The 576,716-nt window shown below is 41.5% G+C and overlaps 3 protein-coding genes and 1 long non-coding RNA gene across 4 annotated transcripts; 3 read left to right on the top strand and 1 right to left on the bottom strand.

Annotated features, from left to right (window-relative positions):
• Positions 1 to 1,222: 1,222 nt before the first annotated feature.
• LOC132230574 (large ribosomal subunit protein eL39) lies at positions 1,223 to 1,642 on the bottom strand. Its single transcript, XM_059688221.1, has one exon. It carries the CDS (start codon positions 1,598 to 1,600, stop codon positions 1,445 to 1,447), a length of 156 nt encoding a protein of 51 aa, XP_059544204.1. The 5' UTR covers positions 1,601 to 1,642; the 3' UTR covers positions 1,223 to 1,444.
• Positions 1,643 to 48,564: 46,922 nt separating this feature from the next.
• Positions 48,565 to 416,546, top strand: SLC9A9 (solute carrier family 9 member A9). Its single transcript, XM_059686208.1, is given in 12 exon segments — positions 48,565 to 48,642; positions 50,540 to 50,620; positions 52,783 to 52,842; positions 53,914 to 53,921; positions 129,502 to 129,640; positions 134,843 to 134,948; positions 144,556 to 144,644; positions 232,152 to 232,265; positions 233,746 to 233,857; positions 281,702 to 281,855; positions 390,918 to 390,969; positions 416,403 to 416,546. Coding segments are annotated over 12 exon segments (1,137 nt in total).
• A 53,412-nt stretch (positions 416,547 to 469,958) lies between these two features.
• Positions 469,959 to 471,713, top strand: LOC132230576 (transmembrane protein 241-like). The gene is given in 2 exon segments (XM_059688222.1): positions 469,959 to 470,423; positions 470,425 to 471,713. Coding segments are annotated over 2 exon segments (900 nt in total). The 5' UTR covers positions 469,959 to 470,027; the 3' UTR covers positions 470,929 to 471,713.
• A 132-nt stretch (positions 471,714 to 471,845) lies between these two features.
• Positions 471,846 to 472,655, top strand: LOC132230577 (uncharacterized). Its single transcript, XR_009451890.1, has 2 exons — positions 471,846 to 472,329; positions 472,361 to 472,655. It is a non-coding gene; the product is annotated as an uncharacterized LOC132230577 (long non-coding RNA).
• Positions 472,656 to 576,716: the final 104,061 nt, after the last annotated feature.

Here is a 576,716-nt window from a genome sequence, read left to right on the forward strand (position 1 = left end):
GCATCGTGCCCCTCCCCCGCCCTCATATGGTTGGGGGTGCCTCTGGCTAGGGGTACTAGCCTCTGGAGAAAACAGGAAAGGCATGGGCTGTGGGGACTTGGGCATTTCGTCTTTGGCGTGTTATTTTGGTAAAGGCATCTTAAGTTTTCCTGAGTGGACACGCAAAATTGAAAGCCTTAAGACACCGTATTAAAGGGACAGTAGGAGGCACAGGGAACTCTCCTGCCCTGGTGTCCACGTGAGTCCTACCCGGCTGTGGAGAAGCCGGGATGAGCTATTGCAGGTTTGCTTTGCTCCTGGTCTGCTTTCCCAGACTGGCCCTGAAGCCATTTCCTACTGGGCGCAGAGACCGCCCTGGAGCCGCCCCTCCGGTCCCTGAGGAGCAGGAGGGAGGGCACCCCACGTGGTTCCCGCAGGCGGGGACTTGCTGTGGCGGTAACCATGGGGACAAGGGACTGGGGGGGGGGGGGGGGCGGGGGGGCTCCTGGTACTCTGCGCGGGCTGGTTGCCTCTAGTTGACGCCAGCACTGCAAAAATAACTCGGGAATGAACTACAGCGCCTTGTTTTGGTATAAATTTTAGAGGACCAGGACTCTACCAGTAGCTGTGAATGATAATGATTTTCAATTTTAGCGTTAGAATGAGGAGTTGTTAGTCTGAAGGATAGGTGGTTTCTGATACGGTATTAAATACCTGGGTCTTAATTGAGTTAATTTTAGAGATTGAACAATTATTTTTAGGAGGCCCTAGTAATTGGCATGTATAGACCAGCTCTACAGGGGCCTAATGAGAAACACTGTCAACTTCACTTTTCTCTACAGCTGTTTGTAAATGAGCCATTGTCATGAGAAGTCCTGTTGAAGTTAATATTTTGTCCTTCATGATATAAGAACTCAAACTTTGAAAGAAAGCTTTGGACAATTTAATATATTCAATATAGAAGTGATTTTTAAATGCTATTGCATTAAATACAGACAAATTGGAAGATTTAGTTGTCAAAATGACTTAAATAAATTTCGCTGTTACAACTAAGGACGTCCACCTTTGGCAGTAATTTGGTTTCTTGCCTTCAAGCATCCCAAAACTCCATACAATGTAAAGTTCTGAGCAGAATCTCAAATGAGAATTTTTAGAACAATAGAGTTTATTTAATATGATTGGTCTGGAAATGTCAGGGCTGATGCTGTTGAAAGGTTGGCAAGTTTATTACTAAACAGTAGACTTCTTATCTTTATTTATTTTATTTTTTTAAAGATCTCACATTTATTACTGAATCAACCTTCTATTTCAGGAGGAAAAAATCAACAGAGCAAAGTCACAAGTTCATTAATCTTCCAATTAAAATGCCCCAACTGTCCAGACAGTAGCATCTTTTCAATCATTTAAGGGTGTAGGCAACCTGGATACAGCATAAATATGTGAGTCATCTCTCATGTGTGATTTCTCATAGGCCCAGTTTGGTTCTTCTCCAATGTCTCCTCTTCGAGTTGTACCTGATTTTATTACCAGTTTTCATCCGAATCCATTGGGGAATGGGCCGATTCTGCTTTTGTTTCTTGGCCAGGAACCTCTTGATCCTGAAAGTCTTGTGGGAAGACATGGTGAGGCAGAGGCAAACGCACGCACCTCGATGGCGGAGAAAGAACGACTTCTTATCTTTAGCATCTTTTGTACCTGTCCTATAGATGTGTCCAATTAATATGAGATAATTTATATAGAAATGCTTTAAAACAATAAAAGCACTACATACATTTTTATATTTATAGTTAGAATGATTGGCCCATTAGCATACTTGCCAATAAACTGATTAAGCTGCGATAATTGGGACATACATAGTGAGGGGCTATTTAGATTGTTAGTAGCAGGATTAAGGGTGGCACTATTTCTGTGTATGGAAAAAGTCTTTGGAGTTCTTAAACTATTCTCAACTTCCAAATCCTTGCAATTGTATAGGCATCATTTGAAAAATGGAAGTAAAAAAGGTTATTAGCCTATACATACTGAGTTTTGAAAAACATTTGATTTTTTTATCTAAATATTTTACATTTATATAAAAGCCCTGATATTCTTTTCAGTTAGATTTTCTAAACTTATCAAGAAAGATAATCTTCAGGAGCTTAATGCATTCCTAAGTGGGGTGGGGGGTAGACATAGAGCTATATGAGATAAACTCAGATTTGCTGCATCCATTTATGGCTAGTGTTCAGGATCTGAAGAAGGGGCTGCACACAAATGAAAACAGTAGACAAATATGGATTTAGAAGGCATGGGGGCCCAGGTGGAAACCTCTCTCTAGTGGAGAAGCTCACTGAAACCCTGGACCTGTCAGCTTTTATTCACTTGAATACACATTTGCCCTTTAGGAATGCATACAGGCATATCAAAGGTAAAGTTTGGTTAATGGTAAAAGGATTATCAGGTTAGGGAATTGCCTTCAGCCACTGAGCCCACTGCAGGGCAATATTATGCTGATTTTCAGCCCTGCTGAATATCAAAGTCCATTGGCCTTCCAATGGGTCTTTTTGCATAATATGCTAATTACTGTTGGTTTTAGCCTCTGGCAAGATTATTCTAAAGTACTTTATTAGGGTTTGGAAAGTTAATGTTAATGTACACTACCCACCTATCCTATAAACTACAGAATAGTTTTGGCTATTGGCTAGTAGATTATAAACTAACATCCAAATTTGTTTCCCAAAAAGTTTAAATTAAAGGCGAATAATGTAGTTTCCAGTACATCATAAAATGTCATTTTACAATATCTATCACTCTTAAATGTTGAATGGAATTAAATATTATAGTATTTTGATACCTGTCATCTATTTTTTAAAAAGTGACCTAGCTCTTTGATAGTCAAAGTTTCACATTGTATTGCTATTCTATCCCCTGTAGCAGTAGTTCCCAGTTAGGGACTGTTGCCTCCTGGTTGACATTTGGCAATATCTGTAGTAATTTTGGTCTTAACAAGGGTGTGGGGTATGGGCTACTGGCATCTAGTGGTAAGAGTCCAGGGATATTGCAAAACAACAATAATTAACCAGCCTAAAATGTCAACATTGCTGCACTATTGAGAAACCCTGACACAGAATTCTGCTCTTATGTAGTATGGTTTTAAGCATGAAAGCCGTATTGGTTATCATTCTTTCCCACAGCAGTGTGTATATTTAAATTTATTGCATATCTTGTGATCATAATATTCTAAAAGTTAAGCCAATTCAGCTGATCAAAATATAAATATCACAATTTTCATTTATTATAAGATGTAGTATTTTATTGAAATGTATTTCTTAATGAGATTGGGCTTTTTATCACTTTTCTTTAGTTGGCATGGATGGATATTTTTTATTGCTAGAATTTGACAGAATTTAACTTTGCTGGAGGCAAAGACCAACAAGTAGTTAACATATAAATGCGAGAAGTCCATCAGAAAGCTGATGGACTTTGATATTCAGCAAGGGCTGAGAATCAGCATTGTATTACCTTGCTGCTGGCTGAATGGCTGAAGGCAATCCCCTAACCCTGATAATCCTTTATTGTTTACCAAACCTTACCATTTATGTCTGTTTGCTTTACTAAAGGGCAAATGTGTATTCTAGTAAATAAAAAGCTATGGGTCCAGACATTCAGGGAGCCACTCCACTAGAGAGTAGGTCTCCACCTGGTTCCCCCATGCCTTCTAAATATATATTTCTTGTCTAGTATATCCATTTGTGCATGGCCCCTTCTCCAGATCCTGAATCATCACTGCAAAAGGTTGCAGCAAACTTCAATTCTTTTTCTCTCTTTTTTTTTAGATATGTAAAAGCCAAAATATTTTGTTCACTTAAGTTGGAAATAAAAAGAATGTTAATATAGCAATGTGGTTCAATTTTTTTTATTCCTTCTGAGTTATATGCTAAAAACATTTACTGACAGTGATCTATCAGAATATTCCTAATGACATTAAGTTCTCCAGTTTAGTTTGGTTTAGAAGCACAGCATTAAAATCCCAACTTGAAAAATAATTTCTTAACTGGTCATTAATTTTCTCAGTATAGACTGTTTAGTACATTTGCAGTTATGTCTAGAATATGCACCATATTAATATTCAGGATAGGTAAGAGGTAGTCTTTTTCTAAAGGCCAGAAGGGCAAATATCAGTGTTTGTAAGTATTCAAAACAGTGTTTGATTTAAGTGGTTGTTTATTAGTAATTGTTGGATGGGTGAATGGATGAACAGTTGAAAGAATGGACACTTTAGAATCTATACTAATAAAAGGGTAATATGCTAATTAGACTGGGACACCTTCTGGGAGACTTTCTGGACAAAGCCGTGGTGGTGGGGCCAAGGCAGAGGCAGTTAGGGCTGGGGGGGGGCAGTTAGGGGTGAGCAGGCCAGTGGGGGGGGCATTTGGGGGTGAGCAGGCCAGCAGGGGAAGGCAGTTAGGGGTGATCAGGCTGGGAAGGGGGCCAGTTGGGGTTGATCAGGCAGGCAGCAGAGTGGTTAGGGGCAAACAGGCAGGCAGGCAGGTGAGCAGTTAGGAGCCAGTGGTCCTGGATTGCAAAAAGGATGTTCAACTGCCAGTTTAGGCCCGATCGCACACACACAGGGATCAGGCCTAAACCAGCAGTCAGACATCCCCTCAGGGGTCCCAGATTGGAGAGGGTGCAGGCCAGGCTGAGGGGCATCCCCCCCATGCATGAATTTCATGCACCAGGCCACTAGGTCTATATAATAAAAGGCTAATATGCAAATCGACCAAAGAGCAGAATGACCAGTCGCTATGACGCACACTGACCACCAGGGGCCAGATGCTCAACACAGGAGATGGCCCCTGGTGATCAGTGAGCTCCCACAGGGGGAGTGCTGCTCAGCCAGAAGCCAGGCTCAGGGCTGGTGAGCACAGTGGTGGTGGCAGGAGCCTCTCCTCCCTCCACGGCAGCATTAAGGATGTCCGACTGCTGTCCTAGGCCCAACATCCCCCTGGGGCTCTAAGACTTTGTGAGGGTGCAGACTGGGCTGAGGCTCCCCCCTTCCCCCCAGTGGACGAATTTCATGCACCGGGTCTCTAGTGTTATAATAATCCAAGCTAGAAATGACAGGTGATAGCAGGGAAGCTGGTGAGAAATGGTGCATTCTGGCTATATTCTGAAGACATACCTAACTGAATTTACTCAAAATTCAGATGTGAAGAAGGGGAAGCATCATCTGTCATTGCATGGTTTTTGTCCTAAACTACTAAAGAGATACTGTTTACTGAGATGGGGGTCAGATTAGTGCAAATTAAATGTAACTACAACTTTATAATCCATGATTTATATTAACTCAGGTTAACATTGCAATGTTACATAGAGTTTTTCACCTTGGCTATGTTAATCAAAGGAGGCACATTTTTCTCTTAGTAAATTTTTAAAACTTTTGGGATTTTTTCCAATTTGTTTCTGCAGGCAAAATAATATATGCAAAGACAAAAAATTAACACCATTTCAATGAGGATATACAAAGTTAATCCAAAATCTGTGCACCTGTGTATAGTAACATTATTAGCTACTTTATGGGTTGGCATATATACTGATAGTGCCTCTTATTCAGTTCTACCCAAGTATAAAATTTTGAGGGTGTGGGTTCAGAGTCCAGTGGCGGAAACAGATATGTATATATCAACTTTATTACATGTTTGTGATAAATATTGAGATATAAGCAAATATTAAAGGAAAATAAACAAGGAAGAAATTCCTGTTTCTTCCAACATTACCTTTGTATTGAAAGCACTTGTCTCAGGAGAATAAATTGTGTGCGCTAGGGCAAATTTTGCTTCTTTCTCCCTTGACAGCCTATTTTCTTCTTAAGCTTCACATTCCTATGTCTCCTACTTCTACAAATCTACTGTTTTGTGCACATGGTGTTCCTGCCACCTCTGCTGGATAGTGGCAGCTGCAGCACACTGCTGCTCTATTCTCAGAGAACTGCAGCTGCCCCTTTTGGAGAAAAAGCATTCCTCTGGGTAACTAAAGCTCAGACTTCTTTCTCAGTAAGGTATCTTTACCAGGATCCTTTCATGGACAACACACATATATGTAAAAGAGTGGCCACTGTCTTTAGCCTAATGGCTGTGCCAGTTATAAAGGTTAGCCACAACTGAGGAAGGTCATGCTGTTTTGTACTTAGTATATAATATGTGTATATAACACAAAATATATTCTATAACACATAATATATATTTAGTGTATAAAATTATATGGCTGAGCTATATTGATTTGTTTTTTCTTACAAAAGGGCTTATAAACCTATAGGTAAATAAATAATAATTACCATTTGGGGGAACTAAAGATTCCAACATGGGGGGGTGCATGTGCAGGAGAGGGTTCCCTACACCCACAGGGAATTCTTTGACACCAGCTGTATATCCTACAATTTAACTCAATTCTGACACCACTACCCAAAGATAGCATCAGGTTCCACAGGTTAAGGGTTCAGTCCCACAACACAGCCTTTCATTTCAGAGGCCATTCACAGCCCTGGTTCCTGTACTTCTGGCCAACCAAATATAGATCAGGTTCACATGACCCCCTCCTCAAGCAGGTTAAGGGGTGGGTCCTATAAGTCTGCACCCCCACCACCTTCAGAAGCCAATCAAAAGCACAGGTTATCATCTATTTGTCTCACAGACCCCTCCTTATGTTTGGTTAATTTTCTAGAGCAGCTCATAGAACTCAGAGAAACATTTCACTTATTAGATTACTTTAATCACTAATTGTAAAGGATATGACTCAGGAACAGCCAGATAGAAGAGATGCTTAGGGCAAGGTATGAGAAAAGGATTTAGAGCTTTCCTGTTGCTCCTGAGCATGCTGCTCTCCCCCACACTCCACCAACCCAGAAGCCTCTGACCCCCATCTATTTGGGTTTTATGAAGGCTTCATTACATAGGCATGATCGATTAAATTATTGGCATTTGGTGATTGATTCCACCTCCATCCCATCACCATTCTCTTCCCCTCTCCCTTCATCAAGGAGTAGGACTGAAAGTTTAGACCCTCTATTCAAGTTTGGTTCCCCTGGAAATCAGCCCCCATCCTTAAGTGCTTTCCAAAAGTCGCCTTGTTAACATAAACCCAGTTGTGGTGAAAGGGGCATGTTATATGACTGGACACCTACTTCACCTTTATGACCCTGAAGCCATTTCAGGAACTGAGGACAAGAGACCAAAATATTATAGCAAAAGATGCTCCCATTGCTTTTATTGGACATAAAATTGCAAGGGTTCTGGGAGCTGAGAGCCAGGAACCTGTGGATGAAGACCAAATTTTCTTATCACAGGAACTAACTATAGAAATGTCTTATCATCCAATGTAATCTAATTAGGGTGTCTGACCAGAACTATGGGTTCATGATAGGGATTCCCTGTGTTTGAGATACAACCAACTTACTTGTCTGTCTGAACTGACAGATTATTTACTATTTTCTCTCATTGTGCTGCCCTATACTTTCTTTAGAAAGTAATTGTTTAGCAGGGATTTTTCCTTTTTTTCAGGAAATATAATGCTCTAGTTATTTTTTGAGAAGTCAGGAAATTAAAATTTAAAATCACATCAAGTGAAATAGAAATATTACTCATTCCTTTATTATAATAAAGCTTCCTTGAACATTTGCTTGCTACTTAGAAAATAGAACTTAATTATAGTGTCAACCTAAGAAACATAAAACGTGTAGAAAAATTTTAGGAGTTTATTTGAGCCAAATTGACTATTGCCAGGAAGCAAAATCTCAACAGATTGAAAAAATGCTCTAGAGAATGGCAGTTTTGTACCTTGTTATATATATTAGAATCAAAGGAGAAGATGTAAGGGGGTTAAATAAAATCCATTGGTGGTAGATTAGGAAGGTAGGAGAAAGCATAGTTGAGAAATCTCTGGGATTGTGTAAAAGGTAAAACAGAGACATATACTTCTTTTTACATTGGTGGGTATAGGATAGTTAACACTCAACATTTATAGCACATAGAGATGGTATGCAGGAGAACAAGATAATGAGGGGTTCTGTGGTCTCCTGTTCTGGTGCGAGATTATGCTCTGAGGTGTCTGGAAAAAGGGATCACTCTGACATTCGAAGGTATGTTACCATAGATGCAAACAGACAATAATAGACAGTCTCTGTTAGGTAAAGATTGACCTTTGCCAGGGCAGATACCAGCCTAGGACATGACTACTCATTATGACTCACTTTTAGTTAGGAAGTATTAATTTCAGAACAACCTGTGTAGTTATTGTAGGTCTCTCACTTTGTAAGGCCTGCCATGGAGGTCTCCCCTGAGCTTGTCAGGTATAGTATGTGGTCCCTTTTTCATACACAATAGATAAGTAAAATATATTGTGTGCTGATCTAATCACAAGACAATAAAACCAGTAGAACTTGTTGACAAACTAAAGCTAGCAAATCAGGGGATTAAACTGGAATGTTAGAATTATCTATATATATAATCTAATATGCAAATAGACCAAACTGCGGAACAACCGAACAACTGGTCACTATGACATGCGCTGACCACCAGGGGGTGCACGTGGAACATGGTGTTGGCAGCAGATGGCAGAGCACAGAACATGGCAGGCATTGGCAGTGGCGGGATGTAGAGCAAGTGAGCAGGGACACCAGACGAAGGTGGGGCGCCTGTTGCTGTCATTGCGGCAAGCCTCTAGTAGTTACTGAAAATTCTTTGCTCCCACATGCCGCAGTCCCGCAGTCCCGCTGGGTGCTTGCACCTGCTGCCGGCGCCCACACCTGCTGCTGGCCCTGGCCCTACTCACATCTGCTGCTGGCACTGGAGCCGCCACTCACACGCGCTGCCGGCGCCTGTCGCCAGCCCCAGTCGCTCAGCGCCATCAACGGATGCAAGCGGAGCTGCCAGCCCCAATTGCCCCTCAGGGCTTCTCCATCTCCCCCTGCTCCTGAGGAGTGATCAGGGCCGACAGCCACCTCTCGTAGCCGCTGCCAGCGAAAGCCCTGCTCACACCTGCTGTCAGTGGCAGAGCTGCTGCTTTCACCCGCTGCTGGTGCCCGACACCGGTCCCGATTGCTCAGCACCATCAGCAGGTGCAAGTGGTGGCTGCCAACCCCAACCCCTATGATTGGGGCAGCAGCCTCTGCTCGCAGCTGCTGATGGCGCTGGCCTGCTCACACCCATTAGCTGGTATGAGCCGGGCCAGTGCCATCAGCATGTGGCAATGGTGGCGGCGGGAGTGGGGCTGCCAGCAGACAGGGGACAAAGGGCCACAGCAGGAGGGGCCAGGTGGGGGCCCGAAGGATGGGCCCACACCTGCCCCTGTGCCCATTGAAGCCTCACCCACAGTTCCTTTCAAGGTAGATACATTCATGCACTGGGCCCCTAGTTATTATATAAATGTTGTATCATCTAGATACAGTAGCCTCTAATTGCAGTTATCAGTTTGCTGACTTAGTAGTAAATATGGTCATTGAAGTTCTAGAATTACTTTTAAAAAGTTTTAAGCTTTTTATAAGGGCATATAATTTTTTTTTGGATTAGGTTTTGATTTAAATTTTTTAAGACATTACTACTTAATATTGAACTATAGATAGTGAAAGACAATTATAAGCTTCAATATCAAGAGAGGAAAAAAATTAGTTTTAAAATCTCAAATACGAAAGAGTAAGTAGTAAAAACCTTTCCTATAAAAATCACTAAACTATAATATGTATGTTTATTTATATTTTGAATGTATGTTTCTACTAAAATGACTACCAATGAGTTACAGTTTTTACATTGTTTTCTTTCTTAAAACTGGAAATAATTCCAAAGGAAATATCAGGGAAAATACTAACAAATTATTTGAAAAATTACTTTCTAGTTTCACAGATCTGTTTAAAAGTTATATTTAAGAGAAATATTTTTCTAATAAAACATTATTAGCCTATCTTTTTATACTTTGTTTTCTACTTATTGCTGGTTTATAGAAATAAAATTATTTTTGTATATTGCCTTCACCTCAGCAACAATGCTACTTTTTGTTTTGTTTTGTTAATCCTCACCCAAGGATATTTTTTCCATTGCTTTTTAGAGAGAGTAAAAGAGAGGAAGGGAGGGGGAGAAAGAGAGAGACACAGAAAGGAAAACATTGATGTGAGAGAGACACACCGATTGATTGGCAATGCTACATTTTTTATTCTAACAGTTTGAAAATTACATAAATCAAATGAGTATCATTGTTAAAAGTTTAAATACCAAAAACAATGTAAATACTAAAGAGCCACAAATAACCAAGTTAGTCTTCAAAAGTAAGAAAGCTGGAGAATTTAAACCAATGGTCAAAACAGATACACAGGTGATCAGATGATTTATTTTTACAGAATTTACCAGGCGACCGAAAAATACGCAGGAGTACCGGAGGCACAGGAAAACCCCATTTATTTTCAGATATTTCACATGTACTAGCACAGGACTCAGAGGAGACTGTTTCTCTCCAAATTCTGAGCAAGCCAATATGGAGGAAGCTTTCCCTTTATACCCTTTGATTTCTTTGTTCCCCAAATATGGGATGGGACTTCCAGACCTTTTGTGGGCTTTGCAAAAAGCCCCATGTGTTGAGATGAGGGCTGTGAGACCACACCTAAAGGCCTGGCCTGGCGCCAGTGCTGATAACTCCGTCCGGGGGTTGTGTATTGTTCATGGTTTATGGCCTCTCTAAAATGGGAGTAGTACTTAGGTAAACAAGTCTTGCAAGACCAGATAATTAAAGAAGGGGCAGACTATAGGCCAGTGATGGCGAACCTTTTGAGCTCGGTGTGTCAGCATTTTGAAAAACCCTGACTTAACTCTGGTGCTGTGTCACATATAGAAATTTTTTGATATTTGCAACCATAGTAAAACAAAGACTTATATTTTTGATATTTATATTATATATGTAACAAAGAAAAATCAACCAAAAAAATGAGTTCGCATGTCACCTCTGACACGCGTGTCATAGGTTCGCCATCACTGCTATAGGTTAACAAGAATGTGCATTAGGTTACTGGCACAGATTCAGATTGCTAGCCTCCCCCCCCCCAAATGTCTCATTTTCCCCATAATTATGACAAAAGGAATTAGGCCGTGTAATTCCAAACATGATTGTTTCAATAACTGGTGCAAGGTCAAGTGAATAAATGGAATAAATATGTATATATCTTGACCTGTACTTTACACACAATGGACCAAAATCATTTCTAAAGGTATTGAAAACCAAAATATGGATGATAAACTAATAAAGCTTTAAAAATGAAAGGTAGGAAAACATCTGTATGACCTTTGCTAGGCTATGATTCAGGAAATACCCAAGACCACCCTCAGGTTTAGAAGAACAAAATATAGCAAAGCTGTTATAGTTACAGTTTACTACAGTGAAAGAATACAGATTAACATAGCAACAGGAAAAGGGGCATCAGGTGAAATATAGGAAAGCCCTAGTACAGGTAACTTATAGTATCCTCTCCCAGTGGAGTTATATGAACAGTGCTTTCTTCACCCAGAAAAGACATGTGGTAATGCACACAGAGTATTGTCAACCAGGGAGAGAGTCACACAGAACGGACTCCCATGTAGGCAGGGGTAAAGAGTCCCACCGACTTCCTGTTTCCATGGTTTATAAAGGCTGCAGTTCCTGTGTCCTGATATCCCCCCTGGTCAATATTCCCTTTTGAATTGGTTACTATAATGACACCTGAGGCCCTCCTCCCTCATTGTCCTCCTATTCCAGTGGTTCTGAACCTTCCTAATGCTGCGACCCTTTAATACAGTTCCTCATGTTGTGGTGACCCCAACCATAAAATTATTTTCGTTGCTACTTCATAACTGTAATTTTGCTGCTGTTATGAATCGTAATGTAAACATCTAATATGCAGGATATATTTAGGCGACCCCTGTAAAAGGGTCGTTTAACCCCCAAAGAGGTCATGACCCATAGGTTGAGAACCACTGTCTGGGCTTTCTTTCTTCTTTATTTTGTAAATATGGACCTTTTTTGGCTACTTCAAGTTCCCTTGTCTTATGGAAATATACCTGTTGCTGCTCCCTTGTCTTATGGAAATGTAACTGCTCCTAGCTTCCTTGTGTTATGGAAATGTACCTTTTCCCAATCTGTAGCTCTATGTTTTTTCCATGGACCCAAATTCTAAAAATTCCCTAACCTGCCTGTATTCCCCTAAAATTCCTGTTTCACTTAGGCAAAGACATAGTGGCTGGACTCCACAGGACTTCTGTGTGCTAATAAGAGTTCTGCTTCTTACCTACGTACTCGTTATGCAGATTTTTTCTTTCATTGGTTAAGTTTACACTTATGATATAATATTAGAAGCATCAGGCTCTATTAGGACCAGTAAGAGGAGAAGTGACTTTGTGTGCAGCTTTGGGTCCCCTGTAAACTTTAATGGGACCTATATGGGCTGGGAGTCTGTAGTCATGGGTTCTAGATGCAGTGAGGAAGCCAGATTACAAGATAAAAGCATTTCTATAAAACATGTCTGGTTAAATTGCATGAAAAGATATCTTGAAGAAAGGGACCTGAATTACTAATCCTTTAGTAATTTGTTGTATTCTCATTCTAAAAAATACTCACTTTGTGCCCAATTTTGTATTTATTTTTGTTCTTTTTTCTTTTTTTTATTGCTTAAAGTATTACAAAGGGTATTACATATGTGTCCATTTTTTCCCCCCGCCCTAGACAGTCCCCTAGCCTCCCCTATCCCCCAGTGTCTTATGGCCATTGGTTATGCTTATATGCATGCATACAAGTCCTTTGGTTGATCTCTTACCCCCCTGCCTCCTGCCCCCCAACCCTCCCGGGCCTTCCCGCTGCAGTTTGGCAATCTGTTTGAGGAAGCTCTGCCTCTGTATCTATTATTGTTCAAAAGTTTATAATGGTCTCTATTATCCATGAATGAGTGAGATCATGTGGTATTTTTCCTTCATTGACTGGCTTATTTCACTTAGCATAATGCTCTCCAGTTCCATCCATGCCGTTGCAAATGGTAGGAGTTCCTTCCTTTTTAGAGCAGCATAGTATTCCATCATGTAGATGTACCACAGTTTTCTAATCCATTCATCTACTGATGGGCACTTAGGCTGTTTCCAGATCTTAGCTATGGTGAATTGTGCTGCTATGAACATAGGGGTGCATATATCCTTTCTGATTGGTGTTTCTGATTTCTTGGGATATATTCCTAGACTAGAAGTGGGATCACTGGGTCAAATGGGAGTTCCATTTTCAGTTTTTTGAGGAAACTCCATACTGTCTTCCATAGTGGCTGCACCAGTCTGCATTCCCACCAGCAGTGCACAAGTGTTCCTTTTTCTCCACATCCTCTCCAGCACTTGTCATTTGTTGATTTGTTGATGATAGCCAGTCTGACAGGTGTGAGATGGTACCTCATTGTTGTTTTGATTTGCATTTCTCGGATGATTAGTGACTTTGAGCATGTTTTCATATGTCTCTTGGCTTTCTGAATGTCCTCCTTTGAAAGGTGTCTATTTAGGTCCTTTGCCCATTTTTTGATTGGATTGTTTATTTTCCTTTTGTTAAGTTGTATGAGTTCCCTATAAATTTTGGAGATTAGGCCCTTATCAGATATGACATTGGCAAATATGTTTTCCCACACAGTGGGTTTTCTCATTGTTTTGTTGATGGTTTCTTTTGCTGTGCAGAAGCTTTTTATTTTGATGTAGTCCCATTTGTTCATTTTCTCTTTAGTATCAAGTGCCCTAGGAGCTGTATCAGTGAAGAAATTGTCTGAGATTTTGTTGCCTTTGGATTCTTCTAGAGTTTTTATGGTTTCCTGTCGTACATTTAAGTCCTTTATCCATTTTCAGTTTATTTTTGTGTATGGTGTAAATTGGTGGTCTAGTTTCATTTTCTTGCATATATCTGTCCAATTTTCCCAACACCATTTATTGAAGAGACTATCTTGGCTCCATTGTATGTTCTTGACTCCTTTGTCAAATATTAATTGAACATATTGGTTCGGGGCAATTTCTGGTCTCTCTATTCTATTCCATTGATCTATATGCCTATTCTTGTGCCAGTACCAGGCAGTTTTGAGAACAGTGGCTTTGTAATACATCTTGATATCTGGTATTGAGATCCCACCTACTTTGTTCTTTTTCAGGATTGCTGCAGCTTTTCGGGTTCTTTTTTTATTCCAGATGAATTTTTGGAGAGTTCGTTCTAGATCTGTGAAGTATGCTGTTGGTATTTTAATGGGAAGTGCGTTGAATTTATAGATTGCTTTGGGTAGTATGGACATTTTAATGATGTTGATTCTACCAATCCAGGAACACGGTATGTTCTTCCATCTGTTTATGTCTTCCTCTATATCTTTTTTCAACGTCCTGTAGTTTTCTGAGTAGAGGTCTTTTACCTCTTTAGTTAAGTTTATTCCTAGGTAGCTTAATTTTTTTGGTGCGATGGTAAACGGGATTGTTCTTATAATCTCTCTTTCTGAAAGTTCACTATTGGTGTATAGAAATGCCTCAGATTTCTTGGAGTTAATTTTGTATCCTGCTACATTGCCAAATTCATGTATTAAGTCTAGTAGCTTTTGGATGGAGTCTCTAGGGTTTTGTATGTATAATATCATGTCGTCTGCAAATAAGGACAGTTTTACTTCCTCTTTTCTAATTTGGATGCCTTTTATTTCTTCTTTTTGCCTGATTGCAATGGCTAACACTTCCAGTACTATGTTGAACAGGAGTGGTGAGAGGGGGCATCCCTGTCTTGATCCTGTTCTTAGGGGAAATGGTGTTAGTTTTCGTCCATTGAGTATGATGCTGGCTGTGGGCCTGTCATATATGGCTTTTATTATGTTGAGGTATGATCCTTCTACTCCCACCTTGCTGAGAGTTTTTATCAAAAATGGGTGTTGAATTTTGTCAAATGCTTTTTCTGCATCAATTGATATGACCATGTGGTTTTTTTCTTTCAATTTGTTTATGTGATGTATCACGTTTATTGATTTGTGGATATTGTACCATCCTTGCATCCCTGGGATAAATCCTACTTGGCCATGGTGTATGATCTTTCTGATGTACTGCTGGATCCGATTTGCTAAGATTTTGTTGAGGATTTTGGCATCTATGTTCATGAGGGATATTGGCCTGTAATTCTCTTTCATTGTGTTGTCTTTACCAGGTTTTGGTATTAGGGTGATGCTGGCTTCATAGAATGAGCTTGGAAGTGTTCCTTCCTCTTGAATTTTTTGTAGTAGTCTGAGGAGGATAGGTTTTAGTTCTTCCTTGAATGTTTGGTAAAACTCCCCTGTGAAGCCGCCTGGCCCTGGGCTTTTGTTTGCTGGAAGCTTTTTGATGACTGCTTCAATTTCTTCCATAGTTATTGGCCTGTTGAGATTTTTAGATTCTTCCTGATTGAGTTTTGGAATGTTGTATTTTTCTAGGAATTTGTCCATTTCCTCCAGGTTGTCTAGTTTGTTGGAGTAGAGCTGTCCATAGTATTTTTTTAACAATCATTTGTAATTTCTGTGGGGTCTGTTGTTATTTCGCCTCTATCGTTTCTGATTTTGTTTATTTGGGTCCTCTCTCTTTGCTTCTTGGTGAGTCTGGCTAGAGGTTTGTCAATTTTGTTTATCTTTTCAAAGAACCAGCTCTTGGTTTCATTCATTTTCTGTATTGTTTTCTTGGTCTCTATGTCATTTATTTCTGCTCTAATCTTTATTATCTCCTTCCTTCTGCTCACTCTGGGGTTTTCTTGTTGCTCTCTTTTTAAATCTTTGAGTTGTAGAGTTAGATGTTTTACTACCATTTTTTCTTGTTTTTTGAGATAGGCCTGTAGAGCTATAAACTTCCCTCTCAGGACTGTTTTCATTGTGTCCCATAGGTTTTGGATTGTTGTGTTTTCATTGTCATTAGTTTCCAGGATGTTTTTAATTTCTTCTTTGATCTCATTGGTAACCCAATCAATATTTAATAGCATGCTATTTAGCTTCCAGGTGTTTGAGAATTTTGGTTTGTTTTTATTGTAGTTTATTTCTACTATTATGCCATCGTGGTCTGCGAAGACGCTTTTTATGATTTCAATCTTCTTGAATTTGGGGATACTTTGCTTGTGACCCAATATATGGTCTATTTTTGAATATGTCTTATGAGCACTTGAGTAGAATGTATATTCCGTGGCATTGGGGTGAAGTGTTCTGAAGATGTGTATTAAGTCCATCTGATCTAGTGAGTCATTTAGGATTGCTGTATCTTTGCTGATTGTTTGTCTAGAGGACTTATCCAGTGCTGTCAGTGGTGTATTAAAGTCCCCTACTATGATTGTATTGTTGTCGATCTCTCCTTTGATATCTTCCAGGAGATTTTTTATGAATTTGGGTGCTCCTCCATTGGGTGCATATATGTTTACCAGGGTTATATCTTCTTGTTGTATTGATCCCTTTAGTATTATGAAGTGGCCTTCTTTATTTCTTGTTATGGCCTTCACTTTGAGGTCTATTTTGTCCAATATAAGTATTGCTACCCCAGCTTTCTTTTCCTTTCCATTTGCCTGAAAGATATTTTTCCATCCTTTCACTTTCAGTCTGTGTGAGTCCCTTCTAATGAGGTGGGTTTCTTGTAGACAGCAGATGTATGGGTCATGTTTTTTTATCCATTCAGCCACTCGATGTCTTTTGGTTGGAGCATTTAGTCCGTTTACGTTTAAAGTTATTATTGAAAGGTACTTGTTTGTAGCCATTTCTTTTTTTGTGTGGCTGTTTTCTTTCTGAGCTTTTTATTTCTTCTTTTTATACCTGTCCCTTTAGCATTCCTTGCAATGCTGGCTTGGGGGTGATAAACTCCCTTAGCCTTTTTTTGTCTGTGAAGCTTCTTATTTCCCCTTCAAGCTTGAATGATAGCCTTGCTGGATAGAGTATTCTTGGATTCAGTCCTTTGCTTTGCATCACTCTGTAAATTTCAGTCCATTCTTTTCTGGCCTGATGTGTTTCTGTTGAGAAATCATTTGACAATCTAATGGGAGATCCCTTGTATGTAACTTTCCGTCTCTCTCTTGCAGCCTGTAAGATTCTCTCTTTGTCCTGAACATTTGCCATGGTAATTATGATGTGCCTTGGTGTGGGTCTTTTCGGGTTCACCTTGTTTGGGACTCTCTGGGCTTGTGTGACTTTTTTCTTCCCCACCTCAGGAAAGTTTTCTGATATTATTTCTTCGAGTAGGTTTTCTAATCCTTGTTCATCCTTCTGTTGTTCTGGTACCCCTATTATTCGTATGTTGTTTCGTTTCATGTTGTCCCAAAGCTCCCTTAGGCTCTCCTCCTGTGTTATAAATTTTTTCTCCAATTGCAGTACATTTTGGGTGTGTTTTGCTTCCTTGTCTTCTAATTCACTAATTCGGTCCTCCGCTTCTCCTAGTCTACTGTTGATACTTTCAATGGAGTTTTTCATTGCAGCTATATCACTCTTCATTTCTTCTTGGGTCTTACTTAAGTTGTTGATTTTTTCATCTGTTTCTTTTAGCTTCTCCCATATGTTATTGATTTTTTCATCTGTTTCTTCTTGCTTCTTGCAGAGGTTGTCGATTTTTTTCTCCATCCGGTTTATGCACTCTAGGACCCTTATTCTGAATATTTTTTCTGTCATGTTGCATGCCTGTGTATTACTTAGCTGCTTTTCTGGAGAGTCCTCCTTCTCTTTCCTTTGGGGATTTCTTTGTCTACCCATGTTTGATCTCACTGACATATCTAGATGTTGAGTCGTTCAGTGGTTGCTCCCTTGGTGGCAGTGACTCCTTGGTCTGTGGTTGCTCTTCGGGCGGTTGCGGTAGCAGCTGCTCTTCAGTTGGCAGCAGCTCCTCTGGTGGGTGCTGTTCACAGCTGTTGTGGCTCTTCTGGCTGGTGGGGCGAGGTTTCACGTACAGCTGCTGTTCCTCAGCAGAGGGTGTGGTGCTCAGGAGGTTGCTGTTGCTTGGATCTGCTGCGTTGATTTAAAGGCACAAAATACAACACAACAAGGCACCACGTACCAGGCACTATACAGAAATATATTCACGATAGTAATAACCCCAAATAAAGGTGACCACCCGAATTAAGAGAATTAGGGGATAAGGAAGAAGGAAGAGAAAAAGATAAAAGAGAAAAAAGAAAAGAAAAGTAGGGACCAAAAAAAGGAGTTCAAAAATGAAATTGGGATAAAGGAGGGGGGAAAATAGAAGCGAGAAAAGAAAAGAAAAGAAAAAAAAAAGAGCGAAAAGAGAGAATGAAGTGGAAGAGGGGAAGAGACTTTTTATATGAGGAGAATACTCCTATAGAACAGCCACTAATCCCAACAAATTCCAGCAACAGCTCCCTGGAGATGAATGCAAACTAGAAACAACCAATAATATAACGATGAAAATAGAATGGAGAACACTAATCCCAAAATAAAATAAAGAGAAAATAAAATGGCACTTTAAAAAATGGTAAAATGATAGCAGTAATAATACTGGTTAAATATAAGAAGGTAGTAATTAAAATGGTAAAATCAGGTGATGGAAAAAGAAGAAAAGAAAAAAAGAAGAAGAAGAAAAAAAAAATAAAAACAAATTGGTTTCTTAGTTAAAAGGTGAAAAAAGAAAAAAAAAATTGCAGTAGTGAAGGTCCTTTGGTTCTTCTATTCTTCAGTGTGGCTCGCCTTAGACCTGCCAGGTATTCGGGAGAGTGTTGAGTTTCCCTGCGATACACTGTTCCTCTGTGTTGTAAACCACAGTTCTTATTTTAAAGCAGGCCACTTTTGTTTCCCAGACTGCCTTATTTTGTGTTTAGCAAAGAGTCAGTTTGTGGGTCAGCCTCTGGGTGACAGTGTTCTGGGGTTGGCCTCTGAGGCTATAGGGCCTCTCTGTCCAGTGGAAGTTCACTGCCCAGAGCTGGCTGGGTAATAGTTAGTTACCGGTGCTGTGTTGTTGCTGGGATTGAAAATCCCTCTATAGGCCAGACCCTGTTAACTCCCAGGGACTGATCAGGTTATTTTAATCCTTGATCTCTGATCTCGTACAGGGTGGAATCTGGGTGTGGCTGTGCTCCTTGCCTGGGGGCTGGGGGGAGGAGTCTCACACTCTGGAGAGAATGGCTGCCCCAGTCCTGGGCTCAGGGGTGTCTCAGCACTCAATTCGCTGCCACCTCTCACGGCCCCCCTTCTCTCCTCAGTCTCTCCGTGGTCACAGAACCCAGTTCTCAAATCCCCTGGCAGCACCAGGAATCCCACAGATCTCCTTTCCCCCGTCAGGGGCTGTGCCTGTCCCAAGGGACACGGCTGTCTGCCACGGGGTCTCCCTCTGACTCTCTGGGCTCAGAGGTCTGGCAAACTTTCCTGCCCAAATCCCTGTGTTTTTTTTTACCTTTCCAGGGGAGTTCTGCTCTTCCCAGCTGCAAACCGTCTCACCAGATGAGCAATTTCGCCAATTCGGTGTGGGTGTTATTAGTTTCAGCTGCTGACTCCATTTGCTCCAGGACACGACCTGGGACACGTCTGCCTATATTGCTGCCATCTTCCGTCTCCCTGTCCAGTTCTTAGAGCTGATTATTTAGTAAATACCTAGGAATTTTGCAAGGCAGTTGTTAAACTGTTGGCAGATTGAAGTGGACATGGTAGAAGGAAGCATTTACACCACAGAAATTGTCAAGTGGTGCAAATCAGGGCTTGTGCCCCCCATTTCCCTCAAGAAAGGTAGATTACCCCTGAAAATATGCCCATATATTGCATTTTTAGAAGAATTGGAAATATCCAAACACCTAATTTTTCACCTTACCAAAAAGTCCTTTCCCTCATGATGATTATCTTAAAATTCCACTGTTCGAGCTTTGTATCTTCAGCTTAAACTCTGATGACCTCTAAGGTGATATAGGGAAGTACATAATGTTTATCTTACCTTATTTAGGGAGCTATAACAAAAATACCATAGCCTGGGTGACTTAAACAGCCAATGTTCATATCTTCCAGTTCTAGAGGTTGGAAGCCTAGGATCAAGGCACCAGCATATTTGGTGTCTGTTGAGAGCAAGCTTCCTGGTATGTATGTAGATGGCTGTCTTCCTACTGTGTTCTTAATGGTGGAAAGAATGAGAGTGCTCTCAGGTGTCCTTCATAGGGTACTAATACCATTCTTGAGGGCTCTATCCTCATGAACTAATCACCTCCTAAAGGCCCCCCTCCTAATACCAGCACTTTGGGGGGAGGGTGGATTTCAACATATAAATTTTGAGACAACCCAAATATTCAGTCCATTGAAGCTTTGCAGTTGAACGTATGGCTGAATCTTATCTCTGCCACTTCTAACATTGAGACCTTGGACAAGTTAACCCAGTGGTTCTCAACCTTTGCTGCACATTAGAATCACCTGGGAATCTTTTTAAAATCCTGATTTCTGGGCCTCATACTCCAGAAATTCTGTTCCTTTGTTACTAATGTTGTGGCCCCATCCCATAACAAAGAAACAGAATTTCCGGAGGATGAGGCCCAGAAATCAGGATTTTAAAAATATTCCCAGGTGATTCTAATGTGCGGCCAAGGTTGAGAACCACTGAGTGTTAACCTCTCCAATTTTTCTTTATCTTTAAAACAGGAAATAGTGGTGCCCACTTTAAAGGATTGCTTTTCAGAATAAATGAGAAAAAAGTTATGCTTAGTGTTAGATGTGCTGTAATATTACTCTGTTTCTGTAACATCTGCCGTGGACAGGCACAGTTTCCCCTTGGGAAGAAATTTGAGGTGGGATGATAAAGAAAGTCTTTAATGCACTATTTTACCAGTTAATAATGCGGATTTTGTAATCAAAGAAAACCCGATAATTTCAAGAGAAACATCAAAAATGCTTTATTCAAAGTAATGTCCTTCGCTAGCTACACGTTTCCCCCATCTTTCAGGTAATTGGTGGATATTGTCCCAGTAGAGCTTTTCTTGTTTTGAGGCAAACCATTCAGAGACCCAATTTTCCACTTTTTCGTACGTTTTGAAGTGCTGCTCAGAAAGTGTGTGTGCCATCGATCAGAACAACTGGTAATCTGAAGGAGCAAGGTCTGGTGAATACAACGGCAAGACCTTTTAACGTATCTTTAACTGGTTTTGAAGTGTGTGATGGTGTGTTATCCTGAAGTAAAATTACTTTAGCCTTGCAGTTGATGGTGATGGTTGACTTGGATCAACCCATGATTCTGTGCTTTGGGGATTTTCAAAATAAATCCACTTTTCATCGCCAGTCACAATTCCATGCTAAAAAGACTTTCTTTTGTGCCGTTGAAGGAACATTTTACTGATGACTTTTCGGTTTTCCATTTGTCTTTCGTTCAGTTGATGTGGCACCCATTTTACTTCCTTTAAAATCTTTCCCATTGCTTGTAAACCATCAGAAATTGTTTGTTAAGCAACATTTAATCTTTCTGCAAGTTGTTTCTGAGTTTGACACGCATCTTCATCCAATAAAGCTTGTAATTGTTGGTCTTCAAACTTTTTCGGTTGACCTGGAAGTTCTTTGTCTTTCACATTGAAATCATCACTTTTAAAACATTTAAACCAGTGTTCACAAGTATCTTGAGATGGAGCATGTTCACCATAAGCTTCCCGAAGTATTCAGCAGCACTTTTCTTCAAAATAATGTATTAAAACTTCCCGCAAATGCTCTTTTTTGGCACAAAATTTGACATTTTTAAGCGTAAAAATATCTATGATGTTAACACCTTCAGCAAATTTGACAAGTTTTGAAGCTTGCTGTCAATAAAACAAAATAGCATACATATCAAATCGCATATATATCAACATATGTGTAACTCCATCTATTGAAAAAAATCCACATTATTAACCGGTACACCTAGTAAAGATGAATGCACCATTTGAAAACACATAATTTTAATTTTAAATAAGACTGTTTAGCATCTACTTTTTCCTGATTCCAGCACCTCCTCTCCATTCCCCAGTCCCCTCAAGCTTGTCTGCTGTGACTGTGGTCCTTGTTGACTTAGCCCTTTCCATTCAGCTTCCCCAGCCTGGGTGGTCCCCATCAGGTCTTATGATGTGGAAGCTGCAAGCACACTTCAAAGTTAAGACCCTAAAGAAGAAACTGTGGTGCCGAAATACTCCCCAAAATTCTGAGGGTTAGAAAGCAGTTTCTTTTGTCTTTAATTTAGAGATTGAGTGAGATTAAGATAGATTCCAGATTGGAGGAGTTCACTGTTGATGCATAGGTTTTAGTTGTGTTGGATGCTTTTCCTTTTGCAATTCTCACCTAGTACTGAAGACTGAAAACCCTGCGTGAGATGGGGGACCAGGCCCTTCTGTTATCCACTTGTTATTTTATATTCCTTGATATATGAGTCAGCCTTAGAATGGAGTCCCACTGCCATGCCAGTACCACAGCTAGTGGGGGGAGGTACACAGTCCACACAACAAAGGGCAGTCCCACAAGGGATCAGCAGCCAAACCGAGTTATGTGTAGTGGCTTAAAAGGCTTGGAAACTGGGGGTCTAAGGTTAGGAGTAGGAAACCATATCATTTGTCTTTTAATAGTGCATTACCTGAAACTATTCTTACTTGTCATAACTGCATGCTGCCAAGTCAAATCAGCATGCACTGTTACGTTAGTAAGGATTCATAAAGGTAATGAAGTAAGTTCATGCATGAAGAATCTTATGCAGAAGCACAGGACACCTCTGGCCATCAGTGACTGGGTGCTGTGGCAATTACCTGAAAAACCCAGGTGGATTTTATGAATTTGCAGCTAATGAGGACATATCCAGCAGTGGAGTGGGTTACCTGAGCCTGCAGGTGGATGGCAGATGGGATATTGTAGTTAGGAAGGCACCCTTGGAGCATATTACTTGGTGCAAATGCCACTTATCAGCTGTGTGGTGTTGGGTGAGATAACTAACCTCCCTAAGCTTCAGTTTCCCTATTTGTAAGATGGAGTATTCCCTACCCATGTTGTAGGGTCTTTGTAAGCTGCAAATGAGAAAATACATGTAAAGCACTTAGAATAGTGTCTGGCTCATCATCAGTCCTCAAAATATATTAACTGTTAGTTTTGTTACCATTATTGTTATCAATAAGTTGGTGGACTCACCATTAGACTCTAGGGTTTAGGTTGAAGTTTGCTACTTACAAGGTATGTGATTTTGGGCCAATCATTAATTCTCAGAGCCTTGGTTCCACCTCTGCAAAAATAGAATGTTCGCCTCAGAGGGTTATTTTGAAGACTAAAATGAGAGATTATTGTGAAGGCTCTTTCAGTAACAGCCCTATGGGAATGTCACATTGTTATTTTTAAATTGTTACCTTAAAATTTATTTTAATTAATTGATAAGTGGTAGCTGTACCAGTCTGTGAGGAAAACAGACCCTTAACTTCAGATCTGCCTAAATTATAATGACTGTTCATTCCCTTTTCCAAAGTAATTGGTTATTTATAAAGGCTTCCCTTATTGCATTGTCCATTTCAAAGTTGCCATTATTCCATGAGGTGAACAGATAGGGCCCCACCATGTCTCAGGAAACTGAAGCTCTGAAAGCTTAGGTGATTTTGTTGTGATTGATCTGGGGCAGAGCTAGTTGTAGGACCAGGTCTTTTGACTCTGAGGTCAAAGTTCTTCTCACAGCTCCATGCTGCCAAATTAAATATTTAGAATTATGTAAATGTTTTGTTCTCAATTTTCCACTTAATTTTGCTTGGAATTGTAGACACTATCTACCTCCAATGAAATATGTGATTATATCTGTTAATTTTACACATATAATGTTTGCAATCATGTATTTCTAACTTCTGGAATTTAGTTACTTGAAAAGTAATCATAATTTTTGTATACTATTCTCACAATTTCTCAGTGATAATGTATGCTTATTAAATTTTTCTCTACATTATTCTCTTGCTGTTTCTAGAATTGCTTCTACAAACTTCAATGCAAAATGTATATATTTCTGAGATCCACTGTTTTTAACCATTGACATTCATAATACTAAATGTTCTATTTGGGAAAACTATCCTCAATCTTCCAGAAATTTTTGAAAAGAATGAAAACAACTCAATACATTTGGACATGGCATGGGTTAACCATTTAACAAACACTATTAGACTCTGCTAGACTCTGTATCAGGCCCTTTAATATTTGATCAAACTGAAAAATTGTAACAAATCAAGGTCCTCAATTCTTAACTTTCCATCATATATTATTTATAACCTTTTACCCTTAACTTTTTAAGAAGTTCCATTCTTTTTTAGATGTCCATAGTCCTTTGTCACTTTAAGAATAGGTATTTTTTTATTAGTGATTTTATTCCACTTGTGATGTAACTCCCTAAATGATCACTTTTCTTTTTTTTTTTTAATTAAATCTTTATTGTTCAGATTATTACATTTGTTCCTTTCCCCCCCCCCCCATAACTCCCCTCCTCCCAGTTCCCGCCCCACCCTCCGCCCTCACTCCCCACCCACTGTCCTCATCCATAGGTGCACGATTTTTGTCCAATCTCTTCCCTCACCCCACACCCCTTTCCCCCCCAAGAATAGTCAGTCCATTCCCTTTCTATGTCCCTGATTCTATTATAATCAACAGTTCATTCTGTTCATCAGATTATTTATTCACTTGATTCTTAGATTCACTTGTTGATAGATGCATATTTGTTGTTCATAATGTGTATCTTTACCTTTTTCTTCCTCTTCCTCTTCTTAAAGGATACCTTTCAGCATTTCATATAATCCTGGTTTGGTGGTGATGAACTCCTTTAGCTTTTCCTTATCTGTGAAGCTCTTTATCTGACCTTCAATTCTGAATGATAGCTTTGCTGGATAAAGTAATCTTGGTTGTAGGTTCTTGGTATTCATCACTTTGAATATTTCTTGCCACTCCCTTCTGGCCTGAAAAGTTTCTGTTGAGAAATCAGCTGACAGTCGTATGGGTATTCCCTTGTAGGTAACTGAGTTTCTTTCTCTTGCTGTTTTTAAGATTCTCTCTTTATCTTTTGCTCTTGGCATTTTAATTATGATGTGTCTTGGTGTGGTCCTCTTTGGATTCCTTTTGTTTGGGGTTCTCCGCGCTTCTTGGACCTGTAAGTCCATTTCTTTCACCAGGTGGGGGAAGTTTTCTGTCATTATTTCTTCAAATAGGTTTTCAATATCTTGCTCTCTCTCATCTTCTGGCACCCCTATAATTCTGATGTTGGTACGCTTGAAGCTGTCCCAGAGGCTCCTTACACTATCCTCGCATTTTTGGATTCTTTTTTCATTTTGCTTTTCCGGTTGGATGTTTTTTGCTTCCTCGCATTTCAAATCATTGACTTGATTCTTGCGCTCCTCTGGTCTGCTGTCGGGCGTCTGTATAATATTCGTTATTTCAGTCCGTGTGTGCTTAATTTCTAGTTGGTTCCCCAATATAAGATCGAGGGTCTTGTTAGTTTTCGTGTAGATCTCATTAAGTTTATCGGCAGCTTCTAAACAGTTCTTGAGAGACCTTAAAAGTGTGGTTCTGAACTCTATATCTTCCATTGACAATTTTGTCCTGTTTCTTTGTCTCCGCATTTTGTTATGCTTCCTTGGTGCACCCCCTAGTGGTCTTTGTTCACAGTCTTATAGATAAATCTTGATTGTTGTAGCTAATTCCAGGGAGGGTTTGACCTCCAGGCCAAGTGGCTATGAGAATCAGCTGTGTCAGCGGTGAGAGAACTTCTGTCCTCTAGGGAGGTGCTAATCTAGCCTTTGCCTGAGGCTATCCGGCAAATGCCTCTGTGCAGGGCTTGGGCGGGGCGGGTCGCACAGGATCAACAGGGTGGGCCGGAGAGAGCAGTTATGGCGGCTCTCAGTCCTGTCCCCAGGGGCTCTGCCTCTCTGAGTCCCAGCACCCGCTGCAAAGCTCGGAGAGAAAGCTGCACTCGCTCTGACGGAAGCCAGACAGTCCCGCTTCTCCCGCCCGAGTCTGGGTCCCTAAAGACTCGCCCGTATCTGGAGCTCAGAGTCTGCGACTCCCTCCCGATTGAAAACAACAACCGCGCCCTCCGCCGCCAGCCCGCTCCGCGCACTCCGCACCTCAGAATTTGACTTCAGCACTGCGCCTCCTCTGAGTGTCCGTATGCGTTTCTCTTTCCTCCTAGTTGTAGGACTTCCACTCAGCCAGCGTTCCTGGGGTTCTGGGTGATGTCCGTTCCGTGTTTTAGTTTCACTTTTTAAGTAGTTGTTCAAAGCAGCAAACTCCGGCGTTAACCTATGCCGCCATCTTGGTTCTCCTCCCCTAAATGATCACTTTTCAAGATATTCATTTGAGGACAGGAAAGTTTCTTTTTTTTTTAAAGGAAGAATTCAAATAATCCCACAACATTATGTAGACACTGTAAATCGTCCTAAATTTTCACTCAGTTTTTCTATATATATTTTTTCTATGTAGTTTTAATCAAATGGTCTCTAAGACATTTTAACTTGCTTTATTAATTTTTCATCATACCCTAAGTCTTTCCTCTGCCTTTGAAAGTGCAGGGTGATGGGTGTAAATGTGCTTAACTTTTAGTTGTTTTAAAGGTCACTACTATAAATAATGCTTCGGTGAACACAGGCCTTCATAAAGTTTTTCCCATATTTAGATACATTCAATAGGCTAGCTATTTGATAATAGATATCAAATGTTTATTAGACTAAATGTTTTATGGATCTTTGACAAAAACACTGGACAGGAACAAAAGAGCTAATGGAAGTCAGTGGGAAAGAGTTAAACTACCAAACATTATGAATATTTCCAGGGCATCCATGTGGAAGAAGAAAGAAGTGGTTAGATTCCTATTTCACATCATATAACAAATAAAATTGTGATGCATTAAAGACTTAACTGTAAATAACCAATAAAATAAAACTTTTGGAGAAAATATATTTATGGCATCAGAACAGGGAGAGCTTTTTTAAAGAAGTTACCAAAAACTGAATGCATAAGGTAAAAATAGAATAAATTGTTTTACATTAAAATAAAAACTTTTGCATGAAAAAGATACCAGTAACAGTGAAAAGGCAAGTTAAACAGTTTAAAGAAGTGAGAGAATAGAAGAATATACTTGAAATGTAAATAAACACATCAGAATAGTAATCCGATTTTATGAAGAACTACTTAAAGAGAAAATGTTACATTGGGCAAAAGACATGATACAAATACTCACTAAAGAAATATTACAAGAGGCCGATAAACAAAGAAAATATGCTCATTTCATTAGTAATGGGAAATGCATTTATTGATAAGATCATATGATTTTTACACATTCTTTTGTTAATGTGGTGTATTACATTGATTGATTTACATATATTGAACCATCCTTGGGTCCCTGGAATGAATCCCACTTAATCGTGATATATTATTTTTTGGATGTACTACTGTATTTGATTAGCTTATACTTTGTTTAGAATGTTTGCATCTTATTTATCAGCGATATTGGTCTGTAGTTTTCTTTCTTTCCATTAGCTTTGGCAGCTTTTGGTATCAGGGTTAAATTGGCCTCATAAAACGTGTTAAGGTTATATTGGCCTCGTTTTTAATTTTTTGGAAGAGTTTGAAAAGGATAGGTTTTAAATCTTTTTTGAAAGTATGGTAGAATTCACAGGTGAAACCATCTGGTCCTGGACTTTTGTTTTGGGGGATGGTTTTGATGGTTCTTTCAATTTCCTCACTGCTGATAGTTCTATATAGATTTTCCAATTCTTCCTGATTTAGTCTAGGAAAGTTATATATATTTTTTTCTTTCTTTTTTTTTTTTGAGTGGCCAGATTATTATGACCACTTGATGTTTGTAGGCAAATTAGCTATAATTTTCCCCTGAAGTTGCTAGAGGGCCAGATCATTATAAATGTCTGAATAGCGCAACATACCTAAATATCATTGCTGGTCAAGTTCATCCTATCATGTTGATTGCATATCCCAATGGAGATGGCTTCTTCCAACAAGACAATGCACCATGCCACGGTGCTCCTATTGTGAAGGAGTGGTTTCAAGAACATGAGGGAGACTTTACCTTGCTTAGGTGGCCCCCACAATCACCAGATCTCAATCCAATGGAGCATTTGTGGGATGAAGTTAAAAGAGTCATCAGGTAGCTGGTTCCACAACCATCAAATCTCACAGAACTGGACAGGTTTATTCATCAGGTATGGTGTCAGATTCCTCGCATCACTTTCAACATCTCGTGGAGTCAATGCCAAGAAGAATCGCCGCAGTATTGAAGGCAAAAGGTGGCCCAACGAAGTACTGATGGATGGGGTGGTCATAATAATCTGGCCGGTCATAATAATCTGGCCACTCAGTGTGTGTGTGTCTGTGTGTGTATTTCTAGGCATTTATCAATTTCTACTAAGTTATTCAATTTTATGGCATATAGTCTTTCACAATATTCTAGTATGATCCTTTGTATATCTATGATGTCAGTGGTGACTTCTCTCTCATTTCTGATTTTGTTTATATGGGTTTTTTCCTTTTTTTTCTTAGTGACCCTAGCAAGGGGTTTGTTAATTTTATTAGCTTTTCAAAGAACCATATCTTTGTTTTATTAATTTTTTATAGTCTTTTTATTTTCTATTTCATTCAATTCTGCTATAATTTTTATTATCTCATTTCTTCTGCTGACTTTAGGTTACTTTTGGTCTTCTTTCTCAATCTTTAAGATGTGATATTAGGTTGTTTACTTGGGATAGGCCTGTAATTATATCAACTTCCCTCTTGTCACTATTTTCATTGCATCCCAAAAGTTTTGATATATTGTATTATCATTCGAATTTGTCTATACACATCTTTTGATCTTATCTTTTATTTTTTCTTTGATTTGGTCATTTTTTAGGAGTGTGTTGTTTAACTTCCATGTATTTTGGGGGTTCTTTACTTCCTTTTTGCAGTTGATTTCTTTCCTTTTTTTTTTTTAGTATTGATGTTTTTATTTTTATTTATTTATTTATTTTTGATATTTTTTAATTGCTTAAAATATTACAATGAGTAGTACATTTGTCTCCTTTTTTTATCCCCTAGACTTTCCCCCAGCCTCCCCTATGGCCTAGTGTCTTGTGTCCATTGTTATGCTTATATGCATACATACAAGTCCTTTGGTTGATCTCTTACCTCCTCAACCCTCTCCAGCCTTCCTACTGTAATTTGACAGTCTGTTTAATGCTGCTCTGCCTCTGTATCTATTTTTGTTCATCAGTTTATAATGGTCTTTATTATCCATAAATGAGTGAGATCATGTGGTGTTTTTCTTTCACTGACTGGCTTATTACACTTAGCATAATGCTCTCCAGTTCCATCCATGCTGCTGCAAATGGTAAGCATTCCTTCTTTTTTACAGCAGCATAGTATTCCATTGTGTAGATGTACCACAGTTTTCTAACACATTCATCCCTTAATGGGCACTTAGGTTGTTTCCAAATCTTAGCTATGGTAAATTGTGCTGCTATGAACATAGGGATGCATATATCCTTTCTGATTGGTGTTTCTTGTTTCTTGATGGGTGTAAATGTGGGATCCCTGAGACAAATGAGTTCCATTTTTAACTTTTTGAGGAAACTCCATACTATCTTCCATAGTGGCTGCACCAGTCTGCATTCCCACCAGCAGTGCACGAGGGTTCCTTTTTCTCCGCATCCTCCCCAGCACTTGTTGTTTTTTGATTTGTTGATGATAGCCATTCTAACAGTTGTGATATGGTAGCTCATTGTTGTTTTGATTTGCATGTCTCGGATGACTAGTGACTTTGAGCATGTTTTCATATATCTCTTGGCTTTCTGAATGTCCTCTTTTTCCCATTTTTTTTGATTTGATTGTTTATCTTCCTTTTGTTAAGTTGTATGAGTTCCCTATAAATGTTGGAGATTAAACCCTTATCAGTGATAACATTGGCAAATATTTTCTCCCATGCAGTGGGCCTTCTTGTTGTTTTGTTGATGGTTTCTTTTGCTGTTCAGAAACTTTTTATTTTGATGTAGTCCCATTTGTTTATTTTATCTTTAGTTTCCAATGCCCTAGGGCAGTGATAGTGAACCTATGACACCCGTGTCAGAGGTGACATGCGAACTCATTTTTTTGGTCGATTTTTCTTTGTTAAATGGCATTTAAATATATAAAATAAATATCAAAAATATAAGTCACTGTTTTACTGTGGTTGCTAATATCAAAAAAATTTTTATATGTGACACGGCACCAGAGTTAAGTTAGGGTTTTTCAAAATGCTGGCATGCCGAGCTCAAAAGGTTCGCCATCACTGCCCTAGGGGATGTATTGGTGAAGAAATTGCTTCGGCATATGTCTAAGGTTCTGTTGCCTTTGGATTCCTCTAGAATTTTTATGGTTTCTTGTCTTACATTTCAGTCCTTTCTCCATTTTGAGTTTATTTTTACGTGTGGTGTAAGTTGGTGGTCTAGTTTCATTTTTTTGCATGTATCTGTCCAATTTCCCCAACACCATTTATTGAAGAGATTGTCTTGACTCCATCTTATGTTCTTGCCTCCTTTGTCAAATATTAATTCAGCACATTGGTTCGGGTCGATTTCTGGGCTCTCTATTCTATTCCATTGACCTATATGTCTGTTCTTGTGCCAGTACCAGGAAGTTTTGAGAACAGTGACTTTGTAATACAGCTTGATATCTGGTATTGAGATCCCACCTACTTTGTTCTTCTTTATCAGGATTGCTGCAGCTATTAGGGGTCTTTTTTTATTCCAGATGAATTTTTGGAGAGTTCATTCTAGGTCTGTGAAATATGTCATTGGCATTTTAATGGGGAGTCCGTTGAATTTATAGATTGCTTTGGATAGTATGGACATTTTAATGATGTTGATTCTATCAATCCATGAACATGGTGTGGTCTTCCATCTGTTTATGTCTTCCTGTATCTCTTTTTTCAATGTCCTATAGTTTTCTGAATAGAGGTCTTTTACCTCTTTAGTTAAGTTTATTCCTAGGTATATTAATTTTTTGGTGTGATGGTAAATGGGATTGCTTTCTTAGTTTCTCTTTCTGTAAGTTCATTATTAGTGTATAGAAATGCCATAGATTTCTTGGCATTAATTTTGTATCCTGCTACATTCCTGAATTCATTTATTAAGTCTAATAGTTTTTTGATGGAGTCCTTAGGGTTTTTTTTATGTGCAATATCATGTCATCTGCAAAAAAAGGACAGTTTTACTTCTTCATTTCCTATTTGGATGCCTTTTATTTCTTCTTCTTGTCTAATCGCAATGGCTAACACTTCCAGTACTATGTAGAACCGGAGCAGTGTGAGTGGGCATCCCTGTCTTGTTCCTGTTCTTAGGGGAAATGGTTTTAGATTTTTTCCATTGAGTATGATGTTGGCTGTGGGTTTGTCTTAAATAGCTTTTATTATGTTGAGGTATGATCCTTCTATTCCCACTTTGCTGAGAGTTTTTATCAAAAATGGGTGTTGAATTTTGTCAAATGCTTTTTCTGCCTCAATTGATATGACTATGTGGGTTTTATCTCTCAATTTGTTTATGTGATGTATTACATTTGTCGATTTGCGGATATTGTATCATCCTTGCATCCCTGGGATAAATCCTACTTGGTCATGGTGTATGAGCTTTATGATGTACTGCTGGATCCGATTTGCTAAGATTTTGTTGAGGATTTTGGCATCTATGTTCATGAGGGATATTGGCCTGTAATTCTCTTTTATTGTGTTGTCTTTATCTGGTTTTGTTATTAGGGTGATGCTGGCTTCATAGAATGAGCTTGGAATTGTTCCTTCCTCTTGAATTTTTTGTAGTAGTCTGAGGAGGATAGGTTTTAGTTCTTCCTTGAATGTTTGGTAAAACTCCCCTGTGAAGCCGTCTGGTCCTGGGCTTTTGTTTGCTGGAAGCTTTTTGATGACTGCTTCAATCTCTTCCATACTTATTGGCTTATTGAGAGTTTTAGATACTTCCTGATTAAGTTTTAGAAGGTTGTAGTTTTTCTAGGAATATGTCCATTTCCTCCAGGTTGTCTGGTTTGTTGGAGTAGAGTTGTTCATAATATGTTTTAACAATCATTTCTATTTCTGTCAGGTCTGTTGTTATTTCTCCTCTTTCATTTCTGATTTTGTTTATTTGGGCCCTCACTCTTTGTTTCTTGGTGAGCCTGGCTAGAGATTCATCAATCTTGTTTATCCTTTCAAAGAACCAGCTCTTGGTTTTGTTTTTTTTTTGGTATTGTTTTTTTGGTCTGTATGTCATTTATCTCTGCTCTGATCTTTATTATTTCCTTCCTTCTGCTTAAACTGGGCTTTTTTTGTTGCTCTCTTTCTAACTATTTGAGTTGTAGGGTTAGGTAATTTATTATCATTGTTTCTTGTTTTTTGCAGTAGGCTTATAGAGATATGAATTTCCCTCTCAAGACTGCTTTTGCTGTCTCCCATAGGTTTTGAATTGTTGTGTTTTCACTGTCGTTTGTTGCCATGATGTTTTCTATTTCTTCTTTGATCTCTCTGGTAACCCAGTCATTGTTTAATAGCATGCTATTTAGCCTCCAGGTGTTTGATTTTTTTGGATTGTTTTTATTGTAGTTGATTTCCAGTTTTATGCCATTGTGATCTGAGAAGATGCTTGATATGATTTCTATCTTCTTGAATTTGAAGAGACTTTGCCTGTGACCCAATATAAGGTCTATTTTTGAAAATGACCCATGTGCACTTGAGAAGAATGTATATTTTGTGGCTTTGGGGTAAAATGTTCTGAAGAGGTCAATTAATTTTTTCTGATCTAGTGAGTCATTTTGGATTGATGTTTCTTTGCTGATTTTTTGTTTAGTGGATTTTTTCAGTGGTGATAGTGGTGTATTAAAGTCCCCCACTATAATTGTATTGCTGTCAATCTCTCCCTTGATCTCCTCCAGAAGTTTTCTTATGTATTTGGGTGCTCCTATATTGGGTGCGTATATGTTTACCAGAGTTATTTCTTCTTGTTTGATTGCTCCCTTTAGTATTATGAAGTGGCCTTCCTTATCTCTTTTTATGTCCTTCACTTTGAGATCTAATTTGTCAGATATAAGTATTGCTACCCCAGCTTTTTTTTCATTTCCATTTGCCTGAATAACCTTTTTCCATCCCTTCACCATCAGTCTGTGTGGGTCTTTTTTTCTGAGGTGGGATTCCTGTAGACAGCAGATATATGGGTCATATTTTCTTATCCACTCAGTTACCCTATGTCTTTTGATTGGCGCATTTTATCCATTTACGTTTAAAGTTATTATATTGATAAAGTTAGTACTTGTTTGTTGCCATTTTTCTTCTTTACCGCTGTGTTCCTTCTTCATTTCCTATTTTTTTTTTTATAGTAGACCCTTTAGCATTTCTTGCATTGCTTGTTTGGTGGTAAGAAACTCCTGTAGTCTTGTTTTGTTTGTGAAGCTCCTGAATTCACCCTCAATTTTGATTGATAGCCTTGCTGGGTACAGTATTCTTGGATTCAGACCCTTCCTTTGCAAGACTTTATATTTCATTCCATTCCCTTCTTGCCTGATGTATTTCTGTTTAAAAGTCAGTCGCTAGTCTGATGGGGGATGCTTTGTAGGTAACTTTCTGTCTCTCTCTGGCCAGTTTTAAGATTCTTGCTTTGTCGTTGGTGTTTGTTAATTTAATTATAATGTGCCTTGACATCGGTCTTTTGGGGTTCATTTTGTTTGGGACTCTGAGCTTCTTGTATTTGTGTGAGTTTTTTCTTCCCTGTATCAGGGAAGTTTTCTGTAACTATTTTTTCAAACAGGTTTTCTATTTCTTGCTCAGTTTCCTCTCCTTCTGTTACCCCTATTATTCGGATGTTGTTTCATTTTGTGTTGTCCCAAAGTTCTCTTAGGCCCTCCTCCTGCTTTTTATTTTTTTTTTTCTAGAAGCTGCTCTGCTTGGGTATTTTTTCCTACCTTGTCTTCTAGCTCACTATGTGGTCCTCTGCTTCTTCTAGTCTACTGTTGATGCTTTCTATTGAGTTCTTTATAGCAGTGATGTCATTTTTCATTTCTTCTTGGTTCTTCTTCATTTTTCTTGGTTCTTACAGATATTGTTGAATTTGTTTTCCATTCTTTTCATCCACCTTATGACTTTTTCTCTGAATTCTTTCTCTGACAGGTTGCTTGCCTCCATTGCCTCCATTTTGTTTACTTCCTTTTCTGGTGATGCCTGTTTTTCTTTCATATGTGGGCTGTTTCTTTGTTTCCCCATGATATCTCTTCTCCAGGTGTTTGGTTATGTAGTTCTCTCTCTGCTGAATTATTTAAAGGCACAAAATACAACACAACAAGGCACAACACAGAAGGCACTTGACACAAATGTATTCACGATGCTAATAACCCCAAATAAAGGTGACCACCAGAGCAAAGAGAATTAGGGGATAAGGAAGAAAGAAGAGAAAAAGAAAAAATAGAATAAGAAAAAAAGGAGTGCAAAAATGAAATTGGGAAAAGGAAAATAAAGTAAGAGAGAAAAAAAGAGAATGAAATAGAAAAGGGGGAGAAACTATTTATATGGGGAGAAAACTCCAATAAAACAGCCACTAATCCCAACAAATTCCAGCAACAGATCCCTAGAGATGAATGCAAACTATAAACAACAACTAATATTAAGCAAGGCGAGGGAAAACAGAAGCAAAAAAATAACTGAAAACAAAAACCACAACATAATCATAAAAAGAAAAAGCAAAACAATCTCTCAAACAAGCAAAAAAAACCTCCAATATACTCAACAATCAAGCAAAAAAAAAACAAACAACCCAAAAACGACAGAGAGAAAAAAACTTATAGGGTGAATAAAGAGAAGAGAGAGATGTATATGGATTTAGAGCAGGGGATTGGAAATTAGATATATAAGTAGGGTGAAATTTTAACAGGAGGTAAAAAGAAGGAATAGGGAAAATCTAAAGCAGGAATAGGGTAAAAGAAGCAGGACAACAAAAGGGGAAAAGTGAGGAAGAGAGTTTTCGCATAAAGGTAAAGTTGAGGTAGAGTAAAATGATGCTAAAGGAAAGATGAAAATAGAATGTAGAACACAAATCCCAAAATAAAATAAAGAGAAAATAAAATGACACTTTAAAAAAAGGTAAAATGGTAGTAGTAATAATACTGGTTAAAAATAAAAATGTAGTAATTAAAAAGGTAAAATCAGGTGATGAAAAAAGAAAAAAATTAGTTTCTTAAGTAAAAGGTGAAAAAAAAAATAATGTGCAGTAGTGAAGGTCCTTCAGTTACTCTACTCTTCTGTTTGGCACGCCTTAGTCCTGTCAGGTATTCAGGAGAGTATTGAAGTTCCCTGCGATACACTGTTCCTCTGTGTGGTAAACCACAGTCCTGATTTTAAAGCAGGCAGTATTTGTTTCCCAGAATGCCTTTATTTGTATTTACAGAAGAGTCAGTTTGTGGTTCAGCCCCTGGGTGGCAGTGTTTCTGGATTGACCTCTGAGGCTATAAGCCCTCTCTAGCCAGTAGTTAGGTTTTGTTTTCCCTATTGAACTTAATACTGGTTTGGGAGAGTCGACTGCCCCAGAGCTGGTTCTTTGGTCGTTACGCCCTGCTCTGATTCCCAGGTTCCACAAAAACAACTTTCCCCTGCAGTCTCTGTGGGTGACCCCAATTGGGCGATCCTATGTATTGGGTTTAATAATCAAACGCAAAGATTTAAGGGGGAGAAAATAAAAAGAGCCTGAGAAGGTGCATGAATCCACAACCTTCCACTGTCCAGCTCTTTGCGCAGTCTCTCCCACATGCCCTCTCTCCCCTGGCACTAAGCAGCTGGCACACTGGCAAAATCCAAGGCTGCCTTTTTGCATCCAGTCCAGCTATGGGCTTATATTTTGAGTTCCCTTCTGCCAGCAGCCCTGCAGGACCCCTTACACACTCGCTGATCACGCTGGCCCCAACGGCCACCAACTTTGTGGGGCGCAGACTTCCCCCACGAGTGTTCCTCTCTCCAACCTGAATTGCAAATCACACCTTTATCTAGGCGAAATCTGACCTTTCTGTGAGGAGGAGCAGGGCTTGTCTGAGTCCACGTATTCGCGCTGCTTGAGATCTGGTGTTCTTGGGTTAGTAGCTGATCCCTGGATGCCATGGTTGCAAGGTTTCTGGATGTATACACTTCCGATATCAGCCACTCAAGATGGCGCGGTCTCCGCTGCTGAGCTGGCCGCTCCATGAGAGATTTCAGCAGCAGTGGAGGCTGCCCGGTTAGGGGAGGCTGATCTGGCAGTCTCCAGCAGTCCCCTTTCTCCTGGAGTCCTCTGCCTTTCCCGGCTGCAAACTGTCTCCCAGCTGAATCTCCTCTGCCAATTTGGGCTATGTTACTCGTTTCAGCTGCTCACCCTATCTGCTCTCGGACAAGGCACGGGACACGTCCGTCTATACTGCTGCCATTTTGTCGACAATCTGCAGTTGATTTCTAATTTCAAAGCATCATGGTCAGAGAATATGCTAGGTATACTTTCAGTCTTCTTGAATGTGTTGATGCTAATTTTGTGACCCAACATGTGGTCTGGCCTTGAGAAGGTTCCATGTGCACTGGAGAAGAATGTATAATGTGATGCTTTGGGTTGAAAGATTTTGTAAATGTCAATTATGTCCATTTGGTCTAGTGTTTCATTTAAAGCTCATATTTCCTTATTGATTTTTTGTTTGGTTGATCTGTCTAGAGCTGTCAATGGAGTATTAAGATACCCAACTATGATTGCGTTTTGATCTGTTTCTCCCTTTAGTTCTGTGAGTAGTTGTTTTATACATTTTGATGCTCCCTGGTTAGGTGCATATATATTAAGAAGTGTTATGTTTTCTTGATGGAGTGTTCCTTTTATCATTATAAAGTGTCCATCTTTGTCTCTTGTTATCTTGAAACCTATTTTGTCAGATATAAGTATGGTTATACCTGCTTTTCTGTGGATGTGTGGATGTTATTTACTTGGAGAATCATTTTCCACCCTTGTACTTTGAATCTACCTTTGTCTTTGGAGCCTAAATCTGACTCTTGTAGGTAGCATATAGTTGAGTTTTATTTTTTTGGTCCGTTCTGCTACTTTGTGCATTATTGGTGAATTCAGACTATTTATATTTAGGGTAATTATTAATGTATGATGATTTCCTATAGCCATTTTATCTTTTGTTTTCTGGTAGCTCTGTGCCTCCGCTGGTTCTTTTCCTTTGTGCTTCTGTCTGTTGTTTTTGTTTGGTAGTATTCCATTCTTTGTTTCTCTGTTTCCTCTTTTTTTAAAGCTATGTGTCTTGGTTTGGGGATTTTTATGTGTGGTTACCATTAGGTTTATAAAAATAAAGTTGCATATATACCATAGCTTCCCCCGCCCCCCCTTTGAGTGCATCTGACCTCCTTTGCCAGTTCAGACCTTAACCCTCTACCCTTTTATGATTTTTTTGGTCACAAATTATCTCTGTTTATGCTGTAAGCTTTTTGGTGGTCTTATTCATATTGTTGTGACCTTATGTTCTTTGTTTCATGTAGGATAATTCCCTTGAGCATTTCCTGCAATGGAGGTTTTTTGGTGATAAATTCCCTCAGCTTCTGTATGTCTGGGAATGTCTTTATTTCTCCTTCATATTTAAAGGGTAATTTTGCTGGATATATTATTTATGAATGGTAATTTCTCTCTTTCAGACATTTGAATATTTGGTTCTACTCTCCTTTGGCTTGTGCAGTTTCTGCTAAGAATTTGGATGCAATTCTTCTCTGATCAGTTTTTCTTTGTAGGTAACTTCTTCCTTTTCCCTCACTGCTTTGAGAATTTTTTTATTTTTTATTAATTTTTGACAGTTTTAATACCTAGCACCTTGGAGAGGGCCTCTGTGGATTGAGGTAACTAGGTATTCTGTTTTGCTTCTTGGATTCGAGGATCTAGTACTTCTCATAGATTTGGGAAGTTCTCATTCATTATTTGTTTGAATAAAGTCTCCATCCCATGTTCCTTCTCTTCCTCCTCCACAATGCCTATAATTCTAATATCGATTTTTCTGATGGAGTTAGAAAGGTCTCATAGAGCTCCTTCATTTTTATTTATGCTCAGGTATCTCTCTTCTTCCCTCTGCATCATTTCTTGATTCATATCTTTGATTTCACTAATTCTTTCCTCCATCTGGTTGGCTCTGTTTTCTATGCTCATTAGTTCAATCTTAATCTCCTTAATTTCATGCTTCATTTCCAGGATGTATGATTGGTTCTTTTTAAAATTCTCAATCTTTTTCGTAAAGTACTCATTTTGTTCATTGATTTGTTTTCTGAATTGCCTGTCTGTATTTTCTTACATCTCGCTGAGTATTTTCAGAACGGCAATCTTGAAATCTCTGTCATTCACATCACATATTTCCATGTGTTCCAGCTTGCTCTCTGGGTATTCTTCACTTTCTTTCTTATCATCCTCATACCATGGTTAGTCATGGTATTTGCTATTCTCCATTGCCTATGCATTTATCTCTGAAGAAGTCTTTCTATTATTTTCCAGTACATGGTGCTGAATTGCAAGATTCTTATCAATGTGATCTCCCAATCTTGACTTCCACATTCCATGCTTCCATAAGATGCTACAGCCATGCTGCTTGGAGGTGGGGTTGGCATTAGAAACCGCTGGCCGGCCTCTATGGAGTCCTACCCCAAGTACCCCTTGTGGGGATCAGTCACAGAGAGAATTGGCAGTTCTACTGCAACAGCTCTTGTTTTACAGATAATGTGCTCCTGAACTCGACTCCAAGGGCAATGGGAGGTGAGTTTGGGGAGTCATAGTAGTGGCAGGGCTCTGTGGTTCCATTTCTTTCTCTGACACACCACCACCCAGCCCAAAAGTGGAGAGCAGCAAGACAGAACCTCATGCTCTGTCAGGGATCTGCTAACTCAGACACTGTTTGCTCTCTCACTGCCTCCCCTGCTGGGCTGTTCCCCACAGCTCTTTGTTCCTCTTGGCTGAAGGAAGCACCTGCTACTGCCAGCTTCCTTTCTCTCTTGGCCAAGCTGTGAGCTCCCCACTGCAGGGCTCTGTCTGTATGCCATCTGAGCTTTCCTCCCTTCTTGTCTCCCTGCTTATTTTTGGTTGTCCACCTTTAGATGTTTCAATATTTATGTCTCTCAGGCATGTGTCTGTCTTGAGCAGGGATTTCTTTGTTGAATTATAAATGGTTTACTTGTTGAAATTTCAAGGGCTGAGGACAAGGTGCACTGTTATGCTGCCATTCCTCTGACATCACTCTGTAAAATTTAAAATACACAAATAATACTAATTACTAGTATTGCTTATGGATGTATATATATATATATATATATATATATATATATATATATATATATATATGAAGTACAGGAATACAGTTATGGAAAGAACACTTGCTAACTTCAGGGTATTGCTTACTTCTGACAAGGAGCAGAGGGAGAGACTTTAACTCTGACACATTATTTAAAACAAAATTCAGAACATAAATATAATAAAATAGAAACAGTTCTTGTTTAGGATTTTTAACAGTGGTGGCTGTGAGTGGCCTGGTGACCTTTCACATGTCCCTTGACATTTCTGGGGGATGGTATTAGGTTAGGGTTGCAAACATGTTTTAGCATAGGATCCCTTTGTTCAAATAAAATCTGAAACTGGTGACATCAAAGCTGCTCAGGCAGAAATTGGAGGGCAGAGCTCTCTGGCGCCCCCACTTTCTGTTGCCACCACCTCCTCCACAGAGCCTGGGCTTTGGCAGAAATCAGTTTTCAAACCCCTGGATGGCTGACTGCTGAGGCATCCTCCCTCTCTGACAGTCTGTGTGACTGTGACATGGTGTTTCTTACACATCAACCTGCATAAGGTAAGGTCTATTTCCTGAGAAGGCCTACCAAGTACCAGGGCTATGTAGGAAACATTTGGAATGAAGGGAAGAATGCTTCTGACTTTGAATACCCATCTCTTTACCTGGTCATTCCACAGATTTCAATTATGAGAGTAGGATTTCTCCCCACTCTCAAAAAATGTTAACTCATTATCTTTTTGTTGCTCATATTCCTTCCTTGCCTCCCTAGACTTCTCCCCTCACATTTTCTGTTTTCATTTGCTCTGTGGCCTCCTCCTTCTGTGGCCCCTGGCCTTGATTCCTGCTCCTTCACCCCTTACCCTCATGGAACAACCATTGGCCAGGCTCCTGACAGAGCCTGCCACTCTGCTCCTGGCGGGTCCAGAGCCCGCTGCTGCTGTTGTTCACCTTCCCTTACCCCTGGGCACCTACTTCTTGTTGGAAATCAATTGAAAAGAATCACCAACCACTCCCTAATTATGAAATCCATAGGATTTCTTTAAATTTTTTCTCTTTTCTTTTATTGATTTTAGAGAGGAAAGGAGAGATAGAGAGAAATAGAAACACCAATGGTGAGAGAATTATTGATTGGCTGCCTCCTGCACACCCTCTAATAGGGATCAAACCCACAACCCTGGCATGTGCCTGAGTAGGAATTGAACTATGATCTCCTGGTTCATAGGTTGATGCTCAACCACTGAGCCATACCAGCTAGGCACATCCAGAGGGTTTCTGTTGCATGCTCAAACTTTTTTCCTCAGTCATTGACATCAAGGAAGGTAGATAGAGTCAGTTGTTCCTGGGTCATCCCCAGCCAGCAAGGTCCATACATATGCTCACTTGTTTTTATTCTTGGCGAGCATTCTCTCTTTATGAAATTTCAGATAAATAATGAATAATTGGAAGAGAGTATGTCCCAAAAGCAGTACTAGGAAATTATCCTGGAAAAGTGTTGTTTATCTGAGGTTGCAGTGTAACTGGGTGTACTGAGAGTCTGAAGGAAGGAGCAGCCCCTCTCTTGTACTCTTTACTTCCTGGGGCTCTCTGTGACCCCCAACTTCAGCCTCCTCCCTGCTCTGACTGTTCCTTCATTGTCTCCATGGTGGTACCACTTCCTCCCTGTCTCAGGATTTTGTCCCAGTCCTCTTCTCTTCTCTATGGCACTCATGCCTTTTGAGAGCCTATCTCTACTCATCAGATCATTTCTTCTGTGCTGACGATTCCGGATCATTTCTCTTTGGCCCTGATCTTTCCACCCAGCACATATTTCAAAGTCTCTTGCACTCAGTATCTGAGGCCTCATTTAGCCCTCAGTTTTCTTCACCCTTCTTACCTCTGCCAAGTCAGATCCTTCCCAAGCATATGTGCTCTGTCCTTCACCCAGATGCAGGAACATAGGTACCGCCCTAGCTGGTTTGGCTTGGTGGATAGAGTGTTGGCCTGTGGACTGAAGGGTCCCAGGTTTGATTCTGGTCAAGGGCATGTACCTTGGTTGCAGGTACATCCCCAGTAGGGGGTGTGCAGGAGGCAGCTGATCTATGTTTCTCTCTCATCAATGTTTCTAACTCTCTATCTCTCTCTCTTCCTCTCTGTAAAAAATCAATAAAATATATATTTTTAAAAAGAACATAGGTACCTTCTGGGGCTTTTCATTTTTGCCTTTCCATTTCATCTGCAAGCCCTGCCAAACCTCCTTGCCTCATGCCTGGGTTGTTCTAAGTTAAGATTTGCTGAATGAATAAATATCTTCTGGGTTTGCTCCTTTCTTTCCATTCTGTTACAGTCACCTGCATTCACATTGCCATTACCATGTGCTCACTTTAACTGAAGCCTGATAGTGGCTTCCCTTCCTCTAGGCCAGTGGTTCTCAACCTTGGCTGCACATTAGAATCACCTGGGAATCTTTTTAAAATCCTGATTTCTGGACCTCATCCTCTGGAAATTCTGTTTCTTTGTTATGGGGTGGGGCCACAACATTAGTAACAGAGAAACAGAATTTCTGGAGGATGAGGCCCAGAAATAAGGATTTTAAAAAGATTCCCAGGTGATTCTAATGTGCAGCCAAGGTTGAGAACCACTGCTCTAGGCCCGTGGTCGGCAAACTGCGGTTCTCGAGCCTACGGCTCTTTGCCCCTTGAGTGTGGCTTTTCATAAGCCTTGGGAGTACCCTAATTAAGTTAATAACAATGTACTTACCTATATAGTTTAAGTTTTAAAAATTTGGCTCTCAAAAGAAATTTCAATCGTTGTACTGTTGATATTTGGCTCTGTTGACTAATGAGTTTGCCGACCACTACGTCTAGGCCAATCTTAAGGCCCCTTCAAATTAATTTATCCAAGACATCTCTCTCTCTGTCTCTTTTAATTATTTTTTTTAGTAGATAATACCTTCATGTGGCTCAAGGTTCCAAAGGCACAGAAGGGTTGGTTGGAATCTTGAAGGGGTCATTCAGTATGTCTTTGCCCACTTGATTTTGTAACTGGTTGAGACATAGATACACTAGTGAGAAAGATGGAGGAAAAAAGCTGGGTAATATAAGGAGGCTTTTTTGGTGAGTGGCTTGTGCATCTTTCACTCCAGAATTAGCAAGGCTTACCCATGCAGCCACAGACCCAGCTGGATAGCAGAGGCCTTTCTGTTGGGCTCTGCTCTTATATAAGCTTAGGGCTGCTGGAGCCAGACGCATCCCCTTCCAGCAAACAGGCTGATCCTAACATGGCCCAGGTGGGGGTTAGGGTGAAAGGATAAGCTGCAAGCTTTCACTTTATTTTCTCTAACTCACTAATCAGATTAGTCACTCTGTTTCCTGGGGTGGGTAAGGGAAATGTGCACAGTGCTCCCCAGCTGGTGTGCTGATGGGTTGCAGTTGCACCATGAGGTACCAATCCGTTTGTTCTTAGCCCCAGGATGGTCAGAGCCCTAGTCTTACCCTTTTAGCCCCAAGTAGTCTCATACATTTCCTAATTTCCCCCACTGACTCAGTGTGATCATTTTCTGTGTGTGTCACAATGGCACAGATGCTGGGGTGCACTGTGCACCTTTCCCTCTGAGCTATGGTTCCTCTGTAGCTGTAGATATGAAGCCAGGACAGAGAAAGTCACTCTCAGTAAGTGCACACAGAAAATCCTCTTCCATTCCCATCCACTGCCTGCCACCATATTCTCCTCCTTAACCTCCCAGGAGACAGCCAATAATATGTATACATACATTTATGTGTGCACAAGTATATGAGAGACTCCCCTGATTTTATACAACTCATGAAATAAGCTGAATGCTTTAACAAACTACCCCCAAATCTCAATGATGTAACAATAAAGGTTTATTTCTTGCTCATGTCAAAATCCAGAGTGACAGGAGCACTACAGTCTTCTCCAGGAGTCATTGATTGTCACAGTGTCCTTTAATCTGGTGGCTTTGCCAGTCCCGGGGACTTGGGGCCTCTGCCAGATGTCTTTCTATGAGCCAACAAAGACAGGAAGACAGAACATGATGATCGAGAGGGTTAGGGGGGCAGGCTTGGGAATGGTTTGCAATTGGCCAGACCTTTGTCATATGGATGCATGTGACTGCAGGAAGAGTAGTCTGGGTGTCTGACTAGGACACAGAGGAAATGGGGTGTGGTGAGCCCATAGTAGTTTTTGTTACACATACCAGAATGCTGTCCTACATCTTGCTCTTTATACTTGACAACAAATTTTGACAACTTCTATAGCCTTTCTAACAGTTGCATAGGATTCAGTTTTACAGATTGCACCATAATTTATGTAACTATTCCAAGCCTCAAGCATCTGCAGTGCTTTCTTCTTTTCCATTCTTTTATCTGCAGTGCTATTCTTGTCCTTATGTCATCCCACTCGTGTGTAAGCATATCTGTAGGACAGATTTTTCAGATGACATGTTGTTGAATCAAACACTATGGACATCTGACATTACCTAATGATTAGCCCTAAAAAATTATACAGATATATACTCCCACTAAGCCATTTCTTGTTTAATCCTGCTTATGTTAAATGTCTCTACTATTGTCCACGTTTGAATGAATACAGTTTAAATCCATCTCCATTGGGTCAGAGGGAGATTCCTTGTCTGGGTAGCATTCATATGCCAGGGCTTAACCTCCTCCTCCATACCTCAGGAGCCCTATGTGTCTATCCATGTTTTCCAAATATACCTGCCCTCCACCCATTGCTTCGACAGTTTCCCTCATTTAGATTCAGCTACACCGAACACTACTGGAGAAACAACCAGGGCGGGTGGAAAGTAGAACCCTTAACACCTGTCTTTATATTTAATCCACAAAGGCAACTCTAGGAAGTAGGCCTTTGCATGCCCATGTTGCAGATGAAGAAACTGGGGTTCAGAGATGTTAAATAGGTCATCTAATTAGTGTCTGCTATATTTTCATCAGATACACTGAATCTATTTTTCTCCCATCTGGTGCTTCTCATCCCAAAGCATGAAGTGGGCATAGGGAAGGAAATGCCTACCTTTGAGCTGTCTCCGCATCCCAAAGCTGCTGCCAGGAGTATCTCTCTGAAGTATCCAATTTGTGTTCAAAATATATACACATTTTGAATATCACTTTTTAATATAGCTGCATTTATTTTAATATTTCAAATTGATTGCTATCAAGTAGAACTGCAACTCCAGGAAGCTGTGTTTCCTCTGTGGCTTGGTGAATCCTGGCCCACTGCCCTCAGGGCAGACAAAGGAGCAGGGTTCTTTTTTTTTTAAATGTTTTTATTGATTTTTGAGCGACAGAGAGAAAGAGAGAGGAAGGGAGAGGGAATAGAGATAGAAACTTCAATGAGAGAGAAACATCATCGATTGGCTGCCTCCTGCATGCTCCCCCCAGCCCCCACAGGGGACTGAGTCCTCAATTGGGCATGAGCCCTGACCGGGAATTGAACCAGCAGCCTCATGGTTCCTGAGCCGAAGCTCAACAACTGAGCTACACCAGTCAGGCAGAGAGCAGGGTTCTGCATGTTGATGCCCTACAGATAGGCTCCTAACCATCCTTCAAAACCCAGCTCATATGCTGTTTCAACACCAAGCCTGTCTGTAGGGTCAGCAAGTCCAGACTGCTCTCTGTCATAGAGAACTATTATCGTTTAGCTCCCTGCCTCGTACTGAAATTTCAGTCTTTTCTTCCTTGACTGTGACCTTCATGAATTCTGTCTACCCATCAACTTTGCAGCAGAGAAGAGAGTTATTAAATGTTTAACAAATAAAGCATTGGAGATTATCAAAAACATTATTGATTTAACCACTTTTACTTTTCTAAAGGAATTGGGAATTGCTGAAATTGGGGCTACTCTGAGTCCCAAATTCTCTTAAACACTCTTAAATCTTGCTTTAAGCAGTTATGTTAGAACACGTTTAGCTTGCCCATGCATATGCACCCAATGCCCTGTGATGTCCCTGTCACACCGATGGGCAGTGTGCATTTCTGCTCCTGTCTCTGGAAATGGGGATCATTGCATTTTCCAGCTGCCACTCAAGAATATTGTCAGAGTTGGTGAAATAATGTTTTTGAAGTGCTCTTTGGAAGTAGCATGCCACATAAATCACAGTCCTCTATTAAGATGGTATTTCTTCTCAGATAAGTCATATTAAGTTGTCAGATACTTTAATACTCAGGCCCAAATGGAATTTTGTATCTATTACTGTCTAATGAACTTGGAAATTTAACTGGGTACATTTCCTTTCTATTCTTGAAAGTTTTCAAGTTGATTATCTCTGTGAACATATGACTAGGCCATTTCTAGCCCAATACTGGTGCATATCTACACTAATAAAAGACAAAAATGCTAATTGACTGTACCTTTGCTACACCAACCAGCCAATCAGAAGAGTATGCAAATTAACCCAACAAAGATGGTGGTTAATTTGCATACACAGGTGCCCAGTGAAGACTGAAGACAGTGTAGAAGGAAGCCAAGCACTGCAGAAGGGAGCCAAGTGGCTTAGAAGGGAACAGATCAGAGGTAGCAGAGATGGGAGCAGAGCTGAGGCCGCGGACATGGGAGGAAGTGAAGTGGCGGGGAAGGGAGGGAACTGAGGCGGCAAGGAAGGGAGGGAGCCAAGGTGGTGAGGAAGGGAGGGAGCCGAGGCAGCGGAGAAGGGAGGGAGTGAAGTGGTGGAGGAGGAAGAGAGCTGAGGCAGCAGAGAAGGGAGGGAGCCGAGGCGGCGGAGATGGGAGCAAAGCCTGCCTCGGTGGGCTTCGTTCCCTTCTTTGCTTCGCTCCCGTCTCAGGAAGACCTATTCTTACAGGAATAGGCCCGAGGAAGCCCTATTTTGCAGGAATCTCCCTGCAACGGGCCTCTAGTCCTATATAATAAAAGGTTAATATACAAATTATCCCCTCGACTGGGAGTTCAACCGGGAGTTCAACTGGGAGTTCAACCAGGGGGCAGGGCTAGCCTGTCAACTGCCCGTGGCCCCTCCCCCCTGCCAGCACTGCCCCCGATTGGCCCCCACATTGGGGGGGGGAGCCAGCCTGCCAGCTGCCCATGGCCCCTCTCCCTGGCCAGCCTGGCCCAATCAGCCCTGATTGAGGCAGGCTGGCCAGACCCAACCCGTGCATTAATTTGTGTACCAGGCCTCTAGTATGAGATAATAGAGAACACTATTGCATCCTGGTGAACATATTGATATTTTTGTGTCCCCCATGCCATCTGATATTTTAAGAATTAATTCCCAATAACTGAAAATCTTACTGCTTTCGTGAAGAATCCATAATTCTTCCATATAGTTTCAGGTATATTGCTCCAAATTTTCCATACCTTGTATAGGATGATAGATTGTTTAAACACTGAATGATAAGATTTTTAAATTCTAGTAACTGTCTATAAATGTGTTCTCCAATAGCAGCTAGACACAGATGCACTTCCTCAGTTGTACTAGTTTACATTCCCTTGCTCAATAACTTGCATGGCTAGTGGCTACCACACTGTGCAGTCCAGTTACAGAAATTTCCATTGTCACAGAAAGTGGTAGTGGATGTGCTGGTCTCAATATTTGTATCTTAAATACCTAGTGTCTTTAGCTGAAATATTTTTATCTTTCTACTCTTCCCTTTCACCCCTATCTTAGATATTCCCCCTTATAATTAGAGGCCCAGCACACAAAATTCGTGCATGAGTAGGGTCCCTCGGCCTGGCCTGCGATCAAGGCCATCTTCTCCAGCTGCCCACAGCCAGCCCTGCCCCCCACCACCACTCACCCCCCAGCTCCCCATTCATCATCAGGTGATCAGTGCCTGACAGCCAGGGAAAAGGACCAAGAGGTGGTCAGTGTGCCTCATAGTGACTGGTCCAGCGGTCGTTCTGCTGTTAGGGTCAATTTGCATATTACCCTTTTATTAGAGAGGATAGAGGCCTGGTGCATGGGTGGGGCTGGCTGGCCTGCCCTGAAGGGGGCCCCATATCAGGGTTGGGGGACCCACTGGGGAGTGGAGCCAGCTGGGGTGAGGGGCCATGGGGTTTGCAGGCTGGCCAAGTGCCCGATTGGGGTGGGGGTCCCTGCTGGGGGGTGGGGCTGGCCTGGGTGAGGGACCGCTGAGGGTTTGCAGGCTGGCCATGCCTCCAATCAGGGTGGGGGTCCTCAGTGGGGGGCAGGGCCGGCCTGGGCTAGGGGCCACGGGAAGTTTGCAGGTCAACCACTCCCCCAGCTTTGTCAGGAAGGATGTCTGGAATGATGTCTGTGAGACATTTGGTCTATCTGGTCTAATTAGCATATTACACTTTTATTAGTATAGATAAGAGATTTTAATTGTTTTTGCCTTAAAAGCAGACCCATCTCCAAGGCTATGGTTTGAACATGCAGAAATGGCACATGGGATCCCCATCTGGAAGTTGGTGCAGTGCAGATCCAGCCATTCCTGAGAAACTGTCTAGGTTTGGAGTTACTCCCAGAACTCTGATGTAGCAGTTTCTGTGTTTATAGCAAGTCTGAGAGCAACACAAATCTGCTTTGTATACACAAATAAACATGAGCATGCTGCATGCCATTCTCAGCCTGCCAGTTTCCTCTGGCTGCGCTAGGAAATGTAGCTCAAAAGGCACTAGTTAACTTCCATGCAGGGAATGGCGCACTCTGATTTTTGAAATGTTCTGGTTGAGTGGGAAAGAAGAGGATGAGTCTAAGGAATGTTTTAAAGATTAAATATTTTCATTTTCAAACAAATTGCAGATACTGAATTCAAAAATTTCTGCATCTCATCTTATGGGACTTCACACCAAGTAAAGTTTTTATGGCCAAGTTTAACTTAACATTGAAATAAAAGCCAATAAACGCTGTGGCTCAGTGGTTGAATGTCAACCCATGAACAAAGAGGTCACTGGTTCAATTCCTGGTCAGGGCACATGCCTGGGTTTCAGACTTGATCCTCAGTAAAGGGCATGCAGGAGCCAGCCAATAGATGACATTTCTCATCCATGTTTCTATCTCTCTATCCCTCTCTTTTCCTCTCTGTCTCAAAATCAATAATTTTCACAATATTTTTATTCAACCACATATACTCAAAACATTTAAAAACTAAGCAAAATAAGAGGGAAAAGTTTTCTTTGCCCAGCAGAGTTTCACTGGGATGTGTTGCTGTTGGCTCTAGAAAATACACATTAAATGTTACCTTATAGTTATATTGCACTGACAAATGTCTAAGTTCACATTTTCTCTTATTTTTATTTCTGCCAATATGATAGGCTCTTTATGTGCCTCATACAACCTTAGAGAAGGTGATATAATTGTATTTTTAAAACACAGTTTTAGTGACCCAAAGGAGCATCTTCCTAACTGCAGTTTCATTTTTATTTTATTTTTTTGGCAGATGACATTTGACCCAGAAATCTTTTTCAATGTCCTACTGCCACCAATTATATTTCATGCAGGATATAGCCTGAAGAAGGTAAGTTTATGGTGACTATTTTCCTTATCATCAAGGAAAATAGCACTACTGAAAAAACAGTTATTTTATGGGTTTACCTATTTGGTAAAAATATCATTATCTTAGATTATTTTATATAGGTTAAAATCTGACATGCTTGGAATTCTTCTGAACTTGCTCTGGCCAACACACCGACCTTTAGCCACATGCAGCAACTAAGCCCTTGAAGTGTGCTAGTCGGAATGAAGATGTGCTTTAAGTGTAAAACATGCATTGGATTTCTCAGACCTAGTATTAAGAAAGAATGTAAAATATCTCAATAATGTTGTATATTTGATTTCATGTAGAAATGATGTTTGGGGTATATGGGGTTGAATAAAAATATTGTGAAAATTAATTTTGCTTTTTTTAAAACATATTTTAATGTAACTACTAGAAAAATTTAAATGATATACATGGTCCACATTATATTTCTTTCTTTTTTTTTTTAAATTGCAAGTTTATTATAAAGAATACAATCAAGGATACAGATGAAGAACCGGGTAAAGAGGTACATAGGGCGAGATCCAGAAGTATCCTGAGCATAGGACTCCTGTCCCTGAGAAATTGGGTTGCTCTGCCCTCCTGATCCAAGGAGTTGTCAACCTGAAAGCTCTATAAGCCCCTACTTTAGGAATTTTTATGGAGGCTTTATCAAAAAGGCACGATAGATTATTATCTCAATCTCTGGCCCCTTTCCCCTCCCTGGAGGTTGAGGAGTGGGGTCTGAAAGTTCCAACCCTCACATGGTGACTTAGTCTTTCTGGGACTGGCCACCATCCTGCTGCTCTAGGAGCCACCAGTCACCTCATTAGCATACAAAAGACACTTCACTCCAGGGATTCTAAGGGTCTTAGCTCTTGTGTTAGGAATAGGGGTCAGAGACCAAATATACATTACTATTGGACATTGATATTCTGTGGGTGTAATCAAGAGTAGGCAGTGAACTAGCATGGAGTTAGCCCGCAGAGTGAGAGCTCAGGAAAGCTGTGCTTATGCTCTGCCCTTGGTGCTCCTAGAGTGGAGGCCCAGCCTCACAGCTGCAAGCACCTCTGCCATTACTCAGATGCAGCCTGTTGTGCAGGGCTGGCGGGGCAATGACCCATCCCAGAGTGAGGCTCTGGCCTCAGTTTGAGTGGCAGAGGCTATGAGGCTGCTGTTCTGCTGCCCTCCTGCCCAGATTCCTGGGCAGTGCCTGTGGGTCTGTGGGTTCCTATGCCAGATGCTGGGCTGCTTGCTCAGTGCAGACCTGTTTTTCTTGTGGACTCTGGGCTCCCTCTTGCTGTCAGTTCTGGTTACTCAGGCCCCACTTACAGAACTGGAGGAGAGTTTTCCCAAGCAAGCCCTTGAAAAGATTTAGGAGGCTGATTTATTCAGGTCATTCTTCTTCACACAGCCCCAATACTAGGGTGCCATTTTGTATGTCTTCAAAATAAATTTTTGTAGGTGATTAAAGTTTGTTTCATAACATGTAAGTCAGAGATCTAATAATAAAAGTAAAAAGGCAACCGACTTAAATATTTTAGAATGGCATTTTTAAATGCTAAGTGGTTCCAGTGACAGCAAGCTTCCTAGAGCCCTGCATGGACATTGCCCAGTCCCTTCCTTTCTCTTCACCTGCCAGGCCTGGGACTTGTTTCTGTCATCTCTACCCCATCACCTTCCAGATGTTTCCCCTACTTCTTTGAGAAACCTCTGTCCTTGCAGTGTAGAATAAGTAAGTCTTATTGTACAAGAAGGCCAGGAACTGGGGCTCCAACAACAAAACTTGCCTAAGCAGTGAGGAAAGGAGGAGGCAGTAAAATGCATGTGATTTTTATTTCCTGTTACACTAAGAAAAATGCTGACAGACAATAAAAATATATTTTTTTCTCCCCAGAGACACTTTTTTCAAAACTTAGGATCTATTTTAACATATGCTTTCCTGGGAACTGCCATCTCCTGTATTGTCATAGGGTAAGTGACATTCAGGACTTAAATTCCATGAGACTGGTGGGCAGCTGATGTCTGGGAGGAATATCACACTTCCTGGGCTCACAATGACTGGGTGAATTGTCTATTTTTTTTTCAGTATATGACATTTTTGCAAATTTTATGATTCAGTTCCAAGACTTTCACATCTTCTGACTAACACAAGGCTTCAAAATCAAAGCAAACTAAAATTGGGTTACTGGATTTTCTCTGTGAGCTATGGACTTCTGACTCAGGGACTATGGATAACTTAGCTTGAATTGTGTGAAGCACATTGCTTCTTTCTTTTTTGCTTAGATGACACAGATAAGCACACTACATTATTTTCACCTTTTTTACATTGGCAGGGATACAATAGTAACTGTATGTCAGAGCAGAGGCTTTCTTTCTAAAAAGTTTACCAGAGAGCAGTTTGAGACAGACATCCTCAAATAGTAGCAGAGCTGTTAATGCTGGGATGGTTCTTTGTTGATGCACTGTAGCATGCAAACCTGTTTCTTTCTCATGATATGTTATTGGTTATATGTCTAAATCCCAAGTCTGTATAGACTCTGGCTTGCTGCTCATCATAAAGCAAAATGTGATACAAAATGGTAAAGCCAATATGATTCACTTATACCTCTATCGAATATATTAAAGGTCCACTGCAGAAAACACAGCCAGCTGTGGTGACTGTGGTGTGAACGCCTTTCATTGTCTATACAGCCAATGCGGCTCTTGAGTTTTACTGTGTACCCCTGTTATATCCTAACACAACAAACTGGGGCTAAGCACACATGGGCCACTTGTCCAGCTCTTCCCTTGTGGATTGTTAGTGTGTGTCACTGGAAGGCTATATATTTATCACTGCTTGTATCTGAAAGCAGGGGGCGGGGCAGGGGTTGAATTCTCTGTTAAATTTTTATTGATTCAAGCCTAAAAAGAATCTGGCTACATTGTATGAAAATGTCCAGCATGGTTAAAGCAGTGAGGAGCTAAAGATTTTAGCACCTGAAGGTGGAGGCTTGCAGGAGTGTGTGTTGGGAGCCTCATCCAGTCTGGGCACCTTAGTGCTTTTACACTATTTTTTACTGAAAGGCACCATGGATTTAGTCCCCCTCAAAGCATGTTCAGGGGAAGGCTTTTTGTTCTCTGGTGGACATTTAATGGAGAGTGATGAGGCAGTTGGGTTTTCCATGCCATCAGGTGCATTAGTGCTTGTGGGCGTGGTGAGCACTGTGCCAGGCTCCAGGGGAGGGGGTCTCACAGGGCAGTGTAAGGGGCTGTGGGAACTGCAGTGCAGCAGTCAGTTGAAAGAGCTGTGAAGCTCAGCCTCTGAAACTCATGCGAATGTGAAGGCCATGAAGGGTGATGTGAATCATGAATAAAAAGAGCTAGTGTTCCATGGTCTTCTGCAGGTAAAGACTGTCTCTATTCACACTACAAGCTGGTTTTAAAAGTGACTCAAATGCTCACAGGGGCTGAGATCGTTGGGTCCATTTAAATGAAAGAGTGCCTAATTAATTTTTGTTAACCTTATTTCATTTCATTATCACTGAAAAGCTCCCCTACAAATCCTTCATTTTAGTTACATTTATTTATCCATTTCAACAATTTTGAGATTTTAAAGCCAATTATTATTATCCAAGGCATTTACTTTAGCAAATTCTGTAACAGAGATAACTTACTGACTTTTAGTGGCCTTAAGGTTAACCTTGGAATGCAGTTCATTATTATTCAAAAATGACCCTTTATTATGGAAACACTAATCTTGTTGCCCAAACCTAGCCTGTAATTTTTTTCTTTGAGTCATTTTTGCCATTGAAAGGGCAAGGGCTATGCCCTCCATCTTGCTCCGTACCCTCCATGTTGGGGCAGCCACCATGTGCTCAGGAGAGTACCTTCTTCCCGGAAGCCCAGGCCCCTGCTGGCCACGCCCGGGATTTCTTTAAACTAACCAATGACAATCAAGGGATGTGCGCGCCATAGAGATGACCACATCCTGTGTAAGAAGACCCGACTGGCGCCTGGCCAATCGGCAGGGCCCACAGTCAGCTCCCCTCCCCTCACTCCACCCCCTATTAAAACCCTGTTTCTCTCATGGCGGTTTCACTCTGCTTCTGGTTGCTGTGTAGGCCAGGAGGCGGAGTCGAGTTAGCTAGCTCAATAAAGGACCCTCTGCTTTTGCATCGGACTGGCTGGCTCCCTGGTATGGTTTTCTTGGGGATCTTGAAATCTGGGCACAACATTTGGGGGCTCGCCGGGATCCCCAACACCATCGAGGGACCCCCAGTCTGGAGGGCCTGACTGACCGCAGTAGGTGTTTGTATCGTTGTGTGTTTTGTATCTGTCCTGTGTGAGCTCACTTCTGAAATCTGTAATTGTAATTGCCCGCATGATCTAAAGTGGACGCACAGGGGGATCAAGGGTGGGAGGAGTCAGGGGACGCCTCGATCCTCCATCTGAAGGGGTGTAGCTTTGCTCCCGCGGAGTCGGAAGGTCTGTAGAAACCCCCTCAATCTGAGACAGGCGGGTCGCACCCGCTGGTTGGCATGCAGCCATCATCTAGCTTTTCGGTTTTTGCTTCCATGGAGTTGGAAGGCTGTACTTTTTTGGGGGGCCCTTTAGTTGTTTGTGTTTCCGTTTTATTTTGTGGACTTGCTGGATGGACATTATGATGGACTCAGCCTGCTCCTTTGGGTATTGTGATAGATCATTTCAAGAAGCTTGGGGGAGGCTGTAGAGCTCCCTCAGGAGTTGGGAATTTGTTATTGTTTAAACTCTGAATGAATGTCTGGTGAAAGTGTGTGAATGTGGAGGGAGGGGGCCTGCCTTCTCCCCTCCTTTGTGTGGCTATCTGAATATGCCTAGTATGAAGTCTAGATGATAGAAGTTAATCTATTAATTGAAAATGCCTTATATTTTATTTGAAATGTATCCTTAAATGTAAAAGTATTGATTTGAAAAATGCTAAGTATTTATTTGCTACCTAATATTTAAAGCTCTGAAAGTTTAAGGTCTTTTTTCTTGCCGTTAAAAAGTTTAAAGCTACATTTTTTTTAGTGGAGGGAGGGGTAGACATGCCCTTCCCCTAGCAGGCAGGTAAGCCAATTCCCGCCAGCAGCCATCTTAGGAATGATAGTTTGCATTTAAATGGCTACACCTTTTGCTAGCTGACCTTCCCAGAAAAGGTCAAGCGGCCAAAAGGTGGCTCCTTTGAAATCAGCTTTCCACCAGTAGTCCCTAGGCAGAAAAAACATGGTTTAAAGTTCTGCAATATAATGTTGTCCATCTGTCTTTTAGGGATTTTGGTTTGCTCTTCCCTTGTTTATTGTGAGAATGAGGAAATCATCTTTTCTGTCAGAGAACAGTTTAGACAGCCACAATGTTGAGCTGCCTGACTTGGCAGCCGCCATGTTGGCCGCATGGCATGCTGTGCCCCTGGGGGCCGCCATCTTGGAACAACAAAGGCCCCTCCCTCTGACTTAGGCAATCACAAAAGGAATGTCTGCTCACTGAGGCAGGATGGGATTTCAGGGGTGGAGTTTTAAGGCAGAGTTTTTACTAAGGAAATGCAGATGGGGCAGAAAATGTGCCTGCCTCTCAGATTTATTTAATACTATTTTTAAGAAGATATCTTTAATGCTTAATAAATTAGCAATCACGGTCTTAATATAATTTTAGTGATATGATAAACCAATGTTTTGAGCAGTGGCTTTATAAAGGCCGACAATAGAGCTCATATTTCTTAAAAGGCTTATAGATAAAGAATTGAAAAGCTTTTACAAATTCATAAATGCATCTGGGATTTCTGTGCACATGTAAAGGGAGAAGGCCAGTTTAAAAACGAGTGCGCATAGTTTTAAGCTGAACTTGACATTTTGCTGTGTACAGAATAAAAACCCGAGACTGTTTTGGCCTTTAAAATGGCGGAGATGAACCTGACAAAGAAATAAAGTCTGGTTTCCCAAGGCGACTTAAAGTAGCTCTTTTGAAATTTCCCGCCCTGAGGCAAGTCCCACCAGGAAGTTGATAGTCAAGTTTACTTGTGAATAGCTACAGATTTGCTTCTTGAATTCCCCAGCAGGAAAATTGTGACCATTTTGAAATTTAGCAGCTATGCCAGGATAGCAGTAATCCAATTTATAAAGTAAAGTACAATTATTTCAGGTAGAAACTGGTTTCATACTGATCTTAGAGGGCTCCAGTTCAGTGTTCTGGAGACCCAGGACATGCCTAAGTATAACCTATGTTACCCAAAGCTGTGGTTTAAATTTTATGATGTCTCTGCTTCTGTAAATTGATCTGTCCTTGTTGCTTAAATATATATCTTTGTTGTTTAAAATTGTTTAGTGAAATTTCTATGTCTCTTAAAAAATTATTGAATATATTGCTAATCACCTAAAAATTAAGGCTAAGAATTCTAGCTACCTGGAAAGCATGGCCTTGGTATGATGGAAGAAAAAAAGAAATGTTAAATGGATGATAGACCAGAAAGCTGGGACTGGTCACTGATGGTGGATTGTGAAAAGGGCTAGACATGGCCTAACTTCTCCTTCCTTGGTACCCCTGAAACATCAGAGGGTACTTCTGGCCTTAGTTTTCCAATGCGTTTAATCTGTCGATTTTGTTGTTTCGCCGAAATCCTCTTGAAGGATATTGAATGGTTCTTTCCTTCCTCTTTAACTTTTGGAGGATTGTGTGAATGGATTACTGATATAAATTATCAAGGATCTCTAAGGGACTTATTCTGTATCTCAACACAACTGAAACTGATTTGTTGGTATTTTGTGGTATAAATATAACATACACCTCAAAATTCTTAATGGGGAATGTATCTAATTATCGTGACTATTTAATCTTAATTTCCTTGTTCAATATGAGTACCGTTTCTATCTGGATGAGACATAGGTCAAGAATCCTGTCCTGGAATGTGGGAAAGGGAGGCCTCCACATCTGTTCCTGTCAGGCCCCCATCAGGGGACTTGGGCGGTGTTCCTGTTATCTGCTCATGACCCCAAGACTGTAAAAGTACTTGTTCACTGAAAGGGTGTAAGTATAAATGTTTATTTGATGTTTATATGTATACTTGGGTATAATTATTTGTTCAGGTCTGTGCTACGTTGGGATTTTGGAATTCTGGGGTAGATTTAAAAGGTATTTGTGGCTTTTCTAGTCTGATTGGGACATTTAAGGGTGGGGCTCACAGTTCCTCAGGGCAGAGATTTCATGGGCCCTTGCCCCTGCCTGTGCTGAATTAAATAATACAGGCCAGTGTCATTTAGCTTGCTGGTTAAAGGAAAACAATGGGCCTTAGAATCTGTAAAGGTGGGCGGGAATGAAGCTGGTCAAATGTACTGAAAGGGTTTGGTACCTGTTGCTGCTAGCAAAGGAGGGGCTGATGCCAACTTCTAGCGCGTTCCCTTGAAAGAGGCCTGGTTGCTGCTCTGCTACAAAAGGAACTGGTGAAAGGCAAGAAAGCAGAGCACTGTAACTAATAAACAGGGTTACCTAGAAGCCATCAGGACTTTGAAGTTCTCCAAGAGAGGAGGAATCTGACTCGGAGACTGGCGAGGACTGGGTGGCTTTTCTTTAACAATCTCTTTCCTTGAGAGGGCTCCAGAGGGCGCACGAGGACATTTGGCCGCGCCTCCACGCTATCTAGGAGACCAGCTCAACCCCAACTCCTCATCAGCACAGACCAGGAGATTGGATCTACGTCAGAAGGCACCGCCGGGAGACCCTAGAGCCATGTTGGAAGGGTCCCTACACTGTGGTGCTGACAACCCTCACCACTCTCAAGGTAGACGGCATCGCAACCTGGGTCCATCACACTCACGTCCGGTCAGCGGACCCATCCATGATCCGGAAAGACTTCATCACCAACTGGAGCTTTGAGACACAACCCGCTCAAGCTCAAGCTACACTGTGCTCGGCCTGCCTTATGCCGGTAACATGACTCGCTATCACTCCTGTCACCAGGAGCCCCCACAATACTGTGTAATACACTTAGATAATGCCTGCATCTTCATGGACATGGCTCCAAAGAGACAAGGACAATTTATAGAATCACATGTTTAGTAGCAGAAGATTTGACTGCCTGAAGCGGCCATGATGCCAATATTATGTTTCATGGTATTGATATATTATATTGACCTTTGATTCTTTTGCAGGTTTGAATGTATGTTGGCTGCCCTGGAAGGGAGCTGTGTGGGGTGACCCCCAAAAGTAAAGGATGTCTAGCTGCCAAGAGGGCAGGTGCCCAACTGGGCAGGAAATGGTGCTCATCAGGTTTTGGTCTCTGTTGAAAGACAGTTGACAGTTGGCAGCCTGTGTACTGCTTGCAGGCCTGCGTAATCATGCCCATGTCAGGGGTAGTAAAGCTGGGAAAGGCCTGTTTAGCATAAAAGATCTAAGACATGATTATGCATAGAAAGAAAGTTTAATGCCAATAGTTACTGTTTTGTTTTAAATCCATGAAAAGGAATTAGCAAGGAAAGTCAGAAAATCTTAGAGTAGATCAATATGTTTTTCTCCTTATGTAATTCCTCCGAAATCTGGCAATGCTAAGTAAATCATGGCAATGCATTTTCTTTGCATAGATCCAATAAGACTGGTTCCTAATAGTGGTTTTATTAACGGAAAACTTTGACTGGAGTATCATGTTTTAAAGAGCCCTGTCTGAGCTCTAAGGACTTGAAGCCAGTAAAAATGCCACGAAGAAAGCCTGGTATCCTGCTTGGGAGCCCTGAAGATGGCTGGCGTTGAAACGTCAGGCCCACGCCCTACCATCACTGGCGGTTGGTAGGAGTAGAAGGGGAACAGTAAAGATGCCTCTTTATCCCTGCACAATCCCCACACACTCTGGGCTGCAACAAGTAGGAGGGCTACTGAGATGGGCCTTAAAGCCTGGAGCGTGGGCTCAGGTGGAGTTGCTACAGGTGAAGGATTCACCTAACTCAGCAGATACTGCAGGCAGGCCTGATGGCAGCTGGAAGGCTTGGCTTCCTGGCCCTATGGGGCACATTAAGGTTCAACCATGAAATTCCAGCAAAGGTAGTCAGTTACCATTCTTTTGTTTATGCAAACATTAGGACAGTAGATAAATTAATCTTAATTTGGGTTTTTTTGATAGCCATGGAGGAATTTTAAGAAGAAAAATCCTATTTCAATAAAAGTTGTTAAAGCCAAAATGGTTTCTTCCCCTTCCACCAGACCATTTGTTAAGCGTATAGGGATAGTTCAGTTGATAGTCCTGTGTGCCCAGTAGGGGCCACTAGCAAAGGTGGAATAGAAATGCAGTCCGTCTCATGATTGAGCCAGAAGTTCCAAGACAAGGGGGGAATGAAAGGGCGAGGGCTATGCCCTCCATCTTGCTCCGTACCCTCCATGTTGGGGCAGCCACCATGTACTCAGGAGAGTACCTTCTTCCCGGAAGCCCAGGCCCCTGCTGGCCACGCCCGGGATTTCTTTAAACTAACCAATGACAATCAAGGGATGTGCGCGCCATAGAGATGACCACATCCTGTGTAAGAAGACCCGACTGGCGCCTGGCCAATCGGCAGGGCCCACAGTCAGCTCCCCTCCCCTCACTCCACCCCCTATTAAAACCCTGTTTCTCTCATGGCGGTTTCACTCTGCTTCTGGTCACTGTGTCGGCCAGGAGGCAGAGTCAAGTTAGCTAGCTCAATAAAGGACCCTCTGCTTTTGCATCGGACTGGCTGGCTCCCTGGTGTGGTTTTCTTGGGGATCTTGAAATCTGGGCACAACACCATCTTTTTGAGAAAAAACAGTCTTGGGTTTATTCTATATCATCTGTAAAGCGAGGAGGGCTCAGCCCAAGATCTATCCAAATCGGACAGAGTGCACTTTTGTCTTAAGCCAGCTTTTTCTCTTCAAGAGTACAGAAATCGCAGATGCCTTTCTAAATTCTGCTAAATTTTAAATGATGGACCAGGAAATAAGAAACATGGTGAAAATGAGACTTTTTAATAACACTCTCGGGAATGGGTGTCCATTTTTCAGGATCACCATGGGTCTCCCCACCCCCACATCCTGCTTGCTCTGGGGAAATTCAGCAACTGGCCTGGCCACCCAGGTTTCCTTTCTTATTAAATTAAAGGAATGCTTAATAGACTAACAATAAACACATTAAACCAAACAAAAAGGCAGATCAACAAACATGTAGACAAGACTTAATATATCACAGTTCTTTTTTTTTTTTTTAAATATATTTTATTGATTTTTTACAGAGAGGAAGGGAGAGAGATAGAGAGTTAGAAACATCGATGAGAGAGAAACACCGATCAGCTGCCTCCTGCACATCTCCCACTGGGGATGTGCCCGCAACCCAGGTACATGCCCCCGACCGGAACCGAACCTGGGACCCTTCAGTCTGCAGGCCGACGCTCTATCCACTGAGCCAAACCGGTTTCGGCTATCACAGTTCTTTTCATGAATCTTTTCCTCTTTCATTCTCCAGCCCTTTAAAGTTATTTTAGGTAAACTCTGTCTGTCACAAGGCGTCATATGGTAATTTTTAAACAAAGCATCAGAGTGTTCCCCTGCGAGAGGAGTAATAGCTCTTTCCTCTCTAGCTGCCTAGCCTTTCCACATCAGAGGCAGAGGATCTAGCGGCTTTTTAGTAATAACAGACATTTGATCCCCAATACGAATAGGCATTTTGCAATTTGAACAAAACCCCACATAGTTAAATATGACAAGGCCACTCGTTTTCCTTGAGCCTGATTTAAAAGAGTACTCTTTGACATTTCCATTTCTTTATAATTTTGCCTTTTAACCGAATTCTTCCCCATTATGGCCTGGCTTGAAAAAGACATCCTCGCCCACTCTGGGTCATGAATTCCAAAGCTGGTACGAGCTTTATGTGCAGTGAATCTCCCCACTGAATTTTCCAGTGATTCCACCTTTATCAGTGATCCCTTTTCCACTCAGGCAAATAATCTTCTTCTCCAGATGTCCCCCGTTGAGGCGCCATAAATGCTGCAGTCTTTTTTCAGCAAGAGTTCAGGAATCTAGATAAGGGGCTGATACATAAATGGATAGAGACTAGACAAGAAATATAAATTTGGAAGGCATTGGGGGAGCCAGACGGAAACCAGCTCTCTAAGTGGAATGGCTCCCTGAATGTCCGGACCCACAGCTTTTTATTCACACATTTTGCCCTTTAGCAAAGCAGACACACATATCAAAGGTAAGGTTTGGTAAATGGTTAAAGATTATCAGCTTAGGGGAATTGCCTACAGCTTTTCAGCCAGCAGCAGGGTAATATAATGCTGATATTCAGCCCTGCTGAATATCAAAGCCCATCAGCCTTTTGAGGATTTTTCACATTTATTATGACCTGCTGGACTTAGCCTCCAGTGATGCTTGTCTAGATACTGCAGTGACACATAATTGAAAAAAAAAGTTATGGCCCTTTTTGCCTTAAGACTCTTTGTCCTGACAGAATTCCACGCCAATTCATTTTTTGGACACCAGGTGGCATCACCTAGCAGGCTTGGAAAGGCATCCTGGGAGGCACAGCTCAGTGGACCTCTCCAGTTTTAAATCAGGACTTCCAGGGTTTTCTGCTCATACCCCTGCCTGCTGCTGCAGCCCTGTTTGTCTTTTTCCTCATTCTTCATCTGTGACTCGGGCATCTCTCCTATCCTAGCTCTTAATGGCACTGTTCAGATTCCTGGGATTTGACCTTGGCTTTATCCTTGTCTGTGTCTCCCAGATTCAGTCACTGTTTCTCCTGAACTCAGCCCTACGACTTACAACTTGTTTTACTTCATGTCAAGCCATGCACCACACATTGACCTACCAAAACTAAGTAGATAAAAGAAACCCACACTGATGCTTTTTATCTCAATTGCATTGTACTTTAATTATTGACATACAAGTCAGATGTAAGTGACAGAAACCCAACTCAAAATAGCTTAAGCCAAAGGAACTCCCTGGCCTATTTGACAGGGGTCAGGTCTAGTCTGAGCATGCCAGGACCCAGGGACTCAAATATACACAACTGTCTATTTTTTCTTGTCCTGATTCCTCCTGAGCACTGGCCTCTTTCTTTTCTAGTGTACACAGATGATTTACTCTGAGAAGCAGGAGAGGGTGACCAATGACATCTCCAGGCTTGTATTGTACTGGCTCGATATAATGCTTGATTTTCCCAAATATTTGCATATCAGACACAGAGAATAACTCCTATTGGCCCTGCTTGTGTCAGACAATCACAATTAGGCTAATCGCATAGTACTCCAAGGGAAATAAACATAATGATGAGCCAGATCTGAATCATATCCCTATCCTTGAGATCAGTGATATGAAATTTATTATTAAAAGAAAGTGACTGGAGGATAAGTATAATGAGCACCCCATAACAACAGCTACCATATTTCACAATAACAGAATGCTCAGAAAATGGTGGATTGAAATGAAGCAGATAGCGTCTATGCCATTACAAACTCAGATGAATGCTTTACTTTAAATGGCAAAAAAATCCTTTCTAAATGTAGAATTGATTTTGAAGAAGATAAAAGGAAATTTCCTGGGTGTCAAAAGTAAGAGAAAATCCACAGCAAAAGTGAGAAGCTACCTCATCAGTGGCTACATGATATTGGCGAGGATACTGACTGAGAGGTCTTGGAAATCGGAGCCCTGTCTGTAGGCTCATTTATGGCAATGTAACTTGAGCAAAGCTCTTTGGGTAAAGAGGGGACTCTCAAAGTGTTCCCTCAGTTACACAAACTACCCATTGTCCTTATGTAATAGTTAGAAAAACGTCATCATTCTGAAATTTGGATCAAAATCCCTGGCTTAAACAGTTGTGATAAAAGAAAATCAAACCAATAAAATAAGACAAAAACTTTTAAGGACTATTAATACACCTGCCCCAGCCTCATTTCCCTTTTCTTATTTTCAAATATGCCTTAGGACTCTAAAGTGTTATATTTTTTTTTAACCCATGCACATGGAAATTCCACAGAAATAAATGATTTTTCCTGAAAATTAGTTCACAATAAAAATTTACAGGCTACTAAAGGAAATAATTCTACTATGGAGAAAAGCCAGGGGATGAAAAAAAAATGTAAATCAGAAGAACAAGAACCCTAAGGAACTAAAAAAGTTATACAAGTTGGAGATAAATTATAAAACAGGCATATTAAAAATGACTGAAGGGATAAATGGATGAACCAAGCTAAGTAAAATAGGAAACAAAATATTATTTCAAAATAAAAAATGCAGATATTGACATTAATAGTCAAATGAGTGTGACCAATGTCATATTAAATCCAGCTAGTGAGCCAGAAGATAAAGTTGGCAAATGACACAGAATGCAGAAGAGATTAAAAACTATGCAGGCCTCATTAAGGGATGTAGAAGATAGTATAAGAAAAGTTTGGAATGTATCAATAAGAATTTCAAATGGATAAACCAAAGATAATTTATTTGTGGCAATATCTAAAAAGATAATGGATGATAATTTTCAAGAAGAGAAAATTGAAATATCATATTATGTCCAGAGCTGGATGAATTATATTCATTGCAGTGTTATTTACAACAGCCAAGATCTGGAGGCAGCCCAAGTGTCCATCAGTAGATAAGTGGATAAAAAGCTGTGGTACATTTACACAATGCAATACTACTTAGCCGTAAAAAGGAAGAAAATGTTACCCTTTGCAACAGCATGGATGGACCTGGAGAACAGTATATTAAGTGAAATAAGCCAGTCAGAGAAAGAGAAATACCATGTGATTTCACTCATATGTAGAATCTAAAGAAAAAACTGAACTACCAAGCAAAATAAAGACAGACTCAGAGAGAGAGAGAGAGCAGGCAGACAGCTCTGGGGTGGGAGTGAGAGGTTGGGGTGACGTTTGGGTGGGTGGAAAGATTGAGCAAAAAAGAAAACTAAGAAAAAACTCTTGGACATAGACAACAGTGTGCTGATTGCAGGTGGGTAGAGAGGTTGGGGGAGATGGAAGGAGAGTATAGGGAGGATAAATGGTGATGGAAAAAATAAAATAAAATAAATAAAGATACATGTTATAACAGTTTAAAAATCTACATCCAAATACGTTATAGTGAAATTTGGGATCATCAAAGACAAAGTGGAAATTTTAAAAGCAATCAGAGAGGAAAAGTGGCAAGCCAGCACTCCCAGCACTGACTTCCAGTTGGTCGAGCCTTCTGTCATTTTGGATGTTATGGATCCTGGGTTTTTATATATTAGGATTGATTTGGGGGCATCTTATTGATGAGTTGCCCAATGACAATTATTGTAAAGAAGAACAAAGCTTGCCTGTCAATTTAATTTTTTTCTTTTTTTCCTCTTGGCCAAATTGAGTAGAAATGGTTGTTGAATTATACAAAAATACACTTCTTTTTCATTGAGCCTCCTATTTATGGTTAAGGGAATAAAAAGGATATATTTGGACAATCTTTTATGATTTTGCTAAATATGGTTTCTCTGCTTCTGTGTCCTGCCATCCTCATTGGTTTCTCAGACTTACAGGTTTGTGAGGGCAGAGAGTGCTTTTGTCCTGTTCACTACATCCCCAGTGCCTAGTACCTGGCTCATAGTAGACATTTTCTGACAAAATGAACATCTCAGGGCTTTTGAATATGTTATTTATTTTGTCTGGAATAAAATACCACCCCCTCCTACAATAGCATCCCACCATGCCCTCCTCTTTCTTTCCTGCTGCCTTCTTTTCATCTGTCCAATCCTTAGTTTAAATAAAGTGACTGGAGTGAACTTTGCCTGCATAGCTTATTTAGTATATCTCTCTCCTAACCCCACAACACACACACACACACACACACACACACAAACAAACAAACACACATGCACACACACACATTTATTTTCTATGCTGGTAGGATTACTAGATTTAGCAAATAAAAATGTAGGACACCCAGTTAAATTTGAATTTCACATCAACAATGAATAATTTGTTTAGTATATGTAAATTTAATATAGACAGCCCTAAATACTCTACCTGATCATAGCATTTATCATGATTTGAAATGATGTATTTACTTGTTAATCATTTATTTTTCTATTATCCCCTACTATTTTTTAAACTCCATAGGGGCTAGGAACATGTCTGCTTCCTTCACCATTGCTCGCATAGTGCCTTGCACTAGCAGATGCTCAGGACATATTATTTGAGTGAGTAGTTTGAAGATCAGATGAGTTGTCAAGCCTAATAAATAACTGTTCGCTAATTGATGAGTTGAGTGGATAGACAATATAGTTCTTAGGGCTTCCATGCCTGACTGAAGTCAATCACATTCACAGAACACTATGTTTTTTTGATGACATCATCACAAAGACCACCTCTCTCAGTGCAGATGATCCAAAGTGAAACAGAGAAACAGACTTAAATTTATACAAAATAATGAAAATGAAGCTTCTCTGCTGATGGTATCTGTGTCTTCTTAAATCATTTTGGCAAAGAAAATATTTAACTGAGTTACATTTTTCACTTTTATTTATTTATTTGTACAATAAGAAACTTTGAATCTATTAATTTTGGATAAAATAAAATAGTTTGATTATGATATTTCATAAACATATTTGAACATGCTCTGTGGGCCTTATTTATATCACCTGTGAAATGAAAGTGTTGACTAAATGTCTCCTATTTATGTAATGTAACTGTGATGCCACCAAATAGTCAGTCTAGCAGAAAAAGTCAATTTAAATAACTTAAATAGGTATTCATAGTCCATATTATTAACAATGAGTAAAGACTGAGTTATTATGGGGCTCTCTCTATTCTTTATTTCTTCCATCACTCCCTCCTTTATCCGGCTGTTCCTTAGGGAAAAAGCTTCTGCCCTTAGTTGCTCATGTTGGGAACAAGAGCATGCTCCTTCTAAGAGATCCCAAACAGTGATAAAGTAGCGTGTGTAGAAGGGATCAACATATATTTAAGGGGAATCCCAGGGTAGAATATAGATTATGTTAAATTCAATAAACTAAATGCATTATATACAGACACCCTTTCTTTCTGGCAACTCCCAGTTTAATTGGAGAAATACCTGAGCATGACCAGCTTCCTGCTAATTATTTATTTTAATATTTACTGAGTGCTATTATAGCATTTACCATGATTTTAAGTTATATATTTACTTGTTTACCTATTTATTTCCTATTGTCCCCTACTATTTTGTAAACTCTGTGGGAGCAGGGAACATGTCTGCTTTCTTCACCAACATATAGTCATTACTTGCACATTGCCTTGCACTAGCAGGTACTCAGTACATATTAGTTGGGGGAGTAGTTTGAAGATCAGATGAGCTGTCACGCCTAATAAATACCTGTTCACTAATTGATGAGTTGAGTGCTATGAGTTACAAACTGACAAGTGATTTACATACACCATCTCATTCAACCCTCTCAACAACACTATGTGATAGTTATTTTTCCCATTTAATAGATGAGAAAATCGAGGCTCAGGGAGGTTAAGCTACTTCCCCAAGAATCCTTAGCTAGAAAGTGGCAGAGTGCAGTAATGGACCCTATTGTTCAGATATTTGGTATAATTTGAAGTGACATAATGGAATAAATGTAAAAATAAAGAGGTCCTAGAAGACAAGGACCGTTCCTGCAAATGAACCAAAGGACCATGACTTGACTCCCAGAAACATGGGCCTCAGCCTTGCTGCTGTTCCATGATCAAGGCACAGCTGTGACAAAGGGTTCCATGGGAAGGGCATGAATTAAACAAAACAGTCTGTGTTAAAACCCCTTCTGTCACTTCCTCATGACCCTGGACAAGTTATTCAACCTAATTGACACTCACTGCTGTCATCAACAAATTATAGCTGCAACTTTTGTGAAAACTTAATGAAATGGGCTCTTTATAAAGTTGTACATACCTGGAAAGTGGTATTTATTATTTAGCCTCTTATGTTGGTAGAGCCAAAGGTCATTGAGATACTTGAAGAAAAACGACCCTTCTTAGAAATATCAGTTCTCAGTTCTTCTCTAAACCCTTGGCCCTCTCCAGGGGCAGCTGGAGGACAGTAGAGATTAATGAGGAGGAGCTTATCCTCTTACCCAAAGCGATTGTCCTGGTAAAATGAGGATATGTGTGCCTTTCCTGAGGATTGACATAGCATGAAACCACAAGATGAATGTTTATCTGTGGCAATGCAAAACATTGTACACATGCATTACACTAAATAAAGTGTTTTATAAAGACAACTAGTGGCCCAGTGCACAAAATTCATGCACATTAAAGGGGAATTAATTAGAGGAAATATTTTAATATTGCTATTTGCCCTTTCTCTATAATAGAAGTGTCAGAGATGAAAGAAAATTAGTAAAATGTATATGAAAATCTTACTCCTGTTAGAGTCTGGGGCACACCACAGGACCCAGAGTTAAGTCCTCACCCACCCACACAAACCTCGAAATTGTGTGAGACCCAAACCCAGCCAGCCCCACCCCCATCAAGCCCTGCAGGGCGGGAGGGCGCAGTTTCAGGTCCCCCATTAAGCCCTGCTGGGCAGGGTGCACAGCCTCAGGTCCTCTGACGCTGGCACCAGGGTGGGGGGCACGGACTCAGGTCCCCCAGCCCTGGCACCAGGGCGGGGGGGGCATGGCCTCTGGTCCCCCAGCCTGGCCTTAGGTTCCCCAGCCCAGGTGCAAGGGCGCAATGACCATTTGCTTATTAGCTCTTTATTATATAGGATAATTGAATATTGTGCATGGAAAATGTGTATGTTATGAAATGAAAATATTTGCAAATTTGAAAATTCCATTTTTATCAGACAAGCACAATAGTTCTGGTTTGCTTCCTTTGACCTCATTAGAGGACCCAGTGCGATGTGCCTTCTCCCAGCTCTCCCTTTTTCCTTTCTCTGCTCCAATCACAAAAAATTACTTTCAGTTCCTGCAAAGGGCTACATCCTCCTGGCTTCAGACACCAGTAGGTATTGTTGCTCCTGCTGGAATGCATCCTGCCCTCTTTCTTCCTTTCCTCCTTCAGTTTACAGCTCAGGCACCCCTCTTCCAGGAAACCTTCCCTGTCCACCTCCCAGTCTTGGATATTTGCTCCCACAGCCCCCACCACTGCATTTACCTCTGTATCAGGTACCACTGGGAGCACTTTTTCTATATTATCTCATTTAGCGCCCACATAGTCTTTATGGCAAGGAGCCTTTCTTGGTGGCACATGGAATCACCTAGGAAGCTTTAAAATATATTTTTTGCCCAGATGGTGTAATTCAGTGGTTGAGCATTGACTTATAAACTAGGAGGTCAGGGTTCATTCTATTCCCAGTCAGGGTAAATACCCAGGTTGCAGGCTCAATCCCCATTAGGGAACATGCAGAAGTCAGCCGATCAATGATTTTCTCTCATCACTGATGTTTCTATCTCTCTACCCCTTTCTCTCTGAAATAAATATATTTTTTAAAAAGAAAAAAAATATTTTTTTCCCAGGACTAATCTTCAGAAGTTCTGATTTAATTGGCCTAGTATGCAACCTGGGTATCATAATTTTTAAAAGCTCCCCAGGTGATTCTCAAACACAGCCAGATTGGAGACCCATGGCCTCTGAGATAGATGTGATCCCAACATCCTTTTATGACCAGGGACACCAAGGCACAGAGAAGTTAAGTAAGTGGCTTAGGGTCACACAGCTAATGAATAGTGGAGAGGATTTGAACCCAGAAAGTCTGGCTTCAACGCTTTGCATAAAAAAAGCAATTGACCTCAATTAATTTTTAAATATGTTGTTATTGATTTGAGAGAGGGGAAGGGAGCAAGAGAGAGAAACATCTATGTGAAAGTGTAACATCAATCAGCTACCTACTAACCATGGATCGAATCTGAAACCTGGGCTTGTGTTTTCTTTTTCTTTACCTCATGCACAAACAAAATAACTGAGCTTAGAGCATTTATCACAAGTTCTTTCAAATACTGAAGATTCTGGGAATTTTGCTTCAGAAACTAATCTTTAAAGTGAAAGCATTTTCCAGGTTTCCTGTTCAACATACTTGCTTTTCCTTGTCTTCCCGTTCCTCCTTGTGGACATTCTTCAACATCTCTCTATAATATTAATGTAATATAGAGCTTCAAAAATTGCCCCAGTGACTTTTCTGAATGAGTTAGGTAGAGGTGTGTAGGTTGTTGAGGAAAAATCCTTTCTTTTCTGTAAGATTCTTTTCACTGTTAAGACAAACTCAATTGGAGAAGCTCTCACAATTGCAAAAGGCAGGGTGTATAGTTTGAGTCCTTTTTATGTGGGGTTCAATGGAAACTGCCATTTCTGCTAACCCAAGAGAAATGGCCTAAATCCTCTGTCTTTCATTCTCCATTTGGAGAACACTAGACCAAAATCTACTTGTTTTCTTTTCCCTTCAAATAAATAACTGTTTTGAGATGACCTCTCCATTCACATGTGAAAATAGCATTTCAATTCTTAAGGTGAGACTCCTTACTATTTGACAGGAATAAATTTTTATTGTAGGACTCATGAGGGGCTTTCTAGGCAAGCAGCGACCCAGCTGCTGTGCACCTGGGGAGCCTGAGAATGATAAGTCTCCAGTTAGAGCACCATCTGGTCCTGAAGTAGCTGCCATCCACCAGCAGGTGCCACCTTGGTTTCGGAGACAGATTTAGGAGAGAGTAGGGAGAGGCATGTGGGTCCTGTGTTGTCTCTGATCCCCTGTGAGGCCTCTGGATCCATTTTGGACCTACTTTTCTACAAGCTCTTCACTTTCCATTGTCTTTCCATCCCAAATGACCTTACTCATCTGTTTCCCACAGCCCTGAAGAATCTAAGTTTACAGACTCCAGAAGGAACTGGCAATAAAGGCAGTGGTGAGGCAATCAAGAGCTTGCTCAGACTTTCCATATCTGGATGCACACTGGGTCCCAAGCCTTCCAGCAAAGCCATATTTTCCTTCAGCCACCCTGATTTTCCACCTACCTGTTGTGGAAGGCCACAGCCATTGGCCTCAGACACTTTTCTTAATAGCTTCTTCTAAAAAGCTTCTCTGCCCCCACTTTATTCCCAAAGCTCCTGGTGCATGAACTCTTGACACAAGGTCAATCCATCAGCCACACAAAGCAGACCTTATGCATTATTGATTTTGTTGAGAATCCCCAAGTGGGGGTTCAGGAAATGGTAGGTGTTAATGATCTTCCCACACCATCCCAGTAAGAGTAGTAGTGGTTAGCATTTGTCAATTTAATATCTGCTTCTACCTTAGTCCCAGCTGTGCTCTTAACTATCATGCAAATATTCCTGATATCCACTTCCTTTTTACCTTCCTTCCCACATTAATTTAAGGTCTTCCTCAATCCTTTCCTGGGTTTCTTCAAAAGCCTCTTCCCTGGTCTCACTGCCTGGGCCTCTGTCTTCACTAGTCTGTTCTATATGGTGCCATCCATCTTATTCTTCAAAAGGCCAGTTTATCAGGATGCGGGCTATTTCAAACGCTTCAGTGGCTCCCTGGCCCTCAGGACTGAGTCCAAACTACTCAGCAAGGCATTCCTAGCTCTTGATTGACTCACTACTGCCTTTATTGCCAGCTCCTTCTGGAGTCTATAAGCTTGGATTCCTCAGGGCTGTGGGAAACAGATGAGTAAGGTCATCTGGGATGGAAGGACAATGGAAAATGAAGAGCTTGTAGAAAAGTAGGTCCAAAATGGATGCAGCTTCTGATTTTTCAAGAGAAGCTAGGAATCTGTATTTTTTTATGTGAAATTAATTTTTAAATGTTGAAAGTATTTCACATTTTTATTTAAACAAACAAAAGGACAATTGTGCAGGCCAAATATAAATTGTCAGATGATAAGTATTTTAGGTTTTACAAGCAATACAGTTTATATGGCAGCTACTTAATTCTGCCAGTGTAGTCCAAAAGCAGGCATTATATACGATGTAAATAAATGGACATGGCTGTGCTCAAATAAAACTATATTTGTTAAAACAGGTAGTAGTTGGATTAGGCCCAGGAGCTGGCTGTAGTCTGAAAAGTCCTGCCTAATCAAACTACATTACCTTAAATTTCTACACAGACTCAATGGGATGGTAGAGTTTTTTCCTTTGCCTGAAATGTCATTCTTCACCTCTTAGGCACCCATTAACACTGAACTCAGGAAAACCTGTCTGAGAAACTGTTGTTATGTACCCCACGAATCACACAAGGACGCCTCAAGAAGTCGAATTAAGGAGCCACATTTATTTCAAAGCCGGGACTACGAGGAGGCAATGCTCTCCAAATCTTGTAGTGCCCTCTTGGCTGAATCATCAGATATAGGCAAATATCACAAAAGTATTAATTACATCTCAAGGTTTGGAATGAGGAACCTGGTTTGCAAAAAGCAGTTTGTTACAGAAGCTTAGATTGAGCAAGTTAGTTACAAATATTAATTATAGTTTCAGGTCCTGGGACCATTGAGTCAATGGAAACACATTATCTGGAGCCACTGAGACCATTTAGAGTAATTGTGCTGTTATGGTCTCCAGGTGCAGAGGAATGTGTTTCAAAAGACCAGTAAGATCACTATCAATGGGGGTATTCCAACCACAATCAATGGAGTATTCAATCGAATGGGATAACTTATATAAGTTCAGAAAATCAAAATAACTTTTCTATTATTTTAGCAAGCAAATAATTACAGAAGCCAAGTCAGCAGGGTTAAAATATTAAACAGCAATTTTTACCCAAGCATGGTTCCTACCATGCTTCAAAACCAGGACAGATTCTTGCTAAAGCCCAGTGATGTTAGAGGCCTCTAGGCTCCCATTTTCCCTGGAACATTCTTTCTACCACCCTGAACTTTCTATTGTTTCATTTCTCTCCCTGATTAGACCATGATGATCTCTCAGGCAGGCATTTATCTAATATCTAATTTATTGAACAAATAAGAGTAATTGATATAAGTAAAAGTTAGATATATAATCTAGCCATGTCAAAAAAAACAAGATTTTTCTTTTTCCATATTTAGTAGAGTCCTCCTGGGAGATGTTACTAAGCATCCTTTGGAGAAGAAGCTGGAAGGAGTTGTCAGCCTCCTGGTCAGGAGGTAGTAATACTGAGGCTGTGCTCAGTTCTGTTCATGACTAGCTCTTGTTTGTCTGGGTCATTCTGATACCCCCGGCCGGCCCTTGATTATTTATATTTGTAGAGTCAGCTTGACATAATGATCCATAAATGTTCCTCTCATCTCTAAAAATTCTCTAGGATGTTTTCTGAACATTTTAAAGCAGAATAAATATAGTTTAACCCTATTTAATGCATAATCCAGTAATAAGCTCAGATATTATCGGAAGGCACACAGAGCTATTTATTTAATGTCCCAGATTATTCATTGTGTGTGTGTGTTGGGGGGGGGAGGTGTTGCTAAAATACTTTCTCCTCCTAAAATTTTAGTTCTGAATTTGTATACTTCTAGAAAACTCTAACTCTTTCAGTGTGCTATTTTTTAAAAATATATTTTATTGATTTTTTACAGAGAGGAAGGGAGAGAGATAGAGAGTCAGAAACATCGATGAGAGAGAAACATCGATCAGCCCCACTGGGGATGTGCCCGCAACCCAGGTACATGCCCTTGACCGGAATCGAACCTGGGACCTTTCAGTCCGCAGGCTGATGCTCTATCCACTGAGCCAAACTGGTTTCGGCTCAGTGTGCTATTTTTAATGTTTTATATTATAAAACTAGATAATCACCTTCTCTAAACTTCTTAGAATCATGTAGTCAGTGCAAGCAGGAACAGAATAATGTACTGAAAAGACAACCAACTTTATTCAGAGTAAGATCAGTTCCTCCTTCTGTCACACACACCGTGGGGCCTCTGAGCACCTGTGTTCCTCATCCATAAAATGGGGATAATTATACACACCTAATGCAGTTATAAGAGTCAATAATAATACATTATTTATAGCACCTAATGCATAACAGAAACTCAACAAGATGCTTGCTACACTTATTTTACTATTATTATTTGTTCTGGCTTATCTTCTGAGATAATTTTAATGCATGGACTTAAACTTTTATAAACTATGCTCTTTCATTATTATTTCAAAGTTTGGGTTCACAGCTGTCCTTTGAAAAGCTGAGATTGCCAGATATTAGGAAGCGTCAGGGAGAACACCCAGTATCCCTCCCATCGACACATAAAAGGACCCCATGAATTCAGAATGGATAGCTCAGTCTCAGGAGTGGGAAGCTGTCAGTCTTAACTATGGTCTACATCTTTCTAATTCTAATAGAGACAAAAATGTCGTCCTGGGTCCCTACTGAAGGCCATGTGATCAAAGACCTGATCTGACTGCAACCCGTTCAGAGAGTAGTTTCTCCCCATGTTTCTGGCAGTCAGTGAGTGCATTCTTGTGTCTGTGGGAAGACTATGATTTCAAGTACCTGGAATTTGAAGAAAGCCCTGAAGGCTATTTTCTTCCAAGTTTGAGGTATAGCTGAATATTCTTTGTGGCTCATTAAAAAAGAGAGGCACAAATGATTGAGAGCCAGGAAGACTGACCAGAGAACCAAATAAACAGTTTACCAAATGATGTATAGCAAGTGTGAGAAGGAAAGGGATCAGAAATGAATGCAGGCCTAACAAATGAGTAAAGGGACTTGTTTAGAGAGCCAACCAGAAACAGGAACATGAAACTGAGTCCAGGAAATAGTACTCTGGACACTGAGAGATGGTGTATTCATCAGAAGGCTGGTTGAAGACTTTCAAAGGAAACAGAGGAAGTGCCCACATTCACTCAGTGACTGACTGCTGCTCTGGAGCAGGGGGCAACTGGAAACACAAGCAGAGGGAATGTTCAGAACCTCGAGGAAAGAGAAAATGTATTCTCCCATAGGAGTGCTCAATATTAAAAATGCCATTTCTCTTCAAATTAATTTTAAAATGTAATGGAATTTCCAAAAATATTATGACAAAATTTCTAAAATCCAACAAAATTATTTTAATTTCATATGAAAGAAAAGTGATTTTGTTATAGGTGTTCCCAGACAGCCCTGAGTCAGTGGGAGAGTGCTGTCCCCAACCTCGATCCTTGTTTTCTCATGTAAATGAATTTATATGAGAGACCTTTACTGTGTGTGAAAACACAATTTAATAAAGCATGTACCTTTATTGAAAAAGCAAAGCAAGCAAACCTATACATCTGGTTTATGAAACACAGGTGGGCTCTCAGCTAATCTGAAGAGCAAGTTGTGTGGGGGTCTGAGGTGTTATATACCCTCCTGTCTATAGATCTCAAAATTCCTTTGGTGACTATTTTGGTACAGATTAATTCTCAAGGTCCCTTTTTACTTTGTTGTGGCCTTCTCAGAATTCATGAGAAGCACCTGGCAACTTTATCTTGCCAAACCTTGAGAGTACAGGCTTCTCTGCTTAGGGAGTAAAACTGCCCCTTTTTCCCTTCCCCTTCCCTCCTCCCTTTCTGAATTCTCTCATTAGGAAGGTTTTTTTAACCATTTGTTCTAGTGTCCTTGGCTGGGGAAGATAATGGCTTGTTAGTTAAAAGTTGGCTGCAAATTGCCCACACTGTCTGGTCTTATTTTAACTTTCCTGTCTCAATTTCCCTATTCCTCCTGCCCTGGAATCCTGTAACAATTTGAAATAATAACTAACGAAATCCTGAAATAAAAAGAATAAAGGAATGATACAATTATAATTATTGCAATGCAGTACTAGTGATATCATTGTAATAATGTGGTTATTATTAACAGGAAAGGAGCAAAGGGAATACTAGATAATGTAAGCATGCCATTTATACAGCTTTGTTAATTTAACATTCCCCAGGTCTGTTCCCCACTGATTGGTGGGGGAAGGGATGGACAAAGGCAGTTTAGACCCAGGCCCCGTAAGGTACGAATGACTGGGAAAGATACTTACCTGTTAGTCAAACCTGGAAGTGTGTCAGTGGCCAGAAAAAGTGTGGCCACTGCAAGTGCATGAAACCTGGATATTTAAACTCCTGGACAAAGGAGCATGCTCTCTTGGCTCTTGCTTCTCCTTCTTGACTGCACTCCTATGGCTCCTGTTGCAGAGGGGCACGTTCCCTTACACCCACGTGGCTCAGGGCCATATGGGAACCACACAATGGACTGATGGACTTTAATAAGTCTAAATACTAAAGTGGACCAGCTACAACATAGAACGGAAGCTCAGGACACTGGCCCTCCTTTGGCTGTACTGGAAGCCCAATTGCACCTCTTTCAGAACTGGATTAAGGGGCAGGGGACTTTACAACTCAAGGAATGTAACTCCACTCCAGTGAAAACCATTCATTCTCCAGTGTGAATCTTAGAAAAATATATTTTTTTAAATATATTTTATTGATTTTTAACAGAGAGGAAGGGAGAGAGATAGAGAGTTAGAAACATCGATGAGAGAGAAACATCGATCAGCCGCCTCCTGCACATCTCCTACTGGGGATGTGCCCGCAACCCAGGTACATGCCCTTGACTGGAATCGAACCTGGGACCTTTCAGTCCGCAGGCTGATGCTCTATCCACTGAGCCAAACCGGTTTTGGCAGAAAAATATTTTTCTGAAAATATCACAAGAGCCAGCTCAGGGCCACTAATGTCAGAGAAACTGGATCCACTAATTTCTCCAATAACACCAGTACAGAAATAGATAGGTCAAACAAAAGAAAATCCAGAAATAAACAGATGTGCATCTGTGGACGTACAGGCACATGTGCCACATGTTTGGAGTAGCATTATGACTCTGTTAAAAAGGAGAAGGAGGTGGAGCTGGGCCATTTAGCTGGCCAATTATAAAAGACAAACAAAAACTCTACCATCATGTCTCACATTGAACAAATTCCACGTGAAATTTTAAATATAAACTACAAAACTATAAAACACACAAAATCAGCACAAATACTAAGCTTGCTACTACTTAATACTACTTAGCGGAAGTAAATAAATATTTGCTAGTAATTATCTTAATTGGGGCGAAGATCTCTATTTTCTGGCAGTTGTCCTAAGGAACAAGACATCCCAGTGCTGTTGGCAGGGGTATATGAATGAACAGTTACCCCCACATACCAGAAACCAAAGAGCCAGCGGCTTAGTATGTCCATTACTGTAAGGGAGGGTGAATTATCAGAACAATTCATATTGTAGTTATTAGATACTAAAAGCCAATAACTAGAACACCTGGTAAAAGTCAGACATTCGCCACAGGGAGTTACTCCAGCAACCTTTAGAGAAAACATTCCTGCATCATTTTCTCAGAGAGTGGGTCCCAACACATAAAGGTCCCTGTATGTGATTTTCTTTCCAAAATGAATAGAATGAGTATAATTCTGTATATTAGCAATAGGTGCCCTGACTCCTACGAGGTGAGATGTAAAAGTCTGTTCTACATAGGTTCCTCTTTGAGTTCAGTCACCCATTCTTTCCCTTCTGGTATGATGGATCCAGGGCTTTACCCCTGCCAACTTCAGGGAAGTTGAAGTGGTGAGAAACACGCCCAGGTTTCCATCAATGTTGATCATCTGGTGATCTGGTTTTCCATGTTTTGAGTAGAGCTCTGTCTCCTGCCAAGAAGAGATGAAGGAAAAACTTCCTAGTACATGACAAATCACTAATTATGCAAGGCTGAGAAAACCTATTGAATGACTTGGGAGATAAAAGCTGGTCCTGAGGGCAACATGGCATCCCTTGTCTGGCTTTGCTGCTTTTCTGGGCCTGGACCTGAAATACAACTGGGGCCTAGATGTTATCTTTATGGATGGAAAGATCCAGGGTCCAAACCCCATGATCAGTGATATGCTAGAGGAGGATAGGTTACCCTAGGGGTAACTTTTTTGTTTTCCCAGTTTTTTCCCTTATTAGGCATCTGGGGCTTTCTGGGGCTTTCTGCCCTGGTGAGTTTCTATACCTGGCCCATCATCCTTGCTCTGGGGGTCTAACATTCCCTGCCTCAATTTCTCTTTCAGAGAAAAAAGAGTTCAGGATCTCTTCTGTAACTGCTTCCTGCTGAAAGGGGGGAGACATTTTCCTTCAGAGACAAAAAAATCTTTGCTCTCTGTCAAACAGACAATGAGACCTGGGCAGGGAAGGAGGTTATGATGGTGTCTAGGGATGAGATTTCCTGAGTACAAGCAGAGCTTGTAACCTGGTGGAGGCAAACTGTGTTATCAATTTTAGTATTATTGGGGAAAAAGCTAGAATGACAATAATTATGAAAAATGTTCTGGTGAAAGAAAAATGTTTTAGTTTTGATAATTCCAAGTAAAAGATTGGAGGAAAGTGAAACATTAGTTTGAAGGGTTGCAGCCAAATATTTAAGAAAACTTCCAAAAAAAAAAACCAATCAGGATTTAGTTTAGTGTAGCTCATGGGTGAAAAATATAAAACTTTGAAGATAATAACTGAACTGGAGTTTAACATTTATAACTATATATATGGAGTCTATTGAAATACAATTCCCCCTCCCCTAAAATTATTCTCATTTTTATAAAGAGCCAAATTAAGACCAATTTATTTACTGTATTAAATTTAACTTAAAATTTAACCTGATTGTTTGCATGAACACAATAAGAATATCAATGAATTATATAGGCCTTAAAAAAACCTGCTTTGCTGGAATTTCATGATTGAGCTTTGATTAGCCCCTCAGGGCAAAGAAGCTGAGCTGCCTAGTTGTCATCATGTTTTCCTGCAATACCTATAGACTTGGGTGAATTCCTCAAGTGCTTGAGGTTCCCAAAATGTTTTGAGGTTTCTTCCTTGCCATTTGTCAGGAAAGCAATCTTTTTTCCTTACCTGAAAGACTGCCATGAACCACGTGATCAAACAGACTTTCTTTAAAGAGCTCTAATTGGACTTTTGAGGCTTTTTGGTGACATCCAGAGCCAGGCATGTCTCTCTTAGACATGACATCCCTGTCAAAATCTTGGTTAATTAAAGCACAATTGGAAGCTGGTCTTATTGAATTCATACAAAAAAAGAAAAAGTATTGCCATGAGTCACTCATTAAGAATTGACAAGTTCTGGAGGGATAGGTAGGGAGAAAAATATAAAAGCCCCCGAATTGTTTATGAAAGTATAATTTACCAAATTGTTCTAGGGAAATAAAAACAATAATTCTTATATCTGGAAGACAGAAAGATTTTCATAAAACTATTTTTTTTTGCTTGTCCTGATTATTTGTTAGTATTTCATGTTAATGTCATTCTTTAGAGTTCTATAATTTTTTATTTACTTTAAAGAGATGAATTGCTTAGAAATGTAATTTATAGTAAATCAGAAGCCTTGTTATAAATTTTTTTTCAAAGCCTTGACTAACATATTTGTAAATGCATCAGATAACAGTGACGATCTGTAAATGACAAACTTAAATGACATGTTTACTAGTATAGACTTGACCAATTGACAAAGAATCTTGCTTTTCTGAAAGATATAACATTCCAAGATAACATTTTTTTGGTAAATAATAATTATTATGAAATGACAAAAAGAATATAGAATTTATATTCTTAGATCCAATGTAGAGTTTTAAAATATACATAAAGAACAAATAATATGCAAGATTTTAAAACATTGCACATGGCTCATAGGAAGTGTGTATTGAGCACTGTAAACAATTCACAAACACAATTATAAACATCTGGAGTACTACTGCCAGATGCCAACTCTAAGCTTGCCTGGTGTCACTGACAAAATACCTGTTACTCCTGAGAATTTCCTGTTTGAACTCCATCCTGAATCTTTGTAAGTTCATTTTTATAGCAGACTGAAATTTTTAAAATATTCATTTTAATAAAAATATATGTATATTCTTACTTAGAAAAGCTTCCCATGTAATTTTTCAAGTATATTAATTAGGCCTAATTAGTTTAAAAACAGGAGAAATAATGAATCCTTGAGGTATTTCAGGGCCTGTTGTAATAATTCAAAGTCACTTCTCTGTTAAAAAAGTATTTTGAAAATTAAACTTCGGGATGGTTGTCAAATATGTTTAACCAAAAATTATATTATAAATCTTTGGTAAATCTGGTAAAGCAAAGGTATAGCTTTATGGTAATAATTTTAAAGGCTATTGTTAGGAACTCAGTTCCTTCACCTTGCTCCACTATGCCAACTGTTGGGTCCGAGCCCCTCTGCCAGGGACTGGACCTTCTTGGACACTGGGTATTTGATGGAGAAGCCATGAGAAGTCATGGGTATATAAAAGAGCCTTTATTATGGAGCCAGTGGCCCTGTAGCCATTGCTAACAAGGAGCCACTAGCAAAAACAGTTCTTCAAAGCAAAGTCCCATATAGTAGCCACACACTGGCTGGTTAACAAAACATCTTTCCCACACAGCAGCAGCAGCCTCCATACCCTCAGCCACAGTATGCTGTAACATACTTTAATACGAACTCAGATGAAAGAGGCTTTTACCAAATAGTGACCTCACTATTTGGGTTATAGAAGGGCACACTTGTGCAGTATATAGCTTGCTGTGTCCTTGCTTTGCACCTGCATATAGCAACTCAACCTTGAACATTTTTATTAGGAGTCCCATGCTCAGAGTGGCCTTGAGCATCCAATGTACTCTGAACAAGGCCTCTATACTCCAACTGGCCTTGGGCATCCAGTGTACTCTGACAGGGTTCCCACACATATTAGTTAAACTTAAACTGATTTTTAATATTAAATTATTTGCCTAGACCATAGGATTCTAATTAATTTATATAAGTATTTAGTTTCTGTAGGCCATAAAATATTATACCCTAGTGGTGCTAACTGAAGGCAGACAACACATTACATATAACATACAGACAAATATGTGTAGATCATAAACAGCCAACATTTTTTAGGTTGACTTTATGAACACACTTTAGACATACTCTTATTTTTAAGAAACACACTTTCAACAAAACACAAGATATTACCTCAACAGTTCCAGATTTACTTTATAGATTTTTCTCTAACAAAAGCTAAAATTAGGTGAACTTAATACTTGCCTAGCAATCAATGTTTCAGTACTTCATGTTATTTTAAAATATCTAAATGTTTATCATTTAACTTAGCAATGCTCCATACCAAAACTTTGGAAAATTATGTATAAGCATTTGAGTCTGCAGAAAAAGTATGGGAGGGTAGGGGGGAGAGCACTTACCAGAATTGCAGTTCCTAGGCCTCCAGTTGTTTGGATTTGAAACTGCCACATTCTTTCCTTTAATTATATTACCCAGAAGCTTAGAAAGGCATGACCAAAAAGTGAGATTATGAAATAGTAGCATTGAGGATTCCCATTTACCCCAGTGATCAAGCAGGTTTTGGAATAAAGAGATGCTGGTGAGTGGTTCAGAGTAGAGAGAACAGTCTCCACGTCAAATAAAAAGTGTGGGCTTACCTGTCACTTAAGGGTCACCCTTGACTCTGTCCCTTCAAAGATGTTGTTCATAGTGGGGGCCTACTGGAGCATTGGGTCCTTCAGTTTGAGGCCATTGTATGGGTAGGTTTTGGTCCAGGGACTGACTCTCTAGTCCCAGAGATAGTCCCCCTTCCAATAGCTGAACTTGTGACAGAGCCAGCACAGCCCTTGAAGTGACATATGGCTTAAAGCTGAGCGTTTGTTTCTTTGGGATGGCTTTCTTGCTCTTTCTCTGCCCTGTCTCAGTGTTAAAAACACTGAAAGTTATTTCTACCAATTGCTCAGTGGGGGTTTTGGGTCCTAAGGCTATTTTTTATAATATTTTTTGATGCCTGGGGCTGTCAGAAAAAATATATCCCCAAAGTGCTGAACACTTAACAGACCTGAATAACTCCTTTAATAGTGTTTCTATTTATTACTTTCCTTAGAGATAACATGCAAAGTTTGAGTGATAATGAATTCTGCTTCTGATAGTAGTAGGATTGTTAAGTAACAGTTTGCAGTTTTGTAATAAAGAAAGTGCTAAAAGTTCTTTGGGGAAGAGGGAGTGATAAGGGTAGGAATGGGTGAGAAGGCAAAATCAGGGGTTTCTTGGGTTTTAAGGACCTGGAGGTGGAGACATAAAAGATATGACAGGAGGTGCAGAGTTCATGGTGGCAGCAGAGCTCAGAGAACATAGGGAATATCAGACCATTTACCTAGAGGGCAGCAGTATAAATTTAATTGGAGAATCTTATCTAATAAAAGAGAAACATGCAAATTGACTGTACCTCTGCTACACTCACAAGCCATGCCCACCAGCCAATCAGAGTAACTATATGCAAATTAACTTAACCAAGATGGTGGCCGGCAGTCACGGAGCTGGAGCAAGCAGGAGGCTTGGCTGCCCCGGCGATGGAGGAAGTCAAGCTTCCAGCCCGTGCTGGCCGGCTGTTGGCTCTGCTCAAGGCAACCAAGTTTCAATTATAGAAGATAAGTAAACCCCAGATACCTGCTTTCAGCCAGCCTCCATTGGGAGCTTGGGTGGCTAGGGAGCTTGGCCAGACTGCAAACAGCCATCAGCCCCTCACCCAGGATGGCCACACCCTCATGGGGTGAGGGTCCCCACTGGGGGGCTTGGCCAGCCTGCAAACAGCCATCAGCCCCTCACCCAGGCTGGTCAGGCACCCCAGTGGGAACCCCCACCCTGAAGAGGGTGTGGTCAGTCTGAAAACAGCCCTTAGGCCCTCACCCAGGCTGTCCAGGCACCCCAGCGGGACTCCCACCCTGATCCAGGACACCCTTCAGGGCAAACCAGCTGGCCCCCACCCATGCACCAGGCCTCTATCCTATATAATAAAAGGGTAATATGCAAATTGACCCTAACAGCAGAACAACTGGGAATGACTGGTCACTATGACACACACTGACCACCAGGGGGCAGACACTCAATGCAGGAGCTGCCCCCTGGTGATCATGCACTCCCACAGGGGGAGCTCTGCTCAGCCACAAGCCAGCTTGACGGCTGCCAGCACAGCGGTGGTGGCGGGAGCCTCTCCCACCTCCTCAGCAGTGCTAAGGAGGTCCGACTGCAGTTTAGGTCTGCTCCCCGCTGGTAAGTGGACATCCCCCGAGGGCTGCTGGCCTTCCAGAGGGATGTCTGACTGCCAGCTTAGGCCCAATCCCCCAGGGAGCGGGCCTAAACCATCAGGTGGACATCCCCCAAGGGGTCCCAGACTGTGAGAGATCACAGGCCGGGCTGAAGGACCCCTCCGAGTGCACAAATTTTTGTGCATTGGGCCTCTAGTGGTTTTATAATCAAGGGTGCCATTCTGGGGCCAGATCTGATTTATACTGTGGCCATGCTGTATTGCAATATAAAATGAGGCATTTGTGTCTAATTTCATATTGTAGTTCAATGGCCTTAAGGTTCTTTAAAAGGCATGCCAGAGGTGAATCCTTGGGGGGATTCAGGTTAAGATTGAATTGCCCAGGGTGTTCCTGCCATAAGGGCCTTTGCAGGAGGGAGAGTCACCTAGTGAGAGGGAGAAACCAATGGCCAGTGTCCCAGCCTGGTTGCTGCCCCACTGCTGTGTGCTGAGGCTTATTCATCTATTCTTATATTCACATCCACTTCCTATGTTATCTCTCCTCTGTGTTTTCATGGAGCACATCTTTTAGTAGGTTTGTGTAGAGGGAGCACAAAGATCAATTATTTTGACATACTGCATGGTGAACATAACCTTATTATCTTTTCATGCTTGGACTGATTCTATAGAAATTTAGGTTAAAAATCATGTTACCTCAAAGTTTTCAAAACACATTTCATTTTCTCCAGCTTCCAGGGCTGCTTTCAGAAATCAGTATGTGTGACTTCTATCCCTCATTTGGGCTCTGTCTCTCAGGGAATTACTTAAGTTCTCTTTATTCCTTTTGTTTTAAATTATCATAATAATGTGTCTGAGTATAATGCTCATTGTGCCTCATATTTGGTTGGCCCTATAATTTAGAAAGTTATATCCTGCACTTTGGGTAATTTTCTCATATCATTTCTCTGATAATTTTATCTATTCTCTTTTCTCTTTTTTTGTGGGACCCACGTAATAAAGATGTTAGGCCCAATGATATAATCATGTCATTTTCTCATCTTTTTGACTTCTCAATTCTTTATCTATTTCTATCTAAATATTGGTGTATCTATCATTCATATAATATCCATTAATATAAATATTTTCTGAGAGATTTGATCAACTTTATGTTCCAATTTTGAAATTTTTATTTCAACCCTTCTGTTATTTTTGTTAAAGTTCTTTCTTATTTTTTGATTGTTTCTTTTTCTAGACTCCTTGTGTCATGAATACAATATATTTTCTTGCCTCAGAATATTAATAGGTTTTAAAAGATTTTTATTCAGTGCCTAAATAGTGTCTGTTTTCTGCATATTCTTATTTCCTATTTTTTTGTTTTATTCTGTTTTCCCTCACCTATCTGGAGAGGGTTGGCTGAATATCCATATTTAAGAGTAAGAAAAAATTTTTTTAAGAAGGCACTAGCTGAGGGCTGAGGCAAGTTCTGGCCTTGCCAACTGGAGGGCCTTGTTGTAGGGTAAACAGGGAGCCGTCTTTATTTAGAGATTCCCCCCAAATCTAAGTATCCATGAACTAGTCCATTTCTTCAGTAATTCCTCTATTACTAGGAGGTCTGATCGATTGCCAACATTCTGGAAGCCTATATGAACTTTCATGTAACACATCTCTATCCAGTTCTGCTTCCCACTCTTTCTCCCCCATGCTGTTTGTCGCCTGTCCAGAACATCCCTGGTTCAGTTTGTCACTAGAGTTCTTCTTCCCAAGGTGGGGTGTGTGAAAATGGCTGGCTGCTCAGAGAAACAGAGTGGATATTTAAACTTAACAAGATCATGCTAAAGTTTACCTAAGAAAATAAGAACTCAAGAATAGCAAGGAAATTTCTGAAAGTCTGAGGAACACTGGGAAATGGCTCTACCAGACATTAAAATATATTACAAAGCTCCAGCCATCCAAGGGTGATACTTGGAAAAGGAAAAGGCTTTATGGAAAAGCAGAGTCAGGAAAAATCCCAACCCACATGTGGGAATTTTGAATATGCATAAAGGCTCTAGGAGTATAAGAAATATTAATAGTATCCCTGGGGAGGGAATTTGGTACTAAACAGGGTAGAAAAGAATCTTTTACTTTTCATTTTATACCTCTGCAGTCTTTGATTTTCTTCATTTTTTTCCCCATGAGAATACATATCTTGAAGAGGTAAAATTTTGTTAAAATTGAATAAGTAAGCATTGCCTGCTTGTTGAACAAATATTAAATTGTGAGGCAATTTTTAGATGTAATTGAAAAATATTGATTCTAAGCTGACCCACCCTATAGAAAATTGGCCGTCATCACCTATACCTTTGCCCTCACCATCTGCAGCTGCCCACCCTCATGTTTTCTCGCTTCTTCATACGCAGGGGTGTATAGTTCTTAGAACACTCACCAGAACTGGTATTTACCAACCCTGTTGCAGCACTCAAGTCTCCTAGATGCCAATCTATACATGGAACAGTTGGAGCACCAGTAGACTTCCCTTCACCCCTTCCCCTCCACTTTTAACTCAGGAGAGTGGGGAAATAGACCTGATAAGGGAATTACAGAGCACTACCCACAAAGCACACAACAGATGGTCTTATATGCTTCTTTTATTTCAAAGAAAACTTTTTAAATGATTTAGCAGAAAAATATACCGTTTACCTAGATTTGAATAAAAAAGATTGATATTACTTGGAACTCTTTTTAAAGAAATAAAATTTTACATAAAAATTAGATTTTGACAACTAACAGAGAAATCCTCCACAGGGAAGTAAATAATTAAGAATGTTATTAGTCTTACATAAGAGGAAATCTCACAACTTAGAATAGTAGGTCCAGAGCCTCAGGGGTGTCATCCCAGAAGTCAGCAATCTGTCATCTGCTCCACTGACCGAGTGTGTGAATTTTGATCTACTGGTTACAAGTTGGCTACTAAATCAAGAGTTCACATTCCAGGGAGGACAAAAGAGGGAAGACAACACCAAAAGCCTTTTCCTTATTAAATTTTGTCTTTTTATTTGGGAAGGGTAAGACACCCAGAGAATTTTACTACCTCTTATTGGCTAGAACTGATGCCCTTAAGAGGGCAAGATAGTGAATATTTTAGCTTTTCAGTTTCCTTAGTAGAGAAAATCACTGGGAAAAAAGGTTATTAATGTCTTTTAAGTAGCCAGTCATGAAGAGTGCTATGTTATTTTTTGTAACTTGCTTTTTCTATATTTTCATTATTTTTAAATAATTTCTCCACATTGATTACCAATAATATATTAATGGCTGTGTAATATTCTTTTATATAAATACTAGAGGCCCGGTGCATGAAATCTGTGCACTTCGGAGGGTGTCTCTCAGCCTGGACTGCACCCTCTCACAGTCTGGGAGCCCTCGGGGCATGTCTGACTGACAGACATCCTTAGCACTGAGGAGGAGGTAGGAGAGTCTCTGGCCATAGTCGCTGTGCTTGCCAGCTGTTTGCCCGGCTTCTGGCTGAGTGGCGCTCCCCCTGTGGGAGCACACTGACCATCAGGGGGCAGCTCCTGCGTTGAGCATCTGCCCCCTGGTGGTTAGTGCACATCATAGCGACCAGTCCTTCCGCCGTTTGGTCTATTTGCATATTAGCCTTTTATTATCTAGGATATCACAATTGACTTGTGCATTTTTATTGATAAACAAAGTTGTTGCCTTTTTCAGTATTATAAAAATGCTACATGAATATCTTTGTATATATCATATATATATATATATATATATATATATATATATATATATATATACACTAGAGGCCTGGTGCACAACAATTTGTGCACTCAGGGAGGTCCCTCAGCCCAGCTTGTGCCCTCTCACAGTCTGGGACCCCTCAGGGGATGTCCACTTGATGGCTTAGGCCCACTCCCTGGGGAATTGGGCCTAAGCTGGCAGTCAGACATCCCTCTGGAAGGCCAGCAGCCCTCGGGGGATGTCCACTTGCCAGCGGGGAGCAGGCCTAAGCTGCAGTCGGACCTCCTTAGCACTGCTGAGGAGGTGGGAGAGGCTCCCGCCACCACCGCTGTGCTGGCAGCCGTCAAGCTGGCTTGTGGCTGAGCAGAGCTCCCCCTGTGGGAGTGCATTGACCACCAGGGGGCAGCTCCTGCATTGAGTGTCTGCCCCCTGGTGGTCAGTGTGTGTCATAGTGACCAGTCATTCCCAGTCTCTGCTGTTAGGGTCAATTTGCATATTACCCTTTTATTATATAGGGTGGAGGCCAGCTGGTTTGCCCTGAAGGGTGTCCCGGATCAGGACGGGGGTCCCGCTGGAGTGACTGGCCACCCTGGGTGAGGGGCTGAGGGCCATTTTCAGGCTGTCCGCATGCCCTTCAAGGTGGGGGTCCCCACTGGGATGCCTGGCCAGCCTGGGTGAGGGGCTGATTGTTGTTTGCAGGCTGGCCAAGCCCCCCAGTGGGGCCCCTCACCCCTTGGTGGTGTGGCCAGCCTGGGTGAAGGGCTGAGGGCCATTTTCAGGCTGCCCACAGCCCCTTCAGGGTTGGGGGTGTCCTGGTGGGCTTCCTGGCCAGCCTTGGTGAGGGGCTGATGGCTGTTTTCAGGCTGGCCACCCCTCTCCCCACCCCCCCCCCCCCCCGGTTAACCAAGCTCCCAGCCTCTCCTTTTTTCCTGGGATTTATTTATCTTCTATAATTGAAACTTTTTAGCCTTAAGCGGAGACCAGGTCTGGCTGGAAGCCTGGGTGACCCCTGATAACCCAGACTCCTAGCCCCTCCTTGAGTGGAGGCCATGGCCGACTGGAAGCAGGTATCTGGGATTTATTTATCTTTTATAATTGAAACTTTATAGCCTTGAGTGGAGCTGAGGGCCAGCCAGGGCAGGCGGGAAGCTTGGCCTCCTCCATTGCCCGGGGCAACCCAAGCCTGTTTGCTCCAGCTCTGTGGCCACTGCCATCTTAGTTGGGTTAATTTGCATACTCGCTCCTGATTGGCTGGTGGGCGTGGCTTGTGGGTGTAGTGGAGTGGCAGAGTGATGGAGTGATGGTTAATTTGCATCTTCCTCTTTTATTAGTATATATATAAGATTTCAGAGAGGAAGAGAGAGAGAAAGAGAAACATCAATCATGAGAAAGAATCATTGATCAGCTGCTTCTTGCATGCCTCCACTGGGGATTGAGCCCACAACCTAGGCATGTGCTATGACTGGGAATCCAACCATGACCTCCTAGTTCATAGGTCAATGCTCAACCATCTAGCCACACTGGCAGGGCTGTATATATCTTTTTATACTAATGTGAGAATTTTATATGTAATACATATAGATTACAAAAATATATAACATATATATTTTACATAATACATATGTAACATGTATACATATGTATTATATATTATATTACATATAAAATGAATATTGAAATAGTGGAATAGGATGATAGATAACATCATTTTCATCTCTACTCACACACAGACACACCTACCTCATTTTGATCTTTTAGTTTGAATGCTTTTTCAATGCTTCTGGTTTCCTCCTTTCCTGCTTTTATTTGGATTTCAGTTCTCTATGTATCTTTTTTGTTGTTGTTCTAATACAGTGGAGCAATTCATTTTAGTTCCTTTTATTATTTTAGTCATTATCCTTAAATTTAAATACCTAATTCATGTAGCATAAGTTATTAACAACATCTGAAATAAATATTTCTAGCACCAATCATCCTGCATAACACTAAGAATTAAAATACTTTATCTCCTTTCACTCATCCATCATTTGTTATTAATTGCATGGTATTTTAGTCGCACCTCATTTTTAATCATTCAATAATCATTGTTATTTTTACAATTAGTTCTTAATTTGGTCTATCTGAATATTCAACAGTTCCTTTGCTTAACATTGCTTCAAGAACATATTCTTTCCTCTGTGTCTAGTTTCCTCTTTCTGAGACTTTTCCTTTAGTGATTCTTTTACTAAAAGTATGTGGCTAGTAAGTTATCTCAATAGAAATAATTTAGCAGTAAATTATTAGTCTTTGGCTTATAATTTTTTATTTTTTTCCTCCTTTTTGAAAGGTAGTTTATTTGGCCATAGAATTCAAAGCTGACAAATATTTTCCCTCTGTACTTTATCAGAAAGTTGTTTGGGACTTTGTTGCTACTAATTTCAAATATATTCTGTGATTGTTATTTCTTTTTAGGCTAAGCAGTCTTTGTCTCTGGATGATTTTTGGTTTTCTTTTTATAGATGGTAATTGTGCCATTTCACTAAAGTCTAAGTATTTATTAAGTTTACCCTATTCCACTAAGAGCTTGATATGATTCTTTAAATCTACAAAAATTTCTTAGTACCTCTCTCCCTCATTTCTCTTTTTTTCTTATGAAATTCCTATTAGATCTATGCTGGAGATTTTCAATTTATTCTGAATGCTTCTTAACATTCATTTATTTATATATTTCCTGTCTTTATTTATCTGTGTTCCAGATGATTTCCTCAGATCTCGCTCTCTAATTCTATTTTGCAGTGTTCCAACTAAGTTTTAGTTTTATTGCCTATGCCTTACTTTCTAGATTTTGGCTTGTTTCTTTTACATAGATGTTCTTTTAATATGTTTGATACTTATGTCTAAAATGTCATTGATCACTTTCAGCATAGCTGTTTTGAAGGGTCTTTCAGGTTGTGTCGTTCTTTCTATTTCTTATACCATCGGTTCTTCCTTCTTTATTTTTACTTTTCTCCTCATAGTGGTTAGTCTATAATTTTTATATATTATATTTTATTTACATATGAAATAAGTTAGAATAAAAAGAGATTGATATTGGTTTATGTTAATCTCCAGGTCAGTTAAAGGAAGCATACAAATTCATCTCTGTGAGGTGTGTTGTTTCACTATTTATTTACTTATCTATTTATTTAACCATATTTAACGATTTTAAAAATGATTTTTTCTTATCTATCATTTTATTATAAAAGGCATATATATATATATATATATATATATATATATATATATATATATAAGTCCAAACAGTACAAAGGGACATACAGCAATGAAAATCAATTAGGGCATGATTTAAGAAAGAGCTGGGTTGGATGTTGATGATGGGTATTTGCAGACAATGGCATGAGAGAGCTTTTCTTTTTTTCTTCTTTTTTTTCTTAGTTTTTCTCTTTTCTTTTTCTTTTTCTTTTTTTAATTGTTTTATTGCTTAAAGTATTACAAAGAGTATTATATATGTTTCCTTTTTTTTCTCCCCTTGACCCTCCCCTAGCATCCCATGCCCCCCAGTGTCTTGTGTCCATTGGTTATGCTCATTTGCATGCATACAAGCCCTTCCATTGATCTCTTACCCCCGACCCCTCCCATCCCACAACCCACCCCAGCCTTCCACTGTAGTTTGACAGTCTATTCGAGTTGTTCTGCCGCTGTATCTATTTTTGCTCATAGGTTTATAATGGTCTTAATTATCCATAAATGAGTGAGATCATGTGGTATTTTTCTTTCATTGACTGGCTTATTTCACTTAGCATAATGCTCTCCAGTTCCATCCATGTTGTCGCAAATGGTAAGAGTTCCTTCTTTTGTACAGCAGCATAGTATTCCATCATGTAGATGTACCACAGTTTTCTAATCCATTCATCTGCTGATGGGCACTTAGGCTGTTTCCAGATCTTAGCTATGGTGAATTGTGCTGCTATGAACATAGGGGTGCATATATCCTCTCTGATTGGTGTTTCTGATTTCTTGAGATATATTCCTGGAAGTGGGATCACTGGGTCAAATGGGAGTTCCATTTTTAACTTTTTGAGGAAGCTCCATACTGTCTTCCATAGTGGCTGCACCAGTATGCATTCCCACCAGCAGTGCAAGAATGTTACTTTTTCTCCACATCCTCTCCAGCACTTGTCATTTGTTAATTTGTTCATGATAACCATTCTGACAGGTGTGAGTTGGTGCCTCATTGTTGTTTTGATTTTCATTTCTCGGATGATTAGTGACTTTGAGCATGTTTTCATATGTCTCTTGGCTTTATGAATGTCCTCTTTTGAAAAGTGTCTATTTAGGTCCTTTGCCCAATTTTTATTGGATTGTTTATCTTCCTTTTGTTAAGTTCTTGAGTTCCCTATAAATGTTGGAGATTAAACCCTTATCGATGATAACATTGCCCAATATGTTCTCCTATGCAGTGGGCTTTCTTGTTGTTTGTTGATGGTTTCTTTTGCTGGGCAGAAGCTTTTTATTTTGAGGTAGTCCCACTTGCTTATTTTCTCTTTAGTTTCCAATGCCCTAGGAGCTGTATCAGTGAAGAATTTGCTTCGGCATATTTTTGAGATTTTGTTGCCTTTGGATTCCTCTAATATTTGTATGGTTTCCCATCTTACATTTAAGTCCTTTATCCATTTTGAGTTTATTTTTGTGTATGGTGTAAGTTGGTGGTCTAGTTTTATTTTTTGCATGGATCTGTCCAATTTTCCCAACACCATTTATTGAAGAGACAGTCTTGACTCCATTGCATGTTCTTGCCTCCTTTGTCAAATATTAATTGAGCATATTGGTTTCGGTCGATTTCTGGGCTCTCTATTCTATTCCACTGATCTATATATCTGTTCTTGTGCCAGTACCAGGCAGTTTTGAGAGCAGTGGCTTTGTAATACAGCTTGATATCTGGTATTGAGATCCCACCTACTTTGTTCTTCTTTCTCAGGATTGCTGCAGCTATTCGGGGTCTTTTTTTATTCCAGATGAATATTTGGAGAGTTCATTCTAGATCTGTGAAGTATGCCATTGGTATTTTAATGGGAAGTGTGTTGAATTTATAGATTTTTTGGGTATTATGGACATTTTAATGATGTTGATTCTACCAATCCAAGAACATGGTATGTTCTTCCATCTTTTTATGTCTTCCTCTATGTCTTTTTTCAACGTCCTGTAGTTTTCTGAGTAGAGGTCTTTTACCTCCTTAGTTAAGTTTATTCCTAGGTATCTTAATTTTTTTAGTGCGATGGTAAATGGTATTGCTTTTTTAGGTATAGAGAGACAATAGTATTGTCTCTCTTTCTGTAGGTTCACTATTGGTGTATAGAAATGCCATAGATTTCTTGGCATTAATTTTGTATCCTGCTACATTGCAAAATTCATTTATTAAGTCTAATAGTTTTTTGATGGAGTCTTTAGGGTTTTTTATGTATAATATCATGTCATCTGAGAATAAGGACAGTTTTACTTCTTCTTTTCCAATTTTGATGCCTTTTATTTCTTCTTCTTGTCTAATAGCAATGGCAAATACTTCCAGTACTATGTCGAACAGGGTGGTGAGAGTGGGCATTCCTGTCTTGTTCCTGTTCTTAAGGGAAATGTTTTTAGTTTTTGCCCATTGATTATGATGTTGGCTGTAGGTTTGTTATATATGGCTTTTATTCCATAAAGGTATGATTCTTCTATTCCCACCTTGCTGAGAGGTTTTATCAGAAGTGGCGTTGGATTTTATCAAATGCTTTTTCTGCATCAATTGATATGATCATGTGGTTTTTTTCTTTCAATTTGTTTATGTGATGTATCACGTTTATTGATTTGCAGATATTGTACCATTCTTGCATCCCTGGGATAAATCCTACTTGGTCATGGTGTATGATCTTTCTGATGTACTGCTGGATCTTATTTGCTAAGATTTTGTTGAGGATTTTGGCATCTATGTTCATGAGGGATATTGGCCTGTAATTCCCTTTCCTTGTGTTGTCTTTATCTGGTTTTGGGATTAGGGTGATGCTGGCTTCATAGAATGAGCTTGGAAGTGTTCCTTCCTCTTGAAGTTTTTGTAGTAGTCTGAGAAGGATAGGTTTTAGTTCTTCCTTGAATGTTTGGTAAAATTCCCCTGTGAAGCCATCTGGCCCTGGGCTTTTGTTTGCTGGAAGCTTTTTGATGACTGCTTCAATTTCTTCCATAGTTATTGGCCTGTTGAGATTTTTAGATTCTTCCTGATTGAGTTTTGGAATGTTGTATTTTTCTAGGAATTTGTCCATTTCCTCCAGGTTGTCTAGTTTGTTGGAGTAAAGCTGTCCATAGTATTTTTTAACAATCATTTGTATTTCTGTGGGGTCTGTTGTTATTTTGCCTCTATCGTTTCTGATTTTATTTATTTGGGTCCTCTCTCTCTGCTTCTTGGTGAGCCTGGCTAGAGGTTTATCAATCTTGTTTATCCTTTCAAAGAACCAGTTCTTGGTTTCATTGATCTTTTGTATTGTTTTTTTGGTTTCTATGTCATTTATTTCTGCTCTGACCTTTATTGTCTTCTTCCTTCTGGTCACTCTGTGCTTTTCTTGTTAATCTCTTTCTAATACTTTGAGATGTAGAGTTAGATGATTTACTACCATTTTTTCTTGTGTTTTGAGGTTGGCCTGTAGGGCTATACACTTCGCTCTCAGGACTGCTTTCATGTTGACCCATGGGTTTTAGATTGTTGTGTTTTCATTGTCATTAGTTTCCAGGATGTTTTTAATTTCTTCTTTGATCTCATTGGTAACCCAATCAATATTTAATAACATGCTATTCAGCTTCCAGGTGTTTGAGTATTTTGGGTTGTTTTTATTGTAGTTTATTTCTAATATTATGCCAGTGTGATCTGAGAAGATGCTTGGTATGATTTCAATCTTCTTGAATTTGGGGAGACTTTGCTTGTGACCCAATATGTGGTCTATTTTTGAAAATGTCCCATGTGCACTTAAGAAGAATGTATATTCCATGGCTTTGGGGTGAAATATTCTGAAGAGGTCAATTAATTCCATCTGATCTAGTGAGTCATTTAGGATTTCTGTTTCTTTGCTGATTATTTGTTTGGAGGATTTATCCAGTGATGTCAGTGGTGTATTAAAGTCCCCTATTACGATTGTATTGTTGTCTAACTCTCCCTTGATATCTTCCAGGAGTTTTTTTTTTTTTATGTATGTGAGTGCTCCTGCATTGGGTGCATGTATGGTTATCAGAATTATATCTTCTTGTTGTATTGATCCCTTTAGTATTATGAAGTGGCCTTCCTTACCTCTTGTTATGGCCTTCATTTTGATGTCTATTGTGTCTGATATAAGTATTGCTACCCCAGCTTTTCTTTTCATTTTCATTTCCCTGAAAGGTATTTTTCCATCCCTTCACTTTCAGTCTGTGTGAGTCCCTTATTCTGAGGTGGGTCTCTTGTAGACAGCAAATATATGGGTCATGTTGTTTTATCCATTCAGCCACTCGATGTCTTTTTATTGGAGCATTTATTCCGTTTACATTTAAAGTTATTATTGAAAGGTACTTGTTTGTAGCCATTTCTATTTTTTGTGACTGTTTTCTTTCTGAGCTTTATATTTCTTCTTTTTACACCAGTCCCTTTATCATTTCTTTTTTTTTTAATTAAATCTTTATTGTTCAGATTATTATAGTTGTTCCTTGTATTTCCCCCCGTAGCTCCCCTCTACCCAGTTCCTACCCCACCCTCTGCCCTTACCCGCCCCCTCCCCCACTGTCCTCATCCATAGGTGTAGGATTTTTGTTCAGTCTCTTCCCCCCCAACACCCCTTCTCCACCACCCCCCCGAGAGTAGTCAGTCCACTCCCTTTCTATGCCCCTGATTCTATTATAATCAATAGTTTATTCTGTTCATCAGATTATTTATTCACTTGATTTTTAGATTCACTTGTTGATAGATGTGTATTTGTTGTTTATAATTTGTATCTTTACCTGTTTCTTCTTCTTCTTCATATAATACAGGTTTGGTTGTGATGAACTCTTTTAGCTTTTTCTTATCTGTGAAGCTCTTTATCTGATCCTCAATTCTGAATGATAGCTTCGGTGAGTAGAGTAATCTTGGTTGTAGGTTCTTGATATTCATCACTTTGAATATTTGTTGCCACTCCCTTCTGGCCTGCATAGTTTCTGTTGAAAAATCAGCTGACAGTCGTATGGGTACTCCCTTGTAGGTAACTGCCTTTCTTTCTCTTGCTGCTTTTAAGATTCTCTCTTTGTCTTTTGCTCTTGGCATTTTAATTATGATGTGTCTTGGTGTGGTCCTCTTTGGATTCCTTTTGTTTGAGGTTCTCTGTGCTTCCTGGACTTGTAAGTCTATTTCTTTCACCAGGTAGGGGAAGTTTTCTGTCATTATTTCTTCAAATAGGTTTTCAATATCTTGTTCTCTCTCTTCTTCTGGCACCCCCATAATTCAGATGTTGGTACATTTGAAGTTGTCCCAGAGGCTCCTTACACTATCTTCATATTTTTGGATTCTTTTTTCTTTTTTCTTTTCTGGTTGGGTGGTTTTTGCTTCTTTGTATTTAAAATCTTTGACTTGATTCTTGTGATCCTCTAGTCAGCTGTTGGAACTTTGTATAATATTCTTTATTTCAGTCAGTGTATGCTTAACTTCTAGTTAGTCCTTTTTCATAACCTTGAGGGTCTCATTAGATTTCTTGAGGGTCTCACTAAATTTATTGGCGGTTTCACTAGACTTATTGAGGGTCTTACTAAATTTATCGGCTGTTTCTAGAAAATTGTTGAAAAACCTTTTAAGTGTGCTTTTGAACTCTATATCCTGTAGTTTGCTTTCCTCCATTTCTGTCATTTGTGACCTGTTTCTTTGTCTCTGCATTTTTTATGCTTCCCTGTGTTGATAGAGTGGCTTTCTGTGCTAGGTGTCCTATAGGGCCCAGTGGCTCAGCCTCGCCAGTTACCTGAGGTGGACACTCTTGGTGCACCCCTTTGTGAGCTGTGTGCACAGTCTTGTTGTAGTTAAGCCTTGATTTTTGTAGGTATCACTGGGAGGAATTGACCTCCAGGCCAATTGGCTATGAGGATCAGCTGTGTCTGCAGTGGGAGAACTTCTGTGCTGGAGACACCCTTCTGGGGCAAGACTTACTTCAGTGGGGCTTTGGTGCTCACTGAGTCTTCCCCCTTAGTGTGTCGCTTATGGATCTGAGGAGTTGTAATCTGGATGGTCTCACTCTGACCACTGGGTACACTGGCTTTTGGATCTATAAGGAGGTGTTAATTTAGCCTCTGCCTGAGGCTACCCAGCAGGAGCTATGGAGAGATCTGCAGATTCCTCTTCTTTTATTGGGGTTTGGAGGTGCTCAGATGAGGCCCAGGTGTGAAGCAATGCAAGCTGCTGTGGGGTCTTGGGCCTTCTTTTGGATGTTCTGGGTCTTCTGGCCCAGCTGCCGTTTGTTAGGTAATTTTCTGATTGCAAAGGGCCAGGGCGTTCATATGCAAAAGCCTCTGCCACCACTTGGGTGGGGCGGGGTCTCGGGGAATCAACAGGGCAGAGCAAACAGTTATGGCTGTTCCTCACCCCTGCCCTAAGAGGCCCCATGTCTCAGTGTCCTGGTAATCGCTGCAAGCACCTCTGAGAGAAAGCCACCCCTGAGTTCTGACCGATGCCAGACAGTCCAGTTTCTTCCCGTATGAGTCTGGGTCCCCAGAGATTCGCCCTGAACTGAAGTTCAGAGCAGTCAGGAGCTTGTGTCTCCCTCCCGATTGGAAAAGACAGCCGCATCCGCAGTTGCTAGCCCTTTCCACATGCGCCTCCATACCTCTGCAGTTTACTTCCGCACCTCCCCTGAGTCTCAGTGTGCTTTTCTCTTTCCTTCTAGTTGTAGAATTTCCACTCAGCTATCCTTCCTGTGGTTCGGGATGATGTCCGTTTTGTCTTTTAGTTGTATTTTTGAAGTGGTTGTGCAGACAGCAATTTCCGGTATTTACCTATGCCACCATCTTGGTTTCTCTAGGAGCCTTATTCCCTTTAGCATTTCTTGCATTGCTGGCTTGGTGGTGATAAACTCCCTTAGTATTTTTTTGTCTGTGAAGCTTTTTATTTCCCCTTCAATTTTGAATGTTAGCCTTGCTGTATAGAGTATTCTTGTATTCAGTCCTTTGCTTTGCATCACTTTGTAAATTTCCATCCATTCTTTTCTGGCCTGATGTGTTTCTGTTGAGAAATCATTTGATAATCTAATGGGAGATCCCTTGAATGTAACATTCCTTCTCTCTCTTGAAGCCTGTAAGATTCCCTCTTTGTCCTGAACATTTGCCATGGTAATTATGATGTGTCTTGTTGTCAGACTTTTCAGTTCACCTTGTTTGGGACTGTCTGTGCTTGTGTGATTTTTTTTCTTCCCCACCTCTGGGAAGTTTTCTGATATTATTTCTTCAAATAGGTTTTCTAACCATTGTTCTTCTTTCTTTTGTTCTGGCACCCCTATTATTCGTATGTTGTTTCGTTTCATGTTGTCCCATAGCTCCCTTAGGCTCTCCTCCCGTCTTTTAATTTTTTTCTCCAATTGCAGTTGTTTGGGTGTGTTTCTTTCCCTGTCTTCTAATTCGCTAATTCGGTCCTTCACTTCTCCTAGTCCACTGTTGAAACTTTCACTGGTGTTTTTTATTGCAGCTATATCACTCTTCATTTCTTCTTGGTTTTTACTTAAGTTAATGATGTTTTCATCCATTTCTTCTTGCTTCTTGCATAAGTTGTTGATTTTTTCCTCCATTTGGTTTATGCACTCTAGGACCCTTAATCTGAAATCTTTTTCTGACATGGTGCATGCCTCTGTTTCACTTAGCTGCTTCTCTGGTGAGTCCTCCTCTTCTTTTCTTTGAGGGTTTCTTTGTCTACCCATGTTTGATCTCCCCGACGGATCTAGATGTTGAGTCGTTCAGGGGCTGCTCCTTGTGTTGCTGTGGGCCCTCGGGCTGTAGTTGATCCTTGGGCGGTTGTGGTAGCAGTTGCTCCTCAGTTGGCAGTAGCTCCTCTGGTAGGTGCTGTTCACAGCTGTGGTGGCTCCTCTGGCTGGTGGGGGGAGGCTTGTCACACAGCTGCTGTTCCTCAGACAGAGGGTGTACTGATTACGAGGCTGCTGTTCCTTGGAGGGGGATGGGCACACACACAGCTGCTACTCCTTGAACTGGGGCGGACTGCTCACGTGGCTGCTGTTCCTTGAATGGGGGATGGCTGCACGCTGCTGTTGTTCCTCTGATTTGGTGGGCTGCTTGTGGGGCTACTGCTCCTTGGACTTGGACAGGTTGATTGCAAGTCTGCTGCTCCTCGGATGGGGGTGGGCTGCTTGCGAAGCTGCTGCTCTTTGGACAGGAGTAAGCTGCACTTAAAAATGATTTTTAGATGGAGAAGGAGAGGGAGAGGGAGAGGGGAACATGCAGAAGCTGCCTCCTAATTACAGAAGGAAATGTTAATCAGTTTAGTTCTACTGGCTGCTAGAACCACCTAGTGGTGACTTTTAGAGCACACTTACTTTGCTTAGTACTGCTCTGTGCCCCTGACAGCACTCAGGGTTGTACAAGGTCCTTGAAACAGACAGAGGTCTTTCAGGTGGTTTCCATGCAATTCCTTTCATATGTGCCAGGGATAATATCTGCTAACATGATTGTCTAAAACTGAAGTTTCAGACATGTAGTCCACGAGTCAGATACCATCTACAGATGTATTTTTATTCCACACAATGTTTAAATCTATTAGTTTCCAACATTTAAAATTTAGCCAATTTCACATAATTGTTAAGCTTTTCAGTGTCTCTTAATAAACAAACAATAAATAACCAGAAAAGCACAGTTGCTCCTGGATCCCTGTGGCAGTGCTGGGAGCAGTTGTCTGCAGGGTAGCTTCTCAACGCTTGCCCTGTCCTGGCACACAGCTCTATCCTTCACATTATCCCATGGCTGTGCAGGCACCTGCACTTGCAACTTGTAGTCTAAAGAGGGAAAAACATTTGTGGAGTGCCATGCAATAATCACCATTCAGATTTGAATAAGTATGCAGAGGGCTGGTTAGCAGCTGGATGCTTTTAACATGTAGGTACTTCATTAAGTCACTGAGGCTGCTCTTTTGATACACTCCAATGGGTACATATTTATTTTGGGCAGTAATCTGAGGGCCTGTAAAGAAAACATCTCATTAATTGTAAATATAAACTCCAGGGTGGTTTAGACAAGCAGGAAATACTTTTTTCTTTGTGAGGTTTAGTGATTTCTTAGGAAGCAGAGACTCTTTGTTGGAAACTTGACAGAACTTGTCAGTAATTTATAAGAATTGGATGTGCTTCCAATTCTAAATTATTCTTCTTTCCAGTTTTGCAGGAATTCAGTAGCATCACAGCTGAGTGGGAGTGTTGTAAACTTATTAAGTTGCTTTATTATTCTTGGTAGCTTAGGTATTTATTAATCTGGTCAGTACTACTGTGGAAAAATAGCCTTCATTGTGTTGCAAACTCTTCCCCCAAAATTGTGTTTCAGGTACTCAGAAGCACATTAGCTGTTTTTGATTTATACCCCACATGCTTCCCCTCCACTCCCCCTTGCTTCAGTGACTTGCCACATCTTAGGTGACCCTAACACTCATGTGACACCAGGCTGTCCTCCATCCTCAGACCCAGGTCTATCTGCTGCCTCAAGTCAGAGGCCATGTTCTCTCACTAACACTCCTGCTGCTTGACTTCCTGTGTAGAGCAAAGCTGTCGCCTGCCTCTGTAGCTGGTTCTCCACAGAGCTGTGCATCACTCGGCTTGAACTTCTTAAGAGCAAGCCCTGCTTCTTGTCTTAGTCACCTTGGTATTTCCAGAACCTGCACTTTGCTTGGCAACTAATAGGCAGTCACAAACTCATGATGTATTGAATTGAACTTAATTACTTCCACAAAGGACTTGAGTTAGTTGCAGTGGTTCTCAACCTTCCTAATGCCGCAACCTTTTAATACAGTTCCTCATGTTGTGGTGACCCCCAACCATAAAATTATATTTGTTGCTACTTCATAACTGTAATTTTGCTACTGTTATGAATTGTAATGTAAATATCTGATATGCTATATGTGTTTTCCAATGGTCGCGACCCACGGTTGAGAACCACTGGTTTATAGGGATAAGAAATATTTATTTTCAAAAAAGATAAATAAAAGTAAAAGGTGATAAGAAAACTCTGAAAGGAAATAAGAAAATGGGTACCTAGTACAAATTAGATCTTTAATTTAGTACTAAATTTTGTTCACTTTGGCAACAAAATGAAATGGGAAGTACATCAGTTTACATAGTCCTGAGCCAGTAAAAGGAAACACTCAAGCCACCCACCAGTGCTGTGTTGTCATTGAACTCTGAGAGGCAGGGAACAGGTGACAAGTGGACAGGGGTTTTCATTACAGTCTTAGGAAATACATGGAAGTATTCTTCAAACTGACCTTCTAAAATCTACCCTTTATAAAAGCTAAAAGCAAAGCAATAGTCCCTGACTGAATACAGCCACTACTATATAACTGAATGCAGCCACTGCTGTATAACTGAATGCAGCCACTGCTATAATAGTTCTCTAATGTTGTTTCCTGATGATCTGAGGTAAAACAAAGCTAGAGCTTAAATAATTATTAGTTACCCATAGCTGTGCAATATAAAAAATTACCCCAAACCTTACTTCTTAACGTGGCAAACGTGTATCTCATGGTTCCTGAGAGTCTGGACTGGGTGGTATGGCCAGCTCTCTTGTGATGATGGAAGCAGTTGGCCAGCACCACAGTCACTGGAAACTGATACTGGAGCACCCACTTCCATGCTCACTATTGGCAGAGCACCTCACTTCCTGCCACACAGACTCCCCAAGGGCTGGCATGATGAGGTTTCTCCCAATGAGAGTGATGCAAGAGAAAGATTGTCACGCAGTACATGTGAGAGAATGAGAGAACAACCACAATGGAAGCCACAGTGACTTTAAATCTAGTCTCTGAAGTGACTTCATTTTCTGCCATATTCTGTTGGTCACACAGACCAACCCTGGTAGACTATAGTGTCAGAGGGCAGTACTCAAGTGTGTGGATGTCGAGTGTCAGGGATCATTGGGGACCATCTTGAAGGATGGCTACTACAACAACCTGAAGAATGTTGGGTTCTCATATCCTTTAGTTGGTCTTTTCAAATCTCAGCTGTGAGCACTTACAAGTACAGTGGGACCTTGACTTACGAGTTTAATTCGTTCTGTAATGGAGCTCGTAACTCAAATTACTCGTATGTCAAATCATAGAGTGAATGAGTGAGACACGTGATGCTGGGCTAATGTTGTGGCATTCACTGTGATGTTCGCTGCGCCAACTAGCAGTGGGGTATCTGAAGCTGGCTCATAACCCGAATTTTAGCTCGCAACTCAAAGCAAAAAATTGGCCGAGAGACGGCTCGTATCTCAAAAAACTCGTTAGTAGGGACACTTGTAAGTCAAGGCCCCACTGTATTTCATGAAGACCATTCGGAATTGATGTCTATGTTGGAAGTCAATATTATGTTGTTGATTAATGAAAGGTGTACATACTTCCAATCCTAGGAGACAGATGTCCTTGGTATGGTTCACTTGTAATGTGTAGGCTGTATGTTCATACTTCTTTTCCATCTCTACAGTGATAAAGTCAAGGTTTTCCTAAAGAAATCTGAATGTATTCAAGTACTTAAAACAGTTGGATGTAGATTTCTGCACATAGAATGTGGAGAGAAACTCCTGACTTTAAAAGCTTTAAGCTCACTTGTGGTCACAGGCATTCTCAGCCACAAGTCTTAGAAATGCCATTTCAAATACCTGATTTTTAGTAGCCATTGAAAGAAGGGAATCACATTATAATGTTAAAAGGAGTCCTTCAGAGAAAACGGGTACTATTACCACCATGTCTACTGTGCAGGTGGATTAAGTAATTTACCCAGTGCTGCAGAGCTAAGCATCAGATGTCAGATTCAGCAGGAAAACTAGATGAGGCTCTCATTTTATACTCATGCAGAATTGTCCACAATGCCAGACAGTCCAGTTTCTCTCTGTATGTGTCTGGATACCCCAGAATCTTGCCTGGAACTGGAGTTCAGAGCAAGCAGGAGCTTGTATCTCCCTCTCGATTAAAAAAGCAGCACACCAGGGTGCCAGCCCGTTCCATGCCTCTGCACCTCCTACCAGTCTCAATGCACTTTCTTCTTTACCCCTGTGGTTGTAGTACTTCTACTCAGCCAGCTTTCCCATGGTTCTGGATGTAATTTTGATGTGGTTGTGAGAGGCAGTAAGTAGAGGTGTTTACCTATGCCGCCACCTTGGTTCCCCCATTTATGGTTGAAATGGATTTAGCCAAGTCACTTAACCTTGCTGAATTTCAATCCCCAAACCTATCAAATAGAGCTTACCATAAACTTATTTTATTGAAATAGTATGATTATCTCTCTGAAGTCCCTTTATAATTCTAAATTCTGAATTATTTTAAATCTTTGGACATGGTCACAAATCACTTCCCATCTCAAAAGACTGATTGCTGGGCTATATGTTTATTGTCTGTCTCTCTGCCTACCCCTCCTATTGTACCTGCACATCCCCAGTATAGTGCCAGGCATGTAATATGTACTTAGCATATATTTATTGAATGAATAAACATGAATCCTAGTAGGAATTATCATTTGCAATTTCATAAAAGAGAGAAATTTTGAAAAATAACCTCCCATAGCCACTGTTGAGACTGTTTCTCCCTCAGCTTCTGGAGTCTGAAGCTGAGGGGGAAACATGGGTTGTGTGCTTAAACCAACCTACTCACAGCATTTTCACTCATACCCGTTCCTGCTTCTTTGCTCAGTTAAATACATCAAACAAGCTTCCTTCCTTCATGGTTCTCTGATTTTAGTAACTCTGACTGGAGGAGAAGTGTAGGGGTCTACTTCAGCCTTGGGCACTATGAAATAGAGGATTGAAGTAGTTGGAAGCATTTGTGAAGGAAATATTTCAGCCTCATGGTCTATTTAACTTTCCATGTCTTCTATATTTCATTACCTTAGCTTTGCTCCACAGCTCTGACATGGTGCCCCATTCTTTCCTCCTATGGTTGCTGACCACAGGCCAATTTTATTCTCACAGTTTTTCTGATTTACTGTGAGCTGAGTTTTGGGAGAGTGATCTCAAATCTACTGGGAGAATAAGAATATTACCTATCTCTTTCCATCATTAACATTTAGAAATAGAGTTATTAGCCTTAAGATTTGACTTACCAATGTTGGTATTTAAATCTGATAAATTAATGAGTTCTACTTCTGTTTATGTTTCACATACTCATAGAATTCTAGTCTGTTCAGAGAGAGGTTTGCTCTTAGTTTTTGCTGCCTTTCATGGCAGCAGAATATCTGCAAGCAGCCCTGGGCTGGTAGGTAAGACCAGGAAACAGTAGTTAGGATGGTTATAGATAAGCTACGTAACCTTGGACAAGTGACTTCATTCTCCATATTTCCTTTCGTTTATGAGTTGTTTTTTTATGCAATTGATTTTTTATTTTGAGAAATGATGAGACTGAAAGGACAGAGCAGGACTGATGGCTGTGTCCTTAACCCCTCTTCCAAGAAAAAGCCGCAGGGTGTATCAATTACTCAGCCTGCCCTTATCTCGGCCAATGGGAAAGCGGGGGAAACTAGCCCAAGGCCAAAAGTATGCTGGCCACCCCCCTGTCTTTGTGTAACCAGACCCTAGCTGCCCCCTGCCCCAACCCCCGACCCCAAGCTCTATAAATTCTTTGTTCTCTTGGGACTCGGGGCTCTCTCTTGCATCCAGTAATGGAGGCAAGGGGGGGACCAAGCGAGCTTGTATAAGAGACTCTCTGCTTTTGCATCGGATTTGGTGCTCCCTGGTGGATCTTTGGGGGGTCTTGAAATCTGGGCTTAACAGAGACAAAGGAAATATTTTGAGACACTGATTTCTTACAGGTCTTGAGGGATCCATCAGGTGTTCCTTTGTTTCTTTCTTTTAATGACTTTCAGGTCATTATGTATTTGCTTATGTATGACATTTTAACACTTACAGCACTGTGAAGGGATATGGATTCCTTGTTCCTCAGGCTTGTCTGTGATCAGTCTGTTGACCTTCATAATGCAATAGCCAGAGGAGAGAAGTGACAATTTGTTGGGTGATAGTGCCAGTGGCAAGTAGGACAGAAGGCGGGCAACTTTTTAGCTCACAAAACTCCTACCTCCCTGTGTATTATTTGTAGGTCACATCTTAGCCTTATGTTTAATAACAACAACCACAAAGTTTGCTGATTACTCTGTTTAGCCGGCCATGGTGTTTTGCAAACAAAGACCCTCCTCACAGAATAAAAGAACCACTTTTGTTTTCCTGAGTTAAGTCCTTTTATTGTTAGCTTCGAGGGCATTTGGCCATTTATACGGTTTATAATTGAATGATCTTAGTAACAACAAACCAGCTGTAACTGATTATTGATAAAATCCAGAATCAAAATTATTTTGTAACAGTTAAAGAGTGATGTGAGATGGACAGAGGGGAATGACAGGTATGCAATTTCCTCTCAAAGCCATTCCCCTGGGATTCATGGTAGACTGTCTTCTATTGCTTGTTCTGCTGCTACAGTGCCTCCTCCCCTCCTCTAGGAGAAGCTGTCCCTCCAGGCCAGTGAGGGGTCTTGATCTTGTTTAGGATGAGCCATGGAGACTACCCACATTTCAGAGCTAGGAATTCTACTCACAGAATTTGCAACATCTGGTCTGCCAAGCAAATCAAAGTCCTAAAAACAAAAGTCAAAACATAACAACAACCAAAGATTCCTGCTTCCTAAGGAAGATAATGCCATTGTTCAGGAGGTGGCAGTCCCACTTGCCCCTCTTTGTCTTGTTGGAATGCCCTGGGCCCCACAGAGAACCAGACTGTCTCCTGTTGAATTCAGGCAGGGCAGCAGTGGGCAGTGCACTTCTGGCTGAGAAGTGGGGATGATTTTAGATACATGCTGATTCTCTCAGCATTCTAATAGCATGCAGATAGGGCCATAAAGCCTCAGACAAACAAATGCTGAGCAAGTGCTACTTGCTGCCAGATGTTCCTGGGGAGCAGGTGGAGATTTAGGGGTGACAGTGTCTGTTTCAAAGGCTGCTGTTGGAAGAAGTTAGGGAAATAGTGTAAATGGCGATTACCTAGTGCTAAGTATCTGCCTGGGAAAACTGGGTAGCAACTGGACACTCATCAGCTCTATGTTAACCTCTAAGAAGCCCCTATCAGAACACACCACAGCCCATCTTTGCTTCTGCTCAGACTTACAGACATGTTCCCTTGATTCTGGCAAAAGGCAGGAACACCAGTTCATCTGGGCTTGTCTCATGATGCCTTCTGGAAACAGCTGCATTGCCTGCCTTTGTGAGGATACAATTGTTTATCTATTTTTTCTTTAAATGAAAATCTCCGTGCAAACAGCTGCACTCACTTATTAGAGTGATGGAAGTGACCCTGATATTTTTGAGGAAAGCTATGCTCTTAGAATAACATGTCCCTTATAAGGGAGTGGATTTGTCCCACTAATATTTCCATTTTTAAAATGCAAAAAGTATGGGAATGTGTTCAAAAGAAGTTTACCAGGGAAGAGGAGAGCTCAGGATATGGGGAAGCAGGAATAGGGCCTTTGTCTGTGTCGCTGGGTGACACCGCTGTTTGTTGCTGGCTCCCAGTGCTGGGATTCCAGGGTGGCAGTGGCCCTTGTTTCAGCCCCACAGTGGCTAACATGCCACCTAAGCAGAACTGCTTGATGGCGATGATGGTGGTGACTATGGTTATCAAGGCCAACTAGCTGCTGCCCTTAAGAAGCTTGCTTAAGAACCAGTTTGCTCCCACCTGTCCATCAATATGAAATAGTTTAAGTTTCAGTTTCCTTTAATTCTGCTCTGTTAATAACATGTTTCATGGGTTTAGGCTAAATGTTCAGGCACTTCCTTTTGGCTAAGCATTGAGAAGAGTGAAGAAAAGGCTAGCAAAGAAAGATTTCCATGAATATGCTCAAGATGTCATACATGTGGCAGTAGGTCTGCATGCTGTGTGTGAATGAGTTTGTCTATTCCATAAGCATGGTGTGACATCATTTTAATGATCCCATAGACCATGTTCTTGATGGAAGGAAGCAGCCAGCTAATTCAGCAGGAAGTATGTAACATGAAGGAACAGAACAGTGATATTAATAGTGGCTAATTTATGGAGGTAATAAAACCTATAAAACTGTGGTCTCTGACACTACAGATAGATAAGCCCTGAGCATAGCACAAACATCTATGGAAACTAAGATTCTTCACTCACAGAGAACTAAAGCCTGATGGGTTGATTCAGGTGTGGGTGTGGTCACTTGTGTCTCTGAGCACAGGTGTATGTGTGTTGAGAGATTAGGGTTAATAGTATCTGCGTAGTGTTTAACAAGGTTCAAATCCCTGGGATAAATAAATATTATCATATATATGTGAGATATATGGGGGCCCTAAAGCTTTAGAGTGTATATTTTATCCCCATTATAATTCCTTCAGACTTTGCTGAGCTATGTTGTGCCCTGGTTTGTTTCATTCCCATCATTCAGAAGCAGAGAAGCCCTTAGAGAAAGTTTTTGCCCTGAGATATAGGAAACATTAAAAAAGGCTCCATTTCATCCAGTTTGAGGAAATGACTGAACAACAAAAAACTTTTCCCCTTTAAGCCCAGTCACTATGGATTGTTTTATTTTTATTAGAGGACAAGGTAGCATATTAGAAACTATTGTGCAGCAAGCACTATGTCCCATGTCTATCCTTTCTGCTGCCAAGTGTATTCCCCATTCCAGCCAACCAAGCAACTGTTACACATAAGTAAGCCAGAATTTGGGATTAGAACACCACTTGATGGAGTCTTTCCAGAGAAATCTTCACTGCTCTTTGATTGCCCACATTTATCCCACATATCACTTTCCCTGATAATCAAAGTTAGTTATTCAGTAAATAGGAATTTCTGCCAGGCTTACAGGATTTGTTTAGTTCAGCACTGGTTCCCTCCCTCACACCTCTCTCCCCTCCTCTTCCCTCTTCCTCTCCCCTCCCTTTCCCTCTCCTCCCCTCCCCTCACTTCCTTTCCCCTCCCCTCTCCTACCCTCTCTCCTCCTCCTCCTCCTCTCCTCCTCCTCCTCCTCCTCCTCCTCCTCCTCCTCCTCCTCCTCCTCCTCCTCCTCCTCCTCCTCCTCCTTCTTCTTCTTCTTCTTCTTCTTCTTCTTCTTCTTCTTCTTCTTCTTCTTCTTCTTCTTCTTCTTCTTCTCTCTCTCTCTCTCTCTCTCTCTCTCTCTCTCTCTCTCTCTCTTTCTAGACTTCACCCACATCACTCTAATTAATTAATTCATGAGTTGCACCACATCTTAGTTGAGAGAATCAAGAAGAATATAAATCTAACAACTTTATTTTCACTAAACTAGGCAACAATGAAGGACACGTTGGCTTAAATCCTGATACAGAAAAGGGAACATTGAAAAAAGTGCAGCAATGAAGAAAGGTGATCATCATTCTCTTCAAGAGAAGTCAGAATATTTTCCTGCATGTGGTAGCCTCAGGTAGATGGTAAATAAGAATTGTTGGTCAAGAAGGGATCACCATCTGGCATAGAATATATCTTAGTATAATTAATTTATCATTTAATAAATGTATCAATTTATTAAATTGAACCACCTCTGAAGCCAAAAGGAATATGTTTCTGTTAGGAGGACCCCTGTCGTAAATGTTTCCCTCCACGTCCAGCGTGGTTCAGGGTTCAATATCTGGAAGAGGAGCTGCACACAAATGAAATAGAAAAGACAAGAAATAATTTGGAAATATTGGGGGACCAGGTGGGTAAGTCCACCCATGCTCAGTCCGCACAGACCTTTTATAGTCTGAGGTAAACAATGCAGTGGTTACCATAGTTACAGTTCTTGTGAGTTTCACCTGTTTTGATCATGTTTACACTCCCTGTACTTCCCTCAGCCCATTAGCTTCCCAGGTAAGATCTGGGGAGTGTTATAAGGTCAAGCCTCATTATGCTTAGAGGACTGAGCCCTCTAATCTGGGACTTGTTTGTGACTTTGCCAGCAAGTCAGTCCGAGGCTCAACCCTATATCAGTTTCCCACACCCCCAAGGAAGGCCAGGTCCACCAGCTCCACTTGACATCTTTCTTGGTTCTTAGCCACAAGAAACCACCAAGGAGAATCTTCAAGGGTCCCATTTTTTAGTGACATTTGGTCTATATGTCTTCAAGTCCACTTTGGTGGTGTAGGTTTCCATCATTCTGCCTCTAAAAGTCTCCATTTGGTAATACATGCCATTCTGAAAAAAAAGTAATGTTTTAATTATCTAAAATTTAGTAGCAGCCAAGGATTAATATACTACCTCCTGCCAGATAACAAGCAAAACATTCTACTTTTTATACATAAACATTCTGTTACAGGAAAGTTTGGAGGGGAGCTAACCCTGTTCTACTTGAGTTACAATAGCCCTTGGGCCACGTTTTTTTCTGATTTGCTATAAAATAAACACACAAAGAAATAATGAAAGAAATATACAGATAAAAGTTATATAGATACTTTAAAGGCCTCACCAGCAGAGAACTCAGGGCAGAACTTACCCAACTGGACCACCACAAGCAACTAACCTTCTGTTGATGTACAAACTTGCCAACACACTGTCGCTGGTTGGGCAGCGAGGGAGAGTGAGGTCTGGAACTGCTCTATTGCCTGTCCTACCACTTACTCACCACATGACTTTGGCCACATAGCTTACCCTTTCTTAATGTCTCCTCGTACTATCTATACTAATAATAGAGGAATATGCAATTATCTGGGATGCCATAACAGTAACAGTAATAACCAAACAGCTGTGTGGGGTGACCAGGCTGGCAGGGGGGTTAGTGAGAGACGACCAAACGACTGAATAGAAGGCTGTGGGGGCAACCAGGCTGGAAGGGAGAGGCAGTTGGGGGTAACCAGGATGGCAGGGGGGCAGTTAGGGGTGACTAGGCCGGCAGGGAGGCAGTTGGGGGGGGGACCAGGGTGGAGGTGGGGGAAGATAGGAGTGACTAGGATGGTGTGAGAGGCAGTTGGGGGAAACCAGGCCGGCAGGGAGAGGTGCAGTTAGGGGAAATCAGGCCAGCAGGCAGAAGCAATTAGGGGTGATCAGGTTGGTGGGGAGGGACAGTTAGGGGCAATCAGGCAGTCAGGCAGGTGAGCAGTTAGGAGCCAGCGGTCCCGGATTGTGAGAGGGATGTCTGACTGCCAGGGGTCAGGCCTAAACTGGCAGTTGGACATCCCCTGAGGGGGTCCCGGATTGGAGAGGGTACAGATTGGACTGAGAGGACCTCCCCATGCACAAATTTCATGCACTGGGCCTCTAGTGTAAATAATATCATCTGTTTTATGGGGTTGTTGTGAAGGTTACAAAAAATGTGTACAAAATGCGTATCACCTTGCTTGCTTCCAAGAGGCCCTCAGTAAATGGTAGCTGTTAACATTGCAATGTAGAAAGTACAAAGCTCAAGAGATTTTTAACACTGAACATTTTGCAGAAACAGACTATATATGCTTTCCAAATTTAGTATTTAAGACTCTAAAGTTAAGCTGACATTGCAGAGTGATCACTCAATTTGCCAAGAAACTATCTTCTTAATATCATACCAGTTTATTATATTACTAGAGTCCCAATGCACGAAATTTGTGCAAGGGGATCTGCCCTCACAGCTACAGCAGCTGCCTTGGCCCAAGCAGCCCTGGCTTCATCCGGATGACATTCCACTGCTTGACCGTTCAGTCTAATTAGCATATTATGCTTTTATTATTATAGATGATTTAAAATTTTGTTTCCCTCTCATTGTTTGGTAAGTTACTATGTTATTTTTGTAAAATCTAGAATTATAAGGGCTGAACATTGTCAATGTAAATACTTTAAAGGTAGCAATGCCCTCTTCCTCTCCACTGACACCTATGCAGGCTGATTGGTGTCCCAGCCCAGGACTGCCAGCAATTCTGAGGCCAAAGACAGCAAGCCACTTGTCTAGCAATTTGAGCCTTCCCATTTCATTACAGTCTCCAGATTCTGGCATTAGGATCCTGGGGATGATCACACATTTCCCGTGATGAAGTTACCTAGATCTTTGCTTTGGAGCTCATAGATACTCACAGTGCCTCCTGGTGATGTTTCATTATCATCAAGTAATGAAATAGGCTTTTCACACACAAAAACAGGAATTTCACTCTTTTTCAGCATAAGATATTTCAGACTCCCTCCCCCTCCTCCTCCTTCTCCTCCTCTTTCTTCTTCTTCTTCTTCTTCTTCTTCTTCTTCTTCTTCTTCTTCTTCTTCTTCTTCTTCTTCTTCTTCTTCTTCTTCTTCTTCTTCTTCTTCTTCTTCTTCACACACACACACACACATACACACACACACACTCCTAATGGATCTGAAGGGAACCACAGTCCTTGTTTTTACTTAAATGATATTCTTCTCTCCTATCACTGGATCACCTCTATTTCCATTTGGATGCTTTCTAACAATGGTCCTAAGATATTGCAAAAACTGACTATTTTTAAGAAGGTTTGAATAAAAATTTAATGAATACACCTAATCCAGAGAAGACAGTGAGGTGTAACTATTTAATTCTGTCTTTTCTCTCAAAGACTTTGTAATTTCTATGTAACTTTAGTCCCACTTAAGAGTAAATTTCAACACAGCTGGTAGCACACCCATTAAATGGGTAGAATTATAATACTACAGAAAGACATTAGTTACAATAGGCCTTGGGCTACTTTTAAAAAGAAAGAAAGGCGAAAGAGACAGAGAGAAGAGAGTATCCAAAAGCAGTTCCTGATCTGTCTCTTGCCCTCCAAATAGGAGAAGTCCTATCTCTGGACACCTTGTACCAGCTCTCCCTTTTAACCTACCACAGATTACCTGCTTCCTCCCTATGAACCATCTCAGAAAGACAGCCAGATCAGGAAGGCAGCTCACTATCAATGAAGATAAATTTTCTGTATCGCAAATGCTTTTTATTACGAAAGTGCTACTTACTTATTTCATAATATAGTCCTCAAGGGAAATTTCTCCCTCATATTCCTGGGAGAACATGAGCCTGTTTATCCCATTTGCTCTCATGTCACAAAAATACAGTGGCCCTGGCCAGTGCGATTCAGTTGTTTAGGCATTATCCTGTGCACTGAAAGTTCGCCAGTTCAATTTCTGGTCAGGACACATACCTAGGTTACAGGTTCAATACCTGGTCGGGTGTATATGGGAGGCAACCGGTCAATGTTCTCTCTCTCTCTCTCTCTCTCTCTCTCTCTCTCTCTCTCTCTCTCTCTTTCTTTCTCCCTTCCTCTCTTTCTAAAATCAATAAAGGCATATTTTAAAACATAAATAAGTAAAGACAGTGAATTATTTGAAGATCTCACCATGAACACACTGAATCAGGCCTGGGTCCCACACATCTTGTGACCTACAGGGAGCCAAGCCCTGGTAGTGGTGATGGTGATTTTGGATGTGTTGAATCAATAAAGTTGACATAAATTAAACTATCAATAGAAAGTAAGATTGATTTAGGCCACAGTTAATTTATGCTTTATGGTATACTTTATACTGTTATACTTCATGGCTCGGTCAGTTACTCATGTGCAAATACAATTCAAAAATCCTCATTTTTCTATCGAGATGTCAGGAATTGCCAGTCTTTTTGACTTTTCATGGTTCACTTATGTTCCCCTATACACTTCTGGCCCAGCCACATATGACTCCAGTGCAAGCAGCACATGTATAAAAGATCAGAGCTTGGGCACAGGGGGTGTTCCTGTTTCCTGTACCTTACACTGGTCAGTTGATTCTCTTGTCTCACCTTGTACAGATCACTGCCTCACCTGTGGACTACTCTCTCCTGTTCTGTCATCAGTATTTGGTCTCTTGACCTCAGTGGTTTCTTACCTACTGAGGTCATAAACTACAGCAGTGATGGCGAAGCTATGACAAGCGTGTCAGATTTGACACGCAAACTCATTTTTTTGGTTGATTTTTCTTTGTTAAATGGCATTTAAATATATAAAATAAATATCAAAAATATAAATCTTTGTTTTACTATGGTTGAAAATATCAAGAAATTTCTATATGTGACATGGCACCAGAGTTAAGTTAGGGTTTTTCAAAATGCTGACACGCCGAGCTCAAAAGGTTCGCCATCACTGAACTACAGGGAGAAGGTGATGAAAGTTAAGGCCTTTCCTTTCAGAAAAATACATGTGTGTATTTACAAATGTTAGGTTTTATTCATCACTGGACTCCTCCATTATTGAGTTCCTGGCCCCCTTGCTGGTTGGTTATAGACTTGTGGTTTTCTTACCTGGTTCTAACTTGAAGACTTCCACTGACCTCTCTTCACTCCAACCCCCAACTGAGTCTTCCAGCCTGAAAATTCCCCAGCCTCTGAGCTATTGTTTGTCTAAATGTGGGAAAACCATCCCTCGGTCCTTCAAGACCGCTTCAGGTCCCAGGCCTTTTCTCATGGCACCTTGAGTTGGCTTTTGCTCATTCACAGCTCAGCAGTGCCTTGGCAAATGAAATGTTGATCCTTGGGCTTGGCCTCTGACTGAAGTCCTTGGTGACTATCTTTATTGCATGTGGTGGGAAAGGTATGATAATTGCTTGAGTCAGGAATCTCTCAATGTTTACAAGTTGCATTGGTTTCAGATTCAAATACACTCTGAAATCCACATTTTTACTCCAGATAAGGCTGTACTGGAGATCTAGTGTCAGAACACACTCCTGTGGAAAGTCAGAACTCTGCAGTATTCACTCTAGAGCAACTGCCAGACACACATACTGTGATTTAAAATATTCCTGTGGAAGCAAAGACCTCTTGGGTAAGATTTGTTGGTCTGAAATTTCCATGCTTCAAATTCAAAATTGAAATCTGTGGGTAATGCAACAGACTTGGGAAAATGTGTTAGTTCAAGATGACAACTATGTGCTTTGCCGCCAAAGATAACCTGGAACTCAAGTGAAATTATCTGCAATTCTAAACAGGTGGATGTGGATTCATAATTAAATTAATCTGTGATTTTTTGCTTACTTAATTGCTAGTAAATGAAAAAGTTGGGGAAGGAACTGGGGAATGAGTTGATCAGCTCTTTTTCTGAGAGTTGGCTTGTGACCATGTGAAACTATCTCAGCCTGCTGTTTATAATCAGAGCTTGTCTGATGTGGAAAAGAAAGGCAGTGAGATCAGGAAGGCAGCTCACTATCAATGAAGAGGCTTTGATGCAGCCAGAGGAAGTTGCATTCCATTCAGCCATCATCTGTCCTCAGCACAGCATCTGTGAAACATGTCTGGCCCCAGTGCAAGTAAGCACCTGTCTGCAGATTCTTCTTTCTCTCTATGTAGCATGTGTGAGCTGCAAATGGGATCACATGAAAGCAAACCCCATTGGTTTCATGATTTTTTTCTTGATTGTTGTTAATCAGCAATTTTACACAACTTCATAGACACCCTCTATTCAAAACGTTTTTTGCTTCAGGTATAGCAACAGAACTGCTGTGGTAGTCTACCTTGGTGTCCCCTTCCCCAGCAAGGCTGCTAGAATTCAGCTGTGCTGGCATTGCAAGGCAACCGTGGATCTTTCATGCTCAGCTATTGTTAAGAATTTATTGTTTGATATGATTCCAATGGCCTTCTGCTCTACAGGCCTCATTAAGAAAAAGATTAATTCAGTATTTGAGCTAACTCTAAGTGTAGTATTGTTCATTCCACCCCAAAATATTCTTATACTGTTGTGAAACAGGAATTGGAATTCCTAGATGCTTCCATAATCTTAGAAATAGAGCTCAGTTATTCTTGATTTTTCAAGCAAATGGTGAAAGATAGAGTAGTTGTTCCAACAATAATATTAATACAAATATCAGTAACCTGGGCATGTGTCCTGATCAGGAATTAAACCAGCAACCTCCTGGTGCACAGGATGACAACCAACCAGCTGAGCCACACCACATCAGCCAAGGTGAGAATAGTAAGCATTTTGAGTGCTCAAAAAAATGTCAGAGCACCTGACTCCTTCTCCATCTTAACCTTGAGATTTAATATTTAGTTTTACTTATACCTAATAATGATTATATTTTAATTTTAACTAGATTTCCATCTTTAGTGGCTATTAACCTACTTTTCTGTATCTTTTTATACCTATTATGACTAAAAGTTTCACACACCACAGTACTCTTTGGAGCTAAGATTTCATCAGTAAGAATTAAAGGAACTGAGAAGTTGAAAAAAGGGTAAAAATTCCCATCAGAACATGAGAATTATTTTCTCTTTTTTAAACAGCTCTCAGTAGTTGGATCCAAATTCCTATTTCTGTTTCAGAAAAGGAAAAGGAAAGAAGGAGGGAGAAAAGGAAGGAAAGAAGGAAGAAATGAGGGAGGGGAGAAAGGAGGGAGAAGAGGAAGGAAGGAAGGATGGAAGGAAGGAAGGAAGGAAGGAAGGAAGGAAATGAAATGAAATAAGAAGAGTCTTTGCAAGTTATTTTTGTCTTTAGGACTATCTCAAATTCACTTTTCTCTCAATATTAGGTGTAAGAGACATTTTCTCAAAGTGCACAGACTAATTCAATTCAGACAAGACTTTTTAGGCTAAATTGCTAAGTAATTTAAGATCTCTTTTCAAAGAAAATGCACATATAATGTATAACAATCCTCCTTAATTCTTCTTCCATTTTAACCAATTTTAAACTCAGAGCTCTTTGTTATCTTAAAGTTGGAACTTAATGGACCAGAACCACTCAAGACTCTGTCAAAGACTTTATTTGGTACTGAAGTTTGTAACTATTCCTAATGTCATTATCAACCCAGCTCCAACCTAAATCATCAGTGCCTTCCTTGCATCCCAGTGGAAATACTGCTCCTTGCTCACAGAGTGCTCAGCTTTTTCCAGTGGCAGGATGTGGGTTAGTGCAGAAAGCCATGTGCCTGGCATCCCTCTCCTGGTAGTCCTGGGGGAGGTTAGAAAATGGACAGTCAATCAGAGACATTTAGGGCAAGAAGTCCCAAGGCCACACTGTCTATTGCATGACTTTTCTCCACAGCACCCTGGCAAGTAACTCTTTTATTCTATGTTTAATATATCCAGCCACAAAGAACTTACTATCCTCTTATAGAGACCATTTCATTTTCCATCAGACATAAGAATTAGTAAATTTGAGATAGAATATAAAGCTCAAACTCTTCTCCCTCTGATGTTTACACTTGGACTTTACCTTGCTTTCTGGAAACATATAGAGTGAGACTGGTTCTTCCTCTAAATGACCACCTTCAAGTGCTTGGTGCAGCTGTTTCTGCTAAATTTGTCCTCTATGCTCTCCCACCTCCTTGCACCTTCCCCTCACCACCCAACTCTTGCTCCTGTGTATGCATTGTTTGCCAGCTCCCATTCAGATGGTGACATCCAGACTGAGGAAAAAAGTCTGGTCTGTTCTGGCTGTTGAGGAGAACAATGGGACCACGTTGTCCACTGTCCAGCTTCCTCTACTGTCATTACCAGAGTCTTCATCTGGAATATTCCATACCACAGCTCTCTCCAACCCAAGAACCCTTCAGTGGCTGCCTTTTCATCTCTAGAAGAAAATCCTCAGTTCTAATAATGGCCTGAAAGCTTCCACAGGACCTGGCCCAGACTCCATCTGCAGTCTGTCTCCCCCACTCTGCCCTCACTCATTTCCCTCAGCCACACTGCTTCCTGATGGCTGCTCAGACCCCCTGAGTGGCTCTGCTTCAGGGACAGGAAACACTCGCCGCTCCTTCTCATTCAGGACTCCACTTAGTCCTCAATTTCAGAGATGCCTTACCTGACCACCCCAACTACAGTGGCACCCATTACTCTCTGAGCCACCCCTCATGCTGCGTCACTTTCTTTTCAATCTGTGTTATTAAATCGTGTATTATTTGCTCAGCTATTTATCATACTGTCTTCCTCACTGGAAAGTCAGGAACACGAGCTTTATTGGGTGCCTAGACCCACATCTGCACATATTCATGATGATGGATCTGTTAATTCAGCCTGAGATTATTGTTCTGGGGGAAGCAGTGCTACCTAACTCAGACTTCCCACAGATTTCCCCTGGACTTTTTCTTTTGTGCTAGACATCAAAATGGTAAAATGATATTTGTCAAGAATTTGGAAAATCGTTCTTTGGTACGAATTTGGATTTAATGGAGTTGTCATTAACTACGTAAATGGTCCTCAGAAGCTGGAAGAGTTAATAATTTGCCCACTGAAGCACAGTTCTCCAACCTGGGTGGTTATCGGCCCATGGGAAGGTGAGCCCTATTGGTCCTCACTGAAACATAGTGAATTCTGGCCAGAACCTCCTATGATTAAGAGGCAGCTCCTCTAACCTGCCATGTGCCTGGAATTCCCCCAGTTTCTGCAGTCAGCATGTTTTACAACAGGTACTCTCAACAGAGCTTCCACAGCCTTTGACAGAATGTAAGCCAGAATAACGAGCAGAATAAATCCCAATGTGTACAAAATTCTTGGCCCCATAAAAATCAATTTCGAATTCATAATTAATCAACTTCTTGAGAAAGGGCAGGTTGCTATAGTTATTAGACTATAAATAATAGATAAGGATCCACTTGTTTCATTTTTTTATAAATAAAAAATTTTAAACACAATAGCACTGTAATCGGTGTTTCTTCTGCTTTGTTTTTTATCTGTGACAGCCAGCTTTTACAATTGTTATAGCCACTCTATGTTGTGTTTCTCCTTAAAATGTATTTTTATTTAAAATGTATCCTTAAGAGCAGAATGACAAAACCACACTAGATGGGGAGGAGAAAAGTAACTAGAAGCACTGGCCATACAGGTCACAAAATGTCATCCTGTGGGTCTTTCTGTTTTCAAATTGGGTTTAGAGAGCAGAGCTGAGAACAGAGGTTGCTAAATGGCTCTGTACTAAAGAGTAGCAGGGCTCCCAGCAGTTAGAATCTCACACCTCCCAGCTGGCTCATGGGCAACAGAACCAACCTCATTCCGCCAATCCCCACCCATCTCCCTGCCTCAAATCAGTCTGTGAGAGTGGTGGGGAAGAAGGGGGTCATCCTTGGAGAAGTTTTAGTGCTTGAGGTCTGCAGCTACTACCTCTCCCCATGGGGTGCCTCCTTTCCCCTAAGTCAAGTGGAAGGGACTCTACTGGTATCACCCAAGTGCACAGGTGCACAGGGGCTGCCTGCAGAAAGAGGGCTCACAAGCTTGTTCCCCAGTAAAGGAGGCTGCCGAGAGGCTAAGGCTCTCACACAGAGACGGCTGCTCAGGATGGGAGCACACAAGATTACAGGCACTGGCCTAGAGATTTCTGGAAGGAGTCAGCCGAGCCTGCTGTGTCAGAAGAACTTGAGGCTCCTTGGTGTAGTGTGTCTGGGGAGTGGGCAGGGTGAGCCTACCCAGTGCAGTGCTCCATGACTCATGGATACCCCAAGTACAGAAGTTTGGAGGCCAAGAAAATGGTAAGAGCCACCTAGCTGCATAAGTGGCTCCTGATCCAAGGCATAGAAATGGGCTGAGAATGTGTATAGCCTGGCAGTGCAGATGAAAGATAGAAATGGATTCTCAGCAAAATGGGAGTGCCACCATGTGAGCAGAGCCCTCAAAAGAGTGACCAGGCAGGAAGAAGAGTGAGGCCAGGGACCTCTGCCTACCATGGACAAGCAGTTGGCCACATAAGGTGGAGAGCTCAGCTCCCCATTCCTTGCCCAGGCCTCCAACAGCAGGGGTGCTGGTACCCAGAGGAAAGAGGAGGAGTACCACTTCTGCTTCTCCTGTCCAAGTCATCGGCGTACAGCTCTAGAATATTCTGTAGTGAGGAGCATCCTGCCTTAAAATTTTATATTTTAAGCTGGACAGCACTGAGTTGTAATAACTGAAGGAAATTAAATAATGGAATTTGACCAAGATATCATGAATGGAACTACATATTCAGCACAAAGAGGGACTTGATATAGTACAGTTGAAAACAGTGATCAGAAAGGGTAGATCATTTCATAAATAGTCCCAACTAATCAAAAATTCTTTAACAAACTGGTGTCAGTAGTTAGAAAATTTTTGTTAGGAATCAGAGATTTGACAGAGAAAATGGAAGTTCCTTTGTAATTTGGCTATAGCAATCATTTTCTCGTTATTTTGTGTGTGTGTGTGTGTGTGTGTGTGTTTAATTTTTTAAAAGTATTTTCATTGATTTCAGAGAGGAAAGGAGAGGGAGCGAGAGATAGAAACATCAATGATGAGAGAGAATCATTGATTGGCTGCCTCCTGCACACCCCCTACTGGATATCCAGCCCGCAATGCAGGCATGTGCCCTTGACCAGAATCGAATTGGGGACCCTTCAGTCTGTAGGCTGATGCTCTATCCACTGAGCCAAACCAGATAGGGCCATTTTCTCATTTTTTAATGATTAAATTCATAGAAATTCCAAAAAGAATACAATGTTTTTACATATTTGCTTGATACTTTTATTTTAAAAGTTTCAAGTAACATTGATTTTACATTAATAAAGCAAGTGAGAGTGGCCTGGGGGCAGAGAGGCAGGTTGTCCCAACCAGGCGCCCAGGACAGTGGGCTATAGGGTAGGAGGACCAGTCAGAGGAGTGTCTTGAGGAAGAAAAGGTGGCCCAGGAGCGTGAGATGGTGGGTAGTGTCTGTGAATAACTGTGAGGCAAGTATTTTAGCAGTTGCAGTGAAGACTAACAGGAGTGGAGGGTGTTGGAAACTGGATGACCTTGAGAAAACTTGTAAGAATGAGGAGAGAGATGACTCTGTGGGATCCAGTATGGGAAGGTGGCCAGAGTCATGGAGGGGATGGCATTGGTGGCAGTGATGGTGGCACCATTTATAGAAGACTTTCCATGATGTTGCAAATGGTAAGAGTTCCTTCCTTTTTACAGCAGCATAGTATTCCATCGTGTAGATGTACCACAGTTTTCTAATCCATTCATCTGCTGATGGGCACTTAGGCTGTTTCCAGATCTTAGCTATGGTGAATTGTGCTGCTATGAACATAGGGGTGCATATATCCTTTCTGATTGGTGTTTCTGATTTCTTGGGATATATTCCTAGACTAGAAGTGGGATCACAGGGTCAAATGGGAGTTTCATTTTCAGTTTTTTAAGGAAACTCCATACTGTCTTCCATAGTGGCTGCACCAGTCTGCATTCCCACCAGCAGTGCACAAGTGTTCCTTTTTCTCCACATCCTCTCCAGCACTTGTCCTTTGTTGATTTGTTGATGATAGCCAGTCTGACAGGTGTGAGATGGTACCTCATTGTTGTTTTGATTTGCATCTCTCGGATGATTAGTGACTTTGAACATGTTTTCATATGTCTCTTGGCTTTCTGAATGTCCTCTTTTGAAAGGTGTCTATTTAAGTCCTTTGCCCATTTTTTGATTGGATTGTTTATCTTCCTTTTGTTAAGTTGTATGAGTTCCCTATAAATTTTGGAGATTAGGCCCTTATCAGATATGACATTGGCAAATATGTTTTCCCACACAGTGGGTTTTCTCGTTGTTTTGTTGATGGTTTCTTTTGCTGTGCAGAAGCTTTTTATTTTGATGTAGTTCCATTTGTTCATTTTTTCTTTAGTTTCAAGTGCCTTAGGAGCTGTATCAGTGAAGAAATTGCTTCGGCATATGTCTGAGATTTTGTTGCCTTTGGATTCTTTTAGAATTTTTATGGTTTCCTGTCGTACATTTAAGTCCTTTATCCATTTTACCATTTGCAACATCATGGATGGAACTGGAGAGCATTATGCTAAGTGAAATAAGTCAGTCAATGAAGGAAAAATACCACATGATCTCGCTCATTCATGGACAATAGAGACCATTATAAACTTTTGAACAATAATAGATACAGAGGCAGAGCTGCCTCAAACAGATTGTCAAACTGCAGCGGGAAGGCCGGGGAGGGTTGGGGGGCAGGAGGTAGGGGGGTAAGAGATCAACTAAAGGACTTGTATGCATGCATATAAGCATAACCAATGGACATAAGACACTGGGGAATAGGGGAGGCTAGGGGACTGTCTAGGGCGGGGGGATAAAATGGACACATATGTAATACCCTTTGTAATACTTTAAGCAAAAAATAAAAATAAAAATAAAAAAAATAAAAATAAATAAAAAAAGAAGACTTTCCAGTATCATTTCATTTTCACTGTCATCATAATTGCAATAACTTCTTTTCTTCTTTCTCTTCTCCTCCTCCTCCTTCTCCTTCTCCTTCCCCTTCCCCTTCCCCTTCCCCTTCCCCTTCCCCTTCCCCTTCCCCTTCCCCTTCCCCTTCCCCTTCCCCTTCCCCTTCCCCTTCCCCTTCTTCTTCTTCTTCTTCTTCTTCTTCTTCTTCTTCTTCTTCTTCTTCTTCTTCTTCTTCTTCTTCTTCTTCTTCTTCTCCTTCTTCTTCTTCTTCTCCTTCTTCTCCTTCTTCTCCTTCTTCTCCTTCTTCTCCTTCTTCTTCTTCTTCTTCTTCTTCTTCTTCTTCTTCTTCTTCTTCTTCTTCTTCTTCTTCTTCTTCTTCTTCTTCTTCTCCTTCTTCTTCTTCTTCTCCTTCTTCTCCTTCTTCTCCTTCTTCTTCTTCTTCTTCTTCTTCTTCTTCTTCTTCTTCTTCTTCTTCTTCTTCTTCTTCTTCTTCTTCTTCTTCTTCTTCTCCTCCTCCTCCTCCTCCTCCTCCTCCTCCTCCTCCTCCTCCTCCACCTCCTCCTCCTTCTTCTTCTTCTCCTCCTCTCTGCCTCTCCTTTTTCTTCATTACTATCTTTTATTGAGCATTTGTGCCACACATCATTCTACACAAAACAATTTTTAAGTTCAAGGGACCCCTGATACCCAGAGATCCTAGACAGGGAGCATCAGTCAGAGTGTGAGAGAGACAGGTGCTGACAGTTCTTCTTTGATTGAGGTACTGATTATACATCCAGTATGAGGTACTTCTTTTAGAACTAAACTAGCTCTTAGTTCAAAAGAGAATAGGGGAGCAGTAGGAAGAGGAAGGGGAGGGGCTGGTAGAGGAATAAGGGGAGAAGGAGGAGGAATGGGTTATTTGCAGAAGGATGATTTGCTCAAGAAATGCTTATCTAGTTCTTACTATGTGCCAGGTACCATTTCAAGTGCTTTATAAACAACAATTCATTGAATTTTCATAGGAACCTTATGCAATAGGTACCATTATTATCATCCTCATTTTGTAGAAAACTGAGTGCATAAGTTTAAGTAACTTGCTCAGGGTCACACAACCAGCATGTGGTGGAACTGATGTTTGCTCCCAGATCTTAGATTCTGGTTCTGTACCCCTACTGTCACCTGAGCTGCCAAGCTGACTCCCTGCAGGAAGTCATCAAGATGGGAGATGGGCTGTTGGAAAACTCTGGAGTTGTGATCCTATCTTGAATCCTTTTTTTAAAATATGTTTTATTGATTTTTTACAGAGAGGAAGGAAGAGGGGTAGAGAGTTAGAAACATCGATGAGAGAGAAACATTGATCAGCTGCCTCCTGCACACCTTCTACTGGGGATGTGCCCGCAACCAAGGTACATGCCCTTGACCGGAATTGAACCTGGGACCCTTCAGTCCGCAGGCTGACACTCTATCCACTGAGCCAAACTGGTTAGGGCCTATCGTGAATCTTAAACAACACAATGAACAACACAACTGTTCATGTTGCTTTAATTAAAGGAATTTAGGACATTTCTTCCTTTTCAGAATTTTTGAATAAGAGGTACTGCACACATTTATTTCTTAGAATGGATATACTAAGCTATCATCAAACTAGTTTTTGTTGAATAATCTATTCTTGAACAGAATGAATCAATAACTGTATTTATTTCCAATTAATGAGAGGAATATTTAAATAGGAATGTTTGTAGTCATGTTATTTTCAAGGATTTGGGTTCCATCCTACTCAAATACTCTTTCCCAGAAATCTCAGGATTGTGTATCTTTCATCTCCAGTCCATGCTATAAACAGTGCCCCTTCAGAGTGGGTTCCAAGGAGCAAACCAGTCAGCAGAAAGTCCACACCTTCCCCTTCTCTCCTTTCTCTGCTACTTGCATCCACTCATGGTTCAAGTTTCTCCCTTGGTGCCGGGGAGGAGGTAGTCCTTTTTAAGCCCAAAGGGCTGAAACTGCTGGAATATGATATTTCTTCCTCTCTTGGGTTGAAGTTGGAGAATTCTACACATACTAGCCAAACTACCCTTGGTGGTTTTGACAACATCTTCTGCAGCTGCTGCTCCTCAATCCAGAGGCTTCATGCTGCAGCTGGAAACCCAAGTCCAGGGGGATGCCTCCTTCACAGGAGATTAGTGAGGAACAACTCCTGAATCTGTGCGTCAAGAGATGCAACCGCTCTAGACCATCAGGCTCTGTTCCTTTGTCTCACTTCTCACTAGAAGTCAGAGGGCTTTGCCTGCAGTGTCCCCCACTAAACTTGGGTCAATGCACCTTAACCTCAGTCTCCTGGCCTGTTTTTGTCCTGAGGCCGATCGCTACTGAAGCTGCTGAGGACCTGACTTCCCTCCTTGATCCACAGAACCAAGTGCTGTGCACTAAACATGGCAACTTTTGGTCTCACTTTCATGGCCATTTCCTCCCTGAAGACCCTTCTGTTCCCATGCAGCAGGGACTAGTCCCTCTGCAGCAGCCTGGAGCTAGTGTCCAAGAGGGAGACACTCTGCTCTGCCTGAGATTCAGCCACAGCACTTTGCTCTCTGGCACTGGGAGATGGTGCAAATCCCTAGCAGAACAGCATCAATGATGACAGTTAGTATTTGCTGAGTGTCTATTTTTCATGCACATAATCAGCACTCCATGAATGGTCCAAAAGTCACAAGATAACGTATAGTTTTAAATGTACTTCACATCCTCACACATACCAGGGGGATAAGTTCTATTCTTATTTTCATTTTACAAACTTTGAAATAGTCTGCCTATGATGAAGTACTTTCCCAAGGCCATACAGCCAACAAGTGCCAGATCTTTGAGGCTCAAAGTAAGAGTCACAAGTGTCACCTTCAAACTTGGATTGATGACCCTAAGAGTACCCACGGCCTGACTATACATAGTCAATGCCTGAGAAAAACCTTGTAACTTTTGCAAGCCTCCTTCATTCCTGCATTTCTTCCTTCTTTCCTTTCTATGTCCCAGATGGCCTAACTTCTTCCCGTCAGCTGTATACAGCCTATGGCAGTGTCCTGGGCCTGCAAGGAGGGAGATGGGCACGCAAGGAGGAGGAGACTCAAGAGCTTAAAGTCTGGGAGCAGAAGCCAGTACTGAGCGCAGGTTCCCTGAGAAGCACTGAGTCGCAAGGGAGAAGGGTGGACCCCCAATGCATTCTTCTCTCAACTCCCATGCAGAAGGTGTTGTCCATGTTTCATCGAGGTGTGAAATTAAAAGTTCTGGGACTGACCTCTAGTTTATTAATTTTACTTTTAAAAGTAGAAAAGAAGGAAAGGAGGGATAACAATACCTGCCCCCCTTACTTAGACAAAATACTATGTAAAGTGAGGACTTTTGTATATTCTTTTTTTTTAATTAAATCTTTATTGTTCAGATTATTACATTTGTTCCTCTTCCCCCCCCCCATAACTCCCCTCCTCCCAGTTCCCGCCTCACCCTCCGCCCTCACTCCCCACCCACTGTCCTCATCCATAGGTGCACGATTTTTGTCCAATCTCTTCCCGAATCTCCCACACCCCTTTCCCCCCCAAGAATAGTCAGTCCATTCCCTTTCTATGTCCCTGATTCTATTATAATCACCAGTTCATTCTGTTCATCAGATTATTTATTCACTTGATTCTTAGATTCACTTGTTGATAGATGCATATTTGTTGTTCATAATTTGTATCTTTACCTTTTTCTTCCTCTTCCTCTTCTTAAAGGATACCTTTCAGCATTTCATATAATCCTGGTTTGGTGGTGATGAACTCCTTTAGCTTTTCCTTATCTGTGAAGCTCTTTATCTGACCTTCCATTCTGAATGATAGCTTTGCTGGATAAAGTAATCTTGGTTGTAGGTTCTTGGTATTCATCACTTTGAATATTTCTTGCCATTCCCTTCTGGCCTGCAAAGTTTCTGTTGAGAAATCAGCTGACAGTCGTATGGGTATTCCCTTGTAGGTAACTGAGTTTCTTTCTCTTGCTATTTTTAAGATTCTCTCTGTCTTTTGCTCTTGGCATTTTAATTATGATGTGTCTTGGTGTGGTCCTCTTTGGATTCCTTTTGTTTGGGGTTCTCCGCGCTTCTTGGACCTGTAAGTCCATTTTTTTCACCAGGTGGGGGAAGTTTTCTGTCATTATTTCTTCAAATAGGTTTTCAATATCTTGCTCTCTCTCATCTTCTGGCACCCCTATAATTCTGATGTTGGTACGCTTGAAGCTGTCCCAGAGGCTCCTTACACTATCCTCGCATTTTTGGATTCTTTCTTCATTCCGCCCCTCCGGTTGGGTGTTTTTTGCTTCCTCGCATTTCAAATCATTGACTTGATTCTTGCGCTCCTCTGGTCTGCTGTCGGGAGTCTGTATAATATTCGTTGTTTCAGTCCGTGTATGCTTAATTTCTAGTTGGTTCCCCAACATAACATCGAGGGTCTCATTAGTTTTGTTGTAGATCTCATTAAGTTTATCGGCGGCTTCTAAACAGTTCTTGAGAGACCTTAAAAGTGTGGTTCTGAACTCTATATCTTCCTTTGACAATTTTGTCTTGTTTCTTTGTCTCCGCATTTTGTTATGCTTCCTTGGTGCACCCCCTAGTGGTCTTTGTTCGCAGTCTTATAGTTAAACCTTGATTGTTGTAGCTAATCCCAGGGAGGGTATGACCTCCAGGCCAAGTGGCTATGAGAATCAGCTGTGTCAGCAGTGAGAGAACTTCTGTCCTCTAGGGAGGTGCTAATTTAGCCTTTGCCTGAGGCTATCCGGCAAATGCCTCTGTGCAGGGCTTGGGTAGGGCGGGTCGCACAGGATCAACAGGGTGGGCCGGAGAGAGCAGTTATGGTGGCTCTCAGTCCTGTCCCCAGGGGCTCTGCCTCTCTGAGCCCCAGCACCCGCTGCAAAGCTGGGAGAGAAAGCTGCACTCGCTCTGACCGAAGCCAGACAGTCCCGTTTGAGTCTGGGTCCCTAAAGACTCGCCTGTATCTGGAGCTCAGCGTCTGCGACTCCCTCCCGATTGAAAACAACAACCGCGCCCTCCGCCGCCAGCCCGCTCCGCACACTCCGCACCTCAGGCGTTAACCTATGCCGCCATCTTGGTTCTCCTCTCTGTATATTCTTAATGTGGAATTTATATCTCTGAGCGATGACACTTACCCACTTTCCCCTGCACAGGTGCCCTCCTCAAGTTCCAGTTGTAACTGTATGCAGTGAGCCCTCGATTTTGCAGACCTCAATTTAACTGACTTTGGATTTAACGGACAAATTTTGGGTCCATATGCCATATGTGAAAATTGACACCTGTTAATTTTAAAATGCTTTTAACCAAGATTTTCTTATAATTAAATTAACAGGTTATTATTTTGTTATTAATTTAGTTATTTTTACCCGATTTTAGTAAACGGGCTATATGTTGGGAAAAATACTGTATAATTTTACTAACATAAATAAATGTTACATATCTACAACTATAGTCTACATATTTAAATCTAAGAGTCGCTGCTCAAAAACCGTGTTCTGGGAATGATCAGCACATGATCATACTGCATTGCATGCAGTAACTGGTTCTGCTGTCACCTGGCCTGACTTTCTGCAGCAGTTTTAACTTTTTCAGCCCGATGTTCCCAATGCACTAAGCCATGCCCTAGCCGTGTGAATTTGTTTACTATAGGTAACTGGTTAAAGCATGCATCTACTAGAATTCAGTATAATATTAAAATTATAGCAATACACATAGAAAAATTTTCTGTGAAATTAAACTTTTCATACATGCTTAATTTTTTTTTTCTATCTGAACGCTTAAGTAAAACTCTACCTTCATTCACAGATAGTTTCTGCTATAATTTTCTGGTATTGAGCATAGCCTCATTACAACTGCCATGTTTTAATATACAGTTCTAAGTGTGGTATTCTTTCAATTAAACTAGACCAGTGATTTTCAAACAGTTTGCTACAGCACACTAATGTGCTGCAAGAATTTTTAAAGCATGGAATACCTTCCCTGGCTGGTGTACACAGTGGTTAGAGCACCAACACACAGACAAAAGGGTCCTGGGTTTGATTCCCAGTCAATGGCACATACCTGAATTGAAGATTCAATCCCCACCCTGGTTGGCATGTGAGAGGCAACCAATCTATGTGTCCCTCTTACATTGATGTTTCTTTCTGTCCCTCTTCCTCTCTCTGTGTCTTTCTCTCTCTCCCTCCCTCCCTTCTTCTCTCTCTCTCTAAAAATCAATGGGAAAAATATCTTCAGTGAGAATTAACAAAAAAACAACAAATAAGCATGCAATACCTGACTATTTAGTCAGGAGTAATGACCTCTTTTCCTTTGATTGTCAAAAAAAATGACAACAGCCAACAAAAAATAGCCATCTGTTGTGAATGAATCAAAATTATACCTATTTTATTGTTATATCAGCAAAAAATATATTTTTTGGTATGCCACATAATTTTAGTAATTAGTTTATGTGTGCCATGAGATGAAAAAGTTAAAAATCACTGGCTTAGACATAAGCTTCTTCAGAGCAGGTAGCACATCTTATAACTTTAGTAATCCTAAAATCTTTGGGGAAGAGCAAAGACAAAATAAATGTTTAATATCTATATGATGACCATTATTTTAATAAGATTCTATTAAATAAAGGTAGAAAGGATTAGAAGACAGAATTTACATTAATAAATTAAATTTACCATTTTCAGAATTGCCCTCTATAGAACTTTACTGTATGGAAATATAGACAAAACTGTTGCCTTGGATCAGGGTTTGGAAAACATTTTATTTAATCAATGACAAACAATATGTAAACAAATGGGTCTGGCTATATCCCAATAAAACATTATTGACAAAAACACAAGGCCTCTGGGGCATAATTTGCCAATTCTCTGCCTTAGATTATTGACTCTATGAGAACATTTAAAACAAAACAAAAATTTACTTTCCAAAATGGTGGCAGAGTAAGTGGAAGCTACACTGACACACTACCAGGACTAAACTGGAATTAGAACTAAAATACAGAAAAACCATCAGGAATAATCAACTGAAGACTAGCTTAAGAGAACTCTGATAGCCAAGGATGAAAAGTAGAGAATGAATAGAGAGTGGTAGAAAGTACAAAAGTACCAAAGGACTGGCCAGGCTTCCACAGACATCAACTGAAGTTCTGGAGGGATATCTCAGCTGTGTGGGGTTCCCACTGACAACTCTGGGGTCTAAACCCCAAGCTGGGATCCAAGCCCAGAGCACCGGAACTGAGAAAGGTTCCCATATAACATCTACCTGTGAAAAGCAGCAGCGTTGAGATGGCTGGAAATCCAGGCACCCACTTAAAGGGCCAACACACAAAATTTTGTGTGCAACGATTCACCTTGGGCTCTGGTAGAGGGAAAGCAGAATGGACTAGAGCTTGTGAGCAGAAGCCAGGTTTGGAGTCTCTGGATTAGAGCTCAGAAGCCAGACACCCCAGTTACCTGTCTGAAGTCATCCCCTCATATTGCAGAGGACATCTTTCTCCATCAGACCTATAACACCCAGGCAACTTTTGCTTTGGACGAAAGCAATTGCCCCACCCTATTGGAAAACCCCTTGTCCCACCCTGTGGAGTTTCTAAGACCCATTAGTAGACTGTGAATAACGAACAGCATGCAGGCAGAAGAAATTGCCCCATCCTGTTAGAAAACCTCATGCCCCACTCTGTGGTCAATAACCTGAGGTTAATCAAGACTAAATAATAATCAGACTGCAAGTAGAGACAGGTCTCTGGAGGCTTTGAGACTTTGCCTGATCTAATTCAGGGCCTCAGGCTAGGGAAAGCAGACCTTAGTGCACATCTTGGTCCATCTCAAAGGCATCCAGACCCAGCAAAGGGAGCCACAAGCTATGGATTGCTGATAACTCCAAACAGGGTCTCAGGGCCAGTAAGAAATAGCTTATGACACTATCTTCCACTAGATACTGGGAATCATAACAGATCACAAACCCAAACAGGCAGCCAAAATGAGGAGACAAAAAAACAAGCCCCAAATGAAAGAGCAAGAGAATTCTCCAGAAGAAGAGCTAAATGAAATGGAGATAAAAAGTTTATCTGATATAGAGTTCAGAATAATGATGGAAAAGATGCTGAACAGCATAAGAAAATATATGATAACTATGAAAAAAGATCAGTCAGAAATAAAGAATGACATAATACAAATAAAGAACACATTGGAAGGAATACACAGTAGATTAGGGGAAGCCAAGGATCAGATCAGTGACTTAGAAAACAGGGTAGAAGAAAATCACTCAATCAGAGAACCAAAAAGAAAAAAAAAAACATTAAAAAACAGGAGGACAGCTTAAGGGGACAATGTGAAACGTAACAATATTAGAATAACAGGTGTGCCAGAAGAGGCAGGAAGGGGGAAAGGAATAGAGAATGTGTTTGAAGAAATAATGGCAGAAAAATTCCCTAACCTGGTGAAGGAAAAAGTCAAACAAGTTTAGGAGGCCCAGAAAATCTCAAGCAAGAAGAACCCTAACAGGCCCATGCACAGACACATCATAATTAAATTGCCAATAATTAAAGACAAAGAGAGAATCTTAAAGGCAGCAAGACAAAAAGCAATTTGTTACATACAAAGGAGCTCCCATAAGGCTGTCAGATGATTTCTTTCTCTTTTTTTATTGCTTAAAGTATTACAAAGGGTATTACATATGTGTCCTTTCAGATGATTTCTTATCAGAAACTCTATAGGCCAGAGGGAATGTCATGAAGTATTCAAGATAATGAAAAGCAAGGATCTGAAACTAAGATTATATCTAGCAAGGCTATCATTCAAAATAGATAGTGAAATGAAGAGCTCCACTCCACCACAAAAAAAAAAAAAAAAAAAAAAAAAAAGGCTAAAGGAGTTTATCACCACCAAACCAGCACTGCAAGAAATGCTAAAGAGATTGCTGTAATGAGAAGAAATAGAGATATAAACATAGGCCTGCAGGGTTAATTTTAATTACACAAACTTGTCTACATAAGTAAAAAAAGGGTAAACTAATTTGTCATTTTTTAAACATACACATTCGAAAAATCTACTTTATTATATAATAGACTTTAATGGACACCCCCCTGTCTGAATTAGTCTGTTATGTGGAGCTTTGACTGTAGTTTTGCCTTGAAATGCCCTCAACTCATCTGCCTCCTTGCCTTTGCGTACATGCCTTCCACAGGCTGGAATATCTTCTCATCACTGTCTGCTAACTTGCTTTGGTGCTCAAATGCCATCTCCTCTATTCTAAAATAGTGTCCCTTTCCTCATTTACAAGATTCAAAGTTGTGTATCTCTCACAAAATTTATTTGGCACCATTGCTAGAGCTAGTTGTCATCTGTTAGGCTTCTGGCCTAGGTATGCCTGGCATACATTCAATAAAATGTTTATTGACTTCAATTCTCTATGCCCTTTCTTGCCTGCGCCCATACCTGGCACCTAATGCATCCCCTGGCATGTTGCAGACTCCTGGTACAAGCATCATGAGGAGAGTGAGGGCTGGCATATGCAATGGGCAAGTCTCCATAGTGCAAGGAGAATTAGGCTTTCCCTTCAGTGAGGTTAAACCTCACACGAAAGGTATGAAGCTGGGCTGCAGCCAGTTGGGTGAGGATCAGAACCCAGGAAGAGAACATGTCCTAAAATACAGACAATGAACCAGGGCAGATACCCAGAGGATTTTAGATGGCACACAGGTAAACTTTAAAAAACTTTAATAATTATATAATCTCATATTGATTAAAAATAAATATAATTAGCACATTAAACCTATTATTTCATAAATATGCTTTAATAAAAGTTTTAGCATTTGAATAAAGATGAGTTGATTTAAAGAAAAACATTGCATAAATAATGCTACAGGATATGGGCAACTTTGGGACTGGGAAAATACTTTGGGGAGGTGGAGCTAGGAGTGAGGGGGTGTGTTCTGAGGGTCACATCTGCTGAGAGTGGCCTCAGGAATTAAGAAAATTGTTTACCTAACTGAGTTACTGTGCAAAATCTTTGTTTGAAAGGCAGAATGCAAACACAATCTTTTCTCATCACTACTGTTTCTTCGTTGGAGTGAAGATATGTGCTGGTGAATGTCAACTCTCATCTCCAGCTTTGCAGCCTGGGGCATCAAGTTTCTAATGACCATGGGTCCACACCCTTCCCAGGATCCAAAGCACCCAAATATGAATTTCCTTTTTTTTTTTCTGTAAAGCACAGCTCTTTCCAGAAAGAAAACCACTTCAAAGGCAATTCTCTTCTGGCATACATCTCAGGGCTCCATTCTAGATCACATTCATCCTCCTTATGGAATTATGTGATCAAAGCCGAAGTGTTTGTTCTACTTTAGGGTTTAAAAACATCCAGGGAAAAACGAGGAGCATTTAAAATTACCTTATTTTTTTTTGCCCTAGCTGGTTTGGCTCAGTGGATAGAGCATCCGCCTAAGGACTGAAGGGTCCCAGGTTCAATTCTGGTCAAGGGCACTGCCCAGGTTGCTAGCTCAATCTCCAGTTGGGGGAATGCAGGAGATAGCCGATCAATGATTCTCTTTCATCATTGATGTTTCTATCTCTCTCTGTCCCTCTCCCTTCCTTTCTGAAATCAATAAAAAAATATATTAAAAAAATAAAGCTACTCTTTTTTTTTTTAATGCTATACATCTTCCTATGGGAGAATTGGAATACACTCCCTGTTCTCTTAACTAGTCTCCAGCCACAAAGTCAGGTGGGAGAATTAACATGGGCAATCCCAGACATGAACAATTCAGTTATATCTCCAGCCAGGTGTTTAGTGGGCTTGCTCTCACTGCCACACAGTCCCTCCCACTGAGACCTGTTATTAAAATTAAAACGGAGAAGAATCTGAAACATTACTTCATAAGGATCCTCCAACTACTGGCTCTAGCAATCTGCTCATTTCAATGCTATGATATGGAGCTTGCATCTCCTAAAACAGGGCACACCTTATCCTGCACATCAACACTCTCAGGTTTGAGGCCTTGGTAAAAAAAAAGAAAAAGAAAAAGAAAAAGAAAAGCAAGCAGCAAATGTGACATACTCAAAAAGATTTAAGTGAACAGATTGCCTACTGGTGGACTGATTTTTCTTTATAGAAAAATTTATGCTGTGATTTTATCAGACCATAAAAGTGCACTTTTTATTAGGAACATTGTGAATATACAGCAGCACTGAAGGTGTACGACCACTAAATGATTCACATTTATCTATCTTCTCCACAGATTCCTTATGCACTTACCATGTTTTAATGCATAGTTTGCTCAAAAAACAATATTCTTTATGACCCTTCCTGCTGGGGGTCTTGCCCCACCATCTAGAAATGTTCAGGAATCTGGAGAAGGTGCTGTGTGTAAATTATTAAAGAGTCCAGAGACGAAACATAATTTTGGAAGGCATTTTGGGGAGCCAGAGAAGACTTAGCTAAAGAAACTAAGTTCTCCCTTGTCTCAGGACACCTTGCTTTTTATTAACAGAAATTGTCCTAAGGCAAGGTATACACATCAAAAGCCAGGGTTTAGTATACAGAATCCATTGTCAGATTGGAAGAATTGCCTTCTGCTGTTCAGGTGTTTGGCCAGGAGGAGGCAATAACATGTAGATTGAAATGCCCTGAGCTGTCTGGCAGCACGCAATCATTTATGGTTTGGGGAAAAGCCCTCAGCCATTTCCAGATGCCCTGTTGACATGCTGGAATTGGCTTCTGGCACTTTCCAATATAAAAATGTTTACTGACTAGCAGCAATATATGGGTACCATGGGGAGGGACTGTAGGAAGGGGAAAGCTTTTTTCTTTCTCCACACCTCCCTGTCCTCATCCCTTTCTCCTGAACTCTTTTAACCAGTACCTAACCTTATGAAGAAGGTGCCCTTCCCAAAAGTGGGTGCTAAATTCTGACTTCAGTACTTAGGCTATAAGATGGAAATCACCCTCTTCTCTTTTCAGTTCTATATCCATTTACAGTCCCAAGGAGAATCCAAATGTATTTGATGCTGTGGCATTCTTCCAGTCCGTGGGGGATTTCCTGGGGGTCTTTGCGGGCTCCTTTGCAATGGGATCTGCGTATGCTGTTGTTACTGCACTGATATCCTTTGTCTGCATGGGGAGAGCTAGGGACTGTGTCTTTGGAATGTTTTGGGAAATGGACAACCACCAAGCCTGCAAATGGTTAGTCTGGTTCAAGGATGATACACCACCACTGGGGCCATCTGAGTCACCCTCCAGGTAGAGGTTGGTACAGGTGACAGAGGGGCCCAGGCTCTCTTCTTGTCCAATTCCAGTTCTATCACAACTGACACTATCTGATCATAAGATATTAACTATCTTAAAAATTATTATCTCAGAAAACAGGTAGGTAGGGGCATCAGGATTGGCTGTATTAGGGTCCAAAGGAAAAAAAATGAAGGTACAACATCAAGAACAAGGCTTAATTGACTGGAAATGATAAAGCAAGTATCCATATCCTCTACCTTCTTTTCAAGCTTGCATCAATCACTAGCTCACAGTGCTGACCAAGCCAAAGGTCATTGTGGGTCTAAACAAGCATCCATGGCTACTATCTGAAAAGGGACCAGTAAGCAAGGCAGAAAATATGTCTGCCATATCTGGGCAATCTCATTCCCTCTTTTGCAGCAGAGAGGTTGGAGGATTGGTAGAGCTCTTAGAGGATTTAAGCCAGATAATGAAGCTGCTCTGGTGGGCAGTTCACTTAGAGCAGTTGGATGGGGCAAAATAAATCAGAGTTGAGGAGGAAAGCCAGAAGGCCAATGTCAAGTGTGAGAGTTTAATGAAGGCCTCAGAGAAGATTACAGTAAAGGATTAAAAACTAAAAATTTCTGAGGAAAAGAGAAGGAAGAAAGTGTAAGAGGCGTCCAGGCGTCCAGGTAAAAAAAAATGTTGGGGTCTTTTCCCATGGTGACTGACCAGCTACTAACAGGCTGAGTTCTACTAAGGGTTTCTAAGATATCAGAGTATGAGTAAAACATGGATGCTGTCTTCAACTGGTGACAAACTTTGAAAGACAATCTCTACATAATAGCTGGGTAGAAAGTGGATGCCAAAGCCACAGCCAATTTATTAGTACTCTAAAAATTGAAATGTGAATGAGGACACTGTGTCTGGAATCATCTAGTAGACTCGTGGCCAATCTCATGATTCTGGAAAATAATTCGAAAAGCAGTATTTAGATGCTAAGTTAGACTTGGGCATGTGAGAGGTAGAATATAGGAAAAAATTACAAGATAAGTGATTCAAGGAAAATGGGGTGGGACCAAGGTGGCGAATTGTGGATGTGCCTGGGAGGACCACAGCGTTAGGGTAGTGAGCGATGGAAGATGAGGGAACACAGGGGGATGGAGTCAGCTGCAGAGCTTTTAGGAGTATCATTCAAAGGAAGTGACACACTGGAAGTCCTGTTTTAAAACATAACGATAACTGGTATGTAGGGTGATCAGATCAGGGGGATTAGAATCAAGGAAAACTGATGATAAATTGTAGGGGAAACATCTGGAAGGAAACCAATATTTAGAATAATCTCTAAAACTTAGTTGTTGATATCTCTATAAGAGATAAATAAAGGGAGAGAAACCAAGTCCACTCCTAAGTTTTGTCCTGAAAACCCTGAGAATTCAAACTCATTGACAGAAAAAAAGTAAGTCAGAAAAGGTAGGGCTCATTTCTAACAAAAATACTGATTGATAATCTACTCAGTATTTATGATATGTTGGGATGCCTAATTTGTTTTACATGCAATACTTCGTTTGACTTTCACAATAATCATATCATACAGATCCTATTTTTATTGGACACTGAAACTCAGAAAAGTTAAGTTATTGCTCACAGTCATGCAGCTGGTAAGCAGAGCCATGATTCAAACCCATGGAGTGAAAGCCAGAGACAGGCCATGCTCCTGATTACTACTTCCCATTGCCTCTTAATTCTTAAGTGGAATTATAATTGAGGTCTCGGGTTTAGAGTAATAGTAACGGTGATAACAACATGTAGTAGATGTCAGCATGTGCCAGGGATTTTATGTGTATCTCCTCATTTTAATCAACCATGTAAGACAGGTTATAATTAGCCTCACTTTAACATGGGGAAACTGAGGTCTAGGAGGTTAAGTAGCTCACTCTGGGTCACATATCAGTAATAATTAACATGATAATAATTACATTTGTTGGGCACACTGCTATGTGCCAGCCATTGTCCTTAGTATTTTGCATGGATTATCTCAGACAACTCATATGAGAATCTTGGAAGGGAGAGACTGTTACTTCCCCAAGTTTACCGCTGAAGAGGCTGTATAGCCAGGACATTTCAGGGCCGGCATTGAAACACAGGCTTTTGGTTCCAGAGCTGCTCAAGGTGGAAGTGCTGAGCCCGAAGCTCTCCTCTGCCTGACATGAGGGAATTCATGGACACAAAAGTAAATGAGTCTATACCGGCAGCAGTTCTCAATCTGTGGGTTGCGACCCCTTTGGTGGTCGAATGACCCTTTCATAGGGGTCGCCTAAGACCATCCTGTATATCAGATATTTACATTACGATTCATAACAGTAGCAAAATTACACTTATGAAGTAGCAAGGAAAATAATTTTATGGTTGGATCACAACATGAGGAACTGTATTTAAAGGGACAGAAGGTTGAGAACCACTGGCTCTATAGGGAAGGGGGAAAATTCCCAGAGATTGAAAGTTTGCCGTGAATTGGATCAGATCTGGACAAAAGGGTGGAGACAGAAGAGATGGCAGCTCAGTCACAGAGGCAAGTCAATCATGCTGCACCTAGTGGCCTTGGCACTCACCAACTAGGTGTATGGGAAATAGGTGCACAGGCATTCCCTGATGGTAACAACCTCCCACTTTGTCCACAGGAGGTTAAGGCTCCTTAGGGTGCAGGCCTCTGGATGAACTTGGGGCTTGACCTAGAACTGAACTCCTTTCTGGAGAAGGGTGAAAGAAACAAATGCCCTATGCCCACCTGATCTCCTGAGATGTCTTGGCAACAAAGTAGAAGAAGGAGCCAAAGAAACAAGCTCCCCCTGGAAACAAAGCCTACCTCCTGGCAGTGAAAGGGGATGCTGAAAAGGGTCAACTGGCCGCCCCCGCTTTCCTCCAGTTAAGAATTACTTACAGATCCTTACTGAATCTATTTTCAAGAAAAGATTTTTACAAGACAAATTAATTTAAATCACACTAATAGAAAAACTTGCAATCCCTGTTGCTTACCAAGTACACTCTTCTGAGTGCTTAATGTATAGCAACTGGTTTATACACCTAGTAGGTAGGTTGAATTATCATTCCCATTTTCACATAGGGAAACCAAGGCACAGAGTGACCAAGAAACATGTCCAAGATGACACAGTATGTCTGAACCCAGGTGTACTTGACCTCCAGAGGACATATTCTCAATAGTGACATTCTGCCTCTTCTTGACATTTTGTGCTTCTAATACTTCACAAAATATTTTTCATATACTTTGTATTATTTTACTTTTCAGCCTTGTAAAATAGGAATTATTTTCCTTGACAATTCACATAGGATAGAAATGAGAGTCAGAGAGGTTAATATATTGCTCAGAAATCATCTGGCCAGTGACTAGCAGAGCCAAGACATGGACCTGGATCTTCTACCCCAAGGGTCATACTTTTTGCTTCCATGCCCTTCTGCCAAACACCTCTTAATGTGAATTCTTCTTCATATTTTTTTTCTAGATAGATAAAAAAATGCAACATTTCATCTCATTTGTAGAGTGTTTTTGCCTAACCCTGGACACAATTGTGATGTAAACCTTTCCCACTGATCACATACTCCTAATCATTTCTCCATAACCCATTCTCCACATAGCCTGGGTCACTAAGTCTTTGCTCTATTTGCAATATGTAGGCCATTGGCCAAGTGTTATTCTGGTCAAAATGAACATATGTCTGACTTAGAATTAATATACATTTTCATCTACCCTACTTAGACCAAGTGGATATGGTCACTGAATATAATACTGCTCCTGATCCTATTGCCCACTGCAGGAGAGAAGAGTGTTCCAGGTGCTTTGTCCAAAGAGTAGCTTGTTGTGCCCAGATCTCAAGATTCCCAAGGGCTCACCAGGGAGCCAGCCAGTCCGATGCAAAAGCAAAGAGTCCTTCATTTCGAACTAGTTTGGCTCCCCGACCACACTCACCGATGCAACGGTAAGCCCAGTGGCCGAGAGAGAAAACTCTGTGGAGAGAGGTTTTATAAGGGGTTGGGGTAAGGGGAGGAGAAAGGACTGTGGGCCCTGCCGATTGGCCAGGCGCAAGTCGGTGTCTTGTTACACAGGATGTGGTCAAATCTATGGTGACTTCCCTTGATTGTCATTGGTTATTTTAAAGAAGTCCTGGGTGTGGCTAGCAGAGGCTTGGCTTCCGGGAAGAAGCCTTGCCAAGCACATGGCCAAGGTAAGATGGAGGGCATAGCCCTTACCCTGGGGCAAGGTGGAGGGCGTAGTCCTCGCCCTTTCATAGCCCTTTCCAGGGAGCAGTGGCCTCCTTTGGTGCTGACCTGCCTGCAGCTTCTCATTCACCCACAATCTGTGGCTTTGTTCTCAGGATCTGCTACAGTCTCCTGAGGAGCATGTCCCAAGGCCTAAATTAAAATTCAAGAGGTTGTGTACAATTAGCTAGTTTCTTCCTCTTAGTAAGACACTTTTTCTTTTTTATCTGAACACAGGTTTGTATTTTTATCAGAGTATTAAGCACCCAGTGAAACAATGAAGCTGTGCTGACCTTCACATAGCCTTAGGGAGTTACCATGCTAGTCAGGTCTGAAACCCGTTCTCTCTTACTCAGAAACTAGCACAACCACATCAGTATCTCTCAGCCAAGAAGTAGATTTTGTTAGGTGGCTCAGGAAGTGGAGGAAATAGAGCCGAGTTGATCAGAAAAGAAAGAAAAGGAAAGGTTTTATTCTGCATCCCCACAGGGACCCCAAGGACAGGGCCAGTGGATTCGTGCCCACAGGGAGGGGGGGGCTTTGTTTTATACTGCTGTTGGGTGAGGGGCGGGGACATGAACTGAGGAAGTCCCTGCCACAGGAGGTCAGCAGGGTATTCAGGAAGGAGTCAGTATCTGTGTGGGTGTTATGTGGATTCCAGGGAGAAGCCAGTATCTGTGCCTGGGACGCTGATCTGTTTAAAATTCCAGGGAGGGTCCATTATCTCATCACACTTCTGCATGTATTTGATCCTGAGCTCTCTCTGACCTAACAGACTTAGCTGTCAGAGCGGCTGTTTCCCTTAACTTGTCTTAGTCACTTGACCAAATTTACCAAACTGCATGAGTTCCCTCTGCTGGAGACGGGCCTGCTCTTCCTCCTGTCTTGGAGTGCCTTCCTGTCTGCGGAGGCAGCAGGCCTCACAGGTGTGTGTCCCACTCAGCCTTTCTGGGGACTCTGGGAGAGACAAATAGTAATTCATCCATTTTGTACACAACAGCTTAACTGAAAGTCTCCAAAATGCCATTTCCTCTTCTGTCCTTGCTGGTCAGGAGGGGATGTTAAAATCTACAAATGACTAATTAATAGAGGTGATGGGTAACTTTAGGATTAATTGTTCACAGCAAGTGTCCAGGATGTGCAAGTGTCCATACCGTGTTTAAAATCTTTGCACATATACTATGGTAGGCCAGAAAACAGCTACGTGAGGCTCCACAGCTTAATAACTCTTACCATAGAAAGTCTATATATAGGGTGCTCTGAGATGGAATAGTTGATAGAGAAAGGGGCAGTCCCTCAGGTCCCCAGGGCCATAGATCCAGTGTTCTAGATTCAGCAATTAGATTGCCTTTCTGCAGCAGTGAGGGTTTGCACTTGGGTAGCTGCAACGATTGGGTGCTTTTCTATGTAGAAGAATCACAGTGGCTTCTACAAAATGTCAAAGCTATTTCTTTCTTTTGGCCCCTTTCCTGCTTCTCCTGGGTTTCAATCCCTGATCATTGATATTCACTACATCTTAACTGACATTCAAGTGGTGAGAATCCCTCCTGAAGTGTTAATTGGTAACAGGATATCTCCCAAAAGTAATTTGCATTTTAATAGTTAGTACTTTTTAAATCTAAATAATAATAAAAGTTGACATATTGAAAGTAAACTATGCTACCACTGGGTGCTTGCTAACTGCCTTGTAGGAAGGTTCTCATTAATTTATAGAAAGATTAAAAGTTAGGAACCATATAAACATGGTTTACTCACCCAATAGTAAGTTGTAGAGCTAAGTTTTACAATTAGGGGATTTGATTCCAGAGCCTGGGCTGGTGGGGACCAAGCATCACTACCTTGAATGAAATTTCACCTGTGAAATATTAGGTAGCCCCTAAGAATAGAAGATATTTGGGCCCCAGGGTTCTGCCTGGTCCATTTGCTCCTAGGCTGTTTTTGGCTGTCCTATGAACATGAATTTCTTGGCAAATCTTTTTTTGTTTTATTGATCTCTATTGTTGAGAGTATTACAGATGTTCCTCATTTTCCCAAAAAGCAAAGGCCATAACAAGAGACAAGGAAGAACACTACATAATACTAAAGGGATCATTTCAACAAGAGGATATAGCCCCGGTAAATATATATGCACCCAATATAGGAACACCTAAATTCTTGGAAGAATTTAAGGGATTGATAGCAAGACAGTCATAGTAGGGGACTTTAACATCCCATTGACATCACTGGATAGATCTTCCAGACCAAAAAATCAACAAGGAAACAGTGACCTTAAGTGACACATTAGATCAGATGTATTTAATTGATATTTACAGATCATTTAACCTCAAAGCTGAAGAATATATATTCTTCTCAAGTGCACATGGACATTCTCAAAGATAAAACACATGTTAGGACACAAACTTAAGTCTCTATAAGTTCAAGAATATTGAAATTATAGCAAGCATCTCCTGGGATCACAATGGCATGAAACTAAAAATCATCTACAATAAAAACACTCAAAAACATTCAAACATATGGAGGCTAAATAGCATGCTATTAAACAATGAATGGGTTACCAATGAGATAAAGGAAAAAATCAAAAAATTCCTGGAAACAAATGAAAATGAACACACAACAACCCCAAATCTTGGCAAAATTTTGGTAATGATGTTGTTCTGGGCAGTTGTAGAGCTGCAAGGACCAAGCAATTCCCTCAGATGTTGAGTATGTCTGTCACCCACAGAAAGCCACTTGCCAGTAAAAGCTTAAGACCCTATAATCAGGACTACATCACCAGAAGCCACCTTACTCACCCTTGTATCCAAATCATCCAACACAGCCTCTATTATAGTAGTGCCTTACTAGTTGTTAGGGAAGTTGCTGAAGAATTTATGTGTGCCTGAGAAAAAGAGCACTGGTGTTCCTTAAATGAAATAATGGAGGTAACAATTTATACCCACCATTCAAAAATTGTTGGTTCACTTTATTCACATTCTATGCCCTTTTTTTTATCACTTAACATGTTGTAAAATGATGTAATATTAATAATAAGAATACATATTTGACCTTTCAGGAAGATCAAAGAAGTATCTTAACTCACCTGACATTTTAAGTCTACTGTTGAACATTGTAATAAAAACACACACACTCACAGGTACACACACACACATTCACACAAAAATTGTTTGTTTCTGTGTGTGAAAATTGTCTTTCTATTTTCTTGTCCATTTCAGCAAGATCTTGTTTCATTAACTATTTTAAAGGTTATGGCCCATGTGTGAATTGCTAATTTATCTGTACCCTGCTCTTGGACCCACCCTTTTGACCCTATTATTCTTATTGGATGCCATGGAGACCACCATTAAGGAGTCAGCATGATGGGATGGGTGAGTGAATGTGTGGCCCTCAGTAGCAGAAAGGCTCAGATGTCCAAGCCTGCAACCAAGGGCACACTCAATCCAGAGCAGTGCTTCAGATTAAGCAGTATGCCTGATAGGCATTCACTAAAAACCAGTCTAGGTGTGAGCATTTTCTATTTCCAAAGATGAAGCCTGCTGAGTTCAAATTACTTATGTGTTTATTCATTAATTATCTAATCCTTTCCTATTTCCAAATTGGATTTGAGACAACTTATAACATGCATATCATGGGACCATTTAGTTGAGGGCAAACACTCAAGTGCTTTGGCCTAGAGTATTTCTGCAAAATTAGGCAGCTATTTATTGCTGTGGTTTGTCAATAAATGTAGCTCTGAGCTTTCTAGCAGCCAAAGCGAAGAGGGAAACCTGATAAATCATACAGGAAAAACACAGCATTATGAAAAGAAATCATACTTATTTGTAAAAATGGACAAACTTTTTTTCTGGTACTAAAATTTAAGGCAATTTATCACATGCTTTCTTATATAAGGGCCTTTAAACACCACAATGGACAGTGTATTTAATAATATTTTCCAGGAAGATGGAGATTTATTCCTCATGTAGTCATTTCTCATATAAACCTTAAATAAGATCTGAGGGTGTGGTATCAAATTCAGTTCTCTAAGTAGTTCATGTAATGATAAAAATCCTTCTAGTTCTAATTAACAAGTAAATTAATAATATGAAAAGCTAAAATACTGTGCACAGAAAACCTTAAAGACTCCATCAAGAAATTATTAGACTTAATAAATGAATTAGGCAATGTAGCAGGATACAAAATTAACTCCCAAATATCTATGGCATTTTTATATACCAATAGTGAACTTACAGAAAGAGAAATGCACAAAACAATCCCATTTACCAGTGCACCAAAAAAATTAAAATGCATAGGTATAAACTTAACTAAGGAGGTAAAGACCTGTACTCAGAAAACTACAGGAAACTGAAAAAATAGGTAGCAGAAGACATAAACAGATGGAAGAACATACCGTGTTCATGGATTGGTAGAATCAACATCATTAAAATGCCCAAAGCAATCTATAGATTCAATGCACTCCCCATTAAAATACCAATGGCATATTTCACAGACCTAAAATGAACTCTCCAAAAATTCATCTGAAATAAAAAAAGAAGAATAACAAAGTAGGAGAGATCTCAATACAAGATATCAAGCTGTATTACAAAGCCACTATTCTCAAAACTGCCTGGTACTGGCACAAGAACAGACATATAGACCAATGGAATAGAATAGAGAACCTAGAAATTGACCTAAGCCACTATGCTCAGTTAATATTTGACAAAGCAGGCAAGAGCATACAATGGAATCAAAACAGTCTCTTCAATAAATGGTGCTGGGAAAATTGGACAGATACATGCAAAAAAAAACTTACACCATACACAAAAACAAACTCAAATGGATAAAGGACTTAAATATAAGATGAGAAACCATAAAAGTCTTAGAGGTATCCACAGGCAGCAAATCTCAGACATATGTCTAAGCAATATCTTCACCGATACAGCTCCTAGGGCAATGGAAACTAAAGAGAAATAAACAGATGAGACTACATCAAAATAAAAAGCTTCTGCACAGCAAAAGACACCATCAACAGAACAACAAGAAAGCCCACTGCATGGGAGAACATATTTGCCAATGTTATCATTGATAAGGGTTTAATCTCCAAAATTTACAGGGAGCTCATACAACTTAACAAAAGGAAGATAAACAATCCAATAAAAAAATTGGCAACGGACCTAAATAGATACTTTTCAAAAGAAGATAGAAGGAAGGCCAAGAGACATATGAAAACATGCTCAAAATCACTAATCATTTGAGAGATGCAAATCAAAATGACAATGAGGTATCATCCCACAACTGTCAGAATGGCTATCATCAACAAATCAACAAATGACAAGTGCTGGAGAGGATGCGGAAAAAAAGGAACACTCATGCACTGCTGGTGGGAATGCAGACTGGTGCAGTCACTATGGAAGACAGTATGGAGTTTCCTCAACAAGTTAAAAATGGAACTCCCTGCCGGGAGCCGGTCCATCCTTGCTGTTTCAAGGGACATGGCATATATGGCATACTGTTCTTAATATGTTTGCTCACCTTCTTGGCACTATGTGTTTTAACCAAGGTCACCTCTCTGAGAAAGGTTGTTTCCCCAGGTAGGGATTTTCCCCTGAAGTTAGGGAGGCAATAAAACCCCTTAACTAAGTGCCAGGTGGGTAATTAATCACTTTAACTACGAACAATCATGCTTAAGCTACATAATCTTTACTCCCTGGAATGGAGATAAGAAACGCCCTAACCTTTGGAATAGAGATTGATAGGATTGGAATCAACTGGTATAAATACAGATGTAACAAGACAACAGGACACAGAACCTAGAGACAGAACCTACACAGAACCTAGAGACAGAAGAACTTCGCTGGAGAGAACATGGCAAAAGATCCTGGACAGAACTTCGCTGGAGATCCTGAACAGAACTTCGCTGGAGATCCTGAACAGAACTTTGCTGGAGATCCTGGCTAGAGATCCTGGCTAGGCTGCTGATCAACTGAACGCTGTCTCCGTGTCATTCCTTCTTCGCCGACTCCGTCTACACCTTTGGAGTCCAACCCCAGCAGGTCCAGGGGTCCCCTCTGGCCAGGATCTCCAGCCAAGTTCTATTCAGGATCTCCAGCGAAGTTCTGTTCAGGATCTCCAGCGAAGTTCTGTTCAGGATCTCCAGCGAAGTTCTGGTTAGGATCTCCAGCCAGGTTCTGTGTCCATGTTCTCTTGCTAGGTTCTCCAGCCAGGTTCTCCAGCCAGGTTCAGTCACCAGGTTCTAGTCAGGTTCTCTTTCCATGTTCTATCCAGGTTCTGTAGCCAGGTTCTGTCTCTAGGTTCTGTCTCTAGGATCTGTGGCCAGTTTCTGTCCAGGATCTTTTGCCATGTTCTCTCGCTAGGTTCTGTCTCTAGGTTCTGTCTCCAGTTTCTGTCCAAGATCTTTTGCCATGTTCTCTCCAGTGAAGTTCTTCTGTCTCTAGGTTCTGTGTAGGTTCTGTCTCTAGGTTCTGTGTCTTGTTGTCTTGTTACATCTGTATTTATACCAGTTGATTCCAATCCTATCAATCTCTATTCCAAAGGTTAGGGCGTTTCTTATCTCCATTCCAGGGAGTAAAGATTATGTAGCTTAAGCATGATTGTTTGTAGTTAAAGTGATTAATTACCCGCTTGGCACTTAGTTAAGGGGTTTTATTCCCTCCCTAACTTCAGTCACCCACCAGCCTGAAAAAAGCCCTCAGCCCCTCACCCAGACTGGCCAGGCACCCCAGTGGGGACCCCCACCCTGAAGGGTGTGACCAGCTGCAAACAGCCATCATCCCCTCATCCAGGCTAGCCAGGCACCCCAGTGGGGACCCACACCCTGATCCGGGACACTCTTCAGGGCAAACCAGCTGGCCCCCACCCGTGCACCAGGCCTCTATCCTATATAGTAAAAGGGTAATATGCCTCCCTGCACCGGGATCAGTGGAGCCGCAAGGCCTCCTGAACCTGGGATCAGTGGAGCAGCGAGGCCTCCTGGTGTGGGACCAGCGGAGCCACAAGGCCTCCCGAACCCAGGATCAGCAGAGCCGTGAGGCCTCCCAGCACCAGGATCAGTGGAGCCATGCGGCCTCCCCGCCTGGGATCAGCGGAGACACAAGACCTCCCGAACCCGGGATCAGTGGAGCAGCAAGGCCTCACTGCCCCGTGTCAAGCGGAGCTGAGAGGCCTCCTGGCACTGGAATCAGCAGAGCCAGGAGGCCTCCCAGCACTGGGATCAGCGGGGGAGGGGAAGACAGGAGTGGGCTGGAAGAGGTTTTGGGGGAAAAGGAGGACCTAAGTAATACTTTTAACTATATAGATTTTTAAAAAAAGAATAAAAGTAAAAAGAAAAAAAGACTGAGCCCAGGCCTCTGGAGTTTGGCACCCCCTTGTCCCAGTTACAATAGGAGAATACAGGTTGTATCTTATTTCCAGATGGCAAACCATCAATAGTTTCAGAAAATCACCAAGATTTAGGATGAGAAGGGACCCATAGATGCCGGGGTCCAACCCCAGCAGGTCCAGGGGTCCCCAAAGGTGTGGACGGAGTCGGCGAAGAAGGAAGGGCATGGAGACAGTGTTCAGTTGATCTCTTGCTAGGCTCCGCCTCCAGGCTCCGAGGCCAGTCCCTGTCCAGGATCCTCCGACATGCTCTCTCCAGCGAAGTTCTTCTGTCTCTAGAGAATGTTCTGTGTAGGTTCTGTGCCTAGGCTCTGTCTCTCTTGGTCCTGTCTTCCAAGCCCTGTGTTCTGAGTTCTGTGTTCTGAGTTCTGTCTTCTGCTGTCTTGTTACAACTGTATTTATACCAGTTGATTCAATCCTATCAATCTCTATTACAAAGGTTAGGGCGTTTCTTATCTCCATTCCAGGGAGTAAAGATTATGTAGCTTAAGCATGATTGTTCATAGTTAAAGTGATTAATTACCCACCTGGCACTTAGTTGAGGGGTTTTATTCCCTCCCTAACTTCAGGGGAAAATCCCTACCTGGGGATTGAACCTTTCTCAGAGAGGTGACCTTGGTTAAAACACAGTGCCAAGAAGGTGAGCAAACATATTAAGAACCATATGCCATATATGCCAGGTCCCTTGAAACAGCAAGGATGGACCCGCTCCCGGCACATAGAAAGTACTGGAAAAGAGGAACTGTCTGGCTATTGACAGATGAATGCAGGAAATTAGGCTTGCTGGTGGTGGAGAGCTAAAAAAGTAAATGAGAGATGCTGAAGCAACACAGAGGTAGTATTTGCAGGAAGCAAGTATGACCCCTGAGACTGGAGGGCAAAGGGGAGAGAATCTTGAGGCTCCTAAGAGGGAAGCACTGAGCTGGGACCCGACCTCCAAGGGCACTGCCCTGGCCGCTTCTGTTTTCTCAGAGTAGGTCCCAGCAGGCTGACCTGGAAGTGCAGAAAAAACACACAAACAGAAATTCAGGCCATCAAAATGAAAGGCGAACATGGTGGGTGGTGTGGGTAGGTAGGCTAAATAGCCATCTCAGATGGTGGATAAAGAATAATTGAATTTATTTAAGGAAAGGGAATGGGAGAAGGGATATCAAAAGGGAAGGACTGCACAGCACCAAGCCAAGGTGTCATTGGGTCAATGATGGCAGCACCCAGGACCTGGAGTTTCATCCCTATATGCACTCACTAGTGGGAAACTTGTCATCAGTGAGTCTGGAGGCTGAGGTGGGCTTGGAATGTGAATGGAATGCAGGTGTACAATCAGGTGTCTTCAGGACAGTTTCAATTCCTTAAATGGTCTGATTTCTGGTGTCCAGCAAGTTGTGTTTTATTTTCTGGTCTTTTGTTACCCTGGTGGGGGTGGGGTGGGGACTTACAAATGGGTGTTATGGATTGTATTGCCCTAAAGTTTTAAAATTAGAGGTTGAACCAGCTACCAAAGCCTTGAAGAAGAGCCATGACTGGGCTGCATGAAAGAACAGCAGGCGAACAGGAAGAAGCAGGCATCTGTCCCCACATGTTGCTCCTCTGGGGCTCCTCACCCTCCACCCAAATGCTCAGGCAGAGGAAGGTGTGCCTGCCCAGTCCCACCCAGCCCAGGGTCACAGACCAGATGGTGGCTTAGAAGCTCAGACACTAGTTTGCTAACTGGCCCAAAGGATACTTGGTGTCCCTCCCCTCCTCTGTGCATCCAAGAATTTGAGATATAGAGCGTGTAAGTGTTGTCTAGAGCCTCATGTACCCACAGTGCTGGTGCACGCAGGCGCAGACATGTGTCCCTGGTGTTGGTTGTTGTTGTTGTTCTTTTTTTTTTTTTTTATAGAAATTCTGTAAAGAGTAAATATAACATTTTATAAGTATTTTTTCCCTTAGAATTTCTGAAGAGAAGCTAAGAAACTGAGATATTATAAAAAATGTATATAAATGAATACTGCATATATATTTTTTGGCAAAACTTTCTAGTTGCTTTCATTTTTACCTAAAATTTTAAAACAATATTAAAAGAAATAAGTAATAAAATATCTAGACACTTGTATTAGGTAAATATGTCTCAGCAATATTTTATTTAAAACCAACCCCCCCCCCCCCAAATAACCAACATATAAATAGAAGCATAAAGTCTACATATAAAAATATGCTTGGTTCTTTAAAATTCTTTATTGCAGGTTCATTTGAAATGTCAGTGTTCAGCTAACATATTTCTGTACTCTTAAGAATTATCAACACTTAATTTTTGAGTGTTTTTAATTAAAAAGATTCTGCTGCTTAAAATTCCATTCAACCCCCTGACATGAGGTGAAAAATACTTAATATCTGTGTTTTTCCTAAAGCCCTCTTCTGTGCTCAATCTCTCATAATTAACAGAGCATTTAATACAAAGTAGAATGCAGCCCCCACCACTTCTCCATTCCAACCCAAAGGCAGCACAGAAAATATCAGAGCCTGAGACACATTTGTCCCATGGTAGCTTCTTGTGTATGTGTGGCTTGATGGCATTTAAAGCTGGTATAATAGGGACATACAGGAATCTCTTTCTTGCTTGGCACATAAGGTCATTGCCAAGGGCAGCAAAACCCTGGTAGATTTCTCATGTCAGTGACTCATGGTTTTGGGGTTTTTTTTTGTATGTGTGTGTTTCTCATAGTTTTTATACTAAATTATGACATGACAGGAACTGCTTCCGATTCTTCAAAGTACCCAATGGAAAGAAAATGTCAGGGCTAATATGCCAGCATTTAGTGAATGCAGCCAAGCAGTTGTGCTAGCTGAGTAGTCCAGAGTTGATGATGCAGCCTTCTCTTCACGTTTTTCCAAGTGTAACTTTCCTAACTCGTGACCAGGGAATCATTTATCCTCAGGAAGAATCTACCCCTTAATACTTTAGGTCTTTAGTTTTTTTTCTTTAGTTTTGATCTTGCCAGGCCAGTGTTTAAATGCAAGCAGCAATGTTTACCCAATTTCATTTTCATAGTAGTTATTAGCTGTGTTAACTCTACTGCTACCACAGGGCCTTTCATCTTCTTCTACCTGGAACAGGCCTACCCTTTGACATAGATGAGAAAGAAAATTGGTTTTAACTGGTGTGTTTTTGAATTTCAGGAATAGTTGCTGTTCTCTTCTGTGGAGTCACACAGGCACATTATACCTACAATAATCTGTCACTGGATTCCAAAATGAGGACTAAACAGGTAAAAGGAAAAACTCCCTCCCTGCCTTATGTCCTTTCTCAATGTAACGGTTACACAGCAATGTTGGCGGTGCACTTGGAGTTTTATTAGCAGAGGAAGCTCCAGGCTTCATTAAAGCTTGGATATTTATTATTTTTTTCCCCTCCAGGATAACCATTAATAGTTCTCTTGGTAAGCAAAAATCTATAATAATAAAAGTGTAATATGCTAATTAGACTGGACAGCCGAACGATCTTCTGGATGTCATTCTGGACGTACTTCTGGATGAAGCTGCAGCAGTGGGGGCTGAGGCAGAGGTGGTTAGGGGCAATAAGACAGGTAGGAGAGCAGTTAGGGGCAATCAGGCAGGCAGGCAGAGGTGTTAGGGGTGACAGGCAGGCATGCAGAGTAGTTAGGGGCTATCAATCAGGCAGGTAGGCAGAGTGCTTAGGGGCTATCAGGCAGGCAGGCAGGCGAGTGGTTAGGAGCTAGCGGTCCCATATTGCAAGAGGGATGTCAGACTAAGGGATTTCCAACTGCCAGTTTAGGCCGGATCCCATGGGGATCCCTGCAGGATCAGGCCTAAACCAGCAGCCAGGCATCCCCTGAGGGGTCCTGGATTACGAGAGGGTGCATGCTGGGCTAAGGGCCCCCCTGCACGAATTTTGAGCACCTCTAGTATAGTTATAATAGTCTCTCCCTCCTGAGAAATGTGGGCCAAAGACTTTCAGACTTGAAGTTGAAAGGCCCACAGATGCTAATAATTTAGAGTTACTTACATCTAAAAGCATTATAAAGCATGTGAGATTGGGTAGAGAGAAGGAAACAAAGAAGAATAAGGAAGCCATGCTTGCTCCTTAATCAGGTGCTTTTGCTTCTAAATAAACTGAATTGCCAGTTGTCACACTAAAGAATGTACCTCCCGTATGCCAAGAACATGTCTACTTGGATATTTGCACATGAGCGTGCACAAATCCCTCCCACAAACTGCTGCACAGCCCCTCTGTGCCAAGCACTGTGCTAGGTAGCAGGAATAAAAAGACAGATAGCATCTGACCCTGCCTGTAAGAGGTTCATTATCAAGTCTGTTGATAAAGACTAAGATGTGTAGTGAACTGTGATAGAAATATCTCCATAGAGTGTTTGGGGAGCATTCAATAGAGCATCCTCCAGTTACTATGATTGGGAAGGGGAGAAGAAGGTTTCCAGAAATGATGCCCATTCTGGAGCTTGAAATACAAATAGAAGTTAATCAGGTAATTACGTGGAGCATTGGAAAGTAGCAGAAAAGGCATTTGAGTCCCAAGTTATAGATGAACAAGAGCCTAAGGCAGTTGTTTGAAGCACTATAAATAGTTCTGTGTGGCCAGAGAATGGGGTAAGGCTGAAGCTACTGGGATCCAGTGATGGATGAAAATAAAGATATAACCAGAGCCCAGCTTATGAAAGAATGTCCAGTGAAATATTACTAAGCAATAAAAAATAAAAATAAAATCTTGCCATTTGTAACAACATGGATGGACCTGGAGGATAATATACTAAGTGAAGAAAGTCAGACAGAGAAAGGCAAATAGCACATGATTTCACTCATATTTGAAATTTTAAAAAATTAAACAAATAAACAAAACAAAAACAGACAATAGAAACAGAGATTGAACTGATGGTTGCCAGGGGAGTTTGGGGGGTGGGAGGAAGAGAAGGTGAAGGAAAATGTGGTAAATAACATTGTGATAACTTTGCATGGTGAGACATGGTTGCTAGGGTTAGTGTATTGGTCACAACATAATGTATACAAATGTTGATCATTATATTATATATCTGAAAGTAATATAATATTGTCAACTTTAATTTTAAAAAAGAAAAAAAAGGAAAAGACTTTCATACCTTGTGATGGAGGTTAGACCTTACCCTAAAGATAATGGGGAGTGGCTTAAACAGAAATTCATCATCTCACAGTTTTAGAGCTGAAGTCTGAGATCAAGTTGTTGGTAGAATTTGTTCCTTCTGAGGGCTGTAAGGGAGAATCATTCTATTCCTCTCTCTTAGCTGCTGGTGGTTTTCTGGTAATCTTCAATGTTCTATGTCTTACAGACAAATCATCCTGATCTGCCTTTACACTTACATGACATTCTCCCTGAAAGCATGTCTGTCTCCAGATTCCCCCTTTTAAAAAACATATTGCCCAGCTTGGTGTGGCTCAGCAGTTAAGCATCAACCCAGTAACCAAGAGGTCACCAGTTCAATTCATGGTCAGGGAATATGTCCTGGTTGCGGGCTTGTTCCCCAGTGAGGGGCATGCAGGAGGCAGCCAATCAATAATTCTCTCTAATCATTGATGTTTCTGTCTTTTCCTCCCTCTCCCTTCCTCTCTGAAATCAAGAAGAATATTTTTAAAAAAACTAAGATGAGAGAGAGAGAGAAAGAGAGAGAGAGAGAGAGACAGTGATTTGTTGCCCTGACTGGGGATCAAACCCATAACCTTGATGTATTGGGAGGATGCTCTAATTAACAGAACTATTGACTCAGGTCAAATTTTCCTTTTTTATAAGGACTAGAGTCCTGGTGCACAAAATTTGTGCACTCGGGGGTGTTCCTCAGCCCGGCCTGTGTCCTCTCACAATCTGGGACCCCTCAGGAGATGTCCACCTGCTGGCTTAGGCCTGCTCCCTGAAGGATCGGGCCTAAGATGGTAGTCAGACATCCCTCTGGCAGCATGAGAGACCTCGGGGGATGTCCACTTGCCAGCGGGGAGCAGGCCTAAGCTGCAGTTGGACATCCTTAGCACTGCTGAGGAGGCAGTAGAGGCCCCCACCACCACCGCTGTGCTGGCAGCCATCAGGCTGGCTTGTGGCTGAGCAGAGCTCTCCCTGTGGGAGAGCACTGACCACTAGGGGGCAGCTCCTGCATTGAGCATCTGCCCCCTATTGGTCAGTGTGTGTCATAGTGACCAGTCATTTCCAGTCATTCTGCTGTTAGGGTCAATTTGCATATTACCCTTTTATTATATAGGATAGAGGCCTGGTGCATGGGTAGGGGCCAGCTGATTTGCACTGAAGGGTGTCCCGGATCAGGGTGGGGGTCCTGTTGGGGTGCCTGGCCAGACTGGGTGAGGGGCTGATGGCTGTTTTCAGGCTGGTCAAGCTTCCCAGTGGGGATCCTCACCCCATGGGGGTGTGGCCAGCCTAGATGAGGGGGGTGATGGCTGTTTGCAGGCTGGTCAAGGCCCCTGGCGACCCAAGCTCCCAGCCTGTCCTTTTTCTCGCTTTTTTTTTTTTTCAGCAGGTATCTAGGATTTATTTATCTTCTATAATTGAAACTTTGTAGCCTTGAGTAAAGCCCAGGTCTCTGGAAGCCTGGGTTGCCCTTGGCAACCCAGGCTCCCAAAGCCTCCTTGAATGGAGGCCATGCCAGCTGGAAGCAGGTATCTGGGATTTATTTATCTTCTATAATTGAAACTTTGTAGCCTTGAGCGGAGCTCAGGGCCTGCCAGGGCAGGCGGGAAGCTTGGCTTCCTCCATCGCCGGGGGCAACCAAAGCCTCCTGCTCGCTCCAGCTCTGTGGCTGCCGCCATCTTTGTGATGGAGCGAGGGAGTGATGGAGTGAGGGAGTGATGGAGTGACGGAGTGAGAGAATGACAGAGTGATGGTTAATTTGCATATTACTCTTTTATTAGATAGGATATCATTCATATTAGATTAGGCATCTACCCTACTCCAGTATGACATCATTTTTACTCAACTAATTGCATTTTACATTTTCAATGACCCTGTTTTCATGTAAGGTCACATTCTGAAGCATTGTTGGTTAGGACTTCAACATATGAATTTGGAGGGTGGTGGGGAGACATACCATTCAGCTCAATAGCAGGAAGTCATTAAAGTATCTTAGGCAAAGTAATTTTAGGATAATTGGATTTCCATTTTAGAAATATCACTCTGGCAGACAAGAGGAGCATGAATCAAATGGCATTTGTATCAGTGAGCTTTTGCTGTGTCACAAACAACAATACAACCCCAGTGGCATCCAACAATAAACACTTATTTTTCAGACATCTGCACACTTCAAATCTTTTGAGGTGGATTTAGTTGGGTGGCTCTGTTTGTCTCAACTTGGCTTGTGTCTGTGGATTTTACAGGGCTCTATTCTAGGGTAGGCTTGGCTGGAGCACCACACCACAGCCAGTGCCATGTGTCTGTCATTCTTCTCTTGGCAGAAGAGCAAGCCCCAATGTTCCAGTCCATCCCAAGCCTCTGCTTGTGTCCCTTTTCCTAAACATCTTATTGGCCAAAGAAAATCACATGGCTGAGCCCAAGGTCAAGAGGCTGAGGAAGGTTACAGGCCCACACTGCAAAGTTATATGGTAAGAAGCATGGAGCTAGGGAATGATAAAGAGTTGGACAAAATTATTGCAATCTATCCCATCATGCAAATGGAGATTGAGAAGATTATATAATAAGTCCAATGACGCTGAAGATATCTGGTATGATTTTGGGGTAGTAGGAGTAGAGAAAGCCAAAGTGACATCTAAGCAAAACTTGTAATTGACTAGAAATTCCTAAGTAGTAGTTTTCAAAGATAATTGAAAAGCTCTTTTGGTCATATCTCAAGCTCAGCTGGACCTGACCCTACCACCCACCTACTCAGAAATTCTTCAAATTTCACCCTACACTTCTGCCCATCAGGGGAACCACAAAGATGTGACTTCACAAATTTTAAGTACCTCTCCTTAAAAATAAAAGTGAACAAAAAATCTGATACTAATACCTAAAACCCTCCAATCTATAGTCATCTAGGATCTTTAAATTATGGAGACTCAGTATTCTTTAGGGTTTAAAGGGAAATAAATGTGTTGGGCTGTTCTTCCTGACTTGGTCTGGTTCTCTGAGTTCTTGCATTCTGGAAAGTTGAACTCTGTGTAGGGATCTTCAGTTTTAAGTCATGCTATCTAGACTTCTCAGCAGAACTCCAAAAATAATTCATCTCCTGCTGAGACAGCAGCCCAGCACCATGGAAGTCAAAGCCCAAATCAGTGCCCGACAGCCCTCTGCTATCTTCTGAATGATTTGACCATCGTTCCCTGAAGGACTGCCAGCCTCCATTCTTACAGCACTCTCCTTTTATGAAGGTTTTTTTTTTGTTGTTTTTTGTTGTTGTTGTTGTTGTTTTTTTACCAGATTGCTTTTTAGCATCCAGATAATTGCATCCCTCCATCTTTGTTTCCCCCATTAACTTCTTTCCTAGATGCTTGGTTCATAGGAGGGGCCTAATGAATTCTAATTCCGATCCCTTCTCATACCTTTCCTCACTTTTTTCTTTAGGGTCTGTCATTTTCTACTTACTTTTTCTCATAATATATGCATTTGTTACATACATATTTATCCATCTATGCACATATGTGCATGCATACACACATTCCCCACTCCAGTATGCAGAGTCTGAGGTCACGACTTTGAAGGAAATGAGATCTAGCCTTTTAATTAACTTCACCTATCAGAGGTCGATGGCCACACCTGCAGCAGTGTAGCAAGCAAAGTTCAAACTGCATGTGGGAGCCAATTATAAATTGTAAAGACTAGCTGAGGCAAGTATTGTATAAATCACAACTGATTCCACTGTGAAATGGAAAAGGTTTGGAAAGTTTTATATGATGACACATAGTTATTGACCAGTGTCTTCCTCTGTATCTCCGCACATTTTCACTGCCGATGGGAGAATTAGCATATACAGCCTCTGAGTCTCTGGCCCCAGGAACTGGTCAATGGGAGTAAACAAAGTCAATGAATGAAGGCCAGTGGAAAATACATAAAAATCAACTTTGTATTATAAAATTCAAAGGCAAATGATTTACAAAGACATTTTATTCATGGACTGTCTGTACCAGCTAATCTAATAGCTCCAACTGAATACAGACTTTTGAACGTGTGTCCTTTATAGCTTCAAGAAATAGAGCGCTCCTTCCAAATTGCATTACACTTTAAATATGTCTTTAAATTAATAATGATCTAGATGTAGGTGAATTTATTTCACTCCAACTTGTGAAAAACCATGTAGCATGACTCTGTGTGAGGCACAAAGCAGTATGATAGGGACACTCTGGTGCTGGACCAACCATGAGGATTTCACTTTGATAGTGAAGCATTCCATTAAAGTGTATATGAACAGGCGTGGCAGCCCTTCTCCCTGGATTTGGATTGATCCTCTCGCTTTAGGATATGCACATCTAACCTTAGAGATGGGAAAATCCTGCAAGCCCTAACTCGCCCTAGAAACTAAGAGCTGCTAGAGATTATGGGATGGACATCAGCACACAGTTGTCAGAGAGCCTCAAATTCACAAGACTGCATACAGAGTTTATAAACCCACACACACCAGTGCCCGCCTGCCTCCCAAGCCTTTAGTGACTCATGCCATCACCCCTAGCAGGTCTGGGGGCTGGTTATCTGGGCAAAACTTCAGGGTGTTTCCACAGTCTTTACCTTGCCTGAGGTTGACTTGCAAAGCCATTTACTTCTATATGATCCCTTTTAACTAGAGTTTCTCCTTCCTTCCTGCAGTTACCTCCTAAACATTAGTTCCAATGAGTAATCATGGACATATAATATTAATTTAAATAGTTACCATTTATTATGCATTATCATTTGTGAAGTACTTATCTTACTTTCTATTTACTTTTCTACCTAAGAGGTAGCTCTTCTTAACTGCAATCATTCAGCTAATCTATGTTAGAGCCTACTCTATGCCAGCCAGTGTTCAATGTGCTGGGTTAGAAAAGCAACAAAAACCTATTTCTGGTGAAGGAGCTTTATTATGATCAAAATAAATAAGCTAAATATATAGCTTATGGTGAGTCATAAGATCAATAATAAACCAGATATGGAAGCTAGGTGTGTATACTTGGGAAGGCAAGGTTGCAATTTTAGATAGGATGGTTGGGGAAGGACTTAGTAAGAAGGTGATACTTGAAAGAAGTGAAATATGTTTGGGGCATAGCTGTCCAGAAATTGGGAATCTATAGTAATAAAAGAGTAATATGCTAATTAGACCGGGAGACCTTCCGGATGTCCTTCTAGGCAAAGCCATGGTGGTGGGGCCGAGGCAGAGGCAGTTAGGGGTGATCAGGCTGATGGAGGGGGGCAGTTGGGGATGAGAAGGCTGGCAAGGGGAGCAGTTGGGGGCAAACTGGATGGCAGGGGTGCAGTTGGGGATGAGCAGGCAGGCAGGGGGGGGGTAGCAGGTGGGAGTAAGAGGGCCAGTAAGGGGAGGTAGTTGGGGGCGATCAGGCAAGCAGGGGGGCAGTTGGGGGTGAGCGGACAGGCAGGGGGGACAGTTGGGGGCGATTAGGCTGGCAGGGGGCAGTTGGGAGTGAGCAGGCTGGCATGGGGGGAGGTTGGGGGAAAGCTTGCTGGCGGTGGGGGGGCAGTTGGGGGCGAGCAGGCTGGCAGGCAGAGTGGTTAGGGGAGATCAGGCAGGCAGGCAGGTGAGCGGTTAGGAACCAGTGGTCCTGGATTGCGAGAGGGTTCAGGCCAGGCTGAGGGACACCCTCCCCGCCATGCACAAATTTTGTGCACCAGGCCACTAGTGACAAATCTATGGCTACTTGGGGGCAGGGTAACCAATATGGCTGAGGTGAGGGGGACCAGGGGAGGATATGAGAGACAGTATCAGAGCAGTGACAAGGGATGGCTCAGGGAGAGACTGAACAAGGTGGAAAAACACTAGAGTATTTTATGTACGGGCAGGGCATGATTGATTAAATTTTAAAAGGATGGAGGTGCCATATGTTAGTTCGGGAAGACTCTGAGACAGCAGGTTTAAGGGGCAGCTGGGAACTGAGTGTTGACTTGTCAAATTTTGGATGTATATTAGTCAATAAAGTGGAGCTGTTGAGTAGACAGTTGAACACAAAATTCTGGAGTTCAGGGGATGGGTCTAGGCTAGAAGCATAATTTTGGAAGTTGTCAGTATAGAGATGATATTGCAAACATGAGACTGGATGACATTTCCAAGGGAGTAATGGAGGAGGAGTGATTCAAAAACCAAGTTTGAGGCACTCCAGTGGTAAGAGGTTCGGAAGCAACAAAGCAGACTGACAGGTAGTAGCAAGTAGGGAAAAGCAAAAACAAGAAAGTATGGTGTCCTGAAAGGCAAGTGAAACTCTTTTCTCAAGAAAAAGCATAATGGATTGTACCAAATACTTCTAAAAGGTCAAGTTGAATGAAGAGCATGAATATCACTGATGATATTGATGACAGTCATATTGGTGGGATGTCATCATAAAAGCCTAATTGCAGTGGGTTCAAGAGAGAATGGAGGGAAAGAAATTGGAAATTGCATGTATACACAAATCTTTCAAAAGAATATTACTGTGAATGGGGAGAAGAGACATGAAATGATAGCTGGAGGGAAAAGTAAGACAAAACGAATATTCTTGTTATTTTTAAGATGGAAGAAAGAATACTTTTTTATGCTAATGGAAATAATACAGAAAAGAGAAGACTATGTGTATAAGGGTTTGTCAAGGCTTATAAGTGGCAGAGAAAAATTTTGAATATGATTTTTTAACTTTGTAGTTCAAACTATTCTGCCTTTTACCAAATATCCTTTCACTATAGAAGGAATAGTAGCAATTGTGAGGCTGAGTATCATTTATTCAAAAAACCTTGAGTGGATGAATAAATGAATGAATAAATATTTGGATATCTTTATTACACTTTCAGTTCATTCAGATCATTAGTCCTTTATCTTATATTTAATTCCATCATCTTTGAAAATCTGCGAGTTTTAGTGTATTTTAATATTTTTCTAAAATATAGGTTGGGGGATACACAGGAATTTTTTTGCATTTATTTTTGAAAAGCCAGATTCTTGGTCTAGGATTTATGGGAAAATGATGACATCTTCATTACAGCACATTCTTTCCAGATGCTAATTTCATTCCCATCCCCAGATGAGATTTTGAGTGATTATCACTATTGAACAAAAAAATCAGCAATAAAACTCCAAATTTAAATTTCCAATAAAAATAAGACAGTGGGAGCCAAGCTGGATATGATGTGCAGGACTTTGTAAGAAAATTCAAGGAGCTGGTTTGGCTAAGTGGGTAGAGCATTGGCCTATGGAATGATGGGTCCCAGGTTCGATTCCGTTCAAGGGCACATGCCCAGGTTGAGGGCTCAATCCTCAGTAGCAGGTGTGCAGGAGGCAGCCAATCAATGATTCTCTCTCATCATTGATATTTCTATCTCTCTCTCCCTCTCCCTTCCTCTCTCTGAAATCAATAAAAATATATTTTTTAAAAATTTCAAGGAAAATATATAGAATTAGAGGCCCGGTGCATGAAATTTGTGCACAGTGGTGGTGGTGGGGAATCCCCTCAGCCCAGCCTACACCCTCTCTAATCTGGGACCCCTTGGGGGATGTCCGACTGCAGGTTTAGGCCCAATTCCGGGAATCAGGCCTAAACTGACAGTCAGACATCCCTCTCACAATCCAAGACCGCTGGCTCCTAATGGCTCACTTGCCTGCCTGCCTGCCTGCCTTATCACCCCTAATGGCCTCTGCCTACCTGCCTGATTGCCCCAAACTGCCCTCCCTGCCAACCTGATCACCCCTAACTGCCTCTGCCTGATCCCCTGTAACTGCACCCCTGGCTGGCCTGGTCACCCCTAACTTCCCCCCACTTCTGGCATGTTGCCCATCACTGCCCCCTCTGCCAGCCTGGTTGCCCTTCACTGCCCCCCCCCTGCTGGCATGGTCACCCCCAGCTTCCCCCCCTGCCAGCCTGGTCACCCCTCACTGCCCCCCCTGCCAGTCTGGTCACCCCCAACTGTACCCTTCTGCCAGCCTTGTCACCCCTCATTGCCCCCCTCCCCCCCCAATGGCCTGGTCACCCCACGCAGCCTGCTGTTTAGTTGTTTGGTTGCCCCTCACTGCGCCCCCTGCTGGCCTGGTCACCCCACGCAGCCTGCTGTTCAGTCATTGTGTGAAGGTGTCCCAACCAATTTTCATATTCCTGTATTATTAGTATAGATGTGATACAATGTAGATGATATAGTGGAAAGAACACATGTGACAGACTGCAATGCATGGAAAGGAGAGGAGGGATCCTAGTTTGCCATTGACCTTGAGGACAAATCACTGGGTAGACCTTTTCATTAAGTTGTCAAATCAATTCCAAGGATAAAGTGATTAAAAACCAAAGTGCCTGGATCATACTAGGATAAGAAATTTCAGTGAGGGCTGGGTTATAATTCCTAGAAAACTCTCTGATCCTAAGTAAGGGGTTGCAGTCTTTTTTTTTCTTTCATTTTTTTTTTTTCTTGTCATCATTGTTAATCCTCAAGCAAGGATATTTTTTCCATTGATTTTTAGAGAGAGTGAAAGGGAGAAAGGGAGGAGGGAGAGAGAAAAAGAGAGAAGAGAAACAACAATATGAGAGAGACACATGGATTGGTTGGCTCCTTTACCCAACCCAATGATCAGGGCCAGGGTAGGACCTGAAACCCAGGTATATGCCCTTGACTGGGAATCAAACCTGTGACCTTTCAGCATGGGCTGATGCTCTAGCCACTGACTTCCTGTGTCTTTGGGGTGGTGAATACAGAGCTTCCTGTGTCTTTGGGGTGGTGAAGAGTCTGACTGAAGGGTATTCCAGCTTGTCAGTTCAAGCATGGATCAAGTATAGATTAAGCAGGATATGAATTAAACAGTATGGGAGACAGGGAGATCAGGGCAAATTAGACATGGTTCTCTTTTTTAGGAGCTCCTAATGCATCAGGAGACATACATAAAGAAGTGTGCACACACATGCATACACACACATGAACAAACAACAACCTCATGTGGAAAATGTTAAAATAGAGTGATGCACAACGTGTAATGAGAATCAAATGCCTGATTTGCTTCCTGGAGGCAAGGTGTTCAGGGGAAGCTGTGAGCTGGGTGTTTTGGAGTTAGGTGTATAGATAATTACATTACAAAGATTTCATGGGGGAATGAAAGCAAAGAGGAAAGAATATGCAAAGGCATAAAATAATATATACAGTGCCTCAAACCCAACTTGCTCTTCAGATTAGCTGAGAGTCTGTCTGCACTTCATAAGCCAGATGTATAGGTTTGCTTGCCTTGTCTTTTCAGTAAATGTGTGTGCTTTAATAAATTGGCTTTTTTTTTTGCTTTGAATTTTTCTTTTTTTTAATTTTTTTATTATTTTTTTATTGCTTAAAGTATTACAAAGGGTATTACATATGTGTCCATTTTATCCCCCCGCCCTAGACAGTCCCCTAGCCTCCCCTATTCCCCAGTGTCTTATGTCCATTGGTTATGCTTATATGCATGCATACAAGTCCTTTAGTTGATCTCTTACTCCCCTACCTCCTGCCCCCCAACCCTCCCCGGCCTTCCCGCTGCAGTTTGACAATCTGTTTGAGGCAGCTCTGCCTCTGTATCTATTATTGTTCAAAAGTTTATAATGGTCTCTATTGTCCATGAATGAGTGAGATCATGTGGTATTTTTCCTTCATTGACTGGCTTATTTCACTTAGCATAATGCTCTCCAGTTCCATCCATGACGTGGCAAATGGTAAGAGTTCCTTCCTTTTTAGAGCAGCATAGTATTCCATCGTGTAGATGTACCACAGTTTTCTAATCCATTCATCTGCTGATGGGCACTTAGGCTGTTTCCAGATCTTAGCTATGGTGAATTGTGCTGCTATGAACATAGGGGTGCATATATCCTTTCTGATTGGTGTTTCTGATTTCTTGGGATATATTCCTAGAAGTGGGATCACAGGGTCAAATGGGAGTTCCATTTTCAGTTTTTTAAGGAAACTCCATACTGTCTTCCATAGTGGCTGCACCAGTCTGCATTCCCACCAGCAGTGCACAAGTGTTCCTTTTTCTCCAGATCCTCTCTAGCACTTGTCGTTTGTTGATTTGTTGATGATAGCCAGTCTGACAGGTGTGAGATGGTACCTCATTGTTGTTTTGATTTGCATCTCTCGGATGATTAGTGACTTTGAACATGTTTTCATATGTCTCTTGGCTTTCTGAATGTCCTCTTTTGAAAGGTGTCTATTTAGGTCCTTTGCCCATTTTTTGATTGGATTGTTTATCTTCCTTTTGTTAAGTTGTATGAGTTCCCTATAAATTTTGGAGATTAGGCCCTTATCAGATATGACATTGGCAAATATGTTTTCCCACACAGTGGGTTTTCTCATTGTTTTGTTGATGGTTTCTTTTGCTGTGCAGAAGCTCTTTATTTTGATGTAGTCCCATTTGTTCATTTTTTCTTTAGTTTCAAGTGCCTTAGGAGCTGTATCAGTGAAGAAATTGCTTCGGCATATGTCTGAGATTTTGTTGCCTTTGGATTCTTCTAGAATTTTGATGGTTTCCTGTCGTACATTTAAGTCCTTTATCCATTTTGAGTTTATTTTTGTGTATGGTGTAAGTTGGTGGTCTAGTTTCATTTTCTTGCATATATCTGTCCAATTTTCCCAACACCATTTGTTGAAGAGACTATCTTGGCAACATTGTATGTTCTTGCTTCCTTTGTCAAATAGTAATTGAGCATATTGGTTCGGGCCGATTTCTGGGGTCTCTATTCTATTCCATTGATCTATATGCCTATTCTTGTGCCAGTACCAGGCAGTTTTGAGAACAGTGGCTTTGTAATACAACTTGATATCTGGTATTGAGATCCCACCTACTTTGTTCTTTTTCAGGATTGCTTCAGCTATTCGGGTTCTTTTTTTATTCCAGATGAATTTTTGGAGAGTTCGTTCTAGACCTGTGAAGTATGCTGTTGGTATTTTAATGGGAAGTGCGTTGAATTTATAGATTGCTTTGGGTAGTATGGACATTTTAATGATGTTGATTCTACCAATCCAGGAACACGGTATGTTCTTCCATCTGTTTATGTCTTCCTCTATATGTTTTTTCAACGTCCTGTAGTTTTCTGAGTAGAGGTCTTTTAGCTCTTTAGTTAAGTTTATTCCTAGGTAGCTTAATTTTTTTGGTGCGATGGTAAACGGGATTGTTTTTATAATCTCTCTTTCTGAAAGTTCACTATTGGTGTATAGAAATGCCTCAGATTTCTTGGGGTTAATTTTGTATCCTGCTACATTGCCAAATTCATGTATTAAGTCTAGTAGCTTTTTGATGGAATCTCTAGGGTTTTTTATGTATAATATCATGTCGTCTGCAAATAAGGACAGTTTTACTTCCTCTTTTCCAATTTGGATGCCTTTTATTTCTTCTTCTTGCCGAATTGCAATGGCTAACACTTCCAGTACTATGTTGAACAGGAGTGGTGAGAGGGGGCATCCCTGTCATGTTCTTGTTCTTAGGGGAAATGGTGTTAGTTTTTGTCCGTTGAGTATGATGCTGGCTGTGGGCCTGTCATATATGGCTTTTATTATGTTGAGGTATGATCCTTCTACTCCTACCTTGCTGAGAGTTTTTATCAAAAATGGGTGTTGGATTTTGTCAAATGCTTTTTCTGCATCAATTGATATGACCATGTGGTTTTTTTCTTTCAATTTGTTTATGTGATATATCACGTTTATTGATTTGCGGATATTGTACCATCCTTCCATCCCTGGGATAAATCCTACTTGGTCATGGTGTATGATCTTTCTGATGTACTGATGGATCTGATTTGCTAAGATTTTGTTGAGGATTTTGGCATCTATGTTCCTGAGGGATATTGGCCTGTAATTCTCTTTCATTGTATTGTCTTTACCAGGTTTTGGTGTTAGGGTGATGCTGGCTTCATAGAATGAGCTTGGAAGTGTTCCTTCCTCTTGAATTTTTTGTAGTAGTCTGAGGAGGATAGGTTTTAGTTCTTCCTTGAATGTTTGGTAAAACTCCCCTGTGAAGCCGTCAGGTCCTGGGCTTTTGTTTTATGGAAGCTTTTTGATGACTGCTTCAATTACTTCCATGGTTATTGGCCTTTTGAGATTTTTAGATTCTTCCTTATTGAGTTTTGGAATGTTGTATTTTTCTAGGAATTTGTCCATTCCCTCCATGTTGTCTAGTTTGTTGGAGTAGAGCTGTCCATAGTATTTTTTAACAATCATTTGTATTTCTGTGGGGTCTGTTGTTATTTCGCCTCTATCGTTTCTGATTTTGTTTATTTGGGTCCTCTCTCTCTGCTTCTTGGTGAGTCTGGCTAGAGGTTCGTCAATCTTGTTTATCCTTTCAAAGAACCAGCTCTTGGTTTCATTGATTTTCTGTATTGTTTTTTTGGTCTCTATGTCATTTATTTCTGCTCTAAGCTTTATTATCTCCTTCCTTCTGCTCACTCTGGGGTTTTCTTGTTGCTCTCTTTCTAATTCTTTGAGTTGTAGAGTTAGATGATTTACTACCATTTTTTCTTGTTTTTTGAGATAGGCCTGTAGAGCTATAAACTTCCCTCTCAGGACTGCTTTCATTGTGTCCCATAGGTTTTGGATTGTTGTGTTTTCATTGTCATTAGTTTCCAGGATGTTTTTAATTTCTTCTTTGATCTCATTGGTAACCCAATCAATATTTAATAGCATGCTATTCAGCTTCCAGGTGTTTGAGTATTTTGGGTTGTTTTTATTGTAGTTTATTTCTACTATTATGCCATCGTGGTCTGCGAAGACACTTTTTATGATTTCAATCTTCTTGAATTTGGGGATACTTTGCTTGTGACCCAATATATGGTCTATTTTTGAATATGTCTTATGAGCATTTGAGTAGAATGTATATTCCCTGGCTTTGGGGTGAAGTGTTCTGAAGATGTTTATTAAGTCCATCTGATCTAGGGAGTCATTTAGGATTGCTGTATCTTTGCTGATTATTTGTTTAGAGGGCTTATCCAGTGCTGTCAGTGGTGTATTAAAGTCTCCTACTATGATTGTATTGTTGTCGATCTCTCCTTTGATATCTTCCAGGAGTTTTTTTATGAATTTGGGTGCTCCTGCATTGGGTGCATATATGTTTACCAGGGTTATATCTTCTTGTTGTATTGATCCCTTTAGTATTATGAAGTGGCCTTCCTTACCTCTTGTTAAGGCCTTCACTTTGAGGTCTATTTTGTCCGATATAAGTATTGCTACCCCAGCTTTCTTTTCCTTTCCATTTGCCTGAAAGATATTTTTCCATCCTTTCACTTTCAGTCTGTGTGAGTCCCTTATTCTGAGGTGGGTTTCTTGTAGACAGCAGATGTATGGGTCATGTTTTTTTATCCATTCAGCCACTCGATGTCTTTTGGTTGGAGCATTTAGTCCATTTACATTTAAAGTTATTATTGAAAGGTACTTGTTTGTAGCCATTTCTTTTTTGTGTGTGTGTGGCTGTTTTCTTTCTGAGCTTTTTATTTCTTCTTATTATACCAGTCCCTTTAGCATTCCTTGCATTGCTGGCTTGGTGGTGATAAACTCCCTTAGCCTTTTTTTGTCTGTGAAGCTTCTTATTTCCCCTTCAAGTTTGAATGATAGCCTTGCTGGATAGAGTATTCTTGGATTCAGTCCTTTGCTTTGCATCACTTTGTAAATTTCAGTCCATTCTTTTCTGGCCTGATGTGTTTCTGTTGAGAAATCATTTGACAATCTAATGGGAGATCCCTTGAATGTAACTTTCCGTCTCTCTCTTGTAGCCTGTAAGATTCTCTCTTTGGGGTGCGCCAGCTCAGCAGCAGAGACTGCGCCATCTTGGGGGGTTGTTGCAGGCATCCAGAGACCAGTTACTAACCTGGAAACAAGGGATCTCAAGCAGCGTGACTGCCTGAACTCAGAGGAGCACTGCTTCTTCTCACGGAAAGATTGGACATCCCCTAAAGGTGCGGTTTGCAGTTCGGGTTGGAGGGAGGACCGAGCTCGCGCGCGCGGGGCGGAATCTGCGCCCCACAGAGTCCACAGCCGTTGGGACCAGCGTAACCCGCGAGTGGGAAAGGGGCCCCACAGGGCTGCTGGCAGAAGGGAATGTGAAAAATGAGCCCATAGCTGGACTGGATGTAAAGGAGCAGCCTTGGACTTTGCCAATCTGCTGGCTGCTTGGTGCCAGGGGCAAGTGGGCGCGCGGAAACTGCGCACAGAGACTGTGCGCGGAGACTGTCCACAGACCTGGAAGGTAGAGGCTTGCGAATTCGCACAACTATCAGGCTCTTGTTACAGTTCCCCTTTGATCCGTGCATTTGATTATTAAACCCAGTGCATGGGATTCCCCAGTTGGGGTCATTCGCAGAGCCTGTAGGGGAAAGTTCTTTTTGGGGAGCCTGGGAAACAGTGGACAGTGGCAAGGAACCAGCTCTGAGCAGTGGTCTTTCCCGAATCGGTTCCAAATACCATAGAGAAAAACAAAAACAAAACCCTACTGATAGAGAGGACTTATAGCCTCGGAGGTCAATCCAGACACACTGCCACCCAGAGGCAGAGCCACGAACTGTCTCTTTTGCGATCACAAATAAAGGCAGTCTGGTAAACAAATACAACCGCCTTAAAATCAGGTCTGTGGTTTACTGCACGGAGGGACAGTGTATCACAGGGAAGTTCAACACTCCGCTGAATGCCTGGCAGGACTGAGGCGTGCCAAAAAGAAGAGTGGAAGATCTGAAGCACCTTCACTTCCGAATATTTATATATATATATATATATATATATATATATATATATATATATATATATATATTTTTTAATTCTTTTTTTCACCATTTCATCAAGAACCTATTTTATTTTATTTTTATTTTTTATTTTTTTCATCACCTGATTTTACCTTTTTAATTACTACATTTTTTAACCAGTATTATTGCTATCCTTTTACCATTTTTTCAAGTGTCATTTTATTTTTTAGTATTATTTTTTTTCTTTTCTTTATTTTATTTTGGGATTAGTGTTCTACACTCTATTTTCATCGTTCCTTTAGCATCATTTCTCTCTATCTCACATTTACCCTTAAGCCAAAACTCTCTTCCTCACTTTTCCCCTTTTGTTGTCCTGTTTCTCTTACCCTATTCCTGCTTTGGATTTTACCTATTCCTTCTTTCTACCCACTGTCTAAATTTCACCCTACTTATATATCGAATCTCCAATCCCTCGCTCTCCCCATACAAATAGCCTCTTCCCCACCTCTATTTCATTCTCTTAATTTTTTTTTTTGTTGTTGTGTTTTTTTTTGGTTTTTTTTGGTCTTTTTGTTTTGTGTTTTTTTTTCTCTCCCTTTTCCCAATCTCATTTCGGCACTCCTTTTTGTTTTTTATTTTTCTCTTTAATCTTTTTCTCTTTTTTCTTCTTTATCCCCTAATTCTCTTCGCTTGGGGGGTCACCTTTATTTGGGGTTATTAATATCGTGAATGCATTTAGTTCGGTGCCTTGTACGTTGTGCCTTGTTGTGTTGTATTTTGTGCCTTTGAATCAGCGCAGCAGAGAGAGAACTACATAACCAAACACCTTGAGAAGAGAAATCATGGTGAAACAAAGAACCAACCCAAATATGAAAGAAAAACAGGCATCATCAGAAAAGGAAGTAAACGAAATGGAGGCAATGGAGGCAAGCAACCTGTCAGAGAAAGAATTCAGAGTAATGGCCATAAGGTGGATGAAAAGAATGGAAGACCAATTCAACAATATGTGTAGGAACCAAGAGGAAATGAAGAAGAACCAAGAGGAAATGAAGAGAAACCAAGAAGAAATGAAAAACGACATCACTGCCATAAAGAACTCAATAGAAAGCATCAACAGTAGACTAGAAGAAGCAGAGGACCGCATCAGCGAGCTAGAAGACAAGGTAGAAAAAAATACCCAAACAGAACAGCTTCTAGAAAAAAAAATTAAAAAGCAGGAAGAGAGCCTAAGAGAACTCTTGGACAATGCTAAACGAAACAACATCCGAATAATAGGGGTGCCAGAAGGAGAGGAAACTGAGCAAGGAATAGAAAACCTGTTTGAAAAAATAGTAACAGAAAATTTCCCTGATATAGGGAGGAAAAAACTCACACAAATCCAAGAAGCTCACAGAGTCCCAAACAAAATGAACCCGAAAAGACCGACACCAAGGCACATAATAATTAAATTGGCAAAAAACCAACGACAAAGCAAGAATCTTAAAAGCAGCCAGAGAGAGACAGAAAGTTACCTACAAAGGATCCCCCATCAGACTAGCGACCGATTTCTCAACAGAAACACATCAGGCAAGAAGGGAATGGAATGAAATATACAAAGTCATGCAAAGGAAGGGTCTGAATCCAAGAATACTATACCCAGCAAGGCTATCAATCAAAATTGAGGGTCAAATCAGGAGCTTCACAGACAAAAACGGTCTACGGGAGTTTATTACAACCAAACCAGCAATGCAAGAAATGCTAAAGGGTCTGCTGTAAATAGAAAAAACAGGCAACAAAGAAGGAACGCAGCGGTAAAGAACAAAAATGGCGACTAACAAGTTTCTATCAATAATAACTTTAAATGTAAATGGATTAAATTCCCCAGTCAAAAGGCATAGGGTAAATGAGTGGATAAGAAAACATGACCCATATATCTGCTGTCTACAGGAAACCCACCTCAGAAAAAAAGACGCACACAGACTGATGGTGAAGGGATGGAAAAAGGTTTTTCAGGCCAATGGAAGTGAAAAAAAAGCCGGGGTAGCAATACTTATATCTGACAAATTAGATCTCAAAGTGAAGGACATAAAAAGAGATCAAGAAGGCCACTTCATAATACTAAAGGGAGCAGTCCAACAAGAAGAAATAACTCTGGTAAATATATATGCACCCAATATAGGAGCACCCAAATACGTAAGAAATCTTCTGGAGAAGATCAAGGGAGAAATTGACAGCAATACAATCATAGTAGGGGACCTTAACACCCCATTATCTCCACTGGACAAATCCTCTAAACAGAAACTCAGCAAAGAAACATCAATCCTAAATGACTCACTAGATCAGATGGAATTAATTGACATCTTCAGAACATTTCACCCCAAAGCCACAGAATATACATTCTCCTCAGGTGCACATTTGTCATCTTCAAAGATAGACCATATATTGGGTCACAGACAAAGTCTCTTCAAATTCAAGAAAATTGAAATCATATCAAGTATCTTCTCAGACCACAAAGGCATGAAACTGGAAATCAACTACAACAAAAACAATCCAAAAAAATCAAACACATGGAGACTAAATAGCATGCTATTAAACAACGACTGGGTCACCAGTGAGATCAAAGAAGAAATAAAAAACATCATGGCAACAAATGACAATGAAAACACAACAATCCAAAACCTATGGGACACAGCAAAAGCAGTCTTGAGAGGGAAGTTCAGAGCTCTACAAGCCTAATGCAAGAAACAAGAAACAATGAGAATAAATGACCTAACTCTACAACTCGAAGAATTAGAAAGAGAGCAACAAGAAAACCCCAGAGTGAGCAGAAGGAAGGAAATAACAAAGATCAGAGCAGAGATAAATGACATAGAGACCAAAAAAACAATACAAAAGATCAACAAAACCAAGAGCTGGTTCTTTGAAAGGATAAACAAGATTGATACACCTCTAGCCAGACTCACCAAGAAACAAAGAGAGAGGACCCAAATAAACAAAATAAGAAATGAAAGAGGAGAAATAACAACAGACCCCATAGAAATACAAAGGATTGTTAGAAAATACTATGAACAACTCTACTCCAACACACTAGACAACCTGGAGGAAATGGACATATTCCTAGATAAATACAACCTTCCAATACTTAACCAGGAAGAATCTAAAAATCTCAATAGGCCAATAACTATGGAGGAAATCGAAGCAGTAATCAAAAAGCTTCCAGCAAACAAAAGCCCGGGGCCAGATGGCTTCACAGGGGAGTTTTACCAAACATTCAAGGAAGACCTAAAACCTATCCTCCTCAGACTATGTCAAAAGATCCAAGAGGAAGGAGCACTTCCCAGCTCATTCTATGAAGCCAACATCACCCTAATCCCAAAACCAGGTAAAGACAATACAATGAAAGAGAATTATAGGCCAATATCCCTCATGAACATAGATGCCAAAATCCTCAACAAAATCCTAGCAAATCGGATCCAGCAGTACATCAGAAAGATCATACACCATGACCAAGTAGGATTTATCCCAGGGATGCAAGGATGGTACAATATCCGCAAATCAATAAACGTGATACATCACATAAACAAATTGAGAGAAAAAAACCACATAGTCATATCAATTGATGCAGAAAAAGCATTTGACAAAATCCAACACCCTTTCTTGATAAAAACTCTCAGCAAGATAGGAATTGAGGGATCATACCTCAACATAATAAAAGCCATATATGACAAACCCACAGCCAACATCATAATCAATGGGCAAAAACTAAAACCATTCCCCCTAAAAACAGGAACAAGACAGGGATGCCCCCTCTCTCCACTCCTGTTCAACATAGTACTGGAAGTACTAGCCATTGCGATCAGACATGAAGAAGAAATAAAAGGCATCCAGATTGGAAAAGAAGAAGTAAAACTGTCCTTATTTGCAGATGACATGATACTGTACATACAGAACCCTAAAGACTCCATCAAAAAATTATTAGACTTAATAAATGAATTCGGCAATGTAGCAGGATACAAAATTAATGCTAAGAAATCCATGGCATTTCTTTACACCAATAGTGAACTTACAGAAAGTGAAACTACAGAAGCAATCCCATTTACCATTGCACCAAAAAAATTAAAATACCTAGGAATAAACTTAACTAAGGAGGTAAAAGACTTATATGCTGAAAACGACAGGACACTGAAAAAAGAGATAGAGGAAGACATAAACAGATGGAAGAATATACCGTGTTCATGAATTGGTAGAATCAACATCATCAAAATGTCTATACTACCCAAAGCAATTTATGGATTCAATGCAATCCCCATTAAATTACCAACGGCATATTTCACAAATCTAGAACGAACGTTCCAAAAATTCATCTGGAATAAAAAAAGACCCCGAATAGCTGCAGCAATCCTGAGAAAGAACAAAGTAGGTGGGATCTCAATACCAGATATCAAACTGTATTACAAAGCCACTGTTCTTAAAACAGCTTGGTACTGGCACAAGAACAGACATATAGATCAATGGAATAGAATAGAGACCCCAGAAATCGACCCAAACCACTATGCCCAATTAATATTCGACAAAGGAGGCAAGAGCATACAATGGAGTCAAGACAGTCTTTTCAATAAATGGTGTTGGGAAAATTGGACAGATACATGCAAAAGGATGAAACTAGATCACCAACTCACACCATACACAAAAATAAACTCAAAATGGATAAAAGACTTAAACGTAAGACGGGAAACCATAAAAATACTAGAGGAATCCACAGGCAGCGAAATCGCAAACATATGCCGAAGAAATTTCTTCTCTGATAATGCTCCTAGGGCAATGGAAACTAAAGAGAAAATAAACAAATGGGACTACATCAAAATAAAAAGCTTTTGCACAGCAAAGGAAACCATCAACAAAACAACAAGAAGACCCACTACATGGGAGAACATATTTAGCAATGATATCACCGATAAGGGTTTAATTTCCAACATTTACAGGGACCTCATGAAACTTAACAAAAGGAAGATAAACAATCCAATAAAAAAATGGGCAACGGACCTAGATAGACACTTTTCGAAAGAGGACATACAGAAGGCCGAAAGACATATGAAAACCTGCTCAAAGTCACTAATTATACGAGAGATGCAAATCAAAACGACAATGCGTTATCATCTCACACCTGTCAGAATGGCTATCATCAACAAATCAACAAACAACAAGTGTTGGAGAGGATGTGGAGAAAAAGGAACCCTTCTGCACTGCTGGTGGGAATGCAGACTGGTGCAGCCACTGTGGAGAACAGTATGGAGCTACCTCAGAAGACTAAAAATGGAACTCCCATTTGACCCAGTGATCCCACTACTAGGAATATATCCCAAGAAACCAGAAACGCCAATTAGAAAGGATATATGCACCCCTATGTTCATAGCAGCACAAGTCACCATAGCTAAGATTTGGAAACAGCCTAAGTGCCCATCAGCAGATGAGTGGATTAGAAAACTGTGGTACATATACACAATGGAATACTATGCTGCGGTAAAAAAAAAAAGGAACTCTTGCCTTTTGCAACAGCATGGATGGAACTGGAGAGCATTATGCTAAGTGAAATAAGCCAGTCAGAGAAAGATAAATACCACATGATCTCACTCATTTGTGGATTATAGATAACAACATAGACTGATGAAAAGGGACAGACCCAAAGACTGAGAAACAGCGATCAGGCTATCAATCCCCAGAAGGAAAGTAGGGGAGGGAGGGGGTAAGGGGAAGAGATCAACAGAAGGACTTGTATACATGTATATAAGCCAAACCAATGGACATGGACAACGGGGGGATGGGAGCGTGTGTGTGTGGGGGGGGAGGTTGGGGGTTAATGGGGGGGATGAGGACACATTTGTAATACCTTAACTAATAATAATAATAATAAAAAAAGATTCTCTCTTTGTCCTGAACATTTGCCATAGTAATTATGATGTGTCTTGGTGTGGGTCTTTTCGGGTTCACCTTGTTTGGGACTCTCTGGGCTTGTGTGACTTTTTTCTTCCCCACCTCAGGGAAGTTTTCTGATATTATTTCTTCTAATAGGTTTTCTAATCCTTGTTCATCCTTCTGTTGTTCTGCTACTCCTATTATTAGTATGTTGTTTCGTTTCATGTTGTCCCAAAGCTCCCTTAGGCTCTCCTCCTGTCTTTTAATTTTTTTCTCCAATTGCAGTACATTTTGGGTGTGTTTTGCTTCCTTGTCTTCTAATTCACTAATTCGGTCCTCCGCTTCTCCTAGTCTACTGTTGATACTTTCAATGGAGTTTTTCATTGCAGCTATATCACTCTTCATTTCTTCTTGGGTCTTACTTAAGTTGTTGATTTTTTCATCTGTTTCTTCTAGCTTCTTCCATATGTTATCGATTTTTTCATCTGTTTCTTCTTGCTTCTTGCAGAGGTTGTCGATTTTTTCCTCCATCCGGTTTATGCACTCTAGGACCCTTATTCTGAATTCTTTTTCTGTCATGTTGCATGCCTCTGTATTACTTAGCTGCTTTTCTGGAGAGTCCTCCTTCTCTTTCCTTTTGGGGTTTCTTTGTCTAACCATGTTTGATCTCACTGACATATCTAGATGTTGAATCGTTCAGTGGTTGCTCCCTTGGTGGCAGTGACTCCTTGGTCTGTGGTTGCTCTTCAGGCAGTTGCGGTAGCAGCTGCTCTTCAGTTGGCAGCAGCTCCTCTGGTGGGTGCTGTTCACAGCTGTGGTGGCTCTTCTGGCTGGTGGGGCGAGGTTTCACGTACAGCTGCTGTTCCTCAGCAGAGGGTGTGGTGCTCAGGAGGTTGCTGTTGCTTGGATCTGCTGCGTTGATTTAAAGGCACAAAATACAACACAACAAGGCACCACGTACCAGGCACTATACACAAATATATTCACGATATTAATAACCCCAAATAAAGGTGACCACCCGAATTAAGAGAATTAGGGGATAAGGAAGAAGGAAGAGAAAAAGATAAAAGAGAAAAAAGAAAAGAAAAATAGGGACCAAAAAAAGGAGTGCAAAAATGAAATTGGGAAAAAGGAGGGGGAAAAATATAAGCGAGAAAAGAAAAGAAAAGAAAAAAAATAGAGCGAAAAGAGAGAATGAAGTGGAAGAGGGGAAGAGACTTTTTATGTGAGGAGAATACTCCTATAGAACAGCCATTAATCCCAACAAATTCCAGCAACAGTTCCCTGGAGATGAATGCAAACTAGAAACAACCAATAATATAACGATGAAAATAGAACGGAGAACACTAATCCCAAAATAAAATAAAGAGAAAATAAAATGGCACTTTAAAAAATGGTAAAATGGTAGCAGTAATAATACTGGTTAAAAATAAGAAGGTAGTAATTAAAAGGGTAAAATCAGTTGATGGAAAAAGAAGAAAAAAAAAAGAAAAGAAAAAAAAAAGAAAAGAAAAAAAAATTGGTTTCTTAGTTAAAAGGTGAAAAAAAGAAAAAGAAATTGCAGTAGTGAAGGTCCTTCGGTTCTTCTATTCTTCAGTGTGGCTCGCCTTAGACCTGCCAGGTATTCAGGAGAGTTGGGTTTCCCTGCGATATACTGTTCCTCTGTGTTGTAAACCACAGTCCTTATTGTAAAGCAGGCCGCATTTATTTCCCAGACTGCCTTATTTTGTGTTTAGCAAAGAGTCAGTTTGTGGGTCAGCCTCTGGGTGGCAGTGTTCTGGGGTTGGCCTCTGAGGCTATAGGGCCTCTCTGTCCAGTGGAAGTTCACTGCCCAGAGCTGACTGCGTAATAGTTAGTTACCGGCGCTGTGTTGTTGCTGGGATTGAAAATCCCTCTATAGGCCAGACCTTGTTAACTCCCAGGGACTGATCAGGTTATTTTAATCCTTGATCTTGTACAGGGTGGAATCTGGGTGTGGCTGTGCTCCTTGCCTGGGGGCTAGGGGGAGGAGTCTCACTCTCTGGAGAGAATGGCTGCCCCAGTCTTGGGCTCAGGGGTGTCTCAGCACTCAATTCGCTGCCACCTCTCCCGGCTCCCCCTCTCTCCCCAGTCTCTCCCCAGATTCCACTCCTCCGCACACTCTCCCTCTCTTCAGCACAGGTGAGTGTCTGTATCCGAAATGTCCCATGAACAGGATTCAGTGAAAACAAAGAAACAAATGCCGGCCGCGGAAACGGGGAAGGCTTGGTTTCTGTAAGCTTCTTCTCTTACCTCAGGTCAGCTCTTCAGGCTGCCCCCTTTAGGCTCAGTCCTCCGTGATCACAGAACCCAGCTCTCAATTTCCCTGGGGGCGCCAGGAATCCCATGGTTCTCCTTCCCCCCGTCAGGGGCTGTGCCTGTCCCAAGGGACGCGGCTGTCTGCCACGCGGTCTCCCTCGGACCCTCTGGGCTCAGAGGTCTGGCAAACTTTCCTGCCCAAATCCCTGGTTTTTTTTTACCTTTCCAGGGGAGTTCTGCCCTTCCCGTCTGCAAACCGTCTCACCAGCTGAGCAATTTCGCCAATTCGGTGTGGGTGTTACTAGTTTCAGCTGCTCATTCCGTTTGCTCCCGGACATGACCTGGGACGCGTCTGCCTATATCGCCGCCATCTTCCGTCTCCTAAATTGGCTTTTTACAATAAAAAAAGAAAGAACTTGACAAGTCCCATAAAAAAAAAAGATAGCACTCTATGATTGCGGCTTAGGTTGCTTTGAGGAAGTAGTTAGGAGTCCACTATGGTCGGGGACAGGAAAGGGAAGGCTGTGGAAGAGAGCTGAGAATTAAAATGAACAGGTGAGATCAGGTGTACCTCTCAGTGTCTCATTGTGCTACATTTAGGAGAACTGTATCCATAAGCCTAATAATCACTTAAGGCTTTTAGGCATAGGAATGATGATCATTAGATCTGTGCCAAAAATTCAGATGTATGTTTTATAAAGATAATGAAGATAGCATTTTGGAGGAAATGACATTAATCATTGCTCACCATACTTCCTTTTGATGAACTACCTACATATATAACATCTAAATTTATATTAATCTTCTCTCTCTCTCTCTCTCTCTCTCTCTCTCTCTCTCTCTCTCTTTCTTGTTGACTCTATTACAGCTGTTCCCCATTCCGCCCACCCTTTGCCTCCCTCCACCCTGCCTCTGCCCCTCACCACATATTTTCTGTGTCTGTGGGTTATGCATACATACTATATTCTTTGGTTGATCTCTTTCCGTCTTCCACCCTTCATCCCTCTGAGATCTGTCAGGCATATATTTATCCTGTCTAACCTCTTAGGATGTTGTGATCTATATGAAAAGTTTATGGAAATTTCTCATTTGGTTTTGATGAACTTACTTGTTTATCAAATGCTTATTTAATTAATAAATGAATGAATAAATGAATTATGAGCATTAACATTTCAGGATAAAAATAGGGAAAATAATATATGCTAATTAAAGGTTTTATTTAATTCTGGTATGATGCATTGATTTAAATGTAATGATTTGCCTGCATAAAGCACATGTCTAAAGTAATCCTGAAATATTGAAAGATCAATTACAATTCCATTACTTCTGTTTCCTGCAGTGTGCTCAGTCTTATTGATTTTCATTACAGTATTTTTTTATTATGGCTTTTAGCAATTTTTTCCATCACTTTTAATAAAAGCAAGCACATTCAATCCCAGTTACCTCTTCCAAGGCACAGTGGAGAAAGAATGCCATGGGCAATAATGTTCCTGCTTCCTGGTTTCTGAAGTGAGATCAAAGATATCTTTATAAAGCATAGAATTGCCTTTAGTTACATTTCTTTTGTCAATATTTCTACCACTTTTCTTCTTTCCTTCATTCAGAGTACTTTTAAAAATATCATACTAGAAGGGTCGAATTTATAAATGATGGCAGAGTGTTTAAATTTATTTTTATCTAACCTGGAATTCTTTCCAATGAAACTCATTATATTGTATAATGGACATTTACAGCTCAGCTAATAAGTGTTCTCTTTTAGATGTTAATAAGAGTGGAGCTCCTGCACAAACACACTGTCCTTTCAGTGCCCAGAAAGAATGATGGTCTTGTGAACCCCTAGTTATGAAGTCTTACTCCACAACCAATTTGCAGTATAGTAGGGACCACAAATGACCATTCAGCAACCTCAGTAGTAGGTACCTCCTAGATGGTAGGTTCTGAGGCCCAGGGAGAAATAGAGCTAAGCAAGACATAAACCATGCTTTCTCTTAAAACTTTTATTTTATAATTTTTTTCTGATAAAGCTATAATTGTACCATAAATTCTCAATTAAATCTTAGCTACTATTTTAACGACACATCTGTTTATTTGTCATAGTACATAATTGCAGTTGAAAATTTTGTCATAAAATCCAAGAAGTTCAGAACAAGATGTGACTACAAAGATAAATTTTAAATCTAAAATTTTATTAGAGGAACTTAATCCCAAGGAATTCTGGTGACTTGAAGGGGTAGAGTTAGTCCTCCAACTCAGAGACAAGCCTGGATGGACTAAAAGTTCATATTCCCCACCCCTGAAAGCACCCTTTGGCGTATCAGTTATTTATCACTGTGGAACAAATTACCCTAAGATGTAGTAGCTTAATTCAACAGAATTTTATTATTTTATCTAGTTTGTAAGGGTACCAAACCCAGAAGCCTAGCTTAGCTAGGGGGTTCTGGCCAAGGGTCTCTCTTGCAGTGGCAGAAAATGTTATGCAAGGCTGCAGTATCCTAAAGGCAAGTGGCCAGAGGTTCCACCACTAGTTGGACCCTGGCAGTGGCCTCAGTTCTGTACTGTGTGTCTTCTGTGGGGCTGTTTGATGTAAGAGCTTACTTTCCCCCGAGCGAGTGAAACCAGAGAGAGAAAGTAGTAATGCCTCTATTAACAGTCTCTGAAGTCACACCCTTCTGCCAGATTATTAGAAGTGAGTCACTGAGGCCAGTTCACACTTAATGGAAAGAGGTTAAGCTCCACCTCTTGAAGGGAGAAGAATTGTGGACATATTTTCAAACTACTGTGGAGCCTGGTGCCATTTTTAGAAGTAATTTTTTGATAATGGTTTTAATTTCTTATATGTTTTAATATTTAGGCTTTCTACCTCTTCAGCCAATTTTACTTTTCCAGTAAGCCATCTATTCTTTCCATATTTACAAAAATTTTAATAACATAAATTGTTGAACACTATATTGTGCCAGGTACTACAAATATATTTTCATATAAATATTCCAATTAATACTTACCAAAAAACCCATGATGTAAAGACTAATGTTAGTCAAATTTTGCAAGCCTTAGAGAAGTTAAGAAGGTCACACAAAGAATAGAGTTGTGCACCATAACCCATTATTATTTTTAATGTCTTTTCCATATATTTGGATATAGACCTTTCCTATAGAAAATTCTGTGTAGATATTTCTCCTTTTTAAAGTATAAATGCATGTTATACTGATTATTTTTAAAAACAGTTGGATTTATTTACCCATTCTACTCCTGTTTTTCTGATTTATTCCTTTCCCTTTAAGCACTATCACTAGAGGCCGGGTGCACAAAATTCGTGCACAGGTAGGGTCTCTAGGCCTAGCCAGAGATCAGGGCCGATCTGGGCCTTCCTTCCCCCAGCTGCTGGCTGCTGGTGGGGGCCTTCCTTCATTCCACACTGCCCCTTGGTGGTCAGCGCATTTCATAGCAAGTGGTCAAACTCCCAGCTGGTCAAATTCCCCAGAGGACAATTTGCATATTAGCCTTTTATTATATAGTATTCTTCTTCCTCTCCTTGGGCTTCTCTACTTCTTTCCTTTCCCCTTTAACAGAGGCTGATTAACTCAAGTAACTTTGTCCTCACTGACCACCACTCCTCCCCTTGTTCTTCTTTTCCTTTCTCAGCTTTAACACTGGCCCAAGGGAGCCTTAGGAGGGAGAGCCAAGAATATCTTTTCTTCTTCTACCAAAGTATTGGTGCTATCACATCTCTGTCCTTTTCACCTCTTCATCTTGTGACAGATATTTCATTCCATTTTGGAACTGTTGTTTTTCTCTTTCTTCAAGATTCATCCATCTTTCATGTAGCTAAAAATAATTAGTATTATTACTGTTATTTTCTTCTGCTTTATCATCACCATATAGTAGGCTCTGCATCAAAGTCACCTGGCAGGACCAGTTTCTTCATCTCCACCCAGCAGGCGCTATCTTTTTGGCCCATGTTAATGAACCTTTACATTTCTTGACAACAAGATTCCAAAGCCTTCTCTTAATTTTTGTCTTTCTCATTTTCCAAAACCCTGAGAAAGTATACTTATTTAATTCAGCATTTTTAAAAATTTAATTTTCTTTATTACATTTTCCACAAAATAATGTCCTTGTGTTATTTTTCACTATGAAGGGCCTCAGCCTCTTAGAGAGAAGATTCTCTCTTTCCTCCCCCTCTTTCCCAACTCTTTGTCTCACTCTTTTTTCTCTCATTGCTATCACCTTTACAAAAAAGAAAAAAAAGAAAGAAAAACAAGCCAACCATCATCAATGCTTGCATATTAACATAGAAATATATTTGATGCATGTCCTTCTGTGTATGAGTCTGATTTGGTGCATGGTGGAAAACTAGCTGACCAGGATTTAAGAGATTAGCTGGCCTAGTCCCTGCTTTTATGACATTCAGGACAGATGCTGGCTCATTATTACCTTAAAAATTCTAAGAATGGCAATAGTATAAGCTCCTTGAATAGCCCATTTCATGTTTATCACCCTGTTGAGAGGTGCAGGCATAAAAAGCTTCAGTTTTATAATGGCATTTTGAGTTGATAAATGGAAATTACTGTAATTTTTCTACTCATTTTAATTAAATTTTATAGATGCAGTGCAGAAAAAATCAAGGCTAAATGTGTGTGCTGGATTGTGTGTTCATTAGGAATGTTCCAAATTTGAGGATGCCATTTCCTCCATCATCTGGAAAGATGCAGCACATCGGCTTAATGAAATCCTGGGCCTTTGTGCAGTTTCTTCAGGAGAGAAATTGAATTGCCTGTGGAGGCTCAGCTCAAAAATCAAAGAATCCCATCAGTATAGATATAATATAGTCTGCTGAATACAGTACCTGACAGGGAACTCTAATAAGCGAGAATAAGAGTTTGGTTTTTAGGAAAGTCACTTAATGCAATTGTTCTGGGTTACACTGAGAAAGAACTCGGTTGGAGTCAGCAGTGACTGATCTTTTCTTGAGGGAGAAGAGAATGTCTCTTTAATGGACCTGCTTTAACAATGAATACCCAGGTAACAAGCTGTTTCTGATGCATTTTTCCACTGGTTCCAAGCTGTACAAAAAACAAAACAAAAAATACTGTGTTTGAAAACATATATTTTTCCCCATTTGTACTGTGCCTGGCTCCATTCAGATTAAAATTTCAAAAACAAACTAGAGGAACAAAGATACCTGATTAAAATAAAGGAATTCTTCTGTTGGGAAAGAATTTCTAACCTTCTTTCTCAGTCATGTAGGTAACTGAATTTACACAACTCTTCCCATCCCCATAGATCTGTGGAATGTGGTTATTGAGATTTGGTTATTTGGGTTCCCAGGACTATGACTTCATACCTCAGCTGGTTTTTCCTTTGTGAAGATGCTGCTTTGAGACAGCACAGGGCCTCCATCATAGGGCCAAGGTGGCAGATACTTGACCATCTAGAAATAGTCAGCTGAGGGAGGTGCCAGAACAGCTGCGTTTTAGTATTCTGAGTTTGGGCAGAGCATGTTTCTAGATGATTGAAGCAAAGTTCTGTGAGCAGCCCCGGGTCCTCCTTGGGGCCACAAGGTAAATGGTATCTTCACTTTTTATGCCCTTGTGCAAGTGTTCTCAAGTTGTGGTCTGCAGGCTGGTGATTCAATTTTATGACACTGTCTGTACTCATATATGACTTAAATTAATGATTCTACCTACTCTTTTGTGCTCATTTATTGTTTGGGCCTTGGCTTGTTTTTATAGTATCAACTGGGGGCAGATGGTCTCCAGGGGTCTTTTGCTTCAACCAATTATAGGAGACACTAAAAGAGTTTGAGACCATCTGACCTTCCAGGGAAAAGCAATGTAATTTCAAGGGAACCTTTCTTCCTCCTTTGGCCCTAATGAATGTTTCATGTACCACAACATTCTTTGAGGGTCTTCTCTACGTTCTGGGAAGAAAACTTCTTATTAAAGACTCCAGCATGTCCACAGACATCTTGCTCTAATTTCTGATTTGCTCGAGGTCCAGGAAACCCAAGAGAAGAAGCTTGAATTTTATCTGTAATTGAGATTCAGGCATGTGGTGATATATGTGTGGAAAGGGTTAATGAAAGAAGTCAGACACAGAGGGGGAATAATTAAGCCTTAAAAGGGAAATTCCTATAAATTGGAAGGTGTTCTCTATAGCTGAGGGTCAGTATCCTTTTGTGGGACCCTGTGAGAATAATATGGCTCTCTCAAACCACCCACTTTCTGGCATGGCTGCACTCTGGGGAGAACTGTAATTGGTAAAATTTGGGATGGGGAGGACAGCATTGCTCCTATGCTGGGACCCTCCTGTCTTCCCACAATACTAGGTAGTAAACTTGAAAGAATTTGAATGGGTGTACAAGTAGCTCTACTAAGGGGCCATCTCTAAATGAACTGGACAGGAAATAATGAAATCCTCCCCTACTGGGTGATGAGAGAGATAAGTGGCTGAGACCAGGGTGCAGGCAGAAATGGAGATTAGAGGGCCAGTGGCAGAAATAACAGGTGCTCCCAAGGAGTGAGGCAATCCTAGGATTGCAGGAGGCAGCAGCTGTGGTGTGGACAGCAGTGGAGAGCTTGGCAGAAGCCTGCAATAAAGCCACCAGAGCAGTCATTCTCAACCCTGATGCACTTCAGAAGCATTTGAGGAGCTTTTACAAATCCCCGATGGAACCTGTGCTGAAAATTTTTTTTTAAAACTGTATCTAAGTGATTCTAATGAGCAGCCAAAGTCTATACTCTAGAAAGACACGGGGCATGGAAGGACTGAGGTCCTGTCATTTGGCATAATACTCTCCAGATCCTTCTATGATGTCACAAAGGGTAAGAGATCCTTCTTTTTTATAGCCACATAGTATTCCATTCTGTAAAGGTACCACAGTTTTTATCTACTCATATACTGATGGACACTTGGGCTGTTTCCAGATCTTAGCTATTGTAATAATGCTGCTATGAATATAGGGGTGTATATATTCTTACTGATTGGTGTTTCTGGATTCTTAGGATATACTCCCAGAAGTGGGATCACTGGGTCAAATAGCAGTTCCATTTTTTTTATTTTTTGAGGAAACTCCATACTGTTTTCCACCATGGCTGCACCATTCTGTGTTCCCACCAGCACTTGTTTGCTGCCATCTGGCAGGTGTGAAGTGATACCTCATTGTGGTTTTAATTTGCATCTCTCTGATGATTAGTGACCTTCAGCATTTTTCTATATGACTATTGGCCATCTGTATGTCCTCTTTGGAGAAGTGTCTATTCAGGTCCTTTGCCAATTTCTAAATGAATTGTTTGTCTTCCTGGAGTTAAATTGTATGAGTTCTTTATATATTTTGGAAATTAACCTCTTATCAGATGAATAATTGGCAAATAAGTTCTCCCATACAGTGGGTTCCCTTTTCATTTTGTGGCGGTTTCTTTTGCTGTGCAGAAGATTTTTATTTTGATGTAGTCCCATTTGTTTATTTTTCCATTTGTTTCTCCCCTAGGAAATATGCTGAGATTTTGCTGCCTATGATTTCTTCTAGTATTTTCATGATTTCTTGACTTACATTTTTTAAGTCTTTTATCCATTTTTATTTTATTCTTGTGTATGGTGTAATTTGATGGACTAAGTTCTTATCTTTTATACAGGTATCTGTCTACTTTTCCCAACACCACCCATTGAAGAGACTGTATTTACTCTATTGTGTGCTCTTGCCTCTTTTGTCAAATATTAATTGACCATAATGGTGTGGATCAATTTCTGGGGTTTCTCTTCTGTTCCATTGGTCTACTAGTATGTACCTTTTCCTGTACCAGTGCCAGGTTGTTTTGATTACAGTGGCTTTGTAGAATGGTTTGATATCCAGTATAGTGATCCCTCCAATTATGTTATTTTTTTTCTCAAGATTGCTGAGGCTATTCAGGGTCTTTTTTGATTCCATATAAATTTTTGGAATATTTGTTCTAGATTTGTGAAATATTCCATTGGTATTTTAATAGGGATGGAATTGAATATGTAGATTGCTTTGGGTAGTGTGGACATTTTAATGATGTTAATTCTTCTAATCATGAATATGGTATGTGCTTCCACTTATTTTTATCTTCTTCTATTTATGTTTTCAATTTTTTTCCTAGTACAGGTCTTTTACCTCCTTGGTTAAGTTTATTCCTAGGTATCTTAATTTGCAATGGTAAATGAGATTTTTTTTTAGGTTCTCTTTCTGAGAGTTCATTATTGGTACATAAGTATGCCATCTATTTCTGGATGTTAATTTTGTGTTCTGCTACTTTGCTGAATTCATTTATTAAATCTAGCAGATTTTTGGTAGAATCTTTAGGGTGTTCTATGTACCATATCATGTTGCCTGTGAATAATGACAGTTTTATTTCCTCCTAATTTAGATGCCTTTTATTTCTTCCTCTTGTCTGATAACAGTGGCTAGAACTTCTAGTATTATGTTGAATAAGAGTGGGGAAAGTGGACATCCCTGTCTTGTTCCTGATCTTAAGGGAAATACTTTTAGTTTTTGCCCACTGGGTATAATGTTGGCTATAGGTTTGTCACATATGGTCTTTATTATGTTGAGGTATGATCCCTGTATTCCAATTTTGCTGAGAGCCTTTATCATAAATGGGTGCTAGATTTTGTCTGATGCTTTTTCTGCATCTAGTGATATGATCATGTGATTTTTACTTTCATTTTCTTTATGTGATGTATCACATTTATTGATTTACAAATTTTGTACCAGCCTTGCATCCCCCAAATAAATGCCACTTAGTCATAGTGTATGATATTTTTAATGTATTGCTGGATCTGATTTGCTAATAATTGTTGAGGATTTTAGCATCTATGTTCATCAGGGATATTGGCCTATACTTTTCTTTCTTTGCAGTGTCTTTATCAGGTTTTAGGATAATACCAGCCTTGTAAAAATAATTTGGAAGTCTTCCTTCCTCTTGAATTTTTTGAAATAGTTTGAAAGGATAGGTACTAGTTCTTTGAATGTTTGGTTAAACTCCCTTTTGAAGCCTTCCAATCCATGATTTTTCTTTACTGGTAGTTTTTTGCTTTTTTTTTTTAAATTACTGCTTCAGTTTCATCAGTTGTTATCAGCCTATTCATGTTTTTTTGATTCTTCCTGATTGAGCTTTAGAATATTGAATGTTATAAGAATTTGTCCATTTCACTCAGGTTTGTCCTATTTATTGGCATATAGTTGTTCATAGTATTTTCCTGCAACCCTTTGTATTTCTGTGATGTCAGTTGTTATTTCACCTCTTTCATTTTGATTTTATTTATTTGGTTCCTTTTCCTTTGTTTCTTGATGAGTTTGGCTAAATGTTCATCAATGTTGTTTGTCTCTTCAAAGAACCAGATCTTGGCTCTGTTATTGAAGAAAAATATTCCTTGCCTTCACCCATTGCTAGTCAGTGTGGAGTCTTTATGATATCCCCAGAGAAGGAATTTTCCTGGACTTGCACAGGAAGATGCAATATAGTAGAAAGCTTTATTTCCATGGGATGACACTCCTGCGTACCCGAAGTCCCATTCCCCTTAGTCCAGTCATAAAAGTGTAAGTGGGATTTCAGTAGAGCTAAAATTACAACCTATGCTCAGAGTTTCCTTTCCATATTGGAGCCAGGTCCAATTCAACATCAGGCTAACTACAGTCTATAAGTCCTTTGTGTGTGCTGTACGTATGACCATGCGCCATACGAGCAAATACAAGGAAGCCAAGCATGAGCCATGAGCCGAGCATGAAAAGAGGAACTGAAAGAGTAAATTTTGTTCAGGGATTTAAGGATCCCAAATCTTTGCACACTTGAAGTGGTCACACACATTCTGGCCTATGACCTCTGTTCCCAGGTTTGACTGACAGTCAAGTATATTCCCTATGTCATCCCAACTTCACTGGGCATGCATCTATCTTTCCTATGTTGTTCCCTCACCCAATGTTTTGCAGGAAACATGCCCATAATGTCTGGCCTTCCTTTTGCTCCTTTCCTGTTAATAACTAGTTCATTATAATATATTAGTTTCATTGATCATTTGTTTTGTTTTTTTTGCTTTTTGTTTTTTAGTTTCTATGTCATTTATTTCCACTCTGATCTTTATGATTTCTTTCCTTCTACCGACTCTGGACTTTTCTTGTTCTCTTTCTAATTCTTTTAGTTGTAGGGTTTGAACTTTTTCTTGTTTCTTGAGGTAGGCCTGTAATGCTATAAACTTCCCTCTCAGGAGTGCTTTTTCTGTGTCCCATAGATTTTGGGTTGTTGTGTGTTCATTTTTGTTTCTTTCCAGAAAGTTTTTCATCACTGCCTTAATCTTACTGATACTCCATTCATTATTTAATAACATGCTACTGAACATCCATGTGTTTGAATATTTTGAGTTTTTTTATTGTAGTTAATTTCTAGTTTCATGCCATTGTGATCCAAGATGCTTGATATGATTTCAAATTTCTTGAATTTGTTGACTTATTTTGTATCCTAACATGTGGTCTATCTTTAAGAATGTTCTGTGCACTTGAGAAGAATGTGTATTCAACAGTTTTGTGATAAAATGTTCTCTAAATGTCAACTAAATCCTTCTGATCCAGTGTGTCATTTAAGGTCACTGTTTGCTTGTTGACTTTTTTGTCTGGAAGATCTAGCTAGTGATGTCACTGAGTTGTTAAACTCCTCTACTATGACTATATTGCTGTCAATTTCTCCCTTAAAATCCACCAAGAGTTTTTTGTTGTTGTTGTTGTTGTTATATTTGTGTATTTAGGTTATGTATGTGCTCCTATATTGGGTGCATATGTGTTTACAAGAGTTAGCACTTCTTGTTGGATCTATCCCCTTAGTATTATGTAGTGACCTTCTTTATTTCTTTTATGGCCTTTATTTTGAAGTCTATTTTGCCAAATATTAGTATTGCTTTTTTTGTTTCCATCCATTCACTTTCAGTCTGTGTGAATCTTTTGTGCTGAGGTGGGTCTATTACAGATAGCATATGTATGAGTCATGTTTTCTTATCCATTCACCTACCCTATGTCTCTTGATTGGAGCATTTAATCCATTTACAATTAAGGTTATTATTGATAGGTACTTATTTATTGTCATTTTCTTCTTTATACCTATGTACCTCTCTTTATTTCCCCTTCTTCTTAAAGCAGTTTCTTTCTTTTGTTGTTGTTAATCCTCATCTGAGGATATTTTTTCATTGAATTCTAGAGAGAGTGGAAGGGAGAGGGAGAGACACAGAGAGAGAAACATTGATGTGAGAGAGACACATGGATTGATTGGCTCACACAGGCACCCTGACCAGAACTGGGGATTGAGACTGCAACTGATAATCAAATCAGGGCTCTTCAGTCTGCAGGCCAATGGTCTATCAACTGAGCCAAACTGGCTAGGGCTTAAAGGATTTTCTTTAACATTTTTTGCAATGCTTTTTTGGTGATAATGCACAGTTTAGGGTTTTTTGTTTTTTGTTTTTTGTTTCTTTACTTCAGTTTCAATTTCAAATGATAACCTTGCTGGATAGAGTACTCTTGGTTTCAGGTCCTTGCTTTTATTTAATTTGAATACTTCATGCCAATCCCCCCTGGCCTATAGTGTTTCTGTTGAGAAATCAGTTGACAGTCTAATGGGAGCTCTCTTTGTCTTTAACATTTGTCATTTTAATTATGATGTGTCTTAGTGTTTGTCTCTTTGGATTCATCTTTATTGGGACTCTGTGCTTCCTCAATTTGTGTGACTTTTTCCTTCACCAGGTTAAGGAAGTTTTCTTTCATTATTTTTAAATGCACATTCTCTATTTCTTGTTCACATTCTTCTCCTGCTAGTTTCCCTATGATGTGATAATTTTACATTTCATGCTGTCCCAAAGTTCCCTTAAATTTTTCTCATCCTTTTTAATTCTTTTTTTATTTTTTGCTGCTCTAATTGGATATTTTTTCTACCTTGTCTTCCAAATCACTGATTTGATCCTCTGCTTCATCCAATCTACTTTTAATTTCTTCCAGTGTATTCTTGATCTGATTTGATATTCTTTATTTCCAACTAGTTATTGTTAATGATTTTTATTTCCTTATGTCATGCTGTTGTATTTCCCACTAAGTTCTATGTAATTCTCAGTTAGTTCCTTGAGCATCCTTATAACCATTTCTTTGAATTCTTTATCTGGCAAATTGCTAACTCCATTTCACTTAGTTCCTTTCCTGGTAATTATTACTTTTCTTTCATTTGGGAGTTGTTTCTTTGCCTCCTTGTTTTTCCTGTCCCTTTGTATTTGTTTATATGTATTAAATCAAACTTTTATGCCTCCCAGTTTTTTGGGGGTGGCTTTACGTATTAAGTATTTTGTGGAACCCAGTGGTACAGTATCTTAGATCTCCTGAGCTGGATGCTCTAGGAATGTCCCTTATGTGAGTTATTTGGGTTCTTCTGTTGTATTTTGGTCTTGAATGTTTTTGTCCCATTAATAAATGGACTCTCCTCTCAGGCTGGGTGACTGTAAGGCTCACCCAGACCACATCATGTGAGCTGTTGTAGAGATGCTGACAGAACAGAACAGAACAAAACACAACACAACACAACAAAACAAAACAAGGAACAAAAGAAACAAAATAAAAACACACACAAGACCCTATAATAACAAAAAAAAGCAACCACAAAAGAAGAGACAATTAGGAAAGAGAAAAGAGAGCAAGAATGATAGAAGAAATGAAACAAGAAAAATTATGAGGAGAAATAAAGGGGTAATAAAAGTGAATATGAAAGGGCAGAAATGAAATAAAGTAAATAAGAATAAAGAATAGGGGGAGGGAAACAGTATAAAAGCAAAAAGAAAGAAAATATTTGAAAAGGAAAATAGAGAATAAAGCAGATAGACCAAAAATAAGAAAAGGAAAAAAGATGAGAAAGCAGGAAAAATATAGAGTATTAAAAGGGAAAGGAAAAATTATATACATGAAAGAAAATATATAGAGACTAAAATTATAACCAATCAATAAAGAAAGAAGATTTAAAGATGGTAAAGAGCAAAAGAAAGAAAAAAAAGGAAATAACATAAAAGGGAAGTGGTGTGCATCTCATCTGAGTTTAATTTAGTGCCTCCTGGGAACTCCCTCTGGATCATGCTCTTCTGATGACTGTGGCTGACTATTCTCTCTGCCAATTCTGGGCTTTTGAGGAGGTACTTAGGTACTGACCACTGTCAGAAACTGTCTTCCTTTGGCTTTCAGCAACCTGATTGAAGCTCCAAGCAATCCATAGTTTGTATCTGTCTCCACAGGGTTTGAGTGTGTGCAGAAGGGGCCAAGCTGCACTCCAAAGCTAATTTGTTAGCAGCGCAAAGCCCAGGAGTGGGTCAACAAACTTTCCCAGGTTCTCTGGGCTCCACTTCCACCCATCTTTGCCTGGCAGCCAGCTGTCAATCCTAAACCCTCAAAAGTCTGTTTCTGAAAGGGCTTTAGGCAAAATCGAGTGTATAGGCCTTTGGTTCTCCCATGAGGGTGAGGTGCTATTCAGATTTCCTAGAAATCGGTGTGTGTGTGTTTCTCCATCCTAGAGCTACTCCTCTGAGAATATCCCAGAATATTACCCTGCCCTTGGCTGGACGGAGATCCTCATATACAATCCAGTGAGATCAGCTGGATATCAGGAGTTTCTATTAGATCTCCTATTCAGGGGAAACTTTAGTCAGCTCCTGGATAGTGGGGTGGACACCCCAGCCCCAATATAGTCACTGATGCTCTCTGAGTCTGTTCAAATCCTTAGACTTGGCCTCTGTAAAAGTCAAGATGTAGGATGTGGCAGGCAGGGCTTCTGAGGGTGGGATGGGCTGTATCACCTAGGGCAAGTTTTGTTTATTTTCTTTCTTGTGGCTCCCCAGAGGGGCCAGTGCCCCTCAGGAAAAATGGCCATTTCAGTTTGGGGGAGGGAGGGTTACAACCTAATGCAGGTCTTCTAGCTGCTGCTTTTCCACATCTTCCCCCAATGCTTCCCACCCTGGTCTCTCCTTAGGCGCCTCAAGTCTGCAGCCCCTATCTCCACTAAAGCTTTGGGTGAATAGCTACAAATGAAAATCCTGTGCTCTGGAGATAAAAGAAATGAAAGCTGAGGCTTTACCTCTGACCAGCTCTTGTCTCCCAACTCTGGTCTCCCCACCAGACAGAGGCCCTGCAATTTTTCATGGATGGATATTGCATGGGCCGCTATTCTCAGTTCTGTTGCTCTAGAATGTGAAGCCCAGCATGGGCTCTGGGCCTCAATCTTCTCCAGGAAATAACACTCCTGTAGCTGAGAGATCCCTTTTCACTCTCAGACTGCTGCCCATGGAAGCTGGGTCAGCCCCTCTTGCAACCTGACCACACCCTTCCTACCAATATCCATGTGTTTTCTGTTCTTTCCTGATATAAGTCTCCTCCTCAGTTGGACATCAGTTGGCAATTCCAGGTGAATGTTCTCCAATTTAATTTTATTTCCAGTCTGTCCCTGGGAGGAGGTACACAAAATGTCTGCCTTTTCAGCCTCCATTTTCTCCCTCTTCCTCTGGTCTTTTGCCCTTTTTTAAAATTGGATTCTTTGTCTTCCCTTTGATAAGTTGTATGAGTTCTTTATGTATTTTGGAAAATTTCCTCTTATCAGATGTATCATTGGCAAATGTGTATTCCCATACAGTGGGATCCCTTTTAATTTTGTTGATGGTTTCTTTTGCTGTTCAGAAGCTTTTTATTTTGATGCAGTCCCATTTGTATATTTTCTCCTTTGCCTTAGGAGATGTATTTTATTGGCAAACATATTGCTATGAGAGATGTCTGAAATTTTTCTGCCAATTGTTTCTTCTAGGATTTTTATGGTTTCACAGTTTACCGTTAAGTCTTATCACAGATATAGAACAAATATTCCAAAAATTTATATGAAACAACAAAAAATACCCAAACAGCCCCAGCAATCTTAAGAAAGAACAAAGTTGCCCTAACCGGTTTGGCTCAGTGGATAGAGCGTTGGCCTGCGGACTGAAGGGTCCCAGGTTCAATTCCAGTCAAGGGCTGCAGGCACATCCCCAGTGGGGGGTGTGCAGGAGGCAGCTGATAGATGTTTCTCTCTCATCGATGTTTCTGACTCTCTATCCCACTCCCTTCCTCTCTGTAAAAAATCAATAAAATATATTTTTTTAAAAAAAGAAAGAACAGCCGAAACCAGTTTGGCTCAGTGGATAGAGCGTTGGCCTGCGGACTGAAAGGTCCCAGGTTTGATTCCGGTCAAGGGCATGTACCTGGGTTGCGGGCATATCCCTAGTAGGAGATGTGCAGGAGGCAGTTGATCGATGTTTCTCTCTCATCGATGTTTCTAACTCTCTATCTCTCTCCCTTCCTCTCTGTAAAAAATCAATAAAATATATTAAAAAAAAAAAAAAGAAAGAACAAAGTAGGAGGATCACTATACCAATTATACTGCAAAGCCATTGTAATCAAAACAGCCTGGTTCTGGAATAAGAACAAGCATATAGATCAGGGGTGGGCAAACTTTTTGACTCGAGGGCCACAATGGGTTCTTAAACTGGACCGGAGGGCCGGGACAAAAGCATGGATGGAGTGTTTGTGTGAACTAATATAAATTCAAAGTAAACATCATTACATAAAAGGGTACGGTCTTTTTTTTGTTTTAGTTTTATTCATTTCAAATGGGCCAGATCCGGCCCGCGGGCCGTAGTTTGCCCACGGCTGATATAGATCAATCAAATAGAGCAGAGAACTCAGAAATTGACCCAAGCCACTACATTCAATTCATATTTGACAAAGGAGTCAAGAGCATACATGGTATAAGACAGACTCTTTAATAAGTCATGTTGGATTTTTTTCATTTCCATCAGTTATATATGCACATAGTTTAAAGAATTGGTTTCTTTCAAGGTTTGTTTAAAAAAATAACTGGTAGAGATTAAAAAATGGCAGCGGAATAAGTATATGCTGCATGGATACGCTCCCAGGAACAAACTGGAATTACAACTAAGATACAGAAAAACTTCCTGAATAATCAAGACTTGCAGGAGAGAACCCTGATAACCAAGGAACAAAAGTCAAGACCACATAGAGACTGGTAGGAGGGGCAGAGGCAAAAAAGGGCTGGACAGGTGCCAACAGACAGCAACAGAAGTTCTGGAGTGATATCTCAGTTGTGGGGGGTTGCCACAGAAAACTTTGGGGTCTAATCCCCAAGCTGGACCCCCCAGGAGAGAGCACAAGAACTGAGAAGGGTACCCACATAACATCTGGCTGTGAAAAGCAGCAGGGTTGTGGTCTATCAGGGAGATACAGCAGGAAATTTAGGTACCCTCTTAAAGGGCCAATGCACAAAATTCCTGTGGAGCCACCCACCTTGTGCTCCTAAAAAGAGAAGGCAGAGTGAACTGGAGCTGTGAGAGCAGAAGCCAAGATCAGGGACCCTGGGGTTAGAGCTCAGAGGCAGATACCTCAGTTTCCTGTGCTGAGTCATTCCCTCACACAGCGAAGGACATCTTTCTCACATAGACATTTGCTATGCAGGTGTCCTTGTTTGGGGGGAAGACACTTGACCCACCCTATTAGAAAACACTTTGCCCCTTGGTGTGCAGTTCCTGAGACCACTTAAGAGACTAAAAATAACAATTAGCCTCCAGGTAGAAACAATTGCCTCACTATGTTGGAAAAAAACTCTCACCAGGACAATTGCCTGAGGGCAATTCAAATCAAAATACTATCAGTATGTAAGCAGAGGTGGTCTCTGGAGGCTTTGAGTCTTTGCCTTAATTAGTCTAATTAGTCAGAAACAGCATTTAACACTATCCTGCACTAGAAATTGAGAGGTGTGGCATATATACCTAATACATAGTCACAAACCCAAACAGGCAGCCAAAATTAGGAGACAAAGAAACAACGCCTAAATGAAAGAACACGAGAATTCTCCAGAAAAAGAGATAAATGAAATAGAGATAAGAAATTTATTGAAACAGAGTTCAGAGTAATGATGGTAAAGATGCTCAACAGAATGAAAAAAGCTATAGTAACTATAAAAACAAAAATAAAGAATGACATAGCACAAATAAAGAATACACTGGAAGGAATACACAGAAGATTAGGGGAAGCTGAGGATCAAATCAATGATTTAGAAACAGGTTTGAAATAAATCACTCTATCAGAGAACCAAAAAGAAAAAGAAAAACAATTAAAAAACAGGAGGACAGCTTAAGGGAGCTGTGGGACAACATTAAACATAACAATATTAGAATAGCAAGGGTGCCAGAAGAGGTAGAAAGGGAAAAAGGGGGACAATGTGTTTGGAGAAATAATGGCAGAAAACCTCCCTAACTTGGTAAAGGAAGAAGTCACACAAGTTCAGGAGGCACAGCGAACCCCAAACAAGAAGAATCCAAACAGGCCTATAAGCAGACACATCATAATTAAGATGCCCAAATTTTAAGACAAAGAGAGAATCTTAAAGGCAGCAAAACAAAACCAAACTGTTACCTACAAAGGAGTTCCCATAAGGTTGACATCTGATTTATCATGAGAAACCCTACAGGCCAGAAGGGAATGGCATGAAATATTCAAGGTAATGGGAAATCAAGGATCTGAAACCAAGATTACTATATCCAGCAAGGCTATCATTCAAAGTAGATGGTCAAATAAAGAGCATCCCAGACCAAAAAAAAAAAAATAAATAAAGAAGAAGGCTAAAAGAATACATCATCACCAAGCCAGCATTACAGAAATGCTAAAAGGACTGCTGTAATGAGAAGAAGAAACAGAAAGAGAAACCTAGGCATACAGAATTAAAATGGCAATAAATAAGTACCTATCAATAACAACCAGAAATGTATATGGATTAAATGCGCCAATCAAAAGGTATAAGATATCTGAATGGATACAATACATGGCAAAACTATATGCTGTCTATAAGAGACTCACCTCAGAGCAAAAGACACACAAAGGATGAAAGTGTGTGGGAATGGAAAAAAATGTTTCATGCAAATGGAAAAGAAAAAAAAGCTGGAGTAGTAATACTCATATCCAACAAAATAGACTTCAAAATGAAGGTCATCATAAGAGACAACAAAGGTCAATACATAATGTTAAAGGGATTGAACCAATAATAGGATATAACCCTGGTAAATATGTATTCACCCAATATAGGAAAACTGAAATATATTTTAAAGACTTCTAGAGGACATATGAAAACATGTTTAAAGTCACTAATTATCTGAGAGATGCAAACCAAAATGACTATGAGGTACCATCTCACACCTGTCAGAATGGCTATCATCAACAAATCAACAAATGACAAGTGCTGGCGAGGATGCAGAGAACAAGGAACCCTCATGCACTGCTGGTGGGAATGCAGACTGGTGCAGCCACTGTGGAGAACAGTATGGAGCTTTCTCAAAAAACTAAAAATGGATCTCCCATTTGACCCAGTAATCCCACTTCTAGGAATATATCCAAAGAAACTAGAAACATCAATCAGAAAGGATATATGCACCCCTATGTTCATAGCAGCACAATTTGCAATCGCTAAGATTTGGAAACACCCTAAGTGCCCATCAGCAGATGAATGGATTAGAAAATTGTGGTACATCTGCACAATGGAATACTATGCTGCTGTAAAAAGGAAGGAACTCCTATCATTTGCAACAGTATGGATGAACCTGGAGAGCATTATGCTGAGTGAAATAAGTCAGTCAGAGAAAGATAAATATCACATGATCTCACTCATTTGTGGAATATAATGAACAACAGAAACAGATCCAGAGACAGAGGAGCATCAATCAGACCATCAAACCTCAGAGGGAAGGTAGGGGAGGGTGGGGGTAAGCAGGAGAGATCAACCAAAGGGCTTGTGTATGCATGCATATAAGTCTAACCAATGGACACAGACACCAGGGCGATGAGGGAATGAGCGGGGGAGGGGTAATGGGGGGGATAAGGACACATATATAATACCTTAATCAATAAAGAAAATTAAAAAAAAATAGAAATGCAAAAAAACCCCACTCAAAACAAACAAAAAAAACTTCTAGAGGAATTCAATGGAGAGATCCACAACAATACATAGTAGGGGACTTTAACACCACCCTGACTTTGCTGGGTAGATCGTCCAAACAAAAACTTAATAAGGAAAAAGAACTCTAAATGGTTTGGGTCAATATCTGTTTTCTGTTCTGTTCCATTGGTCTATATGTCTTTTCCTATGCCAGTATCAGGCAGTTTTAGAGAAGAGTGGCTTTGTAATAAAGCTTGATATCTGGTATTATGATCCCTCCAATTTTGTTCTACTGTCTCAGGATTGCTGTGGCTAATTGGGTTTGTTTTTTTATTATTCCAGATGAATTTTTGGAGAGTTTGTTCTAGGTCTGTGAAATATGCTGTTGGTAATTTAACGGGGATTGCATTGAATCTATAGATTGCTTTGGGTAGTATAGACATTTTAATGATGTTGATTCTACCAATCTATAAACACATTATATTCTTCCATTTGTTTATGTCTTCCTCTATCTCTTTTTCAAATGTCCTGTAATTTTCTGAATACAGGTCTTTTATCTCCTTAGTTAAGTTTATTCCTAGGTATCTTGATTTTTTGCTTCAATGGTAAATAGGATTTTTTTTAAGTTTCTCTTTCTGTGAGTTCATAATTGGTGCATAAAAAGACATAGATTTCTGGGTGTTAATTTTATATCTGGCTACATTGCCAAATTATTTATTAATTCTAGTAGATTTTTGATGGAATCTTTAGGATTTACTATGTACAATACATGCTATCTGCAAATAATGAAAATTTTACTTCTTTTCCAATTTTGATGCCTTTTATTTCTTTTTTTGGTCTGATCACTATGGCTAGCACTTCTTGTACTATGTTGAACAAGAGTGGTGAAAGTGGGCATCTCTTTCTTGTTCCTGTTCTTAAGGAAAATGGTTTTAGTTTTTGCCCATTGAGTATGATGTTGGTTCTAGGTTTATCATGTAAGGTTTTTATTATGTTGAGGTATGATCCCTCTATTCCCACTTTGTAAGCATTATCAAGAAAAGGTGTTGGAATTTGTCAAATATTTTTCTGCATCAATTGATATGATTCTGTTATTTTTGTTTCTTAATTGGTTTATGTGATGTATCACATTTATTGATTTGTGGATATTGTGCCAGCCTTGCACCCATGGAATAAATACCACTTGGTTTTATTCATTGATTTTTTTCATTGTTTTTATTGTAGTTGATTTCTAATTTTATGTCATTGTGATTTGAGAAGATGCTTGATATGGTTTCTATTTTCTCGAAATTGAAGAGACTGCTTGTGTCCCAATATGCAGTCAATTTTTGGAAATGTCCTATGCGCATGTGAGAAGAATGTATATTCTGAATCTTTGTGGTGAAAAGTTCTGAAGATGTTAATTAATTCCATCTGATCTAGTGAGTCATTTAGGATTGCTGTTTCTTTGCTGATTTTTTGTTTAGAGGATTTATCCAGTGGAGACAATAGGTTATTAAAGTCCCCTACTATGAGTTGTTGCTGTCGATATCTTCCTTGATATTTTCCAGAAGTCTTTTTATGTATTTGGGTGCTCCTGTATTGGGTGCATATATGATTATATCCTCTTGTTGAATTGCTCCCTTTAGTATTATGAGTGACCCTCCTTATCTCTTATTATGGCCTTCACTTTAAGATCTATTTTGTCAGAAATAAGTATCGTTACCCCAGCTTTGTTTTTATTTCCTTTTGTCTGAAATATTTTTCCATCCCTTCACTATCAGTCTGTGGGAGTCCTTTGTTCTGAGGTAGGTCTCTTGTAGACAGCAAATTATATGGGTCATGTTTTCTTATCCATTCAGCTACTCTTGGTGTTTTGATTGGAGCATTGAATCCATTTATACTTAAGGTTGTTATTGATATGTACTTGTTTGTTACCATATTTATTCTTTATGCCTATGTTCTTTCTTCCCTTTCTATTTATTGTTTTTACAGCAGTCCCGTTAGCATTTCTTGTACTGGTGGCTTGGTGGTAATAAACTCCCTTAGCCTTTTTTTGTCTGTGAAGCTCCTTATTTCACCTTCAATTTTGAATGATAGCCTTGCTGGGTATAGTATTCTTGGATTCAGTCCCTTGCTTTGCTTTACTTCGTATTTCATTCCATTCCTTTCTGGCCTGATGTATTTCTGTTGGAAAATCCATTGATAGTCTAATGATAAATCCCTTGTAGGTAACTTTTGGTCTCCCTCTGGAAGCCTTTAAGATTCTTACTTTGTCATTGATCTTTGCCAATTTAATTATGATGCGTCTTTGTGTCAGTCTTTTTGGGTTCATCTTGTTTGGGACTCTGTATGCTCCTTAGACTTGTGTGACTTTTCTTGCCAAAATCAGGGAATTTTTCTGTCATTATTTCTTCAAACAGATTTTCTATTCCTTGCTCAGCTTCCACTCCTTCTGACACCCCTATTGTGTGGATGTGCTTTTGTTTTGTGTTGTCCCAAAGCTCCCTTAGGCTCACCTCCTGCTTTTTAAGTTGTGGTGTGTGTTTTTTCCAGTTGCTGCTCTGCTTGGAAGTTTTTCCTACCTTGTCTTCTAACTCCCTGATATGGCCCTCAGCTTTTTCTAGACTGTTGAAACTTTCCATTGTGTTCTTTATTGCAGCCATATCATTCTTCATTTCCTCTTGATTCTTACACATGTTGTTAAATTTGTCTTCCATCTTTTTCAGCATCCTTATAACCATTGCTATGAATTCTTTCTTTGACAAATTACTCGCCTCCATTTTGTTTATTTCCTTTCTGGTGAGTCCTCCTTTTCTTTTGTTTGTGGGTTGTTTCTTTGTCTCCTCATTTTTGCTTTTTTTTTTTTTATTGCTTGAAGTATTACAAAGGGTATTACATATGTATCCATTTTATCCCCCCGCCCTAGACAGTCCCCTAGCCTCCCCTATCACCCAGTGTCTTATGTCCATTGGTTATGCTTATATGCATGCATACAAGTCCTTTAGTTGATCTCTTACCCCCCTACCTCCTGCCCCCCAACCCTCCCCGGCCTTCCCGCTGCAGCTCGACAATCTGTTTGAGGCAGCTCTGCCTCTGTATCTATTATTGTTCAAAAGTTTATAATGGTCTCTATTGTCCACGAATGAGTGAGATCATGTGGTATTTTTCCTTTATTGACTGGCTTATTTCACTTAGCATAATGCTCTCCAGTTCCATCCATGACGTTGCAAATGGTAAGAGTTCCTTCCTTTTTAGAGCAGCATAGTATTCCATCGTGTAGATGTACCACAGTTTTCTAATCCATTCATCTACTGATGGGCACTTAGGCTGTTTCCAGATCTTAGCTATGGTGAATTGTGCTGCTATGAACATAGGGGTGCATATATCCTTTCTGATTGGTGTTTCTGGTTTCTTGGGATATATTCCTAGAAGTGGGATCACAGGGTCAAATGGGAGTTCCATTTTCAGTTTTTTAAGGAAACTCCATACTGTCTTCCATAGTGGCTGCACCAGTCTGCATTCCCACCAGCAGTGCACAAGTGTTCCTTTTTCTCCACATCCTCTCCAGCACTTGTCGTTTGTTGATTTGTTGATGATAGCCAGTCTGACAGGTGTGAGATGGTACCTCATTGCTGTTTTGATTTGCATCTCTCGGATGATTAGTGACTTTGAGCATGTTTTCATATGTCTCTTGGCTTTCTGGATGTCCTCTTTTGAAAGGTGTCTATTTAGGTCCTTTGCCCATTTTTTGATTGGATTGTTTATCTTTCTTTTGTTAAGTTGTATGAGTTCCCTATAAATTTTGGAGATTAGGCCCTTATCAGATATGTCATTGGCAAATATGTTTTCCCACACAGTGGGTTTTCTCATTGTTTTGTTGATGGTTTCTTTTGCTGTGCAGAAGCTTTTTATTTTGATGTAGTCCCATTTGTTCATTTTTTCTTTAGTTTCAAGTGCCCTAGGAGCTGTATCAGTGAAGAAATTGCTTCGGCATATGTCTGAGATTTTCTTGCCTTTGGATTCTTCTAGAATTTTGATGGTTTCTTGTCGTACATTTAAGTCCTTTATCCATTTTGAGTTTATTTTTGTGTATGGTGTAAGTTGGTGGTCTAGTTTCATTTTCTTGCATATATCTGTCCAATTTTCCCAACACCATTTATTGAAGAGACTATCTTGGCTCCATTGTATGTTCTTGCCTCCTTTGTCAAATATTAATTGAGCATATTGGTTCGGGCCGATTTCTGGGCTCTCTATTCTATTCCATTGATCTATATGCCTATTCTTGTGCCAGTACCAGGCAGTTTTGAGAACAGTGGCTTTGTAATACAACTTGATATCTGGTATTGAGATCCCACCTACTTTGTTCTTTTTCAGGATTGCTGCAGCTATTCGGGGTATTTTTTTATTCCAGATGAATTTTTGGAAAGTTCGTTCTAGATCTCTGAAGTATGCTGTTGGTACTTTAATGGGAAGTGCGTTGAATTTATAGATTGTTTTGGGTAGTATGGACATTTTGATGATGTTGATTCTACCAATCCATGAACACGGTATGTTCTTCCATCTGTTTATGTCTTCCTCTATGTCTTTTTTCAATGTCCTGTAGTTTTCTGAGTAGAGGTCTTTTACCTCTTTAGTTAAGTTTATTCCTAGGTAGCTTAGTTTTTTCGGTGCAATGGTAAACGGGATTGTTTTTTATAATCTCTCTTTCTGAAAGTTCACTATTGGTGTATAGCAATGCCTCAGATTTCTTGGGGTTAATTTTGTGTCCTGCTACATTGCCAAATTCATGTATTAAGTCTAGTAGCTTTTTGATGGAATCTCTAGGGTTTTGTATGTATAATATCATGTCGTCTGCAAATAAGGACAGTTTTACTTCCTCTTTTCCAATTTGGATGCCTTTTATTTCTTCTTCTTGCCGAATTGCAATGGCTAACACTTCCAGTACTATGTTGAACAGGAGTGGTGAGAGGGGGCATCCCTGTCTTGTTCCTGTTCTTAGGGGAAATGGTGTTAGTTTTTGTCCGTTGAGTATGATGTTGGCTGTGGGCCTGTCATATATGGCTTTTATTATGTTGAGGTATGATCCTTCTACTCCCACCTTGCTGAGAGTTTTTATCAAAAATGGGTGTTGGATTTTGTCAAATGCTTTTTCTGCATCAATTGATATGACCATGTGGTTTTTTTCTTTCAATTTGTTTATGTGATGTATCACGTTTATTGATTTGCGGATATTGTACCATCCTTGCATCCCTGGGATAAATCCTACTTGGTCATGGTGTATGATCTTTCTGATGTACTGCTGGATCCGATTTGCTAAGATTTTGTTGAGGATTTTGGCATCTATGTTCATGAGGGATATTGGCCTGTAATTCTCTTTCATTGTGTTGTCTTTACCTGGTTTTGGTATTAGGGTGATGCTGGCTTCATAGAATGAGCTTGGAAGTGTTCCTTCCTCTTGAATTTTTTGTAGTAGTCTGAGGAGGATAGGTTTTAGTTCTTCCTTGAATGTTTGGTAAAACTCCCCTGTGAAGCCGTCTGGTCCTGGGCTTTTGTTTTATGGAAGCTTTTTGATGACTGCTTCAATTTCTTCCATAGTTATTGGCCTGTTGAGATTTTTAGATTCTTCCTGATTGAGTTTTGGAATGCTGTATTTTTCTAGGAATTTGTCCATTTCCTCCAGGTTGTCTAGTTTGTTGGAGTAAAGCTGTCCATAGTATTTTTTAACAATCATTTGTATTTCTGTGGGGTCTGTTGTTATTTCGCCTCTATCGTTTCTGATTTTATTTATTTGGGTCCTCTCTCTCTGCTTCTTGGTGAGTCTGGCTAGAGGTTTATCAATCTTGTTTATCCTTTCAAAGAACCAGCTCTTGGTTTCATTGATTTTCTGTATTGTTTTTTTGGTCTCTATGTCATTTATTTCTGCTCTAATCTTTATTATCTCCTTCCTTCTGCTCACTCTGGGGTTTTCTTGTTGCTCTCTTTCTAATTCTTTGAGTTGTAGAGTTAGATGATTTACTACCATTTTTTCTTGTTTTTTGAGATAGGCCTGTAGAGCTATAAACTTCCCTCTCAGGACTGCTTTCAATGTGTCCCATAGGTTTTGGATTGTTGTGTTTTCATTGTCATTAGTTTCCAGGATGTTTTTAATTTCTTCTTTGATCTCATTGGTAACCCAATCAATATTTAATAGCATGCTATTCAGCTTCCAGGTGTTTGAGTATTTTGGGTTGTTTTTATTGTAGTTTATTTCTAATATTATGCCATCGTGGTCTGCGAAGACACTTTTTATGATTTCAATCTTCTTGAATTTGGGGATACTTTGCTTGTGACCCAATATGTGGTCTATTTTTGAATATGTCCCATGAGCACCTGAGAAGAACGTATATTCTCTGGCTTTGAGGTGAAGTGTTCTGAAGATGTCTATTAAGTCCATCTGATCTAGTGAGTCATTTAGGATTGCTGTATCTTTGCTGATTGTTTGTCTATAGGACTTATCCAGTGCTGTCAATGGTGTATTAAAGTCCCCTACTATGATTGTATTGTTGTCGATCTCTCCTTTGATATCTTCCAGGAGTTTTTTTATGAATTTGGGTGCTCCTGCATTGGGTGCATATATGTTTACCAGGGTTATATCTTCTTGTTGTATTGATCCCTTTAGTATTATGAAGTGGCCTTCCTTACCTCTTGTTAAGGCCTTCACTTTGAGGTCTATTTTGTCCAATATAAGTATTGCTACCCCAGCTTTCTTTTCCTTTCCATTTGCCTGAAAGATATTTTTCCATCCTTTCACTTTCAGTCTGTGTGAGTCCCTTCTAATGAGGTGGGTTTCTTGTAGACAGCAGATGTATGGGTCATGTTTTTTTATCCATTCAGCCACTCGATGTCTTTTGGTTGGAGCATTTAGTCCATTTACGTTTAAAGTTATTATTGAAAGGTACTTGTTTGTAGCCATTTCTTTTTGTGTGTGTGTGTGTGGCTGTTTTCTTTCTGAGCTTTTTATTTCTTCTTTTTATACCAGTCCCTTTACCATTCCTTGCATTGCTGGCTTGGTGGTGGCAAACTCCCTTAGTCTTTTTTTGTCTGTGAAGCTTCTTATTTCCCCTTCAAGTTTGAATGATAGCCTTGCTGGATAGAGTATTCTTGGATTCAGTCCTTTGCTTTGCATCACTTTGTAAATTTCAGTCCATTCTTTTCTGGCCTGATGTGTTTCTGTTGAGAAGTCATTTGACAATCTAATGGGAGATCCCTTGTATGTAACTTTCCGTCTCTCTCTTGCAGCCCGTAAGATTCTCTCTTTGTCCTGAACATTTGCCATGGTGATTATGATGTGTCTTGGTGTGGGTCTTTTCGGGTTCACCTTGTTTGGGACTCTCTGGGCTTGTGTGACTTTTTTCTTCCCCACCTCAGGAAAGTTTTCTGATATTATTTCTTCGAGTAGGTTTTCTAATCCTTGTTCATCTTTCTGTTGCTCTGGTACTCCTATTATTCGTATGTTGTTTCGTTTCATGTTGTCCCAAAGCTCCCTTAGGCTCTCCTCCTGTCTTTTAATTTTTTTCTCCAATTGCAGTACATTTTGGGTGTGTTTTGCTTCCTTGTCTTCTAATTCACTTATTCGGTCCTCCGCTTCTCCTAGTCTACTGTTGATACTTTCAATGGAGTTTTTCATTGCAGCTATATCACTCTTCATTTCTTCTTGGGTCTTACTTAGGTTGTTGATTTTTTCATCTGTTTCTTCTAGCTTCTTCCATATGTTATCGATTTTTTCATCTGTTTCTTCTAGCTTTTTCCATATGTTATCGATTTTTTCATCTGTTTCTTCTTGCTTCTTGCAGAGGTTGTCGATTTTTTCCTCCATCCGGTTTATGCACTCTAGGATCCTTATTCTGAATTCTTTATCTGTCATGTTGCATGCCTCTGTATTACTTAGCTGCTTTTCTGGAGAGTCCCCCTTCTCTTTCCTTTGGGGGTTTCTTTGTCTACCCATGTTTGATCTCACTGACATATCTAGACGTTGAGTTGTTCAGTGGTTGCTCCCTTGGTGGCAGTGACTCCTTGGTCTGTGGTTGCTCTTCGGGCGGTTGCGGTAGCAGCTGCTCTTCAGTTGTCAGCAGCTCCTCTGGTGGGTGCTGTTCACAGCTGTGGTGGCTCTTCCGGCTGGTGGGGCGAGGTTTCACGTACAGCTGCTGTTCCTCAGCAGAGGATGAGGTGCTCAGGAGGTTGCTGTTGCTTGGATCTGCTGTGTTGATTTAAAGGCACAAAATACAACACAACAAGGCACCACGTACCAGGCACTATACACAAATATATTCACGATATTAATAACCCCAATTAAAGGTGACCACCTGAATTAAGAGAATTAGGGGATAAGGAAGAAGGAAGAAAAAAAGATAAAAGAGAAAAAGGAAAAGAAAAGTAGGGACCAAAAAAAGGGAGTGCAAAAATGAAATTGGGAAAAATAAAAGCGAGAAAAGAAAAGAAAAAAAAAAAAAGCGAAAAGAGAGAATGAAGTGGAAGAGGGAAGAGACTTTTTATATGAGAATACTCCTATAGAACAGCCATTAATCCCAACAAATTCCAGCAACAGCTCCCTGGATATGAATGCAAACTAGAAACAACCAATAATATAACGATGAAAATAGAATGGTGAACACTAATCCCAAAATAAAATAAAGAAAAAATAAAATGGCACTTTAAAAAATGGTAAAATGGTAGCAGTAATAATACTGGTTAAAAATAAGAAGGTAGTAATTAAAAGGGTAAAATCAGGTGATGGAAAAAGAAGAAAAGAAAGAAAAAAAAAAGAAAAAAAAAAAGAACAGAAAAAAAAAGAATGAAAAAAAAATTGGTTTCTTAGTTAAAAAGTGAAAAAAGAAAAAAAATTGCAGTAGTGAAGGTCCTTCGTTTCTTCTATTCTTCAGTGTGGCTCGCCTTAGACCTTCCAGGTATTCAGGAGAGTGTTGAGTTTCCCTGCGATATACTGTTCCTCTGTGTTGTAAACCACAGTCCTTATTTTAAAGCATGCCGCATTTATTTCCCAGACTGCCTTATTTTGTGTTTAGCAAAGAGTCAGTTTGTGGGTCAGCCTCTGGGTGGCAGTGTTCTGGGGTTGGCCTCTGAGGCTATAGGGCCTCTCTGTCCAGTGGAAGTTCACTGCCCAGAGCTGACTGCGTAATAGTTAGTTACCGGGGCTATGTTGTTGCTGGGATTGAAAATCCCCCTATAGGCCAGACCCTGTTAACTCCCAGGGACTGATCAGGTTATCTTAATCCTTGATCTCATACAGGGTGGAATCTGGGTGTGGCTGTGCTCCTTGCCTGGGGGCTGGGGGGAGGAGACTCCCTCTCAGGAGCGGGTGGCTGCCCCAGTTCCGGCCTCTGGGGTGTCTCAGCACTCAATTCACTACCACCTCTCCCGGCTCCCCCTCTTTCCCCAGTCTCTCCCCAGATTCCACTCCCCAGCACACTCTCCCTCTCTTCAGCACAGGTGAGTGTCTGTATCCGAAATGTCCCATGAACAGGATTCAGTGAAAACAAAGAAACAAATGCCGGCCGCGGAAACGGGGAAGGCTTGGTTTCTGTAAGCTTCTTCTCTTACCGGGACTGCATGGTCAGGTCAGCTCTTCAGGCTGCCCCCTTTAGGCTCAGTCCTCCGTGATCACAGAACCCAGCTCTCAATTTCCCTGGGGGCGCCAGGAATCCCGCGGTTCTCCTTTCCCCCGTCAGGGGCTGTGCCTGTCCCAAGGGACGCGGCTGTCTGCCACGCGGTCTCCCTCCGACTCTCTGGGCTCAGAGGTCTGGCAAACTTTCCTGCCCAAATCCCTGGTTTTTTTTTTTACCTTACCAGGGGAGTTCTGCTCTTCCGGGCTGTAAACCCTCTCACCAGCTGAGCAATTTCGCCAATTCGGTGTGAGTGTTACTAGCTTCAGCTGCTCGTTCCATTTGCTCCGGGACACGACCTGGGACACGTCTGCCTATATCGCCGCCATCTTCCATACCTCTCTTGCTTTTCCTTTGTGATTGTTTTTAAGTATTAGATCAAACTGCTATGCCACCCAAATTTTTTGAGTTTGGCTTATATAGTAGATGTTTTGTGGGACCCAGTCATGCAATCTGTCAGGTTCTGGTCTGGGTATTCTAGGGATGCCCCCTATTTGGGATATTTGGATTCTCTTGGTGTAGTTTGGTCTTGAGTGTTATTGTCCCATTCATGGATGGAGTCTCCTCTCATGGTGTCTGATTATGTGGCTCTCTCTCTACCATGCTGACAGAACAGTATGATATACAACTCAACAAGACACAACACAAAGGGAGCAAAACACAAATGTACTCATGACACTGATAAGCCCAATAAAAGTGCCAACCAGAGAAAGAATTAGGAGAGAGAAAAGAGAGCAATGATGATATTGAGGAAAGGAAAAAGGTAAGAGAGAAAAGAAAAAGAAGAAAAAATATATGGGGAGAAAACACCACAAAACAAACAAGCCAAAAAGAGATGCAAATAACAAACACCCAGAAAAAGGGCAGTACAGAATCTGTAGAGGCAAAGCTTATATACAGAAAGTGAAGTTAAGGAATTTAATGAATAGGGGAGGGGCCACAGTTCAGTATAGAGAAGGTAGAAAGAGAATGAGTGGATAAGAAGAAAGAAAAAATAAGAATATAAAACAAAAAACTTTTTAAAAATTTATTTATATATTTATTCATTTATTTTTGGAGAAGGAGAATAGAGAAGAGAGGAGATAGGCTTGAGTTTAGTGAGTGAAACTAATTAAACAGTTAGGAGAGGAAGAGAGCAAGAGAGGAGAGGAAAAAAAAAGCATTAAAAAATTGACTAGCTAAAAAAGAGAAAAGACTTGGAGCAAGGGAGAGGAAATTAGATATAAGTAAGCCAAGAGACTACAATATTAATAACAGGTCAATAAAACAGATAAAGAAGTTCAATTTTTTACAAGGGGTAAAAAGAAAGAGAAAAACTAAAGTGGGGACAGGAGAAGATAAAACAGGATGAAAAAGGGAGAACTGAGGAAGAAAAGGGTGGAAAAGGAAAAAATAAGATAAAGTTAAATAACAATAAAAAATAGAATGAAGAAAAATAATATAAAAAAATCAAAAGATAAAAAAACAATAAAAGGAAAAATTTTTTGAAATAAAATATAAAAAAGTGGGGGGATGAGGGGACATTGGGGGATAAAGACACATTTGTAATATCTTATTCAATAAAGGAAAAAAAAAGTGAAATGTCATTTGCTTCAGTCAAGTTTTAATGCCCCGTGGGGTTTGGTTTAAGACTCCACTCTTCTGTCAGTCACTTCTCAGTTTCCTGTTACATAGTCAGCACCGTGTTGAAGTTCTAAGCGATGTACTGCTCCTCTATGTCTGTCTCCACAGCCTTGGTTGCAAACAGGCAGGACCTATCCTCCTGCTTTGCCTTGTCTGCCTGCTGTCAATCTTAATCACTCAAAGCTTCTGTTTCTGACAGGGCTTTAGGTGAGGGTGGTGCTGTATTGCTTTCTGGCACTGAATGGCCCCTTTTTAACCCAGTCCCTGAGGGCAATTTGGGGCTATTCAGAGTCTTGGTTCCTTTGAAAAGCTTGAGATATAGGCTGGTCGTGGATGTATTAGCTGTTTTGAGACTGCTGGGAGGGGCTGGCTCTTCAGGAGAAAAATGGCTGCTTGGGTCCAGAGGGTCACAAATATCTCAGTGCTGGATTCCTCACCACCTCTTCCTGTCCTGCTCCCCTCCACACCCTCTTCCCAGTCTCCACAAATCCTCACGTCCACCTGCACTGCAGCCTCAGTTGAGTGTTTATAATTGAAAGGTCCTATGAACTGGGTTTAGTGAATAAATGCAAAGACAAAACAGAGGCAAAACAATCACACAACTGTGATATTCTCTGCCCCTGGCACCGGTTGTCTCAGTTAGCTCTTTAGGTCACCTTTTGGGACACAGAGTTTCATGGCTGTGGACTTAGATCTAGATTCCCCATCCTCCAGCATCCTGTGTACTTCCTTTCCACAGCTGGTTGTTTCATCTGTCCCCAAGGGATGTGGCTTTGGTGCAGTGCAGCTTCCTCCAGACCCTCTTGGCCCAGTGGTTGCGTATCTCTTTCCAGCCCAGGTTCCTGATCCTACAATTCCCCAGGTGTCTTCTGCCCTTTCTGGCTGTGGATTGTCTCACCAGCTGTGTCTACTTCACCAATTCCGGGTGGATGTTATTCAATTTAGTTGCACCTTCTATTTGCTCTGGGACAAGTCACAGGACATGTCTGCTATTCAACCACCAGTTTTACAGTCCCCTAAAGAATTATTTTTTAAAAAGCAGCACATTTTTAGAATTAAAAAAGAGAAAGAAAAAAATGGTGTTGAGAAAATTGGACAAGTACATGCAAGAAAATGAAACTAGACTACAACATACACCATACACAAGAATAAATTCAAAATGGATAAAAGACTTAATTGTAAGTCATGAATCATGACTAGGTAATATAATGAAATATATTACTAACCACAATAATACTCATTCTTGTCAACCACTTCTTGTTTTTTAGTCACAAATCTGTCAACCCCTCCAAAGCAGGTATTCATTCCCTTCTCTCCATGTCTTTTTTTTTGCCTTTTGTTTATTTTTATTTATTACTAGAGGCCCAGTGCACAAAAATTTGTGCACTCGGGGGGGGGGGGGGGAGGGGGTTCCTCAGCCCGGCCTGTGCCCTCTCGCAGTCTGGGACCCCTTGGGAGATAACGACCTGCTGGCTTAGGCCTGCTCCCGGGTGGCAGAGGGCAGGCCCAATCCCTAGGTGCAGCCCCTGGTTGGGCTCAGAGCAGGGCCGATTGGGGAGTTGGGGCGCCACCCCCTGTCATGCACAGAGCAGGGCGGATTGGGAGGTTGCAATGCCACCCTTAGTCACACTCAAGGTAGAGCCGATTGGGGGGTTTGGGCATCGCCCCCTGTCACACACAGAGCCGCAGGGCGATCAGGGGGTTTGGGCGCTGCCCCCTGTCACACTGATCCCGGTGCCGGGAGGCCTTGTGGCTCCACTGATCCGGTGCTGGGAGGCATATTACCCTTTTACTATATAGGGTAGAGGCCTGGTGCACGGGTGGGTGCCGGCTGGTTTGCCCTGAAGGGTGTCCTGGATCAGGGTGCGGGTCCCCACTGGGGTGCCTGGCCAGCCTGGGTTAGGGGATGATGGCTGTTTGCAGCTGGTCACACACCCTTCAGGGTGGGGGTCCCCACTGGGGTGCCTGGCCAGTCTGGGTGAGGGACTGATGGCTGTTTTCAGGCTGGCGGGTGACTGAAGCTCCCAACTGCTCCTATTTTTCTTTTTTATTCTGGGCCAGCTTTAGCTTTGAGGCTTGGCTCCAGCTCTTAGGCCTCCGCTGCTAAAAGCAGGTTTCTGGCCTTTCTTTACCTTCTGTATTTGAAACAATGTTGCAATCCTGCTGGCTGAAGCCCGGCGGACTAAAGCAGGTTTCTGGGGTTTTGTTTAGCTTCTATATTTGTAACATAGTTGCTTAGAGTTGAAGCTCAGAGGCCTGCAGTGGCAGGCGGAGTCCTCCGTCACTGAAGCAAGCAAGCCTCATGTTAGTTTCAAGCTGCCTGGCTGCTGGCGACTATCTTGGCTGGCAGTTAATTTGCATATTGCCCTGATTAGCCAATGGGAAGGGTAGCAGTCGTACGCTAATTACCATGTTTCTCTTTTATTAGATAGGATTTTAAATCTTTACTGTTCAGATTATTACAGTTGTTCCTCTTTTTCCCCCCATAGCTCCCCTCCACACCACCCCCTGCCCTTACCAGCCCCCCCAACTGTTCTCATAGGTGTATGATTTTTGTCCAGTCTCTTCCCGCACCCCCACATCCCTTTCCCACCCGAGAATAGTCAGTCCACTCCCTTTCTATGCTCCTGATTCTATTATATTCACCAGTTTATTCTGTTCATCAGAGTATTTATTCACTTGATATTTAGATTCACTTGTTGATAGCTGTGTATTTTTTGTTCATAATTGGTATCTTTACCATTTTCTTCTTCTTCCTCTTCTTAAAGGATACCTTTCAGCATTTCATACAATACTGGTTCAGTGGTGATGAACTCCTTTAGCTTTTTCTTATCTGTGAAGCTCTTTATCTGACCTTCAATTCTGAATGATAACTTTGCTGGGTAAAGTAATCTTGGTTGTAGGATCTTGCCATTCATCGCTTTGAATATTTCTTGCCACTCCCTTCTGGCCTGCATAGTTTCTGTTGAGAAATCAGCTGACAGTCGTATGGGTACTCCCTTGTAGGTAACTCACTTTTTTTCTCTTGCTGCTTTTAAGATTCTCTCTTTGTCTTTTGCTCTTGGCATTTTAATTATGATGTGTCTTGGTGTGGTCTTCTTTGGATTCCTTTTGTTTGGAGTTCTCTGCATTTCCTGGACTTGTTAGTCTATTTCTTTCACCAGGTAGGGGAAGTTTTCTGTCATTATTTCTTCAAATAGGTTTTCAATATCTTGTTCTCTCTCTTCTTCTGGCACCCCCATAATTCAGATGTTGGTATGCTTGAAGTTGTCCCAGAGGCTCCTTACACTATATTAATATTATTGGATTCTTTTTTTTTTTTTTTGCTTTTCTGGTTGGGTGTTTTTTGCTTCTTCATATTTCAAATCTTTTACTTGATTCTTGCGATCCTCTAGTCTGCTGTTGGAACTCTGTATAATATTCTTTATTTCAGTCAGTGTATGCTTAATTTCTAGTCGGTCCTTTTTCATAACCTCGAGGGTCTCACTAGATTTCTTGAGGGTCTCACTAAATTTATTGGCGATCTCTAGAAAATTCCTGAAAAACCTTAGAAGTGTGGTTTTGAACTCTATATCCAGTAGTTTGCTTTCCTCCATTTCTGTCATTTGTGACCTGTTTCTTTGTCTCTGCATTTTGGCTGCTTCCCTGTGTTGATAGAGTGGCTTTCTGTGCTAGATGTCCTATAGGGCCCAGTGGCTCAGCCTCACCAATTACCTGAGGTGGACACTCTTGGTGCACCCCTTTGTGGGCTTTGTGCACAGTCTTGTTGTAGTTAAGCCTTGATTGTTGTAGGTATCACTAGGAGGAATTGACCTCCAGGCCAATTGGCTATGAGAATCAGCTGTGTCTGCAGTGGGAGAACTTCTGTGCTGGAGACACACTTCTGGGGCAAGACTTGCTTCAGTGGGGCTTTGGTGCTCACTGAGTCTGACCCCTTAGTGTGTCCCTTATGGATCTGAGGAGTTGTAATATGGATGGTCCCACTCTGATAACTGAGTACACTGGCTCTTGGACTCTAAGGAGATGCTAATTTTGCCTCTGCCTGAGGCTACCCAGCAGGAGCTACGGAGAGATCTTCAGATTCCTCTTCCTTGTTTGGGGTTTGGAGGAACCCATATGAGGCCCAGCTGTAAAGCAATTCAAGCTGCTGTGGGGTCTTGGGCCTTCTTTTGGAAGTTCTGGGTCTCTCTGACCCAGCTGCAGTTTATTAGGTAATTTTAGATTGCAAAGGGCCAGGCCTTTCATATGCAAAAGCCTCTGTGCACAGCTTAGGTGGTGTGGGGTCTCAGGGAATCAACAGGGCGGAGCCAACAGCTATGGCTGATCCTCAGTCCTACCCTAAGAGGCCCCAGGTCTACGTGTCCTGGTAATCGCTGCAAGCACCTCTGAGAGAAAGCCGCCCTCAAGTTCCGACCGATGCCAGACAGTCCAGTTTCTCCCCGTATGACTCTGGGTCCCCAGAGACTCGCCCGGAACTGGATTTCAGAACAGTTGGGAGCTTGAGACTCCTTCCCGATTGAAAAAGACAACCACGTCCTTAGTTGCCAGCCCTTTCCATGTGCGCCTCCATACCTTTGCACTTTACTTCCGCACCTCCTCTGAGTTTCAGTGTGCTTTTCTTTTTCCTTCTAGTTATAGAATTTCCACTCAGCCAACTTTCCTGTGGTTCTGGATGATGTCTGTTTTGTAGTTTAGTTGTGTATTTTTGAAGTGGTTGTGTGAGGCAGCAATTTCCGGTGTTTACCTATGCCGCCATCTTGGTTTCTCTTCTCTCATGTCTTGCATGTTACAGACTCCATGCATATAGGCTTTAATGAACTGTAATTCTGAAACAGGCTGGGATGCCTCCCTGGGGTCTGAAGACAGGTTCTGCTCAGCTTAGATTCCATGCATGTTTAACCCCAGGTGTCTCATTCTCACTCTTCCAAATACTACCATGGGGGGAGGCATCTTTCTTGTCATCAGAAACTCAAAATAAAGCAGGCAGTCCTCTGACAGACTTCTTTTGCAAAATTTACTAGAAGTAGTGCATTAGATTTATATTCAATCTTTGTAGTCTTTTGTTTGTGAATTATTTTGTTTTTTAATGTACATATCAACAACTTTATACAATACTTTATAAATACTGTATGAATTTATCCTATATAAAACCCTAATATGCAAATCTATCAAACAGTGGTACAACAGGTTGCTATGATGCTCACTGACCACCAGGTGGCAGACACTATATGCAGGAGCTGCCCCCTGATGGTCAATGTGCTCCCACAAGGGGAGTGCTGCTCAGCCAGAAGCCAGGCTCATGGCTGGTGAGTGCAGCAGCGGTGGCGAGAGCCTCTCCTGCCTCTGCAGAAGCACTAAGGACCCCTTGGGGGATGTCTGACTGCTGGCTTAAGCCCACTCCCCATGAGGTACCTACCAAGTGCATGAATGTCGTGCACTAGGCCGCTAGTCCTATATAATAAAGAGCTAATATGCAAATGGTCATCATGCCCTCGTGCCCTTGCACCCTTGCACCGGAGCCAGGGGACCTGAGGCTGCGCCAGGGGACCTGAAGCCACGCCCCCCCACCCGGCACCAGGCCAGGGGACCTGGGGATTGATGGGGGACCTGAGACTGCGCCTCCTGCCCAGCGGGGCTTGACAGTGGACCTGAAACTGTGCCCCCCACCCTGCAGGGCTTGACAGGGGTGGGGTTGGCCAAGTCTGGGTCTTGTGTGATTTCAAGGAGTGCGCGGGTAAGTGGGGACTTGACTCTGGGTCCTGCAGCGCCCCCCAGACTCTGACAGGAGGGAGATTTTCATACAATTTTCTTTCATCTCTGACACTTCTATTATAGAGAAAGGGCAAATAGCAATATTAAAATATTTCCTTTAATTAATTCCATTTTAATGTGCATGAATGTTGTGCACTTGGTCACTAGTATAAATATAAAATACTTTATAAAATGCTATGGCTTCTCAATCTCTGTTTAGAAGCCAGTCATGGAGTCTTTGGAACTAAAAGCTATGACTTCTATTTTCTTCTCTTTGTTATACTTCATTTCAAGTTTTCTTAAGAGTTAAAAATATCTGCTCTAATGTGTTCAGTTCACCCTTTAGAACTACCCAATAAAACAGTGTTGAGATCCTTCCAGAGCCCACTCACAGATCCCTTCATAGAATGGCATTCACTAAGGATAACTTCATGTCCTTGTTTTCCCCAAACCCCTAGAGAGAGAATCACATATTGAAAAAATTAAAACTTTTTAGTAGAAATGGGGCCAAAATACTTCATATGGATCATGAAATTCTCTAGGTCTTTTTCAAAACCCAAAATGAACTTGGACTATTTCTCCCTCCAGTGTTTTTATAAAATGAAAAGTTTAACTTGGTGTGTTTTTTGTTTGTTTGTTTGTTTGTTTTGTTTTGTTTTGTTTTGTTTTTACTATCACACTGCTGTGATTCAGGCCATAGCATGTTGACCTCCTTCCAGAGAGGCATTGCCCACCGTGAGATGCAATGCCTAGTTCTTGCATGTGAGGCTTGGCTGGGTCTCTGGACCTGGAAAGTGAGCTCCTTCGGAGTCAGTGCACCTCACTCACAGAGCCATCTCCTCCCTGCACACCCTGGTTCTCATAACCTCTTCTTTAAGATGTTTGCATTCTCCTTCAGGCTTGTTTATTTTGCTTTACAATTAATGTTCTTGCTTGCTTCATATTTTCATCATTTCATGTTGTTGATTCTCCTGACTTATGAGTCATGCAGATCAATCAAAGTAAAGTAAAAAACTCCTGAATTAGCAGATGGTCCAATGCCTGGCTCCTAGTAAGTGCTCAAGAAATATTTTCTGCTTTTTCTTTCTTTTGATCTAGAGCAGCGGTTCTCAACCTGTGGGTTGCAACCCCTTTGGCGGTCGAACAACCCTTTCACAGGGGTCGCCTAAGACCATCCTGCATATCAGATATTTACATTATGATTCATAACAATAGCAACATTACAGTTATGAAGTAGCAACAAAAATAATTTTATCATTGGGTCGCAACATGAGGAACTGTATTTAAAAGGCCAGAGGTTGAGAACCACTGATATAGAGAGACAAAACCTGTGTAGAGGGAATTTAGAGTATAGAAGGCCCTGTCCTCTCATTACCTCTCCTAGCCACATTAAATTTTTTACTGGGTTGGGCAATATAAAATTGCTGCTATTTGATGATTTTGACCTACAAAAATGGCAATTTTGTATGATTCACCCCATGCCATGTTGTTAACACCTTATGTTCTGTTTGTAGAGTTTCCACACTCACTACTAATGTGACCAACTGGTGATCTAGGTTTTCCCAGAACAGGGGACTCTGCATATGACCCTGTCAGGGAAGATGCCAGCAAACTGCAGCTAGTTGGTCACTGCAGTCAAATATTGCTTTCTTATTTCATAAATATCAAAAAAAGTTCAAAGTTTATTATAATAATTGGTAAGATTTATAGAAGACTCACAAGGTGTAGACACCTGAGTTAATTTGTTTAATTCTACCTATGAGTTAAGTATTATTCTTATTCCAGTTTTATCAGTGGAAATAAAGGGAAGCATAGAAATGCAAAGTAACCGAACTGTAGTCCCAGAGCCTGCAGCAGTGGGTCAGGGAGTTGAACACAAGGAATCTGAACCCAATGTTAGTGCCCACAGTTTCTGCAAAGCCAGCCCAAGAATGTGGTTCTTGGAAATTTTCTCGATTCCTCACTGGATTTTGTTTTCTTTCTCTTCCCCTTCCCATGGCCCAAGTATCTACTTTTGTTATAGCCAGTTAGCCCTGGTCATGCCACAGACAACTCCAGCCTGGTGACATTCCTCTTGCCTTGTCCCAGTGCACACTGCCTGGCTCTTGACATGATGTGCCACCCTCTCTCTCCACCACTAAGCCAGTTTCACACATGTGCCTGGACCACCATTCCCCACAAAGCAATTCTATCTACAGCCCCATGGTTCTTCCTCACTGCTGAGGGGCAGAAGGGAAGAGAGTTAAGTGGGGAGGTGGTCCTGTTGCTAGATCTTAGAGAGTCTTGGATCTTGAACGTCATGCTACTCAGTTTGACTTTTATTTGATAGACAGTAAGGAGCCAGCTAAGGTTTATAAGCAATGGCATGAGCACATTTATGTTTTAGAAAGATAAGATGGATGATTGCCTGGTCCTGAGCATCTATAGGATTGTCTTAATTATATGAGAGTGGACAAATTCTGATACCATACTGTAAATGCATACTGGGTGGCACCAAGACAACTTGTCAACTGAATGAAAAAGAAAATCAACCTAACCCAATTACTCCAGCTTCATGATAATGTTCCCAGATTTTTATTATTCTGAACTGATAGAAAATTTTAACAACAGTTTACTATACTCCAACACAGCTAATATGTTGGAGTATAGTCAATGATAAAGTGTATTAATCTTATGGTAAGGCCTAAAAGGGAGCAGTGAGGACATATTTAATGCTACCTGTGAACAAACACAAATGAAAATATGAAACCTGTGAAAGAGAAGTACAGGCACTGAAATTGGTTATCGAACTACCTTATCACTATTCTCTGTGTGCTTGTGTATTTGTGTAAAAGGGCATGGAGGAACTTTCATAACAAGAGATATAAAATACTCCTTTAAACTAAAGAAAAATCTCCTCAAATAACACTCCTCCTTATTCCAGGGAAAATCTACTTTAAATGAATGCAGCAGCTACCTATGCATATGTCCATAGTTCCCCATAAAAAGCTTGGTGTGTGTGTGTGTGTGTGTCTATATATATACATATATATATATATATATATATATATATATATATATATATATATATATATATGACATATAAGATAACATATACTTTTCCCTGAGACTTCTTTTAATGCCTTGCTGAGTGAGTTCAGGATCTTTACATTGGCTGCCAACTTCTAATATTTCAAAGACTGTCTACATCAATATCTTTCAAAGCCCCAAATCCTGGCAAGGAATGAAAATTGTTTTTGAATCTACTTCAAGAATTAATATTAGAGAATAGGAGGTTTTCCTCTCAGCACATTGAAGCTGAATAAATTGTTCTCTGTCTTAGAAATGGAATTGATTGCTTGAGGTGAGTGCTGCTCTGAGGAGGTAGGGTACAGGCTGAGGGGGTGCTAAGAGGGACCTTTGTTCTCTTAAATTATTGGTAGGTCTGTTTCACTAACTAAAATATAGGAAGTGAGTAGATTAGCTTGAAGTTACATTAAGACCACTGGAATTACTGGGCGACGACTGAGTGGCCTGCTCCTAAGCATTCCTGGGTGGCCCTTCTGTCCTCGCCACTAAGCATGAGTGAATTGAAACAATCCTGTGTAGGGCTACATTCAGTTCTGCTCTTTGGAACAAGAGAACAGACCCAGGAGACTTTCTTCTGGCACTTGCTCTGCCCACTCCCTGGCCCAAAAAAGCAGGGATTCTTTTATTGGAAGGTTTGCTACAGTTCACCCATGAATTTAAAAGACCCAGACATCAAAGCCACCTGACAAAAGGTTTCAGCGAAGTCTTTGACTTTGTTATTCTTTTCTATTGTATGAAAACAAGGTAATTCTTGTAGCATGTCAGTAATATAAAACAGGATAATGAGACTAAGAGAAAGTCCTACCTAAAAGCAACCCATACAACTACTAATATTTTGGCATTTTTCCTTCCAGTCTTTCTTAGCTATTTTGATTTAGTCAAGAATAAACTGTGTGTGTAGTTTTATATCTAGTACTGTCTACTTGACAGTTATAGCATAAGCATTTCCCCATTGATTCTAATTCTTCTTACTTTTGTCATTATGGACAAATAGATGTATACCATCTACTTTTCTTCTCTTATCACATGTGGATTTTTCTTATTTTATTCTTTCTTATTTATGCATCAATTTAAATTGGATTCCACAACTCATTGACACCACCAAAGTGAAATGGTATTTTTAAGGTATTAAATGTCCCTTTGGACTCACAGGCTGAGAACTAGTGCTTTAAGACTGTGCTGACAATGAATGCACATTCTTGGAGTAAATGAAGAAGTGGTTCCCCAGGAGACTCGCGGGATGAGATTCAAACATGAGATTCATGTGTTAATTCAGTGTCCTAGAGAAAGAAGCCATCACTAAACTGACATTCACTTGCCACTTACTTGGTGTGTGGTCTTGAATATGTCACTTAACCTCTGTGAGTCATAGAAGTCTCACCCACAAAATAGGAGAAATAGTTCTTACCCCACAGAGACACTAATTAGCATATGAAGAATGCTTCCTAGAGCTTTGTCCTTAATATTCAAAATGATGTCTTTTCATAGTGGATCTATGTTAATTAAATGTTATTTTATAAAAATAGAATATGACATTTTATTTATTTTAATTATTTTTTATTTTTAAATTAAAGTTGACTTACAGTGTTATATTAGCTTCAGGTGTACAATTCCATGATTAGACATTATATAACTTACAAAGTGATCACCCCAATATATCTAGTACCCATCTGACACCATACATAGCTATTACAATATTATTGACTATATTTCCTATGCTGTACTTTACATCCTTGTGATATTCTGTAACTATCAATTTATACTTCTAAATCCCTTTACCTTTTTCATTCGTTCTCCCAACCCCTCTCCCATCCAACAATGGTCAAAATATTCTCTGTATCTACGAGCCTGTTTCTGTTCTATTTCTTTGTTTATTTTTTAGATTCTGCATATCATATGGTTTTTGTCTTTCTCTAGCTCAGTGGTCAGCAAACTGCGACTCAGCAAACTGTGGCTCAGGAGCCACATGCTGCTCTTTGGCCCCTTGAGTGTGGCTCTTCCACAAAACACCAACTTCTGCGCATGGGCCACGAAGTTTCAATCGCACTGTATGTGCGTGCCCGCACATGGTATTTTGTGGAAGAGCCACACTCAAGGGGCCAAAGAGCTGCATGTGGCTCCAGAGCCACAGTTTGCCAACCATGGCTCTAGCTGACCTATTTCACCTAGCATAATGCCCTCTAGGTTCATTCATGTTGTTACAGATGGCAAGATTTAATCCTTCTTTATGGCTGAGTCATATTCCATTGTATTTATGCACTATTTCTTCTTTATCCATCTATTAATAGACACTTAGATGCTTCCATATCTTGTTTACCTATAATAATAAAAGCATAATATGCCAATTAGACCAGACAGCCAAACGACCTTCCAGACATCATTCTGAATGTCCTTCCAGATGAAGCCGCCATGGCGGGTGGTTAGGGGTGATTAGGCAGGCAGGTGAGCAGTTAGGGGTGATCAGGCAGGCAAGGGAGTAGTTAGGGGCAATAAGGTAGGCAGGCGAGTGGTTGGGGGCGATCAGGCAGGCAGGCAGGTGAGCAGTTAGGAGCCAGTGGTCCCTGATTGCGAGAGGGATGTCCGACTGTCGGTTTTGTCCCAATCCCATAGTGGGATCAGGCCTAAACCGGCAGTTGGACATCCCCCGAGGGGTCCTGGATTGCAAGAGAGTGTAGGATGGGCTGAGGGACTCTCCCCCTCCCCCTGTGCATGAATTTTGTGCATTGGGCCTCTAGTTATAAATAATGCTGCAGTGAACATTGGAGTGCATATGTGGTTTTTGTTTTGTTTTGTTTTGTTTTTCAGATATACACCCAGAAATGGAGTTGCTGGGTACTTCTTTGTCTCTTTTTGTTTTAAATCTATTTTGTCTGATATAAGCATTGCTACCCCAACTTTTTTGTTTTGCTTTTGTTTCCATTTTCATGAAATATCTTTTTCCATCCCTTACTTTAGGTCTGTGTATGTCTTTTAATCTAAAGTGAGTCTCTTGTAGACAGTATATGTAAGGGTCTTGTTTAGTTAGCCATTCATTCACTGTATATCTTTTGATTGGTGTAATTAATCCATTTGCATTTGAAGTAATTATTCATAGATATGTATTTATTGCCATTTAATTATTCATATTTTTATCCCCCCCCCTCCACACCGCTTCTTCTTCTTAAAGAAGAACCTTTAACATTTGTTATAATACTGGTTGGGTGGTGATGAACTCCTTTAGCATTTTCTTGTCTGGAAAGCTCTTTTTCTTTGATTCTAAATGGTAGATTTGTTGGGCAGAATAATCTTGGTTGTAGGTCCTTGCTTTTCATCACTTTGAATATTTCATGCAAATCCCTTCTGGCCTTCCAAGTTTCTGTTTAGAAATTGACTGACATCTATATTCAACTCTATTCATTTAATATAGCTTATGTGGTACAACTAAAAATAAATATGTGTACCATTAATATTTTGTTCCTTTCTCATTACCTTCTTACCTCAGGTATAAAAACACACAATGTTGTCATGATTTGTTGTCCTTCAACAATTAATCATTGAGAATACATATGTGCCAGACATTGAAGGGATTACAGAAAAAATACAATGATAAGAGATAACCTTCACTGAGCCCCTCAGTGTCAGAAAGTTAACATAACAACTTTTCACAGTAGGTATTAAATTCCCCAATTTTATATGGATTGTTACTGAATCTCTAAGTTCTCTGGTCACACAGCTTGCAACCAGGGATTCAAGCTGTCTTTCTAACTCAACACTTTCTTTTTATGACTGAATACTAAGTATTTATAACAGCTCTTAAGAGATAAAAATTATACAAAAAGGTGATTCTGTGGTTAGATTTTAGATTTGGTCAAATTAATTACAGCATTTTTTATCTGAGATTGGGAATTTATATGCAAAATGGGCCAGCTTAAGTCATGCATTGATTTTTTATTGTGTGGTCAGTAGGCACCTCTACAACCCACATTGTTCAAAGGTCACTATCTATAGTTTTTAAATGTTATTTATTTTAAAAAAACTAAGAAAAATATGAAGTTCTGCAAAGTTTTATAAAAGGCAAAGTTAACTTACTCCTATCTACATTTCTCTTTTTAAATTACACATCATTTTTTTCTACCTTACAAAATAATGCGCTTTGAAGCAAAGATAGGCATTATTTTGTGAAAAATATGAAAATACATTCAGAAAGTTAAATGCTGGCCTTTTGCTAGTCACTACTCAGATCTGTGGACTAGAAATTTTTATATGATTAGGAGTTGCTGAAGATGTCTCTCCTGGACAGCTCAGCTCATTAATTATTGACATCTTTTTTTTTTTCTCTACATGGCATTCTGGAACTGAAAGAGACCCTGATATGTGGTTCCCATAGGAAAATGAGCAAAGACCCAAGAGCCAAATGGAATTGGGGCAGATCTAGTGAGATCAGGAGGTGTGTGTAAAGAGTGGCAGGTGCAGGCCCAATGAGAAACTTGGGCTCTGTTTCTTCTTTCTATTTACCTGGTCTCAGTTTTTTCAGGTAACATTTTAGCATGTGTTTTTCTGGAATTGTAGGCATATTTCCACTTATGCTTTCCTATATTTTTATAGATTTCTAATGTGGTGACTATTATGGCATGAAGTAGCAAAGCTGTGCCATAGATTCGTGGGCAATATTAAAGTAGCACAGGCAACTCCTTGGTAGATCAGATTGTTTCCTTGCCACTCGAAGGTGCTCAGTCTTTTATATTTTGAAAGCTGGTGGAAATACTAACTGATTCTGGCCTTTCTCTTAGGTCATGGAATGACTAAGTTGTGATGATTCAGTTGACCTGACAATAGTAAAATGAGGAGGTAAGAGAGTGTGGCTGTTTTCAAAATCAATTGGAAAAAAAGCTGGGATCAATTCAACACCTGTCATGGGTATAGGAGGGACAAGTTATGGCACCTATGCTAAGTTTTGTCCATTTCTATAAATCCCTCTATTCAACTATTAATATTTTGAAGACAAGAACTGTATTTTGTTCCTTATTATATTCCCAAGGGCTAGCCCAGTTCTACCAAGGTAAGCAATCAACTAATATTTAGAAATAAATGGATATTGAATTAAGATGATACAAATACTGATCTTAAACTATTTTCAATTCTAATTTATGGGCAATATTTGTTTAACAAATAGTTCATAAATGTGAACAACTATATCTACAACATCTCAGAAAATGTTGGTAGGTTCTTGGGAGGAAAAGATGTATACCCTGGGAAATTTAAACCTTGGGCTAGACTTTACCAGAGTTGTGCCTATGGGATCCAAAAGACCCAATCTTAAAAATAAACATGGTGTTAGGTTGGAAATATCCTTGGGACAACTGGCACAAACAAAGACAAAGCATGTTTGAGAGGCTGCACACTGGGCCAAAGCCACAGAGATATCACCCTGTTGAAGCTCTACCAATGGCAGCTCACAACCCCAAGTTAAACACTGCAGGACACATACCACAATGAGAGACAGCAGAATCACACCTCAATGTTTCCATATGATGAATAACTAGATAAACATTATCACAAGTATATAGTTAAAATGATTAAAGATGGAAACAAAAATATGACAAAGGAATGTAAAATATTAAAATAGACAGATCAAAAGAGTATTAACAATAATTCACCCTATATAAAATCTCTCTATATAAACCTTAATATGCAAATAGACCAAACAGCAGAACTGAACAACTGGTCATTATGACATGCGCTGACCACCAGGGGCCACACATGCAACATGGCAGGCATCAGCTGCAGCAAGATGGTAGAGCAGGTGAGTGGGAGCGCCGGTTACTGTCATCAGGGCAAGCCTCTGGTAGTTACTAAAAATTCTTTTCTACTGTGCTTCACAGTCCCGCTGGGCACTTGCACCTGCTGCTGGCGCTGGCCCTGCTCACACCCACTGCTTGCACTCACAGCCAACACCAGAGCCGCCACTCGCACCTGCTGCCAGCGCCTGGAGCCAGTTCTGATCGCCTGGCGCTGTCAGCAGGTCCTAGTGGCTGCTGCCGGCCCCGATTGCCCCCAAGGGCTTCTCCACCTCCCCCTGCTCCTGAGGGGCAATCGGGACAGCAGCTGCCACTTGTACCCACTGACAGCGCTGGCCCTGCACACACTCGCTGCTTGCACCGGCCCCAATCGCTCCACGCTGTCAGTGGGTGCAAGTGGGGCTGGCACCATCAGTGTGTGGGAGTGGTGGTGGCGGGAGTGGGGCTGCCACTGCTGGCAGACAGGGGACCAGGGACCCGGTGGGAGGGGCAGGGAGGAGACGTGGAGGATGGGCTGAGACCCGCCCCTGTGCCCAGTGCAGCCTCGCTGCCCACAGTTTCTTTTAAGGTGCACAAATTCGTGCACTGGGCCCCTAGTATGTAATAAAATGCATAACTTTCAATCCACTGGAGAAGTAAAGAAGAAAAACTAAATCAATCAATACAAAAGAAGGCAGGAAATGTTAACAACAAAACCCCAAAAGCATAAAAAAGGGTAATTTGAAAGCAGACAGTGGAAATAAATTCAAATACATCAGTAGTAAACAAAACTGTCAATGGATTAAATTCATCAGGAAGAAACTGTCAGAGCTAGCTTTTTAAGTTTTTTATTAAAGTATAATGTACACAATGGAAAATGCATATAAGTGCACTGAAATTCAGCATATTGAATTTTTAGGATCTGAATGTTTAGGATCTGACCTCAGCTGTATAGACAGCCCTTTGTAGACAGGTTGAGAATCATCAGGATATCAGAAGCCTCTCTCATGCTCACCTTCTTAACTCTAACAGCAGAGATTAATTTTTCTTTTTATTCCAAAATAGATTAAAGATGTAAGTATGAAAGGCAACACTCATAAAACTTTTAGAAGACAGTCTTTATAATCTCAAATTTGGAAAGACTTCCTAAGTTCAAAAAATATATATAGGGAAAGATTTGTCAATTTCAGTATAAAAGAATAATTTTACTTTTTAAGAGACAGAGTAAGAATAATAGAAAGTCTAATCAGAAACAAGAGAAAATATTTGCAATTTGATATGTAACTGCCAAAGCATCAGCATAACAGAATATATAAACAATTCCTATTAATAAGCAATAAAAGGATAAACTACCCATTGATTTAAAAATAGACAAAAATAATAACAGGTATTTCAAATCTTTTTTTTTCATCTTCTTAAGCCTATTTTGCAGCTATAAAATAACAGCAGGACCTATCTTATAAGGTTACTAGAAGGATAAAATGAGAACTTTAATGTAAAGCACTTAGCACAGTGTCTAGATGCTGGGGTCCAAACCCAGCAGGTCCAGGGGTCCCCAAAGGTGTGGACGGAGTCGGCAAAGAAGGAATGACACGGAGACAGCGTTCAGTTGATCAGCAGCCTAGCCAGGATCTCTAGCCAGGATCTCCAGCCAAGTTCTGGTCTGGATCTCCAGCGAAGTTCTGGTTAGGATCTCCAGCCAGGTTCTGTGTCCATGTTCTCTTGCTAGGTTCTCCAGCCAGGTTCTCCAGGTTCTCCAGCCAGGTTCTGTAGCCATGTTCCCTCGCTAGGTTCTCCAGCCAGGTTCTGTCCAGGTTCTCCAGACAGGTTCAGTCACCAGGTTCTAGTCAGGTTCTCTTGCCATGTTCTATCCAGGTTCTGTAGCCAGGTTCTGTCTCTAGGTTCTTCAGCCAGGTTCTCTCGCTAGGTTCTGTCTCTAGGTTCTGTGGCCAGTTTCTGTCCAGGATCTTTTGCCATGTTCTCTCGCTAGGTTCTGTCTCTAGGTTCTGTGGCCAGTTTCTGTCCAGGATCTTTTGCCATGTTCTCTCGCTAGGTTCTGTCTCTAGGTTCTGTGTAGATTCTGTGTCTAGGTTCTGTCTCAAATCTTAATAGTCATCAATATTTCACAAAATGTTCAACATCAGTGATCACATAGGGAGTTCAAATAAAAATAATGACTTCCAGAAAATATAAATGTATAGTAGGTAAGAACATGGTCTCTGAAGTCAGAGCATCTGGGTTCAAGTCCCAGATCCACATACTAGTTGTATGCTCTTCAGCAAGTTATTGCAGTTTTGGGGGGCTTTGGTTTCCTTATGTGTAAAATTAGGTTAATAATTTTTCTGCCTCATGGAGGCATTAACCTCATTAAAAGCAGTTTGATTCTTCCATTTGTTCAGGCCAAAATCTTGGTGTCATCTTGAACTCCATTTTGGAGTTCAACAAAAAATCCTCTCATTTTGACTTTCAAAATATATACAGAATTGTATCTCTTCTCACAGCCCCATTGCCACCACTATAGCCCAGGTTCATGGGTATGTCTCACCTGGACCATTACAATAGCCTTCTAGTTTATCTTTCTGCTTCAGTGCTGGCCTCTCTAGGCCATTTGCAATACAGTAGTCAAAATGTTGGTGTGAGAACATAATCAGACAATGTCACTGTATTCTTCAAAACCCTTCACTGCCTTCCCATTTTCCTCAATTAAAGCCAAAGTCCTTATTAAGTCCTACAAGTTCTTAAATTGATTAGCTCCTGGTTCTCACTCTGATTTCTTCTTATTCTACTCTGCTTCTCTGCTCCAACCACACTGGGCTTCTTGCTGTTCTTCAGAGCCTTTGTATTGTTACTTGTCTAATTATAATAATGTTCCTCCTCCAGATGTCTGCCTGGCTTCACTTTTTTACTCCTTCACTTTTTTCCCCTAGGTCTTTATTTAAAAGCCTCCACAGTGATAACTTCATTGGACACTACCTAAAATTTCACTACCCATCTTGATATTTTATATCTCCCTTCATGTTGTAATATTTTACCTTAGCTCTTATCACTAATATGCTATATATTTTAGATACTTATCTTCTTTAGTGTCTGCTCTACAGAATATGTACTAAAAGGCAAGGAGTTTTGTCAGGTTTGTTCACTATTGCAACCCAGCACTCAGAACAGGTGCTGGCATATAGTAGGCCCTCAATACCCTTTTGTTAATTGAATTAATGAATTAATGAGCATGAAGTTTTGTCAAGAGTGTGGAACAACTAGAACATTTATATACTGCTAGTGGGAATGTAAACTTTAACAACTTTGAGAAACAATTTGACAGTATCTAGTAAAGCTAAAGATGGTTGTATCTTTTGATCCAGTAGCTCTACTCCTGATGGACACAGTCTAGTTAAATGCTGCATATATGTATCAGAGGACAGGTATAAGAATAAACAAAGCTCCACTGTTTATAATAGCAAAGGACTGAAAATAAATAAATGCATTTCCATTCATTTATACCATATACCAGAGGTCCTCAAACTACGGCCCGAGGGGCACATGCGGCCTGCTGACAACATTTATCAGGCCCGCCGGGTGTTTTTGCTGCCGCTGCCTGTCCTGTTTAGCAGCCCACTCATCCCGGGCCCACAGTGTGCATGTGTGGAATGTCTGAGGGACAGTGAAGTGGCCCCCTGTTTAAAAAGTTTGAGGACCTCTGCCATATACCAAGTAAATGAATGAATCAATACTAGAGCAACACAACATGCATGACCAGAAACACCAGAAAGGATATATGCACCCTTATGTTCATAGCAGCACAATTTACAGTAGCTATGATTTGGAAACAACCTAAGTGCTTATCAGAAGATGAGTGGCTTAAAAAACTGTTGTACATCTACACAAGGGAATACTATAAAATAGAAGGAACTTTTACCATTTGTAACAGCAAGATGGAACTGGAGAGCATTATGCTAAGTGAAATAAGTCAGTCAGAGGAAGATAAATATCACATGATATCACTCATATGTGGGATATAATGATCAACATAATTTGATGAACAAGAATAGATCCAGAGACAAATGGCAGGGGAGTTGGGAGGGTTAGAGAGCAACCAAAGGACTTGTATGTATGCATATTAGCATAACCAATGGACACAGACACTGGGGTGTTGGGGGCTTGCCTGGAGTGGGAATGGCTTGCGGGGGAAGGAGGTCAAGCGGGGAAAAAGAAGACATATGTAAAACTTTAGACAATAAATAAATAAATAAATAAATAAATAAATAAATTTTAAAAAAAACAACATGGATAAATCTCAAGAATAGAATGTTGAGCAATATGTACAAATGATTTCATTTATATGAATTTGAAAAACCAAATAATATATTGTTCTGAGATACTAAATTGTTCAGCAAAAGTATAGATGAAAGCAAGGCAATAAAGTGAACAAATTGTGGGATAGTTATTACTGCAGAGGAAGGATGGAAGGATGGGATAACAGAAGAGCATAGAGCAATCTTGAATCTTAAAGGTCATGTTCTTTCTCTTCAAATGTATGGGGAGTGTGTGTGTGTATATTTCACAGTTATAAGTATTCCATAATGTCTACTCACTATAGAACAAAAAGAACTTTTAAAAAATATCTAAAAAAATGATTACCAAAAATGAGAAATTGCTCAAACTCACGATTGATCAAAAGCTACAAATTAAAACAATAATAATATATTTATGAGATAGAAAAAAATTGATCAAATTAAGTATTTCTAATGTTTTAGGGAACAGATATGCCCATAAACTGATCATGAAAAGGTCAACTAATATACTCATTTAGAGGGCAATTTTGTAGTATCCATTAAATTAATAATGTATAAACCTGCATACTACTAGCAAATTTTAAAATAATGTAATTTTTGAAAAACATATAAAAACATAGAATTTTTAACAGTGTATCTTTCTGGATAAAAACATAAAAAATGGGATGAGAGCCCTGACTGGTTTGGCTCAGTGGATAGAGCGTCAGCCTGTGGACTGAAAGGTCCCAGGTTCGATTCCAGTCAAGGCCATGTACCTTGGTTGCGGGCACATCCCCAGTGGGAGGTGTGCAGGAGGCAGCTGATTGATGTTTCTCTCTCATCAATGTTTCTGACTCTCTATCCCTCTCCCTTCTTCTCTGTAAAAAATCAATAAAATATATTTTTTAAAAATGGGATGAGTCAGAGAGGGATCAGGAAAGGTAGTCAAAAGAGGCTCTATCTTTTGTAATGGTCTAATGATTTTAAAAGTGCATTTATGTATTAGTTTTTTAAGTATAATTAACTAGTGGCCCAGTGCATGAAATTCATGCACATTAAAAGGGAATTAATTAGAGGAAATATTTTAAAATTGCTATTTGCCCTTTCTCTATAATAGAAGTGTCAAAGATGAAAGGAAATGAGTAAAATCTATGTGAAAATAATATGAGTTTATTAATAAATAAACAATAACAAAATGATATAACAACAAAAACATGATATAAAAACAACATTGATGGAAACAATGACTGCTAAAGTGATTAAACTTATTCTAATATCTCCCTGTGTACCACACTAAGAGTGAAAACACTTTCAGAGTGCTTAACTAATTTCCCTTGTGATGAAGTGTTTACAACGTTAACTTTAACATTACATGCTCTTTGAACTTGAGAGAAAGCAACACATAACTGACCATGTCCGAAAATGAGTTCAGGTAGGACTATTCCTACTCTGTCTAGAGTTTGTCCTTGTGATTTATTAATAGTCATCTCAAATGCTGGCATCACGGGAAACTGTCTTTGAATTAATTTAAATGGGAGGCCAGTGTCAGATAGGGACAAATCAATTCTTGGAATCAAAACAATCTCTCCCTCTGCAGATCCCGTTAATACTTCAGCTTCAATAAAGTTAGCTCATAATCTTTTGATAATAAACCTAGTACCATTACAAAAAACCCATTTACTATTAAGATTTCTCAATAGCAATGATGATTGCACCCACTTTTAATTTTAATTTATGACACGGAATTCCCAAAGGAGTAATACTATTAAGAAATTTGCAGGGAAAATTTTCCTTTTCAGCATCATCTGTTGAGTCAATGGAATCATCACTCAAATGTGTTTGAAAATTTCCATCGAGTATATCCAAAATTTCTTCATTTAATTTTTGAACGTGCTCAGTTTTTAGACAAAGAATTGCACATGTAGATATATTTTTAATATTATCTATAGACATACTATTTCCAAAGGTAGCTTCCATACTAGATTCATCACAAATCATTTCACAGGGGATTTCAATAATATCCATTCCTAAATAAAAACTGCTATCAAGTTTGCCATCTCCAAGTTTTACTAACCATTTACTATAAGCAGAATCCTCTGATCTCATATTTGTTTTAAGAGACAACTTTCTGAAACATCCCCAAACATTACAGTACTTTAAACTCATTTGTACTATGGCCGATCACATAACATGTGGTACAATACTGAGACATTGTCAAAAATCCCCTCTAAGAAGGAGAACTTTCCTACCAAATGCAATATTCAAATTCATAATTTCTCTTAGTAATGTATCTATGGCATTTATAGCATGACTGGATGCCATGGTTCATTCATCAGTAATGAGAAGTTTGGCCTTTTTAATGGTTTTAACAACTTCACTCTTTATATTGAGTCTAGAAATTGAAGTTTTATTTAATGGAATGGGTAATTTATATTGGGAATGAAAGGCTCTTCCACAGAAAAGTAAATTTGCAGCAATTCCTGTAAATGTTGTGGGTAAAAGAGTACCACCACGACCTCTAATATAATGTATTAAAACTTTATAAAGATGTTTTTCCACTATCACCTGGACCATCCAAGAAGAAGCATTTGGGGTGTACAGTTTGATCTTCAATGGCTGAAGTTATAGTCTGAAAGTCTGCCAACTGTTCATCATTCAGAGAATTTATCAAAACCTCTGCCTGTTGTCGCTTGTACAATTCATCACATGTATTTGTATTCGTTAATAAAGGATAGTTCGGAAGTTTGAAATGTGAACATTTCATCCATGCAATGTGAATACCTCTTGAATTTCATTAAGGGCATGCATTTCACAGTTTACACAGGCACCTTCTCTTCAGTGTAATTTCCAACAGATACCTTCAATAAAATGAGATTTAGTCTCATCCCATAATTTGTCTGCAGCAGAAGCACATCCAAACACACATATGTGTGCAAAAAGTTGCGGTAGTTGTTTGGGCATATTAAGGATGATTACATCGTCAATCATATCTTTCCAGATAGTGTTGTCTATTAATAATCCTTGTTGTTTAGCAGCTTCATGAAATGTTTCATAAATTATACCTCCTTCAATTCGCAGATCATCAAAACTTACCGCACCTTTTACATGCAGAAGCAAAAGTCTAAGGTAATATCATTCTGGTTCTCTAAAGCTCACAGTGAACAGTCTACCTAATACTTTATTCCCACCCTTTTGGCGTTTTGTCCACAAAGAATTAGTAAACACATAATGCTGTGGAATCTCCCAATAATAATAATAATAACATGCTTCAGAATTTTTCTATTCAATAAAAACCAAGCCATCTATAACTTGAGCAAAATCATCGGTATGAAAATACAAATTTTGTTCATTTGGCAAATGAATAGCTAATCTTGTGATTGCACGAGATTGGTCATGCATTCACATTGCAAAAAGTCTCCAAACAGCCTCAGGAGCACTCACATACCTGGAGTCAATAAAGTCTTGTACTTTATCATGATTGATAATACTTTTTTCAGAAATTTGAATATTTCCACAATAATGCCCTTTATAGATGTATTTAAATAAATATTTGACACTTTTAATTGATGCACAGACTTCAACATTTATATGACAGTTATACTTAAGGCACAAATATGGGTTATAAAGGACATTCCAAGTGTTATCGACAACTTTATTTCCAATAGATATGGTGCTACCAGATCTTCGTTTGTATTTGGGATATCCATCAATATTTCCAGTGTTCGCATTTTGAAATTCTTTCGGATATCCCTTTGAACATTTTCCATATATGGACTGTTTGGATTTTGTATTCCACATGGTCCATGTACCATATTTGATTTTACAATGTGAAAAAGTCAAGGACACTAGTCTTCATCCAGAATTTCTGCCTTAACTATACGGTCAATATCATCTTCTGTTCATAATTTGGATTCACTATCTAATATCAATAATATGTGAGCATGATGCAGTCCGCGTTTCTGAAATTCAATGACATGGATTTTAGCTATTACTTTGCCAAATAAATGGAACTTACATATATCATTTAAAAGAGCATTCAGCTTAATATTAAAAACTCTGGCTACCAAGTCAGGTCTGTTTTCAATTTTTTGCCAGCACTGTAAATTGTTTGTAATATACAGTGGGGCCTTGATTTACGAGTTTAATTTGTTCTGAGACCGAGCTTGTTAAGGAGCTCGTTAAGGAGCTTGTTAACTCAAATTACTCTGTCAACTCAACGCAAAAAATATTGGCAGAGAGACAGCTGGTATTTCAAAAAACTTGTTAGTCGGGACACTCTTAAGTCAAGGCCCCACTGTATGCCCATTTGGGGTTGCATGTCATGGTTATGAATAAATTGGGCTTGCCATACCTCATTATGATTGCCATAGCATCCTGATATCGCTGCTGCATATTTCTGGGACTACCCTTAAAAGATGATGGAAGTATTATCATTTTACCAATCAGCATATTGTCATTTTCAGATCTAGAGTTGAGATAATCCATCAAACCACTATATTTTTCAATTCTCAACTTAGATTGGTTTGCTTTAATGAAATTTATCTGATTGGCCTCCATTTTTTAATATGAATCCACAATAAACTGTTGAGTTAATTTTCCTGCATTTAAAATAGGATTGAACGTGTCCTGGATGGAGAGATGAAATCCATAATACTGCATTTGTGTGACTAGTGTCCTTAGATTTGTCTAGTATCATTGTCGATTACACTGTCATCTCTGAGTCTTAATGCAATATCTGTTCCCCAGCCTTTTTCACTATGTGGAAAAAGAATAGGATATGTCATTGCATCTAATATAGGAAACAGGATATTGATTTGTTTCATTTTAAAGGCATTCAGATTGTTGGGATCTGGTTTACAATGAATGAGCAAGTTCCTTTCAAAAGGAGGTTCCTCATCTTCGTTTCTGAATATGACGACAACCTCGGTTACAGAGGGAGAGTTATATCTACTCGGGTCACTGTTACGATTGTATTTAATCACCATTGTTACCTCCGTGGGAGCAATACCTTTTGCTGCTTCTTCAGATTGGGCTTCCTTTTTACCTCATGTAGCACCTTGTATGATTTTGTTAATTCATTTATTTCATGCATGAGGTTGTTGATGTTGATCATGAGTCTTTCTAGCAGCCCTGGTTTCCTGGCATTGCTAATCTTGTACTTGTCTCTTCGGCCATATCTAAAATATAGAGTTGAGCAAACTTCTGAGAAACACCGAAGGATGTAAAGTTCCAGTATGGTGATAAACTTGTCCATGTATTCTAAAACAGTATGGCCCATATCCTGATGGCGATGAATATTTGCACCCATGGAAATTTTTACTGTCAGAGTCTTCGTTTGTCATTAATCTTTTTAAATATTCCAGATATTCTGGAAAATGCATATCATTTGGACAAACTTTACCTTTGCTACAACATCGAGTAAATTTTCCATCAGATGGTTTTTCATCAGAGAAATTTAGTGATAGGCAAAATTGACATCTAACAGTCATTCCAGCACAGCTATGTTCGATAATTGCATCCTCATTTACTCCATTTTTTCTGAGAAGGCAGTTCCTACCAGTACTGGTTGTACTTGTTGATGACTGTTCTTTAGACATATTCTGTCATCGCTGCCACCTTCTTTCAACTTCAGAGGCACATTGGTCTTTAGGCATTTTCCATCAATGACGCTGGCTTCTTTCAGCTTCAGAGCTACATTGTGCCAATAGATGCTTTTCAGATACATTCTGTCACTGATGCTGCCTTCTTTCAGCTTCAGAGGCATGTTTGTCTTCAGACATTTTCTGTTGATGACCCTTGCTTCTTTTGGCTGCAGAGCTACATTGTGTAAATAGTTGCTCTTTAGACATATTCCCACCTCCCTGCTGTCAGGGTCTGGAATGCAGGTGAATGAGAGTCCTAGCTGTCAGGTCGCTGAGAGCTGGCTGACCAATGGCTCATTCTGGCTGATTCTGGCTGATTCTGTGGGGGACGGGACTCCCTCTTCCCTGCTGTCAGAGTCTGGGCCAGCACCCACGGGGACAGAGCATTCGGTCTGCCTGCGCCGGGAGACCCAGAGTCAAGTCCCCACCCACTTGTGTGTGCCTCAAAATCCCACGAGATGCAGACCTGCCACTCCACAGGCCTGCCGCCACGCCCTGCCTCCTGGATGGCCGTGGGAACTGCTGGGCCTCCCACCTTTTCCCCTCGAGGGGCTGCAGGGACTGCGGCAGCCGCCCTGTGCACCTGCTGACCCACAGCAGGGCCCCAGTAACTGTGGCAGCAGGAGTGCAGAGCAGCCTGCCCTGCTCCCACTGTGGGTGCTGCCATCTTATGATGGCATGATGGAGTGAGGGTCAATTTGCATATTACTTCTTTATCATATAGGATTGTATAAAATAAATACAGTTGAAGCTACATACCAAAATTCATGACATGTAGGTAATCAGATGTAGTATTGCAAATATGACATAATCTTAGTAATGACCAATGTTGTACAGAAAATGTAATTAGGGCATGGGGAAAGAGTTTAGCCATAGGTTAGCACACTTAATGGATGATGTTAGGTAGTGTATTCTGTAAGACATCCAAGTAAGGCTAGTACTACTAGTATTCTCATCCTCATTTGACACATGAACATTTCTAGACTCAAGGTCCCACATGCCAATCACAAACTCCTAGCAAAATTTTTACTTCCAGACTAGCAAGACTGGAATGTGGCAGTTGCTGCCTATGACTACAACTTTTCTGATAGAAATTCTGTTTCCGCAATTACAACAGAGAAGTGTGGAGTAATCTTATTTGACTTATTTCTATAATCCAAAGAAGTAAAAGTAGTATAAGTGGTAGAAAGTGATAAAGGACCAACTTTTAGCTTAGTATAAGGAAGGATTTTCTAACAGTTATAAATGTCCAAAAATACCATTTGCTTCCTTGTATGTAGTGAAAGTGGTGAAGTCTCTTCCCTTGATAGTGTTCAGTTACAAGTTGGGTAGCCACTTGCTAAGAATGTTAGAGCAGTCAAGTATTGGCTATATATCTGGACTACGCAAATTGCAAGGTGGCTCTACCCTTGAAATCTTGTGATCTTATGTTGTGTAGGGTCTGTGTATGGTTTAAATTCATCAAAATAGATTTAAGACCAATCTTATGTGGGGACCAATATTTCTGAACAATATGATAATGAGCACTCTATAAAGAAAGAGACTTGAGAATCTGTTCTTAATTTAATAGTATATTAACTTAAATGCAACATTATACTGACTTTTACTTTAGTAGTCAAAATAAAATAAAATAAAAACAACCCCCAAAACTAAGAATCAAAAGTGGAAAACCTCCAGAAATAAGAACACTATTATCAGTGTTTTTTGGCTAAAGTAAAGTAATTTAGCATATTCATATAAAATAACTTTTCCCTTAAGTTAGAAGTTCAGGGATTTCAAGAAAATCTGACTACAGTATTTATGCAGTTTAATGAAGCCCAATTCCTTGTAGCTATAACTACAATTATTCTCATATTAACTTTAGTTACTTAATGATGTCTATTTGTATTCCTAAAATGTGTTTTGTTGTGTTTTAATAGGCTGTGTTTTGGAAAATTCTCATGTTTTTTAAAAGTCAAGTTTAAAAGAAGACAAATGAAATGCAGGGGTGGGAGAGGTCTGGGCAGCAGCCAGGAGTGCACAGGGCTGAAGAATCATCAAACAATGAAACACATAACAAAGCACAGCTCTCTGGACACTTACGTAAGACATGTCCTCTACTTCAGGCCCTTTATACCCCTAAACCTCAAGAATTTGATCTTGGATTTGGAGGCCACCTCCTACAGTAGGGCAGAGACAGAACTTCCAAACTGCATGACATTTATCTTATTTTAGGCCATATATAAATTAAAGTAAGTAAAAATCTACCATATTCCCTATCACAGTTTAAGTCCTAAAAAATTGAGTCCCATTGTCTTTATTACTATTTTATAAGTAGTAGTACTGATATCATTCCAGTGCTCTAAATTGAGAAAGATCTCAAAGGATCACGCTGATCCACATCTATACCATTAGTCTTCAGCTTTGTAGGGTTTTGCATGCTGGGAACCATGAAATTGACTGGCAATAAAGGCTTCAGATCCCTCCTCCATGACTTGCAGGGAATGGACCAGTGGTTCCCTGGGGAGCATGAAGTTGTAGCTTAGCTTCCTGGTGAAACAAATAGGCCTCTGCTTCCCAGCTGAATATGCTCAAAAATGTCTGACTTTCCCTTTGCTCTCTTCCTTTTATTAATATGAATAACTAGATAATTATGATGATAACTTTAGTATATTGAAAAAGAAAATTTAATGTATATACTTTGATAGAAGTAGCCAATGTCTAATAATTTTACCTAAGGAGTAATCACTCAAATGGGGAGAGAGATTTGTACAAAGGTACTTAATGTAGCATTGTTTATAAGGGGGGAAATCTGTAAAAAACCAAATATATAATTGAAAAATCCGACAGAGGCTGAAAACCAGGACTACAGGCTTTATTAGAGGAGAAGGACCTGCCAGGCTGTCTCAAAAGGGGAGAACAGCAGCACGTGCAGGGGTTAGCATGCCTTTTGAGGGGCGGAATGGGAAGGGGTGTGGGGCTTAGTGTACTCGGCACACACTGATTGGTGGCTTACTGCATTGTCCATATAGGACAAGGGCTTAGGGTATTTGGCAGGTGTGGATTGGTGGCCCAATGTATAGTCCATATAAGGTACATAGTTAGTCACTCAGGTATTTCCGGGTTGCAGATTACATCATACTCCGCCCACCAGTTGGGGGATAGGAGGATCTATCAATAATAATGGGTACAATGAAATAAAATTTGGTAGGAAGATACCAGGGCTTATTGTACTGGCATTAAATATTATTTAGTTGATTCAAATTTTTTGCCATGGGAAGAGACTGATAAAAATATTGATTTAATAAAGTAAGTTATATAAATATATCATCAGATTTATGTAACATTATGCAAATTGTCTATCCATCTTATGAACTATGAATTGCTGAAAAAAATGTTCCACAAAAATATGTCCTTTTGTTATTGTTATTTGTATTTTTCTGCACTCAAAAACCATTTTTAAGGAAAATAAGAAAAATATTAGATTAGTAAGAATGGTTGATAACTTCCTGAAAATAAAAAGAATAGTTGCTGTTTGAGCAAGGCCAAAGGAAGAAAACATTTGGAAAACTTTCTATTCAACTTTTAATTTTTTTGTTTTAATTTAATCTAGTATTTTTTTTAATATATTTTATTTATTTTTACAGAGAGGAAGGGAGAGGGATAGAGAGTTAGAAATATCAATGAGAGAGAATCATCGATCAGCTGCCTCCTGCACACCCCACACTGGGGATGTGTCTGCAAGGAAGGTACATGCCCTTGGCTGGAATCAAACCCGGGACCCTTCAGTCCGCAGGCCAACACTCTGTCCACTGAGCCAAACCAGTTAGGGATAATCTAGTATTTTTAACTATGAAAGTAACTCAGCTTCATAGTAAAAAGAAATAATAATAATAATCCTATCTAATAAAAGAGAAACATGGTAATTGGCGTACGACCGATACCCTTTTCATTGGCTAATCAGCGAGATATGCAAATTAACTGTCAGCCAAGATGGCGGCCGGCAGCCAGGCAGCTTGAAACTAACATGAGGCTTGGTTGCCTCAGTGACGGAGGAAACCAACGTTCCCCGCCTGCGGCTGCAGGCCTCTGAGCGGGCAGTTTAAGAAACATTGTAACAAATACGCCCAACTTCAGCCAGCAGATTGGCAACATTGTAAGCAAAAGGCCAGAAACCTACTTTCAGCCAGAGGCCTAAGAGCTGGAGCCAAGCCTCAAGCTAAAGCTGGCCCAGAATTAAAAAAAAAAAAAAGGAAAAAAAGGAAAAAAGGAGCGTTTGGGAGTTCAGTCACCCCCAGCCTGAAAACAGCCCTCAGCCCCTCACCCAGACTGGCCAGGCACCCCAGTGGGGACCCCCACCCTGATCCAGGACACCCTTTAGGGCAAACCAGCCAGCCCCACCCATGCACCAGGCCTCTACCCTATATAGTAAAAGGGTAATATGCCTCCCAGAACCGGGATCAGCGGAGCCGTGAGGCCTACCGGCACTGGAATCAGCATGACAGGGGGCAGCACCCAAACCCCCTGATCGTCCTGCGGCTCTGTGTGTGACAGGGGGCGGGGCCACAACCTCCCTATCCACCCTGCTCTGTGCCTGATAGGGGGGAGCTCCCCCCCCCCCCACGGGCCCTGCTCTGTGTGTGACGGGGTAGAGCCATAACCTCCCCATCAGCCCTGCCCTGAGTGTGAGAGTGGCGGCGCCCCAACCCCCTGATCCGCCCTGCTCTGTGGGTGATAGAGGGCAGCACCCCAACCCCCTGATGGGCCCTGCTCTGTGTGTGACAGGGGGTTGCTCCACAACCTCCCCATCGACCCTGCCTTGAGTGTGACAGGGGGCGGCGCCCCAACTCCCCAATCAGCCCTGCTCTGAGCCCGACCAGGGGCTGCACCTAGGGATTGGGCCTGCCCTCTGCCACCCGGGAGCAGGCCTAAGCCAGCAGGTCGTTATCTCCCGAGGGGTTCCAGACTGCGAGAGGGCACAGGCCAGGCTGAGGGACCCCCCCTCCCCCCCCCCCCGAGTGCACAAATTTTTGTGCACCGGGCCTCTAGTAATAATAATAATAATACAAATGTCCATAAAGTGAAGTGAAACTTATTTGAGAACGTGAATCAACCAGAACTGCTGATGGGAGTGCATACGGGTGCCATTCCTTTGGAAAACTGCTGGGTACTTTATTCCAACTATTTGTATAAATGCAAACGTATTCACAGCAGCAAAAGTCATCATAGCCCCAAGCTGGACACAACCCAAATGTCTGTCAATGGTGGAATGAATAAAATAAATTGTGATATTATTCATATACAGAAAAAATAAGGTACTTCTGCATACAACATTAAGAATCTCACAAACAATGCTGAGCAAAAGATGAAAAATGTGAATTAATATATGTTATCTGTTTCCATTCATGTAAAACTGAAAAACAGGGAAAGCTAACATGTCTGTATATGGTTGCATTGAGTGTGAAGGTATAACTGGGAAGGGGAACAAGAGTTATTTCTGGGTGCTAGTAATATTCTCTTTTTAAATCGTAAACTATAAAATCTCTAAAACAAATATTTAATATCATGTGTTCCTAGCTAAAATGTATAGGACAAATTCCCATCACATCTAAACAATCAACAGAAAAAAAAACCCAAATCTGATTTTCCTCATATGCTTATTTGCCCCATTAACATGAGAAATTGATTAAAATTGGGTGTCGGTAGTGGGCAGGAATAACAGACTTTGTTACTAAGTGGAAAAAGTCAAAAAGTTGACCACCATGCTTTTGTTTATCATCTCTGCTAAGTCAGAGAGCTGTTTCATTTTGCTTTGTTAAATTGGTGCTGGACTATAAAGAAGTTTGTAGCATTTTAAGTGATAGAAACCCCACCTCAAATAAAAAGTGATTTCTTTGTATCTTTTAAAAATCCAAGGGTAGATTTTGTTTTGAGAGAGGTTGAATACAGTTGAAGATTAAGTAGTGTCATCAGGTGGCTGTTTCCTAAATTCACAATATGGCTAGCAGCAGCTCCCTGGCCTGCATCCTGCTGAATTCCCACACGGTGAAAAGGTAGGGTCTATGTCCCAACATTCTCCGTGAAGGCCTCAGGACTCTAAATGGATCACACCCATTTAGAAGCAAACATGTTGGCTGGAGAAATGCTTTGATTGAAGTAGTTTAGTTCCACATCACATATTACATATCTGAGCTATTCAGGCATCAATCTAGAGTGGGGGAGAAGATGAACCCCAAAGGGAAATCAGAGTGTGATCATCAAGAAGAGGTTTAATGGACCCATCTAGAGTAAAATACACAGGGGAAGAGGCCCTATGAATTTAACCTTGACATGTTTATTAATGTTAAAACTAGGTAGCTGTAATGAACTGAATGCATGTGCCCAATCCCCACCAATTCAGATGTTGATGCCCTCATCTCCAATGTGATGGTACTTGGAGGTGGGGCTTTGGAGAAGTGATTAGGTCATGAGAGCCCTCATGAATTAGATTAATGCCCTTGAGAGAAGAGCCTTGAGAGAGGGGAGCTCTCCCTGCCAAACAAGGACACAGCAAGCAGCTGCTGTTTGCACACCAGGAAGAGGGCCCTCACTAGAATCAAATCATCCAGCACCTTGATCTTGGATTTCCCAACCTCCAGAGCTGTGAAAAGTAAGTTTGTGTTGGTTAAGCCACTTGTCGATATTATTTTGTTATGGCAACCCAAGCCAATTAAAACAGCCAAATCTCACTTTTTGAAAAAGTAAAGATTTAATGAAGTAGAAGTGTCCCCCATCCCCATATTTCCACCACATTTTCCAGTTTCCTGTGGTTATCTGGATGGCAGTGTTTGCTGAGATGAGCTGTCCTGGCTTGTGAAACGCACCGGGGGTAATGGATAATGATCGCTGCCACTGCAGGGAGACCATCTTGCACCAGAGGAGCTGCATCTTTTTAATCCATTCTTTCTATTACTGGTTTAAATAATATTTCTGACAAGATTCTGTGTGTGGTTTTTTTGTTTGTTTTGTTTTTGTCAGTAAACAGGTATTGGGCATTATTTGTAGGGCTGTTAACACATTATTTAAAAAAAAATGAGCTATTTAAAAGCCAAGAGAAATACTTCCAGAAACCTTTAGGTCTAAAATGAAGTTTTAGGAACTTCCAAATGAAAAGTCTGTAATATAAACTAAAGTCTCTTCCAAATTGGCCTTTGTTGTCGCCCTGGACACATTATTCCCTTTTTACTTCTAATCTAGAACATGGATAATATTTTTCATGTTCAACTTAAGGTGTTTAGTTAATCGTCTAAGAATAATTCTGGAGAGCTTTCATCAGCATGGGTGTTAGTACCCCATTCCTCTGACTGAATGTGATATGCCTATTGTGTTCTTGATGTATAAACTGATCCCTGGGATTAATCATCTTCTTTTTAAAAACTAGAAATTGTAGATATTTAATGGCTAGAACTACATCAATCAATTTAATGAGTCTCATTTAAAACATACTGATCATTATAATATTGAAGTATTATCAACATTCATCCTTATTCCTATTTTCTAAGTTTTCCAAGTTCTTCCTTCCTGCCTGCCTGAGGAGAATAAATTAGCTGAAGCTTTTTTCAAGTTCTGGGAATTCAAGTGCACCTACTGGGTGATCTGCAGAAAAATTCTAAACTATCTTTGCATCGTTTACTACAGTACACCTTAAGCAAATCACATAGTTTCCATTTCTGTGATGGAATATTCTGTCATCCCAGTAGGAAGTGTGCCATGGAAGATACACACTGGTTAAGTTGGCCCAAGGGAATCTTGGGCAGCTTTGCAGCTGGATAGGAAGGTGGGATATGGACAGGGTTGTAGCACCTGTCACTGTGTAGAGAACCACAGGAGAGTCAGCTCACCTGACAACACAGGCAGCATCCCTGTGCCCTTCCAGAAGATAAGCACAGGACAAAGGGAAAGCCTTCCTAGATAAGGAGAGCCATCCAGTCACCAAACACATTATACAGGTGATTAAGTGAATTAAAACCTGAGTCATCATTAATGATTTTGGTTTCTGCTTTGTTTTCAGTTGTTTGAATTAATGAACTTCTTGGCTGAGAATGTCATCTTCTGCTACATGGGTCTGGCATTGTTCACATTCCAGAATCATATCTTTAATGCCCTTTTTATACTTGGAACCTTTGTATCCTTTGAAATACAGAATAGGGGCTGACGAAAGAGAACAAACTACTTACTTTTACCAATTATTCTGTTAAAGTGTTAAAGTAATTTCCTCAGGCTTACCACAGGGCTCAAATTTTAGGTATATATGTAATTTCTAGTTAAAATCTTATGGTTAAACATAAGAACTTTGGGAAATACTGGGAGGGGGGAACTAAAGGAGAGTGACTTTTTGAATATTCAAAATATGTTTAAAATTATGAATCATTTATATTAAAATTTCAAGCCATTCTTTACAGAGAAATATATTTAACCTGAATTAGTATGATCAGAAGATTATTAAGCTTTAGAAATATTTTCATTACAAGATGGTAAAATCTTTTTTGTAAGGACTTTGAAATAGGATATGCAAAGTAAAGAGCAAATGAAATTAGCATGATGGATATGTTTTAATATCTTAATAATTGGGCACATGTAAGGTTATTTTAATAAGAAAACCTTTCCTATAAACAAAATAATAGAAAAAATATAAACCTCACTTTTAATGCAGAGGACTTTTGTAGTGCTAGGCCTGGTGTGTAGGCACTCCCAATGGGAATGGGTATCTGAACAAAAGGATACTGAGGCACTGGGATGTCCCCAAGGACAGTCAGTGGCTGTCATCATTCTTTCCACTGGGAAAATGGACATACCCACTCAGATTCCAGGAGATGACCTTATAGCCAGGAGAGTCAACTCCTTTTTCAAAGCCCTGTTCTAGCCAAGCACCTGCCTCCTGTTCCCTCTTCACAGAGCACTCAGCTAAACCCTCAGATTTCATCCAAAACCTGGGTCTTAGAAGGAAGTTCCTCTTCCCAACAGCTCCATCTCATTTGAGGGTAAACTAGACTAGGTAGACTATAAGGGAAGTGGTCCAAGATGACAGAGGGGAGAAATGACTACCACCAATATTTTCATAGATTTTAATGTGTATAGTTTGGATTTAGTAAAATGCTTCTTAAAGCATTAGTTGTATCATATGTTTATATAGGCAATTTCTCTCAAAATTAAATCCACTAAAAGAAAAAAAAAAGAGTGAAGCTTGCTAGATACAGGGCCTATAATTGATGAACAGTGAGATGGTAATCAGGAGCCAAAGCACATTTATCCTTTCTGAAGCACTGCTCAGGAAGCATGCCACAACCCTGAACACTTGCTGCCTTCCTTTGCAGCAGAATTGAGCATAAAGTCAGTCTCCAGCAACAATAAATATGATGAGAAAATTTACAGAGATTGAAATTGAATTGGCTATTGTAAACCAAATGTATTCAAATATAAATATATATTATTTCTAAAAAGGAATTGGCATTGAAAGATGAATTTTGGAAGGAAGTTGGACATACATGTGTTGACATGTTTATCCCTGTTTTCTGGGTCATAGTATAGAGAAACTGAAGGAAATAATATTTAAAGCTCAAGGACTAGTGCCCTTACTAAGTAATGCTTTCCTCAATGTTTCCCAGCTAGCAATTCTTGTTGCCAGAGCCTGCAACATATATCCCCTCTCCTTCCTCCTGAACCTGGGCCGGAAGCAGAAGGTCCCCTGGAACTTCCAGCATATGATGATGTTTTCAGGTATGTGAACTACATGCAGCGTCAGTGCTACTGTTCTCTCCCATGTCACTATGTGGAAAACCACAGGGACACGTAGTGACATTCTGGGGAAGCATAACTCCTACTTACCCCAGCATACCCAGCATCATGCTGACACTCCATAAATTATGAGCAACAGTGGGGTTTCTCTTTCCAGAAAACAAATGAAATTTAAGGAAATCTTGTTGGAATGGCCTCAATGTACATACAGCATCTGCCAGAAACTGGCCTAGAATTGGTATTTTCATATTGGGGAATTGTCATGATCATTTCAGAAATTGTATACTTGAAGGTAAGTATTCTGTAAATTATACCATCCTTGTCCAATGTTAAATCTCCTTCTCCTTATAATCCCTGTTCCTTCCTTATGCTGAGCTCCAGGAACTTTTCATAGTTAATACAAAAGCAAATCATATCTAAGTTATTAGTTGAGAAAAACCGTGCCCCTTTATTAGTTGAAAAAAACAAGTACTAATTGGCACCAAGTGCCAAGAGCAATTCCAGGGACTGTATGTGAGTCTGTCAAGCTCTCTGCTCTCAAGAAGCTTATGTGCTCCTTGCTTAAACCAAACCTGGAGGCTCCCTTTTCCAAAAGAAAATAGACCAAATGAATTTGATGACCTTGAACTACTCTGGGGATTGTGGTTTCTTTCTGTTCAATCAGTTTTCCTACCATTAGTCTTTCCTGTTTGGAGACCTTTCCCTTTACATGCTTTCTAGGTGTGTATACACTTACATTTCACTCACGGTTTATTGGATGATATAAGAGAGTAAAACAGTGACAACAAAACGCTTCTTCAGAATAGACCAAACAAAAAAATTTCCAGGTATACAGGAAGATATGGAAAATATTTCAGAAGCTATCATTTATTAAAAATCTACTATTTGCTACTCACTATAGATCAATCCTAAGAGGTAGATATTAACTTTATTTTCTTCAAAGTAGAAGCTGAAATTCAGGACCTCAAAGACCTTAAGTAACTGGGCCAAGGACAAAAGCATTCTTGAGCTCAAGTCTATGAGGCTCCACTTTAAACCCACCATAGTGTTCCAAAATCTACATTTTTAAATGTACTAGAAATAAAGGACTTGTTTCACCTTCAGTTTCATTCTATCCTGTTCTGCACAGTAAAGGGTGGCAACTCCCAGGCTGAGAAGGAGTTGTTTAATTAAGGGCAGGCAAATGGAGGTTCAGAGTTTAAAACCTCCCTCTGCAGGCCTCTGACAGAGCTTTCTGCATCACCAGATATGTGAGGTGGAGAGAGAGTCACAAAGAGGGTGAGCTGGACTAACAGGCCACCTTTGAGTTAGAACAATAAGAAACTGGTCATGAGTTGACATTTTAAGGGAGAGCAAAAGGCAAATTTGATCACTTGTGCATAAGTGATGGGCTTCATTTTTGCAAAGTATTTCTAGGAGTAGGAAAGCACTCTCTCTTCTTTCCCATCATAACATCAGTAGATGTACTCTGAAGAACACTGGTTTGTTTTTAAAACTTGGATATTACATTTAAACAATGCTTTATTTTACAAATGCTTTGAAGAAGGTGTAGGGTTTTAGATAGCTATATTGGCATATGAAGTATCTACCCAAATGGCCACCTGGCTTGATGGATTTTCCAAGGTTTGGCAACTACATTTGCAGAGCTATAAAACTCGAGCTGCACTAAAACTGAGGGCCAAGAATATGGTGTGCAGAACTGGGAGAATGAAGAAGCCCTAATTTGGTGGTATCTTTATGATATTCTAAAGTAGAAAGTCAGCAAACTATGGTCTTTGAACCATATCTAGCCCATGCCAATTTTGTAAGTAAAGCTAGAACACAGCTAAATCCTTTAAAAGAAAACAAAAACATATGGTCTATGACTGCTTTTTCACTACAAGGTCAGTGTTGAGCTATTGCAACAGAAACCATATGGTCCACAAAACCTAAAATATTTACTATCTAGCCCTGTTCTAAAGCATCTTCACCCTCTAATGGGGTAGTCATTGTTGGTTTAATTCAGGGAATGCCAATCAGATACTTATGTCTTTAAAAATACCATCATATAAATATTTCAAGACATCTACATACATATAACTATAATGCCCAGAGAAAGACACCCGTTGTCTTCCTCATTGACTATCCATGTCATCTGAGGATCATCCAGTCACTTACTGTTAGCAGTTTAGCAGTTTAACCTCAATGGTCAGTGTCATCATGGGCCAAAATGAGCTTCTATTTACAAATTTGACTGCATTTTTGGTTTTGAACACTTTTCACACTGAAATGAATCTGAACAACAAAGAGATTGGGTTACTTCATATTGTTATTACATGTTCATATTGATATTCCCTCATATGTTGAAAATCACACTAAAATTTGTTTATTTAGTTTTAAAATGAAAATATTGCAATGTTATTTGGAATCATAGATGCTCAGCTTGAAACTCACTCTAGACTTTTCTAAGACCTCTCCTGAGCAATGTTTTGAGACTCAGAGGCAGGACAAAGTAGCCTAGGCATATTGATCTCTTTCCCAGAAAGAGAGAGAGGAGATTGGGCATCTTGCTGATAATCTCAGGACAAACTAGAGATGATCTTGAGACTTACACTCAAGCTTCTTCATTTTGAACTAGAAGGAGGCACAGAAGCACTTGGGCAGGTTGAAGGAGCCTGGTATATTTCAGAGAATATGCCCCTCTGATGTGTCCATTTCTGCGGCACTTTGAAAAGATACTGAAACCCTGATGTATCCTATCATATAAACTAGGAAGAGTTTTTGCAAGGACAGTGTGACCACAGTGTGCAAATGTAGTATAAAATCTTATCCATGAGCTCACACAGCACCAGGTCACCAGGCTTTGCTCCTAAATTTGTTTGTTGCCTATTTGGTTCTCCCCAGAATATGTTGGCATTCAAATAGATGCCAGCAGCAACAGATTAAGAGAAAGGCATGGAAGAAAATCTGTAAATTAAGGAAAGTTTTCTCTTTTTTTCTCATTTTTTATTGTTGACACTATTACATATGCCCCCCATTTCTCCTCTTTGCCCCCCTCCACCCAGCAAGAAAAGTTTTCCATTAGCATTTCAATTTCCTTTCAATGGTGAAAATTGCCATTATTATCCAAGTTTGGGGACATCAGTGTTCTACAGAAGGATAGATTCAGAACCACCATCAGTGTATAGGAGACTATCTTTCTCAGTGTGTTTCTGGTGAGCCATCAGGCAATGATCACAGTCATCTTGAGACTTTGACTCATAAGTGGCTTTCCCCAACTCATGCATCAATTCATCAGGAAGAAAACATGCATGGAATTCGTGAAGGTGAAGAGCCAGTATCACTGCTGCTGCAGTGCCTGGGAACAGGACTCCATGTCTGTGACTTCCCAAGCTAATGGAAGTCCATTAGGCCATCAGGACTGTGTCACAGCAATCACCAGCCACCAGAAAAAGGATACTTCCATGTGCTCTCTTAATCCTTCATGACCAAAAGTATGGTCCTCAGAACAGCAGCTTTGCCATTATGTGGGAGCTCCTACTTGTGCATGTAAGCATGTGAGAAGGACATCCCAGAATATAATGGCAGTTCTTAATCTCTGTTCTGAGTTGTCTCTTCAGCTTATTCCTCCCACCTCTTCCTGTTTTCCTTAGACACTCCTGGATTCCAATCTTGCTTCTTACTCTTTCATTTGCCATATGATCAGCACAGAAATATTTAGCCAATCACTGCATTTCTTCCCGTTCCTTGAGCATGCTGAGTTCTTGCCCTATTCGCCCAGATTCTCCTGCTTCCCAGAATCCTTTCCATACCTCCTGTCTTCACTTTTTTAATCTTTAGATTTGGCTTAGACATCACTCCCTGTAGGAAGCCTTGGTAAGTCTTCAAGTGTGGGTGTGTCCCACTCATCTGTTTTTATAGGCCCATTGTTTCTCCTCTCCTAGGACCCATCACATTCCACTGTGATTTTTGGTTTGCCTGCCTGTGAGCCCCTTTAGACTGGGAGCTTCATGAGGCCGGTGCTTATTTGTTTGGTTCCCTCTTTACCACAGCACCCAGCACACTATAATTTTTTTAAAAAAAGGTTTTATTTGTTGATCTCTGTCTTAAAATTATTGTCGCTTAGCTCTCACCTGTGGAACCAGGTAAGCCTGGTCTGAGAGCTTCCAATTCTGGAACTGAAGCTTGCTGGATTGATGGAACAGGACTAGCCTTCCACAAATAACTGGTGGACAAATAGGCAAATGAGTGAACAAACTACAACATTGTCTATCTGACTAAAATTGCACATTTCATTAAAATGCTGCTCAAGCAACAATAATTTTAAGAACAGAGATCAACAAATAAAACCTTTTGTTTTTTAAATGGAAGGAAATGTTTTTCTTGTACTCACTTCCCTGAGTGCTGACAATAGTAAACATTGTTAACACTTCCTCAAACATTGCATTAGGATCTGAAGATTCTTTTCAAAGCTTTTCTTGCTTTGTATTGCGGGGATGTGTTTGTTTTCCAGTTAAGAACCTGAGGTCTCATTTAAAACTCAGGAACTTTAACAGTAGGTGATTTGAATCAAGAATCAGACTAAATCTAACTTCAAATTAGGAAAAAGATTTTCTTTAATGTACATACAAGAGTTATCTGAGATTCTGAGCCATCAAGCAACAGGACTTTTTCTTTACTCTCCTCTTCCCTTGTTCCGTACTTCCAGAAAGAGACAGCCTGGAAGACACCAATATTTCTGTCAGCATTTCTTGCCAGGCCTGCCTCTGCAGCCACTCACCCAGAGTCCAGTGACTGTCATTCTTCTGTCTATGTAAATTTACTGTCACAGGAGTGCATGCTCTCAGGCCAGGGTGGATGTTAACATGGGGGTGGAAAAATGCCTTTCCTCCAGAGGCTGCTTCAGATATCACCAGGCTCCTTCCGTTTTGTAGCATCATCATTCCCTAAGCCAAGGGTCCTAAAGTGGTCTCTAAACTAGGAGTATCACCAGCGATGTTGGCTCTTGGTTCTTGATTTCAGCAAAGAAAGAATTCAGAGCCAAGAACTCTAGCGCAAGGGGAAGTTTATTTAGCATGCAAAGTAAAAGTACTCTTAAAGTGAAGACTGGAGCAGAATGCTCAGAGAGCTGCCTTGGTCCTTTAGAAAGAAAGTCACAGAGGTAGAAGAAGTGAGCCAGCTGGGCTGTGTGAACTCAGGAATCAGGTTACAGAAGCAAAAAAGGGGCTTGAAGAGGGTTAGCCCAGTATGAGCTGCTGTAACCCAATGCTCCCCTAGTCGCAAGTCTTATGGGGACCCTAACAGAAAGAAAATAAAGATACAAGGCTAAAGAATGAAGTCATGGGCAGGTTCTGGAGAGAGAGCATATACTGGGTCCTTTGTCTTAAGAGGTTTTTTGTTTTGTTTTTCAAGAAAAACAATCCTATTAATAAAAGCCTAAGTGGTCGTCACGCCCTCACGACATGACGCCCTCATGCCTGAATGAGCGATCTCCAGGAGGCTGTGTGTGCAGCAGGCAAACACGGGTGGGCTTGACCCTGCGTGCGTGGTGGGTAGGTGGGGCCCATGGCTCTGTGCGGTGAGGCCTGGGGTTCCTGTGGCTCTGCAGAGAGCGGAGGCGGGAGGCCCCCCCCCCCCCCCCCCCCCGGTCTACCTCTTTGGGACAATCCACCAAGGAGCCCCAGATGGGTGAGCGGGGCCTACCTCTTTGGTGTGATCAATCATGGGGCTCCTGCACTGTGAGAGGGCACAGGCCAGGCTGGGGAACTCCCCTGCCCCCTGAGTGCATGAATTTCATCCACCGGGCCTCTAGTTTTAAACATAATAATGTTGCATGCAATAAACATTAATATTTCAAGAAAAAAATGATTTTAAATATAATAATATTACATGCAATAAAATTAATATTTTAAGAAAAAAGGATTTTAAATATAATAATATCACTAAAACTGTAATAACATAATATCATATCACAAAAGTTGTAGGAAATATTTAAAATCTGCAAATAACATGATTACTTTTATTATTTTCTAAAATATTTTTTTCCTCTGTCTCTATTTGGTTCATCAGTTTATGTTGTTCATTATATTCCACAAATGAGTGAGATCATGTGATATATATCTTTCTCCAACTGGCTTATTAAACTTAGCATAATGCTCTCCAGGTCCATCCGTGCTGTTGAAAATAGTAAGAGTTTCTTCTCTTTTACAGCAATGTAGTATTCCATTATATAGATGTACCACAGTTTTTTAATCCACTCATCTGCTGATGGGCACTTAGGCTGCTTCTAAATCTTAGCTATTATAAAATGTGTTGCTATGAGCATAGGGGTGCATATATCCTTTCTGATTGGTGTTTCTAGTTTCTTAGGATATAGTCCTAGAAGTGGGGATTACTGGATGAAATGGAAGCTACTTTTTTAGTTTTTTGAGGAAACTCCATACTGTTTTCCACAGTGGTTGCACCAGTCTGCATGCCTACCAGCAGTGCAAGAGGATTCCTTTTTCTCGCCAGCACTGTTCGTTTGATGATTTGTTGATGACAGCTATTCTGACAGGTGTGAGATGGTACCTCATTGTCATTTTGATTTGCATCTCTCAGATGATTATTGAATTTGAAATGTTTTCATATGTCTCTTGGCCTTCTGTAGGTCCTCTTTCAAAAATTGTCTATTTAAGTCCTTTGCCCATTTTTTGATTGGATTGTTTATCTTCCTTTTGTTAAGTTGTATGAGTTCCCTATAAATTTTGGAGATTAAACCCTTGTCTGAGATAACATTGGCAAATATGTTCTCCCATGCAGTGGACTTTCTTGTTCTTTTGTTGATGGTTTCTTTTGTTGCACAGAAGCTTTTTATCTTGATGTAGTCCCATTTGTTTAATTTCTCCTTAGTTTCCATTGCCTTGGGAGCTATATCAGTAAAGATATTGCTATGACATATGTCTGATATTTTGCTGCCTGTGGATTCCTCTAAGATTTTTATGGTTTCCCATTTTACATGTTAGTCCTTTACCCATTTTTAGTTTAGTTTTGTGTATGGTGTAAGTTGATGGTCTAGTTCCATGGTCGGCAAACTGCGGCTCGCGAGCCACATGCAGCTCTTTGGCCCCTTGAGTGTGGCTCTTCCTAAGCCTTAGGAGTACCCTAATTAAGTTAATAACAATGTACCTACCTATATAGTTTAAGTTTAAAAAATTTAGCTCTCAAAAGAAATTTCAATCATTGTACTGTTGATATTTGGCTCTGTTGACTAATGAGTTTGCCGACTGTTGGGGGCCAGATGTAAGCTGGCAAGGTCCTTGCACCTGAAGGGGCTAGCAAGGCTGGGACCCTTACCCACACAGTTTTCCCAGACTTGTTTGGATGGCAATTATCAGTAGAATGGGAGTAACATTTGTAGAATGAGAACAGCCTTTCATAGCTTGCCAAGAAGTCTATAACTATTTACTGAGATATGCTGTACTGAGAACTTGTCCTTCTGCTGTATCTCTCCCTTAGAGATTAAGAGGAACAAAGAATACATTCCTCTTGACCGACCTCCGATTCAGTGTGTTGTGTATAAATAGGATTGCATAGCTAATAAACTCGCTTCAGTTCATCAAGAGAACTGGGGTCCTCCCGACCCCGCTTTCCTGTCTTTCTTTCTTTTCTCAATTCCCACCTCCCTGCCTCAGCCCGGCTCAACCCTGTCAGGCTGGCCCTGACAGATCTGGCGCCCGAGCTAAGGGACTGAGGAACTGGGAAAAAGACGGTGAGGAACTCCGTCGGGCTTGGAGAGACGACGGTGATGAACTCCTCCAGATAAAGAGTGCACTCGTTAAGGTAAGGGAGGAGCAATTTTTTGATAATCGGGAGTAAAGCATGGGGCAATTAGAATCTAGAGAAAATGCCCTTTATGGGCAAATGTTAAAGTTTATGTTCAATAGTAGAGGAACTAAGGTTAATGACAAGCAAGTAGAAAAATTTTTAAAATTCATTCAGGAGGTCTGCATTTCCTTATCGAATTTAATACGGGATTATTTAGATCCCAGGCATGACCATAATCAACCGTCTCTTAAGCCAGAAAAAAAGGAGAAGCAGCGTGATAGCACAAAACAGGAGTCTAAAAAAGACAGTATATTAAAAAGAAATAATGTAACTTTTAAAGATAATTTAACTCCTCAAGATGAGGAGGATTTTGAGGAAGCTGCTGCTCTTTGTCATGATGATAATACAGGTATTGTTCAGGCAAAGGAGGAGGAAGAATATTTCTCTGCTGGAAGTGAAGAGGGTAGTGATATAGAGGATGTGTTAGAACACCTTTTAGAATTATTAAAGCTTCTTGGCAAGAAAAAGAGAAGCCGCGGGGGCCGTTCCCGCCGCTCTCCGCTGCCTTGTGCAGCACCAGTTCCACTTTCCCCTCTCCAGATGGCCTTGCAGGAAGCACGAAAGTGTGGTAAGGAATTGGGCATTCACGCCTTCCCTGTTATGGAACAGGTGAACCCCCACACGGGACAGCGTGAGCGTGCTTATGACCCGCTTCCTTTTAAAACCTTAAAAGAGTTAAAAACAGCCTGTGCTCAGTATGGGCCCACTTCCCCTTATACTTTAACTGTCTTGGAAACTATGGCCTCAGAGGCTCTCCCACCTAATGATTGGAGAGCTATTGCCAAGGCTTGTTTATCAGGAGGGGATTATCTCTTGTGGAAATCAGAATATGATGAAAAGGCTAAGGAACAAGCTTCTCGTAATCGAGCTGCCCAGATTAATATTTCTTATGAAATGCTGGTAGGTGAAGGAGTCTATGCTGATACCCATAATCAAATTCAATACCCCCAGGAAGCTTATGGACAGATTAATGGAGCTGGGATCAGAGCCTGGAAAAAGTTACCCACCTCTGGTCAGAAAACAGAGGAGCTCTCAAAAATTATTCAAGGGCCAGATGAAAAGTATCAGGATTTTGTCTCTCGGCTATTACAGGCTGTTGGCCGAGTAGTGGTGGATGGAGAGGCTGGCATGTTGATAGTTAAACAGTTGGCATATGAAAACGCCAACACTGCCTGTCAAGTTGCACTGCGGCCCTATCAAAGAAAGGGGACTCTCTCAGATTATATCCGCATTTGCGCAGATATTGGTCCCTCATATATACAAGGAGTTGCCATTGCGGCTGCATTAAAGGGAACCACCATTGAAGGAATTCTTCAGCAACAATTTAGTACAGGGAAAAGTCAAACATACAAGTGTTACACTTGTGGAGGAACAGGACACATGGCAAAACAGTGTCCTTCTAATAAAGGGGTTAATAAAGGAAATGGCAGAGGTCCCAAACAACCTGGACTATGCCCTAAATGTAAAAAAGGAAAACATTGGGCAAATGAGTGTAAATCTAAGACAGATATCCAGGGAAATTCTTTGCCTCAACATCAGCCGGGAAACTACCAAAAGGGGCCGGCCCAGCCACGGCAAATAACAGGAGCATTGTCTATTTACCCTCCTGTCCCTGTGCTGTCTCAAGGCCAGCAGGCTACACATAACCCAGTCTGCCCCAGAGAGCAAAATAGATATAAGAGCTATTCCGAGCAACCCCCGGAAGTGCCAGGCTGGACCTTGGATCCATAGGAATAAGACATTCTGTCTGCCCTGGGTGCTGCCCTTGCCTACTGAAATAAACAAAATATCATTAGATTTAAAACCTCCCACATAGAGAAGAAATGATGATTTCCTTGCATTTCCAATACAGCTACAGCAAATGCCACCGGATCTGAAATTTAAAAATGCGTCTGGGATTTCTGTACACGTGTAAAGAGAAAGCTGGCTTGGAACTAAGGCGCGCATTGTCCAATTTTGGACATTTAGATAGAGTTTCAAGCTAAAATCTCTTTACAAATATACAAAATAAAACCCAAGACTGATTATTTCCTAAGAAAGATGGCAAAATTTAACCCAAAGGAAAAAAGATGCTGGCTAGATTCTAGCAGCAGGATTGTCATTTCCATAATAAAGAACAGTTTTTAAATACTAATAAAAAATATTAAAAAATTATTTTCAAGGCTGAAGAGGAAATTCAGTAAAATTGTCTCTGTTAGAAAAATTTGCTAAAGAATATGCCTTAAAATAATAAATTGAATTTAAATCTCAAGAGTTATTAAAATATATTAATTATAAAAATCTAAGTAGCCCAGGTAAAAGACGGCTACGCCCTCTATTTAAGGCTAGCTTCCGAAAGCAATTTTTAATAGAGGAAGGGCTAGCCTCCCTTCCCCCAACAGAGCAGGTAGGCCAAAAATTTCCTGCCAGTGACAACTTTAAAAAAGAGGCTTGCTTCCCAGTTTCCCATCCTTGGTAGAAAGAATGTAACTAATTTACATTTTAATGGTTACCTGTTTTCAGTCAATGGCTCCCCAAGGCTTAGGAGTTTGCTTAATTATATTAGATATTCTGAAGTAACAAAATGTTAAAATATTAATCTAAATTTCCCTCACAAAAAATCTAGAGGACAGAATTAAATCTATTAATTATGTCTTGTATTTTTAAAGTATGTTTTTTAAAAAAGTTACTGATTTAAAAATACTAAATATTTAACTTGCCAGCTAAGAGTTTAAAGTTCTGGTTAAATAAATTGAGAAAGATCATATAATTATAATAAAATTTCAACATTTATCTAATTGAAAAAAGAGAATAAATTCTATAATCCCAACCGAAATTTTTTAATACAAAGATCAGTTTTAATTTAATTGATATCTCTTAATAATTATAAAAGGTATATAATCTTTAAATTATATATACACATATATGTTTAATAGTCTTTTAAGTTAGATTTCAAAACTATAATCAAGGAATGACTTTAGGACATTTCATGGGCCCTGAAATGTTTTCAAAAGTTTATTCTCTTTTCTTAAATAATTTTTTAATAAAGCCAATTTAATATACTTGAAATCACCTAGAAAGCTTTATCAGATAAATATTAATAAATATATATTTTAAGTTTTTGCCTCTAAGAAAGGGCAAAACAAGTTATCTTATTTAATATTTCTTAAAATACAGCAGTAGAATTTTAAGATATAATTTAAAATAACAAAAGCTCATTAATAATTTTTAATATTTTATAACAGCATATTAACATTTATTCCAAACAAGCTTACAAACTAATTGTTTGGCAGCAATTTAATAAGAACATGAAAGGATTTTATCCCTTCCACTGTGTGGCGGGCCACCTAGGAAGGCACTTGAGCATTCTATATTGACCTCTCTTGACCTTTTTACCAAAGGGGTCCCTCTTCCAATTGCCCATAGCTGTTACCTAAGCTCTCTGTTCATGCTGAGGTTGAAGCCTCATGGTGGCTGGTACCATGGATCTGTCTCTTGCCCAATGGCGTAAGCTGGACCCTCTTCGGAGAAGAAATCTGGGTTCCCCATGATCAATGCCAGGGCCCCACCAGCAGGTGAGGGGATCCAAAGGCAGTTACTGGGCATGGAGGCCAAAGGGGCATACGCTACCAAGGAGACAAAACCAAACCTCACATCACCCTGCTTGGCCCCGGAGGATGGCTGGTTAGTCAACGACGGGTAAGACCCCTCTGGGAGGGGCAACCTAAGACAGGCACAGTCGCAGGGGGCCTCAGGGGAGAAATTGGGGGTCAACAGAGGTGGGGCACAGATCCTCACTAACCCCCCCAACTATGCAGGGGCTTGAACACTCGCCCCTTCTGAGGGAGGTCTCCTGCCCCCATGGCTGCTGCGCTTCCCATGCCCAGCTCAGATCAGGACCCAGATAACAGAAAGAGACTTAGCCCAGCTGAAATCGATACCCAGATAACAGAGACTTGGCTAACAGCAACTACCATATATATATAAATCTAGCTTAACACCAGGAATGCTCAGGGCTTTCTCAAGGATACAAAATAATCCTTTCCATTAATATTTGCAGTGTAAACTAAGATTGTTATTAGATTATTAAATTTAACAGTAAAATAGTAGTCAAGTTTTCAGATTAATTAAATTTTACTAATTAATATAAGTAATTATTCAAAAAGTATTAACAAAAATTCTCATTTTATGGATAAATTGCTTAACATACTATAAACCTAAAGCAGTCATATTTTTATACAAAAATTAATATTTAAAGTTATCTAGACTGCATTATATAATTTCCAAAAACCTCCTAATATTAAAAAATAAAAAAGGGGGGATAGTGGAATAATAACCTGTTAAGTAATTGCCTTAATTGCTTTAATATTTTTACTTGAAAATTAATTTTTTCATTTATAATGCTAATAGCAAGACACCCATGAAAATATACGTGGTTTCAGAACAAGCCAAAGGAAAATCGTTTGGACAAAAATTAAAAGAATCCCAAGTCTAAATTATAGATACGATTCCTTTATTAACCTTTGGTCGAGAATACATTTGTATATTTTCAGAAAACAACTCCAAGACCATGTGGATTCCTGCAACAGAGAGGAATTATCAGGACTGCTCCAGCCACAGAATAACAGTGGCCCCATGAGACAACGAGAAGAGAAGCAGTCCAGAAATAAAGATGGTGAAGACGCCTTATCATGCTAGCAGTCAGCAGCTGTGCATCGCTGCAGGTTGCCCAGGACCAAACCAGAGAGGGTCGGACCTACATTGCCACCATTTGTCCACCATCCAGAACTGAAATATTACTGCTTACATGTACACATAAAAAACTGTCGGACACTGAAACATGAACTTCGCCTAAAAAACAAAGAAGGGGGATCTGTTGGGGGCCAGATGTAAGCTGGCAAGGTCCTTGCACCTGAAGGGGCTAGCAAGGCTGGGACCCTTACCCACACAGTTTTCCCAGACTTGTTTGGATGGTGATTATCAGTAGAATGGGAGTAACATTTGTAGAATGAGAACAGCCTTTCATAGCTTGCCAAGAAGTCTATAACTATTTACTGAGATATGCTGTACTGAGAACTTGTCCTTCTGCTGTATCTCTCCCTTAGAGATTAAGAGGAACAAAGAATACATTCCTCTTGACCGACCTCCGATTCAGTGTGTTGTGTATAAATAGGATTGCATAGCTAATAAACTCGCTTCAGTTCATCAAGAGAACTGGGGTCCTCCCGACCCCGCTTTCCTGTCTTTCTTTCTTTTCTCAATTCCCACCTCCCTGCCTCAGCCCGGCTCAACCCTGTCAGGCTGGCCCTGACAGCCGACCACTGGTCTAGTTTCATTTTTTTGCATGTATCTGTCCAATTTTCCCAACACCATTTATTGAATAGACTGTTTTGACTCCATTCTGTTCTCTTGCCTCCTTTGTCAAAAATTAATTGAGCAAAATGGTTTGGGTAAATTTATGGGTTATCTGTTCTGTTCCATTGGTCTATATATCTGTTCTTGTGCTTGTACCAGGCATTTTAAGTAATATACCTTGATAATACAGCTAGATATCTAGTATTATGATCCCTCCAACTTTGTTCTTCCTTCTCAGGATTGCTGCAGCTATTCAGGGTCTTCTTTTATTCCAGATGAATTTTTGGAGAGTTTGTTCTAGGTCTGTGAAATATGCCATTGGTATCTTAATGGGGAATGCATTGAATCTATAGATTTCTTTGGGTACTATGGACATTTTAATGATGTTGATTCTACCAATCCATGAACACGGTATATTCTTCCATTTGTTTATGTATTCCTCCATCTCTTTTTTGAATGTCTTATAGTTTTCAGAGTACAGGTCTTTTACCTCCTTACTTAAGTTTATTCCTAGGTATCTTAATTTTTTTGGTTCAATGGTAAATGGGATTTTTTATTGTTGTTGTTGTTTCTCTTTCTGGGAGTTCAGTGATTGCTGTATAAAAAAGCCATAGATTTCTGGGTGTAAATGTTGTATCCTGCTACACTGCTGAATTCATTTATTAAGTTTAGTAGTTTTTGTTGGAATCTTTGGGGTTTTCTATGTACAATATCATGACATCTGTAAATAATAACACTTTTACTTATTTTCTAATTTGGATGCCTTTTATTTCTTCTTCTTGTCTGATTGCTATGGCTACCATTTCTAATACTATGTCGAACAGGAGTGGTAAAAGTGGGCATCCCTGTCTCATTCCTGTTCTTAGGGGAAATGGTTTTAGTTTTTGACCATTGAGTATGATGTTGGTTGTAGGTGTGTCATATAGGGCTTTTATTAGGTTGAGGTATTATCCCTCTATTTCCACCTTCCTGAGAGTTTTTATCAAAAATGGGTGTTGGGAATCCAAGATGGCTGCCTGCAGGATGGCAATGAGGGAAGGGTGTGAGTAAGTGAGGGAGCAATAGGAGAGTGGGTGGATGTGTGGACTCTGTGTGTGTGTGTGTGTGTGTGTGTGTGTGTGTGTGTGACAGTTATATTCCACAGAACTTTTAGAAGCTGGTAGACCACATTCCCCTAGCCAGGCAGCCTCTGCTTCCACTGCAATCACTTCCGGGGAGGCTGGCTCTGCAGTGGAGGGAACACAATCTTGAAGGGGAGAGATGCTGTGACTGGGAACCCAGCCTCACCTCTATCTGGGGAGCCCTCAGACACCACCCGGGACCCTATAGCCACACTGGCCATTGACCTGCTGCCTGGGCTGCAAACCCATGAACACTGAGACTCCAGCCTCCCTGGCCACAGGCTCCTAAAATGTTTGTCTGGGGGGAGACAAAATGGAGGCCAAATAGGCAGATGGGTCCTATACCTTCTCACAGAGAAGATAGAAGAAACAACTTAATCAAATAAAATCCATCCAGAATTGGTAAATTAAACATAGCTGGTGAGACAATCCATGGCCAGAAAGGACAGAACATACTTGGAGAACAGTAGGATAGGGGATGTGGGCTGGAGGGAGAGACGCCCAACTGTGGAGACTAGAGGGTCAAAAGGAAAATGTGCTGCACCAAGTCTGTGTCCCTTGGGGACACGTGAAATACTCAATTGTGGAAGGCGGTCCACAAGGCTGCTGGCTGTCAGGGAATCCTATATAATAAGGGGCTAATATGAAAATGGTCGTCACGCTTTCGCGCCCTGGTGCCCTTGTCGCCTCGCGCCGGGGCAGGAGGACCTGAGGCCGGGCTGGGGACCTGAGGTCATGCCCCCCGCCCTGGAAACAGGGTCAGGGGACCTGAGGCTGCACCAGAGGACCTGAGGCCATGTCCCCCACCCGGTGGAGCTTGATGGGGGACCTGAGACTGTGCCCCTTGCCCTGCAGGGCTTGATGGGGGCGAGTCTGGCCAGGTCTGGGTCTCATGCGATTTTAAGTCACAGGTGGGTGGGCGGGGACTTGACTCTGGGTCCTATGGTGTGCCCCAGACTCTGACAGTAGGGAGATTTTCATGTACATTTTAGTAATTTTCTTTCATCTCTGACACTTCTATTATAAAGGGCAAATGGCAATATTAAAATATTTCCTCTAATTAATTCCCTTTTAATGTGCACCAATTTCGTACACCAGGCCACTAGTCTAGATAGAAGTCCACAGACATGGGAGGCTGTGCTCAGAAAGGCAACCTGAAGTTCTGCACTGGCCATGCAGTTCAGGGTGAGAGAATTACGTAGAGGTGTAGTTACTCTGTCTTTATATTTTCCTTGCTTTTACTCACTAAACCTAATACATAGGATCTTTCAATTACAAACACTCACTGAGGCTGCAGTGCAGGGGAAGGTGGTTTTGTAGAAGCTGGGGACCAAAACAGGAAGAGGCAACCAGACAGTTCGGTCCCTCCAACCCTAAACAGCCATTTTTTCTCCTGAAGATCAGGCTCCTCCTAGCAGTGCAGCTGCACCCAGCCTCAAGTTCTGCAGGGAAACAAGGATTCTGAGTACCCCCAGGGAGCCCTTGGAGACTGGGTTGAGGGGCCATTTGGACCCAGAAACTAATACAGTAAAACCCCCCACCTAAAGCCTGTGTCAGAAATAGATGCTTGTGTAAATATGACTAAAAGCAGGCAGACAAACAAAGCAGTCAAATTGTTCCTGCCTGCCTGAAACCAAGGCTGTGAAGACAGACACAGAAAAGTGGTGGATTGCTAGAAACTTCAACATGGTGCTGACTACCTAACAGGAAACTGAGAAGAACAGTAGAGAAGGGTCTTAAACCAGCCTCTATGGGACATTAAAACTCAGCTGAAGAAAAGAATACTTCACTACTTCACCATTTTATTTTTTATCTTTTACTTAAGAAAGAAAGGAAAAAAACTTCTTTAAATTATTTTATTTATTTCATTTTTATTTTTTATTATTATTATTTTAACCTTTATTTTTTGGATGAGGGTTCTATATTCTATTTTAATTTTTGTATTATTACTTTACTTTACCTCACTGTTTCGCTTTTGCTAACCTTTTCACCAACCTTTTCTTCCTCACTTCTCCCTTTTTCATCCTGTTTCTCTTCTCCTGTTCCTGCTTTATATTTTCTCACTCCTTTCTCTTTACTCCTTGATAAAATTGATCTTCTTTATCTGCTTTATTGATGCATTACTAGTATTCTGTTGGCTTATTCATGTACATAATTTCCTCACCCCTGCTCAAAGTCCATGGACCCTTCTCTTTTCTCTTTCTTCACTAGTCAATTTTTTATTTATTTGGTTTTTTTTTTGTCTCCTCACTTGCTCTCTTCTTTTCCTAAATGCTTAATTAGTTCCACTCATCAAAATTAAGCCTATTTGCTCTCTATTCTCCTTTTCCAAAAATAGATGGATAAATATATAGATAGATAGATTAAAGAAAGGGGGATATTTTTATTTTTATTGATTTTTTGTTTTTTACTTTTCTTCTTATCCACTCATTCTCTTTCTAACTCCTCTATACTAAACCATGGCCATTCCCTCATTCATTCAATTCCTTTACCTTACCTTCTGGAAATAAGCTCTGCCTCTTTAGATTCAGTTCCCCCTTTTTTTCTAGGTGTTTGTTATTTGCATTTTTTTGGTTTATTTGTTTTATGGAGTTTCCTCCCCATATATGTATATTTATTTTTTGCTTGTTTTTTTTCTTCTTTTTCTTTTCTCTATTACCTTTTTCCTTTATTTAATATCGTTTTGTTCTCTTTTTGCTCCTCTAATTTTTTTTTCTCTGGTGGTCACCTTTATTGGGGTTATCAGTGTCATGAATACATTCATGTTTTGTTCGCTCTGTGTCATGTCTTATCAAGTTGTATTTTGTGAATTTCAGTCAACATGGTAGAGAGTGAGCCACATAAACAGAAACCCTGAGAGCAGCAAAAATGGGGAGACAAAGAAACAGCCCCCATATGGAAAAAAAGAAGGAATCACCAGAAAAGGAAGTAAATGAAATGGAGGCAAACAATTTGTCAGAGAAAGAATTCAGAGCAATAGTCATAAGGACGCTAAAAGGATGGAAGACAAATTCAACAACATGTGTAAGAATCAAGCAAAAATGAAGAAGAACCAGGAGGAAATGAATAATGACTTATCTTCAAAAAATGAACACAATGGAAAGTTTCAATAGTCAACTAGAAGAACCTGAGGACCGAATTAACACGAGAAGATAAGGTAGGAAAAAAACCACACACACAGAGCAGTAACTGGAAAAAAAACAAAACTTATAAAGGAGGAGAGCCTAAGGGAGCTTTAGGAAAATATGAAATGAGACAATATCCCCATAATAGGGGTGCCAGAAGGAGTGGAAACTGAGAAAGGAATAGAATACTTGTTTGAAGAAATAATGACAGAAAATTTTCCTGATATTGGGAAGAAAAACTCACACAAGTTCAAGAAGCACACAGAGTCCCAAACAAAATGAACCCAAAAAGAACGACAACCAAACACATCATAATTAAATTGGCAAACACCAAAGACAAAGTAAGAATCTTAAAGACTACTAGAGAAAGACAGGAATTACCTATAAGGGAATCTCCCATTAGACTATCAAAAGATTTTTCAACAGAAACACATCAGGCCAGAATGGAATGAAATGAACTATACAAAGTGATGAAAGCAAGAGACTGAATCCAAGAATACTATACCCAACAAGGGTATCATTCAAAATTGAAGGTGAAATAAGAAGCTTCATAGAAAAAAAAAAGGTAAAGGGAGTTTATTACCACCAAGCCAGCAATGCAAGAAATGCTAAATGGACTGCTATAAAAATAAGAAATAGGAAGGGAAGAAGGAACACAGGCATAAAGAATAAATATGGCAACAAACAAGAACCTATCAATAGTAACCTTAAAAGTAAATAGTTTAGGTGATCCAATTAAAAGACATAGGGTAGCTAATAGATAAGAAAACATAACCCATATATCTCCTGTCTACAAGAGACCCACCTCACAACAAAGGACTCACACAGGTTGATAGTGAAGGGATGGGAAAAAATTTTCCGGCAAATGGAACTGAAAATAAAAGATGGGTTAGCAATACTTATATCTGACAAAAAAAGACCTCAAAGTGAAGGCCATAACAAGAGATAAGGTAGGCTACTTCATAATACTAAAGGGAGCAATTCAATAAGAGGATGTAACTCTAGTAAACATATATGCACCCAATACAGGAGCACCAAAAAACATAATAAAACTGCTAAAAGATATCAAGGGAGAGATCGACAGCAATACAGTCATAGTAGGGGACTTTAATACCCCATTGACACCACTGGATAAATCCTCTAAGCAAAAAATCAGCAAAGAAATGTCAATCCTAAATGACTCACTAGATCAGATAGAATTAATTATCATCTTCAGAACATTTCATCCCAAAGCTACAGAATATACATTCTTCTCAAGTGCACATAGGACATTTTCAAAGAGAGACCACATATTGGGATACAGGCAAAGTCTCTAAAAATTCAAGAAGATAGAAATCATATCAAGCACCTTCTCAGATCACACTGGCATAAAATTAGGAATCAACTACAATGAAACAATGAAAAAAATAAAACACTGGGAGGCTAAATAGCATGCTGTTAAAAATTATTGGATTACCAAAGAGATCAAAGCAGACATAAAGAGCAGACAGGTAACAAATGACAATGAAAATAAAACAATCCAAAATTTATGTGACACAGTTAAAGCAGTCCTGAAAGGGAAGTTCATAGCTCTACAGGCCTACCTCAGAAAAACAAGAAAAAATGGTAATAAATTAGCTGACACTAAAACTTAAAGAATTATAAAGAGAGCTGCCGGGAGCCGGTCCATGCTTGCTGTTTCAAGGGACCTGGCATATATGGCATACGGTTCTTAATATGTTTGCTCACCTTCTTGGCGCTGTGTTTTAACCAAGGTCACCTCTCCGAGAAAGGTTGAATCCCTAGGTAGGGATTTTCCCCTGAAGTTAGGGAGGGAATAAAACTCCTTAACTAAGTGCCAGGCGGGTAGTTAATTTAACTACAAACAATCACGCTTAAGCTACATAATCTTTACTCCCTGGAATGGAGATAAGAAACGCCCTAACCTTTGTAATAGAAATTGACAGGATTAGAATCAACTGATATAAATACAGATGCAACAAGACAACAACAGACAGAATTCAGAAGACAGCAAGAGACAGAACTTAGAACACAGAACTCAGAACACAGAACTTAGAACAGAATCAACAAGACAGAACTTCAGAGACAGAATTCAGAAGACAGAACCTACGCGGAACCTGGAGATGGAGGAGCTTCGCTGGGGAGAACATGGCAATAGATCCTGGACTGAACCTGACTATAGAACATGGCAAGAGAACCTGACTAGACCCTGGTGACTGAACCTGGCTGGAGAACCTGGACAGAACCTGGCTGGAGATCCTGACCAGAACTTGGCTAGAGATCCTGGCTAGGCTGCTGATCAACTGAACACTGCCCCCGTGTCATTCCTTCTTCGCCGACTCCATCCACACCTTTGGGGACCCCTGGACCTGCTGGGGTTGGACCCCGGCAGAGAGCAACAAGAAAAGCCCAGCATAATCAGAAGGAAGGAAATAATAAAGATCAGAGTGGAAATAAATGACATAGAGAACAAAAAAAAAAAAAAAAGAAAAGAAAAAAAAGAAAAGAAAGTGCAATAGATCAATAAAACCAAGAGCTGGTTCTTTGAAAGGATAAACAAGATTGATGAACCACTAGCCAGGCTCATCAAGAAGGAAAGGGGGAGGACCTAAATGAACAAAATCAGAAATGAAAGAGGTAAAGTAACAACTGACCCCACAGAACTACAAAGAATTGTAAAAAAAAAACAAAACAAAACAAAAAAACAAAAACAAAACAAAAAAAACAAAACAAAAACAACAACAACAACAACAACAACAACAAAAAAACTATGAACAACTCTACTCCAACAAGCAATAACATAGATAAAATGGACATATTCTTAGAAAAAATACAAGCTTCCAAAACTCAATCATGAAGAATAAAATACCTGAAAAGGCCAATAAGTACAGAAGAAATTGAAGCATAATCAAAAATCTTCCGGCAAACAAAAGCCCTCATCTGGACAGCTTTACAGAAGAGTACTACCAAACATTCAAAGAAGAAATAAAACTATCCTCCTCAGACTATTCAAAAATATTCAAGAGGAAGGCGCACTTCTAAACTCTTTCTATGAAGCCAGTATTACCCTAATCCCAAAACCAGATATAGACACCACAAAGAAAGTGATCTACAGGCCTATATCCTTAATGAACATAAATGCTAAAATTTCCAACAAAATTCTAGCAAATCGGATTCAGCATTACATTAGAAAGATCATACAGCATGACCAAGTGGGATTTCTTCCAGGGATGCAAGGATAGTACAATATCCACAAATCCATAAATATGATATACCACATAAACAAATTGAAAGACAAAAATCACATAATCATATCAATCAATGCAGAAAAAAGCATTTGACAAAATCCAACACCATTTCTTGATAAAAACTCTCAGCAAAGTGGGGATAGAGGGATCATACCTAAACATAATAAAAGCCTTATATGACACACCTTCAGCCAACATCACACTTGATGGGCATAAACTAAAACCATTTCTCCAAAGAACAGGAACAAGACAGGGATGTGCACTTTCACCACTCCTGTTCAACATAGTACTGGAAGTGCTAGCCATAGCGACCAGATAAGAAGAAGAAATAAAAGGCATACAAATTAGAAACAAAGAAGTAAAACTGTTATTATTTGCAGATGACATGATATTGTGCGTAGAAAACCCTAAGGACTCCATCAAAATATTACTAGACTTAAATGAATTCGGCAATGTAGCAGGATGCAACATTAACACCCAGAAATCTATGGGGGTTTTTATACAGCAATAATGAACTCACAGAAAAAGAAATTAAAAAAACAATCCCATTTACTATTGCCACAAACAAATTAAGCCATGTAAGAATAAACTTAAATAAGGAGGTAAAAGACCTGTACTCGGAAAACTACAGGATATTGAAAAAAGAGATAGAGGAAGACATAAACAAATGGAAGAAGATAGTGTGTTTATGGATTGGCAGAATCAACATCATTAAAATGTTTATACTACCCAAAGCAATTTATAGATTCAATGCAATCTACATTAAAATACCATTGCATATTTCACAGACCTAGGATAAACTCTCCAAAAATTCATCTGGAATAGAAAAAGATCCTGAATAGCCACAGCAATACTGAGCTAGAATTACATAGTTGGAGGAATCACAATACCAGATATTAAGCTATATTACCAAGCCATGATTCTCAAAACTGACTGGTACTGGCTCAAGAACAGACATATAGACCAATGGAACAGAACAGAGAAGCCAGAAATCAACGGAAGCCATTTGCTCAATTAATATTTGACAAAGGAGACAAGAGCATACAATGGAGTCAAGGCAGTCTCTTCAATAAATGCTGCTGGGAAAATTGGTCAGATACATACAAAAATATAAAATTAGATCACCAACTTACACAGTACAGAAAAATAAACTCAAAATGGTTAAAGGACTTAAATGTAAGATGGGAAACCATAAAATCTTGGAAGACTCCATTAGCCGCAAAATATCAGACATATGTCCTAGCAATATCTTTCCCGATACAGCTTGTAGAGCAATGGAAACTAAAGAAAAAATAAACAAATTAGACTACATCAAAATAAAAAGCTTCTGCACAGCAAAAGAAACCATCAACAAAACCACAAGAAAGCTCACTACATGGGAGAACTTATTTGCCAATCCCATCTCAGATAGGGGTTTAATCTCCAAATTTTACAGGGAACTCATACAACTTAACAAAATTGGCAAAGGACCTAAGTAGACACTTTTTGAAAGAGGACCTACAGAAAGCGAAGAGACATATGCAAACATATTTAAAGTCACTAATCATCTGAGAAATGCAAATTAAAACAACAATGAGGTACCATCTCAACTGTCAGAATGGCTATCAACAACAAATCAACAAACAACAAGTGCTGGAGAGGATGTGGAGAAAAAAGGAACCCTCTTGCACTGCTGGTGGGAATGCAGACTGGTGCAGCCACTGTGGAAAACAGTATGGAGATTCTTCAAAAAATTAAAAGTGGAACTCCCATTTGATCCAATAATTCCACTTCTAGGAATATATCCTAAGAAACCAGAAACACCAATCAGAAAGGACGTATATACCCCTATGTTCATAGCAGCACAATTTACAATAGCTAAGATTTGGAAACAACCTAAGTGTCTATCAACAGATTAGTGGCTTAAAAAACTGTGGTACATCTACACAATGAAATATTATGCTGCTATAAAAAAGAAGGAACTTTTACCATTTGCAACAGCATGGTTGGACCTGGAAAGCATTATGTAAGCAAAATAAGCCAGTCAGAGAAAGATAAATATCACATGATCTCACTCATATGTGGGATATAATGAACCACATAAACTGATGAATGAAAATAGATCCAGAGACAAACATTGAACAGACCTCAGAGAGAAGACAGGAGAGGGTGGGGAAATAAGAGATCAACAAAAAGATTTGTATACATTCATATTAGCATAAGCAATGAACATAGACACTGAGGTTGTGGGGGCTTTTCCTGGGGCGGTGGGAATGGGGGGGGGGGTCAATCTGGGAAAAAGGAGACATATGTAATACTTTAAACAATAAAAAAACGGGTGTTAGATTTTGTCTTGTGCTTTTTCTGCATCTATTGATATGATCATGTGATTTTTATCTTTCAATTTCTTTATGTGATGTATCACTTTTATTGATTTGTGACTATTGTACCAGCCTTGCATCCCTGGAATAAATCTCACTTGATCATAGTGTATGAACTTTTTAACATATTGCTGGATGTGATTTGCTAATATTTTGCTGAGGATTTTAGCATCTATGTCCATGAGGGATATTGGCCTGTAATTCTTCTCTTTGTAGTGTCTTTATTTGGTTTTGGAATTAGGATAATGCTGGCCTCATAAAAAGAGTTTGGAAGTGTTCTTTCCTCTTGGATTTTCTGAAATATTTTGAGGAGTGTGTTAGTTCTTCTTTGAATATTTGGTAAACTTCCCTGTGAAGCCATATGGATCTGGGATTTTGTTTGGTGGGAGTTTTTTTTTTGATTATTACTGATTCTATTTCACACATTTTTATTGGCCTATTCAGGTTTTTTTATTCTTCCTGATTCAGTTTTGGTAGTTTGTATTTTTCTAGTAATTTGTCTATTTCATCCACATTGTCCAGCTTGTAGGCATATAGCTGTTCATAGTATTTTCTCATAATCCTTTGTATTTCTATGGTGTCAGTGGTTACTCCTCCACTTTCTTTTCTGATGTTATTTATTTGGGTCCTCTCTCTTTGTTTATTGAAAAGTTTGGCTAATGATTTTTTGATTTTGTTCATCCTTTCAAAGAACCAGCTCTTGGTTTCATTGATTTTTTATATTTTTTTCTCTATGTTATTTATTTCTGCTCCAATCTTTATTATTTCCTTCCTTATATGTACTCTGGGCTTTTCTTGTTGTTCTCTTTCTAGTTCTTTAAGTTGTAGGGTTAGATAGTTTACTGCTGATTTTTCTTGTTTTTTTGAGGTATGCCTGTGGTACTATGAACTTCCTTCTCAGAGCTGCTTTTGCTGTGTCCCAGCTATTTGGGGTTGTTATGTGTTCATTTTCATTTGTTTCCAGAAAGTTTTTGATTTCTTTCTTGATCTCCTTGGTAACCCATTTATTGTTTAACTAGGGGCCCAGTGCACAAAATTCGTGCACTGGGTGTGTGTGTGGGGGAGTGTCCCTCAGCCCAGCCTGCCCCCTCTCACATACTGGGAGCCCTCAGGCGTTGACCCCCATCACCCTCCAATCGCAGGATCGGCCCCTTGCCCAGGCCTCATTTCCCCCCATCACTGGTTCTGCCCCCAGCCCAGGCCTGATGCCTCTGGCCCAGGCATCAGGCCTGGGCAGGGGACCCCCAGACCCCTCCGATTGCTGGCTCTGCCCCTTGCCCAGGCCTGATGCCTCAGCCAGAGGCGTAGACCTCCATCACCCTCTGATCACCTGATCGGCCCCTTGCCCAGGCCTGACGCCTCCGCCAGAGGTGTCAGGCTTGGACAGGGGACCCCCATCTCCCCCCGATCACTGGCTCTGGCCCCCGACCAGGCCTGAGGCCTCTGGCCCAGGAATCATGCCTGGGCAGGGGACCCCCATCTCCCTCTGGTCGCTTGCTCCACCCCCCGCACAAGCCTGATGCCTCTGACCCAGGCTTCAGGCCTGGGCAAGGGGACCATCATATCCCCCCAATCCCCGGCTCAGCCCCCCTCCCAGGCCTGATGCCTCGGCCAGAGGAGTTGACCCTCATCACCCTCCGATCACCAATCACCGGATCGGCCCCTTGACCAGGCCTGAGGCCTCCGGCAGAGGTGTCCGGCCTGGGCAGGGGACCCCCAGCTCCCCGTGGTTGCAGGCTCCGCCCCTGCCCAGGCCTAACGCCTCTGGCCTAGGCGTCCGGCCCGGGCAGCGGGGACCTGCAGTGGCAGCGGGGGCGCCGCGATTGTGCGGGCTCTGCCCCTGCCCCTGCAGGACGCCTCTAGCTGAGGCTTCCGGCCCGGGCAGCGGGGACCCACAGCTGCAGTGGCCCCGCGATCGTGGGCTCTGCTTTAGGTCCAGGCAAGGGACCCCTAGCTCCTGGGACTGCCAGCTTCGACCGTGTCCAGCTCTCAACGCTGGCTCCACCCCTACTTCCTGCTATCACTGGCCAGGGCGACAAAGGCGCCTGATTCTCCGATCATGGCTGGGGGGCAGGGCAAAGGCGGCCCCAGCCCCCCACCTCTTAGCTCCCCCCTGGGTTTCCGATCACTGTCAGTGGCAGGGGGCTTCTTCCTGCTTTCCCTTTCACCTCCCTGCATTGTGCCTACATATGCAAATTAACCGCCATCTTGTTGGCAGTTAATTTGCATATAGCCCTGATTAGCCAATGAAAAGGGTATCGTCGTACGCCAATTACCATTTTTCTCTTTTATTAGTGTAGATAGCATGCTGTTTAGCCTCCATGTGTTTGAATGTTCTGGGGTGTTTTTACTGTAGTTGATTTCTAATTTCATGTCACCGTGATCTGAGCAGATGCTTGATATGATTTCAATATTCTTGAACTTGTAGAGACTTGTTTTGTGTTCTAACATGTGTTTTATCTTTGTGAGTGATCCATGTACACTTGAGAAGCATTTATATTCTGCCGCATTGGAGTAAAATGTTCTATAAATGTCACTTAAATCCATCTGATCCAGTATGTCCTTTAGAGTCTCTGTTTCCTTGGTAAGTTTTTGTCTGGAAAATCTATCCAGTGAAGTCAAAGGGGTGTTAAAGTACCCTAAGATGACTGTATTGTTGTCTATCTCTACATTGAAGTCCTCTAGAAGTTATATATATATATATATATATATATATATATGTGTGTGTGTGTGTGTGTGTGTGTGTGTGTGTGTGTGTGTAGGTGCTCCTATATGGGGTGCATACATGTTTACTAGGGTTATATTCTCTTGTTGGATCTATTCCTTTAGTATATGTAATGACCTTTGTTGTCTCTTGTGGTGGCCTTCATTTTAAAGTCTATTTTGTCAGATATGAGTATTGCTATACCAGCTTTTTTTTTTCTTTTCCATTTGCATGGAAATTTTTTTTCCATCCCCACACACTCTCATCCTGTGTGTGTCTTTTGTTTTGAGGTGGGTCTTTTGTAGTCAGCATATAGTTGGGTCAAACTTTTTTATCCATTCTAGTACCCTACGCCTTTTGATTGGAGTGCTTAGTCCACTTACATTTAGGGTTATTATTGATAGGTAGTAAAATACTCCTTTAGTCTTTTTTTTTTTTTTTTTTGGTCTGGGAAGCTTTTTATTTGACCATCTATTTTGAGTGATAGTGTTGCTGGGTACAGTAATCTTGGTCTCACATCCTTGCTTTTCAGTAACTTGAGTACTTCGCGCCATTCCCTCTGGCCTGTAGAGTTTCTGATGAGGAATCAGCTAGGAAATGCAATGTAGACAGGTATAGAAAATACTATGGATGACAAGAATAGGTTCTGGTGGACAGATAACCATCTTTGCCAATATAGCCCTCTGGAGTAGAAACATTATCACCATTTATAACATTGCTCCTTTGGGAAAAGCAATACACTATTTCAATCCCTACAACTATTGACATTTGGGGTCATATAATTAAATTTTGTGGGGGCTGTCTTGTACATTACAGGATTCTAACAACACTCCTGGCCTCTACTCACTAGATTAACAATAATGCTCCCCCCCAACACACACACCCCAGTTGGAGACCACTGTAAATGTCTTCAGACATTGCCAAATTATTCCGTGAGGGACAAAATCACCCAAGTTGAGAACCATTGGTCTAAACAAAACATGACTTGTCTTTGGGTACTTCTCATAGAATGTTACTTTCTTCTGGTCTCTGTTAGCCTTTCTCTTAAAACCCTATGTTGAAGATATGAGCTACTGGCAAAAATTATTCCACACTTTATTATCACATCTACCTTACATACATAAAAATAAACTTCCAAAGTCAAAAGCATGTCTGCATGTTGACTCAGAGCTCTGATGGAGCTAATCCTATTTACAGTGACCATCCTGGCTGCCCGAGGCATCAAAAACAAATTTCACTTTATATAAAAACTAGAGGCCTGGTGCACAAAAATTTGTGCACTTGGAGGGGGAGGGGCTCAGCCTGGGTTGTGCCCTCTCACAGTCTGGGACCCCTCGTGGGATGACCACCTGCTGGCTTAGGCCTGCTCCCCGGGGTATTGGGCTTAAGCTGGCAGTCAGACATCCCTCTGGCAGCCAGGGAGCCCTCGGGCAATGTCCACTTGCCAGCTGGGAGCAGGCCTAAAATGCAGTCGGACATCCTTAGCGCTGCTGAGGAGGCGGGAGAGGCTTCTGCCACCACCACTGTGCTGGCAGCCATCAGGCTGGCTTGTGGCTGAGCAGAGCTCCCCCTGTGGGAGCACACTGACAACCAAGGGGCAGTTCCTGCATTGAGCGTCTGCCCCCGGGTGGTCAGTGTGTGTCATAGTGACCAGTCATTCCCAGTCGTTCTGCTGTTAGGGTCAATTTGCATATTACCCTTTTATTATATAGGATAGAGGCCTGGTGCATGGGTGGGGGCCAGCTGGTTTGCACTGAAGGGTGTCCCGGATCAGGGTGGGGGATCCTGCTGGGGTGCCTGGCCAGCCTGGGTGAGGGGCTCATTGCTGTTTGCAGGTTGGCCAAGCCCCCCAGTGGGGACCCTCACCCCATGAGGGTGTGGCCAACTTGGGTGAGGGACTGATGGCTATTTGCAGGCTGACCACAGCCCCTTCAGGTTGGGGGGATCCTGCTGAGGTGCTTGGCCAGCCTGGGTGAGGGGCTGATGGCCGTTTTCAGGCTGGCCACACCCCCTGGCCACCCAAGCTCCCAGCCTCTCCTTTTTTTCTTTCTTTTTTTTTTTTTCAGCGCCTCATTGAGTGGAGGCCAGGGCGGACTGGAAGCAGGTATCTGGGATTTATTTATATTCTATTATTGAAACTTTATAGCCTTGAGCAGAGCCAAGGGTCAGCCAGGGCAGGCGGGAAACTTGGCTTCCTCCATCACCAGGGGCAACCCAAGCGTCCTGCTTGCTCCAGCTCTGTGGCTGCCGCCATCTTAGTTGGGTTAATTTTCATACTTGCTCCTGATTGGCTGGTGGGCATGGCTTTTGGTTGTAGCTGATTGGCAGAGTGATGGTTAATTTGCATCTTTCTCTTTTATTAGTGTAGATATACTGAAGTTATGTGGCCTTAAGTTTAAATGATTCAAGTTCGGAGAGAGATGAAAAAAAAATGAAGTTCTGCTTGTCTAACACAGACTTAGTTTCCAGAAAAAGTCAATGTACTGTTGAATGCAGAAGGCTTTTCTACAGAAACAATCTGTTGGCTTTGCTTCCATATGATAAAATAACATTGAACTGAAAATGGAACGGTACAGCAAGATTTTACTATCCTATAAAATGTAATTTGAATTAAACTGACATTTTTGCTGAAAGTAGTTGTCCTTTGCAAGGTCATGAAACTTCAGTAAGAGTAAAAGCAATGCATACTTCAATTGTAAACCCCAACTTAGGTTTGATTTATCAGATTAATGATAAGTATCTGTTAAACCTGTTAAATCAACCTCCTCACAGTACTTGAAATGAAATAAAAAAGGGATTTCAGTAGATTATATTCCAAATGGAAAGAAAGGAAGAAAAATAACTCATCTGAGGGACATTTCTTTAAAGAATGGGTTAATTTATCAGGGACATTTTTGCATTGCTGTCCATCTACTGCTCATTTTCTTTTTGATTCCAGTTGTGTTTCAAAAGCAAAATATTACTTTTCCCTCATCCATTCATACATCTGTCTAATGCTTAAGGAAGGCTTATGCTATGAGAGGCACCATTCTAGCACCAGGTCAGTCCACTCTTACCCAGCTTACTTTCATGTGAAGGGACACAGATCTTAAATATTAAAAAATAAACATGATAATTTCAGGTGGTGATAAGTGCAATAAAAGATATATAGAGAAGATCTAGGTTAAAGTGAAAGCATTAGAAAGTCAGAGCAGCCCTTCTGAGGACTGAAGTGATTAGGAATGCCAGGAATCAGCTGGGAGGAGCACAGAAGGGTAAGGAGAAGCATGTACAAAGGCCTTGAGGCAAGAACAAACTTGCTTTAAAATAAACTTTATCTTCCTACACTTTACAAACATTAAACTTTCCAGCCATCTTCCCACTCTCTGCAGTATAAAGTCCTCTCCCCTGAACTCCAGATTCTTAGATACAACATCTACTCAGCCTCTCCACTTCCTTTTGAAACTGATCTGTATCTTGGATTTCACATGGTCAGAAAACAAATCCTTGATCTCCTCCATCCACCCAAACATGCTCTTCCCACAGTTTCCTCAGTTCTTCCATTTGTGCAAGCCATCAATTCTTGGAGTTCTCTCTTCTGCTTATAACCCTCCTCAATGTTAACAATAAATATTCTTGACTTTGACATTATTCTAGCATCTACTATGCTCCCACCCTGGTCTGATCTACTTTCACTTCTTGCCTGGACTAATGCAACAGCCTCTCACTGCCCTTCAACCTCCAGCCTGGAAATGTGTTTTTCATTGCAGACCCAGAATGGTCCTTTCAAGCATAAAACAGATTATATCACTGCCCTGCCAACAAACTTTCTAAAGTTTTCCATCTCAAAATAAAATTCAAAAGTCTGTCTATTCAAGAGCCCGACATGATCTGGCAATGTTACCATTTTGGTATTAACTTATCTCCTTCCATCCTCTTCTGCCCCCGCCCCCCATTTATTCCATTCCAGCCATAACAGCCCCTTTTGCTGCTATTTGAATGTGCCAGGCGTATTCTAACTTTAGGGCCTACTGTTCCAGAAGCCTGGAATGTTGTTCTTTCAAATATCCACATGGCATCTCTCACTCTACTAAGTCTCTGCTCAAATGTTACTTCACCAGAATGGCTTTCCTAACCACCTAAATATGTCCACTTCATCCCTCACTTAAACACATTTTTTATCCTCTTGCCCTACATTATATATATTTCATTTCAAACTAGTCTGGAAGCTCCTTTAAAGCAGAGACTATCTCTTGGTTACTGCTATCCCCTGAAGCCTGAATGAAGAAATGAATACATAAATATCACCACCTCTAATCTAGAGGATCTAAAACTACTGCAATCATTCAATTTAATAGCATTTATAAGTTTTGTGTTTTATGTACTATTAGAGATATAAAAACTGTGTAAGAAAGATGTAATTCCAACATTTTAAAAGATTAAAAATTAAGGGTAAAGGCAGATCACATTAAACTACTTGTTTATCTCAGACTATCATTTAATAATACATTAAAATGACAAATAATAAGTGGCATGATCAATCTGTTTTATAGGATTTCAAGTAAGAGAGAACAATGTGAACTGAAGTATTTGGAAAAACTTTATGAGGATAGAATCGAGTCAGAAAAAGATGAAACAATGGGCTAACTTTGGGGTCATGAGGTATAGATAACAATTGTTACAAGAAGAGAGAAGACCAGATTCTTGGTATGAAAAGTTCTCAGTGGAGAAGAAATAAATGGGAAAAGTGGGGTGAGGTTCTGATTAAAAAATTCCTATGGTCTGTGGGAACTTACTTGTGGTTGTTGGGTCACATCACAACCTTATAAAGTTAGGTTTTGAGGAAATTGTTCAATGGGACATGGATAGTCTAGAAGAAGGAGAAGATGAGCTGTGAGACCAAGAGACCAGAATGTCTCTTAGAAGCATAGTCAGGATGTGAGGTAAGAGGCCTTGGACCAAGGTGGTGTGATGGGAAGTCAGAGGAGTCTTAAATAGCATGTAACTCATTCTCTGCCAAATTCTGACCTCTAGAGTTAGGACACTAGTGTCAAAGCCTGCATATATTTTTAAGTTCCACCATTGATTCTGATGTGTATGTCTAGTTAAAAACTGTAAGTCTAGTCTTAAAGCCTCCATTTAGAAATGAGACAACACAGATCCAGATGCTTAGGATCATGCAACCTGTCAGGGGCAGGCCTCAGAACAGATCCCAGGCCTCTTGACTCAATATAATGCTTTCAGAGTCTCAGTAAATAAGAAAAGGGCAGAAGCTAAACTTAAAGGAACAATTATTCAGCCATTCCATTAAACTAGGAAGTACTAATCACTTTTCCATATGTAATCTGGAATCATGGAAAATCAAAATATTCATCAATTAATTGATTTTGTTAATGAAAGAACATTCAGCCTAAGAAAAAGTCTCATAAGAGTTAGTTTGAGCCAATCTGAGGACAACTGCCAGAAGGCAAAATCTCAGTGAAATGAGAAAATGCTCCAAAGAATGACAATTTTGCAGCTTATTCATACATTAAAATCAAAGGAGGAAATATAAGGAAGATTACATGAAATCCACTGATGGTAGATTAAGGGGATGGAAGAAAGCAAAGCAGAGAAATCTCTGGAATTGGATAAAGAGTAAAATGAAGAGACACACAATTCTTTTACATTGGTGGGTACAGGATAGTTAATAGTTAACATTTACAGCACATAAAGACAGTATTCAAGGAATAAGATAACAGTGAGGGGTTCTGTGGTCTCCTGATCTGGTGAGTGTGCCTTGAGGGGTCTGGAAAAGAATATTACTGTGACATTTTAAAGTTATGCTATCTTAGATGCAAAAAGACAATTGACAGGCTCACTTTAGGTAAAGACTGGCCTTTGTCAAGGAAGGCCATTGACAACCCACCATGACCTGCTTTTAGGAAGTTTTATATTCAGACCATCCTAGTGTTACCAATGTTGAGATTTTGGGTTCCCCAAGATAGAAATGAAGAGGAACCACCAAGGAAATTTCCAGACATATTTTATTAAGCTTATGCTTGAGCACAAAGGAGGCAGCACAGAAGAAAGGAAGGTCCTCTGGACTGGCTCTGGGGCTGGATCTGCTTGGCAGCTTTTTTTAAAGGGTAAACTTGCAGAATTTTTTATTTTGAGATTGGGTGACTTCCTTTTCAAGCTGCATTGTCTGGTGACTATGTTCACATTTGCACTGTGGGGGCAAGGTGGCGGTGTAGTTCAGTAGCACCAACCCAGGAGGGTTGTAAAGAGTCAAACTGCACATGTGGGACAGTAGTTTTCAACATCTATAGGGAGGCAGGAAGTTTAAAGAGAGATAAAAATCAGCCACCTCTTTGTTTTTGAGTAGAAAGTGGAGGGGTTGTGTTGATATGGAATTTTTGGACTGGAGCCCGGATTCTTTGTCCACTGGAGTAGAAGAATGAATCCACGGACAGAAGGTGGTATAGCAAAGGTGGAGATTTATTGAAGAATAAGTACAGACTCCCAAGTGGGGAAAGGGAAAGATTCTCAGCATAGACTCCCATATAGGGAGGGGGAAATTGTCCCACTGACTTCCTGTTTCCATGGTTTTTAAAGGCTGCAGTTCCTATGCCCTGATATCCCCTCTGATTGGTCAATATTCCCTTTCCAAATTGGTTACTATAGTAACTCCTGAGGCCCTCCTCCCTCATTGTCCTCCTATTCACTCTGGGCTTTCTTCCTCCTTTATTTTGTAAATATAGACCTTTTTGGCTACTTCCAGTTCCCTTGTCTTATGGAAATGTAACTGCACCTGGCTTCCTTGTGTTATGGAAATGTACCTTCTCCCAATCTGTAGCCCTGTGTTTTTCCATGAATCCCAATTCTAAAAATTCCCTAAGCCTGCCTATATTCCCCTAAAATTCTGGTTTCAGTGTTGTTATTGCCATCAGCTTATCTGGTGTTCCTTCTGGCCTCCTGGTCTTAACTTGGTTTCCTGGCTACTGGGTATTTTCCATTCCGGGCCCAAATCCCTCTGCTATTTCACTATGTGCTTGCTTTTGGTCTCTTAGTTTGTAGAGCCCACCATGCAGGCCTCCTCTTAGCTTGTCAAGTTTAGTACGTGGCCCCTTTATAGTCCATAATTTGTTCAACAAATATTCATTGAACACCTAGTGCAGCCGTGGGCAAACTATGGCCCGCGGGCCGGATCCGGCCTGTTCGACTGTTCTATCCGGCCCGCGGAGCCGAAAGAGCGGAGGGTTCTCTTGCTCTCCCCTCCGCTCCTTCACCAGCAGCAGTGTTAACATGTATTAGTTCACACAAACACTCCATCCATGTTTTTGTTCCGGCCCTCTGGTCCAGTTTAAGAACCCATTGTGGCCCTCGAGTCAAAAAGTTTGCCCACCCCTGACCTAGTGTGTGCTTGGCATTTTTCTAGGTGTTGTAGATAAACAAAGAGCCATTCAATTACAATGTAGTGTCATAAGTTCCCTGATAGAGTTCACACAGGTTGTATTAGGAATATAATTTCTCCCAAACAAGGCCCAGACCTCAGAGGAGGCTTTGTAGAGAAATCAGTGGCTCAGCTGTGTTCTGAAGAAGAGTTAAAATTAGGTGAAGTTTGGGTGAGGGTTATAGAAGAAAGAACTGGAGAAAATTTGGATGGGAAAAAATAATTTCAGTATAGAAAGTCACGTATGCAAGGACCTCTTTAACCCACCAATAATTTCAATACCTTAAACATTACACATTGGCAATGGTCATAATTTGGGACCTTATGTAGTTTAACAGTCTTATCTTTTTCTTCATTAGACTACATGCAAAGCATACTCTAAACCTATCACAATCTGCCAGTTAAGAGAGTCATTTTGTAGGACTATGAGTCCTAGAATAGAGGTCTTCCTATTACAATGTTTCAGAAGACCAAAGAAATACTAAGCACACTTCCTAGAGAAAGGGAGGGACCCTGCTTATTAACACTAGTGGACTCCGGGAATAATTTCCAAATCAGAGTGAGTAACACGCAGAGGGCTTCACTTTTTATAACCTTCTGGGGTCTTTGTCTTGCAGATATGGTTCTGCCCCTTTTTTGGGGCTTACAGGAAGGCCCCCAGGTGTTAGGGGTCCCCAGGCCATATCTGATGATCTGTCCTGGGGCCAGCGATAATGACCTTCCCCCCACCCCCCAGGGCAGTGCATTGTTCACAGTTTTTATGGCCTGACAAGCTTTGCAAGACCATTTTTCTCATCATTCACCTCCCTCCCCCTTGTTCCACAAGCTTCTTTTAGCCTTGTGGAGCAATGACCATGGGATGTTATGATGAACAGGGGTGACGACTGCTCTTAGCTACTTCCTGCTGGAAAGTGACGATGACCAAAGGCTTAGCATCCCGCTTCTTCCTCTCAGAGGGGTTTGTAGGGAGTTCTTCTGGTTTCAGGCAGGCAGAGGTAAGCAGTGGTCCCACACACATAGAATGTTCCTGCAGGGGGCACCAGGGGTAGGTGATCTTTTCAGCCTTGGGGGTAGAGTTGCATAGTTCATCTGGGAGGTGATCTGTTGGATGTTGGCTCTGCGTACTGCTGAAACAAATAGGAGCACCATTAGTTAGCTGCACATTGGCTGTGACAGGTCCTATCCAATACAATTCCCTCCCTCCCCCCACATACATTTGGTAGTAAAGTCGTAACATGCCACAGGCTGATAAGTATAGCTAACAAAAATCTGGCTTGATTAGGTTTTCTCATGGACTACCCTGTCTAGCATATGTGGGTAGCGAGTTTCTAAGTAAGGAGCAAAGGATGGCATGACAAGGTGTAATCCAAAAATTTATGGTAAGGCCTTTGTTTCCTTACTGTGTGGGGAGCAGTAATTTTATGGTGCTATTGTGTCCCAGCAAGAACAGGTGAGTTCTCCTCCTTGTACTAGTCTTGGATTGTGCTGACACTCATAAAAAGACAAAATAAGAATTATTAGATAAAACCAGTGATTATCCAGAAATACTAGAGCATGTTACATTAGGAGGAGATAAGAAAGAAAGATTAGTGTTAGGGAGAATTCAGCAAGGTGTTATCTGAATTCCTTGGAGCAGGTTGCTTGGCTAGGTCTGCTCTCTTCTTGAGAGTGATCCACAGGGGTGTTTCTGGTCAGAGATCACCTTCCAATCAGACTGGATGTCACTCAGCTGATGGGCTGCCTTCACCCGGGAGTGGTGGATCCAGTGTTTAGTCCTGCAACCTTAAGAGCTGTGGGGGTGGTTAATATGACTGGATAGGGTCCTTTCCAGGTAAGCTTGAGGGGCTCCTTTTTTCAATCCTTTACCCAAACCTGGTCTCCAGGTTTATAAGGATGTACAGCTGTTCCTAAAGAGATGGGTAGTCAGTCAATAACCCACCTGTGGACCTCAAAGACAGTTTTTCCAAGTCCTTGTAGTTGTTCTTGGATTTCTAAGTTCCCTATTTCCCTCAAGTCTCCCTTTGGCTGAATTAAGGGAGGGGGTCTACACTATAGAATTTCAAAGGGAGAGAAACCTACCCTGGCCCTTGGGGCACAGTGTACCCACAGGAGTACAAGAGGCAAGATATCTGTCCAGGGTAAGGTTGTCTCTTGGCATAGCTTAGCCATAGCCTGTTTTAGAGTCAGGTTCATGTGCTCCACTTTCCTTGAACTCTGAGGCTTGTAAGCTGTATGTAGATTCCATTTAATTCCTAAAGCCTTGGCTACCTGTTGTACTATTTCTGTTACAAAGGCTGGGCCATTATCAGACCCTATGGTCAGAGGCATTCCATATTGTGTAATATCCTTCAGCAATGCCTTAGTGACTTCTCTTGCCTTTTCAGTGTGAGTGGGATATGCCTCGACCCAAGCTGAAAAGGTGCAAATAAAGACTAGCAGGTATTTATTTCCTCTGGTAGGCCCTATTTCTGTAAAATCTACTTCTAAGTCCTCAAAAGGAGCTTGCCCACAGCGCTGAACTCCTATCGGCCCCACAAGACCCTGTATAGCATTGTTCTGAGCACAGAGGACGCAACACTGAGAGACTGAGGCACACAAGGAGGGTAGACGGGCAATTAGGTAGTACCTGCCTAACAAAGCTTCTAGGGCAGCCTTTCCTAAATGAGTGAGTTCATGCTGCTGGAGGACTACCTTATGGGCTAACTGTTCTGGGAAATAGACCCTATGATCTGGGAGTATTCACCAGCTTTCTATTGTTCTCTTGCCCCCTTCCTTCTGGGCCCATTTCTCTTCCTGAGGAGTGTATTTTGGGGGTTCAGGTAACTCGGGGGCCAACATGATCTGTGCCGGTGCTACTTGTTCTTTAGCAGCCAGCTTGGCTGTGTCGTCAGCATGCTGGTTTCCTTCTGATACTGAGTCTTTCCCTTTCTGGTGACCTTTGCAATGGATGACGGCTATTTCCTTAGGATCCCAGACTGCTTCTAGTAACTTTAAAATCTCATTCTGATTTTTGATTCCTTTTCCTCCTGCTGTCAAGAGCCCCCTTTCCTTATATATGGCCCCATGGACATGCAGGGTAGCAAAGGCATAGCGCAAGTCAGTGTAGATGTTGGCATGCTTATTCTTACTGAGTTCAAGGGCTCTTACTAGGGCCCAAAGTTCTGCCCTCTGTGCTGACCATCCTTCAGGCAGGGCCTGTGCTTCAATTGCCTCAAAGTTTGATATCACTGCATATCCAGCTCATCTTTTCCCTTCATCTAAGAAGCTGCTGCAGTCGGTGAACAATACCAAGTCCGTGTTTTGCAGGGGCCTATCCCTTAGGTCTGGCCAGCTGGAATAAACCTCCTCTAGGATTTCCAGGCAATCATGCTCAGGGGCCCCCTCAGCAATGGGTAGAAAGGTGGCAGGATTAAGTGTTCTCACTGCTTCTAATCGTACCCACAGATTCTCACATAACAACCCTTGATACTGAGTCATTTGAGCATGAGTCAGCCAGCGCTGCCCCCTTGCTTCCATCAGGGTGACAACAGCATGAGGTACTTTTACATTTAAGTTTTGTCCTAAGGTAAGCTTATCCGCTTCCTTGACTAACAATGCCATGGATGCAAAGGCCCTGAGGCATGGGGGTCAACCAGAGGCAACTGGGTCAATCCGCTTGGAAAGATAGGCTACTGGTCTTTGCCAGGGTCCAAACTCCTGGGTTAGAACTCCTAGGGCTACCCCGCTGTTCTCATGAACAAAAAGATTAAAGTCTCACTTCCCATCTGGTAGCCCTAGTGCCAGGGCCTCAGTGAGCTTTGCCTTTATGGTGATGAAGGCTTCCTCCTGTTTGGGACCCCAGTTAATGGGTGCCTTCTATTCTCCTCTTAAAGCTTCATAGAGAGGCTTGGCCAGGTCTGAAAACCCTGGGATCCAAATTCGACAGAATGCTGCTGCTCCCAGGAATTCCCAAATCTGCTGCCGGGTGCTAGGGACTGGGATGGCACATACTGCCTACTTCCTTTCAGTCCTTAGCCTTCGTTTCCCTTAGGTGATCCAGAAGCCTAGATACTTGACTTCTTTCTGAACAGATCTGTGTATTTTTCTTAGATACCCAATAACCTGTTTCAGTTAGTAGTCTCAGAAGGGCTCATGTTCCCTCCCAGGACTGAGCTCGTGTGGAGCTGGCTAGTAGGAGGTTGTCTACATACTAGAGTAGAACACACCCCAAGTCCTGCCCTGGGAACTTAGATCAGATGCTAGTGCTCCACTAAAGAGAGTAGGGGAGTTCTTGAACCCTTGTGGCAGTTTGGTCCAGGTGAACTGCTCCTTGGACCCTGTAGTTGGGTTTTCCCATTCGAAAGCTAAGAGAGGCTGACTGGAAGGCACTAATCAAAGACTGAAAAAGGCATCTTTCAGATCTAGGCATGTAAACCATTCTGCCTCTGATGAGCCCCAGAAGAGTGTAGGGGTTTGGCAGTGCTGAATGTAGGGTTATAACAGCCTCATTAACAGCCTGTAGATCTTGCACCAGGCGGTAGTCGTTAGTCCCAGGCTTTTTGACAGACAAGAGAGGAGTGTATCATGGAGACCTGCATCATTTAACAAGTCCCCACTGAAGCAGCCGGTCTAAGTGGACCTGGATTCCTAGGCGTGCTTCCCTTGGAATTGGATATTGGTGGATTTTAACAGGCTGTGTCCCAGGCTTTAACTCAATTAGCACTGGGGCGTGGTTCTTAGCCAGGCCTGGAGTATTCCCTTCTGCCCAAACCAGCAGGAATTCCTTCTCTAATTCAGGTTCTAATGGTGAGGCCTTTGTCTGGGCGGTATAAAGTCTCCATTCTTCCTCCCTCAGCACTGCTAAGGACAGGATCAGTGGGGAGGTCTCCTCACCTAGGCGAAGCTGTGCTGAGCCATCTGGATCAAAAGTGATTTCTGCCCCAATTTTGGCTAAAAGGTCTTTACCCATTAGAGGCACTGGACAGTCTGGCAAGTACAGGAATTCATGAATTACTTGATGACTGCCAAGTTGGCATCGGCAAGGATGGCAGAATGGTTTACGGTCTGGTCCCCAGTAGCTCCAATAATGGTGACCTCCTTTCCTGAGAGAGGCGCTACTTTCTGAGTGACTACTGAGTGTTCAGCTCCCATATCAAACATAAAGTCCACAGTCTGGCCCCCAATTTTCATTCTGATCATGGGCTTGCAGGGGCCTAGCTAAAGTGAGCCCTGTCTGTCCTAGTTGGAATCAGCCATTGCTAGCCCAATGAGATCTGCTTCAGGTGGCTCTGGTTGATAGCAACTGGGTGGAAAAGGGGGCCCAGTCTTTTTACTTTGCCATTTGGGACATTCATTCTTCCAGTGTCCTGTTTCCTTACAATAGGCACACTGGTCTCAGGCTTGCTCTTCCTTTTCCTCCTGGTCTGTATCCTTGCTGATCTGTATGGGAGTCTGAACCTCTAAAAGCTGCTGCTATTATATTGGCCCTTCTTTGTATTCTCTTTTCTTCCTCCTTCCTTGCTGCACCATCTTGGTTATTGAAAACCTTGTTAGATATCTCTAGCAGTTCAGTAGCATTCTTTCCTGCAAACCCTTCCAGCTTCTGTAATTTTCTCCTGATATCAGGCTGGGCTTGGCCTACAAAAATGGCATTTACCATGGTTTGATTTTTCTGGGGCCTCAGGTCTAAAAGGAGTATAGATCCAGAATGCCTCACATAGTCTCTCATAGAAAGCTGCTGGACTTTCATCAGGCTTCTGGAAAACCTCCGAGATTTTAGCCATGTTGGTGGGCTTCTTGGCTCTGGCCCTGACCCCCTGGAGGAAGGCCAGCTGATATCTTCTGAGTCCAGGTTCCAATTGGGTTCCTCATCTGGGAAGGCCTTCCTGGCTCATCTGTCTGTATCTAATATCCTGCCGGGGCCTGGGTCTGGAGCCACTTCAGAACCTCTGTTACTACTCTCATGCACTCCTCAGTGTTAAAGAATGTGAAAAGGAGCTGCTTGCAGTCCACTCAGGTGGGCTTCTGGGTCTGGAAGATCATTTCTAGGAGATCTACCATGGCCTGAGGTTTTTCAGAATAAGCTGTGGGTGTGATGTTTCCAATTCAAGATGTCACTGGTGGTAAAGGGCTGAGAATATAGACTGGCCCTCCCTCCTGCAAGGTCCCATCTTCGCCAACTACTTGGGCACCCCAAATATTTCTTAGAGGCATCTGACGTGCTGGTTGTGGCCTGGGCTCTTGATCAGCTGAATGCAAGCACTGCTCAACTGGCTCTGGAGAGCCTTGTTGAGGAGAAATGGAAGGGGGCGGTGTTTTTGGACCTTTCAGACCAGCTGGGGAAGCACTTGGTGCTGCCTGTGGCACATATGGAGATGGTAAAACTAGCAGGACTTCCTCAGGGGATCCTGGCAGAACAAGGGGTTGGCTTACCTTCTGAGAGACCTGTTACTTTTCTCCTAAAACCTTACAGAACCGGACCCAAGGGGCAAGGTTTGAACAATTCCTAACCAGCTGTCTATGTAAGGGTATCCGGGGTCTATCATGGCTATATTCCAGACTGCCCTGACCAGTCCTACATCTAAAGAGCCTTCCAGGGGCCAGCCGACCCCAAAGGCTGTCCATTTTAATTCACAGAATTTCCTCAGTGTTTTGGGGTTCATTTTAATACCATAGTCCTCAATAAAACCCTTTTCAAAATTTTCCAACATGCAATTGAGAACAGGGGGTATATTTTGTCCCAACCCCATGATGATTGGTGGCGAGAGATAGACAAGGGTGCGGGGAAATTTACTAAAAACCTGGAGGGTCTCCTTAAAGAAAAGATCCTTAATCAGCACAGGCAGAGGCAGAGTGGGTAAAATCTCTCCACCCTGTGGAGCTGTGAGCCCCGCCCCTGAAAGTCCCAGCAAGCCAAAAGAGACAAGAAAAGCTGCAAATACCTTTAAATCTACCCCAGAATTCCAAAATTTCAACCTAACACAGCAAAATCACAGAGCAAACCAAAGCCCCTAGTACACAAACATAGACAGAAATTTTTGTCAACTATCCCTTCGTGATAGAGAGCAAACGTCCCTGAGAAAACTAACTCAACAGCACTGCTTGAGACTTTTGCAGACCATCACGGGTTCAGCCTTCAGTAAATCAAATGTTTTAACCAGATAAGCAAACAGAAAATCAAAGTAGCTTTCACTTTCACACAGACCAGTTAATCAGCAGATAATTATGCCAAGACGAACATCCATACTCACACTCTCTCAGTAAACTAGCCCAGACTGGAGCTGAGCAGTAATGCCCAACTCCCCAGATGGGCATGGGGGCACTCCCGGCACCCACGCCCCATAACAGAATTCTCGACCGACCTCTCAGTGAGAACCTACCGGAGGAGTTAAGACCTGCGTCCAGCCCCCCTTCTCAGTAGCAAATTGGCTAGTCCCACACACAAACAAACAGAAGAGTGAACCCATAATTCCTTAATTGAATCTGAATTCACTCACCTCCAGAGTCTGGAGTCCTGATTTCTGATTTACCTGACAAAGTCCTATGACTTCTGGGGAGGTGATCAAGCTCCCCCTTCCACTCACTTGGAGTGGGCCTGATTGACTGGGGCCCCTACCTTACTGATTCTGTCAACAGGTCCAGAGGTGTCTGTCCACTTTCTCCAGATGCCAGCTGGGTCCTGGGCTGAGGTCCTGGAGCACCTGGAGTTCCCCCTGGTTCAATTCTGTGAAAATCAGCAGCGTGCACTTTCTGGAGCCCTGACCTGCAACCCCAGGCCCTAAACCCCGTCCACTCCCGGAGGCAAAAGCCAAACATGGTTAGCTTCTTGGTCAAGGAACCAAATGTTGCAGAAGACCAAAGAAATACCAAGCACACTTCCTAGAGAAAGGGGGGGACCCTGCTTATTAACACTAGTGGACTCTGGGAATAATTTCCAAATCAGAGTGGGTAACACGCAGAGGGCTTCATTTTCTATAACCTTATGGGGTCTTTGTCTTGAAGATATGGTTCCACCCCCTTTCGTGGGCTTACAGGAAGGCCCCCAGGTGTTGGGAGTCCCCAGGCCATATCTGATGATCTGTCCTGGGGCCAGCAATAACGATCACCCGCCCAGGGAAGTGCATTATTCACAGTTTTTATGGCCTGACACGCCTTGCAAGACCAGTTTCCTCCTCAACATCTTCATCATCCTAGCCTTCAAATTTCTTCATTACATTCCCCTAAGCAAAAGACCTAGATAACCCCCATTATCTTGTGTATTGTGCAGCACATAGGGAGTGCTAAATAAATATTTAGTTTTTGACTATTGCTTTGTGCCTTCAATAAAAATCATTTATATTGCTTTAAATGTAACTGTAGGTGACCTTCACCATTTAAATGTAACTGTATGTGACCTTCACCATTCAGAACACTTTTGCAAATGTACAACAGATTAAGTCTTGCTTTTGATCTGTAAAGATAAATAGGAAAATGCACACTTTTTGCAGCAAGAAAGCTTTCCTTAATCATACTTGATACACTTCTTTTGTTATGCATGGAACATCAGTATAATTAGCATAAGGATCCCTTAGAGGCCAATTTTAAATGAAACCGCATTTAACTGCAGGAATTCTTTTATTCCCCCAAGATGATGCTAACTTTCTAACTCACTATGTGAAATATGTCAAATCTCTGCAAAATAAACCCATCTAAAATGAAATGGTAGTCCTAACCAGTTTGGCTCAGTGGATAGAGCGTTGGCCTGCAGACTGAAGGGTCCCAGGTTTGATTCCAGTCAAGGGCATGTACCTTGATTGCAGGCACATCCCCAGTAGAAGGTGTGCAGGAGGCAGCTGATTGATGTTTCTAGCTCTCTATCCTTCTCCCTTCCTCTCTGTAAAAAAATCAATAAAATATATTTAACAAAATAAATAAAACAAAATGGTATAGTTTATCAACCTCTCCATGTATAGAAAACAAAGAAAGAGAAAGTTAAGCCCAAGGAGCCAAAGAATCCATAAAATTAAACCAAATACAAGTGGGGCAATCAGTTCTGGATTTGCTGAGTTTTTAAGCAAAATGCTTCATGGTCTCTGGAAATAGTGATTTGCTAAAAGAAATCAAGTAAATATTAATTTTTCATTTCTAGTATTTCTTTGGTTGCCTAAGTAATTTATTTTAGTCCTAAAGCCCTCTGTTTTCTAAATCATTGTGTTAAGAAGAAAGAATAAGTGGGCACAGAACCTCCATATAGCAGGTAATCAATACATACTGCTATGAACAGAATCAGTCTCCCTCCCCTCCCCCACCAAATTCATATGTTGAAGCTCTAATATCCATGTGATGGTACTGGAAGATGGGGCCTTTGGGAGGTTATGAAAATGGGGCCCCTATGATAGGATTAGTGCCCTTATTAGAAGAGGCACCATGGAGTTTTCTCTCACATAGCATGAAACTGGCCTTCTTCAAGCCAGGAAGAGAGCTATCACCAGAACGTGACCATGATCTTGGTCACCTAGCCTCCAAAACTGTAAGAAATAAATCTCAGTTGTTGAAGCTACACAGTCTATGGTATTTTGTTATGACTGACTAAGACACACATGTATTGAATGAAGCAATGAATGGCCATTGATCTGATAATTGTCCAGTTTCCAAATGTATCACAAATTATCTTGGAATCATAAAGAATGAGTAGGACATAGGCAATAATTCTTATCTGGAGCCCACTTAGCAACCTCACTTCAGTATCACACTTGCCATGCTGCTAGGCCATGGCACCCAACATGTGCTATATGTGCCACATATGTCCAGGGCTCCAGACAGCTGATCCCTTCTTGAAAACACTGTTTCTGTGTTTTTCTAAGCTAGTCAATATATGGAGAAGGCAGCCTCTTGTCAACATCTTAGAGTTTGGCCCTAATTAGCAATAGTTCTCAACAAGTACAAAGCAGTGACTGAACTTTTTTTAGAGACTTCTACATTGCATTCTATAAATATAGAGAATTACATATATACTAGAGGCCCAGTGCATGGATATATGCACTGGTGGGGTCCCACAGCCTGGCCTGTGCTCTCTCACAATCCAGGACCCCTCAGGAGATGTCGAACTGCTGGCAGTCTGACATCCCCTGAGGGATGTAGTAGTGAGCAAAGCGGCAGGCAGCCAGGGAGGAGCCCAAGCCTGGGCTGAGGGTGGGGGTGGGGTGGGGGTGGGGGTGGGGGGGTGGGGGGGGGTAGGGGGGCCGTGCCCTGCTGCTCCAGCTCATCCTGGCCCCGCAGAGCCTGCTGCCGCTCAGTAGTGCTGCCTTGGAAGCGGTAGAGGCTCGCACCTCCACAGTGGTACTCACCAGCCATGAGACCAGTGTCTGGTGCCCATTGGTCAGCTGAGCAGCAGTGCTCCTGCTATTGGCGAGCACTGACCACCAGAGGGAAGCTCCTGTGTTGAGCGTCTGCCCCCTGGTGGTCAGTGTGTGTCATAGCAACCAGTCGATTGGTCGCTTAGTATTTTATATATATATAGACTAGAGGCCCAGTGCACAAAAATTTGTGCATTTGGGCAGGGGGGTGTCCCTCAGCCCAGCCTGTGCCCTCTCTCAGTCTGGGACCCCTCGGGGGATGACCACCTGCTGGCTTAGGTCCATTCCCCCAGGGGATTGGGCCTAAGCTGGCAATCAGACATCCCTCTGGCAGCCCGGGAGCCCTCTGGGGATGTCCACTTGCTAGCGGGAAGCAGGCCTAAGCTGCAGTCGGACATCCTTAGCGCTGATGAGGAGGTGGGAGAGGCTCCCACCACCACTACTGTGCTGGCAGCTGGCAGCCTGGCTTGTGGCTGAGCAGAGCTCCCCCTGTGGGAGTGTACTGACCACCAGGGGATAGCTCCTGCATTGAGTGTCTGCCCCCTGGTGGTCAATGTGTGTCATAGTGACCAGTCATTCCCAGTCGTTCTGCTGTTAGGGTCAGTTTGCATATTACCCTTTTATTATATAGGATTAGAAATCAGAATAACAGATATCTTTGAGTATATTTTTAAAAGAACTGCTCATGTATAGATAATTTAGATTTGAAAACATAGTTTCACTAGTTTAACATAATAGAAATACATTGTTAAACATATTTAGGAATATACATGATTGTGTTTTTTATTGTCCTTGATATCTAAAATGAAAGTTTATAATAAGCATGATATAGTAAGTTTTAACTTTTATTCTAATTTCTGTTATTTTCCTTCTTACAAAAATTCAAAGTGAGCACACACATAAATATTCAATAAATAATTAGATTCATATCACTTAATACTTCTCATACTCACCACTTAATTTTGGGCAATGCTCTTTTATGGACACTCAAGCTGGAGGAAAAGAGAAAATGGGAAGATCACCATCCATCTTCAGACTTGTATTAAAGTCTGTTGTAAGACTGTGTCCTTGAGTTTTCATTCCCTAATGACACCATTTATATTTCATGGAGAGAACATTGATAAATTATTCCCCAGGATCCAGGGTTATTAATATTAACCTCCCTGTCCTCAGCTGGGTCTAAATCCATGAGCAGCCCCATTGGGAATTTTCTTCGTGAGTGCAGAATTTCAGATGTATAAGAACTTTTCTTTATTACTATCTACTTCAAATGTCACCTTCCTTATCTGCAGGTCATTTCCTTGTCTACATGGACATTCAGAATAATTTCCTTCCTCCAATTACATTTTGTTCCTTGAAAGTATTTTATAATTGGAGTGCATGTTGCTCTCTCTTTCTGAGGCTTTTTTTATTTCAGGAAAATGTATGAGTCCTCTATAGTTTAAGCATCTGGATCTTGTGTCCTGCTACTTGTTCTTGTATATTGTCAGTGTGGAGATAATAAAGTAGCATTATGTTCTAAGTGGAGAATCTAGGGATAAAAGCCAGGCTAGTTATAGTTTTCCTCATCCTGCTATGGATCCAATTTCTAAAATGTTTTAATGTCTGAATAAAGATTTGGAAATTTAGAAATCTAGCTGATACAGTAACAATAATAAAAAGTAGACCATTAAAATTTTACCTATGTGATTTAAACATTTCTATAAAATGAACCAAATCACTATTTTTTTGACTTGACTTGTTGACATTATAAATGTTTATTTGCCCTGTTAGCTGATCCCATAAATGTCTTGTGGGTCTTATGTTACCCAAGAGGCTTTCCATTTTAATTTTTAGTTTACTATTTGTACTTCTATTTACTTTTCCTCAAAGTCCACATCTCTTTTTATTTATGTTATCACACTTTGATTTTAAATTTTAGCATGGAAATTCAATTAACACATTGTTAATGAAAAAGAAAAATAAAACAGGAAAAATGCAGGTTTTAAAAGGTTAGTTTAGATTATGGGCTTTATAAAAGTATTTACTCTGGTTGGGGTAATTCTTTAGTGTTACCTATTTATTAAGTTTCAAGGGTCCATAACATTTTTTTATTGTCATTTGGCACATTTAATTTTTAAAAAAATATCTTTTTATTTCAGAGAGGAAGGGAGCGGGAGAGAGATAGAAACATCAATGATGAAAGAGAATAATTGATTTGCTGCCTCCTGCACACCCCTCACTGATTGAGCCTGCAACCCAGGCATGTGCCCTGACTGGGAATCAAACTGTGACCTCCAGATTCATAGGTCAATGCTCAACCACTGAGCGACACCGGCCAGGCAACACATTTAATTTTTTTTATATATGTTGATTTTTACAGAGAAGAAGGGAGAAGGATAGAGAGTTAGAAATATCGATGAGAGAGAAACGTCGATCAGCTGCCTCCTGCACACTCCCTACTGGGGATGTGCCTGCAACCAAGGTACATGCCCTTGACCGGAATCGAACCTGGGACCCTTGAGTCCACAGGCCGACGCTCTATCTACTGAGCTAAACCAGTTAGGGCGCATTTAATTTTTTAAAAGTAAATGTGTCCAGAAAATAATTTTTTAGATGTAGACAATATTGTTCTAAAATGTCATGGAAAAGCAAAAGACCTAGAATAGTTTAAATAATTTTGAAAACAAAACATGTGTAACTCACTTAATATTAAGGCTTAATATATGTCTGCAGTGACCACACAAAAGAAGGACAGACACACATACCAATGGAACAGAACACACAGAAAGTCACCCAACTAGTTTTTGACAAAGGGACAAAATCAACTCAATGGATCAATTAAACATCTATAGATGAAAAACTGAGCCCCAACCTTATAGAAAAATTAATTCAAAAGAATCATGAATTTAAATGTAAAATGTAAAGCTATACAACTCTTAGGGGGGAAAAATTAAAACACGGGGACAAAACTTTGCTACCTAGACCCCAGAAAAAAGTTCTTAGACTTTATTTCAAATACATGATTCATAAAAGCAAAAATCAACAGGTTAGACTTCATCAATAAAAAAACTACAAAGTGGGAAGAACTATATATCCATCAAAGGACTATTATCTGGAATATTTAAAGAATTCTCAAAACTTAACAATCAAACTCTAATAACCCAATTAGAAAATGAAGTAAAAAGTGAAGAGACATTTCACCCAAGAGGGTATAATGAGAGCAAATAAGCACATTAAAAATGTTCAACATCATTAGTTATTAGGAAATATAAATTAAAGCCACAATAAACTATTACTGTGCACCTATCAGAATGACTAAAATAAAATAAAAATACTGACAACACTGAATGCTGGTGAGGATGTAGAGAAACTGGACAGCATATATTGCTGGTGGGAATGTGAAATGGTTAGCAGACAGCCATTCTAGAAAACATTTTGGTAATTTCTTTTAAAAATATATAAATACCTAGGTCAGGGTTGGGTGCAGGCTAGAAGGAGTCAATGGAGGTAAAAGGGGGACATCTGTAAGACTTTCAACAGTAAAAATAAATTAAATATACGTATGTGTATAAAATATATATGTACACACACACACACACACACACACACACACACACAAAATTATCATGTGCCTTGGTGATTTCAGTCCTGGAAACTTATCTTGGAGAAATGAAAACTTAAGTTTACAAACACAACAGCCTTATTCATAATAGCCCAAACTGGAAACAACCCAGATGTCCTTCAATAGGTGGATGGTTAGACAAACTATCAAACATCCATACTATGGAATACCTCTCAGCAATAAAAGGGAACGAATTATTGATATATTTAGCCACCTGGATGAGTATCCAGAGAATCATGCTGGGTGAAAAAGCCAATTCTAAAATGCTATATACTTCTTGATGGCATTTATATAACATTCTTGAAATGGCAACATTATAGAAATATAAAATTGATTACTGGTTGCAAGATATGAAAGAGAGAGTTTGTCAGAGGGACTGTGTAGGAAGAAAGTAGATATGGTTATAAAAGGATGACATGGGGAATCTTTGTGGCAATGGGAATGTAGATCTTGACTATCTCAGTGTCAAAATCCTGGTTGTGATATTGCACTAGAATTTGCAAGATGTCATCATTGAAGGGAAAGGGCAAACAGAAAGTCTGTTATTTCTTACAACTGCCTGTGAATCTATCATTACATAATTATAAATAAAAAGTTTAATTTTAAAAAAGTAACTGTGTTTGAAAAGTTATTTTGTTTGTTAGTAAATTATAAAGATAAATTCAATTAAATGAGAATTATGATGTTTATTCTCTCTCTCTCTCTCTCTCTCTCTCTCTCTCTCTCTCTCTCTCTCTCTGTTTGGTTTTCTCTGAAAGGTCTGCGAGGAGCCATAGCATTCGCCTTAGCTATTCAGGACACAGGATCTCAGCCCAAACAAATGATGTTCACCACCACACTGCTGCTTGTGTTCTTCACAGTCTGGGTGTTTGGAGGAGGAACGACCCCCATGCTGACTTGGCTTCAGATCAGGTTAGGGGCACTATTTAAGGGAGGACACCTGAGGAGGCATGGCTGGGCAGTTCCAGTCTGTAGTTGCTGACTTGCTCAAAAGTACCATGGCAGGTCTGTGTGCTAATTGCCCAGGGAAAAGTGCACAGTCAGTCATAAGGTGACACAATATAATCTATCATCAACTGACCTGAATTTTCCAAGAGTCCTAGAAACCTCAGGGTGATGTCTGTTTATAGTATGTCCCTAGAAATGATTAATTTATCTATGAATTCCTCCATTCAACACTCTTGAGTACATTGTGGTTAGAGTTTACAAAAATGAGTAAGACACAGGTCTTGTTCTCAAGATGCTTACAGTCCGTAAGGATTTATACAGAAAAATCTCTAATACCAAGGAGAAAGTGAATTAGTTTTATTTTTAATTTCTCACAGCACTTAAGATAGAACCAGGGACACAGGACATGCTTAAATATACTTGGTTAGTGAGCCATGTGTTTAGCCAGAGGGAGTCTACAGACACAGTCAGACAATGTTTAACTTGTGTCAGGGCCTCAGTAAGGAGCCCTCCAATTAGCAATCATCCAATCAATTGGATGATTACTGCTAACCTGAAGCATGCATGTAGCAGCTGAGGTAGTTGGACAAAAATTGATAGCTTGTGCCAATTGCAAAAATGGGTAAATCTATTTTTAATGCTATCTCTATTTAAGTGTTTCTTTGATCTGGATCCTCATTATCATATTCCAGAATGTAATGGTACTTCAGGTAAATCACATTTTCTTTCTCAAAGTCATATATCTTTATGGGTCACACAATCCCTCCCTGGACCCCCCATTCTCTGTAAGGAAAATTCACACCCATATCTGACTGCCTGAAAAAGGACTTCCAAGAAGATTCTTATAGACAAGGACTTTTAATCCAGCACCAATATAGTGCCTGGCACTTCATACGATTGAATAAACAATTGCTACATGAAAAATTAAAGGAATATAACCACAAATATAATATTCTTTTGTTAAGCATTTACTGATCATTTTCTACCCATTTGACAAAGAGAAAGCAGAAGCAGGAAGTTTATTTAGTATAAGTCGTTTAGTATAAGAAAGCTTATGTCTAAACTGCCTAAGCTGGGCCAAGTGGCAATGCATTAAAACAAATTCAAGGGGAAAAAGGACCTCTTGATGTATTGTGAATACTGGCTAAGCTTATAAAAGGGCTTTGACAAAAGGTAAGTGGAGAGGTTATGAAATGTTTGTTGAATTATTTTCTAGCATAAAAGTGTGACCTGCAATTTCTTTCCCTGTGGCAGCTACCCATAGGCTCCTATGATAAGCACACACATTGCACTAAACTCTACAGCACCAGGTCCCTGGAAACTGTTAAGAATGAGGTGTGTCCAGATTTCTGGAAAATAAAATTCAGCAGATAGATTCATGTATGGAAAAATTAGGGCTTGGAAAACAAAAATTAGAGGATACTAAGCCCACAAGATAAAAGTATCAAATGTACTATCAGGTAAATTAGAGTACTCAGAAAATGAAATGGTGTCAATATTTCTTAAATTAATGCAAATGTAACTTATTTTCTACGATTGTCTTTCATTATCCTGAAGAGATTGTCCCCAAATCAGTAATTAAAGTAGTTACCCAACTCTCCTCTAGGGATTTCCAAAGGCATCCCCTGACTCCACACAGTGCCATAACTTCTGCAGTCTCTTATGTCCAGGTGGGCAGGGAGAGTGAGCTGTAACAATGGGCTCTAGGCAGGTTAGGTCAATTATCTAGGTTAAAGGACAGAGCCTAATAAGGAAAGATGGTGACGTCGACCACAACCTTCACAGGTGAGGGGCTAGAGTCAACTTAGCCAGTGCTACATGGCCTCCTGGGGCACAGCATGAGGTTGCCTAGTCAAGGAGATGTCCCAGTCGGAACTGGCTTCAAATGGCCTAACTGATTCAATGCCAGGCTTGACCACCAGCCAGAAAGGGAGAGAAATAAAGGCAGGGATTGATGTATTTAAGGAAAGGAGCTGGCAGGGCTCCAATCTGATAAGCAAGATGTTAATCTCAATTGGGAACTAAAGTGTTCATCTGAAATCAGGGAAGAAACTCAGTCAGATAGAACAGGGCCCAGTCATGAGGAAATCAGAGGAAGAAAAATAAAAATTATACATACCTCAGTACGCAGGAAGTCAATGCAGGCAGACAGGGTGCAGGCAGACAGGTTACAGGCAACAAGGCAAAATTAAAACCAATGGCCCTCAAGGTTGACTGAGCATCAGAACCAGCTGAAGATTTCAGTAACCCCAAACCACCAGGCCCCACCTCTAACAGTCTGCGTCAGGGCCTGAGAATGTGCATTTCTTCCACATGCCGGGCAATGGTGCTGCTGCTGGTTCCAGGATCACACTTTGAGAACTTCCTAACCCCAAGTGGAGATGGGGCTAATATGAAATGCCACCAGATCTGAATGGGGTTGCCCAGGGCCAGGCACACCAAGCTTTCAGCTTAAACTCCTAAGCACTGATATTGGAGGAAGACAGGGGCTAACTTGAGGAGTAAGAGTCACTATGCATTGATTAATGGAGGGAAATAGAGCATCTATCTATATAAAAACCTAAGCAACTGAACAACCAGTTGACTGGTCACTATGACTAGCTCTGACCACCAGGGGACGGATGCTCAATGCACTGGATCGGGCTCCCTTCTGTCTGGATTGGGCCTGTGAGGATGGAGCCGAAACCGGTTATCCAACATCACCTGAGGGGTCCCAGACTGGGAGAGGGTGCAGGCCAGGCCGAGGGACCCCACCCATGCACCAGGCCCCTAGTAATACAATAAACATAAAAGAACAGGACATAAATTAAAGTGTGTACAAATGAATATCCAAGTATAACATAAATTTGGCTCAACCATGTTACACTGACACCAGCATGTGCTCTGCTTCACTGTCGCAGTTCAGAGAGAACATCAAAGAAACCCTCCATTCCACTAAAAATTCTATTTATTTGTTTATTTTTAATTTATTGGGGTGACACTAGTTAATAAAACAGTTTCAAGTGTTCAACTCAATAGCACATCATCTACACACTGCATCATGTGCTCATACCCAGAGTCAAGTCTGTTTCTGCCACAACTTGCCCTGCTTTGCCCTTTTCTGCCTCCCCAACCCCTCTCTCTCTGGCAATCACCATACTGTTATATATATATTCTTGTTCCCTTCATCTTTTTTCACCCAATCCAACACTCTCCAATATGACAGTTGTCAGTCTGTTCTATGTATCTATGATTCTGTTTCTATTTCATTTGTTAAATTATTTTGTTTATCAGATTCCACCTATAAGTGAGATGAAAGTTAACTGTCTTTTAGATTATATTTAGCAAAATCTTCCTTGTTTACATAAAAATATTTCATTAACCAACTTTCATATCAAACTGTTTGCATAAAATAGCAGAATATTAGTAATTGGGGCTTTAATACAATAACAATGTGGAAATTCAGGGGCAAGAATGTGAATGGAATATTGAATGAGCCCAAGTATCCTCGCTCACTGTGTGATTTCTATACTTTGCATTGCCTTTAATTCTTGATTGTTTTAATTCTACTTTTTTTCCTCTTAAATTATTAGACGTAAATTTGAGTTGTTTACCAAAAACTTGAGTTGACTTTTTTATTCCTATAAAACTTGCCACTTAGTCATAAACTACTATAGTAGGATGCAGATATAGTGTTTTATATAAGGAAAAAGTTATACTACTAATATGAATTGAACTTTGATGGAAATGAATGTAAAACAATAATGGTCCTGTGCTCAGAGAAATTTGGAACGATCTTTACATATGAAATAACTTCTCCATTGAATTAAGTCTTATCTTAGGCACATTCAAACTTCTTGTCCTAAAGCTGCTTTATTTTAGTTTTAAAATAATATAATATTTTAATGCAACAACTCAAATAAATCACAGATCTTTGCCTTTCAAAATTCTAGAGAAAATGACAAGACTCCTGCAGTATTATCATGGAGGTATTCATATAAAATTAAAAAAAATGTTTCTTGATCAGGACCCAGCTGTCCTTCCTTTTGTGGAATACATTAGTACTGGTGGTGAAGCAAACCAACTTCCAGTCTCCAAGGAGGAGCTCTGCTCTTAGCCAGGAAACAAAACTTCGCCTATAGAGGCCAGTAAACGGGATTATCGCCACATGATTGCACATGCTTACAGATAATCTCCAAGACCAACAGGGCAGCTCTCTCTGGCAATGTAATGAATGTGGGTGATAACCCAATCCTTTCTTTAGGGTAGAGCACCACATGGAGCTAACAAAATGCACAAGAATGAAGCCTGTACTACAGTACAAACCTCTCCGGGGCTCCCCATATAGGAATGCTGGACCCATATCTTCAAAATAATGAACCACAGTACAGAAAACCTTGCACACCAGCTGCAGAACCTGTATTTTAAACGGCATTAGAACATGCTTTCAGGAAGATGGCTTCTACAGCTTCCATATTTGAGCTCCTAACATCTGAAACAGTAACAGCCAGCTTTCACTGAATGCTTATTCTGTGCCAAATATTAGATAATAAATGACAAGGCACATAACTTTCCTATGACTCAGCCTCTAACATATAAAATGGGAATGATAATAGTAGCTACCTCCTATGGGGTGGGTGAGGTCTGGCAAAGTGGCCTAGGGTCATACCACTGTTAGGTTGCAGAGCCAAACAACCTGAGTAACCTGAGCCCAGGGCATGCATGCCTAACTCTTTTGCCACCCTAGAGAAATGAGCTTATTCCTAATGCCTGCAATTCACCTTGATTAACAAATCCTCTGGGGAAAAAGAGATGTGCTTTTATACCCAAGACAAGCCTATTAGAAAGAAACACAGGAAATCTTCATCCATCCTGAGTGATGGGGTTGACTTGCTCATGCAGCACACAAGTTTTTTGGTGCAGCTTTCCTCTTTGATCCAGAATAGTTAAAGGTAAAGAAGACCACTTATGGTACAAAGTAGCCAGGCGGGGAAGTTTGTTTTCAATAGGAATTTGGAATTATGGGAATTTGTCACCCTCTTCCCTGCCTCCCAATCCTATTCAGGATCTTAAGTCAGATGGATGTCAGCTTCTTTCACAAATCAAAAGACCACATACACTGGCCCATGTCCTTTGCAGAGTGCATAATTCAGTTAGTGCATTTTCTCCACTATCAGTATTTCAAGTGAATATTTCAATTTAATTTTTGGTTTATGGCCCATTCCTATTATATGCCATCCTACAATGAGTAGGAACGGCTCAGCACCTGGGCCAGGCTTGGGCTCCTCCCTTGTCGCCTGCAACTTCACGCACTACTTCGTCCCTCAGGGGATATTGGACTGCCGCTGGCCTGCGGAATCGAGCCAAAACTGGCAGTCTGACATCCTCAGAGGGGTCCTGGATTGCAAAAAGGCACAGGCCAGGCTGAGGGACCCCACTGGTGCACGAATCTGTGCACCAGGCCTCTAGTATAATAAAATGGAGGAATACATATAATTAAGTTCCCTCAATATCTAACTGAATTCTATTTGGTTTCCAGTCTTGTATCTAGTCTCATGCATGTTGAATGATTTGTTTCAGTGGTCTATTAGCATAGCAAATCAGCATATACACTTGGAGGTAGATGGTGTGGATCTCAACTCTCCTCCTTCTCTTACTAGCTGTGTGACTTTGAGTAATAAATTCAATATTTCTATGCCTCAATTTTTTTATTTGTAAAGTTGGAATAATAATAACTATCTGTTTACATTTTCATAAGCAGTAAATGCTCAACAAATGTTGCTATCACAGAATGACTATGAGCCTTTTCTAATCCAAAGGTACACACACACACACACACACACACACACACAAAGTGTTATCAATTAATTGTATTTGTGAAAACATGACTTTCATGAAAAACAAAAAGAAATACTGGTCCTTGAGGAGCTTAGTTCATTTTATGTAATAACTAGATTTATCAATTTTGTAGCCAGCTCCTATTTCTGAATTCAAAATTATAAACTTCTTAAAGAAAAATGCTCACAAAAACATTTTATTTATCCAACAACTCAGAGAGAATCTTTATAGAACATGCTTCTATTTCTTTATTAGTATAACCTCTGCTTAGGATCTTTTCTGATATTTAATTAGCACTATTTCATATATATATATATATATATATATATATATATATATATATATATATATATATATACAATTTTGTACTGATTTTGTACCAATTTGTATATTTTGTACCAATTCATATCAGCTGACAGGCCTGAGAAATACCCTCAGTCATTAAACATAGAAAACCAATGTATTTATTTGAATATAGACTCATATTTTATATTTTCCACCCTTAACCCACATTTATTATATTCCATTTTCCATAGGTTCTTCTAAAAATGGTTCATAACTCAAAATATTTATTGCTGAAATCAATCTAGTTTGCCATACTCTATTAGAGGTATTGTATGAATCTAGAAACCTATTGTAGACCTAAAAGTATCCTAGATTTATAATTAGTATTATGAATTAGAAGCTTGCAAATTTGCTTCCAATGCTATCTGGACTCTTTAATATGCTTTATATGTATGTACAGAATCTGTTCAGTTCCAGAGATAATAGTCTTTATCTTGAAAACTGCCATGTTCTTTTTTATTTCTCCAACATGCTCTTGTGAACATCAATACACTTCATTCATTTATTAAGTTTATCAAACAATGAACATTCTGTTCTATTGAAAAGAGTTTATTAGCCTGTTATTATAAAGCATTATACAAAATAGGTGCCAAAAAAGCACATCTTTGGGCCCCACTCCAGATATTCTGATTCAGAAACTCTGGAGGCAAAGCCCATAGGTATGTTATGGTAAGCATTCCCTGGGTCCTTGTAAATGTTCCAGTTTAAGAACCAGTGCCTTAGTCTGATAATGGAATGGAAAGAACCAATGCTAAAGATATTGAGCTTATCTCCTCTAAGATTCTACACAGAATCCCCACCTATTGCATAAGGAAACTCCTCTACCAAACCTGGGAGACATAGCAGCTCTACCTAATTCATAGAAACAAACACAAGCATGGTTGCTGATATTGCTCTTAAACTGTTCAACATAGTGTTCCTTTCTATCTAAAAATAAAATCAAAGCTGGTTGATTTGCACATTTCTGTCTGAATTAATCCTGGCCACTCTTCCATTCCACCATATCTCATCTGTCAAGTTGTAGATGATATGACTTTAGCCAAAACAATATAAGATGAGACTACTGAATTTCTCAAGGTTTTAAGCACCAACCATGTAGTGACCCCAACACTATGAAACAGGCCAGGATGAGTGCATATTGGGCAGGTAATGTACAAAACTTCTGAGCAAGATCTCCTAGGGGCTTTAAAGCCTTTCTGTGAAAACCCTAAGTGGAAGCCACATGTCTCCTTTCAGCCAGATCTTGTTCTTTTTTTTTTTCTTTATTGAAACCATTTATTTTCTTTTTCAATCACAGTTTACATACACTATATTGGATTATATTATACTAGAGGCTGGGTGCACATATTCACGCACTGGTGGAGTCCCTCAGCCTGGCCTGCACTCTCTCCCAATCCAGGACCTCTCAGGGGTTGTCGGACTGCTGGTTTCAGCCTGATCCCCACAGGCCAGGCCGAGGGACCCCACTGGTGCACGAATCCGTGCACTGGGCCTCTAGTATGCATATAAGATCTTTGGTTAATCTCTTCCCACCCTCCCTCCTCCTCCCTTCCCTCTGAGATTCATCAGTCTGTTCCATGTTTCCATGTCTGTACGTTGAGCATCTGCCCCTTGGTAGTCATTACGTGTCATAGTTACCAGTCAAATGGTCAAATGGTCGGACAGTTGCTTAGGCTTTTATATATATACTAGGGGCCCGGTGCACGAAATTCGTGCACTGGGTGTGTGTGGGGAAGGGAGTGTCCCTCAGCCCAGCCTGCCCCCTCACACATACTGGGAGCCCTCAGGTGTTGACCCCCATCACCCTCCAATCGCAGGATCGGCCCCTTGCCCAGGCCTGACGCCTCTGACAGAGGTGTCAGGCTTGGACAGGGGACCCCCATCTCCCCTTGATCACTGGCTCTGGCACCCGCCCAGGCCTGAGGTCTCTGGCCCAGGAATCATGCCTGGGCAGGGGACCCCCATCTCCCTCTGATCGCTGGCTCCACCCCCCGCACAAGCCTGACGCCTCTGACCCAGGCTTCAGGCCTGGGCAAGGGGACCATCATATCCCCCCAATCCCCGGCTCCGCCCCCCGCCCAGGCCTGATGCCTCGGCCAGAGGAGTTGACCCTCATCACCCTCCGATCACCAATCACTGGATCGGCCCCTTGACCAGGCCTGAGGCCTCCGGCAGAGGTGTCAGGCCTGGGCAGGGGACCCCCAGCTCCCCGCGGTTGCAGGCTCTGCCCCTGCCCAGGCCTAATGCCTCTGGCTGAGGCGTCCAGCTGGGGAAGCGGGGACCCGCAGCTGCAGCGACCCCGCGATCGTGGGCTCCGCTTTAGGCCCAGGCAAGGGACTGCCAGCTTTGACCATGCCCAGCTCCCATCGCTGGCTCCACCCCTACTTCCTGCTATCACTGGCCAGGGCGGAAAAGGCACCTGATTCTCCGATCATGGCTGGGGGGCAGGGCAAAGGCGGCCCCAGGGCCGCCTTTGCCCTGCCCCCCAGCTCTTATCTCCCCCCTGGGTTTCCGATCACTGTCAGTGGCAGGGGGCTTCTTCCTGCTTTCCCTTTCACCTCCCTGCGTTGTGCCTACATATGCAAATTAACCGCCATCTTGTTGGCAGTTAACTGCCAATCTTAGTTGGCAGTTAACTGCCAATCTTAGTTGGCAGTTAACTGCCAATCATAGTTGGCAGTTAATTTGCATATAGCCCTGATTAGCCAATGAAAAGGGTATCGTCGTACGCCAATTACCATTTTTCTCTTTTATTAGATAGGATACTAGAGGCCCGGTGCACAAAAATTTGTGCACTCAGGGGGGAAGGGGGGTCCCTCAGCCCGGCCTGTGCCCTCTCGCAGTCTGAGACCCCTCGGGAGATAACGACCTGCTGGCTTAGGCCTGCTCCTGGTGGCAGAGGGCAGGCCCAATCCCTAGGTGCAGCCCCTGGTCAGGCTCAGAGCAAGGCCAATCAGGGGGGAGTTGGGGCGCCGCCCCTGTCATGCACAGAGCAGGGCGGATTGGGAGGTTGCGATGCCACCCTCAGTCACACTCAAGGCAGGGTTGTTGGGGAGGTTGTGGTGCCACCCCCTTTCATGCACAGAGCAGGGCCAATCAGGGGGTTGGGGCGCTGTTCGCTGTCACGCAGAGAGCAGGCCCCATCAGGGGGGTTGGGGCTCTGTACCCTGTCACGCACAGAGCAGGGCCGATCGGGGGGTTGGGGAGCTCCCCCCTGTCACGCACAGAGCAGGGCCAATAGGGGAGTTGGGGCACCGCCCCCTGTCACACACAGAGCAGGGCTAATCAGGGGGTTGGTGCGCCGCCACTGTCACACTCAGGGCAGGGCCAATGGGGAGGTTATGGCTCTACCCAATCACACACAGAGCAGGGCCTGTGGGATGGGGGGGGGTTGGGGCGCTGCACCCTGTCACACACAGAGCCGCAGGGCAATCAGGGGGTTGGGGAGCTCCCCCCTATCAGGCACAGAGCAGGGCCGATCAGGGGGTTGTGGCACCTTCCCCTGTCAGGAACAGAGCAGGGCCTATAGAGAGGTTGTGGCCCCGCCCCCTGTCACACACAGAGCCGCAGGGTGATCAGGGGCTTTGGGCACTGCCCCCTATCATGCTGATCCCGGTGCCGGGAGGCCTCGCGGCTCCACTGATCCCAGTGCTGGGAGGCATATTACCCTTTTACTATATAGAATAGAGGCCTGGTGCATGGGTGGGGGCTGGCTGGTTTGTCCTGAAGGGTGTCCTGGATCAGGGTGGGGGTCCCCACTGGGGTGCCTGGCCAGCCTGGGTGAGGGGCTGAAGGCTGTTTTCAGGTTGGTACTGAAACTCCCAACTGCTCCTTTTTTTAATTTTTTTTTTTATTCTGGGCACGCTTTAGCTCTGGCTCCAGCTCTGAGGCCTCAGCTGCTGAAAGTAGGTATCTGGTTGGTTTAGGTTCTATAATCGAAACTCTGTATCAACTCCAGCTCTGAGATCCTGGGCTTGCTGAAAGCAGGTTTCTGGGGTTCTGTTTAGCTTCTATATTTGTTACAATGTTTCTTAAACTACAGGCTCAGAGGCCGGCAAGGCAGGAGGGGAACGTTGGTTTCCTCCGTCACTGAAGCAAGTAAGCCTCATGTTAGTTTCAAGCTGCCTGGCTGCCTACTGCCATCTTGGCTGGCAGTTAATTTGCATATCTCGCTGATTAGCCAATGGGAAGGGTAGTGGTTGTATGCCAATTATCATGTTTCTCTTTTATTAGATAGGACTAGAGGCCCGGTGCACAAAAATTTGGGCACTTGCGGGGGAGGGGTCCCTCAGCCCGGCCTGTGCCCTCTCACAGTCTGGGACCCCTCGGGAGATAAGGACCTGCTGACTTAGGCCCGCTCCTGGGTGGCAGAGTGCAGGCCCAATCCCTAGGTGCAGCCCCTGGTCGGGCTCAGAGCAGGGCCGATTGGGGAGTTGGGGGCGCCGCCCCCTGTCATGCACAGAGCAGGGTGGATTGGGAGGTTGCGATGCCACCCTCAGTCACATTCAGGGTAGGGCCGATTGGAGGATTGTGGCACCGCCACCTGTCACACTCAAGGCAGGGTCTATGGGGAGGTTGCGGTGCCACCCCCTGTGACGCACAGAGCAGGGCCAATCAGGGGGTGGGGCGCTGCCCCCTGTCACGCACAGAGCAGGGTCAATCAGGGGGTTGGGGAGCCCCACCCCTGTCATGCACAGAGCAGAGCCGATCAGGGGGTTGAGGAGCTCCCCCCTGTCACTCACAGAGTAGGGCCAATAGGGGAGTTGGGGCACCGCCCCCTGTCACACACAGAGCAGGGCTGATCAGGGGGTTGGGGCGCCGCCACTGTCACACTCAGGTCAGGGCCAATGGGGAGGTTATGGCTCTACCCAATCACACACAGAGCAGGGCCTGTGGGATGGGGGGTTGGGGCACCGCCCCCTGTCACACACAGAGCAGGGCTGATCAGGGGGTTGGGGTGCCGCCACTGTCACACTCAAGGCAGGGCCGATGGGGAGGTTATGGCTCTACCCTGTCACACACAGAGCAGGGCCCGTGGGGAGGGGTTGGGGCGCCACACCCTGTCACACACAGAGCCGCAGGGCGATCAGGTGGTTGGGGAGCTCCCCCCTATCAGGCACAGAGCAGGGCTGATCAGGGGGTTGGGGCACCTTCCCCTGTCACAAACAGAGCAGGGTGGATAGGGAGGTTGTGGCCCCACCCCCTGTCACACACAGGGCCGCAGGGCAATCAGGGGGTTTGGGCGCTGCCCCCTGTCATGCTGATCCTGGTGCTGGGAGGCATATTACCCTTTTACTATATAGAATAGAGGCCTGGTGCATGGGTGGTGGCCAGCTGGTTTGCCCTGAAGAGTGTCCTGGATCAGGGTGGGGGTCCCCACTGGGGTGCCTGGCCAGCCTGGGTGAGGGGATGATGGCTGTTTGCAGCTGGTTACACACCCTTCAGGGTGGGGGTCCCCACTGGGGTGCCTGGCCAGCCTGGGTGAGGGGCTGAGGGCTGTTTTCAGGCTGACGGGTTACTGAAGCTCCCAACTGCTCCTTTTTTTCTTTTTTCTTTTTATTCTGTGCCCGCTTTAGCTCCGGCTCCAGCTCTGAGGCCTCTGCTGCTGAAAGCAGGTATCTGGTTTCTTTGGGTTCTATAATTGAAACACTGTATCAACTCAAGCTCTGAGATCCCGGCTGGCTGAAAGTAGGTTTCTGGGGTTTTGTTTAGCTTCTATCTTTGTAACAATGTTTAAAACTGAGGCTCAGAGGCAGGCAAGGCAGGCGGGGAACGTTGGTTTCCTCCGTCACTGAAGCAAGCAAGCCTCATGTTAGCTTCAAGCTGCCTGTCTGCCTGCCGCCATCTTATCTGGCAGTTTATTTGCATATTGCCCTTTTTAGCCAATGGGAAGGGTAGCGGACATACGCTTATTGCCATGTTTCTCTTTTATTAGATAGGATAGATTAGTTTCAGGTCTATACCTTAGTGCAAGCATGTCAAACTTGAAACCTGCAGCTGCATGCAGCCAACAATGAATATTTTTTGGCCCAACCAATATAATGGTATGTAAGAAACGTTTTAATAAAAATTTCATAACTTAATTTTTACAATATCTTGTCATACATAATTATTAATAATGAACTACATTCGCTAATGACTGATTACTATCATCATGTTGCATTCATTTCCCTTAAACACCTTATACACAGACACACCACTTCTCTCCACTAATACTAGCAGCAAATATTTTAGCAGCCAATTGCCATGTCATTAGTCTTCTACTGACTTGTGTGGTGTGCACAACAGGAAATATTTTGCTTTTGAAGAACAAGAAAAATAGGTTTATTTGTGTTATGCTTATTAATTTGTGCTGTTATTCAGTATCTGGTAAGTTAATGCTCAAGAAAAAATATTAATTTTTATTAAAATGTTCTATTATTTTATGTTAATGACTTGAGGCCCAGTGCACAAAAATTAGTGTACTCGGGGGGGGTGGGGGGAGAGTCCCTCAGCCCAGCCTGTGCCCTCTCACAGTCTGGGACCCCTTGGGGGTTGTCCACTTACCAGCGGGGAGCGGGCCTAAGCTGCCGTCGGACATCCTTAGTGCTGCTGAGGAGGTGGGAGAGGCTCTCGCCACCACTGCTGTGCTGGCAGCTGGCAGCCTGGCTTGTGGCTGAGCAGAGCTCCCCCTGTGGGAGTGCACTGACCACCAAGGGGCAGCTCCTGCATTGAGCGTCTGCCCCCTGGTGGTCAGTGTGTGTCATAGTGACCAGTCATTCCCAGTGCTTTTGCTGTTAGGGTCAATTTGCATATTACCCTTTTATTATATAGGATAGAGGCCTGGTGCACTGGTGGGGACTGGCTGGTTTGCCCTGAAGGGTGTCCCGGATGAGGGTGGAGGTCCTGCTGGGGTGCCTGGCCAGCCTGGGTGAGGAGCTGAGGGCCATTTTCAGGCTGTCCACACTCCCTTCAGGGTGGGGGTTCCCACTGTGGTGCCTGGCCAGCCTGGGTGAGGGGCTGATGGCTGTTTTCAGGCTGGTCAAGCCCCCCTGTGGGGACCCTCACCCCATGGGGATATGGCCAGCCTGGGTGACGGGCTGAGGGCCATTTTCAGGCTTCCCACAGCCCCTTCAGGGTGGCTGGGGCATCCCACTGGGGTGCCTGGCCAACCTAGGTGAGGGGCTGATGGCCATTTTTAGGCTGGCCACTCCTGTGGGCTGGAAGCAGGTATCTGGGATTTATTTATCTTCTATAATTGAAACATTGTAGCCTTGAGCAGAGTGCAGGGCCAGCCAGGGCAGGTGGGAAGCTTGGTTTCCTCCATTGCCGGGGGAAACCCAAACCTCCTGCCTGCTCCAGCTCCATGGCCGCCATCTTAGTAGGGTTAATTTGCATATTTGCTCCTGATTGGCTGGTGGGCGTGGTTGTGGGCATGGCTTGTTGGTGTAGTGGAGGTACAGTCAATTTGCATGTTTCTCTTTTATTAGTGTAGATTACTCATTTATTTCAGTTCTTTGTATTCAGCATGTCTCTATTGAAATAAACTTACATTTCTATGAAAATTGAAGCTTTTGTTTTTTTGTGGCCAACATAAACTTAAACCTTGATTATTTGGCCTATGTTAATCTTTAAGTTTCACATGGTTGCCCTAGTGATTAGACATTATATAACTTACTAAGTGATCATCCTGAGAAAGTTCATACCCATAGGACACCATACATAATTATTAGAATACTAGAGGCCAGGTGCATGGATTCATGCACCAGTGGGGTTCCTCGGCATGGCCTGCAGTGATTGACCACAACCAGCAGTCCAACATCCCCCGAGGGATGTAGTAGTGTGCGAAGCGGCAGGTGTCTGGGGAGGAGCCCAAGCCTGAGCTAGGCGCCGTGTTGCTCCTGTTCATCCCAGCCCCACTGTGCCTGCCACAGCAGCAGGCTCGCTGCTGCTCACCTGTGGGTGCCACCGCAGCTGCGCTCCCTGGCCGTGAGCCCAAGCATCTCGTGCCTTTCAGTCAGCTGAGCAGTGCTCCCACTGTAGGAAAGCGCTTACCACCATTGACAGCTCCTACATTGAGCATCTGCCCCCTGGTGGTCAGTGCACATCAAAGCTACCGGTCGATCGATCAACCGGTCAACTGGCCGCTTAGTCTTTTATATATATAGATTATTAACTATATTCCCTATGCTGTAATGTACATCCCCATGATCATTCTGTAACTACCAATTTGTATTTCTTAATCCATTCACCTTTTTTACTCATCCCTCCAATGCTCCTCCCATCTGGCTATTGTCAAAATGTTCTCTGTATCTAGGAGTCTGTTTTTGTTCTGCTTGTTAGTTTGTCTTTTAGATTCAATCATTGATTGATATGTCTTTATTGCCATTTTATTGTTTATATGTATATATATTATATACTAATAAAAGCGTAATATACTAATTAGAGCGGATGTCTTCCGGACAAAGCCGCAGCAGCTGCCCGAGGCTCAGGCAAGCCACGGATGGTGGCTGCTGCTGCAAGGGCTGACCTGAGGCTCAGGCAAGCTGCAGTGGCTGTGAGGGCCAAGGTTCAGGCAGCTGCAGTGGCCGGCAGTGGCAGCAGCAGAGGCATGATGGGGGTGACGCCTTCCCCCGATCGGCCTGGTAGCCTCCTGCAGAGGGAGGCCAGAGGCAGCAGCAGCGAGATGGGGGTGGTGCCTTCCTCTGATCGGCCGGTTGTCTTCCACAGAGGGAGACCAGACTCAGACTATAGCTTAGGCCACTTAAGTAGAAGGTATATATATATATATATATATACATATATAATCTTAAAAGTGACCCTTCAACAATTCATGTAATAATGGTCAGAATAAAACATAATGGTTTGGTGGTGATGAACTCTGTTAGCTTTTTCTTGTCTATGAAGCTCTTTATCTGTCCTTTGATTCTAAACGATAGTTTTGCTGGTTAGAGTAACCTTGGTTGTAGGTCCTTGCTTTTCAACACTTTGAGTATTTCTTGCCATTCCCTCTGGCGTGCAAAATTTCTGTTGAGGAATCAACTGACACTTTTATGGGAGCTCCCTTGCAGATAACTAACTACTTTTTTTATTGCTGCTTTAAAGATTTTCTCTCTGTCTTTAACCTTTTGCATCTTAATTATGATATGTCTTGGTGTGGGTCTCTTTGGTTTCACCTGGTTTGGGACTCTCTGTATTTCCTAGGCTTGTATGTCTATTTCCTTCACAGAGTTAAGAAAATTTTCTGTCATTATTTTTTCAGATAGGTTTTCAATTTCTTGCTCTCTCTTCTCCTTCAGCACCCCCATTATTTGAATGTTAGTACACTTGAGGTTGTCCCAGAGGCTTTTTACACTATCTTCATTTTTTGGATTCTTTTATCTTTTTGCTGTTCTGATCGGGTGTTTTTTTGCCTCTATCTATTCCAAATCACTGATTTGATTCTCAGCTTCATCAACTCTACTGTTAATGTCCTGTCAATTATTCTTCATTTCAGTGAGTGTATCCTTTATTCTGACTGGTTCTTGTTTATGGTTTCCAAATTTTTTATGTTGTCGAAGTTCTCATTAAGTTCACTAAGCATCCTTATAACCAGTGTTTTGAACTCTGGATCTAGTAGATTGCCTTTCTTCATTTTCTTTGGTTCTTTTTCTAGAGTTTTGTTCTGTTCTTTCATTTGGGACATGTTTCTTTGTCTTCTCATTTTAGCAACCTCTCTGTATTTGTTTCTATGAATTAGATAGAGCTTCTATGTCTCTCAGGCTTGGTAGAGGAGTAACCGATGTAGTCCGTGTTCTATAGGGTCTAGTGGCATAGCCTCCTGATCACTCAAGCTGGGCACTTCAGGTTCCTGCCACAACTGTGTGGGCTGAGTACATCCTCATGTGGTAGTTGAGCCTTGATTACTTTTGGCATATGAATGGAGGGATTTACCTCCAGGCTGATTGGCTGAAAGGACTAGCTGCTACTACTAACTTCTGTGGAGGATCAGCTGTTCAGGGACCCACACTACAGAGCAGGACTTCCTTTAGCAGGGCTTTGGTGTTAGTTGAATCCACCCCCTGTTGAGGTGGTTGGATGTGCTTTGACTTGGTCTGGGGCTACCCATCATGTGTGATGGCTCTGGGGCCTCCTTGGAGGTGCAGGCCAAGATCAGCCACCACCTGTGTTCTGCCCAGGGCCATCTAGCATGAGCTACAAAGAAATCTACATATTTTTTCTACTTTTGCTGGTATTGGAGGTGCCCAGGAGAAGCCAAGGCTGGCTGCTGCTAGTGTCAGGCCTGAGGTCATTTAGCATGCTGAGGCCAGATGTTGGTTGTTTGAGAGATTTTAGGAAAACCCGAAGCATGAGCCAAGATAAGCATTCATTTTGAAAAGTACTAGAAACAGTTTGAGTAGGCCAGAAAATTGGTAGGGTGAGGTCTCAGGTAATCACCATGGAGGGGCAAACTGTGTGAGCCAGATTGACAGATACTCAGATGTGATGTCTGCCTGCCAGCTCTGTAGGAAGATGTCTCAGAAAAGGGACAAGGATGATACTCAGATATAGTGTCTGCTCTGCCAGCACTTTTGTCTGTTAGAAAGCTGCCCCACCCCAGCTCTCATCCTGATGTCAGACAATTTATGTGTTTGTTTGTTTATTTATTTATTTTTAATATATTTTTATTTATTTCAGCGAGGAAAGGAGAAGGAGAGAGAGATAGAAACATCAATGATGAGTGAGAATCATTGATCAACTGCCTCCTGCACACCCCCTACTGGGGATCAAACCTGCAACCTGGGCATGTGCCCTGACCAAGAATTGAACTGTGACCTCCTGGTTCATAGGTCGATGCTCAACTACTGAACCATGCCAGTTGGGCCTGATGACAGACAATTTAGTTCCTCCCTCTATATCCCTGGTGCTTTTCAAGCTGCTTCCCTTGTGCAGCAGCTCAGAAGGAGTGAGTCCCATTAAGATGTGTGCATGCCTTTTAAGAGGAACTGCCTGAGACTCCAGCAGCTTCTGTCTCACTCAGCCACAATCCCTACTGATATTTATAGCCAGAAATTATGGGGACTTTTCTCCCTGGCATTTGAGTCCTGAGCTGAGTGGCCTGGTGTGAGTTCCTCAGAGGGGGACCACTACAGTGGACATATCCCTCCCAATTTTTATCCTCCACACATAGATGTGAGACCAGCCATTCTTTGTCTCTGCCCCTTCAACCAGTCTTGACATGGCTTCTTCTTTAAATCTGTAGTTGTAGAATTTTCATTCAGCTGGATTTCAGGTGGTTCTGAATGATGCTTGTTCTGTAGTTTAGTTGTAACTTTGATGTTGAAAATAGTGATTTTAAATGCAAAAGATGAAACTTGTTATTCAAAAGGCTGTAGAGAAGAGGTTCTATTTCTTGTCAAGGGGGATAAGCATATTTACTCACCTGGGTCTTTTCCTCTGAATGAAACTAAAAGCCCTGGATAGAATACATATAGCAGTTATCTAAGGACTCAAAAATAAATGGTAGCAGATAGGTTTGGGAAGGGAACAAGAATTCAGAATACTATCAAACCAGCATTTAATTTTTCACCTTTTTCCTTTCTGGAATCTCTTGACCAGGGCTCAAAGGCAGCTCAAAGACAAGAATTTGGTAACAAAGAAGACAGAAAAAAAAAACTGAAAGATAAATTCTTTGTTTTCTGTCACAAGGCACAGGACAGGGGATCCCTATGTGTCAGAATAGTGAGGGAAATACCATGTGCTTGTTTTTGTTATTTATTTCATTCTTTCATCCCAATATCAGACAATCCTGAGACAGCAGTGTGATGATGGCAGCCATTATTGAGCAGATCCCTGAAAGTCCACATTCTCCCTGAGTGGTGAAATATCAGTTCAAAGTAAATTATGAAAAGTTAAGAATTTTTATATAATTTCTAGATAAACCACTGGAAAAGTTTAAACAATGAAAAATAGCAACGGAAAATCCAATGGATGATATGGAAGACATCAGATACAAATAACCTCAAAGAAAGTATGAGGAAAAAATTGGGGGAACAAACAGAAAACAAGTAAAATGATGGTAGAGCTAAATCCCAATCTATACTAATAAAAGGGTAATATGTTAATTAGACTGGGAGACCTTCCGACGTCCTTTCGGACAAAACCATGGTGGCGGGCCAAAGCAGAGGCAGGTTAGGGGCGATCAGGCCAACAAGGGGGGCAGTTGGGGATGAGCAGGCTGGCAGGGAGGGGCAGTTGGGGGTGAGCAGGCCAGCAAGGGGGTGTAGTTGGGGGTGATCACGCTGGCAGGCTGAATGGTTAGGGGCGATCAGACAGGCAGGCAGGTGAGCGGTTTGTAACCAGCAGTCCTGGATTGTGAGAGGGATGTCCGACTGACAGTTTAAGCCTGATCCATGTGGGATCGGGCCCAAACCGGCAGTTGGATATTCCCTGAGGGGTCCCAGATTGCAGAGGGTGCAGGCCGGTCTGCGAGACACTCCCATGCACAAATTTCGTGCACTGGGCCACTAGTATATTAATAATTGCATTTAATTTAAGTGGTAAAAGAAAGATTATGAAAGTGGGTAAAAATAAGACTCAACTATCCTATCTAATAATAGACAAACATGGTAATTAACCGTACCTCCAACATGCTTCCCATTGGCTAATCAGGGTGATATGCAAATTAACTGCCAAGAAAGATGGCGGTAACTGCCAACAAAGATGGCGGTTAATTTGCATACACGCAATGATGGGAGGCGAAAGGGGAAGGACTGAAGAATGGTGATCCTAAACCCAGGTGGCAGGCAAGAGCTGGGGGGTGGGCAAAGGCCGCCTTTCACACTCCCCAGCGGGTGATCGCCACTGGAAAGCCAGGCAGCAACCCTGAACCTCTGGGGCCGGGGTTGCCGGCTGGCCTGCGGCCCCGAGATTGCCATGGTGATTGGAGGGCAGGAGGGCTGGTGCGCAGGCCAGGCGGCAACCCTGGATCCCCCGGAACTGGGGTTGCTGGCTGGCCTGAGCCCCGCAATCGCCATCAGAGGGCGGGAGGCCTGGGCACAGGCCAGGCAACAACCCCGGATCCCCCCCGGGGCTGGAGTTGCCAGCTGGCCTGAGCCCCGTGATCGCTATGGCGATAGGAGGGCGGGAGGGCCAGGGCGTAGGCCAGGTGGCAACCCCGGACCCCCTGGGCCAGGGTTGCCGGCTGGCCTGTGGCCCCAAGATCGCCATCGGAGTGTGGGAGGCCCGGGCGCAGGCCAGGCAGCAACCCTGGACCCCCGCCATAGCAATTGGAGGGTGGGAGGTCCGGGGCACAGGCCAGGCGGCAACCCTGGACCCCCAGAACCTCTCTTAAAAGTTCTCTTAAAGCAGTTGGCGAGGGACCTTGGAGAGCCCCAGGGGACCCTGGTGCCAGCAAAACTGAGACCTGGGGCGGCTCTCCCCAAGAAGGTCCAGGGAACAGCCACTGCAGCCTGCCCCCACCCCAGCACAAGGCAGGGCACACTGGGCCCAAGGACCCACCCCCTCCCAGAGGCCGATCGCTTGCTCATGCAGCTCTGGTCACGTCACCGGAGCAGCTACAAGGCACAGAAAGCACCAGGGACGGCCGCTGGCCCCCACCCGCATTTGCAAAGACAAGGCCGGAGGGTGTGAGGGCCTGCTCACAACTCCTTCTCTGTCCTTTTGCTCCTCCTCTGGCTGTTCAGCTCGCCCAGCTTCTTATCAAGGCTCCTCTGCAGCGGGGCCCTCTTGGCGGGGTCCGGGGACTGGTCCTTGACCCCACTGCCAGCGTACAGCACTCCCTCCTGGCTGATTCTCTGCCGGGTGTGGGCGTGGGCCCTCTCCCCACAGCCATGGATCGCGGGCAGGCAGTAGCTGAGGCAGTAGCGGTGGTTCCAGTGTGGGCAGAGCTGGCCCAGAGTCAGACGCTGGCCCGGCACTTGAGGAGGCCACAGGTGTTATCAGCCTTCATGGCGGCGAAGACCAGGGTGTCGAAGTCCTCTGTGGAGGGCAGATCCAGGGCTGTGGGTCCTTTTGCATCTGTCTTCTTTTTCTTTCCTGGTAACTTTTGCAGCACCCGGCCTGTGGCCCATGGGCCCTCCTTGGCTCGCTGCTCCTGCCTGCCCCTCTCCCTCTGCAGTCACTCCAGGTGCACAGCCCTCAGGTCCACGTTGCTCGGCTCTCACCCGGGGGCTCCATCTGCATGGGGCTGGAGGGCTCAGGATGGAGAGGGGCTTTGCTGTCAGTCCCTGCCGGGACGGGTGGGACAGGTGGGACTGGTGGAGCTGATTTTTTTTTTTTGGCCGTGTGCACATAGTTTTAATTCTTAAATAATTTATACTCCTCTGAAACAAATAAAACTTTGTGGGGCCCCGTGATCGCCATGGTGATTGGAGGGAGGGAGAGCCTGGGTGCAGGCCAGGCGGCACCTGGGCACCCCAACACCTGGCATGCAAAGGTCAGGATGAAATGACTTTTCCCAACCACATCTGCAAATATCCCGGGGAAGGCATCACTGAAGAATTCACCACAACTCTCTTACTTGGCAAGGAAGAAAAAAGTTGGCAATGGAAACAATCCCTTACATCAAAGTTAAGGTCCCTCTGGGTAAAAAAGAATATTTCCAACGTAAAGGAAGGAGCAGGCAAAAATAATAGGTTCTCATGACTTCCACTTAAGATTGAGCATATGACAGAGTCAAAACAAACATACAAATTAAAACAGACAGTGAACATTCAAATGACCTGAATCAACTGTCACTGTTTGTCCCAATAGCAGCAATGCTTATGTGATAATATAGTTTAACAGACATACAAAACAAGTCATATGATAAGACAAGTTCGGCTTCTAAAGTAAATTGAATATGTTCTTTAAAAATTCTAATGTCCTTCCCTCTGACTATAATTCTTAATTTTCCAATCAGAAAATTACCCCAGGTGATCCAGTAACATGTAGAACTCCAGTAACCTAACTTATTTAAAAACAAACAAACATCCCAACCATTTTTAAAATATTTAAATTGATATTTTAGGGTTAAAATTATAGAAGATGTTTAGATCCAAATATATTTTCTGAATAGAAAATATTTTAGTTTTTGATTTTAAAAAATATATATATAAGTGATACATTTTCCCAAGGAACTCTGAATTAGTATCTTTCCCTCTAACTTTCTTCAAATTGAGAGAATCTATGGAGTTCCCTATACTGCACAAGTTTTAATGAAAGAAAATAAGACTCTCTAAGAGCATCAAATACATGTTTTCTTATTTACAAACATATACACTCTTCTCTCTCTCTTTCTCTTTCTCTCTCTTTAAAATATATTCTTACTGATTCAGAGAGGAAGGAAGAGGGAGAGAGATAGAAACATCAATGATGAGAGAATCATTGATCGGCTGCCTCCTACACACCCCATACTGGGGATCAGGCCAAAACCTGGGCATGTGGCCTGACCTGGAATCAAACTGTGACTTCCTGGTTCATAGGTCGATGCTAAACCACTGAGTCACACCCGCCGGGTTCAATTCTTATTTATAAATTCATTCCAAGGACATATACAGCTTGAAAAGCTTTGGAAGCAGTTTAAAAAAAACACTAGCTTTTAAGTAACAAGAAAACAGTTATAGAAGAAAGTTTAAATTAAAAGAAAAAAATTGTTTTAATTTATTCAAGAGTGGGAACATCCTCCATGAAAATGTGGCCTTATCACACATTAGGAATTCAAATGCTTTTTACAATGACAAGAAAGAGAGTTTCATCTCATTTCTCTCCCAGGGTAGATGTCTGTCAACAGAAGGTGGACATCAATAAAAGGAGGGGCTTGTGCAATCAATCCAGAAAGTCAGCAATCTATGAATAATCCAGAACCCAGTATTTATCTCCTCTGCCGCACACCCTCCCTCCCAGCCAGTGAGCAAGATAATTACCCTCAAGTCAAGCTAAGTGCCCCCCAGTCACAGTGGCCCAATACTGACATACAAAGCATACAAATAATTCTCACTCTGGCATAAAAGTGACAACTTTCTTGGAAGAAAAGCAGATACTGTAAATTTCTCAAAGTCTTCCTGAAACACTTTTTAAAGTAATTTTTACTTCTTTAGAAAAAAATGCATACATGGCAAACCATTTGTAATAAAAGGCCCAGTCTATAAAATTTTACCTGGTCCTACTCATATCTGCAATCATAACCATATTTACAGACAAATATATCTATATTAATAAAAGAGTAATATGCTACTTAGACTGGGAGACCTTCCAAGAGACCTTCCAGATGTTCTTCTGGACAAAGCCATGGTTGTGGGGCTGAGGTAGAACTGATTAGAGGCCAAGAGGGGAGGGAAGTTGTGGGTGATCAGGCTGGAGGGAGGTGGGGCCATTGGGGGTAAGCAGACCAGCAGAGGGGGGGCAGTTGGGGGCAAGCAGGCCATCAGTGGGGATCAGTTGGAGGTGATCAGGACAGCTGGGGGGGGCAGTTTAGAGTGAGCAGGCGAGCAGGGGGACAGTTGGGGATGAGCAGGCCAGCAGGGGGGAAGTTTGGGGTGATCAGGCTGGCGGGGGGGCATTTGGGGGCAAGCAGGCCAGCAGCGGGGGGGGGCAGTTGGGGTGAACAAGCCAGCAGGCAGAGTGGTTAGAGGCAATCAGGCAGGCAGGCAGGTGAGCGGTTAGGAGCCAGCAGTCCCGGATTACAAGAGGGATGTCCGACTGCTGGTTTAGGCCCAATCCCTATAAACTGGCAGGACATTTTTAGAGGGGTCCCAAATTGGAGAGGGTGCAGGCCAGGCTGAGGAACTCACACTCTCCCGTGCATGAATTTCATATACCGGGCCACTAGTATACTAATATGCTGTCTATAAGAAACACACCTTAAATATAACAATATACATAGGTAAAATATAAAAGAATGAAAAAAGATATAAAAAAGATGCACCATGCAAATACTAAACTGAAGCTGTAATGGCCATATTACTATCAGGTAAAATAGTCTTCAGAGCAAGAAAATTTATCAGGGAGAGAGGACATTGCATAATGATTAAAGGGCCAATTTAACGGGAAGACATGATTATTTAAAATGTACATGCATGTAGCAACATAGTCTAATCGGTATAACAAGTAGATAGAAACCCAGCAAGAGTATAGAAGAACTGAACAATATCATTAATCAACTGACATTTTATTGACATTTATAGAACACTTCACCCAATAGTAGCATAATACACATTCTTTTCAAGTGCACACAGATACAAAAAAAAGAGATAATATTTCTGTTTATAAAACAAGCCTTACAAATTTAAGAGAATTGAAATCATACATGTGATCTCTGACCATATTGGAATTAAACTAGAAATTAATAACAAAAAATAACTGAAAAATCTCTAAATAATGGAAAACTAAACACAATTCTTAACAATTCATGGTTCCATGGTTCAAAGATAAAAACTCAAGGGAAATTAAAAAAAATGTGTGAAGTAAAGGAAAATGAAAACATAACATAAAAATTTGTGGGATACAGCTAAATCAGTGCTCAGGAATAAATTTGTAGCACTAAAGGCTTATATTAGAAGACAAAGACATTCTCAAATCAGCAATCTAACCTCCCAGATTAGATTAAGAGGATAAACTAAATGCAAAGCAAGCAAAAAGAAGGTGAGCACACAATACAATATACAATTGATGTATTATAAAATTATATAAATATAATTTTATTAACCAATATCACTCCAATAAAATAAATTAAAAATAAAATAAACAGATAAAAATAAAATATTTGAACAGAAATCAATGGAATTAATATTAGATGAATAACAGAAAAAAGTGAATAATCAAAATCTGATTCTTTGGGGCAAAAAAATCAATAAAATTGATAAATTTTTAGCCAGACTGACTAACCAAAAAGAAAAAAAGATCCAAATCTCCAGTATCACAACTGAAAGGGGAATATCATCACAGACCTTAGGGGTATTAAAAATTTAATTAGGGATACTATAAACAACTCTATGCACATAAATTCAACACAATAGATGAAATGTAACAATTCTTGACAAACTGCTAAAAACCACTCAAGAAGAAATAAACTGAGTCATCCTATATTTATTAGATAAATAGAATTCATAGTTGAAAGCCTTCTAAAAAATTGAACTACAGGCCCAGATGATTTCATTGGCAAATCCTTCTCTGAAAAACAGCTAGAACATTAATTCTTTTCTAAAAAAATATGTTTTTATTGATTTTAGAGAGATGAGGAAGGGAGAGGGTAAAAGAGATAGAAACATCAATGTTGAGAGAGAATCATCCATTGGCTGCCATCACATGCCCCTTATACGGGATCAAGCCCACAATCCAGGTATGTGCCCTGACCGGGAATCAAACTGGGTGACCTCTTGGTGCTGGTTATGATACTCAGCCATCTAAGCCACACCAGCTGAGCTATAACACTAATTCTAAACAATATTTTCTAAACAGAAGAGAATAAACATTTCCAACTCATTTTAAGCACTAAACAGTGCCCCACCCCCCATTTTATTTTGGTTATAAGTGAACAGTGAACTAATCTTGCTTGAAATAGATTTCAATGTTTAGATCTATTATCATTTAATTCCCTGGGATCCTTCACTTATCTTCAGAAAATAAGTCTCATTTTTTAATGTTTTTAATCTTTTACCTGCCAGTATGCATTTTAAACCTTAATGAAATGGTTTAAGAAAATTACTGTGTAAAATCCAAAGAACTGCAATAAAATTCCCATTTTGCATTTTACCCTAAAGATCAATTGCATTGCCAAAATATGGGACTTAAACTGAAGGTTTTAAAAATAAGTGGTGTTTTCTATCACATAGATTCACTTTGAAGAAATTGGTTAGGAGAGGGAATTGTCCACTAGAGGTGAAATATACTTGACTGCAGATTTCAATGTACTCAGTGGGAGGAGTGTGTGGAAGAGGACTAGCTCTTCCTTCCTTTTTGTAAATAGGAAGAGTGTAATGCCCCGCCAGTGTTGGATTTGCAATGCAGAGGGAATTGGTCAGTAATGAAGTGGGTCCCATATTTGGCGATGATTATTCAAATGCATCTCAACAGCTGGCTTCTCAGTGGCATTGGCTGCTCTCTCCTTATCTTCTTCAGGATTCAATTTGGACACGAAGGCTCAACTCATAGCCCCTCAAACTTCTTTCTCCTCACGCATAGAATCCACACATGAGTCCTCACCAAGCAAAAGGTCCCACATAACTGCAGTGCTTGGGTTTGGTCAGCCCACTTGGGGCACCACAGCCTGTTTCCTCACTTCCCTTCCCTCTGGCATGGCCTCCACGGGCTTTGCCATGGACTGGTGCTGCCTGCCCACAGCCTTTGTCCATGTGGGCTGCAGTTTATTTAGGTTTAGACATCAAAGTAATCTCACCCATTTCTTTTTAATTGTCCCATGGATCTATTCATTTTTGCACAGCACTCTTGTCATTTCAGTGAGATTCTCAACGAAAAGAGAGAAATGTATATATTTAAAACAGTAACTTGAATTCCATTTCTCATTCTCCAAATCCTTATTCCAAGCATTTGAGCCGGTGTTTAATTTTTATAAGTGTAAATTAACATGTGCTTATTAAAAAAAAATTAAAAAACTAATAGATCATTTAAAAAATAAAATTCACCTGAAGTCCTTTTACGCAGAGATAATTACTGTTTACACTTTAATACATTTTTCCATAGACTTTTTGGCAATCAAAATTTTTAAATAAAATTCAGATATTGTGTTATATATTTTACTTAAAATTATAGCATGATAACTTTATAATTTTATTAGCTATCCTTGAAATTATATTTTCAAGGACTGAATAACAAAATTATATGAGTATACCAAAATTATTTATTTAAATTTTCATTAGAATATATTAGAACTAGAATTATTTTAAACTAGTATAAATTGTACTGTGATTATTTCATAAATATATATGCACACTTTTGTATTTCTGATTATTTTCTTAGAATAGTTTCCTAACAATAGGAGTAAAGAGGCAAAAAGTTTAATATTTTTTAAAGCTCTAATTTATTTTACCAAACTACTTTCTAATAAGGTTGAGTTCATTTGAACACCAGCAAGGCAATCTATTATTTTTCTCAGTGACTTTCCAACTTGTTTCTTATAGTCTCAGATTACTTCATGGTTTTGAGGGTGCCTGACAGTTTTCTAAAACTTTATCCTGTTGCCAGAAACTTGTTTCTTCTAGGTCTTCAGAAAGACATTCCTTTTTCCTCATTCTATAGAACATATTGAAAAACTGTGCTGACTTTCTTGTCATTGCTTATATTTGAATGTAGAGAAATCTTCCCACACTCCATATTTACCAGCAGACAAATGTGGTCTGCCCCTGGCTCTCCTCAATGCCGATCTGGTTGCTCATCACTTTTTTTTTCTTGGAGCCATGCTAGCAAGCCAGTTCGTAACACTCATACCTTGGCCATAGAATAAGGCAAAATACTCATCACTGAAGCTGTGTCCTAATGTGTGGAGTTTTTCTGTTGTCTGCATTGCATAGTTTCAGGCCCTCAGGACCAATGCAGTACACTCTACTCCTAATATCTCCCCATAACCTCCGTTGGAAACCACTTTAATTATGGGACATGTACCCCCAGAATGCAATGTGCCATTGCAAATATCAACTTTTGCCCTCCCTCCTTTGTTCATTAAATATTTACTAAGCTTCCAATCTGTGTCAGCCACTGCATAGCAGTGGTTCTCAACCTGTGGGTCGAAACCCCTTTGGCGGCTGAACGACCCTTTCACAGGGGTCGCCTAAGACCATCCTGCATATCAGATATTTAAATTACGATTCACAACAGTAGCAACATTACAGTTATGAAGTAGCAATGAAAATAATTTTATGGTTGGGTCACAACATGAGGAACTGTATTTAAAGGGCCAGAAGGTTGAGAACCACTGGCATAGAGCATAAAATAAAAGAAGCAAAAGTCCCTGCCTTGGTGTAGCTGACACAATAGCCCCCACTCCCACATCCACCTTTGCCCTATTACTTTTTGCCATAGTTTTTCTGGTTTATACAACTTCTTTAAGTAGGGGGATAGTGGGGCTAAGAACAAAGTATACTCTGCTGTCCTACAGGCAAGCAAGGGAGCTTTAGTCCATGAGGTGGGGCATGGATAGGCACTGGTTGCTTTTCTCAAAATAGCTCTATCAGTCTTATGATTATTGAAAACTCTTTTGAGATTCTAACACTAGCTTGTTCATCACTGTGGGTTTTCAATAATATTGGAATTTTTTGTCATTTTGGAGCTTCAAAAACATTTTAATAGAAAGTGTTAACGTAAAAATAACCATTGAAACCTGTAAAGAATTTTTGTGAGTTTATTTGAGCTAAACTGTCAACAACTGCCAGGAAGCAGAACCTCAACAAATTGAGATAATGCTCCGGAAAATGGTGGGTTATATCTATATTTATACATTGGAATCAAAGAAGGGACATAGGTGGGTTACATGAAATCCATTGGTGATAGACTAGAGAGGTGGGAGAAAGCAAAGCAGGGGCTGGGGGGCCGGGGGGAGGAAACCCCTGGGATTGGATAAAAAGTAAAATGATAGACACATACTTAGGTGGGTGCAGGAACAATTAACACAAAAATGAAGGAATTTGTGGAGTCTGTCCTGGCACCCAGCACATTAGGTTGTGCCCCAAGGGGTCCAGAAAAAGGGAAGTTAAAAGTTACCCAGACATTTCAAGGGTATGTTATTATAGTTGCAAAAAGACACATAGACTCAGTTAAGGTGAAGGTTGACCTTGTCAGTGAAGATACCAGCCTAGGATGTACTGGTAACTACCCACCATAACTTCTTTTAGTTAAAGGTTAATTTCAGATCATTCTTTGTGGTTACTTTAGGTCTCTGAGTTTGCAAGATTGCCATGCAGGCCTTCCCTGAGCTTGTCAGGTTTGCATTTGGCCCCTTTTGCTCACAAAACTTAGCAGGGGCACCCCAGGAAATGTTAACTGGAAAGCAATTTAAACAGAAGGCACATGGGCATTTGAAAACTATGACTTAATGCTGTTTTTTTTTTTCCAAGGTAAACTATGAGGCAATCTTTTTGGAGAATTTTCTGTTGGCAATAACAATCCAAAAAAACTGTTGGAGTACATATATTTTGTAAAACTACTGATGTATTGTTGCAGAAGACCAGAGAAAAACCAAGCTACGCTTTAGAGAAAAGGAGTGACATTGTTTATTTATGCTGGCAGACTCAGGGAATAACTTTCCAAATCTGAGTAAAGTAACGTGCAGGGGGCTTCTCTTTTATATCTTTCTGGGGTCTTTGTCCCACAAATATGAATTATGCTTCCGGTCCTTTTCACGGACTTTGCAAGAAGGCCCCCAGGTGTTGGGGGTCTCCAGGCCATATCTGATGGCCTGGCCTGACACTAGCATCAATAATCCTCTTTCTGGTTAGTGGTTTTGTGGCCTCTGTAGCAGCTTCTGCAAGACCAGTTTCTGGGAAAGAGGTAGTGACTTAATAGGTTATCAAGAATGTACACTGGGCTTGCTGGCACAAATCCAGGTTGCTAGTGCCCCAAATATCAGGGTCACATTGGAATTAGCCCTTTTTAGCCTTCTCAGTATAATGGTAGTATAGTTTTGATTTTTTGTTTTACTTAATATTTCAGCCTTCAGTCTTCAACACAAATTTTTGTTGAGGGTATTTTTCCTTAGTCATTGAACCAAATCCTCAGTCCGTGTAGCTCAACAGGACACAAAGGTGAAATGGAAATCTGGATTGTGTTTACATCTTAAAATGAACTTCTAATTGGGTTGTGCATCAAAGAAGAATAACAATATCATAATTTTGGCTTTTGCAATAGGTGAGGCTTAGGGAGACACATAGGTGGTTTCAAGTATGACACGTATCACATACGAACAGGTGAGCAGAATGTTGCTAATTGTGGAATTCCACACACATATTTCTGGGACTCCCTTGGTTATACATACACCCTCTTCAAACATGCATTCACATGGGCCCATAAACATATGTGCATGCACACACACACACACACACACACACACACACACACACACCTATATCTCAGTCATACTGAAAAACTTTCATTCCCCCAAACATACCACACTACCTCTTCAGTATAGGCATCTTCTCTTCCAGGACACCCAGACACCCTTTTCTCCTTTATGCCTGGAGCCACTAGGACTCAGCCACTCTCTGAGAACATTTGTGTCACCAGCAGTACCACCGCCCACCTAGAACAGGTTTTTTCCTGCTTTGTGCTCCCATCATTGTCCATACCCTTTCCTTCATGACTGACCACATCATGCAGAATTCCTGGCCCATTAAAGTATCTGAATGACACCTCTCAGACCTGACTGTGAGACACATAAGGCCAAATGCTAGACATGCAGTAGGTATTCAGGGTCTTTGGGGATAATCATCCTAAAGCCCATTTACAGCCCCACTCTTCTAGATAAGTTCATTCATACCTTCTCTCCTCTCCTCAATCCCTTGTCGCCTCTTTCTCAGCCCTCTTTCAGTTGATGATCTTCCCAATTCACTAAGAGGAGAGAACCAATGAGAAGAAAACTTGCACAAGGTCCCCTGTATCTACCTGCCTCCCTACATGGGGGTCCTAAATTTCACGTTGCATCATATCACAAGGGACAAACTGCCCTTGACCCAGTAAGGCCCAATCTTCTATTTGTGTGTCAGTCACAGGCTCTCTTGCTTATTAGAAAGCATTACTCCAACATTTGTCTCTCTTCTCTTTCATATAATTTTGTCCTCTTCACTGAATAATTTTAAAACCTAGTTTAATTGTTTTCATCTTAAAAACCTTTCTTATCCATACATACCCCTTAATCTCCAGCCTTATTCTCTTCAGAAGGGTTTTCAATTCACAGTGTATATAAGTCTTCTTCTCTCACTCTTTCTTGAACCTTCTCAGATCAAGCAGTGGCCTCATCATTTTAGCAAAACTGTTCTTACCGGTATTAGTCTTGATGCTCCCTCCCATGTTGCTAAATACAATGGTCAAGCCTCACTTTTCATCTACATTGAACTATCAACAACATTTAACTCAATCCATCCTCCTCCTTTCTTCTCTTGGATCCTAAGACATACTCCCCCTAATGTTTTTAATACTTTGCTAGACATTATCGGCCAAGTATATGAGTCAGGTTTTGCTGCAGAGACAATAGTCCTAATATCACAATGATTTTCACCCATGAAGACATGTTTCTTATTTAAATTATATAAAGGCTATGGATTTGCTATTGGTCCACTTGAATCCACTGGGCTCTATTCATCTGCAGCTTATCTTGGCTTGACATTGATTGACTACCAGTCAACTGGGTCTTAGTGCCATCTGTTTTATCATTTTAAGAGCCAGGCTAAGGGAGCAACACTATCATGCTATTCTCTCTTAATAGAGGACAGGAGCGTCCTAACCGGTTTGGCTCGGTAGATAGAGCGTCGGCCTGCGGACTGAGGGGTCCCAGGTTTGATTCCGGTCGGGGGCATGTACCTTGGTTGCGGGCTCATCCCTGGTGGGGGGTGTGCGGGAGGCGGCTGGTCGATGTTTCTCTCTGATCGATGTTTCTGGCTCTCTGTCCCTCTCCCTTCCTCTCTGTAGAAAATCAATAAAAAAATATTAAAAAAAAATAGAGGACAGGAGCAAAGAAGCCGAAATTCCCAAAGTTTTTAAAAGGTGGCCATGGTGTGTGTTATGTCTATTCACATTCTATAGGCCAATGTAAATCTGTGAGTCCCATCTCCTATAAGAGAGGGATTATGGTACATAGATGAGGCTTGTTCCTCTCTTAAGCTCATGAGATGAAGCTTCAGTGAGTCTATCACAAGTTTGACGCATGTCCTCAGAGGACTGAGAGACCCAGTGGTAGACCTGTTGTCTTACTGTGCAGAGAAATCTAAAAGGCCAGAGCAGGCTGAAACAGTGTGCAATAGCAGAAGGAGACTCACAGTTTAGGAAGTTAATATATCTAAAGAGTATCTTGATGTGTATGATGTAATAGAGAAAGCTGTGTGGATCTGTCTTAGACCCTTACTTAGAATGTTACCTAGAGTGGTGAGGAGAGCACATCAGAAGGAAGCCAGGCTATACAGGTGGATGTTCAGAAGGCAAGGGGAGGGGTGGGGGTGGCTAGAGCACACAATCCACATCAGGGAACTACAAGTTAGAGTGTGGGGTGGATGGGCCTCTGCAGAGCCCTTACAAATACTCACACCAGCTTCCAACATGTATCATAGCCAAAATAAAATAATGCTATAGTCATGCCAGGCACATGAAACCTTCCTTGCCCGTTTTCTCTCCTCCTTCTCCTGTCCCCTAACTTTGGAGAAAACAAGCAATCAAGCAGGAGTGGGATGAGGAAGAGTAAGAGGACAAAAAGCTGGTTAGGGAGCTCACTTTGAATGAAATTCAGATTCTGAGATTATAACATGTGACTGTACAGAGTTATTACTGAACTAAGACTAATGCTGTGATTACAAATGACCAGAGGATTCTTTTATAAGCTGGGAATAATAAAAAGTTATAGCACTGAGCCTCACAAAGGAGTCTGTAGAAGCAGAGGTGTGTGTGTGTGTGTGTGTGTGTGTGTGTGTGTGTGTGTGTGTGTGTGTGTGTGTGTGTTGGGTGGGAGGGGATACAGTTGCGCTCTGTGAGTCACATTTGCTCTAAAGGTCTGGCTGGTTGCATCCATCTGACTGGGTTTCTTCATACTTGCATCTCGACTTTGTGTAAACCTGGCAACTTCATTGCGATCTTTAACCATGAAGATCTGGAAGGCCAGACCTTAGTGTATAATTGACAAGCCTTACATTTGACTCTCTTTAGGAATAGGAAATTTAGGCATCTCAATTCAAGACCAAAGAATTTTGTGGTTGGGGCATGGGGTTTCATTTCCTTTTTTATTTATAAACACAGTTGGAGCTGATTCCAAAGTGTTTTCAGGAAGTCAGTAAAAATAGTTTGGCATAATGACTACTGTATTATGAAATTTCATCTATTGTTTTGACCTTGCCTGTGCTTAAATATGGAAATAAAAAGCTTGGTGTGTCTGTGGGGCTGGAAGAGTATTATGTCATTACAGCACCTACTTCAAGCCAGGAAACTCCAAGCCAACCATCCATTTCCTACTTTACTAAGCCAAGGAATGCAATTGAATGTGTGACTAAGGGTAACATGACTCAGGTTAAGAACTGGGTCTGTGGAATTTTTTTTCCTGGCCAAGAAAAGTGTAATTCAATTACTATTTGAGTTAAGTGGAAAATGTATACTTTTGCACTTTTTAGAGCTTTTACTTTTAAAGGCTTGTTGAAAACGTAAGATTTTTGTTACTTTTAAAGACTTGTTGAGAACAAAGATCAAATTTATACATGATACATGAATTCTAGTTATGGGAAACTAAGAGAACCCTTGGGAATATTGCCTTCCATTCCAAGTTCTACCTGTGCTCCATGTCTGACTTTGGACATCACACCTAGGTCCTTAAACTTGAAAGAGAGACTATTGCTTATTAACAATCAACACCAAGCAAATAAAAAAAAATACTCATTTAGACAGAGGTTTAACTAATGTGTTCTCTCATCTGTGATTATCTACTTCTTTACTTCTTAAAATGCTACCCTCCACAGAAACACATCAGAGTAAAGCAGCACATTAAAACAGTAATTAAAACAGATAAAACATTACAAAGCAGCAATCAAAATAGAAGCAAATGAGGTTACATCTTAAAACACTATTATTCTTAAAACTGTAAAATAATGCTCACCCTGTGCGTATAGCAGGCACCTGTGGAAGTGGTGCGGAACCTTGGTGGTGGCTTGGAGAAACCATAAATGGAAAGTATGGGGTTATACAAATTACTCTATCCCTCCCACCTCTGCCCTACTGTGTTCCCCTGGCTGTGTACACCATGATTTTGTTGAGGGTGGATGAAACTCCCCTATCATTTGGGGTAGCAAGGTTCTTGGGGGGCACTGCTGAAAGAAGCATTTTCTTTCTTTAAAAAATATATTTTTAACTGATTTCAGAGAGGAAGGAAAAGGGAGTTAGAGACAGAAACTTCAGTGTGAGAGTGAATCATTGTTCGGTTGCCTCCTGCACGCCTCGCTCCAACCCCTGCCCCCCCAATGGGGACTGAGCCCACAGCTCCAGGGGAGGATGGAATGTGGAAAAAGACTTCATTTGTGTAAAGTTACATTTCTTGTGTTCAAAAGTCTCCTGTCCCTTAAGCCAGTCCTGGAAAAGGTGAAACTGGGAGTTTAGCAGTCAAAAACAGGTCCAGTGTCCAGAGTCTCAGTTCCATGTTGCAGCTAGGTCTAGTTCAGCACTGAGGCCAGATTAAAGTCCATCAGTCCATGTGTGGAGCCCAACGTGGCCATGCACCATGTACTCAAGAGAGCCCAGCCTCCTGCAGCAGTAGTCACAGGAGCCAGGCACCCTGGAGCCCAGAGAGAGAGGAAGGGCCAAATTTCCTTTGGAAGTTTAGAAGTTTATATATTTAGATTCTCACATTTGCAGTGGCCACGCCATCCTGGTGTTTCCAGTTTTGATTGATGGGCAGACAAGTAATCACCTTCCCATGTCATTCAGATCTTACTGGGCATGTGTCTAAACCACCTTTGTCTAGTTCCTTTCTCCATCAATCAGCAGAGAACAGACTTGGAGAATGTTAAATGCAGATTTTTGGCAAAGCTGTATAAATGGCATGCCTATATTTTTTGTTCTCCCCTTTCACTCCTTTCCTGGTAAATAATAACCAGGTTATTACAATGGCATCACTTTCTTGTGTCTGTTTAGCCAGAAAGGGTTCCAGATGATGCAAATATCCCCTTGTTTCCCCCAGAGGTTGTAACTAGAGTCTTCAGCCATACTTCCATGGCAGTTGATCATTTAAGTACTAGAAACAATCAAAGAATCAAAACCTCAGAAAGCATTCTGCCAAAGTAGAAAAATCTTTGTCCTTCATCCCCAGCTCCCCTCACTGGGTCCAGAGACCCACACTATGTTTTTATTTATTTATTTATTTATTTATTTATTTATTTATTTATTTATTTATTTTCACACTATGTTTTTAAACAACACTGGGTACTCTCCCATCCTGTCTAAACCTGAGCAAGCCTCTGAGTCTTTACTAACAGATCTCACCAGTCTCATTACACTTTCCCATGTTACTATAGGTTACTTGAAATGTTTTGTTTTAAGTGTGGAGGTCTTAGTGAGCATTCTGAAATGGGGAGCTAAAAATGCATTCTTTGTTTTATTGAAACTAGAGGCCCAGTGCACGGATTCATGCACCAGTGGGGTCCCTTGGCCTGGCCTGTGCCCTCTCACAATCAGGGAACCCTCGGGGGATGTCAGAGGCCCAGTGAATGGTTTGGGCCTGATCCCTACAGGCCAGGCCAAACGACCCCACCAGTGCACTAATCTGTGCATGGGGCCTCTAGTATGCATATAAGATCTTTGGTTAATCTCTTCCTGTCCTTCCCCCTCCCCCTTCTCTCTGAGATTCATCAGTCTGTTCCATGTTTCCATGACTGTGCATTGAGCATCTGCCCCCTGGTGGTTAGTGCACATCAAAGCTACAAGTGGAATGGTCGAACAGTTGAAACATTGGACACTTCGTATAATATATATATATATATATATATATATATATATATATATATATATATATATATATATATTTGAGGCCCAGCACACAAAATTGTGCAAGGCACCTCGCCTCCCATCCACGCTGTGAAAGCCATTGCTCAGGGGCCAGGGGGAGGGCCCGAGAGGTGCTGCAGCACCTCCTGATGATTGGTCATTATGGCATGAGGGCGTGATGACCATTTGCATATTAGCCTTTTATTATAGATATATGGGGACATATTTCCATGGAGATGCTGCTCTGTCACAATATATTGAGTCCTTTCAGAAACTGCTCTGTCCATTTTGGTCTGCATCATTCTCAAAGGGTAGTGTTCCATTATGCCAGCATCTGGCTCTGCAGCCCTGGCACCCCTGCACCTTGCTACTCTCTCTCACTGCAGCAAAACCAAAACAAGCAGAATGCTCAACACTCCAAGCACTTCACACCCTAGTGCTTCCCCAACATGTTCTTTCCTAATATGACCTCTTTCTTTTGACTAGAAGATGTTTTCCATCTCAACTAGATTCATATGGAGTTAAACCTCCCCTTCTTTCTGTCTTGTCCAGGTGCTAACTCCTCTTTAGGTAATTACCTATTTGCTGTCTGGCCCCTTCTATTACTCTGTGAACTCTCAGAAGTCAATAATTGTGCCCCAGAAAAGGGTTTGGCAGTAGCATGCAGTTGAGTTTAATGGTTAAAGAGCATCAGACCTGCCCTGACCAGTTTGGCTCAGTGGATAGAGCGTCAGCCTGCGGACTCAAGGGTCCTGGGTTCGATTCCAGCCAAGGGCATGTACCTTGGTTGCGGGCACATCCCCAGTAGGGGGGTGTACAGAAAGCAGCTGATCGATGTTTCTAACTTTCTATTCTTCTCCCTTCCTCTCTGTAAAAAATCATTAAAATATATATTAAAAAAAAAAAAGAGCATCAGACCTGGGTTTAGAACTAGATTTGGAGCTTAGATCCATCACATTCTACATGAGTCCCCTAACTCTCAATTATCTCCTCTGAAAAATGGGAACAACATAGTACTTACATCAGACATTCACTCATTTATTCAACAAATACTATTGTTAGATGGTCCTCTAGGTTCTGGGGATAGAGTAGAGGAGAAAAGATAAAGATCCCACTTTCATGGAGCTTGTATGGTAGGAAGAGTCATAGGTAAAAAACAAATAAGTATCTGTGCTCTTATCTGGTGATTATCTTAGATAAGTGTTGGGATAAAAAGTAAAGTGGAGTAATGGGACACTCTGAAGAGTTCTCTATTTTAGAAAGGAAAACCTTTTTGAAAAAGTAACTTTTAATCAGAGACCTCAATGGAGTAACTGTTTCAGTACAGAAGGCTCTAAGCAGAAAGAATAGTGAGCAAAAGGGCTTTCAGAAACACAAGAAATCCCATGTGAATGAGTAGAGTGAGAAAGGTGCAGAGTTGTAGGAGATTTAGGCAGGGGCTGAGATATGGCTTTATCATGAGGGTGATGGCAAACCATTGGGAGATTCTGAGCAAGGGAATAAGTTACAGGTTTTGATAAGCCCTAGCTGATTTGGCTCAGGAATAGAGTGTCAACCCTAGGACTGAAAGGTCAGAGGTTCAATGCATGTACCTCGGTTGCAGGCTCAACCCTAGGCTCTGGTTGGGGCATGTACAGGAGGCAACCAATTGATGTGTCTCTGTCACATCGATGTTTCTCACTCTCTGTCTTACTCCCTTCCCTTCCATACTCTCTAAAAATTAATGGGGAAAAATATCCTCAGGTAAGGATGAACAAAAATAAAATAAAATAATAATTTGATTATATTAATAAAATCCTATATAATAATAGACAAATATGGTAATTAACCGTAGATCCGACGCACTTCCCATTGGCTAATCAGTGAGATATGCAAATTAACTTCCAACCAAGATGGTGGCTGGCAGCCAGGCAACTGAAGCGAATAGGAGGCTTGCTTGCTCCAATGATGGAGGAAGCCAAGGTTCCCCACCTGCCGCTGCCGGTCTCTGAGCTTGCAGTCTAAGAAACAATGTTGCAATTATAGAACCTAAACAAAACCCAGAAACCTGCTTTTGGCCAGCTGGGCTTCAGCCAGCAGGATCACAACAGTGTTTCAATTATAGAAGGCAAACAAACCCAGATCCCTGCTTTCAGCAGCCGAGTTCTCAGAGCTGCAGCCGGGCCTCAGAGCTAAAGCTGGCTCTCAGCTCCAGTGACAGTCATAGAAAGTAAATAAATCCCAGAATTAAAAAAAAGAAAAAAAGGAGAAGTTGGGAGCTTCAGTCTCCTGCCAAACTGAAAACGGCCCTCAGCCCCTCACCCAGACTGGCCAGGCACCCCAGTGGGGACCCCCACCCTGAAGGGGGTATGACCAGCTGCAAACAGCCATCATCCCCTTATCCAGGCTGGCCAGGCACCCCAGTGGGGACCCTCACCCTGAAGCAACAAAATCGCGGTTAATTTGCATACTGAAGGCGGGCGGCAGCAGGCAAGGCTGTCCGCGGTCCAGGACCGGATCTGTGACCCTGCCAGGTGGGGGCAGTGCTTGAGGCTATCTGCTGTCCGGGGACCCGGATCTATGACCTTGCCTGGCGGGGGGCAGCCCTTGAGGCTGTCTGTGGTCTGGGACCTGGATCTGTGACCTGGCGGGCGGGGGACAGCGCTTGAGGATGTCCACGGGACCAAGACACGGATCTGTGACCCTGCCGGGCGCGGTCCCGGGACCTGGATCCATGACCCTTCCCAGCGGGGCGGCAGCTCGCACAGGGGCGGATCAGCTGGGGTTGGTCAGGGCAGGATGCCTGGCTTCCACCCAGCCCCAGTCAGTCTGGGCAGGTGAGCAGCGCAGAGAGCCTCTGGACAGGGGAGGCAGGCCGGTGGAGGGAAGCCTGTACTCCCCACATGGTGTTGGTGACAGCTGTGAGCGCGCCAAGTGGAGCCTGCAGGCTGAGCTGAAGTAGCGCCTGCAGGCCATCAGTGCCCAGGAGTGGCTGCGCAAGATCTGCCTCCTGGCCCAGAAGGTGCAGGATCGCAGGGATAGCCACCATGGCGGGCCAGACTGATGTCCTCCTGGCAGCACCACGGGGGTTTGCAGTTCTGCAAAGCCAGAAGCCTCCAGTGTGCACAAACCCCCCCCCCCGCGTGAGAAAATCCCCCAGTACACTGTCACCCTCCTGCACCTGCAACAGTTGCAAACCAAAGAGTGCACAAGTTCCCCCTGCATCTCCACCGCACTTCCATCAACCCAGCATGCCTAACACCCCCACAGGATGTGCACACATTCCCTCTGATGTGTTCACGTCCTTTGGAGAGTGTCTAGGTGTTCTGGGTGCTGAGGGTGGGTGCCTGTGAGATGACAGTGAGAGGGCGGAGTGGTGATGCCCTATTCCCACGGAGGCCAGTGCAGCTACGAGATCACCTCTAGGGGCTTAATGTAGGTGCTGAGGTGGGAGCAGATGCAGACAGACACACCTGGTGGGCACGGGCAGCCCTCACTGAGGTGCCTTCAGTCAGCGTTCAAGATCAAGAACCCAGAGGTGGAGAGGAATTCCGTCCTCTCAGTGAAACAGTGGGACAGACGGGGTGACTGTGGAGGAGGAATGTGCACTTTGGGTGCCAGCACCCATGAGCGAAGGCTGCCCTGACTGAGCCTCGCTTGCTTGGGGCCTAGCGCACTCCTGCCAGGCAGCAGGTGACAGAACATGCTTTTCCAAATTAATGAGAGAAAACGTTGATTCTCCTGCTGCCCACCAAGGTGGAAAGTGAAGTGGGGAGACATGTGGGGAGTGAGGGAGGTTCCCTGTCTGGGGGTTCCAAATCTGCTGTTGGTTTCTTTCACCACTGACTAGAGATATACAGGGTGTCCCTCCAAAATGTATACACACTTTAAATACCTACTAATTTCAATGGTTTTAAGCATAAGAAAGAAACAGCAGTGGAGCTGTTATCTATTAAAACTGTGGGCACAAACAGGCAGTTGGACATTCCCTGAGGGGTCTCAGATTGGAGAGGGTGAAGGCCAGACTGAGGGGCCCCTTACCACCCCCCCACCCCAGTGAACAAATTTCGTGCACCGGGCTACTAGTAAAATAATAAAATAAATGAATGGCTGCCTAAAGGATGTTTTAAAGAACTCTTCACATATACCCAAGCTGAGAACACAGGGCTGAGGTAAGGAACTCTGAGAAAAGGGCACACAGAGAGGCTGGCAGAGAAAAGACTTTCTTTCTGCACAACCTATCTTAGGCACACAATAACCATGTCAACACAACTTGCTGCATTGAATGATAACAAGGTTTTCTACTAAAAATAAAGTGCAGATACTGGCTCATAAGAAATTAGCAAGTACAATCTTGAGTTGTTCTAAATGCTTGACAGAGATACACATGACCTGACATGATGCTTTTGACTAACCTTTGGGTTCTTTATGAAAGTGGAAAGACCAATAGTCACTAAGAAGTGGCTGTGAATATCTGCTAAGATAGTGATGCAGTAGGAATGAAACAGTAGTTTGATGCTAAAACTGTTAATGTAAGGTTTTCTATAAGGATCTCTATTTATTTATTTATTTTAAAATTTATCTTTATTGTTTAAAGTATCACATACTAGTATGTCTCCTTTCTTTCCCCATTAACTGCCTCCACCCTGTACCTGCCCCCATTGCACTATTGTCTGTGTTCATGGGTTATGTATAGCTTATAGAATAAAAGCCTAATATGCAAATTGACTGAGTGGCAGAATGACCAGTCAGCAGGGGGTGGAGCCAGCAAGCGGGCAGCGCCAGGCCAGCCAAGGTGGGTGCCAGCAGGCAGAGGGAGGGGATGGTGATCGGGGGGCAGTGGCAGAGGGGCGATTGGGAGACGGGGGCCTAAGCCATCAGTCAGACATCCCCCAAGGGATCCTGGCCTGCACGAGGGCACAGCCTGGGCTGAGGGACCCCCCCCCCCCAAGTGCATGAATTTTTGTGCACCGGGCAGCTAGTATGCATATAAGTTCTTTGGTTAATTTCTTCCATTATGCCCTCCCCCTTTCCTGTGAAATTCATCAGTCAGTTGCATGTTTCAGTATCTATGGATCTATATTGTTTACTAGTTTATTTTGTTTGTTTTTTATTTCACATATGAGTGACATCATGTGATTTTTTACTTTCCCTGACTGGCTTATTTCACTTAGCATAGTACTCTCTAAGTCAGGGGTGGGCAAACTTTTTAACTCGAGGGCCACAATGGGTTCTTAAACTAGACCGGAGGGCTGGAACAAAAGCATGGATGGAGTGTTTGTGTTTTAGTTTTATTCATTTCAAATGGGCCGGATCCGGCCCGCGGGCTGTAGTTTGCCCACGGCTGCTCTAAGTCCTTCCATGATGTCTCAAAGGGTAAGAGATCCTGCTTTTTTATAGCTGCTATGTATCATAGTTTTGTATACATTCATATACTGGGCTGTTTCCAGATCTTAGCTATTATAAATAGCATTGCTATGAACATAAGGTTGCATATATTCTTTCTGATTGCTGTTTTGGGATCCTTAAGATATATTCCTAGGAGTAGGATCACTGTGTCAAATGGCAGTTCCTTTTTAATTTTTTTGAGAACACTTCATACTGTTTTCCATAATGGCTGCACCAGTCTGCATTCCTACAGGCAGTGTGGCTAGGGTTCCCATTCTCCACATCCTGGCCAGCACTTGTCATTTGTTGATTTGTTAATGGTAGCTATCCTGGCAGGTGTGAGATGATACATTATTGATATTTTAATTTGCATCTCTCTGGTGATCAGTGACTTTGAGCATTTTTTCATGTCTCTTGGCCATCTGTATGTCTTCTTTGGAGAGTGTCTATTTGGGTCCTTTGTCCATCTTTTTATTGGGTTGTTTGTCTTTCTTTTAGGTTTTTTGAGTTATTTATATATTTTGGAAATTAACCCTTTACAGATGTACCATTGGTGAATATGTTCTCTCATACAGTGTGTACCCTTTTCCTTTTGTTGATGGTTTCTTTTGTTGTGCAGAAGCTTTTCATTTGGATGTAGTCCCATTTGATTATTTTCTCCTTAGTTTCCTTTGCCGTAGGAGATGTATGCCTAAACACATTGTTATGAGAGATGTCTGAGATTTTGCTACCTATGGTTTCTTCTAGGATTTTTATGGATTCATGACTTACATTTAATTATTTTATCTATTTTGAGTTTATTCTTTTTTTAGTTTATTCTTGTGTATGGTGTAAATTGGTAGTCATTTTTTGCATTGGTCTAGTTCAATTTTCCCAACTTTCCCAGCATTTATTGAAGAGACTGTCTTGACTCCATTGTATGCTCTTGCCTCCTTTGTCAAATATTAATTTAATGCAATGGCTTGGGTCTACTTATGGGTCTTCTGTTCTATTCCATTGATCTGTATGGCTGTTCTTATGCCAGTACCAGGCTGTTTTAATTAAAATGGCTTTATAGTATAGTTTGATATCTGGTATTGTGATCCTCCTACTTTGTTCTTATTTCACAAGATTGCTGAGTCTATTCTGGGTCTCTTTTGGTTCCATATAAAGTTTTGGAGTATTTATTCTAGATCTGTGAAATATGCCATTGATACTTGTGTGGCTTCAGTTCCGCTCCCAAGAACTGGACATTTGTGGACTCCAGGTATTAGATGGAGAAGATATGAGAAGTCATTGGTGTATAGGAGAGAGGCTTTATTGCAGACCAAGTAGTCATTGCTACCAAGTAGCCATTAGACAAAGTAGTTCTTGCTAATACAGTAGCAAACACAGGAGCCATTGCTAACAAAGCTATTACACAAAGCAGTCCAGCCCTACATAAAAGCAGCCTCGCCTCGGCTGGTCAGTAACACATCTTTATACCAACTTAGCCAAAAGAAACTTTTTTCCAAATAAAGACATCAATATTTGGGTTATAGAAAGGTATGCCTGTGCATGTCATACAGTACAATCTCTGTGTACTTGCTTTTGCACCTGCATATGAAAAATTGGCTTTGAACATCCAGTCTACTCTGGAAAGGGCTCCTACACTTAAATTGGCCTTGAACATCCAGTGTATTCTGATCAGGGTTCCCACAGTATTCTAAAGATTGCTTTGGGTAGTATGGACATTTCAATTATGGTAATTCTTCTAATCTATGAACACAGCATATCCTTCTATTTATTTTTAAGTTCCTCTATTTCTTTTTTCAATGTCCTATAGTTTTCCAAGTACATGTCTTTTACCTCAGTGGTTAAGTTGATTCCAAGGTATCTTATTTTTTTGTTGCAATGGTAAATAGTATTGTGTTGTTTTTTTTAAAGTTTTTCTTTCTGAGAGTTCATTATTGGTGTATAAAAATGCCATTGATTTCTGGGTGTTAATTTTGTATCCTGCTACATTGTTGAATTTGTTTATTAAATCTGGTAGTTTTTTTGGTGGAGTCTTTAGGGTTTTCTATGTATAATATGATGTCATCCATGTATAATGACAATTTTACTTCCTCCTTTCCAATTTGGATGCCTTCTAATTATTTTCTTGTATGATTGCTATGGCTAGGACTTTTAGTACTATGTTGAATAAGAGTGGTAAAAGTGGACATTCTTGTCTTGTTCCTATTCTTAGGGAAAATGGTTTTAATTTTTGCCCATTGAGTATATTTTAGTGCTAATTCTAGTTTGGTCTTGGGAGAATGTCAGTGTATCTTCCACTTAATCCACTGCCATCTTGGAATCCTTCTATTCCACCTTATTTACAGATGAACACTCCACTTCCCCTAGCATAGTTCCAAACCATTTTTTTCATGTGCCTGAAACAAACAGCCTTTGAAGCACCAAAGAGCACCTATTAAACAGGATGAGTGATTCTCACCCATCCTACTAGTGAGTGAATATTGATGAAATTACCATGACTGTTTGCCAGTTGGATAGACAGAAAGGAGGGTTCTGAGAAAGTGAGACTTCAGATGTATAAGTTTTGATGGAAAGGAGGAAAAATAAAGATGAGAAAAGTAAAAGAAAAACCTATATAAATAAGAATATCTAGGATTCTGGTCAAGATGGCAGTGTAAGTAAAAACTACACTCATATCCTCCCACAGCCACATCAAAATTACAACTAAACCATAGAACAACCATTATAATAAACACCTGAAATCTAGGTGAACAGAAGTCCTAAAAATAAGGATTTAAAGCAAAAGCCATATTGAGATTAGTAAGAGGGGTGGAGACATGGAATGGGTGGTCCCACACCCACTCATCACGGATAAAAATCCGGAATTTTTTCTTGGGTATACTGGTCCCCACTGAGGACCAAGGGCTCCCAACCCCACACCAGGACCCCAAGCCCAGGATTCCAGTGACAGGAAGAGAAGTTCCCATATTTTCAGGCAGAGAAAATAATTCGGGATTGAGGCTGAGGGAGACAGAAGGCTGCAGGAGTCTTAAAGGGCCCACACATGGATTCCTCTTAAAGGGCCCATACATGCATTTACTTGAACTCACTTGCTCTGAGCTGCAGCACTGGAGCAGGCACCAGAGAATTATAGGGAGAGTAGTCTTGCATCAGGGTGAGAGCTGAAGGGAAAGCTTTCTCCCAGACAGAAATGTTGGCACAGGCCATTATTCCTTTGCTGAGCCCTCCCAACCATACAGAAAGTAGGCTTGTATTCTATTTGAGTCTCCATCATCCTGGCTAATACTGTTATCCCTGCACTGGTGTTTCCCTGAGACCCCACAACATCCAACTTCTAGGCCATGCCAGCCATTTCCAGTGGCTTTTCCATACAAATGGCCTATCTTGGCTCATGCCTCAGACTTTCCTAAAATCTATAAAAATGAGTAGCTACTGGCCTCAGCATGCCATATACTTCTTTTTTTTTCTTTTATTTTTTTATTGTTTAAAGTATTACACATAGTAGTACATATATCTCTTTTTTTCCCCCATTGACCTTCCCTCAGCCTCCCCTAACCCCTGTTGCATGCCCTCATCACACCCACCCCCCAGTGTCTGTGTTCATTGGTTGTGCTTATATGCATACATACAAGTCCTTCAGTTGATCTCTTTCCCCTCCTTCCAAACACTCCCCAGCCTTCCCACTGTAATTTGACAGTCTTTTCGATGCGTTACTGCCTCTGTATCTATCTTTTTGTTCATCACGTTATAATGTTCTTTGTTTTCCATAAATGAGTGAGATCATGTAGTATTTTTCTTTCATTGCCTGGCTTATTTCACTTAGCATAATGCTCTCCAGTTCCATCCATGCTGCTGCAAATGATAAGAATTCCTTCTTTTTTATAGCAGCATAGTATTCCATTGTGTATATGTACCATGGTTTTTTAAACCACTCATCTGCTGATGGGCATTTAGGCTGTTTCCAAATCTTAGCTATGGTGAATTATGCTGTTATGAACATAGGGTTGCATATATCCTTTCTCATTGGTGTTTCCAGTTTCTTGGGATGTATTCCTAGAAGTGGGATTACTGGGTCAAATGGGAGTTACATGTTTAGTTTGTTGAGGAAACTCCATACTGTTCTCCACAGTGGCAACACCAGTCTGCATTCCCACCAGCAGTGCAAGAGGGTTCCTTTTTCTCCCCATCCTCACCAGCACTTGTTGTTTGCTGATTTGTTGATAATTGCCATTCTGACAAGTGTGAGATGGTACCACATTGTTGTTTTGATTTGCATCTCTCAGATAATTAGTGACTTTGAGCATGTTTATATATGTCTCTTGGCCTTCCTTCTGTCTTCTTTCAAAAAGTATCTATTGAGGTCTGTTGCCAATTTTCTTATTGGATCATTTATCTTCTTTTTATTAAGTTGTATGAGTTCCCTGTAAATGCTGGAGGTTAAACCCTTATCGGTGATAACATTGGAAAATATGTTCTCCCATACAGTGGGCTTTCTTGTTGTTTTGTTGATGGTTTTTTTTTTGTTGTACAGAAGCTTTTTATTTTGATGTAGTCCCATTTGTTTATTTTCTCTTTAGTTTCCATTGCCATATGAGTGGTATCAGTGAAGAAATTACTTTGGCATATGTCTGAGATTTCGTGCCTGTGGATTCCTCTAGTATTTTTATGGTTTCACATCTTATGTTTAAGTCCTTTATCCATTTTGAGTTTATTTTTGTGTATGGTGTAAGTTGGTGGTCTAATTTCATGTTTTTGCATGTATATGTCCAAATTTCCCAACACCATTTATTGAAGAGACAGTCTTGACTCCATTGTATGTTCATGCCTCCTATGTCAAATATTAATTGAGCATAGTGGTTTGGGTCAATATCTGGGTTCTCTATTCTATTCCATTGGTCTATATGTCTGTTCTTGTGCCAGTACCAGGCTGTTTTGAGAACAGAGGCATAGTAATACAGCTTGAAATCTGGTTTTGAGATCCCACCAATTTTGTTCTTCTTTCTCAGGATTGCTGTGGCTATTCAGGGTCTTTTATTAATCAAGATGACTTTTTGGAGAGTTCTTTCTAGGTCTATGAAATATGACTTTGGTATTTTAATGGGTATTGCATTGAATCTATAGATTGCTTTGGGTAGTATAGACATTTTAATGATGTTGATTCTACCAATCCATGAACACGGTATGTTCTTCCATCTGTTTATATCTTCCTCAATATCCTTTTTCAGTGTCCCGTAGTTTTCCTCATATAGGTCTTTTACCTCCTTAGTTAAGTTTATTCCTAGGTATCTTAATTTTTCTTGATGTTATGGTTAATGGGATTGCTTTTTTAGTCTCTCTTTCTGTAAGTTCACTAATGGTGTATAGAAATGCGATAGATTTCTAGGCATTAATTTTGTATCATGCTACATCACCAAATTCATTTATTAAGTCTAATAGTTTATTGATGGAGTCTTTAGGGATTTTTATGTACAATATCATATCATCTGCAAATAAGGACAGTTAATTTCTTCTTTTCCAATTTGGATGCTTTTTATTTCTTCTTGTTGCTAATTGCAATGGCTAATACTTCCAGTAATATGTCAAACAGGAGTGGTGAGAGTGGGCATCCCTGTCTTGTTCCTGCTCTTAGGGGAAATGATGTTAGTTTTTGTCCATTGAGTATGATGTTGACTGTGGGCCTGTCATATATGGCTTTTATTATGTTGAGGTATGATTCTTCTACTCCTACCTTGCTGAGAGTTTTTATCAAAAATGGGTGTTGGATTTTGTCAAATGCTTTTTCTGCATCAATTGATATGACTATGTGGTTTTTTTCGTTCAATTTGTTTATGTGATGTATCACGTATATTGATTTGTGGATATTGTACCATCCTTGCATCCCTGGGATAAATCCTACTTGGGCATGGTGTATGATCTTTCTGATGTACTGCTGGATCCGATTTGCTAAGATTTTGTTGAGGATTTTGGCATCTATGTTCATGAGGGATGTTGGCCTGTAATTCTCTTTCATTGTGTTGCCTTTATTTGCTTTTGGTATTAGGGTGATGCTGACTTCATAGAATGAGCTTGGAAGTCTTCCTTCCTCTTGAATTTTTTGTAGTAGTCTGAGGAGGGTAGGTTTTAGTTCTTCCTTGAATGTTTGGTAAAACTCCCCTGTGAAGCCGTCTGGCCCCGGACTTTTGTTTGCTGGAAACTTTTTGATTACTGCTTCAAAATCTTCCATAGTTAGTGGCCTATTGAGATTTTTTGATTCTTCCTGATAGAGTTTTGGAAGGTTGTATTTTTCTAGGAATATGTTGTTTCCTCAAGGTTGTCCAGTTTTTTGGAATAGAGCTGTTCATAGTATTTTTAAACAATTCTTTTAATTTCTGTGGGGTTTGTTGTTATTTCTCCTCTTTCATTTCTGATTTTGTTTATTTGGGCCCTCTCTCTTTGTTTCTTGGTGAGACTGGCTAGAGATTCATCAATCTTGTTTATCCTTTCAAAGAACCAGCTCTTGGTTTTGTTGATCTTTTGTATTGTTTTTTTGGTCCCTATGTCATTTATCTCTGCTCTGATCTTTATTATTTCCTTCCTTCTGCCTACACTGGGCTTTTCTTGTTGCTCTCTTCCTAACTCTTTGAGTTGTAGGGTTAGGTAATTTATTACCATTGTTTCTTGTTTTTTTGCAGTAGGCTTATAGAGCTATGAACTTCCTTCTCAAGGCTGCTTTAGCTGTGTCCCATAGGTTTTGGATAGTTGTGTTTTCATTTTCGTTTGTTGCCATGAAGTTTTTTACTTCTTCTTTGATCTCTGGTAATCTAGTCATTGTTAAATAGCATGCTATTTAGTCTCTGTGTGTTTGATTTTTTGTTATTGTTTTTATTATAGTTGATTTCCAGTTTTATGCCATTGTGATCTGAGAAGATGCTTGATATGATTTCTATCTTCTTGAATTTGAAGAGACTTTGCCTTTGAGCCAATATATGGTCTATCTTTGAAAATGACCCATGTGCACTTGAGAAGAATGTATATTCTGTTGCTTTGGGGTGAAATGTTCTGAAGATGTCAATAAATTTCATCTGATCTAGTGAGTCATTTGGGATTGATGTTTCTTTACTTACTTTTTTTTAGAGGATTTGTCCAATGGTGATAGTGGGGTATTAAAGTCCCCTACTATGATTTTATTGCTGTCAATCTCTCCCTTGATCTCCTCTAGAAGTTTTTTTTATGTATTTGGGTGCTCCTGTATTGGGTGCATATATGTTTACCAGAGTTATTTCTTCTTGTTGGATTGCTCCCTTTAGTTTTAGGAAGGGCCTTCCTTATCTCTTTTTATGTTCTTCACTTTGAGATCTAATTTTTCAGATATAAGTATTGCTACCCCAGCTTTTATTTTCATTTGCATTTGCCTGAAAAACCTTTTTCCATCCTTTCACCATCAGTCTGTATGTGTCTTTTATTCTGAGGTGGGTTTCCTGTAGACAGCAGATATATGGGTCATGTTTTCCTATTCACTCAGTTACTCTATGTCTTTTGATTGGGACATTTAATCCATTTACATTTAAAGTTATTATTGATAAGTACTTGTTTGTTGCCATTTTTATTCTTTACCCCTGTGTTCCTTCTTCACTTACTATTTCTTCTTTTAGCAAGAGACCCTTTAGCATTTCTTGCATTGCTGGTTTGGTGGTAATAAACTCCCTTAGCCCTTTTCTGTCTGTGAAGCTCATGATTTCACCCTCAATTTTGATTGATAGCCTTGCTGGGTACAGTATTCTTGGATTCAGACACTTGTTTTGCATGGCTTTGTATATTTCATTCCATTCCCTTCTTGCCTGATGTGTTTCTGTTGAGAAATCAGTTGCTAGTGTGATGGGGTATCTTTTGTAGGTAACTTTCTGTCTCTCTCTCTGGCCACTTTTAAGATTCCTACTTTGTCATTGGTGTTTGCCAGTTTAATTATAATGTGCCTTGGTGTCTGTCTTTTGGGGTTCATTTTGTTTGGGACTCTGTGAGCTTCTTGGATTTGTGTGAGTTTTTTATTTCCTATATCAGGGAAGTTTGCTGTCATTATTTCTTCAAACAGGTTTTCTATTCCTTGCTCAGTTTCCTCTTCTTCTGACACCCCTATTATGTGGATATGGTTTAATTTCATGTTGTTCCAAAGTTCTCTTAGGCTCTCTTCCTGCTGTTTAAATTTTTTTTGTGGAAGCTGCTCTGCTTGGTTATTTTTTCCTACCTTGTCTTCTAGCTCACTGATGTGGTCCTCTGCTTCTTCTAGTCTACTGTTGATGCAGTGATGTCATTTTTCATGTCTTCTTGGTTCTTGTACATTTCCTCTTGGTTCTTACACGTATTGTTGAATTTGTCTTCCATTCTTTTCACCCACCTTAGGACCATTTCTCTGAATTCTTTCTCTGACAGGTTGCTTGCCTCCATTTCGTTTTTCTTTTCTGGTGATGCCTGTTTTTCTTTCATATGCGGCCTGTTTCTTTGTCTCCCCATGATCTTTCTTCTTCAGGTGTCTGGTTATGTAGTTCTCTCCCTCCTGCGTTGATTTAAAGGTACAAAATACAATGCAACAAGGCACAACGCACAAGACACTGAACACAAATGTATTCACAATACTAATAACCCCAAATAAAGGTGACCACCAGAGAAAAGAGAATTAGAGATTAAGAAAGAAAGAAGAAGAGAAAAAACGGAGGAAAAAAAGGAATGCAAAAATGAAATTGGGAATAGGAAAAAAGTAAGAGAGAAAAGAACAAGAATGAAAAAGAAGAGGGGAAAAAAACTATTTTTATGGGGAGAAAACTTCAAGAGAACAGCCACTAATCCTAACAAATGCCATTAACAAATACCTAGAGATGAATGCAAACTATAAACAACAACTAATATCAAGCAAGGCAAGGGAAAACAGAAGCAAAAAACAAACAAAAAAACAAAAGGCAAAACAATCTCACAAGCAAGCATAAAAATACCAATATAATCAACAATCAAGCAAACAACAACATAAGGACAGAGAGAAAAAAAAAATTGGATAGTGAAGAAAGAGAAGAGAAAGGTGTGTATGGACTTAGACCAGGGGACTGGAAATTAGATATATAAGTAGGGTGAAATTTTAACAGGGGGTAAAAAGAAAGAATAGGGAAAATTTAAAGCAGGAATAGGGTAGGAGAAACAGGACAACAAAAGGGAAAAAGTGAGGAAGAGAGTGTTGGCATAAGGTAAAGTTGAGATAGAGTAAAATGATGCTAAAGGAAAGATGAAAATAGAATGTAGAACACTAATCTCAAAATAAAATAACAGAAAATAAAATCACGCTTTAAAAAAGTTAAAATAGTAGTAGTAATAATAGTGATTAAAAATAAAAATGTAATATTTAAAAAGTTAAAATCAAGTGAGGAAAAAAGAAAAAAAATAGTTTCTTAAGTAAAAGATGAAAAAAATAAAAATGTGCAGTAGTGAAGGTCATTCACTTCCTCTACTGTTCTGTTTGGCACATCTATTTCCTAGTCAGGACAGTATTGAAGTTCCCTGTGTTCCACTTCTCCTCAGTGTTTAGGCCACTGTCCTGATTTTTAAGCAGGCTGTACTTCTTTGTTTCTTATGCTCCTTTATTTGTATTTACACAAGAGTCAATTTGTGATTCAACCCCTGGGTGGCAGTGTTTGTGGATTGACCTCCGAGTCTATAGGTATTCTCTAGCTAGTGTTTAAATTTTGTTTTCCCTGTGGCACTTAATGCTGGTTTGGGGGAATGGGCTGCCCCAGAGCTGGTTCTCTGATCTTTATTCCCTGCTCTGATCCCCAGGTTCCATAAAAACAACTTTCCCCTGCAGTTTCTTAGAGTGTCCCCAATTGGGTGATCCTATGTATTAGACTTAGTAATCAAAAACAAGGTTTTAAAGAGGAGGAGGAGGAGGAGGAGAGAGAGAGAGAGAGAGAGAGAGAGAGAGAGAAGCCAGAGTAAGTGCGCAAACTCCAGTGTTGCGGCACAAGTCTGTGCAGTCTTTTTTTCCCTTGTGTCTAAGCAGCCAGCACACTGTTAAAATTTTTAGGCTGCCCTTTTGTGCCCAGTTCAGCTATGGTTGCTTTTAGAGTTCCCTTCTGTTAGCAGCCCTGAAGATCCCCTTCCACATTCACAGATCACGCTAGCCCCAATGGCCTCGAACTTTTCTGGGTGCAGAATTCCCTGGATCCTCCAGCTCCCACCGTGTGCGCGTCTCTCTCTTGCCCAGACCATAGACATCACCTTATCCCAGGCGAAATCTGACCTTTCCATGAGGAGGTGCAGAGCTCCTCCGAATCTGCGTACTTGTGCCACTTGAGGACCAGTGTTACCGGGTTCACAGCTCTTCACTGGGTGCTGTTGTTGTAGATTCCCGGGATTTTCAGGCTTCTGAAAACATCCACTCTCTCCTTCAAGATGGTGCAGTCTCAACATCAGAGCCAGTCGCTCCGGGGAAGGATCCCAGCAGCAGTGGAGGTTGCCCAGTCAGGGGAACCCCGACCAGCAATCCCCCACAGTCTCCTGGAGTATAGCTGTCCCTCAACTCACAAACACTCCCTGTGCGACCACACACTCTCCCTTCATTCTCTTATGCACTATCTTGCAGTCTGCCTTCCCATCGGCAGCCATATTTGGAATCCCACCACATACCTCTTGTTAAGTGGTGCCTGGCACTAGTGGAAACTGTCCTTGTTTCACAGCTTGGCCTCTCATGGTTATATCCAAGCCTAGTACAAGAAGCAGCCATCTTCAGATTTCTTTGTAGTTCATTCCAGATGGCCCCAGTCAGGGCACAGATGGAAGCTGAACTTGGCCTGTTAACTCCTGGGAGGCCCCAGAGCCAGTGCACCTGGTGGACATTTTCAGACCATATTGAAGAACTAGCCAACCTCCTTCACAAGGCACACACTCAAAGGGTGGACTTAGCCGGCACCAGAGCCCCACTGAAGTAAGTCCTACTCCATGGGGTGGGCCCCTGCACAGCTGACCCTTGACAGTGTTTGCAAGCAGTCCTCAAAACCAATTAGCCTGGATGTAAATCCCTTCATTTGAGGTATCAACAACAATGAAGACTCAACTACAACAGGAAGGTATATATCTGTAGTGCCCAGCTAGATTGATAAAGGAGGCTGTGCCGCTGGACCAACCCCTACAGGACACCTACTACATAAGACCACTTTACCAGATCAGGAGATGCAACAGCTCTACCTAATACATAGAATAGAACACAGGAAAACTGCCAAAATGAGACCAAGAAATATGTCCCAAATGAAAGAATAGAACAAAACTCCAGAAAAAGAACTAAACAAATTAGAAATAAGCAATCTACTAGATTCAGAGTTCAAAACACTAGTTATAATGATGCTAATGACCTTGGGGGGAAAGTAGATGAACTTAGTGAGAACTTCAACAAAGCCATAGGAAACATAAAAGTGGAGATAGAAAACAAACATAAAAAAGAATTTGTCAGATATAAAGAATACACTACAAAATAAAAAATACAATAGAATAAAACCTAAAACAGTACAGCAAAAAGATATATTCATCCATAGTTCATTGCAGCATTACTTAAAATAGCCAAGATATGGAAGCAACCTAAGTCTCATCAGTGGAGTAGATGAAGCAGAGGATCAAATCAGATATTTGGAAGATAAGGATGTAGAAAACACCCAATCAGAACAGCAAAAGGAAAAAAAAAACTACAGAAAAAGTGAAGATAATATAGGGAACCTCTGGGACAGCTTCAAGCATACCAACATTTACATCATGGGGATGGCAGAAGGAGAAGAGAGAGAGCAAGAAACTGAGAACCTATGTGAAAAAAATTAATGACAGAAAACTTAAACCAAGTGAAGGAAGTGGACATACACATACAGGAAGGGCAGAGAGTCCCAAAAAAGATGAATCCAAAGAGGCCCACACCCAGACACATCATAGTTAATATGGCAAAAGTTAAAGACAGAATCTTTACAGGCCAGAAGGGATTGACAAGAAATATTCAAAGTGCTGAAAAGTAAGGACCTACAATTAAGATTATTCTACTAAGCAAAGTTGTCATTTAGAATCAAAGAACAGATATAGAGCTTTCCAGACAAAAAAAAGAGTTCATCACCACCCAACCAGTATTAGAAGAAATGTTAAAAGTTATTCTTTATGAAGGAAAAAAAAAGATAAAAAATGTGAATAACAAAATGGCAATAAACACATATTCTATATAATAAAAAAGAAACATGCAAATGGACCGTCCCTCCACTATGCTCAAGCCATGCCGGCCAGCCATGCCCACCAGCCAATCAGGAGTGAGTATGCAAATTAACCCAACTAAGATGGAAGCAACCTAGGAGCTGGAGTGAGCATGAGACTTGGGTTGCCGCCAGCAATGGAGGAAGCCAAGCTTCCTGCCTTCCCGGGCCAGCCTTGGGCTCTGCTCAAGGCTACAAATTTTCTTTTTTTTTTTTTTTAATTTATTGCTTAAAGTATTACAAAGGGTATTACATATGTGTCCATTTTTCCACCCGCCCTAGACAGTCCCCTAGCCTCCCCTATCGCCCAGTGTCTTATGTCCATTGGTTATGCTTCTATGCATGCATACAAGTCCTTTAGTTGATCTCTTGCCCCCCTACCTCCTGCCCCCCAACCCTCCCTGGCCTTCCTGCTGCAGTTTGACAATCTGTTTGAGGCATCTCTGCCTCTGTATCTATTATTGTTCAAAAGTTTATAATGGTCTTTAATATCCATGAATGAGTGAGATCATGTGGTATTTTTCCTTCATTGACTGGCTTATTTCATTTAGCATAATGCTCTCCAGTTCCATCCATGCCGTTGCAAATGGTAAGAGTTCCTTCCATTTTAGAGCAGCATAGTATTCCATCGTGTAGATATACCACAGTTTTCTAATCCATTCATCTACTGATGGGCACTTAGGCTGTTTACAGATCTTAGCTATGGTGAATTGTGCTGCTATGAACATATGGGTGCATATATCCTTTTTGATTGGTGTTTCTGGTTTCTTGGGATATATTCCTAGAAGTGGGATCACAGGGTCAAATGGGAGTTCCATTTTCAGTTTTTTTAAGGAAACTCCATACTGTCTTCCATAGTGGCTGCACCAGTCTGCATTCCCACCAGCAGTGCACAAGTGTTCCTTTTTCTCCACATCCTCTCCAGCACTTGTCGTTTGTTGATTTGTTGATGATAGCCAGTCTGACAGGTGTGAGATGGTACCTCATTGCTGTTTTGATTTGCATCTCTCGGATGATTAGTGACTTTGAGCATGTTTTCATATGTCTCTTGGCTTTCTGAATGTCCTCTTTTGAAAGGTGTCTATTTAGGTCCTTTGCCCATTTTTTGATTGGATTGTTTATCTTCCTTTTGTTAAGTTGTATGAGTTCCCTATAAATTTTGGAGATTAGGCCCTTATCAGATATGACATTGGCATATATGTTTTCCTACACAGTGGGTTTTCTCGTTGTTTTGTTGATGGTTTCTTTTGCTGTGCAGAAGTTTTTATTTTGATGTAGTCCCATTTGTTTATTTTCTCTTTAGTTTCCAATGCCCCAGGAGCTGTATAGGTGAAGAAATTGCTTCAGCATATGTCTGAGATTTTGTTGCCTTTGGATTCTTCTAGAATTTTTATGGTTTCCTGTCGTACATTTAAGTCCTTTATCCATTTTGAGTTTATTTTTGTGTATGGTGTAAGTTGGTGGTCTAGTTTCATTTTCTTGCATATATCTGTCCAATTTTCCCAACACCATTTATTGAAGAGACTATCTTGACTCCATTGTATGTTCTTGCCTCCTTTGTCAAATATTAATTGAGCATATTGGTTTGGGCCGATTTCTGGGCTCTCTATTCTATTCCATTGATCTATATGACTATTCTTGTGCCAGTACCAGGCAGTTTTGAGAACACTGGCTTTGTAATACAACTTGATATCTGATATTGAGATCCCACCTACTTTGTTCTTTTCAAGGCTACAAATTTTCAATTATTGAAGATAAATAAATCCCAGACACCTGCTTCCAGCCAGCCATGGCATCCACTCAAGGCTACAAAGTTTCAATTATAGAAGATAAATTAATCCCAGGGGAAAAAAAAGAAAAGAAAAAAGGAGGGGCTGGGAGCTTGGGTCGCCGGGGGTGTGGCCAGCCTGAAAACAGCCATCAGCCCCTCACCCAGGCTGGCCAGGAACTGCAGTGGGGACTCCCAACCTGAAGGGAATGTGGCCAGCCTGAAAACAGACCTCAGCACCTCACCCAGGTTGACCAGGCACCCCAGCGGGACCCCCACCCTGATCCAGGACACTCTTCAGGGCAAACCAGCCGGCTCCCACACGTGCACTAGGCCTCTATTCTATATAATAAAAGGGTAATATGCAAATTGACCCTAACAGCAGAATGACTGGGAATGACTGGTCACTATGACACACACTGACCAATAGGGGGCAGATGCTCAATGCAGGAGCTGCCCCCTAGTGGTCAGTGCTCTCCCACAGGGAGAGCTCTGCTCAGCCACAAGCCAGGCTGATGGTTGCCAGCACAGCGGTGGTGGCAGGAGCCTCTCCCGCCTCCTCAGCAGTGCTAAGGAGGTCTAACGGCAGCTTAGGCCTGCTCCCCACTGGCTAATGGACATCTACTGAGGGCTCTCAGGTTGCCAGAGGGAATTCTGATTGCCATCTTAGGCCCAATCCCCCAGGGAGCGGGCCTAAGCCAGCAGGTGATCATCCCCTGAGGGGTCCCAGACTGTGAGAGGGCACAGGCCGGGCTGAGGGATCCCCCACCCCCCGAGTGCACACATTTTTGTTCACTGAGCCTCTAGTTAGTCAATAATTACTTTTTTTTCTGTTCATCAGATTATTTATTCACTTGATTTTTAGATTCATTTGTTGATAGATATGTATTTGTTGTTCATAATTTGTATCTTTACCTTTTTCTTCTTCCTCTTATTTTTTTTTAAATTGTTTTAATGCTTAAAGTATTACAAAGATTATTACATATGTCTCTTTTTTTCCCACACTTGACAATCCCCTGGCCTCCCCTACCCCCCAGTGTCTTATGTCCCTTGGTTATGCTTATATGCATTCATACAAGTCCTTCGGTTGATCTCTTACCACCCCCCTCCTGCCTCCCTTTATTACAAGAAGGAACAATAAAATAGAAACATTTGTGTGGAAAAAAAATTTTTTTTAAATATATTTTATTGATTTTTTACAGAGAGGAAGGGAGAGAGATAGAGAGTTAGAAACATCGATGGGAGAGAAACATCGATCAGCTGCCTCCTGCACATCTCCCACTGGGGATGTGCCCGAAACCCAGGTACATGCCCTCGACCGGAATCGAACCTGGGACCCCTCAGTCTGCAGGCCGATGCTCTATCCACTGAGCCAAACCGGTGTCGGCTTTTTTTTTTTTCCTGGCCTTCCCGCTGTAGTTTGACAGTCTGTTCGAGGCTGCTGTGCCTCTGTATCTATTTTTGTTCATAAGTTTATAATGGTCTTTATTATCCATAAATGAGTGAGATCATGTGGTATTTTTCCTTCATTGACTGGCTTATTTCACTTAACATAATGCTCTCCAGTTCCATCCATGCTGTTGAAAATGGTAAAAATTCCTTCTTTTTTACAGCAGCATAGTATCCCATCGTATAGATGTACCACAGTTTTCTTGTCCATTCATCTACTGATGGGCACTTAGGCTGTTTCCAGATCTTAGCTATGGTGAATTGTGCTTCTATGAACATAGGGGTGCATATATCCTTTCTGATTGGTGTTTCTTGGGATATATTCCTAGAAGTGGGATCACAGGGTCAAATGGGAGTTCCATTTTTAGTTTTTTGAGGAAACTCCATACTGTCTTCCACAGTGGCTGCACCAGTCTGCATTCCCACCAGCAGTGCACAAGTGTTCCTTTTTCTCCACATCCTCTCCAGTACTTGTCATTTGTTGATTTATTGATGATCGCCATTCTGACAGGTGTGAGATGGTACCTCATTGTTTTTTTGATTTGCATCTCTCGGATGATTAGTGACTTTGAACATGTTTTCATATGTCTCTTGGCTTTCTGAATGTCCTCTTTTGAAAAGTGTCTATTTAGGTCCTTTGCCCATTTTTTGATTGGATTGTTTATCTTCCTTTTGTTAACACCTTTCGTACCACTCACGAGCTTTCTCGTGTTTCGCGTGCCATCTGTTAAGGATCTTAGATGTCAACACACTGTCTTGTCCACATCGAATGAAGTGATCTCATTGGTGGAAACGGTGCACATCAATCTACGAAAAACTATATAATTGCATGAACCCATAAAGCATTGCAGTTACATTGTATTTTGGTCATTCGAATAGTCTCCGTCTTCAAGTTCCTCGTGCTTTTAGAAATGCCCTCTCTCAGAAAAAGGAAGAAAACCAACAAAACTGATACACTTCCTTTTGTGTTGTTCCATTCTAAGGAAAACGATGAAATGGACAAAAAAAGTAGTGCTGTACCTTATGAACTGTGGACTTTTCAATTCATTTAGAGTGTACAACATCCTCAGTCCACAAGCAAAAATGACGTATAAACAGTTTCTGCTATCGGTGGCGTAGACTGGATAACAGATGACAATACTGAAGGCTCTCCAGAACCAGAGACAAATCTGTTCAGCCCTACCCCTGGGGGTGCAAAAAGAGCACCTCGTAAGATCTACCCAAAAGGTTGTCAGGTGATATGAAGCAGCATGAACCTACGTGTATTCCAGAAAGTGGAAAGAAAAAATTTCCTACAAGAGCCTGCAGAGTTTGTGCCACACATGGAAAAAGGAGCGAGTCTAGATACTTATGTAAACTTTGTTTGGTCCCTCTTCATAGAGGAAAATGTTTTACGTAGTACCATACATTAAAATAGTACTAAGAACTTTAATTGTTTATGTAAAGAAAAATGTTATAATTACTGAAAAACAACACCTAAAATGCATTATGATGTGTAGTTATGATGATTTAAATAACATGCAGTTTGCCCAAAAACGTGCGGCCCCTGGTGTATGTCTTAGAGATTTCTATGTGGTACCAAATGTGTTAAGTTGTATGAGTTCCCTATAAATGTTGGAGATTAAACCCTTATCGGTGATAACATTGGCAAATATGTTCTCCCATGCAGTGGGCTTTCTTGTTGTTTTGTTGATGGTTTCTTTTGCTGTGCAGAAGTTTTTATTTTGATGTAGTCCCATTTGTTTATTTTCTCTTTAGTTTCCAATGCCCCAGGAGCTGTATAGGTGAAGAAATTGCTTCGGCATATGTCTGAGATTTTGTTGGCTTTGGATTCTTCTAGTATTTTTATGGTTTCCCATCATACATTTAAGTCCTTTATCCATTTTGAGTTTATTTTTGTATATGGTGTAAGTTGGTGGTCTAGTTTCATTTTTTTGCATGTATCTGTCCAATTTTCCCAACACTATTTAGTGAAGAGACAGTCTTGACTCCATTGTATGTTCTTGCCTCCTTTGTCAAATATTAATTGAGCATATTGGTTCGGGCCGATTGTGGGCTCTCTATTCTATTCCATTGATCTATATGTCTGTTCTTGTGCCAGTACCAGGCAGTTTTGAGAACAGTGGCTTTGTAATACAGCTTGATATCTGGTATTGAGATCCCACCTACTTTGTTCTTTTTCAGGATCGTTGCAGCTATTTGGGATCTTTTTTTATTCCAGATGAATTTTTGGAGAGTTCTTTCTAGGCCTGTGAAATATGCCGTTGGTATTTTAATGGGAAGTGCATTGAATTTATACATCGCTTTGGGTAGTATGGACATTTTAATGATGTTGATTCTACCAATCCATGAACACGGTATGTTCTTCCATCTGTTTATGTCTTCCTCTATCTCTTTTTTCAACGTCCTGTAGTATTCTGGGTAGAGGTCTTTTACCTCTTTAGTTAAGTTTATTCCTAGGTATCTTAATTTTTTGGTGCAATGGTAATTGGGATTGTTTTTTTAGTCTCTCTTACTGTAAGTTCACTAATGGGGTATAGAAATGCCATAGATTTCTTGGCATTAATTTTGTATCATGCTACATTGCCAAATTCATTTATTTATTAAGTCTAATAGTTTATTGATGGAGTCTTTAGGTCTTTAGGGATTTTTATGTACAATATCATGTATTCTGCAAATAAGGACAGTTTTACTTCTTCTTTTCCAATTTGGATGCCTTTTATTTCTTTTTCTTGTCTAATTGCAATGGATAATACTTCCAATACTATGTCAAACAGGAGTGGTGAGAGTGGGCATCCCTGTCTTGCTCCTGTTCTTAGGGGAAATTGTTTTAGTTTTTTCCCATTGAGTATGAAGTTGGCTGTGGGTTTGTCATATATGGGTTTTATTATGTTGAGGTATGATCCTTCTATTCGCACCTTGCTGAGAGTTTTTATCAAAAATTGGTGTTGGATTTTGTCAAATGCTTTTTCTGCATCAATTGATATGACTATGTGGTTTTTTTCTTTCAATTTGTTTATGTGATGTATCACACATATTGATTTGTGGATATTGTACCATCCTTGCATCCCTGGGATAAATCCTACTTGGTCATGGTGTATGATCCTTCTGATGTACTGCTGGATCCGATTTGCTAGAATTTTGTTGAGGATTTTGGCATCTATGTTCATGAGGGATGTTGGCCTGTAATTCTCTTTCATTGTGTTGCCTTTATCTTCTTTTGGTATTAGGGTGATGCTGGCTTCATAGAATGAGCTTGAAAGTGTTCCTTCCTCTTGAATTTTTTGTAATAGTCTGAGGAGGATAAGTTTTCGTTCTTCCTTGACTGTTTGGTCAAACTCCCATGTGAAGCCGTCTGGTCCTGGGCTTTTGTTTGTTGGAAGCTTTTTCATGACTGCTTCAATTTCTTCCATAGTTATTGGCCTGTTGAGATTATTAGATTCTTCCTGATTGAGTTTTGGGATATTGTATTTTTCTAGGAATATGACCAGTTCCTCAAGGTTGTCTAGTTTGTTGGAGTAGAGTTGTCCATAGTATTTTTTAACAATCATTTCTATTTCTGTGGGGTCTGTTGTTATTTCGCCTCTATCATTTCTGATTTTGTTTATTTGGGTGCTCTCTCTTTGCTTCTTGGTAAGCCTGGCTAGAGGTTCATCAATCTTGTTTATTGTTTCAAAAAACCAGCTCTTGGTTTCATTGATTTTATGTATTTTTTTTTTGGTCTCTATGTCCTTAATTCTGCTCTGATCTTTATTATCTCCTTCCTTCTGCTCACTCTGGGCTTTTCTTGTTGCTCTATTTCTAATTCTTTGAGGTGTAGAGTTAGTTGTTCTCTTTCTAATTCTTTGAGTTTTAGAGTTAGATGATTTACTACCATTTTTTCTTGTTTTTTGAGATAGGCCTGTAGAGCTATAAACTTCCCTCTCAGGACTGCTTTCATTGTGTCCCAAAGGTTTTGGATTGTTGTGTTTTCATTTTAATTAGTTTCCAGGATGTTATTAATTTATTCTTTGCTTTCCTTGGTAACCCTATCAATATTTAATAACATGCTATTCAGCTTCCAAGTGTTTGAGTATTTAGGGTTGTTTTTATTGTAGTTTATTTCTAATATTATGCCTTTGTAGTCTGAGAAGATGCTTGGTATGATGTCAATCTTCTTGAATTTGGGAGGACTTTTTTTGTGACCCAATATGTGGTCTATTTTTGAAAATGTTCCATGAGCACTTGAGAAGAACTTATCTTCCATGGCTTTGGGGTGAAACGTTCTGAAGATGTCAATTAAGTCCATCTGATCTAGTGAGTCATTTAGGATTGCTGTTTCTTTGCTGATTTTTTGTCTAGAGGACTTATCCAGTGCTGTCAGTGGTGTATTAAAGTCCCCTACTATGATTGTATTGTTGTTGATCTCTCCCTTGATATCTTCCAGGAGTATTTTTATGTGTTTTGGTGCTCCTGCATTGGGTGCATATATGTTTATCAGGGTTATATCCTCTTGTTGTATTGATCCCTTAAGTATTATTTAGTGGCCTTCCTTCTCTCTTGTTAAGGCCTTCACTTTGAGGTCTATTTTGTCCAATATAAGTATTGCTACTCCAGCTTTTTTTCATTTCCATTTGCCTGAATGATATTTTTCAATCCTTTCACTTTCAGTCTGTGTGAGTCCCTTATTCTGAGGTGGGTCTCTTGTAGACAGCAAATACATGGGTCACGTTTTTTTTATCCATTCAGCTACTCAATTTCTTTTGATTGGAGAGTTTAGTCCATTTATGTTTAAAGTTATTATTGAAAGGTACTTGTTTGTAGCCATTTCTATTTTTTGTGCCCGTTTTCTTTCTTAGCTTTTTATTTCTTCTTTTTACACCAGTTCCTTTAGCATTTCTTGTATTGCTGGCTTGGTGGTGATAAAGTCCCTTAGTCTTTTTGTCTGTGAAACTTCTTATTTCCCCTTCAGTTTTGAATGATAGCCTTGCTAGATAGAGTATTCTTGGATTCAGTCCTTTGCTTTGCATCACTTTGTAAATTTCCGTCCATTCTTTTCTGGCCTGATGTGTTTCTGCTGAGAAATCATTTGATAATCTAATGGGATATCCCTTGTGTGTAACTTTCCATCTCTCTCTTGAAGCCTTTAAGATTCTCTCTTTGTCCTGAATATTTGCCATGGTAATTATGATGTGTCTTGGTTTGGGTCTTTTCTGGTTCATCTTTTTTGGGACTCTCTGTGCTTGTGTGACTTTTTTCTTCCCCACCTCAGGGAAGTTTTCTGATATTATTTCTTCAAATACGTTTTCTAACCCTTGTTCCTGTTTCTGTTGTTCTGGCACCCTTATTATTTGTTTTTGTTTCATTTCATGTTGTCCCATAGCTCCCTTAGGCTCTCCTCCTGTCTTTTAATTTTTCTCTCCAATTGCAGTTCAGTTTGGGTGTGTTTTGCTTCCCTGTCTTCTAATTCGCTAAGTTGGTCCTCCGCTTCTCCTAGTCTACTGTTGAAACTTTCAATGGTGTTTTTTTATTGCAACTATATCACTCTTCATTACTTCTTGGTTCTTACACAAGTTATTGATTTTTTCATCCATTTCTTTTTGATTCTTACATAAGTTGTTGATTTTTTCATCCATTTCTTCTTGATTCTTGCATAAGTTGTTGATTTTTCCTCCATCTGATTTATGCATTCTAGGATCCTTAATCTGAATTCTTTTTCTGTCATGCTGCATGCCTCTGTTTCACTTAGTTGTTTTTCTGGCAAGCCCTCCTTTTCTTTCCTTTGAGGGTTTCTTTGTCTACCCATGTTTGATCTCACCGACATATCTAGATGTTGAGTCATTCAGGGGCTGTTCCTTGGGTGGCAGTGGCTCCTTGGGCTGTGGTTTCTCCTCGGGCAGTTTTGGTAGCAGTTGCTCCTCTGTTGGCAGCAGCTCCTCTGGTGGGTGCTGTTTACAGCTGTGGTGGCTCCTCTGGTTGTTGCTGTTGCAGGAACACACTGCTGCTGTTCCTCAGACAGAGGGTGTGCTGATCATGAGGCTGCTGTTCTTCGATGGGGGCAGGCTACACACGCAACTGCTACTCCTTGAATTGGGGTGGACTGCCCACATGGTTGCTGATCCTTTAATGGGGGCTTGCTGCACGCTGCTGTTTTTCCTCTGATGTGGTGAGCTGCTTGTGGGGCTACTGCTCCGTAGGCTTGGACACATTGATTGCAAGTCTGTTGCTCCTCTGACGGGGGTGGGCTGCTTGCGAAGCTGCTGCTCTTTGGACCAGAGTGAGCTGCACGCATGGCTGCTCCTCCTTGGATGGGGACGTGCCACTCACCCAGCTGCTGCTCATCAGGCAGGTGCAGGCTGTTGTGGCTCTCCTCCTCAGACCGGTGCGTGCTGCCCAGGTCTGCCGCTCCTTGGATGTGAGTGGTTTGCTCGTGTGGCTGCTGCTCCTTGGACCGGGCTGGGCTGCTGCTGCTCCTTGAATGGGGATGGTCCTCTTGTAGAACTGCTGCTCCTCGGATGGGGGCGGGTTGCTCACACAGCTGCTGTTCCTCAGATTGGGCAGGCTGCTCGTGCGGCTGCTGCTGCTTGGATGAGGGCAAGATGCTTGCGCAGCTGCTGCTCCTTGGACTAGTGCAGGGTGCGGGCTCTGCACAGCTGCTGTTCCTCGGATGGAGGCGGGCTGCGCAGGGCTGCTGCTCCTCAGACTTAGGTAGACTGCTTATGCTGCTGCTGCTCCTCGGACAGGTCAGACTGCTCGCATGGTTGCTGCTCCTCAGATGGGGAAGCTGGCCACTCACAGAGCTGCTGCTCCTTGGACAGGGGCAGGCCACATGAGGCTTCTGCTCTTAGGCTCAAGGCAGGCTGCTCACGGGGCTGATGCTCCCTGGACAAGAGTGTGCCGCTCACGTTTCTGCTGTTCATGTGGTTGAAAAAATGTGAAAAGAAGTAGGAAATAAAGGAACAAACAAACAAAAAAAGGAGAACAAAGAAAAAAAGCCCCAAAAAAGCACCAAAAAAAGGGAAAACAAAGAAAAAAGCAGAAAAAAAGCTAGCAAAGTAATAATAAAAAATAAAAATGAAAAATTGAAATGTCATTCCTTTGGCTGGCTTAAGATCCCAGTTTTCTGGAATGTCTGTGATTTGTTGTTGTTGTTGTTGCTGGGATTCAGTCAATAATTACTTTAAATATAAATGGATTAAATGTTCCAATCAAAAGACATAGGGTGGTTGAATGGATAATAAAACAAGATCCTTTTATATGTTGTTTACAAAAGACTCACTTCAGATCTGAAGACACACGGAGACTGAAAACAAAGGGATGGAAAACGGTATTTTATGAAAATGGAAACAAATAACAACAACAACAAAAATGGAGGTAGTAATACTTATACCAGACAAAAATAGATTTTAAAACAAAGGCTATATAAAAAAAGACAAAGAAGGACCCCGCAATTTCACTTGTGGTTATTTAACCAAAAAAAACACTAAATTTAAAAGACATATACAAGGATATGTTCATTGCAGCATTATCCCAAGATATGGAAGCAACCTAAGTGTCCATCAATAGGTGATGGATAAAGAAGTGGTGCATGTATACAATGGAATATGACTCAGCCATAAAATAAAGAATGAAATCTTGCCATCTGTGCAACTTGATGGATATAGATGGTATTGTGCTGAGAGAAATAAGTCAGACAGAGAAAGACAAATACCATATGCTTTCACTTATATGTATAATCTGGAAAATAAAATAAATAATCAAGCAGGACAGAAACAGATTCATAGATTCAGAGAACATTTTGACAGTTGCTAGGTGGGAGGAGGGTTGAGGAAATGGGTTATAAAGGTGAAGGTTTTGAGAAGTACAAATCGGTAGTTATAGAATAATCACTGAGATTAAAAGTACAGCACAGGAAATATAATCAATAATACTACAATAACTATGTATGGTGTCAGATAAATATTAGATTTATCAGGATGATCACTTAGTAAGCTATATAAATATCTAATCATGGAACATACACCTGAAATTACTATAATATTGTGTGTCAATTGTAATTTAAAAATAAAAATTATTTAAACTAAAAAATTTATGATTTATATCAGCACAGTGAAATCCTGCAGAGGGGTGAGCCTGCCTGAAAGCGTACAGCACAAGGATGGACAGACTTCCTGACAACACAAAATGGAACTGAACTCAACTCAGTAAAGAGAATTCCCAGGAAGGGCACCATTGTTCTACAGAACAACCCTCAAATAATGCCAGGCTTATTTTAAGGCCTATTCTATCTAAAAATATTTAAACAGCTTAAATGTTGCCAGGGAAGCTCCCTTGGGGGTGCATTGTTCACGTGGTTTTCTCTCGCGAAGTCCTCTGTGGCCTTTCTGAAATTTCACATAAAAGAGAGAGCTTCACTGTGTTCAGTGCCTTGGGAAGCAAGAGCTTACTGAGGCTCTTGGCAAACTCTTTCAGGTTCTTATGTATTATTTCATAAATAGTTTTATGTACCCAGTGGTTCCCTCCTTGCCAACATTAAAAAATGGGAAAACCTCCCCAAATTCATGCAGCATTAGCATAGAAGCCATTAAAGAAAACATTAGAATGCCTTAAAGGCCCTTTAGTTTTCCTACAAGAAATATGAAATTGCCATGTTTTCAGTTTGTAAAGTTCTTAGGTGGGTCTCCCCTGCAGAGGAAAATAGAAAATGAAACTCAAATGTATTCTCGGCCATCAACAGCCTGTGTGCCCCTGATTTCTTCACCATTCACTCCATTTTATAAACAGCCTGCAATGACTCCAAGGAGCATAAACTTGCAGCTGGCAGTGACTGATTCTGCTGCTCTGGAAAGCCATACCATCAGGGCAAGCTGAACTTAGCCCCAGGGTTGACTCAGAACTTTTGGACTTAACCTCAAAGTCAGACATAGGTTTCAGAGTTTTGTAAGAGCCACCTCTGTTCCCACTAAGACCACCATCTGCTTTGCCCTTGTGAATACATATCCCCCATAACTGCCTCTTCCCACCTACCAGGGACCATGACAGATCTCTTAGCCTCCTTCTTGCCCTGGTTTTTGTGTCCTCTCCTTACTCTCTCTTTTTATTCACCTAATATTTATTGGGTGCTTTGTGGAATGAAGAGGTATGGTACCCTGATTTTGACCCCTAACTGGGGGTGACAGGTTACATGTGTGTAAAAGCTAATGACTCCACAAGTCATGGTATGACAGGTAAGCCACTATGAGGTCGCTCCAGCCTTGGCTCCTGAAAACCCCACAGCTCAGGCTCCTTTCTCGCCCAGTTCTCCTTCCTACTCCACCTTCTACCTGGTACTGAGTTGTGGCGACTTCTTCTCCATGAACCTTTCCTGATCTGACAGAGAAAGATCCTTTGCTCCCTATGCCCCCATTGGACTCTGAAGGTTCGACAAGCTTAACCAGAAGCAGTGCAAGGCTATGGCTAGAAAGATGGGGTTAGAGGCTCACCTACTATGGTCCCAGTTCCTGAATTTAGCCAGTGGTGTGACCCTCCCTAGTCACATGAGCCCCTGTGTCCTAAAGCAATTCCTGGAGACAGTGGGCTGTGGCTCTGGAGGTGGCTTAAGGGACTGAGGTACCCTGAGCTAGTTACTAGAGACTGGGGTCTTCTCCCTGATCTGAGATTCAAAAACCACATTACTTGAGCAATCCTCAGATCTGGTTTCCACAGTGGCTGAGGCAGGTGCTGGGTAGACCTGAGGGCCCCAAACCCTGGGGGTCATTGCAGGCTGAGAGTTTTGTAAAATAGTGTTCTGACTCTTTGTTAGATGACTAATTCTACTCTCTGAATGAGACTGGAGATCTGCATTTTAAAAAACTATCCAGGTGTTATGAATCTCAGATACAGGTTTTGGACAAGGAGGCCAGATGATCTCCCTGGTGGAAGGCAGCGATGGGTACAGGCTGGTCCACTGGGGACCCCTTCTTCTGTAGAGTTCCCGGGACTTCCCTCCCAGCCCTATGATATGTGCACATGCAGGACGCTGGTTAGAACCTTTGTCACCTTTATTCTTAAACACGGAAGGCACTGCCACTCCCTCACAACTCTCTGCTCCATGAGGTAAGTGAAGAGGTTTCCCTGCCTCTTCATCCCTTTCCCATCACACACGGCAGACAGCAGAATGAATCACACCTGTGGCTGATCCATGCTGGTTTCAACTGAATGGACCTGCTTAATTGTGTTGCCTGTATAATCATATTTTGCTTCATCCATCTGTCAAGCTGAGGAAGGTGGCTGTTTTACAAAAGCAGTTAATTAAATGTTTTTCACCAGCCTAGCCTTCCCTTTCCACATCTACAGTATGCTTGTGTCTTATTTTTCCCGGAGGCCAGGAAAACAACTTAGTGAAAATGAAGGATCTATTGATTTACTATTGGAAAAGAAACTACTGAGCAAATGATCCCCCTCTATAATTTTCTAGTGACCCAAGCAAACCAACCATTTAACTTACAGACAGTGGGCTTTCCAGTGCACTGGGCTCATATATATCTCTGTACTATTCATGCTGTATGTTTATAGTCTTGCTCTTTATTGAAATTATTTTATAAACTGTCTTAAAAGCTACTTTTCTTCCCTGAATACAAAAGATGTTTCTGGTAAATAAAGTCCTTTCATTGTATCCACCTCCAGTTTTCCAACTGAGAGTGGGGAATCCTTTCCCCAAGACCCTTAGTAGTGGAATTATACCATGCCTCCCCTCATTTAACCAAGGATCTCTCCTGGAATTTTTAAAATTTTAATTACAGTTGACATTCAATATTATATTAATTTCAAGTATACAACAGAGTGAGTAAACATTTATATACCTTAGGAAGTAATCACCAGAATAAATCTAGAACTCTGACACCATAATTAGTTATTGCAATATTATTTACTATATTTCCTATGCTGTATTTTACATCTTTGTGACTATTTTTATCATTGGCAATTTGTACTTAATCCCTTTAATCTTTTTCATCCAGTTTCCCACCTTGACCTACTTTTTTGTCTATTGAGCTGCCCGTGGCCTCTAATATCCTTCTAGTAGAGAACAGCTGTTTTCTGAGTTAAAGTCTTAGATCTTTAGCTCAATATAGCATCTCGGCTTCAAAGGAAGCAGGGTGCATTGACAGTCTGAGGGAGCTGGATCCAACAGGAATCTCCCTTCCTCCTACCATCTGTGTCCACCATTACCATCTTGGAATCTGAGCCTGCAGTCATGGACTAGGGGATAGTCACAGTGGCTGTAGGAAGGAATGTGGAGAAATATGATTTGCCACAAGGAAATCAGGAAAATAGATTTGCCACAAGGAACACTGTGTCTTTGGGCAAATCGTGTCACCTCTGGGGCCTTGGTGTCTGTCCCAGTGCTAATAGTCTATGATATATATATATATACACACACACACACACACACTAGAGGCCTGGTGCATGAAATTTGTGCATGGGTAGGGTCCTTAGGCCTGGCCAGCTATCAGGGCTGATCTGTGGGGCAACCAGCAGTGTGATCAAGAGGCCCCCGCTGGCACCCGCCATGGCTGGCCTGGCACCGCCCATTCACCAGCCCCGCCCCCCACCCCCACCACTGGTCACCTCCCTCTGAGGGGCAATGGCAGGGCAATCAGGGACCCCGCCTGCTCACACCCGCCTTGGCTGGCCTGGGGCCTGGGGGCTGGGGCAGCTCCTGCGTTGAGTGTCTGCCCCATGGTGGTCAGTGTGTGTCACAGCAACTGTCATTCCACTGGTCATTCTGCCATTTGGTCCATTTGCATAATAGGCTTTTATTATATACGAGAGATATATATCTACTAGGGGCCCAGTGCATGAATTCGTGCACCTTGAAAGGCACTGTGGGCCATGAGGCTACACTAGGCACAGGGGCATGTCTTGGCCCATCATCCGTGCCCCTGCCTGGCCCCTCCCACCACAGTCCCTGGGCCCCTCTCGGCCAGCAGCCCTGTTCCCACCACCGCCGCTCCCACATGTTGATGACCCCAGCCCCACTTACATCCGTTGACAACACGAAGCAATTGGGGCCAGCGCCAGCAGCGGGTGTGAGCAGGGCCGGCACTGTCAGTGGGTGAAAGCGGTTGCTGCTGCCCTGACTGCCCTTCAGGAGTAGGGGAAGGTGGACAATCCCTCAGGGGCAATTGGGGCCGGCAGTTGCCGCTCGCACCTGCTGATGGTGCCAAGAAATCAGCGCCAGTGCCAGGAGCCAGGAGTGGGTGTGAGCAGCAGCTCCAGCACCAGCTGTGGGTGCGAGTGGGGCTGGCGCCCACAGCAGACACAAGTGAAGGGCGGTACTATGGTGCACAGGAGCATAGAATTTTCAGTAACCACCAGAGGCTCACCCCAATGACAGTGACTGGTGCCCCTCCTTGGTCTGGTGCCCCCCTCACCTACTCCACCATCTCACCATCACCAACACCCGTCATGTTCCTCGCTTTGCCGCCTGCTGCCAATGCCTGCCATGTTTCCTGTGTGCCTCCTGGCAGTCAGTGCATGTCATAGCAACCAGTTGTTCAGTTGTTCCACCGTTCAGTCTATTTGCATATTAGGGTTTTATATACACTGAGTGGCCAGATTATTTCGACCACCTGACATTTGTAGGCAAATTAGCTGTACACTGCATCATATGGGATATGGAAGCCAAAGGCCTGTTCGAACACCTTTGCTGTCTGCAGTTACCAAGATAAAACATCTCCAATTCGCACAGGAGCACAAGCTTTGGACAGTCGAGCATTGGAAAAAAATCATGTGGTCTGATAAATCACATTTCCAGTTGCATCATGCAGATGGCAGAGTGAGAATTTGGCAGAAACAGCATGAAACCATGCATCCCACATACATGAGTACAACCCTTCAAACTGGTGGGGGCAGTGTTATGGTTTGGGGCATGTTTTCCTGGCATGATTTGGGCCCTTTAATTCATGTCGAACAATGTCTGAATAGCACAACATATCTAAGTATCATTGCTGATCAAGTTCATCCTATCATGTTGATGGCATATCCCAATGGAGATGGCTTCGTCCAACAAGACAATGTGCCATGCCACGGTGCTTGAATTGTGCAGGAGTGGTTTCAAGAACATGAGGCAGACTTTGCCTTGCTTAAGTGGCCCCCACAATAACCAGATCTCAATCCAATTGAGCATTTGTGGGATGAAGTTAAAAAAGCCATCAGGCAGCTGGTTCCACAACCATCAAATCTCACAGAATTGGACAGTGCAATTCATCAGGCATGGTGTCAGATTCCTCGCATCACCTTTCAACATCTCGTGGAGTTAATGCCAAAAAGAATTGCCACAGTATTGAAGGCAAAAGGTGGCCCAACGAAGTACTGATGGGGTGGTCATAATAATCTGGCCACTCAGTGTATATAGATATATATGTTTGTATTGATTTTTTATACAGAGAGGATGGGAGAGGGAAAGATAGAAACATTCCATTGATTGGCTGCCCTTGCACACACCCTACTGGAGATCGAGCCCACAATCCAAGCATGTGCCCTGACTGGGAATCAAACCAGTGACCTCTTGGTATATGGGATGATGCTCAACCACTGAGCCACATCTGCTGGGCCAGTCCATGATTCTTTCATTCAGAGTGTATGGAGCACCCATTAAGTACCCAGCACTGTGACTGGAGCAATAGTAGGGAGCAAGGCAGACCTTGTCCTGCCATCCTGGAGTTCCAAGTCAAGTACAAAGAGCAGGTTGATTCAAATGTGAGATGATGGTATTCCAACAAGAGTATGGTACACAATACTATGAGACGTATACACAACTCAGGAAGTGGGGGGAAGCATTGGGAATGCAGTGACTTTGAGTGGACTCATTGGAGATGAGTTAGCTGGGAGGAGCATGGCTCCACATAGACCCCCACAGATGGAGGAGCAACACTGACAGACACACCAGCCTGTCCCAGCTGAGATGCCCATGTTCCAGGATGAACATTGTCCTTCCTTCTCAGTCAGTAAGGAACATACCAGCTGACCTCTAGATTGGAGATGGTCAGCCAGAATGCATCTATCCTGAATTACCACAAATAATAGTCAATGAAGAAAAAGTGCTTTATTTTGCTGTATTGGAACAAGAACAAAGGTGACTGCATGTTCACTGTTTCCTCTTTCACCTGCATCATTAAGAGAGCAGGGAGAGGACTTTGCTTTTGCTAGGATTTCCACTGATCATCAGACTGCACTGGAAGGAGCTCGATGGAACAAGGCAGTAAGTCTCCTATCATGTGCTGATGGACAGAGCAAGACTTAGTGGAGGCTGTTTTCCATTTATAACACTTCCCACCTGAAGGCCTCAATATAGTTTCTGAGCAGTGACAAGCAAAAGGGCCTCATGCCAATAATAAGTTCTCTCATAATAAATCTTCACAGGCCAGGGTCTAGCTCATTAGCCAGTTGGGGTAAGAGAGGGGCATGCCAGGGAAGGTGGCCATGCTCTGAGCCTGGCAGCAGTAGGACTAGACCTTATGCCCACCACCCAGTGCTCTCAAAACAAGACACTAAGTGTGGGCCTCAGGCGGCTCAAACCTGCCTCTCCCTGCTCATGGGAGCCATGGGCAGGGCCTGGAGAAGTTCTGTAATGGCTGAACAGTGTGAACTTAGAATAAGAGAAGGGAAGATAGATTAGAGGTAAACAGGACAGGCCTGTCCTGAGCACAAGCAGGGCAGCAGGAAGTTAGGCTGGGTAGGGGACTGGGTAGTGAGGCATTGTTAAAGGATCACTGTCCATATCTGTGACTTCTCTCTGCATGTTCCTCTGGGTCTTTTCTTAGCCCCAGGAAGGGGGATGAAAAGGTATAAAAAGTGCCAAGCAATCCTGTTTGGGCATAGTTGGGTTAGCCCTTTAGATGGCTTGACTGAGGAGAAAAGAGAGAAAGATTCTCAGTTTCAGACTGAGTGGCATTCAGGCTTGGCACCTTCAGGAGAGATCTAAATGGGGCTTCCTCCCATCCCTCAAATCCTGCTGCAGAAACCAGCCCCAGACTCACATGCCCCTGAACCTCTCATTCCAAAGCCATATCTCCTGAAAAGCTCAATTTTATTTATTCATTTCTTCGAGATAATTTAATGAAAGTCTAATGTATCAGGCAATGTGTTAGATTCAAGGTAATGACATTTTTACTTGTTCCAACTTTAGAATTTCCAAAATTTTCTGTAATGAATCTGCAAATATTTTCAGATACCTGGGTTTTCTATAAAATTATATTTGGAAATGGAAATATGTAAGCTGAGCATTTTAATAGTATTAGCAAAATAAAAAAAAATTATTACTTTTTAAAAAAGATTACTTGAAACTTACTTTAAAACCTTGGCTTTACTATCTTTTCATCATGAAAAATGCAAGCCCATTGGACTCAAACTCTCTCACAGTATATTTACAATTCTTTCCCTCCAACTCAGAGAATCAGTGCAATGGGTTCACAATGAAGAAAAAATGTATTTCAAAAAAAAAAGACATGAGTATTGAACATGGCAGCCTATGAGACAGCAGGCTACAAGATAGTGAGTGAGAGAGCAAAAGGAGAGGGCTTGGGTGTGCAGGGAGTGTCTGTATTTGTGAGTGAGGACAGTTATACTCCACATGACTGGTGGGGGCAGCCTCTACTACTGCTTAAATCTCTCCCGGAGTGGCCGGCTCTGCCACAGAGACCATGCCATCTTGAAGCAGGGAGAGTGGCTGGGATCGGAAGCCCAGCCTTACCTTCACCCAGAGAGATCTTAGATACCTCTCAGGACCCTACAGCCACAATGCCCAGGGACCAGCTGCCTCAGCTACGAACCCTTGAACACAGAGATGCCAGCCTCCCCGGCTGGGAGCACCTAAAATGTTTGTCCAGGGGGAGACAAGGTGGAGACCATATACATGGATGCATCCTGCGTCTTCTCACAGAGCAAATAGAAGGAACAGCTGAATCAAATAACAGCCACCCAGAATTGGTGAATTAAACAAAGCTGTCAATGCAGCAGAGAGAGAGAGCTATATAACCAGACACACTGAGAGGAGTGATCATGGGGAGATAAAGAAACAACCCCCATATGAAAGAAAAGGAGGACTCACTAGAAAAGGAAGTAAAGGAAATGGAGGCAAGCAACCTGTCAGAGAAAAAATTCAGAGCAATGGTCATAGGATGCTGAAAAGGATGGGAGACAAATTCAACAACATGTATAAGAACCAAGAGGAAGTGAAGAAGAACCAAGAAGAAATGAAGAATGACATCACTGCAATAAAGAACACAATAGAAAGCATCAACAGTAGACTAGAAGAAGTGAAGGATTACATCAGTGAGCTAGAAGACAAGGTAGGAAAAAAACACACAAGCAGAGCAGCAACTGGAAAAATAATTTAAAAAACAGGAGGAGAGCCTAAGGGAACTTTGGGATAACATGAAATGAAACAATATCCACATAATAAGGGTGCCAGAAGGAGAGGAAACTAAGCAAAGAATAGAAAACCTGTTTGAAGAAATAATGACAGAAAATTTCCATGATATTGGGAAGAAAAAACTCACACAAGTCCAAGAGGCTCACAGAGTCCCAAACAAGATGAACCCAAAAAGAATGACACCAAAGCACATTATAATTAAATTGGCAAACACCAGCAACAAAGTAAGAATCTTAAAGGCTGCCAGAGAGAGACAGAAAGTTCCCTACAAGGGGTTTCCCATAAGACTATTGACTGATTTCTCAACAGAAACACATCAGGACAGAAGGGAATGGAATGAAATATACAAAGCCATGCAAAGAGAGGGGCTGAATTCAAGAATACTATACCTAGAAAAGCTATCAATCAAAATTGAAGGTGAAATCAGGAGTTTCAAAGGCAAAAAAGGAATAGGGAGTTTATTATCACCAAACCAGCAAAGCAAGAAATGCTAAGGGGTCTTCTGTAAAAAGAAATAGGAAGGGAAGAAGGAACACAGGTATAAAGAATAAAAATGGCGACAAACAAGTACCTATCAATAATATCTTTAAATGTAAATGGATTAAAGCCCCAATCAAAAGACATAGGGTAGCTGAATGGATAAGAAAACATGACCCAAATATCTGCTGTCTACAGGAGACCAACCTCAGAATAAAGGATTCACACAGCTTGATAGTGAAGGGATGGAAAAAATTTTCAGACTAATGGAAATGGAAAAAAAGCTGAGGTAGCAATAATTGTATCTGACAAATTAGACTTCAAACTTTGAATGCCAAAACAAGAGATAAGGAAGGCCACTTCATAATACTAAAGGGAGCAATTCAACAAGAAAATATAACTGGTAAACATATATGCACCCAACACAGGAGCACCCAAATACATAATAATACTTCTGGAAGATATCATGGGAGAGATCGACAGCAATACAGTCATAGTAAGGGACTTTAATACTCCACTAACGTCACTGGATAAATCCTCTAAACAAAAAATCAGCAAAGAAACATCAATCCTAAATGACTCACTAGATCGGATGGAGTTGACATCTTCAGTACATTTCACCCCAAAGCCACAGAATATACTTTCTTCTCAAGTGCACAAGGTAACTTTCAAAGATAGACCACATATTAGTACACAGGCAAAGTCTCTTCAAATTCAAGAAGATAGAAATCATATCAAGCATCTTCTCAGATCACAATGGCATAAAATTAGAAATCAACTACAATAAACACAATGAAAAATATCAAACACTTTGAGGCTAAATAGCACGCTATTAAACATTGATTGGGCCGAAACCGGTTTGGCTCAGTAGATAGAGCATCGGCCTGCGGACTGAAGGGTCCCAGGTTCGATTTCGGTCAAGGGCATGTGCCTGGGTTGCAGGCACATCCCCCGTAGGAGATGTGCAGGAGGCAGCTGATCGATGTTTCTCATCGATGTTTCTAACTCTCTATCTCTCTCCCTTCCTCTCTGTAAAAAATCAATTTTATATATATATGTGTGTGTGTGTGTGTGTGTGTGTGTGTGTGTGTGTGTGTGTGTGTGTGTTTGTGTGTAAACATTGATTGGGTTTCCAAAGAGATCAAAGAAGAAATGGGTTCCTGCAGAGGTTTCATTCTCTGCTCTCCCTGATGACCAGGACCCACACTCTGCTCTCCCTCCACAGGGGTGATTTCCATCAGCTGTGCACTTTTCCTCCTAGACCTCCACCTGTCTCCCACTGAACATTGGTATTTGGGTGTAGATAGCCATGGAAGCAGCTGTCTCTGGTGTCATCCACTAGACCTTCAACTTGCTGGGGACAGGGATATGTCTGGGTCATATGGCACTTCTGGCAACCAACACAGCGCTGGCATGTAGCAGGCACTAAATAAGTGTTTGTAAAGATAAACTGCCTAGCTGTGGTCAAAAAGGTCGCAGGAAGTCTTCTCTCTCTACTCATCTCCTTGCAAATAGGCTCAGCTTTTTTGTCTTCACCTTTTCCTGTCTTCCCTCCTCCATCTTCCTAGTGCCAGGCAAAGCTTTCTTCACACATGGTAAGAGTATAAAGTCCCAAGTAGGCCCTCACCCAAACATCATCCAAACATGCTCGCCTTCTACACAGCTGCCTGAGTTACCATTTTATTCAGTTCTGGGTTTAAAGGTATTACTGGTTTAAATGTCCCATTAATAATAAAAAATCCTTGTAACTTTCCAAGTGCTTTCATTAATTCTACCCCAGATCTCTTGAGAGAGGTAGTTTCTCAAGCCAATATCAAGCTGTGTCATCTATGAGATGAGCTGAAAGCCAGCTAAGAGACCCTGGGGAAAGGAGCCTCAGCAGATATGCCCAAGAGAAGTATCAGTATTAGGTTCCCATAGCCAGGCATGGAACAAGAATAGAAGATAAAATAGCAGAAGTCTGACACATTCCACCAGTGCTGCACCATTGCCTTATACTAGTTAATCACAAAATGATGGGCTCAGTTGTGGTACTTATGTCCAGCCCTATGTTTCTAAAACCATAATTTTCCTCTACCTGCCCTTCACCCCATCCCATCTCCCTTTTCATCATACACCACTTGTCCTTGTTCAACTACTTGACCTTCTACTATAAGTTGCTTCAATTCCTATTTTGTAAAAGGAGAGGGTATAAGTAAGAAGTACCTGACACGATAGTTATAAGGAACAATTTACTCCTTACACAAAATGCCCTAATGCAATAGAAAGGAGATCTGAGAATATTTTTCAATACCTAAAAAGTAGCTTAAATATCTAATTTTAAAAAATAATATTAGTTATGCAGCAAAATATGGTGGTTCCTTTTCTTACTTAGAATCTGCAACCACATAAGAAGGTAAGGATGACTTCAATAATCTGTTATGTGCACGAATGTATTACACAAGCATAAGTTTTGCCATCATTTCCATGTATATTTTCTAGGTAGTTAACTACTTCATGCTTTAGCCTGGTACAGAGTAAGCAAAGGGAACACTCTCCAGAGTTGATTGTCTATCAGGATACGAAGAAATTACTTTTCCAATCTCTCTTACTTCATTTTTATGGATTTGAAAAAATTAGTCTAACCTTGGGTTAGCAGTCATCATGTTTTGTAGATACTGGTAGACTGCAGAGGCTGGAGGCATGAGCTCCAGATCAGCTGCATGGGTTTGACTCCCAACTCCATCACTTACAAGTTCTATAGACATGGTCTAATTACTCAACCTCTTGGCACCTCCCTTGTATCTTCTGTAAATTGATGATTATAATAGAAACTACCTCAGAGGGTCATTGTGAGGATTAAATGAGTTAATATGTGGACAGAGTATACAGTACTTAAAACAGTGTCTGACACATAATAAATACCCTATAAGTGTTAATTCTTATAATAAGTAATAATTTCCATTTCTAGTGCTTTTTCCAGCATAGTATTGCTTATTATCTAAATTATTAGCTTCCTTCAAACAGGCTATCCATATGATCATAAAATGTCTAATTGACCTGGAACGGAAATAGGTTCTCATGCATGTTGCATGTGTGTGTATGTTTAGAAAAAATTAAGAATATGAGTCTTGCCCTGACCGGTGTGGCTCAGTGGATAGAGTGTCGGCCTATGGACTAAAGGGTCCCAGGTTCGATTCCGGTCAAGGGCATGTACATGGGGTTGCGGGCACATCCTCAGTAGGGGGTGTGTAGGAGGCAGCTGATCGATGTTTCTCTCTCATAGATGTTCCTAACTCTCTATCCCTCTCCCTTCCTCTCTGTAAAAAATCAATAAAATATATTTAAAGAATATGAGTCTTAGCAAGTTGAATTGAAAATAGTTGTCTTGATGTGTCTCCTAAGCAGTGCTAACTGGATTCCTTTCTGAAGTTAAGGCTTTATAGTCCCAGGACTTGATATGGTTCTTGGTATTTAAATGTTTCCTGAGTAAATCAAGTAATCAATCAATGGAAAAAATCTAATTTAAGAAGAAAAAGGAGCACAAGCTAACATTTAATGGGTACCTATACTATTTATCAGACATTAAGCTACATTCTACAAAGCTCATTCAGAATTATTTAGTGAGTTTTATAAAAACTTTTTTGCCTAGTTGGCATAGCTCAGTGGTTGAGCATCAACCTATAAACCAGGGCATGGCTCAATTCCTGCTTGAGGATTCTGATTATTGATTCTTCCTCTCTCATCATTGATGTTTCCTTCTCTCCCTCTCCCTTCCTCTCTGAAATCAATAAAAATATATTTAAAAAAAAAAAAGAATATGAGTCTACATTGATACAAAATAATTTATGGATGAACAAGGTCAAAAAAGGCTGGGGAAGGGAACTAGGAGGTGGGAAAAAGGCCAGAAACTTGCTGACACATTTTCCAGAAGTGGAGAATTAATGAAATCTGAGCTGGGTATTTTAAGAAAAGATACTGAAAGATTTCCACAAGATGCTTTTTATAAATCCAGATCAGCTTGGAAATTTCCAGTGGCTTAATTGTGAAGGACCAAAATAGTGCCACACCAGTGACTGAATATGAAAGTGTTGATTAAAATACTTTTTTAGTAGTTCATATCCTTGAGAGTAAAGTGTTTGCTATGACCTGAGCTTGTAATAGTCAGTAAACAGCTAATTACATTTACATTATATTGTGTTTTTCAATTGTTAATTATAATAACAATTCAACAAAAATTTGCCAGGTCATACATCTGTGAAGTTTAAATGGGAAAATTGCCTTTTGTTTCAGCAAGGATGTAATTGGTTCTTGGACACTTAATGACATAATACTAGTTGCTGTCTGCTCTTCTTTCTTCCCCCAAACAGCTGACACCATTATGTCACTGATATAAATGGAATCTTAAAGGTGCATCAAAATTTCTGTGTCTTTCAAGAAAAAAAATAAAAATCCAGTGTGGCTCTTTAGTTTGGGACAGGGGTATATTTGAGTGGGCACCCCAGGGTCAAGTTTAGAATTTAGGTCAACTGGAATTTTCCAGGGTTTCCTATGAGTTTTCCATGAGGTGGAGTGGAGCCCACTTTGTCATGTCAGCAACGGTCACTGTGAACCTTTAAAATATATTAAAGCAACATCTTAAAAGACTGCCAAATGAGAGTGCAGAGGATTTGTCAGAGCCATCTGCTCAGGTGTCAACCCAAGATAACTGGAAGAAAACACAGGTATTTAAGACTGAATTTCATTAGTGGAGATGGACCCAGAAAATATACATCAAACGATAACTTGAAAAATATTAGCCTTACTTCCTGCTCCCCCCCCCCGCCCCAACTCAACCCTTTTATTGCAGCCTGATAGAAAGTATCCAAATGGAAGAAAAGGAATAAATTCAGAGCGGTAACATCAAACTGCAACCCATATTTCCTTTTCAACATTGTTTCAATTTCATTTTTAAACTTCCATTTTAAATGTAATTAGCCACTTTGGGTAATAGATATACTTTAATCCTTTGTAGTGGGCTAATAAAACTTTATTGTCTAAAGTTTTACATATGTCTCCTTTTTCCATGATTGACACCCCCCACCTCTGCCATTCCCACCCTGGGCAAGCCCCCACTGCCCCAGTGTCTGTACCCATTGGTTATGCTAATAAGCGTGCATACAAGTCCTTTGGTTGCTCTCTAACCCCCCTCCCCACCTCCCCTATCATTTGTCTCTGGATCTGTTCTTGTTCATCAGTTTATGTTGATCATTATATCCCACATATGAGTGAGATCATGTGATATTTATCTTTCCCTGGCTGGCTTATTTCGCTTAGCATAATGCTCTCCAGTTCCATCCATGTTGTTGCAAATGGTAAAAGTTCCTTCTTTTTTATAGTGGCATAGTATTCCATTGTATAGATGTACCACAGTTTTTTAAGCAACTCATCTGCTTAATGATGGGCACTTAGGTTATTTCCAAATCTTAGCTATTGTAAATTGTGCTGCTATTCAATTCACCATAGCTAAGATTTGGAAACAGCCTAAGTGCCCATCAGCAGATGAGTGGATTAGAAAACTGTGGTACATATACACAATGGAATACTATGCTGCGGTAAAAAAAAAGGAACTCTTGCCTTTTGCAACAGCATGGATGGAACTGGAGAGCATTATGCTAAGTGAAATAAGCCAGTCAGAGAAAGATAAATACCACATGATCTCACTCATTTGTGGATTATAGAGAAAAACATAGACTGATGAAAAGGGACAGACCCAAAGACTGAGAAACAGCAATCAGGCTATCAATCCCCAGAAGGAGAAAGTAGGGGAGGGCGGGGGTAAGGGGAAGAGATCAACAGAAGGACTTGTATACATGTATATAAGCCAAACCAATGGACATGGACAACGGGGGGATGGGAGCATGAGTTTGTGTGTGGGGGGGAGGTTGGGGGTTAATGCGGGGGATGAGGACACATTTGTAATACCTTAACTAATAATAATAAAAAAAAGTAAAAAAAAAATTGTGCTGCTATGAACATAGGGGTGCATATATCCTTTCTGATTGGTATTTCTGGACTCTTGGGATATAGTCCCAGAAGTGGAATTACTGGGTCAAATGGGAGTTCCATTTTTAACTTTTTGAGGAAACTCCATACTGTCTGCTCATGCTGGTACAGTGGCTGCACCAGTCTGCATTCCCACTAGCAGTGCACGAGGGTTCCTTTTTCTCCACATCCTTGCCACACTAGTCATTTGTTGATTTGTTGATCATAGCCATTCTGACAGGTGTGAGATGGTATGTCATTGTTGTTTTGATTTGCATCTCTCTGATGATTAGTGACTTTGAGCAGGTTTTCATATGTCTCTTGGCCTTCTGTATGTCCTCTTTTGAAAAGTGTCTATTTAGGTCCTTTCCCAATTTTTGGCTTGGATTGTTATCTTCCTTTTGTTAAGTTGTATGAGTTCTCTGTAAATTTTGGAGATTAAACTCTTATCTGAAATAGCATTGGCAAATATGTTCTCCCATGCAGTGGGCTTGTGGTTTTGTTGATGGTTTCTTTTGCTGTGCAGAAGCTTTTTATTTTGATGTAGTCCCATTTTTATTTTCTCTGTAGTTTCCAATGCCCTAGGAAATGTATCGGTGAAGAAATTGCTCTGGTATACGACTGAGATTTTGTTGCCCTTGGATTCCTCTAGTATGTTTTTTCTTTTTTTATTATTATTAGGTAAGGTATTACAAATGTGTCCTCATCCCCCCCATTAACCCCCAACCTCACCCCCCCGCCCTGCACACTCATGCTCCCATCCCCCTGTTGTCCATGTCCATTGGTTTGGCTTATATACATGTATACAAGTCCTTCGGTTGTTCTCTTCCCCTTACCCCCGCCCTCCCCTACTTTCCTTCTGGGGATTGATAGCCTGATCGCTGTTTCTCAGTCTTTGGGTCTGTCCCTTTTCATCAGTCTATGTTGTTCTCTATAATCCACAAATGAGTGAGATCATGTGGTATTTATCTTTCTCTGACTGGCTTATTTCACTTAGCATAATGCTCTCCAGTTCCATCCATGCTGTTGCAAAAGGCAAGAGTCCCTTTTTATTTTTACCACAGCATAGTATTCCATTGTGTATATCCTCTAGTATTTTTATAGTTGGCCCTCTTAAATCTTGTTTGTCCTTTCAAAGAACCAGCTCTTGGTTTTGTTGATCTTTTATATTGTTTTATTGTTCTCTATGTCATTTATTTCTGCTCTGAACTTTATTATTTCCTTCCTTCTGCTCACTCTGGGCCTTTCTTGTTGCTCTCTTTCTAACTCTTTGACTTGTTGTAGTTAAGCCTTGATTGTTGTAGGTATCACTGGGAGGAATTGACCTCCAGGCCAATTGGCTGTGAGAATTAGCTGTGTCTACGGTGGGAGAACTTCTGTGCTGAAGACACCCTTATTAAGCAATACTTGCTTCAGTGGAGCTTTGGTGCTCACTGAGTCTGCCCCCTGAGTGTGTCCTTTATGGTTCCACGGAGCTGCAAACTGGATGGTCCCACTCTGACCACTGGGTACACTGGCTCTTGGATCTAAGGAGGTGCTAATTTAGCCTCTGCCTGAGGCTACCCAGCAGGAGCTATGAAGAGATCTGCAGATTCCCCTTCCTTGTTTGGGCTTTGGAGGTGCCCAAATGAGGCCCAGCTCTGAAGCAATGCAAGCTGCTGTGGGGCCTTGGGTCTTCTCTTGGAAGTTCTGGGTCTGTCTGGCCCAGCTGCAGTTTGTTAAGTAATTTTCAGATTGCAAAGGGCTAGGGCATTCATATACAAAAGCCTCTGCCGCAGCTTGGGTGTGGCAGGATCTCAGGGAATCAACAGGGCAGACTAAGCAGCTATGGCTGATCCTTAGCCCTGCCCTAAGGGGCCCCGGGTCTCAGTGTCCCGGTAATCATTGCAAGCACATTTGAGAGAAAGCCGCCCTCGAGTTCCGAGTTCTGCCTGCTGCCAGACAGTCCAGTTTCTCCCTCTCTGAGTCTGGGTCCCCAGAGACTCACCCACAACTGGAATTCAGAACAGTCAGGGGCTTGTGACTCCCTCTCAATTCAAAAAGTCAGCCGCGTCCTCAGTTGCCAGCCCTTGCCACATGCACCTCCGTACCTCTGCACTTCCTCACCTCCTCTGAGTCTCAATGTGCTTTTCTCTTTCCTTCTAGTTGTAGAATTTCCACTCAGCCAGCCTTCCTGTGGTTCTGGATGATGCCTGTTTTGTCTTTTAGTTATATTTTTTAATTTGTTGTGGGAGGCATCAATTTCAGGTGTTTACCTAAGCCGCCATCTTGGTTTCTCAGTATGGACACTTTAATGATGTTGATTCTACCAATCCATGAACATGGTATGTTCTTCCATTTGTTTATGTCTTCATCTATCTCTTTTTTTGAATGTCCTGTAGTTTTCAGAGTACAGGTCTTTTACCTCCTAAGTTAAGTTTATTCCTAGGTATCTTATTCAATGAGCTCTCTGTAAATTTTGGTAAATGGGATTTTTTTTTTAGTTTCTCTTTCTGTGAGTTCATTATTGGTGTATAAAAAAGCCATAGACTCCTGCTACATTGTTGAATTCATTTATTAGGTCTTTTTTGATGGAGTCTTTGGGACTTTCTATGTACAGTATCATTTCACCACTCCTGTTTGATATAGTACTGGAAGTGCTAGCCACAGCGATCAGTCAAGAAGAAGAAATAAAAGGCATCCAGATTGGAAGAGAAGACATACATGTATATTTTTAAACTGTTTAAGAAACACCTTGTCAATGTGGTGATTACTTTTTCTCCATAATAATTCTTAGATTATTCCTAACATAATATTTTGGCCCAATATAATGATTACATATAGTAAAAAAAACCCAAATCTAATTCCCATTGGGCCTCACATCAAACCTAAGTGTATATCCAAAGATTATAAATGTATTTGTGTTATTTTAAACTTTCTCAGTCTATGACACCTGCTGCTATCTGTCTTAATAATAGGGTGGGGCATATAGCAAATGTTTCCTAGCTGAATTATATTTCTAGTTGAACAAATCATAATAGGTCTATATCCTGGCATATGCCCTGATGGGGAGATGGATCCCAGCTAATCCTATGGTTGGCTGCCATGTAATAGAAACAGCAAATAGTATTACTCCCTGATTATAGGCCTCATGATGTTAAGTACTTTATGGTTACCAGCTCCTTTAAATGCACAAGAATCCTATGCAGCTGCTTTTATTTTGTAGACTAAAACAGTAAGTCACAGATAAGTTAGGCCTAAGTTCACTTGGTAGTAAGTAGTAAAGTTGGATTCAGACACAGCCTACATTTTTAATCATCTACTTGCCTGTCTGCAGCACCTGTTATGCTTTTACTGTTGTTTCTGTTTTGAGGTTTTTATTCTTGTGGGAGATAACTTTTTACTTTGAAAACTATCAAATGTTAAAATAGTTGCAAGTACAATACAAAAACCTTTTTTCCTGAAGCATTTGACAAACCAGACATTCTCCTACAAAGCCATAATACAATAATCAAAATCAGGAATTTGACACTCAGGATTTACTTCCTGTAAGCCTCACACCCCATTCAGGTTTTACAAATTTACCCGATAATGCCCTTGGGAGTGAAGGCTGCATTTCAAAATCATTTATTGTGTTTACTTGTCACTTCTCATTGGTCTCCTTTAATCTGAAAACATTTCTTAATCTTTGAAGACCTTGACACTTTTGAAAATTAGAGGCCAGATGTTTTGTAGAGGTCCCTCATTTGGAGGGTATGGTATTTCCTCATAATTAGATTCAGGCTTTGCCCCTTTAGTAGGAATATCGTAGGAGTGAGGCCAAGCTCTTCGCACTGCATGCTGTTGGGGGCACACACACTTGTCTCATTCTTGGTGATCTTCACTTTGATCACTTCATTAAAATGGTGTCAGTCATATCTATTCACTCTTTATTTACCCTACATAACTAATAAGTAGTTTATGGGAGATACTTTGAAGCTCTGTAAATATTCCAGTCCTTCTCAACTTTCAAGTAATTAATTTATGTATTTATACCAGCATGGTCTCATGGGTTTCTATTTATTCAATGGATTATGATGTGTTTCTACTATTTTGTATTTTGATATTCAAATTGTTTTCAATTTGCCTATTGGGAGGACCTTAAACCTGTCTTCTCTGTCTTTTTTATATGTTCCCATTATTTTTAGAGCAGTTCCATACTAATTGGCACAATAAGCTATTTCAGGTTCATCTTGTACCCTCCCTGTTCCAGCCCTAGCAGCAACCATTTCTCCAAGGATCACTGTTCCTTTTTTGTGAAGAATGGCATTTAGAAACCATAATCTGGAGTGAGATGAGCTCATGCTGCTTCACACTGGCTCTCTAGGGGGAAAGAAGTAGGAACTTAGGAACTATGTGTGTGTGCTCATGTGTATGTGAAGAGAGAGATATACATAGATGTTCATTTCTATAACTGTGTGTGGCTATATATACATTTATATATGAGTTCATACCAATACCTTCAATTCTAGTCCAAAACTATTCTTTTCATATTTGTAACTCCCTTATTGGACAGTGAGAAACCTAACAGCCTGTGTCCTTAACCATTCTACAATATTGTCTGCCCCAGGGAAGACAGGAAACTAGGACTCAGTTGGGCCTCCTCTTTAATAGCTGTTTGACCTTGAACAAGCCACTTAACCATTCTCCATTGGTAAAGTAGTGGTGATCATAATACGATTTCAGGATGCCATACAAGATGGAGGTCAGAGCAAAGGGCCTGGGCCAGACTAACCCTAGCACTCTGTGATCGTCAAAAAGCAACTTGACCTCTCTGATCTTTGTTTCTTTATCTTTAAAACTAGAGGCCTGGTACACAAAATTCGTGCATGGGTAGGGTCCCTAGGCTTGGCCTGCGATCAGGGCCAATTGGGGCCTTCTTTCCGGCTGCCAGCTGGGGCCTCCCTTCCTCAGCTGCTGGCTGCCAGCCGGGCTCTTCCTTCGTTCTGTACCGCTCCCTGGTGGTCAGCACACATCATAGCAAGTGATTGAACTCCTGGTCTCTCAGTCAAACTCCTGAGGGGACAATTTGCATATTAGGCATATATAAATACATATATATATATTAGAGGCTCGGTGGACAAAAGTTTGTGCACTAGGGGTGGGGGAGGTCCCTCAGCCCGGCCTGTGCCCTCTCACAGTCTGGGACCCCTCGGGGGATGACCATCTGCTGGCTGAGGCCTGCTCCCCAGGGGATTGGGCCTAAGCTGGCAATCAGACATCCCTCTGGCAGCCCGGTAGCCATCGGGGGATGTCCACTTGCCAGCAGGGAGCAGACCTAAGCTGCAGTCGGACATCCTTAGCGCTGCTGAGGAGGCAGGAGAGGCTCCCACCACCACCACTGTACTGGCAGCCATCAGCCTGACTTGTGGCTGAGCAGAGCTCCTCCATGTGGGAGCTCACTGACCACCAGAGGGCAGCTCCTGCATTGAGCATCTACCCCCTAGTGGTCAGTGTGTGTCATAGTGACCAGTCATTCCCAGTCGTTCTGCTGTTAGGGTCAGTTTGCATATTACCCTTTTACTATATAGGATAGAGGCCTGGCGCACTGGTGGGGGCTGGCTGGTTTGCCCTGAAGGGTGTCCCAGATCAGGGTGGGGGTCCCGCTTGGGTGCCTGGCCAGCCTTGGTAAGGGGCTGATGGCTGTTTTCAGGCTGCCTGCACCCCCTTTAGGGTAGGGATCCCCACTGGGGTGCCTGGCCAGCCTGGATGAGGGGCTGATGGCTGTTTTCAGGCTGCCTGAACCCCCTACAGGGTGGGGGTCCCCACTGGGGTGCCTGGCCAGCCTGGATGAGGGGCTGAGGGCTGTTTTCAGGAGGGCCAAACCTGCAACTGAAGTTCCCAGTCTCTCCTTTTTTTCTTTTTTTTCTTTTTTAATTCTGGGATTTATTTACCTTCTGTAATTGAAATTTTGTTGTGGCTCCAGCTCCGAGGCCAGCTGGCTGAAAGCAGGTATCTGGGGTTTGTTTTAGCTTCTATAATTTCAACATTGTTGCTTAGACTGGAGCTTAGAGCCAGGCTGCGGCAGGCGGGGAACCTTGGCTTCCTCCATCACTGGAGCAAGCAAGCCTCATGTTCACTTCAGCTGCATGGCTTCCAGCCGCCATTTTGGTTGGCAGTTAATTTGCATATCACCCTGATTAGCCAATGGGAAACGTAGCAGAGGTATGGTTAATTATCATGTTTGTCTATTATTAGATAGGAGATATATATATATATATATATATATATATATATATATATATATATATATATATATATATTTAGAGAGAGAGAGAGAGAGAGAGAGAGAGTAGAGGTCTGGTACACAAAATTCGTGCACAGATGGGGTCCTTCTGCCTGGCCAGCAATCGGGGCCTATCAGAGCCATCTCACCCAGTCCCAATTGGGGCTGATCAGGGCCAGTGGCCAGGGAGGGACTGCAGGAGGGACCACGGGAGGGCTCTAGGGCATGACGGCCCCATCTTGCCCAGTTCTGATCAGCTGGACCCCAGCAGCAAGCTAACCTGCTGGTCGGAGCATCTCTTCCCTGGTGGTCAGTGCACATCATAGCAACCAGTCAGTCGACTGCTTGGTCAGACACTTAGCATATTATATATACATACATATATATATATATATATATAGTAACTCATGGTGTGGAATGCTTGGCACGCACTTTCCCTCCAGCCTCTGGTCTTGGAGACCTCATGTCTTTCCAAGGCTCTGCTCACCCTATTCAGCTGCCACACAAAGTAAATTGCTTCATGTGCATGGAAACCCTTGCAGGCTCCAGGGGTATGTCTTTACTTTGCTGCAGTTCCAATTACCCCAACATAAGGAGAGACATCCTCCTTATCAAGTAACACCATCAAGGTAAGACACATGCTCATCCTACTGAGGCAGTTTTAACTAGGCCATGGGCTTCCCTAAATGGTTTGGCTCAGTGGATAGAGCCACGGCCTGTGGCCTGAAGGGTCCTGGGTTCAATTCCAGTCAAGGGCACATTCCTGGGTTACAGGCTCAGTTTCCAGTAGGAGGTGTGCAGGAGGCAGCCAATTGATTCTCTCTCATCATTGTTGTTTTTATCTGTCTCTCCCTCTGCCTTCCTCTCTAAAATCAATAAAAAATATATTAATAAAAATAAATAGGCAATGAATCAAACATTTCTGCTCTCCATCCATCGAGTCCTATCACACCCTCTTTTCTCTTCATGCCCGCCCCCCCCCCACACACACACACACACACTCTACTGGGGTATGTAAAATGGGGTCAGGATTTTTTTTTATTTCTTTATTGATTAAGGTATTACATATGTGTCCTCATTCACCCATTGCTCCCCCCCACTCATGCCCTCACCACCCTCTTGTCTGTGTCCATTGATTAGGCTTATACACATGCATACAAGTCCTTTGATTGATCTCTCTCCCTTATCCCCACCCTCCCCTACCTTCTCTCTGAGGTTTGATGGTCAGATCGAAGCTTCTCTGTCTCTGGATCTGTTTTTGTTCATCAGCTTATGTTGTTCATTATATTCCATAAATGAGTGAGATCATGTGACATTTATCTTTCTCTGACTGACTTATTTCACTTAGCATAATGCTCTCCAGGTGCATTCATGCTGTTGCAAATAGTAGGAGTTCCTTTATTTTTACAGCAGTGTAGTATTTCTTTGTGTAGATGTACCACAGTTTTTTAATCCAGTCATCTGCTGATGGGCATTTAGGCTGTTTCCAAATATTAGCTATGGTGAATTGTGCTGCTATGAACATAGGGGTGCATATATCCTTTCTGATTGGTGTTTCTAATTTCTTGGGATATATGCCTAGAAGTGGGATCACTGGGTCAAATGGGAGTTCCATTTTCAGTTTTTTGAAGAAACTCCATACTGTTTTCCAGAGTGGCAACACCAGTCTGAATTCCCACCAGCAGTGCAAGAGGGTTCCTTTTTCTCCGCATCCTCACCAGCACTTGTCATTTGTTGATTTGTTGATGATAGCTATTCTGACAGGTGTGAGATGGTACCGCATTGTTTTGATTTGCATCTCTCGGATACTTAGTGACTTTGAGCACGTTTTCATATGTCTCTTGGCCTTTCTTCTGTCTTCTTTTTAAAAGTATCTATTTAGGTCCATTTCCAAATTTTGATTGGGTTGTTTATCTTCCTTTTGTTAAGTTATATGAGTTCTCTGTAAATATTAGAGATTAAACCCTTATTGGTGATAACATTGGCAAATATGTTCTCTCATGCAGTGGGCTTTCTTGTTGTTTTGTTGATGGTTTCTTTGGTAGTGCAAAAGCGTTTTATTTTGATGTAGCCCCATTTGTTTATTTTCTCTTTAGTTTCCATTGCCCTAGGAGCGGTATCAGTGAAGAAATTGCTTCTGCATATGTCTGAGATTTTGCTGCCTGTGGATTCCTCTAGTATTTTTATGGGTTCCCATATTATGTTTAAGCCCTTTATCCATTTTGAGTTTATTTTTGTGTATGGTGTATGTTGGTGGTCTAGTTTCATTTTTTTTGCATATATTTGTCCAATTTTTCCAACACCATTTATTTGAAGAGGCTGTCTTGACTCTATTGTATGTTCATGTCTCCTTTCTCAAATATTAATTGAGCATAGTGGTTTGGGTAAATTTCTGGGTTCTCTACTCTATTCCATTGATCTATATGTCTGTTCTTGTGCCAGTACCAGGCTATTTTGAGATCAGTGGCTTTTTAATATAGCTTGATGCCTGGTATTGAGATCTCATCTACTTTGTTCTTTTTTCTCAGGATTGCTGCAGCTATTCTGGGTCTTTTTTTAATTCCAGATGAATTTTTGGAAAGTTCTGTGAAATATGCTGTTGGTGTTTTAATGGGGAGTGCATTGAGTCTATAGATTGCTGTAGGTAGTATGGACATTTTAACGATGTTGATTCTACCAACCCATGAACACGTTATGTTCTTCCATCTGTTTATGTCTCCCTCTATCACTTTTTTCAGTTTCCTGTATTTTTCCACATATAGGTCTTTTACCTCCTTAGTTAAGATTATTCCTAGGTATCTTAATTTTCTTGATGTGATGGTAAATGGGATTCCTTTTTTAGTCTCTCTTTCTGTAAGTTCACTATTGGTGTATAAAAATGCCATAGATTTCTTGGCATTAATTTTGTATCCTGTTACATTGCCGAATTCATTTATTAAGTCTAATAATTTTTTGATGGAGTCTTTAGGGTTTTCTATGTACAGTATCATGTCATCTGAAAATAAGGACAGTCTTACTTTCTTTTCCAATTTGAAGCATTTTATTCCTTCTTATTGTCTAATCACAATGGCTAGTACTTTCAGTACTATGTCAAACAGCAGTGGTGAGAGTGGGCATCCCAGTCTTCTTCCTGTTCTTAGCAGAAATGGTTTTAGTTTTTTCCCATTGAGTATGATGTTGGCTGTGGTTTTGTCATATATGCCTTTTATTATGTTGAGGTATGATCCTTCTATTCCCACCTTGCTGAGAGTTTTTATCAAGAAAGGGCATTGGATTTTGTCAAATGCTTTTTCTGCATCAATTGATATGACTATGTGCTTTTTATCTCTCAATTTGTTTATGTGATGTATCCTATTTATTGATTTGTGGATATTGTAGCATCCTTGACTCCCCAGGATAAATCTTACTTGGTCATGGTGTATGATCTTTCTGATGTACTGCTGGATCCGATTTGCTAGAATTTTGTTGAGGATTTTGGCATCTATGTTCATGAGGGATATTGGCCTGTAGTTCTCTTTCATTGTGTTGTCTGACCAGTATAAGTATTGAGACAGTACACAAAATTAGTAGGCAATGAAAAATTAATCCCACTTAAGGGGATTCTATAACCAGAGGGAGAAAGGAGAAACGAGGCTGAGCAAGCAAAGCTGCCAGCTTCATTTAGAGTAGAACTAATGTAAGAAAGAAAGAGGACATTAATAAAAGTAATTAGAAGAAATATGTAAGTAGAGCACAGCAAATCCTTTCTGTAACTAAGAATAATATTCATGGTTTTAAAAATTTGGTAGACAAATTGAAAAAAAATTAATGCTTACTATTGAGAATAGAATTCATGTTCTACAAGATCAAGTAAAAGAAGTACCTCAAGTAGCAGAGAACTAGCCACCAAAGTAGAAACCATGTGGAACAAGAAAAGAGACAGGAGACAAATCCAGTGTATCTGCCTTGTTAGCTGTGGGAACGCCAGAGGATAGGAAGTCATAAGTGCATGGAAAGTCATGAGTAAATAGCAGAAGAAAATATTCCCTAAATTGAAGGAATAATTGGTCCTTCAGATTAAAAACTCCCTTGAGTCCAAGAGAGGATGAATTAAGAGGGGAAAACAAAGACAAAAAACAAAAAACTAGGACATACTCTAGTAAAATTGCTACATTTCAAAGATACAGAGAAAATCTTACAGAAAGAATAGGTTACTGACTCATCATCTGAAATACTAGAATTTAAAGAACACTGAAATAACACATGGAAAAAGAAGGATTACTAATAAAAACAAATGATCCTAAAACAGTATGCAACCAAAGTATCATTCATCTGAAAGAGAAAAGAAAAAATAGTACTATAGGTCCAATTCTCTAATTATAATCAATGATATTGTAAATCAACAACAAATAATTACTAAAGAAGTAATTACTTGCAGATTAAGTAACATTCTTTGAAATTGTCTTTTGTATAATAGGCAAGACCTAGGTAAAGTATATTGTCCAGAGGCTAAAACAAAACACTTTTATAACAAAAAGTATGCAGCTGTATTCAAAAGAAAATGTATAGCTTTAAGTGCTTTCAAGGTATTAGAAATATTAAAATGAAAGTACAGAAAAATTAAAATAAATAAAATTTACCCATTCAAATTAAGAAATTAGAAAAAAATAACAAAGTGCAGAAGAAGACAATTCTGGCAGTAATCCATGTGATAAAGTGTGGGAATAATTCTGCGGCAAAGTGATGAAGATAAAATATAGAAGCAGCAAGATCAGAAAGAAGAGCAGGATGGGGAAACTGTTCTGGATGGGGATGATCCTGGCATGGAAGTGGAGACTAGGAAGTGAGGGGAGTCAAGCATGAGTAAGAATTTGATATTGAGTAACTACGGGAAGGCGATACTATTAAAAGCAGAAAGTGTAGAAGAGAGAATGAGAAGAAAGACATGAAGTTCAATTTTGAGGATATGGAGTTTAAGGTTCCTGTGATGGGCAAGGCACTGTATGAGGCACAGTACTTAGTTTAGACCTGAATATGGCTGCTTGCCCCAGATTCCTGTGTCACCAGTCCAGGACTGCAGTTGGCATACCAACGTGGTGAATAAGCAAAAAAGTTATGCTTAATATACGTTGATCCCAGAAATGGCTGGCCCAAATTACGCAGTGAGAGACAAGGCTCCACCCTCCCCACCCCTGTCCTGGAGACTGGGAATGGAAAGAGGGGTGCCAAGAGAAACAAGCAAGGACACATCTCCCCAGTCAGACCTCATTATTTAATCAAAGGTCCTACATAGGAAACAAGTGAGTTTCTCAAGAGACTTGTCCCTAAAGCAGTGGTTCTCAACCTTCCTAATGCCGCGACCCTTTAATACAGTTCTTCATGTTGTGGTGACCCCCAATTTCATTGTTACAAATTGAACATAATCAAAGCATAGTGATTAATCACAAAAACAATATGTAATTATATATGTGTTTTCCGATGGTCTTCGGCGACCCCTGTGAAAGGGTCGTTCGACCCCCAAAGGGGTCGCGACCCACAGGTTGAGAACCGCTGCCCTAAAGTAATTAAACACAACCTCACAGTTGTAGCTCAATGACAATTAGATGCAATTTTAGGACTTCAGCTCAATTTGTGTTTTCTTTGCCCTCTTTCCCCCACCCCTGCAGCCCAGGCCCTGAGCAACGTATCACTGAGAATTCTAGATCTAGGATCAGGATGCCTTCACATTCAGATAAATATTTCAAACAAATCAGATAACACACCTTCTGAATTCCATTCAAGTCAATCTTCCTGTGCAGCTTCTAATAAAAGCAGGTCAATGATATTTGCTTGGATTAAAAAAAAAAAAAAAAAAAAAAAAAAAAAAGCCAGGCAGACAGCATCCTGAAAAGTACTCTCCTTTAGCCTTTGCCTACACCTAGTCAGCTTGACTTTCTCTTTCATGTAGGATAGCTTCAGGCAAAGTAGATTTGCTTAATCCTCTACCACTGATTGTGCCATGTGAACTTAGTCCTTGGAGAGAAAATTTAAACTGTGAATGAAATGGGAACTTTGAATATTGTCAGCTGATTTTAATTAAACCATTTTGTGCAACAAAACAACAGAGGCTAAGCCACTGTTCTAAACTCCCAGGGATGGTTGCACTCCAGAGACCTCACGTTGTTCCACTTGTATGTATCTCTGTCTAAGAATCTAAAAAGGATTCTCCCAAGTTAAAGCCATGGACGTTCACATAACTCTTTTTTGTGCCTGCCGCTTTAATAAATAGAACTTCACAATATTTACAATTGAAACCTCCAAAATTTTACTGAGTTAATACCATTAGTGGTAACAGTGGCCCATCTCACATCCAAATGAGCCCTATTCATGCTCAAGGGAAATAAAGGACCTGATATCCCAAGTAGCCCTAAGAACCACTGACATATCATTGGAGAAAACTGAGCCCAGAATTAACTAGCTTCACTCATAAGAAATTGGCAAAATACATCTGGGCAAGCATTCTTTTTTTTCTTCTTTTTCTTCCTTCTTTTTTAATGCAGCTCTTTTGTAAAGTCAGTCCTCATTTCTCCTGGCTCATTAACAGTAAATGATGGCAAAATGGCCTGATTCTTCCCCTTTTTAAGCTGCACCTATCTCTGTAAAGTCAGTTGAAGTACCAATTTGGAAATTCAGGCAGGGTTTGCTTTTCCCTCTATGTGCTAAGATTATTTTTATATTTCTCTTTGCATTAGCTTAAAATGAACTCTATTAATAATGTTCCAGAGAAGGGGCTCTTTGATAATAGATTCTCAGATCTGGTGGGGAGGGGGGATGTGAAGTATTTGACCTCGAGAATTTCACATGGCTTAGAAAAGGCCCAAATATCTGAAAGACACTGTGCTCCAGGCAGTTTCATGTTGGGTCTTTGGTTGAGGAATGAGCTGCCATCCTGGGAATCTCTTTGAGGCATTGTGCTTCCTTTGATGGCATCTCACAGATGAATGTGATGTGGGCTGAGGTCTCTATCAGCATCATTCCTGGAAAAGCTTTATCACCATGGCATCTATGTGTCATCTCACTCCTCTCTGAACACGCTCAGTCCTGAAACAAGACCTGAGACCTTTGACTTTAGCTCCTTGATACCCAGACTGTGGTCCAAAGGCCTCTCAGGCCCACATCACCTGATAGCTCATCAGAAATTCAGTCTCAGGCCCCACCCACACGAACTACTGTGGACTGAAGTGGGTCACCCTCACATTCATATATGGAAGCCCTAAATCCTAATGCCACTGGATTTAGCAATAGGGCCTCTTATGAGATAGTTAAAGTTAAATGAGGTCATAAGGACAAGGCTCTGACCCCATAGGGTCAGAGCCCTGATATGAAGAAAAGAACTGTGTACTCTCTCTCTACACACACAGAGACAAGGTCATGTGAAGGCACAGCAAGAAGGCAGCCATCTGCAAGCAAAGAAGAGAGCTCCCACTAGTAACCAAATCAGCCAGCATTTGATCTTGGACTTTCAGCCTCCAGAACTGTGAGGAAGGAAATGTCTGTTTAAGCCTCCTGTGGTATTTTGGCCTGTGGCATTTTGTCATGGCAGCCCTAACTGACAAGGATACCTGCTAAACCAGATTCTTCATCCTAATTAGATCCTCAGGTGACAAGTATGTTAAGAAATGGGATATTTACAAAAATATGGCTGGTTTAAGGAAACCAACACAGGATAATGCAGTCCCCGAGAGCTAAAATTAGTGGACAGCAGTTACCATGCCATACTCGGAAGGGCAGGAAGAGGGTTTATGAACAGATCTCAAAGACAGTAGCAGTATGAAGATGGCTGCTGATTAGGAGCTGAGGTTTTGGAAGAGGGATATACACAAGCACGGTGACCTGGCAGCGGGGAGACTGAGGAATGAATGCCCTGTTTTCACCCTTCCTCCTGTCAGTATCCTGCCAGTGCTTCCCTCAAACCAAAGCCCTCTCAGAGGATAACAGACACAGTTGATCCTACGCACATCATTTTAGTGAGCATCAGGAGACCAGGGTAGTGTGAGGAAGGAGGGAGAGTTGATATAAAGGGGCAAATGAAGAAAGCCAGGATGGGACTAGGGTGAGGAAGACAGGGTACTCAGGATGCAATATTTATGCAGGTGCTTACTTTCAGGATCAGGCAGATGCTCAGCCCTTGCATGATGAGGAGAGGAGGGCTTGTGTGTCATGTGCAATAGAATTAAGAGAGGGAATGCATTAACATTTAATGTGTAAGCATAAAAATAACATTTTGTTAAAAGATTTTAAAATATCTCTTTGGACTTTTCCCCCAAGGACTGGGCAGACAAAAGTATACTTCTCAATCATGAAATGTTTGGGGCTGGTGTGCTCAATGGTCTGGCCTGGCTAGTGAGCACTGGATTTCAATGCTTTTATTGGGTGTGTCATTGAGTCCAGCTGCACATTTGCAGATTTTTTTCACATCTTAACATTTCTGAAGTCAAGATATGTCTTATAATCAATGGTGTCAGAAATACAACTAGCAGTATTTTTCTTCTTAGAAATACATAAAAGAACGGTGTGCTTTATAATTGATGGCCTCTTTGATTTGATAGGATTGATTGTAAACACTCTGAGACTGTATCCGGCTTTACAATACTTCACATCTATGATAATAGCTGTCATGTAATAATGATCACAGTATGTCTTCTACCAGGGTGTCATGAATGAATGAATAAATGAAAAGTTCACTTGTCCTAGTTCATATTTACTTCTGGAACTTGCAAAGTGTAATGTCAGGAAAATTGCCAGTTCATGTACCAGAGTTGTTCGAGCTGTCATCATGAGAGAATGAAAATGTCTGAATGTTGCATGAGCATTCACTTAATCCTCATTTTTAATTTCCTACAGAACTGATTGGAGTCCTGTCCCCATGCTGTGCACTTCCCATAGTCCTCCTGTTTCACAGCTAACAACCCCTTTCATCTTCCTCTTTCCATGTGCTCTAAGAAAACTTCTTCCCAAAGGCATTCTCCTTCATTCTCAGCTCACATCCCTTTGATTTCAAAGTCAAGGTGCAGTTTTTAATGTAATTCCAGCATTAACTATGAATTATTTTACTTTTTAAAGTTTACACATTTAACTTTATTTTAACATAGTCCTGCCTGCAAACATGTACCTTAGCCTCATTATTAAAGGCAGCTAGTTAGAACAGAGAAAAACATTGTTTTTCTAGTGATTTACTTTAATCCCTCTCAGCAAGAAACTGAAATTATTTTCTTCTCTTTTGATGAGTCATGCAGCAGCAATGCCCTACCTTGCCCAGTATACTCCTGTCCATTTCTTTGCTAAAATTAAGATAGTTACTCATTTTTAGCAAAAAGGAGAATCATTAGAACTGATATTTCTGACTTAACTCTTTACTTGGAATAAGGAAGGAATATTTTTTAAAATATATTTTATTGATTTTTTACAGAGAGGAATGGAGAGAGAGAGTTAGAAACATCCATGAGGGAGAAACATCAATCAGCTGCCTCCTGCACATCTCTTACCGGGGATGTGCCTGCAACACAGGTACATGCCCTTGACCGGAATCGAACCCAGGACCATTCAGTCCGCAGGCTGACGCTCTATCCACTGAGCCAAACTGGTTTTGGCAGGAAGGAATATTTTTATTAAAAAGTAAAAATATGTATATCATAAATCTGGGTATTAATTATTAATAACACTTCATGGTCTTACAAAGTGTTAATCATCCCAAAGAAGAATAAGATTGCTGTTGCCAGTTTGTAGAGATTACGGATTACAATCTACTTTTAATTGTGAACTTAACTAATGGCTTTGACAAGCATTATTTATTCCTAAACTGTTCTTATTTCAATGTTAGTGATTTATTAGTGTTGGTGAAGTAACCTTCTTTGGCTATTTGTTCATGTTTTAGGTCCACATGGTTAATAATTCTGTACCAACTGGTTATCCATAACCAGAAGCAACAGATTTACTGGTGCAAAATTATTACAAAACTCAGTTATAAGTGCTTTCTAATGGCTAATTTAAAGATATGAACTATAAATCTTTCTTTTCTATTTTTAATTATTAAAATACAGGGTGTTACAATAACTTCACAGTGATCCTTCACTTTGGGTCCTCCTCCCAATCTCCTTATACTTTAAGTAATACATAAATATTGCCCTGTGCATATTCTAGCACTGCATAAGCATGTGATACATGTTAGCTGCTACTGTTAAAATTATGTCTCCAGCTGTCTTTGCACCCTCTGCTTTCCTTACTTCTCTCAATACCTTGGTGCTCTTTTGCCCTTGGGCTTTTGTTCTTTCTGTTCTCAGGAATAAGTCTGATCCAGTCACTCATGCCTTGTGTGAATAGAAGCCCAAATATGATCTCTCCCAAGTCCTTCCCTCTAGGTTTTAATCCCCAGAGGGAAATAAAGAGCCTGATCCTGTGCTAAGGAAGTTCAAGCATCAGAAGTTAGAGAGGTCATGATTTGGGGAGGTAGCCTTCTCAAAACATCTTCTAGACTACCTTCCCTGCTAGCAGGCAAAGGTAATTGGAAATGGAAAGTTCAGAATCAATCACTGAAATTTACTTAAGTTGTGCTATAGTAAGCATCCACTCAATTTGAAATGCTTTGTTGTTCTTCCTGGGTCCACTTTTCTCCTGGATCATTGCATAAGGAAAGTTTATGGTCCTTAAAGATGTGTAGCATGTATTTTCCCCTCATTGTCAAAGTCTGCCAGGGCTGATAGGCAGACCCTGAGTGATAGATGAGTGATTCTCTGACACATGTTTCTGTGAAAGAGAAAGCTAAGGGACTGCTTGGCTTTAGGAACCAAACAGCCCCATTGCCTGCCTCCTCAGGCTTTTATTGTAGCAACAGCTTGAACTAAAATTAACTTCTAGATACTATCAGCACGGTAAGTATCCTGAGAAGACACATGCATCTGCAGTGTCCTTTAAGCAAGGATGTTTAAAGCCTAAACATAAAGATTCCAGTAAAACACCCAGGGGCTCAGACTTGTTTGGAAAAGTCAAGGCAGGGTCTGCCACCTTCGGCCAGCTCCCCCTAGAGGCCTCCGAACTTTCAGAGATTCCTCTTTACAGACTTTCCAACAAAGTCCTGTGCTTTCCCACAAAAGTCCATTATTGATTTTTGTAGATGATTTCTCATGGGGAAAAGGTTCTCCTTGCAACAGTAGAACACACTTCCATGCAGGTCCTTCCCTCTGGAGCCTGAGCATGTCAAAGAAGAGCAATGCGAAGACTTGCTCTGATGTGCACCTCAGACCCACACTATACACCAACCACTGCCACTGAGCAAATGCCATCTGTGGTGGTAGGAGCCAGCTTGCCTTGTCCTTCAGAAATATTTTTGGGTTGTAAAGATGTAAAGCATAGTTTTATTTCTTCCATTAATTTAATGCCAGATAGGGACCAAAACCAAATTTCCAAAGTCAAAATATTGAGTCCTCAGTCCTACACCCTCTCCATGTTAATTCCTTTGTCTTCTTCTAAACCAACCCAGCTCATATACCCTGTTCATGGAGCAGCTTTGACAACTTCAGTCTTCTATTTCTGATCTGTCGGAAGGAAGTAGGGGGTTGTGGGATACCGGTGCATAGTGTTTATGAAGTCTACAGTAGTGCACACTGATGTCCTGGCCTTTACACTCGCTCACCACACACTCATTGCCTCACCCAGAGCAGTTTCCAGTCCCACAGTTCCATTCATGGCAAGTACCCTAAAGTGGTGCACCACTTTTTAAATCATATACACCATGTTTTTATGGTGTATCTATGTTTACATTCACAAATACCATTGTTTTACAACTGCCTACAGTATCCAATACAGTAACCTCTGTACAGCCTTGTAGCCCAGGAGCAACAGGCTATGCCATGTACTAGGTGTGTAGTGGACTAGAACATCAAAGTTTGTGTAAGCGCGCTCTCTGATATTTGCACAAGAATGAAATTGCCTAACAATGCATTCCTCAGAAAGTGTCCCTGTCATTAAGCAACCCATAACTATAACCACAATAGTTTCCAGGTTTTAGACTTTCACTTCTTACTGAGATCCTGATAGTCTGGGATTTATTCTCAGACTATGGGTTTCACACCAACATATAAAGCAGACTCCTATAACCACTTTGTATTTAGCAATAAAATGTCTCTCCTTTTTTCTCATACAATATCTTCAATTTGACATTGAGAAGACACCCCATCTAGTAACACACTAGAATTTAAACAAACTAATCCACTTAAGGATAGTTTTTCCAGGATGTGCACTTGGTTCTAATGGACCCCTAATCACCCAGGCAGAGCACCAGGAGTGGAGCCTTAGGGAAGAAAGCCAGATGCTATGACATCTGTCTTCCCACCAATGGGTGCCAGTGCCTGCAGCTCAAGTCAGAAGAGTTCGATCTGCACGTTCTGTCTCAATCCAACCTGACATTAGCTTATATCTTGGTGGAATGAAGCTCTCCAAACTCATAGGAAGTTTCGCCAAACCTAAAGAATAGGATGTATATCTGCATTAGTGTCTGTGGCATGTACTTGTTTGTTTGTATATATTTTTCAAAGAACATAATGTTTTCAGTGTACTTATATATTCCCAAATGTACTTCAAAGTTGTCAGACATTGTATACACGGTCCTCACGGCTCCTCATCACCTTCAGAGCACACCTACTTCTCCATCTTCACACTTAGGGAAGCCTCCATTGGAGCCAAAGTCACAAGAAAAATTGACTTTAAGACTAGGTGAGGAGGGTGAAATAGCTTGTGCTGGGATGTTCACGGCTAAATCCTTATTCAGAAGGCCGATGTAGCAAAGACAAAACTTCAACCACCACCATGGGAGAGCAGCAGCCACCCTTTCTGAGCACTTTCTGGGTGAGGTCCATGCTGAGACTTACATGCATCAGCGCACAACAACCCCATGAAGTAGTTACTATGCAACTCTTGTTTTATGGGAAAGAAAACTGAGGCACAGATTATTGCCTATCATCACAAGTAAATGGTGAGGCCAGCTGTTCAGGGTTTCTAACTCCTAGCAATTATGCTATATGCCTCCTGTTAGCTGTTACCTAATATTTTCAGTGACTGTCAGCAAACAGTTAAAGAGAGATCAGACCCTTTTGTAGTTTGATCAGCCTGACAATGATCCAGGGAATCTGTTCCACATGTATAATCTCTGAGAGAAAAACCAATGTCATGTGGGCAGCCTCAGGACACCAACAGAATGTCACATGAAACCTAGATCCAGCCATTTTCAATTTGGTATTCAGACAAGTCCCAGAAGTGGGAGAGTATGACCCAGCAGAGCACCCAGGAGCCCAGCAGATGCACCAGGAAGGCAGAGGCAGCTCTGACCCTAGATGCTCTCTCACTCGTCTGCAAAAGGTCACAGTCAGCACACGCTTACACACTCAAATGATGGGACCTCCCTTTCTTCCTTCACTTCATTGGCAGACATGTCAACCCATCACTCCTGAAATTCAAAATCATAGTTGCCTTGGAGTGCACACTAAACTTTGTGCTCTAATTCTCCAGTCTCCTTTGGAAATGGAAAAGCACCCCCCACTGTTATCACAAGGGACTTGCTGTCACAATACCTCTGATACTATCTACAATCCTCTGCTTGAAGGCATTCATGAACTAGGGGCTGCTACTGAGCCCACATTGACTACAGTTGAGAACTTCCATGGGGTGCTGCCCCAGGTAGTGCATGTTAATCCAAACCAGATTGTCTGCATCTACTGCCACAGCCTTCATCCAGAAAATGATGAGAATTATGAAAATATAAAGAGCTGTGATCTTGCTGCACTCATGCTGGAAGTACTCAGGGCCTGCTGGCCTTCAGCTCCACCTTTCTCATAGGGAAATTCCCACACATACTTCTCCTCCAATCAGATGGTTAATGGCAGGGACATACCACTCAGGCCCTGAGTAGAAACTCAGAAACATCTCAGTACTTTCTTTCAGTTAATCAATCCATCATGTACTAGGAGCCCCACCCTTCATGCACACATTTCCCAGACCTGTCTCTTTTCCGCCACCACTGTTCTAGTGGACTCTCTGCTGTAGTCTCCTACATGTCCTCCATGCCTTCAGTTTCTCAATAGCAAAATGGATGCCACCTGAGATTTTTCTAGACATAAATCTAATCATTTCACCCACGCTGCTAGTATGGGGTGGGGAACCTTTTTTCTGCCAAGGGCCATTTAGATATTCATAATATCATTCACAGGCGATACAAAATTACCAACTTGAAATTAGCCTGCTATATTTGGTCAAACATTTAATTAACTCACCTCTAATGCTTTGGCAGGGCCAGACCAAATGATCTCAAAGGCCATATGTTCCCCACCCCTGATCTAGAGGAAAACAAAAACAGAAATTTTTTTTTCTAAGCATAATGTTCAAAATCCTTCATAATTTGGCCTCAAATTACTTTCTGATCTCATTCAAAGCAACTCTTGTTCACTTTGACATGCATGACCCTTGCAGTTAAGCCACTCAGAACTACTTACCATGTCCCAAACCTACTTTGTTCTTTTAAACTTCCATACCTTTGCTCATGCTGTGCAGCCTGGAGCAGTCCATGGCCTTCTTTTTACTGGCCACTGACCGCATCCTCACGGTTCTGTTTCTCAGGCCATTGATAGAGAGGCTGTTGCTAAGAACCCCTAAGGCACTCACCCAGCTATATGACTCTCAGTGAGCCCCATGGACATCCCCACTGGGCTAGGGCTGGGGCTGGACCAGCCCTCGTGGTGTTCATGATTGAAGGAGGTACTCTAGCAAAAATCATCAGAAAACTTTAAGGAACAAGATTTATTACTCACATGCTCTGGAAGGATACTCAGCATGTCCCAAGCCACACATAAATGTTAATAAACAGGTAGGTCTGAGAGGGGGGGATGGGAAGGGGGAGAGAGAGAGAGAGAGAGAGAGAGAGAGAGAGAGAGAGAGAGAGAGAACATGAATGCCAGAAAGAGAAAGCATGAGAACCAGAAAGAGTGAGAAAGAGTAAAAGCAAGGACCTGGGGCTCTGCCTTTAGCAGGGCCCAAAGGTGGGGTGTCCAGGCTATCATGGGTCACTCTTTACTTGTTAATTTAAAGCATAATGTCACTTAGCCAAGTGACACAAATAGTCAGTTATCCAGGTTACCAAGGGCTTTCTGAAAGAGGGAACATTAGGAGTGAGAGTGGCTTAATTCCTTATCTAGTTGTTTTGCTAGTAGCTATGTAGCAAGCACAGCTGGTAATGTGTTTATTCAAGATGAATGTGTTTTGACATGCGTGCCTCAACAGTCAAAAGCTTAATGTTGGGTGCATGTACTACACACACTTTTCCATACCCAGTTCACAGTCCTTCTTGGTTGGGCTTTTGATTGGTGTATTCATATGATACTATGTACAATGCTTATCTTACCATACCATACCATACCATACCATACCATACCATACCATAGCTTTTGTTTCCAATGTCTGTCTTCCCCATCAGATATTTTCATTGACATTTATATTCCAGGGTCTATTATTTATAAGATATCTACTCTTGGCTTAAACCTATATTGTATTAACCATTTAATTTAGGGTACATCAACTCTCTAATAAAATAAACACCAATAATAACAATAACATATTTCATGAGTGCTTCCTAAGTGGTAGGCAATATTTTACATACACATATAGTACATAGAAATATATGTATACATATAATACAATGTGGGTATTAACTCATTTCATCCTTATAACAACCCATAATGTAGTTTCATGCTTATTCCAACTTATAGTTTTAAAAAAGCTGATATTTAAAGAAATTAAGTCCCAAATGTAGTAAATGATAGAAATGAGATTGAAACCCATGCAGCCTGACTCCGTGGTCCCAACTCGTAACTACAATGCTGCGCCAAAATAACAATATGAATTAAGGTGAATTTTTCCACTTACTCTAGTTCAGGGGTGGGCAAACTTTTTGACTCAAGGGCCACAATGGGTTCTTAAACTGGACCAGAGGGCTGGAACAAAAGCATGGATGGAGTGTTTGTGTGAACTAATATAAATTCAAAGTAAACATCATTACATAAAAGGGTACGGTCTTTTTTTTTTTTTTTTAGTTTTATTCATTTCAAACGGGCCATATCCAGCCCGTGGGCCGTAGTTTGCCCACGGCTGCTCTAGTTCATTTTCGTTTTTTTCTTTTTTAAATATACTTTTATTGATTTTTTTACAGAGAGGAAGGGAGAGGGATACAGAGTTAGAAACATCGATGAGAGAGAAACATCGATCAGCTGCCTCCTGCACACTCCCTACTGGGTATGTGCCTGCAACCAAGGTACATGCCCTTGACTAGAATCGAACCTGGGACCCTTGAGTCTGCAGGCCAACACTCTATCCATGGAGCCAAACCAGTTAGGGCTCTAGTTCATTTTCTTATTTCTGCAAAACAAATTTAATTTTGTCTTCACTAATATTTATTCAAATAATGGGTATGTGTGGGAAGTACCATATTTTGACACTGTGTGATGTTCTCATGGCTATATCATGGTCCTCAGACCTCCCAGGATCTTTAAGATGCCCCCATTGTCCTGCTGTGTTTATGTGCCCAACATTCAGTCATTCTTCCCTGACTGAAATGTCATGTTTCACACTTAGCCATTAAATACAGTTCTTAGGGTGCTGGGGTCCAACCCCAGCAGGTCCAGGGGTCCCCAAAGGTGTGGACGGAGTCGGCGAAGAAGGAATGACATGGAGACAGCGTTCAGTTGATCAGCAGCCTAGCCAGGATCTCTAGCCAAGTTCTGGTCAGGATCTCCAGCGAAGTTCTGGTTAGGATCTCCAGCCAGGTTCTGTGTCCATGTTCTCTTGCTAGGTTCTCCAGCCAGGTTCTCCAGGTTCTCCAGCCAGGTTCTGTACCCAAGTTCCCTCGTTAGGTTCTCCAGCCAAGTTCTGTAGCCAGGTTCTGTCCAGGATCTTTTGCCATGTTCTGTCGCTAGGTTCTGTCTCTAGGTTCTGTGGCCAGTTTCTGTCCAGGATCTTTTGCCATGTTCTCTCCAGCAAAGTTCTTCTGTCTCTAGGTTCTGTGTAGGTTCTGTGTCTAGGTTCTGTGTCTCTTGGTTCTGTCTTCTAAGTTCTGTCTCCTGTTGTCTTGTTACATCTGTATTTATACCAGTTGATTCAATCCTATCAATCTCTATTCCAAAGTTTAGGGCGTTTCTTATCTCCATTCCAGGGAGTAAAGATTATGTAGCTTAAGCATGATTGTTCATAGTTAAAGTGATTAATTACCCGCCTGGCACTTAGTTAAGGGGTTTTATTCCCTCCCTAACTTCAGGGGAAAATCCCTACCTGGGGAAACAACCTTTCTCAGAGAGGTGACCTTGGTTAAAACACATAGTGCCAAGAAGGTGAGCAAACATATTAAGAACAGTATGCCATATATGCCAGGTCCCTTGAAACAGCAAGGATGGACCGGCTCCCGGCATTAGGGAAAATGGTTTCTCTTCCTCCACCACTCAACATCTGTCAGCAAAGAGCTCCAAAGAATCATAGTCTCACCTGAGACTACTGAAATTCACATGAGACTGAAACTAGTAGTATTTTACTCCTTGCTGGAGGCACTAAGGGGTAAGGATTAGAACAGATTCTGTCTGCTTTAATGGAAAAAGTGAGCTTTTGTTAGTTACTTACCTTGCTTCTCCTCTACAAAATGACCCAACTTTGGAACATGCATTTTGGCCATGGTCAGATATGGGAGCACCTGGAGATTTTAATATGTCTAATAAAACTCTCCAAAGAATGGAAGTGTAATAGGAAGGGGTGCGATGTATGCACAGAGATGCATACTGTTCTAAAACTGGAGATGATGCCACTTGAAAATGAGGAACTCAAGTGAGATTTTGGACTGCTTCGCTGGGAAACAGCACAGCTAATTTTCATATCCATTTGAATGCCACAGTGGCAGTGCTATACTTGCTTAAAATTAAAAGGTACATCAAGAATGAAAACCATCGTATACAATTTTAACCAGCCTTTTTACTCACTTTTTAATTCTTCCCAGATTCTTTATTTCTCCATATTGGAAAAAATTTCTTTGCTGGGGTGTTCATCCCCACACCCTGGTTCCTGCTCTTGGCTGTATGCACCTTCACAGCTACTTACGTAGCACCTGCACCTGGTCTGAGCACTGATATGGTGCTTCCTTCTCACCTTATTACTCTTTGTTGCTTTTAATTTCTCTCCTTTCCCTTGCTGTTCAGACACTTTCATTTCCTTCTTTGTTCCCCTCTCACCTCCAAAACCACCTGTAAATTGTAAATAATCTTTTACCTGGGAAACTTGGCCTCCTTAAATAGAAATTAGGTTTTATTGTGAAACCAGAAATCCCTGCTGTGCATTGGCTGCCCCTGTGGCTACACTGCAGATGTGAGTGTACATTCGAGATCCCCAGTGTAGAACTGACACTAGGAGGGCTTTTCTGTGAGGATGGCAGGACTCTAATTTTTTTAAAAAATACTGATCTGAATGAAAATAATAACATAAACAATAGCTGCTAACATTTGTTGAGAACTTAATAGGTACCAGGTCCTAAACCAATCACTTTACATGAATTTTCTAATTTACTCCTCACTACAGCCCTGAAGCAGGTTCTGTTACTGTCCCCATTGTACTAACAAGGAGACCAAGGCACACCAGTGAGAGACTCTTAACAGCCAGGTGTCATTAACCCCTCAACATTGTTGGAAGTCCTGAGTCCTAGGATTCTAGCTGAGGCCAATTCCATGCAGAATTGCCTGACCTTCCCTGCACAGCAGGTGCAGCTGGAAGGGTGAACACAGGGTGAACAAAGGCTAACACAGCCAGAACAGAGTAAGCACAGGTGCCACAGGTTGGTGTGAGAATAGAGATCAGAAGTGAAGGCACACAGCCACTGGTAGTCTAAGCCAGTGAAAACTCAAGTGATGGGGATCTGAACTAACATAACAAGATGGATGATCCACAGTGGTGATCAGAAGAGGAAGGGCAGTAGTGGAGATTTCAGCTGCCACTTGGAGGGAGGGTGTTCAGTCAATGGGAGAGGAACTGACAGATTCCTCTGGCCCAGCCTTGCTGGGACTCAGAGACTATATCAAGTACTGAGGCTCAGAAACAAGGAAAAGTCCAATTACCAGCCCTGAGGAAGGATAGCTTAAACTGCTGGGTGGCACCAAAGAGCCGTGGGCATCACCTCAGGAGATTGAACTGCATTTTATACACCTGTGATCTCACCTTGGAGCTACTATACACACAATAGCACCACCACCTGAGATGATACCACCTCATCTGATCTAATAAAAGAGAAACATGGTAATTGGCATACGAACGCTACCCTTCCCATTGGCTAATCAGGGAGATATGCAAATTAACTGTCAGCCAAGATGGCAGCCGGCAGCCAGGCAGCTTGAAACTAACAAGAGGCTTGCTTGCTTCAGTGATGGAGGAAACCAACGTTCCCCGCCTGCCTTGTAGGCCTCTGAGCCTGCAGTTTGAAACATTTTAACAAATATAGAAGCTAAAAAAAAAAACCCAGAAACCAGCTTTCAGCCAGCTGGGATCTCAGAGCTGGAGTCAGAGCTGGAGTTATACATTGTTTCGATTACCTACTTTCAGCAGCAGAGGCCTAAGAGCTGGAGCCTCAGAGCTAAAGCTGGCCCAGAATTAAAAAAAGAAAAAGAAAAAAAGGAGCAGTTGAGACCTTCCATCACCCGCCAGCCTGAAAACAGCCCTCAGCCCCTCACCCAGACTGGCCAGGCACCCCAGTGGGGACCCTCACCCTGAAAGGTGTGTGACCAGCTGCAAACAGCCATCAGCCCCTCACCCAGGCTGGCCAGGCACCCCAGTGGGGACCCCCACCCTGATCCAGGACACCCTTCAGGGCAAACCAGCCAGCCCCACCCATGCACCAGGCCTCTATCCTATATAGTAAAAGGGTAATATGCCTCCCAGCACCAGGATCAGCGGAGCCAAGAGGCCTCCCAGCACCGGGATCAGCATGACAAGGGGTAGCTCCCAAACCCCCTGATCGCCCTGCGGCTCTGTGTGTGACAGGGGGTGGGGCCACAACCTCCCTATAGGCCCTGCTCTGTGCCTGATATGGGGAGCTCCCCAACCTCTGATCACCCTGCGGCTCTGTGTGTGACAGGGTGCGGTGCCCCAACCCCCTGATCGGCCCTGCTCTGTGTGTGACAGGGTAGAGCCATAACCTCCCCATCAGCCCTGCCCTGAGTGTGAGAGTGGCGGCACCCCAACCCCCTGATGGGCCCTGCTCTGTGGGTGATAGAGGGCAGCGCCCCAACCCCCTGATCCGCCCTGCTCTGTGTGTGACAGGGGCAGCGCCCCAACCCCCGGATTGGTCCTGCTCTGTGCATGACAGGGGGTGGCGCCACAACCTCCCCATCAACCCTGCCTTGAGTGTGACAGGGGGCAGTGCCCTAACCCCCCAATCGGCCCTACCCTGAGCGTGACTGGGGGTGGCATCACAACCTCCCAATCCGCCCTGCTCTGTGCATGACGGGGTGGCGCCCCAACTCCCCAATCGGCCCTGCTCTGAGCCCGACCAGGGGCTGCACCTAGGGATTGGGCCTGCCCTCTGCCACCCGGGAGCAGGCCTAAGCCAGCAGGTTGTTATCTCCCGAGGGGTCCCAGACTGCGAGAGGGCACAGGCCAGGCTGAGGGACCCCCCCGCCCTTCCCCCCGAGTGCACAAATTTTTGTGCACCAGGCCTCTAGTCTTTCTAATAATCTCTCAAGAACCCACAGTGCATATATGACATTTATGTGTATAATTGAATGAATTTGGGGTTAATCCTAAAAGAATGTCATGTTCACATTCTGACTATCTTTCTTGGACAGGAGACCAAGGGATGCAGAGGCAGCTGGCATGCTTGCTGAGCCCTGGGGATGCTAGTGAATGTGCCCAGCATGTTGGTAACAGTTCACATATCACCATGAAGAAAAGGCAGAGAATGTCCCTCAGAGCCAGTGGAGACTTGGTCTGAGGATGTGTGTGCAGGGTGGGCAGAGAACAACTGTGTTTTATTGTAAGCCCTTTAACAATGTTTGGATTTTATTATTTTTTTGTATGTGTTTATATGAGCAAGTACTATAAACTTGAAAGGAAAAAATGTATTAAATTAGACTATCAGGTCATCAGTCCCATACTACACTAAAAGGGGTAAGGAACAGGGACACTATGCTAACTTACTGTAACGTTTCAGGCAGAAGATAAGGCAATCTGCCAGTAGATACAAGAATTTAAAAAAGGAAAAGATTAGTAGCCAGGGACAATAAATGTGGGCATCTCAGAGATCATCATAGTAACACCAGTGCCATATGGATGCTTCCAGCGAAGGTCTGAGTGACCCAGCCATACTCTGTCTAAGGGCGCAGGAGGAAGGGAATAATTTTAGCACAACATTTATCCAAAGGAGTTCAAATTACTAGTTAAAGAGGCATCATTCTTATGTGCCTTTGCTTCATAGCATTTAAATTACAGTGAGCCTTTACAGATCCTTCTAATCAAACCTGCCAGCTGTTTGCATGAACCTCTACTGTATGGTCACCAGGCTTCCCTGGGAGGAAGATAACTCTCACAGAGCTTTTTTTCTCCTCAAGCCAGAAAGGGCTATAGGCCTAGCCCCGGAGTAGGAACAGATCCTGACCTTTGTGGAATGGAAGGAGGGAAGAGGCCTGTCCTTGCTCCTCGCTCCCAGATGCTTTTCACCAAGTCCCACATAAAACTAAGAAACAGAATCGCCTGCCATCATTGCTCAGCTCCTTCTGGCTGTTGGAATAATTGAAACTTGAAAGGTCTGCTCTGCTTCTGAGAAAAAAGTTTAGCATTTAGGGGTAAACCTTAGTACATACTGCCTCAAACATTAAATGTTGGGTATCTTGTGAAATTTGATTCCTATTCTCTCCAGTTTTCTAGATAGAGAGCTAGAAAAAGACCCTAAATGGAGGCAGCAATGGGAACTTCAGGACCCTTGTTTAATCATAGTCTACCTGGGTGGGCCTGGGGGTAGGAATCTAGGCTTCCACAGCAACAAAGGCTTATGGAAACTACCAGCATTAGCCAGAGATCTCAGACCTACCAGAGGGGCTAAGGTGGGCCAGCCAAATTAGAGAGGGGCTTGGGGCCTCCAGCTTGGGCCCTACTGTTCATAGAGTTGAACTCAGACCAATAGCACCTCAAAGTCACTGCCTGAACTCACTTTGGGAGGCTGGACCTTAATTCTCCCTCCACACTCTTTCCTTTACCCCTTCCTTTTCTTCTTTCCCTTTGTCACCTCCTTTATCCTTCTTTCTCCCTCCCCTCCCTCCACCTCCTTCTGCCCTCTCCATCTTCTCTCTTCACTACTCCCCCATCTTCCCCTCTTCCTTGCACTTTCCCTTCTTCCCCTCATTATTTTACTTTTTCTGCTCTCCACCTTTCTCCTTCTTCACCCCCTTCTCTTCCCTCTCTCCCTCCAACTTCAATGAAATAGATCAAATAGCTCTGTGGACTCCAAGAGTATCCAAGGTTAGTCACCTCCAGGGGCCCCAGTTACCTGAAGGCCGAAAGTTCAGAGTAAAATAAAAAGCTACTCATTTCATCCCTGGGTTAGAGGGAAGGGACTCTTCACACCCAGAGGACACTCTTTTTTTTTTTTTTTTTTTCAAGAATCAGAGGTACTTCAATGGCTGCCTGTCCACTGTTGCCGCTTTCCTTCCACAGGCTCCCACCTCTGCCTGCTGGCTTCTAACCCTGCCTTCCCCTCCTCCACCTGGAGGACTGAGGCAAGGTGACCTGTGTTTACAGGGCTCTGAGTTAAAGAAAACACTCTACAGCTCCATAAGTTGCAGTGCTCACAGGAAAAGCTCCAGTGCAGCTTGTAGTTGAGGTCCTGAGCTTCACACCCCACAGTCCCCACCCTGCCCCACCTGGCAAGGCCATCCACACACACACTAGGAACAGAGGAAGTCCAAGCTCCAGGGCCCTGTACATGCCCTGGCCCTTCCAAGAGCCTGGGAAGAGCCCTAGCATTGTGTTCCCAAGGTCCTGTGTTTTTGTAAGATTTGCAAACAGAATATTTTTAGCCACAGCTGGGGTCCAGCACTGTTCCTGTCTACAGCAGCTTCCTTCCATCAGACTTCTCCTCTGGTCAGAAGGCCCTGAAGGGCTGTGGGGAGCCCACATAGGGAAGCTGAATTGGGAATACATTTAGTATGCCTTTAGTGGGATAAGACTCTGTGGCACACAGTCACTTCTGTGTGGAGCGAGTCATTGCCGGGCACCAGTGCAGGCATGAGTTTCAGGACCAGTGTCAGATAGAAGCAAAGTGAGCGTATCAGATAGCACCTGGCCGCAGAACTCCACCTGGCAGGAGGGGAAAACAAGGTTCGAAATGTACCAAACCAGAAGCTAGTCTGTGGAAATCCTGTCGTGAAATATGTAAAATCCAAAGTGGAGGATTTGTTTTCATGATGCCCATCAAAGCGCAAAATTAGGAATGCATTCAATAACTCGGCATATGCACTGAGAATCTTCTCTGAGCTGTGTGAAATGAAGTCTCAGAAACTGTCTTTAAAGGGCACATACCTGTGTCTGCATGGGAGCAGTACTGCACACGGGTATGTCCCATGTGAGCAGTACTGCACACGGGTGTGTCTGTGTGAGAAGTAATACACACAGGTGTGTCTGTGTGTGAGCAGGCACGCTGTGATGCCTCCCATCTCTCAATCATTTTGATCAATCTGGCTAGAGGGAAAGTTTCCTATTCTTTCTAATACAAAGTCATTATCATACAAAGAGGTTTTCAAACTATTCAGGCAAAACTTACAAACTTATTTTAACTAAAACTTAGAAGCAGTTTTTTCTGCTTTGGGGAGCCTGCTCTAGCTTGGGCTCCCATAATCCCAGAGCAGTTTTGGTCAGTGAGTCCTGTGGTGGTAGCAAGGCAGCCCTCCATCCAGGATCCTTGTTTTGGAGCTGCAGAGGTATTTTTCCTGAGGGCTCCTCTCCCAGGCTCTCAGGCCCTTCCCTTGCTGGGAAAGATAATGGTTAAGGAACAGCCTGGTGCTCCACCTCACCTGCTGCATGTGGGCCCAGCTGTGGAGGTCTCATTTGCCATAGGTCGATTTGAAGTTCTTTTGATTCTGGGGGAGGTAGGATATATATATATATAATTTTTTTTTTTTTTTTTTTTTTTTGCCAAACCTCTATTTTGTATTATGTTTGGTTCAGGTGATCAGAAACACACAACTAAACTACAGGAAGGCCATTACCAGTTTTCTGTTTTCTTTAACAGAGTTGGTGTGGACCTGGATGAAGATCTGAAGGAGGAGCCTTCCTCACACCAGGCAAGTCCAAGAAGCCAAAACATAGAATATAGAGTTAAGAGATGTTCTGTTCCTTAGAATGTTCCTGGCTTGCCCAGCATGTTGCCAAGAAGTTGTTCTAAAGGGAGCTGCCTCTGCAGATAAAATTAATCAGATGACTATAAACTGACCCCCAGGATTCAGGGGGTCAATAAGCTCTGCATATCTTTTGGAGTGCTTAGACTTCATATACACTTGTGCCCTCTGTGTGGCAGCAGGAAGCCTGGAAACTGCAGGGTAGGAGCAAGAACGTGGAGCCTGGAGTTCAAATCCCTGCTGAGCAACTTGCTAGCTAAGTAATTTCAGTGAAATATACTCAATGCAAGCCCAATGCATGTTGGACATCCAACAAATAGACCTGTTTCTGCTGATGCCTTCTCATTCATTAGGTCAAGGTATACAGAAATATTGAAAATTTGCAAAAGCACAGCAGAACTGTCTAGGTGAGCCATTCCTGACCTAGCTAAGTAACCATTACCTGCAGAGACCTGAATATCCTTAGGTAAAACTTTTCAGAACAATCTGTTGTTCGCTCCAGTAAGGGAAGTCTATTCTCCAAGCTCTGGACTTGGACCTGACATCAGAGAGAATATGTCATTGCAGTTTTGCATTAGTCATCTTTAACTCAGTACTTGAACAATTGTGTAGAAATGTTGCATCTTTTGCTGAAATTGCAAGATAGATATGATCAACCAGCATAGTAAATAAGTGATATCACTTTAAGAATTGTGTATGATCATATCTGAACTTGAAGAAGACCCATCTCTTTTATTTTATGGCTTTTCTGCACAGTACCATCACTGCAGGCATAACTGCTAGTGCTGCTGCTTTGGGTTCACATAGATATAAGGAAGGAAGGACCCTGTGCTCTACAAGAAAGGACTGGAAAATTATATTAGTGCTGATCCTGGCTCACATGTTCATTAATATGCTCCATAGCCAGGCTCATGCTGTTTTCAGACACTTCTTTGCCCAGAAATACAGACAAGGGCAGGACAGCTCGGTGACTGCAGAGGAGCTCAGAACCCATCTCCTTACACTGGTGGGCTATCAGAAGCAGTTAGTAAAGTCCGTGACAGATGATTTGACAAAGCATTTTCATCTCATATAGGTCAACTAATCCATTCTACTTTCAAGTAAAATTTTCATCTAAATTTTACCCTACTCATATCTTCTTTTTAAAAAAAGGGTAAGGAAATTCATCAAAGGAATTCTTTATCTTCCTCTAACTGCCTAATATTTCATAATCACATGTAATTATTGGTAAGATTACCTACTAGCCTAACTTTTTCCTTTTACAATTTAAATGTATTTTATTTTAGCTCATTCACACAATTGTTAATTTAGTAATAACTCTTATCTAAAGATACTTAAACCAATAGAAAACTTTTCTTGTTGTTGTATGTGGTACTTGATAGTTTTTTATATCTTTGAATAGAGTTGTCCTGTGTGTGAATACGAATAATACTAATGTCTACTTCTCCAGGTTGTTATGACAATTAACTGAAATTGTATCTATAAAGCTACCTAACAATTATATTAGTGAAACCCATCTTCTCTTATGAAAGATTTGAATCAGCTTACAATACTACAAATAATAAAATAATTGTACAGCATTTTAAAAACAATTTTAAAATTCAATAAGAGCAGAAAGGCAAATTTAATAAGAGCAGAAAGGCAAAACCAAAGGAGAAAAAGGAATTATAAGTAGTTGGATCACAAGGCCCTATAGACTTCTGTAGCTGAACTGCAGATGGCCACAGTATTTTAGAAGTTTCTCACGTACTGTGGGGACTGATAAAGAGCCACCTAATGTGACCTAATACTGTAATTTGCATGGTTACTACTGCTGCCACTTCAAAGTAATGTTGATTTTAGGAAGCATCTGAAAGTGTTTTGAATAATGATATTGTTTGGCCACATTTCAGAAAGAGGTTTTCTCTACACCTTAGAATAGTTCTTGTCTTCAGTGTAAAGTACAGGAAACAGTGGGCTCAAGATGTAGAAAAAAACCACAGAATCAACACTGCTGCCATTCAACCCACTCAGTTATTGGTGTTTGCTTTTTTTAGGGGGGGGGATGTTTGTTTTGGGTAATTTCCAAGAACTTTTCTCAGCCCTCATTTTGCCTGACACCTTCTTGCTTATTATCTGCATTTGTTGCTCAGTCTGACAACAGAGCCTAACCCCTAATTCTTAGGAGCCTGCATGTATGTTTCCACTTGGTGTGCATTGATTAAACTGGGCTTGCATTAGCAAATAGGAGAACATTCTCACTTGTCACCCTTTAAAAAAATTTTACTCTTACTTATCAAAAACCAAAAATTTCAGAGATATTTATGGCAATTACTGATCGTGTACTTGAAAAATCAACAATAAACATATTTAAAAAGAAATTTTCTCTTTATTTATGGAAAGTTTTTTTAAAAGCCTTTGGGAAATATGAACTTGGAAATGTGACTAACTAGCAATGTCAAAATTTCCTTCTTGCCTTGTAACACCTTTAGAGTGTGAATGATGCTACATTCTTACTTGTACCTGTAGAGTGTGAATGATGTTGCACTCCTATTTATACCTGGCCCAGAAGTTTTAGAAAGCGTACTCCACATGCATCTATTAAACTTTAATACATACTCTATTTTGTGCTACTTTGAAAAATGGAATGTACTACAGTTTTGAATTCTATGTCTCTTAAATGAATAAAAAACAGACAAACCAAAATTACTCTACCCAGCAAAGCTATCCTATCTAATAAAAGAGAAACTTGGTAATTAGCGTACAACCACTACCCTTCCCATTGGCTAATCAGGGCGATATGCAAATTAACTGCCAGCCAAGATGGCGGCCAGCAGCTAGGCAGCTTAAAGCAAACATGAGGCTTGCTTGCTTCAGTGACGGAGGACTCCAACATTCCCCGCCTGCTGCTGCCGGCCTCTGAGCTGCAACTCTAAGCAACTATGTTACAAATATAGAAGCTAAACAAAACCCCAGAAACCTGCTTTAGTCCACCGGGCTTCAGCCAGCAGGATTGCAACATTGTTTCAAATACAAAGGCCAGAAACCTGCTTTCAGCAGCGGAGGCCTAAGAGCTGGAGCCAAGCCTCAAAGCTAAAGCTGGCCCAGAATAAAAAAAAGAAAAAAAGGAGCAGTTGGGAGCTTCAGTCACACGCCAGCCTGAAAACAACCAGCAGCCCCTCACCCAGGCTGGCCAGGTACCCCAGTGGGGGCCCCCACCCTGATCCAGGACACCCTTCAGGACAAACCAGCTGGTCCCACCCGTGCACCAGGCCTCTATCCTATATAGTAAAAGGGTAATATGCCTCCCAGCACCGGGATCAGCGGAGCCGAGAGGCCTCCCAGCACCGGGATCAGCATGACAGGGGGCAGCGCCCAAACCCTCTGATCGCCCTGCGGCTCTGTGTGTGACAGGGGGTGGGGCCACAACCTCCCTATCGGCCCTGCTCTGTTTGTGACAGGGGAAGGCTCCTCAACCCCCTGATCAGCCCTGCTCTGTGCCTGATAGGGGGAACTCCCCAATCCCCTGATCGCCCTGCGGCTCTGTGTGTGACAGGGTGCGGCACCCCAACCCCCTGATGGGCCCTGCTCTGTGTGTTATGGGGTAGAGCCATAACCTCCCCATTGGCCCTGCCCTGAGTGTGACAGTGGCGGCGCCCCAACACCCTGATTAGCCCTGCTCTGTGGGTGATAGAGGGTGGCGCCCCAACCCCCTGATGGGCCCTGCTCTGTGCGTGACAGGGTACAGAGCCCCAACCTCCCTGATGGGCCCTGCTCTGTGAGTGACAAGGGGCAGCTCCCCAACCCCCTGATTGGCCCTGCTCTGTGCGTGACAGCGGGTGGCGGTGCAACCTCCCCATCAACCCTGCCTTGAGTGTGACAGGGGGCAGTGCCCCAACCCCCCAATCGGCCCTACCCTGAGTTTGACTGAGGGTGGCATCATAACCTCCCAATCTGCCCTGCTCTGTGCATGACAGGGAGTGGCGCCCCAACTCCCCAATCGGCCCTGCTCTGAGCCCGACCAGGGGCTGCACCTAGGGATTGGGCCTGCCCTCTTCCACCTGGGAGCGGGCCTAAGCCAGCAGGTCATTATCTCCCGAGGGGTCCCAGACTGCGAGAGGGCACAGGCCGGGCTGAGAGACCTTCCCCCTCGCCCCCCGAGTGCACAAATTTTTGTGCACAGGGCCTCTAGTCATTTATAATTGAAGGACAGATAAAAAGCTTCTCAGTCAAGAAAAAGTTAAAGGAATTCAACAACACCAAGTTAGTATTACAAGAAATGTTAAAGGGACTTCTTTAGAAAGAAAAAAAAGAAAAAATATGAAAAATAAAATGATAATAACTGCACACTTGTCATGTAATCTCTTTTAATGTAAATGGATTAAATGATCACATCAAAAGGCAAAAGGTAGTTGAATAGATAAAATGACAAGACCCATACATATGCTGCCTACAAGAGACTTCTTTCAGATGGAAAGACACAAAAAGACTGAAAGCAATTTAGGCATTGGATAACAGACAACGAAGGACTATCCTGAAAAGAAAGAAAAGAAGTGAGATGAGCCTACATTCTTCTTGACCTTCTGCCTGGAGGCCCTTTCCCAATTGCAGTGCGAGGAGGCAGAGTCCTAGCAGAGAACAGTGCAAGTCAAGCAGAGAGCATCAGGCTCCCTGAGTTGAGGAGCCAGAGAGTGGAGTTGGCTGTTGCTGAAGTGGCTGGAATTTTTTGCTGTTGTCATCATCTTGGGAAAGTTACTTTAATTCTCTGAACTTTAATTTCATCATTTATGAAATAGGGGTTATAATAGGTATCCTGTGTGGTCAGGGTAAAGATCCAATCTAATTTTATATATTGCACCTAATAGATAAAAGGTGCTCACTAAATTGCAGGTGCCATCTTCCTCTACCTCTCCCTCATTATTGAAAGGGCGAGTTGTAGCGGGGCCTACGTGGCCCAGCCGCCGGGTCCCATGAGGCACAGCCTGACCACGCTGCTGGTGGCCTCGGGCACTGACTCCCCAGCCCACGGCGGGAGCCCGGCGTAGGCCACCACCCGCCCTCCGCTCCTAGACGGGACCCACAGGGCAGCAGCAGCGGCAGGGTGGGGCGCGTGCCCTCGCCAGAGGAGATGGAGGAGGAGGCGATTGCCGGCGCCCCTGGGGACGAGAAGGAGGATGTGGACTTCCTGTCTGGGCTGGAACTGGTTGATCTGCTGGACCCCCGACAACCGGACTGGCCCCTGGAGCCCGGGCTCAGCTCGCCCTGGGGGGGGGGGCTTAGGACTGCGCCCTCCATCTTGCCCTGGGTCCTCCATTTTTGGGGCAGCCGCCATGTGCTCAGGAGAGTACCTTCTTCCCGGAAGCCCAGGCCCCCGCTGGCCACACCCGGGATTTCTTTAAACTAACCAATGACAATCAAGGGATGTGCGCGCCATAGAGATGACCACATCCTGTGTAACAAGACCCGACTCGCACCTGGCCAATCAGCGGGGCTCACAGTCCCTTCCCCTGCCCTTACTATAAAGCCCACAATCCCATCAGGCCTCTCTCTCTCTGCCACTGGGCTTACCATTGCATCGGTGAGTGTGGTCGGGGAGCGGATCTAGTTCGAAATGAAGAACTCTTTGCTTTTGCATCAGACTGGCTGGCTCCCTGGTGGGCTTTTTGGGAACCTTGAAATCTGGGCACAACAATTATTATTTCTACTTTCTAGAGCATGTAATTGTACAATCTGCAAGGTAAGATAAATAAATGGAATTTGGTCCTAACCAGTGAAGTTAGTGGGGAGGGGATATGTTTTTGGATATGTAAGTCATAAGTTAAATATAGCCAAACTGAATTTAATGTTGGCTAGGGAGAACCCAAGATATTTTCTCTGAAGTATTCATTATATTTTTTCAATATACTATTAGTTATAATAACACTAGAGGCCTAGTGCATGAATTCATGCACCAGTGGGGTCCCTTGGCCTGGCCTGCAGGATTGGGCCAAAACCAGCTCTCCAACATCCCCTGAGGGGTCCCAGATTGTGAGAGGGCACAGGCCAGGTGGAGGGACGCCAACCAGTGCATGATCGGGGCCAAGGAGGGATGTGCGAGGTTGGCCAGCCGGGGGGGACCATGGGAGGGCTACAGGGCACATCCATCCCATCTCACTCAGTCCCAATCAGCTGGACCCCAGTAGCAAGCTAACCTACCGGTCAGAGAATCTGCCCCCTGGTGATCAGTACACATCATAGTGAACGGTTAAGCAGCCTTAGCATATTACACTTTGATTGGTTGAATAGCTGACCAGACTACTGGACACTTAGTATATTAGGCTTTTATTATATAGGATAAAAAACCGTCATCTGGGTGAGATCAATTTTAAAGCCTAGTACATATTCAATTTCTGAAATATTTGAAGAATATTTACCTTCTATGAGACCACTTCAACCTCATAGGGACAAGTATGGGAAAAAATTGAAATTGTTCAATATGGGAATGTATATGTGGGAATCTTTATTCTGTTTTCTATAAATTGGGAATATTTGAAATATTTGCAAGGCGAAATGAGATTTTATTTAATAACTAGAGGTCCAGTGCACAAAAATTTGTGCACTCGGGGGTGGTCCCTCAGCCTGGCCTATGCCCTCTTGCAGTCTGGGACCCCTCAGAGGATGTCCACCTGCTGGCTTAGGCCCGCTCCCTGGGGTATCAGGCCCAAGCTGGCAGTCAGACATCCCTCTGGCAGCCCAGCAACCCTCAGGGGATGTCCACTTGCCAGTGGGGAGCAGGCCTAAGCTGCAGTCGGACATCCTTAGCGCTACTGAGGCGGGAGAGGCTCCCACCACCATCACTGTACTGGCAGCCATCAGCCTGGCTTGTGGCTGAGCAGAGCTCCCCCTGTGGGAGCACACTGACCACCAGGGGGCAGCTCCTGCATTGAGCATCTGCCCCCTGGTGGTCAGTGTGTCATAGTGACCAGTTATTCCCAGTCGTTCTGCTGTTAGGGTCAGTTTGCATATTATTCTTTTATTATATAGGATAGAGGCCTGGTGCATGGGTGGTGGCCGGTTGGTTTGCCCTGAAGGGTGTCCCAGATCAGGGTGGGGGTCCCCACTGGGGTGCCTGGCCAGTCTGGGGGAAGGGCTGAGGGCCGTTTTCAGGCTGGCTAAGGCCCTCCCCACCCAGCGACGGAAGCTCTCAGCCTTTTCTTTTTTTCTTTTTTTTATTCTGGGATTTATTTACCTTTTATAATTGAAACTTTATTGATTTGAGTGAAGCTCAGAGCTGGCCAGGGCAGGCTTGGCTTTCTCCATCGCCAGGGGCAACCCACTTCTACTTGCTCCAGCTCTGTGGCCACGGCTGGCTGAAAGCAGGTATCTGGGGTTTATTTACCTTCTATAATTGAAACTTTGTTGCTTTGAGTGGAGCTCAGAGCAGGCGGAAAGCTTGGCTTCCTCCATCATTGGGTCAAACAAGCCTCCTGCTTGCTCCAGCTCCGTGGCTGCCAGCTGCCAGCTTGGTTGGGTTAATTTGCATATAGCCGCTCTGATTGGCTGGTGGGCGTGGCTTAAGACATAGCGAAAGTACTGTCAATTTGCATGTTTGTCTTTTATTAGTCTAGACTAGATGACCCTATTATCAACTAGTTAATTTCTTCCCCTTGTGAACCTACTTATATTCCCAGTCTTTCCAATTCTAGATGACTATGAAAAATAAGTTTCAATTGTGCAGAGGACAAATACTTTATTCTTCCCCACATGAGCTCTTTCTAGTTTTAAGGGTATTCTAGGTAAAGGTTTTCTGGGAGTTAGCAAACAAGTGTTCATTCACATTGCTCACATTTTTATAGACACCTTGATGTACGCCTTCTGACTGCTAGTCTCTGCTGAAGTCCTAATCCTTTCCATCTCTCCCTGCTCAGCTATTTAAGTGGCCCTTCTCTGGACCTTTCTTAGCTCTGCTGTGACTTCCTTGAGCTGCAATCACCAGAACTGATCCACCTAGGTTACACTCTGTCAGGGCCAGCCTGACAGGTTGAACTGGGCTGAGGTAGGGAGGTGGGAATTGAGAAAAGAAAGAAAGACAGGAGAGCGGGATCAGGAGGACTACGGGTCAATCGAGGAGCTGCAGTAAGTTTATTAATCACGCAATGCCTTTTATACACAAAACACTGAATAGGAGGTCTGTCAAGAGGAATGTATTCTTTGTTCCTCTTAATCTCTAAGGGAGAGATAGAGCAGAAGGACAAATTCTCGGTACAGCAAATCTCAGTAAATAATTACATACTTCTTAATAAGCCATGAAAGGCTGTTCTCATTCTACTGATAACCGCCATCCAAACAAGTCTGGGAAAACTGTGTGGGTAAGGGTCCCAGCCTTGCTAGCCCCTTCAGGTGCAAGGACCGTGTCAGCTTACACCTGGTTTCCAACAACACTCAAGCATAAATGACAACCAAAACAAAATTTAACTGAAGGAACTATTGGAAGCAAAAATAAAATTGGGAAGTTAGCATTAAGACAGCCTGTAGAGAAGCAAGCTAGTTTTAAAAAACTATGTGAGAAAACATGAAAATTAATCTCTTTGTAACAACCAGCAGATTGGGGAATGGAGAAAAATTAGTGTTTTAAAAGTTGTTTTATTATTTCCAAGTTTCAAACCTTCCATCACATGTAGAATAAAATCAAGCTCACCACCATGGTCAATGATCTTGACCCTCTCTGTGTCTCCCACTTTACCTCCATCCACTTCCACCTTGCTCACTCGTTCCAGCCAGACTGGCCTTCCTGCTGCCCAGGAGGCACTCCATCACATTATGACTTCATGGCCTTCATGCTTGCAGAACCATCTGTGGGGACTGCTTTCTCCCAGATCCCACACAGCTCTCTTCTGCATATCGTTCAGGCCTCTGATCAAATGCCACTTTCTCAGAGAGGCCTGCCTGGACCAGCCGATAGCCTCTCCTCTGTTCTTATCTTATCCTCTTACCTGCTATATTATTCTCATTCTCTGAACTTATTGTAGGTAGTAGTTTACCTTTGTATTATCAGTGTCCACCATTAGAGTATAAGCTCTGAGAAGATAAAGACTTCGTTTAAGCCAATAAATTTTGGGATACTTTGTTATGTAGTAAGGGAGAGCTAATAGAACAATATATTGAAATCGTAAGTTCTATATGTAAAAGGCATTGGAGTGGAGTTGAGAAGAGATGATAAAATGATGTGGCATAACTCTTTGTAGTTTATAAAGTATATTCACAAAAGTAACATGTATACAGAGAAGTTAAATAACTTTCCCAAAGAAAGGAGTGGAATGTGAACTTTGACAATCTGGTTCCTTAATTTCTACTTGTAACTGGTATTCATTCATTCATTCATTCATTCATTCATTCATTCATTCATCTACCCATTCATTGATGTATACCTACAACACACCCATGCCAGGCACTAATCTACTTGTGAGGAGAATGCTCCATCTCAGCCTCCATGAGTACCTAGGATTCTGAACTTAGCTCTTTGTTCAGATACCTCTTTGGCTTAGTTTGCTTCTCACATACCCCCCGGAGGCCCCATCTAGATGAGAAGAATCTTGGCTGCTGAGGGACCACAGGTGTGCTTTGAAACCTCTCTGTGCTCCCAGTTGCCTCTTCTATAAACTGAGAATAATAATAGAACATACTTCATTAAAATGTTATAAGAATTAAGAGTTAATATATGAAAAGTACTTAGAATAATGTCTGGCACATGGTATGAGTTCAACAAGTATTAGCCACTGTTCTCATTGTTTTCATTAATAAAATTATAGTATTTTCATATGATTAGGACCTCAGAGACCAACCAGTCCATTTTTTTCTGTTCATTTTACAGACAATAACACTGTAGCCTAAGTAGCCTATTATACTGTGGCTGTGCTTTCCAGAGTTTAAAGGCTGAATGAGGTAGTAGCAGAAAGAATACTATCTTTGTAGCCCAGCAATCCGACTTTCAAATTCCAGTTCTGTCACTTGCAAGTGTGACTTTGAGCTCACCTCTTCCCTTTTCTGAGCTTTTTATGCCCTCAGTTGTAAAATAGGGATAACACAACCTACCTTGATGTATCACTGTGGAAAATGAAAAATAATGACTGGAAAAGTTAATGACTGGATAATGTGACTAGCATGCTGCCTACGGATTAAGGAGCATTCAATCTCTGAGGTTGTCATAGCTGCCATCATGATTGTGCTAGGCTGCTGCAGATTGGGTGCCAGATCTCTGGGCCCTTACTGCCAGCCAAACTCACCCTGCACAGTCCATCTCTACTTAAAAACAACCAACCAAACAAAAACCAGGAATTTGCTTATACTCCTTTCTATCAGTTTTCTTTAATAACTATCTTATCTTCAGTAGATATTATCAGCTATCAAAAATTACCTGTGGCCCTGGCTCGCTTGGCTTAGTGAATAGAGTGTCGGCCTGTGAACTGAAGGGTCCAGGGTTCAGTTCTGATTAAGGGCATATGCCTGGCTCAATCTCCAGTAGGGAGCGTGCAGGAGGCAGCCAATTAATGATTCTCTCTCATCATTGATGTTTTTATCTATCTCTCCCTCTCCCTTCCTCTCTGAAATTAATAAATATATATTTTTTAAAATTACTTGTGCCAGTTGATAGATAAAATCCTGAAAGTCCTTTTTGTTTTTTAAGAAAAGAAAGGGGGGGGGAGAGAGAGAGAGAGAGAGAGATTGAGAAAAGAGAGAGAACTCCAACTGTTGGCCAAAAGCATTTAAAACTAGTCGAGTTTAGGATGAGCATCTGTGTCTGCCTCTGCTAGGGAGATGGCAACTAAAACAACTTGTAGATGATGCTAGATGATGAGACACTATGTGCAACAGTGATGTTGTGAATCTGACACATTTATTGAGGTAGAAATAGCTAGAGAAATGTTCAGGGACAGATGGAAATTGAACCAGACAATTTGTTTTCCTTTTTGGGGAAGCATGCTGAATAATGAATAAACTCTAACTCTAGATAATAAGGCATGGCCCTTCAGGTCTCTCAGAAAACAGATCTGTAAAACTCTAATGTCCATGGAAAGATTAGAGATGTCTCACAGTGGGGGTTGGGATAGGAAATGGGTTCCATGGCCAACTTTGAGAAATCTGGATCGCTGGATATGCTTGTATATTTCCACAGGACGCATAATCACCTGTGTGGATTATGTCCGACCTTATGTCTCACCGCCCTCCATCTATGCCTCACCATAGCACACCTGACCAGTGCCCGACTGCAGCAGATGTGCAGCCCTGAGCTGGAACAACCTGTCCATTGGGAGGATCACATGTGCCTCCTTTTTGTCTTTCCACATGTCCCAGCTTTGTGCCACATCTCCTTTCCTTTATCCTTTTTTTATTTTATTTTATTTTATTTTATTTATTTATTTTTTATTTATTTATATATTTTTTTTATTGCTTAAAGTATTACAAAGGGTATTACATATGTATCCATTTTATCCCCCCGCCCTAGACAGTCCCCTAGCCTCCCCTATCACCCAGTGTCTTATGTCCATTGGTTATGCTTATATGCATGCATACAAGTCCTTTAGTTGATCTCTTACCCCCCTACCACCTGCCCCCCAACCCTCCCCGGCCTTCCCGCTGCAGTTTGACAATCTGTTTGAGGCAGCTCTGCCTCTGTATCTATTATTGTTCAAAAGTTTATAATGGTCTCTATTGTCCATGAATGAGTGAGATCATGTGGTATTTTTCCTTCATTGACTGGCTTATTTCACTTAGCATAATGCTCTCCAGTTCCATCCATGACGTTGCAAATGGTAAGAGTTCCTTCCTTTTTACAGCAGCATAGTATTCCATCGTGTAGATGTACCACGGTTTTCTAATCCATTCATCTACTGATGGGCACTTAGGCTGTTTCCAGATCTTAGCTATGGTGAATTGTGCTGCTATGAACATAGGGGTGCATATATCCTTTCTGATTGGTGTTTCTGGTTTCTTGGGATATATTCCTAGAAGTGGGATCACAGGGTCAAATGGGAGTTCCATTTTCAGTTTTTTAAGGAAACTCCATACTGTCTTCCATAGTGGCTGCACCAGTCTGCATTCCCACCAGCAGTGCACAAGTGTTCCTTTTTCTCCACATCCTCTCCAGCACTTGTCGTTTGTAGATTTGTTGATGATAGCCAGTCTGACAGGTGTGAGATGGTACCTCATTGCTGTTTTGATTTGCATCTCTCGGATGATTAGTGACTTTGAGCATGTTTTCATATGTCTCTTGGCTTTCTGAATGTCCTCTTTTGAAAGGTGTCTATTTAGGTCCTTTGCCCATTTTTTGATTGGATTGTTTATCTTCCTTTTGTTAAGTTGTATGAGTTCCCTATAAATTTTGGAGATTAGGCCCTTATCAGATATGTCATTGGCAAATATGTTTTCCCACACAGTGGGTTTTCTCGTTGTTTTCTTGATGGTTTCTTTTGCTGTGCAGAAGCTCTTTATTTTGATGTAGTCCCATTTGTTCATTTTTTCTTTAGTTTCAAGTGCCTTAGGAGCTGTATCAGTGAAGAAATTGCTTCGGCATATGTCTGAGATTTTGTTGCCTTTGGATTCTTCTAGAATTTTTATGGTATCCTGTCTTACATTTAAGTCCTTTATCCATTTTGAGTTTATTTTTGTGTATGGTGTAAGTTGGTGGTCTAGTTTCATTTTCTTGCATATATCTGTCCAATTTTCCCAACACCATTTATTGAAGAGACTATCTTGGCTCCATTGTATGTTCTTGCCTCCTTTGTCAAATATTAATTGAGCATATTGGTTCAGGCTGATTTCTGGGCTCTCTATTCTATTCCATTGATCTATATGCCTATTCTTGTGCCAGTACCAGGCAGTTTTGAGAACAGTGGCTTTGTAATACAACTTGATATCTGGTATTGAGATCCCACCTACTTTGCTCTTTCTCAGGATTGCTGCAGCTATTCGGGGTCTTTTTTTATTCCAGATGAATTTTTGGAAAGTTCGTTCTAGATCTCTGAAGTATGCTGTTGGTATTTTAATGGGAAGTGCGTTGAATTTATAGATTGCTTTGGGTAGTATGGACATTTTAATGATGTTGATTCTACCAATCCATGAACACGGTATGTTCTTCCATCTGTTTATGTCTTCCTCTATGTCTTTTTTCAACGTCCTGTAGTTTTCTGAGTAGAGGTCTTTTACCTCTTTAGTTAAGTTTATTCCTAGGTAGCTTAATTTTTTTTTGGTGCAATGGTAAACGGGATTGTTTTTATAGTCTCTCTTTCTGAAAGTTCACTATTGGTGTATAGAAATGCCTCAGATTTCTTGGGGTTAATTTTGTATCCTGCTACATTGCCAAATTCATGTATTAAGTCTAGTAGCTTTTTGATGGAATCTCTAGGGTTTTGTATGTATAATATCATGTCGTCTGCAAATAAGGACAGTTTTACTTCCTCTTTTCCAATTTGGATGCCTTTTATTTCTTCTTCTTGCCGAATTGCAATGGCTAACACTTCCAGTACTATGTTGAACAGGAGTGGTGAGAGGGGGCATCCCTGTCTTGTTCCTGTTCTTAGGGGAAATGGTGTTAGTTTTTGTCCGTTGAGTATGATGTTGGCTGTGGACCTGTCATATGTGGCTTTTATTATGTTGAGGTATGATCCTTCTACTCCCACCTTGCTGAGAGTTTTTATCAAAAATGGGTGTTGAATTTTGTCAAATGCTTTTTCTGCATCAATTGATATGACCATGTGGTTTTTTTCTTTCAATTTGTTTATGTGATGTATCACGTTTATTGATTTGCGGATATTGTACCATCCTTGCATCCCTGGGATAAATCCTACTTGGTCATGGTGTATGATCTTTCTGATGTAATGCTGGATCTGATTTGATAAGATTTTGTTGAGGATTTTGGCATCTATGTTCATGAGGGATATTGGCCTGTAATTCTCTTTCATTGTGTTGTCTTTACCTGGTTTTGGTATTAGGGTGATGCTGGCTTCATAGAATGAGCTTGGAAGTGTTCCTTCCTCTTGAATTTTTTGTAATAGTCTGAGGAGGATAGGTTTTAGTTCTTCCTTGAATGTTTGGTAAAACTCCCCTGTGAAGCCATCTGGTCCTGGGCTTTTGTTTGATGGAAGCTTTTTGATGACTGCTTCAATTTCTTCCATAGTTATTGGCCTGTTGAGATTTTTAGATTCTTCCTGATTGAGTTTTGGAATGTTGTATTTTTCTAGGAATTTGTCCATTTCCTCCAGGTTGTCTAGTTTGTTGGAGTAAAGCTGTCCATAGTATTTTTTAACAATCATTTGTATTTCTGTGGGGTCTGTTGTTATTTTGCCTCTATCGTTTCTGATTTTATTTATTTGGGTCCTCTCTCTCTGCTTCTTGGTGAGTCTGGCTAGAGGTTTATCAATCTTGTTTATCCTTTCAAAGAACCAGCTCTTGGTTTCATTGATTTTCTGTATTGTTTTTTTGGTCTCTATGTCATTTATTTCTGCTCTAATCTTTATTATCTCCTTCCTTCTGCTCACTCTCGGGTTTTCTTGTTGCTCTCTTTCTAATTCTTTGAGTTGTAGAGTTAGATGATTTACTACCATTTTTTTCTTATTTTTTGAGATAGGCCTGTAGAGCTATAAACTTCCCTCTCAGGACTGCTTTCAATGTGTCCCATAGGTTTTGGATTGTTGTGTTTTCATTGTCATTAGTTTCCAGGATGTTTTTAATTTCTTCTTTGATCTCATTGGTAACCCAATCAATATTTAATAGCATGCTATTCAGCTTCCAGGTGTTTGAGTATTTTGGGTTGTTTTTATTGTAGTTTATTTCTAATATTATGCCATCGTGGTCTGCGAAGACGCTTTTTATGATTTCAGTCTTCTTGAATTTGGGGATACTTTGCTTGTGACCCAATATGTGGTCTATTTTTGAATATGTCCCATGAGCACTTGAGAACAACGTATATTCCCTGGCTTTGGGGTGAAGTGTTCTGAAGATGTCTATTAAGTCCATCTGATCTAGTGAGTCATTTAGGATTGCTGTTTCTTTGCTGATTATTTGTCTAGAGGACTTATCCAGTGCTGTCAGTGGTGTATTAAAGCCCCCTACTATGATTGTATTGTTGTCGATCTCTCCTTTGATATCTTCCAGGAGTTTTTTTATGAATTTGGGTGCTCCTACATTGGGTGCATATATGTTTACCAGGGTTATATCTTCTTGTTGTATTGATCCCTTTAGTATTATGAAGTGGCCTTCCTTCTCTCTTGTTAAGGCCTTCACTTTGAGGTCTATTTTGTCCGATATAAGTATTGCTACCCCAGCTTTCTTTTCCTTTCCATTTGCCTGAAAGATATTTTTCCATCCTTTCACTTTCAGTCTGTGTGAGTCCCTTCTAATGAGGTGGGTTTCTTGTAGACAGCAGATGTATGGGTCATGTTTTTTTATCCATTCAGCCACTCGATGTCTTTTGGTTGGAGCATTTATTCCGTTTACTTTTAAAGTTATTATTGAAAGGTACTTGTTTGTAGCCATTTCTTTTTTTGTGTGGCTGTTTTCTTTCTGAGCGATTTATTTCTTATTTTTATACCAGTCCCTTTAGCATTCCTTGCATTGCTGGCTTGGTGGTGACAAACTCCCTTAGCCTTTTTTTGTCTGTGAAGCTTCTTATTTCCCCTTCAAGTTTGAATGATAGCCTTGCTGGATAGAGTATTCTTGGATTCAGTCCTTTGCTTTGCATCACTTTGTAAATTTCAGTCCATTCTTTTCTGGCCTGATGTGTTTCTGTTGAGAAATCATTTGACAATCTAATGGGAGATCCCTTGTATGTAACTTTCCGTCTCTCTCTTGCAGCTTGTAAGATTCTCTCTTTGTCCTGAACATTTGCCATGGTGATTATGATGTGTCTTGGTGTGGGTCTTTTCGGGTTCACCTTGTTTGGGACTCTCTGGGCTTGTGTGACTTTTTTCTTTCCCACCTCAGGGAAGTTTTCTGATATTATTTCTTCGAGTAGGTTTTCTAATCCTTGTTCATCCTTCTGTTGTTCTGGTACTCCTATTATTCGTATGTTGTTTCATTTCATGTTGTCCCAAAGCTCCCTTAGGCTCTCCTCCTGTCTTTTAATTTTTTTCTCCAATTGCAGTACATTTTGGGTGTGTTTTGCTTCCTTGTCTTCTAATTCACTAATTTGGTCCTCCGCTTCTCCTAGTCTACTGTTGATACTTTCAATGGAGTTTTTCATTGCAGCTATATCACTCTTCATTTCTTCTTGGGTCTTACTTAGGTTGTTGATTTTTTCATCTGTTTCTTCTAGCTTCTTCCATATGTTATCGATTTTTTCATCTGTTTCTTCTAGCTTCTTCCATATGTTATCGATTTTTTCATCTGTTTCTTCTTGCTTCTTGCAGAGGTTGTCGATTTTTTCCTCCATCCGGTTTATGCACTCTAGGATCCTTATTCTGAATTCTTTATCTGTCATGTTGCATGCCTCTGTATTACTTAGCTGCTTTTCTGGAGAGTCCTCCTTCTCTTTCCTTTGGGGGTTTCTTTGTCTACCCATGTTTGATCTCACTGACATATCTAGACGTTGAGTTGTTCAGTGGTTGCTCCCTTGGTGGCAGTGACTCCTTGGTCTGTGGTTGCTCTTCGGGCGGTTGCGGTAGCAGCTGCTCTTCAGTTGTCAGCAGCTCCTCCGGTGGGTGCTGTTCACAGCTGTGGTGGCTCTTCTGGCTGGTGGGGCGAGGTTTCATGTACAGCTGCTGTTCCTTAGCAGAGGATGTGGTGCTCAGGAGGTTGCTGTTGCTTGGATCTGCTGCGTTCATTTAAAGGCACAAAATACAACACAACAAGGCACCACGTACCAGGCACTATACACAAATATATTCACAATATTAATAACCCCAATTAAAGGTGACCACCTGAATTAAGAGAATTAGGGGATAAGGAAGAAGGAAGAGAAAAAGATAAAAGAGAAAAAGGAAAAGAAAAGTAGGGACCAAAAAAAGGGAGTGCAAAAATGAAATTGGGAAAAAGGAAGGGGGAAAATAAAAGCGAGAAAAGAAAAGAAAAAAAAAAAGAGCGAAAAGAGAGAATGAAGTGGAAGAGGGGAAGAGACTTTTTATATGAGGAGAATACTCCTATAGAACAGCCATTAATCCCAACAAATTCCAGCAACAGCTCCCTGGATATGAATGCAAACTAGAAACAACCAATAATAAAATGATGAAAATAGAATGGTGAACACTAATCCCAAAATAAAATAAAGAAAAAATAAAATGGCACTTTAAAAAATGGTAAAATGGTAGCAGTAATAATACTGGTTAAAAATAAGAAGGTAGTAATTAAAAGGGTAAAATCAGGTGATGGAAAAAGAAGAAAAGGGAAAAAAAAGAACAGAAAAAAAGAATGAAAAAAATTGGTTTCTTAGTTAAAAAGTGAAAAAAGAAAAAAAATTGCAGTAGTGAAGGTCCTTCGTTTCTTCTATTCTTCAGTGTGGCTCGCCTTAGACCTTCCAGGTATTCAGGAGAGTGTTGAGTTTCCCTGCGATATACTGTTCCTCTGTGTTGTAAACCACAGTCCTTATTTTAAAGCATGCCGCATTTATTTCCCAGACTGCCTTATTTTGTGTTTAGCAAAGAGTCAGTTTGTGGGTCAGCCTCTGGGTGGCAGTGTTCTGGGGTTGGCCTCTGAGGCTATAGGGCCTCTCTGTCCAGTGGAAGTTCACTGCCCAGAGCTGACTGCGTAATAGTTAGTTACCGGGGCTATGTTGTTGCTGGGATTGAAAATCCCCCTATAGGCCAGACCCTGTTAACTCCCAGGGACTGATCAGGTTATCTTAATCCTTGATCTCGTACAGGGTGGAATCTGGGTGTGGCTGTGCTCCTTGCCTGGGGGCTGGGGGGAGGAGTCTCACTCTCCGGAGAGGGTGGCTGCCCCAGTCCTGGGCTCAGGGGTGTCTCAGCACTCAATTCACTACCACCTCTCCCAGCTCCCCTTCTTTCCCCAGTCTCTCCCCAGATTCCACTCCTCAGCACACTCTCCCTCTCTTCAGCACAGGTGAGTGTCTGTATCCGAAATATCCCATGTACAGGATTCAGTGAAAACAAACAAACAAATGCCGGCCGCGGAAACGGGGAAGGCTTGGTTTCTGTAAGCTTCTTCTCTTACCGGGACTGCATGGTCAGGTCAGCTCTTCAGGCTGCCCCCTTTAGGCTCAGTCCTCCGTGATCACAGAACCCAGCTCTCAATTTCCCTGGCGGCGCCAGGAATCCCGTGGTTCTCCTTTCCCCCCTCAGGGGCTGTGCCTGTCCCAAGGACTCGGCTGTCTGCCACGCGGTCTCCCTCCGACTCTTTGGGCTCAGAGGTCTGGCAAACTTTCCTGCCCAAATCCCTGGTTTTTTTTTTACCTTTCCAGGGGAGTTCTGCTCTTCCAGGCTGCAAACCCTCTCACCAGCTGAGCAATTTCGCCAATTTGGTGTGAGTGTTACTAGCTTCAGCTGCTTGCTCCATTTGCTCCGGGACACGACCTGGGACACGTCTGCCTATATCGCCGCCATCCCCCCTGGGTTTCTGATCACTGTCAGTGGCAGGGGGCTTCTTCCTGCTTTCCCTTTCGCCTCTCTGCATTGAGCCCTATCCTTTTTTTTTTTAAATCTAACTCCTTGTTTGCTGGTTCTTTGGCCTTTCTCCTTCTTTCCTGAACACAGCCTTTTCTAGAATCTCCCTACCCTACTGTTACAGGAAGGGCACCTCCCTTTTATGCCGTGACTACGGGTGTTTGGTATATGTCCCATAGATGGAGTTGTCTTGTGCCAAGAGCCTGACATCCTGGGCTGAGAAAGCCCTGTTCTGGGACTCTCCTTTGTCCTGTATTGGCCCCTCTTACCCTTGTGTCAAGAGGGACCCTCTTCTTACAATCCAATTGCCCATAGCTGTTGCCTGAGCTCTCTGTTCATGCCTCATGGTGGCTGGTACCATGGATCTGTCTCTCACCCAATAGCTTGAGCTGGGCCCTCCCTGGAGAAGAAACCTGGGTTCCCCAAGATATGTGATCAATGTCGGGGCCCCGCCAGCAGGCAAGGGGATCCCAAGGCAGTTGCTGGGCATGGAGGCCAGAGGGACATAGGCTACCAAAGAGACAGAACTGAACCTCACATCACCCTACTTGGCCCAGAGATGGCTGGTAGTCAAAGACGGGTAAGACCCCACAGGGTGGGGCAACCTAAGACAGGCACAGTCGGGGGGCAGCAGGAGAAAACTTGGGGTTCAACAGAGGTGGGGCACAGATCCTCACCCCCCCCCAATGGTTCAGGGGCTTGAACACTCGCCCCTTCTGAGGAAGGTCCCCTGTCCCCATGGCTGCTTCCCGCTTCCCACGCCCAGCTCAGATCGGGACCCAGGTAAAGACAGAGACTGGCTGACAGCAGACTGCCCTCTCACTGCAACAGGACTTGTTTCCCATTTATACCTTGGACCACAGGGAAAGGGGCAGCTGAAGGAAAGGGCTGTGTCAGGATGCTGCCTTCTTCCCTTTCTTCTCCCTCTTTTTTCTAAACACTTCCATGCCTTGTAGTTCTTTTGCTTTCTCTTCTTTTTCTCTCTACTACCCTCCATATTCCATATCAGTTGACCCAGAGGGCACAGCTTACTCCTCCTCAGACACCGACACCACCATCAACCACGGCACTGATGTACCCTTTGATGCAGCCCTTCAACTCGCTGACGCTTCGGGAAGCCCGTCGCCAGTGACGCTGCCCGCTAGCCAGACCAACAAAGACAATCAAACCAACAACTTGAGGACAGTTGAAATCCCTTGACTGAAGAGGCTGGCAACCTGCTACAGGAATGGGGCTCCTTGTGCACTCCATCCACTATGTTTATAGTTATGCTCACTGTCATTGCTTGCCAGTCTTCTTCTGGGTCTTAAACGGCCCAATCTGAGAGGTGGCCACTGATTTGCATGCCCTATCATTTAAAAAATAAAAAATGGGGAATTTGCTGGAAGCTGGTCCATCCTTGCTGATTGACACAGTCGCTGCAGGAAAGAAACATCTGCACAGCATATGTTTCAAGGGACCTGGCGTATATAGCATACTGTTCTTAATATGTTTGCTCCCCTTAGCCCTGTGTGTTTTAACCAAGGTCACCTCTCCAAGAAAGGTTGTTTCCCCAGGTAGGGATTTTTCCCTGAAGTCAGGGATGGGATAAAACTCCTTAACTAAGTGCCAGGCGGGTAGTTAATCACTTTAACTACAAACAATCACACTTAAGCTACATAATCTTTACTCCCTGGAATGGAGATAAGAAACGCCCTAACCTTTGCAATAGAAATTGACAGGATTCAAATCAACTGGTATAAATACAGATGTAACAAGACAATAAACAGCAGAACTTTGCTGGAGATCCAGACCAGAACTTGGCTGGAGATCCTGGCTAGAGATCCTGGCTAGGCTGCTGATCAACTGAACGCTGTCTCCGTGTCATTCCTTCTTCGCTGACTCGATCCACACCTTTGGGGACCCCTGGACCTGCTGGGGTTGGACCCCAGCAGAGAAACACCTCACTCTCGAAGTTTTACCATGTTCATTTATAAATGAATGATGCTGAGAAGTCCTGTAGGTAAGAAGCCTGTTTAATACATCTGTCCATATATTTTCCTGAATGACTGGCACAATCCCCATCACCATCATGCAGAACAGTGGCTGGTAGGGAACACTATTTGGGAAACTGTACAAAGTTTAAAATCAGATCTTACTTTTATTGTGAGTCTCTGCTTCAACCATTTTAGACAAAGGACAAATGGCTAACTAGAAGTGAGCCACACTTTGCTTTTTTGTATCCTGTTTTCTATGGAGGGACAGAGCCATAGCATCTGCTGACCCACATGTATCAGAAAGCAGAGCACAGACCTTTGTGTTCAGCTACTTATCACTAACCAGCAGTGGAATTCTCTGAGAATCGGCAGAAAGTAAACAAAATAAAATGAAAGGAAATTAACTGGGATTCATCTAGGGATGGCTTTGGAGCAGCCAGTGAATTGCCATTGTCTTCCATAGGTCACATTTTTTAAAAAATGTTCATATTATGACTGGACTGTGAAATCATGAAATAATTTGAGGATGGAAACTGTGGGCCCAAATAAAGCAACAAAGTGCATGTTAAGATATAAGTACTTTTCCCTGTTAAACATATATGCACCCAATGCAGGAGCACACAAATAAATAAAAAAAATCCTGGAAGATATAAAAGGAGATATCAAAAACAATACAATCATAGTAGGGGACTTAAACACACCACTGACATCTCTGGATAAATCCTCTAGACAAACAATCAGCAAAGAAACAGCAATCCTAAATGACTCACTAGATCAGATGGACTTAATTGACATCTTCAGAACACTTCACCCCAAAGCCACGAAATATACATTCTACTGAAGTGCTCATATGACATATTCAAAAATAGACCACATATTGGGTCACAAACAAAGTCTCCCCAAATTCAAGAACATTGAAATCATACCAAGCATCTTCTCAGACCACAATGGCATAATATTAGAAATAAACTACAATAAAAACAACCCAAAATACTCAAACACTTGTAAGCTGAATAGCATGTTATTAAATATTGATTGGGTTACCAATGAGATCAAAGAAGAAATTAAAAACATCCTGGAAACTAATGACAATGAAAACACAACAATCCAAAACCTATGGGACGCAATGAAAGCAGTCCTGAGAGAGAAGTTTAAAGCTATACAGACCTTTCTCAAAAAAAGAAAAAATGGTAGTAAATCATCTAACTCTACAACTCAAAGAATTAGAAAGAGAGCAACAAGAAAACCCCAGAGTGAGCAGAAGGAAGGAGATAATAAAGATTAGAGTAGAAATAAATGACATAGAGACCAAAAAAAACAACACAGAAAATCAATGAAATCAAGAGCTGGTTCTTTGAAAGGATAAACAAGATTGACAAACCTCTAGCCAGGCTCACCAAGAAGCAAAGAGAGAGGACCCAAATAAACAAAATCAGAAATGATAGAGGCGAAATAACAACAGACCCCATAGAAATACAAATGATTTTTAAAAAATACTATGGACAGCTTGACTCCAACAAACTAGACAACCTGGAGGAAATGGACAAATTCCTAGAAAAATACATTTCAAATCTCAATCAGGAAGAATCTAAAGGTCTCAGTAAGCCAATAACTATGGAAGAAATTGAAGCAGTCATCAAAAACTTCCAGCAAACAAAAGCCCAGGACGAGACTGCTTCAAAGGGGAGTTTTACCAAACATTCAAGGAAGAGCTAAACCCTATCCTCCTCAGACTACTACAAAAAATCCAAGAGGAAAGAACACTTCATTCTATGAAGCCAGCATCACCCTAATACCAAAAAAAGGTAAAGACAACACAATGAAAGAGAATTACAGGCCAATATCCCTCATGAACATTGATGCCAAAATCCTCAACAAAATCTTAGCAAATCGGATCCAGCAGTATATCAAAAGATCATACACCATGACCAAGTAGGATTTATCCCAGGGATGCAAGGATGGTACAATATCCTCAAATCAATATACGTGATACATCATAACAAATTGAAAGAAAAAAACCACATGGTCATATCAATTGATGCAGAAAAAGCATTTGACAAAATTCAACACCCATTTTTGATAAAAACTCTCAGTAAGGTGGGAGTAGAAGGATCATACCCCAACATAATAAAAGCCATATATGACAGGCCCACACCCAACATCATACTCAACGGACAAAAACTAACACCATTTCCCCTAAGAACATGAACAAGACAGGGATTCCCACTCTCACCACTCCTGTTCAACATCGTAATGGAAGTATTAGCCATTGCAATTAGACAAGAAGAAGAAATAAAAGGCATCCAATTGGAAAAGAGGAAGTAAAACTGTCCTTATTTGCAGACGACATGATATTATACAAACAAAACCCTAGAGACTCCATCAAAAAACTACTCGACTTAATACATGAATTTGGCAATGTAGCAGGATACAAAATTAACCCCAAGAAATCTGAGGCATTTCTATACACCAATAGTGAGCTTTCAAAAAGAGAGATTATAAAAACAATCCCATTTACCATCGCACCAAAAACATTAGGCTACGTAGGAAGAAACTTAACTAAAGAGGTAAAAGACCTCTACTCAGAAAACTACAGGACGTTGAAAAAAGAGATAGAGGAAGGCATAAACAGATGGAAGAACATACCGTGTTCATGGATTGGTAGAATCAACATCATTAAAATGTCCATACTACCCAAAGCAATCTATAAATTCAACGCACTTCCCATTAAAATACCAATGGCATACTTCACAGATCTAGAACGAACTCTCCAAAAATTCATCTGGAATAAAAAAAGACCCCGAATAGCTGCAGCAATCCTGAGAAAGAGCAAAGTAGGTGGGATCTCAATACCAGATATCAAGATGTATTACAAAGCCACTGTTCTCAAAATTGCCTGGTACTGGCACAAGAACAGGCATATAGATCAATGGAATAGAATAGAGAGCTCAGAAATTGGCCCAAACCAATGTGCTCAATTAATATTTGACAAAGCAGGCAAGAACATACAATGGAGCCAAGACAGTCTCTTCAATAAATTGTGTTGGGAAAATTGGACAGACATATGCAAGAAAATGAAGCTAGACCACCAACTTACACCATACACAAGGATAAACTCAAAATGGATAAAGGACTTAAATGTAAGACGGGAAACCATATAAATACTAGGGGAATCCAAAGGCAACAAAATCTCAGTCACATGCTGGAGCAATATCTTCACGGATACAGCTCCTAGGGCACTTGAAATTAAAGAGAAAATGAACAAATGGGACTACATCAAAATAAAAAGCTTCTGCACAGCAAAAGAAACCATCAACAAAACAACAAGAAAACCCACTGCGTGGGAAAACATATTTGCCAATGTCATATCTGATAAGGGCCTAATCTCCAAAATTTATAGGAATTCATACAACTTAACAAAAGGAAAATAAACAATCCAATCAAAAAATGGGCAAAGGACCTAAATAGACACCTTTCAAAAGAGGACATTCAGAAAGCCAAGAGACATATGAAAACATGCTCAAAGTCACTAATCATCGGAGAGATACAAACCAAAACAATAATGAGGTACCATCTCACACCTGTCAGAATGGGTATCATCAACAAATCAACAAACGACAAGTGCTGGAGAGGATGTGGAGAAAAAGGAACACTCGTGCACTGCTGGTGGGAATGCAGACTGGTGCAGTCACTATGGAAGACAGTATGGAGTTTCCTCAAAAAACTACAAATGGAACTCCCATTTGACCCTGTGATCCCACTTCTAGTAATATATCCCAAGAAACCAGAAACACCAATCAGAAAGGATATATGCACCCATATGTTCATAGCAGCACAATTCATCATAGCTAAGATCTGGAAACAGCTTAAGTGCCCATCAGTAGATGAATGGATTAGAAAACTGTGGTACATATACACGATGGAATATTATGCTGCTGTAAAAAAGAAGGAACTCTTACCATTTGCTACAGCATGGCTGGGACTGGAGAGCATTATGCTAAGTGAAATTAGCCAGTCAATGAAGGAAAAATACCACATGATCTCACTCATTCATGGATAATAGAGACCATTATAAACTTTTGAACTATAATAGATACAGAGGCAGAGCTGCCTCAAACAGATTGTCAAACTTCTGCGGGAAGGCTGGGGAGGGTTGGGGGGCAGAAGGGAGAGGGGTAAGAGATCAACTGAAGGACTTGTATGCATGCATATAAGCATAACCAATGGACATAAGACACTGGGGGGTAGGGGAGTCCCGGGGATTGTCAAGGGCGTGGAAAAAAAAAAAGGACACCTATGTAATCCCCTTTGTAATACTTTAAGTAATAAAAACAATTAAAAAAAGATAGAAGTACTTTTAATGACAGAGATAATTATAACTGATTGAAGCCTGGAATTCTCTTACTATGTAAAATGCAATACACAAAAGAAGTAAAACGGAATCTCCTTACCACACTGTCATGTTCATTATCACCTACTAGTATCTCTAAAATTCAAAAGTGTTTCACCTTTTTCTCTTTTTCTCATATTTCCATCCTCTATTCTCACATATACACCCATCAAATGTTTTCTCTTTTGTCCTTAATTCCTTTCCTTCCTGCCTTTCACTGCGGCCTTTTGGGGGAAAAAAAAGAAATAAGACAAGAGCATTCAGTGATTCCAAGATACCTGTAGGAATATCCAGTTCAAAGATGTAGAAATATAATGTAGTTATATTTCATTTGCTTAGGCATGTATTTTTATAGTGAAACTATATATATTAATGTTGATATTATATATCAATATTTTATGTTGATTATGTATTCAATGTCTTTTTCTATTTGTCTGTCCCCAGGAAGCAAGTAACTTGGATAAAAGCACAACAAAAGCAGAGAGTGTTGGGCTCTTCCAAATGTGGTATGGCTTTGACCACAAGTATCCTTTGACAAAGATGACCCAGGACTGCTGCCCGCAGAGGTTACCCCAACACTTACCATAAATACAGAAAAAGGTAAAGTGAATTCACCACTAAATTTATCAGAAGCAGTAATTTCAGAATTGGAAAAGCTGTATAGTCCATACTTAGGTGTTGCAAGAGGCTAAAGTGAAATCTCTGAGTCAAGTATTTCCCATTGTAAGATGATAAAATGATAGAGTCCTGAGGACCAATCTGTTTTATTGTCTTTCCCTTTGTAAAGATCTTACTTCTGGTCCAGTTTGACAGAGACCAGATAAAGCTCCTTCCCCTTCTCCCAGGAGCCCACTTGAGTTCTTTTTTCAATGCAGTAAATAATGGAGTGGGCAGGGCAATGGAGGGGCCAAGGAGAAAAATACTTCTGTCATTATAAAATAGCACTACATAGTTTTCCAGGCAGACTTGAGTAAGTTTTTCCCAGTGAAGGGCAATTTTAAAATTGTAGAAATCAGTGTAAATACAGTGGCTCAGATATACCTGGTAGGTCACTCACAGGGCTGAGTCAGGCCTGAGAGTCCCTGCCAGTGTGAGCTGCAAGAAGCAATCCATCCCTAATTCCATGCAAAAACACTGCCGAAAAAAGGCAAGGATTGCATTGAAAACTGAATGTGTTGGGTCTTTATAATTAGTTTCCCATGGTCACAAATCCCTCCTCTTCCAGGGAGAAAATGTCAGTCACTGGGTGATTTCAAAGCAACTCCACAATGATTAAAGCCACAAGAGATCAGTGAGAGAGGAAGAAGAATTAAGAACAGAGAAAAAAATTCAAAGAATAATATGAAAAAGAGATAAAAATGGAACAGGGAGAGGAGGCAAGAGAAATACATAAAATTCACAGTAGAAAGGAAAGGAAAGCAAATTAGAGGAATGACTGTATAGAAAACAAGTAAGAATGAAGTAAAGAGAAGCCAGTTGAAATTGCAGAGATAAGCAAAAATAAAACAAGGTGAGAATTAGAAAACAATTCTGAAAAAGTAGAACATTTCAAGAATTACAAAATGGGGACGTGGAAAGTAGAGGTTTTCTAAGGATGTGGTTTTATTTTTCCATAGCTCTGTTAACTGTGCTCAGGTATCTTGCCATGCTCAATCGAGTTTTATGGACAATGCAAGTTGCTTCTGTTAGGTCGGAGAGAGCCCAGGATCGGATACATGCAGACATGTGATGAGACAATGGACTTCCCCTGGAATTTCTCACAGATCAACGTGCCAGACACAGATACTGGCTTCTCCACGACCCCCTGCAGCTGAAACTTCCTCAACTGAATACCTCAGCTCATGTCCCCACCCCTCACCCAACTGCAGTATAAAAAAAAGCGCCCCCCTCCCTGTTGGTGTGAATCTACCTGCCCTGTCCTTGGGGTACATGGGTCTCCCAGGGACGCAGAAATAAACCTTTTCCTTTCCTTTCTTTTCTGATTCACTGGACTCTATTTCTTGCGCCGCCTCCTGAGCCACCTAACCTAACAGCTTCCACCTTAAAAGCAGTCCCTTTTGGCCATCAACTATCATTTGGAGGTTCTGGTATCTCATCAACTACCCAAGGCCTTCCCAGTGGAAGCTGGTTCTTACAAGGTTATGCTAGGTTATGTGCCTGGATGATTTTTCTTCTGGAAACATAATTTCCCCTGCCCTTATTTAAAGTATCTGATAATCAAATTTGTACAAAGTTTAAAAATATGGCTAAAGAGTACACTTAAAGGCTGCTTGGTTATGACAAGATGTATAATAAGAAAATTGTAACTTGGAAATGAGATAAAAGATTGTTGGGGTCCAGCCCCAGCAGGTCCAGGGGTTCCCATAAGTGGGGACAGAGTTGGTGAAGAGGGAATGACACGGAGGCAGCGTTCAGGTGATCATCATAGCCAGGTTCCCTAGCCAGGATCTCCAGCCAAGTTCTGTCCCGGTTCTCTAGCCAGGTTCTGGTTCTTTTATTGTCTTGTTACATCTGTATTTATACCAGTTGATTCAAATCCTGTCAATTTCTATTCCAAAGGTTAGGGCGTTTCTTATCTCCATTCCAGGGAGTAAAGATTATGTAGCTTAAGCATGATTGTTCGTAGTTAAAGTGATTAACTACCCGCCTGGCATTTAGTTAAGGGGTTTTATTCCCTCCCTAACTTCAGAGAAAAATCCCTACCTGGGGAAACAACCTTTCTTGGAGAGGTGACCTTCGTTAAAACACATTGAGCCAAGAAGGGGAGCAAACATATTAAGAACAGTATGCCATATATGCCAGGTCCCTTGAAACATATGCTGTGCAGATGTTTCTTCCCTGCAGCGACTGTGTCAATCAGCAAGGACGGACCAGCTTCCAGCAAAAGATGTTTTTGTTCAAATTCTGTCTGTGCTGTGAAGAAGGTTTTATAATGAGGGAAAGGAATAAAGGGGGAAAGTGACTTTAAACAGAAAATGAAGGTGGGCACCCACCCAAATGTTAAGCTGAGAGCAATGACACTAAACTCAGATGCCTACTTCTTATCTTACTTTTCAGCAGGGGCTTATTTCCATATCATTGTGGACAGACTAGCAACAAATCACAGCAGATTTACACTCTCAGTGACATCTGTTCTCATGGTAATTGTCTTCCTATGTACTCATTCTAGAAAGTGCAGTGTTATCTCATTACACAAATGTGTCTTTATTTAGACAACAGCCTATTAACATACTAACAAAGCTCTGAATGCATCCCGGAGAGCATCACACGTTTCCACTTGGTGGCCTCTTGATATAGTTGTAATTTTAGAGACAAGTGATTCACTTGGCATTGTGTTTATACTATTGTTCACCTAGAACCTAGGTGATGTGCCCCATGAACCTCACAGGTAGGCTATGCTGGCCCCACCTGTGGAAGGATGACCTTCCCACCCGGGGGTCAAGTTGCCTGGCCTGGCCAAAAGGAAATTATTGTGAGGCTGAAAGAAATTGATTATGCAGTTTGGAGCTGCTAAGTGAGGCATCATAACAATTACTGACAAGAAAAAGAAGAATAAATAAGCCTTCATATACACCTGTATTAATCAGAGACAGAAACAGAGCTGATAGACGCTACATATATGCAAATTCATACATGCAAGCATATATATGCATATGTATACACCCATACACACATACATACAAAACATGCATACATACATATACCATACACACATGCAAAAAGAGATTTTTCTTCTTTTTTTATTAATAAAATCTTTATTGTTCAGATTATTACATTTGTTCCTCTTTTTTCCCCCCCATAACTCCCCTCCACCTGGCTCCCACCCCACCCTCCTCCCTCATTCCCCACCCACTGTCCTCATCCATAGGTGCACGATTTTTGTCCAGTCTCTTCCCGCATCCCCCTCACCCCTTTCCCCCCCCCCCCAAGAATAGTCAGACCACTCCCTTTCCATGCCCCTGATTCTATTATAATCACTAGTTCATTCTGTTCATCAGATTATTCACTTGATTTTCAGATTCACTTGTTGATAGATGTGTATTTGTTGTTCATAATTTGTATCTTTACCTTTTTCTTCTTCTTCCTCTTCTTAAAGGATACCTTTCAGCATTTCATATAATACTGGTTTGGTGGTGATGAACTCCTTTAGCTTTTTCTTATCTGTGAAGCTCTTTATCTGACCTTCAATTCTGAATGATAGCTTTGCTGGATAAAGTAATCTTGGTTATAGGTTCTTGGCATTCAGCACTTTGAATATTTCTTGCCACTCCCTTCTGGCCTGCAAAGTTTCTGTTGAGAAATCAGCTGACAATCATATGGGTACTCCCTTGTAGGTAACTGCCTTTCTTTCTCTTGCTGCTTTTAAGATTCTCTCTTTGTCTTTTGCTCTTGGCATTTTAATTATGATGTGTCTTGGTGTGGTCCTCTTTGGATTCCTTTGTTTGGGGTTCTCTTCACTTGCTGGACTTGTAAGTCTATTTCTTTCACCAGGTAGGGGAAGTTTTCTGTCATTATTTCTTCAAATAGGTTTTCAAATCTTGCTCTCTCTCTTCTTCTGGCACCCCTATAATTCAGATGTTGGGATGCTTGAAGTTGTCCCAGAGGCTCCTTACACTATCTTGATATCTTTGAATTCTTTTTTCTTTTCTGGTTGGGTGTTTTTTGCTCCTTCATATTTCAAATCGTTGACTTGATTCTTGCAATCCTCTAGTCTGTTGCTGGGAGTCTGTATAATATGCCTTATTTAAGTCAGTGTATGCTTAATTTCTAGTTTGTCCTTTATCACAACATCGAGGGTCTCATTAGATTTCTTGTAGATCTCATTAAGTTTATCGGCAGTTTCTAGAAAATTCTTGAAAAACCTTAAAAGTGTGGTTTTGAACTCTATTTCCAGTAGTTTGCTCTCCTCCATTTCTGTCATTTGTGTCCTTTTTCTTTGTCTCCGCATTTTTTATGCTTCCCTGTGTTGATAAAGTGGTTTTCTGTGCTGAGTGTCCTCTAAGGCCCAGTGGTTCAGCCTCCCCAATTACCTGAGGAGGACACTCTTGGTGCACCGCTTTGTGGTCTTTGTGCATAGTCTTGTTGTAGTTAAGTCTTGATTGTTGTAGTTATCACTGGGAGGAATTGACCTCCAGGCCAATTGGCTGTGAGAATCAGCTGTGTCTGCAGTGGGAGGACTTCTGTGCTGGAGACACGCCTCTGGGGCAAGACTTGCTTCAATGGGGCTTTGGTGCTCACCGAGTCTGCCCCCTGAGTGTGTCCTTTATGGTTCCATGGAGCTGCAAACTGGACGGTCCCACTCTGACCTCTGGGTTTCCTGGCTCCTGGATCTCTAGGGAGGTGCTAATCTAGCCTTTGCCTGAGGCTATCCAGCAAAAGTGCTTGGGCAGGGAGAATGGCTTAGCTTTATGGAGATGACACTAGCTGAACTGAAGGAGGCACAGTATAAGCCAGACCCTGGATTCCTAAATCATATATATTCCCATGACCAACCATGGGGAGGTTCAAGTTCCAATGTAGTCCCTAGTGTCCCTCCAACCTCCTTTCCCGCTCTTGCTTCCTGGTCTTCCTGAGACACACCAAGTACAACCCTGCTTCCAAGCCTTTGCACTGGCTCTTCCCTCAGACATTCACATACGTCCTCCTACATTTCTTCCATTCAACTTGTCAGTGAGACCCTCCTGGCTCCATATTTAAATTAGCAGTCCCAACAGGAGCACTCTTTACCCTTTCCCTGATTCATTTTTCACCATAACAGTTACCACCATCTAACACAATATGTACTTTATTTGTTTTAATAATCTCCTCTAACCAGGATATATGCTTTCTGGAAACAGGGATTTGGGTTTGTGTTCATTCATTGGTGTGTCCTCAAGGCATAGTAGAAGGTTGGTACATGATGAACACTTAATAAATATTTTTGAATGAGTGAATGAATGAATGAAGCAAGCAATATTTGCTATCCAGAGCATCTTCATTCTAGACATTGATGTAGCTGAAAAATCCCATTGATTATCTGAGGTTGCTAAATGAGTGTGAAAGTAGAGCAAGGCTGACTAGATATAATCTTAGTGTTTTTACCCAGGCTGCCCTTTGGCACTCAAAGGGCACACTCCATGTAGACATCCACCCTCCCCAGCCTCAGTGTCCCTCTCCCTAGGCAGGAACATCTGCATCACTGACCTCCAATGGTTGGTCCATCCTTCCTTAGGTTTAATGGGTACATTCAAGCCTGGCTCTGGCTTAGAAGTTTCTCTCTGTCTGGGTGATTTTGAATGCATCTTCTCTCACCTATCATGTGTTTATTTTATTAATATAAAAACTCAAAATTTTAGAGGCACCTGCCATCCTCACTAACAGTCTTTTATAATAAGAGACTAGGAGTAGAAATCAATGCCCCTTTATTCAGATTTTTAGTCATCAGACAAATGATTTACTTAGTCTGACAGTGTTATATCTGATGTGGGGAATCTTATTTGTTCACAGTGACTAATGACCCTGCTGGGCTGTCTGCTTCCTTCCATTCCATTGTTTATCATCTCTCTCTTTATGCATGTGTGTACATTGGTCTTACACATGTGAATGACACCAGATAAAAATGACCTTTGTCAAAATAAAAAGGGCAACCTAAAACCATTTTTAGCACTTCCTGTTTGCTGATATGAACTGAAAATAAGGAGCTATCATGTGGTTGCCAACATTTTACATAAGTGTGAATAAAGTGCAAAGATAACAATGGATTGGCAAGTTGACACAGTAACAGAATTCCATGAAGCCATGTGGATGAATTTCCTTCCTGCCAGTGATCTGTGCACAGAGTTGGACCAGCAAAATGCAGGCCATGCAGCATGTGTGGTGCTGCAGCCTTGAGTCCCCATTAGTCTGGTAAGCAAGGGGCAGGTACCAGCTCCTCCTGTGCCAAAGGGTTACAGGCTGGGCTGCATTCCAGGAGCAGTAAACATGAACAACAGGGCAATTTAAAATGAAACTTTGGCCCAAGTGTTTAATGAATTTAAATGAAATGGCACTGTAGTTTTAAAAGGGGGGGGGGGAGGAATAATCCTTACCCTTCTAAAAATTGACAGAAATCATTACATCCCGCACAGTCACAGTTATTTTAAATTATAGGTATGAATATTGTGAGCAGTAATTTCCATTTTATATGATGATCACTGCATTGAAGTTATTTCTTATTCTGACTGGCTGAAGCATCCATGAGTTATCTATTGGAGCAGGACTGTGGCCTTGTGAATGATGAGTTTACGTCACAAAAACTCTGAGGAATGAGGAATGTTGGTACTGTGATCCCTGTTTTACAAATGAGGCAACTGAGCCCAAATAGGGAAAAGGTGCATCCAAGGTAACTAATACACTGGGGCCAGCATTCATAATCAACAAAAAGCAGTCTGTGTCCACCTGATGAATCCAACAGGCTTGGTTCAGTGATCCGTCCACTGATTTCTGGTAGTGTCAGTATGTGTGATATTGTAAGTGGCATACATTTGGTAGTTCTATGTGATGGATTCTTGCCATCAGAAGCTTCACCAGTCGTAGGGAGGGTGTGTTTTACTTTCAGTAGCAGCAGGAGATATAACAGAAGATGCAAATAAGAAATCCTTCATTCAATGGATGCTTTACTGAGTGCCAACTGTGTGTCAGGCAATATACTAGTACTAAAGGTTCAGTAGCCTATGGGATAGACATGGTTGACCCTCATGTAGTCTTGCTTATTTGCCTCTTTGAAATGAATCATGAACCTAAAGCTCCTTGAAATGACATGTGGTCCTTAGGGTAAGCAATCATCTTCCTAAAGACTCTCTAGTATTCACTGTCATTTATTATCTCCCAGTGACCAAATTACCCATTATTTTGTATGCTTGTAATAATTTTAGTTGTAACAGCCATATTTTAATACCATAACAATGTCTTCAGTCTTTATTAAAATAATTTAAAAAAAGGTTCCACAGCTCTGGCTGCTTTGGCTCAGTGGATAGAGCATCGGCCTGTGGACTGAAGAGTCCCGGGTTCGATTCCAGTCAAGGGCACATGCCCAGGTTGTGGGCTTGATCCCCAGTTGGGAGCATGCAGGAGATAGCCGATCAATGATTCTCTCTCATCAATGATGCTTCTATCATTTCTCTTCCTCTCCCTTACTCTCTGAAATCAATTAAAATATATCCAAAAAAAAAAAAGGTTTCACTTAGGTGGAACTTAAAATCAGACTTAATTCTTCCCCTCTCATCTTGAGTAAATGGATATAGCTGGATATTAGGTAGTTCTTTTGTGTCCCCTACTCTGCACATGCAATTGTTTTATTTATGATTTTTTTAAGTTATAGTCCATAGTTGCATATTTATTTTTCTTGAGATTAGACCATAGATAGCAATTTGGGCTTGACAGAGAAGTGCAGTGATCTTTCTGTCCCACATGGAAGCAGTACGAGCTTTTGATAAGAGTTACTCCTCTTGTACCTCCTCGTGATAAAGGGAATCTTTCCATTGCACCTTGCAGGTGAAGCTGTGTGTGTTGTGTCACTAGTATGATGTTATATTTGAAGATTTCTGGGTCAGTATTGAATGATTTTTAATAGAGGAAAAAAAAGGATGGATAAAAATATATGTATTACCTTAATGTTGCCAGTTTTAAATTTAGTTGTTAATTTCTTCCCCTGGAGAAAAAGGTGTTTTTTTAAAAAAAACTTTTTAAATTACTGCTTGGTCACTACTTCTCAACTCTAGGAGCCAAGTCATTTACAAGCTGCCAATAAATTCATGAGCTACCAGAGACACACTGCCACATGAGTCATGGCTACAGGCTCCATGGATCACTGGCAGGGCCTGAAGCAGGTCTGTTTCATGGGCCTCGGTATCTAGCTCTTACTTGCATGTGAAGCTGTGGTAGACACAACATAAAGCATGTGGGCAGGCGTGGCTCTGCTGTAATTAAAGTTCACTGCACAAGGTATATATGGTGATGACATAGTCTCAATGTATGTAAAACCAACTCACAAATAAGAGTGGGCAGAGGCAAGTGTGCTGATGGTCAATGGAGGGGAGATTGTTGGAGAAGCACATACTGTTCTAGTCCTGTGGGAGAGTCTGTGCAGGAGTGGGGATTTCCTAATGTGAATTAAACAGTGGAGAGGGATGCTGAGCGCTCTGAGCAGAGGGGGACCCTGGAGGAAGACCCATGAAAGGGTGGTGTGAACAGCTGAGACAGCCTGTGCAATTCAGAATTGGAAGGACGAAGAGAAAAGAGTCATCTCCAGAGGACTGTGCAGTCAGCCTTCGAAGCAAAGGACAAAGCTCATTCCCTACACCCGGGGTAGTCAACATTCTCTTTTACTGGCATTAATTTTATATTTTTGTTTGGAGGCTCAAATGGCAAAAGGTAGAGCAATATGTCAGAGGCTAAGGAGCCTTTAGTTTCCTTTCTGTCACAAATCTGATTCATCCGGCATGGCAGTCACTCATCAGGAACCTATGCATTTAATGCTTCCAGCATTGCATTGCATTTTAATGTCTTTCCCTGAAAAACAGTATTTTGTTTAAATTTTCTTCAATGATTTTAAGTTAATTTAGTTTTCCTACTCCCCACCACACTCATACACACAAAAAATATAAGTGTGTTTTCTAGCATCTTCTGAAGCCACAGAGATGGGTGGCCCCCCTCAAGATGCCAGCACCCTAATGAGGTAGAGATAGCAGCCCCCAATGCCAAAAACTAGATTGAAGTTATGAGCAAAAGTGTTACAGAAGCCATGGCGGGTAGGGGGAGTATAGCCAGCTAACAAACTTTAGAGAATGAAGGAGACCACACAGAAATAACTTAGGAAAATGGGATAAAAAGCAAGAATCTGTAAGGAGCTGGGCTGAGGATGTAAAGGGCTTCCTGGCAAAGGAAACAGTGCAGGGAAAGGTATTGTCAGTGTGTGGGGTGTTTGGAAAATAGTGAGAACTTTAGGGTGGAAAGTGAAACTGGAGAGTTTTCATGAGACAACTGGGCAGGGCTACGTGTGTCTAGTCTTACTGCCAGCAGGAGGCTTGTTATCATGAGATAATGCACGGCCATGTGGAAGGTGGTGTGTCAGGGAGAACAATAAAATCTAAAAGGATTTTGGAGAGCAGCTCCTAAATATACCCACCAGTTTTCTATGGACAAAAACAAGGACAAGAATGTTCTCATTCTTCCGTGAAAGAAATTTTGGACCACTCAATATGTGTCTCAAAATATAAATGTGTTAAAATATAAATGTCTCATTTCATTAACACATTGGTTCTTAACTTCCACTAATAAAAATGACCCAGTGATGTAATTGTTAGGGACTACCAAATGTTTTCTAGTTAAAAAGCCAACTCAGTTCTTCAACTCAGCTCTGTTATTTCAGTTACCTATTCATGGTCAGAAGCAGGAGAATTTCTGACAGAGGTTTTAACTAATCTCATGGGAAATGTTGAATTCAAGTTCATATTCAAAGGAAAAGCTGTTTTTTTTGTTGCTAAACTGATAAACTAAATGCCACCAGCCTGCAGGCCCTGCTCAGCCTTCTGGGACAGCCTTGCCAGTGGTAGCTGATGCTGTGGGCCAGTGATTTTCAAACAGTGTGCCACAAGAATTTTTATTTTTTTTAATTGTTTTATTGCTTAAAGTATTACAAAGAGTATTACATATGTTTCCTTTTTTTTCCTCCCTTGATAATCCCCTGGCCTCCCCTACCCCACAGTGCCTTTGACATTCCCTTGAAGCAGTTTCCTTGGAATTCCTTGAAATCCAGCAGCATGTTGTATATCACTGACTTGTTGCCTGTAAACTTGGCCAGAGTTTATTTCTGCTTATAAATTCTGGCTCCTAAGCAAGTCCAGCCCTAGTCCTCTACCAGTGGTAATAGCTGGAACAGAAAGACAGTAACTGCTGTCTCCCTTTCCCAGCAACCATGGACAACTCTTCCCACATCCCTCACTACTGCCCAGCACTTGGGTTGCAGGTACTGAGCCCTTTACTTTTCCCTCCCCTGCCTCATGTAGAACAAATCATGTGTGCAGCTCCCAAGAGCAGCATGCCAGTGTGGGAGACTTTGTGTGCCAAAGCAAGAGGGGCCCTACTCAGAAGCAGTTACCCATACATTATGGGCTCAGAAGCTTGGTCTTTAGCTTGACCAATTCTTCTTCCATTCTTTTGCATTTTGTTTTTTTCTTTACTCTTAGTCTGAAGTCCTCAGGTCTTCCCTAAACTGAAATGTTCAGAAGAGCAATATGTTCATTAGTAGTTGTACAAGCACTTTGCAAACATCAAGTATTTCATTAAGTTGAAATGGTGCCAAATTCAGTGACAGATGTACAGGCCTGAAGGCCCTCAGACACGCTATGAAGATATAAGCAAATAATTTTATTACATTTTTATTATTTTAAAATTCTAGCTGATTCCCTACTATATTTAAGATAAGGGTGTGTGGATAAGTTTCTTCTCAGTCTATAGATATGTCTTATTGAGAAATCTTCCTCCCCAGATCTCTGGCACCCACAAACCCCACTCTTGAAGATGACCTACTGTGAAATGGATGTTCCCCACTCCTCTACCAACCAGCCCATCAAGGATCTCTACCATTGTGTGATCTCACATATATGTGGAATCTAAAAAAGTCAAACTCATAAAAGTAGAGAGGAGAATGGTGGAAACAGGGACTAGGTTGGGAGAAATGGGGTACAATGTTTCCATTCTGCAAGCTGAGCAGTTCTGGAGATCAGATGAACAGCACCGTGACTGTAGTTAATAATGCTGTGCTGTGGACTTGAAATGTGCTAAGACAGTAGATTTTAAGTGTTCTTATCACACAAAGGTTTTTAACTATGTGAGATGATAGATCTGTTAGTTAGCTTGATTGTGTCAATCAACTCATAGTGTATACACCCATCAAACATTACACTGTACACCTTAAACATATCCAGGTTTTTTTGACAGTTATTCATCAATAAGCTGAAAAAATAATTGCTGTCCTTTATCTTCATGCAAGGTGAAGCTGGTGCTCTCCAGCTGAAGCCCTTCCTTCTGGCCTCATTGTGAGCACTGTCTGTGTTCCTGTGAGGAACTGCAGATGAAATCCCTGAGGAACACAAGTTTTCTTGCCAGCTCAGTCTTCGCCAAGTCTTTGAAAATGTCGTCTAGGCCATTTGGAAAAGGCAGATTAGGTTTAAACCGAGTTTTCCAAACTGCTGCTTGGGACTCATTAGTGCTTCTCAAAATCATTTTAGTGGGTTTCTAACCAGCACTTTGTAAATAAATGAAAGTGGGCTAGAGAAAATGATAGGGCACTGCAGAATTAGAAGTAAAAACTATTTCATGAAACTTGTTTTAGGTGTGTGTGTGTGTGTGTGTGTGTGTGTGTGTGTGTGTACTAGTTTGTGATATAAAATGCGTATTCTAATGGGTTCATGATCAAAAAGGTTTAAAATCTAGATCTACATTGGCCTCAAGCCCCTTTTCGGGAACACTCGGGCTTTTCCCCCTAATTGCTTTAAATGCCAGACAAGTTGCATAAGAGCTCAGAGAAGAGAGAGCCATCAACCCTTATAGGTGATTTCAGAAGTATTCATGGAGTTAGTGGTCTTGAGCTGGACTTTGAGAAAAAGGCAGACTTTGACAAGTAGAAATTGGAGGGAGTCAGAGAAAAGGCATGACACAAGAGATAGAAAAACAACACAGAACTTTGAAATAGAGTGAATTTGAAGAGGTAGCTCCTAGGCTGCCTCAGCCCTTCCGCCATGGAACCTCAGGTTCTAGGCCTGCTCAGGGCCAACATTTTCTAATCTGTGAAATGAGCATAATCATATCTGCCCCATAGTAACTATAACATTCTCTGAAGACAGAGTTAGACATAGATGTTCACTTGGGGTTATAAAATGCACCCCAAGTATTTGCAAAGATGGAAAAGATAGCTATCCTAAGTCAAATAGGTTGGCTGTGGATTGGAGTGGGCAGGATACAACTCTGGTGGACTTTTTGTTTAGCACAGAGCAGTAGACATCCCTCTCCCTTTACAGGGAGGGAAACTGAGGCTCAACCAAGCTGGGATTAAAACTCAGTGCATGAGACACCCCTTCCAGGGGTTCTTTCCCTATTTTGTGCTTTACAGCTCTGAACCTCAACTGGGTGTAGTTTCCACTTAATTTCTGGTTTAGCCAAAAAAGCCTACATTTTCTTATAACTAATTCTCTTTGGAGGAATTTTGAATTTTATATTTACTCCTTCACTTACCTGTTTCCTTAAGTTTTCTTCTTGATTTTCCCTTTTATCTTTCTCATCATTCCATTTGTTAACACAACAAACAAAACTAATCCTGCTCCTTTCCCACAGTAACATCTGATTAAATCATATATAAAGCCCTTCTCTATTAAACCCCTAAATGATTGGTTGCCAAGCTTGTGAAAGTTGCTGAGCCAGTGCATGGCCAAATCCAATAATGAAATATACCTTGAGTGTTTCTCACTGAGAAAGATTGTATGCGTCATCTCATAGGCTCACAGATGGGCACATTCTGGAGTGTTAGGAATTGCTTCACTTTATGTCTCCTACCAGGTCCAAGTTCATTCAAGTCCTTAAATTGTTAGATGCTTTTTGTTTATCTGAGGTTTGGTTGGTAAAAAAAAAAAAAAAAAATCCATTTCCTTTTATTCGCTTTTACAGAATAACTAGTCATTTTCCTTTTGGGGAAAAAAAAGAGAAAATCTAGACTTGCCCTTGGCTATGATATTACTTATTAGTTGGTGAAGTAAATTGACTACAGTCATCTGAAAAATTTTGTGGAGTTGAATGCAAAGTCCTCACAATTTTTCTCTTGTTTTATAATTCTATTTCTTTCCTTTTCATTTTATCCAAAAGTTTTAATAACAACATAGTGCAGAAAAATGAATGAGACAAGGCAGATTATATATTTAAGTATATATTTTATAACATCAAGTGTCAGTTTTCTTTAGCAATTAGCTCAGCATTCATTTTGCTGGGAAAAATGGAAAAATTAGATGAGGTTCCCATTTGAGTAAACTTACAGTTTTCATCCTTTCTCTCCATTTTTTTCTCATCTGCACTACAGTTCTTTGTATACAGGGATGTCCCTTTACCCTTAGCCAAATGTAAAAAAGAATATTTTCCCACACATTTATTATGTTGAGAGTTTTAACTGGTATATAAATAGAAATCTTCAGATAAGAATACATACAAGCCTGAGCATGGGCCCTCCTACAAATTTTAGGGGAGAGAGAGTGGTTAAAACTGGAATTAGTTCTTTAGTATTAAAAGGAAATTATTTATATTTAGTGACTTTAATGATTTGTAACTTTAAATAAAACATTTTTCTCCTTCTATAGACACACTGTATTATGATGGTATAGATGAGACCCTTCTTTGACATGATAGGGACTCTAGTTTCCTAAGATATACTCTTTCTCAAATTTCTTACTTACTTACATTGGAATCCATGTGCCATCCTTTTTTATTAAGTTCTTTATTGATTAATGTATTACATAAGTCTCCTTTTTTTCCCCATTGACCTCTCCCTGGCAGCAGCCAACCCTCAGAACATGCCCTCACCCCCGACTCTGTGCCCATTGGTTATGCTCATATGCATGCATACTAGTCCTTTGGTTGGTCTCTTACCCACTCACTCCCCCCACCTTCCCTCATAGGTTGGATAGTCTACTCATTGCTTGTATGACTATGGTTCTGTTTTTGTTCATCAGTTTATGTTGTTCATTATATTCTACAAATGAGTGAGATCATGTGATATTTACCTTCCTCTGACTGGCTTATTTAGCTTAGCATAATGCTCTCCAGTTCCTTCCATTATGTTGCAAATATAAGAATTCCTCCTTAGTACACAAAAAATGGAGAGAAAGGATGAAAACCTTAAGTTTACTCAAATGGGAACCTCATCTAATTTTTCCATTTTTCCCAGCATAGTACACCATTGTGTAGATATACCACAGTTTTCTAATCCACTCATCTGCCAATGAGCACTTAGGCTGTTTCCAAATCTTAGCTATTGTAAATTGTGTTGCTATGAACTTGGCGGGTGCGGAGAGGCATATATCCTTTCTGATTGGTGTTTCTGTTTTCTTGGGATATATTCCTAGAAGTGAGGATTACTGGGTCAAATGGAAGTTCCATTTTTAATTTTTTGAGAAGAACACCATACTGTTTTTGACAGTGGTTGTACCAGTCTGCATTACCACCAGCAGTGCAAGAGGGTTCCTTTTTCTCTGCATCCTCTCCAGCACTTGTCATTTGTTGATTTGTTGATGATAGCCATTCTGACAGGTGTGAGATGGTACCTCATTGTTGTTTTGATGTGCATCTCTCAGATGACTAGTGAATTTGAGCATGTTTTCATATGTCTCTTGGCCTTCTTTATGTCCTCTTTCAATAAGTGTCTATTTAGATCCTTTGCCCATTTTTTTAATTGGATTGTTTATCTTCCTTTTGTTAAGTTGTAGGAGTTTGCTATAAATTTTGGAGATTAAACCCTTATCAGAGATAACATTGGCAAATATGTTCTCCCATGCAGTGGGCTTTATTGTTGTTTTGTTGATGGTTTCTTTTGCTGTGCAGAAGCTTTTCATTTTAATGTAGTTCCATTTGTTTATTTTCTTCTTAGTTTCCATTGTCCTAGGAGCTGTGTCGGTAAAGGCATTGTTATGACATATGTCTGCTATTTTGCTGCCTATGGAGTCTTGTAGGATTTTTATGATTTCCCATCTTAAATTTAAGTCCTTTATCCATTTTGAGTTTATTTTTGTGTATGGTGGTAAGTTTCCCAACACCATTTATTGAAGAGATTGTCTTGACTACATTATAGGCTCTTACCTCCTTTGTCAAATATTAATTGAGCATAATGGCTTAGGTCTATTTCTGGGTTCTTTGTTCTGTTCCATTGTTTTATATATCTGTTCTTGTGCCAGTACCAGGCAGTTCTGAGAACTGTGGCTTTGTAATATAGCTTGATCCTCCAACTTTGTTCTTCTTTCTCAAGATTGTTGCAGCTATTCAGGGCCCTTTTTTTTTATTCCAGATGAATTTTTGGAGAGTTTGTTCTACATCTTTGAAGTATGCAAATGGAATTTTAATGGGGATTGCATTGAATCTATAGATTGCTTTGGGTAGAATGGACATTTTAATGATCTTGATTTTACCAATCCATCAACACAGTATATTCTTTCACTTATTTATGTCTTCCTCTATCTCTTTTTTCAGTATTCTGTAATTTTCTGAGCACAAGTCCTTTACCTCCTTGGTTAAATTTATTCCTAGGTATCTTAATTTTTTTGTTGCAATGGCAAATAGAATTTTTTTTTTTAGTTTCTCTTTTTGTGAGTTTATTATTGCTATATAAAAAAAAGCCATAGATTTCTGGGTGTTAATGTTGTATCCTGCTACATTGCTGAATTCATTTATTAAGTCTAGAAGTTTTTTGATGGAGTGTTTAATGTTTTCTATGTAAAATATCATGTCATCTGCGAATAATGACAGTTTTACTTCTTCGTTTCCAATTTGGATGACTTTTATTTCTTCTTCTTGTCTGGTCGCTATGGCTAGTACTTCTAGTACTATGTCAAACAGGAGTGATGAAAGTGAGCATCCCTGTCTCATTCCTGTTCTTAGGGAAAATGGTTTTAGCTTTTGCCCATTGAGTATTATGTTTGCTGTAGGTTTGACATATAAGGCTTTTATTATGTTGAGGTATGATCCCTCCATCCCATTTTGCTGGGAGTTTTTATCAGGAAAGGGTATTGGATTTTGTCAAATGCCTTTTCGGCATCAACTGATATGATTATGTGACTTTTGTCTTTCAATTTGTTTATGCGATGTGCCACTTTTATTGATTTGCAGATATGGTACCAGTCTTGCATCCCTGTGATAAATCCCACTTAGTTATGGTGTATGATCTTCCTAATGTAATGCTGGATCAAATTTGCTAGGATTTTGTTGAGGATTTTAGCATCTATGTTCATCAGGGATATTGGCCTGTAATTCTCTTTCTTTGTGGTGCCTTTATCTGGTTTTTGGATTAGGGTAATGCTGGCTTCATAGAATGAGCTAGGAAGGTGCCTTCCTCTTGAATTTTTTGGAATATTCTGAGGATAGGTTTTAGTTCATTTTGAATGTTTAGTAAAACTCCCCTGTGAAACTGTCTGGCCCTGTCTTTTGTTTGCTGGAAGATTTTTGATGACTGCTTAAATTTCCTCCTTTGTTATTGGCCTATGGAGATTTTTTTTATTCTTCTTGATTGAATTTTGGAAGGTCGTATTTTTCTAGGAATATGTCCACTTCCTCTAAGTTGTTAAGTTTGTTTGAATGGAGTTGTTCATAGTATTTTTTTTTTTTTTTACAATACTTTGTATTTCGGTAGGGTCTGTTGTTATTTTGCCTCCTTAATTTCTGATTTTGTTTATTTGGGTCCTCTCTCTTTGCCCTTTGGTGAGCCTGGCTAGAGCTTCATCAATCTTGTTTATCCTTTTAAAGAGCCAGCTCTTGGTTCCATTGATCTTTTGTATTACTTTTTTTGTTTGGTCTCTATGTCATTTATTTTTGCTCTGACCTTTATTGTCTCCTTTCTTCTGCTAACTCTGGGCTTTTCTTGTTCTCTTTCTAATTCTTTAAGTTCTAGAGTTAGATAATTTATTACCATTTTTTCTTGTTTTTTTTTAAAAATATATTTTATTGATTTTTTACAGAGAGGAAGGGAGAGAGATAGTTAGAAACATTGATGAAAGAGAAACATCGATCAGCCGCTTCCTGCACATCTCCTACTGGGGATATGCCCGCAACCCAGGTACATGCCCTTGACTGGAATCAAACCTGGGACCTTTCAGTCCGCAGGCCAACGCTCTATCCACTGAGCCAAACTGGTTTCGGCTTTTCTTGTTTTTTGAGGTAGGCCTGTAATACTATGAATTTCCCAGGACTGCTTTCACTGTATCCCATGGGTTTTGGATTGTTGTGCTTTCATTGTCATTTGTTTCCAGGATGTTTTTAATTTCTTTTTTGACCTCTTTGGTAACCATTGTGGTCTGAGAAGATGCTTGATATGATTTCAATCTTCTTGAATTTGCCTGTGACCCAATATGTGATCTATCTTTGAAAATGTACCATGTGCACTTGAAAAGAATTTATATTCTTTGGTTTGTTGTGAAATGTCCTGATGATGTCAATTAAGTCCATCTGATCTAGTGAGTCATTTAGGGATAGCTGTTTCATTTGCTGATTTTTTGTCTAGAGGATTTATCCACTGATCTCAGTGAGGTATTAAAGTCCCCTACTATGATTGTATTGCTGTCAATTTCTCTCTTGATATCTCCCAGAAGTTTTGTTTTGTTTTGTTTTTTATGTATTTGGGTGCTCCTGTATTGGGTGCATATATGTTTACCAAAGTTATGTCCTCTTTTTGTATTGATCCAATTAGTATTATGAAGTAGCCTTCCATATCTCTTTTAATGGCCTTCACTTTGAGGTCTTTTTTTTTTCAGATATAAGTATTGCTACCCCAGCTTTTTTTTTTTTTTTTCATTTCCATTTTCTATCCCTTCACTTTCAGTCTGTGTGAGTCCCTTGTTCTGAAGTGGATCTCTTGTAGAGAGCAAATACATGGGTCATGTTCTCTTATCCATTCAGTCACTCTATGTCTTTTGATTTTTGTATTTAGTCCATTTACGTTTAAAGTTATTGCTAGGTACTTGTTTGTAGCCACTTTTATCTTTTTTGCCTGCGTTCCTTCTTCTCCTTTTTTATTTTATTTCTTATTTTTACAAGATTCCCTTTAGCATTTCTTGCATTGTAGGCTTGGTAGTGATAAACTCCCTTAGCTTTTCTTTGTCTGTGAAGCTCCTGATTTCCATTTTGAATGATAGCCTTGCTGGATAGAGTATTCTTGGATTTAGTTCCTTACTTTGCATCACTTTGTATACTTCCTTCCATTGCTTTCTGGCCTGATGTATTTCTGTTGAGATATAATTTGATAATCTAATGGGAAATCCCTTGTAGGTAACTTCCTTTCTCTCTCTTACAGCCTTTAAGATTCTCTCTTTGTCATTAACATTTGCCATTGTAATTATGTGTCTTGGTGTGGATCTTTTTGGGTTTATCTTGTTTGGGACTCTGTGCTTATGTGAATTTTTTCTTCCCCAAATCAGGGAAGTTTTCTGACATTGTTTCTTCAAATAGGTTTTCTAGCCCTCGCTCTTCTTGTTGTCCTTCTGGCACCCCTATTATACGTAATTTGTTTTGTTTCATATTGTCCCAAAGCTCCCTCAGGCTCTCCTCCTGTATTTTGATTTTTTCTTCAATTGCAGTTCAAATTGGGTGTGTTTTGCTTCCCTATCTTCTAATTCACTAATTCAGTCCTCAGCTTTCTCCTAGTCTACTGTTGAAAACTTCAATAGTGTTTTTTTATTGTAGCTATATAACTCTATTTTTTCTTAGTTCTTACATAGGTTGTTAACTTTCTCATCCATCCAGTTTATGAACTGTATGACTCTTAGTCTGAATTCTTTTACTGACATATTGCATGCCTCTATTTCTCTCAGTTTATTTTCTGGCAATTTCTCCTTTTCTTTCTTTTGGGGTTGTTCTTCTGTGTCCCAATTTTTGCTCTCCCTGAAGGATCTAGGTGTCAAGGTGTGTGGGGCCTGAGGCTGCAGTGGAGGGCCTGGTGGTGGGTCACATGGTCATGGGCAGCAGCTGCTCCTCTCACAGTCACAGGGGAGTGGCTGCTCCTTGGGCAGTTGTGGGTGGTGGCTGCTCTCCACGTAGTTGTCAGCTGCTCCCCACAGGGTGTCTGCTGGCTCCCTGTGTGGTTGCGGGCAGTGGCTGATGGCTTCCCTCTTGTGTGGTCACAGGTGGCATCTGCTGGTTCCCATTAGGTCTCAGACAGTGGCTTCTGGCTCCCTTCACCTGCGTGGTCATGGGTGGCATTTGCTGGCTTCCCTAGGACATGTGCATGGTCATAGGCAGTGGCTGGTGGCTCTGCCTGAGGTCGAGGACCTGTGCCATCATTTTAAGAACAACCTGCAAGTGCTCTAGATTCCTTTGCCCATTATCTCTTTGGCAAACCCATCTGGTAAAATCCCAAGGAGTGATCAACCCTAATCTCTGCTTTTTGGAGGACAGCATCTGAGTAGCTAATCCCTGTTATGAGATTTAAACACCTGGGAAACTGCTTCTCTTATAAATTATTGATCACCAACCTCAAATGGACGCATACTACCCAACTATCCTACTTCACATCTCTTATCATTTTTGTCTTTACTTTTTCAAACCTACATCTTCTCTCCTCAAACTTCTATTCTCCAACTTCTGCTCACTCTCAATAAACAAACTCACCTCTTACCCCACAGAAAACATAAAAGTTATTATATGGAACTCCTCTCAATCAAACATTAAACCGAACTACTTCTCACACTTTTTCTCTTCTTGTCACATCAACCATTCTTTTTTAACTAAATTACTGGAAATGGCATGGTTAAGTCTTAACCATTTAACAAAACCACATAAATAAAAACTCCCAGGAACCTCACAACCCCTTCATCAATCATCTTTATCACTTTCCCTTTCAGAGTCAAACTTCTCAGAAAAAGTGGACTGCACTCACTGTCTCTATTTGTTCTCTTTCTATTCCTCACCACACTGACATCTGGTATCCATCTCAATCACTTTTCTAATGCAGCTTGTTAGGTCACCTGAACCACGCCCAGCACAGCCAGGGGTGAACCTGGGGAGGGGTGGTGAGGGATTAAAGAAGATAGACAAGAGAATACAGTTGAGACCAGGTAGGATCACTGTGCCTGGATGAGGAAATAGTGACACAGTCTGTAAGCCGAGTCTTTATTTTATAGTCAGATCACACAAAGCAAAACAAGGGCAAGATGTTTACAATGTTCTTGTGAGTTTCAAATCTGTTTCTTTCCTTCTTTCCTGTTGTTGCCATTCTCTGAATTCTATCAAGCTTTGTTTAGGCAGCACTTGCTGCACTCCCCTCAGCCCACATCCCTTAGCTACCTAGGACTGCATGGTCAGACTATAAGGTCAAGCTTACAACCATTGCCTTTTGGCTATAATTGTGCTGGGATGGTTTTGTCCTCCAAGCTGGGACTTGTATGTGGCTTTGCCACAAATCAGTCTGAGGCTTGAACTTGTCCAAATGCTGTAGCCGCTCTCCACAGTCACCCATGACACTACATTTCTAAATGAGAGAGACCTTTTAGTTCTCATGCCATGTCTTTTTAACAGAGTGATACTGTTGATAGTTCCCTTTTTTATTTTCCCTTTAAAAATTATATTTTATTAAATTTATTGGGGTAATATTGGTGAGTAAGATCATGAAGGTTTCAAGTATACAATTCCATGATACATTATCTGTATGGTGCCCACCACCCAAAGTCAAATCTTCTCTGTCACCATATATTAGAACCCCTTCACCCGCTCAGCCCCTTCACTCTGATAACCACCTTGCTGTTGTCTGTGTCTATGAGTTTCAGTTTTATATCTCACATATGAGTGAAATCATATGGTTCTTAGCTTTTTCTGACAGACTTATTTCACTTAGTATGATATTCTCAAGGTCCATCCATGTTGTTGCAAATGGCAGTATTTCATTCTTTCTTATGTCTGAATAGTAGTCCATTGTATATAATGTACCATATATTTTTTAAAATATGTTTTTATTGATTTTAGAAAGACAGGAAGGGAAAGGGAAATAGAAACATTGATGAGAGAGAAACATCAACATTTATTGGCTGCCTCCTGCACACCCTCTGCTGGGGATTGAGCCCAATACCCAGGCATGTGCCCTGACTGAGAATATAACTGGTGACATCTTGGTGCATGGGTTTACACTCAACCACTGAGCTACACCAGCCAGGATGTACCACGTCTTCTCTATCCAATCCTCTACCAAAGGACACTTTGGTTGTCTCCACGTCTTGGCAACCATAAATAATGTTGCAATGAACATAGTACTGTATATATCTTTGTGAATAAATGTTTTCAATTTTTTGAGGTGACTCTATTTTTAATATTTTGAGAAGTCTCCATACTTTTTCACATAGTACTAGTCTACATTCATCAGCAGTGATTGTGGGTTCCTTTTTCTTTACAACCTCTCCAACACATGTTATTACTTATCTTGTGGACTAGAGGCCCAGTGCACAAAATTCGTGTATGGGAGCTGTGTGTATCCCTCATCCCAGCCTGCACCCTCTCCAATCTGGGACCCCTCAAGGGATGTTCTACTACCCCTTTAGTCCTGGTGTGATAGGTACTAAACGGGTAGTAGGACATCCCTCTCACAATCCATGACTACTGGCTCCCAACCACTCGCCTGCCTGCCTGCCTGATTGCCCCTAACTGCTTCTGCTTGCCAGCCTGATTACCCCCTAACAACTCCCCTGCCAGTCTGATCAACGACTAACTGCTCCCTTGCTGGCTCAATTGCTCCCAATTGCCCTCCCCTGCAAGCCTGGTCACCCCTAAGTGCCCTCCCTTACAGGCCTGGTGCCCCCCCACTGCCCTCTTCTGCTGGCCTGGATTCCCCTAACTGCCTTCCCCTGCAGTCCTGGGTCCCCCCTAACTGCCCTCCCCTGCAGGCCTGATTGCTCCCAACTGCTCTCCCTTTTTGGCCTGGTCTCTCCCTATTGCCCTTCCCTGCTGGCCTGATCACCCACAACTGCCCTTCCCTGCCAGCCATCATGTGGCCACATGGGGGCAGTCATCTTGTGTGTTGGAGCGATGGTCAATTGCATATTACCTCTTTATTAGATAGGATAATAGCCATTCTAACAGGTGTGAGGTGGAATCTAATTGTAGTTTTGATTTGCATTTCCCTAATTGCTAGCGAAGTTGAGTATCTTTTCATGTATCTGTTTGCCTTTTGTACTTCTTCTTTGGAGAAGTGTCTGTTCAGGTCCTCTGCACATTTTTTTTTTTATTTCTATTTGTTTATTTGTTTGATGTTGAGTTGTATGGCTTCTTTATATATTTTGGATATTACTCTCTTGTAGGAGCTGATGTTTGTAAATATCATTTCCCATTCATTTGATTGCTTTTTTTTGGGGGGAGAGGGGGTTCTTTTGCTGTGCAGAAGCTTTTTGGTTTGATATAGTCCTACTCATTTATTTTTGCCTTTACTTCCCTTGCTTTTGGGGTCAAATTCGTAAAATGTTCTCTATGACCCTTTTTGTAAGACTCTTTCTGTTGTTCTCTCTGACTCATCACTCCCTGAGTTTTCTCCTTCTTGTCTGGCCAGTTGTTTTGAGGCTCATCTTCCTTTGTCCACTAAATGTTGGAGTTAATAAAGAGGCTATCCAAGGCTCTATTCTCTTCTCACTTTATTATCTAACCCTAAGTAATTCCATCTGTGCTCATGTGTTAAAATGACTGAAAACAGAGATGAGTCACAAGTTTATCCAGATTCATAGATGCAACTTACTTGATTATCCTCATTTGTATTCCTTAAAGACACATCACTGTCAATATATCCAAAACCAAACTCAGGAATCTAATCTGTGTTCAGTGTCCTTATCTGTTTTGCAACAAAAAGCTTAAGCATTTTCCTAGATAGTGTCTCCTTCATCCAGCTGTTATATAAATCATCCCTCACTGGTTTTATTACCTTTAGAACTAAATGTCATTATTTGTTTTTATTTAATTAAAGAACTAAATAGACCCCCCCATCCAATGCCCTGAAACAAGAAAGAATTATAAATGGTAAATGATATAAATCATATTAAATACTTGCACAGGGTCAAGTATTTTAAAAAGATAATTACATGCCAGGAAATATTTTGTTTTTAAAAAGACAAGCAACATTAATAGTGGGCATCATTTTTGTTACCTTCTTAGGTCCCAGTCACTGTATTACACAGAACTGGGACACATGAGCAACTGCAAGCTACACCAAGAATTTCAAAGGCCTAAGTGGGTTACTGCCTTACCTTCTTAGGTATCTACATTTCTTACCTTTGATGGAGTTGTAAAGAAGAGTTTCAAAGTTAATTTTCTGGTCATAAAATCTTGTAAATGGATATCATCAACATATTGGACTTCTCAAAAGATCTGTAACCTGGCCTATAAAAGAGGTGTTCCTTAAAGAATTTTAAAATGCTATCTTTAGTTCTAAGAAGAAAGCACTAGAGTTAGAGAGAGCATTTTACCCTCTTTTCTTTTTGTCTTCACTGTTTTTACATAAGTAAAGAGAGATGGATTCTTCTGCAAAGCCTCCTGAGAATGCAGAGCTAAGAGCAATAGGATATTGAATTGGTTGAGAAAACAAGAGTTGCATTTTTACAAATAAGCCTTGTACTCATATTGAAAGTTCAATATTCATAGGCACTTTCCCAAATAACATGTCTCCCTCTGCCAAAATACAAAGCAACCTCCAGCAGTTAATAATGAGCATGATTAATTATTAACCTGAACAACAGATGACATCAGAGAAAATTGGCATAAATTATCCTGAAATGAACTGAGAGTGAATCTGCCCATTTAATGAATTGAACTTACATGGTTCTTTTTCCTACTGTTTCCTTTGTAAATAATAGTTTATTTAAATAATTTTCATCCCAAAAATATTTAATTAATTATTATTATTCTGGGAGTTGTGTGGGTTTCATGGGTAAGCTATTCTTTCAGCCATAACTTGAAGCTGTTTGTTTAGATATAATATTGCTCAAGTAGTCAGCTCAGAACCCTGTTCAGAGCTCAGATCAAAGACAGAGACCCCTTCAATGGTAACTCATGGGATCTAGAACCATGTGTTTAAGGCAGTGGTAAATAGCCTAGGTGAAACTGTATAATCCAGGGGTCCTCAAACTATGGCCCGCGGGCCACATGCAAATACAAATATTGTATTTGTTCCTGTTTTGTTTTTTTACTTCAAAATAAGATATGTGCAGTGTGCATAGGAATTTGTTCATAGTTTTTTTTTAAACTATAGTCTGGCCCTCCAATGGTCTGAGGGACAGTGAACTGGCCCCCTGTTTAAAAAATTTGAGGACCCCTGGTATAATCTGTCATTTTTAATGTATGAATGGCAAACTAAAGTGCTTCCTTTTATATATAATGCTGAACCATCATTGACACTATCAAAAGAATCAATGGTAGGCCTACCACCTTCACAGCAGACGCACCTAAGTTCCAGCAGACCCTTGAAATTCATTGCGGGGTCTCAGGGGGGGGGGGGGAGGGAGGAGTCACAATAGGCACTCCTGAAATTTTCTCTGCATAACATCTTCTTGCTGAATCTGAGGCATCACTGTGAAGCCATGTCATTGATTCAATCAACTACCACTTGTGGCAGTTCTTGCTTAGCTGTTGAAAATTACTTTATGTTCTTCTTTATATCTTAGTTGAACATGTCATTCTGAGAACTGATTTACTCTAGCCCTCCATTTTCACACGTTGCCTAGAAAAAAAAAAATGAAAGAATGTCTTCCTGTTCCTGTCACCACAGAAATAAAATTAAAAAGAATTTAATGTTTCTTATTACACCCGTGCTTATGTGTATATAATCAAACATTGGTCTCTTCATGACAAAGAAAAGAGAGCCACAGGGAAAAACAGCCAGAACTTCTTCTGTATTAAATCTATAGGATGTGTTGCACAAGCAACCATTTATTAAGGCCAAAAGCCTTCTCCCCTCCTCTGGTGTCTGAACTGCTCAGATCAGTCATTTCAGTGAATAAAGGAGTAAAGACTAGAAAATAGGATAGTTGCAGATTTGAGAAACTCTAAAAGTGTCAATGCCACTTGCATTATTAGCCATTCTTATATTACTAACATTTGAGGATTATGTTTTGTTTTTTTTGATTAATTATATCTTTATTGTTCAGATTACTACAATTGTTCCTCTTTTTTCCCCCATAACTCCCCTCCACCCAGCTCCCACCCCACCCTCCTCCCTCACTCCCCACCCACTGTCCTCATCCATAGGTGCATGATTTTTGTCCAGTCTCTTCCCGTATCCCCCTCACCCCTTTCCGCCCCCCCCAAGAATAGTCAGACCACTCCCTTTCCATGCCCCTGATTCTATTATAATCACTAGTTCATTCTGTTCATCAGATTATTCACTTGATTTTCAGATTCACTTGTTGATAGATGTGTATTTGTTGTTCATAATTTGTATCTTTACCTTTTTCTTCTTCTTCCTCTTCTTAAAGGATACCTTTCAGCATTTCATATAATACTGGTTTGGTGGTGATGAACTCCTTTAGCTTTTTCTTATCTGTGAAGCTCTTTATCTGACCTTCAATTCTGAATGATAGCTTTGCTGGATAAAGTAATCTTGGTTATAGGTTCTTGGCATTCAGCACTTTGAATATTTCTTGCCACTCCCTTCTGGCCTGCAAAGTTTCTGTTGAGAAATCAGCTGACAGTCGTATGGGTACTCCCTTGTAGGTAACTGCCTTTCTTTCTCTTGCTGCTTTTAAGATTCTCTCTTTGTCTTTTGCTCTTGGCATTTTAATTATGATGTGTCTTGGTGTGGTCCTCTTTGGATTCCTTTTGTTTGTGGTTCTCTTCACTTGCTGGACTTGTAAGTCTATTTCTTTCACCAGGTAGGGGAAGTTTTCTGTCATTATTTCTTCAAATAGGTTTTCAATATCTTGCTCTCTCTCTTCTTCTGGCACCCCTATAATTCGGATGTTGGTATGCTTGGAGCTGTCCCAGAGGCTCCTTACACTATCTTCGTATTTTTGGATTCTTTTTTCATTTTTCTTTTCTGGTTGGGTGTTTTTTGCTTCTTCATATTTCAAATCGTTGACTTGATTCTTGCAATCCTCTAGTCTGCTGTTGGGAGTCTGTATAATATTCTTTATTTCAGTCAGTGTATGCTTAATTTCTAGTTTGTCCTTTATCACAACATCGAGGGTCTCATTAGATTTCTTGTAGATCTCATTAAGTTTATTGGCAGTTTCTAGAAAATTCTTGAAAAACCTTAGAAGTGTGGTTTTGAACTCTATATCCAGTAGTTTGCTTCTCCCCATTTCTGTCATTTGTGTCCTTTTTCTTTGTCTCTGCATTTTTTATGCTTCCCTGTGTTGATAAAGTGGTTTTCTGTGCTGAGTGTCCTCTAAGGCCCAGTGGTTCAGCCTCCCCAATTACCTGAGGAGGACACTCTTGGTGCACCCCCTTGTGGTTTTTGTGCACAGTCTTGTTGTAGTTAAGCCTTGATTGTTGTAGTTATCACTGGGAGGAATTGAACTCCAGGCCAATTGGCTGTGAGAATCAGCTGTGTCTGCAGTGGGAGGACTTCTGTGCTGGAGACACGCCTCTGGGGCAAGACTTGCTTCAATGGGGCTTTGGTGCTCACCGAGTCTGCCTCCTGAGTGTGTCCTTTATGGTTCCACAGAGCTGCAAACTGGATGGTCCCACTCTGACCTCTGGGTTTCCTGGCTCCTGGAACTCTAGGGAGGTGCTAATCTATCCTCTGCCTTGGGCTATCCAGCAAAAGCCTCCCTGCAGGGCTTGGGCGGGGTGGGTCCCAGGAAATCAACAGGGTGGGGCTAGTAGTTATGGCTGCTCTCAGAGGCCCTGCTCCTTCTCAGTGTCCCGGAAATCGCTGCAAATCCCGCCGAGATAAAGCTGCCCTCAAGTTCCGACTGATGCCAGACAGTCCTGCTTCTCCTGTATGAGTCTGGGTCCCTAGAGACTTGCCCAGATCTGGAGCTCAGAGCCTGAGACTCCTCCCGATTGAAAACGACAACCGTGCCCTCATCCGCCAGCCCACTCCATGTGCACCTCTGTACCTTAGTATTTTACTCCCTCCTGATTGCAAAAGACACTGGCGTCCTCCGTTGCCAGCCCCTTTCTGTGCACTCGAGCCTCTGTACCTCTGCACTTTACTTCCGCACCTCCTCTGAGTCTCGGTATGCTTTTCTCTTTCCTTCTAGTTGTAGAATTTCCACTCAGCCAGCCTTCCTGTGGTTCTGGATGATGTCCGTTCCGACTTTCAGGTGTATTTTTGAAGTGGTTGTTCGAGGCAGCAAACTCCGGTGTTTACCTATGCCGCCATCTTGGTTTCTCCTCTTGAGGATTATGTTATCTAGCATTAGAGGATTGTTTTGACAATCTGTTCAAAGACAGATAAGATAGAAAAAATAATCTCAGGAAGAGACATGTTATGTGTGGGTATTTGTGTGTGTGCACACACATATGTCTAAGCTTAGACAAGCATTGGACATACCATACCCATCTTGGGTGACTAAATAGATCACCCACTAGGAATTTTTACAGCTAATTTTCAGTTTGCTTGGTCTTTTGAAATAGGGTGATATGTTATGGTGTCCACAGGGTATATGTCTATAAGCATTGCTTGATTTTAACAACTCATTCAAGTTTACCTTGACAAATCTATTTATTGGTAGCTAGCTGTTTGAGCTTGAAACTTATTTTATTTGTAGACCTTGTTCTAGTTGTTTCATAGATGGTGGTATGGGTGGGGTGTTTTAAATCTGAAGTAATTCAATGATAAATGGGAATATGTCAGAAATGAACTTTAGAAGTGGAATCTTCCAGGTCAGTAAATTCTGGATCAGGGTCTGCTGGTCATAAAGAAGCAGAATTTCTTGTGTTTGTTTCATTGAGAGGTCCCATCCTAGGGGATCAACAAGCAGCTTCTAAGATGGTCAGCAAAGCACTCAGATGTGCTAAGTGAAGTGTGGACATTGGCACTATAGTTTGCATGTCCCCTTTGCCTGCCTCCTCCTGAATTCCCATAACATAGCTCATATCCAGAGGTGGATTCACCAAGAATCAGTGACTTCCAACTTACAGGGTCCTTCACTTGGAAGAGCCCCATATAAGGGATCTGTCCTTACTTTACATTCAAAGCTTATATTCTTTTTGTTAAGGAGGGCCCACTAAATTGGGTAACCTTTCAGCTCCACAAAATCTAGATCCACTCTTGTGCATGTGAGTAAGTATGATAGAGAATATATGACAAATTTATGGTCTTATTGTAATATTAAGTATCATAATATATCACCATTGTGAAAGATTTCATAAACTGATGAACAAAAACAGATCCAGAGACAGTGAAGCATCAATCAGACTGTCAAACCTCAGAGGGAAGGCAGAGGAGGGTGGGGGTAAGGGGGAGAGATCAACCAAAGGAATTATATGCATGCATATAAACATAACCAATGGACACAGACACCAAGGGCATGAGGACATGAGCAGGGGGTGGGGAATGATGGGGGGATAAAGACACATATGTAATACCTTAATCAATAAAGAAAATTTTAAAAAAGATTTCAATCACTAGCACTCACATAGCACCATTTTCTGCCTTTGCTTATTGGAATAGTTTTGGTAAAAGAATATATTTTCACTTTTCTTCATCAGGGATAAAAAAATTCTTCAGGAAGTTTAATTATCAGTTTGATGTCTGAAGTTGATGTTATTTCTCTCCACATCTCTCCCACGCCATTTTTCACACCTTCTCCTGCTTATACATAGCAAGCAACTTGTCATCTCCTGGTGTGTTTAAATTCATAGATACTCAATAATGATTATCACAAGATGTGCTCAAATACCTTTTATTCTGTAGTCTAAATTTGCATTGAACAGCTATGAACCAGAATAATTATCTTACTTTTTTGCCACTCAGTCTACTTATTAATTAATGATTATTTTGAAATCCTACTCTGTATCCCTCAAACCATCCAGACCACAATTCTTTAACTTCAGGCATTGGAGGCTCCCCAACTGGTGCCATTGCAGGTGTGTATTCTCATAAGCAAAGTTCATGAGAGTAAGGCATCCATAGCACTTTGCTCCAAAGAGTCTGTGTGACAGAAACACTAAAGAACAGTGAAAATATACTAATTAAAGAAAATTCCCCCCCTAATCATATCAAATTAATGCTATTATGAGAAAACCCAGAAAAATAACTGATTAAATTCAATGTGAGTACCAAAAGGCTTTGGGGCAAACTTCTCAGCCTGAAGGATGGAGGGAGGCATATTATTAAGAATTTTCTTAGAATTAAGTACCATTTTCAGCTTTAATTATGATTTGATTTTGCTATTAGCAAGAATAGTACTGAGTACAGTAAGGGAAAATAATTATTATAAATTGTACCTGACAAAGGATTCATGCCCCTTTTCTAACAGAACTCTTTTAAAAAGATACAAACAGAGAGTCCAGGGAAAGATCTAACTGAAACCTCTTTCAGAGTTTCTTCAAAGACCCCACTAAATATAGAGTGGTTGAGATGGAGACCCATCTGGTTTTCTATTGAAAAATTCCAGCCACTCATTAGTATCCATTTTCTCACAATGATAACCTCAATACCAGTACATATGCCAGGCACATAGCAGGTGTTCTAGTAAATGTTGAATCAGCAGGCAATAAAAAAGGTCCTTTAGGTAAATGATAGTAAATTCCCTAATGTATTCCAGTGAGAGACTTGCTCTATTTCAAGTTGATGTTGGGCGCTGTCTTTTGTCTACTGTTTTATGTACTTATTTGCTTTTTACTTCATTGTTGTGGCTTGGCATGGTTGTGCGCAGAATCTGGAACCTACATCTGTGTTAGGCTTCAAGCATGAAATTATAGTTTGTTGGCTGACAATGCGAAAGGGTGCTCAAGAGATTAAAACAGTCCTGATGCATCTAACATGAATGTAATCAACCATGATTCCCAGTCACTTATTATTTTGTTTACAGTATCACAATGCAAAAGTTCTCACATTGTGCCCTGAATGCTTTAGAGATTTCTACTTTGCATTAGTCATTGGCCCACTTGCTTGTTTTTCCATGTCAGTTAACACCATTTTGGGACCTGCAATTGTATGAGTTTACCACATAATTCAGGTAGCAGCATTATTTTTACAGAAGAAATTGTCACTCCCAGGGTTGTATCAATAATTGTAAGAAAATTTTGAATTGAGCAACAGTTTTTAACATGAATCTAACTATCAGAACTGAACATGGCCAACCTCGGTCTTGGAGCAGGACAGGAAGTCATGGGCCATTGTTTTGGGAACTCGAAATACACCTCAACAACCACTCTCTTAATAACAACTGCTGCTCTGCAGTCACTGCAACAGTTCACAATGCTGTGGCATACAATGTAATGGAAAGACTCAGAGTCTGCAGAGTAATGTGCTCCCATTAAAACCAAGTACCATGCCCAGGTAGAAGGAGGGAGTGTGACATAGAGTGAGGTAGGAGAAAAAGAAATGCTATGCACTGAGCAAAAATTAAGCAGCTTGGGACTCAAGCAGTGAAAATCCTTACATAAGGCTTAAGCGAAATAGGTGAGCAAGAAAGCTGGAAACTGCATTTCTTCCCTCCAATCACTCAGTTCATGTGCGGCCATGCAACTGTAATTAATTACAGAAGAAAAAGATGACAGCCAATGAATACTAGTAGTGAAGGAGGCCGAAGGCATCTGTCCAAGGAGTTGCATGATAAGCTTCCACATCAGAAGGAAGCGCTAATGAGGAGACTAAGGCAGAGGAAGGCAGAATCCAGGGGCCTCACAAATAAGTATTGGTGATGAATGAGGGTGAAACCATTGGTAGCAGAGAGTGGCACAGAGAACAAAAACTTCATCTCTCTGGCTGTCAGTTTTACACAGAGCCTTATGTGGAAGATTTAATTATGGAATCTGAAGGTCCCCAGCAGTCTCAACCACTCATTGGCTATAATTCCAGCAGTACCTAATAGAAGTGAAGAAATGTTCAGATCACATAGTATTCTTTTACAAGTTAAAGGTGCTGTGCTGTTGTGAAACTTAGAAGGGTTTGGAATTCAAAGCACCTTTCACCTAATAAATGAGTGATTTGGCCAAGCCCTTTAACTTTTTCAAATCTTTTTTCTAATCTTCAAAACGGGAAGAAGTTGTTGTCATAATGTTGCCAAGAACATTACCCACATTCAGAATTATTTTAATAACTTGACATACACTCCTCAGGTAGCTTTCAGTTGCTTTTTAACACAAAGGTAAAAGCAGTTTGGTGTGTCATTATTTTTAAAATCTATGTATGCATGTCTCAAGATATGAACACACAATTTGGGTTGGGAATGAGTTGAGTAAAAAATAAGTGATTAAACAGCTGTCTCCTGCTTGAGTCTCTCTCTCTCTCTCTCTCTCTCTCTCTCTTTCCCATGGATTTCATAAAGGTATTTTTAAATATACCTTAGACCCTATCTGTCTGTCAAAATTTCCAGTCTTACATAGAAAAACACAAAGACCAGATAGGGCCTAAAATGTTTACGATGGCCCTAGCTGATTTGGCTCAGTGGATAAAGCTTCAGCCTACAGACTGAAGGGTCTTGGGTTCAATTCCAGTCAAGGGCACATGCCTGGGTTGTGGGCTCAATCCGCAGTAGGGGGCGTGCAGGAGGCAGCCAATCAATGATTCTCTCTCATCATTGATGTTTCTCTCTCTCCCTCTCCCTTCCTCTCTGAAATCAATAAAAATATATTTTAAAAATGTTTATAATGTCCTTCTCTTTGTCACATTTTTTAGGCAAATTGAAATATTACAGAAGAAGGACTCAGTTTTATTTACACTGAAGCCCCTTAAGGTGTACGTATGCATAGCTGAGCTGGCAGCCATGCACTCTGACATTGCAGCCAAAACAGAGAGAGCTCATTTCTTTCTTGGAATTCTCCAGACCACTACAACAATGTGGCAGCCAGTCTTTAGCCTCTCCAAATATGTTTTAATAGGAATTTTTATTTGAAGGGACATCCATATTAATCTCTTATATACAAAAGTCACTTAATCAGCATTAAAGGATCCCTCATTGCTTCTTTCACCCTTTTCCTTAAGGACAGAAAAGCAAAAAGGATGTGATTCTCCTTCATAGGGTCATGACTGGTTTCACTCTGGCCCTGACCAAAAGCAGCAATGGGCTCTGACTTTCAAAGTACCTAGGCAGATGTTCCTCTGCCAACAGAGGACACAGGTCCAAGAAGTAAGATCACCATAGGCTAGGATTCCCCTTCCCATCATTGGAAGCAGCTCAGAATCCCCTGGGGCATTGATTAAAAGTTCAGAGCCTTAGCCCTCTCCCTGAAGATTCTGATTCAGGCAGCCCGGGGGTCGTGCCAACAGATCTGTACATTTAGCCAGTGTTGCAAGGGGTTCTACTATGGCAGGGCCTCAGGGAAGCTTGGGGAAAGTCCTGAAGTCCTATGAAGGAACTGCACCATCATATTCAAGTACAGCCTGACTTCTATGCCCATTTTACAGAAGAGGACACTGAGACTCAAAGTCACAACACCAGTAAGAGCCCAAATTGGGTCATAAACCAAAATCTCTTAGAGTCCAGAGTCCACACATCCACCCACTGAAACAGTCCCTCCAGTATTGTGGGTGATGAAGTCTTGCTCACTTCTTCTACTGTGGTGTCTATTACTTCCCAGCATACTCCCAAAAGCTCTGTGTTAGTATATGCCTTTGAAACATAATAACTAGAACTGTGAAATCAGAGAACTTATCTTTAAATCCACTTAAGTCATTTGGCCATGTGGAAAGGCCTGCAGATAGATCCAGGCCTCTCCCAAGAGTCAAGTTCATAAGCTTTGTGACACTCTTTCTGCTATATTCAGGCTACTTTTTCCAGATATTTACAAGATCAAAAATGGATTTCCAGACTATCAAAACTGAAAGAAGTCCAACTGACATGTGCAAATGATTTACCCAGTGATTTCTTATGTCTAGCACAGTGCCCTTCACACCAATCATAGCATTTTCTTTCAAATATCTTATACAATAAAGAGGTAATATGCAAATTGACTGTCATGCCCTCGGACAAGATGGCCACCCCCATGTGGTCAAACAGGGCCACCCCCATGTAGTCACAAGATGGCCGGCAGGGGAGGGAGGGCAGCTGGGAGGGACCAGGCCTGCAGGGGAGGACAGTTAGGGGCAACCAGGCCAGCAGGGGAGGGCAGTTGGGCAGGGGGGGACCAGGCCTGCAGAGAAAGGCAGTTGGGGGCTACCAGGCCTGCAGGAGAGGGCAGTTGGGGGGGAACAGGCCTGCAGAGGAGGGCAGTTGGGGGCTACCAGTCCTGCAGGGGAGGCAGTTGGGGGCTACCAGGCCAGCAGGGGAGGGCAGTTAGGGGTGATCAGGTCAGCAGGGGAGCAATTAGGGGCATCAGGCCAGCAGGCAGAGGCAGTTAGGGGAGATCAGGCAAGCAGGTAGAGGTGGTTAGGGGCAATCAGGCAGGCAGGGGAGCAGTTAGGGGTGATGAGGCAGGTAGGCAGAGTGGTTAGGGGTGATGAGGCAGGCAGGCAGGTGAGCGTTTAGGAGCCAGCGGTCCTGGATTGCGAGAGGGTGCAGGCCAGGCTAAGGAAACCACCCCCCATGCATGAATTTCATGCACCAGACCTCTAGTAAAATTAATAAAAGCAACACTTCTCTAGTTGAAAATGGAATAAACATCCTAGAGTTTAGGATTCCACCCTCTCTCCCACTTTCTTCTCCTCATGATACCCATTGAAGTTCTTCTCACCCACCAATGAATTTTTTTTTTTAAATCCTCACCTGAGGATATTTTTTTACTGATTATCAGAGAGAGAGGAAGGGGGAGAGAGAGAGAGAGAGAGAGAGAGAGAGAGAGAGAGAGAGAGAGAGAGAGAGAAACATTGATTGGTTGCCTCCCATATACACCCTGACCAGGGATCAAAGCTGCAACCTAGGTGTGTGCCCTGACTAGGAATTAAACCTGAGTCCTTTAGGTGTAAAGGATGACACCCTAGCCAGCTGAGCCACCCGGCCAGGGAGGCCACCAAGAAATCTTCATGTTCCACAGACCACAGCTGAAAAGCCAAGGTCCTAGGGTCTCCTTCCAATGATGAAAAAAAATCAGGTGCTAATGAAATGCATAAGATTTTGATGAGACAGTAAGCCATAACAAATAAATAAAACACCCCTTACTTGTCCCCATCACTAGTAATTAAAACAATCTGGTAATTGAAGGCATTAGACTTGGAGTTGGCTGGTGTGACAACTCCCCAAGCCCAGACTTCATGGTTTATTGTCCTGCTGTCTGGTAGTGAGATACAGGTTGTGAACTAACACATGGGTGTAGGCTATGATAGATGCCTTGGTTGTGTAGAGAGATTCTAGAATTGAAGCTTCAGATCAAGTAAGAACTTAATATTTACTGTGAATACTGCTGCTACCACTAGTTTCCTGCTTACTAGTTCTGACACAATCCAGGTAACTAGGCAACCATGAGTCATTGTTTGATTGCTAAATTGGTGAAACAAATCCAAGTTTTATAGACATTTGCAAAAGGACATTTAAAAGGAGCCGAAGTGTTCCTTAACTTCAAAGTTTTTTGTGTTTTTTTTTTTTTTTTTTTTTACTGTTTGTTCACAAGAATCCTAACCAAGCAAACAAGCTAGTCAGGGCAATGATCCATGATTTGCACATAATGAGAATTTGAGCCAACAGAACACAAAGTGGGAATAACCTTGTTCTGACCCAGAGACAAACACTCATGTTCTCATCAATCTTCCTCAGAAAGACCCCAGTAATTCTGAAAACATCCATTTCCTTGGCCAGAGGGCCAGCCAAGACTCCTTCATAGCAAGAGACTTCGTTTCTAGTTCCTGAAAGTGAACTTGATTGTAGCCAAGACTCAAAGCACACTCCCAACTGCTCAGATTTCTCCTATTTCCTATGTTTTATATATGATTTAGATAAAAGTTCTAATAGTACATGGAGGAGTAAAAAGAATATAACGTTTGTCATCAGATTGCTCTGCCATCTTAAGCAAGTTACTTAAGGTCTCTGAGACTTGGTTACCTTAGCTATAAACTGGGGATAGAAAATATATATTTATAGGGTGGGGGACTAAATGAAATTATATAGCTATATATCAGTCAGAAGACATATAAAAGCAAGCACAGTAATTATTAGTGGCATTATGTTGAGTAAAAACCAAATGATGGCAAGTCCTTCCCATCTTCTCCAGGTCATCTTCTCCAGGTCATTTTCTCTCCTCTCCAAGCTCCTATTAAAAGAGGATAAAGCCTCTTCTGTTCTCATCCTATATAATAAACAGGTGATATGCAAATTAACCCTCACACCCTCACAAGATGGCTGCCTACGACCAGGCCGGCAGGAGGTGACCAGGCCGGCAGGGGCGTTAGTGAGGGATGACCAGACGACTGAACAACAGTCTGCATGGGGTGACCAGGCCAGCGGGGGGGGGGGGGCATTTGGGGGCAACCAGGCCAGCAGTAGGGGGCAGTCAGGAGCAATCAGGCCAGTGTGTGTGTGTGGGGGGGGCAGTTAGGGCCAACCAGGCCAGCAGAAGGGAGCAGTTGGGGGTGACCAGGCCAGCAGGGGAGACAGTAAGGGGTGACCAGGCCAGCAGGGGGGACAGTTAGGAGTGACCAGGCCAGCAAGGAGGGGGCAGTTGGGGGCAACCAGGCAGGCAGGCAGATGAGCGATTAGGAGCCAGCAGTCCAGGATTGTAAGAGGGATGTATTTCAGTGTGCAGTGGGACTGAGAACAAATGGCTTAAACTATTAAACAGTTTACTATTAGTTTTCCTGATTCAAGATTCTTACCACTCCAATCCATTCTCTAGCAAACTAGTAAAATAATCTTCCCAACAATCAAATCTGTTCTTGTCATTTTATATTTAAAAACAGTAGTTAGCTTCCTTTGCCTATAGCAAAAATTATAAATATACATCTTCTAAATACCAATTCCAGTAGAGCTGGTGGTGGTTTCCTAAAGCCCTGTGCAGAGAGGGTTCCACGGGTGGCCTGGGCTCAGCAGAAAGAGCTCCATTCATGCTGATCATGACATCTGCCATGAGGGTAGAGAGGAGAAAGCTCTGGAATTTGCCATGCCTGATCAATGGAGTAAAGCCAAAGCTCTAACATGACTTAGAAGATCCTGCACAGGTTATCTATGACTGCATTTCTTGCCTATGAAACCACAGGTTATATCCACAATTTCTTATTTTCTTATGTTTTTTTCCCAAACATGAGTTTTTAACTCCATGATTTGCCCCTGCTATTCCTTTGATGGAAAGGGCCTTGCCCTACTTCCCCTCCATCCTTAATTCTCTTATCATCTTCAAGATTCAAGCTGAATGTCACCCTATCTGTGAGAATTCTTATGACCACACCAGATATAATTAGTCTCTCTTTCCACCTCTAAGCTTGTGAAGTACTTTTTTCCTACCTTCCTTACTGACTTTGTCATAACATCATATGGTAATTTACATGATGTTTACATGTTCCAATTCCCTAATATACAGTGTGCATAATTGATGGTCAGTAAATGTTGATTGATGGATGAATGAATGGGTGAATGAATGAATTCCTTGGTGGCAGATACCATCACTTACTCATCTTTGTTTCCCAAATCCCAACTATAACTGATGCATAGTAGGAACTCAGGAGTCTGCTGAGTGATTACTGCCATCCATGTGGCACAGAGATCTGGGCTCCCTGTGAGTCACAAATCACAATCTGCCAGAACACTTCCCTCTGGAGAGGTCACTCCCCACAGCAGCTCTTTCAGTCTTTAGGCCAGTTTTGTTCCTTATTTTACTGGAAATAATTAAATGCTAGCACTGACTCAAAAATAACTAGGAAAGCTATAAAAACTGCAACAGGTCTATTAGTAATATTGTGAAAGATGCTTATGTCAGCCCTGCAGAGTGTTTCTTTATGCATTTATGTTGCATATACTCTTCTTACCCATGTAGTCAAGGCAACCCACCAGCCCCTCACAACCCTGTCATGTGCAGCTCAGCTTTGCTGAGTGCTCAGTGAAACAGATCTGACCAGCTACCCATGTGTGGAGTCATTAGGGAAAGTGCTCAGGTATGCTCAGGATCACCTCTCATCAGTTAATGTTGCAGAAGAACTGTTGCATCCCTGCTTTGTCACCCAACCCCCTTGAAAAAGAAGTTTTGTGCTCTCTCTACTAACTAAAAGTGAAATTCTGCATCCAAAGAATTCTTTTCTAAGCATGACAATATGGAGATGCACAAAGAGTAAACCTTGCTTGATTCCTGATACTCATTTAAATTGGCATCATTATGGAGCAGAAACTATTTTGGGTCTATGCATAAGTGGAATATCTAATACATTATAATTACATTATAATGAAATACAAATCAATGCAAGCTTCATAAAGTGCTTCTCATATTCTGTGGGCATTCAAAAGTTGAAAATGCCTATAATTTTATTTTAGTTGCTGCTCACATGATGATACATCAGATTAATATGCTTAATTAAAAGTCATATTTGAAACATTCAAAGGGATAGTTAATTTGTTATTGACTTTACTATAATGCAGCTAAGCATTGTGGAATTGAGACAATGAAATTCATCATGCCTGCTAGGAACAGATGGAGGATATTTTATGATTTTCAGGAAACACCATGTGCTTGACACCCAAGAAAACACAACGAACATGCCCTAACATATTTGTCATTAATAATAAATTTTTACTTTAAAAGCCACTCTCAAAATAATATCCAAACCACTTAACTGTCTGCTTTTAAATGAGAATTAATGAGAAATAGTTATTTCCAGGAGCTGTGTATTCCACAGTTCAGGTCTGATTCGTTGACTATTGGGAACATTCCTCAGAAAGAGTCAAAGACCATCTCTTTCAGATGATGATGAACTAGCTGTTCTAATGTTGAATGTGAGATAAAATCTAATCAAGTCCACTCCCTACACTTGACACTGAATTTAAAATAAAACAACTGAGTTCATTCCACACACAAACATCTTGATTTCCTGTTTATAAAGTTCTATCCCTTTACTCTCCAGCCTAAAGTCCATGTTGGTTTAAAATGCTTTTGGGTGCCCTGTGCCCATCACCTCTCCTGCGATGGTTCTGGCCCTCACACCAGGTGGCACATGCCATTCTTCACCTGTCCATCTGTCCCTCCACTGGAGTCAAAGCTGAGCCCAATTCCACTTCCCACAAATTGCACCTCTAACATTTTCCAAGTATTTCAAAGGCTCTTTCTCAGGATTTACTCCTAATTACCCTCTTTCCTATATCATGAAGGGAAAACAAAGAGCCAGGCCCAAAGGGTGCAGAGATGAGGAAGAAGACCTGGGTGAAGGTGGGCGCATGGGGCCCAGGGACCAGAAGCAGGAGGGGACAAAATCTGAAAGCAGCTGAATGGGGGAAAGGAAGCTCCTAGGCTCTAGGGACAAGCATGCTGCCTCAGCCCCAGAACCGAGGTGGAAGAGCAGCTGGTAAGCTCAGCCTCACCAGTGCCATCCATCCACTTCCCCCAAGACCATGGTGAGAAATCAACATAGTTTGGCTAATCAGTGATATCAGATTTTGTGTCAGTAGAGATCAGCTGTTATCAGCATGAGGGTAATTTCTTTTACAGGTTCTCCAAGTTGTTTATTTTTCATTTTGTTCCTCGTGGCTCTACTGAAAACCCCTTCTCCTGGTCTCAGGTTCTCAAGTTCTCATCTTTTCTTAAGTTCCTGTCAATTGCCCTACTCTCACTTCCACCCAACACATGTGCACACCCACAACTTCAAGGGACAATAAACTACCACACTGTAAGGCCCTAAATAAGAAATAGCCTGTATTCCATGGGATTCATCATGAGCACTGTGGAGAGATGTGTGGTCTGGTTGATGGCCATGATGCAGCTCAGAAACAGCCCCTGTCATAAGTGGTTGTATTATTAAAGTAGGCTGTTGCCTTCTGAGCCTTTTCAAAAAGTGCCACATGCAAAAGTTAACTTGAGTGGAATGTTTGGGGCCCACATCAGATAATAAGTTATGTTTTCATGGCTCTTCAATGAGATCCTTACGTGAATCAAATGTGGTCAAGCAAAGCTGATGAAGAATTTAAACAGCACAAAACATTCATCCTTGCAGGCAGCAAGAACAGTGTTCCAGTGAAGAGAATCTAAGTACTGTTGTAAGGGCCCTTGGAGTCCATAACAAATACCATGTTGGGAGAAGGGACAAAGCTAATCAGAGAACAACTCAAATATACTTTAGCAGCTAAAGCTGACTTGTGATAGAAACAGAAGAAGCCCTATGTGCAACATGTGGAAGCTAGGAAAGGTAAAGCAAATCACCCCGGGTTCAAGAATGTCTAAGTTACTTCCAGGCAGAGAGTTGAAAGTTCTGATAAAAGAGATCCAGGACTGGATTTTGGAAAGTGTGTACAGTTTTGAGTCAAGAAGGTAAAAGAAGAGGAATGTATCAAACTTGATCAGGGGCATATAGACCGCAGAGGTACATCAACAGGCCATGAAGGTGACAGTCCAACTCCTTCTTTCTGGTCCATTGTTGCTAAAGTTTCAGGCGGTTCAGATTAGTTCAGTGAAACAATCTTGAATATCATCAAAGATCTTAACACTGAAGAGATTATTAAACTATTTTGCATTTTTAAGTACTGGGCTTTACTTTTTAAAGCAGTGTTAGGTTTACAGAATTTTGAGTAGAAACTACAGAGCTCCTATATATTCCATGTCTCTCTCACAGTTTTCCTATTACTAACATTTCCTAGAGAGCTAATATTATTATTAACTAAAGTCTGTAGTTTACATCGGGGTTCACCCTTTGTGTTGCACATTCTGTGGGCTTGACAAATATATAATGACATGTACCTACCATTACAGTATCATACATAATAGTTAACTTGGAGGAGGGGCAATGATATTTTTCTTTTATTTTGTTCTAAGTTTTATTATTATTTATCAACTTAACTTTTTTATATAATTTATTGAGGTGAAACACATCTAATTTTATTTTTTAATTTTATATTTTAAATAAATCTTTATTGTTCAGATTATTACAGTTGTTCTTCTTTTTCCCCCCATAGCTCCCCTCCACCCAGTTCCCACCCCACCCTCTGCCCTTAACCCCCACCCTGTCTTCATCCATAGGTGTACAATTTTTGTCCAGTCTCTTCCCACACCCTCCACACTCCTTTCCCCCTCGAGAATTCTCAGTCCACTTCCTTTCTATGCCCCTGATTCTATTATATTCACCAGTTTACTCTGTTCATCAGATTTTTTATTCACTTGATTTTTAGATTCACTTGTTGATAGATATGTATTTGTTGTTCATAATTTTTATCTTTATCTTTTTCTTCTTCCTCTTCTTAAAGAATACCTTTCAGCATTTCATATAATACTGGTTTGGTGGTGATGAACTCCTTTAGCTTTTTCTTATTGGTGAAGCTCTTTATCTGACCTTCAATTCTGAATGATAGCTTTGCTGGATAAAGTAATCTTGGTTGTAGGTTCTTGGTGTTCATCACTTTGAATATTTCTTGTCACTCCCTTCTGGTCAACTTTCTGTTGAGAAATCAGCTGACAATCATATGGGTACTCCCTTGTAGGTGACTGACTTTTTTCTCTTGCTGCTTTTAAGATTCTCCCTTTGTCTTTTGCCCTTGGCATTTTAATTATGATGTGTCTTGGTGTGGTCCTCTAGGATTCCTTTTTTGGGGGTTCTCTGCACTTCCTGGACTTGTAAGTCTATTTCTTTCACCAGATAAGGGAAGTTTTCTGTCATTATTTCTTCAAATGGGTTTTCAATATCTTGCTCTCTCTCTTCTTCTGGCAACCCTATAATTCGGATGTTGGGATGCTTGAAGTTGTCCCAGAGGCTCCTTGCACTATCTTGATATTTTTGGATTCTTTTTTCTTTTTGCTTTTCTGGTTGGGTGTTTTTTGTTTCTTCGTATTTCAAATCTTTGACTTGATTCTTGGGATCCTCTTGTCTGCTGTTGGATCTCTGTATATTATTCTTTATTTCATTCAGTGTATGCTTAATTTCTAGTTTAATATCCTCGAGGTCTCACTAAATTTATCAGTGGTTTCTAGAAAATTCTTGAAAAACCTTATAACCGTGGTTTTGAACACTATATCCCGTAGTTTGCTTTCCTCCATTTCTGTCATTTGTGACCTGTTTAATGTCTCCGCATTTTGGCTGCTTCCCTGTGTTGATAGAGTGGCTTTCTGTGCTAGGTGTCCTATAGGGTCCAGTGTCTAAGCCTCCCCAATTACCTGGGGTGGACACTCTTGGTGCACCCCTTTGTGGGCTATGTGCACAGTCTTGTTGTGGTTAAGCCTTGAGTGTTGTAGGTATCACTGGGAGGAATTGACCTTTAGGCCAATTGGCTGTGAGAATAAGCTGTGTCTACAATAGGAGAACTTCTGTGCTGAAGACACCCTTATGGGGCAAGACTTGCTTTAGTGGGGCTTTGGTGCTCACTGAGTCTGCCCCCTGAGTGTGTCCCTTATGGATCTGAGAAGTTGTAATCTGGATGTTCCCACTCTGACCACTGGGTACACTGGCTCTTGGATCTCTAAGGAGGTGCTAATTTAGCCTCTGCCTGAGGCTACCCAGCAGGAGCTATGGAGAGATCTGCAGATTCCTTTTCCTTGTTTGGGTTTTGGGTGTTCCCAGATGAAGCCCAGCTGTGAAGCAATGCAAGCTGCTATGGGGCCTTGGGCCTTCTTTTGGATTTCTGGGTCTTTCTGACCCAGCTGTAGTTTGTTAGGTAATTTTAGATCTCAAAGGGCCAGCCCATTCATATGCAAAAGCCTCTGAGCACAGCTTGGGTGGAGCGGGGTCTCAGGGAATCAACAAGGCAGAGCAAACAGCTATGGCTGATCCTCAGTCCTGCCTTAAGAGGCCCTGGGTCTCTGAGAGAAAGCCGCCCTCGAGTTCTGCCTGATGCCAGATAGTCCAGTTTCTCCCTGTATGAGTCTGGGCCCCCAGGGACTCTCCCGGAACTGGTGTAGGGCCATCGGGAACTTGTGCCTCCCTCCTGATTCCAAAAGACACTGGCGTCCTCCGTTGCCAGCCCCTTTCTGAGCGCTCAAGCCTCCCTACCTCTGCACTTTACTTCCGCACCTCCTCTGAGTCTCAGTGTGCTTTTCTCTTTCCTTCTAGCTGTAGAATTTCCACTCATCCAGCCTTCCTGTGGTTCTGGATGATGTCTGTTTTGTCTTTTAGTTGTATTTTTGAAGTGGTTGTGCGAGGCAGCAAACTCTGGTGTTTACCTATGCCGCCATCTTGGTTTCTCGAAATACATCTAATTTTAATTAACCATTTCAGAGTAGTTCTTTTTGGGAGAAACCAATAGGGCAGCATAGGTAAACACCGGAGTTTGCTGCCTCGAACTACCACTTCAAAAATACAACTAAAAGATGGAATGGGCATCATCCAGAACCACAGGAAGGCTGGCTGAGTGGAAATTCTACAACTAGAAGGAAATAAAAAAGCATACTGAGACTCAGAGGAGGCGCAGTACGGAAGTCAAATACTAAGGTGCGGAGGTGCATGTGGAGAGGGCTGGGGGCTGAGGGCGTGGTTGTCGTTTTCAATTGGGAGGGAGTCTCAGGCTCTGAGCTCCAGTTCTGGGTGAGTCTCTAGGGACCCAGACTCATATGGGAGAAGCAGGACTGTCTGGCATCGGTCAGAACTCAAGGGCAGCTTTCTCTCAGAGGTGCCTGCAGCGATTACCAGAACACTGAGAAACAGAGCCTCTGAGGGCTGGACTGAAAGCAGCCATAACTGCTAGCCCCACTCTGTTGATCCCGTGGGACCCGCCCCGCCCAAGCCCTGCAGGGAGGCTTTTGCTGGACAGCCTCAGGCAAAGGCTAGATTAGCACCTCCCTAGAGATCCAGGAGCCAGGAAACCCAGAGGTCAGAATGGTACCATCCAGTTTGGAGCTCCGTGGAACCATAAAGGACATACTCAGGGGGCAGACTCAGTGAGCACCAAAGCCCCATTGAAGCAAGTCTTGCCCCAGAGGCGTGTCTCCAGCACAGAAATTCTCCCACTGCAGACACAGCTGATTCTCACAGCCAATTGGCCTGGAGGTCAATTCCTCCCAGTGATAACTACAACAATCAAGGCTTAACTACAACAAGACTGAGCACAAAGACCACAAGGGGATGCACCAAGAGTGTCCTCCTCAGGTAATTGGGGAGGCTGAACCACTGGGCCCTAGAGGACACTCAGCACAGAAAACCACTTTATCAACACAGGGAAGCATAAAAATGCGGAGACAAAGAAAAAGGACACAAATGACAGAAATGGGGAGAAGCAAACTACTGGATATAGAGTTCAAAACCACACTTCTAAGGTTTTTTAAGAATTTTCTAGAAACTGCCAATAAACTTAATGAGATCTACAAGAAATCTAATGAGACCCTCGATGTTGTGATAAAGGATCAACTAGAAATTAAGCATACACTGACTGAAATAAAGAATATTATACAGACTCCCAACAGCAGACTAGAGGATTGCAAGAATCAAGTCAATGATTTGAAATATGAAGAAGCAAAAAACACCCAACCAGAAAAGAAAAATGAATCCAAAAATATAGAGTAGTTTTTTTTTTAAATAATGCTCAGATTCTGATTTCTAATATATATTCTTGATTAAAACCCACACAAGGAGGAAAATAGATAGTGCTTGTGCCTGGAGCAAAAATGTCCACACAGAAGACCTTGTTGGCAAGTGGTGCAAACAGAAAGAGGGAGTCTTTCAGAGCCTTTCTTGTCTTAGTAAGACTAGTTTATCCAGGTTTGCAACTTTTAGTGAGAATTGGACTAGTTAGTGCTCAGAGTTTAGAATGAATTTGGAAGAACTGGCACTGCTTCTCATAAAAGCTATGGCATGCACTTGATTTTTCCCTGGAAAAACTAGTTACCACCACATTCCAGAATACGCTCACCCAAATTCTGAGGTCAGGATGCCCTCCCTGTTCATTCTGTGTTACAACTCAGGAAAGATGTTGGAGGATATTTCTAGTCTCTGGTGGGTGGCCATAGATGAAAGATGTTTGTGGAAGAACTAAGAATATCAAAGTGGGGTGGGGAGCAGAGGACAGAAAAAATACTAGGTTCAAAAAATAGGAAACAATAGTCTCAGGGCACAGGAAATTGAATCTATCCACTAGTAATAATAACATGTAGAAAAGGAAAATGGACAAAAGCAATGTCTCCTTTTCCTCTTGAATTAAAATTTCTATTTGTTCCATATGGCACCGAGCTGAAGGACTTCTCCTTTTTGCACTATTTGTTCCAGTTTTTAACTTGGTTTTCTTTTTCCTTCCACATTCAGGAGGCAAATTCCTTTACTGTTCATTCACCTCAGTCTACCCCCCACCCCAACTCTACTTGTATAGATTTCTTTCTCTTTTGTTGTGAAAGGTGGTGGCTTTTTAAGAGATGAAGTTTAGCTCTCATTGGATTTGTTATTTGCAGTTTTTAAGAATGTAGACCTTCTTCCTCACTCTCTCCTATCTGAAGTAGCCCCTACAAGTGCCTTGTAGCATTCTGAAGAAATGTTTCCAGCTCCACACTATCCTCTCAGAGTACTTGCAAAGATCATTGCTGAGCCTTTCAACCAAAATTATCTTAAAAGACATTTCTGAATGTGTTTCTGCTGACAGATTCAAGGAGATAATTACTATGAGGGGGGAAAATTACTTTATTTCACTATAGGGTAGATGAGTGGCCTCCATCACCATTTGTAAGAACTCTGAGCACAGGTCAGAGAAAATGGGCCACTGACAGAGAGATATATGTGCTCACTGTGCACACAGACATAACAAACACCTCACTGATTTTACAAATATTTACTTAGTGCCTACTAAGTGCCAGGCACTGTACTTGGTGTGGGGATAGAAGAAGAAGTGCCAGGCACTGTACTTGGTGTGGGGCTAGAAGACATAGCCCCCGTTATGCAGTTTTCAGCCTAATAATCTAGCAGGGAAGAAAAACAAAAATCAAATAAAGCAAGTGGAATCATTACAGTTGGTCGTTAGTTGCCACGACAAAGAGTAACCATAGAGGGCAGAGCTGACCTAGAAGGTGGTCTGGTAAGGGCTTTCTGAAACAGCATGAGAAGGACCAGCCTCTCAAGTAGCTGAAAGAGGAATTCCAGGCAGAGGACCAGCATGTGCAAATACCTGGCAGGGAAAGAGCTTGGTGTGTTTAGGAAACAGAGAGGCGTTTGGTGTGACTGCAGTAGGCAAGGGACAGAATGGCCAAGGAGAAGTTCCACGGGAAAGGCCATGAGGAAGACAGATTTTATTCTAACTGAAGCAGGTGTCCATCAAAGGGGGAATAATGTGATCTAATTAACTTTTTTTATGGATCATGCTGGTTGTGCTGTGGAGAACTGTGGGAAAGTGAGCATGACATGTGGGAGGCTAGTTAGGAAGCTGTTGCATTGGTGCAGGCCAGAGATGATGGTGGCCTGGATGCAAAGAATCATGATGCCTTGATATCTAGTCTGGAAGCAGAATCACAGGACTTCCATGCACTTGGTGTGGGAAGTAGAGTGAGACAAAGGAGAAATCAAGACTGACTCCTAGGTTTCTGACTTGAGCAATCATGTGGATAGTAGTGTCATTTACAAAGTTAGGGAGGACTGGTTAGGGGAAGGACTGGTCAAGAATTCAGTTTAGACATTAAACTCTAGATGTTATTTATATCTATGGATGAGATCACCCTCTAGGTGAGAGATGGTGTTTAGGGGAAGAAAAGAAATCTCAGCACAGCAAGTGGAATCATTACACAGTTGGTCACCTAAATATAAACACCTGTATTTAGAGGTATAGGAGTCTGCAAAGAAGAGGTCCATGAGTAAAGAGGAAGCCAGCAGTGTTGAGGGTCCTTAGAACTCAGCTCGAAAAGTGTGTGAAAAAGAGTAACCACTGTGATAGGGACTGAGTGACAGAGAGAAGAGTCCTTTGGAGTTGGCAACTCAGAGGTCATTGGTTGACCTTGACAAGAGCAAATTCAGCAGAGTGGCAGAGTAAAAGCTAGCTAGGGATAGATGGAGGAGTGAATGAAAATGAGGAAGTGGATCCTGGCTGGGTGGTTTAGTTGGTTGGAGCATCATCCTGTACACCAAAAGAGTTTGAGTTCTAGTCAGGGCACATACCTAGGTTGTGGGTTCAATCACCCGGCCCAGGCACATACAGGAGGCAACCTATTGATGCTTTTCTCTCACATTGATGTTTCTCTCTCTCTCTCCATTACTTTCTCCCTAAAAATCAATAAACATATCCTCAAGTGAGAATAAAAATAAATATTTTTTTAATGAGGAAGTGGAGATAGCATAAGTTAACTCCTTTGAGTATTCGAGCTCTAAAAGGAAGAAAAGAAATGGAGCAACATGTGGAGGAGAGTTGAAAGTGTGGGAGACAGCAGGGTTGCAGAGTGAATAAAAAAGGAATCTCTGGAAAGGTGTCAGAGGATGGGGTCTAGATCCATGAGGAAGAGCTGGCTTTTGAGGGGGCAAAGTGGAAGAAAGAGGATCAAAGCGGGTGTTGGATGGTGAGAATATGAGGTGCTTTTCATCTGTTATACCTGATGGTTCCTCCTTATTTTCAGTGGACTATGTGGTGAGGTCATTGGCTGACAATAGGGATAGAACAGAAAGCTAGGAAGAGACAGGCAAGTTAGGTCAGAGAGGAAAAGCAAGTCTTCTTTTAAAAGAACACATGCAATAGGCTCATCTGGAAGGGCTGAGCACCCAGTTGAGGTTTGTTAACACAATTCAATGGAGTAATTTTCTCTAGTGCTCTCTAAAGAGGATTCTTGCTTCCTCCACAAGCAGTTATTTCACTTGCCAGAAAATGTAGCCCTGTTCAGGTGCTAACACAGACAGCTTCAGAAATACCTACCAGGGCTAGAGGCTCTCTGTGAAATGAAACCTACATGGGCACTTGGGAACAAGGAATACCCAGCAAGTGTGATGGAGGGGGAAATGGATGCAGGGAGGAATTTTTTGTCATTCTTCCCCATACCCTTCAAAGTGCTCATTTCTACAATAATTGGGTCCAACGATAGTCAAAACCTGCTTTCACTGCGCATTCAAGATTTGTATACTTTTTCTTTCCATTACTGCTAACAACTTTTTATTGAATTTTCATGTAACCAAATATATGATGTGCTCATAGAGCAGGTGCATGCATAAATAGAAGAAACCCAATATCAAGTGGTATCAGAGCTCCAACCATCAGAAAATAGATTAATCCTTCCTAAGGCAAAACATATTATGATGCCTAAGGATTGATTGAGGGCTTTTCTATACATTCCAGAACATCCACAAGTAATAGCTGACACACACCTGTTTTCTCCCAGCTGATCCTATAAGCCAATGATTTTCAACCATGTACTGCAAGAATTGCTAAAACATGCAAATTATGACTATTTAGTCAGGGCCACTGACCTCTTTTCCCTTAGATTGGCAAATTAAAAAAAAATGACAACAGTCAACACAACAGCCGTCCTGTGTGAATGAACCAAAATTATACCTATTTTCTGTGTCAGATCGACAAAAAATAGAATATATTTTTGGTGTGCTACAAAATTTTAGTAATTAGTTTATGTGTGCCATGAGATGCTATAGACAGGGTTCATGTCTGCGGGATTCACTTTAAACAGTTACTCACAAGGCACCAGTAGATAGTCCACAACTGTCCATTTTGATGCTGCTACTAATAGTACTAACTGGCCTAAGGCTGTGGCCTCCAAAGATTTGAAAACCCCTCAGAGCCCTAGAGGATGTTGTGTCCTATGAGACTGTCCATGGCCCTCTGTTGCTTTGTTACTCCTACCCAAGGCATCTTCACCCTCAGCAGAGGTAAGGAAGCCCTTTCTCCCAACTGGCACAGGTGGCATATGAGGCAGGCCACCCTTGGAGCCTGCAGGCAGACAGAAAGCATGCCAAGAGGATGGACAGGCCAACCTTGCCAGATCAAAGCCCAGTATGAAAGGGAGCTGAGGCTAGTGGTGAGGTTTGGGGTTATGAAGGATGAGGAATGTAGAGACAGACTTGACTATTTGCCACAGATCTTTTGACAAACACTTAACAAGGCCAGTGTTTCAGGCACTTCCTGGGACTGAAAGTTCTCATTGCTTAAGCGCTGTGTCAGCTATTTTACATACATTTCCCATTCAATTCTTGCACCAACAGTATGTTACTGGTGACAAAATTCGGGTTGATGGAAATTAAGTGGCATGGTGACACAGGCAGTGGGGACAAATTCAACTAGGGTCAGTACTGATGGTCACAGGACTGTCTTACTACTGTGAAAAAGGAAGTGGTAGAGGCTTGTTTTCCACTTTTTTCCTGGTCATTGAGAAGAGATAGAAACACATCAAAACAAAACAAAAAGCAGCAATTTATCCATAATCTGACCAACCAGAGTAAAGGATTTGGGAATTTTTGTGTATTTCCTAGAGAAGGTTTTTGATGATGGAAGTGACATTATTTTAAGATGAAGCTGACAGCAGGAGAAGCAGCTTTTAGAGTCTGCTGTTTGAGGGTTAATGTAGGTACATGGAGCAGCAGCTATTCTCCATGCAGAACCCACAATGCATGGGCACTGCCCTAGCTCCTTTGCTGGGATGCTCTCCTCACTCAGCCCTAATAGGCAGGTATTGCTTCCCTATTGCTTCCCAGGTGGAGAAACTCTCCTGATGGGGGTCATCACTAGTAAGAGGAAGGTCCCTATGTGCAACTGAAGCTCAGGTGGGTCTGATGGCAGAGTGTCTTCCCATTGGGCTGTGCTATTGGAGCTCTGGGGACCTAAGGAGGTTGTGGGAATGGAGAGGGAGGCTTGGTGCAGGCTGCCTGTTCCATGGGGAGAACTACATGACTCGTAGTGTTTCTACTTGTTCAGCAGGTCTTCAGGGAAGGCTGTGCTATTCCCCTGCCCCATCTCAGCCTCCTCCCAGGAGAGCAGTTTTTATGTGAACTACGTAAAGAAAGGAAAAAGTGTCAGATGAGATCAACTGAAGGCCAGGGCTTCTCTGCAGTCGTCCTGAACCCAGAGGCTAGGACCCCATCACACCCCCTCCTCTTCTGAAAAGTCAGTGGGAGAATCAAGCAGCTTCCCTTGACATGGGAGAAGGTGGTCAGAGGCTCCTAACTGGAGACCCAGGGCATGAGGGCCTCTGGATGCTGTATGTTCACCTGTCTGGGGAGAGACTCCATGCCATCAGCAGACCCTCACAGGCTCTGTCACCCAAACAAGCCTGAGAACCCTGCCCCAGAGTGGGTGGAGTGTTCCTAGGAAGCTGACAGTCAGAATCAAGATCCAGTGATGTTTCAGAATCACTGGAATTGAATTTTTTAATATTCCTGAGTCACAGGAAGGAATGTACTTCAGAGCAAAAGGTGTACTGTTTTCGCTGAATCTTTGGGCCTTGGTGATTATAATTGACCTGAAGGGAAGTGTCCTAAAGCATAGTTAATGCACAGGCCATAGTGCCCACAACACAGTGCCCATATTTAACGCATAGGCCACAGACCCCTTGGTCTCACTGGACTACACAAAGTAAGAACTCCAAGCTCCAAAAGGAAGGGTAGGCAGTACATGAACAGCAGGTGGTATCTGTGGCAGTGACTAGCAAGTGAAGGTAACCAGGGGAACTGTCTCCTGGCATGTGGAGGACTACAGGTGGCGATGATCAGAGACCAGGCAGACAGCAAGGATCAGAGGAATCCTCAGCACAAAGGGCAGCCTCAGTACATTCCACACACTTCCTCACTTCCCATCCACCTGTCGCCACTGTGGCAGATCTGCTGTGAGTGGAAGCAGGTTGCCATGCTCTGCAGCAGGGGCCTTAGGTGAGGGGTAGAGGGCATTCATTCCCAATGTTGCAAGTCATGGTGAAGAGGTCCTCCCTCTCATTCCCCATTAGTAGATGAATGGATAAATAAAGCTCTGGGACATTTACACTATTGGAATACTATGCAGCTATAAAAAAGTGGGATCTCTTACCCTTTGGGACAGCATGGATGAACCTGGAAAATATTATAGTAATTGAAATAAGCCAAACTAAGAAAGACAAATATCACATGATCTCACTTATTTGTGGAATCTAATGAACAAAATGGGTTGAGCAACAAAATAAGACCTGAAGCATGGAGGCATGAACAGACTGACATACCTTGATGTGGGGTTGGGAGGATGAGAAGAAATAAACCAAAGAACTTATATACTTACATACATAGCCCATGGACACAGGCAATAAGGTAGTGAAGATCTGAGGGGGCTGGAAAGAGGGGAAGGAAAGGGAGGAAAATGGGAGATATATGTAATACTATCAACAATAAAAAATCCTATATAATAAAACCCTAATATGCAAATAGATTGAACGGCAGAACAACCGATCACTATGACATGCACTGACCACCAGAGGGCTGACGCTCAATGCAGGAGCTGCCCCCTGGTGGTCAGTGTGCTCCCACAGTGGGAGCGCTGCTCAGCCAGAAGCCAGGCTCATGCTGGTGAGCACAGCAGCGGTGGCGGGAACCTCTCTTGCCTCCACAGCAGCGCTAAGGACCCCTCAGGGTCCCCGACTGCGAAAGGGCGCAGGCCATGCTGAGGGACTCCTCTCAGTGCATGAATGTCATGCACCAGGGCCTCTAGTAAATAAAATAAATCTCCTTCTTCTTCTAAAGACACCGATTATTGAATTGAGGGCCCATCCAAATCCAGCATGACTTCCTAACTCGATTACATCTGCAGAGGCCTTATTTCCAAATAAGGTCACATTCACAAGTGCCAGGGCTAGAATTTGAATTTATCTTTTTGTAGGATATGACTCTGCCCACACTTCAGATACAGACACTTCATCCTCTGCTCATTGTAGCAGTAATAGAGGGAGGAGAGCAGTAATTCATTTCTGCAGCATTTATTAAGCCACTGACATGTACCAGGTCAGTCCCCGGCAGTGAGGGTACCACAGTAAATAAGACAGATGAGGTGCCTGTCCCCATGGATCTCACAGTGCTATGCAGAGGGACAATACAAACAAATTGACTAGCAAAACCACCTCAGAGGCGGTAAGAACTGTCATCCCAGCTGCTCCAAAGTGCCATCCAGGAGGTGGAAAACTTTGTGGGCCTCCTATGAGCAAACAGCTGGTGTTTGTACCTTGCAAAGATTTTGAAACAATGGACATACGTAAAAGCATCAGCCCATGCCATATGCCAGGGAAGCATAGGGACAGCCGAGGACTATCAGCCCATGTCATAGTCATGAAAATAGAAACACAACGTGGAAAGCCCCATAATCTCTCTAGACCTCCACTCTCTCTAGCGTTTACTACTATTTTGCCCTGATAATCTTGCAGCTGTTTCTTGTAAGGTTTTAAATTTCAATTTCAGCAGAAATAGTTAATGGCTTGTCACAGTACATCTATCTTTCAGGAATTTATGACTTGTAACAGACTGCAAATGTTAGCTGGTGGAAAAGACAAATAATGATACAGGGTGAGTTTGCAGCCTCTTTGCTGATTTATAGAAGCTGTTTCCAGAAAAACACAACCTGCTAATTAAACAAGCCCCTCTCTTCTGCGAGATGAAAACATGGGAAAATATTGTCCTGTCAAGTGGAGGGCAGCCACCTGGTGGACTGTTTCCTAAGGAAACTGACTTCTCGGGGACAGCAGGAGTGCTCTGACCTTGAAAGCAGGTGACAAACATAAGTTATGAAAGTTCCCACACCCTGTGGGCTGGCATCATCATTAGCAACCGTTTGCAGATGGGAAACATGAGGCGATGGCCAGACTGATTTTGCCCAGGTCAACAAGGAACCTGTGTGACTCAAGGGAGAACTGAAGAAGCCTCTACCCAGGCTGCCTGGTCCTTCTTGGAGACCACAGTCTCTCCTCTGCGTTCATTCCCAAACTGCTATGAAAAGACTCTCCATCAGCTCAGGTGCCAGGACAAGGACTCCAGCATGCTTCATCACTGAGCGGGTCTGCTCTGAGTGCACTTTCATGGCCTGAGGTGCCATTTAAAGAAGCTAAATTTGTGGCAATTTCCATTATCTTTACATAGTAAGTATATATTCTTTAGTTTGACAGTTTTTTTAAACACATCAAAATTATTTATTACTAGAGGCCCAGTGTATGAAATTTGTGCACAGGTGCAGTCCCTAGGCCTAGCTGGTGATTGAAGCACAAGTATCTGGAGTGGAAGAGCAAGTCCCAGCTAATGTGTGGGCCCTGGGCAATACCCAGGCCCCCGGGACCCTGCAGAACCCCCTCTGCCTGAGTCACGGTGCCCGAGTCCCCATGTGGAGATGCAGTGAGCATGGCCAGATGCCACAAACTAGGGTGCAGCATGGGCCTCTGGGCCGCCCAGCAGTGCCACATGGAAGCTGGCCAACCTCACAGACTGGCTCCTGTGCAAACCCATGGGGAGCCTGACCGGACCCTGTGGTCCTGGCAGCTGTGGCCTGGCTCACCCGGAAGAGGCCGTGCGGGTGCAGGGCAGGCTCCTCTCAGGCACCTGGCACCTGAGCATGGGGGCTTCCCTGGGGCACAAGCCCTGGCGTCCAGGGGAGGGTAGCAGGGGGAGTGAGAGCGACCTCGGTGAACACCTCGCATTCTCACCATACCTCCATCCCCATCACCCCCAACCCCAAGTAGCCAGTGAGAGGTTGCACCCCCACACACACACCACCCAAGTGCCAGGAGAGGTTGGTCGCCACCACCCACACCCAGTTCCCCATCCCAGCCTGGGGCCCAGCTCCGATCAGGCGATCAGGGCCTGCCAGCCACTGGTCAGTGTCTGTAGGACAATAGGTCGGGGCCGCCCCCGCCAACCCCCGGCCCAGCTCTCTCAGTACCTGGGAGCTGGGTGGCAGCCCCGACCCCTGCCACTACCGCTGTTCACTGTCTGCAGGGCGATTGGTGGGGCGATTGGGCCCCTGCTCCCATCCACCTTAGCTTAGGGATGCCCACTCACCTGCTCCACCATCCCCACCATCCCGCTGCTCTCATAGGGGCCCACCAAGGTCAGCAGCGACTCCACTGCTGCCTGCTATCAGCACTCTGTTGCCAACGCCCGCCATGTTCTGCACCGCCCCCTGGTGGTCAGCGCACATCATAGCGAGCGATAGAACTCCTGGTGGAACATTTTGCATATTAGGCTTTTATTATATAGGATAAAAAATCAAAATTGGCCTGGCAGCGGCGGCCCAGCTCTGGCCCGGCGGCCGCGGGCTGTCAGGGTCCCTGGGGGCCGGCCGCACTCAGATGAGCGGGAGGGGGTGCCTGGTGGGCCTGGCCTTCTGCACCTGCTACCTGGCAGCCCACCTCACCAACAAGTACGTCCTGTCTGTCTTGAAATTTACCTGCCCTTCGTTGTTCCAAGGGTGGCAGACATTAGTTGGTGGACTTTTGCTTCATGTGTCATGGAAACTGGTCTGGGTGGAGATCAACAGCAGTTCAAGATCTGATGTTTTGGCGTGGCTTTCTGCTTTGGTGCTGTTTGTGGGCATAATCTATGCCGGTTCCAGAGCATTATCCAGACTGGCCATTCCTGTGTTTCTCACTTTTCACAATGCAGCTGAAGTCATCGTCTGTGGGCACCGAATGTGTTTTCGGAAAGAGAAAAGGCCTCCTGCCAAGATCTGTAGTGCCCTCCTGCTCCTTCCTGGCCACTGCGGGGAGCCTCCCTTTTAATGATGCCCAGTTTGATCCAGATGGGTACTTCTGGGCTGTAATTCACTTACTCAGTGTAGGGGCCTGTAAGAGTCTCCAGACGTCCCTGAAGCCCAGGGCGCTGAGTGACATCGACCAGCAGTACCTAAACTATATATTCAGCGTGGCGCTCCTGGCAGCCGCAGCGCATCCCACAGATGACCTCCTCTGCGCCCTGGACTTCCCCTTCTTGTATGTCTACAGATTCCACGGCAGCTGCTGCGCCAGTGGCCTTTTGGGGTTCCTCCTCACACTCAGCGCCGTGAAGCTGAAGAGCCTGGTGGCCCTCGGGCAGTGTGCGGCCTGGCTGCTCCTAGCTCAGGTGGCCACAGCTGACTCCTCAGTGCTGCTGTTCGAGGGCGTCCTGACCAGGGAGGCCGTGGGATGCCTCCTGCTCGGTGGTCTGGGAGAGGCCTTGCTGGTTTTCTCAGAGAGGAGGGGCGCCCCGAGATGACGACGTGAAGATTGAAAGGGAGATGGGACGCCCGGCATGGGAGCAGACGCCCAGGGATGGAGCTCGGACGAGGGTGAGGAAGCCGAGCATCGCTGGGGCCCACTTCTCCTGCGCCAGGAGCTCTCTGGTCTCTGGCTGCAGAGAATGGCCTGGTGCCTCTTCCTCGAGAGGCTCGCCTGAGCCCCACCTCTGGGTGTGCGGATGCCTGCGGACGCCCCTTGGAGGCGCCGCTCACCTGCCTGGCATGCGGCTGCCTGCTGGAGCCTGCACAGGCGCTGCTCTCCCTGCTCACGCTCCGTGGGGGCCGCCCTGGCATTTGGGGTTTGTTTTGTGTGTTTACATCTTCGGAGCCTCCGGGACATCCCTTCCTCGCGCTCGTGCAGGCTGGTCCGAGCCTCACCCACCCACTCACGGGGATCCTTCCAAGGGCGTCCATGGCTCGGCCGTGAGAAGCCAGCAGGGGCCATCGCCCCAGAGCGGGTGCCGAAGCCCTGATGTGTGCGTGTTCCTTCTGTTGGGTTGTGTCATATTAAGTTCACACTTTTTTTCCGCTCACCATTCAGTTAACCTGAAACGAAATGATCACCACAGAAAAGAGGTGGATAAACCGAGGGTGTCCTCCCTGGCAAGGGAAAAAGAAACAGACATCTAACATGGACACACACACCTGTTATAGTCACTTCCTAAAGCTCTGAATCCATTCATTCCCCATATCTGAGGAGGTTCCAGTCATTGAACACAAGTATACTTTTCAGGCCAATTAAAGGTTGGATTAAAGCTCTAAACCAGGGGTCCTCAAACTACGGCCCGCGGGCCACATGCAAATACAAATATTGTATTTGTTCCAGTTTTGTTTTTTTACTTCAAAATAAGATATGTGCAGTGTGCATAGGAATTTGTTCATAATTTTTTTTAAATTACAGTCCAGCCCTCCAACGGTCTGAGGGACAGTGAACTGGCCCCCTGTTTAAAAAGTTTGAGGACCCCTGATCTAAACTGTGCCTCAATGGGACTCAAAAAAAAATGAATTTGCATGAAACTGTTGTTTGATTCTGAGCCCTGAGTGAAGGTTTAGGGAAATAGTGCCGAATCCACGTCTCTGCTCAGAGGAAGTGTGTGACTCCTCACCTCTGCCGGTGTCGGCCTGGGGCCCTTGGAGATGCAGGATGGCAGAACCCCCCCCCCCCAGGTCGCAATGGGAGCCCCCCAGGTTGCCATGGAGAACCCCCCCAGGTCGCCATGGGAGCCCCCCTCCGCCCAGGAGGAACAGGGTGGGCGCGGCCCTGGCCCTGGCCATTCCTTCTGCGTGTCCCTCCAACACGCTGAGGAAAGGCAGCAGGAATAGGTCTGTACACGTGGAGTATGAGTGCCTGTCCTTGCTGGTCTCTGATGGATGTCCAGGTGGCGAGCCTCAGGTGACCTTTGCCCTCAGGTAGTCCGTTTCCTCTGACTCTCACCTGGATGCGGGCTGTCTGCAGACGGAGGATCAGATGGAAACCCGGGTTCAGAGTCTCCTTGTTCTTTTGCTCCACGAGACTCTGTAACCGAGGCCACTTCTCTGCTGTTCTTGGAAAGAGGCGTCTGTCCAAGGGTCGCCGTGTGTCTCCCGTGGCGTCTGCGGAGAATGAGGAGGCGCCTGGGGCTGAAAGGGCCCCATCCCAGTAGGACAGACCCCACGCACTTGGGCGGCAAAGCTATAGGCCTTTTTATAAAAGTCTCTAGCAAGGGTTTCTGTTGTTGTTGTTGTTTGATCTTTAACCTCATGTTCCAGAGTCCTGTTGTTTTGCAGGGTGGGCCCAGGGTCTGTAAACCAGGAGCCCCCTCCAGGCACCCAGGCACCCTCACCCGAAGGACCGTGTGCTCACTCCTCTGGATCCTGGTACCTGAGGCCTCGGTGGCTGCGAGTTGGAGGGTTTTGTTTGTACAAAGAATATGCTTTGTGTCGAATAAAAAAAACAAAAACAAAAAGCAACAACAACAACAAAAAGAAATCAAAATCAAGGTAAAAGACCCTCCCAGAGACCCAGGGCTGGTAATGGGTGAAATCAGAAGATAACCAAGCCCAGCCTTACCCTACCAAATTCTTTACTGAGCCCTGTTGCAATCTCTGCCTTCTCTGCTACCTCCCACTTCCTTCTCCACCTCACCAATCTCCCTCCAGCAAGGCCAGGCTCAAGTCCCTCTCTCCCAAGAAGCCTTCAATTTATGTTAGATCACTGATCTCTAGCTCCCTTTCTCCTGCCTCTGTTTCATGCAACTAGCCTCAAGGATCCTAGCAACAACAATTTGTGTAGACAGGAGGTCTTATATCTTATCTTCAGGCAGGCAATAGAAGTAGCTATTGTAGGTCAAGTAAAAACCAAGAATAGCAACCCAGACCACATCCCATATGAGCAAGAAGTGGCAGGGACTCTGGCAAGTCCAGAGTTTTTGCCCAATAAAGGGCAGCCATGTGTGACTAATGGGTTATTTCATTTTATTTGTTTCAATGCATGCTTCTGGATGTTTGACTGTCACATTTACTGGCTAACTGTGAAGTCTGTATGTAGTTACAAGTTCTGCTTGACTACATTGTGTATTCTCAACAGCAAGTCACTTTTCTCCATGTTTATTTCCTCATGAGAAAAATACACCTAATAACATTTCTCTCATATTCACTTCACAGGCTTAATTGAACGTTACTTTGAGTTATTCAAAGAAATAACACAAAAATGCCTGCTTATCATTCTCATTTTCAAGATCACAGTAATGATCGCTTCTTTCTCATACAGTTTTAATTTATTTCTCATCTTTAAAATATCCCAGCCTTGATCTGTTGAAATAAGGGTGGGGTGCACTTAGAAGCATTTATTAGCCAATGGTGAAAGAGCCTCAGGTGTAGTTTTTTAAAGTAGATTGTCTGAAAACAAGTTAAAATAAAAAGACAACTATATATCAACATTCAGTCCCACTGCTCATGGTTATAACAATCTTTTAGAAATCCTATTGGGTGTCAAAAGCCTATAAAGAGATTAGGATAGGTAGACAACATAGAAAATGAAACAACAATTCAAATTACTAAAAATAAATAATGAATTTTATAGACAGTGCTTGTTGTTGTTGTTGTTAAGAAAGAATATAGATGCCTGTTTTCCCCAGCGCCCAGAGCATCTGCATCTTGGGAAAAACTAGTGGGAAGTTTGGTTCACCAAATCTCATCTGTCACCCCTCCCTCCCCACAAAAAAAAAAGGGTTCATACACTTTCCTGCTGATGTGGAAATCAAGAGTATTTTGAACAAGGAACATTTTTTAATTTGGGTACCACTGAGACATCCAAATAGATGGAAAAGTGAAGGGTAATGGTTGGGAGTTCTCCAGGAGGGTGCCTAGCAATGCACACCATGTTCCTATTTCACCATTAGCCTGAGGCTTGGCTGGACAGAGGAAACTGGCAGGCTCCTACCTCATTTCTTTTCTCCTTTGGAGGGAGATAAGTAGTGCCTTTAATCATTGTGGGCTCTGCATTAAGTTGGTTATTTGAGGCAATATCATTTATCTTGAAAGAGATTTGTGGAAGAAATTTATGTGTGTTAGTATTCATGGTTAACTCTTATCAAGTACTGGCTGCATTTTGAACCCTGTTCCTAGCACTTTGCAAGTATTAATTTATTTATTCCTCACAGCAACCCTGGGATAAGAACTAAGATTGAATTCTGCACCCACCACTTAGTATTTGTGTGATGCTAAGCCCACCCAAGCTGTTTGACTTCTCTGAGCCTCAGTTTGCTGATCTATGAAATGAAAATAAGGATTGCTCCTTCTTCATAGGATTGTTGGAAAAATTGATGCAGTAACACTTATAAAATGTGTTAAGAGCTTACTATGAATTTGCTCTTAATATTGTCAATACCATCCTTCTCTACTCTTTTTCTGCTGACTCCAAGAAGGCCGATGTTCCTCATTGTCCTATTTTTTGGTCCACGTTAGATGGTCAGGGTTTTCCCAGGTGTCCAGAGTGCATTACTTCGTATTTGTGTGCCAGATATGGATTCAAGCAGGTATTTTCTTAATGTCATTGCAGTATCCATGTCAGTACAGTCTTAAAGGCATGGCTGCAAGGCAATTCACTGCATGGAATATTGTCTGCTTAGACTCTGTTGCATACCAGCTCTTCTGGGAAGCACTGCAAGGCAGGAGAGGTCATCTTGCCACCAAGTTTGGAAATAAATGACAGTCCTGTATAGTCCCAAAGAATCCTATCCAGCCCCTCTCAGTACTGAGCACAAGGAATTGAAGTTGCCTCTTGCTTTCTATCTCTCCCACTAGAAAAGGAGCCAGTCTGAGGGTAAGGACTATGTCATAATTATGGTTATATTTCCAGGGGCTAGCAAACTGCTTGACATGCAGTAGCTGCACATCATAAATGTTAGAGTAGATTAGTCCATAAAGTGAAATAGAGCTGGCAAACCCCTTTTCCCATGTGGTCATGTGGGTGGTGAGTGGTTTCAATGTTTAAAGGTGAGGGGAATGTGTTCACCTGTGCAATTTCAACAAATGCATCATTTCCTCCTTATACCTTGGTTTCAAACCATCCAACTCCCCATCCCTAGTGTTCCTCAATCCTGCTTCTCAGCCACTTGTAACCCAATCTGTGTGTTCAGAAACTCAGATACAAATCACAGAACTCTTGTTGCAGCTTTGGGCAAGGGGACAAGGTGTCACCATTTCCCTCATTGCCTCCTGAGTTCTTTTCATCAGCCAAAAGTCTTTTCTGGCTGCATTTTAAAGGATTTTTCTCCCACCCAGACCACAGACTCCATCTCTCAGGTGCACAGGGCCATTGGGTCATACTCACCTTCCAGTGCTCAGGGGAGCATCAGGCCTGGGGTTATGTTTAACTCTGCCCACGTGGGAATACTTCAGTTAAAGAAGATAATATAAAAGCCTAAAATTGATACAGACAATAAGTGTCATTGAGTCTTCTTGACCAAGAACATGCAATTCCCTAGGTCTTTATTGTCTTATAATAATTCCTGGACCATGATCCTAACGTGTAGTTTTAAACAAAATGAGGCAGGGAAGTAACTAAGTGGCATGGGCCAGCATGTCTCCCTCTGTGTTGAGCTGCAGAGACAGAAGTAGGCTACTGCGTTCATTTTGTCACATCATGGGACACCACATCAACACTTGAGACACAAAGAGTGCTTTTAGAGCTGAGCAGAACAGACTCTCAGATGGAGCATGTTGCTGCAGAGCTTTCAGCACCCATCAGTCCTGGCAGGATGAGCCAGTGAAATCCTTATAGACATCTAATCTTAGATCAGAGCTTGGTAACTTGTGCCCAGATCCATAGGAATAGAAGGTGACTTCCATTCCTTAGATGACCAGAAAATGTACTAGAATTCACCTCTGTTGGGGCCCACAGCTGACATGTTTCAAATTTCATTTATTCTCAGGTGTTGATTTTCTTTATTTGATTTGCCTCCTCTATCAGGCTTTCTGCTAAGATTGCCCATTAATAACCACAGCACTCTCTGAAATTTCCTTGAGTATCACACCCTGGAGTTATTTATTTCTGCAAATTAGACTCTTACTTCTCTAATGAGAACATTTTGAAAACCAAACAGTATTTAATGTTTAACCTCCCAAGTGTGAAGGGCTAATAGAAACAGGACTTCCCCTGGCCTATTGTCTACCCACTGTTAGGTGCTGTGATTGACCAATTTTGAGTGTCCCAAGGGCTGGTCTGAGTTAATCTCCAGGATGTGGCTCTTGCCCCAAAGTGCAGTGAGGCAAGTGTGCTGCCTCTGTTTAGAATGATTCATTTCCATGGAGTTTTGTTTTAAACTCTAAGTTCATTTGTAGTGATGCTTGCTAATCAATTTTAAGTGGAAACAGCTGTGTGTCACTCACAGTCCCTCTTCAAATTCTGGAGAATTATACTTAATTCAAGCCATTCACTCCCATCCCCAAATCTACAGAATGCCCTTTTGCAGGGATCTGTCTGCCAGCTTCCTTACCATACCGTGAGCTCAGCCCCTAAACAGGGACGGGGCAGGGGGTGGGAGGGAGAGAAGGGGTAGGACCAGCATTCACAGGGAGTGGATGGTTTGTGAGAAGGAGGAGCAGGATCCTGACATCTGCTGGACTGGAACAGTGTGTGATCTCAGTAGCAAGGAAAGCAAGTTACATGAGGAGCCCTATTTCCCCTTCGTGGTCCATCACGTATTTGCAGAACAGTAAATGTGCACCAACACTGCACTGCCTGCTAGGGATGGAAGGAAAAGATGCACTGCCTGCTCACAGTCCAAAAAGGAAACAGGGACTTCAAAACCCATAGCTGGGTCAAGTGCTGTGATAGAAGTGGGCACAGGGACAGTGAAAGGTCAGGGAAGGGTCACTGCACGCCTGCTGCTCCCCACCAATGTGCACCCACATGCTGCCTCAGCAGTATGCTCAGCTGGTCAGTGCCACACCTGCTTAGCACAGTCACTGACAGTAGACAGGTCCTGCCATGTGGAACCGAGGACTGTGCCCCTCGCTGCCTCCTGCTCTGTGCTGCAATATCGCCGTGAGGGTTGGTCCACTCCAGAGACCAGCACTCGGCAGGGCCATTCTCCAGGACAGTCCAGGGGAAGAGAAGCATGCTGTCTTTCTCTGCCCAGAGTGGAAGGGGAAGGAAAAACCAAGAGTTTCCCAAAAGCCACGAGGTCAAAAGATTGTGAACTTTCACTCCTCCATTGGTCTCGGGACATGGGTTGCTCCATCTGTGAAATGGAAATAATACCTGGAACACTGTGAGAGAATGCCAGGAGAAAATAGAGCTGCTGGTGCTCTGGGGAGAGAGTGTGACAAAGCCTGCTAACAGGGAACAGTAGTTCTGACATGGTGGCTGCCAGGACGAAGCAGGGCTCTGCCAACTCTACACCAGTTGGGCCCTGCCTGAGCATGCTTTTTAATTACATATGGAACTATGTTCCTATGGCTATAGGGAGACACAAAGCATAATAAAAAAGGAAGGCAGGGAAAGGATTTAACCTTTGGGAGAGAACCCTCCTCCTCACTGACTCTACCCTCCTGGAGAGGTCATGGCCTTAGAATGAGCAAGACACTGAACTGCAGATTTTTCATTCATTTCCTCAGCTTCACAAGCAACAGCCTACCTTGAAGTCCCATCCTGTGGTTAACTGGGAGGGTCCATGTGCAAGCCCTGGACATGTGCTGGACGGGGGCATTGGAGAACAGAGGAAGTGTGTAGATAAGACAAGCTGGTTCTCTGGGATGGAAGGTTGACTGGGGACCTCCCTGAATCAGCAGCACAAGGCGGGGCTTGTCCTGGAGTATGAGCTGCCAACTGGGTCTGAGCAATGGTCAGAGATGTGATGGGGACAATGTTAGCCCTCAGTGCCTGATCTTCTTAGAAAACAGTAACCAGCTGTACTGAAGGGACTCATTGCATGAGAGACTCAGCTTCAAAAGTGAGAAGACCTTCTAGGAAGCAGGGCTTGCCACCCAAGGGGGAAGGGTACAGAGTGTCACTTCTCAGCAAGCTGTGCAAACAAGGTTGGTCTGCACCTATTGGCCAGAAGGCCAGGATGATGGAACAGAAGGCCCTAGGTCCCACCTCATCTCTGACCTGGTAAGCCAGTGTCTAGTTTGAATGGGCCATGTTTACCTGCTTCTCTCATTTGAGATAGACTCAGAAATAGTCAGTTGGAGATTGGAGCAAAAATCTGAGAGTAGCCTCTTTCCAGGCACATGCTCATGCTTCTGAAAACAGCAAGGCCAGGCCTTTCATAGAGATGGTTTTGTGACATTACAACTGAGGGTTGACATTTGACAGCCATTCTGTTTTCCTTTTAGAGGTAATTCCTGCTTCTTTGACTTGATATTAAACTGAGTCTCTCTGCTGTACATTTTCAACTGTCCACCACCGTCACTCACCCACACACATCAGTGCTTGTTCAGCAAATGAGAGAAGTAGATTACATCATATCCTCTGACATTGTAAGAAGCAATTGACTTTCCCTGGAGTGTGTTGCTTCACTTAAAAAAGGCTTTACAGATCAAATTGTTGGCATGTAGACTTTGTTCCTCCTTGAAGATTGAAGCTAAGTGCTTTGTCTCAGCTTCTGGTGCACAAATAGAACATGTCTCTTCCCTCAGAAGGGCTCATTTAACTTTTTCCCTACTTGGTAGGAAAGTATGATGTATTTTCAAAATATTTCCTGATGCTTAATTTAGGAAGATCTCAGAGAAACTAAAATATGGGGTCGCAATCCTCGCTCTTCAGTCTCATTATGTTTTGGGTTGGTATTCAGTGCAGAGGGGAGCAGAGTCAGCCAGAGCAATAGGTAGAGACAAAAGAGCATCCAATACAGAGTTCCTCTCCCCAACACTGTCAACACAATTAGAAGAGACATCTCCCCCAATATTTTTATTTTGTGTGTAACAAGACATATATCACCTGCTTCTAATACAACTTTACTTGGTCCTCATCCTTCCCATTACTCTTATTTAGTTCTTCAAAATAAAATGTGTAGTTATTGATTATAGAAGCAACTAACCTTCCCTGAGGTAAAGTCTGATTTTATGTGGGTCTCAGAGAAGAATTTCTCATAACCTGAAAAAGTTGAATTTTGATCTGAGGAAAAAGAATTTTGAATTGGAGTAAGAAGCCCTGGGGTCAATCTCACATCTGCCACTTAATTGTATGCCCTTGAGCAAATCATTATTTCCTGTTTTTATAATTTCTTATCTATAAAATGGGAACATGTACCTCATAAAACAGTTTGGATCGCATGAGCTGATGTGTTCTCATTAATGGTTAAGTGCTATACAATTGTATGATAAAGCACTAGGGGCCCAATGCATGAATTCATGCACCTTGAAAGGAACTGTGGGCCGTGAGGCTGTGGTAGGCACAGGGGCAGGTCTCCGCCCATCCTCCGCACCCAGACTGGGCCCCTTCCACCACAGCCCCTGAGCCCCTGTCTGCAGGCATGTTTGTCTTGGTTTCTGGTAGTTAGGGCCATTTCACTGTCTTTTTTGTTCATTGAGACATCCTTCTCTTTATTGTGAAACTATAATCCCTTCTTCATAAGAGAGAAATGCTGGGCAGCTAGGAAAAAGCCTGGTTGTTATAGACAAGGCAATTAACCAAGGGCCAATTATTGCACAATGGACTCACTTTTAAGGACAAGACCACCATCTTCAACCAGTTTTAATCTTAGCTGAACTGGATGGGAAACGTTCTCTGGAAATCAGGCTGTTTACACAGAGAGTCACCCCTTTTGCAACCTTGGGCAACTCACTTAACCTTCCTGATCTTTTAAATGAGAGCACTAAGGACATTCAACATCCTCCCAAATAAACAATCCAGTTTGACTTGATAACGTCCCTAGTCTTAAGGATTTTAGAACTTATATTTTTGTCCTGACTTTCTGTTCATGAACACTATAACCATTTGTGCATATTAGAGTTTACACATCTTTGTGAGCATGTGAGGGGCTCCATGACACCAGTTCTCGTGGACACACCCATCCTCACCACTCTCTCTCTGCACATTCTGTATTATGCTGGCTAGTTCTCTTGGTCCCTCTAGGGCCGTTGTCTGCAAACCGCAGCTCACGAGCCACATGCAGCTCTTTGGACCCTTGAGTGTGGCTCTTCCACAAAATACCACGTGCGGACGCACACGTACAGTGCAATTGAAACTTCGTGGCCCATGCGCAGAAGTCGGTATTTTGTGGAACAGCCGGTATTTTGTGGAAGAGCCACACTCAAGGGGCCAAAGAGCCACGTGTGGCTCGCGAGCCACGGTTTGCCGAGCCGCAGTTTGCCGACCACTGCTCTAGGGAATGCCTCATCTGCTATACAACTACCACCTTAGAGCTCTATAACTCACAGTCTCTGCACCAGAACACACCCCTGGGTCAGGACAGTGAGCAGGAAGCAGGAAGTATCCATTTCCAAAACTGTTACAAACCTATATTCTAAATTGGGATTTTTCTTTTAATGTAAGACTTTCTGGGTTTGTTTTGTAAAGGCCACACCAGCCCCACCTTTCACTACAAGCTTCTCAGCTCTCACACTGGCATGATACCAGTTGAAAATGCATAGCATCCCCAGATTTCCAAGAGTTGTTTTTAGAAGAGAGATTATGACAGAGCCCCATGGAACAGGAAGAAAGTGCCCCTATAAATTCTCTCTACTCTATAAAACTCATCCACAGACTGACTCAAACTAGTTGGCAAATCATAGCTGCTTCAAGTGTGAGCCTTTGGCCTTCCTTCTGGAGATCTTTGAAATGAAGCGAATGTACATTGTCCTAAATCTCATGAGCACTGAGGCAGCACAGAAAGCCCTCCCAGCTGACCTTGACACAGTCTGTTCAGTAGCAATGCAGCAGAAGTCTATACCAAACTAAGAGAAGAGCATGAAATTATAGTCTTCACTCCCACTAAAGCAAAACATGTTTTGTCTGGCCCTGAGCCAGTTCATGTGAAAAGTGTCACCTTACATTAAAAAATAAACCAGTCAAACAGTGAGCCCCACCAGGGCTCCCTCAGTGAAAGGACCAGCACAGATGAGGTGGGCATGATTTTAGGAAGTGAATGGATTTCCAGCGACAAAGAGAGACTTTTTTTCTCTAACTCTCACCCCTAGAAAAATCTCAGAAATGTTCAACCAGGCACATGCACAGCTGCCCACAGAGAGGTCTAGTGGGTCCATGTGGACCAGACCCAGGCAGTGGCTGAGAACACTCCTCCCCTCTCTCCAATATTTTCTTTTAAGAACATGATTTGATATCCCCCAAAGACCAGTTGATATAGAAACAAAACATAAAGAAGCTGTGCTTTTAAAGGAATATCTGTTTATGCACCCTAGAGTACAGAAATGTGAGAAAAAAGAGTCTGGGAATCCCATCCTCATGTGAGAAGAGAGGAAATCCTCCTCCTTAGTAACTAGAAACTACTAGATAAATCATGAAACCAAGGCTGGGACAGGTAGTGAGGGTTTGAGAAAAAAAAATCTAATGAGCCAAATTAAAGTTCCTTTTTTTCTTGTCTACTTCCTCTTTATTTTTATGAGAAATTTTTCAGAAAAGAATGATTACAAAGTACAATTATAAAGGTACACATTGGTGTTTCCTTAGCCAGGAAAGAAAAAGTATATTGTTGAGGACATGGGTTTGATTCTTACTCTCCTCCATCTCATCTGGCCCTATGTGAGGCATTCAGCCATCCCAAGCCTCATACTACTTACATCGGAAGTGAATTGACCTTTGAATTAGAGGAACTTAAGAAATAATCTAAGAACCCTGATTTATGTATTCAGGTTTGGAGGAAAATACTCTCTGATATGAATGGAACTTGAAGGCCAAAAGGAATCTCAGCAAACCAAGGAGGGAGAAATTGCTTTCAAAAAAACACTAAGACCTTGCTCATGTATAAAGGTCACAGAGTTGGCTGAAACAGACTTAGAGCTGATAAACTTTTTAGAGATTTCCTGCAATCCCCATGTTTTATAGAAGAAAAAACTGAGTGTAGAGAACTGAAGTGACTTATAAAACATCACCCAATTCAGGTTACTGTCAAGGTAAAAATTCAGGATTGTGTTGTAGGAGAGACTGAGCAAGGCAGTGGCGCCAGGCCAGAGCTCATGAACAGACACCACCCTCAGTGCTGTGGGCGCTTTGGGCCATTGAATCTCTATAGCTCTGCATGATAAGTGTTTCATTGGTCTCCAAGGCTGCATCCTGAGTTTGGGGCCAGCAGAGTTGCAGAGAAACCCCATGCAAAAGCACTCTCAGCTCTTTGGTTGCCATCTTGAAATTTTTCATAATTTTTCAATAAGCGACTCCACATTTTCATTTTATACTGAATCTTACAAATTATGTCAGTATTTTTCCATTGTGTTATCATAGGCATAGCTGCATAAAGTTATGTTGAAGGAACACACCAACATCAGGTCCCAGCCACCCAAGAAGATGGGAACACAGAATCTGCAGGCATTGTAAAGGTAGACCTAAGGGAGTGACTAAGAAGGTGCTATGCTCTCAGAATCCCTTTGGGATTTCCCTTCTTCCACTGGCCTCAAATCTGTGTTCCAAATAGGGTGACCAACCATGCCAGTTTTCCTGGGACTGTAGGGGATTCCCAAGACAAGGGACTTTTAGTGCTTAAATCAGGAACGTCCAAGGCAAATTGGGATTAGCTGGTTACTCTATTGCTGAGTTGCAGGCATGGGGCTCCAGAGGCTCTCCAGCCCTTATTTGTTATGTCATGTCCTGTGCTTACTGGGTTACTTGTAGGTCCCCAAAGGCTGGGCACATCTAGAGGGCAGACTGAAGACCTTGATCCAGGCAGAGGGTGGGCAGCCAATTTGCTATTACTGTAAGACTGGGGACTAGGTAAGTGAATCCAGAGGGACAAGTATGCTTGGTACCCAAGCCAGGCTGGAATCAGTATGTATATAGACAGTCAAGAGCAGAAGGCACCCGGCTAGAGCATAGCCCCAGGGTGCAGACTCAAGGAACATTCAGTTTATTCACTCTGTGATATTGAGCTAGTCACTTTCCTGAGCCTAAATTTTCTCATTTGAAAGTAGGGGAAGTAACACTAATCTCATGAAGTCATTATCAAGATGAAAGATGATATATAATAGTGTACAGTTTAGGGTGGCCACACTGAAAGTCTCGATTTCTGTTCATTTAATTTCATAAATATTTATAGAACTCTACTATGAGACAGGCTTTGTAGGATGAACTGGCATACCTCTAACCCTTATGTGTGCTAATAAATGTTTGACAATCAGCCATCTGGAGAAAAAGTAAAAAATTCCTTTGTAGTATATACCAATTACCATGTTGTAAATATTCCCACCCTGGCTGATGTCAAACTACCAATATAGAGCTTGGAAGAGATATACATAATCTGTTCTGGGGAGCCTACACCAGCAATGACTGAGCTACCTACTCTTAGAAAGAATGAACTATGGGCCCATAGGTGTTATAGAAGAGGAAGGAGAGGGGGAAAACAGCTCAATAGCTTGGCCAGAGAGTGGGGATGACCCCTTGAGGAAGTGAGATTTCTGAGACCAAAAGGATGCAAAACCATAATCATGGGAATGGAACATGTTTGTAGGCATAGAGGAAAAATATGGAGGAAGAAAGAAGAAAGTATGTTTGAGAAAGGCCTGGAGCAGGGGAGACCAGGCTGTGGAGGAGCAGAGACGAGAGTGTGCGAAGGCCAAGTCCACCAGATTCCAGTGCTGGGTTGTATGCCAAAGAAGCCACCGGCATACTGCTTATATTTTAGAAACATCACTCAGAGAGAGGATCAAATGTGAGAGCTGGGTGACAGCAGCAGGAGAAATAACTGACGGAACTTCTCAAAAAGTTGCCCTCAACTCTCCCTTTCCCAAATTACCCAATGATCCACATCAATTGGCATTTAAGACTTTTGGTCATACAGTTATTTATATAAAAGCTATGACTTTACCTTAACACTGCCTGAGCAAAGGAAAAAGGAACCTTTTTCTTAAACCACAAAATTAAATATATATTTGACATTTGGTACAAAATCAGATATCAAAATATAAAATACTAGAGGCCCGGTGCACAAAAATTTGTGCACGGGTCCCTCAGCCCGGCCTATGCCCTCTCGCAGTCTGGGGCCCTTTGGGGGCCCCTTCCCCTGGCTGCTGGCACCAGTTTTCCTCCGGTGCCAGGAACCCAGGCCTTCACTCTTCACTCTTGGCTCGCCGCTCGGGCCCCGGGTGTGGGGCCGGCGCAGGGGGCTTCTCTCTTTGCTCTTCGCTCACCGCTCGGGCCCTGGGGATGGGGATGGCGGGGCGGGCTTCGCTCTTCGCTCGCTGCTTGCCACGCCGGCCTTTGCTCGCTGCTCCTGCCCGGGGCCGGTGGGCTTCACTCCGTGGCTTGGCACCTACATATGCAAATTAGCTGCCATCTTTATTGGTGGTTAATTTGCATATCGTGCTTATTAGCCAATGGAAGGCATAGTGAAGGTATGGCCAATTACCATGTTTGTCTATTATTAGATAGGATTCTCCCAAGTTTTTATCCATAGTCCAAATCGATTGGCTGACCCTGTGTTATAAAGTTACAAACAGAACTGAGTAGTCACCAACAGGAGGAGCAAGAGTGCCAAAGAGTGTGTGCATGAGTGTGGGTATGTGTGTGAATATGTGTTTGAGCGTGTAAGAGTGTATGTGTGTGAGTGTGACTGTGGGTGTGTTTGTGTGAGTGTGTGTATGTGTATGTATGAGCATGAGTGCTGGGGTCCAGCCCCAGTGGGTCCAGGGGTTCCCCAAAGGTGTGGACGGAGTCGGCGAAGAAGGAATGACAGGGAGACAGCGTTCAGTTGATCAGCAGCCTAGCCAGGATCTCTAGCCAGGATCTCCAGCCAAGTTCTGGTCTGGATCTCCAGAGAGGTTCTTCTGCTCAGGTTCTCCAGTCAGGTTCAGTCACCAGGTTCTAGTCAGGCTCTCCTGCCAATCTCCGCTGTCAGGTTCAGTCCAGGATCCCCTGCCATGCTCTCTCGCCAGGCTCCGCCTCCAGGCTCCGAGGCCAGTCCCTGTCCAGGATCCTCCGGCATGCTCTCTCCAGCGAAGTTCTTCTGTCTCTAGAGAACGTTCTGTGTAGGTTCTGTGCCTAGGCTCTGTCTCTCTTGGTCCTGTCTTCCAAGCCCTGTGTCCTAAGTTCTGTCTTATAAGTTCTGTGTCTTGCTATCTTGTTACATCTGTATTTATACCAGTTGATTTTAATCCTGTCAATTTCTATTCCAAAGGTTAGGGCGTTTCTTATCTCCATTCCAGGGAGTAAAGATTATGTAGCTTAAGCATGATTGTTCATAGTTAAAGTGATTAGTTACCCGCCTGGCACTTAGTTGAGGGGTTTTATTCCCTCCCTAACTTCAGGGGAAAATCCCTACCTGGGGATTCAACCTTTCTCGGAGAGGTGACCTTGGTTAAAACACAGCGCCAAGAAGGTGAGCAAACATATTAAGAGCCGTATGCCATATATGCCAGGTCCCTTGAAACAGCAAGGATGGACCGGCTCCCGGCACATGAGTGTGTGTGAGTGTGTATGTCAGTGTGTGAGTGTATATATGTCAGTGTGTGTGAGAGCGAATGTGAGCGAGTGTGAGTGTGTTTGAGTATATATTTTTATGTCAGTGTGTGTGTCTGGGTGTGAATATGTGTGTGTATGTCAGTGTGTGAGTGTGTTTGTGTGAGGGAGTGTAAGTGTGCAAGAATGTGAGTGTTTGTGTGAGTGTGTGTGATGGGGTGGGGAGTGAGTTAGGACTTAAGGGTAGGGATGCTCTTCACCTTAGCTTCACCTTGGGAAGATCTGTGTGTTAAAAACCAAGGCATTTAATGACACTGGTTTAAATTTTAATAGGCATATACTCTAGAAGGAGGGGAGAACGTTGTACCAAACTTTTTAAAAAATTACTAATAGAAGATGGATTTTGAATGTCTGAGGAAGCATTTTGAGAAAGCCATTATTCACATTATCTTGTTGAGAAACCTGGAAGAGACTGCCTTATCAGCAGTAAGAACAGTAACTTCTCCCCGTCTCTGACAATGGCCCTAATATCTGAGCCAGCCTGGGCTGGATTTCAACAGGTCTGTCAGCTTTAAGCCAAGCTCCTGACAGAGGCCCAAATGCCACTCAATGAAGCCATGTACAAACAAGACATGACTTTCCCCTCTTATCCCAGAGTACCTCTCACAAAACAAATGATTAAGAGGTTGGGGGCGCCTCTCTCAGTTCCACATCTCAAACAAGGGGTGCAGACTCCTGTGAAGTCATGTCTTTCTCTGCTAGAGGTAGAGAAAGGCACTTCCCAGGCACAGCCAGTCAGTCAGTGTTTCCTGGGTGGCTTGGCCAAACCAAGATTCAGAAGATCAACCCCATGGGTAAGATTTTCAAGGCCCTTTCTTATCTCTCTATGCCCTGTGAGGCCATCTCTCTATTTTCTGTGCATGGGAGACAGGAAAAAGAGGAAAATGCTGAAGAAATTCCATAGTGTTATCATAGGCATACATGGATAAAGTTATGTTGATGGAACACACCAAAATCAGTGGCTGCAGCTTAGCTTACAACCCACCATTCCTGTGGGCAACTAAGGACTGGCTGTAGTTGCTGTATCCCCATGAAGACCTAAGAGATGGCTGAATCCCCTTCCCCCAGTTCAGTTGACACTAAATATAAATGTTTTCTGGAAATCAATGCCAATAAGTGTGCAGTGGAGCATTTTGGTTTAACTTCCTCAAGACTAACCTGGTATGAATAAAGTCCTTCTCTTAAGAAATGAAGGAACCAGAATTTTAACATCACCTCTTTCAGGCTTAAGGGTCAACATCTGCGCTGAATCTCATCCTTTTTGGCACTTGAGAGAGATGAGATGGGCCTAGCAAGTTCTGCAAGGAAAATCTTCCAGAAGTCAACAAGGTTTAGCACAATGTCATGGAGGCAGGTTCTGCTACTGCCACTGATGGTGTGACAGGGAGCAGGTCATTTATAACACTGCCTGGGGCCTGACTTTGCTCACATGTGAAAAGCATGTAATAATACCTTCCCAAAGTAATCATTCTCAAATGAAAGTCTCACAGCGTCCTGTGCCTGCTTGAAACCAGAGGTGACACCTGGTTTCTAAGCTTGGCATTCAAGTTTCTTCATGACCTGGCCCTTCCTGCCTCTTCACTGCTCAGGCAGTGAGACCGCCTAGGGAGGCTCAGCCATCACCCATGTTTGTATTCCACCTCCAGAGATCCAGATTTAATTGGTTTGGCATATGTCCTGGAGTTGTTAAAAGATCCCCCAATGATTCCAATGTGCACCTAGTTTAAGACCATTGAAGGGCCTTGCTGCTCAGAGCGTGGCTCCTAGACCAGGAGCTTGGGCATCACAGAGAGCTGCTCAGACGTGCACTCTCGGGCCCCACACCAGACTTACCAGATCACAGTCAGTATTTTAATAAGACCCCCCAGGACCCTATTAAAGTTTGAGAAGAATTCTTTAGAGCACTTTCCCCCTCTTCCACTAAGGTGTAAGATAGGCATAGAGTGAATCACAGAATTTTAGAAATGGAAATAACAGTTACTAATAAGAAGAAAAAATATACATTGGCATTCACTATGTGCAAACTACCAAATGCCAACACTCTACATGCAGTACCTCATTTAATAATCATCACAAACCTATGACATAGTTATAAGTACTGTGACCATTGCACAGCTGACAAAAATGAGACACAGACCTAGGTGAGCAGCCGCAAGAGCACTCGGAGAGGCAGAGTGAGGACTGGCCCTGAGATTTCCAGGACTTGAAATCACATGCTCCTAACCCCTTGGTCAGACTTTCTCAACCTGTGTGTCAGGATTGGATTCAGATGTGCCAGGATACTGACTCCCCTCAGCCCTCCATCACCTAGCAGGGGCTGGGTAGCCACCCACTGCAGAACAAAGATTAAGAAGCTTTGCTCTAAATTACACTTTCCTCATCTCATTGTTGGACAAAGGGAAAGCTCTGTCTCCCAGGATTTACGTGACCTGCCTAATCATACAGCTACTTAAAAACGATAAGCCCAGAGCCCAGGAGTCCCCACTGCCTCCTCACACTAAGCACTGGTCCTCTAAATGTGGTCCCCAAACCAGGGACAACAGCAACATCTGGGAATTGTAAGATATGCAAATGTTCAGGTCCCCCTAACAAGCTGCTTTACCAAGCCCTGCAGGTGATTATAAAGTGTGTGCTAGTTTGAAAATGCAATGAGGCTAGCAGCCCCTATGATCCTTGGCGTGGATTTGCTCATGGCCCTCCTGTGCTTGAGCTCCTGATATAGGCTGCAGCTTCTTTGCAAATAAATGTTTCTTAAGGGGCTTAGCTTAGAACTAAGCTGAAATTTACATGCTGATTTAATCTTCTGAGAGCCTTCTTTGCCTCTCAGAAAAGAGCTGTAATGCTTTAGAAAAGAAAGAGTAAATGATGGACAGCAGATAAAATATTAAAATCCTTTCCATGACTTTAAAATATGCTCTGCTAAGGCAGCAAATGTGTATGCATCATAAAGGGAAAAGAGAACTGAAGTTTCTTGAGCACCTACTGTAGACCAGACATCAGGTATATAGTGATACGAGCATACATACTTTGCTCTCCCATCATATCATTTAATACAGTCATCTCTCTGTCTGAGAAATAGGGAAATTGAGGGAGATAAAGAGACTTGCCTAAGATCACAAAGTGGAAATGGTGGCCCCAGGTTTTTTCCCACAGCCTGTACTCCCATGTTCCTGGCCCTCGAGCTTAGGACACACTCAGTATCTGGAATGACCAGATTCCAGATTTCTCAGAACAACCTCCCAAAACAGATCTGCCTACCCAAGACATGTAACTCCACAGCCCTGTCCTGTGTCCTGTGTTCTGACTGTACTGGGGAAGCTGTTCTCAAAGTGTAAAAACAGATCAGTTGCCGGGGTCCAACCCCAGCAGATCCAGGGGTCCCCAAAGGTGTAGACGGAGTCGGCGAAGAAGGAATGACACGGAGACAGCGTTCAGTTGATCAGCAGCCTAGCCAGGATCTCCAGCCAAGTTCTGGTCTCGATCTCCAGAGAGGTTCTGCTTCAGATCTCCAGCCAGGTTCGGTCACCAGGTTCTAGTCAGGCTCTCTTGCCAACCTCTGCAGTCAGGTTCAGTCCAGGATCCCTTGCCATGTTCTCTCCAGTGAAGCTCCTCCATCTCCAGGTTCCACGTAGGTTCTGTCTTCTGAATTCTGTTCTAAGCTCTGTCCCTTTCTGTCTAGTTACATCTGTATTTATACCAGTTGATTCAATCCCATCAATCTCTATTCCAAAGGTTAGGGCGTTTCTTATCTCCATTCCAGGGAGTAACGGTTATGTAGCTTAAGCATGATTGTTCGTAGTTAAAATGATTAATTACCCGCCTGGCACTTAGTTAAGGGGTTTTATTCCCTCCCTAACTTCAGGGGAAAATCCCTACCTGGGGAAACAACCTTTCTCAGAGGTGACCTTGGTTAAAACACATAGTGCCAAGAAGGTGAGCAAACATATTAAGAACCGTATGCCATATATGCCAGGTCCCTTGAAACAGCAAGGATGGACTGGCTCCCGGCAAATTCCCCCTTTTTTATTTTTTAAAAGCAAGCATTAAAAAGAAAAACCTCAAATGCTCTCTTATATCCATTTTAAGAGTAGGATTGGCGCTTTCCGCTATTACCTGAGTCCTGATCTATCATCCCAGGGAGAGCTTGCCAATCCTGCACTTTCCCAGGGTAGAAAGGCTGCAGTGGGGTTAAGGATAAGGCTCCTTGGGCCTACCTTCTCCCATGCCATTACATTTACCTTTCCTTCCTCAGAAAAGCATGGACATACTTCTCGTATAAAACGTTCTGTCTGACTGGGAGTAACCTTAACTCCTCTGCTAGCAAGCATATGTGTTAAAAGATCAATACAGAGTCTTCTTTCTTTAGACTCAGTATGGCACATCTTCTTAATCTAAAGATCAATACAGAGTCTTCTTTCTTTGGACTCAGTATGGCACATCTTCTCAATCTAAGAATCAATACAGAGTCTTCTTTCTTTGGACTCAGTATGGCACATCTTCTCAATCTAAGTTCTGTACTATCCACCTTCTTACCCTATTTATCCTCTATAGGGGGGTCTGTAGCACCCTGGTGGAGTCCTATCCGTCCCGAGTGTGGGGGTTTTCAAAGGGGGGGGCTTACCTAAGGGAATCCTGTTCCAGGGATTCCCAAAGGTGTGGATGGAGTTGGCAAAGACTATCCACCCTCTTCCTACGGTGGAGTCCTATCCGTCCCGAGTGTGGGGGGGTTTACCTAAGGGGTCCCTGTTCGGGCGCCAGATGCCGGGGTCCAGCTCCAGCAGGTCCAGGGGTCCCCAAAGGTGTGGACGGAGTCGGCTAAGAAGGAAGGACACGGAGACAGTGTTCAGTTGATCAGCAGCCTAGCCAGGATCTCCAGCCAAGTTCTGGTCTCCATCTCCAGAGAGGTTCTGCTTCAGATCTCCAGCCAGGTTCAGTCACCAGGTTCTAGTCAGGCTCTCCTGCCAATCTCCGCTGTCAGGTTCAGTCCAGGATCCCTGCCATGCTCTCTTGCCAGGCTCCGCCTCCAGGCTCCGAGGCCAGTCCCTGTCCAGGATCCTCCGGCATGCTCTCACCAGCGAAGTTCTTCTGTCTCTAGAGAACGTTCTGTGTAGGTTCTGTGCCTAGGCTCTGTCTCTCTTGGTCCTGTCTTCCAAGCCCTGTGTCCTTAGTTCTGTGTTCTGAGTTCTGAGTGTTTCTGTCTTGTTACAACTGTATTTATACCAGTTGATTCAATCCTATCAATCTCTATTACAAAGGTTAGGGCGTTTCTTATCTCCATTCCAGGGAGAAAAGATTATGTAGTTTAAGCATGATTGTTCGTAGTTAAAGGGATTAATTACCCGCCTGGCACTTAGTTGAGGGGTTTTATTCCCTCCCTAACTTCAGGGGAAAATCCCTACCTGGGGATTCAACCTTTCTCGGAGAGGTGACCTTGGTTAAAACACATTGAGCCAAGAAGGTGAGCAAACATATTAAGAGCCGTATGCCATATATGCCAGGTCCCTTGAAACAGCAAGGATGGACCGGCTCCCGGCAATCAGTGTGCAGAAGGTAAAGGAGTTCATCTGTGCTCCAGCATCTGCAAACGAGAAATCTATTCTCAACTGGCAGCACCTGCTTCAAGGCCTGCTAAGCAACCTTGAGTTCTGCTCTTTAGAAGACTAGGGGACCTCTTTGCCATATCTGGAAGGCGGTAAATGCACTCCCAAGAGAAAGGAACACATGAATAGAGTACCAATGAGCTTTTCTCCAGCTCCCTAGTAAGAGCTCATATTTATGCCTTTAAATGCAGCACAGCTCTGAGCTGGGATCTGACAAGTAGACACAAAGGCCATTGAGTAACTGAGTCAGAATTGGGTTTCAGAGCCATATTGACTTCTTTCAGTCTGTTCATCCCAGTGCCTTCCTAGCACAGCCTCTAAACACCCACTTTCTGTCAACATGTTCATCCACAAGGTGGACACACAGTGGTTCATCTGAACCCCAAGATGAGGAAAGCCCTTTCAACACTTGGTCCAAATAGATAAACCTTACAGAGAACTCAACAGGCAAAACAAAAAATTTATCTCAAACTTTCTCTTTCATGCAAGGACAAAGCCATTCTCCACTCCAAAGTAACTTTATTTGAATTAGATGCTTTTGCCAAAATGCAGGTCAGTTATTTCCACAAGGGCCTTAGGCCATTTCCCCTTGTGTTTGAAGTTTCTAGGCCTGGGAATGTCCATCCAGCTCAAGAGTTAACATTTACTTGTCACTCTTGGGACCCAGAGTTCCATTCCCCATAGCCCTTTTCAGGTACATACATGGCCATAATGGCTGATGCTTAGATTAAAGTCAAGAAAAAAGGCCTTTGCACATTTTATTCGGTTGTTCCATTTCATATTATGAAAGACATTGCTATGTAGTCACAGTAATCTTAAAATAGTCTAAAGCATTACTCAACAGTCACTTGGCTAAAGAAGGAATGAAAGAAGGGCAAATAGTAGAAAAGGGTACAGGTGATTAGAAAGGTTAGCTGTGATGGCAGGTTATGGGTACATTGTCAGTTATAGCATCATCTGTTGATGAGGAGAGCAAAACTTCTTTAAGAAGTATTTTTAAAGAATGTCTTAGGGTCAGTTAACATTCACTGAGCATAATCTCATGGACTATTTTATTCAATCTTCCCCAAATAATTCCTCATTCCGATGTAACAGATGAGGAGTCTGAGGTCAGAGTGGTTAATGGACTAGTCAAGATCACAGAACTGATTTGTGGCATGGTAGGTCCTCAAATAAAAGTCTTCTTCTGGCTTTTGCTGTTCTCTGTATCATAAAGACCACCTAAAAGTTCCTAAAGAGAAAGGGTAGGCAGGGAAACAAGGAGAGCTGCCAGATTTGAGGGGGGTAGGGGGGGGAAGTAAAAGCAATGGTTTAGTGTTAGGGACACATTTGGGATTGGTGGGAACTATTGGCAAAGTGGAGAACTGCTGACAATACCTAAAGTGAGCAGCTGATGCTCAGAACCCACTGATTGTTACCTTTCTGGAGTGCTGAATCAATTGCCAAATCTGCTGATTGTTCAGGAGAAACTAGAAATCTAATTTTTCTTGTTTGTTTGTTTTAATATTAGCTCAAAAAAAAATCTTAAGCATCAGATTTTTGCCTGTTCTGTCAACAGGCAAAACAAAACCTATTTGTAAACCAAATTCAACTGCCAGAGGCAACCTCAGCTTTTTCTAAACTAATAATATAAAATCATTTAATTTTATCATAGACAGGAACTCAATGATATAATTGGCTCTGACAGATGAAACTTTTACAATAAGTCATAAACACTAATTGAAATTGTAAACATTAATCCTCACAATAATGTTATTTTCGACATAATTCTATTTCCTACATGAGCCATGTGTGAAAAGAACATGTCCAACCAAGATTGGAATCCCAGTCTTGCTGTGGAGGAACTGTGTGACCGTAAGCAACTAACTTGGCCTCTCTGAGCACTGTTTCTTCATCTGCAAAATGAAGACACTGAGAAGAGAATTACTAAGTGGAGCTAAGGCAATTATTAGAAATATAGTACACAAGGCTTGTCAGAGAAGCTTGGGCAAGGCCCTAGGGATTGCCACTGCGCCCCTCCACCCCTCCATCTTCCCTTGTCTACAAATTCTGTTTCTATCAGTATTTGGACAACCAATTTAGAATCCAGCTGATTTTCTCAAAAAGTTCATGAAGAGTGCAGCTCCTGCACTCGATCTCTGGGCACCAGTGTGGCAACAGCTTGATTGTGAAGATTTGAAAATGCCACTAGGATTTGAGCCTTAGCCTACTATAAAGAAAAGATCCAGAGTTTTCTTCCTGGCGAGGGAAAAGCCCAGCTCTTCCTCTGATCCTCCTTGCCTCCTCACACAGCGCACTCTGCTCTGACTTCTGGTTTTAAATGTGCAGGTTATCCCCACAACAACACACCAGCATCGAACCTTGGCTGGGTGCCCTACAATTGAACTCAGTTCTGACACTGTCTACCAGACATGGAGGCAGATCCCACAGGTTAAAGATTCAGTCCCATAGAACCATCCCACCCCTTCAGACACCACTGGCAAGCTCAGGTTATCACCTATGCTTCTGATGCAGCTTTCACAGACCCCTCCTCAGGTACAGCTAATTTTCCAGAGCAGCTCACAGAACTCAGGCAAACATTTATTTTTACCAGTGTATTAAAGGATACAAATGAGCAGCCAGTGAAGAGATATGTAAGGTGAGGTCTGGGAGGGTCCCAAGCACAGGAGTTCTGTCCTCATTGAATTGGAGTGTGTCATCCTTGTAGTGTGGGTGTGTTTGCCACCTGGAAGCTCTCAGAACCCCCTACTGGGATTTTGTGGAGGCTGCCTCACATAGGCATGACCAATTATTAACTCCATTTCCAGCCCATCTCCTCTCTAGAGCATGGGAGATGGAGCTGAAAATTCCAAGCTTCTTATCCTGTCCTGGTCTTTAAGGTGACATTCTCCATCCAGTAGCCCTCTAGCAGCCACCAGAGTCACCTCATTAGAACAAAGGGAATTCTGAGTATTCTTATCACTTAGGAACTAGGGTGCAAAGACCAATATAGGTATTTTTTCTATTATGTGTGTTAGTTGAAAAAGCTAGAAAATCAAAACTCCCCCAACCACCCTCCTCTCTCAGGTGCTTATATTCAGTGTATTATTTCCCACTGTGAACACCAACTCTTACAAGAGATGGCAGGTGATTTTTGTTTGGTTTACTTTAGTTTTATTTGAGGCTAAGTGAATCCCACAGCAATGAAAAAGCAATAGTGTATTTGGCCAGATAGACATTATTAAAGCATCTAGATTAAATAGAACATAAATAATAATCCATTGATTTTTTTTTGTCCAACTTTTTGTAATTTAGTTTACAAGAAACAGAATTCTCAGTGCACCAAGTGTTTGTATTAGCTGAGCATATTCCACAACATTTTGTATGAATTGTTGTTTTATTATCTCATCTTATTTGTTCTACTTTTTCACAGATGTGTATAAAAAGAGAGGCTTATAAAATGTTTTCTTCTTTTGCCCTCTGGTCCCTACCTGAAGGCTGGCTTTGACAGTGAATACCTCTGCAAGGTCCAGAACACTATTGTCTGCTCAAAGATAGAACTTTTCAGGATTAGGAGGAAAATACTGGAAGAATCATATTTTAAAACCTGATTACAGAGATTAAACCAACTTGCAATTCTGAGACTACCCAATGCTGGAGTGTTACATTATTCTGAAATTCCCAATCCCAGGCCAAGTAAGACGCACATAAGCCCCCATGATTGACAGCAGCATACTAAAATTCACAGCAGCCAACCTCAGTCTCAAGCCACATTTAACAACAGTAAGGGAACTGGCACAGTGATGCCCAGGCCTCAGGTGGATCCCATTTTGAAGATCCTCTCTGCCCCATAAGCACTGAGGATACTAAAGGCAACAACTATCGGGAAAATGCCAATCGTGCCAATAACAGAGTGACAAGCAGCATGAATTAGTTTCCCTCCCCCAGCCATTTCCAGAAGTATCTGTTCACGACAGGTTTTCTATCTAAACATGAGATAGCAAAGTTAACTTTGTGCACATACTATTTATTTTTGGCAGAATGAAGCCAACTATCACTAAAATAATGTGATGTGCATACCTACCAGGCCGCTTGTTAAATCCTGCCTGCACCAGTGCCGAGGAGTAGGTCATGGAAAGTCTATGAGCCAGCAGCTCCCCTGGCAGAGACATTACCTGCAGGAGGGACCTTGCAGACAAGTGATACATTTGAGCCAAGCAGTTGTCTATTTTATTTATGAATTGATATAAGTATAGAGATAGATGGGGAGAAGAATGCATATAATATGTATCCTTAAACACACTCCAAAATAAGGATAGATGAGAAGAGAGATTAATACCACATTTTCTCCAATTTAAAGGGCCTCTTCCCCAATTCCCACTCCTTTACCTCTGCCTCCACCAGTAAAAAAGAAACAAAATTAGAGCTCTAAGGATAGCTCTGAGCCCTAGTACAGTAGTGCCTTCTGTGTTGTCTCCCAGCAGCACAGAATGCAAGGCCATTAGGAACCTTCAAGATCATCTAATCCACCAACCACATTTCCAGCTCTGGGACAGCCCAGGCTATAGGGCTGCTCGGCAGACGACTGTCCAGTGCTCAGGAGGTGCCAGGATACAGCAGAAAGGACATGAGCTCTAGAACTAGGCTGAGTTGGGTTCAAATCACAGAAGTATCAATTGAGCCAAATTCCCTAAACTTTCTGATCCTCAGTTTACTCACTTGTGCAATGGATATTTCAAGGTGCCCTGTCATTTGTAGTTTGGAAACTTAAACTGCCTAAAAACCAGAAGCATTCACTAGTTCACCTGCTGGCAAAGTCTGCCCAGATGAACTTCCCAGGAGGGCACCTGACCTGAGTAGTGAGGCCACTGCTGTCCTTATTTATCCCCTGGCAGCTGAGGTCCAGTGCAGAGGTTTCGAAGCCAATGGAAGGTCACCAGTTCTGTGTCCTCATTCCACGTGCTCAGGGGCGAAGCTCCTGCTGCTTCTAAGCTCCTGGCTCATGCTTGCTGTCCCACTGCAGGAGCAGGTTAGGCCAAGAAGGCGCCTGGAGGATGGCACTTCTTAACAGGAGCAGAGGACCACAAGTGAGAGTCACCATGGGCCCTCCACTGGCATGGAGCAGCAGTGTAGGGAATAGTCCCTCCAGCTGGACTCACTTGCAGTTCACCTTGACTCAACTGCAGAATTTCACCGTGGCACTTCCTGACTTCCCACCCTTAGATGGAAATGGGGCGGTGGAAAAGGAAGATAGTCAGCTTGTAGCTTCATGGAACTTTGTCATTCTATAATAAATAGTTTATTTGAAAGAAGGAATAGTATCTAAGAAGCAAAATAAATCAGTTACACTGCATACAATTTCTCAACACAGACTTTTTGAACCTGCTTGACCAGCCAGATTTAATGACTGCATGCCGTCATTTTTTCTCCATTATTGGAAGGATTTCATTTTTCTTTCCTGATGTTCAAGGCAACAGCCTCATCCTCTTCTTTTCTGAATGCTGACCCATGAGGTTCCCTATAGAACATGTGACTTTTGTACATAACAGGGCCAGCCTCACAAGTGGGTGGAGTGAGAAATATCATGAGCTGGGGGTGAGGCAGGATCCTGCTTAAATAAGCCCTACCATGTGGCCTCTGCCACTCCAGCTGCTCTGCTTTGGGGCCGGAGGGTGCTAGTCAGCAGGAAGCAGCTAAGCCAGCGGTTCTCAACCTGTGAGTCGCGACCCCTTTGGCAGTTGAACGACCCTTTCACAGGGGTTGCCTAAGACCATCCTGCATATCAGATATTTACATTATGATTCATAACAGTAGAACATTACAGTTATGAAGTAACAATGAAAATAATTTTATGGTTGGGTCACAACATGAGGAACTGTATTTAAAGGGCCAAAAGGTTGAGAACCACTGAGCTAAGCAAACAACACTGGGTGAGACCAGGCCTCAGCAGCACTGGGTGAGACTAAGCAAACAGCAAAGAATAAGACTAAGCAAACAGTACTGGGTGAGACAGACCTCAGCAGCACTGGGTGAAACTAATCCTCAGCAGCTCAGCACTCAGGTGGAGACACTGACAACCAATTCTTTGGGAGTGGACTCCACTCAGGAGATAGGTTCAGAACAGGCTGAAGCCAAGGAAGACACTGCTAAGAGGGAGGATGACAGGGTATGAAAGTGAAGTTTCACCAACCTTATCATTTCTCATGTCATTTTCAGGCATGTCAGCATCTTCCCCATTCCCAAGTCACCCACAGTTGCTGGTATGACAGGTTACATGGCACCTTCACCCCAAACTCTTCTGTCCTCAGCTGAAAACATGGCATACCAGTCCACATGCAACAGTTTTTTAGCATCAACTGGGTGTCAGGTCCTGGTCTAGGCAATGGGAAGAAATGAAGTACATCATTCCCTAAGGATATGATTTTAGTGGTTCTCATAGTAGGGTTCACAGAAAGTGAAGTCTAGGATATGGCAGAGGCAAGGGGGAGGGGTTCTGTGTCTATCTAAATTTGAGAAACACTGCTTACTTCACAGTGTTTAAAGGATCTTAGCATTAAAGAGATATACTTAATTTCCATTATTTTTTGGGACCCAGAACCTATTTTTCATGTACTATGTCTTAACATTCCAAGGTGCTTATCTACCATGAAACCCACTTTTGGACCCAACACATCTGTTTTATTTCAGCCAGGTGTTGGCAAGGTCTTTTATGCTGTTTGTGATGGCTGAAGGCTGCTTCAGAGGGTGAGCAGAGAAGACCTAGTGCCATTAGACACCAAGGCCATTAGGTGTGTGTGTGTGTGTGTGTGTGTGTGTGTGTGTGTGTGTGTGTATATATATATATATATATATATATATATATATAGAGAGAGAGAGAGAGAGAGAGAGAGAGAGAGAGAGAGAGAGAGCCTGGTGCATGAATTTGTGCATGGGTGGGGTCTCTCAGCCTGGCCAGTGATTGGGGCCCAACAGGGCTGTCTTGCCCAGTCCTAGTCCTGATGGGGCCAATTGGGGCCGGCCAGGGGGAGGGACCACGGGAGGTTGGCTGGCCGCAGGAGGTTGGCTGTGGGAGTGCACTGACCACCAGAAGGCAGCTCCTGTGCTAAGCATCTTCCCCCTGGTGGTCAGTGCATGTCATAGTGACCAGTAGATCAGTCACTTGGTCAACCAGTCATAATGGTCACTTAGGCTTTTATATATATAGATAAGTATATATAGATATATATAGATATATATATAGATAAATAAATATATGAATGTGGTAGCAACTACACTAAAAACTGGTCATTCTCTGTCATCAGTGAAATTGCTGTCTGCTAGGTAGGGTAGGGGGAGCCTAGCCAATTAACAAGCAATTTGAAAATGTGATAAGTGCTGTAATTAAGGTTTGCCTGGGTCAGCTCTAGTTTACACCCATTGTCCATGCATAATATGTACAGGTGCCCCCTTTCACTCCAATGGGTGCCCTAGTTTTGACAATAGATTCCATGGTCCCATTGTTATAATGGGTGCAGGCTATGGAAGTATAGAAGAGGTAGAGTCAGGGAAAGCTTCCTGGAGGTCCTGACACTTAAAATTTGAGTCCTGAGTAACTGAGAAGGAGGTAGCCAGTAGACGAGTCAGTACTTAGGTGGAGGAAATAGCAAATGCAAGGGATGAGATAAGACAGGACTCAGTACATGCAGTTACATTAAAAACGGCAGGAGACAGATCTCAAAGGGTCTAGTTGCACCATGTTCTTTAGGGTTTAAACTCCTTAGGGCCACAGGAAGCCTTTGATATGGCTGTAGGCAGAGATGTACCATGATCTGAACCACTGTGGCCATGCATGGGAATAGAGTGGGATAGTGAGCTGGGTCTGGTCAGCAGAATCCTGAACCAGTGCAGACACTGTCTTGGACACCCAGGGGAGAGAGGCTGGCAGTCATTGCAAGGACAGCAGCAGTGGGCTGGAGAGAAGTGGATAGATGATGGATGGATGGATGGATGGATGGATGGATGGATGGATGGATGAATGTGAAGGTATTTGGTAGGTGAAATAGAACTTGGTGATTGATTCATTGATGTACTGATTGGCTGTGGTGGGGAAGGGAGGAGAAAGAGTTGAAGGTCAGGTCCATGCTTGAGCATGAAAGTGGATGATGGAGGCTTCAGGGAGACAGGGAGCACAGAGTGGGAATAGATCCGGGGAGAAGGAGACAAGGAGATCAATTTTAGTCAGGACAAATGTGAAGTGTCCTTCCTGGGTCTTGGCCTTTCTCAGAGCTTCAGGGCTGAAAGGGTAAAGACAAAAGGGCATTTCAAAACAAGTAATTCAGAAACATTCTTGAAATTGAATGAAACAAAAAGTCAAGTCAAAGTGTACTGAAGCAGCATTGTTACTGGTACCACGTTGCTGACACGACTGGCACTGGCTTCTGTTGTTTGGGAGACAGTGAATTGAGCCTCCAAAACCAAGCTCCTCTGTTTGTCCCAACAACAGAGAAGGTGTAGACAACGGCCCTGCAAGCATCCCTCCCACCCACTCTAAGCACAGAACCCCTGCTTCTAGCCTGAGCTACTGCTCACAGCAGCTGGGAAGACCAGTACTCATCAAGTAGTCTCCATCCTTCTGTAGGCTGAGGTAGGTTCACAACCTGATAGTGAAATGCTCTAAAAGACATTTGCCACCCTGCACCACCTACCAGCAACATCAGTTCTCCTGCCAGTGCCTCCTCATCAAACCTGGGGCCACAGTGCAATTTGGATGAGGCAGAGCTAAGAAGGATTTAATTGCTTTGGGCCAGAGATGATCAGAGCTTTGGCAGCTCTTGGTCATTTGAAGTTCTCTACTGGGTAGTCTGACTATTTTTGCCTTTAGGTTGTTGGTTCATGATTTATTAATATTATTCATCTTGGTCATAACCCAAAAAGTTAAAGTGACTGCATATCTGTAATGATCCTACTCTTTCTAAGGAAAGAATAAGAAAAATTGCTTCATGGACCATCACTAGGCAGTAATGATAGGTGGAGCCTCTATTCAGCACTGATGAAATCATCGCACCTGAAACTGCCTGGTTCAGCTTGGCCTGGGCCTGTTGTCTAGAGTCCAGGGCCATCTGCAGATGCATTAGTCACCCCCAAACATGTCCCATTATAATCCAGACAAACAGCCTTTGCCAAGCAAGAAAACTCCAAATTCAAGTTTTATTTCAGAAGTTGTTACAGTGACCTAAGGCCAAGGCAAAGCTTTTAAAGGAAGCCTGGAAAAAATCATTGGCCTTAAAAATGCAAATAAGTAGCACCTGAACTGTTTGCTTATATTTTACTGAGCAGTCCCAGAAAACGGATGGGCAGTTGGATGTCATAAAATGTGATGATGCTATTTAGTTTCTGTTATAGCATTTTCCCATGCTCTCTGTGGATAGCTGGAATTACAATTATTAGTGGTAACATTTAAGCAAACAAAAATAATCACTTGGGACTCATAGTGTTGGAATCTGTGGCTGTGTGGTCATCCCTGAGGAATGAATACCAGTGGAGACAGAAGATGGCAGCGATATAGGCAGACGCGTCCCAGGTCGTGTCCTGGAGCAAATGGAGTGAGCAGCTGAAACTAATAACACCCACCCCGAATTGGCGAAATTGCTCAGCTGGTGAGACGGTTTGCAGCCGGGAAGAGCAGAACTCCCCTGGAAAGGTAAAAAAAAAAACAGGGATTTGGGCAGGAAAGTTTGCCAGACCTCTGAGCCCAAAGAGTCGGAGGGAGACCGTGTGGCAGACAGCCGCGTCCCTTGGGACAGGCACAGCCCCTGACGGGAGAAAGGAGAACTGCGGGATTCCTGGCGCCGCCCTGGGATTTGAGAGCTGGGTTCTGTGATCACGGAGGACTGAACCTAAAGGGGGCAGCCTGAAGAGCTGACCAGACCATGCAGTCACGGTAAGAGAAGAAGCTTACAGAAACCAAGCCTTCCCCGTTTCCGCAGCCGGCGTTTGTTTGTTTGTTTGTTTGTTTTCACTGAATCCTGTTCATGGGACATTTCGGATACAGACACTCACCTGTGCTGAAGAGAGGGAGAGTGTGCGGAGGAGTGGAATCTGGGGAGAGACTGAGGAGAGAAGGGGCGCCGGGAGAGGTGGCAGCGAATTGAGTGCTGAGACACCCCTGAGCCCAGGACTGGGGCAGCCATTCCCTCCAGAGAGTGAGACTCCTCCCCCCAGCCCCCAGGCAAGGAGCACAGCCACACCCAGATTCCACCCTGAATGAGATCAAGGATTAAAATAACCTGATCAGTCCCTGGGAGTTAACAGGGTGGGCCTATAGAGGGATTTTCAATCCCAGTAACAACACAGCAACGGTAACTAACTATTACGCACCCAGCTCTGGGCAGTGAACTTCCACTGGACAGAGAGGCCCTATAGCCTCAGAGGCCAACCCCAGAACACTGCCACCCAGAGGCTGACCCACAAACTGACTCTTTGCTGAACACAAAATAAGGCAGTCTGGGAAACAAATACGGCCTGCTTTAAAATAAGGACTGTGGTTTACAACATAGAGGAACAGTGTATCTCAGGGAAACTCAACACTCTCCTGAATACCTGGCAGGTCTAATGCGAGCCACACTGAAGAATAGAAGAACCAAAGGACCTTCACTACTGCATTTTTTTTTCTTTTTTCACCTTTTAACTAAGAAACCAATTTTTTTCTTCTTTTTTTCTTTTTTTTTGCCTTTTTTTTGCTTCTTTTTCCATCACCTGATTTTACCCTTTTAATTACTACCTTCTTATTTTTAACCAGTATTATTACTGCTACCATTTTACCATTTTTTAAAGTGCCATTTTATTTTATCTTTATTTTATTTTGGGATTAGTGTTCTCCATTATATTTTCATCGTTATATTATTGGTTGTGTCTAGTTTGCATTCATCTCCAGGGAGCTGTTGCTAGAATTTGTTGGGATTAGTGGCGGTTCTATAGGAGTATTCTCCTCATATAAAAAGTCTCTTCCCCTCTTCCACTTCATTCTCTCTTTTCGCTCTTTTTTTTTTCGTTTCTTTTCTTTTCTTGCTTTTATTTTCCCCCCTCCTTTTTCCAAATTTCATTTTTGCACTGCTTTTTTTGGTCCCTATTTTTCTTTTCTTTTTTCTCTTTTATCTTTTCCTCTTCCTTCTTCCTTATCCCCTAATTCTCTTAATTCGGGTGGTCACCTTTATTTGGGGTTATGAATATCGTCAATATATTTGTGTATAGTGCCTGGTATGTGGTGCCTTGTTGTGTTGTATTTTGTGCCTTTAAGTCAACGCAGCAGATCCAAGCAAGAGCAACCTCCTGAGCACCACACCCTCTGCTGAGGAACAGCAGCTGTACTTGAAACTTCGCCCCACCAGCCAGAAGAGCCACCACAGCTGTGAACAGCACCCACCAGAGGAACTGCTGGCAACTGAAGAGCAGCTGCTACTGCAACCGCCTGAAGAGCAACCACAGACCAAGGAGTCACTGCCACCAAGGGAGCAACCACTGAACGACTCAACGTCTAGATATGTCAGTGAGATCAAACATGGGTAGACAAAGAAACCCCCAAAGGAAAGAGAAGGAGGACTCTCCAGAAAAGCAGCTAACTAATACAGAGGCATGCAACATGACAGAAAAAGAATTCAGAATAAGGGTCCTAGAGTGCATAAACCGGATGAAGGAAAAAATTGACAACCTCTGCAAGAAGCAAGAAGAAACAGATGAAAAAATCAATAACATATGGAAGAAGCTAGAAGAAACAGATGAAAAAATCAACAACTTAAGTAAGACCAAAGAAGAAATGAAGAGTGATATAGCTGCAATGAAAAACACCATTGAAAGTATCAACAGTAGACTAGGAGAAGCGGAGGACCGAATTAGTGAATTATTAGACAAGGAAGCAAAACACACCCAAAATGTACTGCAATTGGAGAAAAAAATTAAAAGACAGGAGGAGAGCCTAAGGGAGCTTTGGGACAACATGAAACAAAAGAACATACGAATAATAGGGGTGCCAGAACAACAGAAAGAGGAACAAGGATTAGAAAACCTACTCGAAGAAATAATATCAGAAAACTTCCCTGAGGTGGGAAAGAAAAAATTCACACAAGCCCAGAGAGTCCCAAACAAGGTGAACCCAAAAAGATCCACACCAAGACACATCATAATTACCATGGCAAATGTTCAGGACAAAGAGAGAATCTTACAAGCTGCAAGAGAGAGACGGAAAGTTACATACAAGGGATCTCCCATTAGATTGTCAAATGATTTCTCAACAGAAACACATCAGGCCAGAAAAGAATGGACAGAAATTTACAAAGTGATGCAAAGCAAAGGACTGAATCCAAGAATACTCTATCCAGCAAGGTTATCATTCAAACTTGAAGGGGAAATAAGAAGCTTCACAGACAAAAAATGGCTAAGGGAGTTTATCACCACCAAGCCAGCAATGCAAAGAATGCAATAGGGACTGGTATAAAAAGAAGAAATAAAAAGCTCAGAAAGAAAACAGCCACACAAAAAAAGAAATGCCTACAAACAAGTACCTTTCAATAATAACTTTAAACGTAAACGGACTAAATGCTCCGAACAAAAGACATCAAGTGGCTGAATGGATAAAAAAACATGACCCATATATCTGCTGTCTAAAAGAGACCCACCTCATTAGAAGGGACTCACACAGACTGAAAGTGAAAGGATGGAAAAATATCTTTCAGGCAAATGGAAAGGAAAAGAAAGCTGGGGTAGCAATACTTATATCGGACAAAATAGACCTCAAAGTGAAGGCCATAACAAGAGATAAGGAAGGCCACTTCATAATACTAAAGGGATCAACACAACAAGAAGATATAACCCTGGTAAACATATATGCACCCAATGTAGGAGCACACAAATTCATTAAAAAAACTCCTGGAAGATACCAAAGGAGAGATCGACAACAATACAATCATAGTAGGAGACTTTAATACACCACTGACAGCACTGGATAAGTCCTCTAGACAAACAATCAGCAAAGATACAGCAATCATAAATGACTCACTAGGTCAGAAGGACTTAATAGACATCTTCAGAACACTTCACCCCAATGCCACGGAATATACATTCTACTCAAGTGCTCATAACACATATTCAAAAATAGAACATATATTGAGTCACAAGCAAAGTATCCCCAAATTCAAGAAGATTGAAATCATAAAAAGCGTCTTCGCAGACCACAATGGCATAATATTAGAAATAAACTACAATAAAAACAACCCAAAATACTCAAACACCTGGAAGCTGAATAGCATGCTATTAAATATTGATTGGGTTACCAATGAGATCAAAGAAGAAATAAAAAACATCCTGGAAACTAATGGCAATGAAAACACAACAATCCAAAACCTGTGGGACACAATGAAAGCGGTCCTGAGAGGGAAGTTTATAGCTCTACAGGCCTATCTCAAAAAACAAGAAAAAATGGTAGTAAATCATCTAACTCTACAACTCAAAGAATTAGAAAGAGAGCAACAAGAAAACCCCAGAGTGAGCAGAAGGAAGGAGATAATAAAGATTAGAACAGAAATAAATGACATAGAGACCAAAAAAACAATACAGAAAATCAATGAAACCAAGAGCTGGTTCTTTGAAAGGATAAACAAGATTGACAAACCGCTAGCCAGACTCACCAAGAAGCAAAGAGAGAGGACCCAAATAAACAAAATCAGAAACGATAGAGGCAAAATGACAACAGACCCCACAGAAATACAAATGATTTTTAAAAAATACTATGGTCAGTTCTACTCCAACAAACTAGACAACCTGGAGGAAATGGACAAATTCCTGGAAAAATACAACATTCCAAAACTCAATCAGGAAGAATCTAAAAATCTCAACAGGCCAATAACTATGGAAGAAATTGAACCAGCCATCAAAAAGCTTCCAGCAAACAAAAGCCCAGGACCAGTTGGCTTCACAGGGGAGTTTTACCAAACATTCAAGGAAGAACTAAAACCTATCCCCCTAAGACTACTACAAAAAATTCAAGAGGAAGGAACACTTCCAAGCTCATTCTATGAAGCCAGCATCACCCTAATACCAAAAACAGGTAAAGACAACACAATGAAAGAGAATTACAGGCCAATATCCCTCATGAACATAGATGCCAAAATCCTCAACAAAATCTTAGCAAATCAGATCCAGCAGTACATCAGAAAGATCATACACCATGACCAAGTAGGATTTATCCCAGGGATGCAAAGATGGTACAATATCTGCAAATCAATAAACGTGATACATCCCATAAACAAATTGAAAGAAAAAAACCACATGGTCATATCAATTGATGCAGAAAAAGCATTTGACTAAATTCAACACCCATTTTTGATAAAAACTCTCAGTAAGGTGGGAGTAGAAGGATCATACCTCAACATAATAAAAGCCATATATGAGGGGCCCACAGCTAACATCATACTCAATGGACAAAAACTAACACCATTTCCCCTAAGAAGAGGAACAAGACAGGTATGCCCCCTCTCACCACTCCTGTTCAACATAATACTGGAAGTGTTAGCCATTGCAATTTGGCAAGAAGAAGAAATAAAAGGCATCCAAATTGGAAAAGAGGAAGTAAAACTGTCCTTATTTGCAGACGACATTATATTATACATACAAAACCCTAGAGACTCCATCAAAAAGCTACTAGACTTAATACATGAATTTGGCAATGTAGCAGAGTACAAAATTAACCCCAAAAAATCTGAGGCATTTCTATACACCAATAGTGAACTTTCAGAAAGAGAGATTATAAAAGCAATCCTGTTTACCATCGCACCAAAATATTAAGCTACCTAGGAATAAACTTAACTAAATAGGTAAAAGACCTCTACTCAGAAAACTACTGGACGTTGAAAAAAGAGATAGAGGAAGACATATACAGATGGAAGAACATACCGTGTTCATGGATTGGTAGAATCAACATCATTAAAATGTCCATACTACCCAAAGCAATCTATAAATTCAACGCACTTCCCATTAAAATACCAACGGCATACTTCACAGATCTAGAACGAACTCTCCAAAAATTCATCTGGAATAAAAAAAGAACCCGAATAGCTGCAGCAATCCTGAGAAAGAGCAAAGTAGGTGGGATCTCAATACCAGATATCAAGCTGTATTACAAAGCCACTGTTCTCAAAACTGCCTGGTACTGGCACAAGAATAGGCATACAGATCAATGGAATAGAATAGAGAGCCCAGAAATCAGCCCCAACCAATACGCTCAATTAATATTTGACAAAGGAGGCAAGAACATACAATGGAGTCAAGATAGTCTCTTCAATAAATGGTGTTGGGAAAATTGGACAGATATATGCAAGAAAATGAAACTAGACCACCAACTTACACCGTACACAAAAATAAACTCAAAATGGATAAAGGACTTAAATGTACGACAGGAAATTGTACAAATTCTAGAAGAATCCAAAGGCCACAAAATATCAGACATATGCCGAAGCAATTTCTTCACTGATACAGCTCCTAGGGCACTTGAAACTAAAGAAAAAATGAACAAATGGGACTACATCAAAATAAAAAGCTTCTGCACAGCAAAAGAAACCATCAACAAAACAATGAGAAAACCCACTGTGTGGGAAAACATATTTGCCAATGACATTTCTGATAAGGGCCTAATCTCCAAAATTTATAGGGAACTCATACAACTTAACAAAAGGAAGATAAACAATCCAATCAAAAAATGGGCAAAGGACCTAAATAGACACCTTTCAAAAGAGGACATTCAGAAAGCCAAGAGACATATGAAAACATGCTCAAAGTCACTAATCATCCGAGAGATGCAAATCAAAACAGCAATGAGGTACCATCTCACACCTGTCAGAATGGCTATCATCAACAAATCAACAAACGACAAGTGCTGGGGAGGATGTGGAGAAAAAGGAACACTCGTGCACTGCTGGTGGGAATGCAGACTGGTGCAGCCACTATGGAAGACAGTATGGAGTTTCCTCAAAAAACTACAAATGGAACTCCCATTTGACCCTGTGATCCCACTTCTAGGAATATATCCCAAGAAACCAGAAACACCAATCAGAAAGGATATATGCACCCCTATGTTCATAGCAGCACAATTCACCATAGATAAGATCTGGAAACAGCCTAAGTGCCCATCAGTAGATGAATGGATTAGAAAACTGTGGTACATCTACACGATGTAATACTATGCTGCTCTAAAATGGAAGGAACTCTTACCATTTGCAACGTCATGGATGGAACTGGAGAGCATTATGCTAAGTGAAATAAGCCAGTCAATGAAGGAAAAATACCACATGATCTCACTCATTCATGGATAATAGAGACCATTATAAACTTTTGAACAGTAATAGATACAGAGGCAGATCTGCCTCAAACAGATTGTCAAACTGCAGCGGGAAGGCCAGAGAGGGTTGGGGGGCAGGAGGTAGGGGGGTAAGAGATCAACTAAAGGACTTATATGCATGCATATAAGCATAACCAATGGACATAAGACACTGGAGAGTAGGGGAGGCTAGGGGACTGTCCAGGGCGGGGGGAAAAATGGACACATATGTAATACCCTTTGTAATACTTTAAGCAATAAATAAATAAATAAATATCACAAAAAAATAAAAATAAAATAAAATTACAAATACAACAACAACAAAAATAAATAAGAAAAATCACTTGGAAGCTATTTTTCATAAGCTCTTTAGTTCTCAGTTCACTACAATTCTGCTCAGAAGGAGATGTTCCATGTTTCCCATTATATTCAAGTCAGCAATAAAGCAATGACCAACTTCTCATATAACATCAATTTTATTTCAGCTTTTCTGAATAAAAACAAATTGATCAAAAGGCTAAATATTTTCTTCTAGGAAGACTGTTTTTGGTCAGGCCAGAATCTCCTGGAGAACTCCATCTTATTTATACTCACACGTAAGCAGTTGGTGGAGTTTTGAGCTTTTCTGGAAAAACCAAATAATTGGGAAATATTTCAATCTCTAACATCTCCTTTAGCACCATGCAACTCTCCTCTTAACCCAGGGCATTCATAATTAAAGTATAAAGGTCTATGGATGCAATGATTCCATAAACTAACCCACTATTACTTCATTACCATTGAAGGACAAGGTGCTGAGAGAAAATAGGAAAATGACTGCAGACTCACATGAATAGCAGGAGTTGGAAATATTCCAGACCCTGAGGGAATAGTCAGTTCCTTCCTGGTTCAAGCAAAGAGAGAATTTGCAAAGAGAACTCAGGACAATTGGGATCTACTCTGGGTTCTTTTCCCAACTTCAGGAATCCGTGAGTCATAGAAAAAAAGATACAAAATCACAAGAGGAGCTAGCAATGGTAAGCACAGGCAAAGAAGCTCCCACAGGGTAAAGAAGAGCTAAAAAGGTTTTTCCTTCTGGTCCATAGCACCCTTTGATGTCTGCCCCCTATAGGCTATTTTTTCAGTTATCAAATAAGTCATAGTTTGCTTTATTAGCAATCTTCTAAATTGGAAAAGCAAAATCATTTGCCCAGGGTGTGGGTCCGCCAAGACAAAAGTCAAGCACACGATAGGAAATGTTCCGAGCTTTGCTACCTCCTCTGGTCAATGTCAACTGGCCATCCAGGCTGCCTTGCTGGGCATTCCTGAGCCTCTCCTACTCACCATCGGTTGTCCTTCACCCACACCAGCCCAGCCACAGAACAGAGGAGCCAGGAGATAAATAATTCTGCTGACTCACAGTTCATGAGATCCAGAAATAGAGGAACCACATTTTGCATTAAAACTTTGAATGATGCGGACTATAATGATTCAAAGGTGACCTTCCTTGGCACTAAACACAGACTGTCAGACACTATGAAGTTTTATTCTAAAGAGTTTGGAGTTAATATGAGTCATTTGCTTCTGGGAAAAACTCTAGAACAGTGGTTCTCAACCTTCTGGCCCTTTAAATACAGTTCCTCATGTTGTGACCCAACCATAAAATTATTTTCGTTGCTACTTCATAACTGTAATGTTGCTACTGTTATGAATCGTAATGTAAATATTTGATATGCAGGATGGTCTTAGGCGACCCCTGTGAAAGGGTCATTCGACCGCCAAAGGGGTCGCGACCCACAGGTTGAGAACTGCTGCTCGAGAAGATGATACCATTCTGATGGTTATCTGCAATCAATGAAATCTGGTGGGATTCTTTTCAGCTCCACTTATGTCTAGAGCTGCATCCCTAAACTAGAAAGGATCAATGGATAAAAAGAATATCCCTCCACAATACAAAACAATGCAGCCTTATCCTGAGCAAAAATATTTTATAAGGCTGCAGCTGAAAGGAATTTGGGACCTCGAGGGGATGTCACCAGACAGTAAACCTCAGTGATCAGCAGCAGGACTGTGGGCAATGCCTGAAAATGCTTTGGCTTTCTTTCAAATGTCAGTTTTACTCCAAGGGCTCTGAATGGCTTCGGGGGCCCTGTGGCCCTGTGAACACTAACAGAAGGAGTCCTTGAATGCTTGGCTTGGACTCCTCCAAATCATCAAGCAGGTCCCAGAGCCTCTGTATCCAGGGACATTGTGTGCACAGGCCTGGGCTTTGCCAGAGCTGTCAGGCAGGTCTGAGGAAGCTTTGTTGGTACTCCCACCACTTCCCTACCACTCCTGCCTCCAGAGAACACACACCTTTCTTTGCAAACAATCCTGAAATCACCAATAACAAAGAGAAGCTCAATTAAAATATGATGACCACAAGCATTCAGTCAGCTGGTGGCATGCTGACCATGAAAATCCCCCATCTTCACCAATTTCTGAATATGTGTCCCTGACTTCCCTTTGTTGGTTGAAAAAGAATAGAATATCTCAGTTTGGGGTGTATTACTAACCTCTATACTCAGCCTTCAACCTAGTTCTGGGTTATAAGCTACATATCATACTCCCTCAACTATGTATTCAATTCCTAAAATGCTCAAAACACTACAATTAATGATAAGAATATCAAAACTATGGTAAAGAGAAAGGGGGGAGGGTGAGAGATCCAGTTCCTCTTCTATGATGTCCCTATTTTCCTCTCCTTTTCCTTTTCCCTCAAGGAGCCAGGAATGCATGGGACAAAATATTAAAGCCAGTGCAAATGGAAGTCTCCAGTATACTCTCCCATGAGAAATCTTTTCATACCAAATTGTGGGTAATTCTGCTCTCAACCCAAGACCATGAATCATGCCACAAAGTTCCTGGACTACAGTCACCTATTGGGTTGATGGCCTCATGAATTAGTGCTGCTGAAGCAGCTTCAGAAAATTCAGAAAAGTGACTCTTCTGAGGCCAGGGATGTGATCATATCACCCTACGCTTTAAAATCACAGTAAGAGAGAGTTAGGTTTGCAAACTCAGTGTGGCAGCCTGAGTTCACATCCTGGCTTCACCACTTCCTAGCTGTATATGCATATAATGAGGATAATGATAAAGCTACCTGCCAGGATTAAGGTGATTAATCATGTAAAGTGCTTAACACAGAGCTTCCAATATACTTAGCCTTTAATAAGTGCTAAGCATCATTAATATTGCAATCCTTAGCCAGGGGGTCAAGAGGCATGAGCTTTCTGCTTTTGATCTGTCGCAGGTCAGAAACTCAATGATGTCACATAAAATTTGAAATTGTGAACCAGAAAGGGCAAGAACTCATTCATATATAGAAAGGTCCATTGATAGGAGCAATATTTACCTTCCCTATACCTATTTGTAGTTGATCAACAGGAATCTCAAAAGTATTTGAAACCTCATGGAGAGCCAAAGGATGAAGGTGTCTGTATCACTCATTTTGTCAGCAGAAAGTTTTACTAGATTTGGCAGGTTGCCCATAAATGATCACTCCACCGTGGAGCAAGGGAAAGCCCTGAGAGCATGGCTGCAGGGCGGGTCACACAGGCTTCAAGCTTTTGTCCATTAGGTTGGGTGGAAATCACATAAGATCTTGATTCCTTTCCCAATTCCATTTCCTAAGATTCAGGCTGAGCTGGAAATGTCCTCAAAGTAATCATATTCTGAGAAACTGCCAGTACTTCCCACCCATGAGCTCCACTAGGTGGTACAGGGACGTCAGTGAGGGCAAGCGCCATCCTGCTAACACAGTTACACAGGAATTCTGACTGGAGGTCACATCAATGCAGCCTTCTCAACTCCTGAGAGTGGTTTCAAACCAGCTTTCAAAACGAAGTAACGATCCAGATTCCACAGAAATTCCTAGAGCTGGGCTTAAACGAACCTTTTACAGAACTCCTAAAAGCAGTCGGATATTATTAACAAGGAGAAAAGAACAATTATCTTTCCAGACCCCAGTGCCACTTTATGTCACTTTAAAGAATGAACACGCTCCTAGCTCCCCTCACCTCTCTGCTCACAATTAAAAAGCCATGGTAAATAATCATGGTGAATGGCAGGTTTGATTTAGGAGAGGGAAATTGTATAATGACTGTGCTTTCTTCTCCTTTTTTTATGGCACACAGGACAGCTACTGTCATGTTTGGCTTAAGCCCAGATCTGTGACCTTTCAAAAACAGGCTCTGATGCTGTTCATTAAAGTGGATACACAAATACACAGCAATGAACCCAAAATTTTTTATTGTTTTTACAAGGAGAGAAAAATTATATCATGAGGCATGGTTTAATTTGCTCTCCAGTGGTTTTCTTTAGCCATATAATCATATTGGTCCATGCCTATAACATTTTTGAGTGGTTTTAATAGAAAATGCATCTTTTCATTCTCTCGTCACCCTGGTTTCTGAGTACACACCTAAGCTCTACCCCTGAGAAGATGTGCTGATAGGGTGGATATGAGTAGAACTTCTCCTTTGCACTGTTATTCATTCTAAGGGGAGGGCAGGCTTTATATTCACTCTGAAAGGGGTCTAGACCCTGAGCAATGGAGACTTTGATCTAGGGCCTGAAAGCATCTTATCCAAACACTTATTCATTTAATCTTGCAACTCAAGAATGACAGACCATTCCAAAATGATTTGGGAGGACCAAGGGAACACCACTGGGGCACACAGGAGGGACTTGCAGGAATGACCATGGAGCCAGTTGTCTGTGATACTCACTCTCAGGAGAGAAGCTTTTCCTCTCAGAGAGGCAGCAGGGGCAATGGAAAGCATTCCTAATGCACGTAGTCTCCTCTTGGGGCTTTCCAGGGGAGTGAGGTTTTGTGTACAGGAAAGCATACCTGCAAACAAGAGCCACCCTGGGGAGCTCCAGACAGGCTGAAATCTATGGCTGCAGTTTTCCCACCTTTCCTTTCAACCTTACCTATCTCTCACACCCCAGTCCCTAAGGCCCCCATCCAGTGTCATTTCCATGACTTTATTTCTTGACAACTAAACCCCAAGTAAAGTTCAGGTTTCAAATAATACCCTCTCCCAAAGAATTTTCACATTAATAGCAAACCCTGAGTCCTTCTCAAGTCTCAATTTAACTCAACAAATGTCAACTGAAAGGACTAATTTATGACTACTGGGAATTAAGCACTGCAGATACAAAAAGGAATGAGACAATGTTCCTCCTTCAGGGCAGTCACAGTCTAGCAGGAGAGGAATTATATTGTCAAATATCTCTGACATATTATATAAATGTTATCAGAGAGGTCTGAGTGAAGACCTGTGGGAGACCCAGTAAAGAAATTCTCTAGTTGGGATACAGGGATAGTGAAAAAGAAGAGGTTCTATTTGAATTAATCTGTGCATCCATTTGAATTATGTGTGTCTGCATATAACAGAAAAGTCCAAATAACAATGGTTTAATCTAAATAGAGGTGTTAATTTCATGTAAAATAAGTCCAGCATTAGACAGTCTGCAGCTGGTAATGGAGTTCCATGATGTAATCAATATTTATACTGTCCTATCTTTCTCATCTATCATCCTTAGTATACATCTTTTATCCTCGAGTTTAACTCACGGCCCCAAAATGGCTGCTGGAGCACCATACACCTCATTCAAGTTCCAGGAGACAAGGTAGAAAGGGCAAAATTGATATTCTCATGAAGGAGCTTCTCTATAAATTCTACCCAACAAACTTCTTTTTTTTTATTTATAATATTTTCACTGATTTCAGAGAGAGAGGGAAAAGGAGAGGGATAGAGAGATAGAAACATCTATGAGAGAGAATCATTGATTGGTTGCCTTCTGTACACCCACACTGGGGACCCAGCCCACAACCCAGTCATGTGCCTCAACCAGGAATCAAACAGGTGATCTCTTGGTTCATAAGTCGATGCTCAACCACTGAGCCACACTGACTGGGCCCAACAAACTTATTTTATTTAATAGGTCACCAATTTTTCTGAGGAACTAGATCTTCCTCCTATTATAAGGAGAAAAGAGAGACTGGATATTGGGTTGGTAAATAGTAATCTATCCCACAGGCTTTCAGTGGTTCTCAACCTTCCTAATGCTGTGACCCTTTAATATAGTTCTTCATGTCTTGATGACCCCCAACCGTAAAATTATTTTCGTTGCTACTTCATAACTGTAATTTTGCTACTGTTATTAATCGTAATGTAAATATCTGATATGCAGGATGTATTTTCTACACAATAGAATATTATGCTGCAGTAAAAAAGAAGGAGTTCTTACCACTTGCAACAGCATGGATGGAACTGGAGAGCATTATGCTAAGTGAAATAAGCCAGTCACAGAAAGATAAATACCACATGATCTCACTCATTTGTAGAATATAATGAACAACATAAACTGATGAACAAAAACGGAACCAGAGTCATACAAGCATTGAGTAGACTATCCAACCTATGAGGGAAGGTGGGGGAGGGTGGGGGTAAGGGGGAGAGATCAACCAAAGGACTTACATGCAAGCATATCGGCCTAACCAATGGACACAGACAACAGGGGGTGAGGGCAAAAGTGGGGGGATAGGGGGTAACGTGGGGATAAGGACACATGTAATAATTTAATCAATAAAATATTTTTAAAAAAGATTCCTAGTTAAAAAAAAAAAAGAACCGGATGCCCTTGACTGGCCAGTGTGGCTCAGTGGTTGAGGGTTTAACCTATAAATAGGAGGTCACAATTTGATTCCTGGTCAGGAGTTGCAGACTCAATCCCTATTAAGGAGCATGCAAGAGGCAGCCAATCAATTATTCTCTCTCATCACTGATGTTTCTATCTCTTTCTCCCTTCCTTTCTGAAATCAATAAATTTCTATTTAAAAAAAAAAAAGAATCTGATGCCCAATCTGAAAGCACTAAACTTCCGAGTCAGCCCTTGCTCCTGTGGAGACAGGCCCTCACGATGTAAGTGCTGCATTGCATCCGCTGACATGAACCTGCTCAATGCCGCCCTGGGACCTCATGGGGGGTTCAGGGGCATCAGCTGAGAGAATTTGCACTATCTTTCTGGGGGCTCCAGCATAGAAGAAATGCTATGAACTCTGCAGGGCATATGGTGGGTGCTTCCTGAGTTAGCTGATGTAGGGTGATGGAAATATATCTCTAACACACAGCTCTTCAGGGGACAGTAAAAAAAAAGGAATGTTAACTAACATTTATTGAGTGCTTATTATGTGCCCAGAACTGTGGTAAAAATTGTATATATTTTAATTTCACTTAATTATCTCCCCTATGAGGTCTCTATTGTAAGCTATCTCCATTTAATGGATGAAGAAAATGAGGCTCAAAGAGCTTAAGAAATTTGCCCCCTCTTAGATAATAAGCAGCAGACCCATACTCTCTAAAAAATATTTAACAACCTCTAGGAAATATTGGGATTATTCAGAAATAACAGGAAGTTTTGAGCCAAATTGTTTCCCCCCAAAAAAGATATTGAAGTACTAGCCCCAGGACCTCAAAATGTGGCTTCATAGGGAAACAGGGTTATTGCAGACACAGTTAGTTAAGATGAGGTGGTTTCTAATCCAATATGACTACTTGGCTTATAAGAAGGTGGTCATGTGAAGACACAAAGAGCACAGCATGGAAAGACAATGTAGAGATCGGAGTGATGCATTGTAAGTCAAGGAAGTGCAGGAGTCTGGCCATAGCAGGTGTGAGAGAAGCATAAGACAACCCTCCCTCAGAGCCCTCAGAGGGAACCAACCCTGCCTACACCTTAATCTCAGACTTCTGGCCTACAGAACTGTAAGACAATACATGTCTGTTGTTTTAAGCCACCCGGTTCATGGTACTTTGTTACAGCAGCCCTGGGAAACAAATACATAAAGTAATTGCAGCCTGAATAATTACCTAACCAGATCTAACACAGCATCACGTGTCTCCTTAGCAACAAGAAAATTGAGGCACAAAGTGGTGGAAACTTTTGCTCAAATTGAAAAGCACTCACAGCAGCCAGAACCTCAGCCATCTATGTTTGGTATGTGCTGTCTCCCTCCCCGTGAAAGCATTGAAGGTAGTTTCCTCTGTAACTCCATGCTCTGAGAATCCTGTCCCATAGGGTTTACACTGCAGTTGACAGTGCAGACATGACTGTTTCTATTTCTGCAGAGGTAGAAAATGAGCACAATTATGTATCCCCATGGGAATCCCTGCCAGTGCCCACATGGGGACCAGTGTCCATCAGACACACACTCTGTTCTGGGAGTTGAGGGGAAGGGCCCAGCCCCATGGGTGCTGGGTGAGCCAGAAGGCTTGGGCAGAGCTAACTGCATCCATCTTAAATATGAATTCTGGGGTAGCCAATTGAGCCTCAACACTCCCAAGACCACGTCCAATTGATGATAGAGAGAGGCATCGAGGGCAGATTTTCCTCCAAACCGGAGTGGAGACTTAGAACTCTGGAGCAGTCACTTCTCGTAGCCCAGTTCCCCTACACACACTGAGGATATGGCCCAGAAAGGTTTGCTGAAGATCACTGTGACCTGACAGAGGCAGCCTGGATCTGAGTGACATTTCCTCTAACCAGAGGCCACCAAAAGCTAAGACCCACTCTGTGTTAGTAGCAGAAGCATGTTTCTCCAGAACTGTTTTCTTTCAAAACACTTGAGCCAAATGTTATATTCCATTAGTACAAAGAATTTCAACTGGCCGAAACCGGTTTGGCTCAGTGGATAGAGCGTCGGCCTGTGGACTGAAAGGTCCCAGGTTCGATTCCGGTCAAGGGCATGTACCTGGGTTGCGGGCATATCCCCAGTAGGAGATGTGCAGGAGGCAGCTGATCGATGTTTCTCTCTCATCGATGTTTCTAACTCTCTATCCCTCTCCCTTCCTCTCTGTAAAAAAATCAATAAAATATATTTAAAAAAAAAAAAAAAGAATTTCAACTGTGTCTGATAGGCAGCACAAATTCCTGGAACTCTGTTGATCCCATCCTGTGTCCGAAGAGAACAGTTTTAAGGAGGAGAAGCAAGAGTACTAAAAGTAATATGATTTGTGCCATTGTTATTATTACTGCACTGTGCAGCTCATAGATGTGGTACTTTGACATCTAGTCCTTGGAGAAACCAGATGCCATTCTGCTCTGCAATATTTTAACCAGTGGTTTTCAGGGGACTGTTAAAATGCAGATTACTATGTCTCCATCCAAGAGGGTCAGAGATTCTGAGGCAGATGGTCAGATGACCACATTGTAGAAACACAAGTGCAGACTTTCTTCCAGTATTTAGATCTGGAGTTGTGGATCAGATGAACTCTCAGGTTTCCTCCAGCTTCAGGATTCCAATATTTCCCCATCTTAACTTGTGTTTATCTTGAGTTCACTTGCCCTACTTACACTGGTTGCTTTGGGTTCCAACCAGCGTCTTCTTTCCTTTAACCTTTCCAACAAACTCTTCTGCCCTTTCTTTGTTCATGGATTGTCTGTCTGGAACTGAAGAGCCCAACTGAATTATCTTAACATTTGATAGGTAGATCCTACTAGTATACATATCACTGATAAGACCAACTCCCAATACAAATAGGATAGCTAGTATACCACTTTATCGTCCTTTAGTCTGCCCTCATCCTTAATACTTAATCACTCCTAACCAGAGTTTCCCAGATCGAGACTTCAAGGGAAATATAGATGGGTTTCAAGACACCTGGGAATTCTCTGTAATGTCACATGAAATTGTAAACTTACAGGCATGAGAGATGCTAGTACAAGGCCAGGAAAAATAAAAGGCCATGACTCCATGAACCATCTGACTCACCTGGCATTGGAAGTGCATTTTGATAAATCTAAGCTCCATTGCTTGGATCATGGATGGTTCCCAGTTAGACTAGGTAGTTCAGAGTTCAATTTAAAAATTTAAGTATATCACATCCCTATTCATTAGTAATGTGCTAGACACTAATTACCAAAGATAGATGATCAAATAAAATACAGTTCCTGGAGGATTCTGGGAAGATGGCAGGTGGCAGTGGCATTAATAGCAGTCTTTCAATCTTTGCAAATCCCAACATAAAGCTAGACAGAACACTGAGATTACAGACACATTTATATAAAACTAGGGGCAAGTTTTCTCACAAACTCCAAGTTACAAGTGAGCAGAGACAGCAAGTGTTAGTGCAGGAGCAAGAAGGAAGCGACAGGATCTGAAACCAGAACTTCTAAATAGTCAATAGTATTTCCTAGAAAGTGTAGTTGGGCCACTTTAATAAGAAGTTGGGGCAGGGAATAGAGGTTACTGTCTTCTCTAACAGGAGTAATTGAAAGGTCCCAGCTAGAAGGACTGAAGGGACTAAAGCAGTCAAGACCCCTGAGAGCTCTCAGAATGGATCTCCCAGGGTTCCATTCTAGGCCAGGGACCTACACTCAGGAGAAATTGCCTGGAGTAGAATCCAAACTAAGTTGGGTAGAGATAATAGTGTTGAAGGAAAGATGAAGTCCAGGTAAGTTAAAGAAGGAAACAAGGCAGAAAAACTCAAAATGCAAGCCTGATGCTTACATTATATAAAAACAACAAAAAAGGGAACCCTGTCAAGTTGGAAAGCTTTCCTAAACCCTGCCTCATTCTATAAATTCAGGAAAACTAATTTCACATTAAAAGCTAACAACAAAAAAGAGAAGTAAAGTCCCATACAGAGTTATTATAAGAAAAAAAGAGGATAAGTTATTTTAAGAAAAAGGAGGAAAATGAAAGCATGCCAAAAAGACATGCCCATAAATACATCAAAATTATAACATACTATACTAAAACAAGTTAAAAGACATTAAGAAAATGATATAAGACATGAATGAACACAAATCAAAATAAGAAAACAAAAATTCTGGAAATACTTTAAAATAAAGAAAAAATATTTCAGAAATGAATAGTAAGTTAAAAGGATACAAAAGCAAAAAAAGATGTATACCTCTTTAAGATAAATATCAGGTAAAAAGAAAGAAAATATTTTAAATCAAAAGAAATAAAGAAAATGATAAGAAAGATTCAAGAGAAAGTTGCAAATTTTGAAGAAAGGCAAAACATTGAACATCCAGAAAATAGGAGTCCCTAAAGAAAAAGAACAAAGCAAGAAAGCAGAACAAGTATTAATTCAAGAGAGCCTTCCTGAAATACAACACATTTAACACATTCAGAACTACACATTGAAAGAGACACTGTGTATTTGACAGTATCAGCCTAAAATGACAAACATCAGAAAAATTTTAGTGAAATTAATGAACTTTAAAGAAAAAGTCCTTTGATCATCTAGAAAACACCATGTGATTATAAGAGAAAGAAATGTATTGCTATTATTATTATTATGACTTTCCATCCCTCTGTGGCTGGCTCCTAGCCTCATCTCTGTCAAACTTCTATTCAACAGAGACCAAACACCATCAGCCCCAGGTACGCAATGGTCAGAGGACTGGAGGTTCCTTACATATGACACAATTTCTCAAATATACAGGCCTTGGCATACTGTTTCCTCCAAGAAATTGCCTTTCCTCCTCTTCTTCCTATTGTAAATGCCTAGAGTCTAGGCAAAGGTGATTTATCTGGTTGCTTCTGTGGTGGTGGGTGGGGGTGGGGTGCTGGCTGGAAGTTCCTCCTGCACAAAGGAACTTTCTGTGGTAATTAAAACCATTTATACCTTGATTGGGGAAGATGGCAGTGGCATCAATAGCAGTCTTTGCTAAATATTTTTAAATTTATTTTAATTATAGTTGACATACAATATTATTTTAGTTTCAGGTTTAAAACATAGTGATTCAACATATATGTACTTTATGATCCCTCCGTCTCCCTCACCTCTGGCAACCATCAGTTTGTTCTCTGTATCTATGAGTTTGTTTCTGTTTTGTTTTATTTGTTCATTTGTTTTGGAGTGTGTGTGTTTTAGATTTCTTATATATGTAAAATCATACAGTATTTGTCTTTCTCTGTACAACTTATTCCACTTAACACAGTACTCTCTGGTCCATGTTGTCACAAATGGTTTTGGTGTTATTGAATTGGATGAGTTCTTTATATATTTTGGATATTAGTACCTTGTTAGATATGTGATTTTCAAATATTTTACCCCATTCAATAACTTGCCTTTCTAATTTGTTGATGGTGTTCTTCACTGTGAAGATAGCTTCTTAATATAATAGAGTCCCACTTATTTACTTTTGCTTTTGTTGCTTTTGCTTTTTGTGTCATATTTTTAAAAATCATAGCAAAGACTTATGTCCAGAATCTTTCTTTAGGTCTATGTTTTCTTCTAGGAGTTCTATGGTTTCAGATCTTACATTCAAGTTTTTAATCCATTTTGAGTTAATTTTAGTGTAAAATGTAAGATAGTGGTCAAGTTTCATTCTTTTGCATGGGGCTGTCCAGTTTTCCCAACCCGATTTTTTTAAAAGACTCCTCTTTCTAAATTGTATATTCTTGGTTCCTTTGACAAAAATTAATTTACCATATATGTATGGATTCATTTCTGGGCACTATTCTGTTCCATTGACTGTTTTTAATGCCAATACCATACTTTTTTAAAAAAAATTTTGTTTTATTCCTTAAAGTATTACAAACATACAAATATGTTTCCTATTTTTTTCTCCCTTGACCTTCCCCTGACCTCCCTTACCCCCAGTGTCTTGTGTCAATTGGTTATGCTTATATGCATGCATACAAGTCCTTCGTTTGATCTCTTCCCCACCCCACCCCCCCAACCCTCCTCGGACTTCCTGCTGTAGTTTGACAGTCTGTTCGATGCTGCTCTGCCTCTGAATCTATTTTTTTTCATCAGTTTATAATGGTCTTAATTATCCATAAATGAGTGAGATCCTGTGGTAATTTTCTTTCAGTGATTGACTTATTTCACTTAGCATAATGATCTCCAGTTCCATCCATGCTGTTGCAAAAGGTACGAGTTCCTACTTTTTTAAAGAAGCATAGTATTCCATTGTGTAGATGTACCACAGTTTTCTAATCCATTCATCTACTGATGGGCACTTAGGCTGTTTCCAGATCTTAGCAATGGTGAAATGTGTTGCTATGAACATAGGGGTGCATATATCCTTTCTGATTGGTGTTTCTGGTTTCTTGGGATATATTCCTAGAAGTGGGATCACAGGGTCAAATGGGAGTTCCATTTTCAGTATTTTGAGGAAACTCCATACTGTCTTCCATAGTGGCTGCACCAGTCTTGCATTCCCACCAGCAGTGCACGAGTGTTCCTTTTTCTCCGGATCCACTCTAGCACTTGTCATTTGTTGATTTCTAAATGGCAGCCATTCTGACAGGTGTGAGATGGTACCTCAATGTTGCTTTCATTTGCATCTCTCAGATGATTAGTGACTTTGAGCATGTTTTCATATGTCTCTTGGCTTTCTGAATGTCCTTTTTTGAAAAGTGTCTATTTGGGTCCTTTGCCCATTTTTTTGACTGGTTTGTTTATCTTCCTTTTGTTAAGTTCTATGAGTTCCCTATAAATTTTGGAGATTAAGCACTTATCAGTGATAACATTGGCAAATATGTTTTCCCATGCAGTGGGCTTTCTTGTTGTTTTGTTGATGGTGTCTTTTGCTGTGCAGAAGCTTTTTTTTTTTTTTTGATGTAGTCCCATTTGTTTATTTTCTCATTAGTCTCCAATACACTAGGAGCTGTATCCGTGAAGAAATTGCTCCGGCATATGACTGAGATTTTGTTGCCTTTGGATTCTTCTAGAATTTTTATGGTTTCCCATTTTACATTTAAGTCCTTTATCCTTTTTGAGTTTATCCTTGTGTATGGTGTAAATTGGTGGTCTAGTTTCATTTTCTTGCATATGTCTGTCCAATTTTCCCAACACCATTTATTGAAGAGACTGTCTTGACTCCATTGTATGTTCTTGCCTACTTTGTCAAATATTAATTGAGCATATTGGTTCAGGCCGATTCCTGGGCTCTCTATTCTATTCCATTGATCTATACGCCTGATCTTGTGCCAGTAACAGGCAGTTTTGAGAACAGTGGCTTTGTAATACAGCTTGATATCTGGTATTGAGATCCCACCTACTTTGTTCTTTCTCAGGATTACTGCAGCTATTCGGGGTCTTTTTTTATTCCAGATGAATTTTTGGAGAGTTCGTTCTAGATCTGTGAAGTATGCCGTTGGTATTTTAATGGGAAGTGCGTTGAATTTATAGATTGCTTTGGGTAGTATGGACATTTTAATGATGTTGATTCTACCAATCCATGAACACGGTATGTTCTTCCATCTGTTTATGTCTTCCTCTATCTCTTTTTTCAACGTCCTGTAGTTTTCTGAGTAGAGGTCTTTTACCTCTTTAGTTAAGTTTATTCTTGGTAGCATAATTTTTTTCGGTGCGATGGTAAATGGGATTGTTTTATAATCTCTCTTTCTGAAAGCTCACTATTGGTGTATAGAAATGCCTCAGATTTCTTGGGGTTAATTTTGTACTCTGCTACATTGCCAAATTCATGTATTAAGTCTAGTAGATTTTGGTGGAGTCTCTAGGGTTTTGTATGTATAATATCATGTCGTCTGCAAATAAGGACAGTTTTACTTCCTCTTTTTCAATTTGGATGCCTTTTATTTCTTCTTCTTGCCTAATTGCTATGGCTAATACTTCCAGTACTACGTTGAACAGGAGTGGTGAGAGTGGGTATCCCTGTCTTGTTCCTGTTCTTAGGGGGAAAGGTGTCAGTTTTTGTCCATTGAGTATGATGTTAGCTGTGGGCCCCTCATATATGGCTTTTATTATGTTGGGGTATGATCCTTCTACTCCCGCCTTGCTGAGAGTTTTAATCAAAAATGGGTGTTGGATTTTTGTCAAATGCTTTTTCTGCATCAATTGATATGACCATGTGGTTTTTTTCTTTCAATTTGTTTATGTGATGTATCACGTATATTGATTTGCGGATATTGTACCATCCTTGCATCCCTGGGATAAATCCTACTTGGTCATGGTGTATGATCTTTCGGATGTACTGCTGGATCTGATTTGCTAAGATTTTGTTGAGGATTTCGGCATCTATGTTCATGAGGGATATTGGCCTGTGATTCTCTTTCATTGTGTTGTCTTTACCTGTTTTTGGTATTAGGGTGATGCTGGCTTCATAGAATGAGCTTGGAAGTGTCCCTTCCTCTTGGATTTTTTGTAGTAGTCTGAGGAGGATAGGTTTTAGTTCTTCCTTGAATGTTTGGTAAAACTCCCCTGTGAAGCCGTCTGTTCCTGGGCTTTTGTTTGCTGGAAGCTTTTTGATGGCTGGTTCAATTTCTTCCATAGTTATTGGCCTGTTGAGATTTTTTGATTCTTCCTGATTGAGTTTTGGAATGTTGTATTTTTCTAGGAATATGTCCATTTCCTCCAGGTTGTCTAGTTTGTTGGAGTAGAGCTGTCCACAGTATTTTTTAACAATCATTTGTATTTCTGTGGGATCTGTTGTTATTTTACCCCTATCATTTCTGATTTTGTTTACTTGGGTCCTCTATCTTTGCTTCTTGGTGAGTCTGGCTAGAGATTTGTCAATCTTGTTTATCCTTTCAAAGAACCAGCTCTTGGTTTCATTGATTTTCTGTGTTGTTTTTTTGGTCTCTATGTCATTTATTTCTGCTCTAATCTTTATTATCTCCTTCCTTCTACTCACTCTGGGATTTTCTTGTTGCTCTCTTTCTAATTCTTTGAGTTGTAGAGTTAGATGATTTTTTTTGATTTTTTTTTTTTTTTTTACCATTTTTTCTTGTTTTCTGAGATAGGCCTATAGATCTATAAACTTCCCTCTCAGGACTGCTTTCATTGTGTCTCATAGGTTTTGGATTGTTGTGTTTTCATTGTCATTAGTTTCCAGGATGTTTTTAATTTCTTCTTTGATCTCATTGATAGCCCAATCAATATTTAATAACAAGCTATTCAGCTTCCAGGTGCTTGAGTTTTTGGGGTTGTTTTTATTGTAGTTTATTTGTAATATTATGGCCTTGTGGTCTGAGAAGATGCTTGGTATGATTTCAGTCTTCTTCAATTTGGGGAGACTTTGTTTGTGACCCAATATGTGGTCTATTTTTTGAATCTGTCCCATGAGCACTAGAGAAGAACGTATATTCTGTGGCTTTGGGGTGAAGTGTTCTGAAGATGTCAATTAAGTCCATCTGATCTAGTGAGTCATTTAGGATTGCTGTTTCTTTGCTGAGTTTTTGTCTAGCAGATTTATCCAGTGATGTCAGTGGTGTATTAAAGTCCCCTACTATGATTGTATTGTTGTCAATCTCTCCCCTGATATCTTCCAGGAGTTTTCTTATTTATGTGGGTGCTCCTGCATTGGGTGCATATATGTTTATCAGGGTTATATCCTCTTGTTGTATTGATCCCTTTAGTATTATGAAGTGGCCTTCCTTATCTCTTGTTATGGCCTTCACTTTGAGGTCTATTTTGTCCGATATAAGTATTGCTACCCCAGCTTTCTTTTCCTTTCCATTTGCCTGAAAGATATTTTTCCATCCCTTCACTTTTAGTCTGTGTGAGTCCCTTCTAATGAGGTGGGTCTCTTGTAGACAGCAGATGTATGGGTCATCTTTTTTTATCCATGCAGCCACTCGATGTCTTTTTATTGGACCATTTAGTCCATTTACATTTAAAGTTATTATTGAAAGGTACTTGTTTGTAGCCATTTCTATTTTATTTTTTTTTTGTGGCTGTTTTCTTTCTGGGCTTTTTAGTGCTTCTTTTTACACCAGTCCCTTTAGCATTTATTGCATTGCTGGCTTGGTGGTGATAAACTCTCTTAGCCTTTTTTTGTCTGTGAAGCTTCTTATTTCCCCTTCAATTTTGAATGATAGCCTTGCTGGATAGAGTATTCTTGGATTCAGTCCTTTGCTTTGCATCACTTTGTAAATTTCAGTCCATTCTTTTCTGGCCTGATGTGTTTCTGTTGAGAAAGCATTTGATAATCTAATGGGAGATCTCTTGTATGTAACTTTCCGTCTCCCTCTTGCAGCCTGTAAGATTCTCTCTTTGTCCTGAACATTTGCCATGGTAATTATGATGTGTCTTGGTGTGGGTCTTTTTGGGTTCACCTTGTTTGAGACTCTCTGGGCTTGTGTGACTTTTTTCTTCCCCACCTCAGGGAAGTTTTCTGATATTATTTCTTCTAATAGGTTTTCTAATCCTTGTTCATCTTTCTGTTGTTCTGGCACCCATATTATTTGTATGTTGTTTCGTTTCATGTTGTCCCAAAGCTCCCTTGGGCTCTCCTCCTGTCTTTTAATTTTTTTCTCCAATTGCAGTACATTTTGGGTGTGTTTTGCTTCCTTGTCTAATAATTCACTAATTCGGTCCTCTGCTTCTCCTAGTCTACTGTGGATACTTTCAATGGTGTTTTTTATTGCCGCTATATCACTCTTCATTTCTTCTTGGGTCTTACTTAAGTTGTTGAATTTTCATCTGTTTCTTCTAGCTTCTTCCATATGTTATTGATTTTTTCATCTGTTTCTTCTTGCTTCTTGCATAAGTTGTCGATTTTTTCCTTCATCCAGTTTATGCACTCTAGGACCCTTATTCTGAATTCTTTTTCTGTCATGTTGCATGCCTCTGTATCACTTAGCTGCTTTTCTGGCGAGTCCTCCTTTTCATTCCTTTGGGGGTTTCTTTGTCTACCCATGTTTGATCTCACTGACATATCTAGACGTTGAGTCATTCAGTGGCTGCTCCCTGGATGCCAGTGGCTCCTTGGTCTGTGGTTGCTCTTCGGGCGGTTGCGGTAGCAGCTGCTCCTCAGTTGGCAGCACCTCCTCTGGTGGGTGCTGTTCACAGCTGTGGTGGCTCTTCTGGATGGTTGGGGGAGGCTTCAGGTACAGCTGCTGTTCCTCAGCCAGATTGTGTGGTGCTCAGGAGGCTGCTGTTGCTTGGATCTGCTGCGTTGATTTAAAGGCACAAAATACAACACAACAAGGCACCACGTACCAGGCACTAAACACAAATATATTCACGGTATTAATAAACCCAAATAAAGGTGACCACCTGAATTAAGAGAATTTTGCGATAAGGAAGAAGGAAGAGAAAAAGATAAAAGAAAAAAAAGAAAAGAAAAGTAGGGGGGAAAAAGGAGTGCAAAAATGAAATTGGGAAAAAAGAGGTGGGGGAAAGAAATAAAAAAGAGCGAAAAGAGAGAATAAAGTAGAAGTGTGATAGAGACTAATATATGAGGAAAAAACTTCTATAGAGCCGCCACCAATCCCAACAAATTCCAGCAACAGCTCCCTGGAGATGAATGCGAACTAGAAACAACCAATAATATCAAGATAGGCAAGGGAAAACAGAACCACAAAAATAACCAGGGGTAGGGGGGGTGGAGGGAGGGGAAAAACCAGCAGAAAAAAGGAAAAAAAAGCAAAACAGCCTCACAACCAGTCCTAACACACACACACACACACACACACACACACACAGAGACACAAAACAAACAAACAACAACAAAAAAACAATATACTCAACAATCAAGCACACAGCAACAAAACAATAGAAAGATAAAAGAGTGGAAAAAAATTTGGATAGTGAAGAAAGATAAGGTGCCGGGGTCCAACCCCAGCAGGTCCAGGGGTTCCCAAAGGCGTAGACGGAGTCAGCGAAGAAGGAATGACACGGAGACAGCGTTCAGTTGATCAGCAGCCTAGCCAGGATCTCCAGCCAAGTTCTGGTCTTGATCTCCAGAGAGGTTCTGCTCAGGTTCTCCAGTAAGGTTCAGTCACCAGGTTCTAGTCAGGCTCTCCTGCCAATTTCCACAGTCAGGTTCAGTCCAGGATCTATTGCCATGTTCTCTCCAGTGAAGTTCTTCTGTCTCCAGGCTCCGTGTAGGTTCTGTCTTCTGAATTCTGTCTCATGAGTTCTGTCTCTCTCTGTCTGGTTACATCTGTATTTATACCAGTTGATTCAATCCTATCAATCTCTATTACAAAGGTTAGGGTGTTTCTTATCTCCATTCCAGGGAGAAAAGATTATGTAGTTTAAGCATGATTGTTCGTAGTTAAAGTGATTAATTACCCGCCTGGCACTTAGTTGAGGGGTTTTATTCCCTCCCTAACTTCAGGGGAAAATCCCTACCTGGGGATTCAACCTTTCTCTGAGAGGTGACCTTGGTTAAAACACAGCGCCAAGAAGGTGAGCAAACATATTAAGAACCGTATGCCATATATGCCAGGTCCCTTGAAACAGCAAGGATGGACCGGCTCCCAGCAATAAGGGATATGTGTATAAGGATTTAGAGCAGTGGATTGGAAATAGGATATATAAGTAGGGTGAAATTTTGGCAGGAGGTAAACAGAAGGGATAGGGAAAATCTAAAGCACAAATAGGGTAAGAGAAACAGGACAACAAAAGGGGAAAAGTGAGGGAGAGGATTTTAGCATAGAGGTAAAATTGAGGTAGGGAAAACTGATGCTAAAGGAACGATGAAAATAGAATGGAGAACACTAATCCCAAAATAAAATAAAGAGAAAATAAAATGACACTTTAAAAAATGGTAAAATGGCAGCAGTAATAATATTGGTTAAAAATAAAAATGTTGTAATTAAAAGGGTAAAATCAGGTGATGGAAAAAGAAGAAAAAAATTGGTTTCTTAGTTAAAAGGTGAAAAAAGAAAAAGAAAAAATATTTGCAATAGTGAAGGTCCTTCGGTTCTTCTACTCGTCAGTCTGGCTCGCCTTAGTCCTGCCAGGTACTCAGGAGAGTATTGATTTGCCCTGCGATACACTGTTCTCCGTGTTGTAAACCACCATCCTGATTTTAAAGCAGGCCGTATTTGTGTCCCAGACTGCCTTAAATTGTGTTTAGCTAAGAGTCCAGTTTGTGGCTCAGCCTCTGGGTGGCAGTGTTTTTGTGTTGGCCTCTGAGGCTATACGGCTTCTCTATCCAGTAGCAAGGGTTTATTTTCTCTATTGCACTTAAAACTGGTTTGGTGGGGTCAACTGTCCAGAGCTGGTTCCTTAATTGTTACCCTTTTCTGTGTTGTTGCTGGGATTGAAAATCCCTCTATATGCCAGACCCTGTTAACTCCCAGGGACTGATCAGATTATTTTAATCTTTGATCTCGTTCAGGGTGGAATCTGGGTGTGGCTGTGCTCCTTGCCTGGGGGCTAGGTAGAGGAGCCCCAGCCTCCAGAGAGAATGGCTTCCCTGATCCTGGGCCCAGGGGTGTCTCAGCACTCAATTCTCTGCCACCTCTCCCGGCCCCCCCTCTCTCCTCAGCCTCTCCCCAGATTCCAATTGTCCGCACCTTCTCCCTCGCTTCAGCACAGGTGAGTGTCTGTATCCGAAATGTCTTATGAACAGGATTCAGTGAAAACAAACAAATGCCGGCCGCAGAAATAGGGAAGGCTGAGTCTCTGTAAGCTTCTCTCTTACCGGCGCTGCATGGTCTGGTCAGCTCTTCAGGCTGCCCCCTCTAGGCTCAGTCCTCCGTGATCACAGAACCCAGATCTCAAATCCCCCGGCGCCAGGAATCCCGCGGATCTCCTTTCACCAGTCGGGGCTGTGCCTGTCCCAAGGGACATGGCTGTCTGCCACGCAGTCTCCCTCTGACCCTCTGGGCTCAGAGGTCTGGCAAACTTTCCTGCCCAGATCCCTGTTTTTTTTTTACCTTTCCAGGGAAGTTCTGCCCTTCCTGGATGCAAACCATCTGACCAGCTGAGTAATTTCGCCAATTCGGTGTGGGTGTTATTAGTTTCAGCTCCTTACTCCATTTGCTCCGGGACACGACCTGGGACGCATCTGCCTATATCGCCGCCATCTTCAGAATCCTCTCAGTTGAAGTCTTGACTGCATCTTCATGAGGGACAGAGCCATGCAATGAAGCCACTCTCAAATTTCTGATCCACAGAAAGCAGGAGAATTAAGCTACTAAATTTTGCAATAATTTGTTATGTAGCAATAGATAATTCAAATTAAAACTTCCCAAACAGACATAAAGAAGTCTGTAGCCATCTATACCCTTAAGCACACTATTTTTCTAGCAGAGTAGAAGCCTTGCTTAATGATAATCTCAGCACATATAGATACTAAGGCCCAATGAACTAAATTCAAGCACAGGTAGGGTCCCTAGGCCTGGCCTGTGATCAGGGCTGATCAGGATCTTCTGGCTGCCAGCTGGAGCCTTCCTTCCAGCTGCCGGCTGCAGGCTAGGGCCTTCCTTCCCCCAGCTGCCAGCTCTGGGCCAGGGCCTTCCTTTATTCTGCACTGTCCCTTGGTGGTCAGCACACATCATAGCGAGCGATTGAACTCCCGGTTTCCCAAACTCCTGAGGGGACACTTCGTATATTAGCCTTTTATATATAGAGATGGCTTCCCAGGCCCTAATACCTGAATCCAGAGATGGAGGTGATGGTGGCAACAAGAGCAGCAGCACCTACACATCCTCTGCTCTGAGTCAGCTGTCACCCAAGGGCCCCACAGCAGGGTCAATGATGGAGGGAGAAACAATGTTGGTATTCACTGAGCTATCTGCTAGATACTATCAGGGATACAGAGATGAGAAAACTTTCCTGACTTGAGGTCTCCCAATCGGGGCATAGGGGTAAAGTGAAAATAGTGGTCTCTTGTGTAATCCTTCCCAAAGTTAGGCTTAAGTAGACTCTAACAGGAACAGTATTATGGTACTGGTTCTCCATCCTGGCTGAACATTGTACAGACCTGGACAGCTTTACAAACTACTGCTGCCTGTGCCCCACCCCCAGCAACTCGTACTGAATTGGTCAGGGCTGTGACATGAATGTCAGCATTTCTTAAAGTTTCCCAGATGATTCTAATGTGCAGCAAAGATTGGGAATCACTGGGGGACTTTCTGGAAGGGAGAGATGTCATCCAGTCATAGACAATCATCAAAGGCTTCCCAGAGGAACTGGTGTATTTAATGGAATGTTGGGAAGACACTCCAGGGACAAGGAAAAGCAGGAGCAAGCTGTGGTGTTTATAGGAAGGGGAACCTTAGGGCCTGAGGGTGGTATCAGGTTTGCTGGGGCCATAAGGAACACATTGGATAAAAAGTAACTAGAAGGTGACAGAAATGGTGCTGTCATTTGTGATCTACTTCTCATCCCCCATCTATAGCTACAGGATTTGCAGATACCACTGTCTGGCTAGAAAAACACTAACTCGAAAAACCTGTGAATCATCAAGTTGTAAATACTCATCAAATGCAGTACATTTGGGAGCCACAGCTGCTGCCTGAACAAAAGGAGAAAAAATAACTGCTCCTTTCAAGCCTCTGTGGCTATGAACGTCATCCACCAAATCACTCCAATTGTCCCCTTTTCATAACACTGAATCTGAGAGTAACTGTATCAGAATTTGGCCCAACTCTGGCTGGTCAACCTTGGCTGCAGGCCTCCAAGTACACCCCTTTTCCTGGTGAAACCTTCACCAAGAGCTACCCCTGTTTCCAACCCTCTGCACCAGCTGGAAATGAAGAGATGGCTATTGCTAAAGTCAGGGATTACCAACTCAGTCAGTGCAGGTGGCCGTCCTGGAAGACCTGCAGAGCTGCTGTTCTCTATTTAGAAAGGACACCCTCCTGACAGCCATCTTAGTCACAAAACAGATGTCCAGAGCACTGCTTCTCAAATTTCACTGGGCATCTGAATGCCCTGAGGGTCTCTTTAAAATGGAGATGCAGATTCTGAAGGTCTGTGGTGGGACCTGAGGTCCTGCATTTCTAGCCAACTCCCAGGTGATGCTGACCTACTGACCCCTGGACCACACGTGGAGGAATTGGGGCCAGAAAGGGTTCTCAGGAGTGGGGCTTGGTTAACAGTGGTCTTTAACTGTCTGTTCAGGGATCTGCTGGCAACTTCAGAGATAAAGCGGCAGAACCGTTTGATTCTGTCATGTAATATTCACTGTGATTTTCACAAAAATCCTTCTATTTTTAAAGTTTGTCCTGGTCTGATAAGGATGGTGTTAGCTACTTTGCCCCAGTTCCTCTTCAGTTAGCTACTCCACAGTTAACAGGGCAAAGCTCATCTTATTTAATGGATTTTCTCCTTCTAATGGGCATTATTGTTTACATTTGTCATATATACATTTTGTTTCTTACAATTGTGTCATTACACTTCATAAAAATTGGTCAATAATTCAAAGTTGCTCATTGGAACATAAAAATAGAGATGGAAATAGTATTGCAAATACTGTAATTTCAAGTAATGCACTTGTAGGCAGCAAACCAGGCTCTTGTGAGAACATGGACTGTGGTTCTGGTAGCCAGTCAGGTGAGTCCACAGGGATGACAATCATAGGAAGGGAAAGTATCTGAAACCCCGCCATCACCAGTCCACCCCTCGCAGGACATCATCCATTAGGAAACGTGTCAGAGGAAGGCATCACACTTTACCTTCATCTTCAGAGTGAGGAGGGAATCTTCTTTTACCTTTTGTGGTAAGACATTTGATTTTTTTCTAGAATAAGTACAAAATAATACTTTTCAGTATAAAATTGACAAATTCAGCCCAAAGTAAGAAAAGAGTCATAAGCCACAAAAACATCATTCAGAGTTGCATACCTAACAGCAAAAATGGGCCAAACTCTACTGTTGCCAAAGTTTTGTTAAGTCAATTTAATTATAAATGCCATGTCTAGAGGGGAAACAAGAGTGAGCTTCAGGACATGGTTCTCATGGTGGAAGCCTTTGTAGTCAAGTGTTTGCTGGCTGGCATTTCACATTTCAGTTGCACAATGAATAGAGTGCAAGTTGGTTCTTGGCTTGTGTGAGATAAATAAATGAAGTAAAAAAAACCTGTAACTTTTTATGTTATCTTTGTTACTAAAAGCCCTTGCTAGAGAAAAGATTTTCCATTTTGAGAATAATTTTGTGCTTCATGAGGTAGGACAGAAAAGGCTTGTTAGGAACGTTCTTACAAAAATACTGTCACAGTGGACAGGCAGGCCTCTGCAGGCAAAGGAAAGTGTCATCCACACAGTGTCATTCAAGAGAACCTCAGTGGTCACCAGCATATCCCTTGACCTTTATTTGTTCAACAAATATCTAACAAGTACCTACAATATGGCAGGAATTGTTCCAGGTGCTTAGAATACATGAGTGAACAAAACAAAGCTTCCTGCCCTCACAGCTTACATTCTATTCTAGAAAATGGCAGACATTAGCAATAAAAGTGAGATATATTACCAAGTGAGCACCATAGGAGAGAAAACTAGAGCAGTGGGAGGGAGTATGAGAACACCAGATGGGGACTAGAGTACATCCTGGAATTTAAATAGGATGATTAGAGTAGGCCTCTCTGAGAAGATGACATTTAATCAAAAACTTGAGCAAGGTGGAGATATCTGCAGAGGGAAAGTTCCAGCCTCGTCTGGAATGTTCGAAGACAGCAAGGAAAGTTGTATGGCTAGAGCAGAGCAAGTGAGGGAGTGAGTGGGGAGAAGATAGTTTATGTGGACTTTCACAAAGGTTTTGCTTTCAGTCTTAGTGAAAGGAGAATCATTTGCAGCCAGTTGCAGGGGCAACAGATAACTGACAAAATGTGACCTCTAAAAGGATCACCCTAGCTGTCATGTTGCAAGTTGACTTGAGGGAGGAAATGCTGGGAGTGAAGTTTTGTAAGCTATTACTTCATAACAAACAACTATAAAATCTCAAGACACAAACAGTAAGCATTTATTTAACTTGTGTATCTGTGAATCAGTTGGGGGGTCTGGGGATCCAGGCTGGGTCCCACTGCAACAAAACCACCAGGGTTAACCCCGCTGCACCTCCCATCCTTGCCTGGGACTAGTGGGCTAGACCTAGAATTGTCTATATATGACAATTATTGACATACATTGAGCACTTTAAGCCATAATTTTGATTTAACATTAAAAAGTTGTATATCAAATCAAATTGTGGCCACTAGTATAGTTTTTCAGAGCACCATGTGAAGAAGGGACAGTGAGTCTTCAGTACTTTAATTCACCGAAATGCTCTAAATGTCATAAGGAAAGGGGCTCAATGGTGTTTGAAATGGCTGATAAGGTATAATTTTTTTTCTTCATGACTGGATGCCACTAGAGACCATTTCCAACTGTGTTGCTCGTCATCACAGTTGCACAGTCAATGTCGTAAACAGCCCAAACCTCTCACTTCAAAGCTGAAATAACATATTTTTAATGTTGGAAATAAGACATCAGGATTTTTAAAGAAACAAACTGTGGTGCAGGCAACTCCATTTCTGGAAATGACCACTTTCCAAAATAATTTTTTTCTGAAAGGGAGAAATATACAGTGGGGCCTTGACTTACGAGTGTCCCGACTAACGAGTTTTTCGAGATAAGAGCCGATTTTTTGCTTTGAGTTGCGAGCACCCCATAACAAAGAAACAGAATTTGTTATGGGGTTCAAATTTGGGTTATGAGCCAGCTTCAGATACCCCACCGCTAGTTGGCGCAGCGAACGTCACAGTGAATGCCACAACATCAGCCCAGCATCATGTGTCTCACTAGTTCACTTTAAGCGGCGTTAGCTCTTAGTTGAAAGATCAGTGTTGTGCTCGCATTTGTGCTTGCAGTTATTTTGCAAAACTTAGTTTTTTCAACCATGGATCTGAAGAAAGTAAGTGCGAAGGACAGTGCTGAGAAGAAGCGGATGATGTGCATTGAATTAAAGAAAGAAATTATCGAAAAACATGACCAAAGTGTGCGTGTAATCGACTTGGCGAAGCAGTACGAGCATAGCACTTCTACGATCTGCACCATACTGAAGCAGAAGGAGTCGATACAAGCTACAACTTCAGCCAAGGGCATTAAAATAATTTCTAAACAGTGGACATCTATCCATGAAAATATGGAGAAGCTGCTAATGGTGTGGTTAATGGAGAAGCAGCTCACAGGATATACCGTGACGGAGGCTATAATCTGCGAGAAGGCACAAGCTATTTACGCTGACTTGCTGCAGCAGACCCCAGGCACTTCAATGGATGAGGCATCGGGCAAGCCATTTAAAGCCAATTGGGGCTGGTTTAAAATTTTAAAAAGAGGACCGGCATTCACTCTGTTGTCAGACATGGTGAGGCAGCGAGCATGGATATAAAGGAAGGTGACATCAACGAGCTCATTGAGGAGCACTCCGAGGAACTGACAACGCAGGAGCTAAAGGAGCTACAGACACAGCGGCACACAGAGGTTTTGCAGGAAATAGATGACACGGAGGAGGAGGTTATCTCTATAAGTGAGATAAAGGAAATGTTGGGAATGTGGGAGAAACTTTCAGACTTTATTCAAAAGAAAGACCCAGAAAAAATTGCAACTGGGTGTGTGATGGAGCTATTTAATGACACTTGCCTAACTCATTTCAGAAATATTCTGAAAGGGAGGATGAAACAGATCTCATTGGACAGGTTTTTATCGAAAATTCCTGTAGATGAAAGTGATGAAAGCGTGGCGAAAAGGGCAAAAATCAGCAAATAAGATTCAGTTATTCAGTTATTCAGTTCAGCCTTTCTCCTCCAACTCCATCAGCATCTTTAAATCATTTGATCTCCAAGGTAAATGCTGTACATTAAACTTAATAAAACAAGTTTATTGCACTACATTCTATTGTTCAGTATTGTGTTTTTATACAATATTCGTTATTTTTAAATACATTTTTCTTATTTAAAAACATTTAACAAAACAATTGCGGTGTTTTTTGGGTGTCCAGATCGGATTAATGGCATTTCAATTCATTGTAATGGTGAAAATTGATTTGACATACGAGTAATTTGAGTTACAAGCTCCGTCACGGAACGAATTAAACTCTTAAGTCAAGGCCCCAGTGTATGGTCTATTAATGGGCATATTTGAAACCCATTTCTCAACATTACAAAAGAATATGAGGAAAACTTATGAAGGCAAGATCCAAGTTGGCTGCTGATGGGATGGCAGGCTGCAAGATAGTGTGTGAGTGAGAGAATGAAAGGAGAGTGTGTGGACGTGTGGGGAGTGACTGTATTTGTGAGTGAAGGACAGCTATATTCCAAGGAATTGTTGGGGACTCGCGGGCTGGCCCCCCTGACCGGGCAACCTCTACTGCAGCTGAAATCTCTCCCAGAGTGGCTGGCTCTGCCACAGAGACCACGCCATCTTGAAGGGGAGAGTGCCATCAGAAACCCAGCCTTACCTTCAACCGGGGAGACCTCAGATACCTCCTGGGACCCTACAACCATAATGCCCAGGTACCAACTGCCTCAACTGTGAACCCAGGAACACCAGAACTCCAGCCTCCCCAACCGCAGGCTCCTAAATAGTCTGTCCAGGTGGAGACAAAGCAGCACGAATATACGTGGACAAGCCTAGAAGGAACAGCTGAATCAATCAACACCCACCTGGAATTGACAAATTAAACACAGTTGGTGAGGCAATCAGCAGATGGAAAGGTCAAATATCGCCTAGAGCAGTGGTTCTCAACCTTGGCTGCACATTAGAATCACCTGGGAATCTTTTTAAAATCCTGATTTCTGGGCCTCATCCTCTGGAAATTCTGTTTCTTTGTTATGGGGTGAGGCCACATTAATAACAAAGGAAAAGAATTTATGGAGGATGAGGCCCAGAAATCAGGATTTTAAGATTCCCAGGTGATTCTAATGTGCAGCCAAGGTTGAGAACCACTGGCCTAGAGAAAGGTGAGGTCTGGAATCCAGGCTGGAGGGAGAAACACACGAAGCATGATCCAGAGTCTCAGAGGATGACTGCGCCCCACAAAATCCATGGCCATTGGGGTCAGTGTAGCCCGCAAATGTGTAAGGGGGTCCACAGGGCTGTTGGCAGAAGGGGACTCTAGAAATCAGCCCACAGCTGGGCTGGGCCAAGATAGGCAGCCTTAACTTCTATCAGTACACCAGCTGTGCAGTGGCAGGGGAAAAAGATATGCACAGAGACAAGCGCAGTGCCAGGGTAAAAAGTCGAGAGTCCATGCGCTTACTTTGGCTTTTATTCTTTTTAAATCCTTGCTTTTGATTACTAAGCCAAGTACATAGGATCTTCCAATTAAAAACATTCACTGAGACTGCAGGGGAAAGTTGTTTTTGTGGAACCTAGGGATCAGAGTGGGGAAAGATGTACAGAAAACCAGCTTTGGGGCAGTCCATTCCCCCAACCCAGTATTAAGTACAGCAGAGAAAGCAATATGTAAATACTGGGTAGAGTATTTCAGCCCCAGATATCAATACAGAAACACTGCCACCCAGGGGTTGAATCACAAATTGACTCTTGTGTAAATACAACTAAAGGCAGGCTGAGAAACAAAGAGATCCTGCCTGCTTGAAAACAGGGTTGTGGCTTACGACACAGAGGAGTTGGGGATCGCAGGGAACTTCAATACTGTCCTAACTACCTGACAGGAAACAGACGTGCCAAACAGAACAGTAGAGGAAGTGAACAACCTTCACTACTGCACATTTTTATTTCTTATCTTTTACTTAAAAACTAATTTTTTTCTTTTTTCTCACTTGATCCTACTGTTTTTATTATTATATTTTTATTTTTAATTATTATTATTACTACTATTATTTTACCTCTTTTAACTTTTATTTTATTTTTTCTTTATTTTATTTTATTTTGGGATTAGTGTTCTACATTCTATTTTCATTTTTCCTTTAGCATTACTTTACTCTATCTCAATTTTTCCTTCATGCCAACACTCTTTTACTCACTTTTCGCCTTTTTTTGTCCTGTTTCCCTTACCTTGTTCCTGCTTTAGTTTTTCCCTATCCTTTCTTTTTACACCCTGTTAAAAATTGATCTTACTTATATATCTAATTTCCGCTCCCCTGCTGCAAGTCCATGCACACTTCTCGCTTCTCTCTCTTCACTATCCAAATTTTATTTTTCTCTTCCTTTTTTCTTTTATTTGTTTTTGTTTTTTGTCTTTTGTTTTGTTTTGCCTTCTTTCTCTCTTTCTTCTTGTTGTTGTTTGTTTGATTTTTAATTAGTTTGGGTTTTGTTTGTTTGTTTTCCTTTTTTTTTTTTTTTGCTTCTGTTTTTCCTCTCCTTGCTTGTTATCTTCTTCTGCTAATAGCTTACCTAATTCCAATCACCAACTCAGGACTATATACTCTCTATTCTCCTTTTCCAATAGTTAACAATACATAGGTAGATAGATTAAAGAAGGGGAAAATTTTCTTTTATATTTTTTAATACATATATACTTTTCCTTTTTTGTATTTTGTTTTTTACTTTTCTTCTTATACACTCATTCTCTTTCTACCTCCTCTATACTAAATTGTGGCTATCTCTCCATTCATTTAATTCCTTGACCTTACCTTCTGGAAATAAGCTCTGCCTCCTCACATTCATCTGGGTATTTGTTGTTTGAGTGTTTGCTGTTTGCAATTTTTTGATTAGTTGTTGTTGATAGTTTGCATTCATCTCTGGGTATTTGTTGTTTGCGTTTTTTAGATTAGTTGATGTTTTATTGGAGTTTTCTCCCAATATACATGTATTTCCCCCCTTATTTTTCTTCTCTTTCTTACATTTTTTTTCCTTTTCTCAATTCTCTTTTCTCTAGGGTTCACCTTTATTTGGGATTATTAGTATCATGAATACATTTGTGTTTGGTGCCTTGTGCGTTGTGTCTTGTTGTGTTGTATTTTGTGCCTTTAAGTCAACACAGGAGAGAGAGCTACATAACCAGACACCCAGAGAAGAGAGATCATGGGGAGACAAAGAAACAGCCCACATGTGAAAGGAAAGGGGGCCTCACCAGAAAAGGAAGTAAACGAAATGGAGGCAAGCAATATGTCAGAAAAAGAATTCAGAGAAATGGTCATAAGGTCGCTGAAAAGGATGGAAGACAAATTCAACAATATGTGTAAGAACCAAGAGGAAATGAAGAACCAAGAAGAAATAAAAACTGACATCGCTGTAATAAAGAACACAATAGAAAGCATCACAGTAGACTAGAAGAAGCGGAGGACTGCATCAGTGAGCTAGAAGACAAGGTAGGAAAAATTACCCAAGCAGAGCAGCATCTAGGAAAAAAAACTTAAAAAACAGGAGAGCCTAAGGAAACTTTGGGACAATACGAAATGAAACAAAATCTGCATAATAGGGGTACCAGAAGGAGAGAAAATTGAGCAAGGAATAGAAAACCTATTTGAAGAAATAATGACAGAAAACTTCTCTGATATAAGGAAGAAAAAAACTCACACAAGTCCAAGAAGCTCACAGAGTCCCAAACAAGATGAACCCCAAAGACCAACACCAAGAAATATTATAATCAAATTGACAAACACCAACAACAAAGTAAGAATCTTAAAGGTTGCCAGACAGAGACAGAAAGTTACCTAAAAGGGATCTCCCATCAGACTATCGACTGATTTCTCAACAGAAACACATCAGGCCAGAAGGGATGGAATGAAATATACAAAGCCATGCAAAGGAAGGGTCTGAATCCAAGAATACTGTACCCAGCAAGGCTTTCAATCAAAATTGAGGGTGAAATCAGGAGCTTCACAGATAAAAAAGACTAAGGGAGTTTATTACCACCAAATCAGCAATGCAAGAAATGCTAAAGGGTCTTCTATAAAAAGAAGAAATTTGAAGATAAGAAGGAACACAGGCATAAAGAATAAAAATGGCAACAAACAAGTACCTATCAATAATCACATTAAATGTGAATGGATTAAATGCCCCAATCAAAAGACAAAGAATAGCTGAGTAGATAAGAAGACATGACCCATATATCTGCTGTCTACAGAAAACCCACCTCAAAACAAAGGACTCACACAGACTGATGGTGAAAGGATGGTAAAAGGTTTTCTAGGCGAATGGAAATAAAAAATAAAAAGCTGGGGTAGCAATACTTATATCTGACAAATTAGACCTCAAAGTGAAGGCCAAAACAAGAGATAAGGAAGGCCACTTCATAATACTAAAGGGAGGAATTCAACAAAAAGATATAACTCTGGTAAACATATATGTACCCAATACAGGAGTACCCAAATACATAAAAAAAAACTTCTGGAGGATATCAAAGGGGATATTGACAGCAATACAGTTATAGTAGGAAACTTTAATACTCCACTAACACCACTGGACAAATCCTCTAAACAAAGAATCAGCAAAGAAATTCAATCCTGCATGACTCACTAAAACAGATGGAATTAATTGACATCTTCAGAACATTTTGCCCCAAAGCCACAGAATATACGTTTTTCTCAAGTGCACATGGGTCATTTTCAAAGATAGACCACATTGGGACAGAGGTAAAGTCTCTTAAAATTCAAGAAGAGAGAAGTCATATCAAGCATCTTCTCAGATCACAATGGCATAAAACTACAAATCAACTACAATAAAAACAATAAAAAAAACACCTGGAGGCTAAATAGCATGCTATTAAACAATGATTGGGTTACCAAAGAGATCAAAGAAGAAATAAAAACCATCATGGCAACAAACAACAATGAAAACACAACAATCCAAAATCTATGGGACACAGTGAAAGCAGTCTTGAGAGGGAAGTTCATAGCTCTACAGGCCTATCTCAAAAAATAAGAAAAAAATGATAATAAATTATCTAACCCTACAACTCAAAGAGTTAGAAAGAGAGCAACAAGAAAAGGCTAGCATAAGCAGAAGGAAGGAAATAATAAAAATCAGAGCTAAGATAAATGACATAGAGACAAAAAAACCCACAAAAAAAACAATACAAATGCTGAGAACCAATTCCAGCATGTCATAATTTCAAGAGTTTCATCAAAAGATTGATGAGACTTGGGGACTCAACAGGGTTGAGTCATACATGTAGTCAGCTGTTAGAAATGGCTAAAGGCATTTCCCCAAACCTGAATAGGAAACTGATTGTGGCTGCCAGACAGTTAAAGGGCATCTTAATATACATGTTATTGCCTCCTAGTGGCCAAACACCTGTACAGCCATAGACTAGTCCCCAAACTGACAATGCTTCTGTACCCTTTGAAACCTTACCCTTTGAAGTGTATTATCTCTACCTTGCCTTAGGACAAATTGTGTTAATAAAAGCAAGTGTCCTAGACAAGGAGGTAGTCTTCAGTTACTTTAGCTGAAGGTCCTCTGACCCCCAATGCCTTTCAAAATTATATCTCTTCTCCAGACTCTTTATTAGTCTCTGGATTCCTATGTCATCTACTCACAGTCCCTTTTCCAGATTCCTGAACCCTTCTTGATGTTGGGACAAGAATCCCAGCATATAAAAGATCAACAAAACCAAGAGCTAGTTCTTTGAAATGATAAACAAGATTGACGAACCTCTAGCCAGGCTCACCAAGAAGCAAAGAGAGAGGACTCAAATAAACAAAATCAGAAATGAAAGAGGTGAAGTAACAACCGATCCCACAGAAATACAAAGGATTATGAGAAAATACTATGAATAACTCTATTACAACAAAGTGGACAGCCTAGATGAAATGGACATATTCTTAAAAAAAATAAATGCTCCAAAACTCAATCAAGAAGAATCAAAAAACCTGAATAGGCTGATACTATTAAAGAAATTGAAACAACAATCAAATATCTTCCAGCAAACAAAAGCCCTGATCCAGATGGCTTTACAGGGGAGTTCTACCAAGCATTCAAAGAAGAACTAAACCATCGCTTCTCGGCCTTTTGGCTAAGATCAAGAAGAACTAAACCTATTCTCCTCAGACTATTCCAAAAAATTCAACAGGAAGGCATACTTCCAAGTTCTTTCTATGAAGCCAGCATTACCCTAATCCCAAAACCAGATAAAGACACCACAAATAAAAGAGAACTACAGGCCAATATCCTTGATGAACATAGATGCTAAAATCCTCAACAAAATTCTACCAAATCAGATTCAGCATTACCTTAGGAAGACCATATACCATGACCAAGTGGGATTTATTCTGGGGATGCAAGGATGGTACAATATCCTCAAATAAGTAAATGTGATAAATCACATAAACAAACTGAAAGACAAAAATCACGTAAACATATCAATTGATACAGAAAAAGCATTTGACAAAATCCAGCCGGTTTTCTTTTTTTTTTTCTTTTGTAATTATTATTATCATTTTTTTTATTGCTTAAAGTATTACATATGTCTCCTTTTTTTTCCCCCGCCCTTGACAATCCCCTGGCCTCCCCTACCCCCCAGTGTCTTATGTCCATTGGTTATGCTTATATGCATGCATACAAGTCATTTGGTTGATCTCTTACCCACCCCCCTCCTTCCCTCCCACCCTCCCCAGCCTTCCTGCTGTAGTTTGACAGTCTGTTCGAGGCAGCTCTGCCTCTGTATCTGTTTTTGTTCATAAGTTTATAATGATCTTTATTATCCAGAAATGAGTGAGATCCTGTGGTATTTTTCCTTCATTGACTGGCTTATTTCACTTAGCATAATGCTCTCCAGTTCCATCCATGCCGTTGCAAATGGTAAGAGTTCCTTCTTTTTTACAGCAGCATAGTATTCCATCGTGTAGATGTACCACAGTTTTCTAATCCATTCATCTACTGATGGGCACTTAGGCTGTTTCCAGATCTTAGCTATGGTGAATTGTGCTGCTATGAACATAGGGGTGCATATATCCTTTCTGATTGGTGTTTCTGGTTTCTTGGGATATATTCCTAGAAGTGGGATCACAGGGTCAAATGGGAGTTCCATTTGTAGTTTTTTGAGGAAACTCCATACTGTCTTCCATAGTGGCTGCACCAGTCTGCATTCCCACCAGCAGTGCACGAGTGTTCCTTTTTCTCCACATCCTCCCCAGCACTTGTCGTTTGTTGATTTGTTGATGATAGCCATTCTGACAGGTGTGAGATGGTACCTCATTGCTGTTTTGATTTGCATCTCTCAGATGATTAGTGACTTTGAGCATGTTTTCATATGTCTCTTGGCTTTCTGAATGTCCTCTTTTGAAAGGTGTCTATTTAGGTCCTTTGCCCATTTTTTGATTGGATTGTTTATCTTCCTTTTGTTAAGTTGTATGAGTTCCCTATAAATTTTGGAGATTAGGCCCTTATCAGATATGACATTGGCAAATATGTTTTCCCACGCAGTGGGTTTTCTCGTTCTTTTGTTGATGGTTTCTTTTGCTGTGCAGAAGCTTTTTATTTTGATGTAGTCCCATTTGTTTATTTTCTCTGTAGTTTCCAATGCCCTAGGAGATGTATCGGTGAAGAAATTGTTTCGGCATATGTCTGAGATTTTTTTGCCTTTGGATTCTTCTAGTATTTGTATGGTTTCCCGAAATATATTTAAGTCCTTTATCCATTTTGAGTTTATTTTTGTGTATGGTGTAAGTTGGTGGTCTAGTTTCATTTTCTTGCATGTATCTGTCCAATTTTCCCAACACCATTTATTGAAGAGACTATCTTGACTCCATTGTATGTTCTTGCCTCCTTTGTCAAATATTAATTGAGCGTATTGGTTGGGGCTGATTTCTGGGCTCTCTATTCTATTCCATTGATCTATATGTCTGTTCTTGTGCCAGTACCAGGCAGTTTTGAAAACAGTGGCTTTGTAATACAGCTTGATATCTGGTATTGAGATCCCACCTACTTTGTTCTTTCTCAGGATTGCTGCAGCTATTCGGGGTCTTTTTTTATTCCAGATGAATTTTTGGAGAGTACGTTCTAGGTCTGTGAAATATGCCATTGGTATTTTAATGGGAAGTGCGTTGAATTTATAGATTGCTTTGGGCAGTATGGACATTTTAATGTTGATTCTACCAATCCAAGAACATGGTATGTTCTTCCATCTCTTTATGTCTTCCTCTATCTCTTTTTTCAACATCCTATAGTTTTCTGAGTAGAGGTCTTTTACCTCTTTAGTTAAGTTTATTCCTAGGTAGCTTAATTTTTTTGGTGCGATGGTAAATGGGATTGCTTTTTTTGTCTCTCTTTCTGCACATTCACTATTGGTGTATAGAAATGCCATAGATTTCTTGGCATTAATTTTGTACTCTGCTACATTGCCGAATTCTTTTATTAAGTCTAATAGTTTATTGATGGAGTCTTTAGGGTTTTTTAAGTATAATATCATGTCATCTGTAAATAAGGACAGTTTTACTTCTTCTTTTCCCATTTGGATGTCTTTTATTTCTTCTTCTTGTCTAATTGCAATGGCTAATACTTCCAGTACTATGTTGAACAGGAGTGGTGAGAGTGGGCATCCCTGCCTTGTTCCTGTTCTTAGGGGAAATGGTGTTAGCTTTTGTCTATTGAGTATGATGTTGGCTATGGGTTTGTTATATATGGCTTTTATTATGTTGAGGTATGATCCTTCAATTCCCACCTTGCTGAGAGTTTTTATCAAAAATGGGTGTTGAGGGAGTCCCCACCACGGAGCTGCCCCCCAGACTCTGTCCCCTGTGGAGACCTGAGTGCAGGCCTGGGCCCTGGGACTGGGTCCTGCCCCTCCTCCTGCGCGGGGCGGGGTCACACTGTCCCCAAGGCCTGGCCCAGGCTTCGACCAAGGAAACAGGGGGAGACCCCAGGCTGGGCCAGCCCCCATCCTCTTCTGGCCCAGCAATCCCTCACCTGGAACCTCAGCCCTGCATGCTGTGGACTCTTCTGCAGGGAAACTCCCCGCAGGGAACGCGGTGGGGGCGCGGGAGCTGATCCTGCGACTGGAGTAGGCGGGCAGGGCCTCCTCTCTAATCCCCACAGAGCACTGCCCCAACAGGGAAGAGAGAGTCAGAGACCAGGCTCCGAGGGCCTAAGGACCACAGCGGGGGCACAGCCTTGGAAAGCGAACACCCGCGCGCTCCTCCATAAAAGGTGGGGTGCTGGGGTGCGGGCCCTTGGGACCTGAATGCGTGTGAGCAGCACTGCAGCCGACTCACAGCGCCCCTCATCCTGCATCCGCACGGGGCACCCGTGATGCGGGACTAACGCTGCATAAAGGGCCTTCATCCTGTAGCCCTGATTTGGTCTGACGTTCCCCACCACACTCCGCGTCCTCAATAAAACACCGCATTTCAGCCCAGGCCGGTTAGCTCAGTGGATAGAGCACCAGCCTGTGGACTTAAGGGTCCTGTCAAGGTCACAGGCCCGGGCTGTGGGCTCGATCCCCAGTGGGGAGCGTGCAGGAGGCAGAAGATCCATGATTCTCTCTCATCATTGATGTTTCTCTCTCTCTCTCTCTCCCTCTCCAATCCTCTCTGAAATCAATAAGAATATTTTTTAAAATAATAAAAGTTTTTTTAAAAAAAATGGGTGTTGAATTTTGTCAAATGCTTTTTCTGCATCAATTGATATGACTATGTGGTTTTTTTCTTTCGATTTGTTTATGTGATGTATCACGTTTATTGATTTGTGAATATTGTACTATCCTTGCATACCTGGGATAAATCCTACTTGGTCGTGGTGTATGATCTTTCTGTTGTACTGCTGGATCTGATTTGCTAAGATTTTGTTGAGGATTTCTGCATCTATGTTCATGAGGGATATTGGCCTGTGATTCTCTTTCATTGTGTTGTCTTTACCTGGTTTTGGTATTAGGGTGATGCTGGCTTCATAGAATGAGCTTGGAAGTGTTCCTTCCTCTTGGATTTTTTGTAGTAGTCTGAGGAGGATAGGTTTTAGTTCTTCCTTGAATGTTTGGTAAAACTCCCCTGTGAAGCCGTCTGGTCCTGGGCTTTTGTTTGCTGGAAGCTTTTTGATGGCTGGTTCAATTTCTTCCATAGTTATTGGCCTATTGAGATTTTTTGATTCTTCCTGATTGAGTTTTGGAATGTTGTATTTTTCTAGGAATATGTCCATTTCCTCCAGGTTGTCTAATTTGTTGGAGTAGAGTTGTCCATAGTATTTTTTAACAATCATTTGTATTTCTGTGGGGTCTGTTATTATTTCGCCTCTATCATTTCTGATTTCATTGATTTGGGTACTTTCTCTTTGCTTCTTGGTGAGTCTGGCTAGAGGTTTGTCAATCTTGTTTATCCTTTCAAAGAACCAGCTCTTTGTTTCATTGATTTTCTGTAATTTTTTTTGGTCTCTATGTCATTTATTTCTGCTCTAATCTTTATTATCTCCTTCCTTCTGCTCACTCTGGGCTTTTCTTGTTGCTCTCTTTCTAAATCTTTGAGCTGTAGATTTAGATGATTTACTACCATTTTTTCTTTTATGTTGAGATAGGCCTGTAGAGCTATAAACTTCCCTCTCAGGACTGCTTTCATTGCATCCCAAAGGTTTTGGATTGTTATGTTTTCATTGTCATTAGTTTCCAAGATGTTTTTAATTTCTTCTTTGATCTTATTGGTAACCCAATCAATATTTAATAATGTGCTATTCAGCTTCCAAGTGTTTGAGTATTTGGGGTTGTTTTTATTGTAGTTTATTTGTAATATTATGGCCTTGTGGTCTGAGAAGATGCTTGGTATGATTTCAGTCTTCTTCAATTTGGGGAGACTTTGTTTGTGACCCAATATGTGGTCTATTTTTTGAATATGTCCCATGAGCACTAGAGAAGAACGTATATTCTGTGGCTTTGGGGTGAAGTGTTCTGAAGATGTCAATTAAGTCCATCTGATCTAGTGAGTCATTTAGGATTGCTGTTTCTTTGCTGAGTTTTTGTCTAGCAGATTTATCCAGTGATGTCAGTGGTGTATTAAAGTCCCCTACTATGATTCTATTGTTGTCAATCTCTCCCCTGATATCTTCCAGGAGTTTTCTTATGTATGTGGGTGCTCCTGCATTGGGTGCATATATGTTTATCAGGGTTATATCCTCTTGTTGTATTGATTCCTTTAGTATTATGAAGTGGCCTTCCTTATCTCTTGTTATGGCCTTCACTTTGAGGTCTATTTTGTCCGATATAAGTATTGCTACCCCAGCTTTTTTTGCATTTCCATTTGCCTGAAAGATATTTTTCCATCCCTTTACTTTTAGTCTGTGTGAGTCCCTTCTAATGAGGTGGGTCTCTTGTAGACAGCAAATATATGGTTCATGTTTTTTTATCCATGCAGCCACTCGATGTCTTTTGATTGGAGCATTTAGTCCATTTACGTTTAAAGTTATTATTGAAAGGTACTTGTTTGTAGCCATTTCTATTTTTTTTTTGTGGCTGTTTTCTTTCTGGGCTTTTTAGTTCTTCTTTTTACACCAGTCCCTTTAGCATTTATTGCATTGCTGGCTTGGTGGTGATAAACTCCCTTAGCCATTTTTTGTCTGTGAAGCTTCTTATTTCCCCTTCAGTTTTGAATGATAGCCTTGCTGGATAGAGTATTCTTGGATTCAGTCCTTTGCTTTGCATCACTTTGTAAATTTCTGTCCATTCTTTTCTGACCTGATGTGTTTCTGTTGAGAAATCATTTGATAATCTGATGGGGGATCCTTTGTAGGTAACTCTCTGTTTCTCTCTTGCAGCCTTCAAGATTCTGTCTTTGTCTTGTACATTTGCCATCGTTATTATGACGTGTCTTGGTGTGGGTCTTTTGGGGTTCATCTTGCCTGGGACTCTCTGTACTTGTGTAACTTTTTTCTTCCCCATATCTGGGAAGTTTTCTGACATTATTTCTTCAAATAGATTTTCTAATCCTTGCTGCTCTTCTTGTCCTTCTTGCAGCCCTATTATGCGTATGTTACTTCGTTTCACGTTGTCCTGAAGCTCGTTAGGCTCTCCTCCTGCTTTTTAATTTTTTTCTCCAGTTGCTGTTCAGATTGAGCTTGTTTCTCTGCCTTATCTTCTAATTCACTAATTCGGTCCTCTGCTTCTTTTAGTCTGCTGTTGAAACTTTCCATGGTGTTTTTGATTGTAGCTATATCACTTTTCATTTCTTCCTGATTCTTGCATAGGTTGTTGATTTTCTCATCCATCCGGTGAATGAATTGTACAACCATTATTCTGAATTCCTTTTCTGTCATGTTGCATGCTTCAACTTCATTAATGTCCTTTCTTGGTGACTCCTCATTGTCTTTCCTCTGGGTGTTGTTTCGTCTCTTCATTCTGATTATCTCCCGATGGTTCAAACGTCGAGTTGCGTGGGCCTGGGCCATGTGCAATGGGAGTCTCCCACCACCCTAGTGTCACTGAAGAGCTCTGACACTAAGATGTGTGGTTGTTGTGGGTTGGTGGGAACCAGGCTCGCTCAGAGTCAGTGTTGTCAGTGCTCAATGTGGCCTCGTACTCGCCCTTAGAATCAGGGGCCTTGCCTGCACCATGCTGAAACAGAGACCCCCCTGAAGCGTGTTGAAAACCAGAGTCCCCTAGCGTGCGCCAGGAGTCAGAGTTCCCCAGAATCCAGTATCAGAGTCTCTGTTGCTTCGCGCGACCTTGCCTTGAGAATCAGGGTCCCTGTGTGCCCTTGCACCAGGAATTGGAGTCACTGGCTCTTAGTATGAATGCATAGGAAATCAGGATCTCAGGCGCAGGTGATAAGAAACACAGTCAAGTCACTGGTGCTTGGTGCTGCCTCCTGCCCAGAGAATTGGGATCCCTGGGCCTGTGATACGCGGGACAAATTCCCGGTGTTCGCGCGATTGCTCCCAGCCCAGGACTCCTGAACCCGGCCCTAGGAGGGATCAGTTCCAAGGTGCTCCAGCACTTCCAGGCTAAAGTTCCTGCAGCGCTGAGGCCCTGGGAAGGGGTGGGTCTATCAGTTAGTTACTCTGGTGCTGCCCACAAGCCTGCGGGAAGGGGGAATGGGCTCTGTTACTCACGGATCTGCCACGGGGATTTCTGAACTTTTGGTGTCCGCAGGTCTGTAGCTGTGGTCACAGGTCTCTGTCCCCAGTAGCTGCAGGGTCCTGGTATGCGTCTGAGATCAGACTGGGTGGTGCTGAGGCCAGGATCCTAGTCTCAAGCAGCTCTGTTTCCCAAGATGGCCGTGCCTGTGCTGGCCACCCAGGAGTGTCCGCGCAGGGAGTGGGATTCCGCCGCCTAAGACTGCCTGGTTTAGCAGCCCCTTAGAAGACCTGAAGAATCTAACTGTCCTTAGCTCATACACACACACCACACGCGTCCACACACTCCTCTATCACTTCCTTGCGCTCTCACACTCTCTCCCTCCCTACCATCCTGCTGGTCGCCATTTTGGAAAACCCCAACAGGTTTTCTTGATAAAAACTCTCAGCAAAGTGGAAATAGGGGGATCATACCTCAACATAATAAAAGCCCTTACGACAAACCTACAGCCAACATCATATTCAATGGGCAAAAACTAAACTCATTTCCCCTAAGAACAGCAACAAGGCAGGGATGCCCACTTTCAACACTCCTGTTTGACCTAGTACTGGAAGTGCTAGCCATAGTGATCAGACAAGTAGAATAAATAAAAGGCATCCACATTGGAAAAGAAGTGAAACTGTCCTTATTTGCAGATGACATGATACTATACATAGAAAACCTCAAAGACTATATCAAAAAATTACTAGACCTAATAAATGAATTTGTCAATGTAGCAGGATATAAAATTAGCACCCAGAAATCTATGGCCTTTTTATACACCAATAATGAACTCACAGAAAGAGAAATAAAAAAAAAAAAATCACATTTATCATTGCACCAAAATAATTAAGATACCTAGGAATAAACTTAACTAAGGATGTAAAAGATCTGTACTTGGAAAACTACAGGGCATTCAAAAAAGAGATAGAGGAAGACATAAACAAATGGAAGAACATACCATGTTTATGGATTGGTAGAATCAATACCATTAAAATGTCTATACTACCCAAAGCAATGTACAGATTCAATGCAATCCCTATTAAAATACCAATGGCATATTTCAAAGATCTAGAACAAACTCTCCAAAAATTCATATTAAAAAAAAGACCCCGAACAGCCACAGCTATCCTGAGAAAGAAGAACAAAGTTGGAGGTATCACAATACCACATATCAAGCTGTATTACCAAGCCATGATTCTCAAAACTTCCTGGTACTGGCACAAGAACAGACATATATGGAACAGAAAAGAGAACCCAGAAATAGACCTAAGCCATTATCCTCAATTAATATTTGACAAAGGAGGCAAGAGCATACAATGGAGTTAAAACAGTTTCTTTAATAAATGGTGCTGGAAAATTTGGTCAGATACATGCAAAAAAATGAAATTAGATCACCAACTTACACCATGCACAAAAACAAACTCAAAATGGCTAAAGGACTTAAATGTAAGATGGGAAACTATAAAAAGACTCCATAGGGAGCAAAATAGCAGACATATATTGTAGCAATGTCTTTACTGGCTCAGCTCCGAGGACAATGGAGACCAAGGAGAAAATAAACAAATGGGACTGCATCAAAATGAAAACTTTTGTACAGCAAAAGAAACCATCAACAAAACAACAAGAAAGCCCACTGCATGAGAGAACATATTTGCCAATGATATTTCTGATAAGGGTTTAATCTCCAAAATTTACAGATAACTCATACAACTTAACAAAAGCAAGATAAACAATCCAATCAAAAAATGGGCAAACGATCTAAATAACACTTATCGAAAGAGGACATACAGAAGGCCCAGAGACATATGAAAACATGCTCAAAGTCACTAATCACCTGAGAAATGCAAATCAAAACAATAATGAGATACCATCTCACACCTGTCAGAATGGCTATCATCAACTAATCAACAAACGACAATTGTTGGCCAGGACCCTCATGCACTGCTGGTAGGAATGTAGACTGGTGCAGCCACTGTGGAAGACAGTATGGAGTTTCTTCAAAAAGTTAAAAATGGAACTTTCATTTGACCCAGTAATACCACTTCTAGCACTATATCCCAAGAAACCAGAAACACCAATCAGAAAGGATAGATGCACCCCTATTTTCATAGCAGCACGATTTACAATAGCTAAGATTTGGAAACAACTGAAGTGCCCATCAGCAGGTGAGTGGATTAAAAAATTGTGGTACATCTACACAATGGAATACTATGCCGCTATTACAAAAGAAGGAACTTTTGCCATTTCCAACAACATGGATGGAACTGAAGAGCATTATGCTAAGCAAAATAAGCCAGTCAGAAAAAGATAAATATCACATGATCTCACTCATATGTGGGATATAATGACCAACATAATTTCATGAACAAGAATAGATCCAGAGACAAATGGTAGGGCGGGCGGGTAGAGAGCAACCAAAGGACTTGTATGCATGTATATTATCATAACCAATGGACACAGACACTGGGGAGGTGGGGGCCTGACTGGGGTGGGAATGTCTGGGGGAGAGGGGTCAATTGAGGAAAAAAGGAGACATATGTAAAACTTCAGACAATAAAAAAAGAAAACTTATGAATACAACTAAAGACTAAGGAATTCATACGCCATTTGCCATCATCTTTCTTGCTGAAACATCCATATTGTCACTGCAGGACATGCTAATTGGTAGAGGGCGGTGTGGACTAAGACAATACTGAGAACATAGTCTGTAATTTGGGTTTATGTTCCAGGCAGATATCCAGACCTATCTGATAACTGTCCTGCATGTCTTTCCATTACCAAAGATATAATTATGAATTAGGATTTTCAAATTTAGGGGAAAAACAAACTACAGAGCAACTGACTGAATAGGGAAGCTCATCCTGTGCTCAAACCCCCACGTGCCCCACAGATACAGCACACAGAGCTTCATTTAGGCATGGGCACAGGAGCAAAGGATGACAAGCCATGCCATGTCTCTCACTGGGACAAAACTATTGTTTTTAATTTTTAATGTAGTTGTAATGCTACTTTTCTAAACATTGTGTTGCAGCTTTTTCTATTAAAATTGTATTTTATGTGCTACTTTCTAGGTATTTTTATGTGCTAACATTTGAGAACATATGCCAAGGAGCTGCAAGCAAATCCAGTGCAGTCACTCACCTACTCAGGTCAGGTAATACCTGGGCAAAGTAGGAGAGGCTTTCCATTGGAAGAAAAAATTAATCCTAATAAGTTTCAGTCTACAACACCCAGCTGTGCAACAAGCCCAGCCAGTTCTAAGAAAGATGAAACAGGTGCAGCCATAAAAGCAGTGACCCACTGGCCTTAAAAAGAAAAAATATATACACAAGTACATTCAGCAGCTCAGTTAAGATGACCTCTAGCCTTCACACTTGTTACAGTGACAGGTCCTCCTTCTAACACACACTAGACTTGACTTTCTCAGGTGACCTGGAAATGACAGGGGAATTATTAGCTATTTCCCTCCAGACATCAACATTTCACAAGCACTTGTGTAGACTTTAACCTCAAAAAAGTTGTTGCTCTGTGTGGTAAACTTTCTTGAAGGCAGCATTAGTAGGTCAAGTTTAAGTGATCAAGGCAGGTAGCACAGCTGTAGAACATGCCATAGGGCCCTCAGTGAAGATGAGGCTGTGCCTGAGGGTCTGAGTAAATGCTGATGCCCTGGGAGACAGGACAGTAGTTTGAACCATATGGTGTTTGACTAATGTTTCGGTGGGGAACAGAGAGCACACGACAGGTGTGCACCAGTAAAGTTGTTCCTCCTCTTCAATCGCTCATGGGAATTCTGAACCAGGTGCGGGGAGAGGACGGAGCAGCGGGGGAAACAGAAGCTACAGTTACATGCACAGCTCCGGATGGGTGCTGGGGGAAGAAAACCATTTTTGAAATTGTTGTTAATTAAACACAATTAAAAGAAAGGGGTCACAACCAACCTCATCTGAAATAGCAATTGATTGAAGGAGACTTAAAAATATGGATTCTAAGCCAAACAGATTTGTTAGCATGCTCCTACTGACCATGGAGCTGCTGGGACTGAAGTGTTGTCATCAGCTGAGTTGCACCTGAGTATTCAGATTGTGTTTGTTTTCTGTTCCAGACTGGTCAAAACACAGGCACTTTGTACTGTTGCAGAACAGAGATGCAGGACTTGAGTTCCTCAATTATAAAGATGATTTTATAGCTTTTTGACAGTTCTAATGAAACTTCAACACTTACAGCACCCTCCTTGTTCAGAAATTTGGGGAAAATTGGTACTGTGAGCTCCATGCCCCTCACAGGCACAGTTGCTCTGCTAATGGACTGGTTCCCATGAGGGCAGTGTGCAACTTCACTCAAAGGTGAAGCTGTCATTACATACATGGATAAACCATGGGGTAACTACAATGCCCTGCAAACATTCAGGAGTGAATTCACCCTCTGAAACAACACCTGTAAAATTCATACATAATCATGAGTTCAGCCATCTTTGGAAATAAACCAAAAGATTGCAAATGTGTGGCTGACAACATTGAGAATATTAAAAGCTCAATCAAGGGGACCAGGGTATAATTTCAGAGAAACCAAACCAAACTGTAATTGTAATTTAGCAAAACAAATCCTAATAAATTTTATTGAACCCAGTTTAAAAACAGACACTGGAACACAAGAGTGAGTGGGTGGCCTGGAGCAGAGACAGGGGCTCAGAGGCCCACCTCCAACAGCATTGGTTCAGGTCATGGGTCTTGATGGGAGGGGCAAGGCTGGAATCAAAGGGGAGGCTCATTCTGCCATGGCAGAGGGCTGACGCATCAGCCTGTCCCAGGCAGGGTCATGCTGGCTCTCCAAAGGTCTTCAGGGCAACCACAGGGAAGGAGGATGGACCCCTTCCCTGAGGCACTGGGAATAGCTCTTCCTTTATAAATCCCTCATGCTAGACTCCACCAAATATTTCTTTTATTTTAGAAAGTGCCCCTTTAAAAACAGCTATTCTGAATTAAGTACCCCCAAAACTCTCATATATTAATACTTCCCTTTGCTCTGACTTCATGGCTACTAAACAATTTTTTCATGATAATTCTTCTCTCTACTAAAGGGACGAAGGTTCCCAAATGGCAAGTATCAATACCAGTCACCAGCATTAAATATGCCTAATTATGAAGGTATAAAATCCAGTTTAATCATCAGCCTCTTAGTTTAATGGGCTCCAATAGCACCAAAGTCATATTCCAGATGAAGTCACTCTCCTGTCCAGCTGAGGCTCCATCCCAGGATGAATCCCCCTTCCCTGGGGCCTCAGTAACAATCCCCTTACCCTCCAGCCTCCTTCCCCCTCATCACCCCCTACTCCCCCACTCCTCGTGAAAGATGCCTGCCCTGCTCTCTTCAAACTACTGCATGAGTGTGAATCACATGGTTAACTTTGTACTAGTTGACTGACAAGAATTTTTCTATCACAGTAAAAACCAGTGAAAGAGCAAGGGGCAGATTTTACCAACACTTGTTGTGGAAGTGGAGTAAGGGTGGAGTGGGGGTGAAGTGGGGGTGGAATGGGGGAGCATTCAGGAGGGTGGGGGAAGAGAGGAAAGGTGGGGGAGAATAAGGTGGAGTGGAGTGGAGTGTGATGGAGTGAGGGATGGAGTAGGATGGAGTGGGGGTAGGTGACTGCTGGTGGGACACAGGAAGCATGTGGAGAATATAGGCATTTTTGAGGATGCACACAGACAAAAGGTATTCTTTCCTCTCTTAAAGCCAGAGGAACCATGAAACCCACATCAGGGCAAGTCATCTGTGCATCCTCACAAACACCGCATGGCAACACTGAGAGGCAGATGTTTACAGAAGGCACTTGCAGGAGGAGAAAAAAAATCCCTACAGCATCAGAGCCCCTCAGCCTGATGGCCTCCTTGCTCAGTCAATTTAACAGTTGAAGCAGAAGCAAATGGCAAAACTGAAATGCTGAAGGTGACCAGTTTTCAAGACTGAGCTTCAAGTAGCTGTTCCTAAGAAACAGACAACATCTTATAACCTGCACGCCGACTCTGGCTTAGAGAGAAGGTTACACGTCTGACGTGGACTGGCATGGTAAAAGTGGGACACAGGTCACCACAGGATGTTTGCACAGAACCCTGAGACTGGCACAACATATGGAGAGAATACTAATAGGGCCCACAAACACCCCTTAATCCCAGGCAGCTCCACATATTAGCAACTAGAAGTTAACACCAGATGCTCAAGTATAGGAGCAGCCTGTTTAGGATCTGTGTGGTTTATTTTACAATCTGTAATGTGGATGAAAACTGTGTCCTACATTGTGTTCCTAGTTATTCCTTCTTGTTCTCTTGATACAGTCCTACATTGAGAACTCCTAGACCTTTTTAAGCAAGTACCCTAACCAGAGCCCCCAACTACAGTTGGTGGTCACCATATCAGGGCCTGAGGTGGTAGCTCAGGGTCAACACCATACACCATCTATTTCTGTGAACTGTGTCTCCCTTTCAATGTCAGACATGCTGAGAGGCCCTCTTTGGCCTAAAATATCTCCCCAGGCAGATCCATCACAAGCCTGTAAATGAAGACGTTTCATATAGAGCTTGCCTTCCAAACTGGGCCTAAGTAGAGATTTGTCTTCTTTTTAGCAGTGTGATGTGAATTTAACCTTTTTAAAAATATAGATTTTATTGATTTTTTACAGAGAGGAAGGGAGAGGGATAGAGTTGGAAACACTGATGAGAGAGAGACATCAATCAGCTTCCTCCTGCATACTCTCTACTGGCGATGTACCCACAACCAAGGTACATGCCCTTGACCAGAATCAAACCTGGGACCCTTTAGTCCACAGACTGAAGCTCTATCCACTGAGCCAAACTGGTTAGGGCTGAATTTAACCTTTTAACATTTGGACATTTTAACATTTAACATTTTTGAACCTTGGTTTCATCATCTATAAAATATAGATTACAACCTCCAACTTGCAGGTTATTATGATTGTAATGGATAAAGCAGAATTACAGCTAGCACTGGAACACAGCATTCAATGCAGAGTAGTTATTGCCCAGCCAGTGTTGCTCAGTGGTTGAGTGTCAACCTATGAACCAGGAGGTCACCGTTAGATGTCCGGTCAAGGCACAAGCCCGGGTTTCGGGATCAATTCCCAGTAGCAGACGTGCAGGAAGTAGCTGATCAAGGATTCTCTCTCATCATTGATGTTTCTATTCCTCTCTCACTCCCCCTTCCTCTCTGAAATCAATAAAAATGTATTTTTAAAAAATGCATAGTAGTTATTATTGTTACTGATTTTATTTTAAGATCTGTGAGACAGAGGTAATAATCTACACAAGACTGGATAAGAATTAAGTGAGGTAACATATGTTAAGCACCTGGCAGTACTGACATGTAGAAGGTGCTCAGGAATGATCATTCCCAGGCCCTCCTTTCTCTGTTCCCCACATTCACCCTGTGGAGAACCATGGGCTGCAGAAAACTTCTGTCCAATGTCACCTGAGTCCCCCCCCAGACCTCCCCATTATCTAGTCAGCACAGACCCGTGTGTTAGATGGGCCCACTGTGCACCAGTACCAAGAGCTTGTCCCTAAGGAAACAGGACAGACGGGTTTCAGTGGAATAGACACTAGGAGATATAGGCAGGTATTCATTAAGGGCCCTTATGAATAGTCCCGTGAGTGACAGAGCTCAGCTTTGACAAGGTTAAGGCTTTTACAGGTTTAGATGTCCCTTAGCAAGCTTAAGGAAAGAACTGTGGAGCAAGGAGTTTGCTGGTTAATGTAGCAAGAAAGTCCAGAGGGCCTATCTGATAAATAGGACTAGAGACAGTACTCAGAGTGCTCTCAGGAAGCGTGCTGCATGCCTTCTCCTGCTCTGCTGTCTTCCTTTTCTATCCCTTTCTCAAGAAGCACCTCTGCATGGAAGCCCCTGCTCAACAGCTTCGCGTACTTAGTGTACAGAGGGAGTCTCTTTCTCAGTACTTCCAGCGAATCCCTGGGCCACAATTTATTGGACCAACCTGGACCAGGTGACCAGCCCCATACCAGTCATTGAGGCCAAAGGGATGGAATTGCTAATTGGCCAGGCTTTGGGGACATGTCTACCCTTGGAGCTAAGATATATGGTTGTTGTGACAGGGGAGTGGGAGTAGTTACAGCTCCCACCCGAACTCCATGGACTGAATGGGTGATGAGTAGTTTGCCAAAGAAAAATACACAGCACTAAGATTAAAAGAAGCAAGAATAGATGCTAGAGAAACAGAACATTCCAGAGGACCTAAGATACAGGGCAGGGTTAACTGGGCCACACAGCATCTCTGGCCAGTGTAGCAAACCTTGGAGATGAGAGGAGAGCCAGATAATTTTCAGGTACATGTCTACTTACAGCTCTCCCCCTGTCTGGCCACTAGTAAGTAGATCACTACCTTCCCACCAGCCTTTTCATACAACCTCTAAAACACCCATGATTTACTGGCTTTATGACACCTTAGAACAGTGGTTCTCAACCTTCCTAATGCCGTGACCCTTTAATATAGTCCCTCATGTTGTGGTGACCCCCAACCATAAAATTATTTTCGTTGCTACTTCATAACTGTAATTTTGCTACTGTTATGAATCATAATGTAAATATCTGATATGCAGGATGTATTTTCATTGTTACAAATTGAACATAATTAAAGCATAGTGATTAATCACAAAAACAATATGTAATTATATATGTGTTTTCCGATGGTCTTAGGCGACCCCTGTGAAAGGGTTGTTCGAACCCCAAAGGGGTCGCGACCCACAGGTTGAAAACTGCTGCCTTAGAAGAGCTTACATTTTTTAGGGTGGGACTCCAGCTGTAGGTTAAAGCCACTCACCCTGCTGTTGTCCTGCCCAAGCCGGTGTGGATAGGGACGAGGGCAGAGTGCTGGTCATTAACACCTTCACTTGAGGAGCCTTATTTCTCAAAAGGTGCTCTGAACTGAGTAATAAAGACTCCTCATAATCACAGTTTGTTGATCAGACCCCTGTGCAAGATCCTGCTGAAACTTGCCACACTGAAAAACAGCCATCCGTGTATCTCCTAATAGGTCCCTGGTCCCTGGCAGATCTGCAGATGCCTCCTCAGTACCGACATTCTTCCTATGAACAACTTTATTAAAGGCTTCTGGAAAGACTAAGTAAGTTGTTTTATCTACCACTTTATTTCAAGGACTTCTGACAGGTTCAAGCAGCATAATTTTGCTCACTTCAAGGCATCCCTACCTGTTCTATTCAGATTTTCCCATGCAGGTACCTAGAAGACTCATGGATGCTTCAATTTGCTTCACGGTCTTGACTGATTCCCAAGACGCTACGCTGTGTCTGCCATCCCCTAGGATAAGCCCACATTCTTCCTCCAGCATCTGCAGAGCACAGTGAATGTGACTTTCATTAATAACAGAGTGAAGGCCTGCCCATCTGGCCATTGCCCTACAAGCTGCATTTAAGGGTGAGGTAGGTCCACACCACATCAACAAGACAGCCAGGAAGATTGGTTCTTACCCTATTCATACATTCAGATCATTTACGGAGATGTTTAAAAATAGCCATGCCTGAGCCCCATCCCAAGTTCTCGGGCATCAGTCCAGGCCATCATTTCTGATTCATCTGAAGGCTGCTATCACCTGGGAAGAAACACCTGCAAGTGTCCTAGGAACCATGTACCCCATTTGTTTTGTCTTGGGTACCTGAGGAGGTCAGCTTTAAAGGAGGCCAAATCTCTTGCACTTATAAAAATAAAAACTGTCTAGTCACAAAGGACAGTGACTGATGAAGGAAGTGTGTCACCTAACTATAAAGGATCAGAGCATCAGGGTACATTTAGCAAAATTTTGTAGTGACAATATGTTGGGCCAGGGTATTTGCTATTCCCAGATTCTTACACTCATTTGATATATGACCTGGGATTAATCTACCAACCTCTTTGTCAAATTTACTCACTTAAGTAATGAGCATGATCTTCTTGGCATTTAGAAGAACCTTTAGCCCTAGCTAGTTTGGTTCAGTGGATAGAGTGTTGGCCTGAGGACTGAAGGGTCTGGGTTAGATTCCAGTCAAAGGCACCTGCCTGGGTTGTAGGCTGGATCCCCAGTAGGGGGCATGCAAGAGGCAGCCAATCAATGATTCTCTCTCATCATTGATGTTTCTATCTCCCTCTTCCTGCCTCTCTGAAATCAATTTTTAAAAGACCCTTTAAAGAAACAAAAGGCATTAAGTCTCATCTAAAAGTAATTTTTGACCTACAATAGCTGAAAGGAAAAAAATAAGCCATAGAAGTTGTTAATGGGAGAGAGCAAGTCTTCCCGATAAAGGCTACCTTTACCTTTCTCCCCATTGCCATCATTCTCTATGTTCAGAAACAAGAGACAATAATATTGGAAATGCACCAAACTAGCTAAAGATGTGTTAAAATTCCCTCAGTGTGCTGACAATAAATGCTTTGAGCATTAAGCTATCAGAGCATCTCAGAACTGAAATGCCTTCAGGATAAATTAGAGATCCAGAAGTCTCAACAATCTGTTACCAAGTGGAAAAGCCCACCCCAGACCTACAATCATCATCATGCATTATCAAAATGTCTTTTTTAAATAGAGAAACAGAAAATCAAAAGTGAGGTGGAAAAGATGTTATTAGCCATTACAAGGTCCCATGACAATAAAAAACTAATCAATTATATCCAGTGAGAAAGACTGTGGGTCAGGGCTTACATAGTGATGCCTCATGACAGTATTGCTTCCGAAGTCTTCAGCACTCCTAGGTCAAGTGGCTAAGAAGATGGACTTAAACTCTTTATGTGGCCTCCATTACCATAAGAGGAGAACTAGTAAGCAGGATGGTTAATCCTCCCCGGCTCAGGGATCTGACCCTAGTGTGCAGCTATTTGATTCAGGAGAGCATAGTAAGCAACTGAGGTTCTCTCTATGTGAAGATGACTGAGAAGGACCACAGGCAGTTCATCTCACAAGATAAAGTCCTGTGGCAAGTACTGAGGTGTAGACATCATGTCTTGGAAGACCACCAACCTAGATTTATTCCCATCAAAACAATCCATTCCTTCCTTCCTTCTTCTATTTGCTCTTTCAGAAAACATTGTATTTCAACTGTGTGGTAGACTTCATGCTAGGAATGGTGCATACAGAGCTTAAAAGAAAATGTCTCTCATTCAAGGAGTGTGATAAGAGTTGTCACAGTTTTCATATTGTCATTATTTCTGATGAGTCCAATGCATGCTGCAATGACCAGTGTTGAGGTTCAATGCTGTTTAAAAGACCCTCAAAAAAATGTTCCTCTATTGTTGCATTCAGACAATGAGCTATTGTGTATGCAAAAAGAAATGGACGTGGGGTATAAATTTGACATTTGTGAAACAAATATTTGTTGTTACATGAACAACTACAATTCCATACTTTCTCACAGAGCAACAACTGCTTTCAGGACCTAAAAAAAGAAGAAATATACCAAAAATGAAGCAGTTATATTTGCCTCACATCAAGCAATGCAACTAAAAGCAGGAGTAATTGCCAAATTTTTCAAAAAAGACGGAAGAAAATTTCAAAGCACAAGAGGCTAGTATTACTGACTAAAGGGTTATGCAGAACTACTGTTAAGACATTACGGCAGAGTTTAAAACGTTTTTTATTTTAGAGGTTTAAAAGTAATGGTGAATCTTATACTCTATAGTTTGTTAGGTTTGATTAAATCTAGTATGTCCAGACTAACTTTCACCGCAAGCAAACACATAACTACCCTTTAAAGTGCTTGAGGATTTGTAAAGGGCAGTTCCACATTTCATGACAAAGTAGCCACTTGCAGACTTTTATTTGAAACAAAGAGAGGTCTGGGTACCCAAAGCAAAACTTGCCTTCTCAATTGCCCTCCCCTCCCTTTTTCTCCTTGCTAAAAGAACCCCAAGTTGTTTCAAGGCTTGGGGGGCCTTGTGCTTCAGAGGAGATTTGGTTCTCCTCCACCCCAAGGAATCTTAATTAATCAATCCCAACATGATGACCTCTTCTCTTTCTTATTGGTTGTCTTAGGGGTGGCATGTAATCCAGATCTGATCAATGAGATATGAAGGGCTGGTAGAGGGAGGAGGCAAGGCTTCTGGGATCTTAATAACAAAGATGCATGGGGAGAAAAGAAAAGTATCTTTTCCACCTCTGGGCCTGGAGCTACCAGAGCCATCTTGCAACCATAAGGAGGCTAGCTGAAGGATAAAGACACATACTGAACATGGCAGAGAAGGAAGATGGAGTGCACCTAAATCCTTGATAACACCATTGAGCCACTTTCTTAAACAAGTAAGTGTAACAGTTTTCTGTTATGTGAGCTATTAAACATCTTTATTATTAATCCATTGTTAGTAGCTGGGTTTTCTGCCCAAAGTCATGTAATTGGTACATTCCCACCTCCCTACTATTGCCATGAAGCCACCTTCCCTTCACTTCTTCAAATACAAATAGAAGCTTAAAACAACACACTTATTATTGCAGTTACTGAGAGTCAGGGGGTCAGAAATGGCCCAGCTGGGTCCTCTGAAAAGCTGGAGTTAAGGTGTTAGGCAGAGCAAGGTTCTTCTCATCTTAGGAGTCAGCTGGAGAAGGTTCTACTTCCAAGCTCCCTTGGATTGATGGTAGAAATTATCTCCTTGTGGCTGTAAAACTCATGATAGCTTACTTCTTCAAATCCAACATTGGACATAACAAGACAGTCTGCTAGAGACATAGAGTCTTATCAACACTAATAAAAGAGAAAAATGGTAATTGGAGTACGAACTACCCTTTTCATTGGCTAATCAGGGCTATATGCAAATTAACTGCCAACTGAGATGGCAGTTAACTGCCAACAAGATGGCAGTTAATTTGCATATGTAGGCACAATGCAGGGAGGCGAAAGGGAAAGCAGGAAGAAGCCCCCTGCCACTGACAGTGATCGGAAACCCAGGGGGGAGCTAAGAGCTGGGGCCGCCTTTGCCCTGCCCCCCAGCCATGATCAGAGAATCAGGTGCCTTTGCCGCCCTGGCCAGTGATAGCAGGAAGTAGGGGTGGAGCCAGCGATGGGAGCTGGGCACGGTCGAAGCTGGCAGTCCCAGGAGCTAGGGGTCCCTTGCCTGGGCCTAAAGCGAAGCCCACGATTGTGGGGCCGCTGCAGCTGCGGGTCCCCGCTGCCCGGGCCGAACGCCTAGGCCAGAGGCGTCAGGCCTGGGCAAGGGGCCGATCCTGCGATTGGAGGGTGATGGGGGTCAATGCCTGAGGGCTCCCAGTATGTGAGAGGGGGCAGGCTGGGCTGAGGGACACTCCCCCGCCCCCCCCCCCACACCCAGTGCACGAATTTCGTGCACCGGGCCCCTAGTATAATATAACATAATTAGGGAGTGACATCACTTTCGCCACATACTGTAATGAAGCAGAGCAGTGGGGTTAGAAGTTAAGTCACGGGACTCACCTATACTCAAGGGAAGAGAATTGCACAGAAGCATGAACAGTAGGAGGCAGGGGTCATGGGGTCATCTTAGAATCTTTTCAGTTAGTTAATTGCTCTCATGGAATTGGAGACTAATTCTATCTTATTCTAATACTAGAGGCCTGGTGCACGAAATTTGTGCATGGTGGGGGGATGTCCCTCGGCCCAGCCTGCACCCTCTCTAATCTGAGACCCCTCAAGGGATGTCCAACTGCCAGACATCCCTCTCACAATCCAGGATTGCTGGCTCCCAACTGCTCGTCTGCCTGCCCACCTGATTGTCCCTAATCGCTTCTGCCTGCCAGCCTGATCACCCCCCTAACCACTCCCTTGCCAGCCTTGTTGCCCCTAACTGCCCTCCCCTGCTGGCCTGGTCGCCCCCAACTGCCCTCCCCTTCAGGACTGATCCCTCCCAACTGCCCTGCCTGCTGGCCTGGTCACCCGCAACTGCCCTCCCCTGACGGCCATCTTGTGTCCACATGGGGGTGGCCATCTTTGACCATATGGGGGTGGCCATCTTGTGTGTTGAAGTGATGGTCAATTTTCATATTACCTCTTTATTATATAGGATTATTTATCTTGTTTTAATTTAACTACGAAGGCTCAAAAATATGTTTATAAAAATGTAGATCTTTCTGGAAATGAAATATGTTGACTGCAAAGGTTCTAGATATCTTGAGATATCTTGCCTAAGTTGGAAAGTCATTTTAGGAGGATGTGGCTAAAGGGGTTTACACTTTAGCAAGCGTTTCATGGAGCAAGATGGAGGGAGAACATTGTGGAGTTAGATGACTTCTAAGGTGCTTCTTATTCTTTCAGGCACATCACAGAATCACAGAGTGTTAGAGTTGGAAAGCATGTTGAGATGAAGCCTATCTCCTGCACTTTCCAGATGAGAAAACAAAGGTCTACAGAAGTCAAAATGTTTTATGTTCATTTAAGCCACTGATGGTAGAAAATGAATTTACGTAATACCTGTCTTATAGTCTAAATGGGAGAAAGCAGTAAAAATATAACATAATGGACAATAAGTGTCTTGCAATGAAATTATATTTAACACTCCAGAAACCCAGAGGAAAAGAGGAACCTCAGGAATGAGACATACTGTGGGGGCAGATGATCCAGTTAGATTCAGCCCAGTGGACATTGAGTGTAAGAAATATTCAGGTGTTAAGTCTGGTATAGGGCTTCTCAAACCTTAATGTTCACATTAATTTACCTAAAGACTTTATTTAAAATGCAGCTCATGATTCAGCAGGTGTGGGGTGAAGCCTGAGGTTTCCCATTTCTAATAAGCCCCCAGATGATACAGATGCTACTCATTCTCAGACCATAGTCTGAGTAGCAAGATTAATAAGGTATTTGAATAATCAGGGCTCCGATATTTACTCTTCATTCCCTTCACCTCATTCCATTGTCCACTCCCTGGATAGGGATAAGACCAGAGGCTGCTGCCAGGATGAGGAAGAGAGACACTGAAGAGATTTTAAGATAGGACCAACTTCACCAGAAGGCCAGGGTAGATAGCTGTGGGACCTGGGAAGGGAGGTGGTGTGTTAGTTGATGCAAAGATTTCATCCACATCCATCAGTGGATGTGGTGATTGCAGAGGGTGGGGCAAGGGGGTGGAAGAGGGCATAGCAGGGATAAATGGTGAGGGAAAAAATAAAATAATAAATAAATAAATCTAATATTTTTAAACTGCCTTTTTTAATTAGTTGGGATAATATTGCTCAACATGAACATACAGGTTTCAGGTGTGGGTTTCTATGTTACAATATTTGTATATTGTGCCTTTTGCCCACCACCCAAAGTTAGATCTTATCCTGCTACCTTATATTAGGTCCCTTTCTCGCCCAACCCCACTCCCCCATCCCTCTGGCAATCACCACACTGCTGTTTGAGTTCCTGAGGTTCAGTTTTATATCCCACATATGAGTGAAATCATATAGTTCTTAGCTTTTTCTGTCTGACTTATTTCATTTAGCATAATGTCCTCATTGAGGACAATGCTTAATCTCCTCAATCCATGTTGCTGCAAATGGCCCTATTTCATCCTTTCTTATGGCTGAGTAGTATTCCAAATCTTCTTTATCCAGTCTTCTACCATGGGACACTTTGGTTATTTCCATGTGTTGGCCACTGTGAAAAATGTTCCAATGATTATAGGGGTGCATATCTTTGTGAATACATGATTTCGAGTTTTTCAGGTATATAGCCAGGAGAGGGATTACTGGGTTGTATGGTAGCTCTATTCTTAATTTTCTGAGGAATTGCCAGACTGCTTTCCATAGTGGTTGTACCAGTGTACATTCCCACCAGCAATGAATGAGGGTTCCCTTTTTTCCACAACCTCTCCAACACGTGTTATTGCTTATCTTGTTCATAATGGCCACTCTAAAAGGTGTGAGATGGTATCTCATTGTAGTTTTGATTTACTTTTCCCTAATTAACAGTGAGGTTGAACATCTTTTAATATATCTATTGGCTGTTTGTATGTCTTCTTGAGAGAGGTGTATTTTCAGGTCCTCTGCCTAGTTTTTGATTGGGTTGTTTGTTTGGTATTGAGTTTTATGAGTTCTTTATATATTTAGAAAATTAAACCTTTGTTGGGGCTACTGTTTGCAAATATCATCTCCCATCTGGTTGGCTGCCTCTTTGTTTTGTTGTCAGTTTCTTTTGCTGTGCAGAAGCTTTTTAGTTTGATATAGTCCCGTTCATTTATTTTTGCTTTTACCTCCCTTGCCTTTGGGGTCAAGTTCATAAAATGTTCTCTACGACTGAAGTCCATAAGTTTGTACCTATATTTTCTTCTATGTAACTTATTGTTTCAGGTATTATATTTAGGTCTTTGATTTATTTTGAATTAATTTTTGTATATGGGGACAAACTGTAATCCAGTTTCATTCATTTGCATGTGGCTTTCCAATTCTCCCAACACCATTTATTGAAGAGATAACTTTATTCCATTGTGTATTTCTGGCTCCTTTATTGAAAATTATCTGTCCATATATATGTGGTTTTATAGCTGGACTCTCTATTCTGTTCCATTAATCTGTGTGTCTGTTTCTCTGCCAATACCAAGCTGTTTTAATTATCTCAGTGCTTTAGTATCATTTGAAGTCAGGTAGTGTGATACCTCCAGCTTTGTTCTTTTTTCTCATGATTGCTTTGGCTATTTGAGGTCTTTTGTAGTTCCATACAAATCTGATTTTTTATTCTATGTTTTTAAAAATGACACTGGGATTTTGATGGGGATTGCATTAAATCTGTATATTGCTTTGGATTACATGGCCTTTAACTATGTTGCTTCTTCCAACCATAAACACAAAATATTTTTTCATTTGTTGTGTCTTTTTTAATCTATTTTTAAAATATATTTTATTGATTTTTTACAGAGAGGAAGGGAGAGGGATAGAGAGTTAGAAACATCAATGAGAGAGAAACATCGATCAGCTGCCTCCTGCACATTCTCTACTGGGTATGTGCCCACAACCAAGGTACATGCCCTTGGCCGGAATCGAACCTGGGACCCTTGAGTCCGCAGGCTGACACTCTATCCACTGAGTCAAACTGGTTAGGGCTAATCTATTTTAATAATGCTTTGTAGTTTTCAGTACATAGGTCTTTATTTTATTTGTTAAGTTTATTCCTAGGTATTTTATTCTTTAGATTGCTATTGCAAAAGGAATTTTTTTTTCATTTCTTTTTCTGAAGTGTTGTTAGTATAAAGGAAGGCAATGGACTTTTTTGCACATTGATTTGTATCCTGCAACATGACTGTGTTTGTTAATTGTTTCTAATGATTTTGGTGGTGTCTTTTGGGTTTTCTATATACAGAATCATGTAGTCCACAAAAAGTGAGTTTGACTTCTTCCTTATTTGGATGCCTTTTATTTTTTTTCTCTTGTCTTATTGCTCTGGCTAGGACTTCCAGCACTATGTTGAATAAGAGTGGTGAGAATGGACAACCTTGTTTTTTTCCTGATTTAGAGGAAAAACTTTCAGTTTTTCACCATTGAGTATAATATTAACTGAGGGTTTATCATAGATGGCCTTTATTATGTTGAGGTACTTCTATTCCTATTTTATTGAATGTTTTAATCATAAATGGATGTTGTATCTTATCAAATGCTTTTTCTGCATCTATTGATAAGACTGTATTATTTTTATTCTTTTATATTTTAATGTGGTATATTACATTGATTGATTTGCATATGATGAACCATCCTTGTGCCCCTGGAATGAACCCCACTGGAGCATGAAGTATTGTTTTTCGGTTGTACAGTTGTATTCGATTAGCTAGTATTTTGTTTAGGATTTCTGCATCAGAGATATCAGTCTCTAGTTTTCTCTCTTTGTGTTATCTTTGCCAGGTTTTGGTGTCAAGGTTATATTGGCCTCATAAAATGTGTTGGGTTATACTGGCTTCTTCAATTTTTTGGAGAAGTTTGAGAAGGTTTTAAGTCTTCTTTGAAAGTTTGGTAGAAATCACTGGTGAAGCCATCTGGTCCTGGACTTTTCTTTTTGGGAGGATTTTCATGGTTGTTTCAATTTCCTCACTGCTGATCAGTCTATTTAGATTTTCCAGTTCTTAATAATTTAGCCTAAAAAGGTTCTTTATTTCTAGGAACTTATCTATTTCTTCTAGGTAATTGAATTTGGTGGTGTATGGTCTTTTATAATCTAGTATGATCCTTTGTATATCTGTGATGACTGTTGTGTCTTTTACTCTCTCATTTCCGATTTTATTTATATGGGTCTTTTCCCTTTCTTCCTTAGTGATTCTAGCTAGGGGTTGTCAAATTTATTAATATTTTCTAAGAACCAACTCTTTGTTTTATTGATTTTTTGTACAGTAGTTTTATTCTCTATTTCTTTTAATTCTGCTCTAGTTTTTATTATTTCCTTTCTTCTGCTGACTTTAGGTTGCTTTTGTTCTTTTCCTAGTTCTTTAAGATGTGATGCTAGGTTGTTTACTTGGGATTCCTCTTGTTTCTTAAGATAGGCCTGTGATGATATAAACTTTCCTCTTATTACTGCTTTCACTGCATCCCAGAGGTTTTGATATGTTGTATTGTCATTCTCATTTGTCTCTAAATATCTTTTGATCTCATTTATTTTTTCTTTGATCCAGTCATTTTGTAGTAGTACATTCTTTAATATCCACAAATTTGTGGGTTTCTTTACTTATTTTTATCATTGATTTCTAATTTCAAGGCATCATGGTCAGAGAATATGCTTGGTATAATTTCAATCTTCTTGAATTTATTGATGTTAGTTTTGTGACCCAGAATATCGTCAATCCTTAAGAATGTTCCATGTACACTAGAAAAGAATGTATAATCTGATATTCTGGGATGAAAGGTTCTGTAAATGTCAATTTGGTCTAGTGTTTGATTTAAGGTCAATATTTCTTTACTAATTTTCCATTTGGTTGATCTATCTAGACCTGTAAATGGAGTATTAAGGTTCCCTACTATGATTGTGTTTTGACCTGTTTCTCCGTTTAGTTCTGTGAGTAGTTGTTTGATATATTTCAGTACAACCTGATTGGGTGCATATATATTAAGAGTGTTATGTTTTCTTGATGTAGTGTTCCCTTTATCGTTATAAAGTGTCCATATTTGTCTCTTGCTAATTTTCTTTTCTTAAAATCTATATTGTCAGATATAAGTATGACTACACCTGCTTTTCTGTGGATGTTATTTGCTTGGAAAGTCATTTTTACCCTTCCATTTTGAATCAGTTTTTGTCTTTGCAGCCTAGATATGTCTCTTGTAGGCAACATATGTTTGGGTTTTGCATTTTGATCCACTCTGCTATTCTGCGCCTCTTTATTGGTGAAGTTAGAGCATTTACATTTAAGGTAATTATTGACGTATGAGGATTTCCTATAGCTATTTTATCTTTTGTTTTCTAGTAGCTCTGTGCCGCCATTGGTTCTTTTCCTTTGTGTTTCTGTCTATTGTTTTTGTTTGGTGGTATTCCATATTTCTTTCTTCTGTTTCATCATTTTTAAGTTATATGTCCTGGTTTGGGAATTTTTTTTTATGTGGTTACCATTAGGTTTATAAAAAATGAAGTTGCATATATACCATAGCGTTTTTCCTTTTGATTGTTTCTGATCATCTTCATTTGCCAGTTCAGACTTTTACCCTCTCCCTTTTTATGTTTTTGTTGTTACGAGTTATCCCTGTTTATGCTGTAAGTTTTTTGCTGATCTTACTCTTCGTATTGTGACCTTATGTTCTTTGTTTCAGTTACAATAACTCCCTTGAGTACTTCCTGCTTGGAAGATTTCTAGTGATAAAATAGCTCAGCTTCTGTATATCTGGGAACATCTTTATTTCTCCTTCATATTTAAAAGATAATTTTGCTGGATATATTATTTGTGGCTGGTAATTTTTCTCTTTCAGATATTTCAATATTTGATTCCACTCTCTTCTGGCTTGTAGAGAGGTCCTGCTGAGAAGTCAAATGAAATTCTGATGGGTTTTCTCTTGTAGGTCACATCCTTCTTTTCCCTGGCTGCTTTAAGAATTTTTTCTTTGTAATTAATTTTTGACACCTTCAATACCAAGTGCCTTGGAGAGGACCTCTTTTGATTGGGGTAACTATGTGTTCTGTATGCTTCTTGGATTTGAGGATCTAGTTCTTTCCATAGATTTGAGATACTCTCATCCACAATTTGTTTGAATAGACTCTCCATTCCCTGCTCCCTCTCTCCCTCCTCTGCAATGCCTATAATTCTAATATTGCTTTTTCTCACAAAGTCAGATAGGTCTCGTAGAGCTCTTTTATTTTTCTTTATGCTCAGGTCTCTTTCTTCTTCCCTGTGCGTCATATCTAGATTCCTATCTTTGCTATCACTAATTCTTTCCTCCATCTGGTTGAATCTGTTTTCTCTACTCAGTACTTCACTCTTAATATCCTTAATTGCATGCTTCATTTCTAGGATTTCTTATCAGTTTGTTTTTAAAGTTTCAATCTCATTCATAAAGTACTCATTTTGTTCATTGATTTGTTTTGAGTGCACTGAATTACCTGTCAGTATTTTCTCACATCTTGTTGAGTATTTTCAGAACTGCAATCTTGAAGTCTCCACCATTTATTCCACATATTTTCATGTGTTCCAGCTTGCTTTCTGGGGATTTTTCATTGTCTTTTCTGTCATCCTGGTTACCATGGTTATTTGTGGTTTACAGATAATATACTCCTGGACCTGACTCCAATGGCAATGGGAGGCAAGTTTTGGGCGTTTAAGTAATGGCAGAGCTCTGTGGTTCTGTTTCTTTGTCTGAAACAGCACCACCCAGTTGACAATGTTAAGGCGCATGACAGACACCTGTGCTCTGTCAGGGTTCTGCTAACTCAGACACTGTTTGTCTCTTACTGCTTGCCCTGCTGGGCTGCCCCCTTCCATCCACCAACTCTTTGCTCCTCCAGGCTGAAGAAAGCACCTGCTGCCACATGCTTTCTCCCCTCTCCCAGCCAGATGAACCATGAGCTTCCAGTTGCAGGGCTGCATCTGCAGGCTGTCAGAGCTTTTTTCCCCTTTTATCTTCCCATTTATTCCTGGTTGCCCGCCTTTAGATGTTTCAGTGTGTGGGTCTCTCAAGATGGAGTACCAGTCTGGGTTGAGCATGAATTTCTTTGTTGAATTATAGTTGATTAACTTTTTAAAATTTCAAGGGAAGAGAACAAGGTATGCTCTCATGTTGCCATTCCTCTGATGTCACCTACAGGAATTTAATAATGCCACATCAGTGTGTCTGACAGCTAGAAACTGTGGCCTGTCGGGAGATAATGTAACTGACAAGTTTCAATGCAGAAGGTGAAAACAAAAGGTGGTAGGTAGGGGGTAAGACACTAGAAGGAGAATCAGGGCTGAATGAAAATGCCAGAGCTAGAAGACAGTCTCCTAAAATGTCCTTTCCCTTTTCCAATATGACACCCAGGCCCACTCTGGAAAAGAATGAATTACAAATGTGCTGAGTCTCTAACCCTATGAGACGATTTCTCCTTCACGCATTCTAGGCCCAGTGCCCACATCATGTGAATTCTTCAGGGATTGACAAAAATGTTTGAGGTCAGAATAGAAAATTATTGACTTACAAATATGAAAAGAAACCAGCAAGATATAAATTAGTAATTGTTTATTGCCAGAATAAAAATTTTAAATTCATTAATTGTTCAGTTTATTATTCATAAAAATTCCATTATACTTGGAAACCATTTGTAAGTTAGATTTGCTAACCTTGCAAAACTTCCCAAGCAGGCATGATGATTGCCAAGAAATCCTAGCAAATTATTAATTAAGTACGTTTCTAATAGCCAATAATGTCTGAAACATCATACAGAAAACTTTCCTTATTTATACAAAATATTTATTTTTTAATGCAGATTTTGGATGTGTGTATAAATACCTGTGACAATGTGATCTGAGGTCTAAGACTTGATACTGACCTTAGCAGGTGGCAGTTCTTTGTGAAAAACTATGAACTGAAAGGGGGATGTTAATCTCCAGCTCACAATAATTAGCCAGGCAAAATTATGGAATTCCTAAGGTTTTACTCAAAGTAATCTAAGGATAAAAGACACAAATTATTCATTCATTGAACATTTTTATTAAGCACCTACTATGTGCCAGGCACTATTCTTGACAAAGGGATACAACAGTAAAGAAGTTAGATAAAGCATCAGGTAACAATGTACCTTGAGATAGAGCTCACTAGGCCAAATTCTCCCTACTTACCTTGGCAGAGCCAGGTGAGCCTTACTGAAGAAAAATGGACCTTCAGTACACCATGGAAGGCCATCTTGCTTCCTTCAAGAGAATGAAGACAATTCGCATAATTAAGTGACTACTTTGTGCCAGACTGTACTAAGTGCTGTCTAATTCATTTCTGTTGAGTCCCCGCACCTGACAACTCTGTGGAGTCTCTTAATTCTCATATTAACAGCAAGGAAACTGGGCTCAGAGGGCCTGGCCACCCACCCATAATCAGATAGATAGTGAGTGTGTCACTTAGGATTCAAACCCAGACACATTCCTGACGAGTGGCCAGCCCTGATCACTTCACACTTGGAAAGTTATCTGAGCTGGCATGGTTATTGAGAACTGGAGGCCTGGGTTGTTCATGCTGTGCCTCTTTGTCACCACTCAGGAACACAGGCCTGCCCAGGCCCTGACTCTGTCAGAGAACCTCCAAGTTTGGCCTTGAATATACTGGATATGTTTTGGCTCTGTCCTCACTTATCAGCCCTTAGATAACCTCTCTCTGGCCTGGAGAATGGTTACCTACATCTGGAGAACCCTTCCCTAGCCTCCCAGCTCCTCTCATCCTTTGGATGGTTATCTGTAGCTGCAGTAATTCTTTGCCTCGTGATCCGAGTTCAAATGACCTTCACATTCCAACCAGCATGACTGAGTGCTCCTTTTCTCTCTCAGGGTCCTCAGTTCAGGCCAGCTATTCTCCAAGCCTCTGACAGGACTTAGCAGGCAGTGGATGTGCCTCTCCTGGGCACTTCTGTCCATCCAGCCCTGATCTTTACTCCTCTCCATGTCCACTGCTTCTCAGATGAGGCCTGGCCTGTCTCTCATGACTGGATGCGAGAGTACCAGAGATAGGATTCTCTCAAGAGCAACTATCCAGCAGCCTTACTGACTCACTTTCGAACACCTGACCTGGGCATCCTCCCCTGCCAGCTGCTGGGGAAATGATTAAGGACCCTCATATCTATGTGGTGAAGAAAACAGTCAGCCTTCTGCTTAGTTTGTTGGCTTTTATTCCCCCACTTTTTTCAGAGTACATAGGTATGAAGAAAGAAGCAACAGTAATTACATTTATTATTCTTCCTATAAAGAGCTGTTCTGGGAAGTCTAGGGGCTCCTAGATATTACTTTTGGACTCTTTCCCCTCAGCTTCTGAAATAGAAGTCAGTCTCCCTGTCCTTCTAGGGGCAGCTTCAGTACCATCATAAAAGCCTACCCAGAAGCTATCCTGTCTTGTAGTAACAGCTACTGATCCCAGACAAAAATAAATATTCCAATGTAATCTCCCTCTCTCTCTCTCTCTCTCTCTCTCTCTCTCTCTCTCTCTCTCTCTCGCTTTCTTTAGCAGGAACCACCCTTTGCCAACTCAGCATCTGTTCTTCTATTCCTCCAATGCATTTAAAACCTTCTTTTCTAAGCTCCCTGTGTCTTCCATCACCCAGCTGCCCTTTCATCCTGTGAGGATTTGGGATGGGTTGACTTGAGATGTGGTAGCCAAAAAAGAGTTTCAAAATATGAGGTACATCAGTTTTAAAGAGACCCTGCAAGCCTCATTGCTTTAATGGATTTGGAATTTATTTTTATAAATGATACCAGAAACAAGTCCTCTTTGATTTTCTTCCAGATGGAGAGCCTGTTGCACTCACATTATTTATTAAATAAATCATTCTTCTTACACTAAATTGAAATACCACATTTTCATAAATACTCATATAAAGTAAAATGTGTTTTTGACTTGTCCATCTGTGTCTTAATCCATTTAGTTGTTGCTAAGCTGATATCACATGCTGATTTATTATTTTTCTGTGTTTTAACACCTAATAAAGCAAACTAAAGGCCCAGTGCATGAATTTGTGCATAGGTGAGGTTCAGCCGGCCCACCCCAATGAGGGCCCATCAGGTTGGGCTGGCGGGGGGAGAGGCCACAGGCAGTGGCCTGGCTGGCCCCTCCCCCAATCCAGGGGGATGATTAGGGGCAGGGCCAGCTGAGGGGAGGGGCCGCAGGCAGTTGGTGTAAGTTGGTGGTCTAGTTACATTTTCTTGCATATATCTGTCCAATTTTCCCAACACCATTTATTGAAGAGACTATCTTGGCTCCATTGTATGTTCTTGCCTCCTTTGTCAAATATTAATTGAGCATATTGGTTCGGGCCGATTCCTGGGCTCTCTATTCTAGTTCATTGATCTATATGCCTATTCTTGTGCCAGTACCAAGCAGTTTTGAGAACAGTGGCTTTGTAATACAACTTGATATCTGGTATTGAGATCCCACCTACTTTGTTCTTTTTCAGGATTGCTGCAGCTATTTGGGGTCTTTTTTATTCCAGATGAATTTTTGGAGAGTTCGTTCTAGATCTGTGAAGTATGCCGTTGGTATTTTAATGGGAAGTGCGTTGAATTTATAGATTGCTTTGGGTAGTATGGACATTTTAATGATGTTGATTCTACCAATCCATGAACACAGTATGTTCTTCCATCTGTTTATGTCTTCCTCTATATCTTTTTTCAACGTCCTGTAGTTTTCTGAGTAGAGGTCTTTTACCTCTTTAGTTAAGTTTATTCCTAGGTAGCTAAATTTTTTTGGTGCGATGGTAAACGGGATTGTTTTTATAATCTCTCTTTCTGCACATTCACTGTTGGTGTATAGAAATGCCTCAGAATTCTTGGGGTTAATTTTGTATCCTGCTACATTGCCAAATTCATGTATTAAGTCTAGTAGCTTTTTGATGGAGTCTCTAGGGTTTTGTATGTATAATATCATGTCATCTGCAAATAAGGACAGTTTTACTTCCCCTTTTCCAATTTGGATGCCTTTTATTTCTTCTTCTTGCCTAATTGCAATGGCTAACACTTCCAGTACTATGTTCAACAGGAGTGGTGAGAGGGGGCATCCCTGTCTTGTTCCTGTTCTTAGGGGAAATGGTGTTAGTTTTTGTCCATTGAGTATGATGCTGGCTGTGGGTTTGTCATATATGGCTTTTATTATGTTGAGGTATGATCCTTCTACTCCCGCCTTGCTGAGAGTTTTTATCAAAAATGGGTGTTGAATTTTGTCAAATGCTTTTTCTGCATCAATTGATATGACCATGTGGTTTTTTTCTTTCAATTTGTTTATGTGATGTATCACGTTTATTGATTTGCGGATATTGTACCATCCTTGCATACCTGGGATAAAGCCTACTTGGTCATGGTGTATGATCTTTCTGATGTACTGCTGGATCCGATTTGCTAAGATTTTGTTGAGGATTTCTGCATCTATGTTCATGAGGGATATTGGCCTGTAATTCTTTTTCATTGTGTTGTCTTTACCTGGTTTTGGTATTAGGGTGATGCTGGCTTCATAGAATGAACTTGGAAGTGTCCCTTCCTCTTGAATTTTTTGTAATAGTCTGAGGAGGATAGGTTTTAGTTCTTCCTTGAATGTTTGGTAAAACTCCCCTGTGAAGCCGTCTGGTCCTGGACTTTTGTTTGCTGGAAGCTTTTTGATGACTGCTTCAATTTCTTCCATAGTTATTGTCCTGTTGAGATTTTTAGATTCTTCCTGAATGAGTTTTGGAATGTTGTATTTTTCTAGGAATTTGTCCATTTCCTCCAGGTTGTCTAGTTTGTTGGAGTAGAGCTGTCCATAGTATTTTTTAACAATCATTTGTATTTCTGTGGGGTCTGTTGTTATTTCGCCTCTATCGTTTCTTATTTTGTTTATTTGGGTCCTCTCTCTCTGCTTCTTGGTGAGTCTGGCTAGAGGTTTGTCAATCTTGTTTATCCTTTCAAAGAACCAGCTCTTGGTTTCATTGATTTTCTGTATTGTTTTTTTGGTCTCTATGTCATTTATTTCTGCTCTAATCTTTATTATCTCCTTCCTTCTGCTCACTCTGGGGTTTTCTTGTTGCTCTCTTTCTAATTCTTTGAGTTGTAGAGTTAGATGGTTTACTACCATTTTTTCTTGTTTTTTGAGATAGGCCTGTAGCGCTATAAACTTCCCTCTCAGGACTGCTTTCATTGTGTCCCATAGGTTTTGGATTGTTGTGTTTTCATTGTCATTAGTTGCCAGGATGTTTTTAATTTCTTCTTTGATCTCATTGGTAACCCAATCAATATTTAATAGCATGCTATTCAGCTTCCAGGTGTTTGAGTATTTTGGGTTGTTTTTATTGTAGTTTATTTTTAATATTATGCCATCGTGGTCTGCGAAGATGCTTTTCTGATTTCAATCTTCTTGAATTTGGGGATACTTTGCTTGTGACCCAATATATGGTCTATTTTTGAATGTGACTTATGAGCACATGAGTAGAATGTATATTCCGTGGCTTTGGGGTGAAGTGTTCTGAAGATGTCAATTAAGTCCATCTGATCTAGTGAGTCATTTAGGATTGCTGTTTCTTTGCTGATTGTTTGTCTAGAGGACTTATCCAGTGCTGTCAGTGGTGTATTAAGGTCCCCTACTATGATTGTATTGTTGTCGATCTCTCATTTGATGTCTTCCAGGAGTATTTTTTATGAATTTGTGTGCTCCTACATTGGGTGCATATATGTTTACCAGGGTTATATCTTCTTGTTGTGTTGATCCCTTTAGTATTATGAAGTGGCCTTCCTTATCTCTTGTTATGGCCTTCACTTTGAGGTCTATTTTGTCCGATATAAGTATTGCTACCCCAGCTTTCTTTTCCTTTCCATTTGCCTGAAAGATATTTTTCCATCCCTTCACTTTCAGTCTGTGTGAGTCCCTTCTAATGAGGTGGGTCTCTTTTAGACAGCAGATATATGGGTCATGTTTTTTTATCCATTCAGCCACTTGATGTCTTTTGTTCGGAGCATTTAGTCCGTTTACGTTTAAAGTTATTATTGAAAGGTACTTGTTTGTAACCATTTCTTTTTTGTGTGGCTGTTTTCTTTCTGAGCTTTTTATTTCTTCTTTTTATACAAGTCCCTTTAGCATTCCTTGCAAAGCTGGCTTGGTGATGATAAACTCCCTTAGCCTTTTTTTTGTCTGTGAAGCTTCTTATTTCCCCTTCAAGTTTGAATGATAACCTTGCTGGATAGAGTATTCTTGGATTCAGTCCTTTGCTTTGCATCACTTTGTAAATTTCCGTCCATTCTTTTCTGGCCTGATGTGTTTCTGTTGAGAAATCATTTGATAATCTAAATGGAGATCCCGTGTATGTAACTTTCCGTCTCTCTCTTGCAGCCTGTAAGATTCTCTCTTTGTCCTGAACATTTGCCATGGTAATTATGATGTGTCTTGGTGTGGATCTTTTTGGGTTCACCTTGTTTGGGACTCTCTGGGCTTGTGTGACTTTTTTCTTCCCCACCTCAGGGAAGTTTTCTGATATTATTTCTTCGAATAGGTTTTCTAATCCTTGTTCATCTTTCTGTTGTTCTGGCACCCCTATTATTCGTATGTTCTTTTGTTTCATGTTGTCCCAAAGCTCCCTTAGGCTCTCCTCCTGTCTTTTAATTTTTTTCTCCAATTGCAGTACATTTTGGGTGTGTTTTGCTTCCTTGTCTTCTAATTCACTAATTCGGTCCTCCGCTTCTCCTAGTCTACTGTTGATACTTTCAATGGTGTTTTTTATTGCAGCTATATCACTCTTCATTTCTTCTTTGGTCTTACTTAAGTTGTTGATTTTTTCATCTGTTTCTTCTAGCTTCTTCCATATGTTATTGATTTTTTCATCTGTTTCTTCTTGCTTCTTGCATAGGTAGTTGACTTTTTCATCTGTTTCTTCTTGCTTCTTGTAGAAGTTGTTGTTTTTTTCCTCCATCCAGTTTATGCACTCTAGGACCCTTATTCTGAATTCTTTTTCTGTCATGTTGCATGCCTCTGTATTAGTTAGCTGCTTTTCTGGAGAGTCCTCCTTCTCTTTCCTTTGGGGGTTTCTTTGTCTACCCATGTTTGATCTCACTGACATATCTAGAAGTTGAGTCGTTCAGTGGCTGCTCCCTGAGTGGCAGTTACTCCTTGGTCTGTGGTTGCTCTTCGGGCGGTTGCGGTAGCAGCTGCTCCTCAGTTGGCAGCAGCTCCTCTGGTGGATGCTGTTCACAGCTGTGGTGGCTCTTCTGGCTGGTGGGGAGAGGCTTCACTTACAACCTCTGTTCCTCAGCAGAGGGTGTGGTGCTCAGGAGGCTGCTGTTGCTTGGATCTGCTGCGTTGATTTAAAGGCACAAAATACAACACAACAAGGCACCACGTACCAGGCAGTATACACAAATATATTCACGATATTCATAACCCCAAATAAAGGTGACCACCCGAATTAAGAGAATTAGGGGATAAGGAAGAAGGAAGAGAAAAAGATAAAATAGAAAAAAGAAAAGAAAAGTAGGGACCAAAAAAAGGAGTACAAAAATGAAATAGGGAAAAAGGAGGGGGAAAAATAAAAGCGAGAAAAGAAAAGGAAAAAAAAAGAGCAAAAAGAGAGAATGAAGTGGAAGAGGGGAAGAGATTTTTATATGCAGAGAATACTCCTATAGTACTGCCACTAATCCCAACAAATTCCAGCAACAGCTCCCTAGAGATGGATGCAAACTAGAAACAACTAATAATATAATGATGAAAATAGAATGGAGGACACTCATCCCAAAATAAAATAAAGATAAAATAAAATGGCACTTTAAAAAATGGTAAAATGGTAGCAATAATAATACTGGCTAAAAATAAGAAGGTAGTAATTAAAAGGGTAAAATCAGGTGATGGGAAAAGAAGAAAAAAAAAGAAAGAATAAAAGAAGAAGAAAAAAAAAGAAAAAAGAAAAAAAGAAAAAAAATTGTTTTCTTAGTTAAAAGGTGAAAAAAGAAAAAAAAATTTGCAGTAGTGAAGGTCCTTCGGTTCTTCTATTCTTCAGTCTTGCTCGCCTTTAGTCCTGCCAGGT

Source organism: Myotis daubentonii, chromosome 3 (genome assembly GCF_963259705.1).
Source record: "Myotis daubentonii chromosome 3, mMyoDau2.1, whole genome shotgun sequence".
In the NCBI taxonomy this organism is placed as follows: Eukaryota; Metazoa; Chordata; class Mammalia; order Chiroptera; family Vespertilionidae; genus Myotis; species Myotis daubentonii.

Coding starts and splice junctions, on each gene's coding strand:
- LOC132230574 (XM_059688221.1), bottom strand. CDS start 1,600: ATGTCTTCCCACAAGACTTTCAGGATCAAGAGGTTCCTGGCCAAGAAA.